General features: G+C 43.9%; 1 protein-coding gene across 1 annotated transcript; it reads right to left on the reverse strand.

Annotated features, from left to right (window-relative positions):
- Positions 1-10,194: 10,194 nt before the first annotated feature.
- Positions 10,195-458,823, reverse strand: LMX1A (LIM homeobox transcription factor 1 alpha). The gene is made up of 8 exons (XM_033959803.1): positions 458,748-458,823; positions 455,350-455,536; positions 178,602-178,834; positions 80,837-81,006; positions 65,276-65,353; positions 35,568-35,640; positions 16,591-16,758; positions 10,195-11,420 (listed from the first exon to the last, which is right to left on the reverse strand). Exons 1-8 carry the CDS (start codon positions 458,821-458,823, stop codon positions 11,260-11,262), a joined length of 1,146 nt encoding a protein of 381 aa, XP_033815694.1. The 3' UTR covers positions 10,195-11,259.
- Between the last annotated feature and the right edge of the window lie 117,893 nt (positions 458,824-576,716).

Below are 576,716 nucleotides of genomic sequence, written 5' to 3' on the forward strand. Positions count from 1 at the left end.
TTGCCCAGAGAGTGCTGATGACACTGTACTTTCCAACCATTCTTCCACCTTAGGAATTTCATTAGTAGTTGTTACAGAAATGGTAGCTGCAGCATCTGCTTGGGAATTAAACAATCGTTCCATTGAATCAACAGGCATATGTGCATCTACATGAAATACTGACACTATTGTCTCCTGTACAATTTTTTCTATGTCTTGCCACAATTCTTTACCCCACAGTTAACCAATTATGGGACTTCCACCCCATTAACCATGTAGCAAGACCATTAGTGACCGACCAGGAGTCAGTAAAAAGATATCCCACTCCCCATTTCACTGGGGATTCATGAGCATATACTGGCTTTATGATTTCCAGCTCTCCGTTAGGAATATTAGCTATTTTTTCGTGCAAAGTAGCTACCCCATGCTCACCTATTTTAGCTCTTTGGGAAATGTACCATTTCCATTTAATAATACTTTGTTCCTGAGCATATCCTACTCTATTTGACTTGGGATCAGACATTACCCATTGCATAATTGGAATTTGTGGTCGCAATAGTACTGTATGACCTAAGGTAATCTGTTCGGTCTCAGCCAACGCCCAATAACATGCTAAAAGTTGTTTTTCGAAGGGAATATATTTTTCACCTGCTTCCGGGAATTTCCTGTTTCAGTATCCTAAGGGTACCCGTTTCCCACTTTGTTTTTGCCATAATGACCAATTAGCATGCATTTGATTAATAGAATTCCACTTCCCCCTCTCTCATGGGCCACAAATCTACAGCGGTCTGTATGGCTTGTTTAGCATTTTCAAAAGCAACCTGCTGTTCTTCTCCCCACATAAACTCATATTTTTTACTAGTTACCTTGTATATTCTTTGGAGTGGGAAAATCTAATATTTTTCGTTTTGCTTTCTCAATGATTTCCCCATATCCTCTATTCCACTGAATTCCTAAAAATTTTACCGACGTTGCCGGTCCTTGTATTTTTGTTGGATTTATTTCCCATCCCTTCTTTTTCATATGGTCAATTAATAAATCCAACTGCCCTTTCTTAGTTTGTATGTCAATATGTCAAACTCATGTAATTTACTATCTTGCTCTATCTGTACCTCAAGCTGAATTTAGAGTCTGACTTCTTTCGCTTATCCTGCATCTCCAAAATTGAGTCCACAGGAAAGTGATAGGAGTCCGGCAGGGCTGCTTCTCTCCTTCTTTTTCGTTATAATTTGTTTTGTTTCTTAAATATATGCCTTTCCGACTGTCTGTTTTAATAATTACACAAATGTATTCCTACCCTTTTTCATTTTGTTTCGGTACGTTCCCCAAACAAACCGGAAACCTTATTTCAGACAATTTATCGAACTGCTGAAAAGTCCTCAGCCGGCCTACAAACAATGACTCCTTAACACGTCTCACAAAGCTTTCTTCCACATTCTTGTATGTTCGTTCTACAGATTATCTCCCTGCTTTTAACCATCTCTTAAAGAAACAAGGAAAAGAAAAAAAAAAATTCAGGCTATATCAGGCAAACAGCTCCTAACTCCAATTAGCATAAGGCTGGTAAAGTTTTATCCATAAACCCTTTGGTTCCTTGCTTACATTATTAATTTCATTACAAGTTCCTACATTTAAATCCATAATTTGTTAATATTTAAGCATATTTTAAATATCGATACCTGTTTTTGCAACATTCGTAGAATTGCAGACAGACCCCATGCTGTCTCTCTTCTTTTTTCCTCCCCCTTCCCCCTCCCCTCTGCCTGATAGTGAACAAAGGAGAAACTCAAAAAGCCCGCCGTCAAGCTCACATGATAGCATCGAAGGAGGAAAAAGGTGGGGGTGAAAATCCCTCCCTTTGCAGTTTGCTCTTTCAAACAAAGGAACTTTTACTCCAACATCCTATTTACTCGACCGCGCCTTTTCTTATATTTTGTGGCAGCAATATGAACTGCTAATACCCAGCTCCTTCGAGCCAAAGCAACTACATCACCCGATTTATCGGGGCATTTTTTCTAAACTACATCACCCAATTTATCGGGGCATTTTTCTAAACTTGTACAAGATCAAGTGGTTCTGCCCTTCCCAGAACCCAGAGCAACTACATCACCCGATTTATCGGGGCAATTTTTTTTTTCTAAACTTGTACAAGAACAATTGGTTCTGCACTTCCCAGAACCCAGAGCAACTACATCACCCGATTTATCGGGGCATTTTTATTTCTCTAAACTACATCACCCGATTTATCGGGGCAATTTTTTTTTTTTCTAAACTTGTACAAGAACAATTGGTTCTGCACTTCCCAGAACCCAGAGCAACTACATCACCCAATTTATCGGGGCATTTTTCTAAACTACATCACCCGATTTATCGGGGCATATTTTTTTTTTTTTTCTAAACTACATCACCCGATTTATCGGGGCATTTTTCTAAAGCTTGTACAAGATCAAGTGGTTCTGCCCTTCCCAGAACCCAGAGCAACTACATCACCCGATTTATCGGGGCATTTTTATTTCTCTAAACTACATCACCCGATTTATCGGGGTATTTTTTTTTTTCTAAACTACATCACCCGATTTATCGGGGCAATTTTTTTTTTCTACACTACATCACCCGATTTATCGGGGCAATTTTTTTTTTTCTAAACTACATCACCCGATTTATCGGGGCATTTTTTTTTTTCTAAACTACATCACCCGATTTATCGGGGCATTTTTCTAAAGCTTGTACAAGATCAAGTGGTTCTGCCCTTCCCAGAACCCAGAGCAACTACATCACCCGATTTATCGGGGCATTTTTCTAAACTACATCACCCGATTTATCGGGGCATTTTTCTAAACTTGTACAAGATCAATTGGTTCTGCACTTCCCAGAACCTTTTCCCATGACTCTGCTAATCCATGATTATTGGCTAGTTCTTGTGCTATTAAATTATACGGTGCCTCGGTCCAGCTGGGCACCTCTGTAGGTTCTTTTGAGGATTTCTCTCTCTTCCTGAACATTCCTGTATCACAAGAGCGCTCAGGTTTTCTTTAGAGAAATCCTGCCGACTACGCCAATTATGTATTACTATTTAAAAAGGCTTCACTTTAGACCTTCAGTCACTTTCCGCACTGGACAGAATGCCAGGAAATCAAAATAGTATACAAATTAAGTTTTATTACATATATACAATATTTCTAGCCATAATCATTGATTAAGTACAGAGTTTGAATTAATACGTTACCGGTTATTACATCATTACTCTTATCGGGGGACCACGATCAGGAGGCTTACTCACAAAATGTCATCACACAACTTATCAGTGGTGGAAATGTCCCCTCCTTTACAGGTAACTTTCCCCCCTTAAATTGTACTTTTTCCCCACCCCCTTTTTCCAGATTGGATATACAAACGCGTGCTTATCTCATGCGGTGAGAGTGTGTTTCTGTCAAGCACCTATCATCAGGTGCTGAAAATTCCTGGCTTTGCTCATTCTCATAGTACTTGTGTTTCCCTGTAACAGCTATCATGGATCCTAGGCAGTGTCACTCAATATTAATAATTCTTTCATACCATACGTTTCACATTCGTGTCACAGGTATTCATAATAACTAGGAAAGTCCACACCACCAGATTCCTTGGCTGACTTCAGTTTTTCAGGGCTATACGAGGTATTTTATGATTCCAGAGAAATTTGACCAACATTGATTCTAGTCGAGTATACACTCCTGGAGACAGTAAGAAAGGAATCATGGAAAGAATGTAATTAATGTTAGGGGTCAGTATCATCTTGATGGTATCCATTCTTCCCAACCAAGATAATTTCAGTGGAGACCAACGTTCTGTCAGCGTTCTGGCAACTTGGAGTAACAAATCCGAATTATACCTGCTGGTGTCTTCCAAAAAATAATCCCAGGTAAGACCGTCAGGCCCGGTTGCTTTCTTCTTAGCCATGGAGAGTAAAACCTCTTTGACCTGTGAACCATCCAGAGGTGACGATAACATTGCATTGTCTGAATCAGTAATGGTAGAGTGAGGCAGGTTAGCTAGGAAAGGATCAAATAATAGGGCATCAGGCACATCAGAGGCATATAAAGCAGTGTAAAATTGTCGAAAATGAGAGCAGATGTCAACATTGTTCGTCCAAAGATTGCCCACATCATCTTTAACAGCTGGTATCGTGGTTTGCTCCGATCTAATTTTAACATATTCAGCAAGTTGGTGTCTGCATTTATTTACAGTTGCATAGTAGTGTGATGACTGCATAAAGACCTCCCAGGCAGCAGCTGAGCTAAGAAGCAGATTGTATTCAAATCGTAATTTCCTCAGAGAGTTCAAAAAGTCTACATCCTTCAGATGTTGTATGTGATAACTTTTTGCCTCCTTCAGTTTCTGTTGTAGAGCAGATTCTTGTTCAGCAAGATGCTTTTTGCGGCGTGCCGTGTAGGAGATTATTATGCCACGTATGAAGGCTTTAAAGCAGTCCCAGGTGGTGGTCCAGGAGGTATCCTCAGGTTTATTCAGCTCAAAGAAATTCAAGATATGACTTCGAGTTTCAGTCAGAAATATATCATCGGACACCAGACTGGAATTAAATCTCCATGCTCCTTTGTTGATTGGGATGCCCAGATCCTGAAAGGTAAGGAGTATGGGAGCATGGTCCGAGACGGCTATTTCCCCAATTGTAGCCATGGTCACTTTCGACATTAAAGCATAACTTAGCAAAAAGAAATCGATTTTAGAATAGGATGCGTGCGGTGCAGAAAAAAAGTGTATTCAGTGTCCGACTGATGCAGTGTTCTCCAAGGATCACCTAGCTTTAGCTGTGCCAGAATTTCTTGTAATTTAAACCAAGACCTAGATTTCCTGTAGGGCACAGTGGATTTTCTGTCTATCAGAGGGTTCAGTATTAAATTGAAGTCACCACCCAATATGATACGTGAATCTCCAACCAATGTGATCATGTTGGCTAAAGCATCAAAGAACTCAGGGCAGTCCACATTAGGGGCGTAGATGTTAATGATAGTACAAAATTCTTCACTGATTTTTAAACGGACTGTCAGCCACCTGCCTTCCACATTGGCAGTGTGAGATATGATGGTAGCTACTCCTCCTTTTTTGTGCACTGCTGCTGAGTACAAAACAGGGTAGCACCATTTCAAATAGAGTTTAGAAGAGTCCAGCATTGATATGTGGGTCTCTTGTAGGAGAATGATGTCAAGTGTAAACTTTTCAACATTGCGCAATATTTTGGTCAGTTTCACTGGGTTATGAAGCCCTTTGACATTAAGGGAAAAGCATGTTATAGACATAGTACAATAATACAGAATCTAGGCATTTAGTAGCATGAGATAATAATACAAGCAGTAGTTAAGAAATAAAACAAAGCAGGAATAACAACCTGTATGTGAAGAAAAACAGACAGAGACTGTAATGAACATCTAGTTAGCAATAGCTAACAATGACCTATGGGAGTAGTAGTCAGCACTAATAGCCTAGGGCAAACAGTCTCATGGAGGAAAACAAACAGTGATATTGTAAACCATCAAAGTTGTATAACAGACAAGCTAAAACATGTCAAGTCAACTGGTCATGAAACAACACAGCAGAAAAATAGTGAAGCCCAAGCCCAAGTGGGCAACACACAGATAAAGGACAGGCAGTACTAGAAAGCCAAGATATTAGTGATTAAGTCTTATCTATGGTTGAGGGTTGCACAGACTCAATAAATTCTGCTAGGTCTGCAGGGTTAGCAAAATCAGTAGTTTTGTTCTTAAAAGTAACCCGCATGTGGGTAGGGAACAGGATACCAAACTTCGCGCCCAAATCCTTCAATGCTGGTCTGTATGCCAAAAACTGCTTCCTACGTTTTGCTGTTTCTTTGGACAGGTCCGCACAAAAAGCAGCTTGTTGCCCTCAAAGATGATAGGGCCATGAAGCTTCGCATGCTGCATTATCAGCATGGTTTGAGTGTGGCGCATCATTGAAACCATGATCAGGCGTGGGTTACAGGTTGATTGGTGCCCTTGATGTGGTACCCGGAACACATGATCAAAGTCCAATTTAGGTGAGTCAGGCAGTTTCAGCATTTGCGGCAGAAGTGCCACCAAAAATTCAATGAGGTCGCATGATTCTCGGCCTTCCGTTAGGCCAAGGAGACGGAATCTATTACGTTGCGCCCTGTTGTTCGCGTCCTCCAGCGCACGTTCAAGCTGTGCGGTGTGTGAGGCCTGGCAATGCAGGAGTTTAAGGGATTCATTGGTCGCTATAGCCCAGGGGTCTCAAAGTCCCTCCTTGAGGGCTGGAATCCAGTTGGGTTTTCAGGATTTCCCAATGAATATGCATTGAAAGCAGTGCATGGACATAGATCTCATGCATATTCATTGGGGAAATTCCAAAAACCTGATTGGAATGCGGCCCTCGAGGAAGGAGTTTGAGATCCCTGCTATAGCCTTAGTTTCCAGGACTTCAATTCGAGTGATTGCTTTAGAAAATTCACTGTTTAGATTGGCTAGATCTGTCTTCATCTCAGCTATGTCACGATTAGTGTCAATGAGCAGATCTTTAATGCCACGAAGTTCTTCTAAAATGGCGGCGTTCTCATCATCAGATTTGCCAGGGTTGTTTTTGTGAGGGGAAACAGACTCCACACTTTTGTGTTTGCTCGGCTTCGATGCAGCCATGTTTAAGCAGCGACAAGTGGTAAAAAATAACAAATTCAGATCGGGTATATGATGGTTTTTAGAGTTTTATCTTAAGTTCCTCCGGAGCTCATCCCCTAGGCTGCCATCTGTGCTAGAGCTCACTAGTGCCCCCTGATTTACAGTTTTAAACAGAACCTTCATTTAACATTTGTTGAAGTCCTTTCATTTATAGTGTATCAAGAGGGGTATGGCACCTTCAATATAGAAGATCAAGTTACAGAGAAATTGCCTTAGTGAGTCTTCACTGAAAGCCCATATCGGAATATTAATGACAACATGAATCCACATAATTTATGCCTTTCTCAGGACTCTTTCTTCATTGGCCACCAGAGGGGAACTGAATGACCATTGCTGCCAAGATTACTGGACTACACTTGCAGAAGGAATTTTATGAGACTGAACTTTTAAAACTTTACAGTTTGCTTTCTTACACCCAAGAACTTATTTCTTTATTTTCAAGTTTTACCCTTTCCCCAACAATTACTCAAATGATTTGCTTATTATTGAAATTTATTACTAAGCCTATGAAATTATAAGACAATAATAGGCTAATTGAAAGTATTTATGCAGTTTATTGGATGCAATGCTAAGAAAATTGTATGTATTTTCATCCTGTCTGGAATTTTCTCTGTCCTTATTTTCGCTCACTTAAAGAAATTCTTTCCTGCCAGTACAGTGAAAAGATTGAAGATACCACTGTCTGACAAGAGATGGGACCATGGCTTCTACTACAGCTTTCCTGGTCACAGCTGTCTTAGAATACAGGAACAGTGTTTCTTGAAGTGAATAGTTTTCTTAACTTTTTTCCCTAGGTGCAGTCAGCTCTTATCAGGATGAAATCCTATAAAATCTAGCCAAGATTTACAATTGGCATTCTTATACCTTGTTTGATTCAATTCATGACATTTCAGTTCACATCTGATGATGTCTCTCAGTTTACGAGCACCAATAAGCTTGAGCTACTATGAAAAAAAGCTTCAGGTATCACACCAACTTATCAGAAAACCTCCATACCGTCCACATATAAACCTTTGCGAGTGAGGGATATCAACTTACTAGCTAGCGTATGTGTAACAGACAGAGTCTTGTTACTAGAGGGGAAATGTTGAAGATTTCTAGAATTTACAGGTGTGACAGTTGTTACCGATGATATGAAAACTGAGATTGTGAATGAATCAAACTTAGAAACTCAGCCTTGAGGCCTTATAATAAATAGATTTAGCTAGCTCATAGATTGGCATTCCCTGTCTAAAATGCTGATTCTACATTTTGGCTAATGCTAGGAAGTTCAGAAGGTTGATTTAGTTGATTTTGTGATTCTTAAGAGACATAGATTTATGTACTATTGTTCACATACATCTATGGGATAAGGTTCTCAGAGGAACAGGAAATTTGGGTGTTTTACAGAGAATCTGTTTCTTAGAGATTAGAAAATACAATACTACTTTGAGGAAGTAGGGCTTGTTACTGATTGATACTTGGAAAGGTCAAAGATCAAAACTGATTTAGGAAGAAAAATATAATACTGCCACCTACTGGGTTTAAAAACTTAGCAGAATGGACTTTTAGTGTTAATACTGACGTAAGGCATATTTGGAAAGGAAATCATGTGCTCAACTGTGCCATTGTATTCTAAAGCATAATAATTATTACAAATAATGTCACTTAGGGTATAAATCTGTTTGTCTTGTTTTCTCTCTTTGAAGAGCACTGAAATTTTGAGGGCTTATTCTTCCCAGACTGTGGAAGCTCTGTCAATAAACCATTTGTTTTTACATGGCTTTTCCTCATCTATTATTTGAATTCGCAGAACGGAGTCTCTAGCCCAATAATGTGGGAAAGAGAATCCATTCTGGCTATTCTTTTCCTCGATGTTCAGGTCTCCAGCCTACCTGAATAATAATTACATAGTAACATAGTAACATAGTAGATGATGGCAGATAAAGACCCGAATGGTCCATCCAGTCTGCCCAACCTGATTTAATTTAAATTTTTAAAATTTTTCTTCTTAGCTATTTCTGAGCAAGAATCCAAAGCTCTACTCGGTACTGTGCTTGGGTTCCTACTGCCAAAATCTCCATTAAAACCTACTCCAGCCCATCTACACCCTCTCAGCCATTGAAGCCCTCCCCAGCCCATTTTCCACCAAATAGCCATATACAGACACAGACCGTGCAAGTCTGCCCAGTAAGGGCCTTAGTTCAATTTTTAATATTATTTTCCGATTCTAGATCCTCTGTGTTCATCCCACACTTCTTTGAACTCAGTCACAATTTTACTCTCCACCACCTCTCCGTAAAGTAGAATTTCCTAACATTGCCTTTGAATCTACCAGCCCTCAACCTCAAATTATATCCTCTGGTTTTTACCATTTTCCTTTCTCTAGAAAAGATTATGTTCTACGTTAATACCCTTCAAGAATTTGAACGTCTGAATCATATCTCCCCTCTCTCCTTTCCTCTAGGGTATACATATTCAGGGCTTCCAGTCTCTCCTCATTCGTCTTCTGGCGCAAGCCTCCTATCATTTTCGTTGCCCTCCTCTGGACCGTTTCAAGTCTTCTTACGTCCTTCGCCAGATAGGTCTCCAAAACTGAACACAATACTCCAAGTGGGTCATCCATACACAGTGCAGTGCTTGGCTTTTAGTCATGTGGCAGCCAAAAGCTCAGAAACATGGATGCTCCATTATAAGATTGCACCATCGAAGAACGTGCAGTAGTGCACTTTCTTTGGGCAGAGAGAGTGAGACCTGTGGAAATTCACCATTGGATATTGACTAAGTATAGACATAACACAGGCAAACAGTGAACAGTAGAAATTACTGCATTGCTGCAAAATGAACTTAAACCTGCAATTTGCAGCAAAAGAAGAGGAATGTTGTCCAAAACAGTCATGCTGCACCATGACAATGCACGTCCTCATACAGCAGCAGTGACAGAAGACACAGTGCAACAGTTTGGGTTCGAATGTCTTCCACATCCTCCTTGCAGCCTGGATCTGGTGCCTAGAGATTATTACATCTTTGGTCCACTGAAGGAGATGCTGCAATGAAGTAAAGGAAGTGGTGCTCACCTGGCTTAATGATGAAGCAAGTTGAACAATATAACAAATGTGTTGTCTTGCATGGAGACTATGTGGAAAAGTGATATTTTCAATTACTCACAGTTACTTCTATAGAAGCTGTTAAATATATTTTGCGTTTACATTTTGATCTACCCTTGTACTATACCTGAGATTAAACTTGAATATATCACATTGATTTCAGCACCACGGAAAGCACTATCAGATCTTATCTAATTGCAGATTTCTTCTGCCTGGTAGCCACATGAGCAAAAGTGTGGACAATAAGTCTCAACAGGCACAGTCACTTAGACAGATGAAAGTGAAACAAAACACTTTATTTATATTCATAAGAATGTTAAAGTCCTTTTCCCTTCACAGGCTTGATAAACTAAGAATAAAAATCTCTCAGAATTCAATAATAATCTTCCTGCAGCCCTGTCCCTGACAGGGCCTCACAGCCTCAGTGTTAGGTAGTCTTTATATTCAGGGTTAATCAAAACCAGCTCTGGCTATGGTCTAGCCTCAAATATTAGAATATCACAAGGTTCCAAGGTAAAACTTGACCTACCTAAATTAAGCTTCTGCAGTTTACACATATAGGTGAAGGTATATTTTGGAGGGCTCATGTTTATCAGAGTTTTTTTCAGGCTGCCTGAACCATGACCTCCCTGTTATTCCTTGACTAACCTATAGTCTTTCTGCTCCATATTGCAAGATTTAATGTGTCTTTGAGAGAGAGTATTAAACAGAATCAGTAACTTACTATACTCTCCATCGCCCTAACACACCCTTTGGGACATACCTAGCCATTCTGATTTTCAAGATATCCACAATGAATATGTTATCAAATTAATTTGCAAGTATTATCTCCATTTCATGTAAATTTATCTGATACATATATATCAATCATATTTGATTTAATACCATCAACACCATTTCAAGTCTCTTGATTTGAGGAGCATCATTTTCAGTTATTCCCTGTAAAGTTGGTTTATAGGCTAGGGCAGCGATTTCCAGAGTAGTTTTTCGGACCCTACAATCAGTCAGGTGTTTAAAATATCCACAATGAATGCATGAGATATATCTACATACCTTGGAGTTCTAGGATTGCACATTATTTATCTTAATCTTAATAACCCAATGTGCAGAGTCTTTCTAAATTACTAGTGCAAGTGGCAGAGAACAAGCCTGAAATATAAGCACTTTGACTTACACCACTTTATGTGGCATGTAACTTATGCATACTGTATATTTGCTTAGATTAAACTAATTCATAGTTTACTTGTGCACCTGTAAACTTTGCCCACACTCTTCCTAAACTAGACTGGGGAATCCCAAGGACCTGTTTGGAAACCATTGAACTAAGGATGATATTGTTCCATTTTGACAATACTGCTGTTTTACAGTAGACAGTTTAAGAAATTTTGGAAAACATTTGTCATCATTCTGGCAAAATACATTCAATGTTTTAGTGAAGAACAGCAATTTCTACATTCTTATGGTGCCACAAGTGGCCATCAGGAAGAATTTTAGGAGGTAAAATAGGAATTCTGCATAGAGTAGAGATGATCAATTGGATTTCCCATTCTTGTCTGCATGGTCCCAACTTCAGAGGTCACTAGGAAACAGTCACCCAGGTTATGGAGGGAAGTGTCATCACTATCCATGTCATGGAACAGAGGCTTGTTGCCTGGAAAAAAATAGCACTTTGTGAGAGAGGTCTGATAGTCCTTTATTCACTGAATGCCACCCCTCAGTTATCCTTCATGACATACAACATGGTGCAGCTAAAATATGCTGTGTATCAGATGAGATGATGGAATACAAAGGAAAATGTTCTTTTTCTTCCCTTCCCCTCCTCAGCACACTCTTGGGCAGATGCTCAAAAGCAAACCATTTGAGTAAGGCTGGTTGTAGCCAGTCTAGCTTTTCAGTAATTACACCCTTTAACGCTCAAAAGATTTCTCGGTGGCTGTTACAGATAGCTGTAGCAGCTACTGAGAATCCTATGCTAATGCATTACAAGGAGCTCAATAGTATTAAAATGAGCATTCCATGTAATACCACAGCAAAGAGTGCCTATCTTTAGCATACATACTTTAATGAGAGATCTGAGCTCTCATAGCCTTACTCTCATAGCCTGCATACTGATTGGCTCAGGCACTGACAGAAAAGTAAGGCTAGAGCTCAGACCCGTGATCCCTACTGATCTCTCCTCCACTTCCACTGCACAGGAGCCATGGAGCCCTCCGATACCCCCTTTCACCACCATAGCAGCTGCTACCAAGCCCTCTGACCCTCCTCCCATCATCTTTGCTGCTGCTGCCACAGAACTCCCCCCTCCAAATGAGCCCTGAAAATCTCTGAAAGTCTGGTAGGAGGGCTGGACCCCCCAGCTCAAGGGTCTGCCCACCCCCAGCTCAAGTGTCCACTCCTGAGGTCTCCCAGCTCAGGGTTCTGCCCACTTCTCACCTGGCCATACAGACTGGGACCCCCTGACAGCTCCCTCCTGCCTCAGGGCTTGTCTCTTCAAAATGGTGGCCCTGCCCCTGCCTAGTGCACTCAATAAAGTTACATGGAAATACATTTAAAACCAATAGGAGGGAATATTTTTTCACTCGATGAATAGTTAATCTCTGGCACTCATTGCCAGAGAATGTGGTGACTGATTAGTGTAGCTGGGTTCAAATAAGGTTTTTACAAATTCTTGGAGGAAAAGCCCATAGTATGGCAACTCTTATGTTCTTATGCTATTGAGACAGACAAGGCGAAAGCCACTGCTTGCCTTAGGATCAATAGAATGAAATGTTGCTACTATTTGGGTTTCTGCCAAATACTTGTGACCTGGATTGGCCACTGTAGAAACAGGATACTGTGACAAACCTGTGGCCAGCTTTGTCCCTGTAAGGGATAAAAGCCGAGCACAGTCCCTGGTCAGAAGAACTGATCAGGTTAAAAATGAAGTTGTGGAATTGGCTGACTACCCCTCAGACAGTGAGGTAGGTCAGGAGAGGTATGAGCATAGGAGCACCCAGCAGAGAGCGCCAGTTCAGGGCAGGTACACCAGAAAGCCTGGGAGGACTTTTGTTGAGAAGTGGAGTCCCAATGCTGGAAGGTATGCTCATTACCAGCCTAGGAGAAACCTGAATTATTTCCCTAGGGATTTCCTGCCCAACACAGCTACTCCTAGGAGAGAGGGGTGGGGCTTTAACTCACATAAAAGCAGAGCATGGGATCACAGTAAGGAGAGCAGGGATGGAGCTAGAGCTAACAAGCTCAGGCAGTGGCAGGAGAAGCAGCAATGCCTTGATGCAGATGAGGGGAGAAGTCTCTCTCCTCCAACCCACAGCAGTGAGGACGTAGAGATGACCGAGGACTGCCTCAGCTTAACCCCAGCTGCTGCTAAGCAGGCAGAGGCGATGGATGTCTCTGAACCACTGCTGGAAGCTGGCTATTTCCCTATTGACATGGAGGTTAGTTCCCAAGGAGAGTAAAGCAAGGCTGTGATTATGTGCTGGCTCTCTGTAACCTGAGACCAGCTAGTCTTGATTAGAGATTGCAGGGGAATCTCTCCCTTTCACTGTTGGACGGCCTGGAGGGCAGTGTTTGTTCAATGAACTTTATCTATGCTTGTGTGAAAGCTCCGTGTGAAAGCCTAAGTAAAGTTTACAGCTTATCTAATGCCCTGATGTGTTCCCTCGGCTAGGAAGACCAGCTGATATTAATGAGCTTTGAAGCCTGCTCTGCAAAGCATACCCGTGTCTCAGCTAGGTGAGCTGAAATATTTGTGGAATCCATTGCCAAGTTTGTAACTTCAATTGCTCTGCCTGTATCCACAATATATTTGCAAAGTTTTGAAGGTTTATTTTTATGGTATTTCATTTACTTTAAACCCTGGTGAAGAGGACTGTAAGTATGTCACATTTGTAGCTCAAGCCATTATGACAACTACAAGCTATTTTGTGTTTATGTTGAAGGTTTTCACTCCATGCGGGTGGCTGATGGTATTCAGACCCCCGGGTTTAATAAAGTCCAAGAACATTCTTTTGAACAGACTTACCTGTGTTGTCTCCTCTTTTACAAACTACTCTCAGGCCCTGATTCTACAAAGTGCGTCCCGATTTTAGGCAGCTGTAGGCGTCCTACAGCTGTCTAATCAGCCAATCGGGATGCACGTTTTTTAAACAAATGCTCCCCAGGCAGGCCGCCTATATTGAAGGCGAGGCCCGCAAGACACCTAAGCTTGCCTAAGGGCCTTAGACGAACCTAGGCGGCCCTACGCATCTCCCTAGTAGAGGAAGAGACGCTTACAATGTAGGCCAACAAAATGCTGGTCTACATTGTAAGTAGACGCGGTTGCTATACTTATTGCGGCAAGGGATCTCTCTGCTGCTATAAGTATAGCAGGCCGCGGCCGCCTGTCCAATTGCTGGCAGGAGAGTGCCCAAACCCTCCTGCCAGAAGATGCCCCCCAACACTACCGACCGCCCCCCCCCCGACACTACCGATCGCTGGCAGGAGGTTGCCCAATCCCTCCTGCCAGAAGATGCCCCCCGACACTACCGTCCGCCCCCCCCGACACTACCGACTGCACCCCCCGACACTACCGATCACTGGCAGGAGGGTGCCCAATCCCTCCTGCCGGAAGACGCACCCCCCCCGCGCTAACAGCCCTCAAACCTCCCCCCAACAAAACTAACCTTTCCTTGTTGGCCAGACGGGACTTGCCCGTCCAGCCGGCAGGCCCGTCTCGTCGAAATGAGGCGGGCCCGCCCCTTCCCGGCCCATCCTTCCAAAGCCTAAGGCCTGATTGGTCCAGGCTCTAGAAGCCTGGACCAATCAGGCCTTAGGCATAGCGGGTCCGCCCATCCCCACTTAATCTAAGGTCTGATTGGCCCAGGCTCTAGGCGCCTGGGCCAATCAGGCCTTAGACTTAGTGGGGATGGGAGGACCCGCTATGCCTAAGGCCTGATTGGTCCAGGCTTCTAGAGCCATGAGTATTGTATGCAATTCTGATCATTGCTTCTCAAAAAAGATAGACTGGAAAAGATATAGAGAATGATGTCCAAAATGATTAACAGGATGGAACATCTCTTGAGCTTCAAGAAGAGATGGCTCAGGGGACATGTGATACAGATCTATAAAATCCTGAATAGAGTAGAACAGATAAACACAAATCATTTATTTATTTTCTCAAAAAATACAAAGACCAGGGGAATCTTCATGAAGTTACCTATTAACACATTTAAAAGCAATATGAAAAATATGTTTTCACCCAACACAATTTGGAACTCATTGAGGGAGTGGGTTTTAAAAAGGTTTGGACAAATTCTTGGAAGAAAAATCCATAAATACATAGCATAGACCAGGCCCATCCTCGAGGGCTGCAATCCAGTCGGGTTTTCAGGATTTACTCATTGAATATGCATGAGATCTATTAGCATACAATGAAAGCAGTGCATGCAAATAGATCTCATGCATATTCATTGGGGAAAACCCGACTGGATTGTAGCCCTCGAGGAGGGACTTTGACACCCCTTGCATACTCTTGCTAAGTTTTGAGACTCTACCAAGTAATTGTCCCCTGGATTGGCCACTGTTGGAATCAGGATCTTGAGCTAGATACTGTAGATGGGACGGGATGTGATGCACTTCTTTCGGTGGTTACAATCAAAGCGGTTTTACATATTATATACTGTGTAAGCCCATAGGGTCAGATCCTGTAAACAACGCCTAACTCACTAGGCACCTTGAAAAAGGGTGCCAGCAGCATGTCATCCATTTTTGCTTCTGTTTACTATTGCACATTTATAGTTCATGTATGTAATCCTTTGCTTCATAAACCTCCTCATGAGCTCTGGATCACGTCTTGCATGTTTTCTTTTGGCACTTTAACATCGGCTTAGGCTTTAAAGTTTATGCATTTATTTTTTAATGTTCTCTTTTTGCATATTAACATCAGCACTGCTATTCGCAATCACCATTATATCACTTCAACACATCTACATTTTTTATATATTCATAATTCTCATTATTTGTATATTCATAAATTACTGTTTCATCTCTTCATTCACATGGGTCTTTTTTGGCCCCATTCAGTTTTCACTCAGTTACACACTGCATTGTAAAGCATTATACATTTTAAAAATATTTATACTTCACACTTTATAGGACCCCTGAGGAAGGTGTCTCTAGCCGAAACATGGGTCTATACCAGGGGTAGGCAATTCCGGTCCTCTAGAGCCAGAGCCAGGTCAGGTTTTCAGGATATCCACAATGAATATGTATGAGATGGATTTGCATGCACTGCCTCCTTGAGATGCACATCTATCTCATGCATATTTATTGTGGATATCCTGAAAACCTGACCTGGCTCCGGCTCTCGAGGACTGGAATTGCCTACCCCTGGTCTATACCATTGCTTCTACATGTGAATGAGTTTGTGCTATACAAGTGTTTTTATTGAATAAATATCTGCATCAAGAACATCCATTCCACAGCATTTTTTCTTGTCTTTAATCACGCTTAGGCACCATTTACAGAATCATGCCTTATGGCTCCTATCACAAAACTAGGGCAACAAGGTGGGATAAAGGGCAAACCTTTACCACTCCTTGATAAATCCCCCTCATAATGTGCTAATGTTAAATGCTTCTATACTCTTTCAGCTGCATAATTATGACTGTTTCACAGATTTGGCCTCTTATAACTGGTGTCATGAACAGGTAACATATATACAGTTCATGCATGAGGTCTTCTTTCTTCTCATGGATACCTAAGATGACAAATCTATACTGTTCAAAATATACAATAAAACTCCTGAAAAATCTCCTATCTACAAAAGAAAGGGATCAGTTTACCATAGGGATGCATGTGGTCTCCAGGCATTTCAGGTGGAGTGAGTCCTTGTCGAAATGGATCGGATTTATAAATATTCTGCTCAATGGCTAGAAGATGCTGAGGAGGCAGTGCTGCATACTGATTCATGATTGTTTCTATATTTGAGCTGCTCCCACCATTTGTTTGCTCTACAAAATGAAAGATATGAAAATTGCATTTGCATACCTTGTTCATACAAAAAAAGTTTATATTTTAAGAGGCCAGAGAGAATGAAGCTTTCCCACTCCAAATTGAACACTTTGCTTATAGAATGCTTAACAAACAGGATAGGTTATGTTACAAGCCAATATCGTTCTTAAAGAAAACAAATTGCAGTACTTAGTCTAGAAAATTTCAATTTGCCTGTTTTTTTGAGGGGGTGGGGGGCTATCATGTCTGACTTTCTCTTTTTTTTGTGAACACTTACTAAACTGGGTAAGCACTTAAGATGCATCTTACCTTGTGTTAAGGGGCTTTAGTGACAATTTCAGTTTAGTATGTGGCAAACTGCATATTAAACATATTTCATGTTAGGGGACATGGTATAGGCAGAGAAAGGGAATGGACAGCATTTGACAGTTAACATATTGCGCTTGCCATATTCTAACTGCCTTACTACTACTACTACTACTTATCACATATAGAGCTGAAAGGCATACGCAGTGCTGTATATTTTGACATTTATAGACGGACCCTGCTTGAAAGAGCTTACAATCTAACTTGGACAGACATTACATTTCCCAATTCCCACCCAACATTCCCTAATACCCACCTGACATGTCCCAATACCCACCCATTTTGGAAGAGGCAAGCCTGCCGGCCAGGGGGTGTGGACCACACTTTCCTCTGCGACCAGCAGCAGCAGAAGGCTATTAAACTCTATTCAGGGAGCAAGACTCAGGCAACTGGTATTGGAGCCAACAAGGGATTGGGCAATACTGGACCTGATACTTACCTATGGAGAAAGTGTCACAGAGGTCTCGGTGGGCGACACGTTGGCCTTCAGTGACCACAACATGGTATGGTTCAATCTCAGGAAAGGTTTTGCCAAATCTAACACATTAACCAAGGTCCTCAGCTTCAAGGATGCCAACTTCGAGGGCATGGGGGATTTCATTTATCAGGCGCTACTAAACCGAGCAGAAACAGATAATGTAGAAGTAATGTGGTCAACTCTCAAAGCTACCATTCAAGAAGCAACCAACTGCTATATAAAATCGTAAGTAAACGACGAAGAAACAATAAGCCACAGTAGTTCTCTGCAGGGATCTCAGACCTCATAAAAGAAAAGAAGAGAGTGTTCATTTCTTACAAACAATCAGGGAAGCAGGACTCTAGAGAAGACTATCAGGCCATGTCAAGAGGCGTCAAAACAGCAGTCAGGGAGGCCAAATTCCAAATGGAGGAGAATCTAGCGAAGAACATCAAGAAGGGCGATAAATCTTTCTTCAGGTAGTGACAGAAACAGAAACACAGGTGGGATAGTACGCCTTAGGAAACCAAATGGGAACTATGCAGAATCGGACTCCGAAAAAGCTAAACTTTTAAATGAATACTTCTGCTCAGTCTTCACCCATGAGGCGCTGGGATCCGGCCCTCAGCTGCAGACAAGGAATAGCTCGGTAGACCCGTTCGTGTTTATGCCCAGCACTGTCCACTGTGAGCTGTCTAATCTCAAGGTTAACAAAGCAATGAGGCCAGACAACCTACACCCCAGGGTACTCAGGGAGCTAAGTGACGTCTTGGCGGAACCGCTATCCGCGCTCTTCAATCTCTTCCTTAGTACAGGTAGAGTCCCGTTGGACTGGAAAATGGCTAACGTCATTCCACTCCACAAAAAGGGATGCAGGACGGAGGCGGTGAGTCTCACATCAATAGTGAGCAAGCTAATGGAAACTCTAATCAAACACCAATTGAATACGATCCTGAATGAGGAGAATCTATGAGATACCCATCAACATGGATTTACCAAGGAGAGGTCCTGCCAATCCAACCTAATCAGCTTCTTTGACTGGGTGACTGGGAAGCTGGATGTTGGGGAGTCCCTGGACATCGTATACTTGGACTTCAGCAAAGCATTCGATAGCGTACCACACCGCAGGTTGCTGAGCAAGATGAGCTCTATAGATTGGGAGACACATTGACAGCATGGGTTGGGGACTGGCTTGGAGGTAGGCTTCAGAGGGTGGTGGTGAACGGCACCCCCTCCAAAACGACGGAGGTGATCAGTGGCGTGACTCAGGGCTCGGTCTTGGGCCCGATCCTATTCAACATCTTCATAAGGGACTTGGCTGAGGGGCTTCGAGATAAAATAACGCTATTCGCCGATGACGCCAAACTATGCAATATAGTAGACAAGAACACAACAGACATAAACACAGTGCCTGACAGAAACTCAAGGCCCGACAGTATGGTGCACGACCTACTCCTACTGGAGCACTGGTTCAGGTCCTGGCAACTAAGTTTCAATACCGAAAAATGTAAAGTCATGCACCTTGGTAACCAAAATCCATGCACCCTTAATGGTGAGATCCTAGCGAGGACTGTAGCAAAACGTGACTTAGGAGTGATCATCAGTGAGGACATGAAGACTGCCAAGCAAGTGGAGAAAGCTTCATCTAAGGCTAGACAAATCATAGGTTGTATACGTAGGAGTTTCGTCAGCCGTAAGCCCGAAGTCATTATGCCATTGTATTGATCCATGGTGAGACCCCATCTGGAATACTGTGTACAATTCTGGAGGCCGCATTACCGCAAAGATGTGCTGAGACTTGAGTCAGTCCAGCGAATGGCCACCCGGATGGTCTCGGGACTCAAGGATCTCCCGTATGAGGAACGGCTGAAAAAATTGCTGCTATACTCACTAGAGGAAAGCAGAGAGAGGGGAGACATGATCGAGACATTCAAATATCTCACAGGCCGTATCGAGGTGGAAGAGGGTATCTTCTTTTTCAAAGGCCCCAGGGCAACAAGAGGGCATCTGTGGAAAATCAGGGGCAAAAAACTACACTGTGATACCAGGAAATACTTCTTCATCGAAAGGGTGGCTGATCGCTGGAATAATCTTCCGCTACAGGTAATTGAGGCCAGCAGCGTGCCTGATTTTAAGACAAAATGGGATTGTCACATGGGATCTCTTCACAGAGAAAGGTAGGGGAGGGTTATTGGGGTGGGCAGACTTGATGGGCTGTGGCCCTTATCTGCCATCAGTTTCTATGTTTCTATGTTTCCCTCTTGCCAGCTACCTTCTAAAGGTATGGGAAGGGTTTCAGAAGGTGTCAGGGGGGATGTTGGGGTGTGAATGAGTGTTGGATGTGTTGGGGAATGTCAGGTAGTGTCACATGGGTGTTGGAGTGTGTCAGGTGGTTGTGTTGGGGAGTGTTCGAAAATGTCAGGTGAGCATCAGGTGGGTGTTGGGGAATGTTGAGTGAGTGTCGGGGAGGCATTGGGGAGTGTCGGGTGAGTGTTGGGGTATACTGCAGTGTTCAGGAATGTCAGGTGGGTGTTGGGGAGTGTCAGGGGTTTGGGCGATCAATGGGGCCAGCAGCAGGAGGGAGTGCTTCCTGCAAGGGGACTTTGAGGGGGGTTCTGGGGTAGCAGCAGGAGGGATTGGGCATCCCTACTGCTGCGGACAGTGGAAGATGGAGGTTTGAAGTGGCAGGGGGATGAATTGGGCATCCCTCCTGCCGACCAAGTTTATGGAGGGGAGGGTGTGTTTGGGAGTTCCTTGCTGCAGCCGCTCAGCTAATCGTGGCAGAGGGATTTTCTTGCCATGATCAGCTGATGGGAAGAGATCAGGCGCAATTCTCTAACTATTGCCTGTGACATGGGCGCTGGTTAGAGAATCGGACTGGTTAGGTGTGGTTGGGCATCTGTGCCTTAGGGCAGACATGGTTCTGTATAGGATGCCGGTGTATGATTCTCAGCCGCTTCTTAGGTGGTTGCAGAAACAGGCGTCCTTTACAGAATTTCTCCATTAATGTCCCTCTATATTTTTTTTTATTTTAAATAAATTCTTTATTGATTTTTCAGACTACAAATGCGCAATAAATGATTCACATATTTGCACCTTACATAATAAGCGCAACAAAACTTACAAATATTACTGTACAATGAAATTTCCCCCACCCTCCCAACTAATAAACAAATATAATAAAACCTTCATGAAACTATTCATAAAATCTTTGAATCAATTCCAATTCTATTCCCTTCCCTTACCCCCCCCCCCAGGATGTGTTTGTTTACTTGTCTATAAAATTAAATTAATTATTCCTCTTTACAATATTTAGCCAATATTGCCCTCTTGCCCCCCTCTTGCCCCCCTGACTCCCCGACACGATCGGGGCAAAAGGGAGCCCAAGCCCTCTTGCCCCGCCAACTCCCCAACTCCCTGACAATATCGGGCCAGGAGGGAGCCCATGTCCTCCTGGCCCTGGCGAACCCCCCCGCTAGTTGTTCGGGCCAGGAGGGAGCCCAAACCCTCCTGGCCACGGCGACCCCCTACCCCCACCCCGCACTACATTACGGGCAGGAGGGATCCCAGGTCCTCCTGCCCTCGACGCAAACCCCCCTCCCCCCCAACGACCACCCCCCCAAGAGCCTCTGACCGCCCCCCCAGCCGACCCGCGACCCCCCTGGCCGACCCCCTCGGCCCCCCCCACCCCCCTTCCCCATACCTTTGTGTAGTTGGCCGGACAGATGGGAGTCAAACACGCCTGTCCGGCAGGCAGCCAACGACGGAATGAGGCCGGATTGGCCCATCCGTCCCAAAGCTCTGCCTACTGGTGGGGCCTAAGGTGCCTGGGCCCAACCCGACCATGTGCCCAAGGCCCCGCCCCCAGGAGGGACCTAAGGCTCAGGGGGGTCGCGGGTCGGCTGGGGGGGCGGTCGGAGGTTCTTGAGGGGGCGGTCATTGGGGGGAGGGGGGTTTGCGTCGAGGGCAGGAGAGCCTGGGATCCCTCCTGCCTGTAATGTAGTGTGGGGTGGGGGTAAGGGGTCGCCGTGGCCAGGAGGGTTTGGGCTCCCTCCTGGCCCGAACAACTAGCGGGGGGGGGGGTCGCCAGGGCCAGGAGGACTTGGGCTCCCTCCTGGCCCTATATTGTCGGGGAGTTGGGGAGTCGGCAGGACAAGAGGGCTTGGGTTCCCTTTTGCCTCGATCGTGTTGGGGAGTCGGGGGCAAGAGGGCTTGAGCTCCCTCTTGCCCCGATCGTGTCGGGGGTGCCGCGGTTGGCTGGGGCAAAAGGGCTTGAGCTCCCTCTTGCCCCGATCGTGTCGGGGAGTCGGGACCGCCAAGAGGAAGCAGTAGGACACCGGTAGGAGCTTCTACATGATGGGGGGGTCGGGAGGCTGTGTGGGTGCGAGCGGTCCTTCAGAGTGGAGGTGCGGGTGCGAGTGCGTGCGAGTGGTCCTTCGGGGTGGGGGTGCGGGTGCGTGTGAGCGGTCCTTCGGGGTGGGGATGCGAGCGGTCCTGCGGGGGGGGGGTTGAATCGGATGTCAGGGGGCATCAGGCTTTCAGGGTGTGGACAGGACTTCAAGGGGGAGAGGAGAGTCGGGGCGGGCGAAAGGAGAGTCGGGGTGGCCAGAGGAGAGTCGGGCGGCGACGGGAGAGTCGGGCAGCATGCGCGGTATACGGGTGTGCGCGGTATATAAAAATTTCTGTACATAAATTTGTGTTTTTCGCATGCTATACCCGTGTGCGCGTTTTACACGGGTGCGCGTTATTTACATGAAAATACGGTAGTTTGTTATTTCTCACAGATAATTGACTTTTAGCTCTCATAAGAGTACCAAATAAAATAGTATCATAGGATAGAGCCACTGGATTCTCTAATAAATTATTTACTTGGTCCCAAATAGACCTCCAAAACTGCAGTATCAAGGGACAATAGTAAAGTAAATAATCTAAAGTCCTGACTTCAAGATGACAATGCCAGCATCTATTAGATGTCCCTCTATCTTGTGATATAAATAAGTTGCATACCATACCTTTGGTATCTTTTCTCCTCAGCAGGCCATTTATTGTCTTCTTATAGTTTGCACTAACATGTATTATCTAACAATACCTCCTGTTTAAAAAAATATATTATTTCTTATGTTTATGCACTTGCTGCTTGTGTCACACAACTATCTCCTGCTCTGACCGGCAGGCAGTTTAGCTGTGCTATATTCTGACCTGTCGGCATGGCTTCCCCAGGAAAGAGGAAGGCTTTTCAGATAAAACAAACCTAGGCTCCTGCCTAGTTTGCCCAGGCCACACTGAAATATGCTTGTCAAAAAGGAGAAGACACAATTCAGATATGTTCAAATTCTCATTCTTAAGCTTTATTGGACAGGGTCTGAATACTATCAGCAACCCTCAAGGAATGCATCAATTAAGCACAAAACAAAAATATCATACAATTGTCAGAATGGGTTGAGAACCAAGTATGGCATACAGTTGCAGTTTCCTGGACTTTCTCTGCTTTAAAGATAGTCCCCTTCACCAGAGTTTTAATAAACAGACATGCCATGAAAACAAATTCCAAATCAATGCAAGTAAACTGCATAAACTTAGCCCGTAGAAAAGAATAGCAAATTTTGGGAATACAGTTCCCAGCTCCCCAGCTGATCTTGTAAAGTAAAGTGTTCAGTGCCCAGCTCTGACTCCGTTCAGAGCTCAGGCGTTCAATGTGGCTTATGAGCATCAGCTGGGCTTTCAGCCAAGGAAGCACAGCAGGGCTTTAGATAAGTTATTAGATTTACCAGGACCTTATCACAGTGGCTTCATAAGATAAGAGATACAGCTTCATTAGCAAACAAAACCTCTGAGCTGTCTCGGAGCAAAAATGGAGAGGTTTTCCTTCTCTCCTTAATCAAGGCCAGCTGGTCTCAGGTTACAGAGAGCCAGCACACAAACACAGCTTAGAAAGACATTTTCCTGGCTCCACTTCACCTCATGGATTAACCTCCAGTCCCTCTGGGTTATAGTCAGCTTCCAGACACAATTCAGTAGTGTCCATTGCCTCAGCTTTCTCAGCAGTTGGGCTCAGGCTTGGGAAGTCCTCTGTCATATTCACGTCCTCACTGCTGTGGGGCTGAGGAGAGAGACTCCTCCCCTCACCTTCCTGCTTGCTTGGCTGCTCGTGCCTTTGCCTTGATTCCCCTGCTTCACCTCTGTCTCTGCCTGTGTTCCTGTCCCCCTCTCTGTGGTTCAGGGAAATAACTCTCATTTCTCCTAGGCTGATAGTGTGAATACCTTGCAGGACTAGGTCTCCACTTCTCAGTAAAAGTCCTATCAGGTTTTCTGGTGTATTTATTCTGATATGGCATGCTGTGCTGAATAACCTTAGGTTTAAAATCTTCCTGCTGTACCTCACTGTCTGAGGGGTAGTCAGCCATTTCAATATCCTTACTTTTAACCTGGCCAGCTCTCCTGACCAGGGACCGTGCTCTGCTTTTATCCAATACAGGGACAAAGCTGGCTATGAGTTTGTCACAGTCTATAGTCATAGGATTCTGATAATGCTCTCTGGAAGCACATTCCAGGTGTCCATCACCCGTTGGGTGAAGAAAAACTTCCTAGCATTGGTTTTGAATCTGTCCCCTTTCAACTTTTCCAAATGTCCTCTCGTTCTTGTAGTTTTCGAAAGTTTGAAGAATCTGTCCCTCTCCACTTTCTCTATGCCCTTCATGATCTTGTAAGTCTCTACCATATCCCCTCTAATTCTCCTCTTCTCCAGGGAAAAGAGCCCCAGTTTCTCCAGTCTCTCAGTGTATGAAAGGTTTTCCATATCAAATGTGTCGCTCTCCTCTGAACCCTCTTGAGTATCACCATATCCTTCTTAAGGTATGGCGACCAATATTGGACGCAGTACTCCAGATGCGGATGCACCATCGCCTGATAAAACGACAGGATAACTTTGTTCTGGTTGTAATACCTTTCTTGATTATACCTAGCATTCTATTTGCTCTCTTAGCGGCCGCTGTGCACTGTGCTGTCGGCTTCATTGTTTTGTCCACAATTACCCCCAAGTCCCTTTCTTAGGTATTCTCACTCAATAACATCCCTCCCATCGTATAGCTGTACCTCGGGTTTCTGCTTCCTACATGCAATACTTTACATTTCTCTACATTGAACTTCATCTGTCATCTCGTTGCCCACTCCCCTAGTTTGTTCAGGTCCCTTTGCAATTCTTCGCAGTCCTCTTTAGTCCGAGCACCACTAAATAGTTAGGTGTCATCTGCGAATTTTATTATTTTGCACTTCGTCCCTGTTTCTATATCAATTATAAATATATTGAATAGCAGCGGTCCGAGTACTGACCCCTGTGGAACACCACTCATGACCTTCCTCCAGTCCGAGTAGTGGCCCTTCACTCCTACCCTCTGCTTCCTTCCTGCCAACCAATTCCTGATCCATCTATGTACGTCTCCTTCCACCCCATGGTTCTTCAGTTTCTGAAGTAGGCATTCTTGGGATACCTTGTCAAAGGCTTTTTGGAAATCTAAATATACGATGTCTATGGGGTCCCCTTTGTCCATCCGTGTGTTAATTCCTTCAAAGAAGTGCATTAAGTTCGTTAGGAAAGATCTCCCCTTGCAGAAGCCATGTTGGCTTGTGATTAGAAGTTTATTTCTTTAAAAATGCTCATCGATGCTGTCTTTTATCAGCGCTTCCGCCATTTTCCCCAGAACCGAGGTCAGACTCACTGGTCTGTAGTTCCCTGGGTCACCTCTTGATGGGCGTAACATTGGCTATCTTCCAATTCTCCGGGATCACACCTGCTTTCAGGGATAGATCGCCAAAGTGAACTGTCAGGTCCTTCCACCTCCAGCCACTTGAGCAGATTACACTTGAGGGCTATCACTACAGTCCACTGGAGAAATACAGCAGACCCCAGTCTTCTAGGGTAAAAATGAAGGAAAACACCAAAAAGGAACAAGGGGGGAATGTTGAATAACAACATTCTAAATACTTTCAACAAATTGGAAAATAGCCTCCCAAAAGGACTGGATAACTGGACAGGTCTAGAACATGTGCCCCAGACCAGCAGCATCACAACGGGGACAAGCAGCAGATGCTCAGAACCCCGAAAGGTGAGGAGAGATATACAAGCATAAAATCAATTTATAATGTGTTCCCAAAAGGTAGTATATTTGCAAAAAGCAGGCAATTTGCATACAGCACAGAGAACAGCAGGCAATTCTACAGAAAGATTGCAAGCCCAAGCATCCCTCAATCGGACATGGTCTAGCAGGGGGGACTCATCCTTCAAGTGTCTATGATGAAATTTAAGAGGAACAGAAAGCTGAGATCCAATGGTGAAAGCCATGGACAATAGCTCCTGACAAGAAGCCATACAATGACAGGGTGACAGAGAGGCAATATAATGATGAAGTTGCATATAAGCAAAGCTATCAGTTCGAGGGAGATCAAATTCTGGACATAATGAATCAAAATATTTAATCTTTCCATCGTCTTCCACCATTTGAAACAGGTAATGAATCTCCCCTGCTTTCCAACGGACAAAATGGCCCCGTCCACCCCAGGCAGAAAATTCCCATTAAAGCGTAAAGGCAAGAAGGGAGAAATAGTAGAACTGAGAGAGTGAAATTTACAAACCCATTCCAAGCCTTCCGCAAAGGGTAATGTAAAACCGTAAGAGGAAGGAGCTCAGGCTGAGCCGAGGGCACAGAATGAAGATAGGTATCCTTCCTGAATAGCTTGCTCTTCCGTCCAGAACGTTGTCTAGTTGCGCACGAAGTGAAATCCTTCTTCCTCACACCAATGCCTCATCCATGCGTTGACTCATAAATGCAGTTTACAATCCCTTCATAAATGCAGTTGACTGCTTGCATGCTCCATCTACCTCTTCTCTTCGGCTCTGGGAATTGGCAAAGTCTCTGAGAACTCTACCCTCAGTGTTCTGGTCTTCAACTTCCCTCCTAGCTTCCGGAACTGGTCCTTCAGTCCTTCCCTGCTGTAGTTCCTGTTGCTCACGTTGTTTGTCCCCACATGGATCACCACAGCCATATCTTCTACTTCCACACTGTTGATGATCCTGTTGATGCGCCTCACTATATCTTCTACCTTGGCTCCTGGTAGGCAGGTTATCAGCCGATCCTGTCTTCCTCCCACTATGTGGCTGTCGACTTGTCTGATGATGGAGTCCCCCACGACGATTGCTGTCCTCTCTATCTTCTTTTGCCTCTCTAGCCGCAGGTCCATATCCCTGGTGTATGACCATCTCTCCAGCCGTAGATCCGTGTCCTCTGTGCACTTCCATCTTTCCTCATCCTGGTATTGGCTTGCATCAGACTCGTCTTCCTGTGGGTTCCCTCCTCTGTTTCCAGGTCTCGCTGCTGCGTCACCTATTTCTTCCTTGTGGTTATCCTCCAGGTGGTCCTCACTCACTGTAGGTATCTCTTGGCAGCTATAATGTTGTTGGTGTTTTTCCACGGCATCCCTTTATGTCTACTCGATGAACTTCTCTAACTCCCTGACTTCTTCCTCAGCGGTTTCCTCAATCATTAAGTTTTCTGCCTCTCTGTCCTCCTCTTCCACTGCTCAAAGTGCTTCTAGTTCCAGTATTCTACCCTCCAGGAGTCTGACTTGTTTCTTCAGGCCCTCTTGTTCCTCGCATCAAGTGCATACATAAGACTACCTCCCAGAGAGGAGGTAGTCATACATATGGTAAATGGTACAAAAACTGGGTAGCTCAATATCCTGCTTCTGTCTGCTGCATCCATTGCTGTCCACTTGCCGGTATGTCATCTGAAGTGGCTTCTCCTTGTGTAGGAATCTGTGTAGTGTCCTTGGTGATATTGTGAAGTCCTTTTCTTGATTTTGAACCTGCTACCCCTGTTGCTTGTGTGTGTCCTCTATGTCTGCTGTGATTGCCCTCTGCTACTACTGTGGTTGTTTATTTATTGCTTGTCTGTCCTGTTGCCCTTGTGGTACTTGCCTGTGTAGGTGTACTTCTCTAGTGTTTCTTTTTTGCTCGTCCCTTCTTAAGGCTCTTCGCAAAGGCTCTCTCACAAAGTGAACGCATTTAATGCTCGCCTTCGACACACACCAAGAAGCTGAGCACCATTGGTCCCTCCCCTTTTAAGGGAGAGCTCCGGTGGATGACTTCGGGAGTGGGCAGAGCTACCTCTCACCGATGGCCCTTGCTCTCTCCTGCCTTTTCTTGCTCCTTTCCCTCTCCAGTTCTCTTCTCTGCTTTTCTCTCTTTCTGCTTTTCTCTCCTTCTCCTTTCCTGCCTCTTGCTTGCCTGCCCAAGCCTGTTAACTGAGTGCAGTTGGCCTCTCCCTTTTTAAGGGGGAGCTCCGGTAGATGTTGTCGGGGTGGGCGGAGCTACCTCTCCCTGATGTCCCTTGCTCTCTCCTGCCTTCTCTTGCTCCTTCTTCCCCTCTCCTGTTCTCTTCTCTGCTTTTCTCTCCTGCTTTTCTCTCCTCCTTTCCTGCCTCCTACTTGCCTGCCCAAGCCTGTTAACTGAGCACCATTGGCCCCTCCCCTTTTAAGGGGGAGCTCCGATGGATGATGTTGGGGTGGGTGGAGCTACCTCTCCCTGATGTCCCTTGCTCTCTCCTGCCTTCTCTTGCTCCTTCTTCCCCACTCCTGTTCTCTTCTCTGCTTTTCTCTCCTGCTTTTCGCTCCTTCTCCTTTCCTGCCTCCTGCTTGCCTGCCCAAGCTAAAAATACCCACCTTTTTTAGGTTGCTTTTATCTCCTAACACCTATTCACCCTTTCAGTACCATGTCTGTTATAATTATTCTCACAATAAATAATTTCCTGCAGTCCCTTATTTGTCTTGTTTGTCTTGAATAGATTGTAAGCTCTATCAAGCATGGACTGTCTCATACACAGTGCTGTACACTAAGGAGCTGATTCTACAAACAGCATCCCAATTGTAGGTGATGGAAGGCATCCTACCACTGTCTCACCAGCCAATCAGGATGCATTTTTTAAAAAATGGATACCCAAGGTCGGCATGAGCGTAGTTTCAACCATAAGTGTCCTTAGGTGTCCATATGCATCTCCGTAAGTCTGTAAAATGCTGGCCTACATTTATGGCATCTGTTAAAAAAAAAAAATAATCAATGAACTTATGGTGATGCCAACTAGTAAAACAGGAGATGCATTAGACATAGTGGAAAGAGCATACATATAACATCCTAACACAGAACACATACATGCAGAGTGTACTAGCATGCTAGAAGTGACACCAACTTGCAGGATAATCATGCATAGCAATCCATAGCACATAGCAGGCTTAGACCCAGTGAATCAGCATGCTACTGAAAGTGACATTTAATCATTAGATGGTATATAATAGTCAGTGGTAGGAGTGCATGCAATGTGATTCACAGCACACTTCAAACCTGATGAATAGGAGTCGGAGAGTGTTGTTCGATGAAAGCAGCTAGGTCCTCGGGGTTGAGGAAATCCTTTGTGGTATTATTGAGAGTCACTCTCATTCTGGCAGGGTAGAGGAGCACGTATCTAGCATTTAGCTGTTTCAGCTGAGGACGATAAGAGAGAAGTTGTTTGCGCCTGTAGGCCGTTGTCTTGCTGAGATCGGGGACAAAAAGTATGGCGGCACCCTCGTGTTTCAGAGGGGCATGGATCTTTGCGCGTTGCATGATGTCTATTACCTGCTGATAGCGAAGAAGTTTCACCACCACTGGTCTAGGAAAGCGATCCGAAGAGGTGCGATAAGAAGGAATGCGGTGTGCTTTTTCTATCTCAAATTCCTGTGCAAAGGTGAGATCTAGGATTTTGGGGATCCAAGTAGTCAGGTGCTTAATCAAGTCACGATCCGGAATTTCTTCAGATAATCCGAGAATTCTGAAGTTACTCCTGCGTGAACGGTTATTGCTGTCTTCCAGCTCCCGTTCTAGTGCCGTGATGCGCTGAGCCTGCTTTCGCATGTCGTTGATGTTATTGGTAGTCACCTCCATTTTGGTTTCCAGGGAAGTTACACGTGTTTGAATTATTGTGAACTCCGTTGTGAGCGTGGTGAGCTTATCATTAATTTCCTCCGTGTCTGATTTTGTGTCGGAGACCATTCATTTTAGTTCCTTGATTTCGTCAAGCAACTCACGATTGCTGACTGCAGGGGGATCCGGAAGAGAAATCTTTGAGGGAGATGGTGGGTCAGGCTTGTGCCGCTTGTTTATCTTTTTATCCGACATTTTCGATCGGTTTCCAGAGCAGGATATGCGGTAGTAGATGTGCAAAGTCACTAATTCGGGTTTTTTCAGCGTGAAAGGAGCGATTATGTAAGAGTAGAATATCGATTTTGAAAACGTGGTGCAGGAGCTCTTTCCTCATGCTGCCATTCTTCACGGGCTCAGCAGCGCCCCCCATGCATGCAATCTTTACACTATGCATTATATGTTTGCTCATAGATAATTGACACATCACCAAAATGTTATTTCATCCTTTATAGTTCCTTTAATGGTTATATATAGCTTTACATCCCTCAGAGTAGAATATCTATCCATGAATCTTCACCCTTAGGTGCTCCTCCCTGCCACTTTTTGCTAGCTTTTCAGCTGTTTTCCCCCTATAGGTCTTTCTAACCTTGTGATGCTTTCATCACTGTTTCACTGTGTATTATCTTACATGATAACTCTCATCCTCACATCCATGACACAAATACTGGTCTGGTTAACTATTTTAGTACATATACATGGGCTCTCCGCTGTTTGTGATATGTATACACACCAACTTGTATTCTCTCATACCATAACTGCTCATGTCACTTAAGATCATATCCATGAATGCTAAAGGGTTAAATAATAAGATCAAAGTAAAGAAATTATTATCATACACTGAACGTCTCAACCCTGACATAATCCTGCTTCAGAAGACTCACTTAGATGAACATACTTCTGAAAGGTTATCTCTGCCATGGGCTTTGCCACCTTTTTTCTCCCCTGCAATAGACAAGAAAGGAGGAATGTTGACCTTCATAAAGAAGCATCAGGGACTAAAAGTGCACTCCTCATCTTCTGATGTACATGGAAGATGGGTTAAGGTTAACATCATATGTGGCGAAACTGCTCACTATATTCAACATTTACGCTCCTAATGTGGATAGTCCTGAGTTTTTCCATGAGATTACAGCCTCTGTTCTCTCAAATTCTAACTCACAGATCATTCTTGGAGGTGACTTCAATATAGTGCTCGATCCCCCCAAAGACCGTAAATCTCAGGTTAGATATAAAAAATCAAGAGCTTGGTATGCTTTACACCAAATGTATGACACCTTGAAATTATCTGATATTTGGAGACTCAGGCATCCTTTGCACTCTGAATACACTTTTTTTTCACACCCGCACCTCTCCTACTCATGGATAGACTACTTTCTCATCAGCCATTCTTTAATATCAGATGTGGTGGAATCCACTATACATCCAATTTCTATCTCTGATCACGCTGCAATCACTATGACACTAAACATTACGATGCCTGTAGTTCCACATAAGCAATGGAGATTTAATTCGACTCTTCTTCAAGACCCTGGATTCACTGACCACGTCAGAACTGCTATCAAGGACTATTTTCTCCTTAATCAACCTGAACACACCTCCTGGAATACTTGGTGGGATGCCTTTAAAGCATCTATTAGAGGTCATATCATCTCCTACGTGGCCCACAAACACAAAACTCAGAGACAGGAATTAAATCAAATGGAGTTGGAAATCAAACGCCTGGAATCTTTACATCAGCAAACGCCCTCAGATATGTCTCTCCTGCACCAACTAGGTGCAACCTATACAATGCCCTATTGAGTAACTCTGCCGCTCACACTGTTTTCCAGAAATCCAATTCATACTTTGCTGAAAGTAACAAATGTGGTCACCTCCTGGCTGCATCCCTGAAAAATAGAACAGAAAAGACGGATATAGCCAGTATAACCCTAGAAGATTCTACTATTCTCACCGACTCAGTTGAAATATCTCAAGCCTTTATGCGGTACTACCGTACCTTATACACCTCAGAGCTAGAAGATAACTGTGCTGTTCCCTCCTTTATAGATAACCTTCCGCACCCTAGGCTAGAACCTGCGGACTCTGTAATGCTGGATTCACCTATCACGACAGAGGAAATATCTCGAATACTTCGCACAATGGCTCTTGGAAAAGCTCCTGGCCCAGATGGTCTAACTGTGGAATTTTATAATGAATTTCAGGACATCCTTTTACCCCATTATCTCAGATACCTTGAACACCTAATTGAATCTGGCCATCCTCATGGTTCGTTTATTGAAGCCAACATAATTGTTCTACCGAAACCTGGCAAGGACACGAAGCAGATCCCTAACTATAGACCACTTTCCTTAATAAACATGGACGCTAAACTTTATGCCAAAATCCTCGCTTGCAGAATCCAACAGATCATCACTAAACTTATAGACCCTGATCAATGTGGTTTCATCAATGGACGACGCTCCTCAGACAATACTCATACATTCTCCACCATTATTTCTCTATTACACAACACAACTTCTCCTACTGACCGCCAAATATTAGCTGTAGGACTCGATGCTGAGAAGGCATTCGATAGGGTGGAATGGTCGTTTCTTTTTATTGTAATGCAATGGTTCGGTTTCTCACCTAGTTTTATTCAAAAAGTTAGATTATTGTATACTGCTCCCTCTACCAAGACATTCATAAATGGTAAATTATCCTCCTCATTTAATCCTAGTAGAGGAACTAGACAGGGTTGTCCTCTTTCCCCTCTTTTATTTGATCTGGATCTTGAGCCCTTACTTATCGCCATTAGAAATAATCCAGATATATAAGGTTTCCAACATCTGAAGCAAGAAGTAAAGGTATGCTGATGATATACTGCTGTACATTTCACCCACATCTCTTTCCCCCCTCTTATCCACGATTGAGAAATATTCACTGGAATCAGGCTACAAACTTAATAAGAGTAAATCTACAATCATTTCCCTTAACTGTCCTGACACCAAATATGAATCCTTGCAGTTAGGATTTGAATGGTCAGACTTACAAATGAAATATTTAGGGATCTTATTTGGTCCAACCATTGAGGAAACCATTCAACTCAATGCTGATTACCTGCTTGATACTGTCAAATCCCTAACCCACAAATGGTCTCCACTAACTCTTTCATGGTGGGGCAGACTTGAGTCAATTCGCATGGTAGTCGCTCCTAAAATAATCTATGTCCTAGATATGATCCCATTTCTTCTCCCTAAACAAATATATAAACAAATTGAAACCCTACTTTCCCAATTCCTATGGAATAAGAAACATCCCCGGATTGCCTTATCAAAACTGAAGGCCGCTAGAACTAGAGGCAGAGTAAACTTTCCATGTTTCCTTCAATATCATCATGCATTCATCATCCAACAATGGTCACGGACCTTGACGACCCACTCTCAAGTTCCTGTCCCCGCTTGGGTAAAGTTGGACTGGGCTACTCACAGCCAGATTAAGATCCAATGTATCGCCTGTCTCACCTTGACCAAGAAAGAACTGAAAAATCCCATTCTGGTATCACTGAAAACTGTTTTGACCTCAATTGATAGTGCTCTTCCAATACCATGGGCTGCTTCTAGTCTGATTCCCATATGGAATAACACTCAACTCAAAATTCAAGATGAAACAATATCCTGGTCGAAATGGCGCAGTTGTGGAATCTGGTATCTTCAGGACCTTCTGACACATAATAGATGGCTTTCTTTCTCGGAATTAGTTGACAAATTTCAACTACCCTCAAATCAATATTTTTCATGGGTGCAACTACGACACTGTATATTGAGCTCATTTCCTAATATACTTTCACTGAATTATGTTCCCAGTCTTATTGAACACAACAATGTACTGTCCGCACTAGGTGGCACAGCCTCGCTATGGTACAAATTGCTTCAAAAGATCTCTTCTGACGTCCCACTCCCCACAGAGACCAAATGGACCCAAGAACTGAACCTACCTTCCGATGCAATAGACTGGTCAAAAGTGTGGCTACACTTTTTTAAATCTATCAGGTCAGCGTCCTTATTGCAATCAATATTTTTTCTACTTCATAAAGCCACATGGACTCCTCTTTTATCCCATAAAATTGATTCATCCATATCACCTAATTGCTGGTCTTGCCAGTCACAAAGTGGCACCTTATCACATCTTTTATATTCCTGTACCCTTCTTACAGATTACTGGTCTAGAGTATGGTCCACTATGTCTAATATCTTGGGCATAGATGAACCTTTGTCACTTTCCATTATAATATGCATGTCACAGGGTTTACAAAACCCATTAGATATTCACTCAGCTAAATTGTTCACCATATTCATGGCATTGGCTATCCAAAATGTTCTTTATAACTGGAAGGACTTATCCAAGGTTGATTTCCACACTTGGTGGAACTCTATTTGTTTGACTGGGAAATATGAAAAGGCCTTAGCTGAAAAGAACAATCGTTTACAGTCGTTTGATCGCATTTGGTCTCCACTTACCCGATATTGTGACTCCTCAAAGTAACTTGTTCCTTTTAGCTTTGTATTCTGATTTTCCAATTATTTATCTACTCAATTATTTTTTGTATAATATAATGTGACTCACTCTTTCCCATGTATGTGTATATCTTGTATCATGCAATTGTTATATACACAGTGACGTTATACTTGTTACTTCTGTTCTATATAACTGTATTTTTCTCTTAAAACCAATAAACATTTTTGAACAACAACAAAAAAAGATATGATTCTCTAAAGGACGCTGATGCATGATTGACACGTGACCACTGAGATCGCTGTCCTTTAGAGAATCAGGCCCTAAACACGTATGTCTAATAGCACTATAGAAATAATCAGTAGTAGTAGTAGTAGCAGCAGCAGTAGTAGATATCATTATCAGGCCTTATTGACAAATCCTGTCACTACAGTCACCAAGGCTACTAAACTTGTCGTAAATGTTGAAAAAATTTTATTCTGTTATTCAGTTCTCGTGATGATTTTCATAAGCAATGAACAGGTTTGGTACAATTCAGCTAAAGACAGTTGGTCTAATGGTAAATTCATCTAATAGACAAGTTGGTCTCAAAACATAAATAATCAAGAGAATTTGCCACATGCTTTAATCTAAACAAGGCATTAACCCTACATGGCATTTCCCACAATCTGCGTTTTTAGAACAACATTGACAAACTTTCATGCTTTTAAATTTTCTCATATTAACTTTCTTCATCATACATAAGTTTGTAAAATTAACTTCTTCCATAACATTCATGTACTAATTGTTAATTTCTGAAAATCAAAAGGACTGAGATCTGTATCTTGCTGCAGATTTTTCTTAGAAAATGACATCAATTTTTGCTTCCGTATTCTTTATACCAATTGATGCATTAGAGAGTGTGGTGCAGTGGTTAAAGCTTCAGCCTCGGCACCCTAAGGCTGTGGGTTTAAACCCATGCTGCTCTTTGTGACCCTGGGCAAATCAGTTAATCCCCCCCATTGCCTCAGGTACATTAGATAGTTTGTGAATCCACCAGGTCAGACAGGGAAAAATGCTCAAGTACCTAAATAAATTCATTTAAACGGTTCTGAGCTCCCCTGGGAGAATAATATAGAAAATTGAATAAATAACCCCCTCCCCCCTTATACAAAACCACAGAAGTGTTTTTTAGCGCAGCCCAGTACACTGAATGATGTGTACTACTCCCACCTCTCATAGTAACTCTATGAGCATCGGGAGCAGCACAGGCCATTCAGCGTGCCAGCTGGCACTAAAATTCACTTTCATGGTTTTGTCCATTAGACAACCATCATTAGATTAATTGTTGGGGACCTGAAAAGAATAGTAATTTCTCTTGAATTTTATTGATATTCTTTCCAGGATGTATTCATTTTGCAGTTTAAAACCAGTTTGAAGTACACTGATTGACATGTAAAAGTTGTCCACGTATACAAATTTTGGTCCCGGGGATTATTTCTTCCTACCTGAATTGATTCTCTGAGGATTTTGCTGATCCTGTTGCTTCTGCTGCTGTTGCCTCCTAGCGAGCTTCTTCATCTGTTAAATATGTGCAGTACAGAATGAATAGGTGTCTTAAAGCAGCAGTGCTCCATATTCACTCATACAAGAACAGCAGTAGTCAGGCCTAGCACTTATACCGTGAATCATGACATCTATTTATTTCGCAGTCATTGACATATGTTTAGCAGGGCAATGCATGATAGTTCACTATGTTTGCACTCCTCAGTGCTTTGCCTCTAGCAGCAATATGGATCTCAGCCTTCAGCTTGAAATTGTAAAGAAAGCGAATAAATCCAAATTTAAGAACATAAGAAGTTGCCTCCGCTGAGGCAGACCAGAGGTCCATCTCGCCCAGCGGTCCACTCCCGCGGCGGCCCATCAGGCCCATTGCCTGAGCAGTGGTCCCTGACTAGCTCTATAACCTATCTCCACTCCTATCCCTATACTTACCTCTTATCCTATCCCTATAGCCTACCTCTACACCTATCTATACCCCTCAATCCCTTTGTCTTCTAGGAACCTATCCAAACCTTCTTTGAAGCCCTGTAACGTGCTCCTGCCTATCACAGCCTCCTATCACCCCATCCCCCTCTCTCTCTCTCTGCCTTTCCCTGAAACTTCACACTCAATTCCTTCTGGACTCTGTAAGGCAGGGGAACTGCTGGGCTCTCTATTTAAGTGTAATACTCTCTACTTAATTGTAATGATTATAAATATTGCTTTTCTGTAAGACTATTTCTATAATATATTCTTTATGCAAAAACCTCTGGCTGTGCCTCTGATTCTACTTCCTGGTGAGTCATCGGTGAGGGAACTGAACCTGGGACCTGGCGTTGGTCAGTGCGCATTTCACTTAACCCCTACCACCTAACATTGTGGGGGTGCGACCATCCTTACATTTTATTAAACTGACATTTGGGGGGCTCTGTCTCGGTCCTTCCTGATGATTTCATTTGGGTAAGTAGAATTCAAGTTTTTTTATGCACTGTGCAATAGGATTATGTATAGACAGAGTGATATAGAAATCAAAAGTCCTTGCAAAACCCTTAGATTGATTATACGTTAGACTGGATGACACACTGTTGAAAAGTTCCAGTAATATTGTGGGGTTTTATACTTGGTGAGATTTTATATATCAATTGACTTTCTATTTTTGATTGATAGACAGAGTGAGATAGAAATCAAAAGTCCTTTTAGAACCCTTAAATTGTTTTAGACTGGATGACACAATTGTGAAAAGTTTCAGTAATATTTTGGGTTTTATATTTGGTGAGATTTTACTATCAAAAGTCTTTGTAGTCTACCTGTGCCAGTTTGCATTGTATGATTTGCTATTATATGCTTGCTAGGGTGTTGCATGTAAGAATATTTGAGCTGCTCTGAAGAAAAGCAGGGTTCAAAGTGAAAACAGTCACTCAATTAAGACACGCCACATCTGTATAACTTTTACTTTGCTTACCTTGTGCTTTTAATTCTATTTCTTGTCAGTCTCTGCCCTGGTGAAAGGCCCAGTGCACACTGGACTGGAACTGGCAGCTGACACCTCTGCTCTTCTACCAGACTTCTTATATTTTTTCCTGCTAAACTTCTGCCTTTAAATTTCAGGTAGTAACCAGTGTGGGCAAGTGTGGGCATAAGTGTATTATTTATGCCAATGACTCTTGCCTAACACGCTTTACCTCGCTTTTCTACCTATTAACTAAAGTCTCCCTCCTTCATAAGTGGGAGCATTTCAATCTCAAAGGCTACACACAGACAGGGACATTTAGAAGCCCATTCTCTCTGCCCACGAACCAAAGCAGACTTCTGCAGCCTCAAATATGAACCCTTTTGATTTTCAAGAACTCACAGATATTGTACACAAATATTTTGACAAGAAAGGAGGTCCATATGAGGGTAATTTTCCAGAAAACACATGGCACAATATTCAGAAACAAATGGTTTCTCTTTCTCAGGAGTTTAGAAAGAAAACAGATAAAAGAAAATGCCTTTTCATTCAAGGCCTCTGTAGAGGACTTATTAGCCTAAGTCCTAAGACAAGATAATACTGACTTGAACACTCAGTGCCATCAGCTGTCCAAAGACTTAGATGAGGCACAAATTAATATATCCATGCTAAGAACCCAAATTGTTCAGGCCACAAATTCCTTTTTAACTGTAAATGAACAATTAGAAGAGGCCAAGGCAGAATTAAAGTATTTAAAGTCAAAATGTGCCTCACAGGGACAGGCTAATGCTGTCTCCTTACAGATTCTGCCATCTGCACCTGTGCCACCATCACCATATAATCCATGTAGTCAGAAAACCGTTTTTGTAGCAGGTCAGAGAAAGGGTAAACTAGCTACAGATGTAGAACAGGAAGAAGAACCGACCAACGAAAGTGAGGAAAATTCATTACCAGGCCAGAGCAATACCAATAGTACCCCTATAAGTGACACAGCTCCAGTAACTGTAGTGCTGCAGGGACATATGAAAGATAGTGACATTGAAAGAATAGTGGAGAAAGTGGGCCCTATGCCTTTTAACATAAATGAATGGTGCAAATGGGCTACTGACATACTGATTCACTGGGGTCTAGGGAAATACAAAAGGAACAATTCTGATTTTGATAAGCTTATGCACCTAGCCCTGGGTCCACATTATTATAAATTTGGATCTCTTGTTCATCCATACCAATTTGTAAAGATGGCCATCGAACAACTATTTCGCTGCACCTCTTTGCAAGTACTTAGAACTCTTTCACCCCTGCCAAGTGATACACCAGAGCAGTTTGCATATAGAGTGTGGGTAATCAACGCGGTACTTAACGAACATGAACATTGGCCCACTTCCTCAGATTATGGTCAGAGAGAACATAAAGAATTCCTATTAGAATTATCTCCCGAGATTACTAAACACCTTCTGTTGTTCTCGGAGGACCCTAAAACTACGCCTTTTGACACTTTACTGCTCAGGATTGGGTCTGTGTGGAAGAGCCAGCCAGCTCAAATTATTTCAGTCTCTGAAGCTAGAAGGTGGCGTGCTGAGAGAGCACCCCAATACAAGAAAACACCACACACAGGAAATAGAGGGCATATTAGAAGTAGTTACAGAAATGCCTTACATTCCTTTCCGTGAGCTCAGAGCACAGACAGAAGCATTAGAAAAAGAGAAAAGGAAATGGGAACAGGATCGTCACACAATGCAGATAGAATTGGACAGAGTAAAAAGTGATTTGACAGCCAGGAAAACCAGTGCTAGTGTATAGGGATGTCCTGACTCTCTGTGTCCGAATGCCAAGGTGACTCAGGCCTTCACAGCCCAGCCAGACTCCTTTCGCTTACCTGTGGACTCACTTTTGGAGACGCAGGATAAGGGAAAGAAGTCAGACTCAGAATTCAGCTTGAAGTATGTGGCACCTTTGATTTTGGACACTTCCGACAGCCCCAATGGTAATACTACCATAGAGGGTCAGGATAAATTAAAATTGATTGATACAGGGGCTAGAATCAGTTTCACAGATAGAGCGCCTCCTACTGGAGATCAGGAAAATATGGAAATTTGTGAGATTCAGGATCTAAATGACAAAGCTTCAAAGTGTGTGTCTATCCCACAAAAGGAACAAATGAAAGACATTGTAGAAACTACTGCCAGCATGAGTGAGAATACAGGCAAAGAAATAGTTGAAGTGGCTGGTCTTGTATTAGGTACAGGAATTCCTAATGCTTCTAATCCTTTGGTTCATGAGGTTATTCCTGTGCAATTAGCCACACAGTGTAGCATGCTAGTGCAGAAGCATGATCGTACTGTAACTCACTCAGAGGCTGCAGATGTTTCAGTTTGGGCACAAGATTGTGGGAAAAGGTACACAGAAATTTTGTTTGAGGGCAAAGATCCTGAACCACAAACACAGCAACCAGTACTTCCTCCAGCAACAGAACTGGTGCCTAAGATGGAGGAGAGGGGTCTGAGTGGACCTATCTCTTTAGCATGTGGCTCTCCAACTGGGTCATTTGCTAATTCAGAGGGCTCTGTTAGGCTCACTATACACTCTCAGGCCTTAACTAAGATTTCAAAGCCTGTACCAGTGGCTGCCTCTTGCTCTGACATTACTGTGAAATTTAACCCTACATGTGCATTTTTCTCTGTCCTAGACATGACTAATGATTTTCGGAATTTGCCCCTTGCCTCTGAATGCCAGGACACGACAGTGCAGACGAAAGAAGAAAAATCTAGCCTGCACCTTACTTCGGCACCGCAGTGCCCATTCCTCCGAGTGCAGTGGGACCCAGGTGGCAGACATGTGGTCCAGGTAGGCCTGAATGGAACATGGACAAAGTTTGCTCTAAATGATCTTGAGGTTGATGCTAATTTAAAATGTTTTTTTTTTCTTTTTCTTAGCAGCAGTTCAGATATAGCCATCTCAAACCAATTTTGGCACAAAGATATTTCTAATGTTTTCCTCTTTATCACTGCAGAGATAGAGACGTTCCAAAGAAAATATTAGCTTTATGCCTTTTCTGAATATGAGATGGTTATGATATGCATTATTTGTACTACTCAGGTGTTCATCTTTGCTGTTTTTTTTTCTCTCTATAACAATGTGTTTATTTGCAGAATTAAATTCAGCCCTGAACACTTGACAGATGGACGCCTCAAAATTTGTGTTTTATGTTGTCTGTGCCATGTGGTCTGTCTTTTGTCTATTTGTTTTAGTTTAGAGTGTACCCCAGGAAACATAACATTGGCCATTTCTAGAGCTCTTTTCCCCATTTTTATTTTTTTTTACTATCCCAATTGCGCAATGTTCTTTTTTCCCTATAATTTGCATATGCTAAATGTAGCTTAGTTAGGGGTTATATTTTTAAGAAAAGGTTTTATTCTATATCTATACCGTGTTTATTCTATGCTCCTCACTAGATTCAGTACACATTTCTGACATAAACTGCTCAGCTTAAAGTGAATCACACTGAGAGCTGGTTAACTCTCCTGATGGCAGACAGCGAGATGACAGACTCTTTTAAAAGATATTTGCCAAGGCTCTCAAAAATAAATGAATTCCTATGTTCATTTTTATAATGGCCATTTATACTATTTATTTAAAAAATCAAAGTCCAATCAGCAAGACTTCCAGAGCAGATTACAAAAACAATAACATGCTAAACTTCAGATATAACAGGAGTACAGTGGGTATACCTAACCAGGAGAAAAGCATTAATATACAAGGGGCCACTGAAGAGTTCTCAGTCCAACCAAGAAGAGAATGATGTGGAGCCATGAAACTTATGAGTTATTCCACACTTTTCTTGACACTTTTCATTTAATTTCATATCACTGAAATAAAAAGTGTCAAGAAAAGTGTGGAATAATTCGTAAGTTTCATGGCTCCACACTATTCTCTTCTTGGTTGGGCATAGAAATTTTCAGTGGCCCCTCATAGTAATTAATAAGTCAATATACAGCCCATTTTGATTGGTGTGTTTTTAAAAAGTCAGCTGCTCTGATTTGTTCACATTTACATTACATTACATTAGTGATTTCTATTCCGCCTGTGCTTTGCGGTTCTAAGCGGATTACATTAGAAGATATCTGGACATATCCAGGAGATTTACATAACAAAGAAGACAGAATAATTCAGGTTACAATAGAGAATAACATAACATTCAGGTTACAAAAGAGAATTACATATCGTTGAAGGAAGCAGGTTTCTGGTTACAAATGGAGGTTACATGGTGAGGTTTCTGAAGTTTTGAGATGTTGAGGATATCTATCAGCAGGTTACAGTACTTTAAAAGGAAGGTTACAGTACTTTAAAAAGGTTACAGTACTTTAAAAGGGAGCTGGAATCTGGTTATATATTGGGGATTTGGTTTGGAGAATTGACTAGAAGTTGCCATGGGGTGGTGTATTTGCGAGGAATATGCAGTTGGGATAGGAAAGGGGGAGGTTAGATTGATGGAATGTGTTTTTTGAATAGAAGTGTTTTGATTTTTTTCGGAACACTTTAATGTCTGTTGTTTTGGTCAGCAGCTTGGAGATGGCGGGGTCCAGTTGTCGTATAGTTTCTTGCGTCAAGTGCCATTGAGTGGAGGGTATATTTAGCACTGAATATTCAGGTATAAATCAATCTGGCACCTACCCAAATAAAGTTATGACAGCATTTTGCTCTCCTAACTTTGAGGCTTGTTTACTAAGCCACAGTAAGCACTAATTCATGCTTAGCAGTGTAAAAAGCGCTACCGCAGGGTATACTCAGGCATAGGATTACCAGATGTCTGGATTTACCTGCCCTCTTTGTAGAGGATGGATACCTTTTCAAAATCAGCACTTTGTACGGGTTTTAAAAAGCTTCCAGCTCGGGACCATGTTGGGAGAGCATCTGCAGATGCAACACAGTGACATCATTGCATCACACTGCGCATGTGCAGATGCCCTCCTGACATAGCTCTGAGCACAAGAAAAGGGTGAATGAGACAGGGCTGGTGTGGAATGGGGCATGACTTAGGCAGAACGGGCCGGGCAGAACGGGTGGGCCTGGGGGGTGGGGCCAAGGATCCAGATTTTACAATAGTAAAATCTGGTAACCCTACTCAGGCATCCCACAGTTGTTTTAGGATATATATGTGCTTTCTATACGCTAAAACTAGATTTTATTTTATTAGCACTGGGGTCATGTCTGGGGGCAGAGAATAGGTGTGTACTATACTAATCAGCACAGCCACATCACTACATTCTAGCAGATTAGTATATGGCTAGCACGTAAACTCTTAAGGCTTGATTCTCTAAAGGATGTCAATTAGAGAATGACACGGTGAAAAAATTGGTCCCCGTCACCGCCCCGTCCCCGTCTCACCATCCTCTGCACCGCCCCGTCACCGCCATTCCCTTCACCGCCCCGTCACCGCCACTGCCACCCCATTCACCGCCCCGTCACCGCCACTGCAACCCCATTCACCGCCCCGTCACCGTCACCGCTGCATATATAAAAGCCTCAAACGGGTACGATTTTAAATACTTTTCTTTATTTACGTATAAAGGAAACATTCTTTAAAACTTTAAAACTTTAAAACTTAGTTAAATATTAGTTAATAACTATACAAAAACAAACACGACATGTACTTTTAATGCTTACAATGTTAGCCTACATGGTAAGTAGACGTGGCCGCTGTACCTAATCGCGGCAAAGATCTCCCTGCCGTGATTAGCATAGTGACCGCGGCTACGGCTGCAAGTCTCCCCTCCCCCAGCAATCACGGCAGGAGGGCACCCAACCCCTCCTGTAGACCCCCCCAACGGCCCTCCCGACAATCGCAGCAGAAGGGTACCCAACCCCTCCTGCCGGTCCTCCCAATGGCCTCCCCTAAGATCGCCGGCAGGAGGGTACCCAACCCCTCCTGCTGGAGCCCCCCCGACGATCGCAGCAGGAGGATATCCAACCCCTCCTGCCAGCTCCCCAACAGCCCCCCTATGATCACTGGTAGGAGGGTGCCCAACCCCTCCTGCCGGCCCCCCCAATGGCCCCCTATATCGCCAATAGGAGGGTACCCAACCCCTCCTGCCGGTCCTCCCAATGGCCTCCCCTAAGATCGCCGGCAGGAGGGTACCCAACCCCTCCTGCTGGAGCCCCCCCGACGATCGCAGCAGGAGGATATCCAACCCCTCCTGCCAGCTCCCCAACAGCCCCCCTATGATCACTGGTAGGAGGGTGCCCAACCCCTCCTGCCGGCCCCCCCAACGGCCCCCTATATCGCCAATAGGAGGGTACCCAACCCCTCCTGCTGGACCCCCCCCCAACGAACCCTCCCACCCCGGAACCCCCTTAGTCTTACTTTCCAAGTTGGACCGGACGGCTCCTCACACGTATGGCCAGCAGGCTTGCCTCCGTCCAAATGAGGCGGGCCCGCCCCTACCCTGCCCAACCCACAGGATCCTAGGGCCTGATTGGTCTAGGCACCTAAAGCCACTCCCGCTATAGGAGGGGCCTTAGGTGCTTGGGCCAATCAGGCCCTAGGATCCTGTGGGTTAGGCAGGGGAGGGGAGGGGCGGGCCCGCCTCATTTGGACGGAGGCAGGCCTGCTGGCCAGACGAGCGAGGAGCTGTCCGGTCCAACTTGGAAAGTAAGACTAAGGGGGTTCCGGGGTGGGAGGGTTCGTTGGGGGGGGGTCCAGCAGGAGGGGTTGGGCACCCTCCTATTGGCGATATAGGGGGCCGTTGGGGGGGCCGGCAGGAGGGGTTGGGCACCCTCCTACCAGCGATCATCGGGGGGGCTGTTGGGGTAGGCAGGAGGGGATGGGTACCCTCCTGCCGCGATCGTTGGGGAGGGCTGGTTCTGTCGGCATGAAGGGCTGAGCACCTTCCTGCCGGCGATCGTCGGGGGGGGGGCGGGTTCTATTGGCAGGAAGGGTTGATCTGACAAATGAGGAGCCAGTATATTGGGGGGCGGAGTCAATGCGGCAACGTGCAAGTTGGATCGAGAGTTGGAGGAGACAGACAACATGGCGGAGACATCAAACACCCGGTCACGAACACGGTGAAACACAGGTAAATAGCGGTTCCTAGAAGGGGGTACATTGGCTTGCGGGGACAAATCTTTTCACCGTTTTTGCGGGCGGTGAAAACTTTTGTCCCCGTGTCTGCGGCGATTTGGCTTTGGAGTCTCCATAACCCGCAGCCAAACCGCAGCCATGCCGCAGCTGCCTACGGGGATCGCTCCCCGTGTCATTCTCTAATGTCAATCTTGGCGACTGCCTAAGAAGTGGCCACTGATCGCATGTCAGAATTACATCTTTTTTTTCTAACAAACGCCTTAAATGTAGACCTACATTAAAGGCATCTGTCTCAGGCCTACGGAGACGCATAGGGACATTTACATACACCCAAGGCCACTTCAGGTGGAAACCATGCCCACGCCGGCCTTGGGCATTAGTAGGCATGCCTAGACGCCACCATAGGTATAAGTCAGATCCTATATTGTAGGCATTCTTCATCTCATGGATTTTTAAAAAAAATGTACATCCCGATTGGCTGGTGAGATGATAGGGCATCTACCGCTGCCTACAATTGGGACACCATTTGTAGAATCAGCCCCTTACTGCTCATGCACTAATGGCCATGCAATATTGGAAAAATTAGTGGGTGGCTATTAGTGGGAACAATGGAAAATCGGCCATTTTACTACTGTGCTAAAAATGGCCTCAGTGTGCAGGAAAGACCATGCTGGGGATAATAATGGCCACTTTTTAGAGCAGCTTAGTAAAAGGGCTCTTTTATCTGGACAGTTTCTTAGTTTCTAAATAGTTCCTGGCTCCACTCGGACTCCATCCCCAGACCATCCTAGTTAGTACTGAGGCAGTCTGACTTGATTTTCATCAGCACTATCTGGGTAACTGTAGATTAAATTACTGAGCTGGACTTATCTGGGTGGGAGCCACTCCAACCTGGTAAGTCCCATTGATTATTGGGCCCATAGGATTTGATATTCAAAATATTTATGTGATTAAATTGGTTTTAAACCACATTAAACTTACTAGTTAGAAATTCCTTGACTTGATTAAAATATCAACAAAATCACTGTGTACAAAAGAGTAACATGCCTGAGAAACTCCTTACTCTGTTTGTCTGTTTGATTAGATTGTAAACTCTACTGAGAAGGGACTGGCTCTTGAATGTTTTAATGTACAGCGTTGTGTACGTCTACTAGCGCTATAGAAATGAGAAATAGTAGTAGTATCATATACAGTATACTCAAGTATAAACTGATTCAATTTAACTTATTTAACTTATTTATAAATGATCTGGAAATTGGAACGATGAGTGAGTTGATTAAATTTGCAGATGACACTAAACTGTTCAACGTTGTTAAAACACATGCAGATTGTGTAAAATTGAAGGCGGATCTTAGGAAATTGGAAGACTGGGAGTCCAAGTGGCAGATGAAATTTAATGTGGACAAATGCAAAGTGATGCACATTGGGAAGAATAACCTGAATCACAGTTACCGGATGCTAGGGACCACCTTGGGGGTTTGCGCCCAAGAAAAGGATCTGGATATCATTGTAGACAATACAATGAAACCTTCCGCCCAATGTGCGGTGGCAGCCAAAAAAAGCAAACAGGATGCTGGGAATTATTAAAAAAGGGATGGTTAACAAGACTAAGAATGTCATAATGCCCCTGTATCACTCCATGGTGCAACCTCATTTGGAGTAATGCATTCAATTCTGGTCTCCTTATCTCAAGAAAGATATAGTTCAAGACCAAGATGATAAGGGAGATGGAACTCCTCGTATGAGGAAAGACTAAAACGGTTAGGGCTCTTCAGCTTGGAAAAGAGACAGCTGAGGAAAGATATGATTGAAGTCTACAAAATCCTGAGTGGAGTAGAACAGGTACAAGTGGATCAATTTTTTGTTTCATCAAAAATTACAAAGACTAGGGAACACTCGATGAAGTTACATGGAAATACTTTTAAAACCAATAGGAGGAAATTTTTTTTCACTCAGAGAATAGTTAAGCTCTGGAATGCATTGCCAGAGGATGTGGTAAGAGCGGATAGCTTAGCTGATTTTAAGAAAGGTTTGGACAAGTTTCTGGAGGAAAAGTCCATAGTCTGTTATTGAGAAAGACATGGGGGAAGTCACTGCTTGCCCTGTATTGGTAGCATGGAATATTGCTACACCTTGGGTTTTGGCCAGGTATTAGTGACCTAGATTGGCCACCGTGAGAATGGACTACTGGACTTGATGGACTATTGGTCTGACCCAGTAAGGCTATTCTTATGTTCTTAATTATAATCCAAGGTAACTTTTTTTTTGCCCACAAATAGGTTCACTTGAATATAAACTAGGGGTTTGTGTGTGTGTTTTTTGATTCAATTGCCCTGCCTTGCCTTCCTTCCATTCCCGCATTCCACCCAGCCTCCTGACCACTGGATTTCAAACATGTGGACTGTAATAAAATGTGGGAGTACCTGAAGAAACAGCTGATAGAATGGGAGGACGTACAAGAAATGGATAAACAGTGGTCCAAGCTGGAAGGAGCAATAAAATGGCTATCGACCTTTATGTGAGGAATAAAAGCAAGAAAAAAAAGGAAACAGATATGGTTTTTTAAACAAGTGGCTGAGAAAATAAAGGCAAAAGAGTTGGTATTCATGAAATACAAAAAATTCAAGAAGAGAAACACAGAAAAGAATACCGGATGAATGTAAAAGAAACCAAGAGAGAAAGAGATACATCTGGTGAAAGCGTAAGCAAAAGAGCAAATGGCTAAATGTAAAGAGGGGAGATAAAATTTTTCTCAAGTATATTAATGAAAGGAGAAAGGCTAAAATAGAACTGCTATGTAGAGAGTGATGAGGAAAAAGCAAATGTGTTAAATATTTCTGTTCTGTGTTCATGGAAGAAAATCTTGGAGAAGGACCACAATTGAATGGCAAAAGTACATATGAGAAAGGAGTGGATCCCTCACTGTTAATGGAAGAAAGAGTTTATGAAAAACTTGGAAAACTGAAGCCATGGGACCGGACAGGATCTATTCCAAGACAAGTATTTTAGCCCTTTACATTCGTTAAAGTAATGGGTATTAGAATAGCCCTACCTATACCCTGACCCTGACTCTGACCCCATCCATGCCCTGCCTCTATCATGCCCGGACCTTGCCTCCCACTGATCCCAATCCCACCACCTCACCTTTCACCATTTCCTTTGTACCTTTTGGCCCTCCTGACAGGGTCTATACTTACCCGAGGCGGCAGCAGCAGTCCTGATGTACCAACTTTTCCTCCCTCAGTGCCCCAAAGCAGCAGTGGTCCTACCATTTCCATCTCTCCCTTTCCCCCTTTCTGATTCTTCCTTTATCCAAGGCCCAGGTGCACTTCCACACACTTCCTAAAACTGCTCCTCATGGCCATAAAACATGTTGGAAGGGAAGAGTAGATTCTCTTCCCTCACATAATCAAGCAGCACACATGCCTCCAGCCCCTTCATTTTCCCATGAAATGGATTAAGTCACCTCTGGAACCTCAAGGATTATTAAGCCATCAATCACAGCTGTTACAGGCGTAACCTTCTGAAGATCAAATGCCCACCCTTTATTTAGGGGATGGCGTGAGTCAAAATATCCAAGATGCAAAGCACACCAACTAATGAGCTTCATTTTGCCTCTTTGCCAGACATAAAGTGCCGCTGCTAAGCTATTCATGACATAAATCAGACAGGTGAAGCCATCTGCCGCCGCGGTCTGCAGCCGCCGACAGCCGCCGTAGCTGACATCCACATCGGGGGATTCTCGCGCATGCACACTCCTACCTGCGGTGCCCTACAGCGCACGGAAAACGGGAGCACGCAGGTGGGAGTGCGCATGCGCGCTTAGGGCTTTATTATATTAGATACTGAGGGGGCTCAGAAAGGTTCTGGCAGGTCCTCTTAAAGATTTGTTCAGTTGGATTGGCGAAGTGTGGATGTAGTCCTTCACAAAAGTGGTGACAGAGAAGAAGTGGGTTAGTAAACCTCACTTCAGTTATTGGAAAAGTAATGGAAGCTTTGCTGAAGTAAAGGATAGTAAATTTCCTAGAATCCAGTGGGTTACAAGATCTGAGGCAACATGGTTTTACTAAAAGTAAATCATGCCAAATGAATCTGACTGAATTCTTTGCCTAAGTGACCAGAGAACTGGATCAAGGTCATGCACTAGATGTAATTTACTTAGATTTCAGCAAAGTCTTTGACACGGTACCTCATAGGAGGCTATTGCATAAACTTGATAGACTGAGTTAGGACCTAAAGTGGTGAACTGAGTTAGAAACTGGTTGACGGATAGATACTTGAGGGTGGTGGTTAATGAAATTCATCTAATCTAATCTACGATTTGTGAGTCGCTCTATGTCTAAATAGGTTCAAGGTGACGTACAATTCAAGAGAGGCAGAAAGGAAGAGGGAGGAGAGAAGAGACTGGAGGAGGAAAGTGTACTAAGGTGAGGTAAAAGGGGGACTAGTGGTACCATTTGCATTGAAAAAAGTGGAGACTCAGTCCATGTATGCTACTAATTGTTGATGGAGTGCACTGCCCCGAAGAGAAGAGTCTTCAATTTTTTTTTCAAAATTTGAGATAATTTGGTTCAGTTTTATCTGTCGGGAGGTTGTTCCAGATTTTTGTGCTGAGGAAGGTAATAAGTGTGCTGAATATGCATTTGCATTTTATTTCTTTAGGGGATGGAAGGATAAGAAGGAGTTTCTTGATGTTTCTGGTTGAGTTGGATAGAGAATTGATGAAGAAGTTGATGAGGTGTTGCTGAGCTCGCATTTAAGATATGGTACATTATGCATGATATTTTGAAACTGATGCAAGCATTAATTGGTATCCAGTGGAATTTGTTGAAGTATGATGAGATGGAGTCGTACTTTTTCAGCTTAAAGATTGGACGTATTGCCATGTTTTGAATCAGTTGATGTTTTGTGGTGCGCACATTGGGCTTTTACTGCAGGATGCCTCAGCACATCCCACAATAAGCCCTTTTTAAGCTGTGGCAAGCACATGCTAGCACTTACTACAGCTTAGTAAAAGTAGCCCTAAATGTAATATTAACAAACTAGTCTTATAGCCCGATATATTAACGGGTGCTAGAATATATGTGTGTGTGTCTGTCTTTATTTTGTTTTCTCTCTCCTTAGCCGCTTTCTGTATTTCTGTCTTTCTTTCTTTCTTTCTTTTTTCCTTGGCTTTTATCCCTTGCCTGCTCCCCCTGTCCATTCTCCCTTCCTTTTACCTCCCCTGTGTCCTCCACCACCCCATCACTGCTCACCTTATCCAGCAGCAGCCCTTTTCCCTTTGTTTTACCTCCCCCCTGTCCATCATCACCTCCGTCCTGCTCCCCCTATCCAGCAGTAGGCCTGCCTTCATTTTTCTGGCCCCCCCTGTCCATCAACCCCTTTTTCCTGCTCCCCCTGCCCAGCAGTATGCCTCCCTTCCTTTTTCTGCCCCTCCATTTCCCTGTGCTGCAGCATTTCCCTCCCACCCCACTTCCCTGTGCAGCATTTTCCTCCCCCTCCCACCCCACTTCCCTGTGCAGCATTTTCCTCCCACCCCATACCTTCCTCCATACCTCCATGCCCTACCATTCTCTCCCCCTCTGCTCCCTTTCCTCCTTCAACTTCATCGGGCAGCAGCAGCAGCAGCATTTATAATTAATTGCTGTTATTGGCTTCAGGTCTTCCTCTCTAGCGGGTCCTGTCTTCATGAAAACATGAAGTAGGCAAGAGAGGAAGGCCTGAAGCAGGCAACAGCAGTGAATTTTAAACGCTGCTGCTGCCCGAAGAAGCCAGGCCTTAACCACAAAGATGGGGAGGGGGGGTGGAGGGTTTTAAAAGGTACAGCAGTGGCGGTGGTGGTGGTGGTGAGTTTGAAAAGCCATCGGCAGTGAAGTATGCCGCCTGCATACTTCACGGTCGACGGCTTTTCAGGACTTAAAAAACTTACCTGTTTTATTTTTAAATGCCGTCCGGGCTCGGCCGCCGCGGCCTGCAGCCGCAACGGCCGACATACGCCTCGGGCTGCCAACAACCACTGCGGCCGACATCCGCCTCGGGGGGGAGGGAGAGAGAGCTTCGCGCGCATGCACACTCCTACAGCGCACGGAAAACAGAACACGCAGATGGAGTGCGCATGCGCGGCTAGCGTTTTATTATATTAGATTGGTCCAGCATTCAACAATTAATCTAAGAATTCATTCTAAAAACTGCTGAGTATAAAAAGTTTTTAGCTTTCTACGAAAAATCCATATGAAGAAGTTTGCCTGCTATAACAAGATTATCTCTTGGGTAATGTGACCATTTATTTTTTTTCATCAAAACGGGACATCTATTAATATTCAGTCCTGCCCCAAATCCCGCCTTAGCCCCACCCCCAATTTCTTCCATTCATTTTCATATACACACAATATTTTATTAATTCATAATGGTAAACATAAAATATATAAAAAAAACAAAGCACACTGTATGCAGAGAAAATGTTAATTATCATTTATGAGTTTCAGGGTTTTTTCAAAGATGTCAAGGCAGATTACTTTAAAATATGCAATGTCACCTCAGTAACTATAGAAAAATAGACAAATATAGTGCAAAATATAGACAGCAGATATAAATTCTCAAAACAGACACATTTTGATCACTAAATTGATAATAAAATCATTTTCCTACCTTTGTTGTCTGGTGATTTCATGAGTCTCTGGTTGCACGTCCTTCTGATTATGCATCCAATCTTTCTTTCTTTCGCATCCAACATTTCTTTCACAATCCATCCCCATCCCCTTTGGGTCCAGGTCTCTCTCTCTTTTCCCTTTGTTACCTTCCCCAGATCCAGTGTCAATTCTCCTTTCTACCTTTGTTCCAGGCATCCTTCTCTCTCCTCCTCTGTCTGAACCTCCCATAGTCCTGCATCTGCCTCCAGTCTTTCCCCTTTCATCCACACCTTTTTCTCTATAGTCTTTCTAATGTGCTTACAACCCCCCCCCCCTCCCCTTTCTTTGCTTCTCTCTCTCCTTCTTTCCTTCCTCCCAGCAGATTTTAGCATCTCTCTCTCCTCGTTTTTTCCCCTCAGATCTAGTATCTGTCTCCTTCCTCTTTTCCTCCTCCCAGGTCTGGTATCTGTCTCCTCTCCTTCCACCCTGCTCTGGCATCTCTCTCTCTCTCTCTGTTCTCTTCCTCCTGTTCTTCCCTGTTCTTCCTTCTCAATTTATTTTCTGCCTCTGTCTAAATTCTTTTTTACTATTCAGTCCTCAATTTCCCTCTTTCACTGTGTCTACCTATAGCTTGCCACCTCGTTCCCTCACCCCCTTCCTGTAACTAACTCTATCCTCTTCCCTCAATCCTGCATGTGCCCTTTTCTCTTTCTCCTCCCCACTTCCTTCAGCATTTGCTCCCCCTCTCCCTCACACTTCCATTCAATGGCTGTCCCTCTTCTCCCCCACACTTCCATTCAGTGTCTGTTTCCCTCTCTCTACCCCTTCCATCTACTGTTCACCCTCTATCTCACCCCTTCCATTCACTGCCCTCTCTGCTCTTTCCATCCAGTGTCCACCCTCTCTCTCTCTCTCTCTTCCATATGGCATCTTCCCTCTTTTTATGCTCCTTCCATAAACTATCTTCCTGTGCCCCTTCTCTCCTTTGTACATGATTGATTTCAGCTCTGTCACCTCTCCATTTTTCTGTCATCACTCCCTCCCCTATGCTCTGGCATCTCTATCTCTCTCTTCTCCTTTCTTTCCTCCCACCCCACAGTCTGACATAATCCCTTCCCTGATTCCCTGGCATCTCTCTCCTTTCCTTTTCTTCCATCTCTCCCTCTCCCTCCATGCTCTGACATCTTCTCCTTCCTTTTCCCTTGGTCTGACATACCTTTCTCCTTCCCTCCATGCCCTGGCATCTCCTTTCATTCCTTCCCTCTTCTTCCTTCTCCCTCCAGTTGGGTACAGCAACACTCTCCCCAATTCTCTCCCCCTCTGCTCCCTTTCCTCCTTCTGTCACTGCTGTTGCCGGCTTCAGGCCTTCCTCTCTATCGGGTCCTGTCTTCATGAAAACAGGAAGTAGGCAGGACCCGGCAGAGAGGAAGGCCTGAATCTGGAAACAGAAGCGAATTGTAAACACTGCTGCTGCCCGAAGAAGGTAATGGCACCAGGCCTTGGAGCACCCGAGGCAGACCGCTTCTCTCCCCTCCCAGCCAAACCCCCGCTGACCCTCATATCTCTTCCTCCCATGCGAACCCTGCTGACCCTCCCAGTAGCGTTGGCAGCCGCAGCACGCTAAACAGGCTGCTTCGTAGCTTTCTCCTGCCGGTGAGTCCCTCTGCCGCATCACTGATGACGTCATCAGTGACGCTTCACCAGCAGGAGAAAGCCATGAAGCAGCCTGTTTAGCGTGCTGCGGCTGCCAACGCTACTAGAGGGAGGTTTGCTGCTCGATCATCTCGCTGGGAGGGTTGGCAGGGTTCGCATGGGAGAGAGAGATAGGAGGGTCAGCAGGGCCCGAGTGATGATACTGCCGTTGCCAAATCCAAATGGGACATTTCGGCGTCCCGAAGCTGTGAGTGGGGACAACGGGACAGGGGATCTGAAAAAAGGAATTGTCCCGTTCAAAACGGGACGTATGGTCACCTTACTCTTGGGTGAGCTAGAAATATAGTTATCAATGTGGGCTACTGTAAAGATAATACTGTATTATATTACCATTATCTTGTGCTATTTTAGCACAGGTCCCATTTTATGCAATAAGGCCTACTTCCCCTTTTACAAAACTGTAGCGCATTTTTTTAAAATTATTATTTATTTATTGAATTTTATAATATTACCAAGCATATACATCTTGTACAGTAAAGTGAGATCAATAACATAATAAACTAAGTTTCCAAAGTTGAAATATACCATAATACATAGTTAAATTTAAAAATAAAAATACATAAATGAAGTAATAATAATCTTTGATCACACACCAGTCCTCAATAATTGGATCCAAGATTTAAAGAGTAGAACAAAATAAGTCAAATGAGTTAACAGGAAAACCATGTCTACTACAGTGCAGGGAGCTAACCTTCCTTGGGCGCAGTTATTCCTTTCTCAAGACGTTTCCCTGAGAGAAAACTTATGAGATGGCTCTGTAAAAATGTACTTCAAGGATAAATATCTAACTACACATTTACATGGATATCTCAAAAAGAAAATACCCCCTATTTGAGTCACTCCAGGTTTCAGAAGTAGAAATTCTTTTCTTCTCTTTTGAGTCTCTCTAGAGACATCAGGAAAAATCTGAATATGATATCCCAGGAAGTCCTTGGACCTATTTTTAAAGAAAAGTTTTAATATCCAATCCTTGTCTGGAGCCAAGGCCACAGACAGCAAGAGAGTGGCTGAAACAGCCAATTCTCTATCCGATTGTTCCAAAATTGCGGAAATGTTCAATGGTCTATCCCGGGATTCCTCAATTTTTTCTTCTTCTTTGGATTGGGGCTTGGCGGGAAGATAATACACTCTTGTAAGAGGAGGTAAAGAGCTTTCAGGAATTTCCAATATTTCCATAAAATACCTTTTCACCATTTCTCTAGGGGAAGTTGACAAGATCTTAGGAAAATTTATAAATCTCAAATTGTTAGCTCGGCCATTATTCTCCAGAGCTTCCAGCTTCCTCCTGAGTATTATGTTATCTTTAACCAACAAATCTTGATTTTGTTTTAATGATGTTAGCTCCTTACTTGTATTTTGTGACTCTGTTTTTAACTGAGATATGTCCTGTTTTATCAATTTTATTTCTCCTTTCTGTTCTTTTAATTCTTTGTCCAAACTTTTTATTTGAGGATTTAAGGAATTCCCCAAATTCACTACCAAGTCCTATAATGCTTCAAGTGTAACTTTTGGGGGTTTAGTAGGAGAAAAAAGTTGTAATGGTGTAGTGTAAGACTGTTCTGAAGTTAGTTTTACCTCAGTGAGGTCTTGTATTCCCCCAACCTCCGTTGTCCCGGTCGCAGGTCCTAGCAGAGAGAGCATGTCACTCTGCGTTGTTCTATTCGGCGAGCCTTCCATGACAGCCTCTGGAGACAAAGAAGCTACCTCTTCGGGTGCATTCTGGTCCCGTGGAAAGCTAGCTGCCTGCGGCGTCGGTTGAAGGGGTGGCGTCCTGACGTCGGGGCTAAGGGTAACATCAAGCCCAGAGGATCTCACCACCGCACTACTCTCCGGCAGTGTCCCTAGCGAGCTGGCTCCCGACTCTTCCTGCTCCCGCTGTAGGCGCTGAAGAAAGTCGTCAATGGTAAGGGTCGCCGGGAGGCTCCTCCAACGTTCCTGCCCCGTCTCTTCGGCATTGTTGTAAGTAAGTCTCGACGGCATCCTCACTGCAGCAGAGATGAAGCGGCCATCTTGGATCGTGTAACTTTTATCACATTTTTTTTTAGCAGCGGCTACAGTGGTAAGAGTGTCGGAGCAGTTACCGCCATGGCTGGCACTAAAAACTGCACTATGGTTTTGTAAAAAGGGGGGAGGGGGGACGACAGCTAGTTACTAATAATTGTGGTTAACTGTAAAATGAATCAGTGGCCCACATTGATAACTTCCCCCCTTATTCTTCTAGGCACTAAGGCCTAAATTCTCTATTAGTACGTTTAACTTAGGCGTGCTTTGGACGTCCGGTAAACGTAAATACCAATTAACTATATTTAGGCGTGAGATAGACGTCCCGAAAAATAGACGTGCGCAAAATAGACGTCCCTCGTCGCGCAAAATAGACGTCCCTCAAAATAGACGTGCGCAAAATAGACGCAGGTTTCTGAACCGTCTCTAATGGACCCGTGATAGACGTGAGTACGGGTTTGTTTTTTGTTATTTGTTTTTTTTAAAAATTATACTTTATATATACTCTTTATTATCACACATTCAGCATTGATAAGTATAGGATGATGAAAAACATAACTAAAACACTGTATCAGAATTGTACAATTTACCATTAATACAAGGAAAAGAAATATGTTATGTTTCAAAGGAAAACTAGAAAATGAAACGTACCGAGTGGGTGTTGAACTTACATTATCAGTAATGGAAGGTGGGAACCAGTAGATGTGTGCTACACAGAAAGCTATACAGGAATGTCATACTCACCTCCTATTAGAAGTGGAAAGGATAGGACTTTGAACACCATATAGACTTTTTATAAACTTCGTTTAACTTCCACAAAGACTGGCAGGAAAGGCACCCTAAGTCATCCAATAAGCTTTCTCTCGATTTGCCAGAGACATTATTTCAGAGAGGATAGTTTAGAAGTGATATCTTGCTCCAAAGAACACTCTCCTGGTCTTAAAACATTCCTACTATCAGCTCATTCTTCACAACAAGAAACACAATCAAAACACAGATTCAACCTGAATGTGGCTTCCAGTTCACAGGAAGAGGAAATAGCAAGCAGCACAATGCTGATCTCATTGTGACATCATCAAGGTGCACCTGGAAGGTAGATATGCCACAAGTAAAAGACAAGCCAGGACTTGAACTCACAACCTACAGATGATCGAGATAGTGCTTTTACTCACTGACCTACACCTGTGTCTCTAATTCCTCTGTCATAGCATACCTTAGTAATGTGCTAAAGTATACTCTACTTAGCTATCATATCACAGTCAGTTGAGGCAAAAGACTGGTAGCTCAATGGTGTAAAGCACTGTTGTCACGGATGCAACACCCATATTCTTAAGTATGGTTCAATAAATGTAATACAGAGTCAAAATTATGCTGTTTATTTTATCAAACCCAAGCTCAACTTTTTAATGTATTGTGTATAGTCTCGCTAATGTGTTTGTGATGAAAATTAGATGTGATACGTGTATATATATAAACCCTAGCCACGCATGCGCACATACCTGCGTGCTTCTGTGATCTCTGCTCTGTGATCAGTAGGTCTGTGGCCAGCAGGAGTGCAGATGCAGCAGCCAGGTGACTCCCCCCCTCCCTCCCTCCCTCCCTCACCACCAAAATCACCACCGCCAAAGCTTCCTCCTTCTGGCCAGCCGGGAGGAGGGCTCCGAGTCGCTGAAGACTGTCCCAGATCACTCATAAATTAACCTTTTCATCTGAGGTGTGAGGCTGCGGTGACCTTGCTCCCCGGCTCACTAAGGTTTCATCTTAAGAAATTCAAATGCATTGTAGAAAATGCAAGTGACTATTCTGTGTCATCCTAGACACCCCTGCAACACCCCAACAACACACTCCTGCAGCATAAACCCCTCATGTTATAATCAAGTAAAAGACAAGCTGCGAGTTGAACTCATAACCTATGGATAACTGGTACAGCTTGTTTACTAACTGAGCTACCGAGCTACTTAACTGTAGCCCTAACCCTAACCATAAAGTAGCATCTGACATTATAGAAGCCGTTAGAATTTTGAAATCGTTTTGGACGTTCATTGGGTGTTCTTAGATCAAATATACCTGTAGATACTTGCAATGATTACCCCTTGTCAAAGCTTGTACCTAAAGCCATTTCTGGAGACTCCCATTCCCAAGTCCCCACCATAGCTCAGTGCTTAAAAGCACTGCTTGTATCTTCCCCAAAGGTCAGGGGTTCAAGTCCTGACTAAGGTTACCAAAGACAGAATATGATTTTGTTTTTCCACCCACCCATGCATAGCTAAGCTAAAATATGTGAACCTCACTTCCCAATCTTCATTTATTTAATTTACAAATTGTCATTGTGTTTCATTAGGTTTACATGGTAAGCTTCTAAGCGTTCTGCTGTACTTTTTTGTATAACAGCTATATCGGCGTGGTTTAGGATGTAATCTATAGTGTTGATGTAGCGCGGAGCGGCTGCTGCAAGCACGCCCAAGCGGCACAAACACGTCATCGCGTTTTTATGCGTTGTGACGTCATAGAATCGCCCGTTCTTCATACGCAGTTATTTCTCCTAAAATGGCTGCCAGGAGACAGCCAAACTTCACCACTGAAGACTCCAGGCTGCTGGCCAGGCTCTTTTTAGTGCATGAGCACCACTATTTCAGAGTGGCAGGCCATCGCAGGTCATACCTGCAGTTCAGGGACTCCTGGACCCGCCTGACCCGGCGCTACAATCGTAGAGCCTCCTGTCCCAGGGAAGTAAGTATTCCAAGTCAGGCCCTCACAAATAATCATGTAAAATGTAATGATGGAAACCTGTCTCAATCAAATTGTTCATGTTTTTGTGGGTAAATTTTGATTCCTTTTAAAAACTACAATTGTGCATAATAAATCTTTTACATTGAATACTGAAATTAAAGCACATCCCAAAGGAGCAGTAGTAGGATTTCAAATGACAAATTCAGCTCCTAGAAGGCATCTATTCCATTCACAACATGCACACAACTAATTTTTGGGTCACAAGCTTCACATTTGTAATCGAAACATCTTGACATCAACTTTCCCAAAGTGCTGCTATGTCATTTCAAATACCTTAAACACTCCTGTATCAATCTGCTGGTCTAGGGAGATAGTGGCATGACATTTAAAGTGACAGCGTCAGTACCCTGACGTCAGGGGTTTCAAGCCACGCTGCTCCTTCTGACCAAACTATTTTATTGCCCCTGCTGCATGATTGTAAGCTCACCAGGACATGCTGTAATGTGGGGCAGTGCTGATAGGCTACAGCCTCAGCACCCTGGGGTTGTGAGTTCAATCCCACCTCCTCCTTGTGATGCTGTCCATATCACCTCACACACCCCCCCTCCCCCCCCCCCCCCCACTGTCCCAGGTACAGTAGAGAGATAGCGATGCCTCCAGCACAGAAAGGGGAAATGCTGGAGTACGTGAATAAATTCATGTAAAACATGTGGCAGAAGGGGGTGGAGGCAGACAGCAAAGCGGATAGGGGCTCTTGGAGGGCAGTGTACTCCATTTTTATGTGCTTATAGAGGTCAATACTTAAGTAAACATGTTATGCCATAGTGCTAGATGGCACTCATCATATCCCTCCCTCTCTGTTCTTTCTCTCTCTCTATTATCCAGGTTGAGGATCTCAGGAAAAGGGGGCGACTGCTGAGGCGCCAGGAGCGGGCCTTCCTTGAGGGGGTGAGGGAGGAATTGCGTGCAGAAGCCGGTGAGTAATGAGTCCAGCGTGTGTTTCTTTGTGATCAGCCTACCAGAATAAATAAATGAAAATGCTTGAGTAGCTGTAAACCATTCTTAATCATAAAATCTGCAGTAAAGCTGCTATTGTGATATCATGTCACAATGGCTTTATGGTGTTCTACTTGCCTCACTTACTTACGCTACATTTTGATGTTGACAGTGGAGTAGGTGCTTTGCATCCTGTTATTAGCATTTGAAGAAAATAACGTAGTAAATAATGTCATGTTCAAAAGTGTTGTGGACATATCTGACTGTATCCTATTTCTCTCTTGTCAAGCAGCAGCGCAGGCACCCCCTCAGGAGGCCCCGCAGGTGATGGAGGGAGCCCCACCCTGGTCCTCGGCAGAGGAGGAAGAGGAGATGGAGGAGGAAGAGGAGGAGATAGAGGAGGAGATAGAGGCGGAGATGGAGGAGGAGATGGAGGAGGAGGAGGAGGCCTGGCAGCCCTCAGGACCACCCACACCACCACTGCCCCCTGGACCTCCACCACTGCCCCCACCACTGCCCCCTGGACTGCCTGCCCCACCACTGCCCCCTGGACCCCCACCGCCTGCCCCACCACTACCTCCAGGACCACCACCACCATCCCCTGTTGGACCTTCCCCTTCCCCCACCCATAGCCCTTCCCCTCACTCTCCTGCCCTTCCTGTTCCCATCCCACCCCCTTTCCTTGCTGTTCCCCCCCAGGAGCAGCCCGACCAGCCTCAGGAGGGGGTGGCCAGGGAGATGGCGGCCTACTCTGCCATCTTGGAGGAGGTGCAGGTATTGAGAGGGTGTGTGGAGAGGATGGAACATGCCCTCTTGCGGCTGATAGCCGAAAGAGGGCATGGTGCCAGCAGCCATACACCCTCTCAATGACTGCACCTCTTCCGCCCCCCTCGCCTGAGGTAGCTCAAGCTGCTCTTGGGGGGCACCCACCCTTTTTCCCTGCGTTATATGTTATGTTATATATGTAAATAGTTTTTTTAAAAAGTTTACGTTTTTAAAAGTTTTAATAATTTAATAAAAATATTGGTTTATATTTACTTTAAACTTTCCTGTGTGGTTTTAGCCTTGTAGCATCATCAGCTTAGTGGACAGAGTCCAAGGTAGATAGGGGTTCAGGAGGGACTGCTGAATGGGCCCTTTTCACTATAACAACAAGGTGACATATAGAAAGTTTGACAATCTTTATTGGGGTCTGTCATTCATTCTATTACCTGCTAGCCACTCTGATGTCAAATCATTGCAGAATCTAGGAAAAAACCAAGTGAATGCAAGGGTATATGCAACTGTAGGTAGATGACGACATCTCAGCTATGATGTGCAAAGTAAGCCAGTCCCTGTTCCAAAGTAAATGGCTACATAAGGAAGAGAATATAAGTCACTGTGGTAGATTTGTTGTTAAGGAATAGGGTTATTTCTAGTAAGAGTTGGCTCCACACCAGGAGAATCCAAATGAGACATGTGGGTTTTTCTTCCTTTCAATGAAGGTGATGGAAGTAAAGGCCAGATCCCTCAATCTATCCTCCTGGTTCTTGAGCTACACTATTTTGGTAAAGCAGGTGTGGAAACCACAAAGATGCTCACAGCTGCACTGCTCTCAGTACTATAAAAACTCCATCTGACAATACTGCAGTTGCCTGTGTAAGACACCTGAAAACTGAAAAGAGGAGAAGCTGGTTTACACAACGTTCACAAACAGGGGGGTTCAACCCCAAAGGTCCTCCCTTCCCTGAAGCAATGTGTTAACCTCATATATGTTGAGCTGCTTAGATGTCACCGTGGTATAGGTGTTAAGGCAATAACCTTAACTTGCTGATGGTGTGGGTTAGTATCACCTGTAATCCTCCACTGCTACTGTTTAGAACTCATGTGAGGGAATAGACTAACTGAAAACAAAAAGTTTGTGTGCATATAACAGCAGGAATGCGTGCCATGGTGTTCTATGAGGCCAACAATATCAATTTACTATTGTTCCTGAAAGTCATCAAGGATACCTGTGTGAAGAGAACAATAGAAGTGTGAAACATTTATTTCACTCATCAGAAGAGTGACTCAAGTGAAGAATAGTAGAGTAAGCAAATAAAGGTTACCATATATATTCTCACCTACAACTGTTTGGCTAGGTGCAAACTGGTGTGCTGAGCTGCTGCTCTGGTCTGAAATGAAGAATAGAGAGAAACTGTTAACAAAGACCTATGTCTCCTAAATTAAACACTGAAGTTGTGGCAGAACACACACCTAGAAGTAACAGAGCTGCTAACATACCTTTAGATTCCTTATTAAAAATGGCAGCCATTAGCCACTCATTAGGAGTTTTCCACCTGAACCATGTTGATTGGATATCCATTGAATGGCAGTGTTCCCCCCCCCAACATACCCGACCTATTCTTATCAATGAGTTAGTACACAGAACCATTCCTCACCTGATTTTAATTTGCCTGTAATTTGATTCTACAAAGAATTAACTTTAACTCTGAGTAAACCCTCTCAGATGTATGAACACATCCATTTTATTTACATATCCATTTGTGTACCAGCAAAATATATACCAGCATGGTCTTTATCAGTCTTCTCAGTCATTTTTATCAGCCCTGTGGAATGGAGAGTAGGAGATATCAGAAATAAAATAACTAGTATAAACAATAGCACACAATGAAAGGCCATAAAGAGAAGTCAGTTTTTGTTGGTTGGTTTCTTTAGTTCTATGATAGTTCAAAGTAGCTTACAAAATATCATTCTCACCTGGACTTACTATCTGAGCTGCTTCTAGAAAAGATAAAACAACATATTAGAATGGCCAGTATTAATGGCTCTGTGGAATAGAGGGAAATGGGAGGCAGAGATAGGGAAAGAAATGTAAAAGACTAAGACAGAGTAAAGTCTCAAACATCTGCATAAGCAATAGGATAGAATAGAAAGGAAACACTGCTCACCTGGACCTTCTTATACCCATGCACGCCTATGTAGCGTGTGACGTCATCATAGCAGGAAAACTTTCTCTATGCCTATTGGGCGCCGTTCGGGTGCGGTTCCTTAGCCCGCTTCCTAACCACGCCCATCACACCTCATTGGTTGTTGTACAGGGGGTGTGTTTGAACGTGTTCTACAAGTAGCCTGAAAAGATGGCTACACCTTGCAACATGGCTTCAAAGCGAAAATCGAATTTCTTGCATGGAGAGTTGCAGATATGGAAAATGGAGGTGGGGCAGACAATGACATTATGAAAGCAGGGAGAGTGGTGGGTGTGGGCATCTGTGTGTAACCTGACCTGGCCCCTTCTTTTCCCTAACAATTTATTCCCCTCCACACTTAACACAAAATTTAAGTCCCCAACAATCCCTCACACCAACACCCAGAAAAATCCATAAACTAAGGAAATACAGATAATGGGGGTGGGGAGGAGTGTCAAAGGCAGAAGGGAGTATAAAGGAGAACAAGCAAGTCATAGCACAAAGTTTCATCATTGAGGAAACAGAACACCACAAACACCAACTCACATGAGGGGGTCTTACATAGGCAAAATGGCTGTGCCAAAGCTTTCTATATACTAAGCACGCCTAATTAGCGGCGGACGTCATAGAAACCGTTAGGATTCAAATCTAATTGGATGTGCATTGGATGTGGTTTTGCAATATACAGCTGTAGTGACGTTGTAGTCATTTCCTTCACATCTCTAAGCTCTATGTTCTAAACAAAGTTACCTCTATAGCTCTATGCCTTAAGGCATTGCTTTTTCATCGTCCATACATCAGGGGGTTCAAGTCTTGAGTAAGGTTAGCAAATAGGTTATATTCATTTCTCAGCCAGGACACCTGGTAACTCTTTAGCCTTGCCTTTACATATCAATATTTTGCTTCAGCTTTTATTATGTGCAGCCCATTGTCTAATAGTTAATGCAACCTGTTCTCTCTCATGCTGAACACCCTCCCCCCACCAAAAACATCCCCCCCTAACTGGATCATTCTTCAACACCTGTCCAAGCCCTCTGAAGTTTGATTTAACTCATAGAAAACAAATATGAAATATGTATTAAAGAATTGCAGCACAAATAACGCCTAAACGGAACAGATTATTTACAGTCCTATATGCATTAGTACAGTGCTCAGAATGAAGATTAGCGTGTAAGAAAAACAGAGCTCCACCTCACATGCATTCAAGCACACTTGGGAATATGGGTTTGGGGCTCAGTGAAAGCAGCACTTTTAGCCATTGAGCTAACACTCTTTTGTCTCAGCCTACTATGACATTATAGCTAAACTCCTTTTCCCTTAGCACTTCACTAAGATATGATATGACAAGGGAACGAGAGGAATTGGAGGTGTGGGTCAGTGAGGAAAGGCACTCTCTACCAATCTTGCGGCCTTTGAGGGTTCAAATCCCAGCCTGTATTTTACTTGTGGCGTATCAGCCTTCCAGGTGCACTTTGATGATGGTTTCCACTTCTTATAGGAGTTGAATATAACATTTCTCCATTTAAACATGGCATACGTTGTTAGTTTTGATCGTGGTAAAGTATACATTTCTGAAATGGTGAAGAAACAATAATATACAACGTCAGTAAGCGGTATAAGCAAATCCAAACTGCTATAAGCGCAAGAAAGCATTTGTAGCTCAACACGCTAATGCTCCTTTTCTGAGCTTTGCCATCTAAAACTCCCCGGTTTGACTCCCACCTTTGCTCATTTTAATAAGGTCCTAGTTTTTTCCTATTAGATCTTATAACATTTCCCTTTGCAGGCAAACCTATTTTCAACTTACCATGGCTCGGACATCCTAAGCAGTGATGAGAGAAACCTTTCCTCTGACAGCAAGATGACATTTGTGGATCGCCTGGTTAATGTGCTCTCATCACTGCGTAGGATGTCCGAGCCATGATAAGTTGAAAATAGGTTTGCCTGCAAAGGGAAATGTTATAAGATCTAATAGGAAAAAACTAGGACCTTATTAAAATGAGCAAAGGTGGGAGTCGAACCGGGGAGTTTCAGAGGTCAGAGCTCAGAAGAGGAGCATTAGCATGTTGAGCTACACATGCTTTCTTGTGCTTACAGCAGTTTGGATTTGCTTATACCGCTTATTGTTTCTTCACCATTTCAGAAATGTATACTTTACCACGATAAAAACTAACAAAGTATGCCATGTTTAAATGGAGAAATGTTATATTCAACTCCTATAAGAAGTGGAAAGCATCATCAAAGTGCACCTGGAAGGCAGATACGCCACAAGTAAAATACAGGCTGGGATTTGAACCCTCAAAGCCCGGAAGTTTGGTAGAGAGTGCCTTTCCTCACTGACCTACAGCTACAATGCCTCTGGCTCCCTTGTCATATCATATCTTAGTGAAGTGCTAAGGGAAAAGGAGTTTAGCTATAATGTCATAGTAGGCTGAGACAAAAGAGTGTTAGCTCAATGGCTAAAAGCGCTGCTTTCACTGAGCCCCAAACCCATATTCCCAAGTGTGCTTGAATGCATGTAAGGTGGAGCTCCATTTTTCTCACACGCTAATCTTCATTTTAAGCACTGTACTAATGCATATATAGGACTGTAAATAATCTGTTCCGTTTAGGCGTTCTTTGTGCTGCAATTCTTTAATACATATTTCATATTTGTTTTCTACTTGAAAACGTTCCAAATCTTTAAGCATTCCTTTGCTTAAACTTATTTGAGTTCATCCTGATATGATACCTAATGAAGCACAGACAGCTCAGTCAAGCAGCTGTAGCTCTATCGGTTAGGAGCCCAGCCTTTGCTGCTAACATCCAGAGGTTGTGGGTTCAACACCCACCACATCTTTTAATTGTGGCATATTACTTTGGAAGATGCAGATTGATGAGGTCACAATGAGGTCAGTTTTGTGCAACTGAACACCTCCATTTTGCAATGAGGGAAGCTGGAATGTTAAGGTGTGTATCTGTTTATTCTCTTTTTAAGTGCTGATAATGTGTGCTGGTTTTTCTTTGCTTTCAAAAGAGAGCCGATTGCACTGCTGTTTGTTGAGACAAAAAAGGGGGATGTAAAAGCCATGTGAAAATTATATTATGGTTTGGGCTGAAATGTGGTTTGTTATCCATGCAATATAATGTGTTCCATTGTTATGGAGTCATTATATTTATTAGGACAGAGAAAATATGAAAACTACCTATTGAAATTCACTATTGGAATTATTGATGAAAAAACACAGTGGACGTCTGCCTCGCGTGTAACAAAGAGCCGCAATTACGATAGTTGAAACGGCATTGAAATCCAAGTTAGACCAGGGTTTCTTACGTCTACATAATTCACGAGATTTAGACGCACAGGTTCGCCCAGGTAGCGCCTATCCAGCGTCCCCACGTGGCACGCCCACGGAACGCCCACGGAACGCCCACGTCCACAGCTGCAGACGGGACTATGCTTTCGATAGACGTTAGTTCGTTATGTACTACCTAGGGACGTCTATGTGTCGTTCATTACCCAATTAACATTAATTAAGACCCTTAACTCCGTGATTATTCAATTATATCCGACGTCCAAAGCACGCCTAAATTAAACGCAGTAATAGAGAATTTAGGCCTAAATGCAATAGGTTTGTTTGATATTGTGGTTTAGATCCTGCAAAAACTTTATATATCATGCACACCAATTTAAAATTGATGGATGATTATACTGGTAACCAGTGCAATTGAATTGGTAATGGAGTTGCTCTATCATATTTGCAGTATCTTTTTTATATACATGTAGGGCAATTCTATAACAGGATGCCTATTTAAAAAAATAACAATGTCAACACATAAATGCCGAAACACCAGGACGTGCTGGCTTCATCTCCCTCCCTTAAATTGGTTCCCTGTAAAAATCACAACATTCTAAAGTCCTATCAGAAAGCAAGTCATATAAAGGTCCTTTTATTAAGGCTCGCTAACCAATTTAGTGCACGCTAAAGATTAGCTTATATTATATTATATTATTTTTTATATTATATTATATGGGCGCCTTAGCATTTAGCGTGCTAAATCGGTTAGTGAACCTTAATTAAATGACCTCTCAGTTCTTTCCACAATTTATGATGCCAAGCATTTTTTTAAAAAGAATTTCTCAATTTACCTTTGCTCTTTGGTTCTGGAACCAAACCTGTACAACTCGAACGCTTAATCCAGTCTCTGCTGCCAATGTCTCTCTTACCTTCACAAAAGAATAATAATGATACATTATTCAAGCAATGGAGTAGCCGTACTTCCACCTCCACTAAGATCAGGAAAAGAATGAATGGGCTTAAATTACCTCACTAGAGACAGGTTGGATATTAGATAGGCCTATTCACTAATTTTATCTGCAGGTAAAATGAGAGTGGGTCAAGGATGGAGTGAGAAATAGAAAATATATAGATTTGATTTTCATATCACCACGTGTTTTCCATATATTCCTAGGGCAGGTACAAAATTCATGGGCATTTTTGTACCTATGTACCTCACGTGTTTAATTTTCAAAGTAAGACTTCATATATGGTATAGGAGTACAAAAGTGCCCATTAAATTTTCAGAAATGTAAATATTGCCCCCTCAAAAAAAATTTAAAGGGGGAAATCATCAAAGTGGCTGCACTACTGCAATTCCCACAAGTACGTATTACCTGTGTGATTTACATCGAAAAGTTAAACTGTACAGATAGAGCAAATGGTGTTCAAAACTCAGTCCTCCCCAAAAAATTGGCACTCACAGATGAGCACCCATTAAAGAAGAGCACGAGTACTAATTTTAGCACCAATATTTGAGCACCAGGACTTACACCTCCTAAAACCAGGTGTAATTACTTAGTGCCCAATTTGGATGCACAGCTCCAGGATTTTATAACTCTGCAAATTTTAGGAACCCTCCTGACCCACCCATATACTTCCCATGGCCATGCTCCCTTGGGTTGCACACTATGGGCTCCTTTTACAAAGGTGCACTAAGAGTTTTAGCACACGCTAACCATGCACTAAACGCTAACGTGTGCATGTTATTCTAAGGATATGTTAGTGGTTAGCGCACATATATATATAACGCATGCTAAAACACATAGTGCACCTTAGTAAAACAGGGGGGTTGAGATTTGAATGCACATTGCTATGGTGAAATGGTGCCAATTATTTATTTATTACATTTTTATTCCGCTTTAAATCAATTAGTGCCAATGGCTCATTAGCCAATTTAGTTAGGCGCACACCTTAGATTGGTGCCCAAGTATTGGCACAAAATTTGAGTGCTATATATAGAAACCAAGGCATAATGTTGCTTTGATTATTGCACCAGAAAAAAATATCAGGAAAGAATTGTGAAGGTGAAGGAAGCTATTAGAGCTAAAAGAAAATCCTTCAGAAAGTAGAGGAAGAATCTGACTGAAAATAATTGTAAACAGCACAAGGAATGTCAAATCAAATGTAAGGCACTAATAAGGAAGGCGAAGACAGACCTTGAAAAGAAGATTGTGCTGGAAGCAAAAACACCCAGTAAAATTTTTAAAAAATATATTAAAAGCAAGAAGCTGGGTAGAGAATCAGTTGGACTGCTAGATGACTGAGGGATAAAAGGGACTCTCAGGGAAGACAAGGCCATAGCAGAAAGATTAAATTAATTCTTTACCTCGGTCTTTACTGAGGAAGATGTGGGGGAGTTACTGGTGCCAGAAATGATATTCAATTTTGATGAATCGTAGAAACTCAAAACAAATCTCTGTAATGCTGGAAGATGTAATGGGTCAATTTGGCAAACTAAAAAGTAGCAAATCACCTAGACTGGATGATATACACCCCAGAGTGCTGATAGAATTGAAAAAAATGGACTTGCATAGGTATTGTTAGTAATCTGCAATTTTTTAAAAAAAATCTAGCATAGCACTGGAAGACTGGAAGGTTCCAGAGGTGATTCAGGAAATTATAGACCGGTGAGTCTGACGTCGGTGCCAGGCAAAATGGTAGAGACTATTATAAAGAACAAAATGACAGAACATATACATAAGCATGGATTAATGAAAGAAAACCAGCATGGATTTACTGAAGGGAAATCTTGCCTTACCAATCTACTGCATTTCTTTGAAGAGAAAGATCAACCGGTTGATATTGTGTATTTGGATTTTTAAAAAGCATTTGACAAAGTACCTCATGAAATACTTCTGAGGAAATAAGAAAGTCATGGGATAGGAGGAAATGACCTATTATACTGTAGATTAAGAATTGGTTGAAAGACAGATAACAGAGAATAGATTTAAATGGTAAATAGTGGTATCCCCCCAGAAAAACAAATTGGCAGAGTCCCCTTGCTTTCAAAACTTATCCAAACCCAAGCAAAAAACAAATGTGTGTGTGTGTGTGTTAAAGCCTCAGGAAATTTCCTCAGACTAAAGAGGGTGCTCACTTCATCGGCAAAAAACCTCCAGTTTAAAGAACATATAAACGTTTCAACACTCGTTCTTCCACTTTAAACTGTTCAATATTTATGAATCCACAACTTAAAGTAAATCAGCAGCTTGACTTCAGTGGTGCAAGTTGGCGTCCATTGGTCCCATCGACAATGGCCAGCATTTTGCCATTCTGCTGCGTCAGGATTTTTGGACCATGTAGAACAGGCACACAATCATGCTCACCCTAGATGCCAAAGGAGTAAGAGGTCTGTGCTGGGATCACTGATTTTTAACATATTTATCAATGATCTAGAGATGGAAATAACTAGTGAGCTAATTAAATTTGTTGATGACACAAAGTTGTTCAAAGTTGTTAAATTGCCAAGAGGATTGTGAAAAATTGCAAGAGTACTTTGTGAGACTGGGAGACTGAGCATAAAAATGGCAGATGATGTTTAATGTGAGCAAATGCAAAGTGATGCATGAGGGAAACAGGAACCCAAACTATAGCTACGTTATGCAAGATTCTATGTGGGGAGTCACTGCCCAGGAAAAGGATCTAAGTGTCATTGTTGAGGATATGTTAAAACCTTCAGCTCAATGTGCAACGGCGGCTAAGAAAATAAATAGAATGTTAGGAATTATCATGAAAGAAATAGAAAACAAAGATGTAAATGTTATAATGCCCTTGTATCACTATATGGTATGGCAGCACCTCAAATACTGTGTGGAATTCTGGTTGCCCTATCTCAAAAAAAGATATAGTAGAATTAGGAAAGGTACAGGAAAGGGCAACGGAAATGATAAAAGGAATGAAACAACTTCCCCATGAGGAAAGGCTAAAGTGGCTAGGACTCTTCAGCTTGGAGAAGAGATAGTTCAGGGGTGATACGATAGGGGTTTATAAAATACTAAGTGGAGCAGAAAGGGTAGATGTGAATCACTTGTTTACTCTTTCCAAAAATACTAGGACTGTGGGGCATGCGATGAAGCTACTAAATACTAGATTTAAAACAAACTGGAGAAAATATTTCTTCACACTACGTGTAATTAAACCTTGGAATTCATTGTTGGAGAATGCGGTAAAATCAGTTAGCTTAGCAGGGGTTAAAAAAAAAAAAAAGGTTTGGATAAATTCCTAAAAGGGAAGTCCATAGGCCATTATTGAGATGGCTTGGAGAAATCTATATAGAACAAAAATCCAAGAGCAACAAAAAACACTGTGGAGAAGTGATGTTTCTAATATGGACTTTATTGATAAACTAGTCTTTAAGCCTGTTACATTAACGGGTGCTAGAATAGATGTGTCTGTCTTTCTTTCTGTCTCTCTGTCTCCTTGGCCGCTGTCTGTCTGTCTTTCTTTCTTTCTGTCTCTCTCTCTCTCTCCTTGGCTGCTTTCTGTCTGTCTTTCTTTCTGTCTCTCTCTCTCTCCTTAGCCACTGTCTGTCTGCCTGTCTTTTTTTCTTTGTCTCTCTCTCATTGGTCACTGTCTGTCTGTCTGTCTTTCTGTCTTTCTCTCTTTGGCCGCTGGCTATCTGTCTGTCTTTCTGTCTGTCTCTCTGGCCCCCTGTCTGTCTGTAATTCTTTCTGTCTGTGTCTCTCCCTGGCCCCTTGTCTGTCTGTCTTTCTTTCTGTCTGTCTCACTGTCTCTCTCCCTGGCCCCCTGCCTATTTCTCTCTGGCCTCCCCGAGCAAACCAAGATTGCTGCACACCCCTCCCTCCAAAGCTGCCCCTATTCCCTCTTCCCTCCACTTATTTCTGTCTGTCTCTCTCCCTTGCCCCCTGCCTGACTGTATTTCTTTCTGTCTGTCTCTCTCCTTGGCCCCCTGCCTGCCTGTATTTCTCTGTTGTGCCATGCCTGCCTGTCTCTCTGTGGCCCCCTTCTGTTTCCCCCCCTCCCTGAGCAAAGCATGATTGCTGTCTGCCCCCCCCAGCACACCCCTCCCCCCAAAGCAGCCCCTTTTCCCTCTCCCCCTCCACTTATTTCTGTCTGTCTCTCTCCCTGGCCCCCTGTCTTTCTTTCTGTCTCTCTCTCTGTCTCTCTCCTTGGCCCCCTGCCTGCCTATATTTCTCTGTTGCGCCATGCCTGCCATGATGCCCCCTTTCCCTCTCCCCTCCACTTCTTACTAGCATGGGACACATGATTGCTGTCTGCCCCGCAACATACCCCTTCCTCCAAAGCAGCCCCCTATCCCTCTCCCCTTCCACTTCTTAACAGCATGGGACACCTCGCAGCCATTGCTGACAAACCGCCGCTTCTTACCAGCATGGGACACCTCGCAGTCGTTGCTGACACAAACCACCGCTGAATTCACTGCATGTGCCCTAAGCCGCACGCGCCGCAAGCTGCCCCAAACTGGTGCATGCACCGCAAGTCGCCCCAAGATGGTGCATGCGCCACAAGCCACCCCATGCACCTCAAATGGAATTTGGCATGGAGGCACATATCACGGCGGCAGGGATCACGGCCTCCTAAGTGCACATGCGCGCTTAGGGTTTTATTATAGAGGATGGTAATTGACAATCCACGTGAAAAACTCTAGAACCTATTCCACAGCAAACTTTGGACCCTTTGGAGAAATCCACTGCTTGTTCTTAGGATAAGCAGCATAAAATTTGTTTTACTATTTGGGATCTAGCTTGGTACTTGGGACCTGGGTTGGTCACTATTGGAATCAGAATACTGGACTTCATGGACCTTTGGTTTGTCTCAGTATGGCAATTATTATGTTCTTATGCTCTCTGCATGTAATTTATCCATTGTTAGTTCTTACTATATGAAATGTATTTTGTTGCATAGTCCATCCTCTCCCACCCCCATCAATTTCTCCAAGCAATGTGGATAATTTTGCCCATATTAAGGGAGGGGTGGTAGTTTTTAAAGTATTTTTTTAGACATGGGAATGATTTGGAAATTATCCTCAAAAGCTCTTAAAATTATAACAAATTGATTTAACATATTTATTTTAGTTCAATCTTTTTATTTTTAATTTATTTATTTATCGCTTTTAAAAATTTTTCAAGAAGACCTCTTGTACAGAATATTGAAAAAGAAACAGGAATAATAATTTTAAACAAAATACTAGTATAAAATAGGAAATACAATTCTTAGTCAATACTATTAATCCCATATATAGATCCAAGAATTCTAGTGAGTTAAAATAAAAAATAAGTCACATCAATTTAGCAAGAAAAGCAAATATCTAACTGCGGTATTAGGAGTATTTCTAATTACTTTGAGTCATTGTTGCTGTTATTTCATTTATCTCAAGGCGTTTCGTAGAGAGGAACCCTGTTAACTGAGATGGATCAAAGAATACATATGTATTGGATCTATTTATCTATTTATGTAAATGTATTTAACAATACATTTACAGGGATATTGCAAGAGAAAAACACCTCCCATCATTGTTACCCCTGGTTTAAGGAGCAAGAATTGTCGTCTACATTTTTGGGTGTCCTTAGTCACATCTGTATCTTTAATCCCAAAAATTCGTTATGTCTATTTTTGAAGAACAACTTCAATAGCCAATCTCTATCAGGCAATAAAGCCACCATTAGTATAAGCATAGCAGGTTTTACTATGTCCTTCAATGATATTTCCAGGATTGCTGTATCATCCATTTGTAAATCCTGTTTTTGGAGAACATAAGAATTGCCATCTCCGAATCAGACCCTGGGTCCATCAAGTCCGGTGATCCGCACACGCGGAGGCCCTGCCAGGTGTACCCTGGCATAGTTTTAGTCCCCATATCACTGTATGCTTCTCAAGGGAGATGTACATCTAATTTACCCTTACCCTTATCACATCTTAAGGAGATGTGCATCTAGTTTACCCTTAAATCCTAGAATGGTGGATTCTGCAATTACTTCCTCTGGGAGAGCATTCCAGGTGTCCACCACTTGCTGCATGAAACAGAACTTCCTGATATTCGGCTATGTCCTCTTGTCCGTGTCACATTGGACATTGTAAATAACTGCTTTCCCTGCTCCATTTTGTCGAATCCTTTCAGTATTTTAAAAGTCTCGATCATATACCCTCGCAGTCTCCTCTTCTCAAGGAAGAACAACCCAGTCTCCTAAGTCGTTCCTCGTAGTCCAGATTCTCCATACCTTTCACTAGCTTTGTTGCTCGTCTCTGCACCCTCTCTAGCAGTTTTATATCCTTCTTTAGGTATGGAGACCAATGCTGGACGCAGTATTCCAGGTGTGGTCTGACCATGGCTCTGTAGAGTGGTATTATAACTTTCTCTGATCTACTCGTAATTCCCAGTAGCAGAATCCAACAATCTTACAGTTCAAAACAGCAGCATAGATGGACCACTCTAAGGCTCTCAATTGGTGCCAAGTCACTTGAAAAAAAGCACATCAGGTACTGTGGGAACTGTTTTTTCTTTCATCTCTCCTAAATGCTGCTCTTCCTGAGGATTCTATCAGCTGGTTTAACACAGCAGCAAAGAGGGGCCACTCTAACGCTGTCCTCTAGTACCAAGTCACTTGAGAAAAAGCACACCAGGCTCTTAGGGAACTGTGTTTTCTTTCATCTCTCCTAACTGCTGCTCTTCCTGAGGATTCTATCAGCTGGTTCAACACAGCAGCAAAGAGGGGCCACTCTAAGGCTGTCCATTGGTGCCAAGTCACTTGAGAAAAAGCATACCAGGTTCTGTGGGAACTGTGTTTTCTTTCATCTCTCTAACTGTTGCTCTTATATCATAAGTGTGCTCAGTGCTCTAACTTAAAGATCATATAGTAATGACCAGTGGATTTGGTAACCATCACTGCATTCCCACAGTTGTTCATATTTCAATACTAAAGCTGGATAAAATGGCATTGCCAACACCTCCACGGTTCATAGACAGTAACGCGGAAGACAAAGGCGCGCGCCGACAACTGAGCGCAAGATGGAGGCACGCGCCGAAGAAAAAGACTGTTTTTAGGGGCTGCGACAGGGGTTTTTGTTGGGGAGCCCCCCCCACTTTACTTAATACAGATCGCGGCGGCATTGTGGGGGGTTATAACCCCCCACATTTTAGTGAAAACAAAACTTTTTCCCTAAAAACAACCCCCCAAACCCCCCACAATGCCCCCACAACGCGGCGCGATCTGTATAAAGTAAAGTGGGGGGGGGTTCCCTCCCACACCCCCCGTCGTAGTCCCTAAAAACAGTCTTTTCTTCGGCGCACGCCTCCGCATTGCGCTCAGTTGTCTTCTCGCGTCTTTGTCCCGGCGCGCTTTTGACCTGACACCCACCTCCACAACAAAAATCAACCAAGATGATAAAGTGGATGGAACTCCTCTTGTATGTGGAAAGCCTAAAGAGTTTAGGGCTTTTCAGCTTGGAAAATAAATGGCTGAGGGACAATATGATTAAAGTTTACAAGTAGATCGATTTTTTAGTCCATCAAAAATTTTAAAGACTAGGATCATTCGATGAATTTACAGGGAAGATACTTCTAAAACCAATAGGAAAAAATATTTTTTTACTCAGAGAATAGTTAAACTGTATAAGTGCCAAAAAAGGGCCCGCTGAGTGGATGGCGGCTGCCGAGATCAACTCAGTGGCCCGGCAACCTACCCACCCCCAATAGCAACCATAGCAGCAGGAGAGATGGCTCATCTCCCCTGCCGTGATGGCGATCACCCGAACTGCCGCAACCCATGGCAGGAGAGATGCCCAATCTCCCCTGTCGCGGTTTGTGGTAGTTTGACAAAATGGTGATCGCATCGTGGCAGGGAAACAGCCAATCTCTCCTGCCGCAATAACGATCCCGAAGTGCCGTCAACCGCGGCACTTAGGATCGTTATAGTGGCAGGAAAGATAGCCAATCTCTCCTGCCGCAATACATCACCCCCCCTTGACAAGATCGGGCCAGGAGGGAGCCCAAGCCCTCCTGGCCCTGCGACCCCCATCCCAGCCAAAAATGATCCGAACAGGAGGGAGCCCAACACCTCCTGCCCAGGCGACCCCCACACGGCCGAAAATGATCTGGGCAGGAGGGAGCCCAACCCCTCATGCCCAGATGACCCCCCTACACCCCACCCCCACTAAGATATGGGCAGGAGGGATTCCAGGACCTCCTGCCCTCGACGTACCCCCTCCCACAATCGCCCCCTGAACCCCCGATCGGCCCCCACCTGCCGACCCGCAATACCCCCCGCCGACCCCTCGACCCCCCCACCCCCAACCCTGCTCCCCGTACCTGTAAAAATAGTTGGACAGACGGACGGGTCCCAATCCCGTCCGTCCAACAGGCCCGCCATCCCTTAAATGGCAGGCCTTAGGGCCTGATTGGCCCAGGCAGCTCAAACCCTGACATAGGTGGGGCCTGAGGCGTCTTGGCCAACTAGAATCGTCCCAGTAGCCTTAGGCCCCTCCTGTGGGCGGGGCCTTAGGCACATGGGCCAGGTTGGGGGTGATCATGGGAGGGGGGTGCATCGAGGGAAGGAGGGCCTGGGATCCCTCTTGCCTGTATCTTAGTGGTGGTAGGGGGTTGCCTGGGCAGGAGGGGTTTGGCTCCCTCCTGCCCAGATCTTTTTCAGCCAGGGTGGGGGTTGCCAGGCCTGGAGGGCTTGGGCTCCCTCCTGGCCCGATCGCTCTCGGACACCGTGGATTTGCCGGGCCAGGAGGGTTTGGCCTGGCCCGATCGTTGCTGGGGTGGGGGGGATTCTGTAACCGGTGTTTTTTTTGACAGACACCAGTTACAGAATTCAGCTTTTAGGCGAAGGACTGGCCCCCTCCTTCGCCTAAAAGCCCCTGTTTTGGACGTTTGGGACTTAGGCTTTTTTTAGGTTGATTATATGGTGTAAGTTTAGATATAGTGGTGGTCTGGGCATTTAAACAACTGAACATAGAGGCAGGCTATTATCAAGAAACCCTCCTTTTTTTTTTTGATAATGGACATTTTCCCTGCTTCTACTTTCAACGTTTAGGGCCTTAGGCCAAAAGGAGACTTAGATGTTTTCTTTATTATGCCCCTCCACTGTTATTGTTCTTTCTGATATTACCAGGATTGGTTATAGCCTGCTTGTTTTTGCTATGTTATATTGTCATGCTACTTATGATAAATAAATAAGAATATTGAAAAAAGAAATGTAATTGGGTCACTAGAGTGAAGAAACATGAGATCGAGTGAATGGTCAGCTGCATGGCCAATGTGTACTGTGCTAACAATGTATCATTTTATTCTTATTAATATAATTAATTTGCCTATTTCTTAATTTACTGTGGTATTCTGAATGTGTACTACACTGTTTTTGGAAACAAACAGGAGAAACTGCCTTCACACCAGCAAAGCAAAACAACAAAGGTTCAGTCTCTGAACATCAATTGGTCACCTTTGTTGTTTTGTTTGCTCTACACTGTTTTTGAACATTTTACTATGGCCATCTTGTCTATAATTTTAAATTGTCTATATTTATTAAGATTTGGTTTATACGACTTTGGATAAATTGCTTAAAAAATGTGCTAAACAAATCTTGTTGAATAAATATTTATCCTACAGCAGATAGGTATCGTCTGTGTTCTGGGTATTTGCAATTAAATGGGTCTTTTCATCAAGCTGCAAGAAATGTTAGCCTTAATGTGCCCTTATACAGGGTTTTCTTAAGCACTAAGGCCATTTTTCTGCACAGCCAGAAAATGACTTATTTTCTGTTTTCCCAATTAATGGCTTTGTGCTAATGTTACTAACTCTACTTTACAGTTAAAAAGGATTGAAACCACATAGAGAGCGAATAACAATCTATCTGCAACAGTAACAGGTGGAGAAAAAAGCCTCAGAATAAAGTGAGTCATAAATGTGGAGGGGCATAATTAAAAAGTCTAAGTCCGTTTTGGGCCGAGGGTGCTAGTCGCCCAGTCGGCAGCATCCATTGCCTGATTTGGAGGATACTACCGGGGGGTTTGTGTGCCGGTCCCTGGTCTCCTGCAGCAGTGGTTTAAAGTTTGCTTTCCTACTTGCTGGCAGGCATCCACAGAGACGGACCCCCTGACGTCATTGGGTCCGTCTCCAACGCTTTAAAAATTAAGCCGCCGCCACGGCTGGACCGGGAGCCATTGCCTGATTTGGAGGATACTACTGGGGGGTTTGTGTGCCGGTCCCTGGTCTCCTGCAGCAGCGGTTTAAAGTTTGCTTTCCTACTTGCTGGAAGGCATCCACAGAGACGGACCCCCTGACATCATCGGGTCCATCTCCAACGCTTTAAAAACTAAGCCGCCGCCGTGGTTGCGCCCTTAGGGCATGCCCCTTGGAGCCACGAGGAGTCCGGGAATCGGCTGGTAATATAAAGGTCTTCCTATAATCTTTATATGACTGTTTAGAATATGGGGAAAAGAAAGATTAAACCAAAAAGCTCTACACCAGTGGTATCGGGTCCAATGGACAGACATTTATCATTATTTTCTGATAATCCACCTGTGGTACCACCAAATGTAGATTCCTCCTTGTCAGGAGCCTCAATAAGTCCCCTCAACCGTACTCCTCCCCTTCATCCGGTACCCAGTGATAGTGGGACTATTAACACTACTATATCCGATGCTCAAGTGGTTTCATCTACCCATTCAAGTAAATTAGTATATGCTGAAATACCTAAACCATTGATATTTTCTGGTGGAGTGGATGAAAACACACGAACAGAGGAAACACAGGATATTACTTTAAAAGACTTATGGTTAGGCATATCCAGAGTTGAAGGGTTTCTCAGGACAACGATGAAACAAATGGGAGACTTTTCTCAGTTAGTTTCTTCTAAATTAGAAAATGTGGATGCTAACCTAGGTTGTTTGGATAAACGATTAAATGTTGTGGAAAATCAATGTAATAATTTACAAGCTGTCTCGGTATCAGCTGTTAAAGATTCTACAGTGATACATTCTAAAATTGAATCTATGGAGAACATGAATAGAGTGAAAAATCTACACTTGCTCAATTTTCCAGTAACTCATTTATTGTCACCTGAGATTTTATTAAGAAAGTTTTTTAAAGAAGTACTGGGAATGACCAATGCTGAGAATTTTCCAATAAATAACTATTATTATATTCCCCCCCAAAAACTCGAATCTGCCCAGGAGGTGGACCATCTGACCACACCAGAGGTAAATTTGACTGAATTTTTGGAAGATATACAGGATGTGATCCAGAGTCGGTCCACCCTGGTAATAACTGCATGAGCGAGATGAATAAGATATTGATAATGAGACTTTACTTTAAAAACAGGTTAATGAAATTTTGTGGGGATTTGGTTAGGATTTTTCCGGATGTATCCAGAACCACACAGTTGAGGAGGAAATAATTTTTGAAATTGAAGGATAGAGTGTTGGCACTGGATGCATCCTTTTACCTGAAATTTCCCTGTAAATGCTTGATTAAGTTACAAGATATTAAATATTTTTTTTGGGATCCTATACAACTACAACAATTTTTAATTGCAAGAGAAAAGAAATAAAAATGAGATTTGTTTCACTTAGCTGAGAATATGAGGAGAATTAATATAAATAGTATCCCAGTTTAAGGAATGATTCAAGGCTCATTAGTATGAACCAGGAATTATTTTCCTTTATATTTCTTGAACTTTATTTTATTAGAAATAGCAAGATACACTCCCCATTAATGTGGGCTTGAAAGGAACTATGTATGTATGATTTGATTATGTATTGTTTTATGTGATTCTCCTTTTTTCTTTTGAATTATTGGATATTGTAATGTATTCAAAATTATTTAAAAAAAAAACAAAAACATCCAAAATATTTTTTTACAAAAATTGTCTATTTCTACGTCCAGCTGTTCGTCCAGACCGCCAAGTTGTCTATCTTTATACCGCATTCTAGTCCAAAAAAATTGTCCAAGTCCAAAATGCGTAGAACAAGACATTTTAGATGTGGGAGGGGCCAGCAAAGTGATGGGCTGGCCACTCAGACATGGCAACAGAGAAGTGGGGCACCTTACAGAGCACTGCTGTGAACTTCATAAAAAGGGTGCCACATAAACATCTCACCACAACTCCATGGTGAGCCCCCCAAAACACCTTCAAAGCCTATTATACCTTCCTGTCTACCACCCCAATAGCCCTTATGGCTGCAGGTGGCACCTATATAGCAGGTTTGAGGTTTTTTGGTGGACTCACATTTTTCACCATGAATGCAGTGGTTAGAGTGGCTTATGAGCATGGGTCCTCCTCTCTATGGTTCACTAGCCCACTCCCCAGACTACTTAAGCCACCTTTGTGCAGCTCTACTAAGCTTTCCTATGCCAGGTGCTGATGTTCTGGAGGCAGGTATGAATGTTTTTATTCTGATTTTTATGGCGGTGTAAGGGGATAAGTGATCACTGGGGGAGAGTGTGTGGGTCTGTTTTTTGTCCCTGCAGTAGTTATCTGGTCACTTTGGATACATTCTGGGCACTTATACCTGATTTTAGATCATCTAAGTCACAATGTTCCATCTAGGCAGTTCCATCTAGGCAGTCTCGCAAACTTTAGATCACCTAAGTCACAATGTTCCATCTAGGCAGTCTCGCAAACTTTTTATTTTATTTTATTTTTTTTAATTTATATTCCGCATATCCTACAATTCTTCGACATCCTCCCTGCCAAATGCATCCCTTTCTCCTACCTTTATATCTTTGGCGTGAGTGGCCACAAACTTGCTGCTTGCATCAACCTCAGCGCTTTATGACATTACTTCCTAGGTGCAGGTCCCAGAAATGACATCATAGAGAGCACCAAAACCAATGTGAGCAGCAAGTTCCTAGCTGCTTGCACCGAAGTTAAAAAGGTATGAAGGGTAGGGAAGTGGTGCGTGCATGGCAGGTAGAGGAGTGGGAAGGGAGGTGGAGAGCAGGAGGAGTGCCAGCACCCTGAGGAAGACTATGCTCGGGGAGGACCATCCCCTTTACCCCCCTTACTATGCCACAGATTGGGGGTGGTCTTGGATTCAAAATTAACATTGGAGGCTCAGGTAACTATAGAGTGATTCAGATGGCATATTTTGCATTACGAATGTTGATGCAAATAAAGAAGATTTTATCTAATATGGACTTTAGAGATGTCCTACAAAATATGGTATTATCCAAACTTGATTATTATATATGAATTTTATATATGTTTTATTGTAAGCTGCTTAGGCTTTTCTTTAAGTGGATAAAAAACAGAATAAATAAATAACCATGGCTGCCACATGCCCAGAAATGAAAGGTGTAATGCTTTCAAGTCAATTGCTATTATAATGTTAGGGGTGGCCTGTGGAGTAGAGAGTTGCGCGGGGACAGAAATCCCACCCGTCCCCCCACCCATCCCCGCCAAAGTCCCACTCGTCCCTGTGAGGACTCCCACCTGTCCCCACCCATCCCCGCGAGGAATCCCTCCGTCCCCAACCGTCCCCGTGAGGAATCCCCTATGTCCCCACCCATCCCTATAAACTTCAGAAATAGTTATTTCAGTTAATTATGCTACTGAATTAAAGGCTCTGGTAGAAACCCATTTAAAAATAAGCAAAAAGACTTTATTAATTTGGAAATATTAATTGGGAAGAATACATACTTTGTAAATGGGTTTCTACCAGAGCCTCTAATGTTTATAAATTTTTATCAACACAACTAAATATACTATTTTATCCTGAAGCAAAAAAAAAAAAAAAAAAGAATTTTTTTTCCTACTTTTGTTACCTGGTTTCTGCTTTCCTCATATTCTCATTCAATTCCTTCCATCCACTGTCTCTCTTCTCTCTGCGTCTTCCATTTGCTCTGTTACTGTGCCTCTCCCTTTCTCCCCCCTTCCAAATTTATCTGGCACCCATCTTCTTCCCTCCGCTCCCCCCATAGTCTGGCATCTCTGTCTTCTTCCCTGCCAGGGTCTTCTCCCCACTCTTTCTTCCCCATTTCCTTTCAGCATCCTTCTCCCCCCATCTTCCCCATGTCCTGTCAGCATCTTTCTCCCCCCCTCTGTCTTCCACATGTGCTTTCAGTGTCCTTATCCCCCCTCTGTCTTCCCCATGTCCTTTCAGCGTCCTTCTTCCCCCTCTGTCTTCCCCATGTCCTTTCAGCGTCCTTTTCACCCTCATCTTCCCCATGTCCTTTCAGCGTCCTTCTCCTCCCCTTTGTCTTCCCCATGTGCTTTCAGCGTCCTTCTCCACCCCTTTATCTTCCTCATGTGCTTTCCCGTCGTCCCCGTTCCCGTGCAGCTCTCTACTGTGGAGCAACTTCTGTATCATTCCCACAGCAACCATTCAGGTATAGTTCGCAGTATCAGTCAGAATAGTGGTCTCAAACCTGCGGCCCGGGGCCACATGTGGCTCGCCAGGTACTATTTTGCTGCCCGCGGACTGAACTAGTGCTGCTCGCTCTTTGCAGCTTCTCCCCGGCCTCCCGCTCCTACCTTTAGATGATTACCACAGCCTTCAGAGAGGATTGCTGGTGCTGTAGCGATCCTTGCAGGCTGCCATCGTCCTCAGCAGCACATTCCCTCTGCTGCGATCCTGCCCCTGACGTCAGAAGAGGGGCAGGATCGTGGCAGAAGGAACGTGCTGCGGAGGCCGATGGCAGCCTTCAAGGAATGCTACAGCACCGGTGATCCTCTTTGCAGGCTGCGGTAATTAGTTGAAACTAAGATCGGGAGGCCCGGGGAGGGGGGGGGGGAAGCTGGAGGACACTGCAAAGAAGGGGGAACATGCAGGCCTTTGGGGGGGGGAAGATTTGTAAACCACAAAGAATTTTACCTCATACAAAATTGTCATTTCTTTATTAAGACATTAACTACTTTTTCTGCAGCCCTCTTAAGTACATACACATCCAAAATGTGGCCCTGCAAAGGGTTTGAGTTTGAGACCACTGAGTTAGAACGTGCAGTAGGAAGACTTGTTTTTATTCATCATGCATTGTTTGTCTGACTGCAAACATGCTGCAAAGCAGAGAGTGAGATCTGATATCAAAATGCATTTTTTTTAGCAGGTCCAGTAAATGAGGTCAAAATTCAGAGAGCTTGCTGAATTAGAAAATATGTTGACACCACTCAAATGTACATGAGAAGTATAATAGTAAATCAGCAATAGGAACTGTACATCTTTTTTTGTTGTTGTAGTTGCTATTATATAGAATACTTCACCCTCAACTAGTTAAGACTAGTGGAGTAGGAGTGATCTGATACAGTATTGAACTGTTACTCATAAGAAAGTATAAGGTTTGTATTCATGATTTGTCTTGAGATATTCCCTCCCTGTGTGACTATGCAAATCACATTCTCTCTCTATGCCAGTTGAAAACATTTGTATTGGTCTGGCTTTCCTGCTTAACCTACCTTCCTACATGGTTTGGAGGAGACCTCAAATGAAGCTTTGAATGCTCTTCTCTGCTGTGTAGTCAGAATTGTTCTGGGTCGCTTTGGGCGTTTGATATCTTTGCAATCTTCTACTCCTTTCTCTGTACCATGTTCTGCTTTGCATAGACTTCCCTCATCATCACTTTTACCTGCAGGGATCATAAAGATCATAAATATATTCTGTTAGCTAACATATCCATTGCTTGAGGGTCTCAGGACTTTACTTCAGACTCAGCTTTTTTGCAATTGTTTATTTATAACCAAAAATGCACACCAACACAGCATCACAGTACCAAAACAGTACAATCAATACAATCAAACAAGCATCAGAATAGTAAAACCCTCTGAGAACAACCCCACCCTCCCTCCCATCCCTCCCACCCCCACCCCACCCCCGTAACAGCATACAACACCCATCATCCCCTGTAAACCAAAAATCACCCCCACAGGCGTCTAAGCACCCTAGGAAAAGGAAGGAGAAAAAGTACAGAATCAACCAAAAAAAAAAAAAAAAAAAAGGGCAAAACCAGAAGAAATCAGGCCCCCAATGCCCATAGCCTTGTCAGGTCCAGTAGTTCAACTGACAGCAGCGCTCCCCCATCCAAGTTCTCCACTTCAAGGCATCTCCCCCAAATATCATAGTATTGCTGCCATCGTCGAGTCGGCAGGGCCGAAAGCCTGTATTTTTCGCAGACCCATCCCAATTTGTCTTTCATAAGAGGCAGCGTAGGCAGAATCGTGCTACGCCAAAGGCGAGCCACAGTCAGCCTGGCCACTGTGAAAGCCAACCGTACCAGTCTATCCTGGGTATCATCAGCTCCTCCCGTGGGAAACCCCAATAAGGCCACCTCTGCTCTTCTTTGGAGGGGCACCTGAAGAAGAGCCCCCACATACTGAAACACCTGGCTCCAAAAATCCTGAAGTGAAGGGCAGCTCCACCACATATGAAAAAAGGTTCCCCGCTGCCCACATCCCCTCCAGCATAAGGCTGAGCCCTGAACAGACATCTTACTCAGGTGAACCGGGGTCATGTACCAGCGGACCAGCATTTTAAGAGCATTCTCCACCAGCACAGGAGCCACTCCTAAATGGTGTATCCTAAGCGATATAGTTTCCCATAAGGCCTCATCAAACACCTGCCCCAAGTCTCGTTCCCATGCCATACGAAGGTTTCCGGGCCCCATCCTGATGCACCCACTTATACAACAGGGAAATGCAGCCTCTGCACACTGGGGATCCCAACAACTGCTCAAAGGCAGAACAAGTATAAACCGCGGCATCAGCCCGTTTAGCCCTCTGCAAATAACTTTTCACCTGGAGATAGGGGAAACGGTCCCTTGAATCTAACTGATAAAGAGCCTGGAGCTCAGGAAAAGCCCGAATAGTCTCACCCTCCAAGAATTGTCCAAAGTACTGCAACCCATTCTTTGCCCACCTCACAAATATCCCCCCATCTCTCCCCGGCACAAAATCAGACGCATAGCACAAGGGAAGAAAGTACACCCCCTTACTCTTACCTAGCAGTTTGCGAGCTTCTCCCTTCCAAACCTGCAGTGTCCAGTTAGTGAACGGGTTAGAGATTGTCCCCAACTCCCTCACCCCCAAATTTCCCCACATAAGCGACCCCAGGGTCCGAGCCCCCCACAACACATCCAGCACGCCTTGTTCAACCTGCACCCATAATTTCAAAGAGGGCGCATGCCACTCCACTCCCGCTCTTAACTGAGCCGCCCGGTAATAATGTTCCAGATGGGGGATCCCCAAACCCCCCTCCGCCTTAAACTTAAACATGGCCCATTGAGCCACCTGTGGCCGTCTGCCTCCCCACACGGACCGCAAGAGTCTACGCTGCCAGCGAAGAAAATACTTCCTAGGGATTTCTATAGGCAAAACCTGAAAAAAATATAAGAACTTAGGTAACACCAACATCCGAGTTACCTCCATGCGCCCCATCCAAGACACATATAATTTATCCCACCGATCCATATCCCTGGCCAGGGATGCTACCAGGGGAATATAGTTAAGTTGAAATAAGGACGCCCAGTCCACCCCCAACTGGATACTCAAATATCTAATAGGGCCCTTAACCCAATGAAAGGGCACCACCCTCTTAATACCCGGTATATCCGCGTCCGGGACCGATATATTAAGTATCTCTGTTTTAGCCATATTGGCCTTAAAACCCGAAAGCCCCATAAGCTGTCATAAGGTCCTGAAGGGATAGAAGGGACTCCGCCGAACCCTCCACAATTGCCAAGATATCGTCAGCGAATAAAGACAATTTGTATTCGTTCCCCTGGATCGTTACCCCCCTCACCCGAGCTGTCTGTTGAATCTTTTGTGCAAGAGGTTCAATCACCAGAGCAAATAGCAAGGGTGACAAGGGACAGCCTTGCCTCGTCCCCCTCCGCAATTCAAAGGGGGAGGAGTAGACCCCATTGATTTTCACACACGCCATGGGCCCATTATACAAAGATAGAATCCAAGACACATAGCGGGCCCCCAGGCCTAAATGTCGGAGGACCGCCTCCATAAATCGCCAATCCACGCGATCAAACGCCTTTTCGGCATCCACCGCCACCACCACCCATGAGCCACCAGACCTTTACGAATCCCATCTGCCGCTTGCCGACCCCCTATGAATCCCACCTGATCAGGGTGGATAAGGGTCGGCATATGAAACGCCAAACGATCAGCGAGCACCCGGGCAAGAATTTTGTTATCAATACCCAATAGAGAAATTGGCCGGTAGCTCCCACACTGAGTAGCATCCTTCCCCAGCTTCGGTAAAATCGTGATCCCCGCCAACCGCATAAAGAAAGGCAATTGTGCTCCATCTCTCAGATCGTTATATAAGCGCGCCAACAACGGTGCAACCAGAGTAGACAACTTCTTATAAAATAATCCCGTAAACCCATCTAACCCCGGGGATTTCCATGGTTTCAACTGTCGAATCTCATTATGCACCTCCTCCAAAGTAATATCCGCATCCAGCCCTTGCGTCACAGAGGTCGGGAGGGATGCCAAGCCTAAGTCCTGAAGATACTGCTTAATCTTCTCCTCCGACCCCTGACTCTCTGGCGTATATAGCTGCTGATAAAATTCACAAAAGCGGGCGTGAATAGCACCCTCATCCATCAACGTCTGTCCCGAACTATCCTTAATAGCCATAATATTAGATTGCGTCCGCTGCAGGCGTAGACGATGAGCCAACAACTTCCCTGCTCTATTACCAGATTCAAAAAACCGCAAACGAAGACGCTCAAGATTAAATTGGATTTCCTCATCCTCCAACTTCCCCAATTCTGCCCGAACCTCGCGAATCCTAAGCCCCAGGGGTGCTCCCCCTTGACCCCGCTTATGTTGATCAACTAGCTGCCGTAGAGTCTCTCTCAGACTCCGTTCCTTCTGCAATGTAAGCCTCTTTTTATACGCGGCCATCGATATAAGCTCCCTCCGCAACACGGCCTTCAGACTTTCCCAGATCGTCATCGGAGAGTATTGACTAACATCATTATGCTCCAAACAATCCATAATAACCTGCTCCACTTTATGGAGCAGCAACGGGTCCTTCAATAAACTATCATTTAATTTCCAGTATCGGTCCCCCACACGGGTTTTCCCCCAGCGGACATCCATCCAAATGTGGGACCCAAGTAATCTACCCCCCCACCCCTTATCCAAATACAACATGTCTATTCTGGTATACACCCCATGCACAGGGGAGTAATAAGAGTAATCCTTACTCATCCAGTGCTGGGAACGCCAGCCATCAACCACATTGAGGACATCAACAAAATGCTTAAGCCGCTTCCGATCTGACTTAAGTCTGTCCTCCCCAGCCCCCGTAGAGTCCCAGCGAAGGTCAATAACCAAATTAACATAAGAACATAAGAACATAAGCAATGCCTCTGCTGGGTCAGACCTGAGGTCCATCGCGCCCAGCAGTCCGCTCAAGCGGCGGCCCAACAGGTTCAGAACCTGTGTAGTAAACCTCTATCTATACCCTTCTATCCCCTTTTCCAGCAGGAAATTGTCCAATCCTTTCTTAAACCCCGAAACTGTTCTCTGCCCTATAACGTCCTCTGGAAGCGCATTCCAGGTGTCGACCACACGTTGGGTAAAGAAGAACTTCCTAGCATTCGTTTTGAATCTGTCCCCTTTCAACTTTTCTGAATGCCCTCTTGTTTTTTTATTTTCTGAAAGTTTGAAGAATCTGTCCCTCTCTACTCTCTCTATGCCTTTCATGATCTTGTAAGTCTCTATCATATCCCCTCTAAGTCTCCTCTTCTCCAGGGAAAAGAGACCCAGGTTCTCCAATCTCTCAGCGTATGAAAGGTTTTCCATCCCCTTAATCAGTCGTGTCGCTCTCCTCTGAACTCTCTCGAGTAACGCCATATCTTTCTTAAGGTACGGCGACCAATACTGGACGCAGTACTCAAGATGCGGACGCACCATTGCCCGGTACAGCAGCAGGATAACTTCTTTCGTTCTGGTTATAATACCCTTCTTGATTATACCTAGCATTCTATTTGCTCTCTTAGCAGCCCCTGCACACTGTGCCGTCGGCTTCATTGTCATGTCCACCATTACCCCCAAGTCCCTTTCCTGGGTACTCTCAGTCAATAACATCCCTCCCATCGTATAATTGTGCCTCGAGTTTCTGTTTCCCACATGCAATACTTTACACTTCTCAACATTGAACTTCATCTGCCATCTCTCAGCCCATTCCCCTAGTTTGTCCAAGTCCCTTTGCAATTCTTCGCATTCCTCCTTCGTCCGAGCTCCATTAAATAGTTTGGTGTTGTCCGCAAATTTTATTATCTCACACTTCGTTCCTGTTTCTAGATCATTTATGAATATATTAAAAAGCAGCGGCCCGAGCACCGAGCCCTGCGGAACACCACTAGTGACCTTCCTCCAGTCCGAGTAGTGGCCCTTCACTCCTACCCTCTGTTTCCTTCCCTCTAACCAGTTTCTGATCCATCTATGCACGTCTCCGTCCACCCCATGGTTCTTCAGTTTCCGGAGTAGACGTTCATGAGGCACCTTGTCAAAGGCTTTCTGGAAATCTAGGTATATGTAATGTAATGTAATGTAATTTATTTCTTATATACCGCTACATCCATTAGGTTCTAAGCGGTTTACAGAAAATATACATTAAGATTAGAAATAAGAAAGGTACTTGAAAAATTCCCTTACTGTCCCGAAGGCTCACAATCTAACTAAAGTACCTGGAGGATAATAGAGAAGTGAAAAGTAGAGTTAGAGGAAAAATAAAAATAAAATAAACATTTTAACAAGACAGCATTGATCTAAATACTTTGGAAGGTAGAAGAGAGGAGAGAAAGGAATAGAAGCAGAAGGGGGAGCCGTTGAACAGTAGAATTCTGGAGAAATTTAAATGATAGAAATAGAACAAAACAAAGACAAAAGGCAAAACAATAGATAAGATTAAAGATAAATCATAAGCTGGAAAGAAAAATAAAATAAAACTTTGTCTTCAATCCATGGTTTCAGCGTCAGTGATGAAGTGGAGCAAGTAAGTTTAGGAGGAGCGATTGACGTTTCCAGAAAGGGCTTCTTCAGGGAAGAGACTTGGCAGACAGTCCCAGGATGCCTATGTCTCCTCCCCTGCGATGTTCTCCCATCCATGCATTCCCTCCCAAACACACTGCCCGTGCCCCAGCCGCTCCAAGGAGGCTGCCCCAGATGAGGCCCACGGTGAATGCAGGATTCATCTCCATATGATGTCTATGGGGTCTCCTCTGTCCATCTGTTTGTTAATTCCCTCGAAGAAGTGCAATAAGTTAGTCAGGCACGATCTTCCCCTCCCAGCAGCAATGATCCCTTTTTTACCAACGGTACCTTGGCCAATACCTCATCAAAAAAGGACCCCTGTTGCGTATTTGGGGCATACAGATTCACTAGAGTAACCACTTCCCCATTAAGCTGGCCCACCCAAATAACCTAATGCCCCCCCCTCATCCCGCCATTCCTATTCAGGCACTAATTTAAGATGTCTAGCAAACAAAATACCCACCCCCGCCTTCTTCCGCTCGTTTCGATTAGAAGCCCAGACCCTTTCTGGATATTCTTTATATTGTATCAACTTTTCTCCAGGTTTCAAAAAGTAGGTTTCTTGCACAAAACTAACATCAATCCCCAACCTCTTTAATTCTTTTAACAATAACTGGCGTTTACGGGACATGTTGAGACCCTTAACATTAAAGCTGCCCACTCTCAGTTTATCAGCTGCCATAACCCAGAATATCATTCCCACACCAATCACCCCTCTTCCTCCTCCCCCCACCCTCTCCAAAATCCCATGCTGTTACCCCCCTTCCCCCCTCCACCCCACCCTCCTCCCCTCCATCCCCACTCCCACCACCTCCATCTCCCGTCCATGACTTCGTGTGACCCCACCAAAGCCCATGTCCCCATCCCTCCTCCCCCTCCCAAAAGTGCTGCCCATCATACACACACTACAAACACTCCCCTCTACTGGAGGCCCCGCACTCATACCCCCAGATATACCCCCACACACAGTAACACTGTCCATCAGGTCCCAAAGTCCCCAGCATCCAAAAGTCTTCAACAGGACTAGACCACTGCCTTCACAGCTCCTCCTCAGGTGGCTGGCCTTGAACCACTTCCTTTGGACTCTCCCACACCATCTCTACCATCCGGCCTGCATTTGCGGGACCGCACCGGTCTAGCTTGCCACTGGAATCGCTCCGCCATCTGGCCCGATGAGGTCCCCAGAGGGGGATCCTCCGCACTCTGAAGACCTTCCCTCCGCAGCAGTGCCCCAGCTTCTTCCAGAGTGGTGACTCTCTTGTGTGCTCCATTGATGGTAATCAGGAGCCCAAAAGGAAATAGCCAGCGGTATTTCAAATTATGCTTTCTCAAAATCTGCACCACCGGGCGAAATTCCCGCCTCCGCTGCAGAGTAATTGCGGAAAGATCTTGAAAAACTTCCACTTTATGCCCCTTCCAATCGAACGTGCCCAGCTCTCTGGCCTGCCTCACCATCCGGTCCTTGTCCACAAAGGCATGAAGACAGGCAATGATATCTCTAGGACTATCATCCTTTTTGGGTCCTCTGGAGGCCCCACGCACATGGCTGTATCGGGCCGCCGCCCCTCAGCGCTCGGTTTTTTTGAGGGCATACTGTGCACGCGACCCACTTCAGGCTGTGAGTGACAAGGCTCCGTGGCAGGAGGAAATGCCACAGCACCCTTGGGAAGGAGGTATGTGCCCACGGAGGTCAGAACTCGAACTCTAACCGTCCACCATGCTTCGTGACGTCACTGGAAGTCTCAGACTCAGCTTTTTTGAAGGTGGCAAATAATGAAAATCAGATGACCAATGGAAGTGAATCAACAGGGGCTTTCAAAACCTCACTTAAATATCTCTTATCTATATACTTAGGAGTTACAGAAAACAGTCTAGGAAAATTGAATCAAGCAAAGATTACAACTTCTGGAAGCATTTTCCCAAATCTACAACTAGACTTGAGTCTAACACAAAAGGATTCAATATTGTCATTGGCATTATCATCTGTATATAGGATCTTTGAACTGTAAACTATTACTGTCGCATCACCTCTAACCTCACCTCTTTTCACTGAGTTGTACTAATACATGCAATCTAAGATCTAGATTAATTTTTACTATTTAGAGCTACTGTAACTGCATCGTTTCTTCACTGATCTGATAAAGATTTGAGTTAGAATCACCCTTGTCATCCTTTGATCACCCATTCATCTCTCCCTGTTTCTCACCCCCTGCCCTGTGAGACTGTCAATAGAATGCTTTTATGTTTCACTTATATAGTCTGATATTTGTCATCACTTGTTCATTTCTGATCTGAAGAAGAAGGTATTGCCTTTGAAAGCTAATTTAAAAAAAATGAATTGTTAGTTCAATAAAAAAGGCATATAATTGTCTTTCTTTGTTCTGTTTTGTTTCTAGTTATTACCTTAGAAACTTGGGGCAAACCTGAAAATCTAGGTGTAGAAATGTTTTCAGAAGGTAAACTCTTCAAAACTGCTGGATAGTCTTAGGCTGCTAACTTTTCTATCTCTCCTTAAGTCGGAATCTCACTGGCACTTCCATGTTCCTCTAATGCTCATTGCAAATAACCTGACCCCTTGGGGTATGCTTTGCTCTCTCCCAGATGCACAAAACTCTGCTGCTATAGAGCTACTGCATCTGATAAACACCGGTCTGATTTTAGCAACCAATGTTCAACAGCAACAGCATGCAAATTATATGATTTTGAGTATTTGTCGCTAAAGGGGTTGGAACTTCCTGTGAAAGGCACACAAAAGCTGAACTGTAGGCACAGCTCTTGTGAGCATATCCAGGGAATCTAACCCCCTCCTCAAATAAGAAAAAATAAAATATTCTAGTGGTCCAGTGGACCCCCTGACCCCCCAGTCTCTAACACATTATTCCTGGTGGCTGAGTTGGGCTCTGCACCACAACTCAACAATCCTCCTCCCTCCCCCCCTCCATCAGTGCAGTACTACCCCCAGATCCCTACTTGTGTGCCAAGACCCCTCATAGATCCCCATGTACCTTCTTTGTAGAAGCAGCAGAAGGAGGGATGTCTTCTCTTTCCTGTCTCAGGGCTCACCTCTTCAAAATGGCAGTGTTCTTCCCTGGTCCATCTCCACAAAAGTGGAAATAAGGAAGAGGTAGGGCTGGTAAGTTGACTTCTGTAGTGAGTAAATTAATAAAAACCCTTTTAAAATAGAGAATAATGAATTTTCTGGAATTCATTGGATTACAGGACCCAAGGCAACATGGATTCACTAGAGGCAGGTCTTGTCAGAGAAATATGATCAATTTCTTTGACTGGGTGACCATAGAACATAAGAACATAAGCAGTGCCTCTGCTGGGTCAGACCAGAAGTCCATCATGCCCAGCAGTCCGCTCATGTGGCAGCCCATCAGGTCCAGGACCTGTATAGTACTCCTCTATCTATACTCTTCTATCCCCTTTTCCTTCAGGAAATTATATAATCCCTTCTTGAATCTCTGTCCTATCACACCCTCTGGAAGCGCATTTCAGGTGTCCACCACCCTTTTGGTGAAGAAGAACTTCCTAGCATTGGTTCTGAATCTGTCCCCTTTTAATTTTTCCGAATGCCCTCTCGTTCTTGTAGTTTTCGAAAGTTTGAAAAATCTGTCCCTCTCCACTTACTCTATGCCCTTCATGATCTTGTAAGTCTCTATCATGTCCCCTCTAAGTCTCTGCTTTTCCAGGGAAAAGAGCCCCAGTTTCTCTAATCTTTCAGCGTATGAAAGGTTTTCCATACCTTTTACCAGTCATGTCGCTCTCCTCTGAACCTTCTCGAGTATCGCCATATCCTTCTTAAGGTATGGCGACCAATATTGGACGCATTACTCCAGATGCGGGCACACCATCACCCGATACAATGGCAGGATAACTTCTTTTTTTCTGGTTGTAATACCTTTCTTGATAATACCTAGCATCCTGTTCGCCTTCTTAGAGGCTGCTGCACACTGTGCCGACGGCTTCATTGTCTTGTCCACCAGTACCCCAAAGTCCTTTTCTAGACTACTTTCACCCATTACCAGCCCTCCCATCATATAGCTGTACATCGGATTTCTGTTTCCTACATGCAAGACTTTACATTTCTCTACATTAAACTTCATCTGCCATCTTTTCACCCACTCTCCTAGTTTGTTCAGGTCCCTTTGTAAATCTTCACAGTCCTCTTTAGTCCTAACCCCACTAAATAGAATTCTCTTAGCAACCTCAATAAGATACTACTAAATCTCCCATCCACAAAAATCCTTCAATACAAATGTTTTCTACTCCCTGCTTTCCTTTCTAGGAGTAAAATCTTGGTATAACCTCAGAAACGACCAGAACAGAACCTAATTACATCATATTCTAGAAGAAACTGAAAACCCATCTTTTCGATACTTCATCTCCCCTTTCTCTCCCTTCCTCTCTCCCTCTCAACTTCCACTCCACCTTACTGCCTCTCCACCCTTTCCCTCGACCTTCTTCCTTTCTTTATGTCACCTTGAGCCTTTATAGGTATGTGCGACATACAAATAGAAGATTAGATTAGAATTGGATAGAGGGAGAGCACTAGATGTGGTGTTTTTGGATTTTAGCAAAGTCTTTGACACTGTTCCACATAGGGGGGTCTAATAAATAAACTGAGTGCCCTTGGTATGGACCCCAAAGTGATGGACTGGTCAGGTCCTGGTTGAGTAGAAGGTGACAGAAGGTAGTGGTCAATGGAGATCATTCTGAGGAAAGGTTTGTTATCAGTGGTGTGCCGCAAGGTTTGGTTCTTGGATTTGTTCTTTTTTTTAGATTTGTAGAAGCTTTTATTGAAACTCAAGTACAGCAGGGATCCTTTTACAAAGGTATGTTAGGGCCTTAATGTGCGGAATAGGCTGATTTGATCCCAAGACTAGCCGGGAGGCTTGGTGGCGGTCGGTTGCATCTCCCCTGAAGAATCATGTAGGAGCTTCATGGGTTGAGAGTTTCAAGCAGTGGCGTACCTAGGGTATGTGGCACCCGGGGCCCATCATTTTTTGACACCCCCCCCCATCTATATGAAAAATATGATTTTTAGTACCAATCTACATATCGCACCACAAGAGTGTACCTAGGAAAAGGCTGCATCTTAAACATTGCAGTGAGCACTAGAACACCAACACATACATTGTAAAACTAAACAAGCCAGATCCCGCACAGTCAATTGGTCCTGTAGTCAATGCCAACTGAAAACTATGTCTTTTTCAGAACACACAGAACAGAGATACACCCTCGCCCAAAATGGAATAATCACAAACTAAAAATAGAAATATGTAGACAAAAGTTAAACTGATCCGCCAAGAAACCAGACCCTGGATACAATGCAACACCACAAAAAACAGTAACACATGTCCTCTAATACAGTGCAAAATATAAAGACAGTAGATGTAAATTTGAAAAACCTGATACATAACAATCACCACTTTATAAATTAACAAATAAAAATAAAACAAATAATGAGAAATAAAAAAATACCATTTTATTGGACTAATCCCCGTAAGCTCAGTCCCCATCCCCGCAAACCACCTGATTCCATCCACACAAGCCTTGAATTGTTTATATTAAAGTATAAAAAGAAACAATATTCTGTACAATTGTCAATTTATAAATCAGCGTCTTCTCCCCACTCTCTTCCCCATTTCCCTTCAGCATCCTCAGCCCACTCTCTCTCCACTTTCCTTCAGCGCACGCACATAAAAACAAGCAAGTAATTTTATATCATTTTCATTCTATTCATTCATAGAAATTAAAGTCTAGATAATGCCAGTCACATAACAAAACATGATTTTACAAAAATAATTCCCTGCAGTCAAGCCTGCAAGGATTACTAGATGTCTTTCAGCAGTTCCCCTCCCTCCCTCCCCCTTACCTTTGTGGCCAAGTCAAAATGATCTACCAACAATAAAATTTTAAAAACACAAAGCACGCTGTACGCAGAGAAAATGTTAATTATCATTTATATTCCGCGGGTTTTCAAAGAGGTCAAGGCAGATGACTTTATGCAATGTCACCTCAGTAACAACTATACAAAAATAGACAAATATTCCCCCTCCCTTTTTACTAAACTGCGATAGCGGTTTTTAGCATAGGGAGCTGCGCTGAATGCCCCACGCTGCTCTTGACGCTCATAGGCTCCCTGCGCTAAAAAACTCTATTGCGGTTTAGTAAAAGGGGGCCATAGTGCAAAATATAGACAGCAGATATAAATTTTCAAAACGGACACATTTTGATCACTAAGTTGAAAATAAAATCATTTTTCCTACTTTTTTGTCTGGTGATTTCATGAGTCTCTGGTCCTTCTTCTGGTCCTTCTTCTTTCTCTCTCCCCCTGGCTCCCCTCTTTATTTCTGCCTTTCTTTCTCTCTCCTCCTGGCCCCCCTCTTTATTTCTGCCTTTCTTTCTCTCCCCTTGGTCCCCCTCTTTCTTTCTGCCTTTCTTTCTCTCTCCCCCTGGCCCTCCTCTTTCTTTCTGCCTTTCTTTCTCTCCCCCTTGACCCCCTCTTTATTTCTGCCTTTCTTTCTCTCCCCTTGGTCCCCCTCTTTCTTTCTGCCTTTCTTTCTCTCTCCCCCTGCCCCCCCTCTTTATTTTTTCCTTTCTTTCTCTCTCCCCCTAGCCCGCACAAAGCCATCGTGCTGATTTCTCCACTTCCACGATTCTTTCCCTACCCTCACCCCCAAGCCAGCAGCCGGTTTCTTCCTGCTCCTTCCCCGATGTCCTGAACTTCATCGGGCAGCAGCAGCATTCACAATTCACTGCTGTTGCCCGCTTCAGGCCTTCCTCTCTGTCGGGTCCTGTCTTCATGAAAACTGGAAGTAGGCAGGACCAGGCAGAGAACAAGGCCTGAAGCCGGCAACAGCAGCGAATTGTAAACGCTGCTGCTGCCCGAAGAAGGTAATGGAGCACTGAGGCAGTCCGCTTCTCCCCCCTCCCAGCCGAACTCCCGCTGACCCTCCTATCTCCCCCCCCCCCGTGAACCTTTCCGACCTTCCCAGCGAGAGCAGCAAACCTCCTTCGCGGCTTTCTCCTCCCTCTGCCGCGTTACTGATGACGTCATCAGTGATGCGGCAGAGGGAGGATAAAGCCGACGCTACTGGAGGGAGGTTTGCTGCTTTCGCTGGGAGGGTCGGAAAGGTTCACTTGGGGGAGGAGAGATAGGATGGTCAGCGGGGTTTCGGCTGGGAGGGGGGAGAAGCGGTCTGCCTTGGTGCTCCAAGGCCTGGCGCCATTACCTTTTTCGATAATGGCGCCGATGCTGCTTTCGCTGGGAGGGTAGGAGCGCGATAGGGACCGGGCCAGCTGTGCACCCCCCCCCCTCAGGCGGCACCCGGGATGGACCTCCCCCTCGCCCCCCTTGGTACGCTACTGCCCTGGGGAAACAGCCTGCAACAAGATCGCGCGATGCCAGAGATCTTTGCCTGCTTCGGCTGTTTCCTCCGCCGCGGTCCCGCCCCTCCTCTGACATCAGAGGAGGGGCAGGACCGTGGCGGAGGAAACAGTCGAAGCAGGCAAAGATCTCTGGCATCGCGATCTTGCTGCAGGCTGTTTCCAGACGCGACACCCGGCGCAGGGGGGGGAACTGGACCGGACCGGGAGCACCCCCTCAGGGCTTGGTACCCGGGGCGGACCGCCCCTCCCGCCCCCCCCTTGGTACGCCACTGGTTTCAAGTTTTGGAACCGGAATAAAAGGCAGTCAAAAGTGACAAACCACTGGTCACCCTTGCTTGTCTGAGGTAGAAATTCCTTCTCCTTTTCCAGCTGCTCAAGCACCTGATTCCGTAGTGGTGAGCACCACTCCCAGAGGACCTAACCCCAGGCTCCCAAGTGGTAACGCAGCCAACCAGCAGGTGCACTTTAAAAGTATGGCCTTCCTGGCTGCAGAATCTAACGTCTAACCCTTCTCCCAGGCAGAGCTGTCCCAAGTTAGCACAGGGAAGCCACAGGGCAGAGCAGATAAAAAAAAAAATAATAATAATTTATTTTCTTATATACTGCCCCACCAACAGTTCTAGGTGGTTCACAACAGAAAAATCCTGAAATATTTCAGTGAATAAATACAATTTCTTAAAAAAACAGTACTTCATACAGCAGTCAGATACAGCATTAATAAAATACAGTTCTCAATATTTCTAAAAAAGTTTAAAATAATAAAAATAGAAAACCCCATCATAAAATTAAAATCAGCATTCTTGTTTATCAAATAGATAAGTTTTTAATGATTTCTTAAATGTAAAGTAAGAGTAGGTTTGAGCAATCAGCGGATTTAACCAGGAGTTCATCTTCCCAGCCTGATACTCCAATGTTCTATCCAAAAAAGTTTTGAAACGGTAGGCCCTTGGGGCAGGGAAGACGAACATTCCTGAATTTCTGGTACCTTTTGTTGAATAAAACAATTTCAAATAAGAAACCAAATAGGATGGCAATAATCCAAAAAGTGCCTTATAACAAATACACCCAAACTTAAAAAATAATCTAGCCCCAAATGGCAACCAATGCAATTTAGCATAGAAAGGGCTAACATGGTCATATTTTTTAAGACCAAAAATCAAATGAACAGCTGTATTCTGAACCAGTCAGAGTCTTAATAAGTCTTTTACGGTAGCCCCAAATAAACAATATTACAATAATCCAAAGTGGATAGTACAGTAGATTGGACCAACAATCGGAAGGACTCCATATCAATTTCCACAGTATTGCTTAATTGATCTGTATGTTTCCTAAAAGTTAAGCTATGATCCAAAGTTATTTCCAAAATTTTCAAATTTGGCACTATCTCGAAACTTTGGATAGTTGTTTCCTGTATTTTATCATTAGGGCTTGCTAAGAAAATCTTAGTTTTTACGGGGTTAAGTTTCAACCTAACCTCTGACATCCACTGTTTCACCTTATCCAAAATATTAGAAATTTGAGTAATCAACTCTTTCGAAACAGCCTTACAATGTAACAGTATGGTGATATCATCTGCATAAATATATAACATTATATCTAGGCTTTGAAGTAAATATGCCAGAGGAACTAACTAAATAAATATTAAACAACACTGGGGATAGACGAGAACTTTGCAGAACTCCACATGAATTCTTCCATGAAGAAGAATAGTTATCCTCAATAAACACTTCATATGTTCTTTGTTCTAAGAACCCTCTAAACCAGTTTTTCGGATAGCGTGCGCTAATCCAGTGCATGCGCTAAAAACACTAGCACACCTTTGTAAAAGAAGCTCTAAGTATACTTTGTGCTGGTGCAGAAGTTTGCTGTGCCAGTAAGTTCTCTCATTATTATTAAAAAACACGATGTCTGTTAGTAATTTTACGGTGAAACTGCGACTTCCTCTAATTGACTCACATTGTTGAACTTATACTTTACGGAATTTTATGACGTAATTAGTGGGATTTTTATTTCTTCTATGTGGTTTTACTAGTATGTATTATATTGTTCCTTTTGTATGTTGAATATAATATATAGAACCACCAAAATAGACCAAAATGACACTGGAGATAATTTCTTTTTTCCTCTCTATAGACAGGAACAAGCCTCAGAATATTGAGTATTAGATTTTCACCCATTCAGGGTTCTTTCGAAGAGAAAGACACTTCTTTTCTCTTACTCCTTTTGTATGTTATCAGTTTTCTGATAACATACAAAAGGAGTAAGAGAAAAGAAGTGAGTTTATAGTTTAAGGGATCTTATCATTAAATTATATGACGCAGATAGGGGTTCATAATCAAAACACAAAAACATCTAAAAAACCGCCTAAGTCGGAGTTTGGACGTTTTACCCGGCAAAACGTTCAAGCGACCATAATCAAAGGTCGGCCAGCTGCACGTCCTACACCGCAAAACGTCTAACGTAAGTTGTACAAAATGGGGGCGTTCCGGGGGTGTTCCGAGGGCGGGTTTAGGCCCCAAATGTACAAATACGATAACCAAAGCTAAATCAGTTTGCTCTGTGCGTTCAAAGTAGCGTTTTGACTTAGACCTGCTTTCACAACGTCTAAGCTGTTCATGAGTGTGTGCCGTACTGTGTTCAGGTAAGGGAAGGGTGTGTAATTTCGTGTGTGTGTACCCCCTCACTCTGATCATCTCTATTGCAACCTCCCCACTTATGTTATCATTTCTGTGTGTCTCCCCATGTGTCATTCACCTCTGAAAACACCCCTCTCTCATCCCACCTACCTCCTATCACCATCACCAGCTCTTTCTCTTACATCTATTACAGCTTACTCATGCACTGTGGTCTCTATCGTGTGGCATGAGTGAGTGTTCTGTTTCACCACCTGGCTCAATCCCTGGGGGGAGGAGGTGTGTCGGGTGACTGCTTGGCTGGGGCCTGTTTAGACTGTAATGAGCTCTGCTTTCTTTGCCAGGTGCTTTCATTGTGGGCCATGGAAGGGGTCAATGTGGTCGTTGCTGTTGAACTCCTTCTGCAGGAGGAGCTGGAGAATGACAGGCCCCATCATCAAGTCCACCATAGGAGGCTGTTTAGGCCTCGATCCAGCTTCCTTGAGCTCACTGACCAGCAGTGTGTGGAGCGATACCGATTCGACAAGGCCACCATCCAGGATCTCTGCTTCCAATTGCAGCCCCTGCTACAGGCCCGCACTCGCCGTAATTACCCAATGCCAGTGCATTTAAAAGTAACAACAGCCCTCACTTTCCTGGCAACTGGGAGTTTCCAGTCTGTATTGGCATCCAGCCCTGGGCTCACTCAACCTGCCTCACCCAATTTCTTAATGCCTTCCTAACCCACACCTTTGACTACATCTCCCTCCCCACCACTCCCCAGGCATTACAGGACAGTATGAGGCAGTTCTACAAAATGGCACAATTCCCCTCCATCATCGAAGTGGTAGACTACACTCATATTGCCCTTAGACCCCCCTCGGGCAGATGAGGCCAGTTACCGGAATAGGAAAGCGTTCCACTCCATGAACATGCAGGTGGTGTGCAATGCCCAGGGAGAGATCCTGGATGTGTGTGCCAGATACCCTAGCTCCACACATGATGCCTACAAAGTGCAGCATTGTGGCCTCCACAGGAGAGCAACCCAGGGGCACTTCAATGGCGCTTGGCTTCTTGGTAAGCACCTCAGGGACACAGCTACCCTATTCCCCCCCCATTCCAACACTCTCTTCCTGTACCTGCAAATCACTGCCACTCATCATTGTTCTCTCTCTCTCTCTCTGTTTCTCTATGTCTCATTGGTGACAGGATGTATCCTCAGCGAGTCTGGCTGATGACTCCGATTGTCCACCTTCACACTGCAGCTGAGGAGGAATACAACCGGCATCACAGAGCCACCAGGAGCATCATCGAAAGAACATTTGGGCAGTTAAAAAACCGCTTTAGATGCCTGGATCGCTCGGGGGGCCAGCTGCTGTACAGGCCTGAGAAGGTGGCTCAGATCTTCGTGGCATGCTGCATGTTGCATAACCTTGCAGTACGCAAACACCAGCCACTGCCGGATCCCCCACAGCAACAACTGCAGCAGCCACCTGATGGTGATAATGACGAGCCTCCCCCACCCCCACAGCACAGAGCCGAGCAGAGTGCCAGCCAGGAAGGGGTCAACGCCAGGCACCGTCTAATACAGACCCACTTCCTGTGAAATGGACGCTGTACCCTAGCCACTTGACACTATATCAGTCCCATGCCATTTAACTGGACTGCACAACCAACCCAGGCTAATGTCAGCTTCAGTGCAGATAAGCTGCAGCTTGCAAACAGCACAGACAATAGTCAGCTTCAGTGTACATAAGCTGAAGCTTGTAAACAGCACGGACAATAGGTTCTTTTAAAGAAACACCTTTATTTTCCCACATTTTGTGCAAACCACCACCCTTACATAACACATCCTCACCAACCCCACCCCCACCCACATATACGACCAACACCAGTCCCTTACCTACCTCCTCGTCCCCTTCCTTTGCCCACGTGGTCTCCCACGGCCCCTGACAGCCCTCCTAGCTCCACCTCTAGGTACAGATGAAGCTTCTGGACCAACTGGGGCCACATCAGTGTCTGAGCTGCCACTATCACTGCTGGAATCAGTGCTCTGCTGTCCAAAAGCTGGCCATGTAACCTGAGTGGAGGAAGGCAAGTGTGGAACAGGCCCCAACATCTGGGGGTGCTTTCTTTTCTCTGTGGCTTTGCGTCCTGTCGCCACTGAGCAGTGTGCTGGCTTGTGGAGGGAGGACGGTTTGTAGCTCTCAGCTCACTCTGGAGGCCTTCCAGTTTTCCAACGATGGCAGTGTTGGCATGCAAAAGCTGCCTCAGCAGTTCATTCGTCTCCTGTTGGGCCTCCAGTGACTGCTGTTTTATCACCAGTGACTGCTGTCTTGCCTCCACACCCTCTCTCAGCAGCTGGAGTTTCTGCTGCCGATATCCCTCAAGGGTCAGATTGTGCCCCAGTAGCCTCAGGGCCAGTCTCAGTAGGTGGCGACGCTGGCGACAGGGTGCCCTCCAGCGGCCAGGCTGTGCTCCTTCAATGTCCTCCTCAGTATCGGCAGCCACATTGGCAAACTGCTCAGGCGGTGGGAGAATTGGCAGGTCCACATCCCCATTGGCAGGCTCCTGGGGTTGAGTGTCCTGGGACTCGTCAGGCTCCTGCTGGCTGAGTGTTGCAGCTGCCTCATCCTGCTGTCCCAGCACAGTCAGTGTGTCGATGCCACTGCATCCGGCCTGATCCTCGTCAGAGCTGGAATCTACATAGGGGAAAAGCACATATGGATGTCACAGCATACCACAGGTAACATGCATCCCAAAGGTGTGTGACTACATACACAGCTACCATAGGGCGGTGTGTTGGTGACATTATGAAGGGGATGAAAGCAGTGCATGTACAGACACCTTACGTGAGCACACCTGCTGATCATAGCAAATGTTCCAAATTGTCAGTATAAGGGTGTAGGAATCTAATTCCATGCTCTGCCATCAGCACATGGAGCAGTACCAAACAGGTGCTATGGAAAGGTTTGAAGATCAGGAGTACTTACTGCTCCATTAGAGGAGTAGAAGAAGGAGGATGAAAGAGAGGTCTCTCAGAATATGGCACATAGCTGTGAGACTGAGGATTAAGACAAGTACATACCAGAAGGCTGTGCAGGTGCAGCAGCTGAAGGGTCCTGTGTGCCCACACCATAGGTGGAGGTTGCTGACACAAAGGTGAGCACTAGCTGGTCCATGGGGTGAGGTCTGCCATGTCAGCATCTGGAGGCCGGTTGCCCACCTTAGCTTGGTCCTCCCTTTTGATGGCTCTCCATTTCTTCTTGCAGTCCTCCACATCTCGCTTATGGCGGTGGACTGCATTCAAGTGCTGAGCTATTCCCGTCCAGACCTTGCTCTTTGAGTACACCCCGAGTCTCTCTCCTTGGGGTGAGAAGAGCTGCTGGTGGTATGTATGTACCAGCATTTCGGTCTCAGCCTGGGAGAAGTTAAGCTTCTGGGACAGAGCTTTGACCGGTTTGGGAGCCATGGTGTCAAAGTACCCACACTTTTGATAATATGAGGTTAGACATATTTATTGGCAATTAAGCATGTCCAACAAGCCGTCAGCTGGACGACTTCACGTAATATGTCCATCTGGTCGGTTATCGACAAATCCGAAACACGACTAAGCCATGTTTATTGGCCGGGATACGTCTACATCAGCACGAACGTCCGTCTCCTATCTGTTCAGAGACACCGTCCTATCTACTGATGCAATCCTAACCTGTTTGCTGGATGTTACACATTACATGGTCTGCCTTTTCAAGCGTGTGGCTGTATTCAGGTAAGCAAGTATCCCTGCTTTATCGATGATGTTTTACATGCTTATAGAAATGTCTGGCCCTCACATTGCTGGTTACCATCTGGAAAGCCTGTTTGAAATAGCGTTTAGATGAGCGGGGGGGGGGGGGAGCAATCTGCATAGGGGCCATAACAGGGTAAGGGCAAAGATTGGGTGAGCTTCCTGGAACACACCTCTTCCATCTTCCCCGTCTTCCATCCCTGCCTAGGGGGGGCTCCTTATCTCACAATGCCACCTCCTTCCCCCAATGATTGCTTCACCTTAACCCTCCCCCCCCCTTCCCTGGGATTCGTTCCTTACACACCCTTGATCCTGGCCATAGGTGTATGCGTGGCCTTGTTGGTGGCTCAGTTGTTACAGCTTTTTGGTGTCATTGGGAGGGGGGAATACCCTCTCAGTTGACACTGGTCTGCTTCCTAGTGCCTCACCTCGCACATGTGTAGCTCTTATGGGATCTAATTGATTGCATATGAACGACAGCATTGCACAGCAGTCACCAGCTCCCTTTTACATGAGTCCTCAATCATAATATGTCCCTTCAGTCGAGGGTTAGCACAGGCCTCTAGAAAGAGGTGGAGCTATTCAGACAGTCAGGTGTTACATCCATTGCAAATCATGGAACTCACAAGTCTACATCTCTCCCCTTTTTCTTGAACTATGACTAGCCAGATCTTACTTACAAGATGGCCACGTTCCAGTTGATTATCTGTCTGCCTGCCTTTTTGTTAGGTGCAGGTCAGTGACATGATATCAAGGGATCATACATGACACCCAGTTTAGAGGTAAATATCTGGTATTTATTTTAGTCTGTTTTTGTAGTCAAGATTCAAATATAAATGCATACAAGTAGTATAATGGGTACATCTCATGTCAAAATGATTGACAGCTGTCAGAGATAAGGATCAACCAATCAGTGTTTACTTCTGGGTTAAGCCCCGCCCACTCTCAGCCCATACCACACCCACTCTCTACGCATACCACGCCCACTTTCTGCCCAGACCCCGCCCACTTTTACCCAAAACCCACCATGCCCCCGCCCACTCCATGGTCACTTTTCCCTTAGCCCCACCCAGGCCCCAACCACACCACACCAACTTTTCCCATAGCCCACCCAGGCCCCGCCCACACCACACCCCTGCCCACCCATGACATTCCCCTCCCATAGGAAAGAATGGTGGTAGCCCCGCCCATGCCCCACCCCCACCCATGGCCCTGCCCCTCATGCCCCACCCCCGCTCATAGCCCCGCCCCCTCATGCCTCACCCCAGAAATGCACTTTTGATGACATCACCAGAAATGGGGGCGTGTTTGACCCCGGAAATATGCTTTCTGATGACATCACCGGAAATGGGAGTGCCTGCCCTACCGGAAGTGCACATTCTAATGACATAGGCGGAAATAGGGTAAATGAAGCGTCGGAAATGTGCTTTTCTGACTACGTAGGCGGAAATAGGGGAAATAGACTTAGTCAGCCCCCCCCCTCCCCCCGGAAATGATGTGGCCAGAAAAAGAAGTGTCTTTATTTTAACAGTTTTTTAGTTAAAAGACAGGTTTTAAGAGCTCATGGATAGAGCAGATCACAAAACAAAAGACATTCACAAAATCTTTCCTGTTTTTTAAAAACAGACCAGAGCAGAAACAATTGAGAAAAGGCTGCATTTATTTATTTTTTTTCTTTTCTGGTTTTAACACACTTTCAGTAGGAATTCTGAGCTAATGGTTAATGGGCCAGCTCCCCTATTGTCATGGTAACAGCTGATAAGCCCCTTGCAGCCCCCCTGATAAAGCCAAGGGGGGGGGGAGAGGTGGAGGTGAGTTTAAACATGTCTGAACATGTCCCGGCCCCCTACTGTTGTCTTAACAATCTGAAAAAAAATAAAAACAACTGTCACCTAACAGGGGTCTGTTAAATAGGCAGAGTTTTAAAACCTATTTTTTTTTTTATTCAGAGCTAAGCTGTCAGAGCTGAATGGAACATGAAAGAATCTTTATTGAAGCAAATTTATTATGATCCATACGCGACAGGAAGCTATGGAGGCATTAACCCTCTACTTCAAGCAGTTAAAAGAGTGATATTACAGTCTGGAGAAAAGACGTAGTGGACTAGGTCACCGGTCAAAACGCTTACAATTTACACAGACCGGCTAGAATCCATTTTAAAAGAAATAAAACAATGGTGTCAGAAGTTGACAGCCAGTGGCAAAGTGACTTAGTCGACATGTCAACCTTTGCCCATTATAACAACGGTTACAAATACATCTTAACGGTAATAGATATCCTGTCAAAATATGCATGGGTCGTGAGTTTAAAAACAAAAACCGTTCACAAAGTTACCAAAGCCTTTGAAACAATATTTAATTTAGGGCGTACACCTGAAAAACTTCAATCAGACAAGGGTAAAGAATTTTTAAATAAGTCTCTGAAGAATTTATTAAAACAAAAAGGTGTTAGCCATTTTGTGACCCATAATGATGTTAAAGCAGCTGTAGTGGAAAGATTTAACAGGACTTTAAAATCCAAAATGTAGAGATATTTTACAGTTTATTGATTCATCCTTCTTGCAGCCCCCTGATAAAGTCAAGTGGAGAGGGGGAGGTGTGTTTAAACCTGTCTGAACATGTCCCGGCCCCCTGGTGTTGTCATAGTGACGTATGTCTTAGATCTTTAACAGCTGTTAACATCAGAAATAAAAGTTCTCACAGCTGTTAGCAACAGAAATAAAGGTTCTCAAGCTGTCAAACAAAATGACTGTCATGAAGGCTCGTAGATTGAGTTACTTTCTTAAAGATCTTGATGTAGAAAAAGAGGGTTACCTGATGACAGAAAAACTGTATGAATCAGACAAAGAAAACATGGACCCCTTTAACACACAGGTAACTAAAAAAAGTCCTACCAAGAGGTCTCATAACTTTCGTAAAGACTGTAATGTGGAGAAAGAGGGTTACCCACCAGTTGAAAAACCGATTCACGCGACGGCAGATACCGGGGAGCATATGCATGAAGTAATAGATTCTGAAATACAAGAGTTTCCAGATGCTCAAAAGCTATATGATTCGGACACAGAAAATGAAGATGTAGGCTATGAACTACTTCAGATATGAAGTCTTCAGATATTGAATTTTATGAAGCAGCCGCTGACGTCGAAGCAACAGACATAAGAACATAAGAAGTTGCCTCCACTGAGGCAGACCAGAGGTCCATCCTGCTCAGCGGTCCGCACCCGCGGTGGCCCATCAAGCCCATTGCCTGAGCAGTGGTATATATCTATCTATACCCTTCAATCCCTTTTTCTTCTAGGAATCTATCCAAACCTTCTTTGATACCATTTAATGTGTTCCTGTCTACCACAGCCTCTGGAAGCGCGTTCCATGTATCCACCACCCTCTGAGTGAAGAAGAACTTCCTAGCGTTTGTTCTAAACCTGTCCCCTTTCAGTTTCTCCGAGTGCCCCCTTGTACTTGTGGTGCCCCTTAATTTGAAAAATCTGTCCCTGTCTACTTTTGCTATGCCTTTCAGGATCTTGAAGGTTTCTATCATGTCTCCTCTAAGTCTCCGCTTTTCCAGGGAGAAAAGTCCTAGCTGCTTTAATCTGTCGGTATATGGGAGATTTTCCATTCCCTTTATCAGTTTAGTCGCTCTTCTCTGTACTCCCTCTAGTACCGCCATGTCCTTCTTGAGGTGCGGCGACCAGTACTGGACACAGTACTCCAGATGCGGCCGCACCATTGCACGATACAGCGGCATGATGACTTCCCTCGTCCTGGTCGTGATACCCTTCTTAATGATACCCAACATTCTGTTAGCTTTCCTTGAGGCCGTGGCGCACTGCGCCGATGCCTTCAGTGTTGCGTCTACCATCACTCCCAGGTCTCTCTCCAGGTTACTGACCCCTAGTGGTGTTCCCCCCATTTTGTAAGTGAACATCGGGTTCTTTTTCCCCACGTGCATGACCTTGCATTTCCCTATGTTGAAGCTCATTTGCCATTTTTCGGCCCACTTTTCCAGCTGCATTAGATCCTTTTGGAGATCTTCGCAGTCTTCCCTCATTTGAGCCCTGCTGTATAGTTTGGTGTCATCTGCAAATTTTATGACCTCACACTTGGTTCCCGCTTCTAGGTCGTTTATGTAGATATTGAACAGGAGTGGTCCCAGCACCGACCCCTGTGGAACTCAGCTCGTGACCCCTTTCCAGTCCGAGTAGTGGCCCTTTACACCAACCCTCTGTTTCCTGTTTGCCAGCCAGTTTTTGATCCATCGGTGGACCTCCCCTTGCACCCCGTGGTTCCATATCTTGTTGGAAAAGCCAGGATCTTCCATGGTAAGAGAGAGAGAAACACACACTTTTTATTACCAGGGGTCATTGAAGGGTTTATGAAACTGAATGTGTTCGTGTGTTTTAAAAAGGAAAATTTATTTCTGAATGGGTTTTTTTTTGTAGGGAAGTGGACTTCACGATCACATAAACCTGTGGACAAGGTATACATACCGATGATAAATCTATCCTGTTTGTGTTTTTTCTGCTCGTTTTAAAGAGAACCAGCGGTGAATGAACATAAACCTGAAGAACGTAAACCAACAGAACTTAAATCAGTTATAAAGGTAGGTGTATACTGCATTCTAAATAAATGTCTGCAAGACGTGAAGGATGAAGATTGTGGAGCCTGCTTAATATGTGCTGGGGGGCAAAAACACGACGATTGCTTGATATGGGGACAAAAGGAAATACAAGAGAAACTCAGGAAAACTTGTGACATGCTGTGCCTAGAACGTATAGTAAATGTAGTCACTTTTGTAGGCTATAAAATGAAAATACTGATGTAATGAAAGCATTAATATAATCATTGATTTAATCAGAGATATTAAGACCTCTATAAACGGGCCATGACTACTCAATAGATTAGTCAATTTCATGAGAAATGATGAATATGTAGAGATTATAAATGATTTAATCTGTGACACCGATTATAAATCATTCTTCAAAAGAAATGCTTTTTAAAACATGTTTTTTTATTCTTGGGATTGTGGGAAATACAGTGTGTAACTGCATGTTTGTTTGTATAAAAGTTTAAACATTTTATTGTTGTAAAATAAAGATTTTTTAAAAATTACAAAATGTGTGGTGTGTTTTAGGAATGGCTAGCCACGTGAATTATCAGCCCAAACTAAAACAATGGAAGGTGTGACAGGTTATAAGGAACTAGGCTCTAGGTACGTAGGGGTCATTTTGATATCTAAAATGACTAACCAAGACAAACAAGCTCTAGCAGAGGCCTTAGACATACAATAAAGCCTTTGTGAATGGATAACTTCTATAGAGGGTTGTAAGTGTATAAAAATAAGCTGTGACAAGACAACAAGTAACCAGACCCCCGGATACATCAACCACTAACATGGTAAGTAGAAAAGGGGCTTTTATTTTTGGTTTTAGGGATATCATTTTTTCTGTCTCTGAATCTATCATTGCATTTAAAAACAGGCAGTCAGATCCTCAAAGGTGGGGAAAAAGTATTAACGGTTATGCTATGTTATAAATTGTAGATCGGGAAAATGTTAGAAAGTCGCAAGCAGATACCATGAAACCGACAGAAAAGTCTAACAGGAAAAGATCGCATAGTGAAAGCTTCTTAGGCGGGGAACCAGAGCCCAAAGATGCTTACAAGAAACCAAAAGATAAACGAAATAGTAAGTATTCTGATTTTGTAAGGAGACTAATGTAAAAGAAAATGTCATTACTTTTATAATGGTTGATGAAGAAAATGTTAAGCACAGTCAGATCCTCAAAGGGGAAAAAGTATTAACAGTTATGCTATGTTATAAATTGTAGATCAAGAAAATGTTAGAAAGTCACAAACAGATACCGTGAAGCCGACAGAAAAGTCTAACAGGAAAAAGACACACAGCGAAAATGTCTCAGAGCCGGACAGCACAGAAGAAGGAGAATGTTATGAAGTTGATAATTATTCTTATAGCAACAAGGTGTCAGAGGGTGGGTCAAATAAGGGTGCATTAGGTCCTTCTGAAGATTCAGAACCGATCAGCTATGTCCAGTTTGTGAAAAGATGGGATCGTAAACTGGACAAGTTTCATGGTGTACTTTATTCAGAAGAATTTTGTTTCATTAATTTAGACAGGTTAACATCATTACGTGAGGCTCAAAATGCTATACGCCAAGGCATTCAACATATCCTGGACGATGTTAGCAACAGAGTATCGCCCGTTGACTACGTACAAGTGCATCTACATTCGTCATTTTTTCACAACTCTTTGTTTTCTGGTAAATTAAATCCCAAATCGCTAGATGCTGATGATTTCTTAGACCAGGTTGCTAAACTCCTTCAAAGTCACAGAGAAATACAGGTCTGTGATTTATTCCGTGTTGTTGTACTTGTAATAAGAAACAAGGATGGTGGCCCGTAGGGTGTTAAAATCTATACTGTTTAGCCAGATTTTGCAGAAAAAAGGATGTATTTAATAGATTTGAATAACACAGGCAATAATTTGTGTTTTGCCAGTAGCCTTACAGCACTTATATCTCCCATAAAACTCACAGATGCTGAACTGTTAATAGGTGCTGAAAAGCTACATAATGATTTGGGGTGGTCGGTACATAAAAAAGTCATGCTCAATGATGTAGCAATCATAGAACAACATTTAAAGATTAATATAAGAGTTGTGTTTTATACAAACTCGTGGTGTTGCTTTAAAACATCAGATCAACCCGTTTATCCAAAAACAATTTTCTTATTGCTACATGACGATCATTTCTACGGCATAACCGATGTTAAAAAATTCTACGGGGAGCGTAATTTCTGTACTTTTTGCCAGAAGCCCTATAGTCACGACCACTCCTATACGTTATGGTGTCGTCTTTGTTCGACACAGACGTGTTTGAACAATGAAGGTATACAGCAGAGGTGTCCTAATTGCAAGATGTATTGTCGCTCTAAAGACTGTTTAGATAGACATAAGCAGCTGGCGCAGAAAAAAGATGTGGAGTGTCTGAAATGTGAGTCCTATGTGAACGAAAAACATAAATGTAAGGGTAGGATGTGTAAGCTATGCCGTGAACCCTTAAGCGATGATGACATACACTTGTGTTTTATGACACCCATCGATAAACTCAAAACATCTGAAAGTATATTATTTACAATTGCGAATGTATGCAGAAAACGGGCTGGCACATTCCTAATTACATATATGCCGAGGACTTGTAGAAATCAAGAAAATGGGAATTCAAGGGTATTTTTGCCTTTATACAGATTTTTTGTGACAAAAAATTTAAAGACTATACCTTCATAGCCCGTAATGCCAAAGCTATGACGGGTATTTTGTTCTTAGCCAACTGTTAAAGGAAAAGATGGACACAGATCTGTTGGTTCAAGGTGGCAAGCTTTTACAAATCACAGTAGAACCTTTAGCTATTCATTTCATAGACTCTCTAAATTTCCTACATATGAAACTTAGCAAACTTCCAAAGGCCTTAGGTTTTCCAGGCTGTAAGGGTTATTTCCCGCATTTTTTTAATACTCAGGAAAATCAAAACTATGTGGGTGTATGCCAGATATGGAGCATTATGTTGTGGGAAACATGATGCCTGAAGAAAAAGAGGAATTTTTTCAATGGTACAAGGACAACCAGCACAAGATGTTTGATTTGCAAAAAGAGCTGCTTATTACTGTCAACAGGATGTGGCTATTTTGCAACAGGCATGTGTTCTCTGCAGAGCAGAAATCATGAAAATGATACAGAAAGATGTGGTTGTAGAACATGAGGGTACTTCAGAAATTCTAATGAATTGTTTAGACCCTTTCCAATATATAACCCTAGCCTCTTTATGTATGGCCATGTTCAGATTTATGTTTTTAGAACCTCAGACAGTGGCGCTCATCCCCCTGGATAACTATCACAGACACAAAAAGAGATATTCATCCCCCTCTATTCAATGGTTGCTGAATCAAGAGGCTGCACAAAATATACAGATCATGCATGCTCTAAACGGGGGTGAAAGAAAGGCGGGGGGTTCTTATTTTCTTGACGGTTACGCTGTTATTGATGGGGTAGAAACAGCTTTTGAATTTAATGGTTGCTTTTATCACGACTGATCGGTCTGTTAAAGACCAGAATCCTGTAGCAACCACGACCTATGGCTTTCTTTATTACAAAAAGCAGCTAAAGACAGCCTACCTGGAAAACCTGGGCTTCAAGGTCGTAAGTCTGTGGGAGCATGAGTGGAAGCGGATGGTCAAAGAAAATGATAGGGGCTATGCAGACTTCCAGACTAGAGCTGCATTACCGCAACCCTTGGTCCCACGAGATGCCCTTTTTGGGGGTAGAACAAATGCTGTTTCTCTATACTACAAAACAAAACCTGGGGAAAAAATACACTACTACGATTTTACCAGCCTTTTGTCAATAAAACAAAGGAATATCCAACAGGCCATCCGCAAATCATTTATGACAACTTTGGTCCACCCACAAATTACTTTGGTTTTATAAAAGCAAAAGTATATCCTCCAAGAAAGCTCTTTTTCCCGGTGTTACCCGTCAAGGTGGGCGGTAAGCTTATGTTTCCTTTGTACCGTATGTGCGCCGACGCACGGCAACAGGAAATGTGTGCCCATACGGATGAGGAGAGAGCTTTCGTGGGGACTTGGTGCACGGTGGAGATGGATGTTGCCATTGCAAAAGGTTATGTGGTTGTTGAAATCTATGAAATCTGGCACTTCGAGTAAAAATCTGACAGTCTCTTTTCTGAATACATCAAAATACACCTCCGTCAAAAACAAGAGGCTTCTGACTACCCCCGGTGGTGCAATGATACAGAAAACAAAACATGTACATCTCTGATTTCTATAGAAAAGAAGGTGTACTTTTGCGGGCAGACCATATTCAGCTAAACCCTGCTAAACGCCAAATAGCAAAACTTTTCTTAAATTCTCTTTGGGGGAAATTTGGTCAAAGGACAAACCTGCCTACCGTTAGCATTGTCAGAGAGCCCGATGATATCTTTAAATATCTGTTTTCCCCTGAATTTGAGGTTTCATTGTGTGACTTTATCGATGATGAAACGGCCTGCGTGTCTTGGAAGCACTCAAAAGACCGTACTACTTTGGCCGGTAACACTAATGTTTTCATAGCCTGTTTTACAACAGCCTATGCGCATTTAGAGTTGTACAAACTTCTAGACAGTCTACAAGAACGTTGTCTGTACCACGATACAGATTCTGTGATATTTGTGAGCCGCGAGGGTGACTGGAACCCCCCTCTGGGCGATTATTTAGGGGAGCTCACCAATTAGATACCTGCCGTTGAACATATAACTGAGTATGTATCAGCGGGTCCTAAAACATACGGTTACAAACTGACAAGTGGAAAGACCTGTATTAGAGAATGACATGGGGAAAAAAATCTGTCCCCGTCACTGAACCGTCCCCGGCCCACCATCCTCTGCACCGCCCCGTCACCGCCTTTCCCTTCACCGCCCCGTCCCCGTCCCCGCAGCATCCATATAAGCCTCAGTACTGCGAAACACCATGAAGACAGAAGAGAGTTCTGCCACTACTACTACTGCACTGAAAATCTGTTTCAGTGCCTCTGCCCTGTAGTAAAAACTGAACATAATAAATCAATTAACTTGTCCTCCCTTTCAATGACGTGTCCTCCATGTTCACCTATAGCTCAAATCAGGTCAATTGTGCACACTAAAAATGCAGGAGGATCTGGAACATGAGCGCAGGCAGGCAGTGATACAAAAACAGCAGACACCCGACCGACTGCAGTGTTCCGCCATCTCCCTCCCTCCATCTCACCTTAGATGTAGAGTATGCCAGCTTTCTTTTTCGCCCAGCCGCATGTGCGGGTGCTCATTTGTTCAATATTCTCCTCTGACGCAACCGGAAACAGGAAGTTGCAAGAGAGGAGAAGATTGATCAATGCGAGCGCGGCTTGGCGAAAAAGAAAGCCAGCATAATCTACATCAGTGGTTTTCAACTTTTTTACACCCGTGGACTGGCAGAAATAAAAGAATTATTTTGTGGACCGGCAAACTACTAGGACTAAAATTTTAAAACCCTGTTTCCGCCCCATCTCCGCAAGCTCAGTCACCTCAGTAACTATAGAAAAATAGACAAATATAGTGCAAAATATCGACAGCAGATATAAATTCTCAAAACTGACACATTTTGATCACTAAATTGAAAATAAAATCATTTTCCTACCTTTGCTGTCTGGTGATTGATTTCATGAGTCTCTGGTTGCGTTTCCTTCTGTCTGTGTATCCTTTCTTTCATTTCTTTCTTTCTGCACTCAGGCCCAAGAATTGTCCCTTTATATTCCCTCCCTCTTTCCTTCCTATGTCCTTAGTGCCCCCGATGCCTCCTTCCCATGTCTTTAGTGCCCCCCGGTGCCTCCTTCCCATGTCCTTAGTGCCCCTTCCTGTCTTTAGTACCCCCAGTGCCTTCTTCCCACGTCTTTAGTGCCCCAGTGCTTCCTTCCCATGTCCTTAGTGCCCCTTCCTTTCTTTAGTGCCCCAGTGCCTCCTTCCCATATCTTTAGTGCCCCAGTGCTTCCTTCCCATGTCCTTAGTGCCCCTTCCTGTCTTTAGTGCCCCCAGTGCCTCCTTCCCATGTCTTTAGTGCCTCAGTGCTTCCTTCCCATGTCCTTAGTGCCTCTTTCTGTCTTTAGTGCCCCAGTGCCTCCTTCCCATGTCTTTAGTGCCCCCAGTGCCTCCTTCCCATGTCTTTAGTGCCCCAGTGCCTCCTTCCCATGTCCTTAGTGCCACAGTGCCTCCTTCCCATGTCCTTAGTGCCCCTTTCTGTCTTTAGTGCCCCCAGTGCCTCCTTCCCATGTGTTTAGGGCCCCCAGTGCCTCCTTCCCATGTCCTTAGTGCCCCTATCTGTCTTTAGTGCCCCCAGTGTCTCCTTCCCATGTCTTTAGTGCCCCAGTGCCTCCTTCCCATGTCCTCAGTGCCCCTTCCTGTCTTTAGTGCCCCCAGTGCCTCCTTCCCATGTCCTTAGTGCCCCAGTGCCTCCTTCCCATGTCCTTAGTGCCCCTACCTGTCTTTAGTGCCCCCAGTGTCTCCTTCCCATGTCTTTATTGCCCCAGTGCCTCCTTCCCATGTCCTTAGTGCCCCTTCCTGTCTTTAGTGCCCCAGTGCCTCCTTCCCATGTCCTTAGTGCCCCCAGTGCCTCCTTCCCATGTCCTTAGTGCCCCAGTGCCTCCTTCCCATGTCCTTAGTGCCCCCAATGCCTCCTTCCCATGTCCTTAGTGCCCCTTCCTGTCTTTAGCGCCCCCAGTGCCTCCATCCCATGTCTTTAGTGCCCCTTTCTATCTGCTTCTATTCCTTTCTCTCCTCTCTTCTACCTTCCAAAGTATTTAGATCAATGCTGTCTTGTTAAAATGTTTATTTTATTTTTATTTTTCCTCTAACTCTACTTTTCACTTCTCTATTACCCTCCAGGTACTTTAGTTAGATTGTGAGCCTTCGGGACAGTAAGGGAATTTTTCAAGTACCTTTCTTATTTCTAATCTTAATGTATATTTTCTGTAAACCGCTTAGAACCTAACGGATGTAGCGGTATATAAGAAATAAATTACATTACATTACATTTAGTGCCCCAGTGCCTCCTTCCCATGTCCTTAGTGCCCCTTCCTGTCTTTAGTGCCCCCAGTGCCTCCTTCCCGTGTCTTTAGTGCCCCTTTCTATCTTTAGTAACCCAGTGCCTCCTTCCCATGTCCTTAGTGCCCCTTCCTGTCTTTAGTGCCCCCGTGCCTCCTTCCCATGTCTTTAGTGCCCGTTTCTGTCTTTAGTGCCCCCAGTGCCTCCTTCCCATGTCTTTAGTGCCCCTAGTGTCTCCTTCCTATGTCCCTCTCACTGCCTTCCACACTTTGTTCCACCCCCACCCTCACCCCGAACCCTGCCTGCCTACCTTTCTCCCTCCCTAGCCAAAGCCACTCTGCTGCCTCCCTGCCGCTCAAAAAAAAAAATAAAAGCCTCCTTCCTTTTCCCCTGCTCTTACCGCCATGCTCATGCTGCAGCTACTAAAGCCAACAGGAAGTCTTTCCGACTCAATTCTGAAGTCGGAGAGGACGTTCTGGGGCAGCCAGGCAGCGATTGGCTGGCCCAGAACGTCCTCTCCGACGTCAGAATTGACATCAGATAGATTTCATGTCGGCTTTAGTAGCTGCAGCATGGCGATAAGAGCAGGAGAAAAGGAGAGGCTTTTTTTTTTTTTTTCTTCGCGCGGACCGGCAGAAATTCAACCGGCGGTGCTCTTCCAATTCAAAGGTGAGGTGGAGGGAGGGAGATGGCGGGGACCACGCGATCTTGATTGCCTCACTGCGGGGACAAGTCCATTCACCGCTCCACGGGGCGGTGAATGGCCTTGTCCCCGTCCCGCAGAGGCCACTATTTTTTCTTCCCCGTTTTGGCGGGTTACCCACGGGTAACCGCCACCGTGTCATTCTCTAACCTGTATGAAAGTGAAAGGGATAACATTAAATGTAGAAAACAGCCAGAAAATCAATTTTACTAGTTTAAAAGATCTAGTTTTTGACTACAAACCGGGTGCAGAGGGTTTACCCCAGAAAAAGATAGGGGTGCAACAAACCGGTATTATAAGAAACAAAAAGAGGTGGGCTACAGAGACCAGTGTGATTTAAAAAACACAGCAAGTTGTGTATGACAAAAGAGTGAAGGAGGAGGATGGGTTCAGCACACTACCCAACGGATACTAGCACGGAAGAGGCTCGCTGGTCGCACCCTTTCTCTTGTATATTAGCAGGACCATCGAATTCAGGCAAGAGCTTCTTTGTTAAAAAACTGTTAGAACACGCTGGCCGTGTATTGTCTGTCATACCTGACAATATTGTTTGGTGTTATAGTTGTTGGCAACCTTTGTATAAAGAAATGTTAAATAAATATCATTTTATTACTTTTACTGACATTTTGCCTGGTACTTTTAACGATGACCAAATGTTTCCAACCCATAAAGTAAACTTGGTTATTATAGATGATCTAATGGATTCTGCCTGTAAAAGCGGCGAAATAGAGAATGCCTTTGCTAAGTACGTACATCACAGAAACCTGAGCATCATATATATAGTTCAGAATGTTTTCTGCCAGGGTAAAACAAGCCGGACTATAACTTTAAACACCAAATACATGGTTGTCTTTAAGAATCCTAGAGATAAGTTACAGATAGCCATTCTGGCTAGGCAGATGTACCCTGGAAAATCACAATTCCTTTTAGAGGCCTTGGAGGATGCCACCAGAAAGCCATACGGCTATCTCTGTGTGGACTTAAATACCACAACGCCTGAGGCTTATAGATGGAGAACAGATATATTCCCGCCAGACTGGACAACGGTATATTGTGTAAAATCACAATCAACCTGTAAAAGGCTGTGAATACATAACCAGATCCCTTCATATACGCTGGGGCATGTCTCAGGTAACATGTCTAGCTGTGTAAAGAGAAACCTGCCCCTTTTAAAACTTTTAGTCCAAGCCTCGCCGCAGCACAGAAAAGCCATCCTGAATACAGCTTCTGATGATTTGGTGGCTGCTATAGCTGAAATCGCTCAAAATGGTAACATCCCGCTTTCACAAAACCAGATAAAGGTTTTAAAAGGGAAGCGTCATGCTATAAAAAGACTGTGTGATAAAAGATTAACCTTTAAGAAAAAAAAGAAGCAGTTGGTGAAACAATCGGGCAGATTTATAGGGCCCTTGTTAAGTTTTGCTATAACGGGTCTTCTGACAAACCGCTGATGCATCACGCTGAAAAAATGTACCTGGTCCCTAGTCAACAACTCAAGCGCTTGAGAAACCCCATAGATCAGGAAGAAAATATTAGAACCTCAACCATATATAGGTTAGACGAGGAAATGAAAAACATACTGCAGAGCCCTGGTATGTCTGACCATGAAAAAGTTAAACATTACTCAAAAGTGTTACAATGTTATCTCGTGTTGAACAGACAAAGGGATATGGAAAAAGAAAAGCTAAATGTGTATCTACAGGGACCGGTTGATGCTTCAACAACCCCCGCTCCAGAAAATAGTATATCTCCCGACTCTCTGGTTCAAGAAGTGTTAAACAGCATCAATACGCGCTATAGGAAAAATGCTGAAGTCCTGCTTAACAAACTGTCAAAAAACAAAAGTGTTGCATCCTGGGAGGGAGATGGTACATTTGTATACCAAGGAACACCTATCAGTGGTTCTAACCTGCTCGACCTTGTTCGCAGTGTTACGCAGACCCATGCTCTTTCAGAGCAAAGAAGGCTCCTAGGCTGGGGGGAGTTCATGCAAACCTTAGCTCAATTAAATATGCCTTCCTCAGTTGTGGGTAACGCAGCCAACAGAGATGTACTGTTACGCCTCAAGGAGAACCCAGCTATGAAGGTTCCTGAATTATATACAAAACCTGCCAAGACCAAAGAACTCTTCCTCATAAAAGACATAAATTATTACCCAGTTACCGGTGGCTGAGTGTATAAAAACATATCTTCAATAAAATAATGCTTTTTAAAAATGAAAATAAAAGACTGCAGACATTTTGATTTTAAGGTTTACTTTTTTTTTTTTTATTTAGAAACAGCATGACATTCATGGTAGGAAACACAGCCCTGGGGTGTATGAAACGGGTTTTGAAAGACTTGTTTTTTATTTTTTACAAATTTCAGTACCATTTCATCATTTTGCATTAAATCTTCAGAATACATTTCTAAAATATTTTCAAAAGGTTGCCCTTTACAGCGATGATGTAAAAAAAACACACAGTGATAGCCACAGGCCTCAGACAGCGGGTGCTGTAACTGTCTATGATATAATACGGCCTTACAGTGTTTATTGAAAAAGTTCATAATGCTGTTAGGAAAGAATAAACTATCTGGTGGTTGTCCGTAAGAATCAAAAAATTCTCATGTCCCGTCCCCTGTCACATAGAGGGCCAACCAGTATTCACCTTTTAGGTTGTGTGGGTGTGTGTTCATGACAATTCCCATGGGTTTCCTTGGTATTTCTAATCCTGTTAACCAGTCTCTGGGCAGTACATCTAAAAAAGATTCTGTAACACAGCAGTCCTTCTTTAAAACATGGAAGATCTGTACGGTGTTCATGTTCAAGAATGGTCATAAAGAACATTCCTTCTATGATTAACTTCTATCACGTTGTCGAAAACCCCATACACAATCATGTTCACAGTGTGAGGTAAAGCTTTGGCAAAATGTATTTCAGCCCACAGGTTACCGGTTTTGATCAGCGAGTAGTGGTCAGCGCACTCCTGGTCCGGCGATAGTCAAAGGCTAGCAGCATATAACCTTTGTAAAACTCCTGACGATCAACCAGGAGGGCGTTGTCTTTCAGGTGTTTACTGGTCGCTTGAATCAGTTGCATATATTCTTTCACACAATTTCCATTTTCAAAGTCGGGTTGTAGAGGTTTTCCGGGTACTTGTTCAACATCTATATACAGAGCTACAAAATTAATATCGTAATGTTTAAAATTGAAAGGGTTTTTAGCATAATTACCACTGAAAGCGTCATTATCCACAAAGCCCAACACGATGAGCTTTGGTAACTGCCCCAAAAAGAGATTTTCCTGATTAGTCACACGGGTGCCAGCCGGTATGCTAAACACCTTCAACCTCACATGGTCTATCGCATACTTGGCGTTAGCTTTCAGTAGAGCTTCAGCATGTCCCAAGCGCACTCCAGGGGCCACTTTAACTCGCTTTACAAAGAGGGCTGCATTTAGGATAAGGAGTTTATAATTTTGGTCAGCATCACTGCTCATTAAAAAGAAAGAGTTTTTGTTACGAGACAGTTTTATTTTAAGATCTACGCCGTTGATGAGTAGCTTTTCTTGAAAAAATAGATCGCTGTGTAAATGTCCCAACAGTTCCACCTTGTGAGCCCTTTCGGTAAAACCCACATTACGTGCACCTATATCTCTAACGTCGTGATGATCGGCTGTATCCTTATGAAACAGGCCGCTTGTGAACTGTGATTTGAGGGCTCCTTCACCGTAATTGAGGATCAGCTCTATGAGGGCTCTGTAAGGGTAACAGCTGACTAATCAGCTGGTTTCCCAGGGTAACATCCAATTGGCTAAAAATAGATGCAATTGGGTAGTTTACTAGGGCTACTTTGGCGGCTGTGTCAATGTTTGAACCGTCTTCTTTCACAATTTTACAAGACAGATGCAGGAGAGTGTTGTTTAAATCAATGTAGTCTTCACCATGCCCCGCTATGGTGCTGTTTCCAATAAAGCTGATAATGGTGGTATTTCCACATAGATGCTTTTTTCGATACTGGTTTGGGTTGGAGATAGCTCAAACAGATCTAGTTCTGATTTAACGCATTCTTCAGAGCCGTTGTGTACAAAAGCCATGGTTTTTTTTAGAATATATCATGTTTCATAGAATGGGTCCTTCTCTTCTTGGATCCGCTGGATAGCTTCTGTGATTTGTTACCTTGGGGTTTCTTTCTTTTAAAAGGTTTTGGGGGTCCTTGCAGAATCTCTTGAGGTTGGGTCCTCTTTCTTTTAATAGCACGTCTAACCACAGCCAGTCCCGACCCCACCTGCTCTGCGGAATGGTTTATTTTATTTAGAACAGTTGTTGCGACATGGCCCATGATATCTTTAGCTATGTTTTTTGCGGCTCCTTTCACATGTGGTTTAATAATTTCAAAACCCCTTCTCAAAAGCGGTATTGCTTTTCTAAAGAGACTACGAAATACGCCACCTACACTGGCACCGTACATGACAGGGGCCCCGTGATATCCTGAAAGTCCATAACCGGCTTGTGCTGTGTAATAATTTTTGTATGCCATGGGGTCTCCGTAATCTTTAGACACCAACATTTTAAAACACAACAGTCTTCCTGGGTCGCAGGTGAAGCTTAAGGATCACCTTCCCGTAACAAAATGAGACGTTCCTGTTCTGATCCGTCTTTATTTCAAATGTGATGGTGTCGATGTGCTGCTTGTTCACAGGTACATGTCAGCCTAGAGGCCTCTGGGAGATTATATCAATCTGACCCTGGTTTAAGTTTTTTTTTAATGCACTGTGCAATAGGATTATGTATTGACAGAGTGATATAGAAATCAAAAGTCCTTGGAAAACCCTTAGATTGATTGTACGTTAGACTGGATGACACACTGTTGAAAAGTTCCAGTAATATTGTGGGGTTTTATACTTGGTGAGATTTTATTTCAATTTTTGATTGATAGACAGAGTGAGATAGATATCAAAAGTCCTTTTGGAACCCTTAAATTGTTTTAGACTGGATGACACAATTGTGAAAAGTTTCAGTAATATTTTGGGTTTTATATTTGGTGAGATTTTACTATCAAAAGTCTTTGTAGTTTACCTGTGCCAGTTTGCATTGTATGATTTGATATGCTTGCTAGGGTGTTGCATGTAAGAATATTTGAGCTGCTCTGAAGAAAAGCAGGGTTCAAAGTGAAAACAGTCACTCAATTAAGACACGCCACATCTGTACTAACTTTAACTTTTTTTACCTTGTGCTTTTAATTCTATTTCTTGTCAGTCTCTGCCCTGGTGAAAGGCCCAGTGCACACTGGACTGGAACTGGCAGCTGACACCTCTGCTCTTCTATATTTTATCCTGCTAAACTTCTGCCTGTAAATTTCAGGTAGTAACCAGTGTGGGCAAGTGTGGGCATAAGTGTATTATTTATGCCAATGACTCTTGCCTAACACGCTTTACCTCGCTTTTCTACCTATTAACTAAAGTCTCCCTCCTTCATAAGTGGGAGCATTTCAATCTCAAAGGCTACACACAGACATTTAGAAGCCCATTCTCTCTCATGAAATATATGAGCAAGGCCCACGAACCAAGGCAGACTTCTGCAGCCTCAAATATGAACCCTTTTGATTTTCAAGAACTCACAGATATTGTACACAAATATTTTGACAAGAAAGGGGGTCCATATGAGGGTAATTTTCCAGAAAACACATGGCACGATATTCAGAAACAAATGGTTTCTCATTCTCAGGAGTTTAGAAAGAAAACAGATAAACGCAAATGCCTTTTCATTCAGGGCTTATGTAGAGGACTTATTAGCCTAAGACAAGATAATACTGACTTGAACACTCAGTGTCATCAGCTGTCCAAAGACTTAGATGAGGCACAAATTAATATATCCATGCTAAGAACCCAAATTGTTCAGGCCACAAATACTTTTTTAACTGTAAATGAACAATTAGAAGAGGCCAAGGCAGAATTAAAGTATTTAAAGTCAAAATGTGCCTTACAGATTCTGCCGTCTGCACCTGTGCCACCATCACCATATAATCCATGTAGTCAGTTTATAGAGAAACAGAAAACCATTTTTGTAGCAGGTCAGAGAAAGGGTAAACTAGCTACAGATGTAGAACAGGAAGAAGACCCGACAAACGAAAGTGAGGAAAATTCATTACCAGGCCAGAGCAATACCAATAGTACCCCTATAAGTGACACAGCTCCAGTAACTGTAGTGCTGCAGGGACATATGAAAGATAGTGACATTGAAAGAATAGTGGAGAAAGTGGGCCCTATGCCTTTTAACATAAATGAATGGTGCAAATGGGCTATTGACATACTGATTCACTGGGGTCTAGGGAAATACAAAAGGAACAATTCTGATTTTGATAAGCTTATGCACCTAGCCCTGGGTCCACATTATTATAAATTTGGATCTCTTGTTCATCCATACCAATTTGTAAAGATGGGCATCGAACAACTATTTCGCTGCACCTCTTTGCAAGTACTTAGAACTCTTTCACCCCTGCCAAGTGATACACCAGAGCAGTTTGCATATAGAGTGTGGGTAATCAACGCGGTACTTAAAGAACATGAACATTGGCCCATTTCCTCAGATTATGGTCAGAGAGAACATAAAGAATTCCTATTAGAATTATTATCTCCCGAGATTACTAAACACCTTCTGTTGTTCTCGGAGGACCCTAAAACTACACCTTTTGACACTTTACTGCTCAGGATTGGGTCTGTGTGGAAGAGCCAGCCAGCTCAAATTATTTCAGTCTCAGAAGCTAGAAGGTGGCGTGCTGAGGGAGCACCCCAATACAAGAACACACCACACACAGGAAATAGAGGTCATGTCAGAGGTAGTTACAGAAATGCCTCCACTTACATTCCTTTCCATGAGCTCAGAGCACAGACAGAAGCATTAGAAAAAGAGAAAAGGAAATGGGAACAGGATCGTCACACAATGCAGATAGAATTGGACAGGGTAAAAAGTGATTTGACAGCCAGGAAAAACACTGTTAGTGCATAGGGATGTCCTGACTCTCTGTGTCCGAATGCCAAGGTGACTCAGGCCTTCACAGCCTAGCCAGACTCCTTTCGCTTACCTGTGGACTCACTTTTGGAGACGCAGGATAAGGGAAAGATGTCAGACTCAGAATTCAGCTTGAGGTATGTTGCACCTTTGATTTTGGACACTTCCGACAGCCCCAATGGTAATACTACCATAGAGGGTCAGGATAAATTAAAATTGATCGATACAGGGGCTAGAATCAGTTTCACAGATAGAGCACCTCCTACTGGAGATCAGAAAAATATGGAAATTTGTGAGATTCAGGGTCTAAATGACAAAGCTTCAAAGTGTGTGTCTATCCCACAAAAGGAACAAATGAAAGACATTGTAGAAACTACTGCCAGCACGAGTGAGAATACAGGCAAAGAAATAGTTGAGGTGACTGGTCTTGCATTAGGTACAGGAATTCTAAATGCTTCTAAACCTTTGGTTCACAAGGTTATTCCTGTGCAGTTAGCCACACAATGCTGCCTGCCAGTGCAGAAGCATGATCATAGTGTAACTCACTCAGAGGCTGCAGATCTTTCAGTTTGGGCACAAGATTGTGGGAAAAGGTACACAGAAATTTTGTTTGAGGGCAAAGATCCTGCACCACAAACACAGCAACCAGTACTTCCTCCAGCAACTGAACTGGTGCCTAAGATGGAGGAGAGGGGTCTGAGTGGACCTATCTCTTTAGCATGTGGCTCTCCAACTGGGTCATTTGCTAAATCAGAGGGCTCTGTTAGGCTCACTATACACTCTCAGCCCTAACTAAGATTTCAAAGCCTGTAGTGCCAGTGGCTGCCTCTCACTCTGAAATGACTGTGACATTTAACCCTACATGTGCATTTTTCTCTGTCCTAGACATGACTAATGATTTTCGGAATTTGCCCCTTGCCTCTGAATGCCAGGACACAACTGTGCAGACAAAAGAAGACAAATCTAGCCTGCACCTGACTTCTGCACCGCAGTGCCCATTCCTCCGAGTGCAGTGGGACCCAGGTGGCAGACATGTGGTCCAGGTTGGCCTGAATGGAACATGGACAAAGTTTGCTCTAAGTGACCTTGAGGTTGCTGCTAATTTAAAATGTTTTTTTCTTTTTCCTAGCAGCAGTTCGGTTATAGCCATCCCAGACCAATTTTGGCACAAAGATATTTCTAGTGTTTTCCAAGGTTCCTCTTTATCACTGCAGAGATAAAGATGTTCCAAAGAAGATATTAGCTTTATGCCTTTTCTGAATATGAGATGGTTATGATATGCATTATTTGTACTACTATTTGCAGAGTTAAATTCAGCCCTGAACACTTGACAGATGGAAGAATAATGCCGACGCCTCAAAATTTGTGTTTTATGTTGTCTGTGCTATGTGGTCTGTCTTTTGTCTATTTGTTTTAGTTTAGGGGGTACCCCAGGATACATAACATTGGCCATTTCTAGAGCTCTTTTCCCCAATTTTTTTTAACTAGCCCAATTGTGCAATGTTCTTTTTCCCTATAATTTGCATATGCTAAATGTAGCTTAGTTAGGGGTTATATTTTTAAGAAAAGGTTTTATTCTATATCTATACCATGTTTATTCTATGCTCCTCATTAGATTCAGTACACATTTCTGACATAATTTTTTTTATATATACATTCAGTACAGAATTATGGTTTCTCTGACATAATTTTTTTTATATATACATTCAGTACAGAATTATGGTTTCTCTGAATTGCCATAAGTTATATGCAGCACACAAAATCATATCTTTTTGGAATGTCTGATTAAGAACCTTAAGTACCTGATTATTGTCTGTCTTTTGCCATAACTACATGTTGCCACATTCAGTACAGGCAACTAGTCTCTCTCTCTCTCTCTCTCTATGCATTCAGTACAGGCAACCTGGTTTCTCTCTCTCTACATTCAGTACAGGCAACATGTTTTCTCTTCCATTTTCTATCTCTTATTTGGATCACACTGGAGTACAGCTGCTGAATGATATCGGGACTCTTTTCAAATCCCTCCCTGTATGCACAGACATCATTTCATCTCAAGGGCAAACACCACCAGTTTCCAGTGACTTGACTGATCCTGTGCAAACATCAGATCCTGTGCAAACATCCTTTCATTTCAAGTGTGAACCCCATCAGTTTAAAGAGACTGCCGGTTCCTGCTGGACTAATTCATCTTCATGCACCCTGACTGCAAAGACTTTTCCACACATGCTGTACACAATGATTCCTGTTCATCGGATATAGCCACCTTCCTAAGAACGCTTTGCTGTACAATTCCTCCTATTTAACCTATTCTATGGACATTCCAGACTTTATTTCTTATGCTGTACATCCACTACCTCTTGGAATGGGGAATGAGACATTCCACAAGCTGCTGAACTTTACTGAACTCCATACTTACATTGAACAACTTAAGAAAACCTCCAAAGAAGTGAATCATACTATCACTTTTGAAAATGGACAGATTGCACAAACTGTAGAAAATTTGCTACGAGACGCTCATGTCTCAGTTTGGGAACTTTTCTTTGGGTATTCGCCCACTGCAAATCACGTATTTAATGTTTTAATTCACCCTATCATTATCTTAATTATTGTACAAATTTTGTTATGTATTATTATGATTTTTCTTTGCTGTAAAGTGAAACACATGTACATTTCTTTACAACGCTTATCATACAAGCTTCCCTCTAACTTTTAAGGCAGTTATACATGTATTTCCAGTATCTTTTCTGACACTTGCTAATTTGGTCCTAATTTGGTTTTAATTTGGCATGGCCTATTGCATTACCATTACCAGGGTCAGATATAATATTATCCCATATCCCATACTTAGATACTCTCTCTTATGACATCTTGGTACCTTTATACCTGAACCTCCTGAAAAAGCTTCATCCATTATGCACGGTTCATTCGCTCAACGACGGGTAAGATATAGGCATACTAGGATCCCCACCCAGATTATGGCCTATACGACTTAAGACAGAGGTTTGAACTCGTAATGGGAACTGTTTACAACCTATCTTCATAGCTTGGAGATTCTGCAAGACAGGGGACGTAATGTTGGAGGTAAGCGAGGGTACCACAAGCTTGCCCTCATTTCAAAGAATAAAAATAAAAATAAAAAAATTATGGGAGATGTCAGCCTAGAGGCCTCTGGGAGATTATATCAATCTGACCCTGGCATGGGAAGGCAGATAGACCCTTAGTGCAGGGAAACTGTTTTAAGTAGCCCTGATTGATATATTTTAAGTTTCAAGTAGCCCTGATTGATTCATGGCTAGCTAAAAGGTGTTAATGTCTGATTAAGAGGGTGCTTAGGACAAGGGTGCACAGATCAAGCCAGAGACTTAATCCCATCAGGTTTCTCACCCTCCTTTGTTAATTAAATTAACCATTGTCTCAAACAGTTTGCAAGTTCTAAACAGAAAGATACAGGGAGATACAATATTTTCTCTATTCAGAATAAGATTCCAAGGTATAAAAGCCTGCTCTCTGCAACAAACAAGTATCTCTCTCTTTTTCTATGCAGCTATCAATATCGCTCTCTTTTTCTATCCTTCTCTTTATCTATGGAACAACGAAGCTTCCTAGAACTGCAAGCTTCTATGTCCCTCTCTGCCTCTGACCTCTGTAAGGCAGTGAGACTGCTTGCTCTCTGCTTAAGTGTAATGTTCTCTGCTTAATTGTAATGCTTATAAATATTACTTTTCTGTAAGACTATTTCTATAATATATTCTTTATGCAATCACCTCTGGTTGTGTCTATTATTCTACTTCCTGGTGAGTCATCTGTGAGGGAACTGAACCTGGGACCTGGCGTTTGTCAGTACGCCTTTCACTTAACCCCTACCACCTAATATTGTGGGGGCCACTTTCAAACTGACAGTACATAGTGCGGTTTATCGTACGTGAGGATGATAAACTTATCCGCTGACCCTAGAGCTGGAACACATCCGATGTAGCTGGAGAGAAAATAAAAAGAGCCTATGATAAACATATTCATGAAACTCCACTACAGAAAGGCAATTGGGCTTTGATTTGTAAACAAAACTTCAGGGAACGCCATAAAATTCAAAATTTATGGAATCCCACTCCATATCAAATAGTACAAGTTTTAGGTCATCAAGGGAATGTATACAGATTACAAAATCAGTCTGGTTTAGAGAAAATTGTGCATCGTAACTTGTTAAAACTCGTTACATGGAATGTTGATCCAGAATTGCCTAAATGTAGTGAAACCAAGAAGTTTAATGCTCCAAGTAAAGAACATAAGTGTGTTAGAGAGATGAATAATGTATGGAAGGATACTTGGTACATAATCCGTACCGAATTTAGAAACATTGAAAGTAATAATGTAGAAGATTGCCAAGAATCTACTAGGGAAGAACAGTCAGGTACTATTTGTAATTATGACTTAATTTAATTTAATTTAATTTTTATATACCGCTAATAACCGTGAGAGAGCGAAAAGACAGAACACTTAAATATTTATATGAACATTTTCAGTTAAACTAATTCATTCCTAATACCAATTAAAGCTCTGAAAATTTATTGTATCTGTGTATATATCTTGGTAAGTTAATGACCTAAATAATTCTATGCATGCCAAAATTTAGCCTTGAGTATGGTTTAGAAGTATCATTGTCACCTTTAAAGTTTCATTATTTAATCTGCTGTTTCTACCTTGTATCTTTGAAATAATTTAGAAAGGTTTGCTCAAGGGAAGGGGGTAGTTTTGTAAAAATTTTCTTAGTCTTTGACAGAAAATTTTTCTCTTTTGTGGTGGCAAATGTAACCAGGATTAAAAGTTTGCAAGATACTGAGTGAAAAAAAACAGGGTTTAAAGAAGTTTTTAAAGGGTTTAATGAAGTAGAGAGGATCTGGAAGGAAATATCTGTGTTTTTTTATTTTGAGAAGTATGGTTTGTGTATTGTTTGTATTGGTGCAGTTTTGAGGTTTTCTGTTGCTGATCTCTTGCACAGGTCTGCTGTCCTCATGCAGAGATAATAAGCTGTCTGAACATTCTAACTGTGAGATTTGACAATTGGGAGGGTGACTTGGTTCTGTGAGGAGGTGTTTTAGCTTGTGTGGCTCTTGTGAAGGTAATTATATTTGATTTTATTGAATTTTGAATAAGAATTGTAAGTTGTGGTTGAAGTTGGTTTGATTCATAGATTCTGGTAACTTCCAAGGTTGAAATATTTCTTTCTGGCGGATGTGAAGAATTGTTTTATCTGTGAGACTATTGGATGTTAGAAATAGTCTGTGAGATTTCTGTGTAATGTCATGGTGAAGAAAATTTGATGAACTGTTTTGGAAGTTTAATATCTTCTGTAAAATTTATTGAGACTTTGGGTTTTATTTGTGTTTTGAGATATAAGAAATTTGAGTGATTTTGGAAATAGGAAATTCTGGGGAGGGAAAAAGTATAGGGAACATCAATTATCTATTTTTTTCCTAGCTTGGAAAGTATATTTAGGCAATTTGGGGTTATTAGATTAGGATAGGTTTTTCCCTTATTGGTTTGTTTAAGTCAGAGTAGTAGGTTGGTTCCAGCAAGAGAGAGTCTGCTAGCAACAGCGTGCCTACGTTGTACCCCTACATAGCAAGAACATAAAGCCTCAAATACCCAAATCTGAGGAGAAAGAAGAACTTTACAGAGGGGAAGTAGAATCTCTTTGTTTAGATTTGATTTACAGCATTTGTTTATTAAATATTATTTCTAATTTAAATTCTGAATCCTTAGTGCTTCTTTATATTTATTTTATTATATGTTTAATAACTATTTTTATTTCACGGTTATACCATATTATTATATATTATTATTTTGTTTATGTAATTCACCCCTTCTCTTGGGAAAGGTATCAATTTAACCCTCGGTGTGCACGACTACAAAACAAATCTTATTTCAAGAGAGATACCTTTTACCTCAGTCTGAGAAGGAGGGGGTTACAATTTCATGAGACAAATTTTGTTCTTACCCCCTCCTTTTACCTTTAGAACCTTTTCGATACGGTATATTCTGTCATGTAGAGGCTTGACTTTTAGTAATTCTCCAGGATAAAAAGAACCTTGTATAGCTTCGCTATCGTAATCCTGTATCTTGTATGTTGTTCTCTGACCCCTGTTTAAAACATCTTTTATTATAAATATCTCATCCGTCCATGTCTGTTCGTAACCTTTCTCAAATTTTCCTTTAACTTTTGATAGCCTCACATGGTGTCCTTTCATTAAGAGCTCCTTGGTGGGATCGCGTTTGATGTTACTGCCGTAGACTGTTTTCCAAATCTACAAAGAGTTTGAGGATGTCACATCTACAGGCCTCGCCTGTATCGTTCTGTGAAAACTATAATTATAGCTGTGCACTATAGCCTGTAGGATGTCTTGATAAGTAAAGGTACTATGGGCTGTAAAATATCTCCACATTTTGGATTTTAAATTCCTGTTAAATCTTTCCATTACAGCTGCTTTAACATCATTATGGGTCACAAAATGGCTAACACCTTTTTGTTTTAATAAATTCTTCAGAGACTTATTTAAAAATTCTTTACCCTTGTCTGTTTGAAGTTTTTCAGGTGTACGCCCTAAATTAAATATTGTTTCAAAGGCTTTGGTAACTTCGTGACCGGTTTTTGTTTTTAAACTCATGACCCATGCATATTTTGACAGGATATCTATTACCGTTAAGATGTATTTGTAACCGTTGTTATAATGGGCAAAGGCTGACATGTCGACTAAGTCACTTTGCCACTGGCTGTCAACTTCTGACACCATTGTTTTATTTCTTTTAAAATGGATTCTAGCCGATCTGTGTAAATTGTAAGCGTTTTGACCGGTAACCCAGTCCACTACGTCTTTTCTCCGGACTGTAATATCGCTCTTTTTAGCCGTTTGAAGTAGAGGGTTAATGCCTCAATAGCTTCCTGCCGCGTATGGATCATAATAAATTTGCTTCAATAAAGATTCTTTCATGTTCCATTCAGCTCTGACAGCTTAGCCCTGAAAAAAAAAATAGGTCTTAAAACTCTGCCTTTTTAACAGACCCCTGTTAGGTGACAGTTGTTTTTGTTTTTTTTCAGATTGTTAAGACAACAGTAGGGGGTCGGGACATGTTCAGACATGTTTAAACACAACTCTACCTCTCCCCCCTTGGCTTTATCAGGGGGGCTGCAAGGGGCTTATCAGCTGTTACCATGACAATAGGGGAGCTGGCCCATTAACCATTAGCTCAGAATTCCTACTGAAAGTGTGTTAAAACCAGAAAAGAAAAAAATAAATAAATGCAGCCTTTTCTCAATTGTTTCTGCCCTGGTCTATTTAAAAAAAACAGGAAAGATTTTGTGAATGTCTTTTGTTTTGTGATCTGCTCTATCCATGAGCTCTTAAAACCTGTATTTTAACTAAAAAAACTGTTAAAATAAAGACACTTCTTTTTCTGGCCACATTATTTCCGGGGGGGGGGGGGGGGTTTTGACTAAGTCTGTTTCCCCTATTTCCGCCTACGTGGTCAGAAAAGCGCATTTCCGACGCTTCATTTACCCTATTTCCGCCTACGTCATCAGAATGTGCACTTCTGGTAGGGCAGGCACTCCCATTTCCGGTGATGACATCAGAAAGCATATTTCCAGGGTCAAGCACGCCCCCATTTCCAACGATGTCATCAGAAAGTGCATTTCCGGGATGGGGCATGAGGGGGTGGGGCCATGAGTGGGGGTGGGGCATGGGTGGAGTTACAACCATTCATTCCTATGGGAGGGGCGGGGCATGGATGGCGAGTGGGTGGGGCATGGGTGGGTGGGGGCATGGAGTAGGCGGGGCATGGGTGAGGTTTGGGTAGAAGTGGGCAGAGCATGGGCAGAGAGTGGGTGTGATATGGGCAGGGAGTAGGCGGTGCTTAACCTGGAAGTGAACGCTGATTGGTCGATCATTATCTCTGACAGCTGTCAATCATTTTGACATGAGGTGTTCCCATTATACTACTCATACACCTTTGCTGAGGTAGACATGAATGGTAGAACACCTGGTCACAAATGACTGTCATAGAACAATTGCAATACAAATATGTACGAATTATGAGAACATACAATATCATACTTATGGTAACAACATGGCACATGCCTGTCCAATTGCCCCAACATGCCTAACACTGCTCCAACCTGTGCAAAGTAGCGAGCAGTTCTGAGCCTCACATACCTTTTCATTTGTGAGGGTCAGCAAATATCTGTCTCCAGAGGTTACGGCTTCTAATCTCAATGGTGCTCCCTGTACCCCTGGCCTGGTTACATCATCATCCATTGGCCCATAGGTTATAGAAGCTATTTGTGACCTCAGAAATGCAGCCTAGCATTCCCACTTTCTCAGTGTCAATCTTTATGACCTCCTCACCACATCCCATCTGATGGTAGGGTCTTTTCATTTCACTGGATACCTGTTTTCCACTGATATGGGGAGGGTACCCCTTATTGCGTTTAATACTGTCCCACCAAATGCATGTCTTCCTACTCTAGTCATGGGATTGGAACACACCTTTAGTGCAACTATTGCACACCTTAACCATCACTGTACAGTTTGCATCTGTACATCACATCTCAACACTTGCAATCATTGGCAGAGAATATGGTGACAGCATTGTACACGACAACCAGTAACATCAAGTAGGTTAACATCCAAGTATGTCCCAATGAGATACAATAGGTAAAGTCTCATGAATATGTGAAGGAGAGGCCATGTGATGTCCTTTCAGTCATTGGATTTCTGCCAGCTACTAGTGAGCTGTCAGGGACACTGTTGGTAACATGATTGGGGCCTCAATGGCCCATTGCCAGCTTGCCCCTCAGGTTTCCCCCTTCGTTCCCTAAATGGGCTCCTTAAAGATGGCAACCAGCTGCTGCAGAAGGCTGACGATCTCCTGCAGTGTCTGTATAGTTTTGCGCCTCTCCTTGTCCCATAACGTTGAGCAGCTACCCATACGCCTCAGGAGGGGGAGGAACTATTGGGGCCACTAGCTGCACATCGTGGCGTGGGGCCGGGGCTGCTGTCTCCATCACCACCTCCTCATCCCATTCAAGAGGGGGCATGTTCGCATACACATCAAGGACCTCCCATGCTCCCTGCTCCTCCACCACATGCTGCTGGTCCACCTCCGCCACCACTTGTGCCACATCCTCCACCTCTGCCACCTGGACCTGGTCCTCCACATCTGCCACCTCCACTACATCCTCAGGTGGCAGACTTTCCTCGGATGCTGAATAGCCTTCCTCCTCCTGCTCAGGCTCTGCCTCTGCCACTGCATTCCTGGCGGCCTGTAGGCACATGTCTTTCACCACCTCCTGGGCTAGGCCCGCAGCAGCATGCTGTGTGCGACCTGTGTGCAGTAAGAATATGATGTTAGGGGTACCATAGCGTGCATTGCTTTTATACTACATACACAATTACCTATCAACCCCCCCCCCCCCACCCAACCCATTCACACTAAGTGGGAGACAGATCACGCCAGTGTGTGAACAAATATGTAAACTACTTTGTGTGTACAGTTACACCGGTATACATCTATACAAAAGGTGGCCGGCATATGCAGGTGACACTGAATAGCCTTGATGTATTTGTTGACACACTGGAATGACCGGTATCTCATCAGCCACAGTTTGAGTGGCAATAGGTTGCATACTCGCACAGCTGCCAAGGAAGAGCACATTGACAAGGAGGTGAGCTTTGAGAGGTAGCAGACATGACATGACATAGGATAGAAGGTGACAGGTGCAACTATGATTCACACATTATGCTTAGAATCGGATAGTGTCTCTCTGAAGCCCTTCTCTGCAATCAACTGCATTGTCAAGGAGGCATACCTGAACAAGGGATATATGCCTCCACAACAGCAGGCCTGACATTGGTCTGGAGCTATGAAGGTGACCTACAGACCAACATGTGGCTGGCAGCTTCGAAGGCGTATATCCCTTGTTCAGTTATGCCTCCTAGACAATGCAGTTGATTGCAGAGAAGATCTTCAGAGAATGAGTACTCAGTATGCTACCAGCGCCGATATCAACTGGAGAGATATTCATTGATCTGACGAGTACCTCTCGTTGCTCCATTATAGCTTTTTAGCATCTGATAGTCACCTACACGGTTCAGGGTTTCTGGTATGTCTTACATGGCAGCTGCCATACCTGTGCTACTGACTTTTGGGGGATGGCTGCCATTTACGTCCAGCTCTGAAGCGATGTCAGGTGCGCCGGATGAGGGCTGGATTCTCCCGGTGGACCCTACGCCACCTGCATCTCAGGGACTCGAGGTCACGGTACACCCCATAACGCCTTCAAGAAGGATATGGTGGAGAATAGGGTCAGGTGACAGTCCTTTGCATCCCCTTTTCAAACATATACAGAGTTATGAGGGCACTGAGCACATCACATCTGTCATGTATATTCTGATGAGTTAGGGACATATCCAGAAATGAAACATCTGCCTGCCAAGATATTGTTAGCCTTCTTTCCTTCTTTATCTATCTATCTATCTATCTATATATATATATTTTGTCACAAACCCGAGCCCAATGCCGGCCTTGTGCCAGGGAAGAGTCATAAAAAACATCCCCTGAAACTGGTCCGGGCTAATCACTGTGTCCCTGATAGGCAGGAACAAGACCAGGAAGCACAGGCTGTGTTCAGACCTGCTGCAGAACACAGCCTGGTGAAAACTGGCAGGGCCCCTTTAAATCCTCCATTTTGTGAGAAGCTGGCTAAGCAGGGGAGAAGGCAGCCTCAGCTGAAGGAAGTCCAGCCCCTGAGTAGGACTGGGCTTGGTACAGCAGCTTTGCAGCATTTGGAGAGCTGGCTCTCCAGGAGAAGGGGAGACACTGGACAAACTCTCAGGTGGAAGGAGCCTCCAAGTCCCCCAGAGCCAAAGGACATTGAAATGCTGGACTCTGAACCAGAAGGAACAATCCTGGTGAACCCAGATTATGAAGCCATGGATTGCAGTGCTTTACCAGAGGTGGGATTGATTGAGGAAATGGATATTAATTAGTTTGAATTGCTTTTTGAGTTATTTTTTTTAATGTTTCCATTTCTGCTGTACAAAAAGTATTTTCCTTGAGCAAGCTAGCTAAAGGGATGTATGCTAGCGAAGGGTTTTACTTTGATGAGAAGTTTTTTTTTTTCTCTTTTTGCCAAGATGGCTGCTGTGTTAAAACTTCAGCAATTGCTTTCATAAGGAGTGAATATCCTGAAAGCTGGGGCAGAATTTGCCCAACACCTTAGTGGAAGTTTTGCAGGTTATTTTGCTCTTGGTAACAAGGAGCCGATTTGACAAATCCGCCAGCCTTCTGCCACTGCTTTTGAGAGGGCAGCACTGCACATTTCAAATTGACATAGTTTGTTTGCCAATTTACAAATAAGACTTTGAGAGAGTCAAGGACTGCCGGAGACTCTGTGATACCTGGGACATTGATGAAAGAACTTTGGAAAAGTTATCCAGACCAGGCTGGTAATTACAGTATATTTTATTTTCATGATTATGACCAAGATCTTTGGAGTACATTTTCTTTTGATGCATTTTTGTTTGGACCTGTTCAGTTGAACAATAAATTTGATTTCTTGATTTCATTACTTACCTGTGTGAGGCCATTCTGTTTCATGCACATAGGATAAGTTTATTCACAACAGGGACTTCCTCCCTCTTGGGGAAGCACGCTGGGGAGAATATTTTAAGCGTGGGCCGGTTACCGCAAGCCTCGAGGGCCGGCCGCGCTAAAATATATATATATATGTATTTTTTTTATGGAACACAGAATAAGCAAGCAGTTCCTTGAAAGTTGGGGGTGGGAGCAATAGGTGACAGGTTTAGAGACTAAGACACACTGGCTACATAGTGATAGGTACTGGGGGGTTCTCACCTATGCAGGGTGTCACGTATTCTGAACCAGGCCTTCATGGCGACATTGCAGGGTGGTCTTCTGCCATTGTGGCCAAACACCCGTGCCTCATACTGGAGGCAGAGCTCCACCAGGGTCTTGGTCTCCCCTAGGAAGTAGTTTGGCTCCCTTCGCTCCACCATCACACCCGCAGGCACTCACGCGAGCTCTCACACACACACTCACACACCCTCTCCCACACTCACCCTGGTGGCCACACACTCTTCCTAGCATGCCCTTCCTCACTACACGATCTCTCACTCCCACAATTACTCACACTGTCTTTCTTGTCTGTCACCCTTACACTCTCTCTCACTTGCTCTCATACACACACTCACAGAAATACTCTCCAATCACTCAATCCCACTCAGTAATCAATATAAACTAAACTATCCTCCATCAAACTCCTACAACTCTCTTAACTCCTCACACAACGCCTACTACACCCACAAGGGTCGCACTTCCACTTGGAGGTTTATATATGGGCATGTAGGACGTTATTGGGGACAGTGTGACATCAGTAGGACATGTGCCAGGACAACTAATAGATAAGGAGTGCTATACGACTAGCAAATCGTCCAGCGGATCGTGGCGAAAATAGATGTACGTCTTGTTTGGACAGTCGTCATTTTGGTAGGTAAAGTTGGACGCTTCGGTATAGCGCATGTGGACGTGTTTATGTTGGACGTCTTTCGTGTCGATAATCGAATGATTTGGACATCTTTCCATTATCGACACATTTCCCTAGACGTGTTACGCCGCCGACGCATAGAGCTTTTATATGACCTATTGATTATGCCCCTCATAGTGGTTTTTAATTCTTTTGGGTCATTTTATCAGTATACATATTTTTGTCTTATGTATGCCATCAGTTTTTTTCTGTCTCTATAGACAATTTTTCGAAGGTTTTTTGGTGTTCTCCTTTGTTGGTTTCAGTTTTGGTATTTATTGCGTTCAGTATAAATTTATATTTTGTATTTACAGTTTGGAAGGAAACATGATGTCATTGTTTTGTTCCACTTTTCTATGTTGTCCTAATGAGTACATTGTGTAAAATTCCTTTTTATTTACAGTTGTATAGCATTCAAATGAGAGACTACACATTGATTTTTATGCACCGTTTGACATCTTTTTGAAAGACTCTTAAGGTATGTTTTTAAATAATATTCATGTCTAATTTACAACTTTTTAAACAACATTTATTTCTAATGGCACTATTTTGAGCTCTATTTATTGTAGGCCTTTTATTAGGTTATTAATTAATTTAATGTAGTTTTTATGATTATGCCTTGGGTTTATGAATGGAATATTTTTTGCTGGGCGGTAGCCATAATACGGTATTCTCTATGGTTATCAGATTTTATTTTAATGAGTTTTTTGCAGCAGTGGTATGTTTTATAGGTCTTTTGAATTTTTGGCTCTATATGGATTAGTTTTCTTTTCCATATTGAGTCATATCAGCTTTACATTTTCATCAGACTTATATGAATTTTACTAATGTATGTTTGTTTTGATTCATATTGACACATTTTAATATCTCTGAGTTTTGGGGGTTATATGTTTCTAATCATTAATTTGTAACAATATTTGCTTTGTAAAAAAAAGTTTTTTTATCATCCCTTTTTATATATATATAGGATTTCCCTATTTAGGGGTCCTTATGAATCTTTATTCATGATGTACATTCAATTTAGTTTTATTTCCATCTTTTTGTTAGTTACGGTATAGGATTTTTTCTGTTACATATTTTTCTGATACATGTTTATTTTAACTTTCATTAGGTATTTGTTTATGGGTTTTATCAATAAGGCGTTTTGATTGTGTATCTCTATATTAAATAGGGTTGGGTATTTGTAAACCTTCTTTGTTATGTATTCATATGTGTTACATTTAGTTATAGTTGAGTAAATATATATGTTGTCACAAACCCGAGCCCAATGCCGGCCTTGTGCCAGTTAAACCCCGGAGAAAACATCCCCTGAAACTGGTCCGGGCTAATCACTGTATCCCTGATAGGCAGGAACAAGACCAGGAGGCACAGGCTGTGTTCAGACCTGCTGCAGAACACAGCCTGGTGAAAACTGGCAGGGCACCTTTAAATCCTCCATTTTGTGAGAAGCTGGCTAAGCAGGGGAGAAGGCAGCCTCAGCTGAAGGAAGTTCAGCCCCTGAGTAGGGCTGGGTGTGGTACAGCAGCTTTGCAGCATTTGTTTTTTTTTAAACATATGTTTATTAGCAGTGAAGCAGCACATACATTCAGGCGGCAACAATGCCATAAGCTACAAGCAAATAACACAAGGGATACAAAAACAGCTGGTAAATGCAAACCAAACCAGAGACATCAGGAATTCAAGAGGGATCCGTGAACAAGAAATACAAGGAAAGTCCCCGCCACAAGGCAGTGCCAACTTCACCTATTTTTACTAACCCCCCAAAATAACCAAGTAGACATTCCCCAAGCCTGACTCAAAACCCATGCACACCAAGCGCACACATGACAACAACAGGCACACCCCCCTTTCTTACTAGCCCCCCCCCCCACACACAAACAAGCAAACCTCCGCTCTCCCCCCAGTCCTAGATAGAAGAGCTGTCGATGAGTATAGAAAAAGAAATAGGCCTACAGACAGAAAATGGAAGGAGAAATAGAGAGAAGGTCACCCAGGTAAGCAGAGGACTCCCGAGAACCCCCAAAAGGGGGTCTTCGCCTCGGGACCAGAAACTCAAAATTAGCTGTCACAAGTTACTGGCTCTGGAGCAGAGATCGAGCGCAACAAGCTTTCCCACAACAAGCTTTCCCACAACAAGCTTTCCCGCAACAAGCTTTCCCACAAAACTGTGATAATATCTTTTATCACAGTTGGAAGATCCCGCATACCATTGGCGTTCAAAAGTGGCCATGTCCCACAATTTGGCATGCCACAACGCAATGGGAGGAGGGGCCTCAGAAATCCAACTAGAAAGAATTGCTTTCTTAATCACTAGGAATACATTATAAAGGAAGCGCCGCTGGGGGACAGACAAACCCTGTTCAATAAGTGGCTCCTGCAACCCTAGAAATAAAACCCCATAGTCCCATTCCACCGACCGTTGAAGGATAGCCTCCAACGTGGCCAGCATCTCCCTCCAGAGGGTAAGTTTAGGGCATTCCAAAAAAGAGTGGAGGTACGTACCTGGCTGGCATTTGCATTTAACACAAGAGGCATCATCCCAGAGTCCCAAGCTGGCTCCCCACTGTCGAGTTAAGCAGGATCTTAAATTGAGCTTCCTGGTACTCAACAGATTTAGTGAAAGCAAAAAGGGTATCAAAACACTCCTGAAACTGATGCTCATCAATAGATACACCCAGATCGCCCTGCCAAACCTCTCTTACTCTGGATATACCTACAGTGGGACTCGATAGCTTCAATAGTTTATACCAATGTGAAAGCTTATTCATAGAGGCCGGGATGGAGAGAAATTGTGTGTCGAGCCTCCCAAGCGACCACGCTCCTGGACATCGGTTACGTTCTGCCTCCCAGTAATGGCGGACCTGAAAGTAGGAAAACAAAAAGTGATTGGGGAGGTTCCATGTTCGCTGAACCTGGGAGAAAGAGGGAAAAGTCTGGGGATCCATCTCAAGCAGCCGCGCCATGACCGTACAACCCCGAGACGCCCAACCCCGAAATGCTGAATTTCCCCAGCCCGGTTGAAAGTTGGAATTTCCCAAGAAACGAAGAAAGGGAGACACCGCGGGGCTAAGCCCCTGTCGGCGCCTCCACCATCGCCAGGCCTGCCATAATGGCCACATGAATTGCATCTGATCTCGGTACCGGTGAGAGGGATCGGATTGGGAGTGGAGCATATTCATGAACTGAAAAGGATGAGTCCAACTCTCCACCCATCCCGGCGGAGAATATCGTTCACATCCCGAGTACCCCTCATGTATCCAGCGCAGAAGCGCAGCCACGTTGTAGAGACGAATGTCAGGGACATTCAGCCCACCATCAGACTTATCCAACATCAATTTCACCATACTAATTCGCGGAGCCTTGGAGCGCCAGAAAAACTTAGAGATAATCGATTTGAACTTAAGTTCCTCCTTGCGACGCAACCAGATCGGGATGGTCTGTAAAGGATATAACAGTTTCGGAAGCATGACCATTTTGACTAGCGCTATCCTGCCCATCAGGCCCAACGGCAAATCCTTCCAACGCTGACATAGCTTGTTAATCTCCTCCAGTGGACGCAGAACATTTTCCGCATAGAGGACGGAAGGCTGTGTGCTTAAGAAGATGCCCAGATACCTCATAGGCGCCGCCGTAGGCGGAATAGCCAAGAGCGCGTGCCAGGGCTCCGGCGGGCCCCCAGACAGCAGTAAAAGTTCTGACTTAGAGCAGTTCACCTGAAGGCCAGAAAGCAACCCAAAGACTCTCACCACCGCAAGAGCTGGATCCAGATGAATGGAAGCCTGATCTAAATACAAAAGGATATCATCCGCAAACAAGCTGATTTTACACTCATGGCCCCCTACTCTTACCCCCCGGAAATGATTACACCCTCTAATTTTGATGGCTAATGGCTCCATGGCTAGCAAGAATAGTAAAGGGGACAGGGGGGCAGCCCTGCCGAGTGCCTCGCTGAAGGCCAAAACGGGCCGTCAAACTGCCATTGATTAATAAGCGGGCTTGCGGATCCACATACAACGCCTTCACCCAAGCCAGAAAGGAGCCTTGAAATCTGTACCGCTCCAAAGTCCAGAAAAGATATTCCCAGGAGATGCTGTCAAACGCCTTTTCCATGTCCAATCCCGCGATAGCTGAATGGCCCCCGCGTCCCGCATGGATCCGAATGGCTCCCAGCACTTTCAGCAAATTCATGGAAGCATATCGACCGGGAACAAAACTCATCTGGTCATGGTGAATAAGGTCTGGTAAAACGGAATTCAGCCTAAGCTCTAGGGTAGCCGCCAACAGCTTTATGTCCTGGTCTAAGAGAGAGATGGGCCAATACGAACTCACCAATGCATGGTCCTTGCCCGGTTTCGGCAGTAAAACCACATGGGCAAGGTTATCGGGAAACTCGGCCTCGCCCGCTGACACTCCATTATACAGGGCGCACAAAGGCACAGCCACCAAATCCTGAAGAATCCTATAATATTCTGGGCCTAAACCGTCAGGGCCCGGTGCCTTCGCCAAGGTAAGGGAGCGGATACCCCGCAAAATTTCCTCCTTCGTAAGCGGAGCGTTTAAGGCCTGGAGCTGCGAGTCCTCAAGCCCCGGAATCTGGAGATCAGAGAAAAAGGACAGCAAAGCCTCTTGGTCCAATGGACAAGCTTCGTACAGCGTCGAGTAGAAAGAGACAAATTGTTCCTCTATTTGCTGAGCTGTAGTGTATTCGGTACCCCGGGCATCCTTAATGGATGTAATAACTTGCCTTTTTTTTGGTGGTCGCACCAAATTAGCTAAAAGTTTCCCCGCTTTGCTCCCCCAGCGATACAGTTGATATCTATGATAGTACAAAGAAGTCCGCATACGATCATTAAGCAGCTCCTCTATCTGCTCCTTCAGAGACTGGAGTTCTCGTTTGTCAGAGTCAGACATTGACTGAATATGGCGCTGCCTGAGAATAAATCTTCAATTGCACAACTTAATCACTTATAGGGAGCTGTGATACATAAACACTTATTACCTGATAGTATAATTCTCTATCAGCTTATTGCATCCCTTAATTCTATTAGTGTTAATGGGATCCTCAGCGCCACCACTCAGAGCTCAAATAGATTTCATAGCTCTAAGCTTTATGTGTCAGCTCCTCATTGGTTCCCTGTTATTTATTTCATACTCTTAGTATATGCTTTTGTGATGTTTTATATATTGTTTTATAAATACGTTTTCATTAATAATAAGTTATTTAAGTACTTAACTTTGACTTGTGGTCTCTGGCTAGGGGAAACATAACACCGACATGTTTCGCTCCTTGAGCTTTATCAAGGCTTGCCCCTAGAAATAAAACAAAAGCTATCAGCTATTATTTGGTCGACTACAGACAAATAGTAACAGAACTTGAGGTAATACATTTCTTTTAAACTGTCCTGCCTATTTGCTTACCTATAGTTTTCACCGCCAAAACCTGCGACCACTCTATCCTGCAGATATGGCGGCGGCGTTTCTACTAAGGTTTTAAAGACACCGGGACCCGCCTAAAACGTGACTGCGTCATTACGTTATTAACGCGTCATCCAGGGTTCCCGATGTTATACTATTAAGAATTATATTACTTAAGAAGAAAAGCCAGAATTCTAGCTACCTCCTCACTTTGGAGTTTAGTACTTCATATAGATGTTACAACAATGAAGCCCACTCTAGTTCGGCATTTAAGCCATGCGGGATCACTGTGTTAAGGGTATGGATCCACCGTTGTTCTTTATAGTTCAATATTTCCTCGATATTGCCTCCCTCCCGTCCCCATTCTAACTTTTCAATTACACGCCATTGAATTTGTTCCATGGTGTGTTGATATTGTAAAAAATGTTCTACCATTGGAGCTTGTATATTCTTTGTTTTAATACGTGATTTATGTTCATTTAGTCTTATATGTATGGGTCTGGAAGTACGGCCCACATATATAAGCCTACATGGACATATTATAATGTATACGACGTGAGTTGACTGGCAAGTTGTATTAATACTTGCTGTGATCACTTTCCCCGTTTGAGGGTCTTTCCATGTAGTGCCTATAATAGTCGTGGAACACCATTGGCAATGTCCACAGCTTGTGTGTTGTCCTATCAGATTTGTTTTATAATTCCCTAGTTTCTGTTGGATTAGAATCTGCCCAATGGTTTTTCCTCTCTTGAAGGCAAACATAGGAATTTCTTTAAAAATTTCATACGTTTGCAAAACATGCCAATATTTTCTAATGTTTGCAATAAGCTCTTTTGCCGCTTCTGAATATGGGAGCACACAGATTAATCTTTCAGTATTTTCTTCTTCAGGCTCTCTTTCAGATATCAAAAGATCTCTATTTGCGTATTTAGCTCTTGTAAACGCTTGCTTGATAGCTTTTGTAGGATAACCTCTAATTTTAAACCGGAGTTTCAACTCTTCCGCCGATTCCATAAAGTTATATAAATCAGATGATACTCTTCGGAGTCTTAAAAATTGACTCACCGGTAGATTGAATTTTAGATGGTACGGATGGTGGCTGGAGAAGTGCAATAACGTATTCTTCGCCACTGGTTTTCTGAAAAGTTTTGTTTTCAACCGAGATTCTTCTTTTATAATAAGCAAGTCAAGAAACTCTACCCTATCTAAGCTATAAGAAGGGGTAAATTGAAGATGAGGATTTTTTGTATTAATCCAGTTTAAGAACTCCAACAAAAGACTTTCAGGACCCTCCCACAAGAAAAAAATAAAGAGAGCCTATCCCCACTTGGCCAATCAGACCTTAGACTTAGTGGGGATGGGCGGACCCGCTATGCCTGGGCCAATCAGGCCTTAGGCTTCGGCGGGATGGGCCGGGAAGGGGCGAGCCCACCTCATTTCGACGAGGCGGGCTTACCGGCTAGACGGGAAAGAACCGTCTGGCCCGAAGAACAGGTTAGTTTGGGGGTTGTTAGCGCCGGGGGGGGGATGTGCCATCTTCGGGCAGGAGGGGGGGGGTGTACCGTCTTCGGGCAGGAGGGATTGGACACTCTCCTGCCAGCATCAGTAGTGTCGGGCTGGGAGGGAGATCGGTAATGTCGGGGGGGGGGGGCGGTTGGTAGTGTCAGGGGGGGGGGCGGTCGGTAGTGTCGGGGGGGCATCCGATCGGACAGGCCGCGGCCCGCTATACTTATAGCGGCAGAGAGATCCCTTGCCGCGATACGTATAGCGGGCCGTGTCTAATCTAACCTAACCCGATTCTCTAACCAGCATCTGTAACATGGACGCCGGTTACAGAATCGGGATTTTAGTGTAGGCCGATTCTGAATAGGACGCCTCTCCTGGGCGTCCTGTACAGAATCAAGGCCTAGGTGTCTTGCGGGCCTCGCCTTCAATATAGGCGGCCTGCCTGAGGAGCATTTTTTTTTTAAAAACGTGCATCCCGATTGGCTGATTAGACAGCTGTAGGACGTCTACAGCTGCCTAAAATCGGGACGCACTTTTAGAGAATCTGGGCCATATTGTTTAGTATATTTTCTTATGTTTATATGCTTGTCTCTGTTTTTTGATGCATTATCATGTTTTTAACTTATTTATGCATACATATATTTGCAGACTCTCCTGAAGCAGGCCTGTTTGGCCGAAACATGCACATGTCAAGTCATTGAATTATTGGATGAATAAAGTTATTTGGACTATCAGATGAGTTTAAAGACATTTTGTTGTGTGGACATCATTCTGCTTTAGACAATTCCACCCCATACTTTTTGTGTTTGAGTTTGTGGTTTTGTTTCCCCTGTTTCATTCTTCCCTTCCTTTACAATAAGTCCACCTTAAGTGTCCCATAGTCCCAGTGTCTGGGCAACCCCTCCAACAAGTAAAAGGAACTCCTGAAAGCATATGTTGTAGTCTATCTGGAATTAGATACCAGCAATATACTACTTTAATCATATTTTCCTGTATAGAGACAGCCAAGGAGGATGTCAACAGAGCTTTTTCAATCACTTTCAAGTCATCCTAGGCAATGGATCCTCCTAATTCCCATTTCCTATTAAATCTATAAAGTGTGTAAGGAGGAGAATGAGAAGCAAAATATTTATACAAACAAGAGATAAGGTCTCTTGTATCCCTGAAATCCTCGAATAAATCTTGTAATACGAATCTTCACGTACCACTCTGTGTTGAATGGTAGGTTGTGACAGGAAATGCTTAAGCTAGATAGAAGCATATACATCAGAGGGAAGAAGCTGGTATTTCTCCACCAAGGAATCAAAAGAAACAAACTCATCATCATAAAATTGACCCCAAGTGGCAAGTCTGAACAGAAGCCCATCTAGGAAAAATGGCACTTCGTACCCTTAGTGCAGCGGTCTCAAACTCACGGCCCATGGGCCGCATGCAGCCCGCCAAATACTATTTTGAGGCCCTCGGTCTGTATGCGATTGTTCACTTCACAAGCACACAAGCACTTTCCTGCATCTGTATGCAATTGTGAGGTGGAGTCCAATCGCGTGCAGATGCAGAAAAGCGATTGCGTGAGCTTACAGGAGTGAGGCGGGCATCGTTCCAGAACATAAGGTAACCATTGGAGCAATGGTTGGAGGTAATGGTTGGAAGTAATGCAGCTTGGAACAATGGTTGGAGTCAGTGCAGCTTGTGCGTATGTCCGGTGCTGGAGGAGGTGAGAGCTGAAGGTGGTTGCGGATGCCTGTTATAACTGTTATAATCTTTTGTTAATTCAAAGGAAAAGAAAAGATGTTAAACTTTAACTATGAGGGCCGCAGAAAAAATAGAGTACTTGGAGGGTCGCAGAAAAAATGGTTAATATCTTAAAGAAATGAAAATTCTGTATGAGGTAAAACTCTTTACAGTTTATAAATCTTTCCTTTAACAGTTAAAGGAAAGATTTATAAACTATAAAGAGTTTTTAAGAACATAAGAACATAAGCATTGCCTCTGCTGGGTCAGACCAGAGGTCCATCATGCCCAGCAGTCCACTCATGCAGCAGCCCATCAGGTCCAGGACCTGTATAGTATTCTTCCATCTATACCCTTCTATCCCTTTTTCCTTCAGGAAATTATCTAATCCCTTCTTGAATCCCGATATGCTCTGCCGTATCACACCCTCTGGAAGCTCATTCCAGGTGTCCACCACCCTTTGGATGAAGAAGAACTTCCTAGCATTGGTTCTGAATCTGTCCCCTTTTAATTTTTCAGAGTGCCCTCTCGTTCTTGTAGTTTTCAAAAGTTTGAAGAATCTGTCCCTCTCCACTTTCTCTATGCCTTTCATGATCTTGTACGTCTCTATCATGTCCCCTCTAAGCCTCCGCTTTTCCAGTGAAAAGAGCCCCAGTTTCTCTAGTCTTTCAGCATACGAAAGGTTTTCCATACCTATTATCAATCGTGTAGCTCCTTCCTGGACCCTCTCGAGTATCGCCATATCCTTCTTAAGCTACAGCGACCAATATTGGATGCAGTACTCCAGATGCGGGCGCACCATTGCCCAATACAACGGCAGTATAACCTCTTTTGTTCTGGCTGTAATATCATTCTTGATAATGCCTAGCATGCTAGTCGCCTTCTTTGAGGCCACTGCGCACTGTGCCGACGGCTTCATTGTCTTGTCCACCATTACTCCCAAGTCCTTTTCTAGGGTACTCTCACCCATTAAAAGCCCTCCCATCGAATAGCTGTACTTCGGGTTTCTGTTTCCCACATGTAAGACTTTACATTTCTCTACATTGAATTTCATCTGCCATCTCACTGGCCACTCTTCTAGTTTGTTCATGTCCCTTTGTAAATTTTCACAGTCCTCTTTTGTCCCAACTCCAATAAATAGTTTGGTGTCATCTGCAAATTTTATTACCTCGCACTTCGTCCCTGTTTCTAGATCGTTCATGAATATATTGAACAGCAGCGGTCCGAGCACCGACCCCTGTGGAACACTACTCGTGACCCTCCTCCAGTCAGAGTAGTGGCCCTTCACTCCTACCCTCTGCTTCCTACCCGCCAACCAATTTTTGATCCATCTATGTACGTCTCCTTCCACCTCATGGCTCTTCAGTTTCCGTAGTAGGCGTTCATGGGGTACTTTGTCAAAGGCTTTTTGAAAATCCAAGTATAAGATGTCTATGGGGTCCCCTTTGTCCATTCATTTGTTAATTCCTTCGAAGAAGTGTAATAAGTTCGTTAGGCATGATCTTCCCTTGCAGAAGCCATGCTGGCTTGTTTTCATCAGTTTATTTCTTTCTAGATGCTCATCGATGCTGTCTTTTATCAGCACTTCCACCATCTTCCCCAGAACTGAAGTCAAACTTTACGGTCTGTAGTTCCCCGGGTCACCTCTTGATTCCTTTCTGAATATGGACGTAACATTTGCTATCTTCCAATCCTCTGGGATCACGCCTATACTCAGGGATAGGTTACAAACTTGCTGTAGTAGTTCCGCTATTTCCTCCTTTAGTTCCTTCAAAACCCTGGGGTGGATTCCGTCCGGGCCCAGAGATTTATCGCTTTTTTATCTATCTATCTGCCTATGTATGTCTTCGAGGCTTACCTTCATTGATGTTAATTTTTCTACCTGGTCCCCTGTGAAGATTTTTTTCCAGTTCCGGCACGTTGGATATGTCCTCCTTTGTAAATACTGACGAAAAGAACATGTTTAGTCTATCCGTCACCTCTTTTTCCTCCTTCACCACTCCTTTTCTATCTCCGTCATCCAGCGGTCCCACCTCCTCCCTAGCTGGCTGTTTCCCTTTAACATATCTGAAGAACGGTTTGAAATTTCCTGCTTCCCTGGCTAGCCTCTCTTCATATTCCCTTTTTGCTATTCTAACCACGCGGTGACATTCTTTTTGATTCTTCCTGTGCTCTTTCCAGTTCTCCTCAGTTTTGTCCTTTTTCCATTTCCGGAATGAATTTTTCTTGTCTCCTATCGCTTTCTTCACTTCTTTGGTTATCTACGCTGGGTCTCTAGCTTGGTTCTTTTTGCATCCTTTTCTAAATCTGGGGATGTACAGATGTTGCGCTTCGCTCACCGTGTCCTTGAATAGTGACTAGGCTTGCTCTACAGTCTGAGATTTCTTTGAGTTGTTCCCAAGTTTCTTTCTTACCATTACTTTCATCGCTTCGTAGTTTCCTTTCTTGAAGTTTAGTCGTCACTGCAGTTCTCTTCCATTTTGATATTCCTACTTCAACTTTGATCACGTTGTGATCACTGTTTCCCAATGGTCCCACTACTTCCACTTCCTTTGCAGGTCCTCTTAGCCCATTGAGGATAAGGTCCAGAGTAGCATTTCCTCTCGTCGGTTCTCTGACAAGATGCTCTATGAAGCAGTCATGTATAGCCTCTAGGAATCCGGTCTCTCTACCACTTTCGAGCTTCCAAGGCTCCAGTCTATCCCGGGATAGTTGAAGTCTCCCATAACAATCGTGTTACCGCTTTTGCATTCTTGCCTCATCTCGGCTTTCATTTCTTCGTCGCTTGCTTCGGATTGCCCAGGTGGACGATAGTACAGGCCCATCTTTATCTCGGGCCCATTTCTTCCTGGTATTTTAACCCATAGTGATTCCAATTTGTCGATCATTGCCAGTGTGTCCACTCTGGTCGAGTGCATGTTATCCTTTATGTATAGGGCTATTCCTCCTCCTTTCTGACCTGACCTGACCTGTCTTCGCGATAAAGTTTGTACCCTGGTAGTACTATGTCCCATTTGTTTTCTTCATTCCACCATGTTTCAGAGACTCCAATGATGTCTAGGTTCTCATTTTTGGCCATGATTTCTAATTCTCCCATTTTGTTTCTTAGGCTCCTTGCATTAGTATACATGCAGTTTAAATCCTGGTGTTTTTTTGTCTTCGTTTTCTTTTCCTGTGCTAACCTTCTTATCATCCTCATCTCGAGCTGTCAGCTCATGTTTTTTTCCCATTGTGTTTTCCCCCTGTGCCACATTCTTCTCATCATCCTCTTGGTCTGTCAGGTCTTGTTTTTTGCACGTTGAATCTTCTCAGCATTTTTCCCTCTCAGTATCTTCTCGGGATACCTTTTTCCGAATCATCGACACTTGGTCGACTGTCAGCTTTCCCCTTATTCTTAGTTTAAAGCTTGTTCTATTCCTTGAGAAGCTTGGAGCGATATGGGGACCAAAACTATGCAAGGGTACACCTGGCGGGGCCTCCGCGTGTGCGGATCGCCGGACTTGATGGACCTAGGGTCTGTTCCGGAGATGGCGCTTCTTATGTTCTTATGTTATGTTCTTATGTTCTTCTGATGTTGTTTGCTAGAAGTCTTATGGTGTAGTCCATCTCTCCTGAAGAGCTTGTTCTTGCCCCAAAACATTGTCTAGTTCCTCACGAAGTGGAACCCCTCTTCTTCACACCATCTCCTCATCCATGTATTTATTGATTGTAGTTCCATCTGCCTCTTCACATCTGCCCTTGGTACTGGTAGGATCTCTGAAAACATTATCTACTGAGTCCTTATCTTCAATTTCCTTCCTAGAGTCAATGCATTCCTACTGTAGTCTCTTCTGCTGACATCATTTGTCCCGATGTGGATCGTCACTGCAGTCTCTTCTGTCTCTGCTCCTTCTAGGATCCTATCAATTCTGTCGACGATGTCCTTTGTTCTTGCTCCTGGGAGGCAGGTCACTAGTCAATTCTCTCTCCCTCCTGCTATGTGGCTATCTTCTTGCCTTAGGATTGAGTCTCCCACTAGGATCGCAGACTTTCTTTTCTTCAGTTTTCGCTCTGGTCGTAGGTCTGTGCCCTCCATATGCTTCGCTGTTACCTCTTCTAGGCATCGACAAGACCTTGCCTCCTCTTCCTGTGGAATACCTCTATGGGCTTCCTCTTCATTGGAGTCAGATTGCTCCTGTTCTCCATTCCATGTTGGTGTAACTTCATCTTCCCTATGCTGTCCGTTTTCTTCTACCCTCCTGTAGGCTTCCTCGATGAACTTCTCGAACTCCCAGACTTGTTCCTCGATGTGCCTCTCTCTCATAGGGTCATCAGTCATCCTGATTGGGTCTTTTGTGATGTAAAGTCCCTCCAGTTCCTGAATCCTGTACTTCAGTTGACTAACTTCCGTCTTCAAGCTTTTCAGTTCCTGACACCGACCGCATACATATGACTGCCTCCCCGAGGGCAGGTAGTCATACATATGGCAGTCTGTGCAGTATACTGGAAAGCTCCTCTTCTGGATTCCCTCTGCTTCCATTGCTGTCCGCCTTCTTAGAGTACTCTTTATTATATCGCTAGTACCTTTTGCTTGTGTGTGTGTGTGTTTTCTCTGCTTGCTACTTCCCTATTACTGTTGTTGTTTCGTATGTGTGTGTGTTACCTTCTGTGTGTACTATGGTTTTTGTGCTAGTTTAGTTATTTAGCTGTTATTTGTTGTTGTCCTTACCTTGCTGGTCTTCCCTGGTGTCCTTGGGTGTACTGACTCGGCCCTTCGCAAAGGCACTCTTGCTAAGGCGAGCGCCTTTTCCGTTGGCTCAACTCCTTTTAAGGGGGAGTTTGGGCGATGACGCGGTGGGGGTGGACGGAGCTTACTCTCGCCGCTGCCCCTGGCTTCCCGCTCCTCTCAGGCTTCCTTTTCTCCCCTCCTGCCTGCTCGTGTCTCACTGGCTGCCTTCTTTCTTTCTCCCCTCCTGCCTGCTCGTTCCTCTCTGGTTGCCTCCTTCTTAGCTCGGCACCTCATGTAAAATTGTCATTTCTTTAATAAGACATTAACTATTTTTTCTGCGGCCCTCCAAGTATCTACAAATCCAAAATGTGGACCTGCAAAGGGTTTGAGTTTGAGACCACTGCCCTAGAGAAAATGAGAGACTAAAAGTTATTGGAGTGTGACAAGATAAAGGGGACACTCATGTAGGAAAAAGAGAGTCCCAATAATAAAAAGTAGAGTGTATAGCAGGAGGCAAATCAACAGAGGTGGCAAAATTTTCAAGGGAGCCACATGAGATACTTCAGCCTATTTGAGCCCACAAAAGCCTGCTCAAGATGTACCCATAATTTATGAGGACACTCCTGAAACCATTCCAGTGCATCACAAGCCTGTGCTACCTTATAATATCACTGCAAATTTGGAACACCAAGGCCTTCTTTTCATTTATCGTTATTTAAAAAGGATCAAAGGAGCATTTATTACGTCAAATGAAGTGAAGTTATCGATCTTGAAGACCAGACAAATAAACTCTGGGAAGTTGGACCACGTGAAACAGGTACATCAGGCAAGGCAATATATTAATTTTTAAGGTTGCAATCCTACCAAACCAAGATAACTCTGTGGCATCCCAATATTCAAGATCTCTGTGCAATTCTCATACCAAGGCAGGATAATTAGTTGAGAAAAGCCCACTTTTTCAAAGCTGTGTTTAAGTCCTAAACCTACTAATTTGTAAAGTACTGTATTTTTCTGTCATTTCCTCTGCAGTCCTCTACCCTCTCTACCTCTTCTTCCCTTTGTATTTCCCTACATGAGCAGCATACAGTATATTGATTATTTCTATTCAGTGTGTCTATCATAATTAGATTGTAAGCTCTTTTGAGCAGGGACCATCTCTTGAATGTTTAATGTACAGCGCTGCATGCATATGTAGCGCTACAGAAATAGTAGTAATAGTAGTTAAAGATCCCCAACCTGTTATATAACCCTTTAGGCAAGCAGGAGTCTCTTCTCTGCCTCCCTATGATTACTCATAGGGAGGCAGAGAAGAGACTCCTGCTTACTTAAAGTAATGAAAGAAGACTGTCCTCATACTACCGTGTTTCCCCGAAAATAAGACACTGTCATATTAATTTTGGGCCCAAAAAAGGCACTAGGGCTTATTTTCAGGAATGTCTTATTTTTTTCATATACAATGATCATCTCTCCCTTCCTCTCCTCCACTCCAATTCTTCCTATTTCCTTTCTCTCCCCCACATGTGCAGCATCTTTCCTCCCCTCTCACCAATCCCCTTGTGCAGTATCTTTCTATCCCTCCCTCCCATCCCTTGTGCAGCAGAACCCTTGCAGCTTCTATCCCTCCCTCCCATCTCTTGTGCAGCAGAACCCTTGCAGATTGTATCTTTCCTTTCCATCCCTTGCAGCTTGTATCCCTCCCTTCCTCCCATCCCCCTGTGTAGCATCTTTCTATCCCCCTGCCGCCACAACACCCCCCCGTCCCCTCCCCTCTCCCCCACCGACCCATCTCTCCCTCCCATCCAAACTGCGAGACAGAAATAAATGTACCTTATAACAAACCGGCAGCATTGGCAGCAATCTAGACAGGCTTTTGCGACCTGGGCCGTTCCTCTGCAGCATCACTGATGACTTCATCAGCAATGCGGCAGAGGAACAGCCCAGGCCGCAAAGCAGCCTGTCTAGATTGCTGCCGGTTTGTTATAAGGTATTTATTTCTGTCTCGCGGTTCAGATGGGAGGGAGAAATGGGTCAGTGGGGAGGGGTGGGGGAGTGCTGCTGCTGCTTCCAGCAACTAGGGCTTTCAGGGTAGGTCTTATTTTCAGGGAAACACGGTATGTAGTCCATTGTAAACTAGGCATCTACTTAGAATGCAAACAATTTGAGGACAATCCCATTGCAGTATAGTGATTTTTACTCCTTTCTTCCTTTTTCCTTGCTGCTGCCCCTGCCACCCTATCTCTTCCTGGCCATTTCAAAGGTACTTAAAAACAGCACAGGGCCATTCAGGAGAGATCTGCACTCATCCATTGCCATGTCCCACCCTCCTTCAGATAAGAAATGCATCAGGGGAAGGTGCAATATGGCAATGCTTGAGTGCAGGCTTCTATTGAAAAGTTCTGTGATAATGTTGAGTACCACTGAACTGGTCAAGAAGAGTTAGGGTGGTAGCAGCAGGCAAAAGGAAAGAAAAATAGAAACATGACGGCAGATAAAGGCCAAATGGCCCATCCAGTCTGCCCATCTGCAGTAACCTCTCTCTAAGAGAAGGGGGAAGATGCTGGACATGAGACTGAGGTAATAATAATAATAATAATTTTATTTCTTATATACCGCCAAAGCCATAGTAGTTCGAGGCGGTTTACAACGAAGAAGGGCTGGACAATCAGCGAAAATGGTACAATGTTATAATCAGATAAAATTAGGTGGTAGAGAAAAAAATGGTACAACAGAGAGAAAAAAAATGGTACAACTGAGAGAAAAAATGGTACAAACAGAAAGAAAGATGGGTACAATTATGGCAATGAAATAGTACAATGAAGAAGGTCAAGACAATCTGCGTAAAAGACATAGAGAGATAGAGGGCCAGGGTGGGCATAGGGTCTTAGGGTATGAATCGGGTGAAAAGAATAGTTTTTAGTAGTTTCCTGAAGTTTAAGTAGGATGAAGAGCATGAGATGATGTGGGCCAGCCAGTTATTGTGATGACCTGCTTGGAAGGCAAGAGTTCTATTTAGATATCTTTTGTAATGGCAGGTCCTTAGGATAGGGTAGCTAAACAGGTGGGTTCTACGTGTGAGTTTGGATGGGCGGTCTAGGATAAAATGGGGTACTAAGTAAATGGGGGCTGAGCCAAGGATGGATTTGTAGCAGAAACAGGTGAACTTGAATAGCACTCTTGCTTCTAGGGGTAGCCAGTGAAGTTTGAGGTAATAGGGAGTTATGTGTTCCCATTTTTTTTTTAGTCCGAAGATCAGTCGGATTGCCGTGTTTTGAATAATTTGCAATCTTTGTGTGTTTTTTTTTTAAAGATCCCAGATAGATGATGTTGCAGTAGTCGATTAGACTTAAGATGGAGGATTGCACAAGCAGGCGGAATGAGGGGGCGTCAAAGTATTTTCTGATAGATCTTAGCTTCCATAAGGTGGCGAAGCTTTTTTTGACCAGAAGGTCGGTGTGAGCTTCAAAGGTAAGGTTGCGATCAAGAGTCACTCTGAGTATTTTTAAAGAGTTTGTTAAGGTCATTGGCCATTCAGGGAGTTTGAGGTATCTTTGATTTTGTCGTTTGGGCTTGCCAGGAAGAACTTGGTTTTATCTGAGTTGAGCCTCAGTTTGAAGTCGGTCATCCATAGTTCAATTTGCGTTAGGATTGAAGCTAGGAGGTTGTTTATCTCGGGGGTTATGTTGGAGATGGGGAAGACTAAGGTGATGTCATCAGCATAGATGTAGAATTTTATCTTCAAGTTTTGCAGTAGATTTCCTAGGGTGACCAGGTAGATATTGAACAGCGTGGGGGACAGGGGGGAGCCCTATGGGACTCCGCAGGTGTTGGCCCAGCTGGCGGAATGGGAATTGTCGCTGTAGACTTGGTAGGAGCGTTGACCTAGGAAACCATGGAACCATTTTAACACGTTGCCTGAGAGGCCGATAGACTCCAAACAATCCAGAAGAATGGCATGATCAACCAAGTCAAAGGTGCTACTAAGATCTAATTGTTGGACTAGTGCACTTGAGCCTTGGCTGAACAGGTTGTGAAGGTAATCTACCAAAGAAGCGATGACGGTTTCAGTGCTGTGTCCAGGACGGAAACCTGACTGGTTGTCATTTAGGATGTTGAATTTGTCCAAGTAGGTTGTTAAATCTTGGTTGACCAGACCTTCCATCAACTTTGTAAAGAAGGGTATGTTCGCAATGGGTCTGTAATTGGATATGAGGGAGATGGGAATCTTTGGGATTTTTGATGATAGGCGTAATCAGAATCTGGCCTAGGTCCACAGGGAATGAGCCTAATTGTAGTTGGGAGGAGAGCCAATTATATAATTTGATTTTGAAAGAGATCGGGGCAGCTTGCATTACATTTGGTGGACAGCTATCTAGTTTGCAGTGGGATTTGGTGTATTTTGAGTAGAATTTGCAGAATTGTTCCCAGGTGGGGGTGGTGAAGTTGTTCCAATAAAAATCAGCCCTGGTTTCATTGTCATGGGACTGAATGTCCAGATAGTCCAGATAGTTCAGTTGGAGGAAATAGGTAGGGTGGCTCTGAGGATGGAGATTTTGTTGTTGAAGAACGCGGCCAAGTCATTGGCCGGTGGGGGTGCGTCTGAGGAAGGTCGGGTAAGGGATTGAGTATCGTAAAGGTGATTGACTATTTTGAATAGGTTTTTGATATCGGGTTTAGGGGATCCGATTTTTTGGGCGTAGAAGTTAGTGCGTTTGGTGGTTATCAAATGTTTGTAGTCTTTTAGTTTTGTTCTCCAGTTGGATCTGTCTTTGTTGTCATTGGATTTAAGCCAAATTCTTTCCAATTTTCGAAGTTCCTGTTTTACTGCTCCAAGTTCGGCATCAAACCAGCCATTCAGAGTTTTGTTTCACATTTTCTTTGTTTTCAAGGGGGCCATTGAATTTAGGATCTTTGTGCTATCATTTGTTCAGTCTTCGACTGTAAAGGAGTCAGGGTCAGGGTTGGAAGTGGTGTCATAGAAGGACCAGAATTCCACTGGGTTGATAAAGCCTCTTGAGGATATCACCTTTTTAGGCCTTTTTGCTGTCTTAGGATAAGGTTGGTGGCGTCTTGTTTGCCAGTTGAGGTGGAAGTTGCATAGTCTGTGGTCTGACCATAGTGAATCTGTCCAGGTAGCTTGTTCCCAAAGAATCTTGGGATTATATTGTTCTTTGGAGGAAAAGGTTACTAGATCTAGATGGTGACCTTTGTGGTGGGTTTTTACCGTAGTCGGAGTGAAAAAGTCTAGAGAGGAGATGAGTGAAAAAGTGTAGAGAGGAGATGAGGGATAGTAGGTCTTTTGTGTCATTCTGTTCAATCTGATCTAAGTGGATGTTGAGATCCCCAATCAGAAGATTGTAGGGACCTGTAATTGAGTTGGTGAGGAGGAATTCTGAGAAGTTGTCTTTAGCAGTGGGCCATTTCTTGGGGGGAATGTAGAATAAGGTGAGAATTAGGCTATCTTCTAGTTGATCAGATTGGAGTTTGCAAGAGAGAATTTAGAGGTCTGAGGAGGTTTTTGAGGCTAAGATGGTGGTCTTGAAAGGATCTCTTACTATGATGGCTAATCCTCCTCCTCTTCCCCAGGATCTGGGCAGTGATGTGATTTTAAATCCGGGTGGGAGACATTCACGAATTAAGATATCGGTGTCAGAGGTCAACCACGTTTCAGTTAGGAGGACAAAGTCGGGTTTAGTCTCTGATAGCCAATCTTTAACCAGCTCGGTTTTGTTCCTGATAGATCGGATGTTTAAGTAGAAACCTTGTACTTTTTTATGCGGAGTGGTGTTAATATGGGACGGGAGGGAGATTTTCTTTAACAACCGGTGTTTTATGCTGCGAGTTTTCTTTGTTTTGTTTGAGGGGGGATGATTGGGATTTGGAACGGGCCATGATCAGAGTAGTTAAGAAAGAATCGTTGGGTTGGCCTAAAGGGGTCTATGTTTAAGATGTGAGGTCTTGAGAGGATTGGAATCTGTGAGGCGAGAAGGGCCTCAGTTAACCAGTATTTGCTATAGTTCCAGTAGAACATGAGGAATGGGATTAAGTGATTGTGAAGGGAAGCCATCCTGCAATGATGGAGATTTTCAGAGAGTAGGAAGGTTAGACTTGGGTGCAGTAGGTAATAGAATGACCATGTAAAGAGTAACCATGCAATGAATTAGTTATGCAATGAATAACCATGCGAGTACTAATCAGGTTGTCAGAAGGGTTTGTTCAGCTTGAATCGGCTGGGGAAGTAACTGTAAAAGTTAAAAGTTACTCTGCTGGTACCGGATGAGTCGGTTGTAGCGCGATCGGTAGGAGTAGGCAAAAGGCAGGAGCAGGTGAACGGCTCAACTGTCGCAGTTCAGGAGGGTTCCCGGCTGCTTCTGGGGGGCGGAGCTCACTCACATGCCAAGCCCTGGAGGAAGAGAGGTGGCCTGGGAGCCCTGGAGATGTCAGTTGCGGTGTGAGCAGGCAAAAGGCAGGAGAAGGCAAACAGCTCAACTGCCGCAGTTCAGGAGTGTTCCCGGCTGTTACTGGGGGGCGGAGATCGCTCACACGCCGAGCCCCGGTGGAAGAGAGGTGGCCTGGGAGCTCTGGAGATGTCATTTACGGTGCGAGCAGGCAAAAGGCAGGAGCAGGCGAACGGCTCAACTGCCGCAGTTCAGGAGGGTTCCTGGCCGCTACTGGGGGGCGGAGCTTGCTCACACGCCAAGCCCCGGAGGAAGAGAGGTGGCCTGGGAGCCCTGGAGGTGCCAGCCGCGGTGTGAGCAGGCAAAAGGCAGGAGCAGGTGAACGGCTTAACTGCCGCAGTTCAGGAGGGTTCCCGGCTGCTTCTGGGTGGGCGGCACTCGATCACACGCCAAGCCCCGGAGGAAGAGAGATGGCCTGGGAGCTCTGGAGATGTCAGCTGCGGTGTGAGCAGGCAAAAGGCAGAAGCAGGCGAACGGCTCAACTGCCGCAGTTCAGGAGGGTTCCCGGCTGCTTCTGGGGGGCTGAGCTCACTCACACGCCGAGGTAGGGAAGGGGAGATGAGATGAGATATTGGACCCAGAGGGAAGGGGAAGAGGAGGTACTAAACCCAGGGGTCAGTTATGGAGGGGAAGGGGAGATACTAGCCACTTGGGGAGAAGATGAAGAAGGGAAGGGGATTGTTGACCACCTACAGTAGGAGTGGAGAGGGGGAAGGGGGTAGCTCCACGAGGTTTTGCCTAGGGCATCATATACTCTTAGTCCGGCACTGACTAATACCAAACAGTGGTTTACATCTCTATTTGATATTACAGTCAGTGTCAGCCTAAGAGTACATGATACCCTAGGCAAAACGTCAGCCATGCCCTCAGGGAGAAGCTGTGTAGTTGAGTAAACCCCTCCCCCTTTTCCATCCCTAGGTAGCCAACAATCCACTTCCCCTCTACCCCCTCCACAAATGGTTAGTATCTTCCCTTCCCCTCCATACAGAGCAGACCGAAGGCCCATCAAGTCCAATATCCTGTTTCCAACATTGGCCAACCCAGGTCACAAGCACCTGGCAAGATCCCAAAGAGTAAAATAGATTTTATCCTGCTTTTCCTAAGAATAAGCAATAAATCTCCCCAAATCCATCTTAATAATGGTTTATGGATTTTTCTTATAGGAAATTATCCAAACCTTTTTTTAAACCCTGCTAAGCTAACTGCTTTCACCACATTCTCTAGCAATAAATTCCAGCATTTATTTACACATTGAGTGAAGAAATATTTTCTCTTTTTTTTTTTAATCTACCACTCAGTAGCTTCATTGCACATTCCCTAGTCTTAGTATTTTTGTAAAGAGTATACAAGCAATTTACATCTACCCATTCCACTACTCAGTGTTTTATAGATCTCTATCATTTCTCCCAAGAGCAATCTATTCTCCAGACTGAAGAGCCCTTTTATCATTTTCGCACCCTTCTCTGTACCTTCTTTAATTCTGCTATATCTTTTTTGAGATGTAGCAACTAGAATTGCACACAATATTCAAGGTGCAACTGCACCATGGAGTGATACAAAGGAATTATAACATTATCATCTTTGTTTTCCATTCCTTTCCTGATAATTCCTAACATTCTGTTTGCTTTCTTCGCCGCTGCTGTACACTGAGCTGAGTATTTCAATGTATCCTCAATAATGACACATAGGAGTCATTGACCAGGAAATTGATCTAAGGAGGAACCTAAGAGAAAATTGAGGGCCGGATTCTCTAACATTGCCGGTAAAATCCAATGGGTTGCTGTAGAGGCCATAAATCTAACTATTCAAAAAAGATGAGTCATTCTCAAAGAACCATGCATGCAAATGAGGTTCACAAAGACTCGCCAAATTTACATGAGATCAGTTACCGGTGATAGCGATTGGCACATGCACTGGAAAAAGGAATGTGTGGATAGGAGCAGTGGAGCAGGACAAGTTTAAGAACCACTTATCTATAGCTACAAACATCCTCCATCAGTGCACTCTCGGGCTATCATGTCTCCATTGAAAGTTTTCCAATAATTTTTTGATCCCTTTGTCATTTTGGAGGGGGTCTTTATTTCTCTGGAGTCCACAGTCTAATCTAGCATATTTTTAAATGCAATTTGCCTTTCTGTTTGTTTGATTTTTTTATTTTTTTTTGCTTGTCTCTTTTTTATTTTAGTTCAATCATCTTTATTGACATTTTAGAATGTATACATAACAGTCAGGCATAAATGACCACAAGTTGAAGCAATGATGGTAACATAAGTACAATCAGTCAGTTATACCCGACATAATGAAATATTAATAAAGCGTATATAAAAAAAAAACAGGAACAAGAAAAAGAAACCAGTGGAACTGGTCAGACGTGGATAACACTGTAATAAGAGTGCAATTAGTATATCTTATTAATACAAGCAATGTAATACGAACTTAGCATAATAGAGAATCAGAGGTATTAAAAGCAGAACAGCAGAAGTAATCAATAATACCTACATCTCTTAGATAGTAGTAGAGACATTTAAAGCATCACAGGGGCCACAGCAGAACACACACATTAGGGAGTAGTCGTATGAGCTAGTAAAGGCTCCCACATTTTTTCAAACCTAGATAAGGATCCCCGACGTTCAGCAGCTATTCTTTCATATTTAGCGTATAAGCATACTGTATTCCACCATTCTATGTGTGAAATTTTACTAAAATCTTTCCAATTAGTAAATATTATACGCAACGCTACAAGGAGAAGAAATTGTATTAATGGAGCCTTGTCCAGGGGAATTGACATGTGAGAACCAGTTTAGCTAATAATTAATAGCGGATAAGAAATCTGTTCTGTTATTGCCAGGAAGGAACAGATTTGTGTCCATACCTTATGCCAATAAGGTTGTAATAGTGGACATTCAAATATCATGTGTTGTAAGGACCCCGTAGACAGTTTACAGGACCAACAAAGATCATTTGACTGTTCTTTCTGTATCTTTGATAATTTACTAGGTGTCCAATAAGCTCGATGAATCAGAAAGAAAAACGACTGATAGAGTGCTGCCGAACTGGTCATTTTATAAAGTGTGGTCCACATGTTAGACCAATCTTTCCCTTCCAGGGGGATCCTTAATTCATCCTGCCATTTAGATTGCGTAGGATGGCTACAAGGTGGTTTGTACGAGTGAAGTATTTTATACCAATTAGAAGCTTCTTTTTTCTGATAAGCGAACATCTTACAAAAACATAGAAGATCAGGTTCGTCCCAACTACCCGAGGATTTATGAAGGAGGTCTCGAAATGCATGTTTAAGTTGTAACCATTGGAAAAACGCAGATGGTGGCAATCGATATCAAGACCGGAGGATATCATATGGAATCCAATTGCTTCCATCGTATAAGTGCCCCAATGTCCATATACCTGCAGATTTCCAATTCTTCCAATTAACTGTAGTATGTTGGATTTGTATATTTGGATTATTCCAAATCGATATATTTAACGAGTTGCCCCAATTATGAGGAAGAAGTTGATCATCTAACACATAGTCTTTATGATCCAGGAATCCAGAAGAGGAAACAAAAGGCAGGAGAGCTAGAGATGTCCATTTATATATTTCAACATCTAATGCCAACCAAGTATTAGCGGATGTATTATTGGCATCATGTAAAATCAATCTAGAGCATTGTCTGGGTATGTAAGCATAATGATAATCTAAAAAATTTGGGAAATTGGTGCCACCCTCTTTTCTAGGTAATAGGAATTTGGTCAGAAGTTGATCTACTCGCTTGTAAAAAGAAAAGGGTAATAGTATTGGCAACATACTAAGGGGATATAAGATCTTGGGAGCTATCACCATTTTAATAGATTCCATCCTCCCCCACCAGGATAGATTTAGGGGATTCCATCTGGTAGAGAGGGTAGTTATCATATGAAGGATGTCTTCAACTGCAAATTTTATTGTATCTTCTATTGTGGGACCAAAATGAATACCTAGGTATTTAAGTTTCTTGTGTGACCACTGAAAATTATAGTTCTCTATAGAGTGTTTTAAAACCTGATTATTAAGAGGCAACAATTCCGTTTTAGATTCGTTAAGCTTGTAGCCTGAGTATTGGGAGTAAGAATTAATTAACTTTAACAGACATGATAAAGAGTGAGAGTCGGTGTATATTAATACATCGTCAGCATAAGCTGACAATTTGACTTCCAGGTTACCACAGCGTATACCAGCTACTTCAGGAGATTGTCTGATGCTAAGAAGAAGAGGCTCTAACGCCAGGTTGAACAATAGTGGCGACAGTGGACATCCTTGTCATGTACCACGAGAAGGGTGAAAAGGATCAGAAGTTAATCCATTAATTCTAACAGTAGTAGAAGGATTAGTATACAATACTTTAATCAGGGAGATGACTCTATTAGAAAATCCAAACCAAGCCATGGCTTGAAATAAAAATTCCCATTCCACTCTGTCAAACGCCTTTTCAGCGTCCAATGCTAAAGCTAAGTATGGATGAGACGAGTGCTGAGCTATTTGGATGAGAGAGGTGAACATTCTAGAATTGTCACTTGCAAATCTCCCCTGCATAAAACCATTTTGCTCTGTACCAATCAAAACAGGCAGCACCTTTTGAAGCCTGTTAGCTAAAATCTTAGCGTATATTTTTGCGTCAACGTTAATAAGTGAAAGGGGTCTATAGTTCTGTATCTTCAGCGGATCTTTACCCGGCTTAGGTAATACGATTATGGTCGCATCAGTAAACGTTCCTCTAATGTCACCCTCATCCTGAAAATAATTGAATAGATGATATAATTGAGGAGCTAGAATGTCCTGAAAAGCAGTGTAAAATTCCACCGTATAACCATCAGGTCCAGGTGATTTTTTTCTTAGTCATCTCCGACAGAGCTGTAATAATATCAGGAACCGTGAATTCTTCTTCAAGAGGAGTGTTATCTTCTAAGGATAGTTGTGGTCTGTGAGGTATAGATTTCAAAAACTCTTCTGATTCTGCATGTACCAGTTCTGTAGAATATAATGAATCGTAAAACTTTTTAAATTGGTGAATAATATCCTCCGGTTCAGTATGTTTATTATTCGCCTCATCAGTAATAGCATATATGTGTGACTTTTCTTCTCGTATTTTTAGATATTGAGTCAATAAGTGACCACTTCTATTATTAGAACTATGATAGGCTGCCGATTGCATGAACAAAGTATTACCTGCCTGGGTACTCAACTTTATATTGTATGTTAATCTACTTTCCCGTAGTTTTTGTAACAAATGCATATTTGTGGGGTTCAATTGATGTGATATCTCTAAGGATTTAATGTTTTTGGTCAAATCATCAAGAATTTGTTGATTACTCTTCTTCTTACTAGCTTGATAAGCAATTATACACCCTCTTATGTAGGCTTTCCAGGCGTCCCATAGTATAGTCCTATTAGTTTGATCAACAGTATTATAGTCAAAATATTCCTTTAAAGCGGTACTAATGGAGAGTATAAATTGTGGATCGTCCAGTAATGCGTTATTGAATTTCCAGACACTTGGAGCATACCTAGGCAAAAGGTCATCTAAGTGTAGTTCTATAGCTGCATGATCAGAGATTGATATTTCATTGATCAAGGCATCTGATATGTAGGGCAGTAGATTTTTACTTAAGAAAAAATAATCTATACGAGAGTAAGAATTGTGAGGGGGTGAATAAAATGAGAATTGAACTTCCGTATTGTGAAGGAACCTCCAGGAATCCATTAGGCTCAATTGAGAAAGCATGTTGTGTAAACTATGCCATGCTCTTGTTATTTTATACGATACAACAGATTTTCTATCAATAGAAGGTTCTAGCACAAGGTTGAAGTCTCCCGCCATAATATATGTTTGGGGAGATACTGCTAAAGCAATGGATGTAAGAGTGTCAAAAAAGATCGGATCATCTATATTAGGTGCATATATATTGAATATGGAAATAACACTAGTCATCACTTGAATCGTGACCATATTCCATCTACCCTCTGAATCATTTTTGTGATCTAGTATTTTCAGATTCGGGCAATTTCTGACTAGGATTGCAGTGCCATTCTTCTTTTTGACCGCAGGTGAGTAATAGACATCTCTAGCCCAGGAAACTTTCAATTTAAGACTTTCAGTCTCTGTTAAGTGGGTTTCTTGAAATAATATGACATCAGGAGATTTACGGGTAACATATGTGAGTATTTTTTTCCTCTTAATTGGATTATTGAAACCTTTCACATTTAAAGAGAAGAGTTTCAAGGACATAGGGTTAGATCTATATGGTGTTCAATCCGCTGTGGCCCCTGCGATGCCTGCCAAGTTCAGCAATGAAAGAGTATTCATCACATAAATAATCCACATCTGTACCATCATACCCTGCTTCTGCAAACATAACAATATATAGAAACACGATATGAGATTCTGTGGGAAGCGAGCAGATGAGTGACAACACAACTTTTACCCGGCTGCTAAGTAGAAAGAGGGATCTATACTACCCTCTAAAGGAAGATATTAAACTCACAATTGAATAACTATCTGAGAACATAGCATCAAGCGATAGTTCAAGAGAATTTGATATGTGTAAGGCAACTTATGATAGGAATCACTTTGAAGTGCAAATATTTATATAGGTCTACCATCTATTTGGAAAGGATTCCCAAAGAATGATAAGGAAAATGAGACAACCGTTGTAACATGAGTAAAGGAATGTCAAAGTAAATATAAATGACGTCAAAATCAATTTACAAACACAAATTTGGTGCATTAAACACATGTATGCTAGTTAAAGTATTATATAAACCTACATTCCTGATAAATTAGTATGAAAAATGTAATACAGCACGCTAAACAATTATGGAATATGAGAAGCTTATACGTAGAATAATCATATGACGAATATGAGAAGCAATTGTCAACATTACATGTTTATCAGACATTCAATGATTAAGTTGAAACCATATAGATGGAGGTAAGATAGAAACTGATAATTAACTATGTCATGTAAGCTTAAGACATCTTCATAATATAAGTAACATCGGTCTCTTGATAAGTTGGAAAAGAAACAAACATATAATTGTGGTCAACATAGCATGAAGACACAAAATAAACAATTGAAGCAAGGATAACATGTAATCTAAGATATGTCGCAACGTATGTCAAACTTATGAAAATAAGGGTAAAAACCTAACCATAAGTCATTAAGATGAGTCAATAATTACAAGAAGAATAGAAGGTTAACTAGAATCTGTAAGTAATGGCGGCTAAATTAAACATAGGGTGCCCATGAGTGTACTTAATAGGTAGAATAAACTCAAGACATCCACCTATCGCAGTCATCTCAAGTAGGCAATATGTGTTAAAAATGATATATGAAGTAAAATACCCTGTGTTAGTAATCAGGTAGAATAAGCTCAAGACATCCACCCACATTAATAACCAGAAGTACTTACTAATTTGTGAGATGAACAAGGCAGATAATAAAACTATAAAAAGAAAGTAATGAACAAAGAAATCAATAATAAATGGACAGCATGTATTGTAGGGTACTTATGTTCTTGCAAAATAGTAAAAATAAACCTAAGATATTTCAATTTTTAGTAATAAGAGGCATTTGGTGATCAATTTAGAAAAGAATCAAATGTGTAAGTGTGTATGATATTGCATGAGAGCATAAATTAAACAATTGGAACAATGATATTATTAGGTCAATACTACACAGTATCATACATCAAACTGAAGAAAATAGGAGTAATAACCTAAGCAATATGTGTCTAGGTGATCACAGTGCAACTATCCCATCACTTTACATTAAATATTATTGGGAGCTAACGAATGTAGTTGTGTGCTTACTAATTAGATGGAATAAACTTAAGACATCCATCTAATATGAGTGGCATCATAACAATCTATTCTCAAAGCAAAGCATGGTAGAAAAGTGTATGAAGTTGAAATGAGATAATATACAGTATACTGATGTAGCATTATATGAACGAAATGCTCTAATATTATCTCACCATCCTTTTACCAATAGTAGGTCTATCATTGTGATAATTATATAATGCATAAGCTGAAGCAGAAAGGAGTGTGAAACAAGTAGGGATTGCGACTAATGCCAAAGTAATAAAAATCTAAGACAAAAGACTAACAATAAATCTTTAAAACAAGTGAAATGTAGCCAACACAACAAGAGATTGTGAATAATAATATCTATGGTAATTGGAGGTTCTAGGGAGTGCATGAAATAGGTGGAATAAACTCAAGACAACCATCTATCTCAAACTCCCCAGTTAATCAATATGTGATGGAGATAAATACAATGTTAGGTATCTTAGGCCACCAAGACAGATAGAATAAACTCAAGACATCCATCCATCCTAGTTTCCAGTAACACTTACTAATTGCATTATGTCCATTGTACACAAGAAAAATAATAATGAATATAAGAGTTTAGGAATGATTGTAATAAATCAATATAAAATGAACAACATGAACTAGAAAAACATCTAACTAACACAATTGTTCTCAACAGCGCAGGTGATATAATTTAAAAAAAAAAAAAAAAGGTACCAGCTAAACATATTGTAAGGACAACATGTATATGAGTAATAGAAGAAGTGCAATCACTGAGCTGTGTAGAAAATAAAGGGAAATGTAATGAAGTCAACCAGTAGTAAATTAAATATTAAAATAATAAACAGCATGAGGTACCGATGCTCTTACTAATAGGTGGAATAAGCTTAAGACATCCACTTATTATCAGTACCGAAGTGTACTTAATAAACTATTAGAAAAATGTATCCAAAAGAAAGATATAAGAGAAACCTGCAGTAAGGTATTTCAGATTGAATCACTATAAATAAAATAATCTTAGAATAGTTATCTTCTGGAATCGCTCATCATGTATTACATGTCATTATGTTAATATTGATAAGGGTATTCTGGCAAAATGACTTGTATAAAACTAATGAAGCATATCCCGATAAAGCAATCTGAAAACAGTTAAAAATAACAGCTTGCGATTAATACATGAAAGCAATTTCTGCACAATCAGCACAACATTATACTGTAAGGATTTCCAATAAGCAGGCTGAGGTACTATGCTAGCATAAAACAGTTGAAATAAACTAAATACATCCAACTATGTTACGCAGCTGAGAAGTTAGGTGATCAAGAAAATTATCGGGACATGCATTAAATGTAAGAATAGTATAGCGTAGCGATCCAAATCATATTAAATCAATGTTGTTGCAGCTTTTCACAATAACTAAAAGAACATTGCATGAAAATATATAATAGGTAAACTGAACTAACGTTCATTAATAGAACAGGAAGATAGAACGTCCGACAGCAAGACGGAACAAAGAAAAAGAAAAAGCCTGCCATATAACATTTAAGTAAGCATTCTGCAGTCTTCGCACCATATTTGCATATATATAAGAAATAACATAAAGACATGCAGTGGATAAAGTGTAATGGAAATATCTGGAAGAGTGTAAACAACTATCTATGGGAGTAATCAATCTAGACCAACAGTAAAAGATCATAATGAACGTGCCAGATTAATCAGGAAATAAAAGCCAGTATTGTTATGAGACTCTGTTTTGAGTCAGGAACATTGTTGAACAGTTCAAAATACAGACGTAGCTGAACTTAAAGTCGGGTGAAAGCTTCGTGATCACTCTTTTTGCAAAAGTGATTCTGCCTTTAAATCTGGAGACAAGAGACAGGAACTCTCGCGGCGCGAGATTTTCGCGCCTTCCACAGTTCAATATTTTTTATTAAGTTTTATGAAAAGATACAGTCCAAATATATTTTCAGATATATGTAAGACACTGGGATCTCGAAACTTATAACATTTAGTGTGACACAGCAGTAACTACAATCAATTATAATTAGGTTTGAAATCTTCTAAGAGAACCAAAATACTTGGACTGCTTATAAGAAAACAGTAAAGAAAGAAAGAAGGAGAGAAAAGAGAAAGTAAAGAGAAGAAGAGAAAGAGAGAGAGAAAGAGATAGAGAGAAAGACAGGAGTGTCTATGAAATAGAACTAATATAGGAGTCTAAGAATTTCCAAGGCGAGTTGCATATTGTCATGTTCATGGATAGTCGAGCAATATTTTTCTTCTCATAAGCATATGATTCAAATTTATGATACATGCACAAAGATTTCCACCAAAAAGTATAATCTAATGATGAAGAGGATTTCCAGTTCTTTAATATATGCATAAGGGCAGTCACAAACATAGTGTCAATAAGTTTAGGAGGACAGTTCGAAAGAATAAAGCAGGGGTGCTGAGATCTGAGAATTATAATATCCAAGGTAAGTTCATCCGAACAGTTAGTAACATGTTTTATAGTGTCCCAAATGCGAGACCAGAAGGAGCGAACTGGAGTACAGTGGAAGAGCATATGATCAAGGGTTCCGGCCTCCTTCATACAATTCCAGCATATAGAGTCTTGTTTAAGTTTGGCTTTCCACATCCGAAAAGGAGTCCATACCGCATTCCACATGACGAAGAACATTGATTGTGAAACTCTGGAGGATAAGAGAGGTCGATTTGTCGAGGACCAAAAAAGATCCCAGTCAACATCAGTAAGAGGGGTTGTTAGTATGGATTCCCAGTGTTTCATGGAATGAGGAGAAAAAATAAAGGAGTTGTCCCTTAGTATGCTGTAAAATAAAGAGATTGCTTTGCCTTTCGATATAGCCAGTAAAGACCAATGGCGTATAGTGTGAATGGATGACTCAAAGTCAAATCGTAGGGGCTGAGAAGATATTGCTTCAGTGAGGGAAAGCCATTGAGAAAACGTGGAAGGTGGTAATAGGTATGTAGAGCAGAGTGTGTTAAAGGGAACAATAGAAGTTTGAGTAGTTATTTGATGAGGAAACCACAGCCCAGCCCGCTGCCATCTTTTCCATGAAAGTGATTTTCCATTGTGTTGGAGTTTGGGGTTGTTCCAAATAGACATAAATGGGCTATCTTTGATTGAAATTTCTGCTGTCGCATCTAATAGATGAAGGGCATGCTGCGTCGCACTCAGCAGAGAGTATCTTCTCAGGTGTCTAGGGATTGGAATTGTTGCCATACAAGAGACATGTAGTGGTGTACATATAAATCGTTCTATCTCAAACCAAGCTGGAGGGTCCTGAGAACAGGGGTCCGTGATCCAATAAGCTCCATATTTGGCCATTGATGCAATATAGTAAAAGTAGAAATCTGGTAAATTTAAACCACCATTAACTTTGGAGGCTTTCAATTTGGCAAGAGCAATTCGAGGCTTTTTCTTATTCCAAACAAATTCAGAAATTTTTTTATCCAGCCAATGAAAAAATGTTTTCTTACATAAAGATAGGAGCATTGAGAGGATATAGTTTATTTGGGGGGCAAGAGTCATTTTGATGGAAGCAATCCTGCCCCACCAAGATAAATACAGTGGAGACCAACGAGATATTGTGTTCAGGACTATGTTTTTGATTTTAGATAGGTTAAGATCTTGAGCATGAATTGGATCTTTATGTATCAAGACACCTAGGTATTTCACAGCTTCATACGACCATGGGAAAGAAAATTGAGTGAGGTCTGAGGAAGAGATATGATCATTAAGGGGAAAAATCTCCGATTTTTCCCAATTAACTGAGTATCCAGAAAGTAAGGAGTATTGAGAGACAATGTTAACGAAAGCTGGAAGGGAATTAGTGGGATCTTGGATAAAGAGAAGAACGTCATCAGCATATGCCGCTAATTTAATCTGTCTAGAGGAAGTGGAAATGCCTTTAATTGAGGGACATTGACGAATGGCCGAAAGGAGAGGTTCTAGAGCTAGGTTGAATAATAAGGGGGAGAGTGGACAGCCTTGGCGAGTGCCCCTGTGAAGTGAAAATTTGTTGGAAAGAGAATTATTAATCAAGATTCGAGCTGTGGGTTGTTTGTACAGGGTTTCAACCCATTTTATAAAGAATGAGCCAAAATTATACCATTTCAGGATTCGGAAAAGAAAGAGCCATTCGACGCGATCGAAAGCCTTTTCAGCATCAACAGCCAGGTCGATTACAGGATCTGAAAGAGTTTTAGCATGGACATTAACATGATGAAAGAGGCGTAAGTTGTCACCTATGTATCTGTGTTTAATAAATCCTACTTGATCTTTGTGAATGAGAGAGGGGATCACTCTATTGAGTCTCAGAGAAAGAAGTTTTGCCATAATTTTATAATCTAAATTAAGGAGAGAAATGGGTCGGAAATTTTTAACCAAGGTGGGATCTCTGTCAGGTTTAGGAATAACTACAATAGTAGCCTCAGTAAAATTAAATTGTTTATCTGGAGTAGAATGTAAAAATTCATAATAAGTATGAAGATGAGGGGCCAAAAGAGTTCGAAATTGTTTGAAAAACTCATTAGTGAAGCCATCTGGACCTGGTGCTTTATTATTAGGCAGGGATGTAATTGCATCTTCTATTTCAGATATAGTGATAGGGGAATCAAGTTCCATTTTTACAGAATCTGATAAGGATGGGTGAATCAGTGGAGTGAGAAAGGAGTCTATCTCAGAATCAGAAGCTGAGTGTTCGGATTTATATAAGGAAGTGTAGAATTGTTCAAATTGAGAAGAAATTAGAGACCTAGTATTAACCATCTGTCCTGACGGGTCTTGAACAGCCGCGATGTGTAAACGTTTAGATTTAGTTTTAAGGTATTTAGCCAAAGGACGGCCCATGAGGTTGTCACCCATGTAATGACCTGAGGACGAAATAAAAATATCCCTCTTGGCTGTGCACGAAACCAAAGTATTATATTCGTATTTAAGATTTTGTATACGTTGATGTATGGACGGGTCATTTAAATGTGTAGACATGTGTTGTAATTCTAACATTTTGATAGAAGATTCTAATTCTTTCTCTTTTTGCATGGATTGTTTCTTTTTCCAGGAGGCGAGCTTAATTAATTCACCTCTAATGGTAGCTTTGTAGGCCTCCCAAACAATGGAAGGGCAAACTGCAGGGTCATTGGAATTAAATTCAAAGAATTCAGTGGTGAAGGATTTTATTTTTTCCGCTATTTCAGTATCTAAGAGTAAAGTATTGTTCAGTCTCCAAGATGGAGATTCTTTACGAGGCGCAGAGAGAAGTAGGTGCAGAGAAATAGCCGCATGGTCCGTAAGAGAGATCGGATGAATAATGGTGTTTGTAAGGTCATGAGTTAGTGAAGAGGATAAAAGAAAGAAGTCTATTCTGGTGTATGTATTGTGTGGTGGTGAAAAGTGAGAGTACTCCCTACTCTTTGGATTAAACAATCGCCAGGGATCAATTAGTGAAAAAGCATCTTTAAGGGCATGTAAGGCTGCGAGGGACCTGGACTTCGAATATCTACAGGATGATGATCTATCAATATATATATCCTGAACTTGATTGAAGTCACCACCTAATATTAAAGGATAAGATCCATATTCCATCAATATCGTCTGAAGCTCATGAAAAAATTCTGGGTGATCTAGAATTGGAGCGTAAATGTCAAGAAAAACAAAATCCATCGAGTGCAACGCAGCATGTACTAAGCACCATCTACCTTCTGTATCTGTTTTAGAGGAATGAATAACAGGAGAAAGTTTATCATTAAACAATATTGATACCCCATTTTTTTTGCGTAGAGTTGCAGGAGAATATAGATGAGTGGAATATCCTTTAAGTTGGAATTTCAAAGCGGTAGCAGGCGTGAGATGGGTTTCTTGTAGAAAAACCACATCAGGATGTTTATTAAAGATATAGTTGGCTATCTTTTTCCTTTTGATAGGGTGATTCAAACCATTCACATTGAAAGATTTTCGCGCCTTCCAACACGTGTCGATCTTCCATGAAGATGGTGAAAGCGCCATTTTGGTGAGTAATATTGAGTATGGGGAAATAAACGATTAAACAGTAAATGTAATCGAAAAATCAAAGTAGAACTAGGTGATCTACAATTAGTAGAATTTCCTGTAGCACATTCAGATTAGAAAAGATTGACATCTTAAGCTGCCAGTATGTAAGGAACGTTGCTGATCATGAATTTATCTCTTTGATGCCCGTAGAGTCCAAAGTAAGTTCAGACATGTGTATAAAGGAGTATGATTTCAATGGATGCAATCACACTTCATCTATATTAGATGGTCTCATCTCTTCGATAAAATCTGCAAGTGCCGCTGGCTCCGTGAAATCTTTGGTTGAGTTGTTTATGGTTACTCTCATCCGTGCCGGATACAGCATACTGTATTTTGCATGGATCTCCTTCAACTTGGGGCGATAAGCTAGCATCTGCTTTCTCAGTTGAGCCGTCCTCTTGCTCAAATCAGGAACAAATAAGATTGAATAGCCATCTAATTTGAGCGGTGATTTCGCTTTTGCCTTCGCCATGATTTCTGGTATGTGTGTGAAGCGGAGCAGGCAGAACACTATCGGGCGCAGATAGCGGGCATTTGTTAGCTTGTGAGAAGGAACCCTGTGCACTCTATCAATTTCTAAGGGTTTATCGAATTGATGATCCAGTATTTTAGGAATAAAAGTTTCCAGGAATTTGATCATATCATTCAACTCTGTACCTTCTGGTATCCCCAAAATACGTAAGTTGTTTCGACGGGATCAGAGGTTTGCTTCCTCCAGTTCTCGTTCTAAGATGGTGTCTGCTGGATGGCTTGTTTATCTTCAACCGCCTGCATTCTTTGTTGAAATTGCGTTATATCTTCTCGCATGTCTGCTATTTCGGATTTGATTTCCGTTACATCAGTCCCCACATCCGCGAGAATGGAGCGCAGTGCTTTTAGCTCCGCCATTATTGATTGAGAGCCTTCTTCGTCTTTTGATTCTTCTGCCGATTTTTTGGGAGACGGTGGGTCAGGCTTATGCCTTTTACCTACTTTGGAGGTTGCCATGAAGTTATTGAAGAATATTGTATGATTTTCTTCCTGAAATTCACAGTTGTACAGGGTAGTTATTTCGATTTTTTCCAAAATGCAGCCGGAGCTCTAGAGTTATGCTGCCATCCCTCAGCTGGCTCGCTAGCGCCCCCCTTTTGCTTGTCTCTTAAACCAAATACAATCGTATTTTTTTGAAAAGTTGAAAGAGTTGCCTTGCCCTCTGGCAGACAGATATTCTCGATTCCTTATGCATAATTTCTTTCCAACATTACTTTGTGGTGGGTGTAGAGAATAAAACCAAGACTGGCTCAGCTTGTCCTCTTAAGAGTGGAGTTTTCTTGAGAGCTTTAATTATGAATAATAAAGTTTAAAGTTGTCTGCATCAAAAATTAAAATCACGGAAGTCACCCCTCCCCTTCTTAAATAAGAGCTGGGTTCTTTCTTATGTCCCAGCTCAATACTGTATTCATGTATTGCCCAGCTGCTGCATCTGATCCTGCTACTTCACAAATGGCATGTTCCAAGTCAGTGTGAATCTGGCTACTGCACAAAACACCCTGTTAAACACTATGCTGCAGCAAATGTTTAGCCGTTTAATGTCTGTACAGCTTTTAAATAATATTCACAAATATCAATTACTGCATGCATCCTTTATGAAAGATTTATATGAGGCTTGCTTGCTAAGCCAATAAATATTTTACAGTTCATAAACTACCTCTAATGACCATTAATTATTCAGAAATCCATTAGATCCATTGTGAAGTATTTATGATAATTCCCTATAAAATAAAGTGCAGCACATTTTGGTGGTAAGGGAAACAGAGTACTGGTTAAAGGAGACAGCGGCAGTAGAATGAAAGAAGCTATTTTGCTATATACAGATGCATTCATTCCTGTCTCTTGCTTAGCCAGGTCACATTTTGTCTACAAATTATTGTCAGACACAGAAAAAAACACCCTGGATAAATTACCATAAATTGTAACTCTACTTAAAAAAATACATAACAATAATATTGGAAATAGTTTATGGTAGATCTGTTCTAATAATGCAGTGTGTTTTGCTTATATATATATATATATATATATATATATATATATATATATATATATATATAAATATATATCAGGGGTCTCAAAGTCCCTCCTTGAGGGCCGCAGGTCGGGTTTTCAGGATTTCCCCAATGAATATGCAAGAGATCTATGTGCATGCACTGCTTTCAATGCATATTCATTGGGGAAATCCTGAAAATCTGACTAGATTGCGGCCCTCGAGGAGGGGCTTTGAGATCCCTGATATATATATATATATATATATATATATATATATATATAAGGACAACATATTTCAGAAAAAAAAAATCTACATAGCACAGAGACATTTTATTGAAATTTGAAGAAAGGATCACTGTACTAATAAGTATATGAGTCCCTTTTACAAAGCTGCGGCTGTGATGCTGCCATGCCACTGAAGCCTATTCAGTTCGGTAATAAAAGAGGCCCTATGTATGTGCAATGCCATTGATTTACAGGAGAAAACGGTCTACAATTATATAATCAAATAGCTATTTTATTTTTATTGACATGCTTAAATTGTAAGACAATGAACTGTCCAGTGGCAGTGAATAACTGTGAGCCAGATCCCTTGCAGAAAATTTTATTCTACTGCATGGCACATACCTTGGGCTAGATACACTAAAAATAATAACTTGATCACTATTGGCTGATTCTCTGTCCGATTCTTCAGCAGCAATCGATGTGCTATCAAGCTTGCATGCAAATGATTTGTACGGAAGTGCAAATCATTTGCATTCAAACGTGACTGATCAATCGCTCAGTGAGCGATTGACATATGTGCAGAGCTCTAACAGCAGTGACAAGGGAAGCAGGGAATGGATTCTGTTTTTTTAAAAAAATGGCACAGAGATTGTGCATGTGCTACACACACACACAGTCTGCCCCATTAAAAAAAAAAGAACCCCACCATGCCAGGCACCCCCCAGCCAAACCCCCCAAAAATGTCAAGAGGGATGCCCACTCCCTCCTGCCACCAGAAGCCCCCTCTCCCGGAACCAAAAAATGTCAGGATTGATGCCCATGCCCTCCTGCCACTGGATGCCTCCCCAACCTACCCCCCACACCGTACCTTATTAAAACTGAAGCAGGAAGCCTGCTCTCAGGCTCCTGCTTTGTGCCCATCCATCTAAATCAGTGGTTCCCAAACCTGTCCTGGGGGACCCCCAGCAAGTCAGGTTTTCCAGATATCCCTAATGAATATGCATGAGAGAGATTTGCATATAATGGAAGTGACAGGTATGCAAATCTCTCTCATGTATATTCATTAGGGATATCTGGAAAACCTGACTGGCTGGGGGTCCCCCAGGACAGGTTTGGGAATCACTGATCTAAATGATGGGCCTTTCCCTCCTCAGTGCATCATGTGATGCACCAGGGAGGGGGCCAAAGGTCCTGATTGGTTCATATGCCTAAGGCCCCTACCAAGAGGTGGGGGCTTAGGTGTATGAGTCAATCAGGCCTTAGGCACCTCCTTCTGTATCCAGGGTACTGAGGGAGGAGCCTAAAGCCCTGATCAAGCCAATTTTACACAGTTACTGACAGGTCTAGAGCAGTTTTTATGATCGCTAAAACGTTATGCAAAATAGCCATGCAATGTTAGTGCAAAATAGCCATGCAATGTTAGTGCATCAATCACTTGGCTATTTTACATGGGGTTTAGCTAATTTGCATGACCGGATTAGAAAATGGATAATCAAAGGGAAAAGCACACGGTGGGCTGTTTTGTGCATCGGGTCAGTAACAGCGATCGTTACTAAAGTTGGGAAAGGTTTAGCAACGATCGCTGACTTTTATTGCATTCCCCAGATTGTACCCTAGAAGAGCAGTGATGTTAGACTAGTCTACCCACCTCCTCCCCAGATAACCTAATATACCCCCCCCCCCCCTTTTTACTAAGCTGTGGAAGAAGTTTCTACCACAGTCTGGAGCGCTATATGCTCCAATGCTGCTCTGACATATATCTCATGTATATTCATTTAACCAACACTCAAATAATTAGGTAATATTGCTTAAATAGCCCTCTCAACAATGTTGCTCCTTACTATCAATGGACTATTATTCATATATACCAGGGGTGACCAACCTTTTGGCTTCCCTGGGCCGCATTGGCCGAAAAAAAAAATTTCTGGGGCTGCACAAACACTAACACTAGCTGATGAGCAAAAAAAAAGGTTGAGCAGGACCCAAATTTGCAATCACTAATATAGAAGATGTACGTATCTAATAATAAACGTTCATTAAAGGGACACTGTGGAGAGGAACCCAAAAAAGCAGTAATACTTACTCTGACTGAGTGATCCTCCACGTATACCGCTGACAGTGAGAGCAGCCACAGGCTTCCGCATCCCAAGTTTCCAAGTTTATTAAAAATTTTGATGAAATGCAAATCAAAACTTCTAAGCATTTTACAATTTATAATTAAAAAGGGGGAGACAGTACATGTATGAATACTCACAAAACAATACATAACCAATTAGAAACAATAGGAAAATGAAGAGAACTACAAATTAAAAGTAACAAATACAAAGAAGGTAAACCACAATGGGGAAGCTAGGGAGCAAAGATTAAAGACTGACTCTGGTTGTAAACCAAATCTATTTAATAGTCAAATGCATCTTGGAAAAGGTAGGTCTTTAGATTTCCCTTGAATTTATCTAAGTTGTTTTCTGCCCCTGATGATCAGGGATGCGCGTTCCTGGTTCTCCCATTCACTTTTATTATAGCTATGGTGAGCCTCTTCAAAGGTGAGCATCATCAGAGCGGGGATGCTGAATCAGCTGTCAGCAGCACACATGGAGGATTGTTTAATCAGAGTAAATATTACTGCTTTTTTGGGCCTCCCACTTTGAACTTAGGCTCCCTCAAAATTAATATCTCCCCTGCTGTAGCTAGTAGGGATCCCCAAGCCTGACGGCCACCTCCTTCCCCTCCAACTTCCCAAGTTCTGCAGCTGGCAGCAATATTGTAGAGCTGCTGTCTCCCCCCCCCCCCTTGGCTTTCATGCATGCCTGAAAGCAGGGGCAACTTGAGGATATTGCCATTGGCTGCAATGCTTGGAGATTTTGAGATGCCAGACTGGAGAAAGATGTCTTCAGTTGGCAGGGCTTGGGAATCCCCACTAGCTCAAGTATTTATAAATTGCACTCAGGCAGGGAGAAACTTTGGTGCCCATCCACTAATTTTGGGCTCCAGTCCCTCCTCCCAAATCAGCTGTATATGATTACGCCACTGAATACAAAAATAATTGTGATGCACATATACCAAAGTTAACATATTCCAGTTAATAAATTCAAAATAAAACAATTTTTTCTACCTTGTCTGGATGTTTTGTTTTTCCATCATCTTGGTCCCAGTTTCTCTTTCTGATTTTTGTCTATCTTCAACTAATTCTCTTTCCAGTGTTTGTTGTCCATTTTTTTCTCCTCTTCTGTTGTTCCATTTCCTTCTTATGCCTATCTCCAACGTATTGATTTTTCCCTTTCAGCTTTCTTAACTTTTTCTTTTCTTTTTTGCCTATGTCCACTCAAATCTTTCTTACCCTTCTTCTTTTTAAATGTTCAGTTACCTCTCAGTTCTCCATCTTCTCTCAGTCCCTAGCTCTCCCATTTCCCATCTCACTCCTTTCCCACTCAAATCTTGCCTTCTTTCTCAAACTTCTTCTTTTTAAATGTTCAGCTACCTGTTAATTCTCCATCTTCTCTCAGTCTCTAGCTCTCCCATTTCCAATCTCACTCCTTTCCCAACCTTCTATTCCCTTCTATCTACTACCCATTTCCACATTTCTACCACTGTACTCACTGCTCTCTCACTCATCTTCTCATCTCCCTTTTGACCTCATCCACATGGCTCACCACTTTCAGAAACCCCCTCCCTCTCTCCACTGTCCCTTTCTTTCCATTCCCTAGCACAGGGGTAGGCAATTCTGGTCCTCGAGAGCCGGAGCCAGGTCAGGTTTTCAGGATATCCACAATAAATATGCATGAGATAGATTTGCATCTCAAGGAGGCAGTGCATGCAAATCCATCTCATGCATATTCATTGTGGCTATCCTGAAAACCTGACCTGGCTCCGACTCTCGAGGACCGGAATTGCCTACCCCTGCCCTAGCATCATCTTATCCCAGCTCTCTTCCCTCTTGCCCTCCCATGGTTCCATCTCTCCTCTTCTACCTCCATGGTCCAATATTTTGCTCCCTCTCTTTTCTGTTTTTCTTCTTCCCTCTACCCTTGATGCTGAATAATGAAATGGAGGAAAAAAAGAGAGATGCTGCATCTCTCTGCTTTCCATCCACAGGCCTAACATTTCTCCCTCCCTCCCATCCCCAGATCCAACTTCTCTCCCTTTCTCTTCCCAACTGCCCCCATCCCATCTTTCCCCCTGCCTCCCTTCCCCAGGTCCACCATTTCTTCCTTTCTTTTCCCAAAAGTTTTCCCTTCAAGTATCTCTTTCCCTCTTCCTTTATACCACTCCAGGTCCAACTTCTCTCCCTTCACACCATTGCCCACCATCTCTCTTTCTGTCCTCTGTTTCTGTCCCCATAAGCTCGCCCCCCACGCCCAATATGGCACTTCTTTTAATACCCTCCAAAAAAAATCCACGAGGATTCCTCGGCCCAGCATGTTTTCCCCCTTCTCTCTGCGCCCATGCATCTCTACCTCACTCCTCTCTCACCACCATATCCAATAATTCTCTCACTGTCTCTGTCCCTCCTCTCTCTGCCCAACAGTTCTCCTCTTTCTTTATCTCCCCAATTGCACAATCTCTTTCCCTCTCTCAGACACCCAATTCTCCCTTTCTATTATCTCCCTCACCTCAGCATCTCTTTCCCTCACTCCCTCCATTCTTCTAGCTTATGGCTCATGCTCTCCTCCCTCTTTCCCTTCATTCTGTGTCCTAAGTTCATGCCCCTCCATCCTTCCTTACATCATTTTTCCTGTTTGTGCTCCCTCCCTCTCAAGTCCCAACAAGCCCTTTTCCCTCCCTCCCTTCAATGCCCCGGATGTTTACCTTCAGGTCGACTCCCTCCTCACTGCTACAGTCATATGGACAGCGCCTCCCTCTAAAGTCCCAACATGCCCATCTCCCTCCCTCACTTCTGTGCCGTAGGTGTTTACCTTCTTGCTGAAGTGTTTGCTCACAGTCATGGGCAGCGGCTCCTATGCGTCTCCTGCGGCTGATCTGGAAGCATTCCGGGTCAGCCACAGGAAGCATGTAGGCACTGCTGCCCACGGCTTTGAGCGAGCAAGCAAGACGGTAAACACCCGAGGGCAGCAGAGGAAAACAACACTTTGCCCTCAAGCGGCCGCACAAAATACCTCACAGGGCTGCATGCGGGTTAGACACCCCTGATATATACCATAGTATTAAAATAAATAAATAATTAACTAACATGAAAGTGTTTGGTATCTGCGTGCTCCTCATTATTGGGGACAAAGCATTATAAACCTATCATTGCACCCAACCTCTTCTACCTATGGTTCACAAAAGGTTTTTTTTTTACTTATCTGGTATATTTTTTCCAATTGGCTTGTAAATTCTCCACTGTTGAATTAATTCTAGCATACACATTTTTACTGCTGTGCCATCAAAAATAATCCAGTCCCAGTGTTTCAATGTACCTAAACAATTTCTATACAAAAAAATTCTAAATCTTCATCCTCATATTGCATTCTCAATTGAGAACTTACATACCAACAGGAAAAATACACCAGATAAGTAAAACATTTTTATTAAATATTGATAGAGGAGGTTGGGTACATTTTATTTATTTATTTATTTGAACATTTGTTATACTGCAGTTTGAGGAATGGTCAAAGCGGTATACAGTCTAAAACCAGAAAAGAATGGCATTAATTTAAAGGACAGAATCAATCAAGATACAGTATACACTCACAACTATAAAATCTAAAAATACCTTTAAATTCTTATCATGTCATAGAAACACAGAAACATGAAAGCAGATAAAGGCCAAATGGTCCAATCCAATTTCCAAGTTTATTTAAAAAAATGCAGATGATATTTTGCTTCATTTGAGGAATCCTGAAACTACCATTGCACATTTACTAGATTTGATTGATAGATTTGGGAAATTTTCAGGGTATAAAATAAATTGGAGTAAATCAGAGGTTCTTCCACTAAATGTACATTGTCCAAAAGGGTTATTTGATTCATTCCCCTTTCTTTGGAAGGAAGAGGGTATAAAATATTTAGGTATTTAGATTCATAAAACGCTTGAAGAGACAATGAAAGTAAATGAAAGATCTTTATTGTTGAAGGTCACAGAAATGTGTGAGCAATGGAACCCCTTACATCTGTCTTGGTGATGGAGAGTTCAAATGGTTAAGATGATGATTTTGCCTGTGGTTTGCTACCAAATGGGTATGTTGCCAGTTTATTTTCAGGGGTCCTTTTATAAGAAATTAAATAGTATTCTTACTAAATTTATTTGGTTGGGGAAAGCTGCAAGAATTGCTTTAGTATCTTTACAAAAACCAGTTGCGGCGGGGCCCCCCCAAATTTTTATAGGTACCATCAAGAACTATATAATGCGTATAATGCGTATGTATTGGATCCTCCCCGAGCTCATGGAAAATCTTCCAGACTGGTTATGGTTAGAATGGCAACTCCTGTCTCCACTGAGATTGTGTCACGTTTTGAGTATCAAGATACCTAGGTTGTATAAGGACAATATAATTTTATTAGACACTTGGCAGACATTAAAATGTATTAATTATTTAACACCTATTCCGATTCATAAATCCATGTGTCAGTCCCTTTGGCTGAACTCCAAGATTCAAATTGGCAGGTTTAAGATCATCTGGAAGCATTGGATGAAGGCGGGCATACGTACTCTGGATGATATAGTATCAGAGGGAAAGCTGCTTGACTTTTCTCGACTCCAACAAACATTTGGTATTGCTAAGTCTCAAAATTATAAGTGGTTGCAGTTGAAGCAAGCCATTCAGAAGGTGTTCCCTGATTGGCAAAATCTTAAAAATCAGTATAGTTTGCCGGTCCTTTGCTTCCAGACAGATTTCCTGGGGCATCAGGCCGCTCAGTGGTACAAATTAATATCTGAAGTTTTGAATAAGAAACCAAAGACTGGTCTTCATGACATTTGGAGCATTGAGATAAAACAACAGATTTCTACATCTCAATGGTCACAAATTTGGACTTGGAGGATGAGATGTACGGCGTCTACATGTATGAGACAAACATGTTTTTTTTTTTTTTGTTACATAGAGCTTTTTGGACTCTTGTTCGATTACAGAAATTAGATAGTTCCAAGTCTAACAGATGCTGGCACTGTCATCTCGATGTAGGGACATTGTCCCTTGATACTTAAATTTTGGAGATCCATTTGGGGTCAAGTGAATAAATTATGTGAAAATCCAGTGGCATTGACGTATGATACTGTGCTATTTGGCACGTTAATGAGGGCTAAAAGCCAAATATCTTCTCATAATAACAAACTTCTCTTTATAATGACAGGGGTTGCCATACAACTTATTTTGAAGAACTGGAAAAACTGGGATTGGCTAAATTATACTTTCTGGTGGGAATCTCTATGCTACACTTTTAAAATGGAACGTATGATGGCCATACAACAGGGACATTATAGGAAATTTATGGATGTTTGGGAACCATTGACAAAATTCTGTAAGGAATGATAATTAATCTTATTTTTGGCCCTTTCAACATACACATCCAGGGTGGGTGGGTAGAGGGGGAAATTGCACTATTATTTCAAATTGGGAAAGGTTATTGAAAGATTCTGTGACTTTTTGTTTTCTTGCTAATTATTGGGTGGGTGGGAGGGTGAAAATGATTGCTCATGTATGTCTGTAAGATGAATATGCTTTTCTTGGTATATATATTTGTGTTTTGCACTGTTGTTGTTTGGAAAATCAATAAAGATTTAAAAAAAAGATTTTGATGCAATGCTTATAAAATTTCTAAGTGATTTACATAATAATGAAATCAGGGGTAAACCAACAACATGAAATAACTGACATCAACATTATTTACTTGAGGCACAGGAAGGGAGGAATAGAACTACAAAATCATTATAGAAAGGAAGAACATAAAAAGGGCTAAGACCAATAGGGCATGGGATTAAGAACTGCTGATTGGAGTCTGAGATGCAAATTTTAGTCTAGTGACTTATGCAGCATAAGGATTAGGTGACCATCCACTATTTCATTCTCTCCCTAAGAGATCCCATGTGTCTGTCCCATTCTTTCTTGAAATCAGACACAGTCTTTGTCTTTACCACCTCTACCGGGAGACTATCTATCACGCTTTCTGTAAAAGAGTATTTCCTCAGATTACTCCTAATCCTATCACCTCTTAACTTCATCCTATGCCCTCGCATTCCAGAGCTTCCTTTTAAATGAATGAGATTTGCCTCGTGCACATTTAAATATGTCTATCATATCTCTCCTCTCCTGCCTTTTCTCCAAAGTATACATAATGGGATCTTAAGTCTGTCCTTATGATGCCTTATGATGACCACTGACTCATGTTAGTAGCCTTCCTCTCGACTGACTCCAAGTCCTGACCATGTTCTCTTGAGAGAAGACCGATAAACAGCAACCAGAAGATTACGTAAAACTCTGCTCAAAGAAAAAAGTCTTCAGATCCTTTTTGAAACAAAGAAAAGTTGGAAGGAAGTGGGGAGTATGCAGATACTGAGCTGGCAGAGGAGGTTTGAGCACTACTGTATGACCAAGAGTTTAAATATTGAACAGAATTAAGCATATTGCAATTTCAAATTCCTCTTGAGGGTCTGTGAAAGTTTTGGGAGGAGACTAGAGCACTGAAAACAATCCTTAAATTAAAATATTTATTTTAATTACATATTTGCAGGGTTTGACCTCTGTGAATTTATTCATTATGTGCAGTCAGTCACTGATGCCCATATGGTTTTGAGGGTGTTTTAATGGCTTAGAACATATCAGGATAATGACTGCTGTTGGTTTAATTTAATGTAATTCCATATTTATAGCCCACTTTACCATAAAGTTCTAAGTGGTTTACAGTTAAAATATGTATAACATTTAATATTATCATATAGCAAAGTATGTCATCAACAGATAGTATACATTTACAATATCATTAACATCAATCCTAAAGTACATCTAAAATAATCAACAGGTAATACAAATTTACAGTAGTGGCATAGAAAAGGGGGAGGGGGTAGATCACCCCAGGCGCTGATCTTAGTGGGGGCACCAGTACCTTTCTGTCCCCCCTTCACCACCCTTCATACCTCTTTAAATCTTCACCAATGTGAGCAGCTTCTCAGGCCTACTGCTCACACTGCTCTGTCTCCCCTCTAAAATCAGTTTCGGGTCACGGGACCAGGAAATGACAGGGAAAGCCAATGTCAGCACAAGCAGCAGGCCACAGAAACTACTCATATTAGCAATGATTTAAAGAGGTACGTGGTGGGGGGGGGGAGGAAGGGAGGGCATGAGCGTGATGAGGGTGGTGTGGAAGGAGCGGGGGTCATGGAAGGAACAGGGGACAGAGAGGAGGGTGCGAGGGGATTGCACCATCCTGGGCGCATTCTACCCTCACTGCACCACTGTTTTATAGTATCATCAACAATCAATCTTAATCAATTAAGGTACTTTTGAAATAACCATGTCTTTATTGTCTTTCTAAATAACCCAATGTTGAATAGATTTTCTATTTTCATTGGGTAGAACATTCCATAGCTCTGCAGATATGATGGTAATTCTAGACCATTCTAATGTGGTTCTAAGGCCAGTCAAGTAGTTGTGATTTCCACCTTGTTAAAGCCAGGTGACCAGACTGGACCTTTTGTTATTAAACTAAAATGTTTGAGCTTGCTTCTTTTGCCTTATTGAACCTGGAGTAGAAGGAGGAAGCCCCCTCCTCCCTCCATCTACTGGCCCTGACCTTGTATCTAGCATGTTCTATGTGATATACACTGTGAAATATAATGATCCCTCTTTATAACAACTCCCTTTGCTATTACCAAGTTTTCTGTAATCCAAAGTTCGAACCTTCAAAAAATGAACAGTATGAAAATTAGAAGAGGCAATTCTGATTGTATTATAATCAAGGAAGAATCCCATGTGGCGTTCTCAGTTGATTCTCCTGCTGACTTGGGAGTGCAGAGATGTGCCTGATCTTTCCACTTTGAGGGGGGAGCGCTTCACGGCAGTTTGGGAGCTTTTCTGGAACACCATGACTCCAGTGGTCTGCAGTCGTGTTTTGAATTGTTGATTGTAACTTTGCTGTTCTTATTTGAGTTGCTACTTTTTGTGTTCATAATTAGGAACCTGGTCCTGGGGAGGGGAGGGGGGGGGGGAACTGTTTTCTACTAAATTGTTATTGGAGCACTGCTTGTTAGGATGAATCTTGGTACCTGTGTTTTACCTGCTCTAATAATAAAAATTATTTTACCATAATCAAGGAAGAAAAAATAACTCACACAGATTGCAATTTCAGATATATGTGTATTACTTTCCTTCAAAGAGCACCGACACAATAATAAGTTGTAAATATCTTTAACAAAATTCATAATTCTTAATCAATGCAGATAATCCATGCCCACCCTCATGTCAGTATGATAGAACAAAATATATAGCAAATTATTGGCCCCTCCTGAGCTAATCTGTTTTACGGAAGGGCCATTGTAAATTGAGTTTACCTGAGTCAGAAGTCATGGGGCTGACAAGGCTCAGAAGTTCTTGTTCTTTTTCATAGTCATATCTGCAGAGCAGCTGATCCTCCTTGAGTACAAACTCATCACCCTTCTGTAGCTGCCTTTCACACACGCAGCAGGAGAAGCAGGTCAGATGATAAACACTCTTTTGTGCACGCATCACAAACTCATTGGGGGCAATGACTTCAAAGCAGCCGCCACACTTCACAGCAAACAACCTAGGGCAAAAAGAAGATAAGATGAGCCATACTGAATCAGGCCAAATACTATAGAGTCCAAACTCCTAACTCTGACAGTGTCCAGTTTGGATCATTGTTTATCACAAGAGATAATCAATGGCTTTCCCAAGTCTTCCTGCTAATAATTTTTGGATTTTTTTCTCCAGGAATTTGTTCAAACTTCAAATCACTTTTGAACCTGCTACTTTTGCCTTTTCTACAGCAACAAATCTCATAGCTTAATCATGTGCTGCATGAAAATATATTTTTTATGTTTTGTTTTTAGTCTGTTGGTTGATAATATCAGGGTCCCTTTGGGAACATAACTAGGCCAATTTGTCCCTGGCAGCTGGACCTTATCACCTTGGTATAGTAAGGATGTGTAAACTATTGCTATAGCATTCCCTTCTGGGTTGGCTACACTGTTCCTGCTTAACTAAAGATTTTGGTATGATTGTTTTGTAGTGTTCAGTAAGGCAGCATTATGTGTATCTGGGATGGAATCTTCAGGTATTGATTTGTCTTGTAAGAATCTCCTTTGAGGTTTAAGTTCATGTCGTTTGTGAAGTACATGTGAGAAGACAGAAGTTTCACCCATCTTTCTGCCATTCTGTAAAATAAGAAATAATCTTAAAAGTTTGGCTTAGAAACAGAAAACTAGAGAAAACACCAACTCAGAGCAGAATACCTTATGTACAGAATACCGTATGTACTCAAATATAAACTGAGGTAATCTTTTTATCTCCTAAAATGGGGAAAAAAGATTAACTCGAATATAAACTAAGGGAGTAAGAATGGAAAGCCAGGGCTTAATAGCTGAGCCAAGATTAAAACCAAACCTAGAACCCCTTACCTTGTTCCAAACTCTACCCACCTCTCCTGTAACCTTTTCCTGCTGCCATGCTATTCTTTTGGGACAATACAGCAAATGAACCCACTTAGTACAACACTACTGCCTCCCATAAAATGTGACAAGATAATAGTGTTACTCTCTATTTCACTTTTAATTTGAGGTCTCTGTATTTCATATCTGCCAAAGAGAAGTAATTGTAAAGATATTTTTCAGACTATAGCATCAAATGCTGGCTCAGTCCCCTCCTGCTCCCCCATGTCTTTCCAGTAAAATAACATTAATTCTGGTGACTACAGAACTGGAGGAGAAGGGCAAAATATGGCTATTGCCTACCCTTTATCCAGTTTTTATCCGCTTGCTGTTTGTGGGACAGGAGGTGGGAGGCATCCTTTTCTATCCTCCTTACTGTAAAATCAGACATTAGGCTCCTGTAGACTCTCTGCTTCAGCCTCGTGACAGGGCACAATGCTGACCTGTCACAACAGAAGGAGCTGTATAGTGTTTCAATATACTTGAACTGAGTTTAATCAATACTGTCCAAATGCTGGAAAGAAAGACTACCTGAAAGCAATCTATATTTTGCATATTTTTTTCTGTAAAGTTTAGTTGGAGGACCCCCATTAGAGACTGTTTGTGGCAAAGTGTGAAAATATACACTGAGGATAATTCTATAAGGGACCACCTGGTTTTAGGTGAGAGAAATGCGTGCAACAGCTTGAATTTTAGTCATATATGTCTTTATGTGGACACACAAGTGCATGTGTAAATGACCCTTTTCTAGCTATGTGATATTCTGTAGATATGTGCCAAGATGAAATATCACATGCTTTGTAGGTATGATTTGTCATTTGAAGCAATATAGAAAATATATCTCATATCCTAGCTTGTCATTGACAAATGGAAATGAGTCTAAAAACAGCATTTTCTACCCAATATTCAGCCCACAGTGCTAAGCAATGTCTGAGCTGCTCAAAGCCGCAGGCTGAACTGACATCAGATATTCAATAATAGGGTATCAGCAGCTTCTGGCATTGAACTGGTTATCACAGTTCACCTGGAAGTTAACCGGGCACCTGTCAATATTCAGACTGCTGCCCGCTTAACTTTAGTGCATAAAGCTAGGAAAGGCTTTTTGCTATTCTAACTTTTATGCAGCTATTTAATTGTTTAGCAGACAGAAAATTGCCACTAACTGGCTAAGTAGGTGTTCCATCCCACTTCTGTCCTGGCCTGTCCTTAATTTCCCTTTATTCCTCAATAGGATCCCTGAGGAAGGAGTGTTTCTCCGAAACACAGACCATGTTGGAGCCGTACTCCATGTATATGAGAGCCATTTTTATGAATTTTGTATAGACTTTCAATAAAGATTCCTGCACCTTGTACATTCCACTCTGCAGATTTTTCCTTGGTTTTGGTGTTCACCTTTTACTGGATTTTTCTTTGTTTTGCTATCCTTAATCTAACCAGTTAGGAGATGGATGGTTATCGTTAGCGGCAAAATTCTGTATGTGCTGGGTACTCGGTGGGCAGTTTGGGCCAAATTCTATAAAGGACATCTGAAAGTTAGGCGTTGTTTAGAGAATTGTACTCAGCGCCGTTTAGCGAGTCTAGACACGTCTAAATAGATGTCCTTTACAGAATCGCTTTTTAGACGTCACATAAACATCTTCACATCATTTATAACGTTATCGCGTCTCATTATTATGGCATCATTAGAATGGCGATTTTATGCTGTTTTTATTAAAATTGTATGCAGTGAAATTTGGCACCGCTATTATATTTATTGTTATCGTTCATCCATAGTAAGTTTCAATAACACGACATCAAAGGCCTATACACTCACTTATGGCATTCCCCAAGGATCCATTCTTTCCCCTTTATTGTTTAATATTTTTTTATCTCCATATTGTGGCCGGGCCAGATCCCGAGTAGGTGGGAAACCCTGGCTCGGACCACAGGTAAGATTTTTAGGAACGCCTTTTGTATGGTTGGTTAAAGGAAAACGCAGACACTGGACTTTTCAAAAACTGCACCGGGTTTATTAAAGTAAAAAAAAACTTTACTGAACTGAACACTTGTCTCAGGCTTAAACATTAATTTTGCAGTATATTGTACACAAGTCCAGGGCACGCTTGATGTGCCTCTGCCTAAGACTGACAAGCTTTGTCAACACATTGGCGCTTTGTCAACACATTGGCATCATAAAAACAAACCAAAAATGCTTCTGCAGTTTCTTCACTGCTTCTGAATTGTCCCCTCTTAGGACTAAGGGCTTCTCCTAGCCAGAGTTGGCTTGTTACTTTACAGCTGAGCACAATAGGTGTCAGCAAGCTCTCCGCTATACTTTTTAAAAAAAACGTTTTTAACTTTTATTATTTTTCCTCTCTCTCACTCTGTCCCTCCCTTTGAAGGATGTTCACAACCTGTACACAGGCTGTACGGGGCAAGCCTCCCTTGCTAAGGTCTTCGACCCACCTGAACATGCCCCTAACATCCTGAACTTTCTTTCAAAGGACAATAAGGAGAACTGAGGTTCTAGGAAATACTTTTCCTTTTCTTAATTGGGCACTGCTGCCCTGCCTTTTCCAGCTCAGGACTCAAGGTCCATGTCTTCTCCAAACATGCATTCTTCAGTGTCTCCCTCACTGGGAAATCATGCTGGCTCCAGGGACCTAGGGCTCTCCACGAAGTCTTCCACTTCTGCCTGTTCCTCCCATCCACCCTCTGGATGCCTGCCAGCCTTCTCAAATCATTTTCCCCTTCAGGAACACCCCCCAGCTCCTCACCCCAAAACGTGCTAGAAAATTTATGGTACTTCCCTGGAGGTAATCTCTCTCCCCTGGTGGGCTGGCATCCTGGAAGCTTTCTTGGCTGGCCCATGGAAGAAGGGAGATAGCAGCTATTTTGGTGTGCTGCTGGGCTCCTACAATCAAGAACAGCTGAACCTCCTCCTCCTCCCTGATTACTCTGCCTTCTGCCTATTTGAGGTTTGCATGGTTGCAGGGCTCGGTGACCAGCTCCACCCCCTTCTGCCTTGATTTCCCTAACCTTGGGAAAGGAATAATAGGGACTGGCCTGTGGTTTCAGTGCCCTCGCTTCCTGAACTCCAGGCTGGCACCTCCCCTGCTTTTCCTCCATGCTATTTGGTTGTATTACCCTGCTGCTTTTCCCAGGGTAAACAGGCTTTATTTTAGAGCTTGCAGCCTTAAGGGCTGTATTTCTGACTGGACCCACAGTCTTTTTACCTGTGACAGGCGCTTCCCTGTCACAATATGCTGATGACACTCAACTTTTACATCCCCTAAATCCAGAGAATACAGATGAAATAACTGAGATTAATAAAAAAAAACTTGAGACAATTAAAGACTGGCTTAATACCAACATGCTAGCTCTAAATATTCAAAACACAAAAGCATTGCTTTTCCCGTGGAAAAAAGGAAATAAGCTTGAGTATCCCTTTTACTCTAAATAACATACATCTGGATTTAGTAACTTCATTAAGAATACTAGGTGTCATCATTGATGATAAGCTCTCCTATCATGAATACATAAGTAACACCGTCAAATTCTGTTTCTATAGATTACGCATGATTCGCTCAATCTCTAAATTTCTCGAGCCAAAATCAATAAACATTCTAATCCATTCTCTAGTCATTGCTAAACTTGATTATTGTAACTCATTATTAATAAACATTACACAAAAGGTAAAAAAGCGTCTTCAAATAATACAAAACACAGCTGTCAAACTTATTCATAATGGTAAAAAATATGACCATGTTACCTCTTTTCTGATTAATTCACATTGGCTTCCAATAAATCACCGTATCACCTTCAAAATATTACTCTTAGTGTTTAAAACTTTGTCTTCCAATGAACCACAATTTATAAATAGAATGCTTATTCCTTATAATACATCATGTTCCCTTCGATCTGCTGGTCAAAAGCATTTCCTTCTTTGAAAGTCATCGGTACTAGAAGACATGACATGTTTTCAGTGATGGCCCCCCAACTTTGGAATACTTTGCTCCAATACATTAGAGAGGAAAAAGATCTTAGCCATTTAAAAAAAAAAATCTAAAAAGCTTCCTTTTTAAAGATGCTTTTAATCTTTAAATTTCCCTTAAATGACAAAGTCCTTAACTTTTAGGTTTATACTATTCCCTCCCTTATGTTTTCTCCATGGTTCTGTCTTTATTTCTAAGCATTTAATTGTACCTTTACCCCTCCAGTCCTTGTGTATCAATTAGTTTGTAAACTTGTCTGCCTAACACATTACTGTCAATTTTAAAAAAGTATGTTGAAATGTATGTTTATTTTATCCTGCTGTATCTCGCTTAGTAATTTGAATAAGCGATTTATCAAATCAAAATAAAACTTGAAACTATCTTTTAATCCTTTTTTATTTTGCTTTTGTCACAGGGAGCAGAGTGGGATTCAAACCAACAACAGCAGGGTGCTAAGGTTGTAGCTCTAACCATTGCACCACAACAATTCCATTGCACCACACACACTCAATTCCAAAGCCAAGCTTATATCATCTTGATTTACAAGCAGTCATTTCTCTAGGACAGTGGTCAGCAAACTTCGGCTCATGAGCCACATGCGTTCCCTTCCTCCCTGCCCTCCCTCAAGCCACCACTGCCAGGGAATAGGCTGCCACCATCGCAATCTGGGAACAGACCGCCGCCGAGTTCTCCCTGTTTCCCCGCTGAAGTGCAGGGCCGAAAAATTCTCACCACCTGACGTCAATTCTGAAGTCAGAGAGGAGGTTCTGGGCCAGCCAATCACTGCTGGGATGGCCCGGAACATCATCTCCAACGTTAGAATTGATGTCGGGTGGCAAGATTTGGTCGGACCTGCGCTTCAGCAGGGAAGCAGGGAGAGCTCAGTCAGAACTTGGCCGATGGCCTGTTCCCCGATGGCGGCAGTGACACCTTATAGGCACTTGTTCAGGAAACAAACAAAATCAAGGAATGCACATTTCCCAGTCATATTGAGGGTAGCTTATAAAGAGGAGCTTTATTTTAAGTCAACTTTATATAAAGACAAATAGTTGCCTACGTGTGTTTATACTAGTGAGGAAGGGAGAGAGAAAGAAAGAAAGAAAGGGGGGGACAGGGAGACAGACAGAAAGAAATAAAGGGGGCATGGAGAAAGAAAGAAAGAAAGAAATGGGGCAAGGAGAAAGAAAGAAATGGGGCACAGAGAGAGAGAGAGAGAGAGAGAAATACAGACATACAGAAAGAAAGGGGGCATGGAGAGAGAAAGAAAGAAGGGGCAGGGTGAAAGAAAGAAAAAGTTTGGGGAGGGAATGAGGTCTGGAGGAGAGGATGCATACAGGAGGCTGAAAGAAGGGAAGAAATATTGGATGCACAGTCAGAAGAAGACAGTGCAACCAGAGACTCATGAAATCACCAGACAACAAAGATAGGAAAAATTATTTTATTTTCAATTTAGTGATCAAAATGTGTCCATTTTGAGAATTTATATCTGCTGTCTATATTTTGCACCATGGCCCCCTTTTACTAAACCGCAATAGTGGTTTTTAGCGCAGGGAGCATATGAGCATCAAGAGCAGCGCAGGGCATTCAGCACAGTTCCCTGCGCTAAAAACCGTTATCGCGGTTTAGTAAAAAGGGAGGGGGTATATTTGTCTATTTTTGTATAGTTGTTACTGAGGTTACATTGCATAAAGTCATCTGCCTTGACCTCTTTGAAAACCCACGGAATATATATAATAATTCACATTTTCTCTGTGTACAGTGTGCTTTGTATTTTTAAAAATTTTATTGTTGGTAGATCATTTTGACTTGGCCAAGAAGGTAAGGGGGAGGGAGGGGAGCTGCTGAAAGACGTTTAGTAATCTTTGCAGGCTTGACTGTGCAGGGAATTATTTTTGTAAAATCATGTTTTTTTATGTGACTGACATTATTTAGACTTTAATTTATATGAATGAATAGAATGGAAATGATATAAAGTTGCTTGCTTGCTTTTATGTGCGTGCGCTGAAGGAAAGTGGAGAGAGATTGGGCTGAGGACACTTAAGGGAAATGGGGAAGAAAGAGTGGGGAGAAGATGCTGATTTATAAATTGACAATTGTACAGAATATTGTTTCTTTTTATACTTTAATATAATAAGTTCAGTATAAAACTATTCGAGGCTTTTGTGGATGGGATCATATGGTTTGCAGGGACGGGGACTGAGCTCACGGGGACGGGGCAGGGACGGAGACAAATTTTTTCCCAGAGTCATTCTCTAGGCTCTGCCAAGAATCGATTTTGACTATGTGTGGGTGAGCGGGGTGTCAGTCGAGTTGACGTAGCCGTCGTAGCGCATGCGGGCATGGGATATGGCTCTCAAAAAAATCTTAATCGTTGAACTGCTAATTTTGGCTCTTGTGACTAATGAGTTTGCCTACCACTGCTCTAGGATAAATATCCAACATGTACCTTCAACACTTGTCCAATTCCTCTTTTGGCCTCTATGTTCCTCAAAGTACATGAAAAAAAAATATATATATATATACTGGTATTTAAGCCCGTTATATTAACGGGTGCTAGAAATGTCTGTCTGTCTGGGTTTTTTTATTTGTCTCTCTCTTTGGACGCTGTCTGTCTGTTATTCGTTCTGTCTGTGTCTCTCCCTGGTCCCCTGCCTACCTGTATTTCTCTGTTGCGCCATGCCTGACTGTATCTCTGTGGCCCCCTTCTGTGTCTCCCCTTCCCAGAGCAAAGCATGATTGTTTTGTGCCCCCCAGCACCCCCTCCCCCCCAGCAGCCCCCTTTCCCTCTCCCCTTGTTGTGCTATGCCTGCGTGCTCCATGGCCCCCTTCTGTTCCCCCCGATGATTTCTGTCAGCCCCTAGCACACCCCTCCCCCCAAAGCAGCCCCCTTTCCCTCTCCCCTGGTCCCCTGTTCTACCATGTCTGCGTGCTCCGTGGCCCCCTTCCCCCCAAAGCAGCCCCCTTTCCCTCTCCCCCTGGTCCCCTGTTGTGCAATGCCTGCCTACTCCGTGGCCCCCTTCCATTTCCACCCCCTCTCCCATTCTTACCCTTCCTCCATGCCTCCAACTGGAGCTGGTCCTCTCGGCGCAGATCATCGTGCAGCAGGCCCGGCGTCCTGCCCCGGTACTGCTCGCCATCGGGAAGGTGGAGAGCAGCCTGCAAGGTTCGCTACAGCGGCTGGCGAACCTCAGCAGGCCGCTTTGAAGAGGAGCAGCAGCGGAAGGGAGGAGTCGCTGGCACGCGCGCCTTCAGCTAGCACACTTATCAACGATAGCGGTGGTGGTGGGGGGGGCGGTTTGAAAAGCCATCGGCCTGAAGTACGCCACCTGCATACTTCACGGCCAACGGCTTTTCCGGACTTTAAAAAGTTAGCGACGATGACAGCAGTGCTGGGGAAGGTTTAAAAGGTGCCCCGGCTCCTCTGTCGATCCCCACCTGACATGTAAGTCCGAGGTAGGGTGAGAGGAGCCGACACGGAGAGCAGGAAGTCCAGCGCTAGCGGTGAGTGATAGGTGCTGGAAACTTAAGTAAGGCTGGGGACTCGCGCATGCGCACTCCTGCAAAGCCACGGACCTACATCTCATGGAACAGAGATTACAGAAGCACGCAGTTGAGTGCGCATGCGCGACTAGCGTTTTATTATTTTAGATATACAGATTGCAAACTAAATCCTCTATTTTTTAGTAAGAGGACTGCTTGCAAAAGCAGGTCTACGTTTGAGCGCGAGTTGGGTGCTAGATAGGCTTCAGTTAGGTGAACGCGACTTAGGCATCTCCTAGGCATGCTGGAAGCGTCCACATGTAGGTGAATGGGGCTTCTATTTCTTGATGTTTAATAATGCATTACTCAAGCAAAGCACATGAAAATAATATATAAAGTAAAACCTTGCTTTGCGACCATAATTCGTTCCAGAATCATGCTTATAATCCAAAGCACTTGTATATCATAGCGAATTTCCCCTTAGGAAATAATGGAAACTCAGATGATTCGTTCTACAACCCAAAAACTTTAATACAAAATAGTATAAATACTTGTACTGCAAGACCTCGCTCATTTAGAACAGTCACTACTAGTGTTGCCCGATTCAGGAAAAAAAAAAATTCAATTCGATTCGATTCAGCCTATTGAATCGATTTTTCGATTCGATTTTCCTGCCCAATTGGGTGGGGTTTTTTAAACATCCTGGTGGGTATATTTTATAGCCTCTTCACCCCTTTTATAGCCTCTTCACCCCCTTTGCCCTCTCGTACCCACACTGGTCCTGTAGTGTAAACAAAATAAACAAACAAAAATACATTTCCTCTCTCTGTTAAATCCTAGCTCACGTTCACGGTCTAACACCAGCTCTGGAAGGATACACATTTCAAATCTGACATACTGTAATCACAAGTAATATACTCAACCACTCAACCTCCTCTGCGTTGGTTGGATACTGTAATCACAAAACAGAAAATAAAATTATTTTTTCTACCTTTTGTTGTCTGGTCATTTTTCAAACCATGTTGGTCCTAGGCTCTGGTTGTCTTCTGATCAGGCTCTCCTTCTTTCTTCTTTCTCCATGCTAACCATCCATCTTCCATCTCTGTCCTCTCCTTCCATTTCCCTTTCCTACCCCGGAGGTCTGGCATCTTTCCTTCCTGCAGCGATGGACCTCACCATCCACAGATCCACCACCTCTCATTTTCTCAACTTCCCTTTCATCCAGCATCTCTCATCTGTGTCCCTGTCCCTATTCTCCTTTCCAGTACTGTCCCCCTTGTGTCCCTGTTGCTATGCTCCCTCCATGCCCAGCATTTTATCTGTTTCATGTCTCTCACCATATCCAGCTTCTTCTTTCTCTCTTCCTTACCTCCTATATCCCCTTCCCCAGGTACAGGCTTTCTCTTATCTCTCCTGCCATCCTGAACCCTGCCCACCTACTTTGGAGCAGTATCTGTCCCTCTTGTACACTTCACCTTGTGGTCTTGCATTTCTCTCTCCCTATCTCCATTAGTCCAGCACCTCTCCTCTGCTTTCCTCCCCCTCTTTTTGGTTTGCTCTCTCTCTTCCCTTCACTTCACCTCAGGTCTGGCATCTCTCCTCCCCTCTCTTCCTCTTTCCTCCTCCTCCCTCTGCACAGGCCTGCCTCCCCGCCATGAAGGCACTCTTCCTCCTCCTCCCTCTGCACAGGCCTGCCTCCCTGCCATGAAGGTCTTCTCCCCTCTGAGGAAGGAAGGGGAGGAGAAAGGCCTGTACAGGTGCGTACAGGTGAAGAAGGTAAGACATCCATGAAACTGGAGGTTAAGACAGAGCCCCCTGAAACCCCCAGAATAATAGGAAAATGGCAATACATTTTACAGGCCTGAAAAATACTTTGAAACATTACAGTTCTCACATACTCTTATCTCTGCTAAAATTAGCAAGCCAAGCGGAATCCATCCTTCATACAGAAGCCAGCAAACATCTACTGAAGTATCATAAAGAATAGAGAAGTCTGTTTGTGAGAATAAAATTACCAGCACTAGAACAGAAGGGGATTACCACATATCTTAATCAAGAATATAAAATTAATTACTGTACAAATAAGGAATGGGTGGACCTTGTTCAGAAAATTGAAGAACCTTGATATTAAAAAGACATATGTCGGGAATTAGATCAGAACTTTTTGGTAAACAGGATATCACATGCAATATGACTTAGGAAAGTAAAAATATTGTCCAATTAATGAAATGATAAGAAAAATGACCAACTGTGTATGTCCAATAATAATCACACACGTAATATGTACTAACGTGGTCTCAGACTGTCAGAAATGTATAAAAGGACAGTCTTTTGATAACTTCTTTAGGACACCCAGGTATACTCAAGCGCTTGAAGTATATTATCTGTCAGCTCTATATGCTGAAGAGATTTGTTCTTGTAACCTGTTATTGATTATTAATAAAATATATATTACTTATACCAGCATATTGGGTTGTCATGAGGTCATTTGGTGAGGGCCATAATAACAGGTGGTCTTCACCCCACGAAGGCCTGCTCCCCCTGCCATGAAGGCCTGCCCCCCTGCAAGCCTGCATGTTCCCCCAGCTTCCCTGCTTTTAACTTAAGCTAATACGACAGCCTGCAGGTTCGCTGGTGCTATAGCGATCCCTGCAGCTGCCATTGTCCTCAAAGGCACGTTCTCTCTGCCGTGATCCTGACCCTGTTGTCAGAGGAGGGGCGGGACAGTAGCAGAGAGAATGTGCCGCTGAGGATGACGGCAGCTGCAGGGATCGCTATAGCACCAGCGATCCTGCAGGCTGCCATATTAGCTTAAGGTAAGAGTGGGGAAGCTGGGGGAACATGCAGGCCTTTCCGACTGACCCTCCCCCCTCAAGCAGGAGCAGCAGCGGATGGCCAGCAAGAGACTGCCGCTCTTGCTTTAGGTAGGCATGGGGGAAGGGAAAGCCGACAGTCGATGGCCTGGGAGGGGTCGACCACAAAGCAAATGAGGAAGACAACACAGCAGCAGAAAAGGATACAGTGGAAAAAACAGTAGATACTGCTAAGCTTAAAAAGTCCAAGAAGGTAACACAAAGGGAACTCAAATGTATGTATATGAATGCTAGAAGTTTGGGAAACAAAATGGGAGAGTTAGAAGCAATAGCAAAAAATGACGAACTGGAAATCATTGACATAACAGAAACATGGTGGAATGACGAAAACAAATGGGACACAGTACTACAGAGATACAAACTATACAGAAAAGATAGAGTGGGGCAGAAAGGTGGAGGTATTGCCCTATATTTTCGGGAAGGATTAGAATCTTTGAGAGAAACTATGGCAGAAAAGAAAGAGAAGCTGGAATCCCTCTGGATCAGGATTCACAGACACAACGATGCTGACATAAAGTCTGGCCTTTACTACTAACCGCCGGGACAGAGGGAGGAGACAGACTCAGAAATGATAGAGGAAATTCAACAAGAATGTAAGACAGGTAATGTCATAATTTTGGGGGATTTCAATTTCCCGGGGATAGACTGGGATCTGGAAACCTCCAACTGTGGCACGGAGGCAAAGTTCCTGGAAGTGCTAGGGGACTGCTTCCTGGAACAGATGGTAGTAGAGCCGACGAGAGGAAACGTCACCTTGGACTTGGTTCTAAATGGCATTATGGGTCCAGCAAAGGAAGCAGAAGTCACGGTCCTGCTGGGGACGAGCAATCACAACATGATCAACTTCAAACTTGATGTCGGGAAAGGGAAAGGTACCAAAACCTCAACCACGACTTTAAACTTTAAAAAGGGAAGATACGACAGCATGAGAGTCATGGTGAAAAAACGGATCAAGAAAAAGATGGGCAAAGTCATAACAGTGGAACAGGCATGGTCCCTACTGAAAAATACTATCACGGAAGCACAAAGCCTCTACATTCCGTGGATGTCCAAAGTAAAGAAAACCAAAGGCAAAAGAGAGCCAGCATGACTTACCAAAGAGGTGAAGGAAGCCATAAATGAAAAGAACGACTCCTTTAAGACGTGGAAATGCACAAAAACATCCAAAGCTTTGAACAAACATAGAGATGATCAGAAAAAAATGTCACAAGGCAGTGAGGGTTGCCAAAAAGGTCTACGAGGAGAAAATAGCGCGAGAGGCCAAAAATTTCAAGCCCTTTTTTAGATACGTAAAAGTGAAAAAACCCGCATGGGAGGCGGTGGGACCGCTGGACGACCTGGGAGGAAAAGGGTGCGTTAAGGATGACAAACAAATTGCAGACAGACTGAATTCCTTCTTTGCGTCTGTCTTTACAAAGAAAGACACCGCAATAATACCTGACACACTGAAAGTGTTCAAGGGAGTCATACAGGACAGCCTCACCACAGTAGAAGTGGACTTGGACCAGATTTACTACCAGATCAACAAACGTAAAAGTGATAAATCTCCTGGACGGTTCGGAATTCATCCGAGAGTCCTAAAAGAACAGAAATTTGAAATCGAAGAACTATTGCAAAAACTTGCCAACCTGTCAATCAAAACAGGACAGATACCGGACGACTGGAAGATAGCGAACGTCACGGCAATATTTAAAAAAGGATTGAGAGGAGTGGCAGGCAACTGCAGACCTGTGAGTCTCACGTCTGTCCCTGGAAAGATGGTTGAGGCGCTGATCAAAGATAACATAGTCCAGCACCTAGACATACACGACCTGATGAGAGCCAGCCAACATGGGTTCAGGAAAGGGAAATCATGTTGATGAACCTACTTCAATTTTTTGAGACAGTGAACAGACAAATTGATAGTGGAGAACCGGTGGATATTGTATACTTGGACTTTCAGAAAGTGTTCTCAGGAAATTACACAGTCATGGAATAGAGGGAGATATACTAAGATGGATAGGCAAATGGCTAGAGAACAGAAAACAGAGAGTGGGCATAAATGAGAAGTTCTCAGAATGGGAAAAAGTGACTAGCGGTGTACCCCAGGGCTCGGTACTTGGACCCATCTTATTTAATATTTTCATAAATGACCTGGAAGAAGGAACATCCAGTGAAATCATCAAGTTTGCAGATGACACAAAGCTATGCCGGGCAATCAGATCGTAGAAGTACAGCGAAGAACTCCAGAGCCACTTGAATCAATTGGAGAAGTGGCAGATGAATTTTAATGTGGAAAAATGCAAAGTGATGCATTTAGGCAGAAAAAATAAAGATCACAAGTATAGTATTTCAGGTGTAACTCTGGGAAAGACTGAACAGGAAAAGGACCTGGGTGTACTGATAGATAGGACCCTGAAACCGTCGGCGCAATGTGCGGTGGCGGCGAAGAAAGCAAATAGAATGCTAGGCATGATAAAGAAGGGAATTATGAGTAGATCAGAGAAAGTTATAATACCGCTCTACAGAGCCATGGTCAGACCGCACCTGGAATACTGCGTCCAGCATTGGTCTCCATACCTAAAGAAGAATATAAAACTGCTAGAGAGGGTGCAGAGACGAGCAACAAAGCTAGTGAAAGGTATGGAGAACCTGGACTATGAGGAACGACTTAGGAGACTGGAGTTGTCCTCCCTTGAGAAGAGCAGACTGCGATGGGATCTGATCGAGCCGTTCAAAATACTGAAAGGATTTGACAAAATGGAGCAGGGAAAGCAATTATTTACAATGTCCAATGTGACATGGACAAGAGGACATAGACTGAAGCTGAGAGGGGACGGGTCCAGGACGAATATCAGGAAGTTCTGTTTCATGCAGCGAGTGGTGGACACCTGGAATGCTCTCCCAGAGGAAGTAATTGCAAAATCCACCGTTCTAGGATTTAAGGGTAAACTAGATGCACATCTCCTTAAGAGTGGCGTAGAGTGATACGGGTAATAATAATAATAACTTTATTTTTCTATACCGCCATAGTCAGGTGACTTCTAGGCGGTTCACATTGAAAGAAGGCTGGATAGTCAGCGAATGATAAGGAGCCTAAAAAAGAAAAGTTACATAGACAAGTTACATACTAATCTAAGTTCCATGGGTAAAGAATACATGAAAATTGGAGCTTCCAGAGCTTGAATAGCGTTTACGGGGGGTATGTTTTAGTTTAAGGGTGGTCTGTTTTAGTCAATGAATTTGTCGATTAGGGCGGTTTTTATTGCTTTTCGGAATTCATTGAAAGTCAGTTTGGGTTCATTTATGCAGTTTCGCAACCAGACTTGTCTATTCGCTTGGAAAATGAAGGTTCTATCCAGGAAGGATTTGTATCTGCAGCCTGAGATCTTTGGGTAGGCAAAGATGTTTTTGTTTCTGGTTGTTCTTGTGGGGTGTGCAGAATGAAGTGAGTTTGTAGGTAGGAAGGTGCTAGTCCCCAGACTTGTTTGAAACAGATACATGCAAATTTGAATAGTAACCGTGCAGTTTTTGAATAGTAACCAGTGCAGTTTTTTATAGTAGGGGCTGATGTGGTCTTTTTTACTCAGTGGGGAAGATTAAGCGGACAGCGGTGTTTTGTACTAATCTCAATTTTTTTACTGTTTTTTGTGGGATAGATGTTACAGTAGTCAAGGATGGATAGGATCAGCGATTGAACCAGCAACCTGAAGGATGTTGGGTCAAAGTATTTTTTTATAGTCCTTAGCTTCCACAGTGTGTAAAAACATTTTTTCACCAGTAAATTTGTGTAGTCAGCCATGGATAGATGTGTATCTAGAGTGATACCCAGTATTTTTATGGTATTGGATATTGGGTATTCGCGATTGTTGATTTTTAGTGATGTTCTCGTAATTTTGTCATTGGGGGCTTGCCAAAAAGACTTTTGTTTTCACTGTGTTTAGTTTCAGTTTGAAGGTGGTGGTCCATTTTTCGATTTCTGTCATTGTGTTTGAGAGGTTGTCGATAATTTCATTTGTGATGTCGGTTAAAGAGATTAAGATTGATATGTCATCTGCGTATATGTAGTGCTTTAAGTTTGGTTTTTGTAGGAGGTGACCTAAGGATGCGACGTAGATGTTGAACAGAGTGGGTGATAGGGGGGAGCCATGGGGCACACCCGATGGGTTATTCCATGGGTTGGAGTAATGTCCATTGCTGGTTACTTGGTAAGATCTGTTTGATAGAAATTCTTGGAACCATTTCTTTACCTTACCCGAAATTCCCATTGCATCAAGGCACAGTAGCATGATCTCACGGTCTACCAGGTCGAACGCACTGCTGAGGTCTAGTTGGAGGATCAGTGCGCTTTTACCTTTGCTAAAAAGACTATAAAGGTGGTTTGTATGGAGGCTATGATGGTTTCAGTGTTGTATCCATTTCTGAATCCTGATTGGTGTTCGCTAAGGATGTTAAATTTGTCTAGGTAGTTTACTAGTTGTAGGTTGACCAAGCCTTCCTGTATCTTTGTGAAAAGGGGAATACTTGCTATAGGTCTATAGTTGGATGTCAGCGCTGTAGAGGTATTCTGGTCTTTGGGGATAGTGTAGGGTCATGAAATGGTTAAATGTTGTTTAAAATATTGCTCTGGCCTACATAGCTGAAGAAAGTTTCCAATTTATTGACTTCATCTGCCTAAAATGTATGTCCCTGCCTTACCACATTGTAAGCTAAATAGATAAGAGTTTGAGCCATGATGTACCCTGCCCTTCTGTACATTTAACATTTAAAACTGTAAGAGTTAGATAAGTGACCTGCTAGTGTGAGCTTAGGACCAATAATAATTGTAGAAAAGTTATAGAAGTAACAAATGAAAATTGTATTTTTTGCATATATTAGTTTGCAAAAAGGGCATAAAAGTCCATGTATTTCCTGTTTCTGACACTCTAGTAGGCAGGCTATTAACTGCACTAGAGTCCGGTATACCGTAATAAATCTCTTGTACTTTTTTCACGCCTCTGACTTTGTGTGTCCAAGTGACCTTTCATTTGGCGCCCAAACAGGGACTTGAAGGTCTCTTGACCACTGGTTACTTGATTGGTCACTTGTTTCTGGTCCTACAGCTGACTAGTCTGCTTAGCCGGCATCCTTTCTTTTGGGTTTGGCAGACCTCAGGAAGTTTGACCACTTCAACTGACTTATCCTGTCTCAGTTTAAAGTACAAGAATCTGTATCAGTTTAATTCTGTCCTGGAGTGGCCACCATCTGGTAAGTGGGGATTGATCATCCCTATCCTGTCTCTCTTCTCCTGCCTAGTAAGCCACTTGATCTGTCGCTGAAGTCATGGGGAAAGATTCTAGGAACTGTTATTTTCTGGTTGAGTAACTGAACTGAAATCTGTTGTGTTTTGTGTGTTTGAGAGTGTCTGAGACATCCTTGAGGACGAAGCGAGTGTTGGCCTGTTAGTACTGCGTTTCCCTAGTCCGGAGACGGGAAGGGCCAGAAATACAGGGAAGTATTTTTGTTCTCCATTGCACAATGGGGGGGGGGGGGGGGTGTCAGTCTACCTGTGGGGACCCCTTGATATGTTAGCTAATTTTAAAAAAAGGGATTTGTCTCTGATTTCATTTAACAAATCAACCCTTATTCGTCTGTGCCAATTAGAATGGCCGATATTTGGTGTGGGCTGGCCCCCTCTGGCTCCCTGGAATAGGACATAACCCGTCAGGTTTTTATGCATTCGTTTGCTGTCGGTTAGCCCCTTCCAGTCAGCCCATTTTGCATTCCAATGGGAAAATCCTTCCACTGGACAAACCTCCCAAGTAACCTGGACCCGTCTACCCCAGGGCTTTAAAAATAGCCCCACTCTATTCAGCACCGCCCTTGCTTCAGACCTTGCCAAATTCTTCCCTTCATCTGATTCCCAAGTCCTGCAGTATCCCGGGTTCTTTATGAGTTCTGTCTGTCCAAATGTATCATTGAAGTTTTAAACTGTCATTTGTTCACAGCATGAGAGGAGAGTACTTTTCCTTTTGTGCTGATAAGGGCCATGAAGTGTGTAGCACTACAAATGCGGTTTCTCCTGAAACAGATAAGTGGTTTTGCATTTGAAGTTTTTGGCTATGTTATAAAATGTTTATGTATATTCAGAAATAAATATAAACAAAAAATATGATTTCTGGAACTTATATTCCATGCTAAAAAGAAGTTATTTGTCTACATTAAAAAATTCTGAAAAGGACTACATCTGTAATTTGATCTCTTTGATCTTTAAGCACTTCTCTCTCTCCTTTGTGAAATTCTGTTGGAAGGGGGAGTAAGTCTCAACTGAGACCCATGTTGATTGTAAAAAAAAAAAAAAAAAATGAACAATGTTTAAACTTGTGAGTACAGTAAAACCTTGGTTTGGGAGCATTTGTTCCAGAAGCATGCTTGTAGTCCAGGGCACTCGTGTACAAAAATATTGCAAGCCCTTGTATTGCAAGCCCTTGCTCGTTTGGAACAGTCACTGCATTCCTGCAGCGTCATATAGAGAGGAACTATTGGCTCAGTTGTGAAAATGTGATGCTTCTATACTGTACGTACGTGTATTGCAAGACATTGCTGGTATAGGAAGTTAAAATTTAATCATTGCTTGTCTTATAGAACACTTGCAAACCAAGTTATTTGCAATCCAAAGTTTTACTGTATATTCCAATCTTTATTTTGTATTTCTGTTTATAAATCATGTAAGTTTAGGTATAACAATGTAATTTTTAGGAATGCTTTTGAATTGAAGTAAATATTTTTGCCAGTCAGCTGATAGTGAAGGGACTGCTGCTTTAGAGAGCGCTTGTGTCAGACTACCCTGCTTAGTGGGTGGATCCAAAACTGCATTTTACTTAATTTTTACAAGTCAGCTCTTTGGGTTAGGAACCTGATGCCTTTTAAATTTTTCTGTGGCCATATTTCCACTGATTCCAAGTATGCTTTCCTCGTGTCACCTACCTTGGCTTTCAAATCTCCCAGGGTACCAGATCCCTTCCTACACCCGTGTCCAGGCTGTCTGTAGTCTCCCTGTCCCTGATAATTGCAAGGCTCTGAGCACCTTTCTCAGTATTGCAGGATACTGTCCCATCTGGATCCCTGATTTCTCTACTATTGCCCACCCTCTGTATGATGCCTCCTAAACTTCTGACTCAGGCCCCTGCCCTCTGGCCCTTCTGCCCAAGCAGCTGAGCTGTATGCCCTCACTTCTGCCCTGCGCCACTCTGCCTCTCAGTTTTGCAACATCTACACTGACTCCAAATATGCTTTCTTTACCTTGCATTCCCATAGGGCCATCTGGAAATATCGAGGTTTCATTACAGCCTCCGGCCGCCTGATCCATCATGCTCCCCTCATTCTTGACCTTCTTGAGGCCGTACAACTACCCTCATGTGTTTCTGTTATGCACTGCCATGCTTACAGATGTGTGACGGACCTTGGCTCTCGTGGCAATGCCCTTGCCGACCGCACAGCCCAAGCTGCCAGTCTCTGCCCCCTCCTTCGGCTCCTCTGTATACAATCATTCCTTTTCTGGACACCCTTACACCCCAGTACACTTCTCAGGAACAGACTTGGGCACGCACTCTTTCTGGCCAGTCTGTCCTGAAAGGGGGGTGGATACAAAATGCGCCAATTCAAGTGCCAGTCTGGACCCACACCAAATACTTCTAACGCAAGCACAGTGGGTATCCTCATAGTTATTCCTCAACACCTGGCCCTCACGATTGTCAAAAGATTATGGTCCGACAGGGTGTTGTCGGTTCTAGAATAAAATCCCCAATCAGATGACTGCCACCTCTTGGACACCAACCCACTGGAACATATTCGATGCAGGTTCTGTCTGTAGACTTCACTCACATGCCCACCTCTCGTTCCCTCAGTCTCCTCCTGAATAATTCCGTGCTTTGGTCTCCCTGTTTCTATAGGCAGTGACAATGGCCCTGCTTTCATTACTGATGTTGTCCAACAAACTGCTCAGGCCCTCCAAATTGAATGGAAATTATATGCTGCTTACCACCCCAGAGCTGAAAGGACCCTTCTCAGGAAACGAATTGAAGAAACTAATCTGTCCTGGCCTGTTCTGCTGCCTTCTGTCCTTTTTCAGATTAGATGCATCCCATCTAAGCCACATTTGAGCTCATATTTGACTGCCCACCGCCCATTATGAACCCAGACCCTGGTTCTTTTGCTACTCTGGGATCAGATATCCTCCAGAGTCAGGTCTAATCCTTAGCTAAAGCCCTTCAAGAGCTCCACAAATGGGTCCTGGATAGGGCCCCACTATCGATAGCTACACAAGTCCATGGGTATGTCCCTGGAAATACAATATGGCTAAAACCTGGAAGTCAGACCCCCTGAAACCTAGGTGGATAGGTCCTTTTACTGTCCTAATTTCTTCTCTTACAGTTGTCAAGGTGTCCGGACATGAAACTTGGTTCCACTACAAAACGGATCTTCAGTTGAAGCTTTCTAAGACCTCAAAAGTTCTGAATATTTACCATTGTACTTAGCAGGTGTTCTGAATATAATTCTTTATAAGTGTTTGAGTTTAATTGACTGCCTATGGTTCACCACTGCCTTTAGAAAGTGTCTTGAGTATAACTGTTTGAAGTTTTCTAAGTTGTGCCTGAAAGAAAAATGAGCTTCCTATGTTAGTATATATATATCTGATATTTGTGTTGCCCTTACTTATGCTTCTTTCTTCTGTATTTCTTTCCTATTGTACTTAACAAGTGCAGCCCCTTTTGCCTGATGTTTGTTTGCAAGAAGGAGTTAAGTACAGAAAGTGTCAAACATCAGAGGGTATTTTCTGTTTCCAACCTATTGGTGATGAAGTTTAAAAGTGGGCAGAAATCTGCATTGATAATGTTGAGGGTCCACTTATCAACTAGACTCTTATTGTAGACCCCACTCACCCGGTGTCTTTGTATTGTGATACATGTGTGTTATTTGATGTTTCTCAAGGTCATGATACTACCCCTAATACAGTTTTGTGTGGCTCCCTAGATTGACAGCGTTATTATACCAAATGTGCTAAGTATATATGTCTGTATAACCTGATGCCTTTAAGAACTGCCCCTATGAGGAAACCTTCACTAATGGTGGAGCCTGTCCTTTATGAGAAAGTGTCTCGTGGGCCACCTACAATAACCCACACAAATATCCCCTAATACCCCGTCTGCCTCCCTTACTATAGGTCCTAGCTCCGGCCCCTTGTGTACTACAGGCTACTGTAATCCCATGGTTTTCACTATCACTGACCCATATAACTGGAATGCCAATGTCCAATTCCAGAAGGCCAAAGACTGCATGGCATTGTATATTAATGGTAAAAGGTAAGACCCAGGTACTGTTGTATATGTCCGTATTGTATCCCGTTCATGTGCTCCTGTCCATCACTCTGTGGTGTTTCCCCAGTTTTATGAAATTATGAAAGTAGATACTAATATCCTGTAATCATTAGAAATCTGTTTATACAGTTTGCTGAAACTATAGGTCAGACTCTTAATGTTAGCAATTGTTTTGTATAAGGAGGGACTGGTATGGGAGAACAGTGGCTATGGGAGGCAAAGCAGCTGGACATGTTAAACCTGACTTCACAGACCCTCACTTTTACGTCAGGTCCACGACCTTCACGATGGGCCTTGCGAACCTCCATTGTTGCTTCCCGCTGTCTTCAGCGTCCTTCAGACACTGCTTAATGGAACTTCCTATGAATGATGATCAGCTCCTGATAGTTGATATTGGCTCTGTGATCTGTTTGCCTACTCTTGGTTGCCTGCTAACTAGACTGGTACATGTGTACTTTGCATGATCCGTCCCAGTTTCTTCCTGTTACTGCTAGCCAATGGTGAACACCTGGGAGCCCCTGTATTCAACACCAGGGGTCGCCAAAAGCGGTCTACTTCCACCAATTCCCTTAAAATAGGTGAATGGGGTAATGACTGTCCTGCAAAATGGATCATTGCTGTTTATGGACCTGCCACATGGACCGAGGATGACACCTGGGGCTATCGGACCCCAATCTATATGCTGAACTGCATTATTTGTCTACAAGCTATATTCGAACTGATAACTAATGAGACCACCTGAGCTTTGAGTACCATTGTCAGCGCAAATGCTAAAATGCGCACTTCTATCTATCAGAACTGCCTAGCTCTAGACAGAAGGTGGTGTCTGTGGTAAATTCAACCTCTTCAACTTGAGTAAAATGATTGAGGATGATGTGGATCGTATCACCAAACTGGCTCATGTTCCTGTCCAGACCTGGCGTGACCTTACTGCAGACTGGATCTCTGGTATCTTCAGCTCCTGGTTGCCCTCTGGTTCAGCACTGAAGATCATCTTGCTGGTTGCCGCCCTGTCTTCTCTGCTCCTTTGCTGCCTGCCCTGTGTGGTCCCCATAGCCATAAAGCTGCTCCACTGAACTATGGACTCTGCTGTCAACTGTTCCACTGCTGCACTGGCCCTTGCCCTCTCCCAGTATTGTCCCTTACCCACTGGGGACCCCGACATTCCTGACCCCTAACTTTATTTTGTCAGGCTTGGCTCCTTAGATACGCCAGCCTGAAAGGGGGGAATGTAGGGTCATGAAATGGTTAACTGTTGTTTAAAATATTGCTCTGGCCTACATAGCTGAAGAAAGTTTACAATCTATTGACTTAATCTGCCTAAAATGTATGTCCCTGCCTTACCACATTGTAAGGAACCCACGCACCAAGCCCAACATATACTAGATATGATTTTGATTCCTTCTTCCCAATCGATCTCCCACTCTACCCCGAATATTTACTCAGTTCCTTGGTCTGATCATAATCTGATCTCTCTAAATCTTTATTTCACCCAACCGCTGATACCAAATCACTTTTCTAAAACTAAAACATTCTCATACAGAGATTTTTCTCAATTAGAAATTTCTGATATCTCGCCCAAATTCAGCCCTTCCATTACTATTCCATTATTTGAAACCATCGATGATCAACTTCAATACTGGAACTCAAACCTAGAATCCATAATAAACACTAAAATACCATTAATCACTAAAACAGTAGTCAACAGAAAACTTAAAAACCCTTGGTACTCCAAAAAACTATCTCATATAAAAACTCAACTTCATGCTACAGAAAGGAAGTGGCGCTCTTCCAAAACCCCCATTAACCTCCAAAAATTTAAAGATACTTCTCTCTATTATAAACGTGAAATTACCCAGGCAAAAAAATCTTATTACAATAATAAAATCCAAAAAGCTAAAAACACTGCCGTCCTTTTTAATATTCTAAAATCAGTTAACCCGGATAAAAAAAAATATATATCTAATCAAAAATCAATATTAAAAGCACAAGAACTAGCCGATTACTTCTGCCAAAAGATAGCCAAAATAAGACAAAAATTCTCAAATAACACAACAATCTCACCTGCATTTGAAAACTCAACCATAAATAACCCTATTCCAACAGCCAAATGTACTAATTTCAAAATTCCAACCATAAACGACATTGAAAGACATCTTAAATCAATCAATCTAAAAGGCTCTCCTATAGAACTTTTTCCACCGTTCTATCTAAAGAAATTTTTTCCTTATTTCGGTCCTTTTATTCTATCGCTCATACAAAATAGTTTTTCCTCTGCTACCGTCCCCACCACTTGGAAAACCTCTATTGTCACACCATTAATAAAAAATTTCAAATCCGGTCACGACGACTCATCCAATTACCGCCCCATTTTCAATTTACCATTCTTAATGAAACTGTCTGAAAAATTAGTCTTTGAACAGCTTTCAGAATTCATCGAATCCTCGAACGCATTACATCCCAATCAAACTGGCTTTCGAAAACATCACAGCACTGAATACTCAATGATCGGCCTCGTTACAACTATACACTACTTTCTCGATCATCATAAATCTGTAGCACTCTTTTTTCTAGACCTATCTGCAGCTTTCGATACTATAGATCATGAACTTCTTCTCAATCGTCTGCAATCATTAGGTATAGAAGGCCAAATTCTAAAATGGTTAACATCTTTTTTATCGGATCGGATCTCGAGAGTCAAATTCAATGAAACCTACTCTGCTAACTTCTCTTCATCATATGGTGTTCCACAAGGATCAATACTATCTCCTCTTCTATTTAACATTTTTCTATCCCCGCTTATCACTATCTCACAGTCACTAGGTTTTACAGCCTTTTCATACGCTGATGACATTCAACTCATGCACCCTCTCAACCCAGAAAACGCAGAAGAAATAAAAATTATCAATGACAAATTAGAACTAATAAAAAACTGGCTAAACAATAACAAACTGGTTCTAAATACTCAAAAAACAAAAACAATGCTTTTCACTTGGAAAGGAGACATAACTCCAAAAATACCATTCGTACTTGATAATACTCCTATAGAATCGGTCTCTAAGCTGAAAATCCTCGGTGTAATAATCAATGTAAATCTTTCATTTCATAGTCACATTAGCGAAATAGTTAAATCATGCTTTTACAGATTACGGCTTCTTCGTTCAATTTCTACCTTTTTAGATTTCAAATCAATCAATATCTTAGTTCATTCTCTTATAATTTCTAAATTAGATTACTGTAATTCTCTTCTAATCAACATAACCCAGAAAGAAAAGAGACGACTCCAAATCATCCAAAACACATCAGTTAAATTAATTCACAAAGCAAAAAAATTCGACCATATTACCCCTTTACTTATCAAATCTCATTGGCTCCCCATATCTCATCGAATCACTTTCAAAATTTTATTTTTGGTATACAAAACATTGAGATTTAACGAACCCCAATTTATATCAAAAATGATTGTCCCATATAACTCTTCTCGCTCTTTAAGATCTTCCTCATCACAATTGCTTTCAATCCCCTCGCTGAGAATCATAGGCACAAGACGTAATGATATGTTCTCCGTGAAAGCCCCTACACTGTGGAACTCTCTTCCAAATTTTATTAAAAACGAAACAGACCTCGTCTCTTTTAAGAAAATTTTAAAAACATATTTATTTCAAGATGCATTTGATTCATGAAACGTAACACTTTAGGTTCTTGCATTCTTTTTATCTTATCTTACCCCATTATTACCCAATGTGCTTTCCTTTTGATGTTAAACTCTAACAAATAACAAAATTGTAACTTTCCCCCTCCTTCCCACTCTTTCCCGTCTGTCCAATTTGTCTGTCTCTTGTCTAACTTTCGTAAATTAATTGTATTACCACATTCTGATGGTTTTTAAATTGTACATCGCTTAGATATTGTTATAAGCGATTCATCAAATGAATATTAAACTTGAAACTTGAAACTTAAGCTAAATAGATAAGAGTTTGAGCCATGATAATAATAATAATAATAATTTTATTTCTTATATACCACTATACCTTAAGTTTGAAGCGGTTTACAAAGAGGGTTGTTCCGGGAGAGGGTGCAGTGTTTACAGCAGGAGACATATGTTTACAACAAGACACATATGTTTGGAACCGGATATAAGCTAGGTATTGGAACCAGGGAATTAAGTTACATAAGCTTTGTGAATGAGAATGTACATGAGAAATCGGATATTTCAATGAATAAGATACAGGGAGTTACAATGTGCATGAGATATTGGGGGAAGTTTACAGTGAGAGGAGGTTATTACAAAGTGAGCAGGAACAGGAGATGATTACAGTGCGATACAGGATAATTCAAAGTGAACAGGATATTACAAAGTGAACAGGAACAGGAGTTGTTTACTATACGATACAGGATAATACAAAGTGAGCAGGTACCGGGGAGGTTTACCATAAGCTAAAGTAAATTACAGAGTGGACCAGTACAGGGTGTTTACAATAAGATACAGGATGTTTACAATAAGATACAGGATATTACAGTATGAACAGGATACAAGATGTACCCTGCCCTTCTGTACATTTAACATTTAGAACTGTAAGAGTTAGATAAGTGACCTGCTAGTGTGAGCTTAGGACCAATAATAATTGTAGAAAAGTTATAGAAGTAACAAATGAAAATTGTAGTTTTTGCATATATTAGTTTGCAAAAAGGGCATAAAAGTCCGTGTATTTCCTGTTTCTGACACTCTAGTAGGCAGGCTATTAACTGCACTAGAGTCCGGTATACCGTAATAAATCTCTTGTACTTTCTTCACGCTTCTGACTTTGTGTGTCCAAGTGACCTTTCAATAGGAGTGATCAGTATGTGTCCCATGTCCTTGTTTAATGTTCCGTTTATAAGGGCGGTTGCTAGCCATGTGAATAGTTCCTTTTTGAAGTCTAGTGGGGCAACTGTCATGATTTGGGGGTGACTTGAATCAAGTAGACAGTTTGATATGGTGTATTTGTTGAATAATTTTAGGAACTGGTGCCAGTCTGGGAACTCAAAGTGGTCCCAGATCATGTCTGCTCTGGAGTCTTGGTCATGGTGTTCGAGGTAGTGAATTGTGTTTGTTGTGGGTGTGGGTAGGGTTGCTCTTAGGTCTGTGATTTTATTTTTTAAAAAGTTGGCTAGGATCTGGGCAGATGGGGTGCAATCATTGTCCTTTTTCAGGATTCGTGTTGTGTCTGTTAATGTTTTTACTAGTTTAAACAATTCTTTACTGTTTATTTTTGTAGTACCTATTTTATGTGTATAGTGCTTTGTGCGTTTTTCTTTGGTCAGATTTTTGTATATTTTCATTTTTTGTTTCCAGTTTGTCTTGTCTGTTTCTTTGTTTGTTTTTTGCCAGATTCTCTCCAATTTTCTTAGTTCTTGTTTGGTGGTTAGTAATTCTGAGTCATTTGGTGGTCTATCTGTTTTTTTTATATGTTCGGTATGGGGCTATTTGGTCTAAGAGTCCTTTGCTGAAATTTTCCCATCTTGTTGGGAAGTCCTGAATTTATTTGGTTGTGGAACTTAGCTCATAATGAGTCCAGAACTCGGTAGGGTTTATAGTACCACGACTGGTTATTATTTTCGTGTTGTCGCTTTTGTGTTTTGGTTGTGTGCTCTGTTTTTGCCAGCGTAGGCTGACCTTGCCAATATAGTGATCTGACCAGATGCATTTATCCCAGGACCCTGGGTAGCATTGTATTTTGGGGTCTATTGTATCTTTGTGGAAAAAGGTGATTATGTTTAGTTTATGTCCTTTTTCATGAGTTATTTCTGTGTCTGGATTTGGAAAGTCGAGTGACATTAGGAAGTTGGCGATTTCAGTTACTTCTGGTTTTGTCTTTTGTTCTAGGTGTATGTTTATGTCCCCCAAAAGTATGATCCATTTAGGGTAGTTACGGTTAGGAATTCAAAGAATTCTTCTTTTGCGTTTGACCATTTTTTGGATGGGATGTAGAATAGAGTTGTAATTAGTGATTCTTCTAACTGTGTGTTAGTGATTTTGCAAATTAGTATTTCAAGGTTTTCTGAAGTTTTGGAGTCAGTCTTGATGTAGTCAAAGTGTTCTTTTAGAATAATCGCTAGGCCTCCTCCTTTTTTCCAGCTTCTTGATAGTGGGATTATTTTGTATCCCTGTGGTAAGATTTCTTTCATTATAGTGTCTGTATCAGAGATCATCCATGTTTCTGTCAGAAACAGGAGGTCAGGTTTTGTTTGTAGTATACAGTCATTTACTATGTGTGCTTTGTTTCTCGCGGATCGGGTATTTAGGTAGTATGCCTGGTTGGAGTTTCGGAATATGTTATCTTTTTTAGGTTTCTGTTGTTGGTCTTGTTCCTGTATGGTTTGCGCTGTTTGCGGGTAGTGTTTACCACTGTGATTTGATGTGGGCCTTGTTCTGGGTGATATTGTAGGAGTTGGGGGGTGTTGGTAGGTTTAGTTAGTTCAACTGGACTGTACCAGGAGGAATAGGTGTAAATAGGTTGGGGAGGGTTGTCTTCATTGCTCCAGCATTTAGAGCATATTAGGTACAGTATCCCTAGTAGTAGTTGTTGGTGTTTGTTAAAGAGTGCCTTGTTGCGTGATGAGTAGGGACGGGGGTCCACAGGACTCTACAGTTGGCAACAGGCTGGCTTATGGACTGTGTGTGCAGGAGGTGGGTGTTATACCTGAGGTAGTAGGTTGAGCATATGGTAAACATACAGTATAAATGCAGTGATAGGTTGAGCATACGGTAAATATACAGTATATATGCAGTGATAGATACCTGGGGTAGCAGTTTAAACATATAGTATACAGTGGTAGATACCTGGGGTAGCAATTTAAACATATAGTGTACAGGTTGTTCCAGGTTATATATGTAGTTAACAGGTTGTAACTGATAATATGTGCGATAACAGGTTATACATGCAGTTGCAGGTTGTTCATGCAGTAACAGGTTATACGTGTGGGTGAAAGCTATACATGCGTTGTCAGGCTAAATAAGCTGGCTATACATGCGGGACAAGCTGTATATATGGTTATTCATGAGATAGTAGGCTATATATGCTGGCTCTGCATGCAGTTTATACAAGCAGACTCTAACTGAAGATTGTACAATTGTGGAATACTTATTGTTTGTTCTGGGGTTTAGATGTAAACCACGCTTATCACTTCACAGGTCGGCTACGCGCCGCTGGGAGGCTTCTTTTGGAAGAAAAATGCTCCCACTCTTACGGGGGAGGGGCGAAGCAGTGCTCCCACGCTCCTCTCGACTCTGGGGCCTCGCTGTCCGGTTTGGTCCACGGCAATGTTGAGGGGGCAGCAGAAAAGGCTGCACACTGCTGGGAGGCTTCTTTTGGAAGAAAAAGGCTCCCACTGTTACAGGGGAGGGGCGGAGCAGTGCTCCCACGCTCCTCTCGACTCTGGGGCCTTGCTGTCCGGTTTGGTCCGCGGCAATGTTGAGGGGGCAGCAGAAAAGGCTGCACGCTGCTGGGAGGCTTCTTTTGGAAGAAAAAGGCTGCCGCTGTTACGGGGGAGGGGCGGAGCAGTGCTCCCACGCTCCTCTCCACTCTGGGTAAATTAGATGCGCATCTCCCTTGAGAAGCACACAATGATATGGGGACTAAAACTATGCCAGGGTATACCTGGCGGGGCCTCCACGTGTGCGGATCATCGGACTTGATGGACCCAGGGTCTGATCCAGAGATGGAAATTCTTATGTTCTTATGAATCGGGAGGCCGATTTTTTAATAAATTGAATTGATTTGAATCGATTCACCTGATTCTAATCGGTGAATCGATTCTAATCGTGAATCGGGCAGCACTAGTCACTACACTCTTGCAGCGTCAGAGAGAGAAGAACCATCGGCTCAGTTGTGATGATGTGACACATGTATACTGTATGTACTTGAAATGCAAGACTTTGCTTATTTAGAACAGTCACTAAACTTGCAGCGTCAGAGAGAGAACCATCAGCTCAGTTTGATTTGTGTACTGTATACTTTATGTCCTTGTATTGCAAGACATTGCTTGTATATCAAGTTAAATTTTAATCAAATGTTTTGCTTGTCTTGCAAAACACTTGCAAACCAAGTTACTTGCAATCCAAGGTTTCACTGTATATTGTGTGTATATAATAATAATAATAATAATTTTATTTCTTATATACCGCTATACCATAAGTTCAAAGCGGTTTACAACAAGAATCGTGCAATGAGAGTATGCGATGTTTATAGCAAGAAACATATGTTTACAACAAGATACATATGTTTGGAACAGGATACATAAGTTCAGGGCGGCTTGCAAGCAGATACATGCAATGAGAAAACGTGGTGTTTGCAACAAGAAACAAATGTTTGGATCAGGATACAGAGTACAAAGTGGCGGACGTCATAATGCCGCTTTACAGAGCAATGGTCAGACCACACTTGGAATACTGTATCCAACACTGGTCTCCCTATCTAAAGAAGGATATAACCCTGCTGGAGAGGGTGCAGAGGAGAGCCACGAAGCTAGTAAAAGGTATGGAGAATCTGAGCTACAAGGAACGGCTTGGAAAACTGCGATTGTTCACCCTCGAAAAGAGAAGACTGCGAGGGGATATGGTAGAGACTTTTAAAATACTAAAAGGATTCGACAAAATAGAGCAAGAAACATTGTTATTCACATTGTCAAATGTGACACGGACAAGAGGTCATGGACTGAAACTGAGGGGCAACAGGCCCAGGACAAATGTCAGGAAGTTCTATTTCACACAGCGAGTGGTGGACGCTTGGAATGCTCTCCCAGAGGAGGTTGTGACGGAGACCACCATTCGGGGATTCAAGGGCAAGTTGGATGCACATCTTCTTGCGAATCACATTGAGGGATACGGGTAAACAAAGTATTCATCAGGGAACACCTAGCTTAGCCTCCGCGTGCGCGGGTCGCCTGTCTAGATGGACTTAAGGTCTGATCCGGTGAAGGCATTTCTTATGTTCTTTACAACAGGATACAAGAGATCAAGGCGGTTTACAGGAAGATACTTGCAATGAGAATAAGAGAGGTTTACAGCAATATACATGCAATGGGGGGGAGAGAAGGGCTTTCATGGATATAAAATTGGCGGGGAAGAGAACTCAGGTTGCGTTAAAGAGACGGGTCTTCAGTGATTTTCTGAAGTCAGCGTATGATGCAGCCTTGAGTATTGGTTTTGCTAGCCATGTGTTCAGTTTAGCTGCCTGGAATGATAGCATTCTGTCTAGGAACTTCTTGTAGTGACATGATTTCAGTGATGGGTAATTAAAGAGGTTTGTTCTGCGAGAGGTCTTATTCGGGCAGTTGGTGAAGAATTGGGAGGCGAGGTAAGTTGGTAGCATCCTGAAGACAGCTTTGTAGCTGATGCAGGCAAACTTGAAGAATATTCTGGATTCTACCAGCAACCAGTGGAGTATTTGGAAGTATGGGGTGATATGTTCCCATTTTTTTAATCCGAAGATGAGTCGGACTGCAGTGTTTTGGATTAATCTTAGCTTGTGAAGTGTCTTTTTATAAGCTCCCAGATATATGATGTTGCAGTAGACCAGTGTACTCAAGATGGATGATTGTACGAGTAATCGAAAGGATGAGCCATCGAATAATTTTTTGATGGTACGGAGCTTCCATAGTGCTGAAATACTTTTTTTGAACATTAGATCTGTATGCTTTTCCAGGGTTAGGTGTCTGTCAAGGGTAACTCCTAGTATATATAATTGACTGGATTACACACAATATACGGTGAAACCTTGGATTGCATATATTATGTATATTGTGTATATATATATATATATATATAAAATCAACTGGATTACACACAATATACATACTCATTCTACTCAGTCTTGGATTTCTTCCAACCTCTTCCTAGTGCATTATTGGACCTACAGCAGTGATTTCAATGGATAGAATCATGGATGTAAATTTAAAACCAGGACTGGCCAAAAAAGTCTCCCTTCTAGAATGGGTAATTTGGTCACCCTATCTGAGCAGGAGTCCTCCAACTGTATTTGGGAGGGAGTGGAGTGCTTCAATATAATATTTTAAGTCACTAAGGGGAGGCATATTTCCTGGGATGAAAAACAGAAATTGTAACGACACAATCCTAGGTGCCATAATAGGACCCAGAAAAAGGATCTAAGAGTCAAGGATAATGCATTAAAAATCATCAACAGCCCCCCCAAAAACCAAACAAACAGATTGCTAGGAATTATTAGGAAAGGAATAGTGAATTAAAAAGAAGAATATCATAATGCCTCTACATCACTCTATAGCAGGGGTGTCAAAGTCCCTCCTCGAGGGCCACAATCCAGTCGGGTTTTCAGGATTTCCCCAGTGAATATGCATGAGATATATTTGCATGCACTGCTTTAATTGTATGCTAATAGAGCTCATGCATATTCATTGAAGAAATCCTGAAAACCCGACTAGATTGCGGCCCTCGAGGAGGGACTTTGACACCCCTGCTCTATAGTGTAACCTCCCCTTGAGTATTTTTAATTTTTGTATTTATTTAAGCATTTATATACCACTTATAGTCTAAGTGGTTTACATACAGGTACTCAGACATTTTTCCCTATCTGTCCCGGCAGGCTATACTCTATCTAATGCACCTGGGGCAATGGGGGATTATGTGACTTGCCCAGGCCACAAGGAGCAGTCAGGGCCGGATTAATGAATAGGCCCAAGAGGCACGTGACTAGGGCCCGAAGTTGTCAGGGGGGCCTGCTGAAGAAACAAACAGTTATTTGGGGGGAGGGGGGTTTCCTTTTGGCAATTCGCCCCCCCTGAAAGATTGGCAGCGCTGGGCCCCACCTGGGAAAGATCAGCAGCTTCCCCCCCCCCCCCGGCAGCAGTGGCAAGTTCAGGCAACTGTTCCTGCAAGCAGTGCTCAACCAAAAGCTTCCCATCTGATGCAGCTTCCTGTTCGCGCCAGAGGACAGCCTTGGCCGAGCCACAGCTGCACCGCTTGCAAGTTGCAATGGAAGGGTTGCCACTGCCGTGTTGCCGGCATTTAACAAACCCCCCTCCCCCATCAGAAAGAAGGTGAGACTGCAAGTTTTGTGCTCACCTGTTGCGTTGAAAGCAATTGTTGTTACTGCCCAGGAAGAGGAACGTCAGCCAATGGCTACCCAAAATTGGGTGTCGGGGGAGAGGGTGGAAAAGAGATGGGGAGGATGCTAGGTGGGGTAAAGAGAGAGAGAGAGAAATGGGGAGAAAGAGGAAATTTGGCATATGGATAGGAGGACAGGGAAAGGGGAAATGCACATGAAAGAAAGGGAGAAAGTCTGCATATAGAAGGGTAGGAGAGAGAGGGAGAAAGGAAGAGGGGAGATGTACTGCACATGAAGGAAAGGGAAGAAGAAAAGGTAAAAAAATTTGAGAAAGAGGCAGAAACATTTAAGAAAGCTGAATGTGAAAGATCTATTCCCACCTTTTGTCTGTCTGTTTGGCACTGAAGAAGAAGGAAGGTGAGAAAAGAAATAACAGATGGAAAGTAGGCCTAGGGGAAGAGAGATGCCAGACCATGGGAGGGAGGGAAAGGAAGGAAGTAAAGGATATACCAGATCATGGAGGGAGAGGGAGAGATAGAAGGAAAGAAAAGGAGATAGAGATGCCAGACCAGAAAATGGAGAGGGGGTGAAGCTGAGAAGAATCATGCACAAAGGAGAGAAGGAGCGCAGGATAGACAGTTTATTGAAGGGAAATAGAAAAAGGGAAGATGCCATATGGAAGAAGGAGAGGGCAGACACTGGATGGAGAGGGCAGACAATGGATGGAAGTAAGAGAATGATGAGAATGAGGAAAGCAGAAACCAGACAACAAAGATAGAAAAAAATTATATTTGTTTTATTTATTTATTTTTGCTTTAGGATAAAGTATTATTGTAGCTGTGTTGATAATGAAATTAAGTTTGGAGGGTAGAATGTCGACTATACATACTAGGATCAGAGCATCAATTATATCTGTTGCTGGTGTAGAAATAAGGAATACCTTGCCTAGTATCCTGCGGTTTTGTATGGGGAGGATTAATTTTAAGAAAATGCTGAAAACTCAATTATTTGCCAATGCCTTCTTATGCTAAAGTATATTTCAGTTGATAATCGCCTTTTAGAATTTATTTTTGACACCAATGTATGATTTAAAGTTTGATTGTATTTCTGAATTGATTGAATTTGTGCTCTATCCCTGTTTATAACAGGGACGATTAATGATGTTGTTTAGACATGTCTATGTTATATGTGATAATCGTAGGGAAACAATATTTTATGCATGTGATATGGAAACAGCATAGTTTTAACCTCAGAAAGCTAATTGAGAAATGCATTAGTCTAATAAAATGGTGGGCACTGAATTTTTTTTCCGCCATGCCCCATGCCTCCTACCCAAATGCAAAATATAAATTGGTGGGCTTCCCAAGGCCCTGCCAGCTGAAGATCTCTTCCTCTAGGAAGGAAGGAGGGATTTGGTCAGAGATGTTTGGAGATTGCATACACTGGCACTGGTATGGTAATCTTTGTTGTTTAACATATGAACATAAGAAATGCCTTCACCGAATCAGACCTTTGGTCCATCTAGTCCGGTGACCCGCACAAGCGGAGGCCAATCTAGGTGTTCCCTGATGAAGACCTTATTTTCCCATATCCCTCAATGTGATTTGCAAGGAGGTGTGCATCCAACTTGCACTTGAATCCCATAATGGAGGTTTCCGTCACTACCTCCTCCAGGAGAGCATTCCAAGCGTTCACCACTCACTGTGTAAAACAGAACTTTCTGACATTTGTCCTGGGCCTGTCGCCCCTCAATTTTACTCTATGACCTCTCGTCCGAATCACATTTTACAAAGTCAATAATGATGCTTCTTGCTCTATTTTGTCGAAACCTTTTAGTATTTTAAAAGTCTCTATCATATCCCCTCTCAGTCTTCTCTTCTCAAGGGTGAACAAGCTTAGTTTTTCAAAGCGTTCTTTGTAGCTCAAATTTCCCATACCTTTTACTAGCTTTGTGGCTCGCCTCTGCACCCTCTCCAGCAGGGTTATATCCTTCTTTAGGTAAGGAGACCAGTGTTGGACACAGTACACCAGGTGTGGTCTGACCATTGCTCTGTAAAGCGGCATTATTACGTCCGCCGATCTACTCGTAATACCCTTCGTTATCATGCCCAACATCCTGTTTGCTTTCTTTGCCGCTGCTGCACATTGTGCCGATGGCTTCAGGGTCCTGTCTGTCAGTATCCCCAGGTTCCTTTCTTGTTCGCTCTTGCCCAATGTCACACCTAACATTTTATAATCATGTTCCTTGTTTTTCGTACCTAGATGCATCACTTTGCATTTGTCTATATTCAACTTCATCTGCCACTTTTCCGCCCATTTCTCTAGCTGGTTCAGATCTCTCTGGAGTTCTTCAATGTCCTTTTGTGATCCAACTGATCAACATAGTTTCGTGTCATCTGCGAACTTGATTATATTACTCGTCGTTTCCTCCTCCAGGTCATTTATGAATATGTTGAATAATATTGGTCCAAGAACCGAGCCCTGGGGCACACCGCTTGTCACCTTTTCCCAGTCCGAGAACTTTCCCATTTATGCCTACCCTCTGCAATCTGTTCTCCAGCCAATTTCCTATCCATCTTAGTATGTCCCCTTCAATCCCATGGCTTTGTAGTTTCCTCAGAAGCCTAGCGTGTGGAACCTTGTCGAACGCCTTCTGGAAGTCCAAGTATATTAAATCCACCGGGTCTCCGCTATCGATTTGTTTGTTCACTTTCTCAAAAAATTGAAGTAAATTCATCAGGCATGACTTCACCTTCCTGAAGCCGTGTTGACTAGCTCTCATCAGGTCGTGATTCTCCAGGTGTTGCACTATGCTATCCTTGATTAATGCTTCAACCATCTTCCCAGGAACCGACGTAAGACTCACAGGTCTATAGTTGCCCGGTTCTCCTCTCGATCCTTTCTTGAAGATTGGAATGACATTTGCTATCTTCCAGTCGTCTGGTATTCGTCCGGTTTTAATTGACAAGTTAGCTAGGGTTTGTAAAATAATAAAGTAAATAAGAAAATAAGTAAATAAGTAAATAATGAAGTAAATAAGAAAATGGGGAAATAAATGAGGGTGTGGCAGAGGTAGGGAAGGCGGTGGGGTAGGGCGGGGCAGGGGGCCCAGTGGACTTGTGTGCCTAGGGGCCCTCGGCAAATTAATCGTGCCCTGGGAGCAGTGTTGGATTTGAACCCACAACCTCAGGGTATTGTGTGCAATGCTAGTCACCACATTCAAAACAGATATAATGGAATAAGAAAAAATTACAGAGAAGAGCAACCAAAATAATTAAGGGAATTTCATAAGGAAAGACAAAAAAGGTGGATGAGGGTTGATAGAGAGGTCTACAATATCCTGTGTGGAGTAGAACAGGTAAACAAATAAACTGTTTACTATAAGTGTGCATTTGTTTGAAATGACATGGGAAATAAGTACATTTATTTATTTTTTATTTATTTAAAAATCCTATATCGATATGGTTGAATGTTGATTCTGCTGCTAATTCCCTTATTTGGTTGCAATTGGAAAAAAGTGTATATGGAAATACTCGCCTCACTTTTACACTTTCCATCCCACTACACCCTAAAGATTAAAAAACAACCAATCTATTCCACTCATGTAGTACTCAAGGCTTACGATAACTTGATGGAAATTAAATGGGACAAATCTCGACGATGATCGAGGCAGACAGCGTGCCAGACTTTAAGAATAAATGGGATACCCATGTGGGATCCCTACAAGGGTCAAGATAAGGAAATTGGGTCATTAGGGCATAGACAGGGGGTGGGTAAGCAGAGTGGGCAGACTTGATGGGCTGTAGCCCTTTTCTGCCGTCATCTTCTATGTTTCTATGTTTCTATAAATATTATTGTGGCATAATGATCATATAAAGATTCAGAATGGATCAATTAACTAGATATTGTGGCAGAATTGTGGTATCTGGACTCTTCAAGATGTAATAAATAACTCTCAATGGATGTCCTTTGAGGAATTACAAACTTGTTATAACTTGCCGTTCCATCAGCAGTATCGTTGGATACAATTGAGACACTGCTTGAATGCTCTTTTTCCTAATGTAGGGCAATTAAAGAATATCCCAGAACTACTTTCTTACATTTCATTAATCAATACTAATAAAAAAGGAGTTGCCTCCTCCAGATGGTATGAATTTATGAGAAGGTCTTCAACTTCTTCATTAACGAGCATGGAGATTTGGGACTTTCACCTGAGGAAGTTTGGAAGGCAGGAAGTTTGGAAAAATATGTTTAGATCTTCTTGCTCTGCTGGCATTCTTCAATCTCTGTTCTTCCTTATGCATAGAGCACACTGGACTCCAATTAAGGTAGCTAAGATTTCAAATGGATTCTTTACCATGTGTTGGTCTTGTAACTCACAGAAAGGCACGCTAACTCATATGATCTATGACTGTTCACATCTATTAGTCTATTAGAGCAAAGTCTGGGAAACCATTTCTACAATCTTGAATATACAAAGGCCCTTAAGTTTGTGTATTATCATACTGGTCATCTTGGCTTACTGCACACGCTGACTGATCATAATGCGAGGCTGTTTAACGTCTTGCTATTTTTGGCCCTTAAAAACCTTACATTGTTGGAAAGACCAATCTAAGGTGAATTATATTAATTGGTGGACTATATTATGTCTTACAGTTAAAACATAGTAACATAGTAGATGACGGCAGATAAAGACACGAATGGTCCATCCAGTCTGCCCAACCTGATTCAATTTAAATTTTTTTTTTTTCTTCTTAGCTATTTCTGGGCAAGAATCCAAAGCTTTACCCTGTACTGTGCTTGGGTTCCAACTGCCGAAATCTCTGTTAAGACTTACTCCAGCCCATCTACATCCTCCCAGCCATTGAAGCCCTCCCCTGCCCATCCTCCTCCAAACGGCCATGCACAGACACAGACCGTACAAGTCTGCCCAGTAACTGGCCTAGTTCAATCTTTAATATTATTTTCTGATTCTAAATCTTCTGTGTTCATCCCACACTTCCTTGAACTCAGTCACAGTTTTACTCTCCACCACCTCTCTCGGGAGTGCATTCCAGGCATCCACTACCCTCTCCGTAAAGTAGAATTTCCTAACATTGCCCCTGAATCTACCACCCCTCAACCTCAAATTATGTCCTCTGGTTTTACCATTTTCCTTTCTCTGGAAAAGATTTTGTTCTACGTTAATACCCTTTAAGTATTTGAACGTCTGAATCATATCTCCCCTGTCTCTCCTTTCCTCTAGGGTATACATATTCAGGGCTTCCAGTCTCTCCTCATACGTCTTCTGGCGCAAGCCTCCTATCATTTTCGTCGCCCTCCTCTGGACCGCCTCAAGTCTTCTTACGTCTTTCGCCAGATACGGTCTCCAAAACTGAACACAATACTCCAAGTGGGGCCTCACCAATGACCTGTACAGGGGCATCAACACCTTCTTCCTTCTACTGACTACGCCTCTCTTTATACAGCCCAGAATCCTTCTGGCAGCAGCCACTGCCTTGTCACACTGTTTTTTCACCTTTAGATCTTCGGACACTATCACCCCAAGGTCCCTCTCCCCGTCCGTGCATATCAGCTTCTCTCCTCCCAGCATATACGGTTCCTTCCTATTATTAATCCCCAAATGCATTACTCTGCATTTCTTTGCATTGAATCCTAGTTGCCAGGCATTAGACCATTCCTCTAACTTTTGCAGATCCTTTTTCATATTTTCCACTCCCTCTACGGTGTCTACTCTGTTACAAATCTTGGTATCATCTGCAAAAAGGCACACTTTTCCTTCTAACCCTTCAGCAATGTCACTTACATACATATTGAACAGGATTGGCCCCAGCACCGAACCCTGAGGGACTCCACTAGTCACCTTTCCTTCCTTCGAGCGACTTCCATTAACTACCACCCTCTGGCGTCTGTCCGACAGCCAGTTTCTGACCCAGTTCACCACTTTGGGTCCTAACTTCAGCCCTTCAAGTTTGTTCAACAGCCTCCTATGAGGAACTGTATCAAAGGCTTTGCTGAAATCCAAGTAAATTACATCTAGCATATGTCCTCGATCCAGCTCTCTGGTCACCCAATCAAAAAATTCAATCAGGTTCGTTTGGCACGATTTACCTTTTGTAAAGCCATGTTGCCTCGGATCCTGTAACCCATTAGATTCAAGAAAATATACTATCTTTTCTTTCAGCAACACTTCCATTATTTTTCCAACAACTGAAGTGAGGCTCACCGGCCTGTAGTTTCCTGCTTCATCCTTGTGACCACTTTTATGAATAGGGACCACATCCGCTCTCCTCCAATCCCCAGGAATCACTCCCGTCTCCAGAGATTTGTTGAACAAATCTTTAATAGGACTCGCCAGAACCTCTCTGAGTTCCCTTAGTATCCTGGGATGGATCCCGTCTGGTCCCATCGCTTTGTCCACCTTCAGTTTTTCAAGTTGCTCATAAACACCCTCCTCTGTGAACGGCGCAGAATCTACTCCATTTTCTCGTGTAACTTTGCCGGACAATCTCGGTCCTTCTCCAGGATTTTCTTCTGTGAACACAGAACAGAAGTATTTGTTTAGCACATTTGCTTTCTCCTCATCACTCTCCACATATTTGTTCCCAGCATCTTTTAGCCTAGCAATTCCATTTTTTATCTTCCTCCTTTCACTAATATATCTGAAAAAATTTTTATCTCCCTTTTTTACATTTTTAGCCATTTGTTCTTCCGCCTGTGCCTTCGCCAAACGTATTTCTCTCTTGGCTTCTTTCAATTTCACCCTGTAGTCCTTTCTGCTCTCCTCTTCTTGGGTTTTTTTTATATTTCATGAACGCCAACTCTTTCGCCTTTATTTTCTCAGCCACTAGGTTGGAGAACCATATCGGCTTCCTTTTTCTCTTGTTTTTATTGATTTTCTTCACATAAAGGTCCGTAGCCATTTTTATCGCTCCTTTCAGCTTAGACCACTGTCTTTCCACTTCTCTTATGTCCTCCCATCCTAACAGCTCTTTCTTCAGGTACTTTCCCATTGCATTAAAGTCCGTACGTTTGAAATCTAGGACTTTAAGTATCGTGCGGCCGCTCTCCACTTTAGCCGTTATATCAAACCAAACCGTTTGATGATCGCTACTACCCAGGTGAGCACCCACTCGAACATTAGAGATACTCTCTCCGTTTGTGAGGACCAGATCCAATATCGCTTTTTCCCTTGTGGGTTCCGTCACCATTTGTCTGAGCAGAGCCTCTTGAAAGGCATCCACAATCTCCCTACTTCTTTCCGATTCCGCAGACGGAACATTCCAGTCCGCATCCGGCAGGTTGAAATCTCCCAACAGCAGAACCTCCTCTTTCCTTCCAAACTTTTGGATATCCACAATCAGATCCTTATCAATTTGCTGCGATTGAGTCGGAGGTCTGTAGACTACACCCACGTAGATAGAAGTTCCATCTTCTCTTTTCAGAGCAATCCATATCGCTTCTTCCTCTCCCCAGGTCCCTTGCATTTCGGTCGCTTAAATATGAAAGTGTCATAGCGGAAAGGCACAAGTCTATGAGCGAGCTCATTTATCAAAATCTGGAGTCCGGTCAACTCTTATTGCAATACAGACTGATGGCATTGTGCTAGGAAATAGATATCTACAACAGATATCTATATAGATATTGTGCTAGGATATAGATATCTACAACAGAACCTATGCATTATATCATGGCTCGCTATTTATATTTATACGGGGGTATAACTCCGGTGTTCCTCTGTGCTTTGGATATTGTATATGGTTATGACTGCAATTTGTGCTGACACTCTCTTTTTAGATAGGCAGGGGTCAGCTTGTTGTATTGCATAGATAATAGTCTATGATTCTTTGCTTTGTTCAACTTGTCTATATCTTGCCTTGTTAACATTTATATTTGTATTACATTTGTATTTTATTAAAATCAAAAATCTTTGAACTGGAAAAATCCTATATCCCATTTAACCTAACTGAATTACAAAAAAAACAACCCCATGTGTTGTTGACAATATACACTGTTTCCAAATAGTGTATACATGTACAAACCATTGTGCGTATATAAATAGTGCACTCATGCATGCTCTATCAAATATTAGGAGACACGCCATGAAGTTACTAAGACAAATTGGAGAAAATATTTTTTCATAAGAACATAAGAATTGCCGCTACTAGGTCAGACCAGTGATCCATCATGCCCAGCAGTCCGCTCACGTGATGGCCCTCTGGTCAAAGACTAGCACCCTATCCGAGACTAGCCCTACCAGTGTACGTTTTTGTTCAGCAGGAACTTGTCTAACTTTGTCTTGAATCCCTGGAGGGTATTTTCCTCTATAACAGCCTCCGGAAGAGCATTCCAGCTTTCTACTACTCTCTGGGTGAAGAAGAACTTCCTTATGATCGTACGGAATCTATCCCCTTTCAACTTTAGAGAGTGCCCTCTCATTCTCCCTACCTTGGAGAGGGTGAACAACCTGTCCTTATCTACTAAGTCTATCCCCTTCAGTACCTTGAATGTTTTGATCATATCCACTCTCAATCTCCTCTGTTCGAGGGAGAAGAGGCCCAGTTTCTCCAATCTCTCGCTGTACCCCTTAACCATCTTAGTCACTCTTCTCTGGACCCTTTCGAGTAGTACCGTGTCCTTCTTCATGTACGGTGACCAGTGTTGGACGCAGCACTCCAGGTGAAGGCCCAGTACAGCGGCATGATAACCTTCTCTGATCTGTTTGTGTCCCCTTCTTTATTATTCCCAGCATTCGATTTGCCCTTTTTGCCGCCGCCGCACATTGCGTGGACAGCTTCATCGACTTGTCGATCAGAACTCCCAAGTCCCTTTCCTGGGAGGTCTCTCCAAGTACCACCCCGGACATCCTGTATTCGTGCATGAGATTTTTATTACTGACATGCATCACTTTACACTTATCCACATTGAACCTCATCTGCCATGTCAATGCCCATTCCTCGAGCCTGATTATGTCATGTTCTAATGTAATATATTATTTGTTTTTATGTAATTTTATATTGTTAACTGCTTAGAAACCAGAATAAGCGGTCTAAAAAATATTTTAATAAACTTGAAACTTGATAATAAACTTGAAACTTCACAATCCCCCTGCATCTTCACTACTCTGAATAACTTCGTATCGTCCACAAATTTAATCACCTTGCTCATCATACCTATGTGCAGATCGTTTATAAAGATGTTAAAGAGCACAGGTCCAAGCACCGAGCCCTGGGGCACCCCACTGGTGATGCTCTTCCAGTCTGAGTATTGTCCATTAACCCCAATCTCTGTTTCCTATGCTCCAGCCAGTTTTTAATCCACGTGAGTATTTCACCCTCGATTCCATGGCTCGCAATTTTCCGAAGTAGTCGTTCATACAGAACCTTGTCGAACACCTTCTGAAAATCCAGAGATACAATGTCGACTGGAACGCCCTTGTCTATCTGTCTATTTACTCCCTCAAAGAAGTGCAGCAAGTTTGTCAAACATGATCTGCCTTTGCTAAAACCGTGCTGACTGGTCCTCATCAGCCCGTGTCCGTCAAGGTGATCAGTGATGCTGTCCTTTATCAGTGATTCTACCATCTTTCCCGTTACCGAGGTCAGACTCACAGGTCTGTAGTTTCCCGGATCTCCCCTCGAACCTTTCTTGAAGATCGGAATAACATTCGCCACCTTCCAGTCTTCAGGAATCTTTCCTAATTTGATCGACAGATTGGCTATTAGCTGAAGCAGTTCTGCTATGGTCCCTTTCAGTTCCTTGATGACCCTCGGATGGATGCCATCCGGTCCTGGGGATTTATCGCTCTTAAGCCTATCAATCTGCCTACACACCTCCTCTAGACTGACCATCAGTCCTGTCAGCTTTCCGTCTTCGTTTCCAGCATATAGCCTGATGGGTTCCAGTATGCTATGTACATCTTCAGTAAATACAGACGCAAAAAATGTGTTAAGTTTTTTGGCAATTGCTTTGTCCTCTTTTAGCGTTCCCTTTATTCCATGGTTGTCCAACAGTCCTACCACTTCCTTCGCGGGTCGTTTCCCTTAATATATCGAAAGAACGGCTTGAAATTCTTCACCTCCTTAGCTATTGTTTCCTCGTAGTAGAACGGCTTGAAGTTCTTCGCCTCCTTAGCTATTTTTTCCTCCTTTCAGTCAATACATAGTAGAGCTCTGGAGCTCATTGCTAAAGTATGTGGTAAAAAGCAGCTAGCATAGGTAGCTGAGCTAGTGATTCCTGCCCATAGGAATTGAATGGGTTTCAATGTATCTGCCATGCAGGAATCGCTAACATGGCTTTGTAAAAGGAGCCCTATGAACCTGAGGCAAGAATACAAGGAATAGCAGTAGGATTTGAAGTGGGTTTCCTTGGGTTGTCAGCCTGGTGTTCTAACTACTGGCTACTTCTCTTTTGTTACTTGTCTTACACCGTATTTTCACTCCATAAGACATACTTTTTTCCACCCAAAAGTGAATGCAAATGTACATGTGTTTTATGCAACGAAAGCACTTTTTTTAAACACCCCACCCCCAAGTACCGTTTTAAATGTCCGCGCCCCATATGGCTCTCCCTAACATCAATGAGTGCCTAATGCCTCCTTTCACTGTCACCCACAGTGTCCAGATCCAGCATCCCACCCTTGTGATGGGCAGGGCCTTACCTCCTAGCTGCTTCCTGACCTAGTGAGAGAGGTCGTCTTCCATGCTGTGACCGCTGCTGACCTAATTACAGCAGCCTGCACAGCGAACTTAGCAGGCTGCCATTGGCCTCCGAAGCACGTTGCCTCTGCCATGGTCCCGCCCCTGATGTCAGAGGAGGGGCGGGACCATGGCAGAGCAAAGTACTTCGGAGGCCAATGGCAGCCTGCTAGGTTTGCTCTGCAGGCTGCTATAATTAGCTTAGCGGCAGTCACAGCGTGGAAAATGACCTCCAGCATCCTATCACCTCCCCTCGGCCGCGTCCCGTCCTTTCTGATGCCACTTCCTATTTTTTTGTCAGAGTAATTGTGGCCGAGGGGAAAGACATTGTGCTGGAGGTGGCGGGATGCAGGAGAAGGAGAAAAGTATGGGCTCAATCACGGGCGACCTTGAGAAATAAGTTTGAAGGTGGATTCCAAGGATGGCAGCAAACAATAAAGCAGAAAATACTGCTTCAAACTTAATAGAAAGTGGTGAAAAAACAGAAAAACTGACAGATCAGGTCATGCAAAATCCACAAGTCCTAGCAGCCCTTCAGGAATGGCTTGAAAATGTCTCACGCACTCCTTCAAGTTACATAGAAACTTTACCAAAAGGTAAGGCCCTGCCCATTGCGAGGGCCCCAGCTGGACGCTGGATCTAGACACGGTGGGGGGGAGAGACAGAAAAGGACCTTGAGGAGGGGCGGGAAAACAGACTTGAAGACAGGGCAGATGCTGGACTAGATGGGGAAGAGAGGGGAGGACTCAAAATGTTAACAGAAGGAAGATGGAGAAGGAGAAACCTGAAACAAAGGGGAGGCAGAAGAGAGGGGAGCAGATATTGGACTTGGGGGTGTAAAGAGGGAAGAGAGAGAAAGAGACTGCAGAGAGGTGGAAAGATTCTGGACCAGGGAGGGAGGAAGGAGAGAGAGAGAGGCAGAGAAAGACCTGGAAGAAAAGAGAACAAATGCTGGACATGGGGAGTGGGGTTTGTAAGCAGAAGAAAGACAGAGAGAGGCCTGCCCTGGACCAAAGGGGAAAGACATGAGGCAGATGCTAGACTATGGGAGGTACAGACAGTAGAGACAGAGGGGGAGAGACCCTGAGGAAGAACAGAGAGATGGAAAATCAAAACAGAGGAGGGAGAAAGAGGGAGACCTGGAACAAAGGTGGTGGTAGGTACAAAGGAGAACTAATATTGGATCTGGGGAGGGTAAGCAGTGGGAAAAGAGATAGAAACCTGGACCCAAAGGTGCTGGAGTTAGATTGTGAAAGAAATGTTGGATGCACAGTCAGAAGGAAGTCCAACCAGAAACTAATTAAATCATCAGACAACAAAGGTAGGAAAAATGATTTTATTTTAAATTTAGTGATCAAAATGTCAGTTTTGAGAATTTATATCTGCTATGTATATATGAAAAATGAAAGGAAAAAATTGCATTACAATTAGTAGGGGAGGGGGGACAGGGTGCAGAGCCTGGCAAGGAGTGTGGGTTTGGATGCAGAGCCTGGCAGGGAGTGAGGGGGCTGGGTGCAGAGCCTGGTATATGTTAGTACACAATTTGGTTCAGAATGGTTTTTTTTTTCTTGTTGTCCTACTCTAAATCTTGGGTGCGTCTTATGGTCAGGTGTGTCTTATGGAGCAAAAAATACGGTAATTTATTTTCATTTTACGTTCATATAAAAAACAAAAACAAGTCTATCTATCTAAACCATATGTGAAACTTGAATCCCCAACTAGCCCAGGCCTGAACACAGAAATAGTCACCTCCTGCTCCACCACACACTTTTATTGGCACTTGTGAGAAATCCTATTATTATAAATTGGAATCAACAAGCATCCCCCAAGAGATTTTCTTTTAGAAAATGTCATTGGACAGAGAGAGCAAAGCCTGCTCACGTTGAATTTATTAGCCATGCTGAATTAGCTGTCTGCATGGATATCACAATAAAAACTATGATGAGTCCACATTCTCAGCCTGCATAATTTCTTTATTTCAATTTAGATAATCTATTTAAGTGTCCTAGAGGTAATTTTTAGTCTTGGATTTTATTATGAACTCACTGCATGGTAACAAGAAATTTAATTAACACCCAAAGATTTTTAATTAAAGATTGATTTGAAAAAGAGCTCTGCCATTTATTTATTTATTTATTTTTATCAAGATAAGCGGAAGGGATTGGGACTTGTTCTCGCGATAAATGACTGACATTCATAGAGAAGTGCAGGACAAGGCAGTGTGTGAAAAGCTTGTGCCTGCCTTTTGGGCCGATCTGACACGGCTTAGCTCAGCCGGAGGGAAGGGCAGGACTGCCGGACCAACTAAAATAAGATATGGGGGATGATGCCCTGCCTGCCCATTTTGCCTCAGGGTGGGAGGCCCTGGTTGGGGGTGGAGGGCACTGCCTGCCTGCTTGCCTCGGGGTGGGGGGCCCTGCCTGCCTGTCACTAGGCCTGCCTGCCTGCCTGTCACAAGGCCACTAGGCCTGCTTGCCTGTCACTAGGCCACTAGGCCTGCCTGATCTGTGCCCTGTCCCTGCCCGCCTTATGCCCTGTCCTGGCTTACCACTAGACCACCAGAGGGGAGTCAGGGTACAGAGCCTCGCAAGGAGTGTGGGGTCTGGCAGGGAGAATTTGGTTCAGAATGGGTTTTTTTCTTGTTTTCCTCCTCTAAATCTATGGAGTCTATGGAGCGAAAAATATGGTATATGGATAAGTTTTAAAAGAATAATTTAACAAAAAGTTTAAGAAATTGTTACACTGAATAAAAATGAAAAAATTTGGACCGACGAAGATGTTAAGCAACCAGTGATATGAAGTTTTTGGCTGCGCTCTGAAGGTCCATACAAAAATTACTTATAGAAATAAGCTCATACAAAACATTTCTTACCTATGTAGCCGTTTTTATGTTAAGCGGTGTACATTGAGCCCTGTAGAAGGTCTGATAAGGTTTCAGTATTTGACACATTAGTACTCTTTATTTAGAAGTGTAGTAATTTAGTACTTGTTCACTGGCTCATACCATTAGCATTTACAATGAAAATAGGAGCATGTACTTGGAGGGAGGGGGAGTGTTTAAACCTATGACCTCTAGAAGATGAACAAGGGCTGTGATCCATTGAGCCACTGCAGGTGTCCTCCCTTGAAAGGTTATGATATCCTAGCCATGTGATGGTACCTTTGCATATCACTAAGCTATGATATCACAGGGCAGTCAGAAACACCTGACTAGAAGCTGCTGTGGCTCAATGGGAAAAAGCCCTGAGTTCACCTTCCAGAGGTTGTGGGTTCAAATCCCAAACAACTCCTTCCCAGCACATGTTCCTGTTTTAATTATTCACTGATAACACAATCAAATTTTCACAAGGGTCCTTAATCAAGACTATTTCAGATATGGTAGAGTAGTTCTTCCACCATTTGAATACCCTTATGGTTTTACTATTTTTCCATACAGTTTTAAAGGATCCTCAGCGGCACCACTTGGAACTCAATTACATTTCATTGTACCAAGCTTTACGTGTCAACTCGTCATCGGGTCCAAATAATTCTAGTACTTTTATCTGGTATTTTTCACTTCTGCATATTTATCAATGCTTGAAATTCAAATATTTTATAGTTTTATAAGCTATGACTTAGCTTTTAGATGTGGTCTCCGGCTAGGGGAATGTCATACCGACATGTTTCGCCAAAATAGCTTTATCAAGGAATTCTCCCCTATAAAAAACAGCAAAAGTTACATTAAACACTGTCCAAAATCGCTATTTCAGTGACCCATATACTTTATAAAGAATCATTCCGATAGCACTCTTCTTACCCAATACTAAGCCGACAGCCCTTATGACCACTCTGTCTTTAGAGATGGCGGCGGCGTCTTCAGCTAGCTTTTTATATCTACAGGTCCCGGGATCACTGTACTACGTGGCAACAACGTCATGAGGTAACAGCGTCACAGGGCCCGAAGCTGGTATTAAGGTGGAAATATTATTCATTTAAGTTCAACTCAATAGAGATAATATCAATGCCCCCTATCCAGAACAACAGGTTAAATCAAGGTCCCCCATTCTAATTCTCCATTTAGCCCTTGAGGTATTACAGTGTTAAGGTGATAAATCCATCGTTGCTCTTTATAATTCAGCACTGCCTCACTATTACCTCCCTCCCTCCCAATCTCCAGGCTCTCTATCACACGCCACTGGATCTGATCCATACTATGCTGCTTAGCTAAAAAATGTTCAACCATAGGGGCTAATACATTTTTTGTTTTTAAACGTGACTTATGCTCGTTCAGTCTGATATGTACGGGTCGCGAAGTCCTACCCACATATACCAGACTGCACGGGCAAACAATTATATAGACCACATCAGCGGACTGACAATTTGTATTCTGAAACAAGCTTATAGTTTTTCCAGATTGAGGATCCGTCCAAGTGGGTCCCTTAATAGCGGTGGAACACCACTGACAGCGTCCACATTCATCATGATTTCCCAACTTATACTCTCTGTAAGACCCTAACTTTTGTTGAATTAGGGTCTGACCAATCGTTTTGCCTCGTTTAAAGGCAAACATTGGAATTTCTGCCATTACTTGGTGGATTTGTAGTACATGCCAGTATTTTTTTATCAGAAAAATGAGTTGCTTGGCTGCTACTGAATAGGGGAGAACACAGATAAGTTTATCCGTGTCATCTTCTGTATGTTGTTCTGTAATATTTCCACCTTAATACCAGCTTCGGGCCCTGTGACGCTGTTACCTCGTGACGTTGTTGCCACGTAGTACAGTGATCCCGGGACCTGTAGATATAAAAAGCTAGCTGAAGACGCCGCCGCCATCTCTAAAGACAGAGTGGTCATAAGGACTGTCGGCTTAGTATTGGGTAAGAAGAGTGCTATCGGAATGATTCTTTATAAAGTATATGGGTCACTGAGATAGCGATTTTGGACAGTGTTTAATGTAACTTTTGCTGTTTTTTATAGGGGAGAATTCCTTGATAAAGCTATTTTGGCGAAACATGTCGGTATGACATTCCCCTAGCCGGAGACCACATCTAAAAGCTAAGTCATAGCTTATAAAACTATAAAATATTTGAATTTCAAGCATTGATAAATATGCAGAAGTGAAAAATACCAGATAAAAGTACTAGAATTATTTGGACCCGATGACGAGTTGACACGTAAAGCTTGGTACAATGAAATGTAATTGAGTTCCAAGTGGTGCCGCTGAGGATCCTTTAAAACTGTATGGAAAAATAGTAAAACCATAAGGGTATTCAAATGGTGGAAGAACTACTCTACCATATCTGAAATAGTCCTGTTTTAATTATGGCATTCTACCTTGCAGGTTCACCTTGATGATCTCACAATGAGGTCACCATTGTACAGCTGCATACCTCAATTTGCAAATGAAGTGTGGTTTGCTTCAGTGGTTTCAAGTAGTTTGCTTCCTGAATATACCTGTTTCAAGAATCAGCTGATTGGAGCACTGTTTAGTGAGAAAAAAAGGGTTGGGTTTTGTTTTTGTTTTTAGCAAGAAGCCTAAAGCTGTGCTGTAATTAGCAAATAACACTGCTGTTTGGCCAGAAAACTAGTAGGTTTGGCATGCAATATGTTTGTATTGATGTGCCCTGTTTATGTGGTGTCTTATTAAATGTATTTTGTGCTAAATAAAGTGAAAATAAAACCCCTAAACCCTATTTACAAGATTGTATTGAAAACGTCCAAAGCCTGCCTAAGTCCCGTCCATAGAACTCACATCTATCAAACTAACGTCTATCTAAAGTCCAAACTATGCTCAAAAGTATACTTCCTGACAATGCCTTTAAGATCTAGTTTTACAATTGCTATGCAGATTGTTAGCTTTCTTTGTAGCACACTGGTTAAAACTACAGCCTTCTACACTGATGTTCCTAGTTTAAATCCAACTCAGTACCTCTGACAAAAAATAAAGAAATGAAAACACTAAACAGTTAAAAAGAAGTGGTATGGTGCCAACATTTTACAATTATAATAAAAAATAGCATAAATTTGGCATTCTAATAACATCAGAATTATAACATTAAGGACATTGGTTGGATGTCTAACTCCCGCCTAAAAAAAAACCCCGATTCTGTAAAAGCTGTCTTAAAATGTGGACATCATCCTGGCGCTGAGTACCTCTCAGTGTTCTTAAGCGCGATTCTACAAAGTGCATCTAACGAGGACATCCAAACTACACCCAAATTTAGGCGCACTTTGCAGAATTTGGCCCTTAATATGACCAAGTGCAAAGTGATGCATGTGGGAAAGAGGAACCTGAACTGTAGCTACATAATGCAGAATTTCACATTAGGATCTAGGTTTCATTGTTGAGCATGCATTGAAACCCTCAGCTCAATGTGCGGCGGCAGCTAAGAAAGCAAATAGAATGTTAGGAATTATAAAGAAAGGATTGGAAAACAAAACTGAAAATGTTATAATGCCCTTGTATCGCTTTATGGTATGACTGTAGCTACATAATGCAGAATCTGAGTGAAGAAGTGTGGCGGCTAAGAAGTATCCAGGAGGGCGAGGCATTAAGAACATAAGAACATAAGCAGTGCCTCCGCCGGGTCAGACCATAGGTCCATCCTGCCCAGCAGTCCGCTCCCGCGGCGGCCCAAACAGGTCACGACCTGTCCAAATCACCAGAAGGGGCCCCCATGCCACCTTGGTTTCCTATTGAGTCCTATCTTCCCATCAAAGTCCTAGCCCTCCGGTCTTGCACATGCACGACTTGCTCGGGTTTCTATACTTATTTTCTGGTTAGCTTTCTCAGTATCCCACGATCCCTTTATCCCTCAGGAATCTGTCCAGTCTCTGTTTGAATCCCTGTACCGTACTCTGCCCAATCACGTCCTCCGGTAGCGCATTCCAAGTGTCCACGACCCTTTGGGTGAAAAAAAACTTCCTTGCATTCGTTTTGAACCTATCTCCCTTCAGTTTCTCCGAATGCCCCCTCGTACCTGTTGTCCCCTTCAGCCTGAAGAATCTGTCCCTATCCACCCTCTCTATGCCCCTCATGATCTTGAAGGTCTCTATCATATCACCCCTGAGCCTCCTTTTTTCCAGAGAGAAGAGCCCCAGCCTATCCAACCTCTCGGCATATGGGCAGTGTTCCAGCCCTCTTACCAGTTTCGTTGCTCTCCTTTGGACTCTCTCGAGTACCGCCATGTCCCTCTTGAGGTACGGCGACCAATATTGAACGCAATATTCCAGATGCGGACGCACCATCGTTCGATACAATGGCATGATGACTTCCCGCGTCCTGGTTGTTATGCCCCTTTTTATGATGCCCAGCATCCTGTTGGCTTTTTTTGAGGCCGCTGCGCACTGTGCAGATGGCTTCAGTGATGCATCCACCAGCACTCCCAAGTCTCTCTCAAGACTGCTTTCTCCCAACAATGCCCCCCCCAATTTGTAGTTGAACAATGGGTTTTTTTTCCCTATATGCATGACCTTGCATTTTTCCACGTTAAAGCGCATTTGCCATTTGTTCGCCCAGTCTTCCAGCTTGTCTAGGTCCCTTTGCAGGTCCTCACACTCCTCCCTGGAGCTAACTCTGCCGCACAGTTTGGTATTGTCTGCAAATTTTATAACCTCGCACTTTGCCTCCTTTTCCAGGTCATTGATAAATATGTTGAAGAGTAACGGCCCCAGCACCGATCCCTGCGGCACACCGCTCGTGACTCCCCGCCAGTCAGAATATTGGCCCTTCACTCCGACCCTCTGCAGTCTACCCGACAACCAGTGCTCTATCCATCGGTGCACATCCCCTCCCACCCCGTGGTTCCACAGCTTCCTAAGCAGCCTTTCATGTGGCACCTTGTCGAAAGCCTTTTGAAAATCGAGGTAAATGATGTCGATGGGTTCCCCATTGTCCACCCGACTGCTTATTCCCTCAAAGAAGTACAGAAGGTTCGTTAAGCATGACCTTCCCTTACAGAATCTGTGCTGGCTTGTTCTCAGTAGGCCATTTCTCTCAATGTGCTCGCAAATGCTGTCCTTGATCATAGCTTCCACCATCTTCCCTATAATTGAAGTCAGGCTCACCGGCCTGTAGTTCCCGGGGTCACCCCTCGATCCCTTTTTGAAGATAGGTGTGACATTCGCCAATTTCCAGTCCTCTGGTACCTCTCCAGTTTTCAAGGATTCATCGATGAAGTCCTAGAACTGTCTCAAGTCTCCGAGCAAGTGCACGAAGACAGGTCCATCCTCAAGACACCTGAACCAACCAGACATGCAGCATTGGAAGTAATGACTGGGGTACAAGAAGAGACTTGAGACGATGACACCTGGCACCTAGTCACCTCTGCAAGCAAACACAGAAGGAAGTCCTCCTCTTGGTTATCTTCAAGCAAGCACAGCAACCTCACATCGACACTGCAGATCACCCTGAGCAACAGATTTCAGCTCCTACAAGAAAGACCCACCAACAGAACTCAGGAGGATATTCAGGAAGACATCCAGGAGTGTAATCTCTAAACCCAGCAGATGACCCCCAACTCAAGAAGCAACGAATCTGCACTCTCTCAAGAAGCGCAGAGTGGTTGTCATTGGGGACTCTATGCTGCGGGGAACCGAGGGACCGGTATGCAGACCAGATCTACAATCAAGAGAGGTCTGCTGTCTACCAGGAGCCAGGATCCGGGATGTGACTACCTGCATAGGAAAAATAATCAAGCCCCAAGACCACTACCCAATGCTCCTCATCCACGTTGGAACAAACGACACCGCCAGGAACTCACCGGAGAAGATACAAGAAGACTTTAGAGCCCCAGCTGAGAAGCTGAAGCAAATGGAAGCGCAGGTGGTCTTCTCCTCCATCCTACCAGTAAGAGACAAGGGGAGAGCTAGAGAAGAATGGATCAAGAGGACTAATGAATGGCTAAGGGGATGGTGCAAAGAGATGAACTTCGGCTTCCTGGACCACGGAGAGGCACTTCAGGGACTGCAGGGATCAGATGGGCTACACCTAACCAGAAGAGGGAAGAACGTCCTGGGATAACACCTGGCTCACCTGTTCCAGAAGGCTTTAAACTAGGTGAGCCGTGGGAGGGGACCCACTCTCACACTAGTAGGGTAAGTAACTCCATCTTAGAACCTGAGGTAAGTAATCGCGCGAATACTATAGGGGACAGAAGCAATACCAAAGGAAACAAAGGCATGATCGAGGAAGGCAAATTATCTCATGTCAATACAGAGTGAGAGACAGAGACTTAGTATCTGAAGTAAGTAATCGAGTCGATAAAGTGGGGGACAGAGGGAGAGACGGAGACTCCATCTTGGAGTCAGAGGTAAGAAATCGCATGAATACTGAAGGAGACAGAGGCAATAATAAGGGCGACAAAGGCAAGATTGAAGGGGACAAACTATCTCGGACAGAAAACACTCCATGCAAACAGAAAGAATGGACAACCATGTATGCTAATGCCCGTAGCTTAGGCAACAAAATACTGGAACTGGAAACGGAAATGAGAAACGCCAACCTTGATGTAGTGGCGATATCAGAAATGTGGTTCTTGGAATCCCACGGATGGGACATGGTCATACCAGGATATAACTTACTCCGTCGCAACAGAGAAGGCAAATCAGAAGGAGGAGGAGGAGCTCTGTACATTAGAGAAGACATCAAAGTTACTAAAATCACAGACATCAAGTATACGGAAGAATCCCTCTGGGTGAACCTTGCCAGGGGCAATAACAAATGCCTGTATCTTGGTGTTGTATACAGAGTCAGACCACCAGACAAAAGGAGGATGCTGACGATGAACTAATTGAAGACATTGAGACCATCACACTGCGTAGAGATACAGTGCTGATGGGAGACTTCAATATGCCTGATGTGGACTGGAACAAACCTTCTGCTACAATCAGCGGCAGCAAGAGGCTACTAGCCTCCATGCGAGGAGCACGACTCAAACAGATGGTATTAGAACCCACCAGGGATCAGGCAATCCTGGACCTGTTACTCACCAATGGAGACAGTGTCACAGAGATATCGGTGGGAGAAACCTTGGCTTCCAGCGACCACAACATGGTGTGGTTCCACCTCAAGAAAGGAACCACTAGGTCAAATACATTGACTAAGGTCCTAAATTTTAAAGGAACTAACTTTCAGGGCATGGGGGACTATGTCTACAAAGCGCTGCAAAACCAAAGCACAACAGACAGTGTAGAGGTACTATGGTCGGCTCTGAAATCTACCCTGCAAGAAGCCACCAACATATACATAAAAACCGTGAGCAAATGGTGCAGAAAAAATAGACCACAGTGGTTCTCTGCAGAGATCTCAGAACTAGTAAAGCAAAAGAAAAAAGCTTTCGTAACCTACAAACAATCACAATGACCGGAAGCTAAAAAAAACCTATCTGGCGAAATCTAGAAAAGTTAAAACGACAGTCAGAGAGGCCAAACTCCGGATGGAAGAAAACATAGCTAGGCAGGTTAAGAAAGGGGAGAAATCCTTTTTTAAATATGTTAGCGACAGGAAGAAGAACACAAGCGGTATTGGGTGCCTAAAGAAACCTGATGGCAACTTTACAGACTCGGACGCAGACAAAGCAGAACTACTCAATAACACGCCCTGCTCCGCCCCCCCGATCCCGCAGGAGGACAAACACTTTAAAAAGGACACAGCGCCAGCACCTCCATCTTGCAGCACGACCGGGCCGGCGTGGGAGCCCTGCTCCGCCCCCCCGATCCCGCAGGAGGACAAACACTTTAAAAAGGACACAGCGCCAGCACCTCCATCTTGCAGCACGACCGGGCCGGCGTGGGAGCCCTGCTCCGCCCCCCCGATCCCGCAGGAGGACAAACACTTTAAAAAGGACACAGCGCCAGCACCTCCATCTTGCAGCACGACCGGGCCGGCGTGGGAGCCCTGCTCCGCCCCCCCCGATCCCGCAGGAGGACAAACACTTTAAAAAGGACACAGCGCCAGCACCTCCATCTTGCAGCACGACCGGGCCGGCGTGGGAGCCCTGCTCCGCCCCCCCGATCCCGCAGGAGGACAAACACTTTAAAAAGAACACAGCGCCAGCACCTCCATCTTGCAGCACGACCGGGCCGGCGTGGGAGCCCTGCTCCGCCCCCCCGATCCCGCAGGAGGACAAACACTTTAAAAAGGACACAGCGCCAGCACCTCCATCTTGCAGCACGACCGGGCCGGCGTGGGAGCCCTGCTCCGCCCCCCCGATCCCGCAGGAGGACAAACACTTTAAAAAGGACACAGCGCCAGCACCTCCATCTTGCAGCACGACCGGGCCGGCGTGGGAGCCCTGCTCCGCCCCCCCGATCCCGCAGGAGGACAAACACTTTAAAAAGGACACAGCGCCAGCACCTCCATCTTGCAGCACGACCGGGCCGGCGTGGGAGCCCTGCTCCGCCCCCCCGATCCCGCAGGAGGACAAACACTTTAAAAAGGACACAGCGCCAGCACCTCCATCTTGCAGCACGACCAGGCCGGCGTGGGAGCCCTGCTCCGCCCCCCCGATCCCGCAGGAGGACAAACACTTTAAAAAGGACACAGCGCCAGCACCTCCATCTTGCAGCACGACCGGGCCGGCGTGGGAGCCCTGCTCCGCCCCCCCGATCCCGCAGGAGGACAAACACTTTAAAAAGGACACAGCGCCAGCACCCCCATCTTGCAGCACGACCGGGCCGGCGTGGGAGCCCTGCTCCGCCCCCCCGATCCCGCAGGAGGACAAACACTTTAAAAAGAACACAGCGCCAGCACCTCCATCTTGCAGTACGACCGGGCCGGCGTGGGAGCCCTGCTCCGCCCCCCCGATCCCGCAGGAGGACAAACACTTTAAAAAGGACACAGCGCCAGCACCTCCATCTTGCAGCACGACCGGGCCGGCGTGGGAGCCCTGCTCCGCCCCCCCGACCCCGCAGGAGGACAAACACTTTAAAAAGGACACAGCGCCAGCACCTCCATCTTGCAGCACGACCGGGCCGGCGTGGGAGCCCTGCTCCGCCCCCCCCGATCCCGCAGGAGGACAAACACTTTAAAAAGGACACAGCGCCAGCACCTCCATCTTGCAGCACGACCGGGCCGGCGTGGGAGCCCTGCTCCGCCCCCCCGATCCCGCAGGAGGACAAACACTTTAAAAAGGACACAGCGCCAGCACCTCCATCTTGCAGCACGACCGGGCCGGCGTGGGAGCCCTGCTCCGCCCCCCCGATCCCGCAGGAGGACAAACACTTTAAAAAGAACACAGCGCCAGCACCTCCATCTTGCAGCACGACCGGGCCGGCGTGGGAGCCCTGCTCTGCCCCCCCGATCCCGCAGGAGGACAAACACTTTAAAAAGGACACAGCGCCAGCACCTCCATCTTGCAGCACGTCCGGGCCGGCGTGGGAGCCCTGCTCCGCCCCCCCGATCCCGCAGGAGGACAAACACTTTAAAAAGGACACAGCGCCAGCACCTCCATCTTGCAGCACGACCGGGCCGGCGTGGGAGCCCTGCTCCGCCCCCCCGATCCCGCAGGAGGACAAACACTTTAAAAAGGACACAGCGCCAGCACCTCCATCTTGCAGCACGACCGGGCCGGTGTGGGAGCCCTGCTCCGCCCCCCCGATCCCGCAGGAGGACAAACACTTTAAAAAGGACACAGCGCCAGCACCTCCATCTTGCAGCACGACCGGGCCGGCGTGGGAGCCCTGCTCCGCCCCCCCGATCCCGCAGGAGGACAAACACTTTAAAAAGGACACAGCGCCAGCACCTCCATCTTGCAGCATGACCGGGCCGGCGTGGGAGCCCTGCTCCGCCCCCTCGATCCCGCAGGAGGACAAACACTTTAAAAAGGACACAGCGCCAACGGCGCGCCGCCGTTCAGCGTGCCGACGAAGGCGCACGACAAAGGCGCCTGCGCCTTAGTGAGCGCCTTCATGGAGCGACTGAGAGGAGCATTTGCGGACCTGAGAACCGGGATCACCTACACCCCAAAGACCACACCACAGGACCTCCTGCCGACTTCCAATATAAGGTAAGGATCGTGAGATCCCCGCTCCTCCCACTCCTCCCAGCACGTAAAAACCAGCCACTCCCGACCCAACCGGGACAAAGGGAGAACCATTCCCCCTACCTAACACTCCGAACCAGACATCAAAAATGAAGCTCTCCCTACACACACACACAATAGCCACCCTTTTGATAATCCTCCTCATTTCTAGTTGGAAAGCAGCAGCAAATAACTTACCCACCACAACCACATCCTCCAGTACAACCAACTTCCAACTTCCCAACAGAAGAATACTCACATCAAGAAACCCAAACCACCACGCTAGCACGCAACACTCCATCACTGTCACCTGGAGAAGAAGATCAACACTTCCGAAAACAAAATCTCATCCAACTCCCACAAAACTCATATACCCTGAAACAACTCACATTCCCCAGACCGACAAGACCTCCCTTACATGTGCCTATGTTAACATCAGAGCACTAGGACCCAAAACAGAAAACATAAAAAATTGGATAAAAACAGAAAAACTTGACTGCCTATTCCTCACTGAAACCTGGCTAACCTCAGACACAGACCCCAGAATAAAAGAAGTATGCCCGCCGGGATACAAAATAACAGTAACCTGCAGAGAAAAAAAAAAGAGGAGGAGGACTAGCAATAATAATCAAGAACTCCCTAACTCTAAACATACTTGAAAAAACATCCACTCCACAAATGGATTTCCTAGCGTGTCATCTCACAAACCCAACACTAAAAAACTCACTAAACTGCTTACTCTGCTACATAACACCAGGAAACTGGACTACAGTGAGACCTGAATTTGAAAACTTTATCTACCAAAACTCATTAACAGCAGATTATAACCTCATCCTAGGAGACCTAAACCTACACCTAGAAGACACAACCTCCACACCAGCAAATAACTGTCTATCCTTCCTCAATGCCTTATCCTTCCAGATCCTAAACCCACAAACAACCCATGAAAAAGGCCATCAACTGGACATTGCTGCATTCATGACTCACCAACCATCCAATCCAGCAATCCAAACTCCTAACGGAACATGGTCCCCATCCCTATGGTCAGACCACTACACATACAACTTCAACATCAATTGGACCAAGACCAAACACACACCTCAATCAAAAAAAACCACATATACCACACGCAAACATATCGACCCAACCATTTTTTGGTCAAATGTAGACGAAACTATCCAAGACTGCGACCCAAAAGACTTCATCCTCCACTGGAAAAACGTGTCCACCAACATCCTTGATGATCTGGCCCCCCTACAAACCAAAACCAGAACCAGCAGGAAATCAGACCAATGGTTTGATAATGAATTACTCCAACTCAAAAGACAGTGTAGAAGATTAGAAAGAAAATGGAGAAAAAAGAACCAAGATCAAACAAAAACCGACTGGAAAAAAATCAACAAACAATACAAAATTCTACTAAGGGATAAAAGAAAAAGCTACTATACTAATCTCATAGGCACGGAAACCCAAGATTCCAAAAAAATATTCCAAATCCTGAAAGAATTAACAGACACCAAACCATACACCACCACCACGAACACCCCTCCTCCATCACCCACCCTCTTAGCAGAACACTTCAAGAACAAAATTACCAACACCAGAGCCACTCTCATAATTAACCCATCCCATCAAAACCCAATCACAATCCACCCGACAGGAAAAGAGGCAACCGCAGCAGACAGAATTTGGACTCAATTCCCCAACATACAATGGTCAGAATTCAACAAACTCTATAAAAAATACAGCCATGCCTCCTGTGACCTCAACCATTGCCCCTCATATCTTCTTACCACCTCTAGTGTAAAATTCCGCACCAAAATTCTACAATGGATTCAACTCACGCTCACAGAAGGCACATTCCCTGCTGACCTCAGCGAAATCGTCATCACCCCAATCCAAAAAGACCCAAAAGCACCACAAAACCTCCCATCTAACTTTAGACCTATAGCCTCAATCCCGCTATATGTCAAAATTATAGAAGGCCTAGTAGCCAAACTCCTCACCGATTACATAGATGACCACAACCTACTCCACCCCATGCAATCAGGCTTCAGAACAAACTTCAGTACAGAGACACTACTAGGCTCCCTTATGGATACCGTCAGACAACAACTTAGTACAGGGAAAAAAATGCTTCTCATACAACTGGACCTAACTGCAGCATTCGACTTAGTGGACCACAGCATCCTTCTACAGATCTTAGACGCAATAGGCATCTCAGATAAAGTTTACTCTTGGTTTGAAGGATTCCTAAAACTCAGAACCTACAGTGTAAAATCAAACAAAGAAAAGTCAGAATCCTGGTCAAACCCCTGCGGCGTACCACAAGGATCTCCACTATCCCCTACCCTCTTCAATCTCTACACTGCTTCCCTAGGAACGCATCTGGACAATCTGGACATAACCACCTATAGCTATGCTGATGACATCACCATCCTCATCCCATACGATCATTCTAAACCTACCATGACAGACAAACTTCACCAAACACTTGAAACAGTCACAACCTGGATGAAAAATCACAAACTTAAACTCAACCAAGAAAAAACCAAATTCATCCTCCTCGAAAATGACAAGGTCCAAACCACAACCAACTTAGATATAAACACAATCAAATATCCCATCCAAACCACTATAAAACTACTTGGAATGAACATAGACAGATGCTGCACTATGCAACCGCAAATAAATAAAACAATTCAGAAATCATTTGCAATCATGAGAAATCTGAGACAAGTCCGAAAATTCTTTGAAAGAACACAATTCCAACTTATAGTACAATCCCTAATACTAGGTATATTGGACTACTGTAACATCCTCTTCCTCCCTTGCCCTGCAACTACGATAAGACAACTCCAAACAATCCAAAATACAGCTCTGAGACTCGTCTACTCATTGAAAAAACATGACCACATCACTGAAGCCTTCATCAACTCACATTGGCTTCCAATCCAAGAAAGAATCCAATTCAAATTCTACTGCATACTATTTAAAACCCTACACGGAGACAGCCCATCATATTTGAACAATCGCCTCATCCAAGCACCCACCACCAGACACAGAAAAACGCACTCCCCATTCATACCCCCCCCAATCAAGGAAGTAAAAAGAACAAAACTACACGACGGCCTCCTAGCCACTCAAGCCACTCAAGCCTCCAACCTTCTGATGACCACCCCAGACTATAGGACGTCCAGAAAAGAAATAAAAACCACACTTTTCAAGAAATTCCTGAAACAACAATAACACCACGACCTCTTAGTAACTCTAAAACTGACATTTGATCTACCCATTACTACACTAATTATAACAAAAGAATCTCCACTATGACCACCTATTAACTCTCTTACAAACCACCTCACCCTCAACAACCCGCAAAATGTTTATAAAATCTACAATCTACCTCTCTAGCTAATCATTGTAACTCTGTTCTTTTTAAATTAACCTTTTGTAATCCGCCTTGAACCGCAAGGTAATGGCGGAATAGAAATCCCTAATGTAATGTAATGTAATGTAACTACTTCTGCTCAGTCTTCACCTGCGAAGCGCCAGGATCCAGACCTCAGCTACAGACAAAGGGGAGCTCGGAGGACCCATTCCGGGTTATGGAATTTACCGGGAGTAATGTCTACCATGAGCTATCAAAACTAAAAGTAAACAAAGCTATGGGCCCGGATAATCTACACCCTAGAGTACTTCGAGAATTGAGAGATATCCTGGCAGAACTATTAGCCGAGCTCTTCAATCTTTCCCTAAGTAAGGGAAAAGTTCCCTTGGACTGGAAAACTGCCAACGTTATCCTGTTCCACAAAAAGGGATGCAGGTCAGAGGCTGAAAATTATAGACCGGTGAGTCTCACATCAATAGTGAGTAAACTTCGAGGCAAAATTACATTATTTGCCGATGACGCTAAACTATGCAACTTTGTGGGCAGGGTAACAGAACCTGACAGCGCAACTAGGCCCAACACTATGGAGCAGGACCTACTTTTACTGGAACAATGGTCAAGTACTTGGCAACTAAACTTTAATGCCAAAAAATGTAAGGTAATGCATCTTGGAAGCGGAAATCCATGCAGAACATACACCTTGAATATTAAAAACTTAACAAGAACTGTTGCAGAAAGGGACTTGGGATACTCATCCGGGAAAATATGAAAGCTTCCAATCAGGTGGAGAAAGCTTCAGCAAAGGCTAGACAAATGCTGGGTTGCATCAGAAGGAGCTTTATCAGCCGAAAGCCTGAAGTCATACTGCCGTTATACAGATCATGGTGCGACCTCATCTGGAGTACTGTATCCAGTTTTGGAGGCCACATTATCAAAAGGATGTGAAGAAAATGGAGTCGATCCAGAGAATGGCTACTAGGATGGTCTCAGGACTTAAAGATCTCCCATATGAAGAACGTCTGAGCAGACTGCGCTTATATTCTCTCAAAGAGCGCAGAGATAGGGGGGACATGATAGAAACATTCAAATACATCACGGGTCGCATTGAAGTGGAGGAAGAAATCTTTTTTCTTAAGGGTCCCACGGTGACAAGAGGGCATCCGCTAAAACTTAAGGGGGGAAGATTTCATGGTGACACCAGGAAATACTTCTTCACCGAAAGGGTGATTGATCGATGGAATGGTCTTCCACACCAGGTGGTCAAGGCTAGTAACATGCTCGATTTCAAGAGACGATGGGATAAACAGGTGAGGTTGCTACAGAGTTATGCTTAAAAGATGGATTCTCAAGGGAGGGAGGGTTCTTGAGTGGGCAGACTTGTTGGGTCGCCAGCCCTTTTCTGCCGTCATACTCTATGTTTCTATGACTGCACCTTGAATACTATGTGCAATTCTGGCTCAAAAAAGATATAGCGGAATTAGAAAAGGTACAGAGAAGGGTGTCGAAAATGATAAAAGGAATGAGCCAACTTCCCTATGAGGAAAGGCTAAAGTGACTAGGGCTCTTCTACTTGGAGAAGAGATAGATCAGAGGTGATATGACAGACATCTATAAAATACTGAGTGGAATGGAAAGGATAGATGTGAATCACTTGTTTACTCTTTCCAAAAATACTAAGATTGGGGGAGGGGGCATTTGATGAAGCTACTAAAACAAACTGGGAAAAATATTTCTTCACATGTGTAATTAAACTCAGGAATTTTTTGTCGGAGCCTGTGGTGAAATCAGTTAGCTTAGCAGGGTTTAAAAAAGGTTTGGATAATTTCCTAAAAGAGAAGTCCATAGGACATTATCAGTGTAGCAACTGAATTTTCATGTGCAAGAAATGTTGCTTTTAGACTCTATCCACCTGATATTCAGCACTATTTAGCTAGCTATCTCCTGCTTAATATCCTGGTGAGCAACTAGCCTGGTCACCTGCTATGTCACATGACAGCCAGAGAACACCAATGTTCATTGGCTGACTGGCTAAGATGAGTAGCCACATAGACCTGCCAAAATAGCAGGTCTGTCTTTGGCCCCTATGACAGCCAATCAGCTGATGAATATCATCCTGGCTTGCTATATCAAACATGGTTTAACACAGACCAGATGGCCTTTTTTGTCCCCTTAGCTAGCTGCATGGTCCATCTATTGCCTTTTGCAGCAAAGCACTTGTAGACATATACGATTGCTTTCTATGTATGGGCATATCAGAGTTCATTGTTATTTACCTGCCTCTCATTTCACCTGCTGTCTGACCTCCTCAAGGTAGTTGAGCTGTTGCTTCCTTGGGTACCTGGTATTTTTTTTTTCAACTTTTCTATCTGTGTAGAAAGGGAAAGATACAAGAGTGGTTGAGAGACTTTCCACATAAGGGGTCTTTGCAGAGATATGAACTGGCTCTCTGAGGGTAGACCACGGAATACTTCCAGTTGAATATTTGTCAATCAATGCAATCTACTGGAGTAGAATTGACACGTGGATTCCACTGCTAGGCTGGTCAATGGGACATGTATTTTCTTATATGATATGCTGGTATCCAGCAGCTAGGTTCTTCTGGTCCAGTTCCTACTGTTTTTTGTTTCCTCATGTGAGCCCCATGAATGTCACATAGACAATGATGGAAGCCAACGATCCTGTATACAGTATATGGATTCTTCGTATATATGATGGATAGTGTGTATTTATATATTTATTTATTAGGATTTATTTACTGCCTCTTTTAAGGAATTCACTCACAGTCTGTGTGCCTACGTGCTGAGATCACTGCCTACATGACAGAGACTGTTGCTGCTGATTCGTCGGGACTCTGGAGCTCAGCTAGGTGCCGGACCCGGACCGGAAATTAGGTAGGCCTCGGGATAGGAATTCTGGATCCATCCCCATGGGAATCCCATCAGCCTTAGAGGGGTCCCAGTGGGAATCCCATGGGAGTCCCATCGACCTAGGGGGATCTCCATGGGATTCCATGATCCCCGTTCCCGTGCAGACCTCTAATCCTTACATAGTCCTTACGCAGAGCTATAGTTTCCTTCCCAAACCCTGCCATGTACCTTAAACTCCTGCTACTTGCTGATGTACCAAGATATGTTCTTTTAAACTTAGCAATCATATGCTTCTAACATCATGTGATCCTGCTTTTGGGGATTAGTGGCAGGATCTATTTGGCTGCTTCAGGCCCTTGCAGGCTCTGACCGTTTCCATTATAATGACTAAGGTTACTATATGTCCTCTTTTGGCCATATCCACTTTTTGGACTTTCAGATTTGTCTTTCAGGTTGTTGTTTTTTTTAGAAAATATTCTCTTTATCTTTTATGTGCCTATGACTCAACACACCTACCCACAGAATGAGAAAAACCATTTCTGACTTAATAGTCAGTCTGCATAACAGAAATACATGCAGAAGAACTCCCAAAAACCCAGTGATGCAACACACATCCCTCAACCCCCATCCAACCCTTCCCTCCCCCCCCCGTAATAGTAAGTACAGATGCTCAACCACCTAAGAATCATACAACGCAGCAAACTAATAGGTGTCTCAGCAACTAAGGAGTTGGAAATAAAAGAAGTAATAAAATCGCAAAAGTGAGCACAAAGCAAGTAGTAAGCAGTGCCCTCTACCAAACCCAGGTCCATCAGATCAACCCATAGCAGGACTCCCCACATCCAAGCCCTCCACTTCCAGGTATCTCCCCCAAATATCATGATATTGCTGTCATTTTCTGGTGTGTGTTGAGAGATGTGTGTTGCATCACTGGTTTTTTTTTAAGTTCTGCATGTATTACTGTTGTGCTGTACTGATAATTCTTTGTACTGTTTTTTTGTTATAAATAAACAATTACAAAAAAAAAAAAAAAAAGTTAGTCTGTGAAAGCAAAACAAAAGGAGTGGAACTATGTTTCTTGGGATGACCATAATATTTGTTTATTAAAAACAAAACAAAAAGATATATATATAGTGAGGGGCATAATCAAAAGAAAAAAACGTCTAAAAAGTGTCCTAAAGGGCTACTTGGACGATCAAAATGCCTGATCATCCAAGTATCCATAACCAAAGCTGTTTTTTAGATGTATCTAAAACCAACTTAGGCCTTTCCCCTGACTCTAGACGCACAGAGAGAAAAGAGGCGTGTTTCGAGGTGGGGAAAAGGCGGGCGGTGGGCGGGAGGGGAGCTGACCTACACCTAGGCGTACAACAGGTATAACCAAAACCTTAGGCAGGTTGCCTAGTCGGCACTTATACATTTTTGACTTAGACTAAGTCAAGACACGTCTAAGTGCCGAAAACGCAATCTGCCTACCCCTCCACCGCAAGCATCACGGCAGGAGAAATGCCTCATCTCCCCTACCGCGATGCCATCACTCCTCTACCCAAACTGCCGCGACCCGCGGCAGGAGAGATGCCCTATCTCTCCTGCCGCGGGTCGCGACAGTTCCGGTAGAAGAGTGATAGCATCGCGGTAGGGGAGATGAGGCATCTCTCCTGCCGCAATCCATCACTCCCCCACACACACACAACATTGGGGCAAGAGGTAACTCAAGCCCTCTTGCCCCGCCAATTAACATCGGGCCAGGAGAGAGACCAAGCTCTCCTGGCCCCAGTGACCCCCCCTCCGATTGAACGGGCCAGGAGAGAGCCCAAGCTCTCTGGCAACCATCCCCCCCGCGACTGGAATGGGCCAGGAGGGAGGCCAAGCCCTCCTGGCCCCAGCGACCCCCTACCCTCCACCCCCACTACATTATGGGCAAAAGGGATCCCAGGCCCTCCTGTCCTCAATACAACCCCTCTCCCCCAACGACCCCCCCAAGACCCCCGATTGCCCCCCGCCCATCTGCGACCCCCCTGGCCGACCCCACGACCCCCCCCTCCCCACCTTCCTTCCTTGTACCTTTTAAAGTTGGCCGGACAGGTGCTCCCTCTTGCCCCGATGTTGTCGTGGGGAGGGGGTTCGCGGTTCGACATGGCAGGAGGGCTTGGGCACCCTCCTGCCTGGATCATTGTGGGGGGGGATTCTGTAACCGGTGTTGTTTTTGACAGACACCGGTTACATAATCCAGCTTTTAGGCAAAGGACTGGCTCCTCCTTCGCCTAAAAGCCCTTCTGTTGGACGTTTGGGGCTTAGGCGTTTTTTTGGTTCATTATGGCCAAAAAGTGTAGACGTCGTGGGGGTGTACTTTTAGACATAGTGGTGATCTTGGAGTTTAGTAGAGGCAGGCCATAATCAAAACAAGGACGTTTGTTTTGGTTATGGACACTTTCCCTGCTTCTGCGTTGAACGTTTAAGGACTTAGGCCAAAAGGGAACTTAGACGCTTTTTTTGATTATTAACCCCAGTATATTTATATTTTAAAAAAAATCTTCTTCTCTCAAGTATTACATGATTTACAGTCCAATTCTGTCAGTGGGACCCAACACAGTCTGCGTTTCAGCAAATATATACAGGGGTCCTTGAAGGGAATGAATGAATTAAATACAAATTGAAGAAACATTGTACAACAAACAAAGCCTGACAAGAAGACTCAGTACAGCCATGTTTTGGTGATGATCAACTGGAAGGCAGTACAATGGAAAAAAATATATATTGCATATATTGATGCAAAGCATAGGGCAATGTACACAACTTTCATGCTGCTCCTCGAGAGAAGCAGCAATGGCTGCAGGAGAGAGATGGGAGATGGAAGATGGGGAATGAGTGGATGAGCGGATGGGGGATGAATGGATCTGGGGGGAAAAAGGTGCTGGTACACTGTACCAATACATACCAGCACAAGAAAAGCCCTGGTAGTAGTATTGTAAGACTACCACTAGATATTAAACCCAGAGCTAATGAGGCAAGAGCAGAAGGGGGGAGGGGGGGTCACGCCAATTCCATTCAGCTAGACTCTAGGAATCAACTTTGGGGCATCTGAGGGGTCCAGGGGTAGAGGATTGGGGAAAAAAGCCTCCCCTTCCAGGTTAAACTCTTTTGAATATCAGAACCTTTTTTATGTTTGTTAAAGTTTTTGACTTTAGAAAGGAAACTTCTAGTACCTTTCTCTCTGACATTCTGTTCCTGAATGCAGGAGTGAAAATTATGTTCTGCTCATGATTTTTTTTTAATTTTTATTTTAAATGCTCCTAATCAGCTGCTGAAATCATCGGCAATGGGATTTCAGAGAAGCAAGCAGTGGCGGAGAAAATAAAGGCAAAAGAGTTGGCGTTCATGAAATATAAAAAACCCCAAGAAGAGAAGTACAGAAAGGACTACCGGGTGAAACTAAAAGAAGCCAAGAGAGAGATACATCTGGCGAAAGCGCAGGCGGAAGAACAAATGGCTAAAAATGTAAAAAAGAGAGACAAAAATTTCTCGTTCACTCCGAATCTCAGAGAGAACTAGGCCTTGAGCATGTGCAGATGCTCAAGGCCCAGCACAAGCAAAAGGGAGGATCTTCGGGCACCGGCACCAGCATGTCCTGTGCGTTGGTGTTGGTGCTGGTGCCAGAGCGGGGTAAGTGATTGTGTTTGGGTGGGTAGGTGAGTGAGTGTGGAATGCCGGATTGCGGCGGGGATGCCGGATCGCAGGGGGTGGGCTCACAAATCGAGGCAAACTCGGTTTCTGAGGTGCGGATTTTGCAAGTGTTTTGCTCATCTTGCAAAACACTCGCAATCCGCGGCACTCATAAACCAAGGTTTGACTGTACTTCTGTTCTGTGTTCATAGAAAAAAAATCCTGGAGAAGGACCGAGATTGTCTGGCAAAGTTACACGAGAAAATGGAGTAGATTCTGTGCCATTCATGGAGGAGAGTGTTTATGAGCAACTTGAAAAACTGAAGGTGGGACCAGACGGGATCCATCCCAGGATATTGAGGGAGCTCAGAGAGGTTCTGGCGGGTCCTATTAAAGACTTGTTCAATACATCTCTGGAGACGGGAGTGGTTCCCGGGGATTGGAGGAGAGCAAATGTGGTCCCTATTCACAAAAGTGGTCACAGGGATGAAGCAGGATGAGCCTCACTTTGGTTGTTGGAAAAATAATGGAAGTGTTGCTTAAAGAAAGGATAGTGTACTTCCTTGTATCTAATGGGCTACAGGATCCGAGACAACATGGCATTACAAAAGGTAAATTGTGCCAAATGAACCTGATTGGATTTTTTGATTGGGTGACCAGAGAGCTGGATCGAGGACATATGCTAGATGTAATTTACTTAGATTTCAGCAAAGCCTTTAATACGGTTCCTCACAGGAGGCTGTTGAACAAACTTGAAGGCCTGAAGTTAGGACCCAAAGTGGTGAACTGTGTTAGAAACTGGCTGTCGGATAGACGCCAGAGGGTGGTGGTTAATGGAAGCCGCTCAGAGGAAGGAAAGGTGAGTAGTGAAGTCCCTCAGGGTTCGGTACTGGGGCCGATCCTGTTCAATATGTTTGTGAGTGACATTGCTGAAGGATTAGAAGGAAAAGTGTGCCTTTTTGCAGATGATACCAAGATTTGTAACAGAGTAGACACTGAAGAGGGAGTGGAAAATGTGAAAAAGAATCTGCAAAAGTTAGAGGAATGGTCTAATGCCTGGCAACTAAAATTCAATGCAAAGAAATGCTGAGTAATGCATTTGGGGATTAATAATCGGAAGGAACCGTATATGCTGGGAGGAGAGAAGCTGATATGAACCTTGGGGTGATAGTGTCCGAAGATCTAAAGGTGAAAAAACAGTGTGACAAGGTGGTGGCTGCTGCCAGAAGGATGATGGGCTGCATAAAGAGAGGCGTAGCCAGTAGAAGGAAGAAGGTGTACAGGTCATTGGTAACTGAACACAATTGGAGTATTGTGTTCAGTTTTGGAGACCGTATCTGTCGAAGGACATAAGAAGACTTGAAACGGTCCAGAGGAGGGCGACGAAAATGATAGGAGGCTTGCGCCAGAAGACGTATGAGGAGAGACTAGAAGCCCTGAATATGTATACCCTAGAGGAAAGGAGGGACAGGGGAGATATGATTCAGACGTTCAAATACTTAAAGGGTATTAACGTAGAACAAAATCTTTTCCAGAGAAAGGAAAATGGTAAAACCAGAGGACATAATTTGAGGTTGAGGGGTGGTAGATTCAGGGGCAATGTTAGGAAATTCTACTTTACGGAGAGGGTAGTGGATGCCTGGAATGCACTCCCGAGAGAGGTGGTGGAGAGTAAAACTGTGACTGAGTTCAAGGAAGTGTGGGATGAACACAGAGGATTTAGAATCAGAAAATAATATTAAAGATTGAACTAGGCCAGTTACTGGGCAGACTTGTACGGTCTGTCTGTATATTGCCATTTGGGGAGGATGGTCTGGAGAGGGCTTCAAAGGGAGGGGGTAGATGGGATGGAGTAAGTTTTGACAGAGATTTCAGCAGTTGGAAGTCAAGTACAGTACTGGGTAGAGCTTTGGATTCTTGCCCAGAAATAGCTAAGAAGAAAACATTTAAAAATTTAAATTGAATCAGGTTGGGCAGACTGGATGGCCCATTCGGGTCTTTATCTGCCGTCATCTACTATGTTACTATGTATGTGTATGTTACTATGTTATGTCAAAATGAATCTACATGATGAGTGAAGTAGCTTTTGCTTTCGCCCTTCTCTCCATTTATGTATGTCCCTATAGATTGAAGTAGCTTTTGCTTTCTCTCTTCGCTCCATTTATGTATGTCCCTATAGATTGAAGTGCAATAGAGTTGAATAGAAGAGTGCATGAATGAGAATTCAGTTCACTTAAAGCAGGGTTGTCCAACGTCGTTCTTTGAGGGCCACAATCCATTGGGTTTTCAGGGTTTCTCAAATTAATTTGCATGAGATCTATTTGCATGCACTGCTTCTGTTGTATGCAAATAGGTTTCAGGGAAATCCTGAAAACCCGACCTGGTGAGGGCCAAGGTTGGACACCTCTAAGTTAAAGGAATACAAATAAAAAATGCAGCTATTCATCATGCTTCATCATTTGTCCAAAACAGCATGTACAGTCATGCCTGTTCTCCTCCAGTGCTATTATAACCATATGATTTATTCTACTTCTCAGTCTCAAGCCTCTCCTTCTCATTGGTTATCAGCTTCCTAATTTTTTTTTCATGAATTTCAACAAATACAATCAAATAACACTTGTACAGCAACTTGAATTCAGCAAGAAAAGCATATACAACAAATCAAAATTACAAAAAGCAAGCACTTCAACTGAAAGCACTTAAGTCCATATATTAGAGACTCAAAGTTTAAAAAGGAGGAAAATCAAATATGAGACTAAAGAAAAAAAAAAGTTGAAGGCCTTAAAAGTATATGGAACAATACATGTTCCATATACAGTACTTTTAAGGAGCACAGGAAGAGTAGGCTCCACATTAGAGGGTACAGGGGTCCTCAGAGATAGCCATTTGGTAGCCAAGAAAGTTGAAAGATAAGAAGTTTCAAAGAACTGGAGCTTTATTCAGGCACCTTTTTCTGGAGCTTTATTCAGGCACCTTTTTCATTACCTGCTAAAACTGACCCATGGTCCACAAGTATTAGTGAAAGAACTAAGGTTGTGCACTGCCAGTGCTGCCTTTTCATAGATTTTGTGCCAGTTTGCAGGTGGGCTAGCTATTGTGTCTCAATGATCACCCCACCTCTTAAGGATGGCCTGGTATTTGAGTACTAGCACCTATTTTGCTAGAATAAACTATGCTGCAAAGAAAACTTATGTCACCAAGTGGAACATTACAATACATTTACATGGAAATACCAGTAAGGAAAAGGGTCCAGAAACTGTTTGTACCTCTTCTGTGCTTCCCTGAATGCACTGGGAATGACCCAAAAATTACTCACAAATGAAGGCAATATTCCATAACAATGTGAAAAACCACATAATTACCAATAATGAAACAGCTCACTGCTGTCCATAAATAATAGATATTGTGATAAAAAGACCTGGACACATTGGGGCTCATTTTCAAAAAAGATAGATGTCCAAAAGACAGCATAAACCAGCACTTGGACTTTTTACTAGTCAAAACGTCGAAGTGGGCTTTCTCAAAACAGACTTTCTAGATGTTTTTCTGGTTGTTTTGTCTCCAGTGCATCTAAATCGTAAGGGGACATGTTAGAGGTGTGTTTTGGACTTGGATGCTCTGCAGGGATAATCAAACATTTAAAAAAAAGTCCAGCGCTTTTTTTTAGATGTTTGGAACTAGACCTGTTTTTAAAGCGTCAAAATGCTAAAAAGGTGCCTAAACTGACCAGATGACCACTGAAGGGATTAAGGCATGATCTCTCCCCCTTTTACTCCCCAGTGGTCAATAACCCACTCCCATCACCCAAAGATGTAAAATAAACCCAGTAGTGTCCAGCCTTTATGACAGATTCACATGGAGCAGAATGGTACTCTTTTTTTTTTGTTTTAAATCTTTATTCATTTTCAAACTTACAATAAGTGTGTCAATATGTTAAAACAAATTAATCATAAATATATCACTTAATAATCATCAATAGTACAATTGATATGCTGTTATCTCCCACCCTTCCACCCCTTTCTAATATATAATCAAATACCTTGTACAATATATAATGATAAAATTACACCCCCTCCCCCCTCATAATTGAACCTGTAAAATTTAAGGGAAAAATACTCTAAGGATTACTGCAGTGAATGTCATATTAAAAAAGTCTCAGGTACAACAGATGTCACTATAACTTGCTTATATTGTATGGTGAGCTCTCCAAACCCTACTGTACCTATATAAAGATGATACCTGCAGGCATAAGGGCTATTGTGGTGTACAGGTGGGTACAGTAAGTTTTGGGTGGGTTTTGGAGGTTTCACCATACAATATAATCAAGTTATAGTGACATCTATACCTGGGACTTCTTTAATATGACATTCACTGCAGTAATCCTTAGAGTGCCCTTCTGCTGTATTCAAGAATGCTCAACTGTCTGTGATAGTTTGCTAAAAATGCTGGCTGCTTGTTTTTGTGTGTTTTTCATGTGGACATCTTTATATTCCAGAATGACCCCCCAAAATAGGCGTACTAAGGGCCCAAATGTCTAGATAATTTATTTTTAAACACGATAAGCTTCACAAATAAGCTGATACATGCTAGAGGCGTTTAGTTGTTCCAGTTTATTGCGCTCATATGCTTTGAAAACTTTTAAACTCTTCATTGGTTCCCTGAGGCAGGAACGAAACATGTCACGTCGGAAACTGCAAGCTTTAAGATAAGTTTGCTGTTCAGACCAATAATATAACATTCATAAGTTTTAAAAAAGATTACAAAAGTGTAGCCTTGAGCACTAATGTAAGCATTTACAACAGTGATAAGTTTTACAACTAGTTTTTGAATTTGCGATGATTAGGCGGTGAGATGGTAGTGTTGGGGTTCCCCCTGTTATCACCTCCATTTCTCTGAGCATAAAAACTCATTAACAGTTGTATATAGTTGAAAGTATGTGATTAAGAACACCTGAGTGATTATTTCATAGTGACTTTACTGATCCAAGGCAAGCAGTGGCTTCCCCCATGTCTGTCTCAATAACAGACTATGGACCTTTTCTCCAGGAACTTGTCCATACCCTTCTTAAATCCATCTATGCTAACTTCTGTAACCACTGCCTCTGACAATGAGTTCCAGAGCTTAATTATTCTCATTCCAAGATTTTCAGTTAATTTTCCTGTTTCTCCATCAATGTTTACTTGGTCTTCTATACTTCTCACAGTCAGCCAACAATTTTGACGCACAACTCAACAAATTCTTGCAATGTTTTCATCAGTTCTGCTCGTTACTGGCCGCCCTGACCTTTCTTCATCAGTGATGCTTTCTCTCCCCTCAGAAAAACGGGTCTTTTCCAGATAAGCCCCGCCACTAATGCAAAAAGTGCACGGGCGAAAACTTAAGCCCCGCCACCACTAATGCAAAAAGTGCACGAGCAAAAACTTAAGCCACACCACCTTATAAATTATTAAACTATTGAAGCCCTCCGAGGAAATTATTCACATGATTTGAATAATGACTCGGGGGGAGCTATATCACTTTCCCCAAGTATTCACTTAGCATGGTGTTAGCTAAAACTGTGGCGGGGGTTAACTTTTTGGCGGGGCTTATCTGGAAAAGATCCAGAAAAACATTTAATCCATTTGTATACTGCCGTTTTCTTCATGGCATTATGCCCATAAACTTGGACTGATTTCAACTCTTGCCAAGTTTAACAAGAAATTTAAAGTTTGTTCATTGCTCTAATTCAAGCACCGACATTCTCATGATGGCACACGCAACAACAATAATGAATGCCACTCAGCAAGACACTGCCACACGTCAACACAAACACAGCTGTGAGACTCTGATATACCAAGGTTGTGAAACCTTACCGAGTTGTTTGTATAGTGCTGCCATAAGCACATGGAGGCAAGTTCATGAACTTAATTGCCAGATCACTAAGCACAGTTTTTTCATCAATATGTGTATTTATACCTCATTATTCTGGTATTCTCTGGAGCATGTGTAAATGTCCATGCCTACATTCAAAGCTTGATTTCTGTCTCTAATACCCATATTTTATCAAAAGACAAGGTATCATTTTAAAATAGAGCTTAAGTACTTGGCTTCTTAAGTACTTGGCCTCTTAAGTTCTATTTTATAGTAAAAATTCTAACATACTGCCTTGGCACTAACCCCGATTCGATAAATGGTGCCCAAAGATAGGCATGCAATTGGGCATGTGGTTATAAAATAGGGCCACTTGCGTGAGTGAACTAATTGGCTCAACTGGCAATAGCTACCAATTGACCTTAACAAGAGCAAATGGGCACTAATTAAGAGTTGCATGTATGAGTGATCTGGGCCCCTATTCTTTAAACAGTGAGCTAATTTCTATAATACACAACTGCTTAAGGGGTGTAAGCATGGGTGGAGTATGAAAGGGTCATGGCTGTGCCCAGCATTTAGGCATGGTATTATAGATATTTGTATTTATGCACCTAAATGCCAGTAGGTAGGAAACAGTTCCTGGCATCGGGGCATTGGATTTTTGTTCCCTGTGCTTTTTCAGCAAGTATTATGAAGACCTTCTGAAGATAACTTGGCTGTTTTAATTTCTTCCTGTTGAGAGGAGTTGGCTGGGAGGTTCTCAGAGTGATTTCTGCTATTTATTTACACCTGTGTATTATTAGGTTTTCACTATGGTTTAACACTGATTTTGATTTATGCACACATGAGGCAACCGATGATGGTGTGCAGGCAGGGGCTTTGTTGCCTTTGCTTTCTAGTGTGAAGCGCTGGAGAAGTTCTCCCTTCGCTGACCCTCCACACTGAGGTTGCCCACTTCACTAACATTTATTATTACTGTTTATTTTGTTATTACTATTGTTTAGCTCAGGTGTTTTTATAGGCAGTTTTCACCCTCAGAACCCTTAAGACTGTTTGTTGCCTTGTTTTTGGATCTTTAGTAGGTAGGAAAGAGCATTTATATCAGTCTTAAGAACATAAGCAATGCCTCTGCTGGGTCAGACCTGAGGTCCATCGTGCCCAGCAGTCCGCTCACGCGGCAGCCCTGTGCATTACCTGTGCAGTAATCCTCTATCTATACCCCTCTATCCCCTTTTCCAGCAGGAAATTGTCCAAACCTTTCTTGAACCCCAGTACCGTACTCTGCCCTATTACGCTCTCTGGAAGCGCATTCCAGGTGTCCACCACACATTGGGTAAAGAAGAACTACCTAGCATTCGTTTTGAATATGTCCCCTTTCAACTTTTCTGAATGCACTCTTGTTCTTTTATTATTCGAAAGTTTGAAGAATCTGTCCCTCTCTACTCTCTCTATGCCCCTCATGATCTTGTAAGTCTCTATCATATCCCGTCTGTCTCCTCTTCTCCATGGAAAAGAGACCCAGTTTCTCCAATTTCTCAGTGTATGAAAGGTTTTCCATCCCCTTTATCAGATGCGTCGCTCTCCTCTGAACCCTCTTAAGGTACGGCAACCAATATTGGACGCAGTACTCCAGATGCGGACGCGCCATTGCCCGATACAACGGCAGGATAACTTCTTTCGTTCTGGTTGTAATACTCTTCTTGATTATGCCTAGCATTCTGTTTGCCTTTTTAGCGGCCGCTGCGCACTGTGCCATCGGCTTCATTGTCATGTCCACCATTATCACCAAGCCCCTTTCTTGGGTACTCTCATTTAATAACATCCCTCCCATCATATAGCTGTACCTCGGGTTTCTGTTTCCCACATGTAATACTTTACATTTCTCAACGTTGAACTTCATCTGCCATCTCGTCGCCCATTCCCCTAGTTTGTTCAAGTCCCTTTGCAATTCTTCGCAGTCCTCTTTAGTACGAGCTCCACTAAATAATTTGGTGTCATCCACAAATTTTATTATCTCACACATCGTTCCTGTTTCTAGATCATTTATGAATATATTAAATAGCAGTGACCCAAGCACCGAGCCCTGCGGGACCCCACTCGTGACCCTCCTCCAGTCCGAGTAGTGGCCCTTCACTCCTACTCTCTGTTTCCTACCCACCAACCAGTTTCTGATCCATCTACGTACATCTCCTTCCACCCCATGGTTCTTCAGTTTCCAGAGTAGGAATTCATGGGGCACCTTGCCAAAGGCTTTTTGGAAATCTAGATATATGATGTCTATGGGGTCTCCTTTGTCGATCCATTTGTTAATTCCTTCAAAGAAGTGCAATAAGTTCGTTAGGCACGATCTCCCCTTGCAGAAGCCATGCTGGCTTGTTTTCATCAGTTTATTTCTTTCTACATGCTCATTGATGCTGTCTTTTATCAGCACTTCCACCATCTTCCCCAGAACTGAAGTCAAACTTACCGGTCTGTAGTTCCCCGGGTCACCTCTTGATCCCTTTCTGAAGATGGACGTAACATTTGCTATCTTCCAATCCTCCTTGATCACGCCTGTACTCAGGGATAGGTTACAAACTTGCTGTAGTAATTCCGCTATTTCCTCCTTTAGTTCCTTCAAAACCCTGGGGTGGATTCTGATCGGACCCGGGGATTTGTCAGTTTTTAGTTTTTCTATCTGCCTGCGTACATCTTCAAGGCTCACTTCCATGGATGTTAATTTTTCTGCTTGATTTTCATTGAAGAATTGCTCAGGTTCCGGTATGTTGGATGTGTCTTCATTTGTAAATACAGACCAAAAGAACATGTTAAATTTTTCTGCCACTTCTTTCTCCTCCTTCACCACTCCCTTCCTGTCTCCGTTGTCTAACGGTCCCACCTCCTCCCTAGCTGGTTGCTTCCCTTTAACATATCTAAAGAACGGTTTGAAATTTCATGCTTCCCTGGCTAGCCTCTCTTCATACTCTCTTTTGGCTTTTAGAACCACTCAGTGACATTCTTCCTGTGCTCTTTCCAGTTCCCCTCAGTTTTGTCCTTTTTCCATTTCCTGAATGAGTTTTTCTTATTGCCTATCGCTTCCTTCACTATTTTAGTTATCCACGCCGGATCTTTTGTTCGACTCTTTTTGCACCCCTTTCTGAATCTGGGGATATACAGATTTTGCACCTCGTTCTTGAGAAAAGACCTGGCATGTTCTACCATTTAGTAACATATAAAGGAACAAAACCTACTTCAAACGTCTTTTATCATACAGTGGTGCTCAGATTCCAAGATGGAAGGTTAAAGAACTCAAAAAGGGCAACAGCCCTAAAGAGACTTAAATGGTATCAATCATTGCACCGGGTTGTAAAGGATGTTATGAAGTACTGAATAGGTGGTTTATAAAGTTCATAAATCCAAAGGTTGCAAAAGGTTTTTAGTCCAATTTTTAAACAACTTTATATGGTTAAAGCTTCAATGAAGTAAATAACTTAGCTGAGAAATAGAGAATGCATAGGTGTAACTGGGTCCTGACGCGTTTCGCCGCTATGGCTTCTTCAGAGAACCCACTCGCAATCAATATATTCACTGCTTGTTATGCTTGGTTTCAATATAAGTTCTGCAACATCAAAGAACAAAGTGCATGGAAATGTTAAGATTCAAAGTAGATATTATTAACTAAACCAAAAACTCTACCAGACTCTCGACGCTGTCGGCGGGACACCTACTGTTGATTCTGTAATCTTTCAGTTTCCTGTGACGTAAGCGCTCAGCTGAGCACCCGGCATTTATACACTGAAGAAGATGTCAGTCATCTAATGGAGGAACGCCCACCATTCTACTTCTTTATTCAGGCCAGAGGGAGTAACCGTCCTCCAGTGATAGATCCAACTTTGTTCACGCTTCCATAGCCATGCCTGGGTATTGCCTCCTCTACTACCATGGGCCACCTCTAATACCGTGAATTGTAAATCTTGAAGCTGGTGCGACATGGCCTGCCAGTGTAGAACTAAAGGGGCATTAATGTCGCCCCTTCTAATTTTACTCAGATGTTCTGTGATTCGTGTTTTAATGCTTCTGGTAGTGTGTCCGATATATAACAGATTGCATGGGCATTGAATAAGGTAAACAACCCCTATGGTATCACAATCCGAAAATTGCTGTAACATGTGTTGCTTGGGAAGCAGAGGATGGTGGATGCAAGAAGTTTCCAAAACATGCGAACACATAGTGCAATTGCCACATTTGAAATGTCCTTTGGGCTCAGGTATCAGGATTTCTCCTGATGTATCAACAAAATGAGACTTGGATACAAAGTCCCGTAAATTTTTTCCCCTGGAATAAGCAAAAAGAGGTTGTTGCCCCAGACATTGGTGTGCCTGAAGAATGTGCCAATGTGTGTTTATGATTTTTTTAATTTGGAATGCTTGATAAGAATAAGGCAACGTGCACACCAATCGAGGTTCGCGTTGGTCAGGGGATGATTGCAACAAGTAATCACGGTGAGCAAACAAAGCCCGTTTATAAGCTTTTTTGATAATACTGTGGGGGTACCCACGTTCACTGAACCGTTGCCACATGTCATCAGCCCGGAGTTTAAATTCTTCTCTAGTGCTACACAGGCGCCTGAGTCTTAAAAATTGGCCCACTGGTAAATTGTTCTTTAGATGACGAGGGTGATAACTCCCATAGTGCAACAACGTGTTTCTATCAGTGGGCTTGCGGTGGATGGTAGTGACAAAGGTTCCTTCATTAATGGTAATATGAATATCCAAAAAAGCAAAAAAGCAAAAGCCCCAGGACCGGATGGATTAACATCGGAATTTTATCAGTCTTTCCAGGATCTATTACTTCCTCGTCTAATGTCCTTTTACAATTACCTAATTGAATCAGGAGGCATTGCTGGCATGTTCACAGAAGCCACAATAATAGTGCTACCCAAACCTGACAAAGATAAATTGTTGATCCAGAATTATAGACCTTTGTCGCTAATAAACATGGATGCAAAATTGTATGCCAAGGCTCTAGCGACGAGACTTCAACTTGTATTACCCCATATTATCTCGCCTGATCAGAATGGATTCATGTCTGGTCGCCTGGCTGCTGACAACACGGGACTATTTTCGCATATCATAGACCATGCTAACCATACTGACACAGCTCTGGTAGCCATGGCACTAGACGCTGAAAAAGCGTTCGATCGTATTGAATGGTCTTTTTTATTTTTGGCGATGAAATGGTTTGGCTTTCAATCTGAGTTTTTGTCCCTGGTTGAAGTCCTATATTCTAATCTGACTACAAAAGTATTTATCAATGGTCTATATTCAGAAGCGTCTAGACCTAGCAGAGGGACGAGACAAGGCTGCCCCTTATCGCCTTTGCTCTTCAATATAGCGCTGGAACCATTATTGATAGCGATACGATCACATCCAAGCATTCGGGGCATCAACTGTGGGGAAACTGAGACCCTGCTGTATGTAACGCCTGCCTCGCTTGAGCACATCTTAGCGGTTCTTTCCTCATACGCTCAAGTGTCGGGATACAAACTGAACTTGAATAAGACTGAAATCCTCGCTCTCAATTGTCCGGAAATAAAGAGAGAGATCTCAGACTTAGGTTTACAATGGACCTCTACTAAAATGAAATACTTAGGTGTCTTCTTTGGCAAATCTTTAGAAGAAACTGTGGACTATAATATCAAGTACATAATGGACTCCATACAATCTCTCACCACCAAATGGACTCCTCTGCGCCTTACCTGGTGGGGGCGCTTGTCTACCATCAAGATGATGGTGACGCCTGTTGTGAATTACATATTAAGTATGTTGCCTATGTACATACCTAAACATGTCTATGCCAAAATTGAATCTCAACTATCTAAATTCCTTTGGAATAACTCCACTCCAAGGATTGGTCTGAAGAAACTGAAGGGAGAAATATCAGAGGGTGGGGTTAAATTTCCCAGTTTCTTTGAATACCATATAGCGTTCATTCTGAGACGAAGCTCAGCTTGGTTCTCGGACCAGCAAAATCGGACCAGCAACAAACTGTGCTTTCGTCTTCATTGGAAATGGCTTCGATGGGTATCACGGATCTACGCTCAGCCATATTCTCGTCTGTACAGAAAACAGATGTTAATAGGGAACCCTCTCACTCAACCAAACTTGCTTTTCATGAAACTGATGAGCTTGCGGATACCAAATGGAAAGACTCTTCCAGTACAGGTGATCGAGGCCAGCAGCGTGCCAGATTTTAAGAATAAATGGGACACCCATGTGGGATCCCTAAGTGGGTCAGGGTAAAACATTGTATAGTATTAAGGGGAGGGTCTATAGAGTGGGCAGACTTGATGGGCCTTGGCCCTTTTCTGCCGTCATCTTTCTATGTTTCTATGTTTCTATCTATTTCTTTGGAACAATGCTAAAATTTTAATTCAAGGGAAGCCTGTTAATTGGCTTTTGTGGCGAACTGCAGGCATCAACTTTTCTTTGCTGGTGTGTGGATACCTTTCTCTACTTTGCAAGAGAGATATCATCTTCCTTCGTCTCAAAATTACAGGTGGATACAAATCTGCCACTCTATTAAGGCTGCTATTAATATTTCGTTGATACATGATTCCCAACCCACGTTGATGTCTATGAACAGGGTGGTTGAATCCAAGAAGAAAGGTAAGGCTGCCTTCTGGTACCATTATATCATTGATGCCAAATTCCAAGGCTCTTCGGCCTTGAGAGATGTATGGATTCATGACATTGGCGTAAAGATTGAATCACAGGAGTGGCAAGAAGTATGGTCAGAATGCACACACTTACTTCATTCCGCAAGTATATCCCAATCGGCTTATTTTCTTTTGAACCGAGCCTTTTGGACACCATATAAACTCAGCAAATTGCCCAACTTGACAATGAATCGCTGTTGGTCTTGCCAATTGGAAGTCGGCACACTTGACCACATGATCTTTGAATGTCCACCTATTAAATTATACTGGCGCAAGATTTGGGATACTATTTGTATGTCCACTGGGATTGAAGAGGACATCACTCTTGCGATCATAATATATGGTAAACATGGGTTGAATGCGCCCATTGATGAATGGTCTGGGAAATTACTGAGGTGCCTGCTTCTCATTACTATAAAAACTATACTCTGTAATTGGAAGAATAGTGGCAATCTTTCGTACCAGCTTTGGTGGTCTCAGATATGTCAAGTAGCCAAATTTGAAAAAGCTTATGCTGAAAAACACAGTTGCCTTGCTAAATATCATAAAATATGGAGTGCCATGCTTAATTATTGTGAATCTCTCTAATATAATATTGTTGTATTTGATCTTTCTTCAGATGTATAGGGTATGATGCTGTTTAGACTCTGTAATTATGACTGACCTCTCTTATTTCTTCATTTTTCTATTTGTTTTATTCGATACTCTGCTACATTCCTGTGTTCCTTGCACTTGTAGTTCTTTCTAATGGAAGTCAACACTTTGTAATGCTCTTTACACTTGTGCATGACTACGAAGTATATGTATTTTTTATTCACTGTTATTATAAAACCAATAAACATATTGAACATAAATGATCAGTCTCTAATTTTAAATTGCTTTAACCTCATCTTAATAAAACTGTGAGCTATTTCAAAATCTAGACTATGATAATTGTATTTTTACATGCAAACTGGCAGATTTATTTCAGCCAAGGCACAAGTAGATTCCTCCTGTTTGATTATACTGTAATTTCATTTTTCATAATGCTGATAGTGTATGCAGGTAAGCTAAGTCAGAAATAAAATTCATCTTAAGACAAATCATAGAGGTAAATGAATTTTCTATCTGATAATCTTACCATCTGAATGAAAAGAAATAGAACCATACAATGATTTATATTTACATTGGTTGCATGTGAGAGCAAATGTATAAAGTAGAGATTCAGAATGATGTATGCAGCAGCGGCTAAGAAAGCAAATAGAATGTTAGGCATTATTAGGAAAGAAATAGAGAACAAAACTGAAAATATTATGCCTTTGTACTACTCCATGGCACGACTGCACCTTGAATATTCCTCTGGATTCTATATGTGGTGTTTTGAGTTGCGCATACAATTTACCCCCTCCTTTACTAACGCGTAGTGTGGGTTTTAGTGCCGGCAGCGGTGGTAACTTCTTCAACACTCATAGAATTCCTATGAGCATTGGAGCAGTTACCACCACTGCTGGCGCTAAAACCTACGCTACGCGTTAGTAAAGGAGGGGGTTAATTAGTATAGACAATTGGCCACTAACAATCAAATAGCACTAATTGTCACAAATTATAATTTATACGTGCATCTTTTTAGGCATATTCCATAAAAAGGTAAGCATAAATGCTAGTGCACAGAACTGAAAAGGGCGCATGGCCATAGGAGGGTAAGGGGCAGGTCATGGGTGTTCCACAAATTTACGCACACTGATTTAAAATATGCCCTAAGTTAGGTGCAGAAATTTACACCAGACCTACTTTTTCACAGTGGCTTTTGTGTCAACTTCTCCATAACCTCAACTTTATTTGTAAACCCTTTTTAACCTATATTTTTAATCTTTCTTTACCTCTTTCCCATATGTGATAGTTGGTTCACACAGCACTCTCTTATTGGTATATATTTTTTTTTCACACAGCACTCTCATATTGGTATATACTCACTTTACATTCATTACATTCATCCATAATTAATATTTTAGGATCCCTGAGGAAGGTGTGTATTCCACCGAAACACGGCCCGTGTTGGGTCCTCCCAAGACAGATGTAGACTATTCCCCTCTTTTATGAACGCATAACGCAGTTTTTAGTGGTGGCAGCAGCCGTAACTGCTCTGACTCTCATAGAATTCCTATGAGCATCGGAGCAGTTACTGCTGCTGCCAGTGCTAAAACCTACGCTCTGCGTTCGTAATAGAGGGGGTATGTTTTTTTAGGATTATTTGAAGAAATAAAATATGTGTCAAGAACTTTGTCATCCACAGTCTTGTTTGTATTTGGACTGTTCTCCTCTTCTGTGGAAATTGGGTTTTCTTCTGGTGTTGTCTTGTTTTGTCATTTCCTTGGCAGACTGTAGCATACAATGCAGCGTAGTATCTCTTTTAAAGATAGATCTTTTATTTTGTAGGCCATGATGTCCTGTGATTCTGATAAAGAATTTGTTTATTGTGATGACATTAAAGAATTTTTTTGTATATGATTGCTACTTCTTCAACTCTTTTTTTCCATTCTGCATATATGAAGTATCTGGCAGTCATAAGGAAGGAGATCCCCTATTACAGGGTCATCTTGGATTTGCAGCCAGGTTTATGTTACCAGTAGTAGGCCTGGTTGCTCTTATGTTAAGCAGTCTCTGATCAACACAGGGATCTTGCATTAATGTAGTAGCATGGTATTGCGAGGTAGGAGTTATTGTAGGAGGGGTTACTATTTATCTTTTGTGATCTTAGATTGTTTGTTATCCTGCAGTTGTCTGTTCCCTTATGTGGGGTTTTTTTTGTGGGGTCTGTTGCTGGTTAGAACCTCTATCTGCCTTGGTATTGTGTTAAGGTATCTAGGGTTTTCAATATCTGTGATTTTTGTACTGTAATCTAGATGTATCCTGCTAGAGGCTATTATGAGTTTAGGTTTATTTGTTATTATTCCTTATGTTAGTCCTGGAAATTGTAGGCGATTGCTTCCTGGAACAACTTGTCAAGGAAACTACAAGAGGAAACACAATTCTGGACCTAATTCTAAATGGACTGCGAGGACCGGCACAAGATGTAGAAGTAGAAGGGACCCTGGGAAACAGCGATCACAATATGATCCACTTCAACCTGGAAATAGGGGTGAAACATCGGTCCAGAACGACGGCCACGGTGCTAAATTTCCAAAAAGGGAATTATGAAGGGATGAGACGCATGGTGGGGAGGAAGATTAAGAAGAGGATTAAAACTGCAAAGACGCTAGAGCAAGCTTGGACTCTTTTTAAGGATATAGTCACCAAGGCACAAAATCTATATATACCGTGTATCAACAAGAGATCAAAGAGGAAAAAAAATACAGAACCAGTGTGGCTCACTGTAGAGGTGAAGGAAGCAATCAGAGACAAGAAAACCTCATTTAAGGAATGGAAAAGATCAAAAACGGATGAAAACTGGATTAAGCACAAACAACATTAACACAGGTGTCATAAGATGGTAAAAGGGGCCAAAAGAGACTACGAGGAGAAATAGCCAAGGAGGCGAAAAACTTCAAGCCGTTCTTTCGATATATTAAAGGGAAATGACTCGCGAAGGAAGCGGTGGGACCGTTGGATGACCAAGGAATAAAGGGAGTGCTAAAGGAGAACAAAGCAATCATTGACAGACTGAACACGTTTTTTGCGTCTGTATTTACCAAAGAGGATATACACAGCATACCGGAACCCACTAGGCTATATGCTGGGAGTGAAAACGGGAAACTGGCAGGGTTAACGGTCAGTCTAGAAGAGGTATGCAGGCAGATTGATAGGCTTAAGAGCGATAAATCCCTGGGACCGGATGGCATCCATCCGAGGGTCATCAAGGAACCATAGCTGAACTACTTCAACTAATAGCCAATCAGTCGATGATATCGGGAAAGATTCCGGAGGACTGGAAGGTGGTGAATATTACGCTGATCTTCAAAAAAGGTTTGAGGGGAGATCCGGGAAACTACAGGCCAATGAGTCTGACCTCGGTACTGGGAAAGATGGTAGAGGCGCTGATAAAGGACCGCATCATTGATCGCCTTGATTGACATGGGCTGATGAGGAGCAGCTAGCACGGTTTCAGCAAAGGCAGATCTTGTTTGACGAACTTGCTGCACTTCTTCGAGGTAGTAAACAGGCAGATAGACAAGGGCAGTGGCACGTTTTGGTTGGGGGAAGGGGAAGAGAGCTCCTATGTGATTTTCGCGGATGCTTAGGAACTAGCTTAGGAATTTAGCATGCTTGCTTCGGCATGTGGGTGATTGGTATAATAATACCTCCCATTTCTCCTCTTTGGGTATGGAGCGTGCTTATTGTGCCCCTTGGCATCTTTTTAATGTGTTGCAGGCCAGGTTGCGCACGCTTCCTGGCCACCTTCGCTCTTCAGGAATTTTTAAAACCGCTCGGACTTGTTGAAAAGACCTTGCTATATGGGGAGGCTTTGACCCATATTGTAGTTGTTTTTACCACTCCAGGGGAATGACGACTTTCGTCCTGGGCTGGATTCAGCTGTTTTTCAGGCCTGGGAATTGGGTGGTATCGTGCTTCTTCATCATGTTTTGATGGCAGCTTTCACATTGTGCCCAGTGGGCTCCTTTGAAGGTATGGGGGCTCTTGGCTGGAAGTTTTTGCCCATTGTCAATTGGATCATTATATTAGGTCCTTGCCCCGTGGTTCGTTATCAGGCACTATGGTCCGTTGTGTAGATGAGTTGTTCTCTCTTGAGGAAGTAGATCAGTTGTCCATATCCCTCCTCTATAAAAAATTGGTTAAGGGGTTGTCCCCACAGTTGGGCAGCCGACTTGGGTGCAGAGTTGCCAGGGGACAAATTTTTCTGTCTTATTCGTTTAATTCCTGCTTGGGTGGTATTGGCTGACTTAAGGGAATGTCAATTCCGCATAATGTATCGAGAGTTTATCTCCCAACATCAATTTTATTTAATGGGAGGGATTGTCTCAGATCTTTGCGAACAATGTAAGGGGGCTTCCAACACTTTTATTCATGTGCTGTGGTCTTGCCCTGTTAAACTAAACTAAACTAAACTAAACCTTAGGTTTATCTACCGCATCTTCTCTATAACAGTAGAGCTCGGCACAGTTTACAAGAAAATTAGAAAGGAGAACAGATACAATATGGATTTGGAATAGTATGGAAAGGAGCGGAATTTACAACTTTGAAAATAGCCAAGTTTTCAGATGTTTTCAAAATGATTGGAAAGGACACAGATCGTGCAGATGAATAGGAAAATCATTCCACAGCTCAGTAATTTTGAAAAGTAGAGACTTCCCTAATTTGCCAATGTAGGTAACGCCTTTCAGCGTAAGGAAGGACAATTTACATTTTTGAGTAGATCTGGTAATGTCAGATCTTAGAGAATTCCAAGAGAGGGGAATTAAAGAAGGAAGGATGCCATGCAAGATCTTAAATGTTAAGCAGGCACATTTAAAATAAACCCTGGAAATTATAGGAAGCCAATGAAATTTTTGCAGGAGCGGAGAGAGGTGATCAAATTTACTTTTTGCAAAGATCAGCCTAGCAGCAGTATTCTGGATCAGTTGAAGTCTCTGAAAGCTTTTCATTGTCAAGCCTAAATAGACCAAATTACAATAATCCAGCCTCGAAAGGCTAGATTATTGATGATGGAAACAGGATTTCACTTTCCTCAACATATGGAGACTAAAAAAACATTTTTTTACCAGAGAATTAAGATGGTCGGTGAATGAAAGTGTTGAATCTATAATGACACCCAGAACTTTACTTGAGAATTCAATCTGCAGCGAGGATCCTGAAGGCAACAGAATGGACGAAGGTAGCTGCTCTAATTTTGGACCAAGCCAAAGTAACTTTGTTTTGGACTCATTCAGTTTCATTTGTACAGTAAGGGCCCAAGACTGAAGTTTCATTATATATTCTATTATATTGCCAACGAAGTTAGTGAGGTTCGAGTCAATCTCAAGGAGAATAAAGATTTCTGCATACGTAAATAGTGTTTTGCAGGGGGATAAATGGAAAAATTTCAAAGTAGTCATATAGATGTTGAAAAGAATAGGTGATAAAGGTGATCCCGTGGGACTCCGCATAAAGGCTTCCACGAGGATGACATGGTGCCGTTCATATGAGCTAGATCGTAAGAATTTTGAGAACCAGTCTAAGACTGTGGAATCAATACCTATCTCAGAAAGTTGGTAAATCAAAATATCATGGTGAATGATGTCGAAGGCCACCGATAGATCGAATTGTAGCAAAGTTGCAAACTTATTGCATGCTTGCAATTGCTGAATTTTAGAGATTAATGAGATGAGTAGAGATTCGGTACTGAGATTAGGTCTGAATCCATGTTGGCAAGATAAAAGAATGGAAAATCTCTCTAAATATGATGAAAGCTGAGCGGATATAATGGACTCTAACATTTTGGTCAGTAGAGGAATATTCGCTATAGGTCGATAGCTAGACGGTGAGGATGAATCTAAGTCAGCTTTCTTCAGTAGTGGGGACAGAACAATGTGACCCATCTCTGCAGAAAAAAAGACCTGAAAATAAGGCAGAATTAATAAGTTTGGTATAGATTTGAAGGGAATGGATCCAGAGCACATTTGCAGGAACTTAATTTATGACACAGGTTTGCAACCTGGGCCTCAGATACAAATTCAAAGGCTGTCCAGATTCTATCTGCTGGAATTGCGATTGGATTAGTATCACCCAGCACCAGAGAATTATAAGAAACTAATGATGATAGAAAAGAGTCTCTTATAACAGCAACCTTTTCATTATAAAATTTTACTAAGTCATCCCCTAATGGGGAGGAAGGGTGTATTGACGAGTCATTGTTGGTAGTCAACGAGCGCCAGATGTTAAACAAGGTGTTACGTTGATTGTTGGATCTGATAATTTTATCACCTTAGAAATTTTTCCTAGCTTTTTTTAATGTTGCATTATAAGACCTGATACTATCCTCCATGACTGTCTGTCAGCAGATCTTGATTTGTTCCATTTACGCTCCATTGCTCAGCATTTCTGTTTCAGTTCTCTGTGATAAGGAAGGTACCAGGGAGTCTTACGAGAGTAAGAAACAGTCTTGGTCGATAGAGGAGCTAGTGAACAATAGGTGGACTCAGAAAGATTTACCCAATTGTGCCAGTTGACTTCTGAGGCATCAGGCTTGAGGGAGAAAGCAAACTGTTTGAGAAATTGGGACCAAAATTATTCACTCGCGATTTTCTTCCAGAAGGTAATAAGTTTTGGAGTACAAGATTGAGCCCCAAGACGGGACATAAAAACAGGAAGACATGAGGCACCCAGAAAATGATCAGACCATGGAACTTTTTCCCAAAAAACATCCTCAACTAAAGTTTTATGATCAGTAGGATCAAGAAAGCTAATGAAATCGAGAGAGTACCCTTTTTCATAAGTTGGAGTGGACTTAAGAGAAGGGAAACCCAGAGAGGTGAGAAAACTGCTGAATTGATAACATCCTTATTAGTGTTATCATCTAAATGAAGGTTAATATCACCAATAATCAATAGTCTCTGGAATTTTAGGAAAGCACTTGTTATGGTCTCGAATACTAGTTCAAAAGATTTATTCCAAGGAATCGGGGGGCGATAAAATAACAGAATTCCTAATGGGTGGCAGGAGAGCTCATCATTAACAGTAGCTATCATATATTCTAGCGATGTATCGCTACCTTTTTCATGAAGCTGTACATCGAAAAATGATTTATAGAGAAATGTCAAACTACCTCCTTTCCAGCAGTTTCTAGAAGAGAAAGACCTCGAAAGCCATGAGAACAGAGCTCGGTTTGAGTAAATAAATCATCTTTAGCAATCCACGATTCAGTAATGCACAAGAAACCAGGATCAAGATCCCTCTAGTAGGTCATTTAGTATTTGAACCTTGTTGTATACTGATCTGGCATTGCAATATATTATCTGGACAGGAGTATGAGAGTCAGAGGCTAGACTAAATAAGTTAGCAATTGGTACAGGCTTTATAGAGGCATAATTGACATCCTGGAAAAGTTTTTTAGAAGAATAATTTCTAGTACACACCAATACGGGGATTCTAAGACCAGGGCAGATCACAGTTCTGTTGAAGCCAAGTACCTTGGGGGAGAGAAAATTTGCACAATGAGTGAGATTAAAACATAGAGAGAGTAAGAGAGAGAGAAGCCAGAGAGGTAACTTCATGGTGAAAATTAACAGGAATCACAAAGTCCAGTCTTTATTGGAGACTTTTGGAAGGTGATTCTTTTATATTTGGGGGATGTTTTGCGGCAATGGTGGAACATGTGAGCCCTCCATAACCACATAAAAATGCTGGCCCCTCCTTCATCCCAATGGTTTGTTTGTGTGCATTTTTTTTTTTTACTTTATTTTTTCAAAAATGGTTCAAAAAGATAGATGCACTGAGCACAAAACATCTAAAAAAAAATTGGCCATTATCAAAACACAAAGAAACTTTTTTCTGTTTTGAAAATAGGCATTTTCACTACTGGATTTTTGGATTTTCTATATTATATTATGTTCATATATCTAGGTAAATAAATTCATATATCTAGGTAAATTCATAAATCTAGGTAAATTTCACCACTGTTCCACCTAACAGCTCAATAACTGTAGCTACATTTCAAATTTCAATTGAATTTTGTAAGCCAAATATTATACAATGCATCCAAACACAGTAGATTGAGAACATGTTTAACACTTTAACTTCATTCATATTGAGGGAAGAAGAGGCCTGTTTCAACCTGTTTCCAATTCACCCCAGTTCTATTCTAAAGAATCCAGATGTCAGTTTGCTGAGAATACATTTTCTAACATGCAGCTGAGCTGGATGCTTTTGTTGAGGGGTTTGTTAAACATTATATAAAGAATGCCATGGACAAGCCCTACTCCATGTGAAACCTAATTATTCTCCTTTCTGGAGCCACTGCGTGGGGCACTTAAATTTTCTTTCTCTGTAGGGCTGCAGTCCTGCAGTACTGCAGCCAAAAATCACTCATATTTTAGAAAGCTTAACTCTAAGCTGGTTGCCAGGCACTACTGTGGACGCATGTCTTTCACAGAAGGAGGGAGGCAGAAAGGTGTAAAAAGGTCAAGTTAACTAGCAGAGAAAAAGGAGACAGGGAGGAAAGTAGCTATGAGATCCAATCCTGAAATTTACCTACTTGAGGGTGGGGTATAAACACAAACTTAGGGCTCCTTTTATCAAGGTGTGCTACGGAGCTTAGCGCGTTGGACATTTCATCACGCGCTAACCTCCATGGCACACCAAAAAAGCTAATGCCTCGTCAATGGAGGTGTTAGCGACTAGAGCGGAAGTTGGTTGAACACGCGGTATTCCACGCGTTAAACGCCTACCGCAGCTTGATAAAAGGAGCCCTTAATGCTGCTGTCAATGTCTAGTCTATTTCCTCAAAATTTGGTAGTTTTTGTAGGTAGATAGACAGACATGTACAGACCCACACTAACTCCTACATTGATGTCTTTTTAATTCTTCTCCAACAAAGTACTAAAACCAGCTTTCATCTCAGAAATACCAGTACATCCTAGTTTCATTCTTATGACTAATTTTCTCCCTTATTCAGTGAAAGATTCCAGAAAATTATACTAACTTATCTGTGGCAGGGTTCAAATCTTATTTCAGATCCTGATTCATTATTTTGACAGTTATCAACACAGTTGAAGGGAGTTACTCAAACTCTGCCCTCACTTCACCCTAGAACAGTGGCGTACCTAGGGTATGTGGCACCCGGGGCACATCATTTTTTGACACCCCCCCCATGTAAAATTTTTTTTTTTTTTTTTTTGCAATAACCATGAAATGGAATAAATGGTCAGAATAGAAACAGGCAGTGAAAATTTTCTTTTATTGAACCTCATATATGTAACCATTATTCCAAACATAACTTAACATAAATTATGTCTAAATTGTCATGACATTAGAAGTACATATGGAGTAGTTGGAGGTGATGCTTGGGACAGTTCTGATTGTGTTAGTTCGGTTTTATGTGTTTTTTGAATAGAAGGGTTTTTATTTCTTTTTGAAGGTTTTGCAGTCTGTGGTTGATATCAATTGGTTGTAGAGTTGGGGGTCGAGTGTTGCAGCTCGAACAGTTTTTTTCTTTTGACGTTTTTGGCTGGAGGTTGTGTGAATGGTGCACAAGTTCTCCTATGTCTGTTTGAAGTGGATTGAATTATTTAGCTGAAGAAATTAGTTACCCCCCCATTCCACACACATTAATTCTCTTCCATTTTTGTTCCCATTATAAAAAAACACTGATAAGTTCCCAGGAAAAAAATACATTAAAATAAGAAGTGAAAACAAAGGCCCCTACAGATGAGAACATAACATAAGAATAGCCTAACTGGGTCACACCAATGGTCCATCATGCCCAGTAGCCCATTATCATGGTAGCCAATAGTGCTGCCCGATTCAGAGAAAAATATTTCATTCGATTCGATTCACCCTGTTGAATCGATTTTTCGATTCGATTCACTGTTAATGACACCACTTTTTAAGTTTAAACAAAGTACAACAATAAATTTCACAAAGTACTTAAAAAAAAAAATCACATTTTTCCATTAAAGCAGTTCTGGAGACATTTGCTTGAACAGTCTTTTTTCCCAGTCCATAAGCAAGCAATATGAAAAAGATTTCCTTAATTATCTATTCAAACATTTTTGCTATTTACTTTCATTGTACCTAGACTATTATTCAGTAGAAAAAATTTAGTTTGTTCAATCAAGCAGAACATTCACTCATAGAAGTCCAATGTCCACACAGGATTTGATTGAACAAACCAAATTTTTTCTACTGAATAATAGTTTAGGTATACTGAATAGCAAAAATGTTAAAGCCACACAGAAAAGCAGTAAAAGTCAATAGGTTCTCCAAGTGGGAACAACCTGATGTCTCAAAGACCACGTAATAATGTTTATAAGATAAATCATATAAATGATTATACTGAAGCAGGGTGTCCTCAGCGTGAGAGGTAAGCGAGAGGAGAGAATTCTCCAGCGCTTTACACAATAAGGCACTGGTTAATCACCCTCTGCCTGCAGTGCACACCATCATAGGACACCTCAGGTGTGCTCAAATTAATCAATGTGATAAATTAAACAGTGATAAACAATTGGTCAATCACAAGAGTGCAAGATCAAACAGGTTGTTCCCACTCAGAGAACCTATTGACTTTACTGCTTTTCTGTGTGAGTAGATAATTAAGCAAATTTCTGATAGCCTACAGAACTGATTCTCACCTTCCATCCCCAGCCCCCAAGACTTACCAGACCCCCCCCCCCTGCCGATGTATTTACTTACTGCCTGAACTGGATATTAAATCGTGGGGAAGAGAGGAGAAATGCGGGGAAAGAGCCAGCCAAAACTAGTATTTGTTGCTGCTGAGTGCACCAATCCAGGGCAAGCAGACGCTTCCCCCATGTCTTAATAACAGACAATGGACTTTTCCTCCAGGAATTTGTCCAAACCTTTCTTAAAACCAGCTACGCTATCTACTTTTAACATAACTTCTGGCCACTTCATTTTTAAGCTTAGATCTTTCCTTTCAAACAGAGACCTTGCTAGATGTCAAATACAGCACAAGGTAACTTCACACGGACTTAACTGTGCAGGAAATGAATCTCCTCATACACCCACCATATAGTGCAAAAATGTGCAAAGGTCTGTTTTTTTCTTTCGATCACTACATAGCCTAATGCCACAAGGTTGACAAAGTTTCCTTCCTTGGACCAGAAGGAGATACTGACAAACCACTGGAAGAGATTCTAAAACAACTACCCAGAAATAACACCCAAAGACCCACTCAGTGTGTGAACCAGTTGAGTGGAGTGGACTAACTGGGGGTGGAAATGGGCCCAGAGTTTGCTCAGCAGAATTTCCCAGACTACCTCTTCCTCTCAACACACTGACATGCTACCACCACCACCAACACTAGGAACACCTCACCGAGTATGCCAGCAATGCTTATAAACTTTATAAAACACATTATTATATTTTCTTATAAAGCATATATTTTAACTGAACTCAGCCTTGCCATTCACAAAAATAGAAAAGTTCCCATTTCTAGCTGTCTCATGTACACTTTTCAAATCTAACATATTGTAATCACAAAACAGAAAATAAAATTATTTTTTCTACCTTTTGTTCTCTGCTCAATATTCAAATCTTGTTGGTCCCAGGCTCTTGTTGTCTTGCTTGCCAGGGTCTCCTTTCTCCGTGCTAACCATCCGTCTGCCATCTCTGTCCTCCCCTTCCGTTTCCCTTCCCTCTCCCGGAGATCTGGCATCTTTCCTTTTTTTGTCTCGATCCACAGATTCACCTTTTCTCAACTCCCCACCACCCCAGGATCCACCATCTCTCCCTTTCTGTTCCCAACTATCCTCCTATCCAGTATCTCTATTCCCCCTCCACACCATCCCCTGTTTCCAAGTTCTCTCCCTTTCTGTTCCTTCCCTCCCTAAATCCCATTATGCACCATCTCTCTCCCACTCCTCTGTTTTTAGACCCATTATTTCTAACCCCCAAAGTCTGGCATATGCACGTATCTTTGAACCCCCCCTTCCCTCTCTCCCTCTGTGTACTTTTACACCAGGACCCCCCCCTCCCCCGAAGGTCTGTCTCCCCTCCGAAGGGCTACACCCCACCCCTGAAGGCCTGCACCCTCCCGAAGGACTTTACCTCCCACCCAAAGGTCTGTCCCCCTCTGAAGGCCTAAACCCCACCCCTGAAGGCCTGCACCCTCCCCGAAGGATTGTACCCCCCACCCGAAGGTCTTTCCCACCCTGAAGGCCTGCACCCATCCCGAAGGCCTGCACCCACCCCGAATGCCTGCACCCACCCCGAAGGCCTGCACCCCCCCGAAGGCCTGCACCCCCCCGAAGGCCTGCACCCCCCTGAAGGCCTGCATCCCCCTGAAGGCCTGCACCCCCCCTGAAGGCCTGCATCCCCCTGAAGGCCTGCACCCCCCTGGAGGCCTGCACCCCCCCTGAAGGCCTGCACCCCCCCCCCCCGAAGGTCTGTACCTCCTGAAGGCCTGCACCACCCTGAAGGCCTGCACCCCCCTGGAGGCCTGCACCCCCCCCTGAAGGTCTGTACCTCCTGAAGGCCTGCACCCCACTGAAGGCCTGCACCCCCCCTGAAGGCCTGCACCCCCCTGAAGGCCTGCACCCCCCCTGAAGGCCTGCACCCCCCCACCCGAAGATCTGTCCCCCCTGAAAGCCTACACCCCCCCCGAAGGTCTTTACCTCCCACCCAAATGTCTGTCCCCCCCCTTAAGGCCTACACCTCCCTCTTAAGGCCTACACCCCACCCCTTAAGGCCTACACCCCCCATCTAGTACTGTCTAATGCAATTAGGTACGGGTCAGGAGGCCAGAGGGGAAGCAGGACATTGCAGCAATTCCCAACTGACCCTCCCCCCTCGCCCTCTAAAGCAGGAGCCGGCTAGCAAGAGGAAATTGCCGATCCTGCTTTAGGGGGGGAGGGTCAGTTGATGATTCGGGAGGCCGATTTTGGGCTTTTTAAAAAATTGATTCGGGCAGAAATAAAATAACAATAAAACCACCGCCAAGCAGCCCAGCGATACTCACCCTCAGTTCCTGCCTTAATTGCAGTGTCCCACGCGGCTCGGGCTCCCTTTCTTGCTTCCACCCAGCCGGAAACCGGAAGTTGCTGACCAAGCTCCGACGGCGACGGGGGGTGTGGCCATGGGTGAATGGAATTTGAGAGAGGGCTCAGGCAGGATCACTTCGGGGACTCGCGGAAGCCTTGGAGTCGGGCCATAGCAGGGAAGTTCCCGGGCCATGACTCCAAGGCTCGAGCATCCCTAGGTACGCCACTGCCGAAAGTGAGCGAGAACCCTCTCCTTCATAGCAAAATTCAGAAATCGGGCAAGGACTGGTCGGGGCCGCTGTTCATTGTCCCTCCGACTTCCCACACGGTGAGCACGTTCAATCAGCACTTTCTCCCCCGAGGCTCCCAGCTCCAGGATATCCGGCAACCACGTTTCCAGGCAGGTCCGCAGGTCAACGTCCCGAATAGAGCTTGGCAGCCCAATAAAACGTAAATTATTCCTGCGGTTCCTGTTCTCATGGTCGTCCAAACGGTCAAAGCAAGCTGTTTTAGTGGTCTCCAGGACCCGCAGGCGTTCTTCAAAGTTCGCTGTGCGGTCTTCCTGCTGGGCCACGCGATCTTCCACCCTTTGCAGCCTGCCTGCATGAGTCTCGAGCGTCTCCCTGAAGTCTTCCATAAATGCTTGAATTTTTGCCAATTTGTCCTCCATAACCAGGGTAAGTGACTTAGTGAGCTCCTGAATCGCTGCTGCCTGAATGGTGAACATAGGCGCCTCGTGGCCCTCCTCCATCTTAGACTCGGCGATCTTCACCTTCCCACGTGTGTCCTGCTGCGGTCTCGCCGTCATACCGCGTGCAGGACCCGCTAAAAATTCGGCTCCGCTTGCGCCCTGCAGCCTCGGGAAGTCAGCGGTGGGAAGGCCAGAAGCGCCCGACAGTGTGCAAGTGCTGAAAAAGCAGAATTTAGCGGTGCTTGGCCCGGAGCTGTGCAGAGGCACGTCCACTTAGTAGCGCGGCATCACGTGACCCCAAAATATCCCTTCTTAAGCAATAGATCTCATTTCAAAGCCAAAATACCTTTCTTCTGACCTGAGTAGCCCTACACCTGTCAGGAAATATTTGTACTGTATACCCCAGAAATCCAGTATCTTTATAATGAAAATATAGATAAGGCAATGTGTCACAAAGTTTTAAAGCTGCTGCACACTAATCTTGGCGCTACGAATGGAAGGCACCCGGAAATGCGAGGATGTTGGTGCAATGACATCACGTGTATGTGTGATATCATCACGTTGATATCCGCGCATGCTCAGATGTCCTCCAGCCAAGGCCCTGAGCCTCCTATTACTACTGGTGGGGGAAGAGGAGGGTGCTGAAGAAGGAGAGGTGAGGAGAAGGAGCAGACATGCCAGCGAGGAAGAGAGGCGCAGATGCCGGCTGACTGACTACAGGACATGTCTCTCGCAGTGAGAGGCATGTCCTGTAAGCAGTCAACTGGTGCCTCTCTTCCTCACTGGCATCTTGCGGTACACCTGTAATCTGCCGGCAGGTCTCCCCTGAACTCAGAACAGACAGGAGAGAAGCAGAAAAGAGGGGGGACTCAGCCCACCAAACATGAAGCAAAGAACACTGGGGGTTTGCCTTAAAGCTATAAACATATTTACACATTTTAATATAAGCACCCTGCTCCTAGGAATGTGGGGGCAGATCACTCCCTGCATGATACCTGTAGATACCATTAATACTTCTCAGACTTATTAATACTACAAAGTCCATTCAAAGTTCATAAATAACTGGGACTTGAAGGCCTGATGACTTCTGGCTTGTCTTGATGTCTCCGAGGTACAGGTAAATTCTCTCTTGCAGTCTCTCAGAGGCTGAACCGAGAAACTGACAACACAGACAGACAAACAAATAATATAAGAGAGAAAAAAAGAGAGTATCTGAATCTCTGGAATGGACAATGAACCACAATGTTGTTGCATTGTTTCTCCTTGATGAATGTAGATCACTGGGTCAGTGATGACTTTGCTGAAGAGGTGTGCTGTTTTCTGTGAGAGTCTGGTGTTCAATTTCCCAGATGGTGCCAAGTTGTTCTTGGTGATCTGAAGCTCTGCCTATCTGATGGCACTTTGATGGTAAGTGCCTGGTCCTTCTTCAGCTGGTTGATGAGAAGAAAGCACAATGTTGGCGGCAAGACTGATCTCTATGTCAAAGCCAGAATCTATGAGCTCAAAAGAGTTTTCCATACCTGAAGGTGTATGATCAGGTTTCAGGAGAATTTCTGGTCCCATTAACCAGGTAGCTTCTATTAGTTGGGGTGCTGGCTTCTGATTAGTTGGCAAGTAATGTCAATGCTCTAGTTTTGTTCACATACTTACACATTTAACTCTGTTGCTGACGTACACACAAAATCTTCTGGTTTGAGTGTAGTTGTAGCCCATGTCAACTTTGCTGCATTTACTTGAATATCAAGTTCTTTGAGTATCATTTCTGCTATTTCTACTGATAGCACTGCTCCACAAAATTCCAAACATGATTAGGATGAGGTGATAACCTGACTTTGCCTAAAATGAATCCTACTTGATATACTCCATCTGCATATGTAGCTTTCAAGTAGGCCATTACTGCTAAAACTTTTTCAGAAGCTTCTGAGAAGATGTAGATTTCTCTGTGATAGGTAATACTGAGTGCTGCAGGAACATTAGTGCATGGGATATGCAGTTGTTAAAAATTCTTTAGAGAATTTTTCCATTTCTCCCATTTTTGTCACATTTCTGGTGGCAATAGAACATCCCCCTCATTAGTACTTTGAGAAAGCTTTCTTAGTACAAGTTTCAAGTATATTATACATTTGATTAATCGCTTATTCAAAATTCTAAGCGATGTACAAAACAATAAAATTACAAATTTCTGAGGGAGACAAAAACAAACGAATACGACTAACCTGACAAAACATATTAAACAAAAGGAAAAGACGGGGAAAGAAATACAAGCTGTTGATGGTAAATAAGACAAGTAAGGGAAAAAAACAATAGGAGGGGTGAGAGCAATGTGCTTCAAATAAGTTGGGAAATAGGATTCAATTGAGGCTCCTAATCAAGCTTTCTAGCTATCAAATGCATCTTTAAAAAGAAAGCATTTTAACTTGCTCTTGAATCTGTCTAGATTGCGTTCCTCTCTTAAATAAATAGGGTGGGAATTCCATGTTTGTGGGGCTGTGACAGAAAAGATGAATTGCCGCTATATGTTAATATTTTTGAGTGAGGGAACAATTAATAGATGTTGGTCGTTAGATCTAAGTAATCTTGTTGAGGTGTAAGGAATCAATAATTTATGAATGAAGGCGGGAGCTTTATAAAGAAGAGATTTGAGAGTTAGCAAACTTAATTTATATGTTTTGTGGTGAGCAACTGGGAGCCAATGCGCTTTCTTAAGGAGAGGTGTCACATGGTTGAATTTCTTAGCTTTCATTATGAGTTTAATTGAAGTGTTTTGGATAATCTGTAAACGTCTGATTTCATTTTGGGCTATTCCCTTAAATCAGGGGTCTCAAAGTCCCTCCTTAAGGGCCGCAATCTAGTCGGGTCTTCAGGATTTCCCCAACGAATATGCATATCTAGGTGTATGCTCTGCTTTCAATGCATATTCATTGGGGAAATCCTGAAATCCCGACTTGGATTGCGGCCCTCAAGGAGGGACTTTAAGATCCCTGCCTTAAATAGAGCATTACATTAATCAATTTTTGAGATTACCAGTGAATGAATTAATGTGTTAAACGACTTTGGACATAACAATTTTGAAACTGAATGAATTTAACGTAGTCTGAAGAAAGTTGATTTGACAATACTACTAATGTTTCAAGTTTCAAGTTTCAAGTTTATTTTTGACTTGTTGAATCGCTTAATTTAAATTGCTAAGCGATTTACAGATAAAAATATATATAACAGATTAATTAAAATTAGATACATTATCATAAAAACTAATAAATAAAATCATACAGACTAACAGACACATAAGGAAAGAATGGGTAGAACTACAATTGTATATATTAAAAGAACATTAAAGGTAAAAAACAATAGGTATGGGAAATAACAGAGAAATGAAAAATGGAAAGAAAAAGAATCAATAAAATTAGATTCATACATTAAACGCGTCTTTAAAAAGGAAACTTTTTAAACTACTTTTAAACTGTTTCAAATCATTTTCTACTCTGAGATACTGGGGCAAACTATTCCATAATTGTGGGGCTATAACAGAAAAAATGTCAGTGGTCGTGATAAGATAATTTATAATCAAAAATAACCCCTAAGATCTTAATGCTACTGATTGACTGTAGAGTAGATCCCTTGATAGTGATTGGAAAATTGAGCTTAGAACCATCTTTCCAGGGAAAGAGCATAACATTTGATTTATTAACATTGAGAGCTAATCTGTTAGCATCAAGCCATTGGTGAATCTGTTCTAGTTTCTTATTGATTGCTGTTGTTTCAAGAGGTTTATTGGGGTTTAACAGGTTTTTATCATCTGTGTAAGCGAATGCGTTAAAACCAATGGATTGGCAGAGAGTCATCAAGGGTGCAAGAAAAATATTAAACAAAAGTGGTGAGAGAATGGACCCTTGGGGAATACCATGTGTTGCTGAGAAATAGAATCTAAACCAAGAGAGGACCTGATCCATGATGCCAATAGTCTGCAGTCTATCTAAAAGGAGGTTATGGTCAATTGTGTCAAAAGCAAATGAGAGATCAATAGAAATTAGGAGAGCAGATTTATGATGAGCCAAGTAGTAAAGTATGGAGGCGTCAATCTCCCTAATAATTGTGAGCATTTTGAGGATAGTGACATTAACTCAGTTTGCTCTTGATCTAGAATTGATTGCTGTTTTAAGGTAAGATTTTTCCCGATGTTATTAACTTTGTCTATGAAATAATTTTCAAGTTCCTGGGCAGTGGGCAGGTTATTGTTTATCTGACTTTGTGTTTTGGTTGTAGAAGTTACCGATTTTAATATAGAGTAAAGGGATCTCCCTTGAATATTTACTGGAGCTACAATCCCCAGTGGATTATACAGACTATTATTAACATAATAATAATAATAATAATAACTTTATTCTTATATACCGCCAACAATCTTGCGACTTCTAGGCGGTTTACAATGAAGAGAAACTGTACAGACAGCGAATTACAGAGTATAGCATTGAACATCTAGTGATAGTAACAGAAGAGTTACAGGGTCTGTGTATTACACGGTTTCACAATGAGTAGCATTATACAGTCAACGATATTTAGAGCATAAGTAGGAGAAGAGAAAGGAGATTGCACTTTGAGTTACAAAGGTGCAAGACTGCTAAGGTGAAAAAGATAAAAAAGATGTTGATGAGAAGTAAGTTGTTAACTTGGTACATTTGAACGAAGGACGGGCACCAGTGGGAAAAACTGGTAACAATAAAAGATATAAATTTTGGCAGAAGAGGGTAGACGGACTCCTTGGGATGGGAGGAGGCTCCGATATTAGGGGAGAAGTCTGGTTAGATTATAAATTTCTTAAACAAGGTGGTTTTTAGTTCTTTCCTAAAGATACTATATGATTTTCTGGCGGCATCAGTGAAGTAGCCTGTCCAAGTTTGCAGTCTACCTGCTTGGAATTTGAATGTTCTATCAAAGAAGGTGCGATATCTACAGCCTATGATATTTGGGTAGGTAAAGAGGTTACGGTTTCTGGTAGGCCTAATAGAGGAGTGGAATTCGAAATGAGGTAGTAGGTAGCTGGGGGCCAGTCCCCAGATTAGTTTATAGCAGAGGCAGGAGAATTTGAATAGAATTTGTGCTTCAATTGGTAACCAATGAAGGAGTTTGTAGAATGGACTAACATGATCGCTCTTCTTTAGTCCGAATATTAGACGGATGGCCGTATTTTGGACTATTCTCAGTTTTCTCACATTTTTTTTAGATATTCCCAAGTAGACAATGTTACAGTAGTCCAGGGTGGATAAAATCAGTGATTGTACCATTATTCTGAAGGATAGCGGGTCGAAGTATTTTTTTATGGTTTTCAGTTTCCAAAGGATGAAGAAGCATTTTTTAGTCACCGAGTTTATGTGCTCGGTCAGGGTCAGGTGGGTATCCAGGGTGACTCCCAGTATTTTTATGGTTTTTAGTATTGGGTGATCATGGCCGTTTACATATATTGTAGTTGCGGAGATTTTCTCGTTTGGGCTAGCAAGGAAAATCTTTGTCTTTTCTGAGTTTAATTTCAGTTTGAAGTTTAAAGTCCATTTTTCTATTTCGAGCATGATGGAGGAGATATGTTTTGAGTTGGTTGAGGTCACATTTGTTATTGGTATTAGTATGGCGATGTCGTCTGCGTATATATAATAAGTTAGGTTAAGCTTTTGTAAAAGGTGGCCTAGAGAAGAGATGTATATATTGAACAAGGTGGGAGATAGGGGGGATCCTTGTGGGACTCCCGAGGGGCTTTTCCAGGGTTCAGAGTAATTTCCTTCATGGACCACTTGATAAGATCGTTTGGTTAGGAAACCTTGGAACCAGGTCCACACTCTTCCTGATATTCCCATTTCGTCGAGGCACCTAAGCATAGTTTCGTGGTCCACAAGATCGAAGGCACTGCTGAAGTCTAACTGTAGGATCAAGGCGCTGGAACCTTGATTGAAAAGGTCGTATAAGTGGTTAAGGAGAGAGCCTAGGACTGTCTCGGTGCTGAATCCTTTTCTGAATCCAGATTGGTGGTCATTTGGGAGAGAGTACTTATCTAAGTGATTTACTAATTCCAAGTTGACCAGCCCTTCCAGCATTTTGGTGAAAAAAGGGGTGCTCGCTATGAAACATAGAAACATAGAAACATAGAAAAAGACGGCAGAAAAGGGCTATAGCCCACCAAGTCTGCCCATTCCAAATACCCACCCTCTGGTTTCACTCCCCTAGGGATCCCCTGTGAATATCCCATCTTCTCTTAAAGTCCGACACGCTGTTGGCCTCAATCACCTGCAGTGGGAGTTTGTTCCAATGATCCACCACTCTTTCAGTGAAGAAGTATTTTCTGGAGTCGCTATGGAACTTCCCTCCCCTGATTTTCAGCGGATGCCCCCTGGTGGTCGAGGGTTCCATGAGGTAGAAGATATCTTCTTCCGACTTGATACGGCCCGTGATGTACTTAAATGTTTCAATCATATCACCCCTCTCTCTTCGTTCCTCAAGTGAGTACAGCCTCAGTTTATTCAGTCTTTCTTCATACGTGAGATCTTTGAGCCCCCAGACCATCTTAGTGGCCATTCGCTGAACCAACTCGACTCTCTGCACATCCTTCCGGTAGTGTGGTCTCCAGAATTGAACGCAATACTCCAAGTGAGGCCTCACCATGGACCTGTACAGCGGCATCATAACTTCAGGTCTCCTGCTGACAAAACCTCTACGGATACAACCCATCATTTGCCTTGCTATGGGTCTGTAGTTGGACGCCAGTGTGAGCGAGATCTTCTGGTCTTTGGGTATGGGTGTGATTAGGATGTGTCCCATATTTTCCAGGTAGGTTCCGTTTTTGAGAGAGTAAGTTGCCCAGTTAAATAGGTCCCTCTTAAGTTCTGGTATTGCATCTTGCATGATCTTAGACGGACATTCATCTAGTAGACAATTTGATTTGGAGTATTTGTTGAAGAGTGCAAGGAAGTTATTCCAATCTGGGGGCTCGAAGTGGTTCCAGCTCATATCGCCTTTGGATTCACTACTCTGCGTTTTGAGGTTGAATTCAAGATTGGGTGGAGGAGGGGGTATTGAGGCTCTGAGGTCGGTGATTTTTTTTCCTAAAGTGGTTGGCTAGGGTGGAGACCTCTGGGATTTGATCGTGATGGTTCTGTAGTATCTGTGTGGTGTCTGTTATTTTGCTTACTAGTTTGAATAGTTCTCTACTGTTTGTATTGGTTGTTCCTATTTTCTGTGCATAACAGTTATAACGCTTTTCTTTGATCCGATTCTTGTAATTTTTCATTTTTTGTTTCCATTTAATTTTATCTTCTACTTTGTCTGTTTTTTGCCATACTCTTTCCAGTTTTCTGAGATCTTGTTTGAGGGCTAATAATTCAGCGTCATACCATTCTTTTGATGCCCTTGTGTTCTTTTTGTATGATTGAACAGGAGCTATTTGATTTAGTGTGTCTTTTGTGAATTTGTCCCATCTAGTGGGAAAGTCTTGCTCTTCCTCTATTTTGGGGTGTAGTTCATAATGGGTCCAGAATTCTATGGTTTTTCTTGTTTAGAAACTTAAAAGTTGAAAATGTCCCTCTTTAGGTCCCAGTAATGACCAAGGCTTTTCTAAAGAGGTGGAATGTCTACGCTTAGAACTAGATCTTTTAAATCCTTGGCATGATCCTCTTCAGGAAACACTGACATTACTTCTGGACTGTTAGAGGTGATTTTATGAAGTCTATCAACATTGCTTGTGTTCTTTTTAGCAAATCAATTGCCTCTCCAGCTATAGGCAAAGACTTCAAGCCATCATCTGTGTAAAATTCCTTTTCAATATTTATTTATTTTAGTATTTATATACCACTTATAGCCTAAGGCCCTGATTCTGTATAGGACGCCTGGGAGAGGTGTCCTATACAGAATCGGGCCTACACTAACCCCGATTCTGTAATCGGCGTCCTTGTTATAGATGCCGGTTGGAGAATCAGGTTAGAGTAGGCGCGGCCACTACACTTATCGCGGCAAGGGATAAGTATAGCAGCCGCCTGTCCGATCGTCGGCAGGAGGGTGTCGACGCCGCCCCCCTGAAACTCTTGATTACCCAACCCCTCCTGCCGGAAAGCCGCACCCCCAAAACTCTTGATCACCGGCAGGAGGGTGCCCAACCCCTCCTGCCAGAAAGCTGCACCCCCTCCGGACCCCACCGCGCTACCACCCCCCGATGACCCACCTAACCTCCCCTCACCTAACCTCCCCCCCCAACTAACCTCCAAATTGTTGGACGGACGGACGGGTCTTGCTACCGTCCAGCCGCAGGCCCGCCTCGTCGAAATGAGGCGGGCTTGCTCCTTCCCGGCCCATCCCCACTAAGTCTAAGGCCTGATTGGCCCAGGCTCTAGAAGCCTGGACCAATCAGGCCTTAGGCATAGTGGGTCCGCCCATCCCCACTAACCCTAAGGCTTGATTGGCCCAGGCTCTAGGTCTGGGCTTTTTCTGAAATACTGTATGCATATGGAATGGGAGAGCAAAGAGTAAAAAACACAGAGGACTTAAATAGATGGCTCAAAACCTAGTATTATCAAGAAGGCTTTAAGTACGTAGGAGGATGGGGAAATACTTGGAAGAACAAGAAGCTATATTGCACTGATGGGCTACATATTACTACAGCAGGAAAAATAAGTCTTGCAGAGAAATTTAGACAATATGTTTCTAGGCATTTAAATTAGAAGGTAGGGGTGGTGTATGTAAGCAGGACAGTTATAGAGACCATCCCTGGAAAAAGAAAAGATGTGATGGTAGTAAAGATTGCAACACAAACAATATTAGCAATTCACTTCTTAGCATTGCAACGGGAAGTGAAATGAAACAAAAAACTATACAAAAAAGGAGAATACCGCTGAAAAATAGCTGGAAAGTGATGACCACAAATGCTCGCAGTCTAAGCAACAAAGTTCATAATCTGCAAGCTCTGATGTTAGAGGCAGATCTGGATATTGTCACTATCACAAAGATGTGGTTCAGTGAATCCCATGGATGGGATGTAAACATACCAGGATATAATCTTTTTAGGAAGGACAGAGATGGTCAAAAAGGTGGAGGAGTAGCTCTCTATGTAAAGATCAATATCCAAGCAACCGAAATGCAAGGGATCTGGGGAAAGGAAGAAGCGATATAGATCGCTCTGAAAAGAGAAGATAGAACTTCTATCTATCTGGGTGTAGTCTACAGACCTCTGACTCAATCGCAACAAATTGATAAGGATCTGATTGTGGATATCCAAAAGTTTGGAAGGAAAGAGGAGGTTCTGCTGTTGGGAGGTTTCAACCTGCCGGATGCGGACTGGAATGTTCCGTCTGCGGAATCGGAAAGAAGTAGGGAGATTGTAGATGCCTTTCAAGAGGCTCTGCTCAGACAAATGGTGACGGAACAAACAAGGGAAAAAGCGATATTGGATCTGGTCCTCACAAATGGAGAGAGTATCTCTAATGTTCGAGTGGGTGCTCACCTGGGTAGTAGCGATCATCAAACGGTTTGGTTTGATATAACGGCTAAAGTGGAGAGCGGCCGCACGATACTTAAAGTCCTAGATTTCAAACATACGGACTTTAATGCAATGGGAAAGTACCTGAAGAAAGAGCTGTTAGGATGGGAGGACATAAGAGAAGTGGAAAGACAGTGGTCTAAGCTGAAAGGAGCGATAAAAATGGCTACGGACCTTTATGTGAAGAAAATCAATAAAAACAAGAGAAAAAGGAAGCCGATATGGTTCTCCAACCTAGTGGCTGAGAAAATAAAGGCGAAAGAGTTGGCGTTCATGAAATATAAAAAAACAAGAAGAAGAGTGCAGAAAGGACTACAGGGTGAACGTTTGGCAAAAGCGCAGGCAGAAGAACAATTGGCTAAAAATGTAAAAAAGGGAGACAAAATTTTTTTCAGATATATTAGTGAAAGGAAGAAGATGAAAAATGGAATTGCTAAACTAAAAGATGCTGGGAACCGATATGTAGAGAGTGATGAGGAAAAAGCAAACATGCTAAACAAATACTTCTGTTCTGTGTTCATAGAAGAAAATCCTGGAGAAGAACCGAGATTATCTGGCAAAGTTACACGAGAAAATAGAGTAGATTCTGTGCCGTTCACGGAGGAGAGTGTTTATTAGCAACTTGAAAAACTGAAGATGGACAAAGTGATGGGACCAGACGGAATCCATCCCAGGATATTGAGAGAGCTCAGAGAGGTTCTGGCGGGTCCTATTAAAGACTTGTTCAACAAATCTCTGGAGATGGGAGTGGTTCCCGGGGATTGGAGGAGAGCGGATGTGGTCCCTATTCACAAAAGTGGTCACAGAAATGAAGAGGGAAACTACAGGCCGGTGAGCCTCACTTCGGTTGTTGGAGAAATAATGGAAGTGTTGCTGAAAGAAAGGATAGTGTACTTCCTTGAATCTAATGGGTTACAGGCAACATGGCTTTACAAGAGGTAAATCGTGCCAAACGAACCTGATTGAATTTTTTGATTGGGTGACCAGAGAGCTGGATCGAGGACATATGCTAGATGTAATTTACTTAGATTTCAGCAAAGCCTTTGAAACAGTTCCTCATAGGAGGCTCTTGAACAAACTTGAAGGGCTGAAGTTAGGACCCAAAGTGGTGAACTGTGTTAGAAACTGGCTGTCGGACAGACGCCAGAGGATGGTGGTTAATGGAAGTTGCTCGGAGGAAGGAAAGGTGAGTAGTGGAGTCCCTCAGGGTTCGGTGCTGGGGCCAATCCTGTTCAATATGTTTGTGAGTGACATTGCTGAAGGGTTAGAAGGAAAAGTGTGCCTTTTTGCAGATGATACCAAGATTTTTAACAGAGTAGATACCGAAGAGGGAGTGGAAAATATGAAAAAGGATCTGCAAAATTTAGAGGAACTAAAATTCAATGCAAAGAAATGCAGAGTAGAGAATGACAAGGGGACCGTTTACCGCAGTAAGTCCGCAGGAATGGAGACATTTGCAACTAGTTTACTGTAGGAATGGGGACAAGACCTTTCAACACCCCGCAGGAATGGGGACAAGACCTTTTACTGCCCCATGGGAGCAGTGAAAAGTCTTACTCCTATGGTAAAAAAAAAATAGCGCGCGTGTCAGACTCGGCATCTTCTCCCCAGCTCCTCTTGTGCCTATTTTACCTTCAGGAGCCAGCCATGCCATGATGAAGACAAACAGAACCTAAAACCAAAGCCTGAGATCAATGTGATTTGAAGAATAAAATTACAGACAACAAAAAGGAAAAAAATAAATTTATTTTATATTTTGTGATTAGAATATTTCGGATTTGAAATATGTATCCTGCTAGAGCTGGTATTAGACATAACTGGGGACCGCAAAGTCCAGGCTGTGATTCTTTAGCTTCCAGCTGGCTTAGAGCTCTCTCTCTGACCAGGGGGCACTTGTCCTAGTTGCACTCCCCTAACATTATTCTTGCCTGTGTGACTAAAGTATTCTGTTAGCTTGATTTTTCTATGTAGCATTCTGTAGTAATTTGGTTTGTTCATTTTTCACAATAGTGAAGGGGATATTTGTGAAAGGGAGGGGAGATGGGTTTTGTTGAACCTTGCTCTGTTTTATTTGTGTTTATAAAATGACAATTGTCAGAGGAGAAGCTTCCGCCCACACACACGCAACTACAGGGCGGCACAGGCAGGCTTCGCCGACATCAGTTTCTTTTCTAAAGTGCTGCAAAGGTAAGGGGGAAGGAGGGAAATTCTCGGGCCGCTGAAGGATGGTGAGGTGGCGAGGGAAGGGTGGATGCTGCGGAGACGGGACAGTGAAGGAGACAGCGGGGACGGGGCGGTGAAGAGGACAGCAGGTTCGTGGACAGGGAGGTGAAGGGGACGGTGGGGACGGGGTGGTGAAGGGGAAGGTGGTCCGGTGACGGGGTAGTTATGGGGACAGATTTATTTCCCCGTGTCATTCTCTAATGCAGAGTAATGCATTTGGGGATTAATAATCGAAAGGAACTGTATATGCTGGGAGGTGAGAAGCTGATATGCACAGACGGGGAGAGGGACCTTGGGGTAATAGTGTCCGAAGTTCTAAAGGTGAAAAAACAGTGTGACAAGGCATGGCTGCTGCCAGGATGCTGGGCTGTATAAAAAGAGACATAGCCAGTAGAAGGAAGAAGGTGTTGATGCCCCTGTACAGGTCATTGGTGAGGCCCCAGTTGGAGTATTGTGTTCAGTTTTGAAGATCGTATCTGGCGAAGGACTTAAGAAGACTTGAAGGAGGAGGGTGACGAAAATGATAGGAGGCTTGCGCCAGAAGACATATGAGGAGAGACTGGAAGCCCTAGAGGAAAGGAGGGACAGGGGAGATATGATTCAGACGTTCAAATACTTGAAGGGTATTAACGTAGAACAAAATCTTTTCCAGAGAAAGGAAAATGGTAAAACCAGAGGACATAATTTGAGGTTGAGGGGTGGTAGATTCAAGAGCAATGTTAGGAAGTTCTACTTTACGGAGAGGGTGGTGTATGTCTGGAATGCGCTTCCAAGAGAGGTGGTGGAGAGGAAACGGTGACTGAGTTCAAAGAAGCATGGGATGAACACAGAGGATCTAGAATCAGAAAATAATATTAAATAGTGAACTAAGGCCAGTACTGTGCAGACTTGCACGGTCTGTGTATATGGCTATTTGGGGGGAGGATGGGCTGAAGAGGGCTTCAATGGCTGGGAGAGTATAGATGGGCTGGAGTAGGTTTTGACAGAGATTTTGGCAGTTAGAATCCAAGCACAGTACCAGGTAGAGCTTTGGATTCTTGCCCAGAAATAGCTAAGAAGAAAAAATTTAAATCGAATCAAGTTGAACAGACTGGATGGACCATTCGGGTCTTTATCTGCTGTCTTCTACTATGTTACTATGTTTGTCAGACCCAGAAAGTGGAAATCCAAAACCAACAAAAGTGCCTGGATGCGACAGGCATTATAAAATTTAAAAGTTTATTATGTTAAAAATGTAAAAATGTCTAAAATTGTAGGCAACATATGTATAAAAAGTTCCAATACATTGATTGCTCACAGGATTAACAATTAAAACTGGACTCTACGCGGACCGTGTTTCAGCAGAATTTTGCCTTCCTCAGGGGCCCTTAAAGAAATAAAATGAAATAATGAAAATATGAAAATATGCATAACATGTAAAATGGAAACTACATATTACATTACATTACATTAGTGATTTCTATTCCACCTGTGCCTTGCAGTTCTAAGTGGATTAGAAGATATCTGGACATTTCCAGGAGAATTACATAACAAAGAAGCAAGTATATTACTGGTTACAGTAGAGAATAACAACACATTCAGGTTACAGAAGAGAATTACATAACGTTGAAGGAAGCAGTTTTCTGGTTACAGATGGTGGCTGCTTATTTAGGTTTCTGAATATATATTGGTGATAATGTTTGAAGTATTGATTAGGTGTTACTATAGGGGTGGTATTCAGAAGGGAATCTGCATGTGCGAATAGGAAGTTGGGTAGAATGATGGGAAGTGTTTTTTGAATAGAAGTGTTTTGATTTCTTTTCGGAACACTTTAATGTCTGTTGTTTTGATCAGCAGCTTGGAGATGGTAGGGTCAATTTTCGCTGCCTGTGTCGCTAGAAGGTTGTCGTATAGTTTCTTGCGTCGAGTACCATTGAGAGGAGGGTAGGTGAATAGGCTCTGAGTTCTCCTTATTCTGGGTGAGAGCGTACGGTATAGGCAGTTGTTTAGGTAACTGGGTGCGGTACCATGGGTTACTTTAAATATTAGACAGTAGAGTTTGAATTGGGTTCTTGCTTTTATTGGTAGCCAGTGAGAGTCTAGGTAGGCATTGGTGATGTGGTCAAATTTGCTAAGGGAGTAGATGAGTCTGAGGGCTGTGTTCTGAACGGTCTGTAGTTGTTTTATCATGTTGTTTGGGCATGGTAGGTAGAGGCTGTTGCAGTAGTCTACAATATTTAGCACAAAGGATTGGACTATGATCCTGTATTGATCTTTGTTAAAGAATTTTCTTATTTTACATAAGTTTCGCATGGTGAAGAATGCTTTTTGGATGATTTTGTGGATTTGTGTCTGCATTGTGCAGCATCTGTCTAATTGTATTCCCAGAATTTTGAGGGTGCTCTGTATTGGGTCCTTAATTGCGTTTACTTCCAGTTCTGTTAAGGATGTTTTTTTGTCCTTCTCTAGTAGTAAGAATTTAGTTTTATCCGAGTTCAGCTTCAACTTATGGTTTGTCATCCATTTTTCTACGGTTTCCAGTGTTGTTTTCAGGCGTCCTGTGGAGATGGGGTCTTGGATGTTGAAGGGAAGGAGGATGGTTATGTCGTCCGCGTACCTGAATGATACTATATTTAGGGTGTCCAGAGTTGTGCCTAGGGAAGCTATGAAGAGGTTGAAAAGTATGGGCGATAGTGGTGATCTTTGTGGTACTCCGCAGGGGTTTGACCATGAGTCAGATATAAGATCTTTTGACTTAACTCTGTATAATCTTGTTTTAAGGAAACCTTGGAACCAGTTGTGAACTCTACCTGAGATTCCTATGGCATCTAGTTTTTTAAAGATTATTGAAATTGCACATTAGAACTATTAGGAGGAGGAGGAGAACCAGTGATTATATCTTGGTTTCATTCAGCTGAACAGCTGCTCTAGCTGATTTGTATGTATTTGAAAACCACGAGGCAGAGCAGGGGAGGTGGTGGGGGGGTCTGGGGTAGGGTTGGGGCACCGGCATCCTGGTAATCACTACCTGCCACACTGCTCCTTGGGGGGGGGGGATCCTCAGCGCACAAATGGTTCCTCCCTCCGGAGAGTAATAGGGCAGCTCCGTCATGGGCACAGTGAGATCAACACCGGAGGGTTACAAACAGAAGGGAATGGCATGCCAATGGGACGGAGATGCATGAAGCATTACAGGGTAGGCGGTGGAGGTTTGTTCTTGCCTGGAGTGCTGTGCCGGAGTCAAGGAAATCGCTACTGCTGCCTGCGTGTGCTGGCAAGGGGGGGAGATCCGGACAGCGCTCAGAATCGGGGCTTCCTGCTGTGGCGGTAGGGGCACAGGGCAGCGATGTCCTAGAGGAGGTGAACGCCCTTGCTGTCCGGTGCCGCACCAGTTTATAGTCCCAAAAGATGAGGGAGACAGGGGCGCAGGGATCCTGCAACTGCAGCCAGGTTTGTGGGGGTTGGTTGCTGGGCAGCGCCAGGTCCCCCTGGAAGCGGCACACATTGAGAGGGTTAAGCGGGTACTGAGGGGACCACATCATCTCAGTTTAGAGGAGGCCACGTGGTCGGTTCGGCGTGGGGCGTATCCTTAGGCCTTAGCTGGGATGTTTTCAATGGCAGCTTTCCACTTTGCTGTGTGTTATCGGGCCCCCCCTTTCCTGCTTCATTCTGTAGCCGGCGGCAGTCAAGTGCAGGACAGCAGCCAAGTTGCATGAAGGTGCAGTCTGGCGCCATCGGTATTTTCTTCTTGTGAGGTGGCAGGCAGGGCGCGGCCTGAGAACACGGTGTGCAAGACGTTTAGGGAGGCATAGTGGTTTACGAGCTTCCGATGTGCAGCAGCTCCGCGCAGCGTGATCGGCGAGCGGGGTGGGAGAAAACGGGACCCGAAACTGAAGCTGAGGACACAGAAGATAGCATTCTCAGAGATTCTGCCAGTACCGAGGGCAGACATGAAGAGGCAGACTGAGCTACAAGCAATAAACGTATGGTTGAGGAGATGGTGCGAAGAAGAAGGATTCCTTTTTGTGAGGAACTGGACAACTTTTTTGGGGAAGAACAAGCTCTTCAGGAGGGACGGACTACACCTGAGCACGGCAGGAACGAAGCTGCTAGCAAACAACGTCAAGAGAGGAATTGAGCAGGCTTTAAACTGAGAAGAAGGGGAAAGCCGACAGTCGACCTGACGTCGACGGTTCGGACAAGAGTATCCAAAGAAGATACTGAGCAGGAAAAATGCTGGGAACAAACAAGAGACGAACAACAGAAACTGTTGACCAACAAGAGGGGCAAACAGATAAAATTGGAGAAACAGAAGAAAGCGGAAAATCAGGCTGCAGACAAAAAGGATGCACCAAAAAATGAGGAAGAAAGGAACAGAAATCAGGGACTGGCGGCCCAAATATGGGATGGCAAGAGGAGCAAAACACATGAAAAACCAGCAGAGAAAAGAAAAGACCGGGATTTAAATTGTTTGTACGCAAATGCAAGGAGTCTAAAGTACAAAATGGGAGAGTTAGAAGTCAAAGCCGAAAAAGAGGACCTAGATGTCATTGGAATCACGGAAACATGGTGGAACGAGGATAACCAATGGGACGTAGTACTGCCAGGGTACAAACTCTATAGAAGAGACAGGACTCACAAGGTGGAGGAATAGCACTATACATAAAAGACCATTCCCTCATCCGCAGTGGATATAGAACCAAAGGCGGAAGGATTGGAGTCATTATGGGTTAAATTACCGGGAAAAAATGGCCCTGACATAAGATTGGGTCTATACTATCGTCCACCTGGACAAACGGAAGCAAACGGCAAAGAACTGGTGGCAGAATTGAGGCGGGAAGGCAACAACAGGAACGTGACAGTAATGGGAGATTTTAACTACCCCGGGATAAACTGGAGTATTGGAAACTCCAACTGTGCAAGGGAAACAGAATTCTTAGAGGCTGTGAGGGACTGCTTTATGGATCAGCTTGTCAAGAAACCAACAAGAGGGAATGCCACTCTTGACCTTATCCTCAACGGACTAGGGGGACCAGCAAAGGAAGTGGAAATAGTAGGACCACTAGGAAACAGCGATCACAACATGATCCAGTACAAATTAGGAGTAGGTACAGCAAAAGGGAAAAGAACCACAGCGACAACGTTCAACTTCAAGAAAGGGAACTATGATGCTATGAGAGCAATGGTAAGGAAAAAACTCAGAAAAAGCTCACGAAAAACAGAAACCGTAGAGCAAGCCTGGTCCCTATTCAAGTGCACAGTGCAAGAAGCACAACATATGTACATCCCCAGATTTAGAAAAGGGTGCAAAAAAAAAAACCGAGCAAAAGATCCCGCATGGATAAACAATGAGATGAAGAAAGCGATAAGAGACAAGAAAAAATCATTCCGGAAATGGAAAAAGGATCAAACTGGGGAGAACTGGAAAGAAAACAGGAAAAGCCAAAAAGAGTGTCATCAAGTGGTTAGGAGAGCAAAAAGAGAATACGAAGAGAGGTTGGCCAGGGAGGCAAAAAACTTCAAATCATTCTTCAGATATGTTAAAGGGAAGCAACCGGCGAGGGAGGAAGTAGGACCTTTGGATGATGGAGACAGAAAGGGAGTGATAAAGGAGGAAAAAGAGGTAGCCGACAGGTTAAACAAATTTTTCTCGTCAGTCTTCAAGAGCGAGGACACATCCGGTGTACCAGAACCCGATGTGATCTTCCATGGAGACCAAGAAGAAAAACTGTCGACAATAGAGGTGAGCCATGAGGATGTCCTCCAACAGATAGATAGATTGAAAAGTGACAAATCACCAGGCCCGGATGGTATCCACCCTAGGGTACTAAAAAAACTAAGAAATGAGATAGCGGGAATACTCCAATGAGTCTGCAACCTATCCTTGAAAACTGGAGAGATCCCGGAGGACTGGAAGATAGCAAATGTTACACCTATCTTTAAAAAGGGGTCAAGAGGAGACCCCGGAAACTATAGGCTGGTAAGTTTGACATCGGTTCCGGGCAAGATGGTAGAAGCACTGATAAAGGACAGCATCTGTGAGCACATCGAAAAAAATGGGCTGATGAAAGCGAGCCAACATGGCTTCTGCAAGGGAAGATCGTGCCAAACAAACTTACTGCACTTCTTTGAGGGGGTAAACAGTCAGTTGGACAAAGGGGAACCCATAGACATCATTTACCTCGACTTCAAAAAGGCCTTTGACAAGGTACCCCATGAGCGGCTACTTAGGAAGCTGTGGAACCACGGGGTGGAAGGGGACGTGCACAGATGGGTCAAACACTGGTTGGCAGGCAGAAGGCAGAGGGTTGGAGTGAAGGGTCACTACTCGGGCTGGAGGAAGGTCACGAGTGGAGTTCCGCAGGGGTCTGTACTCGGACCGCTGCTGTTCAATGTATTTATAAATGACCTGGAAACGGGGACGAAGTGCGAAGTTATCAAATTTGCGGATGACACTAAACTCTGTAGAAGGGTTAGAAATGCGGAAGAGTGTGAGGACCTACAAAGGGACCTAAACAAACTGGAGGAGTGGGCGAATAAATGGCAGATGGACTTCAATGTAGGGAAATGCAAGGTAATGCATATAGGGAGAAAGAACCCGATGTTCAGCTACCAAATGGGGGGATTAGTATTAGAGGGAAGTAACCTTGAAAGGGATTTGGGTGTACTGGTGGACACAACAATGAAGTCAACGGCACAATGTGCAGCAGCCGCGAAGAAGGCAAACAGAATGTTGGGTATTATTAAGAAGGGTATTACGACCAGAATGAGAGAAGTCATCCTGCCGTTGTATCGGGCAATGATGCGCCCGCACCTGGAGTACTATGTTCAGTATTGGTCACCGTACCTTAAGAAGGATATGGCAATACTTGAGAGAGTCCAGAGGAGAGCGACACGAATGATTAAAGGCATGGAAAACCTTTCATACACTGAAAGATTGGGGAGATTGGGGCTCTTCTCCCTGGAAAAGCGGAGACTCAGAGGAGACATGATAGAGACCTACAAGATCATGAAGGGCATAGAGAGGGTAGAGAGGGACAGATTTTTCAAACTTTCAAAACATAAAAGAACAAGAGGACATTCGGAAAAGTTGGAAGGAGACAGATTCAGAACGAATGCTAGGAAGTTTTTCTTTACCCAGCGTGTGGTGGACACCTGGAATGCGCTTCCAGAAGATGTAATAGGACAGAGTACGGTACTGGAGTTCAAGAAAGGATTGGACAATTTCCTGCTGGAAAAAGGGATAGAGGGGTATAGATAGAGGGCTACTGCACAGGTCCTGGACCTGTTGGGCCGCCGCGTGAGCGGACTACTGGGCAAGATGGACCTCGGGTCTGACCTAGTGGAGGCATTGCTTATGTTCTTATGTTATGTTATCTCTTAAGTAGAAGTGTAGCCCATGAGCGCAAGGTCTGCTCAGGCCCATGGCTCCTCAGTGCGACGTGCAGCAGCATCGGGCACAGGTCAGCTTCCAGTTGTTGAGGTGAAGCTGGGCACATGTAGCCAGCCCTCTATTTGTAGTTAACAGAAATATTTCAAGATCTGATGAATAAAAAAAAAAAAGTATGTGGTTTCTAAAGCAATTTAGTTAAGATGAACTGAGCATACACTTTCTTTCCCAGCATAATTATTTCAGCGGTACTCCTATATCTTTAGCAGCAGAACAAGGTAGAAAAGTTTCTGATTCTTGCCCAAACTCCAAGGAAGTGAGTAGATTTAGCAGGGCAGCTTGATTTAAAGATATACCAGGAACTGAGCCATGAAAAGTATGGTATGCTCATTCAATTCCCTGTGATATCACCTAGGCACACAGTTTGCTTTGTAACTAGTGGCTACATCCCTCCTGTGGACCTCGCTAGCTTGCTCTCAGGTGCTTTGGCTACTCCTACTTTGTTTGCCTTTAAGGAGAAGGGGGTGCAGGGTTCCCGCGCCTGCAGTCAGGTTCGGGGGAGGTGAAGCGGCACGGCTGTGCCGAGGAGTTTGGAACAGCACCTCACCTCCCTGCGGCAGCACAAATGCAGAGCAGCATCAGACGAAGACAAAGGGCGTAGTCGAGAAAATGGGCGGCAGAGGTGGCAGGACAACAAGTGCATGTTGGCGGGGCATATGTTACAGGAGTCCTAGGATTAGCGTGTTTCTTTCTAGAAGTAAGAATGTGGTCTTGGTTCAGTTTTATAACTTTTCTTTTTTTCTTTATTTTATTTTTATTGAGATTTAATAATTTCTTTTTTTTTTTTAATCTTTATTGACATTTCAAACTTTATAATGTATACAATAGAAGAATCAGAAAAAATTGTATGAAAATACATTGTAATTATCACAGTTATTACATTAAACAATTTTTATCCCTTTCTTATCCTAATTATAAACAATAAAAGTATATATTATACTATCAATATAATAAAAAAGAATTAATTTACTCTTCCAAATATATATTCCACCCCTCACCCTCCCACTCTCCCAAGGACATCGTAGACAAAATTGGAAGGATCCTGGACTGAACGGAGACGGAAGAGACCGCAGTATTGATCCACATCGGGACGAATGATGTCAGCAGGAGAGACTACAAATGAAGCACACTGATTGAACAGTTCAAGATTCTGGGAAGGAAGCTGAAGATGAGGACTCAGAAGATAGCATTCTCAGAGATCCTACCGGTACCGAGGTCAGATGTGAAAAGACAGGAGGAACTACAATCAATAAATGCATGGATGAGGAGATGGTGTGAGGAAGGATTCCAATTTGTGAGGAACTGGACAACATTCTGGGGCAAGAGCAAGCTCTACATGAGAGATGGACTGCACCTGAGCATGGCGGGAACTAGACTTCTAGCAAACAACATCAGGAGAGGAATAGAACAGGCTTTAAACTAATAAGAATGGGAAAGCCAACAGTCAATCAAGCGTCGACGATTCAGAAGAAGGTATCTTGTGAAGATACTAAAGGGAAAAAAGGCTGGGAAGAAACAATGGTCAAATTACAGGAGTTGACTAACACAGAAGAGGAGGTTAGAAGGATTGTAGCACAAGAGAATAAACTAAAGACCGAAGCACAGGGAAAGGAAATGAAGACAAGAAAATACCAGGATCTAAATTGCATATATACTAATGCAAGGAGCCTAAGAAACAAAATGGGGGAATTGGAAGCCATGGCCAATGCAGAAGACATAGACATTATTGGAGTCTCTGAAACATGGTGGAATGAAGAAAACAAATGGGATACAGCACTGCCAGGGTACAAGCTCTATCGCCAGGACAGGTCAGGACAGAAAGGAGGTGGAATAGCCCTATACATAAAAGAAAGCATACAATCGACAAAAATGGACAAAGCAGAGACGACCAACAAGCTGGAATCGCTATGGGTTAAAATACCGGGAAGGAAAGGGCCTGAAATAAAGATGGGTCTACACTATCGTCCACCCGAGCAAACCAGAGATATAGGTGAAGAAATGGAAGACAAGATGAAGCGTGAATGCAAAAGCGGTAACACGGTTATTATGGGAGACTTCAACTATCCCGGGATAGACTGGAGTCTTGGAAGCTCAAAATGTGCTAGGGAGACAGAATTATTGGAGGCTATAAGAGAACCAACGAGAGGAAATGCCACTCTAGATCTAATCCTAAATGGGTTAAGGGGACCTGCAAAGGAATTGGAAGTAGTAGGACCGTTGGGAAACAGCGATCACAATATGATCAAGTTCAAGGTCGAAGTAGAAATACCGAAAGGAAAGAGAACCATAGTGACAACTTTCAACTTCAGGAAAGGAAACTACGAAGCAATGAGGGAAATGGTAAGGAAGAAACTTAGGAACACTTCCAGAAAATGGCAAACGGTAGAACATGCCTGGTCCTTTTTTCAAGGACATTGTGAGCAAGGCGCAAAATCTATATATCCCCAGATTCAGAAAGGGGTGCAAAAAGAGTCGAACAAAAGACCCAGCGTGGATAACTAAAATAGTGAAGGAAGCGATAGGCAATAAGAAAAATTCATTCAGGAAATGGAAAAAGGACAAAACTGAGGGCAACTGGAAAGAGCACAGGAAGTATCAAAAAGAATGTCACCGTATGGTTCAAAAAGCCAAAAGAGAGTATGAAGAGAGGCTAGCCAGGGAAGCTCAAAATTTCAAACCGTTCTTTAGATATGTTAGAGGGAAGCAGCCAGCCAGGGAGGAGGTGGGACCGCTGGACGATGGGGACAGGAAGGGAGTGGTGAAGGAAGAGAAAGAAGTAGTAGAAAGATTTAACAAGTTCTTTTTGTCTGTATTTACAAATGAAGACACATCCAACATACCGGAATCTGATCAAATCTTCAAGGGAGATCAAGCAGAAAAATTAACATCCATGGAAGTGAGCCTGGAAGACGTACGCAGGCAGCTAGAAAAACTAAAAACTGATAAATTCCCGGGTCCGGACGGAATCCATCCAAGGGTTCTGAAGGAACTAAAGGAGGAGATAGCGGAACTACTGCAGCAAATTTGCAATCTATCCTTGAAAACAGGCGTGATCCCGGAGATTGGAAGATAGCCAACGTTACGCCCATCTTTAAAAAGGGATCAAGAGGTGACCCGGGAAACTACAGACCGGTGAGTCTGACCTCGGTTCCAGGGAAAATGGTGGAAGCACTGATTAAAGACAACATCGATGAACATTTTGAAAGAAACAAACTTCTGAAAACCAACCAACATGGTTTCAGCAAGGGGAGATCGTGCCTAACTTATTACACTTCTTCGAAGGAATTAACAAACGGATGGACAGAGGTGACCCCATAGACATCATATATCTAGACTTCCAAAAAGCCTTTGACAAAGTACCCCATGAACGCCTACTTCGGAAACTGAAGAACCATGGGGTGGAAGGAGACATACATAGATGGATCAGAAACTGGTTGGCGGGTAGGAAACAGAGGGTAGGAGTGAAGGGCCACTACTCGGACTGGAGGAGGATCACGAGTGGTATCCCGTAGGGCTCGGGGCTCGGGCCGCTTCTATTTAATATATTCATAAATGATCTAGAAACAGGGACGAAGTGTGAGATAATAAAATTTGCGGATGACACCAAACTATTTAGTAGAGCTCGGACTAAAGAGGACTGCGAAGAATTGCAAAGAGACTTGAACAAACTAGGTGAATGGGCGATGAGATGGCAGATGAAGTTCAACATTGAGAAATGTAAAGTATTACATGTGGGAAGCAGAAACCCGAGGTGCAGCTATACGATGGGAGGGATATTATTGAAGGATAGTACCCAAGAAAGGGACTTGGGGTAATGGTGGACATGACAATGAAGCCGACGGCACAGTGCGCAGCGGCCGCTAAGAAGGCAAATAGAATGCTAGGCATAATCAAGAAGGGTATTACAACCAAAACGAAAGAAGTTATCCTGCCGTTGTGTCGGGCGATGGTGCATCCGCATCTGGAGTACTGCGTCCAATATTGGTCGCCGTACTTTAAGAAAGATATGGCGTTTCTCAAGAGTGACACGTCTGATAAAAGGTATGGAAAAACTTTCATACGATGAGAGATTGGAAAAACTGGGACTCTTTTCCCTGGAGAAGAGGAGACTTAGAGGAGATATGATAGAGACTTACAAGATCATGAAAGGCATAGAGAGAGTGGAGAGGGACAGATTCTTCAAACTTTTGAAAAATAAAAGAATAAGAGGGCATTCGGAAAACTGAAAGGGGAAAGGAAGTTCTTCTTCACCCAACGTGTGGTGGACACCTGGAATGCACTTCCAGAGGATGTAATAGGGCAGCATACTGTACTTGGGTTCAAGAAAGGATTGGATAATTTCCTGCTGGAAAAGGGGTTAGAGGGGTATAGATAGAGGATTACAGTTCAGGTCCTGGACCTGTTGGGCCACCGCATTTGCGGACTGCTTTGCATGATGGAGGCACTGCTTATGTTCTTATGTTCTTAACTCTTGTACAAGAAATACAGAAAGAAACTCAAAAAATTGCAGAAATTTTCAATGAACATAAAAATTGCTATCTTCCTTAGACCCCAATAACAAGGAGGGCAGGTCTTGGTAAAGAGAAGAGAATCATATTTAACCCCCCCCCCAAAAAAAAAAAAAAAATAAGGAAAAGGCTTAATGGAAGGTCCCAATATCCATTCGAGCGCTTCTTTTTTTTTTCCCAATTCTTTATTCATTTTCAAATTTACAATAAGTGTAACAATATATTCAAACAAATTAACAATAATTATATCACTTAATCATAAATGGTACAAATGATATGTTCTTAACTCCCACCCTTCCCACCCTTTCTTATCATATAATCAATAACATAAATTTACCCTTGCCTCCCCCTTCACAATCGAACTTGTAAATTTAAGGGGAAAATAAATAAATAAATAAAATGCCAACTAATCGGTACAATACTTTGTAAATGGCTCCCACACATCCTGAAATTTCCTGAAAGAACCACTTTGTATTGCTATAAATCTCTCCATTTTATAAACCTGACATAAGTAATTCCACCAGAAATTATAATTTAATCTACTCCAATTTTTCCAATTATACGTAATTTGTTGAATAGCAACCCCAGTCATTATAAGTAATAATTTGTTATTATTTGTAGAAATCTCTTCCAAACATTCACGTCACCAACTTCTTCATATCCAAGAATGTTCTCAGTTGTTCCGGTGCATAGAAGACATATTTCACTCCCAAGTACTTAATCATACACTTGCACAGATATGCCAAAAGGTATGAAGCACCAATGCTCAGTGCCTCAGATCTCATTGCAATAAATAGTTTCCTTCTTTCTTGTGTTTGGCGAGTTAAATCAGGAAGCATCCAAACATTTTTGCCATAGAACAATACTTGTGAATTCCGATAGTACAATTTAACATCTTGCTCGAATACTAGGGAAACCAGTAAAGTAGCTCTTTCAGTTTTTTCTGATATTCTTGTTTCAAGCAAGTCTGTAATATTTAAATTTTCCTGACTGTTTACATTAACTTGTCCCATATCTGGATTTACTGTTTTAGATGGTACATAATAAATTTTATTTAATGGGGGAAAAGGTTCCAAGGAAAATTTCAAAACTTCACTCATGTATTTTTTAAATAAATCCAGAGAAGACATTAGTGGTGATTTAGGAAAATTTAACAAACAGATATTCAGTCTGCGATTGAAATTTTCCAGTTGTTCTATCTTTCTATTCAAAGAAACTTTGTCTTTCACCATTTCAGATGTTAAGTCTTGGAGAGTATCAACCTTTGCTTTAACTTGCTTTAAATCAGCAGCAAAGTCTTCTTTTATACTTTCCACTTTCTTCTCCAAAGAGGCAACAGTACTTACAAGCTGAGAAGTATCTTGAGAAGATTTGGTGATGTTGCTGTTTAGTTGCTGGAGAATTTCCCATATATTCTCCAGAGTTATCACCGGCGGTTTTGTCAGCTGGGAGCAAACTCCAACTCCAACTCCCAGCTTTGCCTGCTCTCCCATGTTCCTCGCTGCAAGTGCCCCTTGAAACTGGGTTTCCTTCACTTGAGAATCATCAGGAGACTTCCCCAATGCTGCAGCGTTGAGAGCAGGGCATGGTGGAGTGATGACTCCCAGAGGTGAAAGCGATGTTTCAAAGTCTAGCTCCTCGGCTTCTCCTCCAGCCAAGAAGGCAGCAGACACACCTCCGGACCCTTCCTGGGACCTCAAAGTTGTGGTGAACTCCAAAATAGAGCGCTGGGCAGGGGAAGATGTTCTAACCAGCGAGGGCATGGTATGAACGCTTCCTTTACGTTTTGTGTGCAGCATAACAGACAGGTAGGAGTTAGTTTGCAAAACCCTGCCTCCCTCGATCAGAGATGCCGTCACTTATTCGCCGCCATCTTAGATCCACCCCCTATATAACTTTTCTATTTGCTAAACATTTCAAAAGTAATCTCCTTGTGGAGATCGGTGGACGTGCGTCGAGTGGACTGCTGATGTGGCTGAGTTGGGTGTGTCAGAGAGTGCCTTGCAGGTAAGCAGCCACATGTTGAAGTGTGGGGTAGGCCACTGCAAGTTTGCAGCACGTAACCCAGCAGTTTGGGGGAGGCCACCTTGCTTCTCCACGGGCAGTTTTCATGTTGGTTAAGTTTAGTTAAATTAGTTACATCTTCCAGTCTGGATTCTAGTGAGCCAACACGTGTTTTGCACATAGTACTTTCAAATAGTTTACGTTTTGCTTCCACCCTGGTGTTCAAGTGAGTATTTTGAAACTTGAATTCATCGATCGCACTCTGGAGGGCATTGTGCTTGTTTCTCTCTTCTCGTGGGGTATTTCGTTTTCTCCCAAATGGCAGCGTGTTTTGTAGCTGAGTCCCGACATCTCCCTGAGTGTCCCACCACTGGCTTAACCATGCTGGCGCCATTCGGTCCAGGGGAACAGGGGCTGCATAACTCTTGCATTGTGCTGCGGAGGCCAGGAGCACGGGTCCAATTGCAATCAGCTGGGTGATGCTGTTGGAGCAGTTAGGAGCAGGCCACTGTATCCGTTCTGCCCATGATCTAGCGGGGGCTGGGTGTTCTGCTCCACGCATTGATTGTTTCCAGGGAGTGGTGATTTCTTCAGGGCTTGATCCCCAGTCAGTTTGAAGGGCCGGATATCGTGCCTGGTCTGGTTGAGATTCTGTGGATGAGACCAATGTGCAGAGCGAGCCACGGGGATGCTGTTGTGCCCCAGCTGCAGATGGAGACAACATGCTCTTAGGTACCTTTCCACACGCAATAGGAGTTACCTTATATGGAACTGTCAGTACAAGCACTGTAAAGCCTTGCAATATTTCCTCCACCCATTAGCTCAAGACAACCGTGCCTTTCACAACAGCAGCTGTCGACTCTCCCTCCAGTGCGTAGCTGGTTTTAACAATGGTATGGACAAACCACTCTTGCCCAGTATCGATGGCATGGATGGTTGCTACATCTTGGGTCGATGGCATCGAATGTTACGACATCCTGGGTTTTGGCCTGGTACAGTTGCCCACCGTGGGGATCTGGCTACTGGCCTTGATGAACTCAGGAAGGCTATTCTAATGTTTTTACTAATATACCTGAATACATTCCCAATAGAAACTAAGCTATCAGGTGTGCTTAGAACACTGCGGTTCAGGATACTGGTAGCTAACATCCCCATAGTCTTAGGCAGCAAGCGCTGCTGAAACAGTACAGTCTTTGTTTATTTTTGCATATTGGATTCCGGATAAGTGGCACTTGCCTCAGTTCCATTTCTTCAGGAATCAGAACACTGTGGTTGCTGGGCTAAGTGAAGTTCCATTTCCTTAGGACTTATTTATTCTGAAATTGGATATGGGCAGCTAATACTCTCCAGAACCTGGGACAACCATTGTACAAGGTTTGCTGGCCTTCTGCCATAAACCAAGAAGAAGTTTGTTTCTCAATTATGCACTATATGCAAGGTAGTTAGACCTCATCGCACTACATGTGCGACTACATGTGGCAGCAAAAGAATTTTAACCTCCATAAAGGGTGTACATCTCAAGCAAATGGTATTGGAGCCCACTAGGGACCAGGCGATACTTGACCTGGTACTCACCAACGGAGATAGCGTCTCGGAAGTCTCAGTAGGAGATACACTGGCCTCCAGCGACCATAATATGGTATGGCTCAACCTCAAGAAAGGTTTCTCTAGATCAAACACAGCAACGAGGGTTCTCAACTTTAGAGGCACAGACTTCGACCGCATGGGAGATTTTGTCCATCAGGAGCTACACAAACAAGCAAAATCTGACAATGTGGAAGATATGTGGTCGACTCTGAAGTCCACCCTACATGAAGCAACAAACCGCTACATAAGAACAGTAAATAAACGAAGGAGAAACAAAAGACCCCAATGATTCAGTACAGAAATTTCAGACCTAGTTAAAAAGAAAAAAGAAGCATTTATCACCTACAAACATTTAGGAAAACAGGAGGCGAAAGAAGACTATCTGGACAGATCTAAAGCTGTCAAAAAAGTAGTCAGAGAGGCCAAACTCCGAATGGAAGAAGATCTAGCATGGAAGATTAAGAAAGGGGATAAATCCTTCTTTAGTTATATTAGTGACAGGAAAAGAAACAAAGATGGGATAGAACGCCTGAAGCAATCGGACGGTAACTTTGCAGAATCAGATTCTGCTAAGGCAGAACTACTAAATGAATACTTCTGCTCACCTGTGAAGCGCCGGGAGCTGGTCCACAGCTTCAGACGGGAGACAGCCAGAAAGACCCGTTTCAAGATTTCGAGTTTACGCCCAGTAGCGTCTACTACGAACTATCAAGACTCAAAGTAAACAAAGCCATGGGACCGGACAACCTACACCCCAGGGTACTCAGGGAGTTGAGTGAAGTCCTGGCGGAACCATTATCTGTGCTTTTCAATCTTTCCCTACGCACAGGAAGAGTCCTCTTGGACTGGAAAACCGCCAACATAATCCCACTCCACAAAAAGGGCTGCAGGACAGAGACAGCAAACTACAGACCAGTGAGTCTCACGTCTATAGTGTGCAAGCTCATGGAAACACTGACCAAACGGAATCTTGACACAATCCTAGATAAGGAAAACTTACCTGATCCCCACCAACATGGATTCACCCAGGGTAGATCCTGCCAATCTAATCTAATTAGCTTTTTTGACTGGGTTACTAGACAACTGGATGCCGGAGAGTCACTGGACGTGGTATATTTGGACTTCAGTAAATCTTTTGATAGCGTCCCACACCGAAGGTTATTGAACAAGCTGAAATCGATAGGATTAGGGGACACTCTAACTACATGGGTTGGGGATTGGCTGAGCGGTAGACTTTAGAGGGTGGTGGTAAACGAAACCCCATCCAAAATGTCAGACGTGATCAGTGGAGTGCCGCAGGGCTTGGTCTTGGGCCTGATTCTATTCAACTTATTCATAAGAGATATGACCCAAGGACTTAGAGGAAGAGTATCACTGTTCGCCGACGACGCTAAACTTTGCAACATAGTAGGTAAAAGCATTTTGCCTGATAATATGACGCAGAACCTACTGCTGCTGGAACGATGGTCAGCAACTTGGCAGCTAGGCTTCAATGCTAAAAAGTGTAAGGTAATGCACCTGGGTAAGAGCAACCCGCGCCGAACTTACATACTAAATAGTGATACCTTGGTCGAGACCACGGCGGAACGTGATCTAGGGGTGATCATTAGTGATGACATGAAGGCTGCCAATCAAGTGGAGAAGGCTTCCTCCAGGGCAAGACAAATGATGGGTTGTATCCGTAGAGGTTTTGTCAGCAGGAGACCTGAAGTCATGATGCCGCTATACAGGTCCAGGTCCAATTTGGAGTATTGTGTTCAATTCTGGAGACCACACTACCGGAAGGATGTGCTGAGAATCGAGTCAGTTCAGCGAATGGCCACCAGGATGGTCTTGGGGCTCAAGGATCTCACGTATGAAGAAAGACTGAATAAATTGCGGCTGTAGTCACTTGAGGAACGAAGAGAGAGGGGAGACATGATTGAAACGTTTAAGTACATCACGGGCCGTATCAAGTCGGAAGATGATATATTCTGCCTCATGGGACCCTCAACCACCAGAGGGCATCCGCTGAAAATCAGGGGAGGGAAGTTTCATAGCGACTCCAGAAAGTACTTCTTCACCGAAAGAGTGGTGGATCATTGGAACAAACTCCCACTGCAAGTGATTGAGGCCAGCAGCGTGTCAGATTTTAAGAGGAAATGGGATACTCACGTGGGATCTCTAAGGGAGTGAATTCAGGGGGTGCGGGTATTTGGAATGGGCAGACTTGGTGGGCTATAGCCCTTTTCTGCCGTCATTTTCTATGTTTCTATGTTTCTATGCAACTTCCTAGGCGCCTAGCAAGCAATTATGCATTATAGCTTCCCATGTACTGGTTTTCTGTATTTATTGGTTTTTGCGGTCAATCCATGGACTGTACAAAGCAATGCAGCTCAGGTGAGTCACCTATCTTTGCGTGTTGCTGTAGGTTCTGGGCTTTAAAAGCCACTGGCTGGATGTGCTGCTAGATGGGATGGGAGATGATGCGGATTATGTTGTGCTTAATATTACTCTATTGAATTTGTTGCTAGATGGTGCATTACCATATTGTGACTAGTTCCCTATTACGCTTCCAATAGGCCTCAAACTTGAGCAAAACTCATAGCCAAAGGGGGCATAGTCAGGCTTGGTACTCTCTCTGGTGACACAGGTATTATGTTATCATCAAGCTCATCTTTGGCTTTGCTCCTTCAGATGACTTTCCCCAAAGCAACCTGACTTCATGCATCATTCCAGTTTTCCGTCATTCCAAAATAATCTGTATGTCATAAGGTAATTGATGGCATGACTTTCCATTCAGAGGGGGATTTAGAGTACAACCTTTCCAGGCCACTGGGTGAGGGTTGTGACTTGAGAACACGAATGAGGGGGGAGGGAGTTCAAGAACACGAATGTATGAATTTCTGGGCCTCTATGCTGAATGACCATTCTTCCAGACATCAGGGCTCACTCCGATCTTGATAGAAGGCATCCTTCACTCCCATTTTGATAGAAGGCATCCTTGGGTTTTGACCTTGTCACCGTTCAGGCCTTGTCACCTTACAGGTTTCAAGTTTATTTCAAGTTTATTAATAAAAATTTGATGAATCGCCTATTAGAATCACTAAGCGATGTACAAATCAAAAATATAGTAAGATAAAAGAGGTACACATTAGAGAATGACACGGGGAGCGATCCCCGCAGGCAGCTGCGGCATGGCTGCGGTTTGGCTGCGGGTTATGGAGACTCTAAAGCCAAATCACCGCAGACACGGGGACAAAAGTTTTCACCGCCTGCAAAAACGGTGAAAAGATTTGTCCCCGCAGGCCAATGTTCCCCCTTCTAGGAACCGCTATTTACCTGTGTTTCACCGTGTTCGTGACCGGGTGTTCGATGTCTCCGCCATGTTGTCTGTCTCCTCCAACTCTCGATCCAACTTGCACGTTGCCGCATTGACTCCGCCCCCCAATATACTGGCTCCTCATTTGTCAGATCAACCCTTCCTGCCAATAGAACCTGCCCCCCCCCCGACGATCGCCGGCAGGAAGGTGCTCAGCCCTTCATGCCGACAGAACCAGCCCTCCCCAACGATCGCGGCAGGAGGGTACCCATCCCCTCCTGCCTACCCCAACAGCCCCCCCCCCCGACGATCGCAGCAGGAGGATATCTAACCCCTCCTGCCAGCTCCCCAACAGCCCCCCTATGATCACTGGTAGGAGGGTGCCCAACCCCTCCTGCCGGCCCCCCCAACGGTCCCCTATATCGCCAATAGGAGGGTGCCCAACCCCTCCTGCTGGACCCCCCCCCAACGAACCCTCCCACCCCGGAACCCCCTTAGTCTTACTTTCCAAGTTGGACCGGACAGCTCCTCGCTCGTCTGGCCAGCAGGCCTGCCTCCGTCCAAATGAGGCGGGCCCGCCCCTCCCCTCCCCTGCCTAACCCACAGGATCCTAGGGCCTGATTGGCCCAAGCACCTAAGGCCCCTCCTATAGCGGGAGTGGCTTTAGGTGCCTAGACCAATCAGGCCCTAGGATCCTGTGGGTTGGGCAGGGTAGGGGCGGGCTCGCCTCATTTGGACGGAGGCAAGCCTGCTGGCCATACGTGTGAGGAGCCGTCCGGTCCAACTTGGAAAGTAAGACTAAGGGGGTTCCGGGGTGGGAGGGTTCGTTGGGGGGGGTCCAGCAGGAGGGGTTGGGTACCCTCCTGCCGGCGATCTTAGGGGAGGCCATTGGGAGGACCGGCAGGAGGGGTTGGGTACCCTTCTGCTGCGATTGTCGGGAGGGCCGTTGGGGGGGGTCTACAGGAGGGGTTGGGTGCCCTCCTGCCGTGATCGCTGGGGGGAGGGGAGACTTGCAGCCGTAGCCGCGGTCACTATGCTAATCACGGCAGGGAGATCTTTGCCCCTCCTATAGCGGGAGTGGCTTTAGGTGCCTAGACCAATCAGGCCCTAGGATCCTGTGGGTTGGGCAGGGTAGGGGCGGGCCCGCCTCATTTGGACGGAGGCAAGCCTGCTGGCCATACGTGTGAGGAGCCGTCCGGTCCAACTTGGAAAGTAAGACTAAGGGGGTTCCGGGGTGGGAGGGTTCGTTGGGGGGGGTCCAGCAGGAGGGGTTGGGTACCCTCCTATTGGCGATATAGGGGGCCGTTGGGGGTGCCGGCAGGAGGGGTTGGGCACCCTCCTACCAGTGATCATAGGGGGGCTGTTGGGGAGCTGGCAGGAGGGGTTGGATATCCTCCTGCTGCGATCGTCGGGGGGGCTTCCGCAGGAGGGGTTGGGTACCCTCCTGCCGGCGATCTTAGGGGAGGCCATTGGGAGGACCGGCAGGAGGGGTTGGGTACCCTTCTGCTGCGATTGTCGGGAGGGCCGTTGAGTGGGGTCTACAGGAGGGGTTGGGTGCCCTCCTGCCGTGATCGCTGGGGGAGGGGAGACTTGCAGCCGTAGCCGCGGTCACTATGCTAATCACGGCAGGGAGATCTTTGCCGTGATTAGGTACAGCGGCCGCGTCTACTTACCATGTAGGCTAACATTGTAAGCATTAAAAGTACATGTCGTGTTTGTTTTTGTATAGTTATTAACTAATATTTAACTAAGTTTTAAAGTTTTAAAGTTTTAAAGAATGTTTCCTTTATACGTAAATAAAGAAAAGTATTTAAAATCGTACCCGTTTGAGGCTTTTATATATGCAGCGGTGACGGTGACGGGGCGGTGAATGGGGTTGCAGTGGCGGTGACGGGGCGGTGAATGGGGTGGCAGTGGCGGTGACGGGGCGGTGAAGGGAATGGCGGTGACGGGGCGGTGCAGAGGATGGTGAGACGGGGACGGGGCGGTGACGGGGACCAATTTTTTCACCGTGTCATTCTCTAGTACACATTTAACAATATTCTTATGTCGTAAACAAACGTGAGATTGGGAAGGAAAGGATAAAAGTTACAATTTTCAATTGGGGTAGAAGAAAGGAAAAAACAAAAGGATAAGGGAAGTAAGCCACAGCATTCTTAGGAATCTAACTCTACATTTAAATATTGAAAGCGTCTTTAATTAAATAGGATTTTAAAAGTTTTTTAAATGTTAAAACATCTTTTTCGTTACGAATGTATTGTGGAAGGGCATTCCACCATAGGGGACCCATCACGGAGAATATGTCTGCTCTTCTTGTACCAAATGATTTTCAGGGAGGGGACTGAAAGAAGGTTCTGGCCGGCAGAACGAAGTGAGCGTTGGGAATTGTAAGGTATTAAGAGTCTAGATATGAATTTGGGTTCGTCGGAGGCCAAAGTTTTGAAGATGAGCAGTGTTATTTTGAAGATGATTCTGTGACTAATTGGGAGCCAATGAGAATCTATTAGTAGTGGAGAGACATGGTCATATTTCCTGGCATTATATATTAGTTTAATAGCAGTATTTTGAATCAATTGTAATCTCCTTTATTCTTTCTGTGAGATATTAAGAAAAAGTGCATTGCAATAATCGAGTTTTGCTATTACTAGAGAATGGATTAGTATCTTAATGGAATTAGGGCTCAGGAATTTGGATATCGACCTAATAAGACGTAGTTTGAAAAAACAGTTTTTAATAGTGAGGGAAATATGATCATGATAGGTAAATTTTTCATCGATTACTACTCCAAGGATCTTAACTGAAGGGACTAAGTTTAGTGTAGTATTATTGAGGGTAAATGAATTTAACAGAGTTATATCTTTTCTCCAAGTAAATAGTACAGATTTAGTCTTCTTTATGTTGAGAGCTAATTTATTTGAATTAAGCCAAGTATGTATTATTTCCAGTTTGTGATTAATGGATTTGATTTCTTTATCACATTTTGGATCTAAGGGATGTATAAGTTGAATATCATCAGCGTAGGCGAATGGGGTGAAGCCTATGGATTGGCAAATGCTTAGCAGTGGGGAAAGAAATAGGTTAAACAAAAGAGGAGACAAGATGGATCCTTGAGGGATACCGAATGTAGAGGAATAAGTTTTGGACATATCATTATTGAACTTAACGGAAGAAGTGCGATTAGTGAGATATGAAGTTAGCCAATTTAGGACGTTGTCTGTAATGCCTATTGATTCTAGCCTACGTAGCAGTAAGTCATGATCTATGGTGTCAAAAGCTGCTGAGATATCTAGAGAGAAAAGAATGACGGATTTGTGATGGTCCAAATGATATTGAATGTTTGAAGTTAATCCTATTAGTGAATATTCTGTGTTATGAAATTTTCGAAAACCTGTTTGGTTTGGGTGTAATGCATTAGTGCTCTCTATAAAGTCAGAGAGTTGATTAAATATGAGTTTCTCTGTTAATTTCCCCAAGAATGGCAAGTTAGCTATTGGCCGATAGTTTGTAGAATCATATATGCTATTTTTGTGATCTTTAATGATAGGGGTAATGATAGCGGTTTTCCAGAGGGAGGGGACAGTGGCTGTGATTAGACTCTCCTGAATTAGTGAGTGGATAAAAGGTCCAAAATGGGAAAAATATTTTTTTAGATGGTAAGGTGGAATGATCTCAGATCCGGAATTCTTTAGGTTGACTTGTTGAATAAGAGATTCTATATCAGTAATTGAGGGGATTTTGAAATTTGAACATCTAGCTGTTGGTACGGATTTTGTTTGGCTTGTATTAATTGGATTGCTTGTTATGTTTGAGGTAAAAGAATTACGAATATTGTTAATTTTTTGAGTAAAAGCATCAGCTAAGTCTTGTGCTGTTAATGTAGATTTGTAAGTAGTGTTATTTATTTTATTTTTTGAATCTATTGTTTTTAGAATATTGAATAAGGTGGAAGAATTTTTGGCTTTATCAATTTTATTGGAGTAATATGTCTTTTTTGCTTGATTGATTTTATCTTTGTACAGTATAACGTTATCCTTATAAATTTGGAGATTAGATTGAGTTTTGTTATGTCTCCATTTTCGCTCTAATGAACGTAGTTGTTGTTTTATCAAACGGAGTTCGCCCGAGAACCAAGGATTTGATAATTTACGGACTGAAATGATTTTAGTAGTTAGTGGAGCTTTGTTATCTAAAAGAGATGACAAAGATTGGTTCCATGTAGTTAAGAGGTTTTCTGTGGAATTAGAAGAAGGAGGTGATTCAGGTCTCCACAATTTTCTCATCTGACTCATCTTGCGGGGGTGCGCATGTCGCAATAGCTACTAATTCATCTTCCCCCTCCATTAACGTCAAGTTGCATTTGTAAGTTGCATTCGTTTAGTTCACCCACAAAAACTTTTACCAATTCTTACCATAAACAGAGTGTGATCTGACTAGCTGGATTGACTGCTGACTTTGGTTGCCAGGGAACATCACTTGCAGCATACGCCATGTCTTAATAGTTTTCTTTTGCCTCACATGGGTTTTCTTCCTTGATGTCAGCCACATTGCCAAGATAGCATCATTTGCCACCTTGATGGGTGAGGCAAGTGTAGTTGCGGGATACCTAAAACGGGCCATTACGACAGACCCACTCAGTGTCCATGGGACGTTTGCCCTAGACTAGAGAATGACACGGTGACAAAATTCATCACCACGGGAAATAATCCCATGTCATTTTCTAGTGTCTATTTCAACCTCAGTCCTTCTACACCAGCATTCTTCAAATTAAAGCTTGTGGGTCAGAGGTTATGGCCATTCATACTCTGATTCTTCCCTCTCTCTTTAAAGAATGACATGAAGATGGTTTCCTGCGGTTATCCGCGGGAACAGTAATGGTGATGAATTTTGTCACCGCATCATTCTCTACCCTAGACTTAGACTGGGTGGTGGTACCATCTCAATCTGTCATTTTTACTCGATAGGAGCCCACGTACAGGTAAAAGAAGTTGGGTCTCGGAGGTTGGGGGCGCCCTCATGGCGTATGAACAAGGTATAGGCATCAAAGGGTGTAGATGTGAGTGTGGATACACTATAAGTACTTGCTGTTAAGGCCAAAGTACTCACCGTTAAGGCAAAACATGTGTGGTAGGAGCCGCAGCCATATACCTGGTGGCAGTGGCGTACCAAGGGGGAGCGTGGGGAATTTCCGCTCCGTGTGCAGCCTTAGGGGGGGTGCACAGCCAGCCAGGTCTGGAAAATTCCTGCTGGAAAGATCGGATTGGGGCCATTGGCAATGTCTGGGCTGCAACGGCAATTATCGGCATCGGTGCCCCCCTCCGCAACGGCACTCAGTGGAATCGGTGCCCCCCCCATCACGATGAAACTTAAGATCGGCAACGGGCCTCCTTCTCCTCTTGGCATCAACAGAACTTCAGATTGGCAACGCGGTGCTCAGTCAAAAGCTTCCCTCTGACTCAGTTTCCTGTTTCCGCCCAGGCAGTTCAGGCAGAGGGAAGCTTTTGACTGAGCACCGCATTGCCGATCTGAAGTTCTTTGTGAGATGCTTTACAGCAGTTGGCGATTCTCGGTGTATTGGACCTTTTGGTTTATGATTTTTTATTCTATATTTTTTGTGGCATATTTTTCAAACCTTTTTGCATATTGGACCCCCGACGAAGGTTTGTCCGAAACACGGACCGTGTCGGGTCCCTTGTTTGGTAAAAAGGGTTTTATAAATTTATATTTGTCACAATAAATTCTGCCTGCATCTTGTACACATCTGCAGTTTGTTTTTGTTTGTTCCTAGTAATTAGAGCTACAGCCTCAGCACCTTGAGGTTGTGGGTTCAAGCCTTGTGCTGCTCTTTGTGACCTTGGGCAACTCACTCAATCCTCCATTGCCTCAGGTATTTTAGATAGATTGTGAGCCCACCGGGACAGAGAGAGAAAATGGTTGAGTATCTGATTTTAAACCACTTATAATAACCTTGATAGGCGGTATATAAATACCTAAAATAAATTTAAATATTTATCCTCCCTTCCATCCATACAGTTGTATCTTCTATTCTGTGCAGATTAAACAGTGGCATTACAAGCAGGGCAGTTGGCAATTTGTCACCATAACAACTCCATATAGGTAGTTGCATTTGACACAATCTTGTAACACAATACAGTCAAACCTCGGTTTGCGAGTAATGCAGTTTGAGAGTGTTTTGCAAGACGAGTAAAACATTCTCGCAAATCGTGCCTCGCAAACCGAGCATTGACTCAATTTGCGAGACACCCCCTGCGATCTGGCATCCTCCCCACAATCCAGCATCCTCCGCCCGCACGCCCAAACACAATCCCTTACCCCGATCTGGCACCAGCACCAATGCACAGGACGTGCTGGTGCCCGAAGATTCTCCCTCTTGCATGGGCTGGGCTTTGAGCATCTTCACATGCTCAAGGCCTTCTGGTTCTCGCTCTCTGCGAGATTCTCAGAGATCTGAAGTGTTGAAATGGCTAAGTTTGTAAATTTAATTTGGATTTTAGGGATTTGTTATTTATTCTGTTTTAGAAGCTGGGCTAGTCCAATAGCCAATACTGATTTTATTGCTGTTCATATCACTTGGAATCGTCCCATAAAGTATGGGGTTCCTTTTAGAATGCCGAGGTGTTTACATAATTATAATGAGTCTGGGCCGGTTTTGATTACATCTTGCCATAAGTCAAAAAAATCAATTGTAAGACAAAAACATTTATAACTTATTGTGAAAACAACTCTACTACAAGAAGTTGAGTTCTCTAATTTAAAGAGTGCATATTTGAATATTCGATCAATTAGAAATAAAGCTGTTCTAGTACAAGATTGTTTGGAGGGAACAAAACCGGATATTGCACTATTTACAGAAATATGGATGATTTCAGATAATGACGTTATTATAAATTATTTTTTACCTCAGGTTTATAAAATAATTTCATTGGCCAGAAGTTCAAAAAGAGGTGGAGATTTGGCAATACTTTTGAAAGACAAATTTGATGTTACAATACTAGATTCTATATCAACTCCAAATTGTGACTTTCTAACTTATAGATTGTCTCAGGAGTCATTGTATGACTACCTCCCCTCGGGGAGACAGTCGTATGTATGCGGTCGGTGTCAGGAGCTGGAAAGCTTGAAGAAGGAAGTCAAGCGACTAGAGGACAGGATACAGGAGCTAGAAGGACTTTACACCACGGACGACCCAATCAGGACAACTGAAGACTTCAGGAGCGAGAGGCACATCGAGGAGGAAGTCAGGGAACTCGAGAAATTCATTGAAGAGGCATACAGAAAGAGGGTGTAAGAGAACGAACTTCAGATGAAAGAAGAAGTTACAGCAACATCGAAGGGAGAGCAAGAAATTGAAGACCACAAAGAAGACACCGACGGAGGAAAAACGCAAGAAGGCGAGAAATTGACCAGTCGATGCCCAGAGGAAGAAAGAGAGAAACATACCGAGGACATCGACCTGAGACCGAAGCGAACATTGAAGAAGGGAAGGTCAGCGATCCTAGTGGGGGACTCGATCCTGAGGCAGGTGGACAGCCACATAGCAGGAGGAAGAGAGGACCGACTGGTGACCTGCCTCCCGGGAGCGAGAGCCAAGGACATCGTGGACAAAATTGGAAAGATCCTGGAAGGAGCGGAGACGGAAGAGACTACAGTAATGATCCACATCGGGACGAACGATGTCAGCAGGAGGGACTATAGAAGAAACACACTGATAGAACAGTTCAAGATTCTGGGAATGAAGCTGAAGATGAGGACCCAGAAGATAGCGTTCTCAGAGATCCTACCAGTGCCGAGGGCAGATGTGAAAAGGCAAGAGGAACTACAATCAATAAATGCATGGATGAGGAGATGGTGTGAGGAAGAAGGATTCCACTTCGTGAGGAACTGGACGACGTTCTGGGGCAAGAGCAAGCTCTACAGGAGAGATGGACTGCACCTGAGCGCAGAGGGAACTAGACTTCTAGCAAACAACATCAAGAGAGGAATAGAACAGGCTTTAAACTAACAAGAAGGGGAAAGCCGACAGTCGACCAAGCGTCGATGATTCGGAAAAAGGTATCTTGTGAAGATACTAAGGAGATAAAAGGCTGGGATGAGACAAGGGACAAATTACAGGAGTCGACAAACAAAGGAGAGGAGATTAGAAAGATCACAACCAAAGAGAAGAATCTAATGACCAAAACACAGAGAAAGGAAATGAAGGCAACAAAAATCCAGGAGCTAAATTGCATATATACTAATGCAAGGAGCCTAAGAAACAAAATGGGAGAATTAGAAGCCATGGCTATTGCAGAGAACATAGACATCATTGGAATCTCCGAAACATGGTGGAATGAGGAAAGCAGATGGGATACAGCACTGCCGGGGTACAAACTCTATCGCCGAGACAGATTAGGACAGAAAGGCGGAGGAATAGCACTATACATAAAAGAAAACATACAATCGACAAGAATGGACATAGCAGAGACGGCCAACAAGCTAGAATCGCTATGGGTTAAAATACCAGGAAGGAAAGGGCCTGAAATAAAGATAGGTCTATACTATCGTCCACCCGGGCAAACCGGAGAAATCGATGAAGAAATGGAAGCCGAGATGAAGCGAGAATGTAAAAGCGGTAACACAGTTATTATGGGAGACTTTAACTACCCTGGGATAGACTGGAGTCTTGGAAGCTCAAGATGCGCCAGGGAGGCAGACTTTCTGGAGGCTGTACAAGATTGCTTCATGGAGCAGCTTGTTAGAGAACCGACGAGAGGAAATGCCACTCTGGATCTAATCCTAAATGGGCTAAGGGGACCTGCAAAGGAAGTGGAAGTGGTGGGACCGTTGGGAAACAGCGATCATAATATGATCAAGTTCAAGGTGGAAATAGGAATACTGAAAGGAAAGAGAACCATAGCGACAACTTTTAACTTCAAGAAGGGAAACTACGAAGCAATGAGAAGAATGGTAAAGAAGAAACTTAGGAACACTTCCAAAAAATGGCATACGGTAGAACATGCCTGGTCCTTCTTCAAGAATACAGTGAGCGAGGCGCAAAATCTGTATATCCCCAAATTCAGAAAAGGGTGCAACAAGAGTCGAACAAAAGACCCGGCGTGGATAACTAAAATAGTGAAGGAAGCGATAGGCAATAAGAAAAACTCATTCAGAAAATGGAAGAAGGACAAATCTGAGGGAAACTGGAAAGAACACAGAAAGTATCAAAAGGAATGTCATCGTGTGGTTCGAAAAGCCAAAAAAGAGTATGAAGAGAGGCTAGCCAGGGAAGCACAAAATTTCAAGCCGTTCTTTAGATATATTAAAGGGAAACAGCCGGCTAGGGAAGAGGTGGGACCACTGGACGACGGAGACCTGAAGGGAGCGGTGAAGGAAGAGAAAGAGGTCGCAGAAAGACTTAACATGTTCTTTTCATCGGTATTTACAAGCGAAGACACAACCAACATACCGGAACCTGAACAAATCTTTAAGGGAAATCAAGCACAAAAGTTAACATCCATGGAAGTGAGCCTTGATGAGGTGCGCAGGCAGATAGAAAAACTAAAAACTGACAAATCGCCGGGTCCGGATGGAATCCATCCAAGGGTTCTGAAGGAACTAAAGGAAGAAATAGCAGAACTACTGCAGGAAATTTGCAACCTATCTCTGAAAACAGGTGTGATTCCGGAGGATTGGAAGATAGCCAACGTAACGCCCATCTTTAAAAAGGGATCAAGAGGGGACCCGGGAAACTACAGACCGGTGAGTCTGACCTCGGTTCCGGGGAAAATGGCGGAAGCACTGATAAAAGAAAACATCGATGAACATTTTGAAAGAAACGAACTTCTGAAAACCAGCCAACATGGTTTCTGCAGGGGAAGATCGTGCCTGACTAACTTACTGCACTTCTTCAAAGGAATTAACAAACAAATGGACAGAGGAGACCCCATAGACATCATATACCTAGATTTCCAGAAAGCCTTTGACAAGGTGCCTCATGAACGTCTACTCCGGAAACTGAAGAACCATGGGGTGGACGGAGACGTGCATAGATGGATCAGAAACTGGTTAGAAGGTAGGAAACAGAGGGTAGGGGTGAAGGGCCACTACTCAGACTGGAGAAAGGTCACGAGTGGTGTTCCGCAGGGCTCGGTGCTCGGGCCACTGCTTTTTAACATATTCATAAATGATCTAGAAACAGGGACGAAGTGTGAGATAATAAAATTTGCGGACGACACCAAACTATTCAGTAGAGCTCGGACAAAGGAGGACTGCGAAGAATTGCAAAGAGACTTGGACAAACTAGGAGAATGGGCAGAGAGATGGCAGATGAAATTCAATGTTGGGAAGTGTAAAGTATTGCATGTGGGAAGCAAAAACTCGAGGTATAATTATGCGATGGGAGGGAAGTTTTTGAATGAGAGTGCCCAAGAAAGGGACTTGGGGGTGATGGTAGACATGACAATGAAGCCGACAGCACAGTGCGCAGCTGCCGCTAAGAGAGCAAATAGAATGCTAGGTATAATCAAGAAAGGTATTAAAACCAGAACGAAAGAAGTTATCCTGCCGCTGTATCGGGCAATGGTGCGCCCACATCTTGAGTACTGCGTCCAGTATTGGTCACCGTACCTTAAGAAGGATATGGCATTGCTCGAGAGAGTTCAGAGGAGAGCAACACGACTGATTAAGGGGATGGAAAGCCTTTCATATGCTGAGAGATTGGAAAAACTGGGACTCTTTTCCCTAGAAAAGAGAAGATTAAGAGGGGATATGATAGAGACTTACAAGATCATGAAGGGCATAGAGAGAGTAGAGAGGGACAGATTCTTCAAACTTTCAGAGAATAAAAAAACAAGAGGGCATTCGGAAAAGTTGAAAGGAGGCAAATTCAAAACTAATGCTAGGAAATTCTTCTTTACACAACGGGTGGTGGACACCTGGAATACAATTCCAGAGGAAGTTATAGGGCAGAGTACAGTACTGGGGTTTAAGAAAGGTTTGGACAAATTCCTGCTGGAAAAGGGGATAGAGGGGTATAGATAGAAATTTACTGCACAGGTCCTGAACCTGTTGGGCCGCCGCGTGAGCGGACTGCTGGGCGCGATGGACCTCGGGTCTGACCCAGCGGAGGCATTTCTTATGTTCTTATGTTCTTATTGGATGATTTTTTTAATAGTCACTTAGTTTTATATTCCCCCTAGGAAATGGAATTTAGTGAGAGAAGATTTTTATGAATTTATTTTATCTAGTTCAACATTAGGATTATATCACCTCTTGTTGGGTGACATAAATATCCATATGGATCAGATGAGTACAGATGTTGATGATCTATTTTCTTTTCTAAAGAGTCTGGATTTTGATTAACCACAACAGGAAAAAACACATATTAAGGGCCATCAATTAGATTTGGTGACCTTTTCTAAACAAATACATTCTAATACTAATAGTAAAATTGGTTTTTCTGAGTTATCATGGAGTAATACAGTCTGGTCTGACCATCGTTTATGTAGTTTTTATTTATCATGGCAAAATAAACTAGGTAAAGAAAGCGATGGAAGGAGAAATATAAAAAGAAGGTTGGTATTGCGGGAAGGGGTAAGGTGGATCATGTAGAATTTTTGTCACATTATGAATTGAAAAATATTGAGGGACAAGAAAGAAATTTTTTATCTGATTGGGTAAATTTAATCACTCAAATTGTAAATAATATAGCACCTTATAAGAAAATGTTTAGAAGAGAAAAAGTACACAATATTTGGTTTGATGTAGAGCTATTAGAAAAAAAAAGGGCACTCAGAAGGATGGAGAAGGTTTGGATAAAATCAAGTAAAGAGGAAGATAGAATTAATTGGAGATTGAAGCTAAAGGAGTATAAAATTATGATTGTTGAGTATAAAATTATGATTATTGACAAACACAGCACTTATGACAGGGGTGTTAAAGTCCCTCCTCGAGGGCCGCAATCCAGTCGGGTTTTCAGGATTTCCCCCAATGAATATGCATGAGATCTGTTTGTATGCACTGCTTTCATTCTATGCATATTCATTGGGGAAATCCTGAAAACTCGACTGGATTGTGGCCCTCGAGGAGGGACTTTGACACCCCTGACTTATGATAAAGAAAAGATTGGTGATGTAAAAGCTAATAGTAAAAAAGTTCTTTAAATTGGTTAATGGGTTATCTGAGACTGATTTAAAAAAAAACCAATCGATTAAGGAAACCATTCAATCTGTGGAAAAGATGGCGGAATTAAAAAAAAAATAAAATTAGTGCCTTGCAAATTGTTTTTAATGATCAAGAGAATAATGATCAAGTTATTAATTTTATAAACTTACCAGAACGATTAGAGGGAGTTAGGACAGTTATGAACTGGGAATATTTAGCTATTCCAGATTGTGATTTTTTTTCTGTAAATTATATTCAAAGTATGCAAAAAAATATTGTTGTTTAGATATCTGTCCGAGGAATATATTGAGGAATGCATCATTCACTTTTCAAACCCAGCTTTATAAATGGATTATTATTCAGCTGCAATCCAGACAATTTGAGGAAAATTTAGAAAAGATTATAATTACACCTATTGTAAAAAATCCAAAGGAATCACTTAGGGCTCCTATTATGAAACCGCATTAGCGGCTTTATTGCGCGTGACTTTTAATCATGCACTAACCCCCGTGCTATCTGGAAAACTACCGCCTGCACAAGAGGAGGCGGTAGCAGCTAGCACGGCCGGCCATTTAGCGCATGCTATTACGCGTGTTAAACCGTTAACGCGCCTTCGTAAAAGGAGCCCTTAATAATGAAAATAACTACAGACCAGTAGCAAGCATTCCACTGTTTGAGAAAATAATGGAGGGATTAGTAAATGCGGAATTAGTAAAATATTTGGATAAGATCAATATCTTACATGATAATCAATCTGGGTTTCGATCAGGATATAGCACAGAAACAGTAATACTTCATTACTAAACCAACTCACAATTCTGTTTAGCATTGAACATAAGAACATAAGCAATGCCTCTCCTGGGTCAGACCTGAGGTCCATCATGCCCAGAAGTCCGTTCACGCGGCGGCCCAACAGGTCCAGGACCTGTGCAGTAATCCTCTATTTATACCCTTCTACCCCCTTTTCCAGCAGGAAATTGTCCAATCCTTTCTTAAACCCCAGTACTGTACTCTGCCCTATTACGCCCTCTGGAAGCGCATTCCAGTTGTCCACCACTCTTTGGGTAAAGAAGAACTTCCTAGCATTCGTTTTGAATCTGTCCCCTTTCAACTTTTCCGAGTGCCCTACTGTTCTTTTATTTTTAGAAAGTTTGAAGAATCTGTCCCTCTCTACTCTCTCTATGCCCTTCATGATCTTATAAGTCTCTATCATATCCCCTCTAAGTCTCCTCTTCTCCAGGGAAAAGAGACCCAGTTTCTCCAATCTCTCAGCGTATGAAAGGTTTTCCATCCCTTTTATCAGACGTGTCGCTCTCCTCTGAACCCTCTCGAGTAACGCCATATCCTTCTTAAGGTACGGCGACCAATATTGGACGCAGTATTCCAGATGTGGGCGCACCATCGCCCGATACAACGGCAGGATAACTTCTTTTGTCCTGGTTGTAATACCCTTCTTGATTATACCTAGCATTCTATTTGCTTTCTTAGCGGCCGCTACGCACTGTGCCGTCGGCTTCATTGTCATGTCCACCATTACCCCCAAATCCCTTTCTTGGGTACTCTCATTCAATAACATCCCTCCCATCGTATAGTTGTACCTTGGGTTTCTGCTTCCCACATGCAATACTTTACATTTCTCAACGTTGAACTTCATCTGCCATCTCGCCGCCCATTCCCCCAGTTTGTTCAAGTCCCTTTGCAATTCTTCGCATTCCTCTTTAGTTCCAGCTCCACTAAATATTTTTGTATCGTCCGCAAATTTTATTATCTCACATTTCGTCCCTGTTTCTAGATCATTTATGAATATATTAAATAGCAGCGGCCCGAGCACCGAGCCCTGCGGAACACCATTCATGACCCTCATCCAGTCCGAGTAGTGGCCCTTCACCAGTGCCCTGATTCTGCAGTTGGACTTGAGTAGCGCTTTTGATCTAGTGGATCATGATCAACTATTACACTGCTTGGATCCAATTGAGATCAGTGGTAATGTAAAAAACTGGTTTAGAGGGTTCCTAGAACAAAGAACATATGAAGTGTTTATTGAGAATAACTATTCTTCTTCATGTCTATCCTCAACGTTGTTTAATATTTATTTAGTTCCTCTGGCATATTTACTTCAAAGCCTGGATGTAATGTTATATATTTACTAGTGTTTAAGCCAGTTACATTAACGGGTGCTAGAATAGATGTCTGTTTATATTTTTTTTCTTTGTCTCTCTCTTTCCGTGTACACTGTCTGTTATTCTTTCTGTCTGTGTCTCTCCCTGGCCCCCTGCCTGTCTTTCTTTCTGTCTCTGTCTCCTTGGCCCCCTGCCTGTATTTCTCTGTTGTGCCATGCCTGCCTGACTCTCTGTGACCCCCTTCCTGTGTCCTTAGTGTCCCATCTTGTCTTTAGTGTCCTCAATGCCTCCTTCCTATGTCCTTAGTGCCTCCAGTGCCACCTTCCTATGTCCTTAGTGCCCCCAGTGCTTTCTTCCTGTCCTTAGTGTCCCATCCTATATCCTCAGTGCCTCCTTCCTATGAACTCAGTGCCCCCAGTGCCACCTTCCTATGTCCTTGGTGTCCCATCCTAAGCCCCCAGTGCTTCCTTCCTGTCCTTAGTGCCTTCAGTGCCTCCTTCCTATGTCCTTAGTGCCCCTTCCTATGTCCTTAGTGCCCTCAGTGCCTCCTATATCCTTAGTGCCCTCAGTGCCTCCTATGTCCTTAGTGCCCCCAGTGCCACCTTCCTATGTCCTTAGTGCTTCCTATGTCTTTAGTGCCCTCCCACCCCCAAAGTCAGCCAGCCTGCTTGCCTCCCTCCCTCACCCCTGTACGGTAGAACCTATCATTTTTCTATCCCTCTCTCCCATGCCCCTGTGCAGTAGAACCCTTGAAAGCAGCATGTTTCCATCTCCCCCCCCCCCCGCCACTACCACCGAAGTGCATCCAACCCCACTCACCCTCCCATCCAACCCTCCCACCGCGAGGTGACCAGAAACCTCCCGGCTTGAGCAGCGACCGCAGCACTCTAAACATGCTGCTTCGCGGCCTTCTACTGCCTGCAATTCCCTCTGCCGTGTCACCCGCAGAGCAAATCAGGGCAGTAGAAGGTCATGAAGCAGCGTGTTTAGAGTGCTGCGGCCGCTGCTAGAGTCAAGAGGTTTGTCGGGACCATGGGAAGGGAAGGGGGGCGGTGGCAAGGGACTAAGGGAGCCAGCCAGACCGCGGTTGGAGGGTCGAATGTTTCAACGGAGGATCGGATGCACCGGGGAGGTAGGGTGGGGGTGGGGCGAAGACGACGACACTGGAAAGGCTCTGGACCCGAGCTTGGAGGAAGACCGGCGTTTGCTGAGGCTGCGGCTGCCCGGAGACTGTGTTCAGCTGCCCAGGAACCCCATTGGCCTGCACTGGACACTCCAAAGTGGGGAGCAGAAGGAACAGCGGTGGCGACAGCGGTTTCTTTCGTAGTGAGTGAGGGGGGGGAAGCTCCAGAGTGTTCCCTGCTGCTCTGTTCTAAAATAGAATCCGGCCACGGATCACACATCACAGCGGCAGGGAACACGAAACCCTAAGTGCGCATGTGCACTTAGAGTTTTATTATAAAGGATGCAGATGATATCACCATATTGTTACCTTGTAAGGCTGTTTCGAAAGAGTTGATTACTCAAATTTCTAATATTTTGGAACAGTGGATGTCAGAGGTTAGATTGAAACTTAACCCCAGAAAAACTAAGATTTTCATAGCAAGCCCTAATGATAAAATACAGGAAACAACTATCCAATTGAAGGGCCAAAGTTTCGAAATAGTGCCAAATTTGAAAATTTGGGGAATAACTTTGGATCGTAGCTTAACTTTTAGGATTAGTTAATTTTAAAAAGTTATGCAATACTGTAGAAATTGAGGACTCTGGAAATTGAGGACTGTGGAAATTGATATGGAGTCCTTCCGGTTGTTGATCTGACCTACTGTGCTATCCACTTTGGATTATTGTAATATTGTTTATTTGGAGCTACTGTAAAAGACTTTATTAAGACTCTGACTAGTTCAAAATACAGCTGTTCGTTTGATTTTTGGTTTTAAAAAATATGACCATGTTAGTCCTTTCTATGCTAAATTGCATTGGTTGCCATTTGGGGCTAGATTGTTTTTTAAGTTTGGGTGTATTTGTTATAAGGCACTTTTTGGATTACTGCCATCCTATTTGGTTTCTTATTTGAAATTGTTTTGTTCAACAAAAGGTACCAGAAATTCAGGAATGTTTGTCTTCCCTGCCGTTACAAAACTTTTTTGGACAGGACATTGGAGTATTAGGTTGGGAAGATGAACTCCTGGTTAAATCCGCTGATTGTTCAAACCTACTCATACTTTACATTTAGTAAATCATTAAAAACTTATCTATTTGATAAACAAGAATGCTGATTTTAATTTTATGATGGGGTTTTCTATTTTTAACCTTTTAAACTTTTTTAGTATTATTGGGAACTGTATTTTATTAATGATGTATCTGACTGCTGTATGAAGTACTGTTTTTATGAAATTGTATTTATTCGCTGAAATGTTTCAGTTTTTTTCTGTTGTGAACCGCCAAGAACTGTTGGTGGGGCGGTATATAAGAAAATACATTATTATTATTATTATCTTTCTTTTCATTTGCTCTGCTATGTGGCATCCCTGTGCTAATTTGAGACAGCTCTGCCTGGGAGAAGGGTTAGATGTTAGGATCTGCAGCCAGGAAAGCCATACTTTTAAAAGTGCACATTACCACTTGGGAGCATGGGGTTAGGTCCTCTGGGAGTGGTGCTCACCACTGCGGAGTCAGGTGCTTGAGCACATGCTAATTTGACCCCAAGACTAGCCGGGATGCTTGGTTGCGGTCGGCTGCATCTCCCCTGAAGAATCATGTTGAGCTTCAGGGGTTGAGAGTTTCAGGTTTTGGAACTGGAATTAAAGGCAGTCGAAAGTGACAAACCACTGTAGTTACCTTTGCTTGTCTGAGGTAGAAATTCCTTCTCCTTTTCCAGCTGCAGTGAGAAGCTGATGCAGGCACAATGGCAGATCTGTGAGCATAGCTCATTACTGTCTATGGGAAAATTGGGATGGGTCTGATTTAAGCAAAGCTAGAAGTTTCTGAGGGTGTCCCAAGGGTCCCCCCCCCCTCCAAAATCCTATTTTGAGTATTTTCAACTTTTAATTTTGCTCCCAAGGGCTGTTTTCTGGTGCCAAAAACACTGTCACGGTAGGCACTTTGAATTCCTGATTTTATTTTTAGAAGCCTTCTTCTGCCTTGATTTTGGTGGAAATCAAGTCTTATGGTCTCCTCAGGTAGGTTTGACCCCATATCATGCCAGTTTTGTGCTGGATAGTCAGCAAAGGAGTGTCCGGGGAGGTGGGGGCAGAGCCATGGACTTAGCCCCCTTTGATCTCTCCATTAGTCAGGAGGGTTAGAAAGCTTGAAATCCAGGTTTTAAACCCTGTTAGAAACTATAAATCATGAATCGGTGTCACCAACAAAGGACTTTTGCACATGTGTCCCTGACCCTGAAAGAGGACACATGGTAGACCGACAAAGGTTTGCAGAGGTTCCAGGTCAAGTCTTTGACCTAGAATTTGTAAATTTGATGTATGGATCTTACCAGAAGCAGAGGCGTACCTAGCATATGTGACACCCGGGGCTCATCATTTTTTGTACGAAAAACATGATTTTTAGTAACAAGCCACACGTCACACAAGTACCTAGGAAAAGGCAGCATCTTACATACTGCAGTGAGCACTACAACATCAATACACCCATTGTAAAACTAAACAAGCCAGACTAGTACAGATCAATCCTACACTGTCAATCCTAACAGAAAACCATGTCTTTCGAACACACAGAACACAGAAAACACCTTCGCCTAGTATGGAATATATCATCACAAACTAACCCCTCCCCCTTTTACAAAACTGTAGTGTGGATTTTAGCCACGGTGGTAACAGCTCTGACGCTCATAGAATTCTGAGCATCAGAGCTGCTACCACCACGGCTGGCGCTAAAAAACGCTCCACAGTTTTGTAAAAGGGGGGATAAAATAGAAATACATAGACAAAGGTTAAATTGAACCAGCAAGAAGCTGGACTCTGCATACAATGCAACACCACAGAAACAGTGACACATATCTCCTAAAGCAATAAATAAATAAATAATTTTTGTTCTACCTTTGTCTTCTCTGGTTTCTGCTTTCCTCATCTTCTTGTTACTCTCTTCCTTTCATCCACTGTCTCTCTTCTCTCTGTATCTTCCATTTGCTCTGTTACTGTGCCTCTCCCTTTCTCCCCCCTTCCAAATTGGACTGGCACCCATCTTCTTCCATCCGCTCTCCCCATAGTCTGGCATCTCTGTCTTCTTCCCTGCCAGCGTCTTCTCCCCACTCTCTCTTCCCCATTTCCCTTCAGCGTCTTCTCCCTACTCTCTCTTCCCCATTTTCCTGCAGCATCTTCTCCCCACTCTGTCTTCCCCATGTGCTTTCAGCGTCCTTATCCTCCCTCTGTTTTACCCTGTTTTCTTCTCCACCCACCTTTTCTTCCTTTCTCCCTCCCTGCCCCTTACCTTCGTGGCGCTTTCTCCCCCCCCCTGCCCGGACAACAGGCCCGGTCCAACAAACCTCCCTGCCCTATGGCCGACGATGTCTAAACTGCCCTCTTACAGCAGCCAAAGCGTTGTAGTTGCATATGGCTGCCATAAAGTTCGTGATGCAACTTCCGGTTGCGTCAGAGATGACCTTTACGGCAGAAACACGCAGCTTCAACGCTCTAGCTCAGGGGTGCCCACACTTTTTGGGCGTGCGAACTACTTTTAAAATGACCAAGTCAAAATGATCTATCAACAATAAAATAAAAATAAAAAACACAAAGCACACTGTACGCTGGGAAAATGTTAATTATCATTCCTTTTCTGGGGGTTTTTCAAAGAGGTCAAGGCAGATGACTCTATGCACTATCACCTCAGTAACAACCATACAAAAATAGACAAATACCCCCCTCCCTCCCTTTTTACTAAAGCACAAAAGCAGTTTTTAGCGCAGGGAGCTGCGCTGAAGCCCAGGGCTGCTCTTGACACTCATAGGCTCCCTGCACTAAAAACTGCTATTGTGGTTTAGTAAAAGAGGGGCCATAGTGCAAAATATAGACAGCAGATATAAATTCAGACACATTTTGATCACTAAATTTAAAATAAAATCATTTTTTCTACCTTGTTGTCTGGTGATTTCATGAGTCTCTAGTTGCACTTTCTTCTTCTGACTGTGCATCCAATCTTTCTTCCCTTCTTTCAGCCTGTATGCTTCCTCTCCTCCAGACCTCATTCCCTCCCCCAACTTTTTCTTCATCTCTCCCTGCCCTTTCTTTCTCCCTGCCTTCCTTTCTTTTTTTCTCTCATGCCCCCTTTCTTTTCCTCTGTTTCCCTTCTTTCCTTCTGTCTCCCTGCCTCCTTTCTTTCTTTCGGTGAACAGCCCCCCAAGTCACCGCCATCGGCTAACATGCCCCAAAGCCGCTGCCGCCCCAAGCTCTCCTTTCCTGCGTCTTCCCTGTATTGGGCCGACCAGAATTCCTTTCCCCGACGTCAATTCTGCCGTCAGAATGGAAGTTCCGCCCAGCTAGGCAGCGATTGGCTGGCCCAAATTTCCTCTCCGATGGCAGAATTGACGTCGGGGAGAGGAATGCTGGTCAGAAGAGAGAAGACGGGTCCTACACCATGGATCAGTACTTAGATCCATACACATAGCTCTACCCATGCACTTCGATCTTGCCCTGTAGCAACTCTACCACCGGGCTCTTGCCGATGCACCTCAGTCCTGCCCTGCAGCACCCATTCTTCTAGTGCACTTTTTCTCCTTGCCCTGGAGTCTTTCTACTGGAGCGTGTGATCATACTGGTGTTAGGAAACTATGGCCCTTGCTCCTTCTCCAGTAGGATGGCTGGCCGGTTTAATTGGTTCTAAATTTCTTTTCCTCTGATGCAGGGTCTCCCATTCCCCCACTATGTAGTAGACTTGCATCACTCTAGTTCTAGGGCTCAATGTAAGCAGGGTCTCTTCATACAGTAACAGGGTAGCTGAGAGGGGGGGAATCTGTTTCTCCATAGTCCTTCCCCAAGCCAGGGATTTGTTCTCTTGAGACCGGTTCCCTAGGTAGAGAGGCCTATGTTTTTGGTGGGGATGGTCCCTGCCTCACTCTGTCTGAATGTCTATTGGAGGGTGAAGGGGGTTAGCCCTCCCTCTAACCCAGAGACAGCAGTTTTAGTTGTTCTCTATCTAGCAGCCCATCAAGTCTCTGATTGGGAGGGGGAGGGGATTAGATAGGGCTACTCTGGTATTAGGTCTCCCTCCCTTCCCCCAATTAAGGTCTTTCTTTCCACCCCTTCTCTCTGGTACTCTCCCAACCCTGGGTGAGGGTCTCGTTCTCTCTTTTAACCCCTCCTCCTCTCAATGCATCACTCCGTCCTCTTCAACCGGTACCCGGTGGGGGATGGCGTTGGAAGCTACTCCGTTCTCTAAAGCATTACATTACATTACATTACATTACGGATTTCTATTCCGCCTATACCTTGCAGTTCAAGGCGGATTACAAAAGATTTGACTGGACATTTTCCAGTGAAGATACAATTTTTTTTTTTTTTTGACAGAGGAGATAGCTGGATAGATTCCTAAGGGGATTTAGGGGTTGGATAGTAAAATGACAGTGCCGAACTGTGTGATATGGACAAAGAGAATATTGTTAGAGTAGGTAAGATTACCATCTAATTTTTGGGGTCTGTTTGCTTGGAAGGTGTTTAGGTGGGTTATTTGGGGACGTAATATCTTGAGGTAGGTGAAGAATGGTTAAGATATTTGGATGAATTTTTTGAAAAGCAGGGTTTTGATTTCTTTTCGGAATGTTTTGAAGTCGTCCGATGTTGTCAGCAGATTGGAGATGGTATGGTTGAGTTTTGCTGCTTGTGTTGCCAGAAGGTTGTCAAACAATTTCTTGCGTAGTGTGCCTTTGAGTGGGGGAAAGGTAAAAGGGTTTGGGGTTCTTCTGTGTCTTGAGGTGGAGATCTGGTTTAAGCGGTTGTTTAGGTAGGAAGGGGTAAGCAGTGTTCTTCAACCTTTTTACACCTATGGACCGGCGGAAATAAAATAATTATTTAGTGGACCAGCAAACTAATAAGACTGAAATTTTTAAAAACCCCATTGCCGCCCCATCCCTGCGAGCTCAGTCCCATTAACCATCTGATCCCATCCGCACAAGCCTCAAATAGTTATGATTTTATATTGAACATATTTTATTAAAGTATAAAAAGAAACATTATTCTGTACAATTGTCATTTTATAAATATAAATAATACAGGGCAAGGATCAACAAAACTCCAGTCTCCCCTCCCCTTCACATATATCCCCTCTACTATCAAGAAAACTGAATAAGCCGCGGTTTCATGAGGCAGCCTCGGGGCCTTTGGTAGGCCGGCCCGCTTCGATGATGCGATGTGGGCCGGCCTACCAAAGGCCCCGAGACTGCCTCATGAAACCGCACTAAAGCACTGCTTAGGGGCAGCTGTGTGCCGAAGTTAAAAGCACACAGAGCTGCCCCTGCTTGTCTGGGGGTGCGGAGACATACGCGGCAGGAGGAGGAGGTGGAAGGCAGGAGTGCCGGCATAGCGACGGCAACAGGAAGTTGCACGTCAGCTGACGCCGGCACTTTTTGCTGCGGCGGGGTCCTGAATCCTTCGCGGACCGGCAACATTTTTTTGGGGACCGGTACCACGGCGGTTGAAGAACTATGCTCTAAAGCGCCGGAGAGAGACACTGAGGAGACCGGCTTGTGAGAGGGAGCAGCAGCCTGTGCGGCGTGCGAGCCACGTGGGGGCGGAAGGGGGCGGAGACACGCAGGCGCCGCACGGCCAATCAACAGACAGAACCGCTCCAAACTACATAATGAAACCAAAGCCTGTGAATGAGTAGCACGCGGGTAGGGGTGGTGCCAGAGGATTGGAGGTGGGGCAGCGCGCTGCAAAAGTGCGTCTCATAATAGCGCGGGCGGATGTTGGCGGAGAGGAAACGAGATGACAGGGCGACGCAGAATTGTCGTCGGGGAAAGGAAGGCAGATCGGCCCGGTAGAATTTTCTGGACCTGGCCGGCTGTGCACCCCCCCCTAAGGCTGCACCCGGGGCGGACCTCCCCCCCGCCCCTCCCCCCCGTTAGTACGCCACTGACTAGAAGCATAAATAATAATAATAATAACTTTATTCTTCTATACCGCCACAATCTTGCGACTTCTAGGCGGTTTACAATCAAGGTAGCTCAGCCTGAACATTCAGCGAGTTACAATATGCAGATGATCAGAGGAAATACAGAGTGCAGAGATTTTAAGAAAGCGAAAATGTAAATATACAGTTTGCTGAGCGCAAATATAGGTTATACAGTTTGCTAAGAAATTTCTGAGATGACCTGTTAGGAAAATGTCACGCATTAGAAAGAATACAGCAAGAAATTATAATATGATAATAATAACAGTTTATATAAATCGCTGAACTGTGAAGTTCTATGCGGACTTATGAGGGGAGAGAGGGAATGGATAAGAGATCGTGAGGACCTTTATTGTGGAGAGAGAGAGGAGCGGGTCAGTTGTCCAGATATTTCAGGAACAGATATGTTTTTAGGCGCTTCCTGAATTCCTCATAAGTAGTGGGTGAAAGCAATTGATCTAGGTTGTCGGCTCCATCTGTGAGCCAGCAGGGCAGTGCTTAGGGGAGTTTACCTCCACAGGGTGAAGTTTTTGAGGCAGCTTTTAGAACTGCAGAATGCAGAAGTTCATTTGGAATAAAACTGGGATGATTTGGGGTCGAATGTGATTCTACTGATCTCCTATCATAAGTCCTCCTTGGACAATTCTGTACTCAGCTTGGGGTCAGTTTTAGTCCTGGACCACATAGAGGATCCGATTCTGTGTTATTACAGTTTCTTTGAAGGAGTTGGATATAGAATCCTAGCAGGTCTCTGCTGCTCAGCTGTTGCTGCTAAGCAGTACTAAGTCACAGTCCACATGCTTTTTCCTTCACACCCACAGATTACCAGGATGATACTGAAGCATTGGGAATCACCAGAGGGTCCTGGGGGCCAGGGTGATGATGAAATTGTATCCCATGACATCTGATTTCTGGCAATTGTTTACCCTGCCTAAGGATTCTCTGTTAGCACAAGTGGCTCTGCCTAGTGAAGGTGGAGTGGTCTTGAAGGATTCTCAAAATTGCAGTGTGGACTTGGTCCTCAAAAGACAGTTTGAGGCATTGTACTTAGGCCTTAAAGCTTTGGCTACAGCTGCCTTTAGGTGCGAGCCTACCATAAGATGCTTCACCAGAATCCGGTTGCAAGGGGTGGGGGGGGTGCCCTCTAGCGGTGCTGGCTGGGGAGGACTATGTGTCAGTCACTATTAACGACATGCTTATGGTCATGAATAAAGCATCAGCTTATTCAATTTCCACCCGCAGAATACTCTGGATCAGGCTGTGAGCGGGAGATTCAGTGTCTATAGCTACCATTGAGCAAGCTCTCTTTTAAGGGCCAAATGCTTTCTGTAAGGTGTCTGCTTTCACTTTGGGCAGGTAAGCCTAAGCCTGCAACATGTCTAGCAGTGTTCCTAGGTACTCCAATTGTAGAATATGAAGTAGGTGAGACTTGAGTTAGTTATCACAAACTCTACTAGCTTCTGCATCCAAATAGTTCTGTGCACTGATTCTAAGGCCCTTCCTGAGTCATGCTCTTAACCAGCCAGATAGGAAAAATATATACCCCTAGTCTGAGTAGATATACTGCCACTAGCACTACTATCCTTCAAGCTCAGAAAGCATAGCCAATCTTTTTCCTGCATCATGGAAAGGAGGGTGCCACCATTTTTTTGGACACAAGAAAGTACTTTGAGTAAAATCCCTTACCTTTTGCCCCTGGTAGCCAGGGCCGGATTTTCCTATAGGCTAACTAGGCTTCAGCCTAGGGCCTCAAGATCAAGAGGGGCCTACATTCAAATTGTTAGCAAAATTAAAATTACACTATTCTAAAAACAGTGAACACTAAAACACTGAACCGAAAATAAGGAGAAATTCTACGCTTCGGGATCGGAACCGGCTCCGGCCGCAACGGGGCGCCGACTCGGCTTCTCCCTTTCTTTTTCTCGTCCTGGAAGAAGGATCGGGGAGGGAAAGACGTTAGTCTGGAAACAGCTGGGCAAAGCCCAGCCCCGCGGGGAGAGAGGCAAAACGTGGATCCGTCAGGACAGGGCGGCCCAGACTGGCATCGGGGGATGGGGGGTGGGGTGGGGGGTTTCAGTGAAAGGGGGATGGGAGGCAGGCAGGTTGGCATCGGAGGGGAGGTGGGGGGTTTAATGGGAGGCAGGCAGGATGGCATGGGGGGTGTTCAATGGAAGGGGGATGGGAGGCAGGCGGGCATCGGAGGGGGGGTGAGGTGAGGACTGATGCACTGGGGGCACTATGGACATAGGAAGGGGCAATGTTGTGTGTTATGTTTGATTAATTATTGTTACAAGTACTATATATGGTGTTGAGAATAAATGACTTTTTTTTATTTATTATCCGTGTCACATTTTTTATAAAGGTTAGTACCAATAACAACATGTTTCGTTTAACATATTGATATATATCACAGTAATGATGTATTTTATTATCTCTCATGTAATTTACAAACTTAAAAATGGGAGGTGAAAGGGCCTCATAAGTGGAATAGCCTAGGGCAGTGATGGCTAACCTTTTTGAGCCCGAGTGCCCAAACTGCCGCACAAAACCAAAGAATTTCCTCAAAGTGCCAGCACGTCAATTAAACCTTAATAACAAGATTTTAGTATCTAAAAACTCTTTATAAAGTTGCCTGAACTATGTAACATCATTTTTAAAGGTTGGAATCTTTGTATTGTCAGAGAATCAATTTGATTCACAATCCTTTGGTTTTCATTTCAATTTATTGGCAATTTATAATGTTTTAATGATTTCATTCAATTTAATGAATTTAGGAAGAATTTGATTCAGTAACACAATATATTTTAAATGTATTATTCACATAACATGTCAAATGTATCCTGAGTAAAAAAAAAGATAAACTTCTTAAAACTGTTAACTGTGTCAAGACTCGGTGTGCATTCCCAAAGAGTCTATACATGTTTTTTTGTAAAATTTACAATCAAATTAGAAAATAGTTAAATCATTACATTTCTAATAATATGATGTAAAGAAAACAAAAGAGCTTTCAATTAAACCAACCGTTTTTATTGGAAATTCCAGATTGGAATACAACAGGGCCATGTAAAGTCCCTTTTTTAAATAACATCTTTAAATAATATTTAAATAACTTAGAAAGTGTCTTAACTGCAAACTGAAAACACTGCTTTATGTAAACATATGCATTGGGCATGCTCTGAAAAAAATTAATGTGATTTTTGTTGTTGCATGCATGCTGATAACTTGTCAATCCTTGGCTCATAGTGCGTTAATTTCAGAGCAACACATGCAGCACTCATATCATCCGTTAATCTGTTTCTAGCATCAGATTTTATATGATTCAAAGCCGAAAACAGCTGCTCACAAGCATAGGATGACCCAACAAAGTAAGAGCAATCCCAAGTGCTTTCATGGACTTAAAATTGTCTGGCAGAGAATTCCACGCTTTTAGGATTTCATTTTCAGAACTGCTAGCAGTGATTTCATTTGTCATCCTTTCACACTCAATACGTTCAAGAGCCGCACGCAGGTTATTGAATTTACTTTTCCAGATAGAGCTTTCTTGAAATTCCAGTAGCTCCATTTCCAAATTTTGAATATCCAACCACTGTAAGCAGGAAAGATCAAGATCTTCAAATGTGGACTTTTCTGGGGAAGTTATAAATGAAAGGGTTGTCTCCATCTTACGGAACTGAGAAAATCTTTTACTAAAATTCTCCTTTGCTTCGGCTACAATGGTGGAATATGCTTTGTGGATTTCCTGGTGTTTTTTATGACTGTCCACAAATGTTGTAGAATTATCCAAATGTATTTTTAGGTTGGGAAAATATTTTAGCTGTCCACTCTCAAGGTCTTTTTCAAAAACATGCAATTTTCTCTCAAAAGCTTTGATGTCACTAAACATGCTTTCTGCTGTTTTTCCCTGCCTTGTAATTTTTTGTTTAGTACATTAAAGTGGTTAGTAAAATCTATAAAGAACATGAGGTTGTGTGGTTTTGCAGCATTTACAGAATTGGAGCAATGGTATGATTGTTTCACTTTTGACCATTTGCCATTTAAAGACTACTTGCTACCCAAAGACTTCTAAGACTCCTGATGCAGGCCGGATGGCCGAAACGTGATCATGTCGAGTCATTGAGTTGCTTTGGATGTACGATTTTGTTTTGGATTAATAAAGACCATTGGATTTATCAGATGAGTTGAAAGACACTGTTTTTGTGCACCATCTTGATTGGACATTTCCACTTTGCCCTTGCTTCTACAGCAGAGGTGCCCACACTTTTTGGGCTTGCGAGCTACTTTTAAAATGACCAAGTCAAAATGATCTATCAACAATAAAATTTTTAAAAAAAACACAAAGCACACTGTATGCAGAGAAAATGTTAATTATCATTTATATTCCGTGGGTTTTCAAAGAGGTCAAGTCAGACGATTCTATGCAATGTCACTTCAGGAACAACTATACAAAAATAGACAAATATACCCCCTCCCTTTTTACTAAATCGCAATAGCAGTTTTTAGAGCAGGGAGATGCACTGAATGCCCTGTGCTGCTCTCGATGCTCATAGGCTCCCTGCGCTAAAAACCGCTATTGCAGATATAAATTCTCTAAACAGACACATTTTGATCACTAAACTGAAAATAAAATCATTTTTCCTATCTTTTTGTCTGGTGATTTCATGAGTCACTGTTTGCACTTCCTTCTTCTGACTATAAATCCAATATTTTTTCTTTCTGCCCCTCCCCTTTTCTTTCTGTCTCTCTTTCTTTCTCTCTCCCCCCGCCCCCCCAAGCCATCGCGCCAATTTCTCCACTTCCCCGATTCTTTCCCTACCCCCTAAGCCACCATGCCAATTTCTCCCTGCTTCCATGAGCCAGGCCAGGAATGTACAAGCGCCGGACTCACAAGACTTCACCTCTGATGTCAATTCTAACGACGGAGAGGAAGTTCCAAGCCAGCCAGGCAGCGATTGGCTGGCCCAGAACTTCCTCTCTGACGTCAGAATTGACGTCGGAAGTGATGTCTTGTGAGTCCGGCGCTTCTACGCGCCTGGCCTGGCTCAGGGAGGCAGGAAGAAAAAGATTGCCAAGGCAACGCGATCGACTCACATTGCCTTTGCGATCTACTGGTCGATCGCACTCGACCATTTGGGCACCCCTGCTGTTATGGTATCCTGTCCTGACCTGAGGAAAGGGGTTTAGTCCCCCCAAAACTGCCTTATTTCTATTTCCTATTTATAAACTTTAGTCAATAGATACAATACTACTTGATTCTACGTAAAGCAACAAAAAATTTTTTCTACCTTTTGTCGTTTTTGCTTTAATCATCTTGTCTTCACTCTTCTTTCTAGCCAGCATCTGTCCACTCTGTCTTCCATACAGCATCAGCCCCTTCCATCCACTGTCTGCCCTCTCCCCGTTCCATATGGCATCTTCCCTCTTTTTATGCTCCTTCAATAAACTGTCTATCCTGTGCCCCTTCTCTTCTCCTTTGTACATGATTGATTTCAGCTCTGCCACCTCTCCATTTTTCTCTCTCTGTCATCATCCCGTCCCCTATGCTCTGGCATCTCTCTCTTCTCCTTTCTTTCCTTCACACCCCTTCCCTGATTCTCTAGCATTTCACTCCTTTCCTTTTCTTCCATCTCTCCCTCCCCCTCCATGCTCTGTCTTCTCCTCCTTCCTTTCCCCTTGGTCTGGCATACTTTCCTCCTTCCCTCCATGCCCTGGCATCTCTTCCTCCCTCCCTTCCCTCCAATCCCTGGCATCTCATTCCATTCCCTCCCTCATCTTCTTTCTCCCTCCAGTTGGGTGCAGCAAGTCTCTCCCCCTCTGCTCCCTTTCCTCCTTCTGTCACCCATGACCTGGCGTCATGAACTTCTTCAGGCAGCAGCATTCACAATTTTCTGCTGTTGCCAGCTTCGGGCCTTCTTCTCTGTCGGGTCCTGCCTTCATGGAAACAGAAGTAGGCAAGACCCGGCGGAGAGGAAGGTCTGAAGCTGGCAACAGCAGTGAATTGTAAATGCTGATGCTAGCCGAAGAAGTTCATGACGCCAGGTCGAACACCCGGGGCAGACTGCTACTCTCCCCCCCATGACCCTCCTAACTCTCCCTCCCTCCCATCACGAGACTCTAAACAGCACTGCTCTACTCTAAGCAGGCTGCTTCAGGACTTTCTCCTGCCGTGATTCCCTCTGGCACGTCACTGATGAAGGAAGGAGGGAGAGATAGGAGGGTCGGATCGGGTTGGGGTTCGCCCGGGATGATGATGAGGCTGCTGCTGCTGCCAGCGAATCCAGCAAGGGTGAGGCCCCAAAGCACAGCACTGGCAGGCCCCCCTGACTATTTCGGGCCCTAGGCCTGTGCCTACAGGGCCTATCCTTTAATCTGGCCCTGCTTCCCCCCCCATATGCCCTGACATCTCTCTCTTCCACTCCATGGTATGGTATCTCCTTTCCCTCCGTCCCATGGTCTTTGCATCTCTTTCCTTCTTTTCCTGATCTTCCTTCTCCCTCCTTCCCTCTCTCTCCCCAATTGGGTACAGCAGTATTTCTCTTCCCCCTCCCCCCACTGAGTACAGCAGTATCATCAGCATTTCTCTTCCCCCCCCAATTGGGTACAGCAGAAGCAGCATTTCTCTTCCCCCTCCCCCCTAATTGGGTGCAGCAGCATTACTCCTCCCATTCCCCCCCGTCTCACACACCCGGCAGATTCGCTACAGACAAAGGCAAGTTGCAAGTTTCCCTTGGTCGCTGACCTATCTCCCAAAGGGCAGCGACAGAGGGAAGTTTACAACTTGCTGCTCTTGCTTACTTCGGGCCTTTCTCGTTGCCGGGTCCTGCCTTCACGGAAACAGAAAGTAGGCAGGACCTGGCAGCGAGAAAGGCCCAAAGTAAGCAAGAGCAAGTAAGCTTCCCTCCGTGGCTGGCCTATCTCCCGCATGCTCCGGGGCTCTAATGGTCTGTGCCGGCTTCTCTTCTCTACCCCCCCGACGTAACTTCCGGTTTCGGAGGGAAGCCGGGTTCGAGTCGCTTGCTGGGGGTTTTTTTTGTTTAAAGTCCGGCGGGTTTTTCGGCGGCTCTTCAGGCTGCGCATTAAGCAGTGGCGGCAGATTCGGCAGATGACAGCCGGGCGGGCATCTAAATTTGCTGGGCGTTGCGCCCAGCTGAAAAGTGCTGGGGAGAACACTGGGGAGCCTGGGCCCCCTGTCAGCTCCGGGCCCCTGAATGCAGGACTGGTAGTACTGCCCTGATGGCGGCCCTGTCGGTCGGGTTAGCGCCACAAAAGTAAGGGGACCTGGCCGGCTGTGCTGCACACGGGGCGGGGCGGACCGCCCCCCTCCCTTGGTAGCCGCGAGGCTACTCCTCCTTACCTACCCTGCCTGCAGTACAGAGCCAAACGGAAGTCTTCCCGACGTCAGCCCTCCCTCCCTCCGACGTCAGCGCTGACGTCGGGAAGACTTCTGTTCGGCTCTGTGCTGCAAGCAAAGCAGGTAGGGAGAAAAGCCGCGTGACTAGTACATCCAGCCCCGTTCCCATGCAGCTCTCTATTGCAGACCTTCCCGCGTGCCAGCTGCAAGGCCTTCGTGTGCCACAGCTGGCACGCGTGCCATAGGTTCGCCATCGCTGGCCTAGGGCCTCTTTTCATCTAAATCCGGCCCTGCTGGTAGCACAGGCTTGATTGCATTGACCTGAATCAGCTTTTGAGGAATGATAATCTTGATGGGCAATTTGGTGGTCTTTGATGCCAATTCAGAGCATGGACATGGACTATTTGAATAACTCACTAGCTGAAGATTACAAACAAATCCAAAGTCCTGGCCTTTCTGCCTGGGGAGCAGAGATATAAGTTGTCACCGTATGTCACCAGGCTGGACCGGGTCCAAGCAGGTATGGCTGAGCAAGCCCAGAGCACACGGTGCTGACCGAGTAGTAATATCAGTTCCCTTTGGAGTGGTAGATTAAATGATAGATACACCTGATAGTGGCTTAATTGTAACTAATTGCAAAATGCGTTGGTGCCCTGAGTGAAAACCACAGATAAGTGTGCTATTTAAACTATATCTAGATCAACAGTAATCCAGTGCAATGATTAAGACCTGATATTTCAGACGTTCCAACACCTGGGCTTGCACCAACAGTCTGTTCTGAGAGTAACACCCTTCTGTGCACTGCGTTACAAGGTTGTTTTATGTGTTTGAAAGTTTTGCCTGTCCCTCCTATTATTCATTTGAGGACTCAGTTCATATCTTGGGATAAGACCCCTTGGTGTACCAAGGACTTTCCCCAGTGTATTTTTTTGTTTAGTTTTACAACATGGTGCATTGATGTTTTAGTGTCCACTGCAGTGTTTAAGATGCTGCCCTTTCTTAGATGCACCCTCGTTGTGTGACTTGTGGATTATTACTATATATTTATTTATTTATTTATTATTTAATGTAGAAGAGTGGGTATTAAAAAATTATTAGCCCCAAGTGTCAAATATACTGGGTATGCCATTGGATGCTGGTATCGTATAACAGGTCTGTCCCTCTGTGTTCTTATCACTGCTAACTGGTTAAATGTTGTAGAAGCAAGTTATAGTAAATGTTCACAAATACTCCACTTTGTTAGCTGAAGGTCAGATCTAATGGAAGAAAAAGCCTCAGGTCTAATCTGGTTGAGCTTAAAGCTCAAACCACCTTCACCTACATCATTGGCTCCAAAAACTTCTGTTTAGAATGACCCTACGGAAGTTTTTTAAAGCAAATGATGTGGGCGGAGGTGGTTTAAGCTTTAAGCTCCACCAGATTAGACCTGAGACTTTTTCTTCCATTAGATTTGACCTTCAGCTAACAAAGTGGAGTATTTGTGTACAGTTACTACCATATTTTTCCGCTCCATAAACGCACCTGACCATAAGACGCACCCTAGATTTAGAGGAGGAAAACATTCTGAACCAAATTCTCCCTGCCAGGCTCTGCACCCAACCCCACACTCCTTGCCAGGCTCTGCACCCTGTCCTCCTTCCCTGACAGGCTCTGTACCTTGTCCCCCCTCTGGTGGACTAGTGGTATGACAGGATGGGCAAGGACAGGGCATAGGGCAGGCAAGGACAAGGCCCAGAGGTCAAGGCAGATGACTTTTTAAAATATGCAATGTCACCTCAGTAACAACTATAGAAAAATAGACGAATATAGTGCAAAATATAGACAGCAGATATAAATTCCTAAAACTAACACATTTTGATCACTAAATTGAAAATAAAATCATTTTTCTTTCCTTTATTGTCTGGTGATTTCTTTCTTTCCTTCCTCAGTCCCAACAATTGTCCCTTCCTCCCTCCCTCTTATGTTCACCTCACTGCCTTCCAGCCTTTGTCCTTTTCTCCCCTCCCCCAAGCCTGCCTGCCCGCTTCCCCTCTCCCCCAAGCCTGCCTGCCCGCTGGATTTATTTACCTCTCGCTGCTGCTGCTTTGAGGACACGTCGCCGAAGCAGCAGCAGTGAGGGGGGACTCCTGGCTCAGCAGCACAGCATCCAGAATAGCGGACTCCTGGCTCAGCAGCGCAGCACCCGGAAGGGCCAGGCAGGTGCAGTGATTGCACGCCACTGGCCCAGAACTCTTACCCACGATGTAGTAACAGCACGGCACCTGGAAGGGCCAGGCGGATGCAGCAATTGCACGCCGCCGGCCCAGAAGCCTTACCCCCGACATCAATTCTGACATCGGCGAGAAAGTCCAGGGGTAAGGCTTCTGGGCTAGCGGCATGCAATCGCTGAACCCGCTTGGCCTTTCCCTTCTAATTTTGGCAGTGAGTAACCAGCAGCGGCTGCAGCGGGCAAGGGGCGGGCGGTGGTACTGGAAGGTAATGGGGATGGGTAGGGGTGGGATTTGGGTATTCGCTCCATAGGACGTACCCTTTTATCCACCCACTTTTTTGGGTGAAAAAGTGCATTTTACGGAGAGAAAAATACGGTATATTTATTTTCCCACTTTCACCTATTGGATATTTATTAGTTTCACTGCAGAAGCAGGTTATACATTGTGCTGCATACTATACCTGAATAGGGCAGCTAGATGCAACAAACAAACACCTGAATAGGGCAGCTAGATGCAACAAACAAGACCTACACCAATCCATTGTTGTTTGGTAAGATTATTTTTCTCTCCTTCTTATATAAGTACAAGAATAGCTAGATAAATAACCTGAATATGTACGATGTATCAGCTAACTCATTGATGCTTTCCTTTCTAGTTCAGTGGTCTCAAACTGTACGGCCCGCCAGGTACTATTTTGAGGCCCTCGGTATGCTTCTCATAATCACAAAAATAAAATAAAACAGTTTCTTGATCATATGTCTTTAGCTATAAATTACAATATTATTATTAAGACTTAGTCAAAAGGAAAGATTTATAAACTATAAAGAGTTTTACCTCATGCTAAATTGTCATTTCTTTAATAAGACATTAACTATTTTTTCTCAGGCCCTCCAAGTACCTAGAAATCCAAAATGTGGCCCTGCTAAGGATTTGAGTTTGAGACCACTATTCTAGTTAAATTTCTGTGATGTATCAAGTCTGTGTGCCAGGCAGGTTTTTTTTTCAGATTTAACTTGGAATCAGGCTGTGATTTCTAACACTGGAGGAACACATTTGGCAATGTGTTTCTATAATTTGAGGGAGAAGGTGTGGGTTGAAGTTTATTGGACCGTGCAATCAAAGCACCAACATTTTCAAGGTTATATTTGTTGTTATATATAAATTGATATCTATCCTTTGTAAAACTTTAGGTAGCATGCGACAGGAATAAAAGCCAAACACAGTGATATAATGGGCTTTGACCTACATGCAAAAAGCCAGAAGTGCATTTGAAAACTAGGAGCTAAAGCCCTGGAGCTTATGCTTCTGTTTTTAGGTACATAGACACTAAACTTAAGCATCATTTGTGTTAGGAAAGGTGATGAAATTTGTACGGACACTTAGGCACACATTTGTATTGGGTGGATGGAGGCACAGAGTTTTGACTTTAAATTGGGTTGGGGGGGTCCAGGAGTATGAGTTAATTTTCTTATCCACGGTTTGCATTAATACAGCTGGAGAGTAATTTTATAACAGGTCACTAATTTGAAGAGGCCAAGACGGCACCTATTTTGGGCTTATTTTATATAAAAAACCAAAAAGAAAACACTTTGTTTAAGAGTGAATAGAAATAAATTCGTTCCAGAGATAGTCAATCTCAAGTGTCTGCAGTTAGACCTCAGAACAAATCTTGAGGTCAAACTTAAATGCAAACTATCATTGATCGTTTATATCTCTTTTTTTAGTGATTATATCAGTGCTAAAAACTAGTATTAATCATTGAATTAAAGTGGTACTTAACTTGACGGATTTGGGTTTTGAATTTTTGACGTAACATCGGGGATAGGTTCCACTAGATGCTATCATTTCCGGTCCTTTTGGGCCGGATATGACCTAGCACGCCATTATAACAAGCAATCATGTCCGCTTTGGGTTGTTCCAGAACTTTAGCTTTGTGCTCCGGGGGGCGATATGTTGCTGGTATTGAGTTCTTTATACTTGCCATTGCTGTAAGAACAGGTAATCTATGAGGCTTCCCGTAGCCACCGTTCGGCGGTTTGGCTCTAGAGACCGGCGCCTTTAGCGACTCCTGTCTAGAGACGCTGCTGTGCGTTAAGTGCGGTTAGTACTTTATTCTAAAATTAAAATTAAAATCAATACTAAAATTAGCCTCAAGTTTAAATTTGGATTCAATTTTAACTCTAGATTTAACTGGAAATTTACAATTTAAAGTTCAATGGCTTGAGTATGTGAACATCCAAATAGTGTATTTGTTAAGCTTGTTTAGACTTTAAAAAAATTTTCCTAAATCTTTTAAATCTTTTATAATTCTTTAGTACTTTAAAAATAATTTTTTATATATGTTTTACTCTGAATAACCTATATATATATGATTAATGATTAATCTAAATGAATAATAAGTACTACGTCATGGGACATGTTCAAGGTATGTGTATCTTTTATGTAGGGTTTCCAGGGGGTCTGTTTTGAACCGCCGCGGTTTGTTTAATGAGTTTAAATGAGATATTAGTTTCTCATATGGACATTGTAATGACAATATTGATTAGTGCTGTTGAATGTTGGGGTCACTGAATGGTTTTATTTCATGTCTACAGTGATTAACTTCGTGAAGAAACCTGATGCAATTTTTTGACTCAGGCGAAAAGGAGATCTTCCGTCAAGTTAAGTACCACTTTAATTCAATGATTAATACTCATTTTTAGCACTGATATAATCACTAAAAAAAGAGATATAAACGATCAATGATAGTCTGCATTGAAGTTTGACCTCAAGATTTGTTCTGAGGTCTAACTGCAGACACTTGAGATTGACTATCTCTGGAACGAATTTATTTCTACTCACTCTTAAACAAAGTGTTTTCTTTTTGGTTTTTTGTATTTGATATACTATTTTTGGAAGCTTATCTAATATAATAAAGCTTCGGGTCCAGCAAGGGCTGCGGGTCCTGAAAACCTTCCGATTCAAGCAGCGTCTGCAGCGCTCTACACATGCTGCTTCGGGGCCTTCTACTGCCCTGATTTGCTGGGCAGTAAAAGGCCCTGAAGCAGCGTGTGTAGAGTGCTGCAGGTGCTGCTGGAATCGGAAGGTTTGTCGGGACCGCGGGAAGGGAAGGGAGGGGGGAAGGGACTAAGGGAGCCGGCCAGACCACGGGAAGGGAAAGGGGGGTAGGGGAAAAGCTGCTGCTGCACAGGGAAGTGGTTTGGAGGGAGGGAAATGGAGGGGGAGGGAATGCTGCTGTGGCTGCTGCACAGGGAAGTGGTGGGAGAGAAATGCTGCTGCATAGGAGGCAGGGAGAGAGACAGATAGAAAGAAAAGAAGAAAGACACAGGGGCAGGGAGAGACACAGAAAGACAGACAGACAAAGGGGGCCAGTGAGAGAGACAGACAGTGGGAGGAAGAGAGAGACAGAAATAAAGACACACAGACATATATTCTAGCACCTGTTAATGTAACGGGCTAAAATACTAGTTTTATTTAAGACATGTGGAGGGGCATAATTAAAACATACATGTAGGTCCGATTTGGGTGAATGGTGCTAGATGCCCAAAGTCAGCAGTGGAAAAATGCCCATTTTTGAAAAATACATCCAGAATATACTGAATATATTTTTTTTTTCCGAAAACCTTCTATGTGGACGTCCAGGCTTTTGTTCGTCTAAACCGCATTTTTGACCATAATTTTGTCCAAGTCCCAAACGCCCAGAACAAGACTATTTGGACGTGGGAGGGGCCAATCTTGTAATTGACATGGCAACAGAGCAGTGGGGCACCTTACAGGGCACTGCTGATAACTTCACAAAAAAGGTGGCAGATAAACATCTTACCAGAACTCCCTTATAGGTTATGGTGAGCCCCCCCCAAACCCACTATATCCACTTGTCTACAGCCCCAATAGTCCTTATGGCTCCAGGTGGCACCTATAATGTAGCTGGGTAGGATTTTTCTTTTGTGGGAGGAGTTGGTGGACACACATATATGTAGTGGTTAGAATGGCTTATGGGGCTGAGTCCTCCTCTCTATGGTTCACTAGACCCCCCCCCCCCAGGCTATTTAAGACACCTGTGTGCTGGCTCACTAGGCTTTCCTATACCAGGTGCTGATGTTCTGGAGATAGGAAAGTACTTTTTTATTCTGATCTTTGTGGGGATGTGAGGGGGTTAGTGAACACTGGGGGAGTGTATGGAGGTCTTTACTTTGTCTCTGCAGCAGTGGTGTACCAAGGGAAGTTTGGGGGGAGAGTCTGCCCCGGGTGCATACCTTAGGGGGGGTGCACAGCCGGCCAAGTCCAGGTCATCCGGTGCCAGTCCGTGCAGGCCCGGCAAGATCGCACTGGGGCCATCGGCAGCGTCTAGGCTAAGTGGTTTTTTTTCACCTTTTTGGGTGGTGGGAGGGGGGGTCGGTGACCACTGGAGAGTAAAGGGGGGGATCAGATTGTAATCCCTTCAGTTGTTATCTGGTCAGCTTGGGCACTTTTTTTTAGCATTTAGATGCTTTTAAAACAGGTTTAGCTTCAAATGTCTTTAAAAAAGCCCTGGATGTTTTTTTTTTTTAAGTTTGAATATCCCTGCAATTTGATTATCTCAAGTCCTAAGCCCACCATATGACCACCCAAAACATGCCCCCTTAACATTTAGATGCACTGGAGACAAAACAATCAGAAAGACATCTAGAAAGTCTGTTTTGATAATGCCTACTTGGCATTATTTTTTTGACTAGTAAAACATTCAAGTGCTGGTTTATGCTGTCTTTTGGACGTCTAACATTTTTGAAAATGAGCCCACAAAAAAACAAGAAAAATGTCCAAAATCTGACAAAATGGGCAGATGAGTTTTTCTCATGAAACTTTTCCAATTTGCTATTTTCAAAACCTATTTTCTAGATGGATTTCTATGGTGCTTGTTCAAATGGAAGGGCATTTTGATAAATGTCTAAGTCTAATTTGGATGTTTTGGGAAAAACAGCCAGAAATCCAATAGAGAAAATGTCCATTCTCAAAACAGCAAGGCATCTATCTTTTATTTTTTAGAATGAGCAATGTACCGTATTTTCAAACATATAACGCGCGCGTTATACACGATTTTACAAACCAAGCATAACCATGCGCGTTATATGCGTGAGCATGTTTTACAATTTGTTTTTTACATTGCTGGTTCCCCCCTGACGTCCGATTTATCCCCCAGCCCTGAAAGCCTGATGCCCCACCCCGAAGGACCGCTGGTCCCCCCACCCTGAAGGACCGCTCGCACCCCCGATGTCCGATTCTTCCCCTAGGCCCCCCCCCCGCACCGTTTGCGGTGGAGAAGCAGCCTACCGTGGGTTCGCGATGCCAGTGAGCCCTGCTGCTTCCTCTGCCGGCGGTCCCGCCCATTCTCTGAGCCCTGCGCTGCTTCCTCTGCTGCGGTCCCGCCCCTTCTCTGATGTCAGAGAAAGGGCAGGACCACGCCAGGGGAAGTAGCGCAGGGCTCAGAGAAGGGGCAGGACCGCCGGCAGAGGAAGCAGCTGGGCTCACTGGCATCGCGAATCCATGGTAAGCTGCTTCTCCACCGCAAACGGTGCCGGGGGGCTGGGGGATGAATCGGACGTCGGGGGGGTGCAAGCGGTCCTTCAGGGTGGGGGGGCCAGCGGTCTTTCGGGGTGGAGCATCAGGCTTTCAGGGTGGGGACAGGACTTCAAGGGGGACAGGCAGACCTTTAAGGGGGGACAGAACTTCAGGGGGGGACAGGACTTCAAGGGGTGGGGGGGGGCCAGTGTGGTTAGGAGAAGCCAAAGGGGGTGAAAAAGCTATCAAATAAACCCACCAGCGTGTCAATGTGTTGAGAGGAAGAAGTGGTCTGGGAAATTCTGCTGAGCAAACTCCGGGCCCATTTCCACCCCCAGTTAGTCCACTCCACTCAACTGGTTCACACACTGAGTGGGTCTTTGGGTGTTGTGCCTGGGTAGTTGTTTTGGGATCTCTTCTAGTGGTTTGTCAGTATCTCCTTCTGGTCCAAGGAAGGAAACTTTGTTAACCTTAGCATTGACCTTCAGAATATGTTTGTAACAGCGCTGCTTGTGTGGCATTAGGCTATGTAGTGATCGAAAGAAAAAACCAGACCTTTGCACATTTTTGCACTATATGGTGGGTATATGAGGAGATTCACATTTCCTGCACAGCTAAGTCCTTGTGAAGTTACCTTGTTCTTTCTGTATTTGACATCTAGCAAGGTCTCTGTTTGGAAGGAAAGATCTAAGTTATGGTAAAAACAGATAGCGTTGCTGGTTTTAAAAAGGTTTGGACAAATTCCTGGAGGAAAAGTCCATAGTCTGTTATTAAGACATGGGGGAAGCGTCTGCTTGCCCTGGATCGGTAGCATGGAATGTTGCTATTCTTTGGGTTTTGACCAGGTACTAGTGACCTGGATAGACTACCATGAGAATGGGCTACTGGGCATGATGGACCATTGGTCTGACCCAGTTAGGCTATTCTTATGTTCTCATTTGTAGGGGCCTTTGTTTTCACTTCTTATTTTAATGTATTTTTTTCTGGGAACTTATCAGTGTTTTTTATAATGGGAACAAAAATGGAAGAGAATTACCATAATGTGTGTGGAATGGGGGGGGGGGTTAACTACCGTAATTTCTTCAGCTAAATAATTCAATCCACCTCAACCACCTCAACCAGACATAGGAGAACTCACGCACCATTCACACACCCTCCAACCAAAAACGTCAAAAGAAAAAACTGTTCATTCTTATAAACTACCGTATAACTTTTAATCTAGAGTTAGTGAGTATGAATTCAGCAACAAGAACAGAAATCACATGTTCATTCTTATAAACTATAACATTTACCAGTAATCTAGATCAAACGAAGTATCGAGGACAAAATAATCTAAATACAGTTACCATAATTACGGTAAAGTTGTAAATAAACAAAGTTTACTGGATTATTCAGTCATCATCATCACAGTCATCTGAATCGTTGAATCCATCAAAATCCGAATTGTCATCATCATTAAATAAAGTGAGCACGGCATGCAGACGATCCTCGTTTATTTCCGATATCCATGTTGTTGCTTCCTTCCGCTGCATGATTACCGGTAGTAGTGTCATTGGTTTCATAAACAATGCCCGCTTTTCTAAATCCATTTTGAATAGTATCTGGTGTTATTTTATCCCATGCTGAAGCCACCCACTTGCAGACTTCTGTGAAAGTTGCCCGCTTCAGCCGCCCCGCGGGTGTGTACTCGTGCGTGCCGCTCTGCATCCACTCCTCCCACTCCTTTCTAACAAAAGTCTTGAATGGATGATTCACTGCAATGTCAAGTGGCTGCAGCTTACACGTCAGGCCTCCAGGTATCACAGTGATGTGGGCACCAGTAGAATTAATGTAGACCTCAACATTTTTTTCTTTGTGGGCAGCCATGGCATCAAAAATTAACAAGGATTTTTTTGAAAAAAATCCACCCTGTCTTGCCCTAAAGCATTTATCTACCCACAATCTCATTACGTCGCAGTCCATCCATCCCTTCTTGTTGCAGTGCACAACCACATTGGTGGGCAGTTTTTCACGGGGCATAGTGACCCTTTTGAAAATGACCATGGGCTTTAACTTAATCCCGCTAGCTGAGCAACCAAAAACTACTGTAAAACACATTCTTTCATGCCCAGTTGTGGTGATGGCAACAGATTTAGTACCTGTGGGGGCTACGGTTCTTGTCGCTGGAATGTCGAATGCCATTGGAATTTCATCCATGTTGATGACGTCCTTTGCAGTGATGACAAGTTCAGATATTTCTTTGGTGACAAAGTCACAGAAATCAATCAATTTTTGCTGCCAGTCATCCGGAAGTCGCTGGCCAACAGTTGTTCTCATTCGAACCGATAACCGTTCCTTTTCATAAATTTCGAGATCCATGTGAAGCCAGCTTTGAAGTCGGGTATTCCTCTTCCATTGGCAAGTAGTTTTGCCTTCATCTGAATTGCAACGGTAGAGACTGATTGATTTTGCTCCCTTCTCCCCAGAATCCACTGCTTCAAGTCATCCTCCAGCTGAGGCCATTTTGGTTTGGCCCCACGATGTGCCCGTTTTCGCGGATTGCATTTCTCCAGTTCCTTCTTATCTTTTCTTCATTCACACACTGATGTTTCTCCAACATCGAACTCTCTCGCTGTGGCCCGGTTGCCTATTTCCTCAGCTTTCGCAACGACTTTAAGCTTAAAGTCCGCTGTATATGACTTTCGTCTCATTCCTGGCATTATGGCGGTAAATTTAAATTTAATTGATAAACTCTACTAGATAAATGCAGAATACCAATCTGAAGAGATCAAATTAAAATGTGGGCTCTACATGCAGCATTAATGATCTTTTATAGGCTTACCCAATGGCTGGGAAGCTGTTGTATAGGCAAAATACTATTCAATGGGTCACTGGGCAAATTACAAGGCCAGATAGACAACAGAATGAGATGAGGGGGGACACGGCCACGGTGATCAAAGACGCGCCGCAACAAAGGCGCGCTGACAACCCAGCGCAGAAAACTGAGCGCAAGCATGCTCAGACCATCTTCTTTGTCTGTAGATGGTCTGCGTATGCTTACAGAGCTGGGAGCAGGGCGGCGATTCGGGGCAGAGGGCAGGGCAGCGAGAGGAGAGTCGGGACGTCAAGGCAGGAGCAGGGCGGCGATTCGGGGCAGAGCGGCAAGAGGAAAGTCGGGACGGCAAGGCAGGAGCAGGGCGGCGATTCGGGGCAGAGCGGCAAGAGGAGAGTTGGGACGACAAGGCAGGAGGAGGTTTTAATTCAATGAGCAGCATGCGCGACACGCGTGTGCGCGCTATCTGTTAATTTATTTACATAAATTTCGGTTTCCCGCACGCTATACCCGTGTGCGCGTTTTACACGGGTGCGCGTTATATGCATGAAAATACGGTAAATGGTTTTCTCCTTAGTACGTCTATCTTTTTTGGCCTTTCTCAATATAAAAACGACCACATGAAAAATGCACAAAAGCAAGTTTTTCAGACATACCCAACTACCTTGTCTGAAAGGCCATCAGCTGATCGCAGCAGGGGAATCCCCATCAGCTAAGCCAGTTTTGGTGCAGTCCTGCCAGCTCAGCTGATTGTGGATACCCCTGCCGGCTGAATTGGTAGGGAGAAAATAAATTTCACTTTCCCTCTCTCACACCCACTGTCCCAACGACATCCCCCCAACATCCCCAGACCCTTCCCAATATTTCCAGACCCCCGACATCTCGTCCCAACATCCTCCAACATCTCTTGAACCCCCAACATTTCCAGACCCCCCCACCAGACATCCCTATACCTTCCACTGATAAATCAGCAAAAGGGAAGCCCACTCTCTCCTGCATATAGGGCCACATACTCAGAATGATGGACCTTTCCCCTCCCAATGCATTTTGGGATGCAGTGGGAGGGGCCTAAGGCCCTGATTGGCTCAAAATCACAATGTCTAAGTGCCTTCTTAGGTGGTTTTTTGGACATTTCAGAGTTTTGATTATGAGCCTCAATGTGTCTAAATATCATGGGGGCATGTTAGAGGTGTGGTCTGAGTGGAACTAGGACAGGCTTTTGATTTGGATGCTTTTCTGCCATAATCAAACATTTAAGAATATATTCAGGTCAGTTTATACATTTGGGGCCCAAACTGACCAGATGACCTCTGGAAGTATAAAAGCATGACTCCCCAATACTCTTCCAGTGATCACTGACCCCCCCTCCCATCCCCCCACCCCCAAAGGATGTGAATGGAACTCCCCCAATGACCACTGGGGAAGTGTGTGGAAGGGTCATATCCGTCCAGTGATTATCTAGTCAGAGCAGTGTTTCTCAACTTAGTCCTGGAGTACCCCTTTCCAGTCAGGTTTTCAGAATATCCACAATGAAAATGCATGAAAGAAATTTGAATATAATGTAGGCAGTGTATGCAAAACAAATTCTTGCATATTCATTGTGGATATCCTGAAAACCTGACTAGCAAGTAAGTACTCCAGTATCTAGCTGAGAAACATTGATAGGGCACCTTTTTTGCAAGCACAGTCAAACCTCAGTTTGTGAGTAACGTGGTTTGTGAGTGTTTTGCAAGACGAGCAAAACACTCTTGCAAATCAAGCATTGACTCAATATGTGAGCCCCTACCCTCGAGAACCAGCATCTCCCCCGACAACTGGCATCGCCCCCCCATCCAAATCCTTACCACGATCGGGCACCAGCACGCAGCACAAACCCACAGGACGTGCTGGTGCCAAAAGAGCTGCCATCTGCCATTGATCTCTCATTAGAATATCAGAGAGAACGGGAGCCAGAAGGCCTTAATCAGTGGCAGGTGGCAGGCTCTTTCGGCACCAGCACGTCCTGTGGGTTGGTGCTGTGTGCTGGTGCCCGATCGCGGTAAGGATTTGGGTGGGCAGGGGGAGGTGTGATGCTGGTTTTCTGGGGTGGGTGAAACCGGTTATCCTAAAGCAAAAAAATAAAATAAATATAATTTTTTTTTCTACCTGTGTTGTCTGGTTTCTCCTTTCCTCTTCTTCTCCTCATTCATTTCCTTCCATCCACTCTCAGCCTTCTCTGTCTCTTCCATATACTCTCTTACTGTGCCTTTCCCTTCCATCTCTCCCACCACCCCTACCCCAATTAGTCTTCCATCTTCTTCCCTCCGCTTCCCTCATAGTCTGGAATCTCTCTCTTCCACATTTCAGGTTGCAGATTTATTTAAAAATTTGTTATACCGCCTTCCCTTCAGCATCTGTTCCACCCCATCCCAATTTCCCCAGTTCCCTTCAGCATCTGTTCCTCCCTTGCCCACATTCCCGTTTCCTTGAGCGTCTGTCCCTCTCTAGCCCACCTTCCCCAATTCCCTTCAGCGTCTGTTCCTATCCATTCCACCTTCCCCAGTTCCCTTCAACGTCTATTCCTCCCCACCCCACCTTCCCCAGTTCCCTTAAGCGTCTGTTTCTCCCCACCCCACCTTCCCCAGTTCCCTTCAGCATCTGTTCCTCTCCAACCTACCTTCCCCAGTTCCCTTCAGTGTCTGTTCCTCCATACCCCACCTTCCCCAGTTCCTTTCACCGTCTGGTCCTCCCTACCCCACCTTCCCAGTTCCCTCCAGCATCTGGTCCTATCTAGCCCATCTTCCCCAGTTCTCTTCAGCGTCTCTTCCTTCCCACCCAACCTTCCCCAGTTCCTTCCAGCGTCTGTGCCTCTCTGGCCCACCTTCCCCAGTTCCCTTCAGTATCTGTTCCTCCCCACCACACCTTCCCCAATACCCTTAAGCATCTGTTCCTCCCCACCCCACCTTCCCCAGTTCCCATCAGCATCTGTTCCTATCTACCCCACCTTCCCCAGTTCCCTTCAGCATCTATTCCTCCCCACCCCACCTTCCGCAGTTCCCTTCAGCGTCTGTTCCTCCCCACCACACCTTCCCCAGGTCCCTCCAGCATCTGTTCCTTTCTAGTCCATCTTTCCCAGTTCCCTTCAGCATCTATTCCTCCCCACCCCACCTTCCGCAGTTCCCTTCAGCGTCTGTTCCTCCCCACCACACCTTCCCCAGGTCCCTCCAGCATCTGTTCCTTTCTAGTCCATCTTTCCCAGTTCTCTTCAGCATCTATTCCTCCCAACCCCAACTTCCCCAGTTCCCTTCAGCATCTATTCCTGTCCACCCCATCATCACCACTTTCCTTCAGCATCTGTTCCTTCCCACTCCACCTTCTCCAGTTCCTTTCAGCGTCTGTTCCTCTCCAGCACATCTTTCCCAGTTCCCTTTAACATCTGTTCCTCCCCTCCCCACATTCCCCAGTTCCCTTCAGTGTCAGTTCCTCCCCTCCCCACATTCCCCAGTTTTCTTTAGCATCTGTCACTCACTGGCCGACCTTCCCCAGTTCCCTTCAGCGTCTGTTCCTCTCCACCCCACCTTCACAAATTCCCTTCAACGTTTGATCATGTCCACCCCACCTTTCCCAGTTCCTTTCAGAATCTGTTCCTTTCTAGTCCATCTTCCCCAGTTCTCTTCAGCATCTATTCCTCCCCACCCCAACTTCCCCAGTTCCCTTCAGCATTTGTTCCTCTCCACCCCATCGTCACCACTTTTCTTCAGCGTCTGTTCCTCCCCACCCCACCTTCTCCAGTTCCTTTCAGCGTCTGTTCCTCTCCAGCCCATCTTTCCCAGTTCCCTTTAGCATCTGTTCCTCCCCTCCCCACATGTCCCCAGTTTCCTTCAGCATCTGTCCCTCTCTAGCCCAGCTTCCACAGTTCCCTTCAGTGTCTGTTCCTCTATATCCCACTTACCCAGTTCACCTTCAATGTCTGTTCGTCCCCACCCCACCTTCCCCAGTTCCCTTCAGCATCTGTTCTTCTCCACCCTACCTTCCTCAGTTCCCTTCATTTTCTTTTCCTCTCCACTCCACCTTCCCCAGTCCCCTTCAGCGGCTGTTTCTCTCCACCTCACCTTTCCCAGTTCCTTTCAGCATCTGTTCCTCTTTAGCAACCTTCCCATTACCTTCAGCGTCTGTTCCTCCACACCCCGCCTTCCCCAGTTCCCTTCAGGGTCTGTTCCTCCCCACTCCACCTCCCCAGTTCACTTCAGCGTCTGTTCCTCCTCACTCCACCTTCCCCAGGTCCCTCCAGCATCTGTTCCTCTCTAGCCCACCTTCCCCAGTTCCCATCTGCATCTGTTCTTCTCCACCCTACCTTCCCCAGTCCCCTTCAGCGGCTGTTCCTCTCCACCCAACCTTCCTAGTTCCTTTCAGCATCTGATCCTCTTTAGAACCTTCCCGTTACCTTCAGTGTCTGTTCCTCCATACCCGCCTTCCCCAGTTCCCTTCAGGGTCTGTTCCTCCCCACTCCACCTCCCCAGTTCCGTTCAGTGTCTGTTCATCCCCATCCAACCTTCCCCAGTTCCCTCCAGTGTCTATTCCTCTCTAGCCCACCTTCCCCAGTTCCCATCAGCATCTGTTCCTCACCAAGCACCTTTCCCAGTTCTCTTCAGCGTCTCTTCTTCTCTAGCCCACCTTCGCAAGTTCCCTTCAGAGTCTGTTCCTTACTACCCCATGTTCCACAGTCCCTCCAGCATCTGTTCCTTTCTTTTCAATCTTCCCCAGTTCTCTTCAGCGTCTGTTGCACTCCAACCCACCATCCCCAGTTCAGCATCTGTTCCTCCCCATTCCACCTTCCCCAGGTCCCTTCAGCATATGAGCCTCACTAGCCCACATTCTCCAGTTCCCTTCAGCTTCTGATCCTCTCCACCCCACCATCACCACTTCCCTTCAACATCAGTTCCTCCCCACCCCACCTTCTCCAGTTCCCTTCAGCATCTCTTCCTCTCCAACCCACCTTCCTTAGTTCCCTTAAGCATTTGTTCCTCCACACACCACCTTCCCCAGTTCCCTGCAGCATCTGTTCCTCCCCACCCCACCTTCCTCAGGTCCCTTCAGCATCTGTTCCTCCCACCCCACCTTCCCCTGTTCCCTTCAGCATCAGTTCTTCTCTAGCCCATCTTCCCCAGGTCCTTCCAGCATCTGTTCCTCTCCACCATACCTTCCCCAGGTCCCTTCAGCATATGTTCCTCTCTAGCCTACCTTCCCCAGTTCCCTTCAGCATTTGTTCCTCCACACCCCACCTTCCCCAGTTCTCTTCAGTGTTTTTTCCTCTCCACCCAACTTCCCCAGGTCCCTTCAACAGCTGTTCCTTTCTAGCCCACCATCCTCAGTTCCCTTCAGTGTCTGTTGCTTGCCACCCCAGCTTACCCAGTTCCCTTCTGCATCTGTTCCTCTCCACCCCACCTACCCCTGTTCCCTTCAGCATCTGTTCCTCTCCACCCAACCTTCTCCAGTTCCCTTCAGTGTCTGTTCCTCTTCATCCAACCTTCCCTTGTTCCCTTCAGCATCTGTTCCTCTCCACCCAACCTTCTCCAGTTCCCTTTAGCATCTGTTCCTCCCCACCCCACCTTCCCCAGGTCCCTTCAGCATCTGTTCCTACCACCCCACCTTCCCCTGGTCCCTTCAGCGTCTGTTCTTCTCTAGCCCACCTTCCCCAAGTACCTTCAGTGTCTGTTCCTTCCTACCCCATCTTCCCCAGGTCCTTCCAGCATCTGTTCCTCTCCACCCTATCTTCCCCAGTTTCCTTCAGCATCTGTTCCTCCCCACCCCACCTTTGCCAGGTCCCTTCAGCGTCTGTTCCTCTCTACCCCATCTTCCCCAGGTCCCTTCAGTGTCTGTTCCTCTCCACCCCACGTTCCCCAGTTTGATTCAGTGTCTGTTCCTTGCCACCCCAACTTACCCAGTTCCCTTCAGCATCTGTTCCTCTTCACCCCACCTTCCCCTGTTCCCTTCAGCATCTGTTCCTCTCCATCCCACCTTTCCCAGTTCCCTTCAGCATCTGTTCCTCCCCACCCCAACTTCCCCATGTCATCTATTCTTTCCACCCCACCTTTCCTCTCTTCATCCCTCCCTGCTCCTTACCTTCGCATCAGGCAATTTCTCTAAAAGTGCTTCCTACCAGCAGCTGGAGTGTTGAAATCCCATGTGGCTGCAGGAAAGGTCATCTCTGATAAACTTCTATTTGCATCAGGGATGACCTTTACAGCAGTCACACAAGATTTCAACGTTCTGGCTGCTGGTAGGAAGCACTTTTAGAGAAATTGCCTGCCGCGAAGTTAAGGAATAGAGAGGGAGCTTATCAGGCAGCAGTGATAGGGTTCAGCAGTGATCAGGAGGGAGGGAGTGAGATGCTTGTGCAGCGGCAATAGCTATCAGTATGGAGGGAGGGAGTGTGATCGATGACCGCGCGCGTTCCCTCCCTTCACTGAGGAGACAAGGTCATTCTCCACTCTACAGGGTAGTGAATGGCCTCTCCCCGTACTAGCGACAACTACTTCTTTTCTCTACTCCATTTTGGCGGGTTACCTGCGGCTAGCACAGGTTGCCATTTTGGGAATCAAGAGGTCAAATATACCCAGAAACAGGTCTAACATTTGAGGCACCAAAATGAGTGTTGGCCAGTGTTTTATGGCAGAAAACATACAAATCAATTAACCTTAGTCCCACCAAAAACCACACCTCTAACACCTCCCCTTGAGATTTAATTGATCTACTAATCAATAGCATAGATATCTATATAGAAAATAGTGAACTGGAAGAGTTTTACTAGAGAAATGTTTTTGTTTTTTGAAAATGAGCCCCACATTCAGTGGCACTACCTATGTGGATAGTAGTGCTAAATGTCCCCACTGTCCCCTATTTTCTTCAACCTATATACGGCCTGTCTCGGCGTTTAAATGAACAAACAAGGCCTAACCTCTTATAGCTATGCTGATGACATCATCATCCTCATTCCTTTCGGCCAACCAATGCTCTTAATGACAGACACACTACACAGAACTCTAGCTACAGTTACGACTTGGATGGAAGACCACAAACTGAAACTCAACCCAGACAAAACTAAATTCATCCTCCTAGAAAATAACAAAATCCCAACCATAACCAACTTAGAAATCAACTCTATCAACTATCCTTTGCAAACCACCCTAAAACTTCTAGGTATGACTATTGACAGAGGCTGCACCATGCAACCACAAATTAACAAAACAATACAGAAATCTTTCGCAGTTATGAGAAACCTTAGACAAGTCCGAAAATTCTTCGAATAAACACATTTTCAGCTCCTAGTACAATCTCTAATCCTAAGTATCCTAGACTATTGCAACATCCTCTACCTCACCTGCCCTGCAATAATGATTAAACAAGTACAAACAATTCAGAATACAGCTCTGAGACTCGTCTACTCATTGAAAAAGCATGACCACATTACTGAGGCATTCATCAATTCTCATTGGCTTCCAATCCAGGAAAGAATACAATTTAAATTCTACTGTATACTATTTAAAACTATAAATGGAGACAGCCCAATCTACCTAAATGACCGCCTCATCCAAACCACCTCTAACAGGCATAGAAAAACACATACCCCATTCACTTACCCCCCAATCAAAGAAGTAAAATGGAAAAAACTATACGATGGCCTATTAGCCACTCAAGAGGCAAAAATAGACAACCAAATCTCCAACTATTGACAACAACCCCAGACTAAAAGATGTTCAGAAAGGAAATAAAAACTATACTCTTCAAGAAATCCCTTAACAAAGCTTAATACCATGAATACCCCCTTCTTACCTTCCCATCCCTAACCCCAGATCCTACTTATCCCTCTCTTGGAAACCATCTCTGATCTAACATTGTAACCCTTCTTCCATAACTCTTTTTGTAATCCGCTTTGAACCGAAAGGTAATGGCGAAATAGAAATCTGTAATGTAATGCAATGTAATTTAGTTATAAACTGGTACCACTGTTTAACTTTCAGCTGTACAATAACCCTTAGGCTTTCCTAGTTTCTCTTTTGTGTGCATGAATATGCAAGGAGAAATTAGTGTGTGCTATTTACATGCTCAAGCCACTTATAAAATGTCCCTATAATATAGCATGCAGATAAACTCACTGGAAGAGCCAAAGTGATATAGTATATTGGTTGATTCTTACATGATTAAGGATGCACAGCTTGTTTTTTCTTAAGGTGCCCTCCTTATTTTCACAGAATTATTTAACCTTTCACCATCCTTCCTCATATTACAAAACAAGAAATCATATATGGAACTTATCATTTTGAAAACTACATGCCAATCATGGAAGTTTTAACAGACTGAAAAATCTGGATCAGCATTAGAATTAGTTAAACATATAGTATAGGTTTCAAGTTTCAAGTTTATTCATGGCTGTATCTGGGCAGTTTACAATATTAAAAATTAACATTACATTACATTACATTTGTGATTTCTATTCCGCCTGTGCCTTGCAGTTCTAAGTGGATTACAGTTAAAAGAGATCAGGACATTACCGAGAGAATTACATTACAACGATTTAAGTAAATTACATGTTGTGGTATAGAAATACAAGTATAAGATATCTGGATTTATCGATAGAATAACTTGACAGGGTTCAAGTAGTTACAAGGTTCAGTGGGGAAAACAATAAGGCAACTGAAGAAAGATACCTAACTTTGAAGGTCTAATAAATTTTTATTGATTTAGATGAGATGAAATAAAAAGAGGGTAGACCTAAAACTATGACGAATTAAGACTGATTAGAAACGAGAGATTTTAGGAGATAGGGAAGTTTTAATTACAATATTAAATACAAATAAAAGATGGGGATGGGGAGTAATTATAGGAAAATGGGGATGTCGCTTCTTAAAAGTTATTGGTAGGCATTTTTAAAAAGAAATGTTTTGAGATTTGTTTTAAATTTATTTAGGGAATTTTCATTGCAGAGGTAAAATGGCATTGCATTCCAGAGCGAGGGTGCAACTACTGAGAAAATGGAATTTCTAGTATAGTATAGGTCCTTGATTGAAGGTACTGTCAATAGGTATTGATTCATAGATCTAAGGACCCTAGGAGGGGTATGTGGAATGAGATATTTATCTAGAAAGACAGGGGGGTGAGAGATCTTAATTTTAAAAGTTAGAAGGAGAATTTTGTATGTAGTTCGGTGAGAGACCGGTAACCAGTGTAACTCTTGAAGAAGTGGGGTAACATGATCATATTTTTTGACCTTATAAATGAGTTTGATTGCGGTATTTTGGATCAGTTGTAATCTGCGGATTTCTTCTGGGGTTATACCATGGTAAAGAGAGTTGCAGTAGTCTATGTGTGAAATGATGTGAAATGTGAATTTGGATTGAAGTGGGTTCAAGAATAGAAGTTATGGAATGAACTAACCGAAGTTCGTAGAAGCAATTTTTGGTCAAGGAACTGATTTGATCATGATAAGTAAGTTCTTTATCAAAGATGACTCCTAGTAATTTGAGTTTGAGTTCTATTTGGAGGGGAACTGTATCAATAGTTATTTGTCCAATTAAAGAATCTTTATTTTTATTAGGGAATAGAATCCATTGTGATTTAGCTACGTTTAGTGACAGTCTATTAATTCGGAGCCAAGAGCTGATTTTGTTGAGTTTAAGATTGATTTCTTGAATATCACTAATATTGGCCAGGTTGAGTGGATGAAGGAGTTGAATGTCATCGGCATAAGCAAATGGAGTGAATCCAATAGATTGAGCTAATGTCAAAAGTGAGGCTAGAAAAATGTTGAATAGTAGAGGGGAGAGGATAGAGCCTTGTGGTACACTGTAAGCTTGAAAGACGGGGGCAGAAAAGGTTCCTTTAGTGTGAACTTGAAAGTTCCTATCAGCAAAGTAAGAAGAGAAGCTGAGGAGAGCTGAGTCAGTTATTCCGCTGTCTTTGAGACGATTGAGGAGTAAGTCATAGTCGATTGTGTCAAAGGCAGCCGATAGATCGAGAAAGATCAATAGAACTGATTTCCCATGGTCATGGTAGTAAAAGATAGTGATGGTGAGACCTAGTAGAGATAATTCTGTTGAGTGGTTAGAGTGAAATCCAATTCGGTTAGGGTGTAAAGCATTTGTTTTTTCAAGAAATTCAGAGATCTGAAGGAAGATAATTTTTTCCATAAGTTTGGACATGAAAGGTAGGTTAGCAATGGGTTCATAATTGGAAATGAGAGTTTCATCATGATTTTGATTTTTTATTTTGGGAAAAACTAGTGCTGATTTCCAAAATTTTGGTACAGTGTTACTTGAAATGCTTTTGGTTACCATTTCTAAGAGGTATGGACCAAATATTGACAAAAAAAAATTTCAACACAGTAGGTGGGATGTTCTCTAGAGGATTAATAGAAGTGTTCATGGATTGAATTGTTTTCTGTAGCTCTGCTAATGATGGAGACTTAAACTTAGAAAGTGTACTAAATGGAAGATGGCGATCCTGATTCGGGGGTTCTAAGTGGTTTAAGATTGGAGTATTTTGAAAGTTTAGATGAATGTCTTTTATTTTTTGGTCAAAATAGTTAGCCAGGTCAGTTGCTGATGGCTGATGAAGTTGAGGGTTTATTAGTTTTTGAATAAGGAGAAAGGAATCGAACTATAGTGTATAATGCTGAGGTATTGCAGGCCATTTTTATATGGTTTGTATAGTATTCCTTTTTTGCATTTTGTATGGCGTGTTTGTTAGTTCTTTATATTGGAGGAGGGAAAGGGTTGATCGTGATTTCTGCCACTTAGATTCTGAGGATCAGAGTTGTAAGCGAAGAAGCTTCAGGTTTTCCGTAAACCATGGTTTTCTTTTAGGGTAGAAATGTTGGGTTCTTTCTTAGGTAGGAGCTAGTGTATTGATAAATAAATTTGTTTTTTCATTCCAAATGGTTGATTGTTCTTCGGGTTCGAAGGGAGTGAGATCTTTTACATCTAGGTTAAGAGAATTTTGAATTGCAGAGATAGTAATTTCTGAGAAATCTCAGAAGTTATAAGTGTGATTCGGAATTGAGATATTAACTGTAGGTGAGTGAAGAGAGAAACTAATAAGGGCATGATTGGACCATGGGAGAGAGTGAGTTGTCAAGTTTTGGAAAAGATGGGCTATTGTATCCAAACTGAATATCATGTCAATGGTGTGTCCTGCTTGGTGGGTGGGAGAGGAGATCAGAGGGATTTGGAAAATGTCTGAGGTTAAAGTTAGCAGTTCACTGGTACTGGAGTGATTTGGTAGGTCAAAGGGAATATTGAAATCATCCAGTAAGATAAGGTTGAACTGAGAGATACAGAAATCCATGATTGCAGACATAAGAGTTAAAAGGGAAGATTTAGAGACCAGGGGAGGGAGGTAGATTAGTAAGAAATTAAAAGGAGATTTATTAGAAAGTAGAAAGTGTAAAGTGTAGAGTTTCTAGTGGTGGGGGTATTAGGAGTGAAGGGGGTTCCAATTTCAAGGGGAAGTGAGGTGTGAAAGATAATGGCAAGGCCACCACCTTTTTTATTTAAACGGAGCTGGGTTTTGGCTTTGTAATTATTATTATTATTCAAAATATTTGATTAAATGCTTATCCAACAGTACAAAGTGTTGTACAAAGTATTCAAAAATTACAGGAAGACAAACATGTCAGTATTGTAGACATACATGTACTAAATTATTGGACAAAATGAAACAGGGGAAACAAAACCACAAACTCAAAAGCACAGAACCAGAGTGGAATTGTCCCAATCAGAATGGTGTACACCAAAAAAAGTGTCCTTCAACTCATCTGATAAATCAAATTGGTGGATGTGCAGAGCTCTCCCAGTAGTGAGTCTAGGTGTGAGACCTCCCTTCAAGAATCTCGTTGGCTCAAGCCTGTCACCACTCACTGCGGCTGTGCAGCGGAGCGCGGGAGAGACTGGGCAGTATAACTGTGCAGCTCCAGAGCCAGACTACCCTGCATTAAACTGTTTCAACCTAGCAGACTCCTGAGGCAGGCCGGTTAGACTGAAACATGTGCATGTCGGGTCATTGAGTCATTGGATGAATTATGAGACTTTGGATGAATTAAAGCATTTGGATTTATCAAATGAGTTGAAGGACACTTTTTTTTGGTGTGCACCATTCTGATTAGGACAATTCCACTCTGGTTCTGTGCTAAATTAAGGATTATAGATACCTGAATCCTTTGAACCCTATTGTTCCTATATTTTACACATTACCAAAAATACATAAAAATCTATCTGATCCACCTGGACGGCCGATTATGTCCTCTAAGGGTTCTTTGTTAGAACCACTTTCAAGTTTTGTTGACGAGTTCTTAAAATATGAAGTACCTAAATCATCATCCTATGTAAAAGACACAAAGGATATAATACTCAAATTAGATATGATTTTGGATGATGATTTTCCATGTATGTTGGTCACTCTGGATGTAGTATCCCTCTACACATCTATCCCTCAAAGTGAAGCTCTTAATATCATTAAGAATATTTTGGATACAAGGGATAGTCCACATTTTATACCAACAGATTTCATTTTGAATCTGGCAAGAATTGCCATGAAAAACAATTTCTTCCTGTACGATCAGAAGTTTTACAATCAGAAAACAGGAGTAGCAATGGGGGCAGTTTTTGCCCCTTCGGTGGCGAATCTATATATGTCCGAATTCGAGAACACTTGGATAAAATATTCTCCTTTTGAACCTAACATCATCAAGTGGTATAGATATATCGATGATGTATTAATGCTGTGGAAAGGTTCAGAAAAAAGTTTAAATAATTTTTTTCATTGGCTCAATAATTGTGATGAAAACATAAAATTCACCATGAAATATTCTACAAATAAAATTGAATATTTGGATTTGATGATAACACAGAAGAATAACAGCTTTGAGTTTAATACCTTTTTGAAACCAACAGATAGAAACACTTTTTTAAACTTTAACAGTTGTCATCCTGTGAGCTTGAAGAAAAATTTACCTTTTTCACAACTGTTACGCTTCAAAAGAAATTGTACTCATGAACAGGACTATAAGAAACATTCAACTTCTTTTTTACATAAACTAGAAGAAAGGGGTTATCCGAAAAGGATTTTAAAACAATCACAGAAGAGAGCTAAATACATTCATAGAGAATGGCTCTTAGACAACAAGGTTATTCCTAACAAAAGGGATTATAGAGATGACATCATGACGTGTGTTTTGAAATACTCAAGTACTGGCAATGAGATAGCCAATATTCTCAAGGACAATTGGAAAATAATTCAGACAAACAAAGTTTTTGAAAACATTGACTTGAGGGTTACCTTCTCTAGGGATCGTAATCTGAAAGAAATTTTGTCGCACACAGGAAAAGTAGCAGAGCTCAACAAAGAATTATTACCGAAAGGTTTTTATAAATGCGGTAATTGTAGCATTTGTGCCATAACATTATCTCAAAGCGATTTCATCAACCCTAGAGACGGCAGAAAATACTACATCAATAAGTTTTTGACTTGCAATTCCGATCATGTGATTTATGCTATTATTTGTCCATGCAAAAAAATATATATAGGCATGACAACTAGAAAATTTAAAACTAGAATCACAGAACACAAGTCTAACTTAAAAAATAAAAGAACTACAGCTCCTTTAGTAGAACACTGTGTTAAATTCCAACATAAATTTGAAGAATTAAAGTGCTTTTGTATTGACAAAGAAGAACGCAATATAAGAGGGGGTGACAGAAAAAAACGTCTTTCTCAAAAAGAGATCCGTTGGATTTACAAACTTCAGAGTTTGATACCGAATGGTTTAAACAACATTGTGGATTGGACAGTCTTCTTTTAAATTTAAATTTAAATTCAATTGTTTCAATTGTCTTTCTTTTAAGTTTAAAATAGAAATCTTTAATTGTAAAACTTCTTTTGCGCATGCGGGAGTTTTCCCGAATCGGGATCACTTTAAAAGCGCATGCGCTGGCGTTCACTAAGTGCTATCGCCATTTTTGTCTCATTAACCCGAGCTTATATCTCAGTAAGTACTCTGTCAAAAAGTTTTCAAAGTTTTCAATGTTATGATTATTTTATTGCACATTTTCACGATGGAAGTTCTTCCATTTATATTTATATTGATATAAGATAATTTTTAATGTTTGATATATATTTATTTGTTTTAGAATATTTGACCCCTGAAGAAGCCGACTGGTGAAACGGGTCCCCGTAGGGTTTTAAAAGCACTGCAACACTATTAAGATAAGTTATTTTGATTTATTTGATTTATTTCTAGCACTTAGAGCACTTTTCAAATCAGTACTCAATGATTGATACCTTCACCTGTAATATTGGCTTTTGAGATCTTTGATGATCAGCCACAACAGGTGTCTGAGAGTACTGGTAAATGAATTGTCTTATATTCCAATCTTTACAAGTCTATTTTTTGAATTAGATCGCGAGATACTTGAGGGCTTGTTTCATTGTTTTTGTATTTAGTAGTAGTACTAAATTATTGGACAAACATGGACTAAACAGACAAACTCAGGCCATAAAAACAATATGAGAAGGGGGCAGAATCAGAATTTTTTTTTTTTTTAGTTCAAATAATTTTATTATTATTTTAAAAATATAAATCCATACCAGTCAAAAAGTGATGTACATGAAAACATAAATATGCCTCCAATATCATAAACATGCGTATACGAGGAATCAAAGGAAAGAAGGAAGAAGGATATCACATCTTAGCTTATCTAGTAATTAGAAACATATCAGATGTATAATGTAGAATACAGAACAATTCACAAAAGGTCATACAGAACAATAATCGAGTAAAGGTTTCCATACATCAAAATATCTAGGCAATGAACAAGACTGTTCAGCAAATACTTTCTCATATTTACCCATAAGGCATTCCACCACATGTGGAAATCCACTTTAGTAAGGTCTTTCCAACAATACAGAACAGTCTGAAATGCCAATGCAACCATTATGCTGTAAAGTCGTTCCAAGGGTCTAGGAAGAGGAAGTCTTGACCCATGCCAATGAGAGTGGGGAGTGATAGAACATCATCAATATGCATAATGTCACGTATAGTGTTCTAAACTCTATGCCAGAAGGGTTGAACTTGTGAACAGAAAAAAAGTAAATGTTCCAGTGAACCTTCGTAACTGTTACATGACCAGCAAAGAGAGGATGAGGTCGCATCAATTTTGTGAGATAGTGTAGGAGTCCAAACGGCTCTGTGGAGTATGAAGAAAATAGATTGCAAAAGTGAGGCGGAGCGAATGGACCTGAAGAAAGTCTTCCAAATCATCTCCCAGTCAATAGCATCAGATGGCAGATCAAGCTTGTAGAACCATTTTAGTTCCAACTCCAGGGGTCTTGAGAAAGCCGCCCTTTGCATAAGTTTATACCATATAGATGCAGTGGAAGGTACTCCAACCGACATATGTAAGAAACGCCTCAAACCCGGTTCGGTGTTACAAACAAGAATCGTGGGAGTGAATCTTCTAATGCAATGTACAAGTTGCAGCCATTTGTAATGTTGAGATTCAGGGAGGCCTGTGATACCTGAGAGAGTTTGAAAAAGTGTCCAGTCATTTGAAGTCATAAGATCTTGCACAGTCCATATATTACAATTTTGCCATTCTAGCCAGGATATAGTAGAGTTGAAGATCTGAAAACGCTCATTTCTCCAAATGGGAATCAGAGACGAATCGTCCCAGCTGTCCGGGAACGTTGAGTCAGCATTTATTAAGGCAGCTTTATAAGCCAACAAAATTTTGTCAGATGCATCTTTTTTAGACAAGCGTACACAAGCTAGGAGTTGCAGTCGGTGTTTCCCATATAAGGCATGCTCCAAAGAAATCCAAGGGGGGGCACGTGATGCCGTGGAGTTGAACGGACGTGTCTCCACACAGCTCCGGGCCGTGCTGAGTTAATTCTGCTTTTTACACGCCACATACGCTTCGGATCCCGGCACCCCGCGGACCATCCGTCATTTGTTGGCTCCCGAGGTGTGGGGAGCATTTTCCGAAGCGATTCGAAGCCCGGAATGACTGCACGGGCGCAGCGGGACACCCGCGGAAAAGTGAGGCCAGCGGAATCCAAGATGGCGGAGGGCCACGAGGTCCCCATGTTTACGATACAGGAGGCGGCCATACAAGAACTAACTAAGTCCCTGACTCTCGTTATGGAGGACAAACTTGCGAAAATTCAAACCTTTATGGAAGACTTCAGGGAAACGCTGGAATCGCAAGCGGGCCGACTGCAGAGGGTGGAAGACCGAGTGGCCCAGCAGGAGGACCGTGCAGCCAACTTTGAAGAACGCCTGAGGGTCTTAGAAACAGCTAAAACAGCCTGCCTGGACAGACTGGAAGACCATGAGAACAGGAACCGTAGGAACAACTTAAGATTCATAGGACTCCCCTCCGCCGTCCGGGATGTCGACCTGAGAACCTGCTTAGAAACCTGGCTGCAGGGCAAATTGAACCTCGGCGAGATGGGGGAGCGGGTACTGATTGAGCGCGCCCACCGTGTGGGCCCCCAACGTGAGGGCGAACATCGTCCCAGACCGGTCCTTGCCCGCTTCCTGAACTTCGCCATGAAGGAACGTGTTCTAGCCTGCTTCAGGCGGGGGGATAGCTTTAGCTATGAAGGAAACAAGATCCTGGTCTTTCAAGACTTCTCCCCCCAGGTGTCCTCACGCAGAAAAGCCATGGCGCCTCACTGCAACACGCTTTATCAAAGAAAAATACGGGTGTCCCTGCTGTACCCCGCCAGAGCCCGGGTCTCCTACAATAACAAGATCCACTACTTCGAGAGCCCACGGGATCTGGAGAGATACATCCAGGACCTACCGGCGCCTCCGCGAATGGAACCAGAGATGGCCTAGACAGGCAGACTCCGCGCCCTCTGGCTGAGGCTGGTTGTGGCGTGTTCGACTACACTACTTCTGACAAGCGCCCTTAGCACTTCTCTTCAGCTCCCGACGCCTCTGAGAGCCAACCGCAACGACACACAACGGAAAAGTCTTTCACCTGCCTGCCGGCGGGTGTCTCACCCGCATTGGGAGCGCCTTGCGGCTTGAGCCGCCTGCGCCTCTGGTACTCCTGCCTTTTTTGCGCCTTGCAGCTTTAAGAACCGGGTGCAGTGCAGGGGAGGAGAGGAGACTGCACAGCTTGTTACCTAGCTGCGGGGCGCTCCCAGGTTGGGGATATTGCGGTCCCAGGTTGGGGATATTGCGGACTCTGGAGACATCTACGAGGCAGGTAACTGGAGGCTGGGGTGTGACGCCCCTGTTGAACTGCTCTTATCCCATGAGGGTGAACCATATCTTCCCCCATCAGCGAGACTGACTGTTTGGGATTTTCGCCCGTTCCCTGTCCCCTTGGGAAGTCGGGCCTAACGTACTGATTTACTTTGTCTGTTATGGGGCGAAGGCGAGCGCACGACCCGTAGCCCCCCCTTCCCTTATTGCGGGGGAGCTTTCACTATTGTGGTGGGGCGCACTTTGACTTTGACTTTTACATTTACTTTTATTTTTTCTTTTTTGCTTCTCCTGGCCTCCAGGTCTGCATAGGGTTCCGTTACCGCGCTGGCGGGCGCTTGGGGGGCCGGGGGGGCCCATTTGTATTGCATTCATGGTCCAAGCTGTGACGCACCCGCTTTCCGCTGTTTCCTGGCCATTTGCTTATCTGCTAATACTGTTTATGTTCATGTTGCTGCTGTTTTTTGTGTTGCTGTTCTTGGTGTGATTTTGCTCCTGTCCTCGATGGGCGTGGCCCGGGGCTGTTTCCACTATTGCTACAGTTACTGGTATTAGCATGGTTTTCCATGCTGGGGTCTGGGGGAAGGTAGAAGGGGGGGAGGTGGGACGAGTGAGAATGCATGGGGGAGAGTGTATGTGTATGGATCGGGTCTGTCTGTGGGGTATGTATGTTGCCTGGCTGAATGTTTGCACGACTGTTGCTATGATGAGTCACACTAGTCACCTGAGCAGGTCACCGAGGTATTGTATGAGTGAGTGGAGGCATTGGCTGGGACGGCCTCCACCGCTCGGTTTCTGGTTCCTTACTGTATCCTATATGCAGATATGTCAGCTCAATGGTACAATTGCATGTTAATTCATTAAATGTGGACGGGATCCACTCACCTATCAAGCGGACTAAAATTCTAGCCTATCTCAAACGTGAACACACTGATATAGCATTCTTACAGGAGACCCATTTGAGTTCTGGGGAACATGGGAAACTGCGTAGGAGCTGGGTGGGACAGGTACACTCGGCCTCCTTCACGGACCGGAAATGCGGAGTGGCTATTCTCATTCATAAAAACATTCCCTTTCATATGCATAGTCAAATTGATGATCCCAAGGGGAGGTTTCTCATTCTTGTAGGTGAATTGTGGGGCAAACCCTTAATTCTGTGCAATATTTACGCTCCTAACACATACTCTCACTCTTTCTTTACTTCACTGGTGGGACATTTGGCTCCCCTCTTGCCTCACCCGATTATCATGGGGGGTGATTTTAATTTTGTTGCGAACCCGCAGAGGGACCGTCGACCATCTAAACCAATACCGCGAGGCCACTTCACCAAGGGGGTACATTTCTTAATTAAGGAGTGGCGCACGTTACACCCCACTGAACTTGACTTCTCCTTCTACTCTCATCCTCACTCGTCTCACTCACGCATCGACTACTTTCTGATCTCTGCATCGCTGTTTCCGAGCTTATCGACGGCATCCCTTTTGCCTCCTCTTGTATCTGACCATGCTCTGCTTAGCATTGACTTACGTTTCGGGTTTCCTGACGCGAGGCGTATCTGGCGGATGTCCCCATTTCTATACAAAGATGCGGAGTTTCGGGACTTTTTTCAAAAACGCTGGGCGGAGTTCCATGCTACTAATTCAGTAACAGATGTAGACCCTGTTATTTACTGGGAGGCAGCTAAAGCGGTCATGAGGGGTCACATCCTGGCTTACACAGCGTCTTTGAATAAAAAACGGGACGGGGAACTCTTGGCGTTGTCGCGGGACCTTGCCAGCTTCCATTCTATCCATATCTCTCGGTTGGACGACGCTTCCAAACAAGCCATGTACGCAGTCAAGAAACAAATTAACCTCCTCCTAGATCAAAGGGCCACTCGCAATATATATTGTTACAAATACAAACTTTATCGTTGGGGGGACAAGACAGGGAGATTGCTAGCCAATTTGGTGCGCCCACACAAAACTCGCCATACTATTACTGCCATCAAAGATAAGAAAGGCGACACACACGTCACCCACTCAGCCATTACGGATCAATTTGTGCAATTCTACACTGACCTCTATGCGGCACAAACATACGATGAGTCCGCAAGCAATCGCTTCTTTCAGGGCCTTCACCTACCTACCCTGTCGGCCGCTCAATGCCTTGCCCTTAATGGTCCCATTTTGGGAGACGAGCTGCAAGTAGCTATTAAAAAGCTCAAGCTGGCCAAGACTCCGGGTCCGGACGGTTTTGGACCCGAGTTCTATAAGCTCTTGGACCCTCCGGCGTTAGCATCTTTACAACAATACTTTATGGGACTCCGTACTGTTACCCCACCCGGGAATTCACACAATAGAGCACACGTCATTGTTCTCCCCAAACCTGGGCGCCCACTTGATGCATTGGGGTCTTACCGGCCCATATCTCTTCTCAACCAGGATATTAAACTTTTGGCCAGCATCTTGACGTCGCGCCTCAATAACTTCTTACCTATGCTCATCCATGAAGACCAGGTGGGTTTTGTGCCTGGCAGGCACGCTTCTATGAACCTCCTGCGGGTCTTAGCGGTGCTACAGCATCCTCGAACTGCCTCCGACAAAGCGCTTATTACTAGCCTAGACGTAGAAAAAGCGTTTAATATGGTATCTTGGCCCCACCTTTTTCGGACGCTTGACCGGTTCGGGATCCAGGGGGACTTTATCGCTTGGGTGTCGGCTCTGTATCATTTCCCCATATCCCAACTCTTAGTGAACGGCGCACTCTCTGATCCGTTCCCTCTGGGAAGGGGCACGCGTCAGGGCTGCCCTCTATCACCCCTTCTCTTCCTTCTCTCGCTCGAACCCCTGGCGGCTCGTATCCGACTGGATGCAGAACTGGAAGGTTTAAAAATAGGCTCTAGTGAATTCCGTATTAGTATGTTCGCGGATGATATGCTTTTATACGTTAATAACGCGGACCGAACCATGCCTGCCCTGATGGCCCTTATACGAACGTACGGTGTCTTTTCGGGTTTAAAAATAAATTTTGATAAAACGGAAGCCCTTTTGTTAGGAGGCCAGCAGACAGAACCGTGGTGTAGCACTCTTGGGGTAGGAATAGCCCCCGGGAAGCTGAAATATTTAGGTATCATGCTTTACAGAGACCCGCACAAGATGTACGAGGCCAACATATCAGCTACCATTGGAAAGATCAAAACGCTGTGTACCAAATGGCAGTCGTTGCCTCTCTCGCTTTTGGGGCGCGTGGCCCTGGTCAAAATGGTGATGTTCCCAAAGTTGCTCTATCCACTTCAAACCATACCCGTTTGGCTTACTCGTGCGGATGAGAGGGCTTACCAGTCTATCATTGGCTCCTTCGTATGGAGGGGGAGAGTGGCACGCATCAGCTCACTTAAACTAACCCAGAGCCGAGCTTGTGGAGGGCTGGGCTTGCCCTCCTTACGCATTTATAATGTTGCCGCGCTCCTCCGATGGATCCACGAACAACTGGTTTCCTCACGCTGCTACTCCCCTGAATCTTTACTAGAGGACTGTTGTGCACCCTGGTCTTTTTCCTCTTTTCTCCACGGAGTGGAGGGCAGGGGAGCGCGATCCTGCCCCACAGGGTTCCCTTTCCTCCTTCCTTTTAAACGAGCGTGGCGCTGGTGGCGTCATATTCAGAATAGGTCGCCCACTGTATCCCCGTTTCTCTCCCTGCTGAGAAATCCCAACTTCGCCTCTGGGGTGGAGGGGCTGGCAGGCCTGAGAGGTCGCACCGTTCGGGATACGACAATACGAGATGTCTTAGCTTTGGGTGGGGGGGAATTCCCTTCCCTTGCACAAATGCGGCTAGCATGGCGTTTACCACCAGCGCACATGTACACATATTTGCAAATTAATCTTTACTTTCACTCCTGTGTACGCTCCCATGGGGATAACTGGAGCTGTGGCTCTCTGGATATGGTTTTCCTTGACACACCTACGGAGGCTAATAAGATCTCTACATGGTATGGGGCGTGCAGAGACCTCTTTGGAGGGGGGAGCCTTCGGGTGTTGGGGGGGGAGTGGTCCATAGAGCTGGGCATGCAGGTAACTATAGATGACCTCCAATCTTTCTTTCACACGCTATACTTGCATGTAAAGGCCTCGGGACTGCAAGAAACACAATACAAAATATTACACCGGTCCTATATTACGAGAGCTAAAGGCTTTCGTATGGGATTGTGGAACACCGACACTTGCACTAAATGCACAGCCCATAGGGGTGACTATGTTCATTCTTTTTTCACTTGCCCCAAACTGCACTTCTGGAATCAGGTACAGCTCCACTTAGCGTCTGTTTTGCAATGCACTGTGCCCTGGCACCCTACTGCCCTACTACTAGGGGATACCACGGACCTCACTAATCGGGGTTTGGATGCCTCAGCTCAGAAATTCATCCTCCACGCGCTGCTCGTGGGTAAACAGCTCGTTTTGAAATATTGGGCTTCTGAGGAGGTACCGACCTTTGGTATGTGGTCCACGCGAATGCAATTGCAGGCGCGATTTGAATTGGACACTTATGCATCCCACCCTCAGCCCCACTGGAAACTCTATTGCTCCCTGTGGAGGTTATCATTGGAACAACAGGTTTAGCCACTCCGCAGTATGGGAATGCGACCGGGCTCCTAGCATGAGAATGCAGACCCCCTGCTATTGTATCAATTGCTCACAGTGTGTCTCTTGATCATGTATACAATAGTACACAATATCTGCATTGTACTGCTTAACTATATGTCCCCTTTCTTCTGTTATGGTTCTATGGGTCCCGAGATTGAGTATAGGTACGTGTTATCCATGCAAGGTTTCAAGGTTTTAATGTACCAAGTTCTTACCTGCTCAGGTGACTCACTCCCTCACACTCAACAACACCACGTAACATGAGTGTGAGTTGGACGACTGTTTAGAGTGCGATTGGTAGTATGAATGATGAAACTAGGGTATGGCTGTTGTGCGATTCTTGAGGAGGATCGTTTGGGGATCCTGATTGGTGTTATAAGTACTGTTGGTTACGAACATTTGTAAGTTTAGACGTAGGTTGCTGGCTGGTTCACTACTGTTAACTGTCTGCTGTTTATTGGGATGAAGGGCTTCACCCTTCACTAATAATGCTTGCTCGTGCACCTGTATCCAATATTCAATATCTGCTCAATGTAATTATTTACGATAGCCCCGATGGGGGGTACATGAAGTTAGATACTTATGGACTGTGTCCCTTGGTACTTTCCGTACCGTACTTTATTCTTTCTTTAGCACCTGTTTTGACCTTCTTCCGTACTGCGACGAATACTGTTACTGATACTGCTATTGTTATCAATTTTGGAGGTGTTCTGGCATTGTTATTGCACTGTTCTTACATTTTACATGTGACTGACCATGCGACCTTTTTGTCTTAATAAAAATGATATTATAAAAAAAAAAAAAGAAATCCAAGGTGGAGGGTCTAAATTTCCATCAGCATGGTAGTGACCCGCAGCCCATTGTCTCATAATAAACGCATTATGGTAATGTAGAAAAGAGGGAAAGTTAATGCCTCCGGCCAATCGTGGCGCCTTCAATTTGTTGAGCGCTATTCGTGGCTGTTTAGAATTCCATAAGAATCTCATGAGAAGAGAGTCGACCTGCTTGTAAAAGGAGGTAGGCAATTGAAAAGGCAACATAGATAGTACATAATTGATCTTAGGAGTCAACATCATCTTAATGGTCTCAAGTCTGCACCACCAAGATAAGGTCAAGGGAGACCATCTATGAACAATCAACTTGATGGCCTCAAGGAGGTAGTCACAGTTTAGTTGTATGGTGTCCGATATTGTGGGGCCAAAAAGAACCCCTAGGTATTTCATAGACGAGGTCGACCATTTGACTCCGTAGGAAGTTATGTCAAATTCAGCAGCCGGGCATGTGATAGACATCACCTCTGTTTTGCCCATGTTCAGTTTGTAACCAGAGACTTCCGCATACAATTTAATAGTATCCAATAGATGAGGAAAAGAAGCCAGTGTGAGGTATAACAAAATGTCATCTACATAGGCAGATAATTTAAATTCCAGATGTGCCATCTTAAGACCAGATATATTAGGGTTGGTACGTATTTGCAGTAGTAGGGGTTCCAGCGCCAAATTAAACAGAAGCGGCGATAGGGGACACCCCTGTCTTGTACCTCTGGAGGGCCTGAAGGGCACTGAGAGATAACCATTAACATACATTCTAGTGGTGGGCATGGAATATAGGACTTTGAGCATATTAATGTAATCCTCGGAAATGCCAAACCATCGCAGCGTCTGGAAGAGAAAAGGCCACTCGATGCGATCAAAGGCCTTCTCCGCATCCAGCCCTACAGCCAAAATTTCCTGCTGTTGATTATGTGCTTGTGTAATAACATGGGAGAAAATGCACGTGTTTTCACAGGAGTATCGGCCAGTTATGAAACCAGTTTGATCCGGTGCGATGATTTTAGTGATGACTGATTGTAAGCGTGTAGATAGTAATTTGGCATAGATCTTCGCATCAACATTAATTAATGACAATGGACGATAGTTGGTTATAATTCTCTTATCCTTATTAGGCTTCGGAAGTACAATGATGGTCGCTTCCATAAAGGATCCAGAGGCCTCACCCGTGGAAATGAGATGTTCAATAAATTGTAGGAAGTATGGAGCCAGGATATCCTGAAATTCACGATAATATTCCACAGTCAGTCCATCAGGGCCTGGAGTTTTTTTGAGGGCCATAGATTTAATTACTGCAGATATTTCACTGAGTGTTATTGGTTCGTCTAATAAGGCATTGTCCTCTGAGGAAAGTTGGTTATGAGGAATATTTCCCAAGAATTCCATAACTCTTTGCGTAGAACAAGATTCGGAGGTGTACAGCTTTCGGTAAAAACCCATAAAAGCTTGGGATATATCAGCTGGTTCAGTAATCTCTACACCCAAATCAGATTTGATAGATGTGATAATTGATTTTCCCCCACGGCATTTAAGATAATTAGCCAGTAAATGGCCGCTTTTATTATTGCCTGCAAAATATGATGCTGATTGTTGAAATACAGCCTGTGAGGCGCCATGACTCAACAGTGAGTTATAGCGGAATCTCGCTTTGTTAAGCCTGCTTAGCAAGGAGACATCAGACGGTGTATTCTGATGTTGGGATTCAAGGGTGGAAATCTCATTCTCAAGAAGTGTCTTCTCTTCTTTCAGTTTTTTGTGAGTGTGTGCTGAGTAGTTAATGGTGATCCCTCGAACATAAGCTTTAAAGGCATCCCACCAGCAGATCCATGAAGTATGTTCTGGTTTGTTATATTGAAACTATTCTTCTATCTGTGTTCTCATTAGTTGACAAAACTGGGAATCTTGTAATAAGGAGTTGTTTAAACGCCATTGTTTGGGTAAGGAGGAAGGTGAATGGCATTTAATCGTGATGGTTATAGCTGCGTGATCTGAGACACATATAGGAGATATGTCCGCTTTCACAACAAATGGGTTAAGAGGTTCACTGATTAAAAACATGTCGATGCGTGAATAAGAGGAGTGAGGAGGAGAAAAAAAAGTGAATCCTTTGGTGCTAGGGTGCATATGTCTCCAGATGTCAAGAAGCGTGAGGTCTGTTATTAGATCTTGGAGTGCATACCAAGATTTAGTTTTTTTGTGAGTACAATTGGACTGCCTATCTTGTGCTGGATTCAGTACAATATTGAAGTCTCCCGCTACTATTAACTGCGAATCTATGTCTTCTAGTAGTGACGCTTTAATGGCATGAAAGAAGTCTGGTTGATCTACATTTGGACCATATACATTAAGCAGGCAATAGGACTCTCCTGCAATACTGAGTTTAACTTTAACCCACATCCCGTTAAGATCTGTAGAGGAGGAAAGGATGGTAAGGTATGCACTGTTACGAACTATAGTAATTACCCCACCCTTACGTTCATATGCAGGGGAGTAAAATGGAGAGAGTGACCATGGAAACTTGATTTTGGAAGAAGTGTCCATGTTGAGTGTCCAACATCCGGGTTGAAGCCTTCAATATAGGTTTGAATTTTTATCAGTTTAACTTTGTTATTGAGACCCTTTGTGTTCAGTGATATGATTTAAGTGACATACTGAAAAAGAGAATATTCGTCAAGAGTAAACAGATTAGCAAAGAAGCAAGCTGATATCAAAATTAACAGTAAGTAGTAGATAATGTCCCTAAAAGGAAAGCATGTCATTTTTAGGTTAAAAAAAGAATATAGCATAATGATCAGCGAAATGTACATCAGTTTGGCTGTAGTGCTAACAAGTGCACCTCTAATATACAGCGCGAGTGCAGCCAAGGTAGCAGAGAGGCAGATAGAGAACCCATACTCCCAACATATTAACAATTGTGAAACATGCAAACATTTCAAAATCAATTATCTTCATATGAGCAATGAAGAAGTAAAGTAAGATAGCATCGATAAACATTTGAAGCAATAAAAGCAAACAGATCAGCAGGCAATAAGCAAGTAAACAGTGGCAGTGAGTCCTGCAGGTTACTGGAGCAGACGTTGAGGCAGAAGGTAACTTTATCAAACCTGATTAATCGGTGTTGGAGAATGCTGCTCAATAAAAGTAGCCAGCTCTTCTGGAATGGTAAAGTCTTTCGTTTGGTTATTTAAAGTCACTCTCAGACGGGCCGGATACATCATTCCGAATCTGGCATTTAGAGCTTTGAGTTGCGGCCTGTAGGATAGGAGTAACTTGCGGCGTGTGGCTGTGGTCTTGCTCAAATCTGGAAAGATCAAAATGGTGGCCCCCTCATATTGTAGTGGTGCTTTGATCTTGGCTCGCTGAAGTACATCTAGCACCTGCTCATACCTCAGTAATTTAAGGACCACCGGTCTCGGACGACGTTCAGCAGGCGAACGAGAGGAAGGTACCCGGTGTGCGCGTTCTATTTCAAAGTCGCGCTGGAAAGTTAGATCAAGTAACTTGGGCAGGAGCGTTTCAAGTTGTTTGGTAAGCTCATTATCTCTCCCATTTTCAGGGAGACCCAAAATTCTTAAGTTGCAACGTCTAGAGCGATTATTGCTGTCTTCCAGCTCCTGCTCTAGTATATTGATGCGATTCGTTTGCCTACGAAGTTCAGCGAGTTGCTGTGAGGACGCCTCCATCTTGGACTCCAGCGTGGTAACACGTGTTTGTATTAGAGCAAAATCCGCCATTAACGTTGTGAGTTTTTCATTAATTTCGTCTGTACTCACTTTCAGCTCTCTCAATTCATTCAGAATCTCGCGATTTGTGTCTTCAGCCGCGGAAGGAAGCGGCGTTTTCGAGGGGGAGACAGGATCGGGTTTGTGCCTTTTGCCTACTTTTTTGTCAGACATCGCTGCAATTCGGGGAAGGCGCTTTTATGGGTCGGTGCACAACACAAAGAGCTTGATGAAGTGCTGTTTCAATCTGGCAAGTTGCTCGTTTTAATAACGTAGTTTGCAGATTTTAGCGGGAGATCACGGGAGCTTAGAGTTCAGGCTGCCATCACATGCGGGCTCAGCAGCGCCCCCCCAAGAATCACAATTTTTTATAGAAAGAATACATAAAAGGAAAATACAATAGGAAATGGGGAAAAAAATTAAAAATTGTTGGAGTGGGAATGAGAAATAGTTAAAATTGTCGAAGTAGATAGATAACTAATTATCAGTTATAGGCATCCTTAAAGAGAAAACACTTTAAACTGCTTTTGAACTTCTGCATGTTTCGTTCGGCTCTTAAATATAGAGGAAGAAAGTTCCAGATCAAAGGAGTAATTAGTGGGGCATGCTTGATTGATGTATGCTTCTTCCCCTTCGGTTAACCAAATCTCTGTTAAAGAATCAAGTTATGAATGAGGTGATGTTTATTTTATTGAACAAACATTTAAGAGACCGATTTTGGGATTAGTAGTAGTGGAGTTAGGTTTCTTGAGAGGGAGGGATTTGTGGAGGGTAGGTATAATTTTGAGATATCTGGGTCAGTAGTGAGAGTTTATTCGAGATGAAGGGTGGAGGCCCCAATAAACTGGGATGATTGCCATGGGTTTAGCTATAGTAAGGGAGGAGAGCTGGGGGTTTGTAGGGTGATAAATTGTGGTAAAAAATAAGATTTGAGTCAGAAGAAATATTAAGAGATAAATGGGTTTAGTAAGAGGCTGTGGGGGAAAAGAGGTTATTAGAGGAGTTGCAGGAGTAGTTGGAATGGATTCATAAAGGACACATGAAGGAGTGCATAAAGGAGCAGGTCCTGCTCCTTAAGCATGCTCCTTTGTCATGCATTTGCGGCGTGCGCCGCAAAGGAAACAGTTTTAAAGAGGAATCTACCAATGGAAGATTGGGGGTGGAGTCAATCATGCCGCCGCTTTGCGGCAGCGACCTTAGCAGCAGAAGGAACCTGTGAAGAATAAGGTAAATCAGCATTAAGGGAGTAATAAACTGAGTTCAAAACAAGAAGGGATACAGCGGAAGAGAAGTACAAGCTGATGTTGATTATATTAAAATAAATCTATATTTCAGATTAATTGAGGAAAATTAAAATAACAGATTAAAATAATGGAATAATAAAAACAGTTAATAAATTTGTAAAAACAGTTAATAGAACAATATAAACAGCTATTAAATACAATTATAAAATGTTCTTTATAGATACAAATTGTAGATGAGATTGGCTGTATAAATAAAGTGAGCGGTGGTTTAAAATAAAGGAAGCAGCGGAAGGCTTAAAGTGCTGAGCTTTAGGCATGCACTGCAAAGGAAACAGTTTTAAAGAGGAATCTACAAATTGAAGATTGGGGGCAGAGTCAATCGTGCCGCCGCTTTGCGTCGGCGACCTTAGCAACAGAAGGAGCCTTTTTCTCAGAAGCCGCCAATATTCAGAAAAGCTCTTCTACTGTCTGCCATATGTATGACTACCTCCCTTTTGGGAGGCGGTCTTATGTATGCGCTTGATGTGGAGAATTGGAAAGCCTGAAGAAGCAAGTCAGACTTCTGGAGGGCAGAATACTGGAACTGGAGGCACTTCAAGCAGTGGAGGAAGAAGACAGAGATGCAGAGATCATCAAGACGGAGGACACCATCAAGGAAGAAGTCTGGGAGCTGGAGAACTTCATAGAAGAGGCCTATAGGGAGGCCGTGGAAAAACACCAGCTAAAGAGGAACTGCCGGGATACGCCTACAGGGAGTGTGGACCACCAGATGGACAGTCACCAAATGGGGGGCACAGCAGCAAGATCTGGAAACAACAGAGGGAACCCTCATGAAGATGAACGTCAGGATGAGAGGAAATGGATAGGAATGAAGGACACGGACCTATGGATGGAGAGATGGGCATACACCAAGGACATGGACCTGCGGTTGGAGAATCAAGAGAAGATAGAGAGGACAGCAATCATCGTGGTGGACTCCCATCATCAGACAAGTCGACAGCCACATAGCAGGAGGAAGACTGGATCAGCTGATGACCTTCCTACCAGGAGCCAAGGTAGAAGACATAGTGATTCGCATCAATAGGATTGTCGACAGTGTGGAAGAAGAAGACATGGCAGTGGTGATCCATGTGGGGATGAACAACGTGAGCAACAGGAACTACAAAAGAGAAGTACTGAAGGAACAGTTCCGGATGCTAGGAAAGAAGCTGAAGACCAGAACGTAGAGGATAGCATTCTCAGAGATCCTGCAGATCCAGGGCAGATGAGAAGAGACAGATGGAGCAGCAAGCAGTCAACGCATTGATGCAGTGCTGGTGTGCGGAAGAAGGTTTCCACTTTGTGCGCAACTGGATGGCATTCTGTGGGAAGAGCAAGCTATACAGGAAGGATGGACTCCACCTCAGCAGAGACGGAACTAGGCTACTTGCAAGCAACATCAAGAAATAAGTTGAGAAGTTTTTAAACTAGGAAGAAGGGGAAAGCCGACAGTCGACAGAGAGAAAGAGTCAATGATTCTGGAACCGGTATACCCGGAGGATACCGTGCAGGAAGATGGAAGGGAAGACTCACCAGATCGCAGACAAGACAGACTGAAAGGGACACAAGAGGGAAAGACGCACAAGAAGGGAACAGGCTGCAAGCTCAAGTATATGTATACGAATGCAAGGAGCCTCAGAAATAAGATGGGTGAATTAGAAGCTGTGGCACAAAAGGATAACGTTGACATCATCAGCATCACAGAAACATGGTGGACTGATGAAAATGTCTGGGACATGGTGCTACCAGGATACAAACTATACCATAGAGACAGAGGGACTCAAAAAGGAGGAGGCATTGCCATGTATGTCAAAGAGGGAATTGAATCTACTGGAGAGAACATGCCACTACAGACGGATAAGTTAGAGTCTCTATGGGTCAAATGTACCGGAAATGAGAATAGACATCTACTGCCAACCCTCAGGGCAGTCTGAATAAATTGATGGAGAAATGACGGATGAGATTAAATGCAACTGTAAGGGAGGCAACGCAGTTATCGTGGGCAACTTCAACTATCCGAGGATAGAATGGAACCTCGGCACCTCCGGCTGTGCTAGAGAGACCAAGTTCCTGGAAACTGTAGGCGATTGCTTCCTAGAACAACTTCTCAAGGATAACATGACAGGAAACACAATTCTGGACTTAATTCTAAATGGGCTGAGAGGACCGGCACAGGATGTAGAAGTAGAAGGGACGCTGGGAAACAGCGATCACAATATGATACGCTTCAACCTGGAAATAGGGGTGAAACATCGGTCCAGAACGACGGCCACGGTGCTAAATTTCCAAAAAGGGAATTATGAAGGGATGAGACGCATGGTGGGGAGGAAGATTAAGAAGAGGATTAAAACTGCAAAGACGCTAGAGCAAGCTTGGACTCTTTTTAAGGATATAGTCACCAAGGCACAAAATCTATATATACCGTGTATCAACAAGAGATCAAAGAGGAAAAAAAATACAGAACCAGTGTGGCTCACTGTAGAGGTGAAGGAAGCAATCAGAGACAAGAAAACCTCATTTAAGGAATGGAAAAGATCAAAATCGTATGAAAACTGGATTAAGCACAAACAACATCAATGCAGGTGCCATAAGGTGGTAAAAGGGGCCAAAAGAGACTACGAGGAAAAAATAGCCAAAGGAGGCGAAAAACTTCAAGCCATTCTTTCGATATATTAAAGGGAAACGACCCGCGAAGGATGACCAAGGAATAAAGGGAGTGTTAAAGGAGGACAAAGCAATTGCCGACAAACTGAACACATTTTTTTTTGTATATATTTACCGAAGAGAATATACACAGCATACCGGAACCCATCAGGCTATATGCTAGAAGTGAAAACAGGAAACTTTCAGGTTTAACGGTCCACTTAGAAACCTGATCAAGCGGTTTAAAAAATATTTTAATAAACTTGAAACTTGAGGTGTACAGGCAGATTGATAGGCTCAAGAGCGATAAATCCCCGGGACCAGATGGCATCCATCCAAGGGTCATCAAGGAACTGAAAGGGACCATAGCTGAACTACTTCAACTAATAGCCAATCTGTCGATCGTATTGGAAAAGATTCCGAAGGACTGGAAGGTGGTGAATATTACGCTGATCTTCAAAAAAGATTTGAGGGGAGACCCGGGAAACTACAGGCCGGTGAGTCTGACCTCAGTACCAGGAAAGATGGTAGAGGCGCTGATAAAGGACCGCATCATTGATCACCTTGACGGACATAGGCTGATGAGGACCAGCCAGCATGGTTTCAGCAAAGGCAGATCTTGTTTGATGAACTTGCTGCACTTCTTTGAGGGAGTAAACAGGCAGATAGACAAGAGCGAACCAGTCGACATTGTATATCTGGATTTTTAGAAGGTGTATGACCAGGTTCCACATGAACGACTACTTTGGAAAATTGCGAGCCATGGAATCGAGGGTGATATACTCATGTGGATTAAAATCTGGCTGGAGCATAGGAAACAGAGAGTGGGGGTAAATGGACAATACTTGGACTGGAATAGTGTCACCAGCGGGGTGCCGCAGGGCTTGGTGCTTAGACCCGCTCTCTTCAACATCTTCATAAATGATCTGGATATAGGTACGACGAGCGAGGTGATAAAGTTTGCAGACGATACAAAGTTATTCACAGTAGTGAAGATGCAGGGGGATTGCAAAGATCTACAACATGACATAATCAGGCTCGAGAAATGGGCTGCGACATGGCAGATGAGGTTCAACGTGGACAAGTGTAAAGTGATGCATGTTGGTAACAAAAATCTCATGCACAAATATAGGATGTCTGGGGAAGTACTTGGAGAGACCTCCCAGGAAAGAGACTTGGGAGTTCTGATCGACAAGTCGATGAAGCCGTCCACGCAATGTACGGTGGCGAAAAGGGCGAACAGAATGCTAGTAATAATAAAGAAGGGGATCACAAACAGATCAGAGAAGATTATCATGCCACTGTACTGGGCCATGGTGTGCCTTCACCTGGAGTACTGCGTCCAGCACTGGTCGCCGTAAATGAAGAAGGACACGGTACTACTCGAAAGATAAAGAGGGGTATCACGAATAGATCGGCGGACGTCATAATGCCGCTTTACAGAGCAATGGTCAGACCACACCTGGAGTACTGTATCCAACACTGGTCTCCTTACCTAAAGAAGAATATAACCCTGCAGGAGAGGGTACAGAGGTGAGCCATGAAACTAGTAAAAGGTATGGGAAATTTGAGCTACAAAGAACGCCTCGGAAAACTGAGCTTGTTCACCCTTGAGAAGAGAAGACTGCGAGGGGATATGATAGAGACTTTTAAAATACTAAAAGGTTTCAACAAAATAGAGCAAGAAGCATCGTTATTCACGTTGTCAAATGTGATTCGGACAAGAGGTCATTGACTGAAATTGAGGGGCGACAGGCCCAGGACAAATGTCAGGAAGTTCTGTTTCACACAGCGAGTAGTGGACGCTTGGAATGCTCTACCGGAAGAGATTGTGACGGAAACCTCCATTATGGGATTCAAGTGCAAGTTGGATGCACACCTCCTTGCAAATCACATTGAGGGATACGGATAAATAAGGTCTTCATCAGGGAACACCTAGGTCTCCATCAGGGAACTCCTAGATTGGCCTCCGCGTGTGCAGGTTGCCGGACTAGATTGACCAAAGGTCTGATTCGGTGAAGGCATTTCTTATGTTCTTATGAGTCCAGAGACGAGTGACTAAGATAGTTAAGGGATTGGAGGAGCTGCCGTACAGTGAAAGATTAGAGAAACTGGGCCTCTTCTCCCTCTAACAGAGGAGACTGAGAGGGGGCATGATCTAAACAGTCAAGCTACTAAAGGGGATAGACTTAGTAGATAATAACAGGTTGTTCACCCTCTCCAAGATAGGGAGAACGAGAGGACACTCTCTAAAGTTGAAAGGGGATAGATTCTGTATAAATTTAAGGAGGTTCTTCTTCACCCAGAGAGTGGTAGAAAACTGGAACGCTCTTCCGGAGTTTGTCATGGGGGAACACACCCTCCAGGGATTCAAGACAAAATTAGACAAGTTCCTGCTGAACAAGGACGTATGCTGGTAGGGCTAGTGTCAGTTAGGGCACTGGTCTTTGACCAGAGGGCCGCTGCATGAGCAGATGGTGGGCATGATGGGTGGGCATGATGGACCACTGGTCTGACCGAGCAGTGGCAATTCTTATGTTCTTTCTGCGGCTACCACATAAGTTCCTTCTTCATTTGTTGTCATTAAGCAGCAATCAGTAATTTGTTCTATGTCTTTCTTACGTATGACATTAAGGTACATTTCTCCAGAAAGCCAGATATGTCTTCTCTTCAGTTTGTGGTCACATTCGTTGGTGGAATTTGATGTTTGCTTTTTCTTTAGCATGCCCTCGATAGTTAGTTTGTAATGTATAACTGTTTTCCCTGCCAGCTTACAACTTCTAAACCAGCTGTCAGCAATAACATTTTGTCCTGATCTAAAATTGGCTTACATAGTTATTCAAATGCGTGCAGTACAAGTAACAAAATGCCATATCTCCACGGTCTTAAGTTTCTATGACAGAGACATGTTTCAATGAATCCCATGAATGGGATTTGACCATACTAAGATATAATCTGCTTCAGAGAGATAGAATTTGCCGTCTTCCCTCTTCCACTCCTATTTTTTGATTTCCTGTTTGTTGTCTGAACTATAGAGTAGTCTTCTTCCAAAGTTGTGGGCTAGATGGATATCCACCTTAATTGGTTTATTTGATTTTGATTGTGTATTAATTACTTTGGTATCCATATCTTAATTATGTTAATGTTAATGTAACATTATGAAAATATTTCAATTAAAAAAAAGAAATTGCTAAAAAGAGAAAGGATAGTATTTTATGTCAAGAATAATATCAAAGTGACCAAAATGCAGGGGCATGGAGTAAGGAGGAAGCACTGTGGATTCTCTTGGAAAGAGAAGATGGCACCTACATTCACACTGCTGTTGTATATAAGACCTCCATCTCAGACGAAGCAACTACACAGAGAGCTGGTCATAGATAGCCAAAGGTTGAGAATGAAATTGGACATGCTGTTGATAGGAGATTTCAACTTGCCATTTATGGACTGGTATATCTCATCTGCACAATCAGGATCTGCCTTTCAAGGAGCTATGAGCATAAGAACATAAGATTTGCCACTACTGGGTCAGACCAGTGGTCCATCATGCCCAGCAGTCCGCTCACACGGCGACCCTTAGGTCAAAGACCAATGCCCTATTTACCTGCATATGTTCTGTTCCAGCAGGATTTTATCCAAACTTTTCTTGAATCCCTGAAGGGTGCTTTCCCCTATAACAGCCTCTGGAAGAGTGTTCCAGATTTCTACCACTCTGGGTGAAGAACTTCTTTACATTTGTACGGAATCTATTCCCTTTTAACTTTAGCGAGTGCCCTCTTGTTCTCTTCACCTTGGAGAGAGTGAACAATCTCTCTTTCTCTAAGTCAATTTCCTTCAATATCTTGAATGTTTTGATCATGTCCCCTCTCAGTCTCCTCTTTTCAAGGGAGAAGAGGCCCAGTTTCTCTAGCCTCTCATTGTACGGAAACTCCTCCAGCCCTTTACCATTTTTGTTGCTCTTCGCTGGACCCTTTCGAGTAGTACTATGTCCTTTTTCATGTTTGGTGACCAGTGTTGGATGCAGTATTCCAGGTGGGAGCGTACCATGGCTCGGTATAAAGGCATGATAACCTTTTCAGATCTGTTTGTGATCCACTTCTTAATCATTCCTAGCATTCTGTTTACCCTCTTCGCTGCTGCTGCACATTGCGCGGACGGTTTCATTGACTTGTCTACAAGTACTCCCAAGTCTCTTTCCTGGGGGCTCTCTCCGAGTATAGCACCGGACATCCTGTATTCGTGCATATGATTTCTGTTACTGACATGCATCACCTTGCACTTATCCACGTTGAACCTCATTTGCCATTTAGCGGCCCATTCCTCGAGTGTATTTATGTCTCGTTGTTGGTTTTCGCAATCCTTCTGTGTCTTCACTACTCTGAATAACTTTGTATCGTCTGCAAATTTAATCACTAGTTGTGCCAATTTCTAGGTCATTTATAAATATGTTGAAGAGCACAAGCCTAAGCACTGAACTCTGCAGCACTCCACTCGTGACACTTTTCCAGTTGGAGTATTGTCCATTTATCCCCACTCTCTGTTTCCTATACGCCAACCAGTTTTTAATCCACGGGAGTATATCAAGTTTCAAGTTTAATAGTGTTTGATTTTACACAATGTCATATAATTCAATGCATATAACATGTATCCATTATATAAAAGAAAACAGGGTGGACAAAATAGAATAAAATAAGACAATACATACATATCATTTTTGTTCTATTACAAACTGATACAAACTGGTACAAATGGGAGGGACTACAATTTATAAAAAAGGGGAACATTTGAGATAATAACACAAAGGATGGGATCACTTGAGGAAGGTACAAAATGAATAAGATGAAGAATTTTAATAGTTTGTATAGATTTAGTTTTATTGAACAGACTATGTGATATTGACCTCTATAGAAAAGAGATTTTAGGGAATGCTTAAATTTTTTTTGTTTTTTTAATTTGATGACCTATTTGTTTAATGCATTAGGGTCAAGATATTGTATTTAATTAATTATTCTATCTATATATTGAATGCATCTTTATAAAGGAAATCATTTAAGGCGCGCTTAAATTTATCTAAGGATGGTTCGCCACGTAAGTAAATTGGCAAATTGTTCCACTGCTGGGGAGCTAATGCTGAAAAGATGGTTGCTCTTCTGGTCCCAATTATTTTCAAAGAAGGAATAGTTAGTAAATTTTGTGGTATTGATCTGAGTGTCCTAAATGGAGAGTAAGATATTAAGAGTCGGTCCAAGAATATCGGCATATGCGATTGTTGAATTTTAAATGTTAGTAGTATTATTTTAAACGTTATTCTATGTGAAATAGGTAACCAGTGTGCAGCTTGTAAGAGTGCTGTAACATGATCATATTTTTTTGAATTTGTAATGATTTTTATTGCTATATTTTGTATTATCTGTAATCTTCTTATTTCTTTATTGATTATACCGTGGTATAAAGTGTTGCAGTAATCTAACCTAGAAATGATTAGTGAATGAATAAGAGTGTTGAGAGCTTCTGGTTTAAGAACTTTAGTTAGTGATTTGATGAGACGGAATTTATTGAAGCAATTTTTGACTACTGAACTAATTTGGTTATGATAAGTGAATTCTTGGTCCAGTGTTATATCACCCTCGATTCCATGGCTCGCAATTTTTCAAAGTAGATGTTCATGTGGGACCTTGTCGAACACCTTCTGAAAATCTAGATATACGATGGCAATCGGGTCACCCTTGTCCATCTGCCTATTTACTCCTTCGAAGCAATGGTGATGGAACCAATGAAGGAGGGGTGCTGTTGGAGCTAGTGTTCACAAATGGAGACAGTGGACAAGATATTCAAACGCCGAGCCTTGTATTGACATTGAATATCCGGTCTGACCAGACAGTACTTGGCCACTGTTAATTATGTGGGTCCCAGCTGAATATCAGCTGGGACTTATATAAGAGGCAATGTCAGTCCAATGTGCCCCATCTGACAAATCTCTCTCCCTTTCCAGGCCCCCTCTGAACCCCATAGTATGCCTTCCTCCAATCCTTGAAGCACCCCTGATCCCCAAAGTGTGCTCACTTCTGATCCTTCAACCCCCCCCTCCCTCCCAGATGCAACTTACCCCTCATTCCACTACAAATGAAATTCCTGCCACAAATGAAAACCTACCCGTCTCCAGACCTTTCTTCACCCCTGGTGTTTAATGAGGTGGTGCTGAAATGGTCCCCTTTACACTCCTGTTGAGTCAGCTCCAGGTGTGGAAATTGTGGCACTGATTTCAAGCAGACTCGCCATGTATCTAACACAGCAAAAGTGGATTAACATGGGACATGCTAAACATTGTTTTAGTTTTGCCGACTGTGCACACTAACCACATGGCATTAGTTTTTCTTAAGTTTTTTTTTCCCATTGGTGGAGAATGGGTGTAGATGCACTATTCAGCTAGCACACTGACATTAGTGCATGCTAACTGAATAATGCAGGTAGGTCCAAGACAGGAGGCTGCAATTGCTGCTGCATTATTATTATTTTTTTTAATTGCTGCATGCTAATGCTAGCAACAAAGATATACCCAACAGTTCCAAAGAAGAAAAGGAAAACCCAAAATAAAAAAACAGACACTGTGGAGTTGATGTTCTTGATAAAAGATGCAAAAGTTTATTAATACGTATTATAATATCCCAACGAAGAGACTGACGTCCAATACATGTACAAGTGATGCAAATGATGAGGAGACCAAAGCCACAATCAATAAACCTTCTTCAGGGATCCAGCTTGAGGTAACAACAAGCTCAATGAAGGTACAGTATAAATTAAAAAACAGATGTGTGACTTTTAAAGCAATGGGATCATAGAAGGATTTGACAATCTCGCACATACCTGTAAAGATCACACTGCCAAAATAATGCCAATTTTACAGCCCAACTAGACATGGGCTTAGCATATGGAAAAGACCCACATAAGGGTGCCTTGAAACTACTTACTAGCATAGCTTAATAAAAGAGCTCCTGAATCGCTTAAAAATTGTTTTAAGTTTAAAAATACATATGGCTGTAACAACTTTTAAACTGTGCTCTTTATCTGGCATCCTAAGAAGGTTGAAAATTAGGGCCTTTGTAACAAGGCCAAATGTGAGTTGAGGTTCCCAGAATAATTAAATCCCTTTCTTTTAGCCTGTGCTCCTGCCCATAACCTGATGCTAAGTGGGAAGATTACGGGATACCATTAACATCAGATTGAATCTGATCCAGCCTAACTTTATAATACGTTAATGCATCTTCATCCTGTGCACCTATGTCACTATCCAATAGTGAATGTTCATTCATTCCAAAAGTAAAATACATCATTCTATATGGATAGTAAAACAACATATTATTGATTTAACACTTGTTTTGTTTATTCTGCAATTTTATTTCATGCCAACCATTGGACAGTAGTCAAATGAAAAGCAAAATGACAGATGGATAACTAATACACTACTAATGCATTACACAAAATTATTTGAGTTCTAATGTCCAGCGGCTTTTAAGACATTATTATTAAAGTGCTTAGTATATTCTTCCAACAGGCAGTCATAATTAATTACTGAAAATATGTGTATTATCCATTAATTAATAGACTACTTACAAATTCTGTACATTGATCTTACTGTTAACTACCTAGTCTAAGTCATTATTTTCTATTATGTTTTATATGTCTACATTTATAATGATCGATATTACATTTCCATTTCACAAAATTTTTATTGAATTTTCATATAAACATATACAATAAAAAAAACAACAAAACACAGGGGACTTAATCTAATTGACTCCCTTTATAGCAAGCAAAACTTAAATAAGCTTCAGGCTTCAGTGGCAGGTACAACCTTCAAACAAGAACATAGAGGGGTGTAACCTGCACAGAGTGTCAGGTTCAACTCTAGCCACCTTACTGGGAAGACTAGATGGGCCACATTTGTTTTTATCTGTCATCATTTACTATGTTACTATGTAACCTTTAATTTCACTGGACAACACATTTCTTCAAAAGTTTTGATTCCTTAAAATAAACTGGTGATTGTGATAGTGATATCCTTCAAAATAAACACACTGACTATATCACATAGGGATTTTGAGAAACACAATGGTAACTTTAATTAACTATGTTTTAATACATCAAGTTTTATTAAAATTTTATATTCTGCCTATCAGGCTTCTAAGTGGTCTGTCATCAGATTTCAACTCTTTGGTAAATATTTTAAACCAGGTTGAGCTTTGGATGACCGCTTTCAAACTAAAATTAAATACTGGAAAAACTAAATTCTTTCCAGCAACGCCCAACGAAAAGATAAAAGAAACTACGATTCATGTGAGAGGGCTGGAATATAACATTGAACAGTCCATAAAAATATTGGGTATAACTTCGGATAAACATCTGATTTTGGAAAAACATACAGATTTATTGTTTAAGAAATGTATTTTAGTTCTCCGGAAACTCTGCACCATTAAGAAGTTTTTTGATGAAGTTTCTTTTCGTTTACTGGTTCAGTCATCTATGTTGAGTATTTTAGACTACTGTAATATTGTATACTTAGGGTCTTATAAAAAAATTAAGACTAATCCAGAATACTGCTATTATTTTTTGGGGGGATTAAAAAAAATGGAAGCACATTACTTCTTTCTACCAAAAATTTCATTGGTCGCCAGTAGAGTCCAGAGTCCTGTTTAAGTTTTCCTGTATCTGTTTTAAAGCAGTTTTTGGTATGCTACCAGACTATCTTACCTATCATTTTTCCTTGAATCATTCCACTAAGAGTACACATAGAAATATTTTTTTCAACCATCCCTCTAAAAAATCCTGTCAATATAAGAAATTATTTGACAGAATGTTTTCATTCCAGGCCGCTAAATTGAATATGTGGCTTGGAAAATTAATGATAGAGGCTTCTTCCTACTCTGATTTTAGAAAATTACTTAAGACACATCTGTTTGACAGGTTTTCATCTTAATTGTGTTCCTATTTTACTTTTTTAGGCTTCCCAACTGATGTATTTTACATTTATAACAATTATTTGACTGTTTAATTTTATGTTATTTTATTCACACTGTATGTATTCATTTTTTGTTGTGAACCACTTTGAACCTTTTTTGGTATAGCGGTATACAAAAATAAATTATTATTATTATTATTATATCTATACAGTAAAACCTTAGTTTGCGAGCATAATTCATTCCAGAAGCATGCTAGTAATTCAAAGCACTCGTATATCAAAATGAATTTCCCTATTGGAAATAATGGAAACTCAGACGATTCGTTCCACAACCCAAAAACTTTAATATAAAATACTGTATATACTCATATTGCAAGACCTCACTCATTTAGAACAGTCACTGAGAGAGAATCATCGGCTCAGTTGTGATGTGTATATACTGTATGTACTTGTATTGCAAGACCTTGCTTGTATATCAAGTTAAAATTTAATAAAATGTTTTGCTTGTCTTGCAAGATACTTGCAAACCAAGTTTCTTGCAATCCAATGATTTACTGTATATATAAAAACAAAAAATAAAATCAGGGGCACTGACAATTCGACAGACATACGCATTGGGACATGAGGGAGAAGGGGGAGAACTACATGTCAGATAGGATTGAGAGACAGAAAAGGGTAGGACAATTGGAAGGGGCCCTTCTGTAAGTTAGGATCATAGAAAGGTATTAAAATTTTGTGACTTAGACCTGGGTTAAAGGTCGAAAGCGTCTTTAAATAAAAATGTTTTAAATTTTGATTTAGAGTGTTCCATTATTGTTTCCTCGCATAAATCATTGACCATCGCATTTCAGAGTGTGGGAACTGTGATAGAAAATATTATTGATCGGGTCATGCTTAACTGACGAATAGATGGAACAACAAGAAAGTGTTGGGCGTTTGATCTAAGGGTTCTTGAAGGGACATATGGGATCAAAATTCTGCTCAAAAATTCTGGAAGATTTGTATTGCATGTTTTAAATATCAAGAGTAAGATTTTGTATGTAATTCTATGTGATAGGCTTTTATTAATATAGGTTATTGATACTCTATAATAGTATGCCATGGCTAAAAGTGTTTTCCTGCTGATTTTTGTTTGTACTCAGTGTCCGGTGCATCTTGTTGCAGTGTCCAACAATAGTCAGACAGCATTGATGGATTCCAGTTGTCCTATCTTTTTCCCTAGTGGGAATGTCCTGATGAAACCTTTCACTATGTTTATTGCTGACTGCACCAAGATTTGCGGGGAAGAATTCCAAGTGTGAATGTAGATAGTGCATCTTCAGTGACATTTTGTACTTCATGGGTTTGTATGCTTTAAGAAGTTTGTCAACCAGTTGAATATAGTTTGGTGCTCTATAACTGCCAAGAAAATTCTCAACAGCATCCTTGAATGCTTTCCAGGCAATTTTCTCTGGCCCGACTAACAGATCTTCAAATCTCTCGTCATTGATGACATGTGGACCGACAAAAATGCCTTCCTTAATCAGTCCAAGTTTTATGTGTACTGCACCGGGTGTCATACACACATACCCCTCTGGGAGGCAGGCATACATGTGCGGTCGATGTCAGAAACTGGATAGCCTGAAGAAGGTGGTTGGGAGCCTGAAGAAGGAGGTTGGGAGACTGCAGGTGAAGGTCCAGGAGCTGGAGGGACTCCGCACCGTAGAGGAACCAGACTGGACAACTGAGGATACTACCAGAGAGTGCCACATCAATGAGCAGGTTAGAGAGCTTGAGAGATTCATTGAGGAGGCCTGCAGGATGGTGGAGGCACAGGATCACCAACAAGTCGGAGGGGAACCACCAGTTGGAAGACAGAATCCACCAGATTCCAGAAGGGAAGGACAGATTCTTTTTTTTTTTTTAATTATTTATTTATAGTTTTACAAATTGCTAAACAACAATGTAATAGAAATAAACATTTAAGAAGAAACATAACATAAATTATAAGTCAAAAATTCCACAGATTTAACTAAGTTCATAGTCCACAAATTAGGGAGAGAGAATCCTACACCTCCAAGGGAAGTTGGTTTTTCAAGGAATATTCATTCAAATTAAATTAGGAGATCAAACAGTTAGATTAAATTAAATTGACATCCTGGTTAATAGAAAAGGCATGAAGGGAATTGGAGCTTAACCAGCTGCCTTACCCTCAAGAAAAAATTTCAACTGATCAGGTTCATAAAATATATATCTATTATTTTGGTAGGTAATACAGCATTTACAGGGAAAACGTAACTGAAAAGTTGCTCCTATACTCAAAATTGACTGACGATAAGTTAAAAATTTATTTCGTCTATCTTGAGTCCATTTTGATACATCAGGAAAGATTGAGACTTTTGAACCATGAAATTCTGAATTGTCAGTTTTGTAGAATAGACGAAGAACTGCTTCCTTATCTTGTTGAAAAACAAAGGTTACCAATAAAGTTGCTCTTCCCATAATTTCTTCTTGTTGAGATGTTTCCAGGATAGCTGTGAGGTCTAAATCTCCTGCTACAGTTCCTTTTCCGTTATCCTCTTTAGGAATATTTAAGTAATATGATTTATGTAACGGTGGTAAATTGTTTTCAGGAAATTTAAGTACTAGTCTCAAGAAAGAATGAAACAGTTCTCTTGCCGATTGGAATTTGGAAATAGGAAAATTTAAAAGTCTAAGGTTCAGACTCCTGTTAGCATTTTCCAAATTTTCCAATTTTCTAACAAGTAAATTTTTATCCTTCAGTTGTAAATTAATTGAAGCTTTAGCTTCAGTCACAGATTTTTCCAATTTGTCTATTCTATCTGATTGTTTTAGAAGTTTCTCATCAAAAGTCTTAAACTGTATGTTGGTACTCTGGGCTGAAGTGACGAATTGAGAGCATACCTTATACAGTAATTCCAAGCCACTCCAAATAGCCTCAATGTCTATAACATCAGGTCTTATCAAAGGAGGAAGCAAAGTTGTACCTGGAATCACTCCACTGGATTCCACTTTCTCCTTCTCTGTAGCATTACAGGATACTGTTCCTCCATCTTCCACTGTCGGCTGCAGACGAGCCGACAAGCTGTGCATCTCATCCGGGGTCAGAGGGGAAATCAGCAGCACCTCCGGAGGAAACAACTCCGGGGCTTCCTGTGCTGCCAACAATGCTCCCAACACCGTCCCGGGGCGAGGAGGAACTCCAGGTCCCATCGGGCTGAGCGAAGTCTCGCTCTCCAAGATCGAGGTCTGCCCCCCTCGGTCAGCAGACACGCCCGCTCCAACTGGGACGGCAAAGCTAGTAATCGCCGTCTGCATCGACGGCGAAGAGGCAGAGAAAGCCGGAAGAACGCCCCTCTGTCTTCCTCTGCGCTTCGGCATTGTAGGAACAGGAAAAAGGCAAGAAATAGATAATTTGCCAATTGTGCAGGAGCCTCTCGCCGACGCGACTTACTCCGTCGCCATCTTGGATCTCTTCCGAAGGACAGATTCTACCAGATTCCAGGAGGGAAAGACGGATTGCAACAGGACCTTGCGGAGGAACTGAGCAGACAGAGGAGGAGGAGTCCCATCGAAATCCGGAGGAAGGATTGGCAGATCGAGCCACTGATGTAGACCTGAGACCCAGGAGGACACTAAGAAAGGGGAAATCCGCAATTGTAGTGGGAGACTCAATCCTGAGAGGTGGACAGTCACATAGCAGGAGGCAGAGATGACCGACTAGTGATATGTCTCCCAGGGGCGAGAACTAAGGCTGCCCTGTGAACTTCTAAAAGCTAAGTTACTCAGCATTTCATATTCTGCTCTTTTCACTGGTTTTCAGCATTATATCTGCTTAATTTCTCTTCTCATCCCTATTTCTTACTAAAAAAAAAAAAAAGCACAAAACAATAAACCCTTCTCTTTCCTCTGTTAAATCTTATTTCCTCTTCCTCTTCATAGGAAAAAGGGTAAGACTTTGTTAACTCTAATTAAATCCTGGTGCCTGTGGCTCAGGGTGACTAAAGTAGGGAAAATCCTGTTATAAATCCTGTGTTTTAAGGTAGCACTGATAGAACCTGCATTTTTGTTTAAAATACTGTGTTTTAGGTGGTATAGAGCCTATATTTCTGTCTTACTAGTATTCAGCCATTGTTTTCTGCTGATTAGGTGGAGAAGGGAGGGGCTCTGGTTTACTTCTAAGGTTAATTGCATTATCTTTGGGACATTGCTGTGAACAAGGCTGCCCTGTGAACTTCTAAAAGCTAAGTTACTCAGCATTTCATATTCTGCTCTTTTCACTGGTTTTCAGCATTATATCTGCTTAATTTCTCTTCTCATCCCTATTTCTTACTAAAAAAAAAAAAAATGCACAAAAAATAAACCCTTCTCTTTCTTCTGTTAAATCTTATTTCCTCTTTCCCTTTCCCTTCATAGGAATAAGGGTAAGACTTATAGTCCCACCAACCCCAGGGACCACTATTCTTATATAGAGACCCATATAATCAGGACTTCACAACCAATCAAGATGACCTTTATTCTATGCAATCACTGTGGTGCTTTAATTCCAAGACATACTATTTGGAGGCTTAAGGCTTGCCCCATCTGTCTTCAACTTGCCAGTATTAAGGAGGAGCTCTGCAAACTTAAACAGGAATTGAATACAATTAAAGCAGCTTCCATCACTCCACAAAATCATACCAACTTACCACCTCTACCTCAAAGAATAAAACAGCCCAGGAATAAATGGGTCACAATAGGCTCAGGAAGACTGCGACATGTAACACAGAAACATCCACCTTCACTAATATTACCTCTACAGAATTCCTTCGCTCCACTAGTGCACTGCGATACTCAGGAAAACAGAAGGGAGGTGGGACTGGAACCAATGAAGGTAACTCAAGAGAACAAGCGCACCCTAAGTACAAATAAAAAAGCCAAAAACAGAAAACTATTACTGTTGGGGGATTCCATCATCAGAGGCATTAACTTTGGAACACAGGGCGAGGAGACCAAAATAGTGAAATGTCTTCCAGGATCCTCAGCTACCAGGAGTTCCAGGCAAATACTGACTATAATTAAGGAAGAAACTAAGGATTTTAACACTGATGTTGTTATCCATCTGGGAACAATTGACCTGGCCAACAACTCCACACTTGCAGCACAGAAAGCTTTTCGGGAGCTTGGTGAGGGCATGAAACCTTTTGTAAAGACTTTAGCTTTTTCTGAAATACTGCCTACATATGGAAAGGGAGAGCAAAGAGTGAAAAACACAGAGGACTTTAATAGATGGCTCAGAGCCTGGTGTCATCAAGAAGGCTTCAGGTACATAGGAGAATGGGGAAATACATGGAAGGACAAGAAGCTATATTGAACTGATGGGCTACATATTACTACAGCAGGAAAAAGAAACCTTGCAGAGAAATTTAGACAATATTATTCTAGGCATTTAAACTAGAAGGTGGGGGTGGTGTATGTACGAAGGACAATTATAGAGACCACCCCCGGCAAAAGAAAAGATGTGATAGTAGTAAAGGCTGCAACATAAGCAATATCAGCAACTCATTTCTTAGTATTGCAACAGAAAGTGAAACGACACAAAAATCCATACGAAAAAGGAGATTATCGCTGAAAAATAGCTGGAAAGCGATGACCACAAATGCTCGCAGTCTAAGCAACAAAGGTCATGATCTGCAAGCCCTGATATTAGAGGCAGATCTAGATATTGTTGCTATCACAGAGACATGGTTCAGTGAATCACATGGATGGGATGCAAACATACCGGGATATAATCTTTTTAGGAAAGACAGAGACGGTCATAAAGGTGGAGGAGTAGCTCTCTATGTAAAGATCAATATCCAAGTGACCGAAATGCAAGGGACCTGGGAAGAGGAAGAAGTGAGATGGATTGCTCTGAAAAGAGAAGATGGAACTTCTATCTACGTGGGTGTAGTCTACAGACCTCTGACTCAATCGCAGCAAATTGATAAGGATCTGATTGTGGATATCCAAAAGTTTGGAAGGAAAGAGGAGGTTCTGCTGTTGGGAGATTTCAACCTGCTGGATGCTGACTGGAATGTTCCGTCTGTGGAATCGGAAAGAAGTAGGGAGATTGTAGATGCCTTTCAAGAGGCTCTGCTCAGACAAATGGTGACGGAACCCACAAGGGAAAAAGCGATATTGGATCTGGTCCTCACAAATGGAGAGAGTATCTCTAATGTTCGAGTGGGTGCTCACCTGGGTAGTAGCGATCATCAAACGGTTTGGTTTGATATAACGGCTAAAGTGGAGAGCGGCCGCACGATACTTAAAGTCCTAGATTTCAAACGTACGGACTTTAATGCAATGGGAAAGTACCTGAAGAAAGAGCTGTTAGGATGGGAGGACATAAGAGAAGTGGAAAGACAGTGGTCTAAGCTGAAAGGAGCGATAAAAATGGCTACGGACCTTTAAGTGAAGAAAATCAATAAAAACAAGAGAAAAAGGAAGCCGATATGGTTCTCCAACCTAGTGGCTGAGAAAATAAAGGCGAAAGAGTTGGCGTTCATGAAATATAAAAAAACCCAAAAAGAGGAGAGCATAGTTGGCAAAAGCAGTGTGCCTGACTTTATGACGCAGGACCTAAGACAGCTTGAACAGTGGTCATCAACTTGGCAGCTAGGCTTCAATGCTAAAAAATGTAAAGTAATGCACCTAGGCAAAAAAAATCCACACAGAACTTACACACTAAATGGTGAAACCTTGTCCAGGACCACGGTGGAACGTGATTTAGGAGTGATCATTAGCGATGATATGAAGGCTGCCAATCAAGTAGAGAAGGCATCGTCCAAGGCAAGACAAATGATGGGCTGTATCCGTAGGGGTTTTGTCAGCAGAAAACCTGAAGTCATAATGCCGCTGTACAGATCCATGGTGAGACCTCATCTCGAGTATTGTGTTCAATTCTGGAGACCACACTACCGAAAAGATGTGTTGAGAATTGAGTCGGTTCAGCGAATGGCTACCAGAATGGTCTTGGGGCTCAGGGATCTCACGTATGAAGAAAGGTTAAAAAAACTGCGGATGTACTCGCTGGAGGAGCGAAGAGAGAGAGGGGACATGATTGAGACCTTTAAGTATATTACTGGGCGTATAGAGGTGAAAGATGATATCTTCAGTCTTACAGGACCCTCGGTAACCAGAGGACACTCGCTGAAAATCAGGGGAGGGAAATTTCGGGGTGATGCTAGGAAGTACTTCTTCACCGAAAGGGTGGTCGATCATTGGAACGAGCTGCCTCAGCGGGTGATTGAGGCCAGCAGTGTGTTAGATTTCAAGAGAAAATGGGATATTCATGTGGGATCTCTAGGAGAGTAAGAATCAGGGAGTGGGTCATTGGTATGGGCAGACTCGATGGGCTATGGCCCTTTTCTGCCGTCAATTTCTATGTTTCTAAAGGACTACAGGGTGAAACTGAAAGAAGCCAAGAGAGAGATACGTTTGGCGAAGGCACAGGCGGAAGAACAAATGGCTAAAAATGTAAAAAAGGGAGATAAAAATTTTTTCAGATATATTAGTGAAAGGAGGAAGATAAAAAATGGAATTGCTAGGCTAAAAGATGCTGGGAACAAATATGTGGAGAGTGATGAGGAGAAAGCAAATGTGCTAAACAAATACTTCTGTTCTGTGTTCACAGAAGAAAATCCTAGAGAAGGACCGAGATTGTCTGGCAAAGTTACACGAGAAAATGGAGTAGATTCTGCGCCGTTCACAGAGGAGGGTGTTTCTGAGCAACTTGAAAAACTGAAGGTGGACAAAGCGATGGGACCAGACGGGATCCATCCCAGGATACTAAGGGAGCTCAGAGAGGTTCTGGCGAGTCCTATTAAAGACTTGTTCAACAATCTCTGGAGCCGGGAGTGATTCCTGGGGATTGGAGGAGAGCGGATGTGGTCCCTATTCATAAAAGTGGTCACAGGGATGAAGCAGGAAACTACAGGCCGGTGAGCCTCACTTCAGTTGTTGTAAAAATAATGGAAGTGTTGCTGAAAGAAAGGATAGTGTACTTCCTTGAATCTAATGGGTTACAGGATCCGAGGCAACATGGCTTTACAAAAGGTAAATTGTGCCAAACAAACCTGATTGAATTTTTTGATTGGGTGACCAGAGAGCTGGATCGAGGACATATGCTAGATGTAATTTATTTGGATTTCAGCAAAGCCTTTGATACAGTTCCTCATAGGAGGCTGTTGAACAAACTTGAAGGGCTGAAGTTAGGACCCAAAGTGGTGAACTGGGTCAGAAACTGGCTGTCAGACAGAAGCCAGAGGGTGGTGGTTAATGGAAGTCGCTCGAAGGAAGGAAAGGTGACTAGTGGAGTCTCTCAGGGTTTGGTGCTGGGGCCAATCCTGTTCAATATGTATGTGAGTGACATTGCTGAAGGGTTAGAAGGAAAAGTGTGCCTTTTTGCAGATGATACCTAGATTTGTAACAGAGTAGACACCGAAGAGGGAGTGGAAAATATGAAAAAGGATCTGCAAAAGTTAGAGGAATGGTCTAATGCCTGGCAACTAAAATTCAATGCAAAGAAATGCAGAGTAATGCATTTGGGGATTAATAATAGGAAGGAACCGTATATGCTGGGAGGAGAGAAGCTGATATGCACGGACGGGGAGAGGGACCTTGGGATGATAGTGTCCGAAGATCTAAAAGCGAAAAAACAGTGTGACAAGGCAGTGGCGGCTGCCAGAAGGATGCTGGGCTGTATAAAGAGAAGCGTAGTCAGTAGAAGGAAGAAGGTGTTGATGCCCCTGTACAGGTCATTGGTGAGGCCCCACTTGGAGTATTGTGTTCAGTTTTGGAGACCGTATCTGGCGAAAGACGTAAGAAGACTTGAGGCGGTCCAGAGGAGGGCGATGAAAATGATAGGAGGCTTGCGCCAGAAGACGTATGAGGAGAGACTGGAAGCCCTGAATATGTATACCCTAGAGGAAAGGAGAGACAGGGGAGATATGATTCAGACGTTCAAATACTTGAAGGGTATTAACGTAGAACAAAATCCTTTCCAGAGAAAGGAAAATGGTAAAACCAGAGGCCATAATTTGAGGTTGAGGGGTGGTAGATTCAGGGGCAATGTTAGAAAATTCTACTTTACGGAGAGGGTAGTGGATGCCTGGAATGCGCTCCCGAGGGAGGTGGTGGGGAGTAAAACTGTGACTGAGTTCAAAGAAGCATGGGATGAACACAGAAGATTTAGAATCAGAAAATAATATTAAATATTGAACTAGGCCAGTTACTGGGCAGACTTGCACGGTCTGTGTCTGTGTATGGCCGTTTGGTGGAGGATGGGCAGGGGAGGGCTTCAATGGCTGGGAGGGTGTAGATGTCCTGGAGTAAGTCTTAACAGAGATTTTGGCAGTTGGAACTCAAGCACAGTACCGGGTAAAGCTTTGGATTCTTGCCCAGAAATAGCTAAGAAGAAAAATTACAAAAAAATAAAAATTGAAAAAAAAAATTTAAATTGAATCAGGTTGGGCAGACTGGATGGACCATTCAGGTCTTTTTCTGCCGTCATCTACTATGTTACTATGTCACAGACAGAATCAAGAAAATCCTGGAAGGAGCTGAGATGGAGGAAACAGCAGTGATAATCCACGATGGAACCAACGACGTCAGCAGAAGGAACTACAACAGGACAACACTGACCGAGCAGTTCAAGATACTGGAGAGGAAACTGAAGCTGAGGACAAGGAAGATAGCATTCTCAGAGATCTTGCCAGTACTGAGGGCGGATGCAAGGAGGCAGACCGAGCTGCAAGCAATTAACGGTTGGCTGAGGAGGTGGTGCGAAGGGGAAGGTTTTCACTTTATACAAAACTGGACAACTTTCCTGGGAAAGAACAAGCTCTACAGGAGGGACGGACTGCACCTGAGCACCGATGGGACGAGGAGGCTGGCACACAACATCCAGAACAACATAGACATGGCTTTAAACTGAGGAAAAGGGGAAAGCCGATAGTCGATCTGACATCGACACATCGGACTAGAGTATCTAACAAGGATACTGGACCAGGAAAAGGCGATAGAGCGATCGAGACTGAGTGGACTTTTTTTGATAACATATCCAAGGATGCAAAACAGAGGCCCAGGGAACAATTGAAACCAAAGAGCAGGAAATGGAGGAAACAGCCGGAAGGACATCCAAAAATGGGGAAGCAGACTGAGGACAAGATAGACACACCACAGGAGGGAGATGAGGACGAAATAGGCAGGATAAACAAAGAGGAGGATAAACAAAGAGAGGCACGGGGACAGACAGCCCATGAGGGGGTAGGCAGAAACACCAAAGCACGAGGAAAATCAACAAGGAAGGACTTAAATTGCCTATACACTAATGCTAGAAGCCTAAGAGCCAAAATGGGGGAGTTAGAAGTCATAGCCAGAAAGAAGGACATAGACATAATTGGAGTCACTGAAACATGGTGGTCCGAGGACAACAAATGGGATGTGGTCATACCAGGGTACAAACTTTACAGGAGAGACAGGACATACAAGAAGGGTGGAGGAATAGCGCTATACATAAAGGACTCCATTCCTTCAACCAGGATGGAAACAGCAATAGGGGCGGACAACTTGGAATCACTATGGGTTAAGCTACCAGGAAGAAATGGAGCAGACATAAAATTGGGACTATACTATCGCCCACCAGGACAACCGGAAGCAAACGACCAGGACCTGGAAGCTGAGTTAAGGCAGGTATGCAAAAGCGGTAGTGTGGTGGTGATGGGGGATTTCAACTACCCTGGCATAGACTGGAGTATCGGACACTCAAACTGCACAAGGGAAACAAAATTCCTGGAGGCTATAAGGGACTGTTTCATGGAACAGTTGGTCATGGAACCAACAAGAGGAGAAGCCACTCTTGACCTAATCCTCAACGGGCTAGGGGGACCCGCAAAGGAGGTGGTAGTACTAGCGCCACTAAGAAACAGCGATCACAACATGATCCAGTGCAAGCTAGAAATAGGAACACCAAAAGTGAGGAGAACCACAACAACAGCACTCAATTACAAAAAAGGGAACTATGAGGCCATGAGGAAAATGGTGGGAAAGAAACTCAGCAGCAGCTCAGGGAAGATGGCGATCGTAGAAAAAGCTTGGTCCCTACTCAAGAACACGGTGCACAAAGCACAGAACTTGTACGTCCCCAGGTTTAGGAAAGGGTGCAAAAAGAACCGAACAAAAAACCCGGTGTGGATCACAAAGCAGTGTAAAAGGCGATAAGCGACAAGAAAGCATCGTTCGGAATATGGAAAAAGGACCAAACCAAGGGCAACCAGGATGAACACAAAAGGCACCAAAAGGAATGTCACCGAGTGATAAGGAAAGCAAAAAGAGAATATGAGGAGAGACTGGCAGAGAAAGCAGGAAACTTCAAACCATTCTTCAAGTATGTGAAGGGGAGACAACCGGTCAGGGAGGAAGTGGGACCCTTGGATGATGGAGACAGGAAGGGAGTGGTGAAAGAGGAAACAGAGATAGCTGACAGATTAAACAAGTTCTTCTTGTCTGTCTTCACAAGAGAGGACACATCCAATATTCCAGAACCCGAGGAGATCTTACATGGAGACCGGGATGGGAAGCTGGCCAAACTAGAGATAAGCCGGGAGGTCGTCCTCCGTCAGATAGATAGACTAAAGAGCGACAAATCACCAGGTCTGGATGGCATCCACCCAAGGGTACTAAAAGAGCTGAGAAATGAAATAGCAGAAACATTTCACCAAATATGTAACCTTTCCTTAGAAACAGGGGAGATCCCAGAGGACTGGAAAATAGCAAATGTCACACCCATCTTCAAGAAGGGATCAAGGGGTGACCCGGGAAACTACAGGCTGGTGAGTTTGACCTCGGTCCCGGGAAAGATGATGGAAGCACTGATTAAGGACACCATCTGCGATCACATAGAAATCAATGGGCAGCTGAAGGCAAGCCAGCACGGCTTCTGCAAGGGAAGGTCATGCCTCACGAACTTGCTATACTTCTTTGAGGGAATAAACAGCCAGATGGATAAAGGGGAATCCATAGACATCATTTACCTGGACTTCCAAAAAGCCTTCGACAAGGTACCCCACGAACGGCTGCTAAAGAAACTATGGAACCATGGCGTACAAGGGGATATCCACCAATGGATCAAACACTGGCAGGCAGGCAGGAAACAAAGGGTTGGAGTAAAGGGCCATTACTCAGAATGGCGATGGGTCACGAGTGGAGTCCCACAGGGGTCGGTTCTGGGACCACTCCTGTTCAATATATTTATAAATGACTTGGAGACAGGGACGAACTGTGAGGTTATTAAATTTGCAGACGACACCAAACTCTACAGCAAGGTTAGAACCAAGGAAGACTGTGAAGACCTGCAAAGGGACTTAACGAGATTGGAAGACTGGACAAGGAAATGGCAAATGAGTTTTAACACTGAGAAATGCAAGGTCATGCATGTAGGGAAAAAGAACCCGATGTTCAACTATAAAATGGGAGGATCATTGCTGGGGGTGAGCAACCTTGAAAGAGACCTGGGGGTGATGGTGGACACAACACTGAAAGCGTCAGCACAGTGTGCGACAGCCTCAAGGAAAGCGAACAGAATGTTGGGTATCATCAAAAAGGTATCATGACCCGGACGAAGGAAGTCATTTTGCCGCTGTATTGGGCAATGGTGCACCCACATCTAGAGTACTGTGTCTAGTACTGGTCGCCGTACCTCAAAAAGGACATGGCGGTACTCGAGGGAGTCCAGAGAAGAGCAACAAAACTGATAAAGGGTATGGAAAACTTCTCATACGCTGACAGATTGGAAATGCTGGGGCTATTCTCCCTGGAAAAACGGAGACTTAGAGGAGACATGATAGAAACCTTCAAAAATCATGAAGGGCATAGAGAAGGTGGACAGGGACAGATTCTTCAGGCTGTGGGGAGCCACAAGTACAAGGGGGCACTCAGAGAAATTGAAAAAGGACAGGTTTAGAACAAATGCTAGGAAGTTCTTTTTCACTCAGAGGGTGGTGGACACATGGAATGCGCTCCCGGAGGCTGTGATAGGCCAGAGCACGCTACAGGGGTTCAAGGAGGGTCTGGATAGGTTCCTGAAAGAAAAGGGGATTGAGGGGTACAGATAGAAGTGGAGGTAGGTTACAGAAATAGTCAGAAACCACTTCACAGGTCGTGGACTTGATGGGCCACCGCGGGAGCGGACCGCTGGGCACGATGGACCTCTGGTCTGACCCAGTGGAGGCAACTTCTTATGTTCTTATGTGAAGAGGAGGCAAAAATATCTTTGTCGGGTCAACATGTACCACATTTTTCTGTCCTGGAACCAGATTCTTACGGAGTGGCCAGTTCTTTTGAATGTAATGCAACTCCTTAGCACAGCTGTCCCATTCACAAATAAAACAATAGTACTTGGTATATCCAAGCTGCATTCCAAGTAGCAGAGCTACTACTTTAAGATCACTGCAGATGTTCCAGTTGTACTTTGTGTACTGGATATGCTTTAACAGCAGTTCCATGTTTTCATATGTTTCTTTCATGTGTGCAGTATAGCCAATAGGTATCAATGGGTAGACACTGCCATTGTGTAACAAAACAGTCTTGAGGCTTAACACTGATGAATCAATAAAAAACGCCACTCCTGTGGGTCATGTGTGCAATCCAAAGCTGTGAACAATCCTTCAATGTCAGTGCAGATACAGAGGTTTTCAACCTATGCAAAGAAATTAGTTAAATCATCTTGGCGGCTTCAAATAACAGAAATTTTCATACCTGGCGAGAGCAAGCACCATCCCTGCAATCTTGAACCCAATAATTCTGCTTTTGCTTTTGATAAACCTAAGTATCTGACCAGGTCATTAGAGAATGACACGGGGAAAAAATCTGTCCCCGTCACTGCACCATCCCCGGCCCACCATCCTCTGCACCGCCCCGTCACCGCCGTTCCCTTCACCGCCCTGTCACTGTCACCGCCATCCCTTTCACCGCCCCGTCACCGCCACTGCCATCCCATTCACCGCCCCGTCACCGTCCCCGCAGCATCCATATAAGCCTCAGTACTGCGAAAAACCATGAAGACAGAAGAGAGTTCTGCCACTACTACTACTGCACTGAGAATCTGTTTCAGTGCCTCTGCCCTGTAGTAAAAACAGAACATAAAATAAATCAATTAACGTGTCCTCCCTTTCAATGACGTGTCCCCCATGTTCACCTATAGCTCGAATCAGGTCAATTGTGCACACTAAAAATGCAGGAGGATCTGGAACGTGAGCGCAGGCAGCCTAACACTGCGAGGTGGTATCAGCTTTGTTTCTTGTTTGGCAGGAGGGGAGAGTAAAAGGTGACTTCAAGCAGCATGGGGTAGGCGAGAGGTAGTTCCGCCCACCCCCCGCACGTCACCAGCAGCGCGAATCGGCTCCCCCTTTAAAGGGAGAGCCGCGGAGAAAGCAGGCAACAGTCACCGGAGCAGCCTAACACTGCGAGGTGGTATCAGCTTTGTTTCTTGTTTGGCAGGAGGGGAGAGTAAAAGGTGACTTCAGGCAGCGTGGGGTAGGCGAGAAGTAGCTCCGCCCATCCCCGCGCATCACCAGCAGTGCGACTCGGCTCCCCCTTTAAAGGGAGAGCCGCGGAGAAAGCAGGCAACAGTCACCGGAGCAGCCTAACACTGCGAGGTGGTATCAGCTTTGTTTCTTGTTTGGCAGGAGGGGAGAGTAAAAGGTGACTTCAGGCAGCGTGGGGTAGGCGAGAGGTAGCTCCGCCCACCCCCCGCGCGTCACCAGCAGCGTGACTCAGCTCCATTCGCCAGCAGCCGTTCGGCGCGCGGCGAAGGCCAGCGGCAAAGGCGCTCGCCTTAGCGAGAGCGCCTTTGCGAAGACGCCTTAAGAAAGAGCCGGAAAGCAAGGCCAACAAATTAATAATCCCAAATCGTAAGTTGTAATCTGTCATACACACACAGATGGTTGGTTGGTATGGAAGGAGGACAACTAATTGGCAAGAGGACTCACACAACTTACTGATATAGAGAATTCACACATAAAGCACAGGCAGCTCGGAGGAGGAACAGGTTATGAGCACCCACGGAAGCCAGAAGATAAGCTTTCCAGTCTTCTGCACCTGCTGCAGTATGTAAGACTACCTCCCCTTAGGGACTACGGCATACATTTGCAGTCGGTGCAGGAAGCTGGAAAGCCTGAAAAAGCAAGTCTGGTTGCTGGAAGGAACTGTGAAGGAACTAGAAGAACTTCTCATCAATAAAGAGGAAAAGCGCAAGCAAGAGAGGTTGCTTGTGGAGTCCAGCACCAGTGAAGTGATTGAAGAATTGGAGAGATACATCGAGGATGCCCACCAGCAGATTGTGGAGATCCCAGGGCTTGAGATCAGCAACCAAGCAACCCAGGAGGAAGGAATAATAAATTAGGAAGGAAGTACCAATCCAATTGACCGGAAGGTAGAAACGGAGGCCGTAAATGTTCACATACTCAGCAGAAATGATGGACTATCTGGAGAGGAGCCACAGAAGAGGGTAGACAGGACGTACACCATGGATACGGACTTAAGACCCCCAAGGAACCTCCAACTAAAGAAGTTTGGGATCATAGTAGGAGATTCTATCATAAGAAATGTGGACAGCCACACTGCGGGAGGAAGAGAGGATAGATTGGTCAACTGCCTGCCCGGTGCAAGAGTGAAGGATGTGGCCAGCAGGATCACCAGCATCATAGACGGCACAGGAGGAAATGAGATTGCCGTGCTAATTCACGTGGGTACCAACGATGTTAGCGGACGGAAATACGACAGGGAAGAAATGAAGGACCAGCTCCGCTCACTCGGAAGGAAATTGAAGGTCAGGGAGGTGAAGGTGGCTTTCTCGGAATTCCTGCCGGTACTGAGAGCGGATGTAATGAGACAGGATGAACTGAGAGCAGTAAACGCCTGGATGAGGAAATGGTGCGAAGAGGAGGGCTTCGACTTCGTGCGAAACTGGACAACGTTCTAGGGAAGAAACAGGTACTATAGAAAGGACGGCCTACACCTCACCAAACAGGGAGCGAGAGTCCTGGCTGAGAACATGAAGAAGTCCATTGAAAATGCTTTAAACTAAAGATTAGGGGAGAGCCGACAGTCAACAACCAGTCAATGGCCCGGACACCAGGATATCCTGAGTAGGAAACTTCAAGCAACCGCACAGATATAGGTCAAGAACAAGATGAAACTGAGGAGGAAACTTCAAGCAACCGCACAGATATAGGGCAAGAACAAGATAAAACTACAAGAGGCAATCAAAAAGATCAAATGGATACTAAAAGGGATGCGAGGACCACTAAATCCAGGAAATTAGCACAAAAGGATCTTAAATGTATGTACACGAATGCCAGAAGCTTAAGAAATAAAATGGGCGAACTGGAAGAGCTAGCAAAAAGAAAACAACTGGATATCATAGGAATAACAGAAACATGGTGGAATGAAGAGAATGAATGGGACACGGCATTGAAAGGATACAAACTATACAGAAGAGATAGGATTGGGCAAAAAGGGGGAGGTATTGCCCTGTACGTCCAAGAAGAAATAGAATCTATTAGAGAAGGGGAGACGGAAGCAAATGGTAAACTAGAGTCCCTCTGGATAAAGATTCCCAGACAAAAAGAAGCAGACATAAAAATTGGCCTCTATTATCGACCCCCGGGACAGATTGAGGAAACAGACAAAGAAATGATGGAGGAAATCAACCGTGGATGTAAATCAGGAAATGTAACGATCATGGGGGACTTCAATTTTCCGGGGATAAACTGGAAACTGGCAACATCAATCTGCGGCAGGGAGATAAAATTTCTGGAAACGATAGGAGATTGCTTCCTTGAACAAATGGTGGGAGAACCGACAAGAGGAAACGCAATCTTGGACTTGGTCATGAATGGCATTACTGGAAGGACAACAGATGTAGAAGTTGTGGCCCCTCTGGGGACAAGTGATCACAATATGATCAATTTTTCCATTGGCATCGGAAAAGGGAAACCAATCAAGACTAAAGCCACAACCTTTAACTTCAAAAAATGGAATTATGACAGCATGAGAACCATGGTTAGAAAACGGCTCAAGAAGGAGAAAGCACAAATCCAAACAGTGGATCAAGCATGGTTTCTTCTGAAAAACACCATCATAGAAGCACAGAATCTTTACATACCAAAAATATCCAAAGGAAGGCGAAAAAAGGTCAAAAAAAAACCAGCTTGGTTATCCAAAGAGGTGAAGGATGCAGTGCGTGAAAAGAGAAAATCGTTTAAAAGATGGAAATGAGAAAAAATGACGGAGGCCTGGAACTGATATATAAAAGGAAAGAAACCAGCAAGAGAGGCAGTGGGCCCTCTCGACGACCAAGGAAGGAAAGGATCAATTAAAGAAGACAAACAGGTTGCCGATAGGTTAAATTCATTTTTTGCCTCTGTCTTCACAAATGAGGACACTGCAACAATGCCAGATACAGGGAGGATATTCACCGGAGGCATAGAGGAAAGCCTCGCAGCAGTAAATGTGGAGTTGGACATGATATACTTTCAGATTGACAAACTAAAGAATGACAAATCCCCTGGACCGGACGGAATTCACCCGAGAGTATTAAAGGAACTTAAGGTAGAAATTGGGGAACTATTACAATCCTTAGCTAACATGTCAATTAGAACCGGGCAAATACCAGATGACTGGAGGATAGCAAATGTCATCCCAATTTTCAAGAAAGGATCAAGAGGTGAACCGGGAAACTACAGACCTGTGAGTCTCACATCGGTCCCTGGGAAGATAATTGAAGCAATAATTAAAGATAACATTGTACAACATCTGGAAGATCACAACCTAATAAGAGATAGTCAACACAGCTTCAGGAAAGGGAAGTCATCATGTTTGACAAATTTACTTCAATTCTTTGAGAAGGTGAATAAACACATGGATAGTGGACATCCAGTGGACATAATTTACTTGGACTTCCAGAAAGCATTTGACAAGGTCCCGCACGCAAGGCTTATGAGTAAATTACTAAGTCATGGAATAGGAGGAGAAGTGCACAGATGGATCGGCAAATGGTTAGAGAACAGAAGGCAGAGAGTAAGCATAAATGGGAAATTCTCAGACTGGGAGAAGGTGACTAGCGGCGTGCCCCAGGGCTCTGTTCTTGGGCCCATCTTGTTCAATATTTTTATAAATGACCTGGAAGAGGAGACAACATGCAATATAATCAAGTTTGCAGATGATACAAAACTATGTCGGGTGGTTGGCTCTCAAAGGGACTGCGAGGATCTTCAGAAGGATCTCAACCAGCTGGAAAAGTGGGCGATAAAGTGGCAGATGAATTTTAACGCAGACAAATGCAAGGTAATGCATCTGGGAAAGAAAAACAAAGAACATAAATATAGGATATTGGGTGTGACATTAGCCAATGCGAACAAGAAAGGGATTTGGGGGTACTGATAGACAGAACCCTAAAACCATCGGCTCAATGCGCGGCGGCGGCGAGGAAAGCAAACAGGATGTTGGGCATGATTAAGAAGGGGATCACGAGTAGATCGGAAGACGTCATAATACCACTTTACAGAGCAATGGTCAGACCACACTTAGAATACTGTGTCCAACACTGGTCTCCATACCTTAAGAAGGATATAACTCTGCTGGAGAATGTGCAGAGGTGAGCCACAAAACTTGTCAGAGATATGGAGAATTTGAGCTACAAAGAACGCCTCAGAAAACTGGGACTGTTCACCCTCGAAAAGAGAAGACTGCGAGGAGATTTGATAGAGACTTTTAAAATATTAAAAGGATTTGATAAAATTGACCAGGAAACAGCATTACTTACATTTTCAGATGTGACATGGACAAGAGGTCATAGCCTGAAACTGAGCAGCAGCAGGTTCAGGACAAATGTCGGGAAGTTCTGTTTCACACAACGAGTGGTGGGTGCTTGGAATGCTCTCCCAGAGGAGGTTGTGGCAGAGACTACTGTTCTGGGTTTCAAGCGCAAGTTGGATTCACACCTTCTTGCAAATCACATCGGGGGATACGGGAAATCTGGGTCTCCAATAAGGAGCACCTAACTGGGCCTCCGCATGTGTGGATCACCGGACTAGATGGACCTAGGTCTGATCTGGCGAAGGCGTTTCTTATGTTCTTATGTTCTTATGTTTAAAAAGCAGACACCCGACCGACTGCAGTGTTTCGCCATCTCCCTCCCTCCATCTCATCTTAGATGTAGAGTATGCCGGCTTTCTTTTTCACCCAACCGCATGTGCGGGTGCTCATTTGTTCAATATTCTCCTCTGACACAACCGGAAACAGGAAGTTGCAAGAGAGGAGAAGATTGATCAACGCGAGCGCGGCTTTTTGAACGCATGCGGCTGGGTGAAAAAGAAAGCCGGCATACTCTACATCAGTCTTTTTCAACCTTTTTACACCCGTGGACCAGCAGAAATAAAAGAATTATTTTGTGGACCGGCAAACTACTAGGACTAAAATTTTAAAACCCTATTTCCGCCCCATCTCCGCAAGCTCAGTCACCTCAGTAACTATAGAAAAATAGACAAATATAGTGCAAAATATTAGACAGCAGATATAAATTCTCAAAACTGACACATTTTGATCACTAAATTGAAAATAAAATCAATTTTCCTACCTTTGCTGTCTGGTGATTGATTTCATGAGTCTCTGGTTGCGTTTCCTTCTGTCTGTGTATCCTTTCTTTCATTTCTTTCTTTCTGCACTCAGGCCCAAGAATTGTCCCTTTCTATTCCCTCCCTCTTTCCTTCCTATGTCCTTAGTGCCTCCGGTGCCTCCTTCCCATGTCCTTAGTGCCCCTTCCTGTCTTTAGTGCCCCCAGTGCCTCCTTCCCATGTCTTTAGTGCCCCTGGTGCCTCCTTCCCATGTCCTTAGTGCCTCTTCCTGTCTTTAGTGCCCCCAGTGCCTCCTTCCCATGTCTTTAGTGCCCCCAGTGCCTCCTTCCCATGTCCTTAGTGCCCCTTCCTGTCTTTAGTGCCCCCAGTGCCTCCTTCCCATGTCTTTAGTGCCCCCGGTGCCTCCTTCCTATGTCTTTAGTGCCCCTAGTGCCTCCTTCCTATGTCCTTCCACACTTTGGCCCACCCCCACCCCCACCCCCGAAGCCTGCCTGCCTGCCTGTGCCTGTCTACCTTTCTCCCTCCCTAGCCAAAGCCAGCCTGCTGCCTCCCTGCCGCTAAAAAAAAAAAAAAAAGCCTCCCTTCTTTTCCTCTTCTCTTACAGCCATGCTGCAGCTGCTAAAGCCGGAAGTCTTCTTTCCGACTCAATTCTGAAGTCGGAGAGGACGTTCTGCGCCAGCCAGGCAGCGATTGGCTGGCCCAGAACGTCCTCTCCGACGTCAGAATTGACGTCGGAAAGACTTCCTGTTGGCTTTAGTAGCTGCAGCATGGCGATAAGAGCAGGAGAAAAGGAGAAGCTTTTTTTTTTTTTTCTTCGCGCGGACCGGCAGAAATTCAACCGGCGGTTGCTCTTCAGTTCAAAGGTGAGGTGGAGGGAGAGAGATGGCGGGGACCGCGTGATCTTGATTGCCTCATTGCGGGGACAAGTCCATTCACCGCTCCACGGGGCAGTGAATGACCTTGTCCCCGTCCCGCAGAGGCCACTATTTTTTGTTCCCCGTTTCGGCGGGTTACCCGCGGCTAAACGCGGCTAGCCGCGGGTAACCGCCACCGTGTCATTCTCTACAGGTCATTTAATTCTGACTGTGGTATAAGTTGAGGCTCATCAGACATACATGGTTCAAAATCAGGATCAATGTTACTGTTGGTTCTTGGCTGGTGCATTGCAGATTCTTCGTCAGTTTCATTTAAGCTCCATTTCTCCAGATACATTTGTCAGACAGAAGTAACAGTCTGTCAAGTGATCTTTCTGTTCTTGCCATATCATTGGGATAGCAAATGGCATTGACTTCCAAGTACCTCAGAGCCAAGCTCTAAGATCAATGGCAGATCTTGCACAACAAATGTGAGGAGCCCATGGTTTATCTTGATCACCAATCTTGCAATCGAAGTACAGCTCATATGCTTTCATAACAAGTCAAGTCATTGTGTGTCTTTGACGCTTAAGCATGTACTCGCCACAAGACATTTCTGCTGTCACTTACATAGACAATACTATGCCTTGAAACATCAAACTACATCCAAACTGACAGGCACCTAATGAAGATTATTCCTGTATGTGAACTGCTTTTATATAGCCTTTTCAGGCAGTATCCATCAAGCCCATGTACAAGCATGCCCAGACAGCATCATTTCCATGGATGTTATGCAGCCTGTCCTGAAGGTATGCCTGAATATACCCTCATTATATCCAGCAAAGTATAATGTGAACAATATGCCTATATTAAGAATTAGGCTAAGAATAAAAAATTGTAAAAATGTACTTTTTTGTTAAAACAGTATGTGATACTTTTAAACATGATTTCATGACAGCAGCCAAAAATCTGTAAAATACACCCAAAAGTATTGAAGAAGCAAAAACTTTGTTGGCCAGTGTTTCCTAAACAAAATCTATTGGCTAATCAAAATCAGGTGCTTAAATAATTTAGTAAAAAGTAAGCAGGATAAATCTATACAACTGAATTTTGGCAACAGTCCCATATAAAGGGCCATAACTTTTGATATAGTGCATTTCTGTGAAACAACCAAAGCTGTTTACATTTCTTAAATCAGCTCCTTTCTCTGTCCCTAGTAAGCGCACATTCTAAGTTTTGTACCTGGGGCAATGGAGGATTAAGTGACTTGCCCAGGATTACAAGGAGCTACAATGGGCATAAAACCCAGTTTCCCAGGTGCATATTCCACTACACTAAATATTAGACTACTGGTCTTCACTATAAAAGATAATTGGAATTCATTTTCATAATCATTCACTCTGCTTAATAAGCCTCTTTAAACAGAAAAGATCCTTAAAATCTTTCAGAATCTTTAATAATCACATTTCATCCAGAAGAATATTCCACAATTGATATAAAAATGTGAGTTTCTGTATTCATCTAAAAGAACTGAATGAAATGAAGGTACATTCAACCTATTTGAAAAAGAAGAGCATACAGATCTTACTGGTTGGTGTAAATGAAGTGTGGAGGCAATCACAGGAGATATCATCTGATTTATTACTTTAAATACCATCAGTAAGATCTCATAGTGAATACGGTATGCAACAGGCAACCAATGCAGAGGCTCACCAATGGCGTAATATGCTTACTTTTTGATGTACCATAAATCAACCTTGCCAAAGAGTTTTGGGCCAGCTGCAAAGATTTCAGAAATTTATTTCGAACCACTATCAGTAGACTATTACTATCACAGTACTTTGAATCACCACACGAAAGTTTGCTGGTATCAAAAAATGCTTCAGTCGTCTAATAAATTTAAGTTTTGTATAAACCAGTCCAACTATTTTACATATTTGTTCCTGCATAATAAGCGACTGATCTAAAATTGCACTTATCTTATTTTTGAGCAAAATGAAGTTCAATATCTCCAAAAAAACAAAGAAGGCCCTTTAGTCATGCCCTGCATCCATGTGTCTGTGGCTATGCTCTGCAGTGCTAAAGCTCTTGAAATTGTCCCCAGAAAGGACACTTTAGTAGCAGGGTCCTGTTGTGCAGCCCTCAGCTGCTCCTGGTCTCCTCCAAGCAGTACATATTGAGCAGACAGGTCTCTCAGTATTGCGCTGGACTATATATCTACTAGGAATGGACCTGTGGGCACAGAGGCCCATCTAGAGATGTGTGTTGCCCTGCCCACCAGTGGTATAGTTAGGACTCAGTAGACCGCCTAAAAAAGCAACCGCCAATCATGTGTCAATCACGCGATGGCGCTGTATAGAGAATTGTGTCTCTGCAAAAGATAGGCGCCAGAAACGTAGACCAGAGTTTTCCGAACCTACATTTCTGGTGCCTATCCTTGCTGTGAATTGAACCTACATAGGCGTTTTAGATCGCCTGATGCCACTTCCAGCATTAGCCATGCATATAGTTGAGTTAGATGGCCTAAAGCAGTGTTCTTCAACCTTTTGACACCGGCGGAAATAAAATAATTATTTTATGGACCGGCATCAGTCCGCGGACCGGCAGTTAAAGAACACTGGGCTGTCGTGGGACAGACCCCCACCCATCTCCACCCAATCTCCGCCCCAGACCCCGCCCCCATAATAGTACTAATTGTAACACCATTTTTTCCATTCATTTTTCATATACTGTATACACACACACAATATAATCGTATTAACAACACATAATGGTTAACCACAAAATTAAACTACACAAAGCATACTGTATGCTTCTCAATATTTATTCCTACCAGAACACAGATAACCCCATGCAAATAAGGGACCAAAAACTAAAAGTACTAATATATACAAACAAACCCTAAGATGCACTCAAGTTGCGAGAGAGAGACCAAATTCCTGGAAACCACGAGAGACTGTTTCCTGGAACAGCTGGTCACGGAACCTACACGAGGAGAAGCTACTCTTGACTGGGGGGACCTGCAAAGGAAGTAGCAGTATTAGACCCACTGGGGAACAGTGATCATAACATGATCCAGTGCAGACTAGAACTGGGATCATCCAGGGTGAAAAGAACCACAACAACAGCGCTCAACTTCAGAAAAGGGAATTATGATGCAATGAGGAAAATGGTGGGGAAGAAACTCAACGGCAGCACAAGGAAGACAGAGTCCATAGAAAGCGCCTGGACCCTGCTCAAGCATACGGTGCACGAAGCACAGAACCTGTACGTCCCCAGGTTCAGAAAAGAGTGCAAGAAAAATCGAATAAAGAACCCAGCATGGATAATGGCTGCTGTAAAAAAGGCGATCAGTGACAAGAAAGCATCGTTCAAAAAATGGAAACAGGACCAAACGCAGGACAACCAAAAGGAACACAAGGAAAGCCAGAAGGAGTGCCACAGAGTGGTTAGGAGAGCAAAGAGGGAATATGAAGAGAGACTAGCGGGAGAGGCAAAAAATTTCAAATCATTCTTCAGGTACGTAAAGGGAAAGCAACCAGCGAGGGAGGAAGTGGGGCCCTTGGATGATGGGGATAGAAAGGGAGTAGTGAGGGAGGAAAAAGAAATAGCTGACAAGTTAAATGACTTCTTTACGTCGGTCTTCACGAGGGAGGACACATCCAACATTCCGGAACCAGAGGAAATAGAAAATGGAGATCAAGAGAGCAAGCTGGTCCAACTAGAGGTGAGCCAGGAGGATGTCCTCAGGCAGATAGACAAGCTAAAGAGCGACAAGTCGCCAGGTCCGGACGGCATTCACCCAAGGGTGCTCAAGGAATTAAGGAATGAAATAGCAGAGACACTTCAGCAAATATGCAACCTATCCCTAAAAACAGGAGAGATCCCGGAGGACTGGAAAATAGCTAATGTCACGCCCATCTTCAAGAAGGGTTCAAGGGGCGACCCGGGAAACTATAGGCCGGTAAGCTTCACATCGGTCCCGGGAAAGATGATGGAGGCGCTGATTAAGGACAGCATCTGTGATCATATCGAAAAAAATGGACAGCTAAGGTCGAGCCAGCATGGGTTCTGCAAGGGTAGGTCGTGCCTCACAAACTTGTTGTACTTCTTTGAGGGGGTAAATAACCAGGTGGACAAAGGTGAACCCATAGACATAATTTACCTAGACTTCCAGAAAGCCTTCGATAAGGTACCACATGAGCGGTTGCTCAGGAAGCTATGGAATCACGGGGTGCGAGGAGAGGTCCACCGATGGATCAAAAACTGGCTGGCAGACAGGAAGCAGAGGGTTGGTGTAAAGGGCCACTACTCGGACTGGCAAGGGGTCACGAGCGGGGTTCCTCAAGGGTCAGTGCTGGGACCGCTCCTGTTTAACATATTCATTGACGACCTGGAGGCAGGAACAAAATGCGAGGTCATCAAATTCGCAGATGACACCAAACTATTCAGCAAGGTTGAAACCACGGTAGATTGCGAGGATCTCCAAAGGGATCTTACGACACTGGAAGAATGGGCGAAAAAGTGGCAAATGAGCTTCAATGTAGGGAAATGCAAGGTCATGCATATAGGGAGAAGGAACCCGATGTTCACTTACAAAATGGGGGGATCAATGCTAGGGGTCAGTAAGCTGGAAAGAGACCTGGGAGTGATGGTGGACACGACATTGAAGGCGTCGGCACAATGCGCCACAGCCTCGAGGAAAGCAAACCAAATGTTAGGTATCATTAAGAAGGGTATCTCGACCAGAACGAAGGAAGTCATCCTGCCACTGTACCGGGCTATGGTGCGCCCGCATCTGGAATACTGTGTACAGTACTGGTACCTCAAAAAGGACATGGCAATGCTTGAGGGAGTCCAGAGAAGAGCAACTAAACTGATTAAGGGTATGGAAAACCTTACATACACTGAAAGACTGAAGAAGCTGGGGCTGTTCTCCCTGGAAAAGCGGAGACTCAGAGGAGATATGATAGAGACCTTCAAGATCCTGAGGGGCATCGAAAAGGTTGACAAGGACAGATTTTTCAATTTGAAAGAAACCACAAGAACAAGGGGTCACTCGATGAAATTGAAGGGGGACAGGTTTAAAACAAACGCAAGGAAATTCTTTTTCACACAGAGGGTGGTGGACACATGGAACACCCTTCCGGAGGCCGTGATAAGAAATAGCACAGTACAGGGTTTCAAGGAAGACCTGGACAGGTTCCTGGAGGACAAAGGGATTGAGGGGTACAGATAAGAACAGTGGAAGGTTTAGAGATAAGTGTAGAGGTAGGTATAAAATTAGTCAGGGACCACTGCTCAGGCAATATGCCTGATGGGCCGCCGCGTGAGCGGACCGCTGGGCTGGATGGACCTCTGGTCTGCCCCGGCGGAGGCGACTACTTATGTACTTATGTACTTATGCAAGACACTGCATGTAGTACCACCCCAGAGGAAAAGAAACAAATGCATTTCTTCCTGAACAGACAGCAGATGTAAATCAATCACTAAATTAAAAAATAAAATCATTCCACCTGCCGTTGTTGTCTCCCTCCCTCCATGCTGTGCCTTGCCTCCTGGCCTGCTCCCGTCTGGCCGTTTTATGCTGACCATCCCCCCCCGGGTGTTATCTTTGGGCCGGCTCCCTCTTCCTCATTGCTGCAGTGCACAAAGCCGTGGGCAGCGGCTCCTCAAGCATCCCGCGCCTCATCTGGTAGCCTTCCCTTTGAGCCGGCCCAAAGACAACGCCACATCGATCGCACCGTGGACCGTGGCTGAAGAGCACTCTCTGGGGCCCGATGCAAATGCCAGCCCTGTGGACCGGCAGAAAATTTCAGCGGACTTGCACCGGTCCACGGACCAGTGGTTGAAGAACACTGGCCTAAAGTGCCTATTTAGGCGTGATTATGGTGCCAATATTTTATCCACTAGTAGGTGCCTTGAAACTCAGTTAAAAACATCATTTGAAAGGCATTTTTAACTGAATTTGGGTGCCTATTGGCACCTAAAAAATTTTGGCGCCTGTTATAGAATCCGGGCCTAACTGCATATAATTCTATAACAGTGCACTTATATATAAGAGCCTATTTTATAATGAAAAGTAAACACCTACCTATCAATATTTAAAGCAAATTAAGCAGACAGGAGCCTCTTCTGCCTGCTTAAGTCACTTGACATTGTCTAAGTGGGGATATTCAACGGCACATAATTGAACAATACCATCAAATATCCCCACAGACTGCCCAACAAAAAAGTGGGCAGGTCAGGGGCAGGACTAGAGGTGGTATTGGTATGAAGTTATGCAGGTACTGGCATTATTCAGTGCTGGCACCTACAAATCTAAACAGGTGACTTTAGGACAGCTCAAAAGCTGTTCTAACTTTGCTTGCTTAGCTATACGAGCCTCAGCACTGAATACTATTTGGGACTATCATAACTATTTTTGAGTTTAAAAGCCCACCTGATCCCTCTTCTGTATCCCAAATAGCCCTTCCCCCTCCCCCAGCCTATAAGCATCAACACCCAGCCCCTCCCCACTGAACAAGGCCCCCCTCCCACACACAATTTCTAGATTTCTAGATAGGCCCCCTCAGGCCTACCTGTCTTTAGTACGCAGGAACCTTGTTATCCTTCATTTAAAATGCAGTGAAATTTAAAAGAAAATGTACTCATAGTTCAGAAGCATTTGAGAGTGAAACAAGATTAAAATTTATGTCAAATTTAAATTTATAATGAAAGTTATCTGTAAATTCTGGCATAGTAATGTCATGTGTTGTCATTTATTGGACTATGGATAATGCTCTTAATAGCTCTTGTTATTAAACATGAAATCAATACAGAACCAAAGATAAGTGAGTCTACAAAATAATGTCTCTTTCTTTTGAACATTTAACAAGTTTTTATTTTAAATACATAAAAATGGGGGGAGGGGGAATCTACAAAATCCCCAAAACTAGTAACCTTAAAAAATGCCTGTGTATAAGACTTAAGGACTACATCCTAGGAAAACTGGCAGCTGAAGGCTTAGGCATCTTAAAATAAAGTGAAGACAGAACAAGCTACCTGAGCTTGGCAGAGTAAACATTTCCACACGTTGTCAGCTACATGTGAAATGATACATCAGCAGAGGCGACCCCTGGCCAGCTGCAAGCTAGAAATGGCATCAGGGTGCAAGAGTCCTGAAGCAGCAACCACCAGAACTTGTTAAACGGTTGGAAAAGTCTATGATCTGCAACTCAGATGGCACAGCAGGCCTTTAATGAAAGGATTCTGGGCACCACAGTTGTTCTTGTCTTTATTTCAATAAGACTGAAATTTTCAGTATTGGCAGCGATGGTTGAGGAAATATAAGTGTATTTCTTGAGATACAGTAGATGATTCTACTGTTTTTATCTCCTCTGAAGTCACAATTTTAGAAGTGAGAATTACAGTAACTTTGGGTACTCAGTGAAATCACAGAAACTTAAGGCAATTCAGTAAACTAGGTGTCCATATTTGCATGCATAAATGCAAAACTTCTGCCTCAGCACTCTTCTGGAAATACTTGCCATAACTTATGTATGTATTTGTAAGGAGGGCACACAAAGGGATGGAGCATTGGCGTGGTTCTTACTTATTCACATAACTCACAGAGTGCTGCAAGTTACGTGTCCCTACTGCACTTAGGTGCATGCACTTAGATCATAGAAACATAGAAACATAGAAATTGACGGCAGAAAAGGGCTATAGCCCATCGAGTCTGCCCATACCAATGACCCACTCCCTGATTCTTACTCTCCTAGAGATCCCACATGAATATCCCATTTTCTCTTGAAATCTAACACGCTGCTGGCCTCAATCACCCTCTGAGGCAGCTCGTTCCAATGATCTACCACCCTTTCAGTGAAGAAGTACTTCCTCGCATCACCCTGAAATTTCCCTCCCCTGATTTTCAGCGAGTGTCCTCTGGTTACTGAGGGCCCTGTAAGACTGAAGATATCATCTTTCACCTCTATACGCCCAGTAATATACTTAAAGGTCTCAATCATGTCCCCTCTCTCTCTTCGCTCCTCCAGTGAGTACATCCGCAGTCTTTTTAACCTTTCTTCATACGTGAGTTCCCCGAGCCCCAAAACCATCCTGGTAGCCATTCGCTGAACCGACTCAATTCTCAACACATCTTTTCGGTAGTGTGGTCTCCAGAATTGAACACAATACTCGAGATGAGGTCTCACCATGGATCTGTACAGCGGCATTATGACTTCAGGTTTTCTGCTGACAAAACCCCTACGGATACAGCCCATCATTTGTCTTGCCTTGGACGATGCCTTCTCTACTTGATTGGCAGCCTTCATATCGTCGCTAATGATCACTCCTAAATCACGTTCCACCGTGGTCCTGGACAAGATTTCACCATTTAGTGTGTAAGTTCTGTGTGGATTTTTTTTGCCTAGGTGCATTACTTTACATTTTTTAGCATTGAAGCCCAGCTGCCAAGTTGATGACCACTGTTCAAGCTGTCTTAGGTCCTGCGTCATAGAGTCAGGCACACTGCTTTTGCCAACTATGTTGCATAGTTTGGCATCGTCGGCAAACAGTGATACTTTTCCTCTAAGTCCTTGGGTCAAATCTCCTATGAATAAATTGAATAGAATCGGCCCTAAGACGGAGCCCTGAGGTACTCCACTCATCACTGCTGACGTTTTGGAGGGGGTACCGTTTACCATCACCCTTTGAAGCCTACCATCTAGCCAATCCCTTACCCATGTTGTGAATGTATCCCCTAATCCCATCGATTTTAGTTTGTTCAACATCCTGCGGTGTGGAACGCTATCAAAAGCTTTGCTGAAGTCCAAGTATATCACGTCAAGGGACTCACCGGCATCCAGATGACTGGTCACCCAATCAAAGAAGTCAATCAGATTAGATTGGCAGGACCTTCCCCTGGTGAATCCGTGTTGATGTGGATCACGTAGATTTTCTTCATCTAGAATTTTGTCAAGTTCCTGTTTGATCAGTGTTTCCATGAGTTTGCACACTATGGATGTAAGACTCACCGGTCTGTAATTTCCTGTCTCCGTTCTGCAGCCCTTTTTGTGGAGTGGAATTACGTTAGCTGTTTTCCAGTCTAGGGGTACTACTCCCGTGCGCATGGAAAGATTGAAGAGTACAGATAGTGGTTCAGCCAGAACTTCACTCAGCTCTCTGAGTACTCTGGGGTGTAGATTGTCTGGCCCCATAGCTTTGTCTACTTTGAGTCTTGAAAGTTCGTGGTAGACATTACTAGGTGTAAACTCGTAATCACGAAACAGGTCATTTTGGCTGTTTCTTATTTGTAGTTGCGGACCATCTCCCGGTGCTTCACAGGTGAATACTGAGCAGAAGTATTCGTTTAGCAGTTCTGCTTTGGTAGTATCAGATTCTGCGTAGTTTCCATCTGATTTCCTAAGGCGTTCTATTCCATTTTTGTTTCTCTTCCTGTCGCTAATGTACCTGAAGAAGGATTTGTCCCCTTTTTTAATGTTTCGTGCTAGATCTTTCTCTGTTTGAAGTTTGGCTTCCCTGACTGCCTTTTTGACAGCCTTAGATCTGGCCAGATAGTCTTCTTTTGCCTCCCTTTTCCCCAGATGTTTGTAGGTAATAAATGTTTCTTTTTTCATTTTAATGAGGTCCGAAATTTCCTTGTTGAACCATTGTGGTTTTTTGTTTCTCCGGCGTTTGCTTACTGTTTTTACGTAGCGGCTAGATGCTTCGTTCAGGATGGATTTTAGGTTTGACCACATAGTTTCCGGATTGTCAGTTTCTGCATGGTTTTGCAGCTTTTGATGGACAAAGTCTCTCATGTGGTCGAAATCTGCCTCCCTAAAGTTGAGGACCCTCGTTGCTGTGTTTGATTTAGAGAAGCCTTTCCTGAGGTTGAGCCATACCATGTTGTGGTCACTGGAGGCCAGCGTGTCTCCCACTGATACTTCCGAGACACTGGTGTATATGGGAGCAGCAAGAAGAAAATGACAAAAAGTGGGATATAAAATTATATCCGAATGAGTTAACACAAATTTATTGTAAAAACTTTCATTGTAGCTGTCCAACTGTCCTCTTTTTTTAGAAAAAAAATATTTATTTAGTTTTCAAAGCCAACAAAAGTGCAATAGAATATACATACAATTAATAATAATCAGATAAGCACTTATAATCAATCAGTATCAATACAAAAATAAAACTCCCTCTCCCATCCAATATTTTCTATCAAAGAATAATACCAAACAAAAGATATACCCCCTCCCCTCCCCTGGATGTGTGGGAGCTAAAACAACGGGAAATAAAGATAAAGGACAATTATAACAACTCTACAAAAGACGTCAATGGACCCCAAACTAATTTGAATATCTTAGTATGCCCTAGCATATCAGCATTCATTTTCTCATACTTATAGCTTAAGCATAAAGTTCGCCCACCAAAGAGTAAAACTAAGGCGATTCCAATTTTTCCAGTTACGAGTAATTATTTAACATATGAACATAAGAACATAAGCATCGCCCCCCAGGTCAGTGACCTGTAAGTGATCCTTTACATTTGCATGGCTAATAAGGAAATAAAGAAAATAATAAGGAAAAGCTGACATTTATATCTATCCAATGAGGGTTTAAGATGCAATATCATCATCCCACATATGACTATCTCATATGGCAACAGAATCGATGACTCTAGTATGGTATTAATCTGTCCCCATATTGACTTCCAAAAGTTGAATATCAAAGGACAATAGAACAGCAGATGATCCAGTCTCCCTGACAGTGTCAGCATCTATTAAATTTTGAACTATTTAATTTCTGCAAACGAACAGGAGTCCAGAAACTTCTATGTAACAAAAAAAACATGTTTGTCTCATAGATGCTGATGCTGTACATCTCATTCTCCAAGTCCAAATTCGTGGCCATTGAGACACAGAAATCTGCTGCTTTATCTCAATGTTCCAAATGTCTCTAAGACTAGTTTTTGTTTTTTTATTCAAAAATTCAGATATTAATTTATACCACTGGGTGGCCTGATGTCATATGAAATCTGTCTGGAAGCACAGGACCTTCAGGCTATTATGATTTTTTAAATTTCGCCAATCAGAGAACCCCTTCTGAATGGCGACTGCAACCACTTATAAATTTGAGACTTTGAAATACCAAAAGATTGTTGCAGTCATGAAAAATCAAGCATTTTCCCATTTGATATAACATCATCTAATGTACGTATGCCTGCCTGCATTCAGTGCTTCCAGGCGATCTTAAACATGCCAAATTGAATCTAGTTTAGCCATAAGGATTGATACATGGATTTCTCTACTGTCCTCAAATGTAGGTGATAGCCGATGTAATTGGGACCCAGCACGGTCCATATTTCAACAAAACATGCCTTTCTCAAGAGTCTGATCTTCCAAAGAAACATCAACTATGTTTGGTGCAATATATCAATCTGTGCATCACACACCTAGAAAACTGAGTGGAGTAGATCAGGTAGATGTGAATCAGTTGTTTACACTCCAAAAATACTAGGACAAGGGTGCATGTGATGAAGCTACTAAGTAGCAAATTTAATACAAACTGGAAAAAATACTTTTTTTCACTCAACATGTACTTAAACTCTGGAATTCATTGCCAGAGAATGTGATGAAAGCAGTTAACTTATTTAATTTAATTTAATTTTAATTTAATTTAATTCTTATATACCGCTAATAACCGTGAGATTTCTAAGCGGTTTACAAAAACGAATGCATTAAAAGATACAATAAATAAAAATAAATAAGATAGGTACTTGGAAATTCCCTAACTGTCCCAAAGGCTTATCAGGCTTTAAAAAAGATTTGGATAATTATTTCTTGAACAGACACACACTTTCATTGCTTATTGTTCCTACAGAAGCCATCACTCTCTCAAACATTCAGCAGCGCCCCATACACACAACTGTTCATCTCCACCATGTCCGTTGCTCTTCCCAACTGTTACAGTGCAACGACAGCCAATCAGGAATCAGCTTTTTTTTAATTGTTTATTTATCATTTTTCAAAAACATTACAAGAAACAAACTTCTTGTTAAAGCAATACAGCAGAATACAGTTAAAATATAACATTAAATCAAAGATTTTGATATTAAGGCAATTATAATTGCTTCCTTAGACCCCAATAATGGAGGGGGAGTTAAATCCAGAATAAAGAGAAGTATCTTTCTTCAACATAAAGAAAACAAAGAGGAAAGGCTTTAATGCAAGTTGCTAAATATTCCTTGCACTGGTGTCAACTCTAACTATCTTTTTCAGCTCCAGAAAAGATTTTAATTGATCTGGCAGAAAAAAATACATATTTATGTTGAGCATATTTCACTATACATTTACAAGGGTAAGCTAGAAGGAAAGTTCCTCCTAAAGATGTGGAGGGGCATAATCAATAGGTTGTATAAAAGCTCTATGCGTCGGCGGCGTAAGACATCCAGAGAAATATGTCGATAATGGAAAGATGTCCAAGTCAATCGATTATCGGCACGAAAGACGTCCAGCATAAACACGTCCACATGCGCTATACTAAAGCGTCCAACTTTTCCTATCAAAATGAGGCCCGTCCAAACAAGACGTATTTGTCGCCGCGATCCGCTGGACGACTTGCTAGTCATATAGCGCTCCTTATCTATTAGTTGTCCTGGCACATGTCCCACTGATGTCACACTGTCCCCAATAACGTCCTGCATGCCCATATATAAACCACCACGTGGAAGTGCGACCCTTGTGGGTGTAGTAGGCGTTGTGAGGAGTCAGGAGAGTGGTTGGAGTTTGGTGGAGGATAGGATAGTTTATATTGATTACTGAGTGGGATCGAGTGATTGGAAAGTATTTCTGTGAGTGTGTGTGTGAGAGCAAGTGAGAGAGAGTGCAAGGATGACAGACAAGAGAGACAGTGTGAGTGATTGTGGGAGTGAGAGATCGTGTAGTGAGGAAGGGCGTGCCAGGAAGAGTGTGTGGCCACCAGGGTGAGTGTGGGAGAGGGTGTGTGAGTGTGTGCATGAGAGCTTCTGTGAGTGCATGCGTGTGTGATGGTGGAGCGAAGGGAGCCAAACTATTCCCTAGGGGAGACCAAGTCCCTGGTGGAGCTCTGTCTCCAGTATGAGGCACGGGTGTTTGGCCACAATGGCAGGAGACCACCCCGCAACGTCGCCATGAGGGCTTGGTCCAGAATACGTGACACCTTGCATAGGTGAGAACCCCCCAGTACCTATCACTATGTAGCCAGTGTGTTCTAGTCTCTAAACCTGTCACCTATTGCTCCCACCCCCATCTTTCAAGGAACTGCTTGCTTATTCTGTGTTCCATAAAATATATATATATATATATAAAGGAAACATAGATAGATAGATAAAGAAGGATAACAATATCTTGGCAGGCAGATGTTTCATTTCTGGATATGTCCTACCTCATCAGAATATACATGACAGATGTGATAATAATAATAATAAATAATAATAATAATAACAGCTTATATACCGCAATACCGTGAAGTTCTATGCGGTTTACAAAAGATTAAGCAAAGGTACAAATTGACTGACTTCAAGAGGGGAAGAAGAAAGAGTAGTAATTAGACAGGAAATTCATTGTTGAGGAGAAAAGTGATCAAAAGGACAGTATATCGCTATTGAGAGGAAAGAGATAAGTGGATCAGTTGTCAAGATGTTTTAGGAACAGGTGTGTTTTTAGACGTTTCCTAAATTCCTCATAAGTAGAGGGCGAAAGTAATTGTTCTAGGTCTTTACCCCATGATGCTGCTTGGTGTGAGAGAAGGAATTCATGGTGTTTTTTTGTGATGTGCTCAATGCCCTCATAACTCTGTATATGTTTGAAAAGGACTGTCACCTGACCCTATTCTCCACCATCTCTTTCTTGCAGGCGATATGGTATGTACCGGGACCTCGAGTCCCTGAGGCGCAGGTGGTTCAGGGTCCACCGGGAAAACCCAGCCCTCATCCGGCGCACCAGACACCGCCTCAGAGCTGGACGTAAGTGGCAGCCCCCCCCCCCACACACACACACAGTCAGTAGCACAGCTATGGCAGCTGCCATGTAAGACATACCAGAAACCTTGAAATGTGGAGGTGACTATCAGATGCTAAAAAGCTATAATGGAGGAACGGGAGGTAATTGTCACATCAATGAATATCTCTGCAGTTGATATCGGCGCTGGTAGCATACTGAGTGCTCATTCTCTCAACCCCTTCTCTGCAATGAACTGCATTGTCAAGGAGGCATACCTGAACAAGGGATATACGCCTCAGAAGCTGCCGGCCACATGTTGGTCTGGAGGTCACCATCATAGCTCCAGAACAATGTCAGGCCTGCTTTTGTGGGGGCATATATCCCTTGTTCAGTTATGCCTCCTTGACAATGCAGTTCATTGCAGAGAAGGGCTTCAGAGAGACATATCCGATTCTAAGCATAATGTGTGATTCATAGTTGCACCTGTCATCCTCTATCCTATGTCATCTCATATCTGCTACCTCTCAAAGCTCACCTTCTTGTGAATGTGCTCTTCCTTGGCAGCTGTTCTGGTATGCAACCTATTGCCACCCAAAATGTACATCAAGGCCATTCAGTGTCATCTGCATAAGCTAGCCACCTTTTGTTTAGATGTATACCGGTGTAACTGTACACAGAAAGTAGTTTACATATGTGTTCACACACTGGCCTGACCTGTCTCCCACTTAGTCTCATTGGGTTGGGTGGGAGGGTTGATAGATAATTGTGTATGTAGTATGCAACCAATGCACGCTATGGAACCCCTCACTTCATATTCTTACTGTACACAGGTCGCACACAGCATGCTGTTGAGGGCATAGCCTAGGAGGTGGTGGCGGACATGTGCCAACAGGCAGCCAGGGAGGCAGTGGCAGAGGCAGAGGCTGAGCAGGAGGAGGAAGGCTACTCTGCCTCTGAGGAAAGTCCGCCACCTGAAGAGGTGTTGGAGGTGTCGGATGGGGAGGACCAGGCCCAAGTGGAAGAGGTGGAGGCACAGGTTGTGGCAGAAGTGGAGCAGAAGCAGCATGTGGTGGAGGAGCAGGGCGCATGGGAGGTCCCTGACCTCTATGAGGATATGCCCCCTCTTGAAGGGGATGAAGAGGTGGTTGTGGATGCAGCAGCCCCGGCCCCACGCCATGATCTGCAGCCAGCGGCCCCAGTAGTTCCTCCCCCTCCTGAGTCATATGGACAGCTGCTGCACATGGTGGGACAAATGCGCTGCGAACTGCAGGAGGGGAGGCTTGAAACTATGCAGACCCTGCAGGAGATCGTGAGCCTTCTGCGGCAGCTGGTTGCCATATTCAAGAAGCCCATTTAGGGGATGAAGGGGCAAAACTGAGGGGCAAGCTGGCAATGGGCCATTGAGGCCCCAATCATGTTACCAACAGTGTCCCTGACAGCTCACAAGTAGCTGGCAGATATCCAATGACTGAAAGACATCACACGGCCTCTCCTTCACTTATTCAGGAGACTTTACCTACTATATCTCATTGGGACATGCTTGGAAGTTAACCTACTTGATGTTACTGGCTGTCGTGTACAATGCTGTTACCATATGCTCTGCCAATGATTGCAAGTGTTGAGATGTGATGTACAGATGCAAACTGTACAGTGATGGTTAAGGTGTGCCATAGTTGCACTAAAGGTGTGTTCCAATCCCATGAGTAGGGTAGGAAGACATGCATATGGTGGGATAGTGTTAAACGCAATAAGGGTTACCCTCCCCATATCAGTGGAAAACAGGTAGCCAGTGAAATGAAAAGACCCTACCATCAGATGGGATGTGGTGAGGAGGCCATAAAGATTGACACTGAGAAAGTGGGAATGCTAGGCTGCATTTCTGAGGTCACAAATAGCTTCTATATCCTATGGGCCAATGGATGATGATGTAACCAGGCCAAGGGTACAGGGAGCACCATTGAGATTAGAAGCCGCAACCTCTGGAGACAGAGGCTGCTGTAGCAGGACAGCCCTCACAGATATTTGCTGACCCTCACAAATGAAAAGGTATGTGAGGCTCAGAACTGCTCGCTTACTTTGCACAGGTTGGAACAGTGTTAGGCATGTTGGGCCAATTGGACAGGTGTGTGCCATGTTGTTACCATAAGTATGATATAGTATTTTCTCATAATGAGTACATATTTGTATGGCTATTGTTCTATGACAGTCTTTTGTGACCAGGTGTTCTACCATTCATGTCTACCTCAGCAAAGGTGTATGCATTTATATTTGAATCTTGACTACAAAAACAGACCAAAATAAATACCAGATATCTACCTCTAAACTGGGTGTCATGTTTGATCCCTTGATGTCATGACACTGACCTGCACCTAACAAAAGGGCAGGCAGGAAGACAGCCAACTGAAAGTGGGAACGTGGCCATCTTGTAAGTAAGATCTGGTTGAGAACAGGACCATGTCGCATGCAGGACCTGAGACAGAGGTTGTGTTAGTCACAGTTCAGGAAAAAGGGGAGAGATGTAGACTTGTGAATTCCATGATTTGCAATAGATGTAACACCTGACTGTCTGAATAGCTCCCCCTCTTTCTAGAGGCCTGTGCTAACCCTCGACTGAAGGAACATATTATGACTGAAGACTCATGTAAAAAGGAGCTGGTGACTGCTGTGCAATGCTGCCGTTCATATGCAATCAGTTAGATCCCATAAGAGCTACACATGTGCAAGGTAAGGCACTAGGAAGCTGACCAGTGTCAACTGAGAGGGTATTCGCCCCCCCCCTCCAATGACACCAAAAAGCTGTAACAGCTGAGCCACCAACAAGGCCACACATACACCTGTGGACAGGATCAAGGGTGTGTGAGCAACGAATCCCAGGGGAAGGAAGGGGGGGGGGTTAAGGTGAAGCAATCATTGGGGGAAGGAGGTGGCATTGTAGGATAAGGAGTCCCTCCCCCCATAGTCCCTCAATCGTTGCCCTTACCCTGTTATGGCCCCTATGCAGATTGCTCCCTCCCCCTGCTCGTCTAAACGCTGCTTCAAACAGGCTTTCCAGAGGGTAATCAGCACTAAAAACCCTGAGGCCCTGACAGCTCTATAAGCATGTAAAACATCAGCGATTAAGCAGTAATACTTGCTTACCTGAATACAGCCACACGCTTGAAAAGGCAGACCATGTAATATGTAGCATCCAGCAAACGGGTTAGGATTGCATCAGTAGATAGGACGGTGTCTCCGAACAGATAGGAGACGGACGTTTGTGCAGATGTAGACATATCCCGGCCCCCTGTATTTAAACATACCAATAACCGTGGCCTAGAAGTGTTTCGGATTTGTCCATAACCGACCAGATGGACATATTACGTGAAGTCGTCTAACTGACGGCTTGTTAGACGTGCTTAATTGGCAATAAATACATCTAACCTCATATTATCAAAACTGTGGGTACTTTGACGCCATGGCTCCTAAATCGGCCAAAGCTCTGTCCCGGAATCCTAACTTCATCCAGGCTGAGACCGAAATGTTGGTGCAGGAGGTGCACACACACCACCAGCAACTCTTCTCACCCCAAGGTGAGAGACTCGGGGCATATTCAAAGAGCAAGGTCTGGACGTCAATAGCTCAGCGCCTGAATGCAGTCCACCACACCTGCTTCTTTTCCCACGGGCCGACCAACTTTAGCCGTCCGATGTCAATTCTGACGTCGGAGAGGACATTCTGGGCCAGCCAATCGCTGCCTGGCTGGCCCGGAACGTCCTCCTCGACTTTAGAATTGACGTCGGACAGCCAGAATTGATCGACCCGTGGGAAACAAGCAGGGCGAATTCGGCGCCGGCCTGTTTCTGATGGCCAGTGGCAGCCTTTCCCCTGCGGTGGTGGCAGCAAGGTGGTATTGGTGGCAGCATGGTGGTTGTGGCGGCGGTGGTGGTGGTGGCGGTGGCATGGGGGGAAGGCAGGGAGAAAGAAAGAAAGGAGGGGAGACAGGGAGCCAGAAAGAAAGAAAGGGGGCAGGGTGAAAGAAAGAAAAAAAATGGGGCATGGGGAGAGAGAGAGAGAGAGAAAGACAGACATACAGAAAGAAAGGGGGCATGGAGAGAGAAAGAAAGAAGGGGACAGGATGAAACAAATAAAAATTTGGAGGAGGGAATGAGGTCTGGAGGAGAGGAAGCATACAGGAGGCTGAAAGAAGGAAATAAATATTGGATGCACAGTCAGAAGAATAAAGTGCAACCAGAGACTGATGAAATTACCAAACAAAGGTAGGAAAAATGATTTTATTTTCAATTTAGTGATCAAAATGTGTCCATTTTGAGAATTTATATCTGTTGTCTATATTTTGCACTATGGCCCCCTTTTACTAAACCGCAATAGTGGTTTTTAGCGCAGGGAGTCGAGAGAAGCGTGGGGCATTCAGCGCAGCTCCCTGCACTAAAAAACGCTATCGCGTTTTTGTAAAAAGGGAGGGAGTACATTTGTCTATTTTTGTATAGTTGTTACTGAGGTGACATTGCATAAAGTCATCTGCCTTGACCTCTTTGAAAACCCGCGGAATATAAATGATAATTAACATTTTCTCTGCGTACAGTGTGCTTTGTGCTTTTAAAATTTTATTGTTGGTAGATCATTTTGACTTGGCCACAAAGGTAAGGGGGAGGGAGGGAGGGGAACTGCTGAAAGTCATCTAGTAATCCTTGCAGGCTTGACTGTGCATGGAATTATTTTTGTAAAATCATGTTTTGTTATGTGACTAGCATTATTTAGACTTTAATTTCTATGAATGAATAGAATGAAAATGATATAAAATTACTTGCTTGAGAGTGGGCTGAGGACGCTGAAAGGAAATGAGAAACAGAGAGTGGGGAAAAGACACTGATTTATAAATTAACAATTGTACAGAATATTGTTTCTTTTTATACTTTAATATAATAAGTTCGATATAAAACAATTCAAGGCTTGTGTGGATGGAATCAGGTGGTTTGTGGGGATGAGGACCGAGCTTACGGGGATTAGTCCAATAAAATGGTATTTTCTTATTTCTCATTATTTGTTTTATTTTTATTTGTTAATTTCTAAAGTGGTGATTGTTATGTATCAGTTTTTTCAAATTTACATCTATTGTCTTTATATTTTGCACAGTATTAGAGGACATGTATTACTGTTTTTGTGGTGTTGCATTGTATGCAGAGTCTGGTTTCTTGGCAGTTCAGTTTAACTTTTGTCTACATATTTCTATTTTTAGTTTGTGATTATTCCATATTGGGCAAGGGTGTATCTGTCTGTGTGTATGAAAGGGACATGGCTTTCTGATAGCATCGACTGTACAGGATCAATTGACTGTGCAGGATCTGGTTTGTTTAGTTTTTCAATGTATGTGTTGGTGTTCTAGTGCTCACTGCAGTGTTTAAGATGCTGCCTTTTCCTAGGTACACTCTTGTTGTGCGATATGTAGATTGTTACTAAAAATCATATTTTTCATATAGATCGGGGGGTGTCAAAAAATGATGGGCCCCGGGTGTCACATATGCTAGGTACCCCACTGCTGAGGAGGGCAGTGAGGCCGCACAGCCTGGCCGCTGGAGGGCACCCAGTCGCCAGCATCGCCACCTGCTCAGACTGGCTGGGCCACAATCTGACCCTGGAGGGATATCGGCAGCAGAAGCTCCAGCTGCTGAGAGAGGGTGTGGAGGCAAGACAACAGCCCTGGAGGCAAAACAGCAGTCACTGGAGGTAAAACAGCAGTCAGTGGAGGCCCAACGGGAGACAAATGAACTGCTGAGGCAGCTTTTGCATGCCAACACTGCCATTGTTGGAAAGCTGGAAGGCCTCCAGAGTGAGCTGAGAGCTACATACCGTCCTCCCTCCACAAGCCGGCATGCTGATCAGTTGCCCGCACCACCCTCCACTACTGGCTCAGTAGTGAGAGGACGCAAAGGCACAGAGAAAAGAAAGTACCCCCAGCTGTTGGGGCCTGTTCCACGCCTGCCTTCCTCCACTAAGGTTACATGGCCAGCTTTTGGACAGCAGAACACTGACTCCAGCAGTGATAGTGGTAGCTCAGACACTGATGTGGCCCCAGTTAGTCCAGCAGCTTCATCTGTACCTAGAGGTGGAGCTGGGAGGGCTGTCAGGGGCCGTGGGAGACCATGTGGGCGAGGGAAGGGGACGGGGAGGTAGGTAAGGGGCTGGTGTTGGTCGTGTATGTGGGTGGGGGTGGGGTTGGTGAGGATGTGTAAGGGTGCTGGTTTGCACACAATGTGAGAATATAAAGGTGTTTCTTTAAAAGAACCTATTGTCCGTGCTGTTTACACGCTTCAGCTTATGTACACTGAAGCTCACTATTGTCTGTGCTGTTTACAAGCTTCAGCTTATCTACACTGAAGCTGACATTAGCCTGGGCTGGTTGTGCAGTCCAGTTAAATGGCACTGGACTGATATAGTGTCAGGTGGCTAGGGTACAGCGTCCATTTCACTGGAAGTGGGTCTGTATTAGACGGTGCCTGGCGTTGAACCCTTCCTGGCTGGCACTGTGCTCGGCTCTGTGCTGTGGAGATGGGGGAGGGTCGTCATCATCGCCATCAGGTGACTGCTGCAGTTGTTGCTGTGGGGGATCCGGCAGTGGCTGGTGTTTGCGTACTGCAAGGTTATGCAACATGCAGCATGCCACAAAGATCTGAGCCACCTTCTCAGGCCTGTACAGCAGCTGGCCCCCCGAGCGATCCAGGCATTGAAAGCGTTTTTTTAACTGCCCAAATGTTCTTTCGATGATGCTCCTGGTGGCTCTGTGACACTGGTTGTATTCCTCCTCAGCTGCAGTGTGAGGGTGGACAATCGGAGTCATCAGCCAGACTCACTGAGGATACCCCCTGTCACCTATGAGACATAGAGAAACAGAGAGAAAGAGTGGCAGTGATTTGCAGGTGCAGGAAGAGAGTGTTGGGATGGGGGAAACAGGGTAGCTGTGTCCCTGAGGTGCTTACCAAGAAGCCAAGCGCCGCTGAAGTGCCCCTGGGTTGCTCTCCTGTGGAGGCCACAATGCTGCACTATAGGCATCGTGTGTGGAGCCAGGGTATCTGGCACACACATCCAGGATCTCTCCCTGGGCATTGCACACCAACTGCATGTTCATGGAGTGGAACGCTTTTCTATTCCGGTAACTGGCCTCTACTGCCCGAGGGGGCCTGAGGGCAATATGAGTGCAGTCTATCACTCCGATGACGGAGGGGAATTGTGCCACATTGTAGAACTGCCTCATGCTGTCCTGTAGAGCCTGAGGAGTTGTGGGAAGGGAGATGTAGTCACAGGTGTGGGTTAGGAAGGCATTAAGAAATTGGGTAAGGCAGTTGGAAATAGCAGGTTGAGTGAGCCCGACTGGAAGCTCCCAGTTGCCAGGAAAGCGAGGGCTGTTGTTACTTTTAAAGGCACTGGCATTGGGTAATTATGGCGCGTGCGGGCCTGTAGCAGGGGCTGCAATTGGAGGCAGAGATCCTGGATGGTGGCCTTGTCGAATCGGTATCGCTCCACACACTGCTGATCGGTGATCTCAAGGAAGCTGGAGCGAGGCCTAAACAGCCTCCTACGGTGGACTCGATGATGGGGCCTGTCATTCTCCAGCTCCTCCTGCAGAAGGAGTCCAACAGCAACCAGCACATTGACCCCTTCCATGGCCCACAAAGAAAGCACCTGACAAAGAAAGCAGTGCTCATTACAGTCTAAACAGGCCCCAGCCAAGTACCGTAGTCACCCGACACCCCTCCCTCCCCCCAGGAATTGAGGCAGATGGTGAATGAGAACACTCACTCATGCCACACGATAGAGACCACAGTGCATGAGTAAGCTGTACTAGATGTAATAGAAAGAGCTGGTGATGGTGATAGGAGGTAGGGGGGATGAGAGAGGGGTATTTGCAGAGGTGAATGAAACTTGGGGAGACACACAACAGTGAGAACATAAGTGGGGAGGTAGAGATAGAGATGGTCAGAGTGAGGGGGTACACACAAACGATATTACACACCCTTCCCTTACCTGTACACAGGCCGGCACACACTAAGGAACAGCTTAGTCGTTGTGAAAGCAGGTCTAAATCAAAACGCTATTTTGAATGCACAGAGCAAACTGATTTACCTTTGGTTATCGTATTTGTATGTTTGGGGCCTAAACCCGCCCTCGGAACGCCCCCATTGAGTACGACTTACGTTGGATGTTTTGTGGCGTAGGACGTGCAGCTGGCTGACTTTTGATTATGGTCGCTTGAACATTTTGCCGGGTAAGACATCCAAACTATGACTTAGGCGGTTTTTTAGACGTTTTTGTGTTTTGATAATGAATCCCATAACCTCTTGCCTTAAGGATAAAAATTGTTTCCTTCTCTCCTGAGAGATTTTAGTCACATCTAAATATGCCCATATTCTTTTCCCATAAAACAGACTTTTGGAGAATTTAAATTATAATTTCATGAATGAATCCAGATCTTAACGTAGATTCAGTGGTAGATTCTTCTAATATCGCAGATATTTCATTCAAATCAAGTTGAGGTTGAATATTTTTCTCTTCTTTCCCTTCCTGTATCTCCTGGGAATTTTTTATCGCAGTAGGTAAATAATAAATTTTATTCAAAGGAGGTATAAACTGATGGGAATATCTCAATATCTCTACCAAGTATTTTTTAAAGAGATCATATGGAGAAATTCCAGGGGACCTCGGGAAGTTCAAAATTCTAACATTAGACGTCTGTTGAAATTTTCAATATTTTCTATTTTACGTTGTAATAATGTACTGTCCTTTATTGTAAGACCTTTATATTCTTTGAATGACTGTACCTCGATTTTAAGTTTTTAAATGGAGTTCTTAGTTTCCAAATTTGTTTGCTCAAAATTTTTTGTGATAGTATCTAACTTTGCTCAAAGAGCCTTTACCTCCTCTGTCGTTTTCGTTGAAGGCGCGTCCAGCTTCTGGAGCATCTTGAGGATAGTTGTTAGAGTGTCCTCCGTCGCGGGGGTAGAACCACCTAAGCTGTTCCGCATCGGCTGAAGCTCATCTGCTGAGGATCCTTCCTCTATGGACAGGTCAGGTGCAGCTTCGGCTTCCCTTCCTTCCACTTCCTGGGCAGCCGCATCAGCTGAACAAGGAGGCGGGACTACCGGTGGAGGCAAGAGAGAGATCTCCTGCCCCAGCGTTACTGAGTCTTCTCCCCTCGGGAATGGAGCGGGGCTTAACTCGCCCGTAGAGAAGCAAACTCCTGGCAGACATTGCTCCAAAGTGCGCTGAACAAAGGCAGTCGAGGGAGTTGAGGAGGTAGGCACCCTCACACTACCCTTGCGTTTGGTGTGCGGCGTTCTGTATAGTTAGTATAAAATACAACACGGAGAGCGTTCTTACTGCTGCCAGGTTAGCACCGCCATCTTGGCCACTCCCCGGAGTCAGCTTTTAAAAAGTAGTTTAAACATATGAAGATTCTGTCTCCTAATTGTGCTTAAAACATAAGTTTTAAAGTTTCATTTTTTTTGCTTTAGGTCACACTGGAACAGATCAAGCACTAGTGCTAACTAGTCCTCTGTCAAAATCAACACTTTTCCAGACTCCCAGACTCCAGAATGGAACCCTCACTGTTTTCAGCATTTCACACCTATTTGGAGCTTATCCAAAGATATACCGTGTTTCCCTGAAAATATATTTCCCTGTCTTATATTAATTTATGGTCAAAAGAGCGCACTAGGGCTTATTTGGGGGGATGTCTTATTTTTTTTGTGTGTGTGTACAACGATCATCTATCACCCATCTCCTTGTGCAGCATCTTTCTATCTCTCCCCCCCCATGCAGCAGGACCCCCAAAACAATTTCATTATGTTGCGTTAGATCTAATCTAATCTAAGCATTGTTCTTGTATGCCACATCGCCTCTATAAAATAGAGCTTTAAATGGTTAACAAATAAACAAATTACAGATCATCCTTAAACAAACTGAATCTCAGATGTCATAACATTTCTGAAATAAGTCTTGAGATCTTTATAGAACAGATAATACGAAGCCATTTCCCGCATGCAGCAGAACCCCAGCGTCCCTGCCAACCCATCCCCCTGTGCAGCATCTTTCTGTCTCTCCCTCCCATCCCCTCATGCAGCAGAACCTCGAGGTTGACATATCTCTGTTCCAAACAGACAGTGGCGGCAGCACTGAACAGGCTGCTTAACAGCCTTCCCTGCCAAGGCGTTCCCCCTGCTGCATCACTGATGATTTTATCAGTGATGTGGCGGCACAGGGAAGACCCGGCGGAGAAGGCCATGAAGCAGCCTGTTCAGTGCTGCCACCGTTGCTGATTGGAACGGAGTATGTCGGGAAGGTCGGTGGGGTTCTGCTGCACAAGGGGATGGGAGGGAGAGATGGAAATATGTTGCGCAAGGAGATGGGTGAGAGGGGAGGAAAGATGCTGCACATTGGGGGGAAGGGGAGAAAGTGCTGCCACTGGCAAATCGGGGCATGTCAGGGACATTCAGGAGGGGCTGTGGGGGTCGATCCAACTGGGGCTTCTTTTTGGGTAGGGCTTATATTAGGACCTACCCCGAAAATCATGCTAGGGCTTCTTGTCGTTGTGGGGCTTATTGTCATGGTAGGTCTTATTTCCAGGGAAACACGCACATCAACCACTTCTCAGGACCCCTAAACTGCTTTTCAGAGAATTTTAAAACCATCAGGGAAGGTATTATAAATGTTTATTAAAAATAGGTGTCAATGCGGGTATCCTTTGCTTGCACTGTAGGTATCCTTTGCCTGCATTGAGCAAAATGGATCATTTGTGGGCTTTCTTGACACCACCCCACCCCCAAATTTTCCAGCATCCTCTTGGCTCTCACTGTCATCAAGTTTCAAGTTTCAAGTTTAATAATGGTTTTGATCAATCGCTTAATCATATTTCTAAGCGATGAACAAATTAAAATTACAATTTATGGGAAACAATACATTACAGAACAATACATAATGACATTCGAAATTAAAAATTTAACTTTACAAACTTATATACACAAGGAAGAGGGGGAGATGAAATACAAAATCAATATAGAAAAGTAGAACAAAAAGGGAAAAATACAAAATGAGCAACAGAAAGACAATATAATATAGTACAATAAAAATAATCTGAGCTGCGGAGAGTTTCGTTAATTACCAAAAGCATCTTTAAAGAGAAATATTTTTAAATTACTTTTGAATTTCTCAAGATTCTGCTCTTCCCTTAAATAAATTGGAAGGGCGTTCCACAACTGAGGTGGAGAAAATGAACAGAGAAAATGAATTGTCGTCTTGTATTGATACCCTTAAGAGATGGAATAGTTAGTCATGCCACGGTCATGCATGCACGATTGTACAACTGCAGGTGAAGACCATAGCACCCCCATGCCACCATTATCTGGGGCTATCCACCTACTCTATAGTCTAAATAATTTAAATTCTATAATCTTTGAGCTTTCCTGAGTCCAGATTCAATCTTCATATGCTCTTCCTGGCCAAAGCTGAGAACAGGATCACCATGCAAGCACAAAATACATGACATCGCCGTGCATGTGCAATGACATTCTAACTCGGCCCCAGCACCGCTGGCAGCTTAGGAAAGCTCAGCATCCCCAACTCTTTCCACGACCAGGATAGCTGCATTTATCCCAGATCTGGCGCAATTGCTGAATCCACTGCCTGACTCTCAATCAGGTACAGAGCCAGCCTCCCTGACTTCTGAGACACCCTGGGCCTCCCCAGGTAACATTTACTAACCCTGGTTACAATAGGTTATCACTGAGATCAGACAAGGATATGTACAACTACCTGCAATCCACACAGACCTTTTCTTCTCTACATGCATTGCTTCAGGATGTGTTCCTATGGGACCACAAAATATTCATTGTCTTGTTATGGTCTCTCGTTAAACCAGGGGACATCTTTTAGTTGCATGTATCAGCATAAAGGTTTCCAAATATTCACAGGTGCTCTGGAGGGCAATGTGCCTAGATGATTTCTGAAAACTCTTACCTAATCGGATTCCTTTCAACATATTACTTAAGAATTTATACAACCTTTACTTTGAACATTTCTGGTAAATTTCTTGAAAGCTCACCCTCGGGGTTCAGGGTCAGAGCATTAATGGTGAAGCATTTATTCCACTCCCTGTCAAACTTGTTTGCTTATGCTTTACAAATTCAGGAAGCAATTAATATTTGCCACAACCGCTGCTTGCTGTGCAACATCTTTGATAATATCACATAGTCCATTTTCCAGTGATCTTGCTACTGTAAAGCATGAAAGAATAGTCTGTTCTTAAAGAACAGGTGGGAAAGGGGGAGGCTGTCCACAGTAATGGATAATGGGTGCCTTCATTTTAAAATTATGTTCAGAAAGTTGAAATGAAACACTGCTAGGTACTTCAATAGTGCTAAAAGTCTGCATTGTACAGAGTGTGGTGCAGTGGTTAAAGCTACAGCCTCAGCATCCTGAGATTGTGGGTTCAAACACATATTGCTCCTTGTGACCCTGTGCAAGTCACCTAATCCCCTCTTTGCCTCAGATACATTAGATAGATTATGAGTCTGCCAGGACAGGCAATAAAAATATTTGAGTACCTGAATAAATTCATGTAAACCGTTCTGCGCTCCCCTGGGAAAACAGTATAGAAAACTGAATAAATAAATTTTGTCAACTCTATTGGACTGATGTTCAGCAGCCTGATAGCCAATTAAAGTTGCGCACATAACATATCTTATGATATTCAAAAACTTACTCAGTTGAGCTTGGTTGAGGAATATAGATGCCTAAGATTATCCAGGTAATATTAGGATATTATACGCTCTTGCTTTTATAAAATGAGGACAATCTCAGTAAGACATTTATTTGCCCAGGTAGCACTTCAAGTATCAGTTCACTCTTTTGTTATCAGTAAACTTGATTACTTTAATGCCCTCTTAAATTGTGCCCATACATTGGACAGTGAGGCCCTGATTCTCCAAAAGTGTGTCCCGATTTTAGGCAGCTGTAGGCGTCCTACAGCTGTCTAATCAGCCAATCGGGATGCACGTTTTTTTTAAAAAATGCTCCCCAGGCAGGCCGCCTATATTGAAGGCGAGGCCCGCAAGACACCTAGGCCCTGATTCTGTATAGGACGCCCGGAAGAGGCGTCCTATTCAGAATCGGCCTACACTAAACCCCGATTCTGTAACCGGCGTCCATGTTACAGACGCTGGTTAGAGAATCGGGTTAGATTAGACACGGCCCGCTACACTTATCGTGGAAAGGCATCTCTCTGCCGCTATAAGTATAGCGGGCCGCGGCCTGTCCGATCGGATGCCCCCCTCCGACACTACCGACTGCCCCCAGACACTACCAACCGCCCCCCCCCCCGACATTACCGATCTCCCTCCCTCCCCCCGACAATATGGATCGCTGGCAGGAAGGTGACCAATCCCTCCTGCCCGAAGACGCACCCTCCCCCCCCTGGCGCTAACAACCCACAAACCTCCAAACTAACCTGTTCTTCAAGCCAGACGGTTCTTGCCCATCCAGCCGGTAGGCCCGCCTCGTCGAAATGAGGCGGGCTCGCCCCTTCCCGGCCCATCCCGGCGAAGCCTAAGGCCTGATTGGCCCAGGCTCTAGAAGCCTGGAACAATCAGGCCTTAGGCATAGCAGGTGCCCATCCCCACTAAGTCTAAGGTCAGGCCAATCAGGCCTTAGATTAAGTGGGGATGGGCGGACCCGCTATGCCTAAGGCCTGATTGGTCCAGGCTTCTAGAGCCTGGGCCAATCAGGCCTTAGGCTTCAGCGGGATGGGCCGGGAAGGGGCGAGCCCGCCTCATTTCAACGAGGCGGGCCTACCGGCTGGACGGACAAGAACCGTCTGGCCTGAAGAACAGGTTAGCTTGGAGGTTTGGGGGTTGTTAGCGCCGGGGGGGGGGAGGGTGCGTCTTCGGGCAGGAGGGATTGGTCACCCTCCTGCCAGCGATCCATATTGTCGGGGGGAGGGCATCTTCTGGCAGGAGGGTTTGGGCACCCTCCTGCCAGCGATCGGTAGTGTCGGGGTGGGAGGGAGATCGGTAATGTCGGGGGGGGGCGGTTGGTAGTGTCGGGGGGGCGGTCGGTAGTGTCGGAGGGGGAGCATCCAATCAGACAGGCCGCGGCCCGCTATACTTATAGCGGCAGAGAGATCCCTTGCCGCAATAAGTATAGCGGCTGCGTCTACTTACAATGTAGACCAGCATTTTGCTGGCCTACATTTTAAGCGTTTCTTCCTCTACTAGGGCCTCTACTAAGGCCCTTAGGCGAGCTTAGGTGTCTTGCGGGTCTCCCTAGGCTCCCGGAGGCGCCTTCAGGCCTGCCTGGGGAGCATTTTTTTTAAAAAACGTGCATCCCGATTGGCTGATTAGACAGCTGTAGGACACCTACAGCTGCCTAAAATTGGGACGCACTTTTGGAGAATCAGGGCCTGAATGTCTCTTTTTTTTTTTTATTATTATTTATTTATAAATTTTCAATATAACAATCAAGTATAAACTTGTACAGAAAAGCAAAATTGAAGAAGCAAAAAGATTTTTCCACAACATAATACAAAACAAGAAATAATTGTATCTTAAATCTCACTCAAGTCCTCTATTTAGGATCTAAGATTAAAAATAAACGGAATTTAAGCAATCAATTAAAGAAGAAAAACAGTTATAGTTAATACTGTGCTAACAGTCGTCTATCTTTCTTATCCATCCTGAGCTGGCTCTTTCTCCAGTCTTGACAGTGATAGGAATGTTGTCAGTTGAGATGGTTCAAAGAAAACAAATTTATGCAATTTATAATGGACTATACATTTACAAGGATATCGAAGGAAAAAAGTAGCTCCCAGGGCTATTACTGCTGGTCTCATCAGAAGAAATTCTTTTCTCCGCTTCTGTGTGTCTCTGGCCAAATCAGGAAACATTTGAACTTTTAGTCCCAAAAATTCTTTATATTTATTTTTGAAGTATAATTTCAATAACCATATCTTGTCCATTGTGAGAGCTACTGAAAGAAGCAATGTTGCCGGCGTAGCTACTTCCCTATCTGAGGATTCTAATAAAGCTGTAACATCCAAAGGCTCTTGATTAACTTCTTTAACATCCTTAACAGGAAGGTAGTACACCTGAGTTAGAGGTGGTATAGAAGATTCAGAAATTCCCAATATTTCCGTCAAATAATGAGTAATCATTTCTCTAGGAGTCACTGTTATAATCTTAGGAAAATTAATTAATCTAAGATTATTACTTCTTGTGGAATTTTCAAGTGACTCTAATTTCCTTCTTAAATTGGTGTTATCTTTAATTAAAGCCTCCTGTATTTACTTTTTGGGAATTAATATTCTGTTGTTGATTTTCAATCTGTAATTTATTTTCAGTGGCAGTTTTCCGTATTTCCAGGATGTCTTTATCATACAATTTAAACCGTTCCTCCACTTGATTTAATTGGGATGCTATAGTTTTAGGAATAGTAACTACCAGATCCCACAGAGCGTCCAGTGTAACTTCCTGGGGTTTAGTTATCTGAGGAAATTGAAAATGTAAAGTCTTATGCTCACCCACTGGCAAGTCTTCCAATATCTGTCCGGACTGGGCTATTCCTTCCCCCGTAGATGTCCTGTCCTCGAATTCCTTATTCAGGTTTCCCAGAGAAATCTGGAAAACCGATTCTCTGTCCCCCGGACTGATCTCCGCTGCCTCTAGAGTAGGAAACACTCCGATTCCCGGAAGTTCCCCCTCCCTCGGGGAACTAGCCGTTCGTGGATGCGGGGGAGGTGCTCGGTTGTCAGGGCTAAAGGTGGTTTCAAGCCCCAAGGAGGACTGCTGCACGCCGTTCTCCTGCAGTGTCTCCAGCGGGGGTAGCCCTGATCCTGCCGACGTTCCCTGCATGCGCCTGATGATTTCATCAATATTGCCGAACACGGAGGTCTCTGAGCGCCGCGAGGCCCCAGCGGCGCTTTTCCCTCTCCGCTTAGGCATGTCGAAGGTAGGAAATCGTTATTATCCAAAAAAAAATATCCAATTGAGAAAACTCTCAGGAGCTTCCGCACAGCGTCCCTATACCGTCGCCATCTTGGATCCTCTCTTCCGAATGTCTCTAAACAGTTCATAAGATGGCTGTCAAATTTATTATTAAGTCCAGTAAATACGGCCATGTAAGTCCTTTGCTTCTCCAGGAACATTAGTTACCAGAAACTTAGAACAATGTATAAAACCTTTATGTTAGTTCATAAGATTTACCAGTTGGGACAGCTGCTATATGTCTCTCAGCTACTGATCCCTTATGCCCCATAACAATCACTCAGGTCTGCACAAAAAAATTACTTAAATATCCCTTCCTTTTGAATGATTGGTCTTGATACCATCAGAAAAATAACTGTAGTGTAATAGCCCCCACCCTCTGGATTTCTTTGCCTATATCTTTGAGGCTAGAACATTCCCACCAAAATTTCAGATAAGAACTGAAGACTTTTTTTTTAATTTCAAGATGCATTTGAGACTTAAACCAATATATTTCTCCTGCCCAAACTCTTTGTCTCTATCACTCCCAATGAGCATAATCCAATGCTGGAATGATATGATGGTTCCCCCCTTTACTGTCTGGATTTGTATTTCCTTTTCATACAGTTATATATATATATATATATAGTTTTTGTTTTTTTTTTAATTGTAAACTGATCAGAAATTTAACATATGAGCAGTACATCAAAATCTAAATAGACTTGAGAATGGATCACCATCTGTGTCCCTTGACATGCATCTGTTTAATTGGGTAAGTTAGCCAGACAAAATTTATGATGTTTGAGAAAAGGAAATTTGAAAAGCTAAGATTTGTCCAGATAATGCCTGACTTCCCTAGACAACTTTTCTGAATATCAACATCTAAGTATCTTGCTGGATTTCTTTACACTGGTTGCCAATAAAGGCACAAATTGTATTCAAGTTCTCTTGCTTTTGCTACAAACTGGTGTGGAGAATGGCCCCCATCTATCTCTTACCTCACTTCGAACTATACACCCCCACAAGGACAACCAGAAATTGCAACCTCTTTGCCTATCCGAAGATCACTGATTGTAAATACAGGAGAACTTTTAAGTTTCAAACTGGTAGACAGCAATCCTGGCTAGGCAACCTCATTGATAGAGCCAAGTCGACCTATGGTGCTTTTCGGAAAGAAATTAAGACCACTCTGTTCAATAGATTTATTTCCTAGTCTGACAACTCCCTCCTTTTTAAAGCTAATACTCATCATGTTGATACTGCGTATTCCCACTACCGTAATGGCATTTTGTATTCCCTGAACGCTCAGTGACTTCCTCATCATCTGAATCCTGAAATTCGCTGGCTATCCAGCCCCTTCACTGTAACATGTTAATATTATATTGTAACATTTTAATATTATAATTCTTACTATTCTGTACTCTATAATCACTGACTGCTCAATGACATCTTCCCTATTTGTACATTGTAATTCACTGATTGTACAGCTCTCTTCACTGTGAACCGCCTAGAAGTCGTAAGATTATGGCGGTATAGAAAAAATAAAGTTATTATTATTATTATTACATTCTGTTTGCAAATTTTAAAAACACATTTTAGACATCAGCAATGCAAAATTTACACAGCATATAAAGCCTACCATGTTTCCCCGAAATTACCCCTAGCATGATTTTTGGGGTAGGTCTTAATATAAGCCCTACCCTCGAAAATAAGCCCTAATTGCCGAAAGTAGTGCCCCTGCCCCCCGCTGACCCTTCCATTTCTCTCTCCCATCTGAACTCCGACCGCGAGACTGAAATACCTGGTAACAAACGGCAGCATCAGCAGCTTAGGCTGCATCATGGCCTTCTCACGCTCACGCCTGGGCGTGAGAAGGCCGCAATGCAGCCTATGCTGCCAATGCTGCAGTTTGTTACCAGGTATTTCAGTCTCGAGGTTGGGGTTTCAGATGGAGGGAGAGATGAAACATAGCATAACTTTATTCTTCTATACCACCACAATCAGATGATTTCTAGGTGGTTTACACCGAAGAGAGCTGGACAATTAGTGAAGTACAAAATACAAATAGCAAAAGTACAACATATTTCTTAAGAATAGTCAGAGTAGAATTATTGTTATTAATATAACTTCTATTTAGGAAATTAATTTATCAAACAATACAGTCTTAATTTCTTTCCGAAATACGCCGGCAGCTATGGCGGCTGTGGTGGAGGGGAATAGAAAGATGCTATATGAGGGATGGGAAGAAGGGAGGGATAGAAGCTTCAAGGGTTCTGCTGCACAAAAGATGGGAGGGAGGGAGGGATAGAAGCTGGAAAGGTTCAGCTGCACAAGGGAATGAGTGAGAGGGGAGGAAAGATGCTGCACATGTGAGGGAGAGAAAGGAAATAGGAAGAATTGGGGTGGAGGAGAGGAAGGAAGAGATGATCATTTTACATGAAAAAAATAAGACCTAGTGCCTTTTTTGGGCCGAAAAATAATATAACACAGTGTCTTATTTTCATGGAAACACGGTAATATAAACTGAGATATCATTTTGGCCCCCTTCTTTAGGTGAAAAATGGTATCTCAAATATAGACCAAGGCCCTGATTCTCCAAAGTGCCGTCCCGATTTTAGGCAGCTGTAGGTGTCCTACAGCTGTCTAATCAGCCAATCGGGATGCACGTTTAAAAAAAAAAAAAAATGCTCCCCAGGCAGGCCTGAAGGCACCTCCGGGAGCTTAGGGAGATCCGCAAGATGCCTAAGCTCGTCTAAGGGCCTTAGGCGGGCTTTAGGCGAACCTAGGCAGCCCTACGTGTCTCCCTAGTAGAGGAGAAGCTTAAAATGTAGGCCAGCAAAATGCTGGTCTACATTGTAAATAGACGCGGCCAATCAGGCCTTAGATTAAGTGGGGATGGGCGGACCCGCTATGCCTAAGGCCTGATTGGTCCAGGCTTCTAGAGCCTGGGCCAATCAGGCCTTAGGCTTCGGCGGGATGGGCTGGGAAGGGGCGGGCCCGCATCATTTCGACGAGGCGTGCCTGCCAGCTGGACGTGCAAGACCCATCTGGCCGTAAGAACAGGTTTGGTGGAGTGGAGGTTTGGGGGTTGTTAGTGCCGGTGGGGGGTGCGTCTTCGGGCAGGAGGGATTGGGCACCCTCCTGCCAGCGATCGATATTGTCGGGGGGAGATCGGTAATGTCGGGGGGGCAGTCGGTAGTGTCGGGGGGGGCGGTCGGTAGTGTCGAGGGGGCATCTTCTGGTAGGAGGGTTTGGGCACCCTCCTGCCAGCGATCGGTCAGGGGGCCGCGGCCCGCTAAACTTATAGCGGCAGAGAGATCCCTTGCCGCGATAAGTGTAGCGGGCCGTGTCTAATCTAACCTGATTCTCTAACCAGCGTCTGTAACATGGACGCCGGTTACAGAATCGGGGTTTTGTTTAGGCCGATTCTGAATAGGACGCCTCTCCCGGGCGTCCTATACAGAATCAGGGCCTAGGTGTCTTGCGGACCTTGCCTTCAATATAGGTGGCCTGCCTGGGGAGCATTTTTTTTTTTTAACGTGCATCCCGATTGGCTGATTAGACAGCTGTAGGACGCCTACAGCTGCCTAAAATCGGGATGCACTTTTGGAGAATCAGGGCCCAAATGTTTATATTCCACCATTCCTCTCCTAACACCCACCTTCCCTCCCTCCCTTCCTTCCTCTTCCTTCTCCAATGACACCGACAGCCTTCCCCCCATCCAGCCAGCTCAGTTTTCCTATTATCATCAGCACCCATCACAACCCCCTCTGAAATGACAGAACCCCCCCACCTTATCACATGCATGTCTGCCCCCAGTCAGAATTCCTCTCCCTCTCCCCCCGACACAACCCCCTCCCAGCCCCAATGGTAAGACCCCAGGCCTCAACTTACTCCCCTGGTGGTCTAGCAGTGTGTTGGGGCAGAAGCATTCACCACTCATTCCTGCCCATGCTCTCTCTGCTCTTGGCAGCCATTTTTACTGCAGAGAGAGCATGTGCAGGAGCGAGTAGGGATCTCTCATGCCCCAGCATGCTGCTAGACCACCAGGTAAGTAAAGTGAGACCTGGGGACTTACCACTGGGGCTTACCACTGTTTGGGAGAGATAAGAGGAACTTTGAATGTTTGGGGGTAGCGGGTGCATGCTATGGTAGGGTGGGGGTGCTGCGTTGGCAGGAAAATGCTGCTGGTTAGGGGCGGGGATTATGATGGTAGAAGAGGTAAAGGGGCATTACAGGGTGAATCTCCCATCAGGGGAAGGGAAGACTCAAAATAAACCAAGACATTCATTTTTAGGCCATTATTTTGGCCCAGAAATCTTGGTTTATTTTCTAGAATATAGTACTTTAAAGAAGGATTCTTCCTCAAATTTATAGTTCTACCTGTATTCTTTTTTTCTGCACTTGCTCAGGATTGTTCAGAACTGTACCCTAAAATGCTTATCTTCCAATTTTTGGTGATTCATCAAACCAAAGATACGAAATCAGCAGCCACTGATCGTGTGTCAATCACACGATGGTGCCCTATAGAGAATCATACCCTCGTGAAAGATAGGTGCTAGAAATTTATGCCAGTGTTTTCCGAGTCTCCATTTCCAGCACCTATCTATGCCATGAATTATGCCTACTTAGGTGCTTTATGGCATCTAATGCCACTTCTGGCGTTAGCCATGCCCATAGTGGCATTAAGTGCGGTAAAGTGCCTAGATAGGCATGATTCTGGCATCTTTTATTTAGGCACCAGTAGGTCCTTTATTTTTACCATTTTTCACTGTTTTAAACGGCACTTCTCAATTAACTTAGGTGCTAGTAGGATGCCTAATGGCACCTAAGTTTTGTCGCCATTTATAGAATATTCCCCTTTATACTGAAAGCATCTTACTCCCAGCTATAATTAAGCGTCTCATTAGGAGTAGCTTCAGCTAATCCATATTTTTTCCTATGCTAATCATCGTATGTTAAATTCACTGGGAATTAATTCCTTCAGTCTATTATTTTATTGCTACAGAACTTCAATATTTTATTCCAAAAACTTTTGTCAATTATTGAGTTGTAAATACATGAGAACCCATCTTTGATAATTACAATTGATGAGTAACTCATTTGCATATTGTGACAGGGAATCTCCTGTCTCAGGTAAAAAGATTGTGGGTCCAGTCAGAAATACAGCCCTTAAGGCTGTAAGCTCTAAAATAAAGCCTGTTTACCCTGGAAAAAGCAGTAGGGTAGTACAACCAAATAGCAGGGAGGAAAAGCAGGGGTGGAGCCAGCCTGGAATTCAGGAAGGGAAGGCACAGAAATCACAATCCAGTCCCTATTACTCCTTTCCCAAGGTTAGGGAGAAACAGGTGATCAAGGCAGAAAGGGGTGGAGCTGATCCCCGAGCACTGCAACCATGCAAACCTCAAATAGGCAGAAGGCAGAGTAATCAGGGGGAGGCGAGGCTCAGCTGTTCCAGCGTGCAGGAGCCTAGCAGGACTCCAAGAGAGCTGCTATCTCCCTTCTTCCCCGAGCCAGCCAAGAAAGTTCCCAGGAAGCCAGCCCATCAGGGGAGAGAGATTACCTCCAGGGAAGTACAATCCCTTTCCTAACACATTTTGGGGTGAGGGGCTGGAAGGTGTACCTAAAGGGGAAAACGATTGGAGAGGGCTGGCCAGCATCCATGGGAAGAACTGGCAGAAGCGCAGGACTTCATAGAGAGCCCTAGTGCCCTGGAGCCAACATGGGAAATGCTCAGTGAGGAAGGGACTGAAGAATACATGTTTGGGGAAGACATGGACATTGAGTCTTGAGCTGGAAAAGGCATGGCAACATTGCCTAATTAAGCAAAGCAAAAGTAATTCCTGGAACCTCAGTTCTCCTAGGTGCCCTTTGAATTAAAGTTCTGGATGTTAGGGGCATGTTCGGGTGGGTTAGAAGACCTTCAGCATAAGGGAGGTTTGCCCGCATAACCTGTGTTCAGGTTGTGAATGTCCCTCAAAGAGAGAGACCAGGTGAGAAAGAGGAAAAGTAATAAAAGTCAAAAACGTTTTTCTGAAAATATAGTGGAAAGCTTGCTGGCACCTGTTCTGCTCAGCTGTGAATTAGCCAACCAACTCTGGCTGGGAGAAGCCTTAGTCCTGAGAGGGGACCCTACAGAGGCAGTGAAGAAACTGCAGAAGCATTGTTCTGATTTTTATTTTATGATTTCAATATATTGAGGAAGATTGACTGTCCCAGGCAGAGGCACATCCAGCGTGACCGGGACTTGTGTAATATACTGTGAACTCAATGACTTTGCCCCGAGACAACTGTTCGTTCAGTGAAGTTTTTTTTTTTGCACTTTTATAAACCCGGTGAAGTTTTATGAAAAGTCCAGTGTCCGGGTTTTCTTTTAACCAACCATACAAAAGGCGTTCCTAAAATCTTACCTGTGGTCCGAGCCGGGGTTTCCCACCTACTCGGGATCTGGCCCGGCCACAATATACAGTTTGTTCAGTATACTCTCTAACACCTTCTCTCTCACCAAGCAGTCCTATGGGGCAAACACCTAGACCAACTGCTTTCACCCACTACATACGGGGAATTCAGGAAACGCCTAAAACATACCTGTTCCAGAAATACCTAAACAATTGACCCACTCTCCCTCTCCCTCCCCCCTCCCTATTCCACCTGAACTTACAGCACTGTTATAAATATAATCTGTTATCTTCATCTTATCGTAACTTTACGTTGCTATTTATCCCCAACAGGTCCTGTCGGACATTACCTACTAAAATGTACATATTACATTTTCGCTCAGCAAATTGTATTTCTATACTATTGCCTCCTGAGGTCTCTTATCTCTGTATTTCCTCTGAATATCTACTTATTGTATTTCGCTGAATGTCCAGCACTCTTGATTGTAAACTGCCTAGAAGTCGCAAGATTGTGGCGGTATAGAAGAATAAAGTTATTATTATTATTATTATTATTATTATTATTAATTAGTTAAAATGTTATGGCTTAACCTCCAGAAGAGGAAAGGAACTCAGTCTAAATCACACAGCAGCATCATTACACACAATGATTCCTCCTGCCTTCCCCATCTCCCCCTCCTCCTGCCCCAAAGCAGGAGCTGAACTCTCCCAGTGGAACTAGCCATCACTGACCTCTCAAATGAAGCAATAACACATCAGTATACATATTCTCTTCCCTCCAGGCCCAGCGCTGCCCTTTTATATTACACAGTCCTCACTCCCAGTTCTCCACAATTCCCCAGGCCCTTAGCAGAGGAGAAGCTATGATTAAAAAGCAGAGGAAGTTGGATGAAGCAGATTTTGTTATGCTGGACCTGTCAGTTGTAAGATGAAATAAGAACCTTTTGAGATTTTCCTGTACTTGCATTTGCTGGGAATTCAGATAACAAAGGACAGTAGGTTTAATACATAAAATACCAGCAATGATTTTGGAATGCAGAGGTCTGATCTGAAAATGCACTTCAGCATGCCCAAAATGCTGCCAGGTTACCAGTTCCTGGAGGGATATTCTGGGCCATTACTTGATTTCTGACAACCCTATCCTGATACATTATGGGAGCTACAGTGCCATTTTTACAGGTAAAATGAGGAACTACAAATACTACACTACTTTGAGATGGAATTCGAAAATCAGAACTGGCCAAAAAGTCTCCTTCCTAGATCTAGGAATGGGTTGATGGTAATGGTTTCTTGGTAAAGCCTTTATATTCTGCCTCTACTGAGGTGAAACACAATAGAGTAAAGGGATGGGAATTCATTATACTGCCTTTCTGTGGATATAATCAAAATGGTTTACATATTATATGTAGGTATTTAACCCTCCGTTGCCCCAAGTACAAATTAACCCCCCTTTTACGAAGCTGCATTAGTTTTTCTTATCGCTGGCCACAGTGGTATTAGTTCCGACGCTCATAGGGATTCTATGAACATCGGAGCTAATACCGCCGTAGCTGGTGATAAAAAGCCTAATGTGGTTTTGTAAAAGGCGGCGGGGGAAGTCACTTGCCCAGAGTCACATGGAGCTGCAGTGGGAATGGAGCCTAGCTCCTCAAGTTCTCAGGCTGCTGCACTAACCACTAAGATACTAACACAGATAATAAATGAGGTAAAGATTCCAGCAAAATCTCTTTTCTTAATTTTTCCATCTTTGACTTAAAATAATTAGCCAAATCATTAGCTGATGGTAAATTTAAATTAATATCCATGGTTATAGCATCAATTTTAGTTAAGTGATAAATCATATCAAATAATCTTTAAGTAATAATCTTTTTTAGTTGATATCAATTTCTTTCTATAATTACGAATCATGATTCTCCAGTTAATTCTAGCTTCTTCAGTTCCAATATCTTTCCAACTTCCTACATTCTATTTTTAAAATGCTGCTAATTCTTCTGAGAACCATCCAAATCTTTCAGTTTATGCTTAGTAGTGTGGTATTGCTTAAGTAATTAGACTGTGGTATGTTAGCTAACAGCTATTTGTTGCAATTTAACTTGTTGAGTATAAAGGATTGTTGTGGCTGGTGAAAGCTTCAGACTCTGAATATACTACTGTCTAGGCTAATAAGAAAAACTGGAAATAGTTAATTATTTATCATTTCTCTATTTAACTCACTAACAATTATTGAGCCAAGGCTGTATTAAATGGAAATATGGACATGGTAAATTTGTATAAAAGCCATTAGTAATAGATTGAACAGCATCTTCACCAATGTACCTTCTCAGGTGAGTCTGCCGCTCTGGGCCCATAATTACTAATGGCTTAGGAATAGGCTTGCAAGCTCAGTTTCAAATTTTATTGAGTTTAAAATATTTGTCAGTGCATTATCCAGAAAGGAGATAATAAACATTTCAGTTTTGGCAGTGAATGCATTGCTTAACCAAAGGAAGACATTTAGATGTGAATGTAAAACTCAACATCTTAGTGAAAGGTCTCAGAATATAGATACACAATACAAAACATAGCAATGAATATCAAAAGTTGAGACAACAGATTTTTTTTTTTAAAGAACTTCTCAAAAACAGGTTGGGTCGGATTCTACAAATGGCAACAGTATCAGCAGCTTCCTAAAAGATGGCCACCAATCGCATGCCAGTCACGCAATGGCACTGTTTGTGGAATTGTGGCTACCTTAAACATAGGCACCAGAAATGTAAGGCAGGGTTTTCAAGGCCTACATTTCTGGTGCATATGTCTGATGTGAATCATGTCTACGGTGGTGCCTAAGGACACCTAAGGTCATTTCCATCATTAACCATGCCTACGACCTTAGGCATTCTTAGGCATTCTTAGGCCTCACTGTAAATGTAATATGGTGCCGGGCTTGTAGGTGTCTTTAGGTGCTTACATTTTTTGTTTTAAACAATTTTAAGGGGAGTTTTAAATGGCTTTGCTGTTTAAGTTGGGCACCTGTAGGGCACCTACTGGTGCCTAGCATATGGTGCCATTTATAAAATATGGGCTGTTGTAATTTTAAACCAGTATAGGTACCCCCTAGGTTTCTAAAATTATATTTATCTATCCTATGTGCAAAACAGGGAACTTTTTAATCCTGGAAGGGCTCTAAGAAAAATGGAGGGGTATCCCAGTTTGATGCTCTCTATGCATCCTTGATACCGATGCTGGTTGAGCATCAGGCCTTGAATCTCCCGCCATGCTTGATGTCAATGCAGAACCAAAATGTTTATCACACAGAATTTGTTGGACTAGAAGTGACTTCTTTTGCACATGAAGAATTAATTTAAAAAAATGTCCCAATGTTCAGGATCTAGACCCTGAATAGTCCAATTATGGGGTCAGACCCTGAAATGGTCTGATTACATTGAATATATCTCTTGAAGCTACTCGGCATCCTCTTTGACTTGGAAGGGAAAACAACCAACGTGAATTCAAAAGACTCAATGGACCAAGGTGCTCGAGTGAAAAGTATACTGAAAAATGTTGATGCTCCCTGGGTAGAAAAAAGGACCTCAAAGTGGTTCAAAAGCCAAAAACCAAACATTTGATGGAATTGAACCAAACTTGAAGAAAATTTCTGGGAAAAGATAAACATGAAGAATTCTGAAGATAAGAACAATAAAATAATATCAGGAAGGCAGAAACATTGGTGTAGTAAGGTGGGCGCTGTCTTAGCACCCATTCTCTTCTCCACCTCCTCTCCTTCCATGCTCCCCCCCCCCCCCCACACACACACTGCTGCATGCATGCACTGCTTCTCTTCCCTGTTTTTCTGTAATGTTTATGTCTATTAAAATCTTTAAAAACCACATATACAACCAAAAAGGATCAAAGCGGTTTACAATATAACTGGTGCGAGGAGCAACCCCCAACCTACTGCCACACCTAAGTCAGCTCTTCTTCTGATGTCACTTCTTGGATCCGCACCTAGGAAGTGAAATCAGAGGGAATGCAAACACAGGCACAAAAACAACTTCAAAGTTTGACGCACTGAGGAGATACCAGCGTCAGGCAGGAAGGCACTGGCATGCATGTGGTATGGGCCCTACCTATAGATATAAAGTGGCAATGCACCTAGCATTGTCTGTACTGGTTCCATGGATGATGTCACCCAAAAGTGAAAATATAATGCTTTCTTGTCCTCAGAAAATAATCAATAACTGGTGTTAATAAGCACTTAATAGGCAATAATTAAGCATGGGTCTGCCCTTCACCCTATTCTACAATGTGCACATCTAAATTTTATAGCAACTCCAAAGGGGGGGTGTCCATGGGAGGGGCATGGGCAGGACAGGGGCCTACCCAGAAAATAGGCATGTTGTTATACAGCACTTACATTTCTGCACCTAATTGCCATTATTTGGGTGTGAACATTAATAACAGCCTTTGGAAGGCATGAATGCTAATGCCCAAAGTTAGGCATGAAATGTACACTAAACTACTGTATTATATAGGCCATTCTACACACAATACCCTTTACAGAATAGCATTTTAAGCAGAAAGGACAGGCCATTCAATATCTGGACAGAAAAGGGGCATTCTGGTAGCAGAGTTGGGAGAGGAGCTGGAAGTTATTTGGATATTACAATATTCAGAGTCGATGCCTGAAAACTAAGCAACCAATGGCTGTTATAACTTAGTGGGTGCACTAGCGTTTTTAGTGCACGCACTAGCCAAAAAATTACTGCCTGCTTAAAAGGAGGCGGTAGCAGCTAGCATGCGTGGCATTTTAGCGCTCACTAAAATTTCTAGCGCATCTTTGTAAAAGGAGCCCTAAATGGTGAAACAGCATAGATAAATACCTTGATATGAAACTCTTGAATCAAAGTTGCAAGTGGACTTAAAAAAAATGAGGTAGATGAGGTAAAAACTCAGAATTTTCTATCAATGAGATGGGATTTAAACCATGATAAGACTGTACCATCAATTCCTAATACAATTGAGAGATTAACAATGAATGATTAACATAATCAAATGCCACAGAAAGGGCAAGAGACTAATAACACAATTTTATCAGCATCCAAATAAGAATGTAATTCACTATTAAGAGCTGCAGTAGTAGTTTCTGTTTTCTGATTTGTTCAAAATCCCGTTTGCTGTGGATTAGAGAATGACACGGTGACAAAATTCATCACCATCCCCGTCCCCGCGGATAACCGTGGGAAATAATCCCTTGTCATTTTCAAGTGTCTGTTTCAACCTCAGTCCTTCTACACCAGCATTCTTCAGAGCAAAGCTTGTGGGTCAGTGGTTGTGGCCATTCATACTCTGATTCTTCCCTCTCTCTTTAAAGAATGACATGAAGATGGTTTCCCGCAGTTATCCGCGGGGACGGGAACGGTGATGAATTTTGTCATCGTGTCATTCTCTAGTGTGGATGTAAAATACATTTTGTCAATAAAATCCAATAGTTGCTCAAAGACAATCTTTTTGAAAATTTAGAAATAATACAGAAATTGGAGATTGGATGAAAATATTCAGGAAGGTAAGTAATGGTTGATGAATTTTTAGAAACTAGTGATACATTTGCAATTTTCCAAGTTGAAGGGACAATACCTGAAGAAACACTAAAATTCACTAGATGAAATGTTAAAGACATGAGTCCATGTCTATCAGTTTTCAACCAGTTTGATGGAAAAGGATCAGAAAATGATGTATCATCATCATGATGCCCTCTTTCACAGCCCTTTCCATCCACTGTCTGCCCTCTCCCCACTTCCATATGGCATCTTCCCTCTTTCTATGTCCTTTCCATAAACTGTCTACCCTCTTCCCCATCCTTCCAGCCTGTGCCCTCTTTCTTTTGATTTTACACAATTAATTCTAGCTTCACCCCTCTGTCTATTTTTCTCTCTCCTTTCTCTGTCTCCTCCCTCCTCACATACTCTGGCATGTCTCTCCTCTCCTTCCCTTCCTTCCTTCTTCATCCCACCTCACACTAACCCATGGTCTGGCATCCCTGTCTCTGTCCCTTCCATCTCTCCCTCTCTTCTTCCTCCCCAATGGTATGGCCTCTCTTGCCCCTCTCTATTCCTCCCCACAGGCCTGGTATTGCAATATTTTCTTCCATCTCTCCCACTCCACCATATGGTCTGGCATCTCTGTCTCTTTCCCTTCCCTTCCCCCATGGTTGCATTTCTGTCTTCTTCCCTGGCTCACCTGCCTGTCCTCCCCTTTCTTTCCTGCTGTGGGCTTATTTCTCTCCCTCTTCATCCCCTTGGCCCAGCATCTCTTTCCCTTTTACTCCCTCCTTCCTAGTGTGAAGGAACATGCGCAACCATGGATTGCGAGGTCCAGCATCACCTCTCCCGCCCAATCGCGTGTCCCGCCATCTCCCTCCCTCCACCTCACCTTAGGTGCCGAATTTAATTCTTCTTTTCCCAGCGGCATGCTTTCAATAAGTTGCGCGTGCGTCTGCTTGAATTGTTGAATCTTCTCCTCTGACGCAACTGGAAACAGGAGAGGCAGGAGAGGGCAACTGGAGCTCCGGCGAGTGAAGGAAATCACTCGCGGTATGCTCCAACCATCTCTTCCTGTACTAAAGTTGGGCCTCACCAATCAGGAGCTGTTTTGACACACAGCTGGTAATAAAAAACAAACCCTAATATGGTGTGATAAAAAAGGGCCTATACTTGTTACAATATTGTCAACCCTTTTAAAAGATGAATGTAAAACATGAGAAAATGCCTGAATGTAGTAGTTTGACAGATGGAGTGCAATCTCCCTCTTTCAGCTCTCCTGAAGCACTGGGCTTCAAATTTTACAGTACATCCAGCCTCTGGATGCCAGTGGGAAACCTAGCATATGATGGGGATGATAAATTTTTAACATCCCCCTCCTCTATATGAAAAACATGAATTTTAGTAATAATCCACAAGTTGAACAACAAGAGTACCTAGAAAAAGGCAGCATCTTACACACTGCAGTGAGCACTAGAACATTAATACACCCAATGTAAAACAAACATGCCAGATTAGTACAGATCGATCCTGCACAGTCAATGCTAACAGAAAACTATCTCTTTCATACACAAAGAATACAAAAACACCCTTGCCTACTATGGAATAAGTAATCACAAACTAAAAATAGAAATATGTAGACAAAAGTAAAACTGAACCACTCTGCATACTGTACAGTGCAACACCACAAAAACAGAAGCATGTCCCCTAATATTGTACAAAATATTAGGACAGCAGACATATAAATTTGAAAAAAGAAAAACAACAAATCACTTTACAAATTAACAAATAAAAATAAAACAAAAGAAATGGAAAGATAACACTCTCTCTGGAAACCTGACCTGCATTCTATGCTATGTCACACCAGGGAAATGGTCCACATCAAAACAAGAACTCGAAGAATTCATTCTCCAGAATTCACTAACTTCCACCCACAACTTACTCCTCGGAGACTTAAATCTCCATCTAGAAGACCACTCCTCCAAACAAGTAGAGGGAATACTCTCATATCTCGATACCCTATCCTATCAGATACTTAACCCCGAACCCACACACGAAAAAGGCCACCAACTGGACATTGCAGCATTCATGACCCATAATCTTGACACTCAAAACATACACACATCCAACGGTATATGGCACCCCTCCCTCTGGTCAGACCACTACAAATACACTTTCACCATAAACTGGGCTCAAAACAACCACAAACCCGCACCCCAAAAAATCCACATCAACACACGACAGAAAATCAATCCTACTACATTTTGGGAGAAGGTAGATCCAGCATTCGACCAAATCAACCCCAAAGAATTTGTAACTCACTGGCGTACCATTAGCGAAGCTACTTTGAACGAGCTAGCACCAATAAAAACAAAAAACAAAATCTGTAGACCTTCAGACAAATGGTTCGACGCTGAACTTCTCCATTTAAAAAGACAATGCAGACACCTCGAAAGAATATGGAAAAAACAGAAACAAGACCAAACAAAAGTAGCATGGAGAATCCAAATCAAACAATATAACATCAAACTAAAGGAAAAAAGGAAAGCATACTATTCCAAACTAATAGGCACTGAAAACCCAGACTCAAAAATACTCTTCAATATTGTAAGAAAACTCACAGACACCAAACCTTTCCTAGCTACTCAAGGAAACCAATCTCCTTCAGCTCACCAATTAGCAGACTACTTCAAGCACAAAATCACCAATATCAGATCCACATTCAACAATTCATTAACCCTCCTCGATGAGATTATAACAACACCAACAATAGATGAAGCCTTAGTAGCTGACAGAACGTGGACTAACTTCCCTAAAATACAATGGAACGACATGACTCGACTATACAACAAATATAGTAAAACTTCTTGTGACCTAAACAACTGCCCATCGTACCTGCTAACAACCGCATCCATCAAGTTCAAAGCTAACCTCATGAACTGGCTACAATCCACGCTCACAGATGGTCACTTCCCACCAGAACTAGGCGAGATTATTATCACCCCCATACCGAAAGATCCCAAAGCTCCAAACAATAATCCAGCCAACCACAGACCCATCGCTTCAATCCCATTATATATCAAACTACAAGAAGGTCTTGTAGCACAATACCTCACCAACTACTTAGAAGACCACAACATACTACACCCATCACAATCAGGTTTCAGAAAAAACCACAGCACAGAGACACTACTTGTATCTCTAATGGATATAGCCCACCAACACCTCAGCAAAGGGAACAGGATACTACTTATCCAACTAGATCTTTCAGCAGCTTTCGACCTAGTGGATCACAACATACTACTCCAGATACTAGACGCCATAGGGATCACAGGTTTGGTACTCAACTGGTTCCAAGGCTTTCTAAAAACTAGAACTTATAAAGTAAAGACAAAAGACCACATATCTGACCCTTGGTCAAACCCCTGTGGAGTACCACAAGGATCTCCATTATCACCCATACTTTTCAACCTCTACGTATCCTCACTGGGCACCACTCTAGACTCCCTAAATATAGTCTCATTCAGCTACGCAGACGACATAACAATCCTTCTCCCCTTCAATACCCAAGACCCCAACTCATCAGGACGACTGAAAATAACTCTGGAAACGGTAGAAACATGGATGACCAACCACAAACTGAAACTGAACACGGATAAAACCAAATTCCTGCTGCTAGAAAAAGACAAAGAACCTACCTTAACTGATCTGACGACAAATGCAATCACATACCCAATACAGCCAGCACTCAAAATCCTGGGAGTAACAATAGACAGGAGATGCACAATGCAGACTCATACTAACAAAACCATCCAAAAAGCCTTCTACACCATGCGCAACCTGCGAAAAATAAGAAAATTCTTTGACAAAATTCAATACAGGATCTTAGTCCAATCACTTGTACTAGGACTTGTAGACTACTGCAACAGCCTTTATCTACCCTGCCCCGCTTACATGACCAAACAACTACAGACAGTACAGAACACAGCACTCAGACTTATCTACTCGCTAGGAAAATACGATCACATCACTAATGCCTATCTCGACTCACACTGGCTACCGATACAAGCAAGAACTCAATTCAAACTATACTGTTTATTATTCAAAGCACTAAACGGAACAGCACCTCTCTACCTAAACAGCCGCCTAACCCGAAACCTCTCAACTAGAGTAAGGAGAACCCAGACTCCATTCACCTACCCCTCACTCAAAGGCACAAAACGCAAAAAGCTATATGACAACCTACTTGCTACATAGGCCGCGAAAATTGACCCCACCATATCCAAGCTGCTGACCACAACTACGGACTACAAAGCGTTTCGAAAAGATATAAAAACCATACTATTCAAAAAACACATCCCAATATTATAATCTACCATCATCTTCTCTCCCTTCATAACCTACTGCATCTCTCAACCAACTGCAACTTCGTCCCCATAGGCAACATCTAATCTAGCTGCATCGGGCTTAAAGCCAATTCATATCTAGAAACACAGTCTCCCCAAATACCGAAAAAATCAGATATAGCAACCTAGGAACAGACGATTTTTTGGTAACATAAGATTGTGCGTTGTAATATTATGTAAAGTAACATAAGGTTATGCGTTGTAATATAACATAAGGTTATGCTTTGTAATATCATGTAATGTAAGTTATGCAATGTACTGGAATAATAAGGTAAAATAACATAAAATAACTCTACGTAAAGTCTTGTAAAGTTATGTAAGATAAATTATGTAAGATAAATTATGTAAACTTAATGCAAGTTATGCAAGCACGGTAAGGAAAATGTAAAGTAACACAAAGTAACTCCACGTAAAGTTATGTAAAGTTATGTACGTAAAGTTATGTACGAAAAGTTAAGTAAAGTTAGGTTTGCAAAGTTTGTAAAGTTATACAAATAATTGTATTGTCATCGCCTGGAAATGTCCAGCCATCTTCTAATGTAATCCGCTTAGAACCGCAAGGCACAAGCGGAATAGAAATCACTAATGTAATGTAATGTAAAGATAATACCATTTTATTGGACTAAAACATTTTTCAGCTTTAAGAGGCCAAAACCTCTTTCCTCAGGTCAGTACTGCTGTTACAGTATCCTGTCCTGACCTGAAGAAGGGGGATTTAGTCTCTGAAAGTTAGTCAAAAAAGCATTAAAATTAGTCCAATATAGAGATCAACTTATTTACATTTTCTATTTGTAAATGTTTATCAACACAGCTACAATAGTACTTTATCCTAAAGCAAAAAAAAAATATATATAATTTTTTCTACCTTTTGTTGTTTGGTCTCTGCTTTCCTTATCTTCTCATCATTCTTTGCCTCCCTCTCTCTGCTTCTTCTGAATGGTATCTACTCTCTTTCCCTGCCCCTTCCAGAAACTGTCTCCCCCCTTCCATCTCTAATCCCCTCATTGTTCTGGCATCCATCTTCTTCCCTCCGCTCCCCCCATGGTCTGGCATCTCTGTCTCCTTCTACCCCCTCCCCCTGTGGTTTTTAGCATCTCTCTCTTCTCATTTCCTCCCCTCATATCTGGTATCTCTGTCTCCTCCCCTTCCCACCCATGCTCTGGCATCTCTATCTCCTCCCTCTTCCCTTTTCTTCCCTGGTCTTCCTTCTCAATTTATTTTCTGCCTTCATCACCTAGCATATGTGACACCCGGGGCCCATCATTTTTTGATCCCCCCCCCATCTATACGAAAAACATGATTTTTAATAACAATCCACACGTCACACATGAGTGACCTAGGAAAAGGCAGCATCTTACATACTGCAGTGAGCAGTACAACATCAATACACCCATTGTAAAACTAAACAAGCCAGACTAATACAGATCAATCCTACACCGTCAATCCTAACAGAAAACCATGTCTTTCGAACACACAGAACACAGAAAACACCTTCGCCTAGTATGGAATATGTCATCACAAACTAACCCCTCCCCCTTTTACAAACTGTAGTGTGGATTTTAGCCACGGTGGTAACAGCTCTAACGCTCATAGAATTCTGAGCATCAGAGCTGCTACCACCAAGGCTGGTGCTAAAAAACGCTCCACAGTTTTGTAAAAGGGGGGATAAAATAAATACATAGACAAAGGTTAAATTGAACCAGCAAGAAGCTGGACTCTGCATACAATGCAATACCACAGAAACAGCGACATGTCTCCTAAAGCAATAAATAAATAGAAAATTTTGTTCCACCTTTGTCTTTTCTGGTTTCTGCTTTCCTCATCTTCTTGTTACTCTCTTCCTTCCATCCACTGTCTGCCGTCTCTCTGCCCCTATATGGCATCTTCTCTCCTTCTATAACCCTTCCAGAAAATGTATGCCTCCCCCTTCCATCTCTCCTTTCACCCCCATTGGTCTGGCATCTCTCTCCTCTCCTTCCCTCTCCCACACCTCTCTTCTTCAATCTCTTTCTTCCCTCATTTTCCTTTTTAATTTATTTTCTGCATCCATCTAGATTACGTTCTTACTACCCTCTCATCAATTTCCTTTTTTACTGTCTACCTATAGCTCGTCACCTCTCTCCCTCACCCTCTCCAGTATTTCCCTAACTCAATCCTTTTCCCCCATCATGTGCCCTCCTTTTATTTATCCCCTCCATCCATCATGTGCCCTCTTTCTCTATTCCTTCCATCTAGTACCTTCTCCTCTCTCTGTCCACTTCCATCGTCTGCTCCCCTCTTTCTCTCCTCCCATTTCCTTCCTGCATTTGCTCCCTTATCTCTCCCATCCGCACTGCCATCCAGCATAGGCTCCCCCTCTACCCGCCACTCTACCATCCAATGTCTGTCCTTTCTCTCTCCATCCACCCCTCTTCAATCAGCATCTGCCTCCTTTCTTTCCCTCCAATCCAATTCCATCCAGTATCCTTCCCCCTTATGTCTCTCTCCCCTTTCCCTGTACATCAATTCCATCAGAACCACCCTTCCATACCACCCTGCCCCCTTTCTCTCCCTGCACTACTCTTTCATTCCAGCAGTCATGCTCCTTTCCTGTGATGACTGTAGCTGCCGGCTGCCGGTCCACCCCACTACAACGTACTAGCTCTGGAGCAGAGTTGGCAGCTGCGTCCTGGAAGGTCCCGCAATAATTTGTCTGCAGACTTTGCTCCAGAAGAAGTTACGTCAGAGAGGGTTGACCCGGCAGATGCAGGGAGTTGCGGCAAGGTCCCGCGATGACTGCGTCTGCCAGGTCCACCCCCTCCGACATAACTTACTTCTTCCGGATCAAAGCTGGCAGACAAGTCATCGCGGGACCTTCCTGCACCTCAGCGCAGCTGCCGACTCTGATCTAGGCAGTGTTTTTCAATCTTTATACACCGGTGGACCAGCAGAAATAAAATAATTATTTTGTGGACCAGCAAACTACTGAGACTGAAATAAAAAAACACACATTTCCGCCCCATCTCCGCAAGCTCAGTCCCCGCACAAGCCTGTTATGATTTTATATTGAACGTATTTTATTAAAGTATAAAAAGAAACAATATTCTGTACAATTGTCATTTTATAAATATACAGAGCAAGGACCAACAAAACCCCTGTATCATCCCCCCTTCCCTTCACATATATCCCCTCTACTATCAAGAAAACTGAACAAGCCAAATTATTACAGAATGTTACACAGAAATATCATGCTAACAGAATACTGCAGTCACACATGACAGGAATAGTGTTAGGGGAGTGCCCCCTGGTCAGAGAGAGCCCTAAGCCAGCTGGAAGCTAAAGAAGCACTGCCTGGGCTTTGTAGTCCCCAGTTATGTCTCTAGCAGGATATATATTTCAAATCTGATATATTCTAATGACAAATTAAAAATAAAATGATTTTTTTCTACATTTTGTTGTCTCTGGTTTCTGCTTTTATCTTCTTTTCACTCTTTTCCTTCCAGCGTCTGCCCTGTCTCTTCAATCCAGCATCTGCCCGTTCCATCCACTGTCTGCCCCTTCCAGAAAATGTCTATCTCTCCCTGCCATCTTTTCTCTAGACCCCACCCCTTTGGTCTGGCATCCATCATCTTCCCTTTGTTCCCTCAAAGTCTGGCATCTTTCTCCTTTCAGCTCTATTTCCCTCCCCCCTGTGGTTTTTAGCATCTCTCTCTCTTCTCATTTCCTCCACTCAGATCTGATATCTCTGTCTCCTTCCCCGTTCTCTCTCCTCCCTTTCCTTCTCTGGTCTTCCTTCTTTATTTTCTGCCTCCGTCTAAATTAAATTCTTTCTTACTATGCATGCTGTGGGTAGACACAGTGAAAAGAGGGAAATTGAGGACTGCATAGTAAGAAAGAATTTAATTTAGACGGAGGCAGAAAATAAAGAAGGAAGACCAGAGAAGGAAAGGGAGGAGAGAGAACGGGGAAGGAGACAGAGATATCAGATCTGAGTGGAGGAAATGAGAAGAGAGAGAGAAAAGATGGCAGGGAGAGATAGACATTTTCTGGAAGGGGCAGACAGTGGATGGAACGGGCAGATGCTGAGACTACTGAGACTGAAATAAAAAACACACATTTCCGCCCCATCTCCGCAAGCTCAGTCCCCGCACAAGCCTCAGTTTTGATTTTATATTGAATGTATTTTATTAAAGTATAAAAAGAAACAATATTCTGTACAATTGTCATTTTATAAATATAAATATACAGAGCAAGGACCAACAAAACCCCTGTATCCTACCCCCTTCCCTTCACATATATCCCCTCTACTATCAAGAAAACTGAACAAGCCAACTTATTACAGAATGCTACACAGAAATATCATGCTAACAGAATACTGCAGTCACTCCTCCACTATCTCACTAACTCTATCTTCCCCCATCAAGCATATGTCCTTTTAATTTATCCTCCTTCCATCCAGTATGTGTTCTCTTTCTCCCACTTTTCAGCATTTGCTCTCCTTTCTCCCCATTTCCATCATCTGCCCTCTTCTGTCTCCCCACTTTCATCATCTGCCCTCTTCTCTCTCCCCCTTCTCCCTACTTCCATCATTTGCCCTCTTCTCGCTCCTCACTTTCATCATCTGCCCCTTCTCCCCACTTCCATCATTTGCCCTCTTCTCCCCCTTCTCCCCACTTCTATCATCTGCCCCTTTTCTCTCTTTCCCCCCACTTCCATCATCTGCCCCTTCTCTCTCTTCCCCCCACTTCCATCATCTGCCCCTTCTCCCCACTTGCATCTTCTGCCCCTTCTCTCTTTCCCCCCCACTTGCATCATCTGCCCCCTTCTCTCAATCTCACCATCCACCACAGGCCCATCTCTCTCCTTTGTTCTCACCTTTCTTTCCGATTTTGGCAATAAGATCAGCAAGCCCCCCCCCCCCCCCCCGCGATGATACTCAAGATCAGTAACGGGCCTCCTTCTCCCCTGGCATCAACAGCACTTCAGATCAGCAACGCGGTGCTCAGTCCAAAGCTTCACTCTGACTGAACTGCCTGGGCAGAAATAGGAAGCTGTATCAGAGGGAAGCTTTGGGCAGAGCACCGCGTTGCAATCTGAAGTGCTGTTGATGTCGGGGGGAGAAGGAGGTTCGTTCCCATACTTGAGTGCCGGGGGGGCCATTGCCGATCATGAATTGCATCACGGGGGGGAGGGGCGCCAATGCCGCTCAACGTCGTTGCAGCCCAGACGTTGCCAATGGCCCCAATCCAATCTTGCTGGCCCTATGCGGACCAGTAGAATTTTCTGCCTCCATCACCTAGCATATGTGACACCCGGGGCCCATCATTTTTTGACACCCCCCTATCTGTACAAAAAACATGATTTTTAGTAACAATCCACATGTCACACATGAGTACCTAGGAAAAGGCAGCATCTCATAGACTGCAGTGAGCAGTACATCAATACACCCATTTTAAAACTAAACAAGCCAGACTAGTACAGATCAATCCTACACCGTCAATCCTAACAGATTGAATCGCATAGAAACAAACCCTTAATTCAGAAAATAAACCAGGCAAATATTTCTAATTATTTTTTTTATATAATTATAGAAAAAGAGGAAACTTAGAACATCTCCATTAAACTTTTCTTTTATTTTTTTCAAATTTATAGAATTTATATCCAAGCAAAAACCCACTTGCACAGAATTTGTAAAACCATAAATAAGGAGATCCTACAGAGCACAAACCATAACCATCCCCCCTTTTACAAAACCATGGAAGCAGTTTTTAGCGCAGGTTGGTGCGCTGAATGCTCTGCACTGCTGCTGATGCTCATAGGAACTCTGTGAGTGTTGGGAGCAGTGCAGAGCATTCAATGCACCTGCCTGCACTAAACCTGCTTTTCTGGTTTTGTAAAAAGAGGGCATGTACACTTTAATAGAAAGAAATCCAATTGTGATTATTTGTGAGAAATTTTTAAATATAAAGGATGACAAAAAACATGAGCCCAATAAACCAAGAACCTACTCGTATTCAATGCAACGGTACCCTCAATAGGAGTTGAGCTACAAACTCTCCATTTTTCTTGCAATATGAGTGCGTATGGAAGAATACTCACTCATATTGCAAAACCAAGATAATTGAGAATGAAGTAAATAGGACATTTTAAGAAGAAAAAAAATAAAAGAGTTTGATTCAATTTTATTAGTGTAACTGAGCAAGAGTTTCAACACTAATGTGCAAATATCAGCTACATACGAGGGGCAGCTGTAACGTTTTCTGCCCAACCAAGAAAAAAATGATGTGGAGCCATGAAACTTACAAGTTACTCCATACTTTTCTTGATACTTTTTGTTTCAATGATATTAAATGAAATGAAAAATGTCAAGAAAAGTGTGGATTAACTTGTAAGTTTTGTGGCTCCGCATCATTCTCTTCTTGGTTGGACTGAGGAATTTTCAGCAGCCCCTGGTATGGCATACCTCGTGTAAGGACTCAGGTGAGTGTCTATGACTTCCTGACACTATCAAGCACCAATTTGTCAGGCACAGTTTGCATCTTATTCCCTATCCTTCAAGTTCCCCCAAAAGTTCATGTAGCGGTGTCCAATTTAATTTCATATGCTTAAAAAAGCGATGGAATAAGAAAGTAATTTGTTGGTAAAATAAATTTGTTCTAGTTGCACTGTTTGGAGGTGTATGTAATGTGAATGTAAAAACAAAGAAAAGAAAACATATTTTAAAAAAATCAAGCCTCTCTTAAAGGCTCCTCTTAAATAATTCAGTTCCCATAATAGGATGTATACGGTAGATATTTACCTAAGCTCAACTAACCATAAGCTTTCTGTGGAAATATAAATTTAATAATAAGAGAATATAAACATTTTCCAAAATACCACCACAGCATTAAAATTCTGACTTGTCCTATATAACAGACATTTGGATCGGTTAATTTGATTATGATAATTATAAGACTCAATTTTTCCTTCCTATATTTAAGGCAAAAATGAGCTAATTACTTGTAATTCTCAATTATTTTAGAATAAGACAAGACAGCACTGCAAATGATTTTTGCTCTCTTTCTGCCAGTGGCAGGGGGAGTCGAAAGATGTTAGCGGAGCAAGGGCAGGATTAACCAATAGGCCAAGTAGGCATGTGCCTAGGGCCCGAAATGGTCAGGGGGGCACGATGGAGGGCATCAGCATTATTTTTTCAAGCGGCAATAGGCCCCTTCAGCATCGATCGGCAACGCGGGCCCCACCCCGATCAGCAATGTGCCCCCCCATCAATGGAAAGTAAGACAAGCAAGCAACACGGGTAAGAAAGGCAACGGGAACTGTAATTGTGCAAGCGGTGCTGCTTGCTCAAAGCTTCCCTCTGACACAGCTTCCTGTTTACGCCAGGGCGCATGGTGGGGTGGGGCGGGGCAGGGTGCCTAGGGTGCCTAGGGGCCCTCGATGAATTAATCCTGCCCTGAGTGGAGCACACTTACTTTTCATAGTCCTGCTTGCAGTAGAGTCTCTTTTCCCGGTAGAAGCAGCTGCTTTCCAGGGACTCCTTGCACAGAGCACACTGCACACAGCGCTCATGCCACAAAGTGTCATTCAGTTGAAGCAGGAACCGGTCGCAAATCACTCTCTGGCAGCCCTCACAAACTGATTTCTGCTTCAGATCTTGCCCTGCAAACAAACATAACCAGAGCCCAAGAGGTGCACTAACTGACTTTAATCTTCATACTAGCAATGTTCAAAAATGGGGTTCATCAAATCCAGTAGTATACCAATGGGAGGAATACATTCCTATTAACATAATTATATATGGAAGTGATGCAAGTACAGTCAAAGCCTCCAAACAGGGAATCAGCCAAGAAAGTCCCTGGGAGCACAGCTTCTTGGATTTAATCCTTCCAAAGAACACATTTTTAAAGCATCAGGATGGCTGGGGGCTGTTACTGGTTTCCCAAATTAGTACAGTATATATCATTCTAAAATCCTTTACATAGTTGCATTTACAAAGGGTTGCTGAAATGTTCTCTGTCCAATCAACCAACTTCCTAAATTATTTTCTTAGTTGGGTTGAGAACTTTTCAGCACACCTTCCTAAATACTGTATCTCCTAAAAAAAAAAAAAAAAGAAAGATGTGACTATGGAAAAGGATATTATTAGAAGTGTGTCGAGGGTTTAATAAGTAAATATTGTATCCAGTCCGATATAATGCAGGTAGATATATAATATTGTCTGGATTATTTCAATAGTTTTGATAGCTTTTTATAGTTTCAAAACAGACGCCTCAGCCCCACCACTCCACCGCATATGATATTTTATACAGCGGGAAGCATATTGTGGCGCTTCATCATTGGCTGTCAATTTTTGAGTATTATTTTCTCCTTTTTATCTTTTGTTTTCTATATGTATTACTCCTTATAAATACTTTTAAGAAATAAATATTTCAAATACACTTTGCTTCTTCAGTGTCATGATATATACTTTAAAAGTAGATGGTACTTATCTCAGCCAAAACCTGGGGAGTCAGACCCGACATGTTTCACACAACCGAGTGTTTTATCAAGGGTCTCCCTGTAAAATATAGAGCAGAAGCTGTCACATACAATTGTGTCCTGCCCCTCTCCTATCCAAGTTGTGTTCAGAATTAGTCTTAGTATTGTCTAGTATGCTCACCAAGGCTGCCGCTGTCATCCGACTCCAATTTAATTATGAGAAAAGATGGCGGCGGCGTCCTTCGCCTGAAGTTTAAATCCTACCTCTCTAACAACAATGTATCCGCCCCCTGCAGCTCATTGGTCCCAACTAAAGTTATGTCATCGATCCCCACTCGATTTCACTATTCAGCCCGCGGGGCTCAACAGTGTCCAGCGAGAAAATAAATCTTTGCTCGCTCTCATTAAGCTTGACCAGATCGCCCCCTCCATCCCACCCTGTCACTTTTTTAATGACACGCCATCTCAGATCAGTGGTAGTATGTTTTAACCTCAACCAGTGCTCAACCAGAGGTGCATGCATAATCCTATTTGAAATGCGAGATTTGTGAGAGGGTGGGATGGAGGGGGCGATCTGGTCAAGCTTAATGAGAGCGAGCAAAGATTTATTTTCTCGCTGGACACTGTTGAGCCCCACGGGCTGAATAGTGAAATCGAGTGGGGATCGATGATGTAACTTTAGTTGGGACCAATGAGCTGCAGGGGGCGGATACATTGTTGTTAGAGAGGTAGGATTTAAACTTCAGGCGAAGGACGCCGCCGCCATCTTTTCTCATAATTAAATTGGAGTCGGATGACAGCGGCAGCCTTGGTGAGCATACTAGACAATACTAAGACTAATTCTGAACACAACTTGGATAGGAGAGGGGCAGGACACAATTGTATGTGACAGCTTCTGCTCTATATTTTACAGGGAGACCTTTGATAAAACACTCGGTTGTGTGAAACATGTCGGGTCTGACTCCCCAGGTTTTGGCTGAGATAAGTACCATCTACTTTTAAAGTATATATCATGACACTGAAGAAGCAAAGTGTATTTGAAATATTTATTTCTTAAAAGTATTTATAAGGAGTAATACATATAGAAAACAAAAGATAAAAAGGAGAAAATAATACTCAAAAATTGACAGCCAATGATGAAGCGCCACAATATGCTTCCCGCTGTATAAAATATCATATGTGGTGGGGCTGAGGCGTCTTTTTTGAAACTATAAAAAGCTATCAAATCTATGGAAAAGGATAGACATTAACTGTAGCTAAATGAATTTCTTTGAATAAATAGAAACTGAAAGCCATACATCCAAAAAGCAAGGAATCTGCCAGCTGATCTGAACATGCACATTTTTGTTTATGAAGTAAAACATATTTGCATCTTAAGTAGGTCTCCAGCATACTTTGTGTGGATGCAGTGCAACAATGAATTTTGCAGAAAACTTGCCCTTGTGGTCTGAGGACTAGCTGAGGAGCTCTCTCATCTAACTTGAGCTAGGTATGGAAAGGTTTTACTGAAGATACCGATCTGCAGGTTTCTTTGAGCTTAAATCCAAAACAAGTCGCAAATTTTCTCCACACTACAAATATACGAGTAAGACAAAGAAATCTCTTCATTTCTCAAGCAGTGCAGTGTATTTATTACACTGGTCCACAGACGGCCCTGCTTTTGTAATTAGTTTGCAATTTCCACAGACCTTCTAGATTTTTTTTCAAGACCACCATTCCGGGATTCAAGGGCAAGTTGGATGCACACCTTCTCGCAAATCACATTGAGGGACACGAGTAAACAAGGTTTCTCAACAGGGAACACCTGGCTTGGCCTCCGCGGGTGCGGGTCACCAGACTGGATGGACCTAGGGTCTGATCCGGCGAAGCCATTTCTTATGTTCTTATGTAAAATGTGTATACAGAGTAATATTTACTAACGGGAACATTTCATTGAAAAAATACTGAAAAATCAGTAAAGTTATGTATTCCTGTTCTAAAAATCTCAAACACTCACATGACCGGAGTTTTAACATTTCACAAATTTTATATTGGACTTTAACAAAACCTGAATGCTGAAACGTTTATTTTTGTTTTCACATCAAATGACCATTATGTTCTTAATCAAAAATGTGTACAATAATAATATAGTTATTGCTTAATTGTTGCCGATCTGTATTTGTTTTAATTATAAGCTTTTCAAATGACATTTTGATAAATTCCCCATTAGTGAGACAAGAGAAGACAATAAGCAATTGAATAGAACATATAAATGTTTAAACTTTTGCAAATAGAGGTTTCAAGTGCACTAAATCATGCTCTGATTGGAAGGACATTTCATTTATCTCTGCTTTGAATGGCAGAGAATATTTCTTAAAGGGCCTTCACTAAACACACAAATAACAAAACTTACCCAGAAGTGAGGAGAAAGTTGCCGACGTTTTGATGTCAGTTTGCAAATTATCTTCCATTTTCAATCCATCCAACATTTTTCTGTAATTTTCAAAATTAAGTTTAAAATATTAACTAACATTCTTCTTACCCAGTAAGTCAGATGGTATAAAGCAGGCATTCGGGAGGGAAAAAAAGTATGTGTATATATAATATCTTTATTTAAATATAAATTATTATTGTAAATTTTTTCTTGAAATCATCATCCCAATAGAGTATAAGGTAATTTAAGTGTGAATGTATTGCAAAATTAGAAATATGAATTTCAGATTTATGAACAAATGCCTTATTCCATATCAGTTTGCGAAGACACACAAAAAAGGCAAGTTGCTTTGGTTTAGCTAATCAATATAATAAAAAAGCAATTGCCAAGTTGTTTTGAAGATATCTGGGTATTAATTTAAATATAGTATAAATATATGTTTTAGTTTTATAAAGCTATTCTTTGGGATAGAATGTCATCTGGAATTCTATTTTTTTAAGGATGCTTAACAGCACATTGTAAATTTGAATTATCACTGTAAAGAACACAAGAAAACTATCCATACACAAGATACAAAAAACATGAACCACAGAACTAGTAAAAATCTTGTAGAATAACACAAATAATTCATTCTACAGGCCTGCTGCTAATTGCGAGGGCTAAATAATGTGCTATTTACCTGCTGGCTTGGAAAAAAAAAGATGCAAAGTTTCGATTTTTCCGGAGATTTTTTTTTCTGTAGCGAAAGAAACTTGAAATCCTGGCATGAATGCCTTCATAAAATTCAGGTTATATCCAGCAGCGCTTGTAGTTCACTTGACAAGCAGGCTGATAGAAGCCGTCTTGTGTAATGCAGTCATACGGAAAAGTTTGTAGATGCTTAGCTGTCAGTTTTCAGGACACTTCCTCCAGCCCTTCTGCCTCTCCCCTCCCCTCCGAACAGCCCTTCTATTTGCTTTTCCCGGCAGAGTAGGGTTTTCTGTCGGAGAAAGATCTGTAGCAGGCTCTCCGCCTTTATATCCCGACGTCTTTCCTCTGAAACATCTCTTGTAGCCTGGTATCTCATAGCCCAGAATCTGTCTCAGTCTTTTTCTGCTCCATCGCCCTCTCCTCTCCTCCCCTCTGCTGTTTCCTTCACCACCACCATCCCCCCAACAAACACATACACAAAACCACTACCACCTTCTCTAACTTATCCTATGTCTACACTCTCTTCGTCTCTTTGTAGCCATCCCTCTTTTTTGAGAAAGAAAGAAAGAAAGAATAAGGGATAGCTTGCCACCTGAAACAGTCTCCAAAGGATATAGGAGGTGAAATTTGAGGTAATGGAAATTCTTTGAAATTTCTTGAACAAGTTACGAGTTTGAACGCGTTGGTAGTTTGTAAGTGAGCAAGTCTAACTGCGAACCTCGGTACACAAACGAAGGATTCCCAGTTCAAGCTTGGCACTGAGGATTACAGAAAACCCACTTTGAGGGGTGTGATTGATTTCTTCCACTTTTGAAGAAATGATAAGCCAGAAAAATCAAAAACAGAACTGCTGTAGGGACCAATCTGAGGCTGCATATCTGGTGTTTTCAATGTATCTTTAACAATGAAAAATAAATTAAATCAAGGAAAAACCTTTAACACAGACGAGAACTACCATCCTGCATCTGAAGTGTTATAATGGACTTCTATATCCTGGAAGAGTACAAAGCAGAGATTCATTGTAAGCATTAGGACTGGGGGCAAGATTCTCAAAAACCCGCGTTAAAAAGCAACGGTCTGCTAATGCAGCCATTGTGATAGCAAATTTAAAAAAGCAAGACAGTGGGGGGAGATTCGCTCAATTTACATGCGTTGAGTCGCTGAATGGCACATGCACAAAATATGCAAGGAAAGAAGCATGAATATGTGCATGTCACTGGAAAGCAATGCAATACAATCAACAGGGGCATTGTTTGAGCATAGAATATGCGCGCGACACATGTGTCTGTAGCGGTCAGTCATTAAAGCTGTGGTGTCGTAAAACTAGCTGGTCATCCAGTGCAACCCGTTGCGAGCAGTTGCTATTGCAAACGAGTGTTGAGCATGTATAGCAAATGCGTGTAATCCGTAAGCGGTGTGTCAATCATAGGCATACAAGAGCTATTAGACGAATGGGAGGGGAGAGGAAGGGAGGGGAGAAGCTACATTGACTTTTATCAAACACGCCCTGCCTTTCTCTACAAAAAAAACTACTATGATTCAGGTAAATCTTGTAATTAGTTTTTATGTAAAATTTAATCATGACTCACAGCCAGAAACACACAAGACTGGGGTATCAGACATGCGCTCAAGAAGAAAAGTTGGCTTTTAACAAGCACGTATGAAAAGGGTATAGATAGAAGATTACTGTGCAGGTCCTGGACCTGTTGGGCCGCCGCGTGAGCAGACTGCTGGGCACGATGGACCTCGGGTCTGACCCAGCGGAGGCAATGCTTATGTTCTTATGTTCTTATGTTCTCCCATAAACACAACAGAGGCGAGATTTTATTACCCTCCACTTATGAAATATATAGATACACATTTTTTTTTCATTAGCCACAGTCAAAACACAAGTGCTGGCACTGTTATGGCACCCCCGGACTTGTCGCTGCTTTTTGTAGCCAAAAGCTGACACCGCTCTTCGAAAATGCCTCTGTGATTTTTAAGAATCCACCGGAGGGCTCATTTCAATCTCAAATAGCACATTTGCATGCCATTGTTGGAGACTGCTAGAAACCTCACTAAAGACAGAGATAATACGTTTTGATAATCCGCAGCTAAAATGCGTGCAGGCTAACTGCCGGAAAACAGTTTAGCGACCGCATTAGAGTTTTGAGAATCTTGCCTAAAAATAAAATCAGCATGCAACCTCCCCCTCCCCTTAAGTTAGGTTTCATGTATAGAACAGAATAGTGCTTCTTCCTGGGAGCTGCACCAAACTTTAGACACCACCATAGGTACCAATGAAAATGTGGTGCAAAACCCCACAGCTAAATTTAGGCATGGATGCCTCTTATTCTATAACTACATGAATAACTCTGAGGAACACCCTGAATCCGTCCATGACCCTCATAAGTTTATGCCCCCTTTCTAATACCACACATAAATTTTAGGCACATAAATTTAAATTAAAACCAATTAACACTAATGGTTTCTTGTTAAGAAGCCAATTATCAGTGCTAATTGGCTTGTTATCCAATTTAAAAAGTGCTATTTATAGAATTTGGGTGTAGGTGTCAAGCTCATCACTTCTGCAGAAAAAGTACCTCTTCTCAAGAACAAAAAGCCCGAGAGCCCATCTCAACGGGCGACTTTAATTCAGAGCTGGGAGGCCCGCAAGGTTACCCATCGGGGGGGGGGGGGGGGAGAGGGGGGTTCCGGTTAGCTTAGGGAGGCCAGTTAGAGACAGACTAAGGGGGGGCTTTCTTTCTGAGGGAAAGACCCGGATTGGTGGGAGGCTGCGGCCGTAGAAGGTGATGGGAGGGGTATATAGGAGCAACCCTTGGATGACCCAAATCTGATCCTCCGAGGCAGCTTTCCCGCCCACCTGCCCCGCGATAGGACATGGGAGCAAGTTAGGGTAGTTCAGGTAGTGGTATCCCGAGCTACTGACTGCTGGGCTCATCATGGGATGAGCGGTGGGCCAACTGGGAGCCGTGCCTGGTGGGTTGGATGATCCTAGACAATGGGGCATATGGGGACATGCCACCCCTCGGACCCTTGCTCGTACGGCGGGGTTAGGGGCCATTAAATAGTTACTGTAGCTCGGGAGCAAGGTGTTATGGTTATACAATTGTGTTTGTTAAATATGTGTTAATAAAGAAGAACACCAGATTCATCTGGTGTGATACAACATTAGCTGAGCTGATGTCACCGGCTAGTACCGTATTTTCGCGGATATAACGCGCGCGTTATACGCGTTTTTACCTACCGCGCATACCCCTCGCGCGTTATATGCCTGAGCGCGGTATACAAAAGTTTTTAAACATAGTTCCCACCCCGCCCGACGCCCGATTCACCCCCCCAGCAGGACCGCTCGCACCCCCACCCCGAACGACCGCTCGCACGCGCTCCCACCCGCACCCGCATCCACGATCGGAGCAAGAGGGAGCCCAAGCCCTCTTGCCCGGCCGACTCCCCGACGTCCGATACATCCCCCCCGGCAGGACCACTCGCACCCCCACCCCGAAGGACCGCCGACTTCCCGACAATATCGGGCCAGAAGGGAGCCCAAACCCTCCTGGCCACGGCGACCCCCTAACCCCACCCCGCACTACATTACGGGCAGGAGGGATCCCAGGCCCTCCTGCCCTTGACGCAAACCCCCCTCCCCCCCCAACGACCGCCCCCCCCAAGAACCTCCGACCGCCCCCCCAGCCGACCCGCGACCCCCCTGGCCGACCCCCACGACCCCCCCACCCCCTTCCCCGTACCTTTGGTAGTTGGCCGGACAGACAGGAGCCAAACCCGCCTGTCCGGCAGGCAGCCAACGAAGGAATGAGGCCGGATTGGCCCATCCGTCCTAAAGCTCCGCCTACTGGTGGGGCCTAAGGCGCGTGGGCCAATCAGAATAGGCCCTGGAGCCTTAGGTCCCACCTGGGGGCGCGGCCTGAGGCACATGGGCCCAACCCGACCATGTGTCTCAGGCCGCGCCCCCAGGTGGGACCTAAGGCTCCAGGGCCTATTCTGATTGGCCCACGCGCCTTAGGCCCCACCAGTAGGCGGAGCTTTAGGACGGATGGGCCAATCCGGCCTCATTCCTTCGTTGGCTGCCTGCCGGACAGGCGGGTTTGGCTCCCGTCTGTCTGGCCAACTACCAAAGGTACGGGGAAGGGGGGTGGGGGGGTCGTGGGGGTCGGCCAGGGGGGTCGCGGGTCGGCTGGGGGAGCGGTCGGAGGTTCTTGGGGGGGCGGTCATTGGGGGGGGAGGGGGGTTTGCGTCGAGGGCAGGAGGGCCTGGGATCCCTCCTGCCCGTAATGTAGTGCGGGGTGGGGTTAGAGGGTCGCCGTGGCCAGGAGGGTTTGGGCTCCCTTCTGGCCCAACTACACAAAGGTACGGGGAAGGCGGGTGGGGGTGTCGTGGGGGTCGGCCAGGGGGGTCGCGGGTCGGCTGGGGGACGGGCGGAGGTTCTTGGGGGGGGGCGGTCATTGGGGGGAGGGGGTTTGCGTCGAGGGCAGGAGGGCCTGGGATCCCTCCTGCCCGTAATGTAGTGCGGGGTGGGGTTAGGGGGTCGCCGTGGCCAGGAGGGTTTGGGCTCCCTCCTGGCCCGATATTGTTGGGGAGTCGGCGGTCCTTCGGGGTGAGGGTGCGAGTGGTCCTGCCGGGGGGGGGGGATGTATCGGACGTCGGGGGGGGGGCATCAGGCTTTCAGGATGGGGACAGACCTTCAAGGGGGGACAGGACTTCAAGGGGGGACAGTGCACGGAAAGTCAGGGGGGGTGAACGGAGAGTCGGGACAGCGCACGGAAAGTCAGGGCAGTGCACGGAAGTCAGGGGGGGTGAACGGAGAGTCGGGACAGCGCACGGAAAGTCAGGGCAGTGCACGGAAGTCAGGGGGGGTGAACGGAGAGTCGGGACAGCGCACGGAAAGTCAGGGCGGGCGAAAGGAGCGTCGGGCATCATGCGCGGTATACCCGTGAGCGCGGTATACAAAAGTTTTTGTACATGTCATTGTGATTTCTGCGCGCTATACCCGTGTGCGCGTTTTACACGGGTGCGCGTTATATCCGCGAAAATACGGTAATATTTATTGAATGATGGGGGGAGGGGGGACAGAGGTTAAGGGGAATATATGAGGTGTTATCAAGGGTCTGTAGAATAAGGATTGACAATTTTATAAGAGGAAGTAAGAAAGGGTTAATAGACAGAGCTTGTAAGAAAGAAAAATGATTAGGGAGGTTGCTTAGGTGATGGGGTGGAGCAGTCATATGATTGGTTGGATGTTGTGGCAGGCTGGAGTGAACTCTGTGAGGAAAGGGGAACAGTAGAGTAGTCTCTTCAGGAAAAGATTATTCGCTTCAGAGTATATTAATTCTTACTAAAAATATTCTTTTTCATTGTGATTTTAATGTTAGGAAGTTTGGTTTATTTTGAGTAAGGGAATTTTTTACCTTGTTAACTTTCTCTGTGTCTGTGTTTTAGTCAGAGTATTTTGTCTGCCAGGTGCTGGATTTGTTGCCTGATTAAGCAGAGACTGCAATGGAGAGGGGCAGTTTGGGCTCTTCTGTGGAGGTTTCACAGCCTGGCAGTACAACAGTCCCCTGTGTGGAGCAGCAGTTAGCGTTGGGCTGCCATTTGGTGAGTTGTCTGCACGACCGTGGGCAGAGTGGGTTGGCTGTGAGGGAGATGGGATGTGAAAGGTGTTTGCTCGCTAATGTACAGTGTGTGAGAGAGGGACTTACCTGTTGGGGTTATTTTGTGTGACACAGAGAGGTCTTTCGTTGAGGTGTAATTTTGCCAGGTTGTTTCTTAGTAGGCTAGTTTAGGGGAGCTGGCAGGTCTTTAGTTCACGAGGATAGTGACTAGCTGCTCTGTGTGCCACACGGTTGGGCACTTATGGAAAGGTTTGATGATTTGACATGAAATTCTGGTGTTAGAGGTAAGGAGGGAGTTGGGAGGTGCTGATGCTGCATTCAGGTGTTTGTTTTTTACAGCTAGGCAGAGTTGTGGATTTGCGGCCTTCGCAGATTTGGTGTTCCCGTGTCTGGGAGCTGAGGAGCACTGGCAGCTGCCATTGCAATAGTTATGTGCTCAGCGGCTGCATGACTGTACGGCATCACTATTTTTGCAGCATTGTGATTTAAAATTTTGTTTGGAGTGTCAATAGGGGCCATTTTCCTAATTTTTCTTTTGTGCTGTGGCCTTGTATCTTCCTGTAACTGGCATTCTTTCTGTGCCGATTCAGCTTGGTGTCAGCTGTCCTGATTTGTTAGCTTAGCTGGAGATGACCTGTTCTTGGTGTTTCAGGTACATTCATATTATGTACTTGTGGGTTGTTGTTTTTTCTGGGTTTGTTAGGGGGAAATAGATTTCTTGGTGTCTGTCTCTGTGGAAAGGAGGGCATTGTAATAAAAATGAGGGTTTGGTTTATTTGTGCTGGAGAAATTAAAGGGAAAAGTTTTTATGGTGTTAGTGGGGAATCATCTAGGTAAGTAGTGAGCAAACTTGAACAAAGTTATTGTGTATGTCATGTATAGGAACTACTGAGTGGAGTGCAGAGAAAAGGGTGGATGTGAATTGCTTGTTCACTCCTTCCAAAAATATTAGGACTAGGGGGTGTGCAATGAAGCTATTAAGTACTAGATTTACAACAAACCAGAGAAATATGTCTTCACACAACATGTGATTAATCTATGTAATTCATGGAACAAATGATGTGAGCCGGAGGAACTTCAGCATGCCTGTGCTAACGGACCAGTTCAGGGTCCTGGGAAGGAAGCTGAAACGGAGGACACAGAGGATAGCCTTCTCAGAGATCCTGCCGGTCCCGAGGGCAGATGCAAGGAGGCAGGCCGAGCTCCAGGATGTGAATGCGTGGCTGAGAAAATGGTGCGAAGATGAGGGCTTCCACTTTGTGAGGAACTGGTCGTCCTTCTGGGGAAAGAGCAAGCTCTACAGGCATGACGGCCTGCACCTGAGCACGGCGGGAACAAGAATACTGGCAGCCAACATGAAGAAGGAGATCGAGAGGGCTTTAAATTAAGGAGAGGGGGAAAGCCGACAGCAGACCTGATGACGCTTCGGACAACGGTATCCAGAAAGGATGCTGAATGGGATGACTACAGGGAGGAGGACGGGGAACCGATGGAGCTCGAGATCAGACAGCGAGGGAAGCACCAGGTAACAGCAACTTGCTGTGAGGGACTTAAGCGGCAGGGGGATTCAGGGGATTCAGGGGGGTGGGGTGCAACCAGAGTGCAAGCAGAAGGCAATAAGGAGGAGCCACAAGGTAAGAGGGATCAAACCAAGGCCCAGGGGACAATAGCATGGGAGGGGACTGGCAAGGCAGGAAATTTCCGAGGAAAAGTGGGGAAGGGGGGTGGAGGGGACACGAGGAGGCAGAAATTTGAGAGGGTAAAGGATGAGGGTAAAGCAGAGGCATAGTTAACGGGTGAACAGCCCGAAACTCAAGGGAAGGCGGCCCAGGTAAAAGCAGAGGTGGGGGACAAACGCCGGGACCTACAGTGCTTATACACGAATGCAAGAAGCCTCAGGGCCAAGATGGGTGAACTGGAAGTCATGGCCAAAGGGGAGGACCTGGATGTAATTGGAATTACGGAAACTTGGTGGATAGAGGACAATCAATGGGATGTGGCGCTGCCAGGGTACAAGCTCTACAGGAGGGATAGGACCCACAAGAAGGGGGGAGGCATAGCACTATACATAAAGGACTCTATCTACTCGGTCAGGATGGATATGGCGACAAAGGCAGAGGGGCTGGAATCACTATGGGTCAAATTGCCGGGAACCAAAGGTGCAGACATAAAACTGGGGCTGTATTATCGTCCACCTGGTACGCCGGATGCATCGGACATGACTTGGAAGCGGAACTGAAGCAGGAATGCAGTACTGGAAATGTAACAGTGATGGGGGATTTCAACTACCCGGGGATAGACTGGAGTACGGGTCACTCCAACTGCACCAGGGAAACGGAATTTGTAGAAGCTGTGAGGGACTGCTTCATGGAACAACTAGTCAAGGAACCGACGCGAGGGGGAACTACTCTTGACCTCATCCTTAACGGATTAGGGGGGCCTGCAAGAGGGGTAGAAGTGGGAGGACCACTAGGCAACAGTGATCACAACGTAATCAGATTCACATTAGAAAGGGGGACACCCATAGTGAGGAGGGCCGCATCGACTGCGCTCAACTTCAGGAAAGGGAACTATGTTGCTATGAGGGAAATGGTGGGGAGGAAGCTCAAGAACAGCTTTAGGATGTATTCAGGGACACCCTGCAGGAAGCACAAAACCTGTACATCCCCAGTTTCAGGAAAGGCTGTAAGAACAAGCGGTCAAAAAGCCCAGTTTGGATGACAACTGAAGTAAAGAGGGCAATAAGTGACAAGAAAGTGTCCTTCTGGAGATGGAAAAAAGACCCAACAGAGGAAAATCACCAGGAGCACAGGAATTGCCAAAAGGAATGCCACCAAGAGGTTAGAAAAGCAAAAAGGGAATACGAGGAGGGGCTGGCCAGGGAGGCGAAAAACTTCAAGGCATTCTTCAGTTACGTAAAGGGGAAGCAACCAGCGAGCGAGGAGGTGGGGCCGTTGGATGATGGGGATAGGAAAGGAGTGATTAAGGAGGACAAAGAGGTAGCTGAGAGGTTGAACACGTTCTTCTCGTTGGTCTTCACGTGCGAAGACACATCCAATATACCAGACTCAGAGGAGCTCATGAGTGGGGAACAGGCCGAAAAATTGGAGCATATAGAGGTAAGTCAGGAGGATGTCCTCAAACAGATAGACAGGCTAAAAAGCGGCAAATCGCCGGGACTGGACAGGATCCACCCAAGGGTTCTAAAGGAACTAAGACAGGAAATAGCTGGCACAATCCAGCATGTTTGCAACCTATCCCTGAGAACAGGAGAGGTGCCAGAGGACTGGAAACTGGCGAATGTCACACCTATCTTTAAGAAGGGATCGAGGGGTGACCCCGGGAACTACAGGCCTGACTTCAGTTATAGGGAAGATGGTGGAAGCGATGATCAAGGACAACATTTACGAACACATCGAGAAAAATGACTTACTGCGAACAAGCCAGCACGGATTCTGTAAGGGAAGGTCATGCCTTACGAACCTACTGTACTTCTTTGAGGGAATAAGAAGTCAGGTGGACAAAGGGGAACCCATAGACATCATTTACCTCGATTTTCAAAAGGCTTTTGACAAGGTGCCACATGAAAGGCTGCTTAAGAAGCTGTGGAACCACGGGGTGGGCGGGGATGTACAGAGATGGATCAAGCACTGGCTGTCAGGTAGACTGCAGAGGGTCGGAGTAAAGGGCCAATATTCTGACTGGCGGGGAGTCACGAGCGGTGTGCCGCAGGGATCGGTGCTGGGGCCGCTACTCTTCAACATATTTATCAATGACCTGGAAACGGAGGCAAAATGCGAGGTTATAAAATTTGCAGACGATACCAAACTCTGCGGCAGAGTTAGGACCAGGGAGGAGTGTGAGGACCTGCAAAGGGACCTGGACAAGCTGGAAGACTGGGCAAACAAATGGCAAATGCGCTTTAACGTTGAGAAATGCAAGGTCATGCATATAGGAAATAAGAACCCATTGTTCAACTACAAAATGGGGGGGGCACTGCTGGGAGACAGCGGACTTGAGAGAGACTTGGGTGTGCTAGTGGATGCATCAATGAAGCCATCCGCACAGTGCGCAGCAGCGTCGAAAAAAGCCAACAGGATGCTGGGCATCATAAAGAAAGGTATCACAACCAGGACGCGGGAAGTCATCATGCCACTATATCGGGCGATGGTGCACCCGCATCTGGAATACTGCGTTCAGTATTGGTCGCCGCACCTCAAGAAGGACATGGCGGTACTTGAGAGAGTCCAAAGGAGAGCAACGAAGCTGGTAAGAGGGCTGGAAAACTGCCCATACGCCGAGAGGCTGGATAAGCTGGGTCTCTTCTCTCTGGAAAAGAGGAGGCTCAGGGGAGATATGATAGAGACCTTCAAAATCCTGAGAGGCATAGAGAGGGTGGATAGGGACAGGTTCTTCAGACTGAGAGGGACAACAGGTACGAGGGGGCACTCGGAGAAACTGAAGGGGGATAGGTTCAAGACAAATGCAAGGAAGTTTTTCTTCACCAAAGGGTCGTGGACACATGGAATGCGCTCCCGGAGGAAGTGATCAGGCAGAATACAGTACAGGGATTCAAACAGGGATTGGACGGATTCCTGAGGGACAAAGAGATCGTAGGGTACTGAAAGGGGTGCGGGGACAAAGGGTCAGGAATTTGATGGGAAGATAGGACTTCGATGAGAAACCAAGGGGTGATTCATGACCTGTTGGGCCGCCGCGGGAGCGGACTGCTGGGCGGGATGGATCTGTGGTCTGACCCAGCAGAGGCACTGCTTATGTTCTTATGTTCTTATTGCTGGAGAATGAGGTAAAATCAGTTAGCTTAGCGGGGTTTAAAAAAGGTTTGGATACTTTCCTAAAAGAAAGGCCATTATTGAGATGGCTTGGGGAAATCCTCTACTTATTCCTATGATAGGCAGCATAATTTCTGTTTTATTACTAGGGCATGGAATTTGGATTATAGGATCTCACTAGGTTCTTGGATCCTGGGTTAGCTACTGTTGGAAACAGGATACTGTTCTTGCTGGACTTTTTGGTCTGTCCCAGTCTCACAATTCTTATGTTCTTATGAGGTGCAAGGCATCAGAGGCACTATTGGATAGAGTTAAGGGGGGTTAGTCGAGTAGTCTGGAAAGTGAAGATGGAGATGGGTAGGAAGGATGGGCAGGAAGGATAAATAGCTGCCACGGTAATGATGGGGTACAAGACATTTTTAGATTTATTAGGGATAGAAAGACATGCAAAAGTGATATTGTGGAATCTAAGGGGGCAATAAGTAGCAGCTGAAAAAAAAGATAGCTGACTTCTTCACTAATATTTTCTGTTCTGGGTTCACAGCTGAAGTGTTTGGGGAGGAGGGTGTACAAACACCTCATGTGACTGGGGCAGGAGGTGTAATAAACCCTGATTGATTTTCAGTGGCTTGGGTTTGTGAGGGTTCGTTAGAACTATGGGTGGATACTGCAAGGTACATCCAAGGGTAATGCAGGAATTTGGGGGTAGTTCTGGTGACTCTGCTGACTACCTTCTCACTGCTTCTTTAGAGTCGGGAGTGGGTAATGCAGGAATACAGCAGGGAGGATGTGGTTTCTCTCCACAACAAATGGAAAAAAGGCAGCACTTGGGATATACATAAGAACATAAGAACATAAGAACATAAGAACTGCCATCTCCGGATCAGACCCATGGTCTATCAAGTCCGGCGATCCGCACACGCGGAGGCCCAGTCAGGTATACACCTGATGTAGTTTTAGTCACCCATATCCCTCTATGCCTCTCATAAGGAGATGTGCATCTAATTTGCCTTTGAATCCCAGCACAGTGGATTCCTTGATAACCTCCTTTGGGAGAGCATTCCAGGCGTCTACCACTCGCTGCGTAAAACAGAACTTCCTGACATTTGTCCTGGACTTGTCCCCCCTTAGCTTCAAACCATGTCCTCTTGTCCGTGTCGTGTTGGACAATGTAAATAATTTATTTTCCTGCTCTATTTTATCGATGCCTTTCAGCATTTTGAACGTCTCGATCATGTCCCCTCGCAGCCTTCTCTTCTCAAGGGAGAACAGTCCTAGTTTCTTGAGTCGTTCCTCATATTCCAAGTTCTCCATACCTCTTATTAACTTCGTTGCTCGTCTCTGCACCCTCTCTAACAGTTTTATATCCTTCTTTAGGTTGGGAGACCAATGTTGGACACAGTATTCCAAGTGTGGTCTGACCATTGCTCTATAAAGCGGTATTATGACTTTCTCCGATCTACTCGTGATTCCTTTCTTTATCATGCCTAACATTCTGTTTGCTTTCTTTGCCGCTGCCGCGCATTGTGCCGACGGCTTCAGGGTCCTATCTATCAGTACACCCAGGTCCTTTTCTTGTTCGCTCTTACCCAGAGTTGCGCCTGACATTCTATACTCGTATTCCTTATTCTTACTACCTAAATGCATTACTTTGCATTTCTCCACGTTGAACTTCATCTGCCATTGATCTGCCCATTTCTCTAACTGATACAAGTCGCTCTGGAGTTCCTCGCTATCCTCCTGCGATCTGATTGCCCGGCATAGCTTTGTGTCGTCTGCAAACTTAATGATCTCACTGGATATTCCGTCTTCCAGGTCATTGATATAAATATTAAATAGGATCGGCCCAAGCACGGAGCCCTGGGGCACACCACTAGTCACTTTCTCCCAGTCTGAGAACTTTCCATTTATGCCCACTCTCTGCTTTCTGTTTTCCAACCATTTGCCTATCCACCTTTGTATATCTCCCTCTATTCCATGGCTTTGTAGTTTCCTGAGAAGCCTTTCATGTGGAACTTTGTCGAATGCTTTCTGGAAGTCCAAATATATTATGTCCACCGGCATTCCACTATCAATTTGCTTGTTCACGGTCTCGAAAAATTGAAGTAAATTCGTCAAACATGATTTCCCTTTCCTGAACCCATGTTGACTGGGTTTCATCAAGTCGTGTGTATCTAGGTGCCGGACTATGCTATCCTTGATCAGTGCTTCAACCATCTTTCCAGGGACAGACGTAAGACTCACAGGTCTGTAGTTGCCCGGTTCCCCTCTCGATCCTTTTTTGAAAATTGGCGTGACATTCGCTATCTTCCAGTCTTCTGGTATCTGTCCAGTTCTGATTGTCAGATTGGCAAGTTTCTGCAATAGCTCTCCGATTTCAACCTTCAATTCCTTTAAAACTCTCGGGTGAATTCCATCCGGTCCAGGGGATTTGTCACTTTTAAGTTTGTCGATCTGGTAGTATATCTGGTCCAACTCCACTTCAACTGTGGTGAGGCTGTCTTCTATTACTCCACTAAACACTTTCACTGCTTCTGGTATTTTAGCGGTATCCTCCTCCGTAAAGACGGACGCAAAGAAGGAATTTAGTTTGTCAGCAATTTGTTTATCTTCCTTGATGTACCCTTTCCTTCCCTGGTCGTCCAGGGGTCCCACCGCCTCTTTTGCGGGTTTTTTCCCTTTCACGTATCTAAAGAAGGGTTTGAAGTTTTTGGCTTCTTGCGCTATTTTTTCCTCATAGTCCTTTTTGGCCTCCCTCACCGCCTTGTGACATTTCTTTTGATCATCTTTATGTATTTTCCATGCTTCGGTTGTTTTCATGTGTTTCCATTTTTTACAGGCAGGTAAGTTTGACTTTTTGGTAAGTAACTCAATAGAAACACTTTTACAACAGAGCTTGGGGATTCACTAGAGATGGGTTTGGATAAGGAGAGTGTGGTGAATATGGTGTATTTTGATTTTAGTAATTTTACCATTTTCATAGGCATATCATACTCAGTGTTCTCGGTATGAGGGCTCCACTGATGGTCTGGGGCAGGAACTAGTTGGTCAGTAAGGTGTCAGTGGGTTGTGGTCCCAGGAGATGGCTATGCCAAGGGGGGATCTTATCAGTAGTGTGTTTGAAGATTTGTTATTGGGCTTGTTCTTTTCACAATTTTGTAAGTGGGATTGTTGTAGGGTTGTAAGTAAGATTTGCCTTTTTGTGGAGGAGGCCAAAACAGTAATGGACCAGACAGTCCTGATGGTGTGCCTAACAAGGATGGGCTAAAGTTTGTTGAATGGCTTCCTATTGTGCAGCTCAGATTTCATGCTCGCATGGTGTGATTATGGGGTGAAGACCTTGGTGTACGAATGAGAAGTGGGGTTTAGTGTGATTATATGTGATGAGCTTCAGGAGGCAACCAGGTTATAATAGTGCTAGCAAAAACTAGACAGATGTTTGGGTGCATGGGGATCAGTATGGCCAGCAGGACAATGGAAGTTTGCTGCCCCTCTAAAAATTTTGGTAAGACCTCCTTGTGAATTTTGTGTACATTTAAGTTCAGTTCAAAGGAAAGGAAAGGGTTGATGGTCTATGTCCTATAGGCATATGGGAACTGAGTTCATGATCTCCATCTGTATACTTTGAGGAAGGGCATGAGAAGGGAGATAATAGTGATGTTTAAATATCTATGTGGCCTAACTGTACATGAGATGACTCCCCTTTTATTAGACAGCAAATCCAGAGTAAGAGGGCAAGAGATGCAGTGCAGCAGTGCTGGGCTCTGCAGTACTGTATGGCACTATGTTGTTACAGAAGGTGAGGTAGATGCATGAAATAGTTTCTGAATTGGGGAAGGCATTGGATAGGCACATGGACTCTCTGGGAGAGAGGAGAAGTTAATTGTTGCTGTGGAGGGGTATACTGGCTGGACATTTTGGTCTTTATCTGTCCTTTTGTTTTTTTCTAGGTGGCTTTGCTTATGTCCTCAGACTGGGTTACGAGGAACTGCAAGGCGCTGGCTAGGTGCTGGGAGCCAAACTGCTTTGTTTGACTCATTTTCTGCAATTTTTGGGTGCCAGAGGTGCATTGCTCTTTTCTCATATGGAGCAGCCGAATGTTCTATTAGTTCTGTATGGTTTGTTTGTAGGATGATTTTGGAAGATGGTTCACTGGACATTTGCTGGTGTGGGAATTTTATGGAAGTTATGAAATTGGTACTGAAATTGGTTGTGGGGGGGGGTGTGATCCAGTGTCCATGTGCAGGGTTTACTTGTTTGTTTGTTTTTGTATGAGGGTTTGGTGACATTTGTTTGCAGTATTGCCTGATGTGTGCACTTCATGATTTGTAGTGGTGCTCTGGCGATTAGCCTTTTTGTGGCACTTATCAGCTTATCGAGTGGGTGAGCTGGCACCTTCTCAACTTGCTATTGTGTTCAAGGGGTAGCTGTTTGAAGATATGGGTTGACTGCAGGTTAAATGCAATTGCCTATTTCCTGGTCACCTGCTTAGAAGGATCAGAAATTTGGATTCTTTTGTACGTGTGTGTGGAGTAACGGGAATGTGCAGTACCTTGTGTACCATTCTAGTGGGCTGGGGAGGATTATCTTAGCTGTTTCTGAGTCCAGTGGGGCATGGACTATAGATTTTATGGTTAGGTGTATGGAGCATTTGTTGGGAATGACTCTTGCTAATCCTTTTCCAGCAAATACAATTTCCTAATCTCCTATTCTGTTTCACTTCTGATTCTTTTGATGGGTTGTGACATTTGTTCAGCAAAAGGAGAGGATTTCATACTGCCCCTGAGGCGGGATCTGTTGTCTGCTGTCTGTGTTTTCCCTAATGCTCCCACACCTTTTGTTTTGTTTGGTCCTCTATTGAGTGTGTAAGGAGGACTGGGACATGGTTGCTATTGAGTGGTTGCATAAATGGGTTTAATACTAAGCTTTTGGAGTTACGGATAGCTTTTGGGGGTTTAGAGTGGTTTCTTATAAGTTTGTTGCAGCTGTTTTCCCTAGACATTATTGTCCTGATGCTGTCTACTTTTCAGGCATAGGTTTGGCCAATTTTATTGGGGTACTCTTTAGGATTTGTTGGAGACTTGTTTTAAAGATGTTGGCCACAGCTAATGAGGTGGGGGAGCAGTGACAAGCTCGAGGCTGTCACCGCTTGTGGCGGAAAATGGGGTTTGGCCCAGTTGGATCTGGGAGATGAGCAGTTAATAAATAAATAAATGTAACACTCGTATGCGATACCGCTGCGAGGGGAAGCATGGCCTTGCGTCACCGTGGATCATGTTTGGGGGGAGGGGAAGCATGACCTTGCGTCACCGTGGGTCATGTTTGGGGGGAGGGGAAGCATGACCTTGCATCACCGTGGGTCATGTTTGGGGGAGGGGAGGGGAAGCATGCCTTGCGTCACCGTGGGTCATGTTTGGGGGAGGGGAAGCATGACCTTGCGTCACCGTGGGTCATGTTTGGGGGGAGGGGAGGGGAAGCATGCCTTGCGTCACCGTGGGTCATGTTTGGGGGGAGGGGAAGCATGACCTTGCGTCACCGTGGGCCATATTTGCGGGAATGTTATAAATTTAAAGACTTAACGGGAGCTAGTTTCGACACCGAATAGCTCCCTGGAGATGTGTGAAATATGCATTGGGGGTTTGTTGGTTTTTGGACACAGATTGTATTGTAAGTGAAGATAATATTCAGATAGATAATAAAGCTGCGGCCAAATATTTATTCCAATAAAACTGAGTTGTGTGATTATTGATTGATGGTGATTAGCTTTCAGTTGCAGGTGACGGGAATGCGAATGCTAATGTTATATACTTAAGTTATATGTTTTAATTTGCAATAAACAGGGCTGCAGCCAGGTTTTCACCACCAGCAGAGTCGAGTGTCTAATTGGGGGGTGAGTGGGAAGAGGAGGTATCATGAGGGGACCGAGCCGCTCCAGGTTTTGCTGTTAATGGCCGAGTCAGATGGGTCACAGTACATGTAAGGCTCGCTCAAGAATGCACCTTTTCTGTTATAGAATTGTGCTGAAATACAATATACAATAAATAGCTCTAGGTATCCCTCAGGTATAAAACAGAGGTATTCAGATGTCTGTGAGCACCTTCCAAATGCTCAGAAAAGTAACATAACCACATAGGCCCAGATTCTGTAAACAGCGCCGTTATTGGCAGCTGCCTAAAAAATGGCCACTAATCGTGTGTCAATCACCCAACAGTGCTGTTTGCAGCATCGTAGCTATGAGAAAGTTAGGTGCCGAAAATGTAGACCAGAGTTTTACAGGCCTACATTTCTATAACCTACCTTTCAAGAGAATCATGCCTACGGAAAGCTCGCTCCTGCTCGCTACACCTCTGGACCACCAGGGATTCCAGTGAAAGAGCAGGAACGATGGACAGAGCAGGTAGGGGGTACAGGATGGAGAAGGAGGAAGGGAGGGATGGGGCTGTGACATTATAGGTAGCTCAAATGCCATACTGTGCAGAATTGCATAAAGGGTGAAGCAGAATTTCCTTTCTCGCTTGCAAATTATTTCAGATCTTAAACAACAATTTCAGAAGCGATTTGCTGATTTGGAAACCAATGCTAGGGAAATTAGATTGTTTCAAAATCTGTTTGACTGTGATGTTCTGCTTTCAATAAAACTCATATATCTAGAGGTTTTGGTTTTTTTTTTTTAAACTACAGCCCACTGAAAAGTGCTAAAGTACCCAATGTGGCCCTTGTGGTGAAAAGTTTGGAGACTCCCCTGCTCTAGAGGAGAGGAGGGAATAGGGGTGATATGATACAGATGTTTATAATTGAAAGGTATTAATATAAAAACAAATCTTTCCCAGAGAAGGGAAAATGGTAAAACTAGAGGGCATAAATTGAGGTTGTGGGGTGGTAGACTTAGGAGTAATGTTAGGAAATTCTTTTTCATGGAGAGAGTGGTTAATGCTAGATGCCCTCCCAAAGGAGGTGGTGGAGATAAAAACAGTGATGAACTTAAAAAAAGCATGGGATGAATAAATGAATGGCAGACTGTGTCCCATATATGGCGATTTGGTTTAGGATGGGCTGGGAGGGCTTCGACGGGAACTCCAGTAATTTATTACACGAGGACGGTGCTGGGAAGACTTTTACGGTGTGTATCCCACAAATGAAGAGATGGTTTGGATAGGCTGGAGTGAGCTTCAACGGCAACTCCATTAGTTGGAATCTAAGGACAGTACCGGGTGGACATCTATGGTCTATGACCTAGTAATATCAAATTAAAAAAGATGATTCAATTTAAGTATGAATTTACAACAAGAGCCAAAATGGGAGAACTAGAAGTCATAGCCAATACAAAGGACCTGGACATAATAGGAGTCACAGAAACGTGGTGGACTGACGACAACAAATGGGATGTGGCCATACCAGGGTACAAACTCTACAGGAGGGACAGGACACACAAGAAGGGTGGAGGAATAGCGCTTTATATAAAGGACTCCATACCTTCAACCAGGATAGAAACAACAGTAAGGGCGGACGACTTGGAATCACTATGGATTAAGCTACCTGGAGGAGCTGGAGCAGACATAAAATTGGGCCTGTACTATCGCCCACCTGGACAAACGGAAGCACTCGACCAGGACCTGGAGGCTGAGCTGAGGCAGATATGCAAAAGTGGAAGCGTGATGGTGATGGGAGACTTCAACTACCCTGGGATAGACTGGAGTATTGGACACTCAAACTGCACAAGGGAGACCAAATTCCTGGAAACCACGAGGGACTGTTTCATGGAACAGCTGGTCACGGAACCAACACGGGGGGATGCAACTCTCGACCTAATCCTCAATGGGCTAGGGGGACCTGCAAAGGAGGTGGCGGTGCTAGAACCCCTAGGAAACAGCGATCACAACATGATCCAGTGCAAGCTGGAAATTGGACCATCAAAGGTGAAAAGATCCACAGCGACAGCACTCAACTTCAAAAAAGGGAATTATGATGGCATGAGGAAACTGGTGGGAAAGAAACTCAATGGTAGCGAAAGGAAGATGGAGTCTGTAGAAAAAGCCTGGTCCCTACTCAAGGGCACGGTGCAAGAGGCACAGAACCTGTACATCCCCAGATTCAGGAAGGGGTGCAAAAAAAACCGAACAAAAAACCCAGCGTGGATAACAACTGCAGTGAAAAAGGCGATAAGTGACAAGAAAACATCGTTCAAAAAATGGAAAAAGGACCAAACAAAGGACAACCAAATGGAACACAAAGAACACCAAAGGAAGTGTCACCGTGTGGTTAAAAAAGCTAAAAGGGAATATGAGGAGAGACTGGCGGGGGAAGCAACAAACTTCAAATCGTTCTTCAGATATGTGAAGGGGAAGCAACCGGCAAGGGAAGAAGTGGGGCCATTGGATGATGGAGACAAAAAAGGAGTGGTAAAAGAGGAAAAAGAGATAGCAGACAGGTTAAATAAGTTCTTCACGTCAGTCTTCACGAGGGAGGATACATCCAATATTCCGGAACCGGAGGACATCGTAAATGGGGATCGGGATGAAAAGCTGGTCCAACTAGAGGTAAGCCAAGAGGATGTCCTCAGGCAGATAGACAGACTAAAGAGCGACAAATCGCCAGGTCCGGACGGCATTCACCCAAGGGTACTAAAGGAACTAAGGAACGTAATAGCAGAGCCACTTCGCCAAATATGTAACCTATCCTTAAAGACTGGAGAGATCCCGGAGGATTGGAAAATTGCAAATGTCACGCCCATCTTCAAGAAGGGTTCAAGGGGGGACCCAGGGAACTACAGGCCGGTGAGCTTGACCTCGGTCCCGGGAAAAATGATGGAAGCACTGATTAAGGACAGTATCTGTGAACACATAGAAAACAATGGACAGCTAAAGACGAGCCAGCACGGCTTCTGCAAGGGTAGGTCATGCCTCACAAACTTATTGTACTTCTTTGAGGGAGTAAATAGACAGGTGGATAAAGGAAAACCCATTGACATCATTTACCTTGACTTTCAAAAAGCCTTTGACAAGGTACCGCACGAAAGATTGCTTAAAAAACTGTGGAGACACGGGGTGCAAGGGGAGGTCCACCGATGGATCAAAAACTGGCTGGCAGACAGGAAACAGAGGGTTGGAGTGAAGGGCCATTACTCAGACTGGCATGGGGTCATGAGCGGAGTTCCGCAGGGGTCGGTGCTGGGACCGCTCCTGTTCAATATATTTATTAATGACCTGGAGGCGGGAACAAATTGCGAAGTTATTAAATTTGCGGATGACACCAAACTCTACCGCAGGGTTGAAACCATGGAAGACTGCGAAGATCTGCAAAGGGACCTAACGACGCTAGAAGAATGGGCCAAAAAATGGCAAATGAACTTTAATGTAGGGAAATGCAAGGTCATGCATGTAGGGAAAAAGAACCCGATGTTCAGCTACAAAATGGGAGGATCACTGCTAGGGGTAAGTAACCTTGAAAGAGACCTGGGAGTGATGGTGGACACGTCTTTAAAGGCGTCGGCACAGTGCGCCACAGCCTCAAGAAAAGCAAACAAAATGTTGGGTATCATTAAGAAGGGTATCACGACCAGGACAAAGGAGGTCATCCTGCCACTGTATCGTGCAATGGTGCGACCGCATCTGGAGTACTGTGTCCAGTATTGGTCGCCGTACCTCAAGAAAGACATGGCGGTACTTGAGGGAGTCCAGAGAAGAGCAACTAAACTGATAAGAGGTATGGAAAACCTCTCATATACTGACAGACTGAAAAAGCTGGGGCTGTTCTCCCTGGAAAAGCGGAGACTTAGAGGAGACATGATAGAAACCTTCAAGATCCTGAAGGGTATAGAAAAAGTAGACAGGGACAGATTTTTCAGATTACGGGGAACCACAAGTACAAGGGGGCACTCGGAAAAATTAAAAGGAGACAGGTTTAAAACAAATGCCAGAAAGTTCTTTTTCACCCAGAGGGTGGTGGACACATGGAACGCGCTCCCGGAGGCTGTGATAGGCCGGAGCACGTTACAAGGCTTCAAAGAAGGTTTGGATAGGTTCCTAGAGGATAAAGGAATTGAAGGGTACAGATAAGAATAGCGGTAGGTTATAGGGATAGTCTGGGACCATTGCTCAGGCAATGGGCCTGATGGGCCGCCGCGGGAGCGGACCGCTGGGCGAGATGGACCTCTGGTCTGCCTCAGCGGAGGCAACTTCTTATGTTCTTATGTTCTTATGTAACTATTGAGCAGACTGGATGGATCATTCAGGTCTTTTTCTGCCTTCATTTACTATGTTACTATGTTATATTCACTCCTCTCCACTAACCCGTCTGTATTGCTCTGGACCTGGTGAAAAGTTTTTTATGCTAAATGCATGTGAGAATTTTTTTTTAGCATGGTTTTGGGGTTGTTATTGATTGCATTAAATGCTTGTTAATATGATCCCTGGTAATGGTTTCGGTATGATTTAATACCCACTCTGAAACCATTTGAGCATTTGGCACATAATAACATGCATGCAAACCCAGTGAATTTCTTGTGTATGTGTTGGGTGAGGGAAAAGCTGTGTTTTTGTTGTGAACAACCTTGAGTAGGATCCCATGATAGATTACAATACCTAGGAAGAGGTTTGTGTTAAAGAAAGTCAAACAAGCTTCTAGTTGTAACTTTTATTGCCTTTTGGAACTGCTCCCTAAATTAAAATGTGCAAGAGAGATCTATGTTGGCTGACAAGTTAATGACTGGAAACCCATGGTGAAGTATCCTCCTGAGAGATTGACATCTAGAAACTGAGGTCTGAGCCATCCAGTCAATCAAATTGAGAGCTATAATTTTACTGCTGTTTAATTCAGGAATAGGCAGTGTTTGGAAAGCTGACAAGGTGGCTAACTTTTGATTTGCATCATTCTTTTGGGCAGCTCCGTCATTGCTGGGAGCCGCCTCAGCCCAGCCTAGCCCAACAGCTGCAGGGACGCAGAAGGGAAGAGCGTGGGAAACGAGGTCCCCCCCCCCCCCCGGACGAACAAAAATAAAAGAGCTTAGTCAGGAATTACAGGCAGCAATACAGACAAAACAACAAACAGACAATATACACAGTCAAGACAACCCTCATGATGAAGCCCCCTCTTATTCCTATACTTCCTCTCCTATGCCTCTCCACTTTCACAGCCTTACACAACTTATTCCCCAACAATAACTCCAATCCCCCATGGAACTACAAGCAATGAAGACCCAGTCCACCAGAAACTCAAAACCATTCAACGGAATACATTGGACAATCTTGGCATATCCTTCCCATACTCTGGAACAAACACAATCACAACAAACACCGAAAACAAATGAATCCTAAACCCCTCAACAACCCATTACCTACAAAATGCTCAACAAAACCTATCGAAATCACTATTCCCTGCATATATGTTAATGCTTTTCATCCTAAATGACCTAATCACATCCAATGATATTGCTCTGACATTCATCACAGAAACATGGCTGAAAGACCTCAAAAGCCCTGAACTCCCACACCTCTGCCCACAGAGTCACAACATTCTTCATCTTCCCAGAAAGCTCAAATGAGGAGGTGGTCTGGCAATAATCTACAAAAACTCATACACCATCGCTGAGACAGACTCAGCCTCCCAACCCGACTGCTGCCCTAGTCTGATCATTTTCATATTTCTTATTCTCAGGTCATTAAGTTTAAATCACTAAATATCATAGAAACATAGAAAAAAGCGGCAGAAAAGGGCTATAGCCCACCAAGTCTGCCCATTCCAAGTATCCCCCCCCCTGGATTTACTCCCGTAAAGATCCCACGTGAGTATCCCATTTTTTCTTAAAATCCGTCACGCTGCTGGCCTTTATCACCTAGAGTGGGAGTTTGTTCCAATGATCCACTACTCTTTCGGTGAAGAAGTACTTCCTGGAGTCGCCATGAAACTTCCCTCCCCTGATTTTCAGCGGATGCCCTCTGGTGGTCGAGGGTCCCATGAGCCAGAAGATATCATCTTCTGACTCGATGCGTCCCGTGATGTACTTGTACATTTCAATCATATCTCCCCGTTCCCTTCTTTCCTCAAGTGCTTTTTCCTGTATTTAGATTTTCCTTTAAATAGTTTCTTTTTTTCCTTCTCTTCTTATCTCCATTCTTCATCTTTTTTCTTCCTTTCTATATTTAACCAACCGCTTTTATAAAGCGATCCCACCCTATTTGTTTTATCCTCTTCCCTCTTTCTCCTTTCTTCTTTTAACATGTAACTTTCCCCCCATCCTTCCCATTTTCCCTCACCTTCAAGTTTGTCTAGTTAATGTCCTCAGTGTACACCTCGATTATTTCTAAACTATCTATTTATTTTTCCTTCAAATTTTTTATTGTAAACCGGCCAGATACTTGCTGATGGTCGGTATATTAAAAGCCAATAAACTTGAAACTTGAAACTACAGCCGCAATTTCTTCATACGTGAGATCCTAGAGCCCCATGACCATCCTGGTGGCCGTTCGCTGAACTGACTCGATCCTCAGCACGTCCTTTCGGTAGTGTGGTCTCCAAAACTGAACACAGTACTCTAAGTGAGGCCTTACCATGGCTCTGTACAACGGCATCACAACTTCAGGTCTCCTGCTGACGAAACCTCTGCGTATACACCCCATCATTTGTCTTGCCCTGGAGGAAGCCTTCTCCACCTGATTGACAACCTTCATGTCCTCGCTAATGATCACCCCTAGATCGCGTTCCGCTGTGGTCCTAACCAAGGTCTCACCATTTAGTACATAAGTTCTACGCAGGTTTCTCTTGCCCAGGTGCATTATCTTGCATTTTTTTGCATTGAAGCCTAGCTGCCAAGTGTTTGACCATTGTTCCAGTAGCAGTAGGTCGTGTGTCATATTATCAGGTAATAGGCATCTGCCTACTATGTTGCAAAGTTTGGCGTCGTCGGCGAACAATGATACCCTTCCTCTAAGTCCTTGCGTCATATCTCTTATGAATAAGTTGAATAGAATCAGGCCCAGGACCGATCCCTGCAGCCCCAAGATCATATGTTCTCGTGATTATTCAAAATTAGATGACATGACCATTTCCTCTCATTTTCAATCCAATATTGCTCAAATGCCAGAAGCTTCTATTGAGGAGAAATTAACTTCTTGAATAAACACTATAACTAAACTTTTAGATACAGTCACTCCTATCTCCACTCAACACATCTCCCCATGCAAACAGAAGAACCCCTGGTATAACTCCAATTTAATGCTAGTTGAAAAACAGTTATGCTTTCTGGAAAGAAAATGGAGACTTAACAAAACCCAACACAATTTAAACAAATTCAAAGAACAAGCTAATTATTACAAATTAGAAATTAATAAATTTAAAAAAGAATGCTACTCGAAACAAATAAAAAAAGCTAGGAATTGCTCTACATTATATGCAATTGTCAGATCCCTCACAAAGCAGAAATCTGAGCAACAATCATCCATTTCAATACCGACAGCTCAAGCTATTGCCTCTTATTTTATCAATAAAATTCAAAGCATTAGAACCTCCTTTCCAAAAACAAGCGTTACTAAAGAAATTTTATCCTCAGTTATCTCAGGTGATCCATCAACTATAGCGCCACCTACGTCTCTTCCATTTTCAAAATGCTCAAGATTCTCTTTACCTACTCTTCAAGACCTCCAGAGAACTTTAAATTCATTAAACCCACCTTTTATACTAAAATGTTTTTTTCCCATTTTTTGGTCAGGATATCTTAAATTTGGTACATACCAGTTTGGATACTGAAACTGTCCCAAAAAGGTGGAAAAATCCATTATTTATCCAATACTGAAAGACCATAAAGTCAGCTCACTCGCTGTCTCGAATTATCGCCCTATTGCATATATTCCATTTCTAGCTAAACTTGTCGATAAAATTGTTTTCCGCCAAGTTTCTGACTTCATTGAACAAACAAATGTCCTCCACCCAAACCAGACTGGATTCCGCCAACCCCATTCAACTGAACTCTCTCTTATCGGGCTTACTACTAAAATTCTTTATCATTTAGACCATCATCAGTCCGTATTACTTATCTCATTATAAGAACATAAGCAATGCCTCCACTGGGTCAGAACCGAGGTCCATCGTGCCCAGCAGTCCGCTCACGTGGCGGCCCAACAGGTCCAGGACCTGTACAGTAGCCCTCTATCTATACCCCTCTATCCCTTTTTCCAGCAGGAAATTGTCCAATCCTTTCTTGAACTCCAGTACCGTACTCTGTCCTATTACATCCTCTGGAAGCACATTCCAGGTGTCCACCACACGCTGGGTAAAGAAAAACTTCCTAGCATTCATTTTTAATCTGTCTCCTTCCAACTTTTCCGAATGCCCTCTTGTTCTTTTATGTTTTGAAAGTTTGAAAAATCTGTCCCTCTCTACTCTCTCTATGCCCTTCATGATCTTGTAGGTCTCTATCATGTCTCCTCTGAGTCTCCGTTTTTCCAGGGAGAAGAGCCCCAATCTCTCCAATCTTTCAGTGTATGAAAGGTTTTCCATGCCCTTAATCATTCGTGTCGCTCTCCTCTGGACCCTCTCAAGTATTGCCATATCCTTCTTAAGGTACGGTGACCAATACTGAACACAGTACTCCAGGTGCGGGCGTACCATTGCCCGATACAACGGCAGAATGACTTCTCTCGTTCTGGTCGTAATACCCTTCTTAATAATACCCAACATTCTGTTTGCCTTCTTTGCGGCTGCTGCACATTGTGCTGTTGACTTCATTGTTGTGTCCACCAGTACACCCAAATCTCTTTCAAGGTTACTTCCCTCTAATACTAATCCCCCCATTTGGTAGCTGAACATCGGGTTCTTTCTCCCTATATGCATGACCTTGCATTTCCCTACATTGAAGTCCATCTGCCATTTTTTCGCCTACTCCTCCAGTTTGTTTAGGTCCCTTTGTAGGTCCTCACACTCTTCCGCATTTCTAACCCTTCTACAGAGTTTAGTGTCATCCGCAAATTTGATAACTTCACACTTCGTCCCCGCTTCCAGGTCATTTATAAATACATTGAACAGCAGCGGTCCGAGTACGGACCCCTGCGGAACTCCGCTCATGACTTTCCTCCAGCCTTTGACACCATAGACTACAAACTTCTCTTAACACGATTATATTACATTGGCATTACAGATCAAGTCCTAGACTGGTTTTCTTCTTTCTTCACAGATCGGATTTCTAAGGTTGTATTTAATTTAACCTCTTCAGACTCTTTCACAACAGACTATAGTATACCACAAGGTTCAATTCTATCTCCTATGCTTTTTAATATCTTTTTAGCGTCTCTACTAACTCTAGGCCAATCCATTGGTTTCACAACATTTGCCTATGTGGACGATATCCAATTAGTACATCCAATAGACTTAAATAACCCAAATGAAATTACCATCATTAATTAAAAATTAGAAAAGATTAATTCTTGGCTCAATACACATATGCTCTCCGTGAATAAATCAAAATTAATGATTTTTCCTTTCAAAGACGGCCTCTCATTATTAACTCCCCTTAAACTAAAAAATCTCCCGTTGGACTGGAGGACGGCTAACGTCATTCCACTCCACAAAAAAAGCTCAAAGATGGAGACAGCAAACTACAGACCAGTGAATCTAACATCGATAGTGAGCAAACTAATGGAAACTCTAATCAAACACCAATTGGATAAGATCCTGGATGAGGAGAATCTACGTGATCCCCGTCAACATGGATTTACTAAGGGGAGATCATGCCAATCCAACCTGATCAGCTTCTTTGACTGGGTAACGGGGAAGCTGGATGTTGGGGAATCCCTGGACATCGTGTACCTGGACTTTAGCAAAGCATTCGATAGCGTACCACAACGCAGGTTGCTGAGCAAGATGAGTTCTATAGGACTAGGTGACACATTGATGAAATGGGTTGGGAACTGGCTTGGAGGTAGGCTTCAAAGAGTAGTGGTGAACGGCACCCCCTCCAAAATGACGGAAGAGATCAGTGGAGTGAGACAGGGCTCGGTCTTGGGCCCGATCCTATTCAACATCTTTATAAGAGACTTGGCAGAAGGGCTTCGTGGTAAAATAACATTATTCGCCGATGACGCCACACTAAGTAATGTAGTGGGCAAATGCACAACGGACATAAAAGCTCCAAATAGTTCAAAATTCTGCAATAAAAATTTTATTTAACGCAAAAAAATATGATCATGTCACGCCTCTTTTACATAAAGCTCATTAGCTGCCTATAGAGCATAGGATCACTTACAAAATTCTACTTCTAACCTTTTAAACGAAAGCAAATAGCCAGCCAAAATGTATTAATAATTTACTTATCCCCTATAATAAAACTAAGTCTCTACAATCTACTGCACATAATCTCCTTATTGTTCCCTCATTGAAACAAATCAGTACTATGAGGACCACAATTTTTTCTGTTAATGCTCCTTTTCTCTGGAACAGCATACCCAATTACTTGCGGGAAAATACAACACTGATCAAATTTAAGGTAATGCTAAAGACATTCCTTTTCCGCGATGCCTTTGTAACCTAAACTGTCCTTTTCAGGACGACTAAGTAATATTTCCATTTTCATTTCCCCAACCTTTTGTTCTTCCCTTTAAGTGTTTTCTTTTCTTTCTATCAATTGTAGTTCTAATCCCTTCTTCCCTTCTGGCCCTGTTCGTCTGTGTCCTTAAATCATTTTCCCTTGGTTTGTTTTAGACTAAATTATATTTTAATTGGTATATTGTTAAGGCATTTTTGTACACCGCCTAGAAGGTTTGAGTCGGCGGTATAGTACATTTGAAATAAACTTGAAACTTAAATATATCACCTGCAAGCTCGAAAGCGAGCACAACCTTGCACACAAGAATGTCCTCCTACTCTACAGACCCCCTAGCACCAATTCAGACTCCACCACAAAAATGATAGAAATAATAACAAATCTCGCTTGCTAACATGACAAACTAATCATACTCGGTGACATCAACCTACCCCTTGAATCTTCAGAAAATAAAGAAGTCACTAAACTCAAGTCTCTTATCGAGGACTGCCAAATCACAATCATATCTTTAGGCCCCACCCATGAAAAAGGCCATTCCCTGGACCTGTTTGCATCCTTTTCCCCTAACCTAGTCAGCAGGGCCAAATGGTCCCCTGTCCCATGGACAGATCACTTTCTCCTAGAATTCTGCCTAACTGACATAGACCTGAACTCCAAAGCCACCAAAGACACAAGATTAGTCAGCAGGAAAATAAGACCTGATTTCTTCTGGAACTTAGGGCTCCTTTTACGAAGGCACGTTAGTGGGTTTAACGCGTGTGACTTTTCATCTCATGCTAGCCAGAAAACTACCACCTGCTCAAGAGGAGGCAGTAGCGACTAGCGCGGCCGGAGGTTTAGCGTGCGCTATTACGCACATTAAACCGCTAACACACTTTCGTAAAAGGAGACCTTAGTGTCAAAATCACTCCCTCCCCCCACGAATAACACCACCTCAATGATAACCATTTGGAACAAAATCATAGCCAAAACCCTGAATACTGTATCACCCCTCTACTCATGCAAAATAAAATCAAACCGGACTTTGCCCTGGTTTACGGAGCCCTTAAGACTAGACAAACAACTATGCAGACGTCTAGAGAGGAAATAGAGGAAAAACAAGACACCAGAACACAGAACATAATTCAGAGCAGCCATAAATAAAAATAAGGACAATATATCTGAAACAAAGAAAAACTACTACGCCAGTAAAATAGGAGGCAACACAACCGACAACAAAAAACTGTTCCGCCTAGTATGACAACTGACATCCCCCCAAACCAAGAATCTGCAACTCTCAGCCCAAGAACTAGCAGATTTATTCCTCAACAAAATCAAGTTGGTCCAATCAGAAGTTGCTAAGACACCCACAAAAAACACTTCCCAATCCAACTATACAGAATACACTAACCATAAAAGCTGACCAGATCTGGTCTTCATTCACCAACCTTTCCATCCCTGACACCAATAGACTATTATCAAAACTAGCCTTACGAAACAGCCCCCTTGACAACTGTCCTCCATACCTTCTTTCTGCAGCTCCGCATCATATCATTAACTGGCTCACCAACCTACTAAATAGTTCCCTGAACCAAGGGCATCTACCCAAAGAAATGGGCAAAAATAGCCTTAACTTCTATACCGAAAACAGCCTAAGCAGACCTCTCCATAGCATCCAACTACAGACCGATTGCTTGCATTCCAATCCTCACTAAAATCATTGAGTTCCATGTCAGCAAGCAGTTGGCCTCATACATAGAGCAACACTCATGCCTCCATACATCCCAATACGACTTCCAGAAAAAGCACAGCATCGAGCTCCTCTTCATCACTCTAATCACTAAAATCAAACAGTTGCTAAGCTTGGGTCATCAGGCAATACTGCTTCAATTTGATATCTCCACAGCCTTCGACGCAGTGAACCACCATTTACTCCTAACCAATTCTATTCAATTTATTCATGAGCTCGCTGGGATACATCAAATTGGAAGATGAAACTGTACATGCTCCTCCTCATCCCCATAACCAAAAACTATCTTAATATTGCCGAAAAAAATCTCAAATATAGATAAAATTCAAACCTGGGCAACGAACAACAAGCTGAAACTGAACGCCACTAATACCAAAGCCATTGGTTTCCGCATCGCATAACAGAATGTCATTTCTAACCTCACTCTTCCATCAGGCATCACTCTTATCATGGAAAAATCCACCAAGGTACCAGGATGCATCTTAGACGATACTCTCACAATGGAACCACAAATTTCTAACCTTCGGAAAAAGACCATCTACACTATGCGTCAACTGCGACTCACAAGATCATACTTCCACCCACACCATTTTGCTCTGATCATTCAGATGATGGTCCTACCTCAACTGGACTATTGCAACTCTGCCTACCTTGGCATCAACACTACTCTCATCCACAAACTGCAACTCATCCAGAACACAGCCATTAGACTAACCTACAAATTAAAGAAATTTGATTCAATCACAACCTTCATCAGGTAACTACATTGGCTCCCAATTTCATCCCGGATAATTTTCAAATCGTCATGTATCCTACACCAGATTCTATACGGAAACTCAGCAGCCCATCTTATTCAATTATTCTCTATTGCTTGGTCAACATCAAAAAGAATCCTTAACAGAATCCAACTAAACCTGCCATCCACAAAATACCTCCACTACAAATGAATTTTCCACTGTGTGCTAACTTATCTGGGTGTAAAAACCTGGAATGACCTACCAGAAACCATCAGGAAAGAAACAAACTACACTTCATTCAGAAAAAAACCTGAAGACTCACCTCTTTGACAATTAACTGTCTTCAATTCTATATAGCACCCCCTACTTCTAGGTCCCTCCTCTTTCTTCTCCATGCCGCCTTCCCCCACTACTTTCCCCTTCCTCTTTGATCAGTCGCCTTGAGCCTGTATGTGTGACTCACAAATGGAAGATTAGATTGTATGTGTGACTCACAAATGGAAGATTAGATTAGATTAGGATGTAGTTTGCACTATGGAGACTTAAATAATCTAAAAAGTAGTAACTTTATTTCCTGTTGGAAATGTACCATATATTACTTTTTCAGTTCAATAAAATTTTATTGGTTTTTAGAAAACAAAATAACACCAAGACAAATACAAGAGCTTCCAAGGAAGCATAGGTTATAAACCGGGTGATGACACCCATCAAGTATATCCATTTACAGAATGAAAATTGGTAGTAACAAGAAGAGCAGAGCAGTAACATTACAATAATCATCCATGTATGCAAATCATGTGAAAGTGATAGATCAAGAAATACCAAAAGTGTAAAAGAGTGTCGAGAGAGATAAGGTATAATATAAAATATTCCATACTAAAGTATTACATGTATGTATATTATAACGTCAGCAGACATTGAAATAACAGTTTGATATGAACGAGAATATAAAGTAGACTCAAAGATTAAACCAAAAAGCTATAATTATCTGATCTGGATAATGAATAATGAATGTCAAGGGTCTAAGAATTGAGATTTGCCATGATCGACCAAGTTTTGTCAAAAGTAGTTAATGAGTTATGGCAGTCGGCCATATGCCGTTCGAATTTACTGTGGAGACACACTGAATTCCACCATTGGTTAAAGTCTAATTTTGTAAAATCTTTCCAATTATGTACAATAAGTTGAATGGCGAGAAATAGCAAGAGGGTAAGAAGGCGGTCGTGATACACTGATAGATGGGCAGTGAGCACAGTGGGTCCCAGAATCAAAATATCAAACGAGAAGGGATCAGTGAGAGAGAACAATTTGATAATCGTACGCCAGACCGAATTCCAAAAAATCTGCAGATGGGGGCATTCATATATCATATGCCGCAAGGAACCCTCAGAGGATTTGCAAGACCAACAGGAGTTATCTGAGGACTTCGTTATTTTGGCAGTTTTAACAGGAGTCCAGAAGGCTCTATGATATAAGAATAGAGCCGTTTGTCTATGTGGGGCTGAATGCAGGGATTTAAATAATCTGGGCCACAAAGCCAGCCAAGAGTGCTCAGTGAGTGGGGATTGTAATAGCGGATCCCATTTAGATATGGAGTCGACAAGAAAAGGATAGGAGTTTGCCTGCATATATTTGTACCAATTGGAAGATTGGCCTTTGGAAGCTGAGAATAAGTGTATAAGAACATAAGAACATAAGAACTGCCATCTCCGGATCAGACCTTCGGTCCATCAAGTCCGGCGATCCGCACACGCGGAGGCCCTGCCAGGTGTACACCTGGCGTAATTTATAGTCCACCATATCCTTATATGCCTCTCTTAAGGAGATATGCATCTAGTTTGCTCTTGAAGCCTAGGACGGTCGATTCCGCAATAATCTCCTCTGGGAGGGCATTCCAGGTGTCAACCACTCTCTGAGTGAAGCAGAACTTCCTGACATTAGTCCTGAACCTGTCCCCCCTTAGCTTCATTACATGTCCTCTAGTCCGTGTCAAATTGGACAATGTAAATAATCTTCTCTGCTCTATTTTGTCGATTCCTTTCAGTATTTTGAAGGTCTCGATCATATCCCCACGCAGTCTCCTTTTCTCAAGGGAGAACAATCCTAGTGTTATAAGTCTGTCCTCGTATTCCAGTTTCTCCATACCCAGTTTTATTGCTCGTCTCTGCACCCTCTCCAGCAGTTTTATATCCTTCTTTAGGTAGGGAGACCAATGTTGGACGCAGTATTCCAAGTGTGGTCTGACCATTGCCCTATAAAGCGGCATTATAACTTTCTCCGATCTACTCGAGATTCCTTTCTTTATCATGCCCAACATTCTATTTGCCTTCTTTGCCGCTGCCGCGCATTGTGCCGACGGCTTCAGGGTCCTATCTATCAGTACACCCAGGTCCTTTTCTTGTTCACTCTTCCCCAGAGTTGCACCTGACATTGTATACTCATATTCCTTATTCTTATTGCCTAAATGCATTACCTTGCATTTCTCCACATTGAACTTCATCTGCCATTTCTCCACCCATGTTTCTAACCGACACAAGTCGCTCTGGAGTTTCTCTCTATCCTCCTGCGATGTGATCACCCGGCATAGTTTTGTATCGTCTGCAAACTTGATGATCTCACTGGATGGTCATTGATATAAATATGGAGTGTAGGTCATTGACAGATGCAGGAGATGAAAACCTCGCAGTAAGACAATGATGCAACTGTATCCAGTTGAAATATTGGGTAGGAGGAATGTGGAATTTAGCCATAATGTCCAAAAAGGTAATCCATTTATCTGCATTGATGAGATGAGCAATAGTCCAAAGACCTTGCTGTCGCCAGGATTTCCAAATTATAACCGAGTTATTAATTTTGAGTTTGGGGTTATGCCAAATGGGTGCTGAGATGGAATCATTTAACTTGTTCACCGAAATGGAATCAATATGGTTGAGCGCCTGCCAAGTACTAAGTAATATAGGATTGCATTTGGCCGCTGCATGGCTGGTGCATGTTGTAGAATGCATGTATCAAGTAACGTACGTTCTAAAGATAACCACGTGGGTGGTGTGCTTAGGGGAAAAAGAGTCGACCATAGGGAGCCTTGAGTTAACAGGAAAGCATAATGGTAATTACGGAAGCACTGGAAGTTGACACCACCCTGGTCTCGTGGACATTTTAATTTATGTAATGCTATCCGGGGTTGTTTGCTGTGCCATAAGAAGGAAGATAGGAGGCAATCGATACGAAGGTAAACCAAGGAAGGAAAAAGAAAGGGAATCATATTAAGAATGTAATTTATCTTGGGGGTTATCATCATTCTAATTGTGGAAAGTCTGCCCCACCAGGATAAGTTAAGAGGGGACCATCTTGAAGTACAAAAATCAATGATAGAGAAAATGAAATCAGAATTAAACTTTAATGTGGAATCAATAGAAGGTCCAAAGAATAATCCAAGGTATTTAATTTTAGTAGGGGACCATATGAAACCAAAATTAATTGAATCAGGTTGAGCATCAATACAGTTCAGTGGAAGTATTTCCAATTCAGTGATGTTCAATTTATAGCCCGAAATTATGGAGTATTGTCGAATTTGTTCGAGTACAGGAGAAAGAGAATCCGGGGAGATGTAAAGAAGGATATCATCTACGTAGGCCGAAAGTTTAACAGAAAATTGGTCAGATTGGAAGCCACTAATTCTATGGTCATGTCTGATAGCTGCTAATAGTGGTTCTAGAGCGAGATTGAAAAGTAAAGGGGAGAGAGAACATCCCTGTCTAGTGTCGTGGGACGGATAGAAAGGTTGCGAGATAGTACCATTAATCATAATCTGTGTCGTCGGGCAGGAGTAAAAAACTTTAATCATAGCAATAAATGTATCTGGGAATCCGTACCAACAGAGAACATGAAAAAGAAAATGCCATTCCAGGCGATCAAATGCTTTTTTGGCGTCAAGGGCCATTATCAAGAGTCTGTCCGAGTTGGATGAAGCGTGATGAATGATTCCATTCAACACGATCTTCTGAGAAAGCGGCCAGCATCAGATCCCACTGGCATGTCCTTCAACTTCACCAGGCTTTTCAGGAAAATCCTTGCATCACCTTCACCCGGGGAAAAAACCTTTCGGAACATTTAGTTTCTTCAGATTTTCAAATGAAACCTCATTTCCAACAGGGAAAATGTTCTGTATGCAGTACGTCTGTCTCTGGGCACAAATGGGTTCATCCTGTCACTAACAAACAGTATTTTCTTAGAACCAATATCACCTGTGAATCTAAATTAGTAGTATATGTAATCTCATGTCCTTGCGGTTTAATCTATGTGGGTTGCACTACCCGCAGTGTCAGAATTAGACTGATTGAACATCGCAGTTGCCTGAACACCATAAAATTGACAGCTCCTATGGTGTCTCACAACCATACTTTCCACCATAACTTCTCCCAACTGCGTTGGTGCATTCTGGAACAAATCCACACAGATTTTAATGGTGACAGAAATGCCCATTTACTCAAACATGAGAACTATTGGATCTTTCAATTGAGGTCCTTTCCTCCTATGGGACTTAATGAAAATGTGGACAAATGTTTTGTTACTTAACACTTTTTCATTTGTATATTTTTTTGACTAATCTGATGCATATGAGTTTGTTTTGCCGGTTACCCGGATGTATTTCATGATGTCATTGCGTCAGTTTTAGGTACCGCCCTTACTGGGTTCTCCCAGCATCTTAAAACCTCCAAGACGCCATTACAATTTTTGTTCCTCCAAGCGATAGCTTTATTTATGCACGCTCTGGTGGACAGTGCTGACGGCCTGTAATAGCAGCCTGTCGCTCGACGGCTTCAATAGTGGTCCGTCATTGTTTTCAGCTATCTGTATTAATCTCGCTCCTGAGGAAGGTATCGAAATGGAACTCTGTCGAGTGGAGACTTCTACAGATCATACAGCTTTAAAACGAAACTAAGTATTTGAGTTTAAGGACTTTGCATGTGTACACAGCCCTTGGAAAAAAAATTTTTGAGAAACTTTATATGAATTGCCAAAGAAGACACAAATTTGAATTAATGAAACTATTGTACTTATTTTATTATATGGATTAATTTTGACGGGTGTCTGCATGTTCAATTTTTGATGTTTTACAGCATGATCAATTTTTACATGGATTTTTACACTTACTGGTTTTATGGAAATAAGATATAATCAATGGACTGGGTTTGATTAGATAATTTGTTGTGTTTGCACTTGCACCTTATAAACTTCTTAGCTTTTTTGAGCATTTTTAGTACTTCATTTTTTAGCACTTCATTTTTCAGCACTTCAGCACTTTACAATTTTTGAGTCTTGGGAGATAGTAAAGGGCTAGTTCTTCTGGAAAAAATGTGTTATTGTAATTGATGTATAATTGGACAATGTGATGTATGAGGCAGTCCTTATTTAGACTTATGGTCTAGTGCTAGTCACTAATGAGTTTCTGCCTGAGCCAATCAATCTCTTGTGCGGTATCACCAAGGCTCATACTGATGTACATTATTTAAAACCAATTTTACTATTTCTTTATTATTTTTTCAAATACATTTATCTAACATTTTTTCCACAAGAACCAGAGTTCTGTCCAGTTGATTCTTGGGAATTTAGTTTTGTTTTTACTGGCAGATTATTTTTTTAGGGTTATAGTTGTTACACTATGTAAATACCAGTTAGGTTTTTAAGTAGGAAACTGAACTCCAGAATCTCCATATTGCACCAACCTATGTCACACTCCCAGCCTGATCCTAACCTTTTCAAGGTTACTCTCCTACAGAGTCCCTGCTCAGAAGATAAATGGGGTGGGGGGGGGAATTTGTATTCATGTGGTCACCTGTAAGTTTGTTGGTTAGCAGGGTGCTCACAGAGTACAGGTGTGTCAGGAGCTGGCTACAGTCCTCAGGAGGGTAAGGCAAGTGCTCTGGCAGATGAAAACTCCGGAAAGCCTCTAATAACAGTGGTAATCTGTGCTCCTTAGTTTCCCCAGGTAATGCCGGATACGGCTGTCTCCCATGGCTTCTCATTCCACTGCGTGACCCCCAGACATCCGTGGAGACACCTTACAACGACGCCCACATCGCCACCTGTGGGGTCATGGAGCACACCTTCGGGGTGCTCATAAGTAGATTTCGGTGTCTGGACGGTCCGGCGGAGCATTGCAGTACTCCCCCGATACGTGGCCCAGATTGTGCTGGCGTGCAGTGAGGCACCGTGTACCCGTAGAAATCCAGCCCAATCTTCCACCGGATCCATCATGTCGGCCCGCACCCGCTCGCGCTACCACTCAGAGCGGTAGGCAGGTCATCAGCAACTCATCGAGGAACATTTTTCCTGTAAGTGTCACAGATGCCTTTGGGGGTGGGGGCGGGAGCCAAGTGGGACTAGGCAGGTATCAACAAACTAGCCCTCTCCTATACAATGGCATGCTCACGTCCATAGGGCCGGCAATGGTGGTTACAGCTCCGGCACCAAGAGCAATTCTATGAAGTGTCCGAGTTGTTACCGTGGCCCCACAGCTTTGACAAGGAGCTAGCACGTGTTCATCTGTCGTCCCCCCATCATTTCTGCACCAAGCGCAGCTGAGATCTTCTCCTATCCATGGCACCGCTATGTGTAGGTGTGCCACAGTGATGTAAAATGAAAATGTATGCCTGCACTGTTCTAGGAAGGATGCCATATACATAGGTTAGATCTGAGCATAGCAATTGTTCAGTTCACCCACATCGGTAAAAATGGACTATATCAGGAATGCTCAGCATACAGCTGTTCATTTCAAAGGTACATGAGGGAGGGGAAACTTTTCTACTCCTCCAAAGTTAAGGAGGGGGGCCTATGTCGAACCCATGTTTTTTTGGGTCTTCTGATGACTTTTCATCTTTTTGCTTATAGAGAGATGGATCCGTCGGAGGTGTTGCCATCACACACCACCTGGCCATTTGGCATTTGGAGGGCCATTCCATCTATTCAGATAAGTAGCAGTTCTGCTTGTTTTCATTGTCATAGACAACTAAATGCTTCACCTGTGTTTTGTCTGCGATTGAGATCAGGTTCTCGGAGAACAGAATGCAGCTATAATGATTCTCTGTTCAATTGGCCCGTGTCCACATGGCCGGTGCGTGTCGGGGCTTCTGAGAGAACATTCTTGATATCCTGATTACATTGATAGGACAATATCTACACATCTACTGTATATGTACTTGACTAGTGTAGTTTCAAAAGGTTTTTTTTAATCCTAATGGCCGTCTCCCCATAATTCCATATTCCAGGATGTTGGATTATGCTCTTTCTGGGATGCAACATTCAAAGGATGCGATCCTCTTAATGGTCTTTTCTCTCACTACAGGAGCAATGTCAGCTCGGTGGCTGCGCTTCCACCCACATCACCAACCCTATCCACATCTCTAGAGGCCTGTCTCCCCACCCCCCACCCTCCCCTGCCTATTCCACCTTCGAGGACTGTTGGATTGTGCTCCTTCTGGGATGCTACATTCAAAGGATGGGATCTTCACTCTTTTCTCTCTCACTACAGGAACAAGGTCAGCTCGGCCGCTCAGGTTCCCATCCATGTCACCAACCCTATCCACATCTTGTCACAAACCCGAGCCCAATGCCGGCCTTGTGCCAGGGAATAAGATGGGCTGCTGAGTTTCCGTATAGAATCTGGTGTAGGATACATGACGATTTGAAAATTATCCGGGATGAAATTGGGAGCCAATGTAGTTACCTGATGAAGGTTGTGATTGAATCAAATTTCTTTAATTTGTAGGTTAGTCTAATGGCTGTGTTCTGGATGAGTTGCAGTTTGTGGATGAGAGTAGTGTTGATGCCAAGGTAGGCAGAGTTGCAATAGTCCAGTTGAGGTAGGACCATCATCTGAATGATCAGAGCAAAATGGTGTGGGTGGAAGTATGATCTTGTGAGTCGCAGTTGACGCATAGTGTAGATGGTCTTTTTCCGAAGGTTAGAAATTTGTGGTTCCATTGTGAGAGTATCGTCTAAGATGCATCCTGGTACCTTGGTGGATTTTTCCATGATAAGAGTGATGCCTGATGGAAGAGTGAGGTTAGAAATGACATTCTGTTATGCGATGCGGAAACCAATGGCTTTGGTATTAGTGGCGTTCAGTTTCAGCTTGTTGTTCGTTGCCCAGGTTTGAATTTTATCTATATTTGAGATTTTTTCGGCAATATTAAGATAGTTTTTGGTTATGGGGATGAGGAGGAGCATGTACAGTTTCATCTTCCAATTTGATGTGTCCCAGCGAGCTCATGAATAAATTGAATAGAATTGGTTAGGAGTAAATGGTGGTTCACTGCGTCGAAGGCTGTGGAGATATCAAATTGAAGCAGTATTGCCTGATGACCCAAGCTTAGCAACTGTTTGATTTTAGTGATTAGAGTGATGAAGAGGAGCTCGATGCTGTGCTTTTTCTGGAAGTCGTATTGGGATGTATGGAGGCATGAGTGTTGCTCTATGTATGAGGCCAACTGCTTGCTGACATGGAACTCAATGATTTTAGTGAGGATTGGAATGCAAGCAATCGGTCTGTAGTTGGATGCTATGGAGAGGTCTGCTTAGGCTGTTTTCGGTATAGAAGTTAAGGCTATTTTTGCCCATTTCTTTGGGTAGATGCCCTTGGTTCAGGGAACTATTTAGTAGGTTGGTGAGCCAGTTAATGATATGATGCGGAGCTGCAGAAAGAAGGTATGGAGGACAGTTGTCAAGGGGGCTGTTTCGTAAGGCTAGTTTTGATAATAGTCTATTGGTGTCAGGGATGGAAAGGTTGGTGAATGAAGACCAGATCTGGTCAGCTTTTATGGTTAGTGTATTCTGTATAGTTGGATTGGGAAGTGTTTTTTGTGGGTGTCTTAGCAACTTCTGATTGGACCAACTTGATTTTGTTGAGGAATAAATCTGCTAGTTCTTGGGCTGAGAGTTGCAGATTCTTGGTTTGGGGGGATGTCAGTTGTCATACTAGGCGGAACAGTTTTTTGTTGTCGGTTGTGTTGCCTCCTATTTTACTGGCGTAGTAGTTTTTCTTTGTTTCAGATATATTGTCCTTATTTTTATTTATGGCTGCTCTGAATTATGTTCTGTGTTCTGGTGTCTTGTTTTTCCTCTATTTCCTCTCTAGACGTCTGCATAGTTGTTTGTCTAGTCTTAAGGGCTCCGTAAACCAGGGCAAAGTCCGGTTTGATTTTATTTTGCATGAGTAGAGGGGTGATACAGTATTCAGGGTTTTGGCTATGATTTTGTTCCAAATGGTTATCATTGAGGTGGTGTTATTCGTGGGGGGAGGGAGTGATTTTGACACTAAGGTCTCCTTTTACGAAAGTGTGTTAGCGGTTTAATGTGCGTAATAGCGTAATAGCGTAATAGCGTAAAGCTACCCCTGAAACTAGTCCGGACTAACCACTTTGTCCCTGTTAGGCAGGAACAGGACCAGGAAGCACAGGCTGTGCTCCGACCTGACTTAGAACATAGCCTGGTGAAAACTGGCAGGGCTCCTATAAATCCTCCATTTTGTAAGAGGCTGGCTAAACAGGGCAGAAGGCAGCCTCAGCTGAAGGAAGCCCGGCCCCTGAGTAGGACTGGGCGGGGCACAGCAGCCTTGGAGCATTTGGAGAGCTGGCTGTCCAAGAGAAGGGGAGAAACAGGAGAAGCTCTCAGGTGGAAGGAGCCTCCAATTCCTCCAGAGCCAAAGGATGTGGAAATGCTAGACACAGAGCCAGAAGGAACAACCCTGGTAAATCCGGAACATGAAGCAATAGATTGGAGTGCTTTACCAGAGGTGGGACTGTCTGAGGAAATGGATGTTAATTAGTTTTGAACGTGTGTTTGGCATAGCTAGCTTGGAGGTGATTTTTTTTCTTTCTGAGTTTATTTTTGAATATTGCCATTTTCTCTGGGACAATAAGGACTTGTCCTGAGCATGCTAGCCAAGGAAGGTGTGCTAACAAAGTGTTTTGTTTGCTTGGAAGTTTTTTGTTTTCAAGATGGCTGCAGCAAGCCATGACTAGGCTGCATTGAAACAACAGAAGCAATATCTCTCATACAGTGGGAATATCCTGAAGGCTGGGGCAGGATTTGCCCAACATCTTAGTGGAGGGATTGCGGGTTATTTCGCTCTTTTCAACAAGGAGCCGTTTTGGCAAATCCGCCAACCTTCTGCACTGCACTTGAAAGGGAAGTGCTGCACATTGCAGTGTGTCATATTTTGTTTTATTAATTTGCAATGAAGACTTTTGAGAGACTGTTTTGAATGCTATGCCATTACTCTCATGATGAACTAAGACTTTCCTGGGACATAAGATAAGAGTTTTGAGAATATAACCAGACCAGGCTGGTATGTGCAGCATTATTTTGTTTCTGTCATTATTATTATTGTTGGACTTTTGTTTTCATGCAGTTTTATTTGGACCTGTTCGGATGACCAATAAATTTGAGTTCTTTCTTTTGAAACCTACCTGTGTGAAGCCATATTGTTTTTGAACTCAGGATTAGGATATCCACAACAGGGCCTTCCTCCTCTTGGGGAAGCACGCTGAAGGAATTTTGTAAGCGTGTGCCGGTTACCGCTAGTCTTGAGGGCCGGCCACACTACACCTGGTATCAGGAGTGGGATACAGCGCCCCCTGTTGTTGAAAAAATTGTTTTTTTGGAAAAAAAAAATTTTGTTTTTTTTTTTTGGCTTACCTTTGGATTTTGTTGGAGCTGTTGGTTGAGAACTGTGGACTTATACTGGTGGACTAGTGACCAGAGACACTGGAATACAAGCCACAGGAGGACCGGAAGTCAGCTGTGCTGGGACATTGAAAGCCGGTGATCCAGTCCTTGAGAGGGCAGTGCTAGGTTGGAGAGGCTCGGAGTGAGACGCAGGACCCATCCTGGGAGAGCAGCGGTATCCGGACCAGAGTCGGAGTGTTCCCGAATACCAGAGTGATACAAGGCGCAGACTCATCAGTACCGGGAGTAAGAGTACCTAATTCAACAGGCTGTTGAGGATAAAAGTATCACTCAGGGAGGCTGGTCGGCTATACTGTTGGAGGAGGGTCAGGCAAAAGTTTAAAGGAGCCACACTTGGTTGTTTTTTCTGTTTGATTCCATTCCAGGTGGCAGAGATGGAGCAGCAGCAGGTGTTGGCCCTGATCGCTGGAGAACGCAAGAAGCAGATCCAGGAGATGCAGGAAGTCTTTCAAACAAGCCAAGTCCGCTGGAACCAGGCACAGGACTGTGCGATGATGCAGCACCAGGAACTCATGGCGGCTTTGGGGGAGCAATCAAGACTGTTTGCAAAGTTTCTTCAAGCCCCACAACAACCGATCTTGGGTGTCCCTCTACCAAATTCGGTACCCCAACAGCTGGTAGGAGCCAATACTTTGGCTTGGATGCACTTGCATAAGATTACGCTGGATGATGAACCTGATGACTTTTTATCAGCTTTTGAAAGGACTGCCAATGCCGCTGGTTGGTCGCAGGTACAATGGGCAGCACGATTGCTACCATGTTTAGCGGGCGATTCTTTGGCTGCCTTCCAAACCTTGAACCCTGATTTAGCTAGCAATTACCAAAATGTTAAGGTGCCCATTTTAGATTATTTAGGCTTCACCCACGAACATTATAGGCAAAAATTTAGATCTGCTATAATGGATGAATACGAAAGACCCAACGCCTAACTAAAATGGCTGAGCGCTGGTTACAACATTGCCTAGCTGACCCTAGGGCACTCTGCTGAGATTATTAAAGAGCAGTGCCTTGAATCAATGCCCAAGGAGCTCAGAGGCTGGGTGCAGAAGCAATGTTGTAAGAGCCTTATGCAGGTAGTGGAAGTGTCTGAAGCCTATTTGGATGCCAAGGGAAATTAGGGCAGTTCCTTCTTCCCGAGGTGAGGCAGGGAAAGAGTCTACACCTACCAGCAGGCACACTATTTCCCAAAAGTCACCCTTTAGGGAAGGCAGAGCTAATTCCTACACACATACCCCCCTCTATATTGGACACAGCCTATATATACCAAACCAAACCAGACCAGACCAGTGGGTGTGTATTACCTAGCAATACCTGGGCGGCCTATACGGTCACATCAGTAGAACCATCGTTGAAGAGCAGGATGGATGTTAGTGGCTGCAGGCAGGGCACACACTGCTCCCTGTATGGCATTGGCAGATCCTGTCTGCAGCCACAAACATCCATCCTGCTCTTCTATGATGGTACTACTGATGGGCCCCTTTAGGCTGCCCAGGTACTGCTAGGTAAGATGGACCTACTAAAACAGGGGCTTATCTAACAGTTGTTCAACTCATATAGGCCCTTTTTTTCCAGCCTAGACTATACAGGGAGTCAACCTATAAGGGGAGGGGGGGCAATACAATAGTCAGCCTTACATTCTCAATTGTGTCTCAGTGCTTAGTTGAATGGCACTGGAGGTGTATATGACAGCTACCTTTGAGCCATGAGTTATAGAATTTGGACCTCGGTGATCACATAGGCAAATGTGATGTTGCCAATGTGGTGTGCCATCGTCCCCTATGGCCAATGTGGGCAGACACATGGCACGGATCCAGGACATGAAAGCGTTAAATGGGTGAAGGGCCCCCCGTAAACTTGTTAATTTAAACAATACTTGCATCCTTACCTCTCAGGGCCTCCAGATCCTGCAGTGCCTCAGCAAGAAGGTGGGGCTGCTTTTGCCTCAGCTCCCGGGCCTTCTTTTTTAGATCCTTCATCTGCCAGAGAATAAAGATGAGCTTTGCACACAAGGTAAGTGTAAGTAAAAGTTGTCATATTTGACCAGCATTATACTATTTCTTCTTCCCTCCTCATTGTACCATCATGGCTCCTATTTATTGCCGGAACTTTGTTGAGACACTACACAGAGATGGCTTCACTCACAATTGAAGAATCTAGGCCATATGCCAGCTTGTCCCCTCTACTGTAAGAGAGAAACTAGACACGTGGCTGCTCATGAAAGGTATGGGCAACCGCTCGGAGACTCAGCGGCCCTGCATACATTCCATCTCGCTGTCCTCTGTGCGGTGCCAATGGGGCTAGGCCAGGGGTGAGCATGACATGGAGATTATTGTGGAAATGTGGCAAAGCCAAATAGCTTATGGCTCTTCAGGACACTCACTGCCCACCCTTGGCCTAGGCCCACAGGCCCCACACGGAGGACAGCGAGACGGTATGCCGGGCCGCTGCACCTTCATCTAGCAGACCTGGGTTTCCCACTTCTCTCCCGAGTCTCCGAGCAGTTGCCCATACCTTTCGTGAACAGCCACGTTTCTAGTTTCTCTCTCACACTAGAAGGGACAAGCTGGCATATGGTAGGCCAAGAAATAGCCTTAGCTATTTATTGACAGATATGAGTGACTTTAAGTGTTTGCTGCTTATAGGTAGGGTGACTATCTTTAATCAGGACAAACAAGGTAGAGACGTGACCCTACCCTTAACCCAACCTCAATGTCACTGTGCCTTCACCCCATAGTCTAAGTTAGCATTCTATGTGGCCTTTGATGCTTCTCTGTCTCCCTCCCTACTGCTGACATGATATAAGGTTGGCATAGGTCATGAGAAAAAGAAGGACAGATTGACCCGTGTACTTTTGACTTGCACCCAGCTATGTCAATACATCCCCCTTCTATGTAGCAACTTATGGCATCCCTACTAGGGGATGTGTGAAGGTTGAGGGCACACTACCTGAATGGAGGCCTTGTCCATGCATACCACGCTGACTCTAACTCAATTTGCATGTGGCCTGTGTGCTACCCTGAATAAAGTGTGTCAGAAACCCTCCATTAAACAGCTGCCTGTCTGTAGAATGGAAGTGTGGTGGCTGGCCTGACCCTATCATGCGTAGTTTCATCAGAGTGGCAGGCAGCTCACATGTATTTAAGCTGACAAAGTAGGTTGGGGGGAAGTGACAAATCCGTAGCCAGCTTTGTCCCTGTAATGGGTAAAAGCAGAGCACGGTCCCTGGTCAGGAGAGCTGACCAGGTTAAAAGTAAGGATATTGAAATGGCTGACTACCCCTCAGACAGAGAGGTAGAGCAGGAAGAGTTTAAACCTAAGGTTATTTAGCACAGCATGCCATTTCAGAATAAATACACTAGAAAGCCTGATAGGACTTTTATTGAGACGTGGAGACCTAGTCCTGCAAGGGGATGGACATTTCCAGCCTAGGAGAAACCTGAATTATTTCCCTAGGGATTTCCAGCCCAACCCCCCTGCTCCTAGGAGAGAGGGGTGGGGCTATGACACACTTAAAAGCAGAGCCCTGAATCACAGTGAGGAGAGCAGGAATAGAGACACAGAGGACAGACAAACAGCAAAACAGGAGCAGCAGAGGAAGCAGGAAGGTAAGGAGAGAAGTCTCCCTCCTCAGCCCCATAGCAGTGAGGACGTGGATATGGCAGAGGACTTCCCAAGCCTGAGCCCAACTGCTGAGAAAGCTGAGGCAATGGACACTACTGAATTGTGTCTGGAAGCTGACTATAACCCAGAGGGAATGGAGGTTAGTCCATGAGGTGAAGTGAAGTCAGGAAACTGTCTTTCTAAGCTGAGTTTGTGTGCTGTCTCTCTGTAACCTGAGACCAGCTGGCCTTGATTAGGGAGAGAAGGAAAACCTCTCTGTTTTGCTCTGAGACAGCTCAGAGGTTTGGTTTGCTAAAGAAGCTATATCTCTTATCTTATGAAGCCACTGTGATAAAGTCCCGGTAGAACTAACAACTTATCTAAAGCCCCGCTGTGCTTCCTCAGTTGAAAGCCCATCTGATGCTGATAAGCCACATTGAACTGATGCTGATAAGCCACATTGAACGCCTGAGCTCTGAACGGAGTCAGAGCTGGGCACTGAACACTTTACAAAATCAGCTGGGGAGCTGGAAACTGTATTTCCAAAGTTTGCTATTGTTTTCTACTAGTTACGTTTATGCAATTTACTTGCATTGATTTGGAATTTGTTTTCATGGCATTTCTATTTATTTAAACCCCGGTGAAGAGGACTATCTTTAAAGCAGAGAAAGTCCAGGGAACTGCAACTGTATGCCATATTTGGTTCTCAAACCATTCTGACAACTGTATGATATTTTCGCTATGTGCTTAATTGATACATTCCTTGAGGGTGGATGATAGTATTCAGACCCCCTGTCCAATAAAGCTTAAGAATGAGAATTTGAACATATTTGAATTGTGTCTTCTCCTTTTTGGCATGCGTATCTCAGTGTGGCCTGGGCAGAATAGGCGGGAGCCTAGGTTTGCTTTACCTAAAAAGCATTCCTCTTTCTGGGGATTCAGCACAGCTAAACTGCCTGCCGGTCAGAGCAGGGGATAGCTGTGTGACAGTGGACATAAGATGAAAAGCCTTCTTTCATATATTGCTTTTATAAATATGTGTAGCTATCTATCTGGACAGTGGTCCCAATAAAGAGCATGGCTGGATTAATATGTCCAGACATCATTTTACCCTGGTGGCAAGGGTTGATGTTACAATCAGTGGCCCTTACTGCGCAAAACCAGTCTTGCAACCGTTGTAAAGATAGAGAACCTCGGAGCAGCATTATGCTTGGTCAGGGTAAGCTACTAACATTTGAATAGCCTTACTGGATCAGCCCAATGCTAGCCCCTGCTCATGATGTGCAAGGCAGCTTCCTAGCAAAGCAAGGAAGGCAAAGCAAGGCAGTTTCCTAGCAAAACCCACTGAGTAGCAACATGACATGCTACCCATCCAGAGGTAATGAGGCTGTAATGTCTTCATTACAGACTATCTATGGACTTTTCCTCCAGAAATTTGTCCACATAGGTAAGGGCATCACAGCACCGGCATGAAACTTCTTTTTAAAGTGCTCCGAGGGGGGGGGGAGTAACCCCCATCATGATGTTTGTTGTGTGGGTGCTTTACACCTTATAACAAGCTAGCCTAGTATTGTTCCCTATCTGCTTACACTATGCTCTGAGCATAAGGTTGTGCATGAAAAGATAAGTGGTCTTGAGTCATCCCTTCCATCTCTGTACCCAGTGTATTGGTTCAAATCCCATGGACACTCATTGTGATAGTATGCAAATCATTTTCTCCCCCACCCCCCGACAGTTTCTATAGCCATCCCTCTCATTCATGCCCAGGCAGATACAGGACTGATTGGACAGCTTTCTCCTATACTCTTATGTAGCAAACTTTCAACAACTTTGTATATCCCTCCCACCCCACCCCCCTCTGCATACCAGTTATGTCCCTGGTCGTCCAAGCCTCGATAGCTAATGAGGGAACTGGCTGCTGCTGGAGCACCAGAGAGTTAAAAACTATTGGGGGGGGGGAGGTACATATTAGTCAAGTTGCCTGGCCCAGAGATGGGAAGGATCTCTCCTCTCTAGGGTTCACAGATTTTACTTTGTGCCATAGCAGACCCCCCCCCCAGGCTTGACCTATTATACCCTCATACCCCCTCAACCACCAATGCCATCATGCAGGAGGGCATCTGAGCATGCAGAAATGCAACCTCATGATGTCACATACACACAGCAGTTTGCATTGCATGCACAGATACCATTTTGAGGACACTTTTCAAAGCACTGACAAAGTGGACATTTCTGAAATGCTACAGGGCCAGCCCCCCCCCCCCCCCACACACACACACACATGTGCAGGAAAAGGAGGACATGTAAGGGTGGAGAATCCAGGCATCTATTAACCCTACTCCTCTTACAGCAAAGGGTGAGGCAGGTCAAGGTTGACCTAAATAGATACCCACACCCTCATTTTTGTACCCCCCCCCCCTAAAATCTGTTTATATTTGTTATTGTGGAACTATTTTTGGATCAGTTTCAGATTAAGGATCATTGTAAGGAAAGTGTGTGTGATGAACAATGAGAGTATTTAGGGCTTCTTTTATAAAGCCCAAGTAGCACTACTTTCCATTATACGCTACCCCCCTACTCAAGAGGAGGCTATCACACCTTCGTAAAAGGAGCCCTTAGAAAGAGATGCAGACACATGGACCTACCTCATGGGGCAACTCTGCTCATCTGTGATAGCGGCGGAACACAAGGTCCCACCTGCTCTGGTACTTCTCAATGGCATAACCGCAAACACGAGCTAGGATTTAATAGAGAGAGGAAAAGTATTTTGTTTGTTTATTTTGTTTACACCACAGGACCAGTGTGGGTAGGAGAGTGCAAAGAGGGTTAAGAGGCTATAAAATAAACCCACCAGGATGTTTGGAAAAAAACCCACCCAATTGGGCAGGAAAATCGAATCGAAAAATCGATTCAATAGGCTGAATTGAATCTAATTTTTTTTTCCTGAATCGGGCAGCACTACTAGAGAGGAGATATCCTTCCCATCTCTGGGCCAGGCAACTTGACTAATGTGTACCTCCCGCCAATAGTTTTTAACTCTCTGGTGCTCCAGCAGCAGCCAGTTCCCTCATAAGCTTGGACGACCAGGTATGCAGAGGGGGGTGGGGTGGGAGGGTTATACAAAGGTGTTGAAAGTTTGCTACACAAGGGTATCGGAGAGAGCTATCCATTCAGTCCTGTATCTGCCTGGGCATGAATGAGAGGGATGGCTATAGAGACTGTGGGGGGGGGGGGGGGTGAGAAAATGATTTGTATACTATCACAATGAGTGTCCATGGGATTTGAACCAACACACTGGGTACAGAGGTGGAAGGGATGACGCAAGGCCACTTCTCTTTTCATGCACAACCATATGCTTGCTGTAGGTACAGCTCAGAGCATAGTGTAAGCAGATAGGGAACAAGTCTCAACACTAGATTAGCTTGTTATAAGGTGTAAAGCGCCCATACAACAAACATCATGATGGGAGTTCCCCCCCCCCCTCAGAGCACTTTAAAAAGAAGTTTCATGCCGGTGCTATGATGCCCTTACCTATGTGGACAAATTCCTGGAGGAAAAGTCCATAGTCTGTAATGAAAACATGGAAGGTAAGACTCGGTTACCTCTGGATGGGTAGCATGTCATGTTGCTACTCAGTGGGTATTGCTCTGGTACTAGGAAGCTGCCTTGCACACCGTGAGAAGGGGCTATCATTGGGCTGATCCAGTAAGACTATTCAAATGTTAGTAGCTCACCCTGACCAAGCATAATTCTGCTCCTAGGTTCTCTATCTTTAAAATAGTTGCAAGACTGTTTTTGCGCAGTAAGGGCCACTGATTGTAACATCACCAGGGTAAAATGATGTCCGGACATATTAATCCAGCCATGCTCTTTATTGAGACCACTGTCCAGACACATATGTATAAAAGCAATATATGAAAGAAGGCTTTTCATCTCATGTCCACAACCCCCCAACCTATTTTGTCAGCTTAAATGCCATCTACATGTGAGCTGTCTGCCACTCCGATGAAGCTATGCATCATGGGGTTAGGCCAGCCACCACACTTCCATTCTACAGTGACAGGCAGCCATTTAATGGAGGGTTTCTGACTCACTTTGTTTGGGGTAGCACACAGGCCACGTGCAAATTGAATTAGAGTCAGCGTGGTTTGCGGGGAGAAGGCCTCCATTCCGGTGGTGTGCCCTCAACCTTCACACATACCACCCCCACCCGAGTAGGGATGCCATAAGTTGCTACATAGAGGGGGGATGTATTGACATAGCTGGGTGCAAGTCAAAAGTACATGGGTCAATCTGTCCTCCTTTTTCTCATGACCTATGCCAACCTTATAAAGTTCTAATTCCATACACTTCTCAAAAAACCTTACGATCTAATCAACAACTTTTATTAGTTGTTCCCTCTCTCAAAATCATAAATACCAGAAGACAGTATATTTTCTCAGTTACAGCACCACAAACATGGAATTCTCTCCCACTTTATTTAAGGGAGGAAAAAAACCTCGACAAATTCAAAAGCCAACTTAAAAGTTTTCTTTTTATAGATGCTTTTAATCCTTAATTTAATTGCTATTTACTCTGTACAACTCCCTTTTACTTCAGTCAGCTACATATTTATTTTGTTTTCCCATCCATTCTGTGTATTTACCCTTATTTACCCCTTCTTTCCTATTATAAATTGTATTTCTTCCCCCTCTTTCCCAATGTTTCCTGTCCAGATTTGTCTGGTTTGTTTTAAATTGATTTTAATATTTTATTATATTATTGTTAATTTTTACTATGTTTTTTCTGTAAATGTAAATCGCTTAGTAGTTACGATAGGCGATTAATCAAATATTGAATAAACCTTGAAACCTTGAAACCTTGAAACCTTATACCATGTCAGCAGTAGGGAGGGAGACAGCATCAAAGGCCACATAGGATGCTAACTTAGACTATGGGGTGAAGGCACAGTGACATTGAGGTTGGGTTAAGGGTAGAGTCACGTCTCTACCTTGTTTGTCCTGATTAAAGATAGTCACCCTAAAGCAGCAAACACCTAAAGTCACTCATAGCTGTCGATAAATAGCTAAGGCTGATTCCTGGCCTGCCATATGCCAGCTTGTCCCCTCTAGTGTGAGAAAGAAATGTGGCATGAAAGGTGTGGGCAACTGCTTGGAGACTCGGGAGAGAGGTGGGAAACCCAGGTCTGCTAGGTGAACATTCCGTCTCGTTGTTCTCCATGCGGGGCCGGGTAGAGAGCCATAAGCTATTTGGCTTTGTCACATTTCCACAATGAACTCCATGTCATGCCCACCCCTGGCCTAGGCCCACCGGCCCCGCATGGAGGACAGCGAGATGGAATGTATGCTGGGCCACTACACCTTCACCTAGCAGACCTGGGTTTCCCACCTCTCTCCCAAGTCTCCATGTGGTTGCCCACACCTTTGGTGAACTGCCACGTTTCTAGTTTCTCTCTCACACTAGAGGGGACAAGCTGGCATATGGCCTAGGTTCTTCAATTGTGAGTGAAGCCATCTCTGTGCACTGTTTCTACTAAGATCCGGAAATAAAGGAGTGGGGAAGAAGAAATAGTATAATGCTGGTCACATATGACATGTTTTACTTACACTTACCTTGTATGCAAAGCTCATCTCTATTCTATTTGGCAGATAGAGGATCTAAAAATGAAGGCCCAGGAGCTGAGGCAAAAACAGCTCCACCTTCTTGCTAAGGCACTGCAGGAGCTGGAGGCCCTGAGAGGTAAGGATGCAAGTATTGTTTAAAGCAACAAAGTCACGCGGGCCCTTCACCCATTTAATGCTTTCATGTCCATGGTCCGTGCAATGTGTCTGCCTACATCGGCCATAGGGGACGATGGCACACCACATTGGCAACATCACATTTGCCAATGTGGACACTGAGGTCCAAATTCTATAACTCATGGCTCAAAGGTAGCCGTCGTATACACCTCCAGTGCCATTCAACTAAGCACTGAGACACAATTGAGAATGTAAGGCTGACTACTATATTGCCCCCCCCCCCGGATAGTCTAGGTTGGAAAAAAGGGCCTATATGAGTTGAACAACTGTTAGAGAAGCCCTTATTTTAGTAGGTCCATCTTACTTAGCAGTACCTGGGCGCCTATATGGGCCCATCAGTAGAACCAGCATGGAAGAGCAGGATGGATGTTTGCGGCTGCATTCAGGATCTGCCAATGCCATACAGGGAGCAGGGTGTGCCTTGCCTGCAGCCATTAAAATCCATCCTGCTCTTCCACGCTGGTTCTACTGATGGGCCCTTATAGGCCGCCCAGGTACTGCTAGGTAAGATGGACCCTCTGGTCTGGTTTGGTACACCTATATATATATTGGGGGGGGGGGGGGGTTTGGAGGAATAGGGCATATACTTACCCATCCTTTATTCATATTGATCCTGAGTTTGCACGGGTACATTTCTTGTGTCGGTGCTAGAATCTCTCTGCTCGATCTCCTGTCCTTTAACCCTATTTACTCCATGTTGTTCCTCCTCCACACATATTTCCAGAGTTTGGAAATATGCCTTTATAGATGAAGCCCCCCTCCCGCCCCTATCGTGTCTGTCAACTCACCCTTCCCCCACCATCTACCAGTATTATTCATAGTTTATATTACACTAACCTACCTACACACTATTGTACATCAAACACACAGCAGACGGTCTGTACTCCCAAGAACTTACTATCTAGACATGGTAACCTGAGCCGGATACAGTCAGCAGGAAAGAGGGAATGGCAACACACATGGGTACATATAGGTAGCAAGGGTTAGCCTCAAAATGGTACCCTGGCCTTTTAGAACTGTTATGTTAGGGCCTAATTCACTGAGTGGGGCAGGTAGTAACAGGAAAAGGAGGGGGGGGGAGGGAAGCTGCGTCTTCAACATTTGCTCAGCACCTGACTTCCAGGCCACAACATGTTAACCTAGCCTATCGTTGCCCACCACCCAAATCCTTCTTTACCTGAATGGCCTCCCACAAGATCATTTTGCCACCCCCCACAGCAAGGGGAAGGCTGTGTCTGTCAAGCAAATTAACAGATATGTATACATGTAGATAACCCTCTTTTAACACTCTGGCTGTTGAACCACAGCTAGTCAGTGGCTAATACCACAACATTCTGACGCTCAGGAAAAAAGTGATGTATGAATGGAGGATGGATAGGTGTCACTGTCATGGCCAGAACTCCATGTTAGTGGGATGAGCACAAACAAATATGATTTGTGTTGCTGTTATGCCTTCTGATTTGGTATGTTTGCTCACTGATAAAGTATGAGTAACTGTATTATTATATCAATAATACATGGGGGGGGGGGGGTCAGTCACTAACATACAGAGTGTATTCTACAGCTCAGGGGGTTCACTTGTCTGTGGATGGTGTTCTATGTCACAATATATGATGACTAATGTAGGCCACAATAGTTTGCTATACAAGCTGAGCTGCTTGCATACAGAGTGGTGTAGGGAAGCCAATAGAAGGTGTGGGTCATATATGGTATGATGTGCTACACCACTACCATTTCTACTAGTGTGCATAATGTCTATAGTGCTGTGTTGTCCAGATAACTTTGAAAGAGGGCTCTCTGCTCAGAAGAGCTTACAATGTGATTAGGACACATACCTCTAATATAATATTGAAGGCAAGTGAAACACAAAAGGAACAAGGTCTCCAACCCCCTCCCCTCCCCCCCCCCCCTTTGAGAATGCATACAGCTAATACATGAATTGGAACAATATATGCACAGGGCTGTGTTAACAAACACCCTTTTTGACAAATGCCTTGAGGGGGGGGCATATATGTGGGAGAAGCTGAGGTACCTGCTCCCAGGCTCATGGGAATTTCATGAGCTGTCCCTACAATCCACACAAAGCGATTGTAAAATAGGGTGCGATGTTTCAGCCACTATCAGCAGCACATTTGTAAGTAGGGTGTAGTGATATAAGCACTGCCACCACCAATGATTCTAATCTTGCATGATCAGTTAGCCACCTGCCTACCTACATTCATAGTACACCTTTAATTTTTCTTTTGTGTACTTCAGCCACCACAACACAGGGCCAGCCTCAGCAAGGTGAGGAGCCAACAGCCGGGCCTTCAGGTTCCCCCAGCAGCACAGATGGAGCAGCCACTCCACCGCCAGCCGGGTCAATTCCAGCAGCCACTGGGGCCTCTTCCACAGCTGGGGCCTTTTCAGCTAATGTGTCCAGTCACACAAGTGAGAGGGGCGGGGAGAAAAGAGACATAACCACATACCCCCCAGCACTGTAACCAGCCGTTATAGGGGAGTTGAGAGACAGGCTGGCCAGACTCTGTACTTTAAGAACATAAGAACTACCATCTCCGGATCAAACCTTCGGTCCATCAAATCCAACGATCCGCACACGCGGAGGCCCATCCAGTTGTACACCTGGCGTAATTTTAGTCACCCATATCCCTCTATGCCTCTCGTAAGGAGATGTGCATCTGAAAGGTCACATGGCACACAAAGTCAGAGGCGTGAAGAAAGTACAAGAGGTTTATTACAGCATACTGGACTCTAGTGCAGTTAACAGCCTGCCTACTAGAGTGTCAGAAACAGGAAATACACGGACTTTAATGCCCTTTTCGCAAACTAATATATGCAAAAACTACAATTTTCATTTGTTACTTCTATAACTTTCTACAATTATTATTGGTCCTAAGCCAGCACTTATGATAGGTTCAGGGATACAACTTATATTATATTATGGTCCCTGAGAAAATGGTTGAGGCTTTGATTAAAGACAGCATAGTACAGCATCTGGATAACCATGACCTGCTGAGAGGTAGTCAGCATGGCTTTAGGAAAGGGAAGTCGTGCTTGACAAACTTACTTCAGTTTTTCGAGGGAGTGAACAAACAAGTCGATAAAGGAGAACCGGTGGACATAATATACTTGGACTTCCAGAAAGCGTTCGACAAAGTACCTCATGCGAGACTTCTCAATAAACTACAAAGCCATGGAATAGAAGGGGATATATTAAGATGGATAGGAAAATGGCTGGAAAACAGAAGACAGAGAGTTGGCATAAATGGGAAGTACTCAGACTGGAAGAAAGTAACTAGCGGTGTGCCTCAGGGCTCGGTTCATGGGCCTATCTTATTCAATATCTTCGTAAATGACCTGGAAGAAGAAACGACCAGTGTTATCATTAAGTTTGCAGATGACACAAAGCTATGCCGGGCAATCAGGTCGCAAAAAGACAGCGAGGAACTCCAGAGAGATTTGAAGCAACTTGAGAGATGGGCAGAAAATTGGCAGATGAGTTTTAATGTAGAAAAATGCAAAGTGATGCACCTGGGCAGCAAAAACAAGGAGCATGAGTATAAACTGTTAGGTATAACATTGGGGAAGAGTGAACAAGAAAAAGACCTGGGGGTACTGATAGACAGGACCCTGAAGCCATCGGCTCAATGTGCAGCGGCGGCAAAGAAAGCTAACAGGATGTTAGGCATGATAAAGAAGGGAATCACGAGTAGATCAAGGAAGGTCATAATGCCGCTTTATAGAGCAATGGTTAGACCATACTTGGAATACTGTGTCCAACACTGGTCTCCATACCTGAAGAGGGATATAACTCTGCTGGAGAGGGTGCAGAGGCGAGCGACAAAACTAGTAAAAGGAATGGAGAACTTGAGCTAGAAAGAATGCCTCGGAAAACTGGGATTATTCACCCTTGAGAAGAGAAGACTAAGAGGGGATCTGATAGAGACTTTTAAATTGCTAAAAGGAATCGACAAAATGGAGCAAGCTCACTCACCAGCAGAGGGAATGGATGGTGAGCAAGAAACAGCGTTATTCACATTGGCAAATATGATCCAGACCTGGACCAGAGGTCAAGCTGAGAGGGGACACGGCCAGGACAAATGTCAGAAAATTCTGCTTCACACAGCGAGTGGTGAACGCCTGGAACTCTCTCCCGGAAGAGATGGTGAAGGAAACCACCATTCTAAGATTTAAGGAAAAATTGGACGCACATCTTCTTGCGGGACACATTGAGGGATACGAGTGACTAATGTATTCGCCAGGGTATGCCTGGATGAGCCTCCGCGTGTGCAGATCACCGGACTGGATGGACCTCAGGTCTGATCCGGTGCAGGCATTTCTTATGTTCTTATATAGGAAACTAGCTCATTTCTCTGCTTATCTAAATCTTACAGGTCTAAATGTTACATGTACAGAAGGGCAGGGTACATCATGGCTCAAACTCTTATCTATTTAGCTTACAATGTGGTAAGGCAGGGACATACATTTCAGGCAGATGAGGTCAGTAGATTGTACACTGTTTTCAGCTATGTAGGCCAGAGCAATATTTTAAACAACAGTTAACCATTTCATGACCCTACATTCCCCCCTTTTAGGCTGGCGTACCTAAGGAGCCAAGCCTGACAAAATAAAGTTTGGGGTCAGGAAAGTCGGGATCCCCAGTGGATAAGGGACGATACTGGGAGAGGGCAAGGGCCAATGTAGCAGTGGAACGGTTGACAGCAGAGTCCATAGTTCAGTGGAGCAGCTTTATGGCTATGGGGACCACACAGGGCAGGCAGCAAAGGAGCAGAGAAGACAGGGCGGCAACCAGCAAGATGGTCTTCAGTGCTGAACCAGAGGGCAACCAGGAGCTGAAGGTACCAGAGATCCAGTCTGCAGTAAGGTCACGCCAGGTCTGGACAGGAACATGAGCCAGTTTGGTGATACAATCCACATCGTCCTCAATCACTTTACTCAAGTTCAAGGCAGCAGTTGGAGAGATTGAATTTACCACAGACACTACCTTCTGTCTAGAGCTAGGCAGTTCTGATAGATAGCAGTGTGCATTTTAGCATTCGCTCTGCCAATGGTACTCAAAGCTCGGGTGGTCTCATTAGTTATCAGTTTGAGTACAGCTTGTAGACAAATAATGCAGTTCAGCATATAGATTGGGGTCTGATAGCCCCAGGTGTCATCTTCAGCCCATGTGGCAGGTCCGTAAACAGCAATGATCCATTCTGCAGGACAGTCATCACTCCATTCACCTATTTTAAGGGAATTGGTGGAAGTAGACCGCTTTTGGCGACCCCTGGTGTTGAATACAGAGGCTCCCAGGTGTTCACCATCGGCCAGCGGTAACAGGAAGAAGCTGGGACGGATCATGCAAAGTACACATGTACCAATCCAGTTAGCAGGCAACCAAGAGTAGGCAAACAGATCACAGAGCCAATATCAACTATCAGGAGCTGACCATAATTCATAGGAAGTTCCATTAAGCAGTGTCTGAAGGGCACTGAAGAGTGGGAAGCAACAATGGAGGTTCGCAAGGCCCATCGTGAAGGTCTTGGACCTGACGTAAAAGTGAGGGTCTGTGAAGTCAGGTTTAACATGTCCAGCTGCTTTGCCTCCCATAGCCACTGTTCTCCCATACCAGTCCCTCCTCATACAAAACAATTGCTAACATTAAGAGTCTGACTTATAGTTTCAGCAAATTGTATAAACAGATTTCTAGTGATTACAGGATATCAGTATCTACTTTCATAAAACTGGGGAAACACCACAGAGTGATGGACAGGAGCACATGAGCGGGATACAATACGGACATATACATCAGTACCTGGGTCTCACCTTTTACCATCAATATACATGTTGTCTCTGGCCTTCTGGACTTGGACATTGGCATTCCAGTTATGTGGGTCAGTGAAAACCATGGGATTACAGTAGCCTGTAGTACACAAGGGGTCGGAGCTAGGACCTATAGTAAGGGAAGCAGAGGGGGTATTAGGGGATATTTGTGTGGGTTATTGTAGGTGGCCCATGAGACACTTTCTCATAAAGGACAGGCTCCATCATTAGTGAAGGTTTCCTCATAGGGGCAGTTCTTAAAGGCATCAGGTTATACAGACATATATACTTAGCACATTTGGTATAATAACACTGTCAATCTAGGGAGCCACACACAACTGTATTAGGGGCAAAACCATGACCCTGGGCAACATCAAATAGCACACATGTATCACAATACAAAGACACCGGGCGAGTGGGGTCTACAATAAGAGACTAGTTGATAAGTGGACCCTCAACATTATCAATGCAGATTTCCGCCCACTTTTAAACTTCATCACCAGTAGGTTGGAAACAGAAAATACCCTCTGATGTTTGACACTTTCTGTACTTAACTCCTTCATGCAAACAAACATCAGGCAAAAGGGCTAGGGGCACTTGTTAAATACAATAGGAAAGAACTACAGAAGAAAGAAACATAAGTGAGGGCAACACAAATATCAGATATATATATACTAACATAGGAAGCTCATTTTTCTTTCAGGCACAACTTTGAAAACTTTAAACAGTTATACTCAAGACACTTGCTAAAGGCAGCAGTGGTGAACCACAGGCAGTCAATTAAACTCAAACACTTATAAAGAATTATATTCAGAACACCTGCTAAGTACAGTGGTAAATATTCAGAACTTTTGAGGTTTTAGAAAGCTTCAGCTGAAGATCCGTATTGTAGTGGAGCCAAGTTTCATGTCCGGACACCTTGACAACTGTAAGAGAAGAAATTAGGACAGTAAAAGGACCTATCCACCTAGGTTTCAGGGGGTCTGACTTCCAGGTTTTCAGCCATACCGTATTTCCAGGGACATACCCATGAACTTGTGTAGCTATCGATAGTGGTGCCCTTTCCAGGACCCATTTGTGGAGCTCTTGAAGGGCCTTAGCTAAAGATTGGACCTGACTCTGGAGGATATCTGATCCCAGAGTAGCAAAGGAACCAGGGTCTGGGTTCACAATGGGTGATGGCTGGCCAAACATGAGCTCAAATGGGGACAATTTAGAGGGTTTAGATGGGGGTGCATCTAATCTGAAAAAGAACAGAAGGCAGCAGGACAGGCCAGGCCAGGCCAGATTAGTTTCTTCAATTCATTTTGTGAGAAGGGTCTTAAGAGTTCTGTTCATTCTTTCGGCTCTGGGGCTGATAAGCAGCATATAATTTCTATTCAATTTGGAGGGCCTGAGCAGTTTGTTGGACAACATCGGCAATGAAAGAAGGGCCGTTGTCACTGCCTATAGAAACAGGTAGACCAAAGCGCGGAATTATGCCATTTAGGAAGTGTTTGGTTACTTCCCTGGCACGTTCAGTGTGAGTAGAGAAGGCTTCAACCCATCTAGTCAGGGTGTCTGTGAAGACTAGGAGGTGACTGAAGGAATGGGAAATGGGCATGTGGGTGAAGTCTACAGACAGAACCTGCATCGGATATGTTCCAATGGGTTGGTGTCCAGGAGGTGGCAGTCATCTGATTGGGGATTTTATTCTAGAACAGACAACACACTGACGGACCGTATTCCGGACTAGCTGATCAAGGTGATTGATAAAGAAATGTCTCTTGAGGGTCATTTTCATAGCGGGTTCTCCAGAGTGTGCCAAATCATGGCATCTTTTGACAATCGTGAGGGCCAGGTGTTGAGGAATGAATATGAGGGTACCCACTGTGCTCGTGTTTGAAGTATCAGTGTGTGGGTCTGGATTGGCACTTGAATTGGCACATATTTGTATCCACCCCCCTTTCAGGACAGACTGGCCCGAAATAGTGCGTGCCCAAATCTGTTCCTGAGAAGTGTATTGGGGTGTAAGGGAGTCCAGAAAAGGAATGATGGTGTACAGAAGAGCCGAAGGAGGGGGCAGAGACTGGCAGCTCGGGCTGTGCAGTCGGCAAGGGCATTGCCATGAGAGACGAGATCAGTGACACAACAGTGGGCTCGATAGTGTATAACCGTGACACGGGAGGGCAATTTAACGGCCTCGAGGAGGTCAAGAATGAGGGGAGCATGATGGATCAGGCAGCCGGAGGATGTAATGAAACCTTGATGTTTCCAGATGGCCCTATGGGAATGCAAGGTAAAGAAAGCATATTTGGAGTCAGTGTAGATGTTGCAAGACTGAGAGGCAGAAGGGCGCAGGGCAGAAGTGAGGGCATACAGCTCAGCTGCTTGGGCAGAAGGGCCAGAGGGCAGGGGCCTGAGTCAGAAGTTTTTGGAGGCATCATACAGAGGGCGGGCAATAGTAGAGAAATCAGGGATCCAGATGGGACAGTATCCTGCAATACTGAGAAAGGTGCACAGAGCCTTGCAGTTATCAGAAACAGGGAGACTACAGATAGCCTGGACACAGGTGTAGGAAGGGACCTGGTACTCTGGGAGATTTGAAAGCCAAGGTAGGTGACACGAGGAAGGCATACTTGAAATCAATGTAAATATGGCCATAGGAAAATTGAAAAGGCAGATCCACTATCTGTATCAGGTTCCTACCCCAAAGAGCTGACTTGTAAAATTAAGCTAAAATTCAGCTTCAGTCCCTTCACTATCATCTGACTGGCAAAAATATTTACTTCCATACAAAAGCATTCCTAAAAATTACATTCTTATACCTAAACTTACATGATTTATAAACAGAAATACAAAACAAAGATTGGAATATACAATAAAACTTTGGATTGCAAATAACTTGGTTTGCAAGTGTTCTATAAGACAAGCAATGATTAAATTTTAACTTGCTATACCAGCAACGACTTGAAATACCCGTACATACAGTATGCAAGCATCACATTATCACAACTGAGCCAATGGTTCCTCTCTATATGACGCTGCAGAAGTACAGTGACTGTTCCAAACGAGCAAGGGCTTGCAATACAAGTATGTATATTTTTGTACACGAGTGCCCTGGACTACAAGCATGCTTCTGGAACAAATTATGCTCCCAAACCAAGGTTTTACTGTACACAAGTTTAAACATTGTTCATTTTTTTTTTTTTTTACAATCCACATGGGTCTCAAGAGAGACTTACTCCCCCTCCGTACAGAATTTCATAGAGGAGAGAGAGTTGCTTAAAGATCAAAGAGATTAAATTACAGATATAGTCTTTTTAGAATTAGTTCCTTAGGTTTAAAAGAGGGGCAGTCCTTAAATTTGGACAAATCACTTCTTTTTAGCATGGAATATAAGTACCAGAAATCATAATTTTTGTTTACATTCATTTCTGAATATACATAAACATTCTATAACATAGCCCAAAACATTCCATAACAAATCCAAAACCACTTATCTGTTTCAGGAGAAACTGCATTTGAAGTGCTAAACACTTCATGGCCCTTATCAACACAAAAGGAGGAGGAGGAGTACTCTCCTCTCATGCTTTGAACAACTGACAGTTTAAAACTTCACTGATACATTTGGACAGACAGAACTCATAAAGAACCCGGGATACTGCAGGACTTGGGAATCAGATGAAGGGAAGAATTTGGCAAGGTCTGAAGCAAGGGCGGTGCTGAATAGAATGGGGCTATTTTTAAAGCCCTGGGGTAGACGGGTCCAGGTTACTTGGGAGGTTTGTCCAGTGGAAGGATTTTCCCATTGGAATGCAAAATGGGCTGACTGGAAGGGGCTAACCGACAGCAAACGAATGCATAAAAACCTGACGGGTTATGTCCTCTTCCAGGGAGCCAGAGGGGGCCAGCCCACACCAAATATCGGCCATTCTAACTGGCACAGACGAATAAGGGTTGATTTGTTAAGTGTAATCAGAGCCAAATCCTGTTTCAAATTAGCTAACATATCAAGGGGTCCCCACAGGTATACTGACATCCCCCCATTGTGCAATGGAGGACAAAAACACTTCCCTGTATTCCTGGCCCTGCCCGTCTCCAGACTAGGGAAATGCAGTACTAACAGGTCCGCACTCGCTTCGTCCTCAAGGATGTCTCAGACACTCTCAAACACACAAAACACAACAGACTTCAGTTTAGTTACTCAACCAGAAAATAATAGTTCCTAGAATCCCTCCCCACAACTTCAGCGATGGATCAAGTGGCTTACTAGGCAGGAGACCAGAGACAGGATAGGGATGATCAATTCCCACTTACCAGATGGTGGCCACTCCAGGACAGAATTAAACTGATACAGATTCTTGTACTTTAAACTGAGACTAGATAAGTCAGTTGAAGTGGTCAAACGTCCTGAGGTCTGCCAACCCCCCAAAAGGAAGGCAGCCGGCTAAGCAGACACGTCAGCCGTAGGACTAGAAACAAGTGACCAATCAAGTAACCAGTGGTCAAGAGACCTTCAAGTCCCTGTTCGGAAGCCAAATGAAAGGTCACTTGGACACTCAAAGTCAGGCGTGAAGAAAGTACAAGAGGTTTATTACAGTATACTGGACTCTAGTGCAATTAACAGCCTGCCTACTAGAGTGTCAGAAACAGGAAATACACGGACTTTTATGCCCTTTTCGCAAACTAATATATGCAAAAACTACAATTTTCATTTGTTACTTCTATAACTTTCTACAATTATTATTGGTCCTAAGCCAGCACTTATGATAGGTTCAGGGATACAACTTATAGTCCTATAGGAAACTAGCTCATTTCTCTGCTTATCTAAATCTTACAGCTCTAAATGTTACATGTACAGAAGGGCAGGGTACATCATGGCTCAAACTCTTATCTATTTAGCTTACAATGTGGTAAGGCAGGGACATACATTTCAGGCAGATGAGGTCAGTAGATTGTACACTGTTTTCAGCAATATTTTAAACAACAGTTAACCATTTCATGACCCTACACATCTAGTTTGCTTTTAAATCCTAGAACGGTGGATTCTGCAATAACCTCCTCTGGGAAGCAGAACTTCCTGATATTTGTCCTGGACTTGTCCCCCCTTAGCTTCAGTCCATGTCCTCTTGTCCATGTCACATTGGACATTGTAAATAATTTTTTTTCCTTCTCTATTTTGTCGATTCCTTTCAGCATTTTGAAAGTCTCGATCATATCCCCTTGCAGTCTCCTTCTCAAGGGAGAACAATCCCAGTCTCTTAAGTCATTCCTCGTATTCCAAATTCTCCATACCTTCGTTGCTCATCTCTGCACCCTCTCCAGCAGTTTTATATCCTTCTTTAGGTTGGGAGACCAATGTTGGACACAGTATTCCAAGTGTGGTCTGACCATCTAATATAATAAAACGTTAGGCCGCGCATACGCAGTTCCATCGCGTGGGTCCGTTTTCCGTGAGATGTACAGCATCTCAGATAGGAGTGGCATGTGCCCGAAACACTCTCTCTCCTCCCCCGAGATGGCCCATGCTGTTTTTTTGATCTGCCCTGCTCCTTGCCTGAAGTCCTCTCTCCTCCCCCGAAGCTGATGTCGGACGCGATGTTTGTCTCCCCCAAGGTGGATGATCTTATGGGAATCAATGTTCTTTGCTCTGCCCTGCTCCTTGCCTTACTATATTTTTAAGTTGAAAGACCAGGCAGCGGCTCCTCTCAGGATCCCCACCTGCGTCGGAAGTCCAATGCAGTCGGGGATCTTGAGAGGAGCCGCTGCCACTGTGTCTTTCAACTTAAAAATATACTAAGGCAAGGAGCAGGGCAGAACGATCTTCAAAATGGCGGCAAATCGATCTCCGTTCCTCCGGGGGGGGGGGGTCTGGGAGTCGAGGGATCGCGGCCACACCGAGGAGCCCAGCAACTTTCTGCTGTCCGGGACCAGACTCATTTGCCGCCCCCCCTCTTCCCTTACCGCGGGCCCGACTGGCGATTCAAGCAGCGTGTAAGCACTCTTCACACGCTGCTTCGGGCCCTTCTACTGCCCTGATTTACTCTGGTACGTCCGGAGCAAATCAGGGCAGTAGAAGGGCCCGAAGCAGCGTGTGAAGAGTGCTGACACGCTGCTTGAATCGCCATGTGTAGTCAGGCCCGCGGGAAGGGATGCAGGCGGGGATCATGAGAGGAGCCACCGCTGCGTCTTTCAACTAAAAAAAAACAAAAAACAAGGCGGATGTCGGCCCGATGGCTGGAGTTCACCGCTGAGTCCGGTGAAAAGTGCTTCCCTCAACAGGAACTGTCGGGTCTAATTCAAATACTCCCAGCAGGTCGGGAGGGGGTGGAGCAGGCTCGCACGCCTGGCGGGGACCGGACAGGAACTAGACTCCCTGCAGGAGCCAGCCTGATGGTTGGAGATCACCGGACTGGACAGGGGGAGCAGATAAGGGGGTGCTGCAGTACAGGAGGAGCAGGGAAGAGGTGATTCTGGACAGGGGGGAGGTAACAGGAAGGGAGGCCTACTGCTGGATAGGGGAAGCAGGGAAGAGGTGCTGCTAGATGGGGGGGAGGTAAAAGGAAGGGAGAAGGGCTCCTGCAAAGGAGAAGAGCTACTGCTGGATATGGGGAGCTGGAAATGGGGTGATGCTGAACACGGGGAGATAAAAGGAGAAGGGCTACTGCTATATAGGGGGAGCAGGGAATGGGTGGGGGTGCTGCTGGACAGGGAGGAGGTAAAAGTAAGGGAGAAGGGCTGCTAGCACCCGTTAATGTAACGGGCTAAACAACTAGTTGCTCTATAAAGCGGCATTATAACTTTCTCCAATCTACTCGTGATTCCTTTCTTTATCATGCCTGACATTCTATTGTTTCTTTGCCGCTGCTGCACATTGTGCAGACAGTTTCAGGGTCCTATCTATCAGTACACCCAGGTCCTTTTCTTGTTCGCTCTTACCCAGAGTTGCACCAGACATTCTATACTCGTGTTCCTTGTTCTTTCCGCCTAAATGCATTACTTTGCACTTTTCCATATTAAACTTCATCTGCCATTTCTATGCCCATTTCTCTAACTGACACAAGTCACTCTGGAGTTCCTCGCTATCCTTCTGCGATCCGATTGCCCAGCATAGCTTTGTGTCATTTGCAAACTTGATGATCTCACTGGATGTTCCTTCTTCTAGATCATTGATGAAAATATTAAATAAGATGGGCCCAAGTACCAAGCCCTGGGGCACACCACTAGTTACTTTCTCTCAGTCTGAGTACTTCCCATTTATGCCCACTCTCTGCTTTCTGTTCTCCAGCCATTTGCCTACCCATCTTAATATATCTCCCTCTTAATATATCTCCCACAGTATGGAATAAATTAAACATCATTTTCGGGACATCAAGGTCCAGGTGAGACAGAAGTCCAGGGCCATAAAGCAGCATGCAGCTGTCACAGGGGGGTGTCACATTCCTAGCCCTAAAGCTCGGCTTGTTCCAGGGAAGTCTCCTCCTAACCCTAGCATCACCCTTTAAAGGGCTAACCAGTGTGACCAGACAAACTCTAGTTCCCAGCTAGGTTTAGAGTTCCAGTTGAAACACCAAGTCACTAAGCCCTGGGGAGGGGAGGAAGAAGGGAAGAATAGCCCAGAGCGGCAGTAGGTGTGTCCTAGGAAGCAACAGCTTAGGAGACAAGCTCCTAGAGCAGGTAGTGCACAGCTGCAAGCACTGATTAAAGCCCCAAGGAAAGCACAGTCTAAGCAACAAGCTGGTCTGCCTCCTTTCAGGTAGGGCGTGGTCAGCTGCATGCTCTAGAGGCTGCCCTGAGGAAGTCTAAGTCAGTCTATCCTGGCTCTGACCAGGAAGCAGGCTCTGAGGACCGGGCTCCTGACTCAGCCCTAGGAGAGGACATTGAAATGTCAGAGGCAGCCCCTGTCCCTGAAGCCAACCCAACAGCCAGCACTGAACCCATGGAATTCCTGGAGTATGCCATGGAGCCACAGGAAGTATCAATGGAGGAAAGTTAAGTGCATTAACTTTATTTTTCTTCTTGTGGGTTTAAAACTTTGGTGGGTTTTTTTGTGTTGCTACATGCACCACGGTGAAGCCAAGTGAGCTGTGCAAAGCTCACAGCCATGAGAGAGCTGTTTTGGGACTTTAAAGCCAAGTGCATTTTGTTGGCTAGTTTGTGTTCTGCCTTTTTGCAGAGTGTGTGAGACTCATGGTATGAAGGAACTGTAGCGGGGAGAATCCACCAACCATCCTCGGGTTGGGTTTGTGGGGCCAATTTTTGGCAAGCTGTTTAAAGCTGATTTAGAGTGGATTCGGCTACTCCCTTCTCCCCCACCAGCGTGCTCAGCTGGTGTGTTAGGCCTGTTGCAAGCCAGGCCTCAGCAACATTTATTGAAGCTACCTTGCTAAGGACGCTGATAAAGCTGGACATTACTGTTTGTAAATTATTTGGGACTTACCTGTTTGGACCTGCCAAGAAGGTGTGGGCTATGTTTTAAAAGCCCAGGTTTTTTTTTGTTGTTGTTGTTTCTTTTAAGCTGCAAGGCTAATTTCTGACAATGTGGTTCATAAGCCAATAAAGGGAGACACAAGTTGCTAACAGAACTTGATTAGTCCTGACTAATTGTTTTTGTTTCTCATTGAAAACCAGCAGGACCTCCAACTTCTCTTGGATGCACGCAGAAATCGGCCGTGGCTGTGCGGTGAACTGGGGCCTAAGCCTGAGCCCGTCACCGGCAATGCCACAGGGGGGACCCCCATTGGAGATGGCTTTTAGCCCCGAGGAGGAAGAGTTGGCGGCTAGGCTGGGCCTGTCTACCTACTGGGCCTCGGAAGCGAGTACGACACCGCTTCAGAAGGTGCAGGTAAGTGTGAGCATTCTTTCCAGTATTTCACAGGCAATGTGGAACATCTCATTAGTAGGAGAAGCTCTATTGAAAAGTGTTACATGTGCTCAACATATATGCTTACAGACACCACAGCTTCACCCTATACCAGTGATGGCTAACCTTTTTGAGCCCGAGTGCCCAAACTGCCGCACAAAACCAAAGAATTTCCTCAAAGTGCCATCATGTCAATTAAACCTTAATAACAAGATTTTAGTATCTAAAAACTCTTTATAAAGTTGCCTGAACTATGTAACATCATTTTTAAAGGTTGGAATCTTTGTATTGTCAGAGAATCAATTTGATTCACAATCCTTTGGTTTTCATTTCAATTTATTGGCAATTTATAATGTTTTAATGATTTCATTCATGGGCCGCATTTCATTCTGTCGCCGCACTCTTTGACCAAAAGATTTGTAAGCCTGCAACCACGTCAAGATAGACTCTTTCAGCAGCTCCCTTCCCTCCCCCTTACCTTTGTGGCCAAGTCAAAATGATCTACCAACAATAAAATTTTAAAAACACAAAGCACGCTGTACGCAGAGAAAATGTTAATTATCATTTATATTCCGTGGGTTTTCAAAGAGGTCAAGGCAGATGACTTTATGCAATGTCACCTCAGTAACAACTATACAAAAATAGACAAATATTCCCCCTCCCTTTTTACTAAACCGCGATAGCGGTTTTTAGCGCAGGGACCTGCGCTGAATGCCCCACGCTGCTCTTGAAGCTCATAGGCTCCCTGCGCTAAAAAACGCTATTGCGGTTTAGTAAAAGGGGGCCATAGTGCAAAATATAGACAGCATATATAAATTCTCAAAACGGACACATTTTGATCACTAAATTGAAAATAAAATCATTTGCCTACCTTTGGTAATTTCATCAGTCTCTGGTTGCACTTTATTCTTCTGACTGTGCATCCAATATTTCTTCCCTTTTTTCAGCCTCCTGTATGCTTTCTCTCCTCCAGACCTCATTCCCTCCCCAAACTTTTTCTTTGTTTCACCCTGCCCCTTCTTTCTTTTTCTCTCTCTCCATACCCCCTTTCATTCTGTATGTCTGTCTTTCTCTCTCTCTCCGTGCCCCATTTTTCTTTGTTTCACCCAGCCCTCTTTCTTTTTTTTTTTTGGCTCCCTGTCCCACCCTTTCTTTCTTTCTTTCTCCTTGCCCTCCCCTATGCCACCACCATTGGGAAAATGCTGCCACTGCCACTGGGGAATAGGCTGCCACTGCCGCTATCGGGAACAGGCCGGCGCCGAGTTCGCCCTGCTCTTCCCCACGGGGCCGACCAACTCTCGCCACTCGACGTCAATTCTAACATCGGAGAGGACGTTCTGGGCCAGCCAGGCAGCGATTGGCTGGCCCAGAACGTCCTCTCCGACATCAGAATTGACGCGGGTGGCGAGAGTTGGTCGGCCCCACAGGGAAAAGCAGGGAGAACTTGGCACTGGCCTGTTCCCAATGGCGGCGGTGGCACTCAAGTGGCTAAAGAGACGCAGTTTGCCAGCCTAGGGAGAACACTGGAGGGTGGCCAGCTGTGCACTCCCTTGGGGCGTAAAACCGGGGCAGACCACCCCCACCCCCACCTTGGTATGCCACTGTCTGTACCTCACTCCCTCCCTATGACCAAAAATTCTCCTTTCTTCTATTCCCCGTGTACACAACCATCTCTTTCCCTCCCTTCCTCTCTCCCAAGTCCTTGCCTTCTGTGTCCAAAAACACATTCCCTCCCCCGCCTCAGCATCTCTTTCCCTCCCTTCCTCTCTCCCAAGTCCATGCCTTCTGTGTTCAAAAACACATTCCCTCCCCCACCTCAGCATCTATTTCCCTCCCTCTCTCCCAAGTCCATGCCTTGTGTCCAAAAACCCATTCCCTCCCCCACCTCAGCATCTCTTTCCCTCCCTTCCTCTCTCCCAAGTTCATGCCTTGTGTCCAAAAACCCATTCCCTCCCCCACCTCAGCATCTATTTCCCTCCCTTCCTCTCTCCCGTCCATGCCTTCTGTGTCCAAAAACCCATTCCCTCCCCCACCTCAGCATCTCTTTCCCTCCCTTCCTCTCTCCCAAGTTCATGCCTTCTGTGTGCAAAAACCCATTCCCTCCCCCACCTCAGCATCTCTTTCCCTCCCTTCCTCTCTCCCAAGTTCATGCTTTCTGTGTCCAAAAACACATTCCCTCCCCCACCTCAGCATCTCTTTCCCTCCCTTCCTCTCTCCCAAGTCCATGCCTTCTGTGTTCAAAAACACATTCCCTCCCCCACCTCAGCATCTATTTCCCTCCCTCTCTCCCAAGTCCATGCCTTGTGTCCAAAAACCCATTCCCTCCCCCACCTCAGCATCTCTTTCCCTCCCTTCCTCTCTCCCAAGTTCATGCCTTGTGTCCAAAAACCCATTCCCTCCCCCACCTCAGCATCTATTTCCCTCCCTTCCTCTCTCCCGTCCATGCCTTCTGTTCAAAAACCCATTCCCTCCCCCACCTCAGCATCTCTTTCCCTTCCTTCCTCTCTCCCAAGTTCATGCCTTCTGTGTGCAAAAACCCATTCCCTCCCCCACCTCATCATCTCTTTCCCTCCCTTCCTCTCTCCCAAGTTCATGCCTTGTGTCCAAAACACACTCCCTCCCCCTTTTGTGTTCCCCGTTTGTCTCCCAGCCCATCTTAGCAACTTTCTCAGCAAAATGTAGCTCGAGCCGCATAGGCTTGTCTTCTATTTCCTGCCTGTCCCGCCGCGCACACATAGCCGATCGGAAATCTTCCCCGACTTCAGCGCTGACGTCGGAGGGCGGGCTTTGCTTAAGCCCTCCCTCCGACGTCAGCGCTGAGTCGGGGAAGATTTCTGATCAGCTGTGTGAGCGGCAGGGCAGTCGGAGTAGAAGACGAGCCTCGCGGCTCGAGTTATATTTAACCCTGCGGGTCCCCCATCGTCCCCGTTCAGCTCTCTCTCCTGTGCACCCTCTGGTAGTACTGCCCTGATGGCGGCCCTGCGCGTGCCAGCTGCAAGGCCTTCACGTGCCACAGTTGGCACGCGTGCCATAGGTTCACCATCGCTGCCCTATACATTCCTTATCATCTATGGAAGTAAAGAGGGAAGATGCAAGTTTAACCCAGGTGTGTCAATGGTGGTATTTCTGCTGCCTCTCCCCACCATGCAAAACCTAGGACCCATCATATTCTGTCTGAGGGTGTAGCTGTGCTGTTTATAAGCATATATGTAGAGGGCTGTGCCCATTATAATGTGACTCACATAGACACAAACACCAATAACCTGCAGCACGGGTGTATATGTATGATACAACTTGTAAGAACAGTCATGCTATATGGCTGTCTTCACCTCTCACTCAGGAGTGGGAGGGGGGATTGGTACCTTATTAGGGCCTACTTGAGAGTCACTGCTGTAGAAAGATAGATGCAGAATTGCAGATAATGAGGTTAATAGGCCTATTCAGGGTGCTAGAACGGAGGAGGGGAGGGAGCACAGTACTAGGTGAATGAGGGTAAAATTGGAGGACATGAACTGTGTAGATATTTAGGCTTTTGTGTCTTTCTTTCTAGGACCCAGCTCTGGCAGCCAAGCCTCTTCCTCCTCTTTATCAGGTGGAGCTGCTACCGCAGGTAAGATAGTACCTGGCATAGATGGGAGATAGGATGGGGGAGAGAGAGGTCTAACAGTGAAGGAGGAGGCAAGTTGACATGATGTTTTGGATTTCCTGTCTTTCTAGGACCCTCCTGTGTGCCAGCCAGACCATCCAGTCCTGCAGGTAAGAGAGTGCATGTCATAGATGGGAGGAGCTTGGGAGAGGGGGGTGTAACATTGAGGGAGACAATCTGATTCTCTGTGCTTTTTCAATTTCTGTCTTTGTAGGAACCGCCCCAGCTAGCCACGACCCCTCCTCAGCCCCTGCCAGCCCAGAATCTAGACCAGGTAAGAGAAGGCAGGGCCTAGATGGTGGAAGGGGGGGAGGCAGACGTCAGCAGGGCAGGAGGTGTGGAATAGGCTAGGCCAGGGGTAGGGGGTGTCCTTGAGAGGCGCAGCCAGGTCAGGTTGTATGGATATCCACAATGAATATGCATGAGATAGACTTGCATCTCAAGGAGGCGGTGCATGGCAATCCATCTCATACATATACATTGTGGATATCCACACAACCTGACCTGGCTGCGCCTCTCGAGGACACCCCCCTCCCATTGCCTACTCCTGGCCTGGAAGACGTGACAGTGAGGGGAAGAGAGGGAGCTAAATGAAGGGGTAGAGGGGGGATGCATGTCTTCCTGTCTCTGTAGGCCTCACCTCACCCAGCCACGCCCCTTCCACAACCACAGAGGAGGACAGTGAAAAGGATTTGGTCCCAATTACTGCCTCACACACTCTGTCATTGGTAAGTCAGATGCATCTGGGGACAATATCTTAGAGACAACAGATGCCCATTATCTCCCAAACATGTCCAGTTTATTGTCAGTTTTACAACCCTTTTTATATCATTTTACATGGGTCAGTGTCGTCAGCATATGATGTAAATACAAACCATATATGGTGACAGGTCACATGAAACTTTAAAAGAAATAACAAGCATCTTACTATCTAAAGGCCAAAGTCTAAAGGTGCTTTGGTTAGCAGAGCCTTTCTTTATCTAAAGCTTCTTACAAATACAACTATGAAGACAATTGATTTCACTTCACAACAGGATAAGAAAACACATCTCTCAAACATAAAATGGCCTTGTGGTATATCAGCAAGAGAAAGAAAAACAAACAGGGTCTGGTTTTTACAGCTTCAAACACAGTTGAAAGAAAAACTGCAAGACACATGAAAAGTGTCTTCAATCCCCTCTTACGTCATGAAAATGACATCATAAATGCACAGCATGAGCTTGAAGGTAGAGAATGACACGGTGGCGGTGACCCACGGCTAGCCGCGTTTAGCCGCGGGTAACCCGTCGAAATGGGGAATGAAAACTAGCAGTCACTGTGGGGATGGGGACAAGGCCATTCACCGTCCCTTGGAGCGGTGAATGATCTTGTCTCCGCAGTGAGGCAAAAGGATCGCGCGGTTCCCGCAGCCCCCATCCGCCTGCCCAATCGATCCTAGTGTTTAGCCAGCTCTCTCCCTTCTCCTCACCTTAGTTTGTAGATTTTCTTTTTCGGCGACCCGCACGCTATCAAAGAGCCGCGCACCCGCGGCTGCTCAGTGTTCGATCTTCTACTCTGACGCAACCGGAAACAGGAAGTTGCAGCAGAGCAGAAGATTGAACACTGAGCAGCCACGTGTGCGCGGCTCTTTGAAAGCATGCAGGTCACTGAAAAAGAAAGCCTGCAAACTAAGGTGAGGCAGCATTAAGATATAGGGCAGAGGAGTGCTTGAGGCTCAGTTGAGTCCTTCCAGTTATCTGAAATGACTCGAGATTCTTTTCATTCTAAAAGGTCTTTGTTTTCTGTTTTCTCTGGAAGTTGATCCTAATCCCGTAACTGTGATGCATGTAGTGATCTATGCAATCTGTGTTCATTTTCTTGCTTATAAATAATTCACCTTTTAATGTATGTTAAGGCAAAGGGGTGCATGCTCACTTGGGAAGGAAAAATGCCACAGTGGAAAATAGTGGTTCTTTAGTGTATCTGATGTGGTTTCTTTGCCCTGTAGTAAAGGTTCTGAATGGAGGGCTGTTGGGAGTATAGGGGCCTTAGTCTTTTAGCTCTAGAAATTTGAGCAAAAATGCTGACTTAAAGCTAAGTTGAAGTCATGTTGGTGAGTCTTAGCTTGGTTTGCAACAAAGATAAATACATTGGAGGGGGGTGCAAGGGGGTAATTTTAAAATCACATAAATTGCAGGTTTGTGTATGGAAATGGCTTTTTTCAAAATCACTTATAAATATAAGGATATATGGATAAAAATACTCATGATGAGCAGAGATATTTTTGGGGGTGGAGTTGGGATGGGGTTTGGATTTAACACACACATTTTTGGATTTTCAAAGGTAAAGGTGGGAGGGAAGGGTGGTGGTGGAAAGGAATAGAACAGACACTGAAGGAGGGTGGAGAGGAACAGACCCTGAAGGGAAATGTGGAAGACAGAGTGGGGAGAAGATGCTGGAAGGGAAGAAGACAGATGCCAGACTATGGGGGAGCGGAGGGAAGAAGATGGGTGCTAGACCAATTGGGGGGGGTGAAGGGAGAGGCACCAAAACAGCAAATGGAAGACGCAGAGAGAAGATACATAGTGGATGGAAGGAATTGAATGAGAAGATGTGGAAAGCAGAAACTAGACAACAAAGGTAGAAAAAAAAATTCTATTTATTTATTTATTTTTTGTTTTAGGATAAAGTAGTATATTAGTTGTGTTGATAAAAATTTATAAACAAAGCCCTGCCAGCTGAACATCTCTTTCTCTAGTTCAGCAGCAGGAACTTTGATTTATAAGAAAGGAATAAACTAAATATTACAGTACTAAGGCTTATATGGATGCTGCGGGGACGGTGACGGGTCGGTGAATGAGATGGCAGTGGCGGTGACGGGGCAGTGAAAGGGATGGTGGTGACGGTGACGGGCGGTGAAGGGAACGGCGGTGACGGGTTGGTGCAGAGGATGGTGGGCCGGGGACAGGGCGGTGATGGGGACAGATATTTTCCCCGTGTCATTCTTTACTTGAAGGGAGAGATACTCTAGATATGTCTCTCGAGGAGGGGTTTTAGGAGCTGTAATACGAATAACATAGCACATGAGCAGTCGAAAAATTACATAAGAGATAATAATAGAAATTATAACAATAAGAAGGTCTTTTACCCAGCCCTGCATCCAACTAAAGTACTGATCCCAAGGATTAGATAAACCAGAGTTACGTTTGAACTCAGCAGAGAGGTCTTCTAACTTTTTTAATGGCCATAGTAACTTTTCCTGTAGGACCTGTATTGTCAGGAATAAAAGTGCAACACGATAAAGTACTGGGAAGAATTTTACAGACACCCCCCTTCCAGGGCCATGCGATTTTGAAAAGCCATCTGAGAAGTGGGGCCTAACTGATCAGCAATACCTTGCAAGGCATCTCTAGGGTAGTTCACAAAGCGTTGCTGATTATAATAAATGTAATTAATCCAATCAACATTCTTATTGATAGTAATAAGGGGAATAAGGGACTCAAACCCAGCCTTAACCTGGTCTCGGGCCTTAAATTCATCTGGGACCCCTCTTGGGACCCCTATAGCATCTATGTATACATGCGGATCAAAACTACCAAGGAGATCACGTTTATGTCGAGACAGAGAAGAGGAAGAACCATGTGAATAGGAAGGGTGCCTTCAGAAAGGATATGCAGGGGCATGATAACCTTAGTTAAAGCGCACTGGCCTATCCACTGGCAGGGTAGCTTAATACGGAGCCAAAAGTCTCCACAGAGCCATATCACCTAGGGTGAAAATCTGATGCTGCAACAATGGGGCATACCTATGATCCAAGACAGAATGATAGCCTGGGGGAAAATTACCTACAAAACTACCCTGTGTCAAATTAGAAACATGACATGTGTAATTACCCTTATAGATGGTAACGGCAATGTCAAGCTTTTTCTGTCCAGGCAGCAAAGGGTATTTAGAATGCCACAGTGCACAAAGGGGATCAGTAAAATTAGAGGAGGTAGATAGATCCCGTAAGAAAAACTGATGGGTCGGATAGCTAGACCCACCCTTAAACATGCCCATAATGTACATACCTTCATCAGTAGGTCTAGGGTTGTCAATAGTAAGAGAAAGCTTAATAATTTGTGCAGGAACACTTTTCCTTTAATAGTTTCCAACCTTACGAAGGGTCATACGAGTAAGCAGTGATTTACCATTTTGGTCCACTTTTTTCAGAGCATTTTCTGGTTTATAAGCCCAGTCAGTGCCAGTATTCCACCCTACCGCTCCCCAGGATGCACACTTATTCCCCCCAACGTGAGTCAGTAATATATAGGTCTTTAGTTTTAGGAATCTCCAAGGACCAATGGCACAGCCATGAGACATCAATTGATGAACAGTCCACAATGTCACAATACTCAGAAGTGAAGGTGGCCACGTGCACACTGCTGGAATTATACCAAAGGGTAGTATATTGTCTATCTTTCTGGATTCCAATTGAAGGGCAGCCCTTGCGAGGGAGTAGTCCAGCTTGACGTTGTGTTCGCAAGGAGGTGCCCGGGGTGTGGTTTACAGCAGGAGTGTCATTTACAGATGGGTATGGGGAGAAGGTGTCGTGCACCCAGGACACATCAACCCTGTACACACAGTTAGAAATGATCCATACAGGAAGAAAAACTAGCAGCAGCGTTACCAGTGAGAATGATAAAGTTGGTGGAATGCTGTGATGAGATCATCATGTTATTTCACTGGAGGAGGTGAAATCTGCGCAAAGACGGCTTGCTTCTGGGGTTTTTTAGGTTAACCCTCTTCAAGCGACTTGTGTGGATCCAAACAGGAGACTCCTCAGTGAGTACAGCGGTCCTGGTCACAGCGATCACAGTAGTGGGAAGGCCAAAGGGGAAATCCATCTGCTTCCGATCCTTGAAAAGCTTCTGGACGATGACTTCATCACCAGGCTGGAAAAAATGGGTAGAAATCTATGGAGAGAAAGGAGAAGTGCAAGATACGTTTCTTTCAATATGCCCTAATATTTCAATGAGCTTTCGGATGTATTCTTCCTGTATCAAGGGAAGATCACTACTCTCAAATATTGAGGGTTTGTCTACCCATGGGGCGGGGAAAGGTCGTCCCATGAGAATCTCTAAGGGAGAGTAGCCAGTGGTGCAGGAAGATGAATCAGTCCAGCAGGAACTGACAGTCTCCCTAAACTGGTGAGATGCACATTTGGGATGAAATGATGTCTGTGCATACAGGGAGAGATACACTGGCTTGAAAAGAGTCCAAATATCATTCAGCAGCTGTACTCCAGTGTGATTCAAATAAGAGATAGAAAACGAGAGAGAAACCATGTTGCCTGTACTGAACATGGCAACATGTGACAATATTAATGCATTTACTTGGTATAGTTATGGCAAAAGAGAGACAATATTCAGTTACTTAAGGTTCTTAATCAAACATTCCAAAAAGATATGTTTTTTTGTGTGCTGCATATAACTATTATGACACTTCAGAGAGACCATACTGATGTACTGAATGTATTCAGAAATGTATACTGAATGGATCATATGTAGGGAGCACCATGGAATAAACACTGTATAGAGTAAAACGTTTTCTTAAACATATAACCCCTAACTAAGCTACATTTAGAATATAAAAGCTATAAGTAAAAAGAACATTGGCAGTTAGGCTAGTAAAAAGTGGGAAAAGAGCTCTAGAAGTGGCCAATGTTATGTATCCTGGGGTACCCACTAAGCTAAAACAAGTAGACATGGCACAAACAGAACACAGAGTTTTAGGCATGAAGCTATTTTTCCATCTGTCAAGTGTGTAGGGCTGAATTTAACTCTGCAAATAAACACATTGTTAGAGAAAACCAAAACAAAGATGAACACATAAGTAATACAAATAATGTATATCATAACCATCTCATATTCGGAAAAAGGCATAAAGCTAATGTCTCTTTGGAGCGTCTCTATCTCTGCAGTGATAAAGAGGATCCTTGGAAAACATTAGAAATATCTCTGTGCCAAAACTGATCTGGGATGGCTATGTATATCCGAACTACTGCTAAAAAAAAGAAAAAACATTTTAAATTGGCAACATCCTAATTTCAGCTAAAACAATAGAAAGGAATTGTTTTCCAATTCACAAACGTGCCAGCTGTAGCTATCGAGCTATATATGTCTGTAACAGGGAGCAAAGGTCAAGAATGAAAAAAATCACTGGCAAGAATTTGAAATGTCGAGCGAGCACTGTGGTGACCAATGCCATGATATTGGGCAATGAATAAGGGAGAGCTAGCAGCTGGTATACAGGGTTTCCCCTCTTTGCACCAAAATCCATCTGAAGGGCGGCTTTGGGCACCTGCCAAATGCCAGGCATCAAGTTCAGAGGGGGTAACAAAGGACTGAACACTTTTGGAGTTCAGCCGACCTACAATTGGTAGGATGGCAGTCACCCACTTCCTGGGTTTAGGCACTTGTGATAATGTAATAGTTCAGAAAGGGTCTTGAGATCCGAAACTTTGAGAGTCAACTCTTGCATTGTGCCTCAGGATCTACCTAGGGGGGTCTAACGTGCCTCCCCCAGAATTTGGTGATGTACTCTGATGTTCATTGTTTGTAAGACGATGAACAAATTGTACCCTTCAGTGCTTGAACTCCTCCCCACAATTCCTAGCAAGCTTCTAAAACCAAGGCATGATAGACCTTTCCCCCCAGTGGGAATGTTTTCCCAGCAAGTGTGCAAGACTACAACACAGTTTGAGTCTACTCCTTAACCGCCTATACTTTGAAAAAGCTCCATAAGGAATATTTCCAGCTGACACAGTGTTAACAGGTCAGACACTCAGAAGATTTGTATGAGTGTCAGAGGTGTTGACGGTGTGCCCCCACACACTCCAAAGGATTCCATTGCTTCATAAGGTGAAATATGCCTTTGCAAGGCTAGTATTGTGCTCCATTGCTCAGTAATGTACATACAATGTTTGAGCTTTGATATTAGGTAAGATGGTGGAGGGGAATTGTCAACCTTCACAGATGAGAGACCACATAGAACAACATTACAGACATCAGCTCTTTAGGGGAATGAACATGCACCATGTGAGCATTCTCACTAGTTTGCAAAACACCAACTACTGCCTCTGACTGACTGACTGACTGACTGACTGCTTGTTTACATGCCACAGAAAGTGGTCAAGTAGCAACCCCAACATCTTTTGATCTGAGCCAAAGGGTTGGGATCAGTCAGGCCTTTACTTGCATTTGGAAGTCAAAACGGTCTCAATCGACCCCCCCCCTCCCCTTTTTGTGGTTTGAAACATTTGCAGATTGCTATTTGTATGGTGTTCTCCCAAGGGGAGCTCAGAAGAGCTACTGTTTACATGTAGTGGGTAATGCATACAGCATGTACATTTCCATGGCCCGGTAGCGGGTAATATGAAGGGAGTTTGACAAGGTGACAGGGAGCAGCATGGGTTCAAGGCTGTTGGTAGAAGCAGTGCACAACGCTCCCCCCTCTTCACATTTCCTCCTTGTTTCATTGTAATAATGGGCCCATGAATGTCATCAGGAGAGAGGCTGAGAGGGATGTGAGCTGGCAAAAGCTAATGTCAAAGTGTAGAATAAGGTGTACAGCACTCTGACTGGTGTGACAATGTGATGAAAGATTAGCATTGTGGTTGGCCACAAGAAGCCCCTGAGGAGTTCAAGAACAAGGGGGCACTCGAAGAAATTGAAAGAGGACAGATTTAGAACCAATGCTAGGAAGTTCTTTTTCACTCAGAAGGTGGTGGGCACCTGGAATGCGCTTCCGGAGGTTGTGATAGGACAGAGTACACTATGGGGTTTTAAAGAAGGATTGGATAAATTCCTGAAGGATATGGGGATTGAGTGATACAGATAGAGGTAGAGATAGGATTATGAAAGGATATAGATAGAAGCATAAAGGGGAATAAAGGGTTTTAGACAAGGATCACCTTACAGGTCATGGACCTGATGGGCCGCCGCGGGAGCGGACTGCTGGGCGCGATGGACCTCTGGTCTGACCCAGCAAAGGCAACTTCTTATGTTCTTAATACTATTAAAATGAAGAGATGGAATCTGGGCAGGTGAAAAGTGAATCTGATTTCATCATGCAATAGGATGACAATCATTGAAAGCTTCTATACCACAACTAGGGTCTATACGAGCCTCTGGCGAGAGGCTACACGACATGAGCTTCTATAAAGGTGCTATGATACATTATCTTCAGAACAGGTGTGAGGTGTTACAATGCACAGCCTCTATACGCAAAAGCTCTGTAGTGGTCTTACCACTGGATCATCCTACCTTTAATGCAGTTTTTGATACCAAATCAGTTGGGCCTACCTCTTTGTGAGGTTGGCCATTTCCACAAATATTTAGCCCCAAATATCAGGTTTTCTCTCTCTAGTTTTCTTTGTAAAACTTACAGCTGTTATTTTTAAACCTTCATTCCACTGCATGGGTACCATTACACAGAACATTCTTACCCTGGTGTTTGCTATTAGATGTGTTTGAAGGACTGCTCCAGAGACTTCACCACCCACAGCTGCAAGCTGAGGTTGCCTCACATCTAGAGACAGCTTCACACAGGTACGTATGTCCAGCAGCACCTACATTTCCTTCTTTGTGAAGAGAAGAATGTAGTTATCTGGCTGAGAAATGTGAGAGAAAAGTTTCCACATTGGCATTCAATAACACCACATAAACCAAACGACCGCACCTACAGTGTCTGACCTTAGGAGAGTCTTTCCTTAGGGGGGAGGGGGAAAAAGGAAAGAAAAAGGAAAGAAAAAGCTGCTTGCGCTCTCCGACAGAGGTTTAAGCTGGCCAGGCCGGTTTAAGCTGAAGAGAAAGCAAACAATCCAGTCTCTGATGTTTCCCTGGAGGTTTGGCCTACAGCCAGTCCTTCCTCAGTCATCTCTATTTCCTGGCCCAACCATAGCTGGGGTGAAGGGCAGTGGTGTGGCTCTCCCCCTTCAGCTTCCACCTGCCCTTTATGCTTGAAGCAGGGTACAGGACCTAGCTACAGAGCCTGCCTCTCTCTCTATCTACTGGCTTCTCAGGGGCTGCCTTAAAGTCACAGGCTTCTTTTTAACAGCTGTAAATGTCATTGGCTTAGAAATAAAGCAGTGGTATGGTATGCAGCTGAGCCACCGGTCTGTGTCCTGTTCATCCTCCCTGTCTGGAGATTAGGCAACACACTCCTGAGTATTGCTACTGAATTGCTCAGCTCTTCTTTTTAGGGAATGGGAGTCATTGATGCTACTATTTTTTGGGGGGGAGGGGAGGGTAAGCTGGTGCTGGTGCAGGGTGGGACACGTGGGTGTAGTTTTACCTAGCAGAAACCTAGATGCAGTGTTCTGTACAGTTTGGATCTGTGCAATCATATCATTTGATCAACCCAGGAAGGTTGGATTGCAATATTCAAAGATAGTGACTACTGGGGATTAGGACTACATTGGACATTTCTTGGTGGGAGAGGTAGGATTTGATGGCTTGGAACCAAGTTGAGTTTGGCCAAAGCCTTTTTAAAGATCCATAGGATTGGCGTTGTCATGTGTAGGCTGGCCTCCAGCCACACAACTGAGATGTAAACTCCCCCCCCCCCCCTCATTCTTGGTCAATTCAACAATATTGGTGTTTAGTGTTTGGTGGAAACCGGGGGCTCATTTGCTGCAGATCTGCCATTTGCTTGAAAGCATCCAATGATTTCCCCTAGGCCCACCTCAATCAGGAGCATCATCTGCATATATATGTTCAAAATCACAGCAAAGATGAATTCAATAAATCAATCGATCTTAAAAATGCTGGCATAGGAAGCAATACCATTCCTATCCCCCTCCTCTCATAGGATTCTTCATCAGAACTCACACCACACTGGAGCTGCCCCCCCCTCCCCCAGTTTCCAAGTTATTTTCTAAGCAGCCTAGGGGAACATGAGGAATAGCATGGGTGAGATGGCAGATCCTAGCTGTACCCCAACTATCTCATCTTCTAGTTGTGCATGGCACATACCTATACAGGCTGAGAGCACAGTTTATTTCCGGTTGCTGGTATCCCCTTGCCATTCTACTGTGCTTAGGGTTTAGGATGGAACTGATTCCATCCATGCCCTAGCTCTTCTCTCGAGGGCCAATGTCTCAGCAATGTGATCTTTGCAGCGATTGATTGGTCTAGGAACCCTGGGAGCAAGTCTTGTCTACTGCTACTCGTGCCATCTGAATGCTGAGTTGTCTGCGGAATGGTGATTGGACGGGAAGGGGGTCGAGTGTGGCTGATGTTGCCATGCTAGTTTGTCCAGTGCTTAGGATATCCACGGCTGGTTTGCTACAGGTCTGTAGTTGGAGAGACGTTGTTACCCTTTGGTATAGGTTTCACGATGGAATGTTTCCGTCTAAGTGGAACTTGTCGGGACTGTAATGAGTCATTGATGAAGGAGAGTGCTGGCGCTCTCATCTACCAAATTAGGCAGCTGTAGAGGGAGGGGAAGGTCCAGTTTCACTCTTCTCTGTAGAGAATTCAGTTGTCCATGATGTCAGTTGTCCTCAAGGAGATTGCTGATATCTTCACTGGTTTGGGCGCATTCGGTGGCAATAGTGTGGAATGGCTGATGTGAGTGGAAGCACAGCCACTGAGCTAATCTTGTTCCCCTGTAGTGAGAGGAAATAAAAGGAAAGATGTGAAGAGGATGCTGTCCTTTGAATAGAGCATAATCACACAACTGTCTAGATACATGCATTGTTCCTACAGCTACACGAATGAATCATTTCTATAGCGCTACCAGACTCACAAAGAGTAAGGAAACAGTCCCTGCTCAATAGAGCTTGCACTTGAAACAAGGAAGATGGACAAACAAGATGTCATGGATAAAGTGAAGGGGTTTCATGGGCAAAGGGTTGACGATGAAATCCAAAAGGTTGGTTTTTAGTCTGTTTGTAAACAAGGACAAACTCAGGTAACTGATTGCAGGCATAGGAGGCGTCTGGATTAGACAGGGGAGAGGAAGGTTTACTGATCTGAGGAGCAGAGCTATCAGAGAGGCGTATAAGGAGAGAGATCTAATGAGGCGGCTGAATGAACACACTTGCAGGTGAGCAATAACAGCTTGAAGGGTATGCCGTGGCGGATAGGGAGCCAGTGAAGTGACTGAAAGAGAGGGGTGATGTGAGCATTGGGAGGTTAGTTGAAGATGAGTCAAGCAGCAGAGTCTTGCACAGTTTGGAAGGAGAGAAGAGGTGACCCTGAGGGATACCAGGTAGGAATAGATAACAGTACTGTAAGTGTGAGCTTGGACACATAGTGGGGGGAGGAGGGGTGGGTTGTGGGCCAAAGCTAGAGGTGAAATGATGAGGGAAGTGAAGGTAAAGGTTCCTATAGTAAGAATAAAGCCCACAAAGAGCATTGTCTATGTAGAATGTAGCATATCTGAAAAAGCACATCCGCACATCCTTGAATGCAGCCTTATGGGGGGAAACAGGCACGTCGAGATGTGGATAAGGTTGGTGACGTGGATGGGAGCCCGAGCGGCTGAGCTGACCTTGTTCATGTAGTGAGAGAGAAAAGAATAAAGGACCTTAATAGGAGGCCAGAAAGAGCTCATTCGTAGGTGCCCAAATGTGGACTTGTGGGGTGGGTGGAAGCTCAGCTGCCGAGCTGACCTTGCTCCTGTAGTGAGAGAAAAGACCATTAAGAGGATCGCATCCTTTGAATGCTGCATCCCAGAAAGAGCATAATCCAACATTCTGGAATGTGGAGTTAAGGGGAGATGGCCATTAGGATTAAAAAAACCTTTTGAAACTACACTAGTCAAGTACATATACAGTAGATGTGTAGATATTGTCCTATCAATGTAATCAGGATATCGAGAATGTTCTCTCAGAAGCCACAACACGCACCGGCCATGTGGACACAGGCCAATGGAACTGAGAATCATCATAGCTGTTCTGTTCTCCGAGAACCTGATCTCATTCACAGACAAAACACAGGTGAAACATTTAGTCATCTAAGACAATGAAAACAAACAGAACTGCTACTTATCTGAATAGATGGAATGGCCCTCCAAATGCCAAGTGGCCAAGTGGTGTGTGATGGCAACACCTCCAATGGATCCATCTTTCTGTAAGCAAAAAGATGAAGTCATCGGAAGACCCAAAAAAACATGGGTAGGACGTTTGACATAGTCCCACCCCCTCCTTAACTGTGGCGGAGAGGAAGTTTCCCCTCCCTCATGTACCTTTGAAATGAACAGCTGTATGCTGAGCATTCCTGATATAGTCCATTTGACCGATGTGGGAGAACTGAACGGAAGACAACTGCTATGCTCAGATCTAACCTATGTATATGGCATCCTCCATACTGTGGCACACCTACACATAGCAGCACCATGAATAGGAGGAGATCCCTGCTGCGCTTGGTGCAGAAAAGATGGGGGAACGACAGATGAACACATGCTGGCTCCTTGACAAAGCTGTGGGACCACAATAACAACTCGGACGCTTTGTAGAATTGCTCTCGGCGCCGGATCTGTAACCGCCACAGCCGGCACTATGGACGTGAGCGTGCCATTTTAAAAGAGAGGGCTAGTTCATTGACACCTGCCTAGTCCCACTTGGACCCCACCCCCCAAAGGCATCTGTGACACTTACAGGAAAAATGTTCCTCGATGAGTTGCTGCCGGACCTGCCTACTGCTCTGAATGGTAGCGCGAACGGGTGCGGGCCATCATGATGGATTCAGTGGAAGATCAGGCTGGATTTCTACAGGTACACGGTGCCTCACTGTGTTGTTGTGGAACATAAGAACATAAGAATTGCCATCTCCGGATCAGACCCATTGTCCATCGAGTCTGGCGATCCGCACACGTGGAGGCCCTGTCAGGAATGGGTGACTAAAACTACCTGATGTAGTTTTAGTCACCCATAACCCTCTATGCCTCTCGTAAGGAGATGTGCATCTAATTTGCCTTTGAATCCTAGCACAGTGGATTCCTTAATAACCTCCTTTGGGAGAGCATTCCAGGCGTCCACCACTCGCTGCATGAAGCAGAACTTCCTGACATTTGTCCTGGATTTGTCCCCCCTTAGCTTCAAACCATGTCCTCTTGTCCGTGACACGTTGGACAATGTAAATAATTTATTTTCCTGCTCTATTTTATCGATGCCTTTCAGTATTTTGAACGTCTCAATCATGTCCCCTCGCAGCCTTCTCTTCTCAAGGGAGAACAATCCCAGTTTCTTGAGTCGTTCCTCATATTCCAAGTTCTCCATACCTCTTATTAGCTTCGTTGCTCGTCTCTGCACCCTCTCCAGCAGTTTTATATCCTTCTTTAGGTTGGGAGACCAAAGTTGGACACAGTATTCCAAGTGTGGTCTGACCATTGCTCTATAAAGCGGCATTATGACTTTCTTCGATCTACTCATGATTCCTTTCTTTATCATGCCTAACATTCTGTTTGCTTTCTTTGCCGCTGCCGCGCATTGTGCCGATGGCTTCAGGGTCCTATCTATCAGTACACCCAGGTCCTTTTCTTGTTCGCTCTTACCCAGAGTTGCACCTGACAATCTATACTCGTGTTCCTTATTCTTATTACCTAAATGCATTACTTTGCATTTCTCCACGTTGAACTTCATCTGCCATTGCTCTGCCCATTTCTCTAACTGATACAAGTCGCTCTGGACTTCCTCGATATCCTCCTGCGATCTGATTGCCCGGCATAGCTTTGTGTCGTCTGCAAACTTAATGATCTCACTGGATATTCCGTCTTCCAGGTCATTGATATAAATATTACAAGTACCGAGCCCTGGGGCACACCACTAGTCACTTCCTCCCAGTCTGAGTACTTCCCATTTATGCCCACTCTCTGCTTTCTGTTTTCTAGCCATTTGCCTATCCACCTTTGTATATCTCCCTCAATTCCATGGCTTTGTAGTTTCCTGAGAAGTCTTTCATGTGGAACTTTGTCGAACACTTTCTGGAAGTCCAAATATATTATGTCCACCGGCATTCCACTATCAATTTGCTTGTTCACGGTCTCATAAAATTGAAGTAAATTCGTTAAACATGATTTCCCTTTCCTGAACCCATGTTGACTGGGTTTCAGCAAGTCGTGTGTATCCAAGTGCCGGACTATGCTATCCTTGATCAGTGCTTCAACCATCTTTCCAGGGACAGACGTAAGGCTCACAGGTCTGTAGTTGCCTGGTTCTCCTCTCGATCCTTTTTTGAAAATTGGCGTGACGTTCGCTATCTTCCAGTCGTCTGGTATCTGTCCAGTTCTGATTGTCAAATTGGCAAGTTTTTGCAATAACTCTCCAATTTCAACCTTCAATTACTTTAAGACTCGGGTGAATTCCATCTAGTCCAGGGGATTTGTCACTTTTGAGTTTGTCGATCTGGTAGTATATTTGGTCCAACTCCACTTCAACTGTGGTGAGGCTGTCATCTATTACTCCACTAAACACTTTCACTGCTTCTGGTATTTTTGCAGTATCCTCCTCCGTAAAGACGAACGCAAAGAAGGAATTTAGTTTGTCTGCAATTTGTTTATCTTCCTTAATGTACCCTTTTCTTCCCTGGTCGTCCAGGGGTCCCACCGCCCCTTTTGCGGGTTTTTTCCCTTTCATGTATCTAAAGAAGGGCTTGAAGTTTTTGGCCTCTTGCGCTATTTTTTGCCTCATAGTCCTTTTTGGCATCCCTCACCGTCTTGTGACATTTCTTCTGATCATCTTTATGTTTTTTCCATGCTTCGGTTGTTTTCATGTGTTTCCATTTTTTGAAGGAGTCCTTCTTTTCTTTTATAGCTTCCCTCACCTGTCTGGTAAGCCATGCCGGTTCTCCCTTACCTTTTGTTCTCCCTTCTTTGGAAATCCTCGGAATGTGGAGATTTTGTGCTTCTTTGATAGTATTTTTCAGTAGGGACCATGTTTCGAGTTTGTCCACCTTTTTCTTGAGTCGTTGTTTCACCATGGCTCTCATGCGATCGTATTTGCCCTTTTTAAAGTTTAAGGTTGTGGTTAAGGTTTTGGCACGTTTTCTATTCCCGATGTCAAGCTTAAAGGTGATCACATTGTGATTGCTCGTCCCCAGTGGTACCGTAACTTCCATTTCTTTTGTCGGTCCAGTGAGGCCATTTAGTACCAAGTCCAGGGTGGCGTTGCCTCTTGTCGGCTCTTTTACCATTTGTTCCAGGAACTTGTCCCTAGCGCCTCCAGGAACTTGGCCTCCTTGCCGCAGTTGGAGGTTCCTAGTTTCCAGTCTATCCTCGGGAAATTGAAGTCTCCCAATATTATTACATTGCCCGTCTTGCATTCTTGTTTGATTTCCTTTATCATTTCTGAGTCAGTTTCCTCTGCCTGTCCTGGGGGACGATAGTAAAGGCCAATTTTCGTGTCTGCGCTGTTTTGGCCAGGAATCTTGATCCAGAGGGACTCCAGCTTCTCTTTCATTTCCGTCATAGCCACTCCAACAGATTCTACTCCTTCCTGAACATATAGGGCAATACCTCCACCTTTCTGCCCTACTCGATCTCTTCTATATAGTTTGTATCCCTGTAGTACTGTGTCCCATTTGTTTTCTTCATTCCACCATGTTTCTGTTATGCCAATGATTTCCAACTTATCATGTCTTGCTATTGTCTCTAGTTCCCCCATTTTGTTTCCTAGACTTCTAGCATTTGTAAACATACATTTGAGTTCTCTTCGTGTTACCTTGTAGCACGCCAGCACAATCTTGGCCACGTTATCGGGGGAGTACTGCAATGCTCCACCGGCAGAGGCGTACCAACGGGGGGGGGGGGGGGGGGGGCGGTCCGCCCCGGGTGCCAAGCCCTGAGGGGGGTGCTCCCAGTCCGGTCCGGTTACCCCCCCCCGTGCCGGGTGTGGCGTCTGGAAACAGCCTGCAGCAAGATCGCGATGCCAGCGATCTTTGCCTGCTTCGGCTGTTTCCTCCGCCACGGTCCCGCCCCTCCTCTGACATCAGAGGAGGGGTGGGACTGCGGCGGAGGAAACAGCCGAAGCAAGCAAAGATCGCTGGCATCGTGCAATCTTGCTGCAGGCTGTTTCCCCAGGGAAATGAAGCGGGGAGGCCGGGGGAATGAGCAGTGCTTCGTGGTGGTGGGGTGGTGGGGGGACCGAGCGGTCCTTCAAGGTAGTGAGGGGGCAGCAGTCCTTCAGGGTGGGGCGGGCAGCAGACCTTGTGGAGGGGCGGGAAACAGGCCTTCAGGGGGACAGGCCTTCATGGAGAACAGGCAGGCAAGCCTTCAAAGGGGGGACAAGCCTTCGGGGGAGGACAGGCCTTCAAGGGGGACAGGCAGCCCTTCGGTGGGGTGACAGGCCATCGGGGGGGTGCAGGCCTTCGGGGAGGGACAGGCCTTTAAGGGGAACAGGCAGGCAGGCCTTCAAGGGGGGGACAGGCCTTTGAGGAGGGTATAGACCTTCGGGGGGATGTAGGCCTTCAGGGGGGGTGCAGGCCTTCAAGGGGGGCAGGCCTTCAGGGGGAACAGGCAGGCAGGCCTTCAAGGGGGGACAGGCCTTCGAGGGGGGTGTAGGCCTTCGGGGGAGGTGCAGGCCTTCGAGGGGGTATAGGCCTTCATGGGGAGGGACAGGCCTTCAGGGGGGGCAGGCCTTCAAGGGGAACAGGCAGGCCGGTAGGCCTTCAAGGGGGGGACAGGCCTTCGGGGGGGTGCAGGCCTTCAAGGGGGGGGACAGGCCTTCAGGGGGGGCAGGCCTTCAAGGGGAGCAGGCAGGCAGGCAGGCCTTCAAGGGGGGACAGGCCTTCAGGGGTGGGATTCAGACCTTTAAGGGGGGGACAGGCCTTCATGGGAGGGGGGCCCTGGTGTAGAAATACTCGGAGGGAAGGGGGAGGGGTTCAAAGAGATGTGCATATGCCAGACTTTGGGTGGGAAGAAATAGAGGAGAGAGAGAGAGATGATGGACCTGGGTTTTAGGGAGGGAAGGAACAGAAAGGGAGAGAAGTTGGACACAAGGGTTGGGGTGGAGGGGGGATAGAGATACTGGTTAGGAGGGTAGTTGGGAATAGAAAGGGAGAGATGGTGGACCCTGGGGTGGTGGGGAAGGAGGGAGAGCTGCTGGATGAAAGGGTAGTTAAGAAAAGGTGGATCTGTGGAGGGAGACAAAAAAAAGGAAAGATGCCAGACATCCGGGGGAGGGAAGGGAAACAGAAGGGGAGGACAGAGATGGCAGATGGATGGTTAGCACGGAGAAAGAAGAAAGAAGGAGACCTTGGCAAGCAAGTTCTCAGAAGACAACCAGAGCCTTGGACCAACAAGATTTGAAAAATAACCAGACAACAAAAGGTAGAAAAACTAATTTTATTTTCTGTTTTGTGATTACAATATGCCAGATTTGAAATGTGTATCCTACCAGAGCTGGTGTTAGACCGCAAATGTGAGCTAGGATTTAACAGAGAGAGGAAAAGTCCTTTTTGTTTCTTTATTTTATTTACACCACAGCGCCAGTGTGGTTAGGAGAAGCCAAAGGGGGTTGAAAAAGCTATAAAATAAACCTGCCAGGATGTTTGAAAAAAAATACCCAATTGGGCAGGAAAATCGAATCGATAAACCAATTCAATAGGCTGAATCGAATTGAAATTTTTTTTCCTGAATCTGGCAGCACTAGTTTGCGCTACTGTCTTAGACTTTAGGACCTGGGATTGGGGAGAGATGGCATCCTCAGTACTTTATCGTCAAATATATTTTATTGAGCACCAAACAAACAACCATCAGAAACAAGAACAATGAAGAACAAGGAGCTCCAAAATTTACACAAAAATCCAGTAAACCCACCCAACCAACTCATCCCACAACCCAACCACCCCCTCCCACTCTCACTGATGCCAAACAAAGCCAGAGTAAACAATGGAAAAGACAAATACCAGGGGCCTAACAGTTCAAAATACGGCTACGAGCCACCGGAGACAATGTGGGCCAAAAGGGCTCCCAAATTCATTGTAAGGCCCTTCCAGGCAAGGAAGAAATGTCCTGGACTCCTCTCCGTTCCCAAGAAAGCAACGTAATCATGTGACTACACCAAAGGGAATAGGAGCCTCGATTCCATCCACTTAAGCAAAATGCATTTGATAGCAATCACTGCAGTCCAGCGAAGGAAAGTAGAGGCTCCAGGCTGACGGGGATGGAAATGTAAGGAGGCTCCTAATAACACCAAGGCTGATCTCCGAACAGTAATGTTCCAGGTGTCATCCACAAAAAGGAAAACAGTGTCCCAAAAGGTCTGTATGGATGGACGAGACCAAAACATGTGGCCAGGGTACCACAACGGCGGCATTCCGCAGTCAGGAAGATCCCCGCCATGAAAGCTCTCCGAGGAGAGACATACAGGCGGAGAGTCAATTTGTAATGTTGTTCCCAAAAAATCGCATATTTACTATACAAAGGTAGTTTTTTGATGGCAATCGAAATTACATCATCAGAGAATTCCATATTTAAACCAAGCATCCCACAATCGTAGACAATCAAGCATAGGGGATTCGTCCTTCAGATGTCTATGGTGAAATTTCAATGGGACAGGCTGTTGGGAACCAAATGTAAAGGCCTCCATCAACAATTCCCTACAGGAGGCCGAAAGATGAGTACTCGACAATGAAGAGATGTAATGGCGAATCTGAAGGTAAGCATAGACATCCGTACAAGGAAGAGCAAATTCCTCACAAAGCTGGTCAAAGGGTTTGATCAGACCCTCATCATCAACCAGATGAAATAATAAACGAATCCCCTTTGCTTCCCAGCGTACAAAGCTAGCATTGTCCACCCCAGGAGGAAAACAGGCATTATAACGTAATGGTAAAAAGGGAGAGACAGTAGGACTGAGGGAATGAAACCTGCAAACCCAGTGCCAGGCCCGACGAAGGGGGCCATTTAACAACGCACTGGGTGCAGAGTCCTATTTGGAAAGCAAAGGAGAGTGGAGAAACGCACTAAAGTGGGTAGAGGTAAAGCAAGAAAGTTCCAAGGAGGTGTTAGTAAACGTGGATATGCCGCTAAAAAGGTCATTAATGTGGCGCATGCCACAAGCAATCGTTAAGAAACGGAGATTCAACAATCCCAAACCACCTTTATACCAAGGGGAGGCCGCCCTCTTATAGGGAAGGCGAGCACGCCTGCCCATCCAGAGGAACCGCTGCACCAAGACACTTCTCATCATGGGGGGACAGATAAAGGGGAAGAACCTGAAAAACATACAGCCACTGTGGTACAACAAGCATATTATATAGACTCACCCGGCCCAATAAAGAAAGGGGAAGACCCCGCCACAGCTGTAGCCACGTTCCAAAGGTAGTAAACAAAGAGCCAACATTTAAGGAGCAGAGGCGAGTAAGATCCATAGGAATGCGGACCCCCAAGTATCCAAGCTCAGATTCCGCCCACCGCAAAGGGAAGGAACCCCGCCAAGAAGTACGAACCGCCGGACAAGAAGGCAAAGCCAAGGATTTGTCAAGATTCAAGGAAAGGCCGGAATGAAAACCAAATTCAGAAATAAGGTCTAATGCAAGGGGCAGAGAAACCTTGGAATCGGTTAGGATTAAAAACATATTATCCGCAAAAGCCAGCGTCTTCAAGGGCTCACCCGCGACCCGAAGGCCCCGCACCCCATCAGTGTGACGTAAAGTACAAAGTAAGGGTTCTAAAACTAGCAGAAAAAGCAGAGGAGAGAGGGGGCATCCCTGTCTAGTACCCCAGAAAATAGGAAAGGAATCCGTACGAAGACCATTAACCAATAGAGACGCCCTCGGATTAGAATATAAGGAATGGATTGCACTTAGGTAAACCCCCCCCCAGCCCCACATGTTCGAGGGTAGGAAACAAAAAGGACCAATTAACACTATCAAATGCTTTAGAGGCGTCCAGGCTAACAAACAGCGAGTCAATGTTCAATTCCTGACTATGAGCCAGCGCAAAGAGGACCTTGCACACATTGCGAACAGAGTGCCGACCCCGAACAAATCCAACCTGGTCTTCATGGATAACAGAAGGGAGAAGAGGCACAAGACGGTTGGCCAAAATACGAGAAAACAATTTTAAATCAACATTAAGTAAAGAGATCAGGCGATAAGACCCCAGGTCATCTGCCACTTTACCTGGCTTCAATAACAGAGTAACCAAGGCCTCGTTAGCATAGCGAGGAAAGGAGCCCCTATTTATAGCCGCGTTGTAGTAGTCAAGTAAGGGCCCGCAAACGCGGTTAGAGAGGATACGATAAAACTCGCTGGAAAACCCGTCCGGACCAGGAACCCGACCCGACCGAAGAGATTTGATGGCAACCTGCAATTCCAATGCTTGAAGGGGTTCATTAAGACGAGTCACCACGTCCTCAGCCAAACGCGACATGCCGGATGATTGCAAATAGTCAGAAATGAGGTCCCCAGAGATCTCATCCGGGGCAGCATAAAGTTGAGAAAAGAAGTCGATAAGCGTCTCCGCCACCTGCGACGTTGCAGTAACCCGACCCCCACCAGGGGTCCTAAGAGTCAGGATCGGCCGACGGCCCTGCCGAGCATCCACGAGCCGGGCTAATAGCCGCCCCGGTCTGTTACCAAATCTGTGAAATCGATGTTTATGGAAGGCATCCCATTTCATAGAACGGGAATGGAGCAACGAGTTAAGCGTTGCCTGAGTAGACAGATAGTGTTCCTGAGTAGCAGGAGAGGGAGCAGCCTGAAAGGCACGCTTAGCTGCGCCAAGATCACGTTGTAGGGCTAAAATACTACTGTGAATACGTTTGTGTCTGGCACAGAGGAAGGAAATAATATGACCTCGAAGCACAAGAGGAGGGGAAGAAGCTCAAAGGTAGGCACCCCACACAGGCAGGAAGTAAAAAGTAAAGAAAAAGAAAAGGAAAGACAAAGCCCCCAACTCCCCAAGGGGAGCAGACAAGACAACAAATACCACAAACCCCAAAAACATAAACCAAGCATCAGTGAGAGTAAACTGCCTCTTCCCAAAACCCAACCCATCCCAACCCAAACCACCCTTCCCTGAAACCAAATCCCAGTTCCCTACACAATCACCCCTTCGTCCCACTAAAGCAGGACCAAGAGAGGAAGTCACAAACTGATGTGACCCGGGCCCCAGACCCTCCCCACCCCACCTATCAGCAATCTATTCAACATACCCTCAAAGGTAACCAATCCCACAAGCACAAATCCAACCCCACACCACACTCAAGCCCACTCCAAAACACCCAACTCCAACACCTTCTTGAAGGGGGAAACTAAAGCAGAAAGGGACCCCACGTGTGTGAGGCCAAACAAACCAGGAAAGAACCCCCCACTCAACCCATCCACTCAGGCATCCCAAACACCTAACATTCATCACACAAATATCCACACTAATTCTGGAAGCCTCCAGGTCAGACTGATACCGGCCAAGATGCCACAGTAAATACCCAAACACAACCCAGCACACATGAATGACACATCATGAGCTATGTGTAATAGGACCCAAAAACTCACAAGGAGAAATAACAAACAACAGCGGCCTGGCTCTCAGTACAGAAGAAAACCAAGCCGACCAGAGTCAACAGGCCCTATATCTAGACACCACAAGGGCTAGCCCCCACGGTAGACATAGTCAGGGCCCCAAAAAGAGCCTGTGGCGGCTGGCTTCGAGACCCCCCCCAAAAAAAAACAGAATTCAAACACACAATCCCCCAGCAAACCCCCAATACCCCGTACATCATTCTAACCCAAAATGCCCCAAAACTATAAACCCACATGCCTCCAACCACACACCCAGTCAAACCCCACAGTGACTATGTCAGCCCCATGCGAGCTAGTGGGAGGAGCACGCAGGACTAAGTGGGTCTAAATTCCACAGATTGGGGACAGTCCAGCTGGAGCGGAAAGTCCCCGGTCCCCAAATCCTCAGTACTTTATAATGCAAGTGAAATGAGGATTTGGTCAGATTTTTGAAGGGTCTGCAGAAGAAAAATATTGTATAGGCCGGGGACATGAGACAGCAGGAAATGGAAACTTTTCTTCCTTCTATTTTTGTGAATGGAAAGGCTGAGGATGTCAGAGAGTTCAGTTAAAATATGTGCTTTATAAGAAAATATAATAATGTGTTTTATAAAGTTTATAGCGTTGCTGGCCTACCCGGTGAGGTGTTCCTAATGGTGGTGGTGGCAGCATGTCAATGTGTTGAGAGGAAGAGGTGATCTGGGAAATTCTGCTGAGCAAACTCCGGGCCCATTTCCACCCCCCAGTTAGTCCACTCCACTCAACTGGTTCACACACTGAGTAGGTCTTTGGGTGTTGTTCCTGGGTAGTTGTTTTGGGATCTCTTCCAGTGGTTTGTCAGTATCTCCTTCTGGTCCAAGGAAGGAAACTTTGTTAACCTTAGCACTGACCTACAGAATATGTTTGTAACAGCGCTGCTTGTGTGGCATTAGTCTATGTAGTGATCGAAAGAAAAAACCAGACCTTTGCACATTTTTGCACTATGAGGAGATTCACATTTCCTGCACAGCTAAGTCCGTGTGAAGTTACCTTGTGCTGTATTTGACATCTAGCAAAGTCTCTGTTTGGAAGGAAAGATCTCAGCTTAAAAATGAAGTGGCCAGAAGTTATGGTTAAAGCAGATAGCGTAGCTGGTTTTAAGAAAGGTTTGGACAAATTCCTGGAGGAAAAGTCCATAGTCTGTTATTAAGACATGGGGGAAACATCTGCTTGCCCTGGATCGGTAGCATGGAATGTTGCTACTCTTAGGGTTTTGACCAGGTACTAGTGACCTGGATTGGCTTCCATGAAAATGGGTTACTGGGCATGATGAACCATTGGTCTGACCCAGTTAGGCTATTAAGAACATAAGAACATAAGCAGTGCCTCCGCCGGGTCAGACCATAGGTCCATCATGCCCAGCAGTCCGCTCCCGCGGCGGCCCAAACAGGTCACCTGTCTGAATCACCAGAAGGGGCCCCCTTGCCACCCTGGTTTCCCATTGAAGTCCTATCTTCCCATCGAAGTCCTAACCCTCCGGTTTTGCACATGCACGATCTGGTCGGGATTCTATACTTATTTCCTGGATACTTCTCTCAGTATCCCACGATCCCTTTATCCCTCAGGAATCCGTCCAATCCCTGTTTGAATCCCTGTACCGTACTCTGCCCGACCACTTCCTCTGGCAGCGCATTCCAAGTGTCCACGACCCTCTGGGTGAAAAAAAACTTCCTTGCATTTGTTTTGAACCTATCTCCCTTCAGTTTCTCCGAGTGCCCCCTTATACCTGTTGTCCCCTTCAGTCTGAAGAATCTGTCCCTATCCACCCTCTCTATGCCCCTCATGATCTTGAAGGTCTCTATCATATCTCCCCTGAGCCTCCTTTTTTCCAGGGAGAAGAGCCCCAGCCTATCCAACCTCTCGGCGTATGGGCAGTGTTCCAGCCCTCTTACCAGTTTCGTCGCTCTCCTTTGGACTCTCTCAAGCACCGCCATGTCCTTCTTGAGGTATGGCGACCAATACTGAACGCAGTATTCCAGATGCGGACGCACCATCGCTCGATACAATGGCATGATGACTTCCCGCGTCCTGGTTGTGATGCCCCTCTTTATGATGCCCAGCATCCTGTTGGCTTTTTTCGAGGCTGCTGCGCACTGTGCAGATGGCTTCAGTGATGCATCCACCAGCACACCCAAGTCTCTCTCAAGTCTGCTGTCTCCCAACAATGCCCCCCCCATTTTGTAGTTGAACAACGGGTTCTTTTTCCCTATATGCATGACCTTGCATTTTTCCACATTGAAGCGCATTTGCCATTTGTCTGCCCAGTCCTCCAGCTTCTCCAGGTCCCTTTGCAGGTCCTCACACTCCTCCCTGGACCTAACTCTGCCGCACAGTTTGGTATCATCTGCAAATTTTATGACCTCGCACTTTGCCTCTTTTTCCAGGTCATTGATAAATATGTTGAAGAGTAACGGCCCCAGCACCGATCCCTGTGACACACCGCTTGTGACTCCCCGCCAGTCAGAATATTGGCCCTTTACTCCAGCCCTCTGCAGTCTACCCGACAACCAGTGCTTGATCCATCTGTGCACATCTCCTCCCACCCCGTGGTTCCACAGCTTCCTAAGCAGCCTTTCATGTGGCACCTTGTCAAAAGCCTTTTGAAAATCGAGGTAAATGATGTCGATGGGTTCCCCATTGTCCACCCGACTGCTTATTCCCTCAAAGAAGTACAGAAGGTTCGTTAAGCACGACCTTCCCTTACAGAATCCGTGCTGGCTTGTTCTCAGTAGACCATTTCTTTCAATGTGCTCGCAAATGCCGTCTTTGATCATAGCTTCCACCATCTTCCCTATAATTGAAGTCAGGCTCACCGGCCTGTAGTTCCCGGGGTCACCCCTCGATCCCTTCTTGAAGATAGGTGTGACATTCGCCAACTTCCAGTCCTTTGGTACCTCTCCAGTTTTCAAGGATAGGTTACAAACATGATGGATTGTGCCCGCTATTTCCTGTCTTAGTTCCTTCAGAACCCTTGGGTGGATCCCGTCCGGACCCGGTGATTTGCCGCATTTTAACCTGTCTATCTGTTTGAGGACATCCTCCTTACTTACCTCTATGTGTTCCAATTTTTCAGCCTGTTCCCCACTCATGAGCTCCTCTGAGTCCGGTATATTAGATGTGTCTTCTCTCGTGAAAACCGACAAGAAGAACGTGTTCAACCTCTCAGCTACCTCTTTATCCTCCTTAATCACTCCCTTCCTATCCCCATCGTCCAACGGCCCCACCTCCTCTCTCGCTGGTCGTTTCCCCTTTATGTAACTGAAGAATGCCTTGAAGTTTTTTGCCTCCCTGGCCAGCCCCTCTTCGTATTTCCCTTTTGCTTTTCTAACTTCTCGGTGGCATTCTTTTTGGCATTTCCTGTGCGCCTGGTGATTTTCCTCCGTTGGGTCCTTTTTCCATCTCCGGAAGGATACTTTTTTGTCGTTTATTGCCCTCTTTACTTCTGCTGAGATCCAAATCGGGTCCTTTGACCGCTTGTTCTTGCAGCCTTTCCTGAAATTGGGGACGTACATTTTTTGTGCTTCCTGCAGGGTGTCCCTGAATAGGGTCCAGGCGCTTTCCACAGTCTCCATCCTAAAGATATTTCTGAGCTTCATCCCCACCATTTTCCTCATAGCAACATAGTTCCCTTTCTTGAAGTTGAGCGCAGTTGTTGCGGTCCTCCTTACTATGGGTGTCCCCCTTTCTAATGTGAATCTGATCGCATTGTGGTCACTGTTGCCTAGTGGTCCTCCCACTTCTACCCCGCTTGCAGGCCCCCCTAATCCGTTCAGGATGAGGTCAAGAGTAGCACTCCCTCGTGTCGGTTCCCTGACCAGTTGCTCCATGAAGCAGTCCCTCACAGCTTCTACAAATCCTGTTTCCCTAGTGCAGTTGGAGTGACCCGTACTCCAGTCTATCCCCGGGTAGTTAAAGTCCCCCATCACTGTTACCCTTCCAGTCCTGCACTCCTGTCTCAGTTCAGCTTCCAAGTCGTGTCCGACTCCTTCTGGCGTACTAGGTGGGCGATAGTACATCCCCAGTTTTATGTCTGCACCCTTGTTTCCCGGCAATTTGACCCATAGCGATTCCAGCCCCTCTGCCTTCTTTGCCATATCCATCCCGACTGAGTCGATAGAGTTCTTTATATATAGTGCTATGCCTCCCCCCTTCTTATGGGTCCTGTCCCTCCTGTAGAGCTTGTACCCCGTCAGCGCCACATCCCATTGATTCTCCTCAGTCCACCATGTTTCTGTAATTCCAATTATATCCAGGTCTTCCCCCTTGGCCACGACCTCTAGTTCACCCATCTTGGCCCTGAGGCTTCTTGCATTTGTGTAGAAGCACCGCAGGTCTCGTCGTTTTTCCTCCACCTCTGCATTCACCTCTGCATTCACCTGGGCCGCCTCTCCTGTTTCCTGTACTTCTGCTTTGCCCTCCGCCTTTACCCTTGTAGCTTTCAGCTTCCCCACATTTCCGCCACTCCACTTCCCCGCTTTTCCTCTGGGTTTTCTTGCCCCCTCCTGGGCCCCGGCCTCTGTTCGATCCCCCTCGCCTTGTGTAGCCCCTATGTTCTCATCTGTAGGGGCCTTTGTTTTCACTTCTTATTTTAATGTATTTTTTTTCTGAGAAATTATCAGTGTTTTTTATAATGAGAACAAAAATGGAAGAGAATTAATGTGTGTGGAATGGGAGGGTAACTAATTTCTTCAGCTAAATAATTCAATCCACCTCAACCAGACATAGGAGAACTCACGCACCATTCACACACCTTCCAACCAAAAACGTCAAAAGAAAAAAACAGTTCGACAACCTCCTAGCCATTCGAGCTGCAACACTCGACCCCCAACTCTACAACCTATTGACCTCGACCACAAACTACAAAACCTTCAAAAAAGAAATAAAAACCCTTCTATTCAAAAAACACATAAAACCGAACTAAAACAATCAGAACTGTCCCAAGCATTACTTGCAACTACTGCATATGTACTTCTGATATCATGACAATTCAGACATAATTTATGTTATGTTATGGTATGTTTGGAATAATGATTACATATATGAGGTTCAATAAAAGAAAATTTTCACTGCTTGTTTCTATTATGACCATTTATTCAGTTTCATGGTTATTACAAAAAATATTTTTTTACATGGGGGGGTGTCAAAAAATGATGGGCCCCGGGTGCCACATACCCTAGGTACGCCACTGTCCACCGGACCAATCCAGACACCGAAACCTACTTTTGAGCACCCCGAAGGTGCGCTCGATGACTCCACGGGTGGCGATGTGGGCATCATTGTAGGCTCTCTCCGCAAGTGTCTGGAGGTCACGCAGTGGAGTAAGAAGCCATGGGAGACAGTCGTATCCTGCATTACCTGGGGGAACGAAGGAGCACAGATTACCACTGTTATTAGAGGCTTTCTGGAGTTTTCATCTGCCAGAGCACTTGCCTCACCCTGCTGAGGACTGGTTCAGGCCTATAGCATGTCCTTCCCTGCCCTACAATTGTAGCCAGCTCCTGACCCACCTGTACTCTGGGAGCACCCTGCTAACCAACAAACTTACAGGTGACCACATGAATAGCAAATTCCTCCCCCCCCCCCCCCCCCCATTTATCATCTAAGCAGGGACTCTGTAGGAGAGTAGCCTTGAAATGTCAGCATCAGGCTGGGAGTGTGAACACACTCCCCAGCCTGGAATGGGGTAAGAGCAGGAGAGAAGCTCCAGCTAGCCAGCCTTGAAGAGGCTGGGAGTGTGAACACACTCCCCAGGCTGGAACGGGGTCACCTGTCATGTGTAAACATGCAACAGCGGTGGGTATATTCAAACACAGCACAAATAGGACATATTTGGCCTCAATAACCAGCCTCCATACTAGGTAAACACCCAGTGTAATGCCTAGCCTAATCAAAGGAGGCCATAAGAATGAACCATCCTAAGTGTGAAATTGACACCTTAAATGTTGGCAGCTCTCTTATCACACACTCAGGATTGTGGAGACAGTGCCTGGTGGCGATTGTCACCAGACTTGAAAAAGAGGAGGAGGAAGGGGATTGAGACATCTGGCCTTTACTTCTATTTGGGGCAATGGAGGTAAAATCCGGATATCTCAATCCGTCCGTAGGATGTTGGTGCTTCCTAAATCAAAGCTACAGAGCATAGAGACACTCGCTGTTCCCTGTGACACTTAACTAGGAACCAGCCGTTGCCGTGCCTGCCCCCTTCAAACTGGTAGAATATGGCCGATTGTTAGAAATCTGGCTACCACATTCATGATCAACATATCTGCGTCGCACACCACCTGCACGTTGAGGGAATGGAAATGCTTCCGGTTCCGGTAACAGGCTTCCGTGGCACTGGACAGGACTAATGCCACGTGTGTACAGTCGATGGCCCCAATGACCTGTGGTATTCCAGCTTCCCATTCTGCCCTGGTGTCTGGCAAGGAGATATAATTTCTCATTCTGGCCATCATGGCACCGAGTACCTGGTGGAGACACCTTGAAATGAGGGTGGAGATATCCCTGCCACAGCAGTGGCGGAGGGCTGAAAGCTGCCGGGCCCCAGAAAGTGCAGGACAGACAGCAGCTTGCAGATCCCGGGGATGGCCCTGGATCTAGCAGTCAGGGGCTCCAGATCATCCCGGAGCTGATGGTACAGTTCTGTGATGGTGGCAGAACTGAGGTGGTACAACGCAACCACCTGGTCTTCCCTCTGGCCTCACAACAGCCTCTGAACCTGAAAAAGGCGAGGGAGACGTGGCCATTGTTCAGCCCTACGAGGCTGCCTGTGCCTCTCCTGCTGCTGAAGCTGACCTACTGCTCCTGCTACTGGTCTCTCCTGGGGGGGTGCCTCCTCACGCGCACATGCACCCTGTGTCTGTGCATGATCTTCCTCTACCAAGAGGAACGCCAGTGGTGCAGCAAAACTGTAAACAGCCATGACTGCAAACACTTCCTGGTTGCTTGAACTTCCAGTCTCGTTTTATTGGCTAACAGGGAGATGTCATTACGTGGATTACCGCGCGTTAGTCCCCATACGCAGCGCACGGCATAAAAAACGGTTAACTACACCTATTTTTGAGGTGTTACACAGAGACGCATTAGACATGCGATAGAGCCACACTACGTGTCTGGCTTCACCGTGTGATACATAATTTCTGATCCCCGCCTAAGCCATACCTCCGTTCTGCCCCTATCTCCGCTCCTGTCCACGTTAGGGCTTTTACACGCGAAATACCATGTGCTACTACCTATTTTGCTGCACGAACCACTTGATGCAGCCGTAACGCCCGGTACTCCACGCATTAAGGCCCTAACGTGGCTTGATAAAAGGAGCCCTATATGAAAATCAAGATGAGAAAGGTAGAAAAAAAATTATATTTTTACATTTTTTTGCTATAGGATAAAGTAGTATTGTAGCTGTGTTGATAAATGTTTATAAACAGAAAATGGAAATACGGTGATCATTTTATTAGACTAATTTTAATAGATTTTTGACTAACTTTTAGAGATTAAATTCTCCTTCCTCAGATCAGGACAGGATACTTTAGCAGCAGTATACTTTACTGACCTAAGGAAAGAGAGTTTGACCTCTGAAACCTAATTCAAAAATGTATTATTAGTTCAATAAAATGATATTATCTTATTTTCCAATTTTTGTTATATTTGTTAATTTGTAAAGTGATTTGCTATTTCTCTTTCTTATTCAAGTTTCAAGTTTATTTAAAATATTTGATATAATCGCAATATACAAATCCAATGCGATTTACATAAGTTAAAAATTAACAAAGTACAAAATCCAACAAACAGGATATTAAAAATAGTTAAGTCAAAATAGTACGATTGAGAAAGGGGGGGTTAAAAAAAAGGGATGGGTAAAAAGACATAAGGAAGGGGAATGTTACCCATTTAATTTTTACTTGGCAGAGTTCCTTGTCCAGTATAAGGTCCAAAGTGAGATCAAAATAAATTTATGTCTGCTATCTTTATATTTTGATCAGTATTAGGGGATATGCACCACTGTTTCTTCACCCCCTGTACCATTCCTTCGGTTTGTAGCACAAGCCAGCATGCTGAATGCTCTGTACTGCTCCGATGGTCATAGAATGAGCGTCAGAGCAGCACAGAACATTTAGTCCACCAGCCAGCGCTATAAATCTCTTCCATACTTTTGTAAAAAAAAAAAAGGGGGGGGGGTTAGTTTTTGATTGCTTATTCCATACTGGGTGAGGGTGGTTCTGTGTCCTATGTGTATGAAAGGCATGGTTTTCTGTTAGCATTGACCAACCTTGTTTGGCAAAATGCATCAGGTATGGTTCCTGAGAACACCTTGAATAAACTTGATTTAAATCTCCTTATTGTCTGCCGATCTTCTTATGTTCCATGATGGATGCTTTGATGGATCGCTTGCCTTGTTGTTTTGTTACAAATTAACATACATGGAGTGGAACATACCAGAGGAGTTACAGATTTGGTTCTTTATACATACATATGGGTTAAAGTTGGATGCCATAGAGTGAGACAGTTGAGAGGAGTTGCAAACTTTGTTATTAATATAGACTTATGTTTCAGATAGTATTACTGTTTTACAATGCATTTGAACACTTTTATATGCATATGGAAAGGGTTCAGAGTTAAAGTTAAAGGGAAGGAAAGGGGATTTGTTCAGAGATGTTTGGGGCTTGCATAGAACTAAAACTGTACACTGGTACTGGTTTGGTAATCTTTGTTGTTTTTTGGATTTTATAAGAAAAGAAAAAAAGAAATACAAGTGGAAATTAAATGGGGCAGGACAGGAAATGGGGCATGTGTGGGGCAGGGCTAGGGGGCCCAGTGTTTTTGTGTGCCTAGGGGCCCTCGAAGAATTAATCCTGCCCTGCTTTTAAGATCTAAATATTTTAAATTGACTTTGAACAACCGTTGACAGCCAATGAAGAGTGAGGTGAGAGAAATATACCCTGTTAATAAGATAGATAGAATTGCTTGTATGGATTTTATTTTATTTTAGTAAAGGCGGGAGATGCCTGCTAGAGAATGACACAGGGAAAACATCTGTCCCTGTCACTGCCCCGTCACAGGACCACCATCCCCTTCACCATCCCATATCCGCTGTCCCCTTCACCATCCCGTCCCTGCAGCATCCACCCTTCCCTCTCGTCACTTCACCACCCTTCAGTGGCCCGAGAATCTCCCTCCCTCCTCCTTACCTTCACGGCATAAAGAAACTTAAGGGAGGGAAGGCGCGCGTTCACCGATTGCACGCAGGGCCCCTTCCTTCCCTCCTTCCCTTCAGAAAAATCTTTCTCCTTCTCTCCCTCCCTCCCCCTTACCTTCGTGGCACTTTAGAAAAGAAACTGATGTTGGTGAAGCCTGCCTGTGCCACCCTGCAGTTGCATGTGTGTGGGTGGATGCTTCTCCTCTGACAATTGTTACTTTATAAACACAAATAAAACAGAGCAAGGTTCAACAAAACCCATCTCCCTTCCCTTTCACAAATATTCCTCTTCACTATTGTGAAAACTTAACAAACCAAATTACTACAAAAGCTAACAGAATACTTTAGTCACACATGGCAAGAATAATGTTAGGGGAGTGCATCTAGGACAACTGCCCCCTGGTCAGAGAAAGAGCCCTAAGCCAGCTGGAGGCTAAAGAATCACAGCCTGGACTTTGCGGTCCCCAGTTATGTCTAATACCAGCTCTAGCATATACATATTTCAAATCTGAAATATTCTAATCACAAAATATAAAATAAATTTATTTTTTTTCTTTTTGCTGCCTGGTAATTTTATTTTTCAAATCACATTGGTCTCAGGCTTTGGTTTCAGGTTCTTTCTGTCTTTATCGTGGCATGGCTGGCTCCTGAAAGTAAAATAGGCACAAGAGGAGCTGGGGAGAAGATGCCGAGTCTGAAACGGGCACAATTTTTTTTTACCACAGGGGTAAGACTTTTCACCACTCCTACGGGGCGGTAAAAAGTCTTGTCCCCATTCCCGCAGGGCACTGAAAGGTCTTGTCCCCATTCCTGCGGTAAACCAGTTGCATATATCTTCATTCCTGCGGATTTACTGCAGTGATCCGCGGTCCCCATGTCATTCTCTAATGCCTGCATCATTTGGTCAGTTTAGCTGCATTTTGTTGCAAGGTAAAGAGCTCCCTCTAGGGGTACAAAGCTGCCATGATGAATAAACCAAAAGCAACAGTGGAGCAATGAAAATAATCGATGTAAACAAGCTGGAAATATTTTTTTTGGGGGGTGCTATTTTTTTTTTTTTTAAAGCATTTTATAGCCATAAAATATAGCACTGGGAAGACATGGGTTCTGTAACCAGTAAAATAACCAATTGCTGCAACCAATGCTATTTGAATGTTCTGATTTGTGCTTATAAGATGCTGCATTAGGGTTGTCCAGAAAAACCTAAAGCTGGTAAAACAGTGCAAATTAGAGTTTTTTCAGTGAATTTGATTGTTCTTGATCAGAAAATAATTTTTAAAAAAATTAGAGCCCCTTCTTCGCTCAAAGCCATTGATTACATAAAGTTGTTTTTCTTAAAATTTGCTACTATTTTTGCTTAATGGAGCAAATTTCTTGGTATTATAGCTATAGAGCAGCATAATAAAAAAAAAAGTCTGTCTATTTTGGGTCTAGGGCGCTAGTTACTCGAAGTCAGCAGCGTCTAAAGTCCATTCTTGAAAAACACATCCAAAATATTTTTTTTCAAGAATTGTCAAAATAATACGTCCAGCCTTTTGATCATCCAGACCACCAATTAATTTATCTTTATACCGCATTCTTGTCCAAAAAGTCGTCCAAGTCCCAAATGCCTAGAAAAAGACCTTATGGATGTGGGAGGGGCCAGCAAAGTGATGAACTAGCCACTCAGACATAGCAACAGAGTAGTGGGGCACTTTACAGGGCACTGCTTTGAACTTCACAGAAAGGGTTCTACATAAACATATCACCACAACTCCCTTGCAGTTCACCCCCCACCAAAAAAAAAAAAAAACTACTATAACCACCTGTCTACCACCCCAATAGCCCTTATGGCTGCAGGTGGCACCTATATGGCAGTACAGTAGGGTTGGGGGGGTTGGTGGACTCACATTTTCCACCATGAATGCAGTGATTAAGAGTGGCTTATGGGCCTGGGTCCTCCTCTCTATGGTTCGCTAGCCCACCTCCCAGACTACTTAAGCCACCTGTGTACAGCACTAATAGGCTTTCCTATGCCAATGCTGATGTTTTGTAGGCAGGTATGTACATTTTTATTCTGATTTTTTTGGGGGGTGGTCAGTGGGGGGGGGGGTATGTACTTTTCTGGTCATTTTGGATACCTTTTGGGCACTTATACCTGTTTTTAGATCGCCTATGTCACAACGTATAAGTTCCGTCTAGGCAGTCTCGTCAAACTTTCGATTATCGCTGCAGGACTACTAAGTTTGGTCGGCCCACCTCTCGTCTTAACCACTCCTCAAAAAATGCCCCTTTTCGCTCTGGGCGCACAGCGGCAGTCAAAAGGCATAAGATGCCTCTAGATATGTCTAAAACCTGTTTCGATTATCAGCACTAGGTCGTCTAAGTGCCGATTTAGGCGGGTTTTTAGACTTATTTTCATTTCAATTATGTACCGCATAGCTTTTATGTTTTCACACTCAGCAATAATACATTGATAAAAAGACCTTTTATGCAAAAAATTTAGCAGTATTTTATGAAATGAACCTTCAATATCTGCACTTTATTGTGGAAAATAACAGATATTTAACATACTTCCCTAGCAGCTAAACATGTACACTTTGGTGTAGTCATCTATCAATAGCGTTCCAAACATTCAAGCAATCAGTTCATGATTCTATACAAAATGGGCACCTACCGCATGCCAATCACTGACAGGCACTGCTTGCAGAATCATAGCTCCTAAAGGCCCTAGACGCCGAAAATGTAGGCCAGAGTTCTACAGGCCTACATTTAAGGCATCCAGGGTCCTTTCTGAATTGTGGTCAGTGCATAGTGATGCTGAAGTCCGGCACTGCCCTGGGTGTCAGCGTCACTATGCACTGCTAGCCGCCAGGTACCTAGGCGCTGGTCCCGGAGGCCGCACAGCATCAACTATTTTTTTTTTTACTTTGTCTTTATTGAATTTTCAAAATTAACACAAGATAACCTTGCTTAAGAAAAACAGCTGCATTAAGATACAAAGTAAATTCTTCAAGAAAAGAAATTAAAACCTTCTTAGACCACAATCAATAATTGGAGAGTTCCTGAAAAATGTGAAGAGAAACAACAGTAATACCGTATTTTCGCGGATATAACGCGCACCTGTGTAAAACGCGCACAGGGGTATAGCGCGCAGAAATCACGATGATATGTACCAAAACTTTTCTATACCGCGCTCAGGCATATAACGCGCATGATGCCCGACGCTCCTTTCGCCCGCCCTGACTTTCCGTGCGCTGTCCCGACTCTCCGTTCACCCCCCCTGACTTCCGTGCACTGTCCCCCCTTGAAGTCCTGTCCCCCCTTGAAGGTCTGTCCCCATCCTGAAAGCCTGATGCCCCCCCCCGACGTCCGATACATCCCCCCCCCCCGGCAGGACCACTCGCACCCTCACCCCGAAGGACCGCCGACTCCCCAACAATATCGGGCCAGGAGGGAGCCCAAACCCTCCTGGCCACGGCGACCCCCTAACCCCACCCCGCACTACATTACGGGCAGGAGGGATCCCAGGCCCTCCTGCCCTCGACGCAAACCCCCCTCCCCCCCCAACGACCGCCCCCCCCCAAGAACCTCCGCCCGTCCCCCAGCCGACCCGCGACCCCCCTGGCCGACCCCCACGACCCCCCCCATCCCCCTTCCCCGTACCTTTGGAAGTTGGCCGGACAGACGGGAGCCAAACCCGCCTGTCCGGCAGGCAGCCAACGAAGGAATGAGGCCGGATTGGCCCATCCGTCCTAAAGCTCCGCCTACTGGTGGGGCCTAAGGCGCGTGGGCCAATCAGAATAGGCCCTGGAGCCTTAGGTCCCACCTGGGGGCGCGGCCTGAGGCACATGGGCCAAACCCGACCATGTGTCTCAGGCCGCGCCCCCAGGTGGGACCTAAGGCTCCAGGGCCTATTCTGATTGGCCCACGCGCCTTAGGCCCCACCAGTAGGCGGAGCTTTAGGACGGATGGGCCAATCCGGCCTCATTCCTTCGTTGGCTGCCTGCCGGACAGGCGGGTTTGGCTCCCGTCTGTCCGGCCAACTTCCAAAGGTACGGGGAAGGGGGGTGGGGGGGTCGTGGGGGTCGGCCAGGGGGGTCGCGGGTCGGCTGGGGGGGCGGTCGGAGGTTCTTGGGGGGGGGCGGTCGTTGGAGGGAGGGGGGTTTGCGTCGAGGGCAGGAGGGCCTGGGATCCCTCCTGCCCGTAATGTAGTGCGGGGTGGGGGTAGGGGGTCGCCGTGGCCAGGAGGGTTTGGGCTCCCTCCTGGCCCGATATTGTCGGGAAGTCGGCGGTCCTTCGGGGGGGGGGGATATATCGGACGTCGGGGAGTCGGCCGGGCAAGAGGGCTTGGGCTCCCTCTTGCTCCGATCGTGGATGCGGGTGCGGGTGGGAGCGCGTGCGAGCGGTCGTTCGGGGTGGGGGTGCGAGCAGTCCTGCTGGGGGGGTGAATCGGGCGTCGGGCGGGGTGGGAACTATGTTTAAAAACTTTTCTATACCGCGCTCAGGCATATAACGCGCGAGGGGTATGCGCGGTAGGTAAAATCGCGTATAACGCGCGCGTTATATCCGCGAAAATACGGTAATGTAATAAGTAATCTGGAATAGGCTTAACAGAAGGTTCCCTATTAATTAACATTAATTAACACTACCAGTAGACAACTTCTTCAAATCAAGAAATGCGCGCAAGTGTTCAGGTAAATAGAAAACATATTTAACTGCAAGGTATTTATAGAAACATAGAAACATAGAAATAGACGGCAGATAAGGGCCACGGCCCATATAGTCTGCCCACCCCAATGACCCTCCCCTACCTTTCTCTGTGAATAGATCCCACGTGTCTATCCCATTTGGCCTTAAAATCAGGCACGCTGCTGGCCTCAATAACCTGAAGTGGAAGACTATTCCAGCGATCAACCACCCTTTCAGTAAAAAAGAATTTGCTGGTGTCCCCGTGCAGATTCCCGCCCCTGATTTTCCACAGATGCCCCCTTGTTGCCGCGGGACCCTTGAAAAAGAAGATATCTTCTTCCACCTCGATGCGGCCTGTGAGATACTTGAATGTCTCGATCATGTCACCCCTCTCTCTGCGTTCCTCGAGTGAGTACAGCTGCAACTTATCCAGCCGTTCCACGTACGGTAGATCCTTGAGTCCCGAGACCATCCGGGTGGCCATTCTCTGGACCGACTCCAGTCTCAGCATATCCTTACGGTAATGCGGCCTCCAGAATTGCACACAGTATTCCAGGTGGGGCCTCACCATGGATCTATACAATGGCATAATGACTTCAGGCTTACGGCTGGCGAAACTCCTGCGTATGCAACCTATGATTTGCCTTGCCTTGGATGAAGCTTGCTCCACTTGATTGGCAGTCTTCATGTTCTCACTGACGATCACCCCTAAGTCTCATTCTGCTTCAGTTCTTGTTAGGATCTCACCATTAAGGGTGTAAGTCTTGCATGGATTTTGACTGCCCAGGTGCATGACTTTGCATTTCTTGGCATTGAAGCTGAGTTGCCAGGACCTAGACCAGCGCTCCAGTAGGAGTAGGTCGTGCATCATGTTGTCGGACATTGAATTTATGTCTGTTGTGCTTTTGCCCACTACATTGCTTAGTTTGGCGTTATCGGCGAATAATGTTATTTTACCTCGCAGCCCTTCTGCCAAGTCTCTTATAAAGATGTTGAATAGGATCGGGCCCAGGGCCAAGCCCTGCGGCACTCCACTGATTACCTCCGTCATTTCGGAGGGGGTGCCGTTCACCACTACCCTCTGAAGCCTACCTCCAAGCCAGTTCCCAACCCATTTCATCAATGTGTCGCCCAATCCTATAGAACTCATCTTGCTCAGCAACCTGCGGTGTGGTACGCTATCGAATGCTTTACTGAAGTCCAGGTATACAATGTCCAGGGACATCCAACATCCAGCTTCCTCTTCACCCAGTCAAAGAAGCTGATCAGGTTGGATTGGCAGGATCTCCCCTTAGTAAATCCATGTTGACGGTAGATGCTCCTCGTTCAGGATCGTATCCGATTGGAGTTTGATTAGAGTTCCATTAGTTTGCACACTATTGATGTGAGACTCACCGGTCTGTAGTTTGCTGTCTCCATCTTGGAGCCTTTCTTGTGGAGTGGAATGACGTTAGCTGTCTTCCAGTCCAACGGGTCGTTACCCGTACTAAGGGAGAGATTGAAGAGTGCGGATAGCGGTTCCGCCAAGACATCACACAACTCCCTGAGCACCCTGGGGTGTAGGTTGTCAGGCCCCATTGCTTTGTTAACCTTAAGATTTGATAGTTCGCAGTAGACACTAAACATGTTACCCGCCAAAACGGTGACCAAAAAAAAAGGTCACTGCGAGTTCGTGGACAAGGCCATTCATCACCCCGTGGAGCGGTGAATGGTAGCACAGGGCGGTGAACAAGTAGTGAATGTGCAGTGAACGAGCGTTCGTTCCGGCAGCCCACTCTCTCCCACCGGCCATCCATGCATCTCCCTCCCTCCTTTTCCCTTACCTTTTCTTCTTGAAACTGGCGATTTCTATAAGGCTACGAGCTGTATTACAGCCGGAGCCTTGAAGTCGCGTCGCGTTGCCTGCTGGAAAAGTCTCCTCTGATGCAACTTCCTGTTTCCGGTTGCATCGGAGGAGACTTTTCAAGCAGGCAACCCGACGCAACTTCAAGGCTCCGGCTGTAATACAGCTCCTAGCCTTATAGAACTTGCCAGTTTCAAGAAGAAAAGGTAAGGAAAAAGGAGGGAGGGAGGGAGGGAAATGCTCGGCTGGCCGGCGGGAAGGAGCTGCTGGATCACGTGAAGGGTGCTGGGGGTGGGGGTATGGAGAGAGAAGACGCTGAAGACGGGGACGGGGCCGGGGCGGTGAAAGAGACAGCGGGGACGGTGATAGAGCGGTGAAGGGGATGGTGGTCCAGGGACGGGACGGTGATGGGGACAGAATTTTTCCCAGTATCATTCTCTAGAATATAGTATACCCGGTTAGCTGGAGGAATTAAGTCTGATGAATATTTCAAAACTTAAATGAGGTATTTTCTTAACATTTCTATAGGAGGCACTCCAGTAGTTTAAGGAAAATTGAGAATCCGCACATTTAATCTTCTGTTGTAATTTTCCAATTATTCTATTTTCCTATTCAAATTTAATTTGTCTTTAACAGATCTGAAGATAGGTTCTGTAAATCAGAAACTTTAGATTTAACTTGAGATATTTCCTTATTAAATTGCTCTGTGGTACCTTGCAGTTTTCCCCCAAGGCATTAACTGTACTCACGAGCGCTGATCTTCATGAGAGCCTCCCAAATGCTCTCCAACGACACTGCCGCAGGTTTTCTTTTTTAAGGAGCTTTTCCATGATTTCTCTTCCCTCCAGCAATTTTTGCACAGCTACAGCCCTTCAAAGAAATCATGTTGGGAGACACACCTGGCTCAGCTGCGTTGAACACCTGGGGTGGCGGTGGCACAGACATGGGGGGGTGGGGGAGAGAAACCTCCCAGTCCAAAGTCCCAGCCTCTCTTCCAGCCAGGGAACTGCTGGACTCACCACCAATAGTCGGGGAACCCACTCTGACGAACTCGAGTGTTGTATGGGAATAGAAGTTCGTGCTGTAGAGAGCTCAGTACGAACAGCTCCCTTTCGCTTTGAATGTGGCATACTCGCCACGGTAAGGAAACATTAACAAGCAAAGAAAATTGCTCCTGCTTAGATCGACCTCAGAGATGCCGAAAGTAGGCTGTCGCCATCTTGGAACCACCTTTTTTTTTTTTTTTTTAAATTAACAAAGGTTTAATTGGGTTTTAATGGTGTGACCAATTATCGCACCACATAAATCCAATTAAACCCCCCCATTTTATAAAGCCACTTTTTTAGTGCCAGCCATGGCGGTAACAGCTCCGACGCTCATAGGAATTCAATGAGCATCAGAGCTGTTACTGCCACAGCCAGTGCTAAAAGAAGCCTTACGTGGCTTCATAAAAAGGAGGTAAGTTAGGCGGCAGTAGGGCGGTTACCACCACCTAACTTTTGGTGGCTTTTGTAGAATCTGACTCTTAATGTGTTCTTGAGATAGGATAAAGCCTGTGATGCTGTTCAGCTACTTGCAATAAAGCCTCACGCTGCACTGGGTCTGTGGTGATGCCAGTGCCAGGGTATCCCCTTGCTTAAAATCGCTGTTGTAATTGTTGCACTTGGATTTTGAATTGTTCTACTATAGAACACATACGGCGTATTTGAAGAAATTGACTAATCGGGAGGTTGAACTTAAGTTTATAAGGATGATAACTGTTGAAGTGGCGCAATGTGTTCCTAGCCACTAGTTTTCTGTAAAGGGATGTAAAAAACTCCCCATTAATCCTTTGGATCTGAAGATCCAAAACTTCAATGTCAGTCTGATGGCAGGTCATGGTAAATTTAATATGCCCATCTCTTGAATTCAGGTATTGGAGAAATTCACCAAGATCTTCATAAGTGCCTTGCCATAAGAAAAATACATCGTCCAGAAATCTCGTCTATAAAAGTATCTTACTACAATAAGTTGTCATGGTAAATGAATGATTCTTTAAATTGTGCCATGTATAATGTGGCCACTGAGGGGGCCAGTGTTGCCCTCATGGTGACCCCTTGGATCTGCTTATAAAATTATCCTTGATACTCAAAATAATTATCTTGGATGACCCATTTTGCCAGCTGTAATAGAAACTCAGTTGAAATGCGTTGGAGTGGGCATCTAAGTCTGGTCAATGATTTCCAACGCTTGATCTTGAGGAATTTGGGTGTAAAGGGATGTGACATCCAAAGTCACCAACCAAATTTGTTCCTCCAAACCTCTCATCATTTGTAAAATCTGCAAGAAATGAGATGAATTCTTCAAAAAGGATTTCACCTTTACAGCTTCCTTTTATGTAAGAAAAAAATCAATAAACTTGGATAATGGTTCTAAAATTGATTGGTGCATGTTGACTATAGGCCTCTCCAGTGGGTCTATTAATGATTTATGAATCTTGGGTACAAAGTGGATCTTCAGTATCCTTGGAAATTTTTCAAACAAAAAACGGCCTTAGATATTATAATATTACTGTCCATCATCAATTGTTGTAATCCATGGTGTTCATCCCTCAAAATATTCTTAGGGAAATGTTACAGTTCTGTCAATGCTGAAAGTGTTAGATCCCGAAAGGTTGAAATGGCTGGATCTATGATCCCCGGAGTGACCCATCTAGATGGTATCATACAAATTGGTATAGTATTCTCATCGTTGGACTGTGAATCCTCCTCCCAATGTTGACTCATATCTACCTCTTCTTCTCCTCCTTCCATCTGGTCCATATTAATCACTGTCCTCTGATGGAAAAAAATTTTAAATTGCATTTTCCTAATGAATTTGAAAAATGCTATCCTTAGCTGGAAAAAATCAGAAGGATTTGAAATCACATAACCCAATTGTAACAAAGATATTTGGTGGGCGGACAGAACCGTTGTAGTTAAATTGATCACTACCAATTCACCATTGATTTTGTCCTAGTCATACTCTGGGGGTGGCCACATTATACATTGCACAATTTGCACATTTTATTGCAGTAAGATACCTTTATGGATGAGATTTCTGGACAATGTATTTTTCTTATGGCAAGGCACTTGGTGAATTTCTCCAATAACTGAATTCAAGGGATGGGCATATTAAATTTACCATGACCTGCCATCAGACTGACATTGAATTTTGGATCTTCGGATCCAAAGGATTAATGGGGAGTTTTTTATGTCCCTTTACAGAAAACCAGTGGCTAGGAACACATTGCTCCACTTCAACAGTTATCATCCTTATAAACTTAAATTCAACATCCCGATCAGTCAATTTCTTCAAATACACCATATGTGTTCTATAATAGAAGAATTCAAAATCCAAGTGCAACAATTACAATGGCAATTTCAAGCAAGGGGATACCCTAACAAATCGATCAAGCGAGCATTTTTTAAGAGCGAGATATGCCCAGAGGGAGTTGTTACTTCTCGAGAAATCTGAGGGCCTGGATGAACAACAAGAAGGAGAGCGGCTCATTTGTGTTTTCCCCTGTTCTCAAATATCCAATAGATTGATTCTAATCATGAAATCTTATTGGCATATTTTGAAGCTACACCAGCCCCTTCAATGGTTCCCCAAGATAGTGCACAGTAGAGAGATAATGATCGGTCAAAAGTTGAGCTTCCAGAAATGTAGGATAAATCTCCTTATGGGTTATGAGGGATACCACACTAGTTGTGGGAAGTGTCAGTGGTGTTTAAAAACCATTGAATGAGCTTTTTGGACTGTGCCCCAAAAAGGGACGGTGATAAAATCAAAATATAAAACTGACTGAAATAGTTTGCATGTCATTTAAGCAATAGAATGTCCTTGTAAGTTAGTGTATATTGGTTGCACTAGTAGACCAGTAAAGCTAAGATTAAATGAACACAAATCACAAATGACAAATAAAAACTTACAGGCACCCATGGTTCAACATTGGGCTTCAAAACAACATTTCATGGATAATATTAGATGGTGGGTCATTGATCAAGTGCAGTTGGGGAGGGAATGTTGAAAAAGTTTTGAATCTGAAAGAGCAAAGATGGATCTATAAATTAGATACAATAGAACCAAGGGGGGGGGGGGTTGGTTAAATGCTGAGGTGGAATGGGCTAGTTTGATCTGGCTAGGGTTTTCCGTGGGTTTCTCCAGGGGTTTGGACAGGAGCTGTCTCATTAAATTTTTGTATTAATTAAGATATTTAAATGGAGGTAAGAACGCTGCGGCCATCTTGCTCAGAAGATTAGGGAGGGTCGGATGACACGAGCGGCACTGGTAGATAACTTCTGGTTACAATTTTTTAAAATAGTTATGTAATGAAAGTTTTTAGGATAAGTTAAAATTAAATTGGCTAACAACTATAAAGTAATTTGAATATTATGTTTTATCCTAAGGAGTTCCTTGAAAAAACAATAGCGAAACATGTCAGACTCCATGTCTCCCAGGTCGTAGCTATTGTTAGCAATGAAGCTACAAATTAAGATAAGTTGAAAATTATATTTCTAAGTAGCTTAGTCCTAAAAATTGGAAATAAGGGTTAATTCTAAATTCTAAACTTCTTGATTAAGTAAGGTAAGGCTAAGCGGTGGAGGTGGTGTAACTGAAGCCTTAAATAATATATTACGCTAAAACTATATGAGTTGGAAACTGACTTGGAGCATATATTCATACAAGCTGATTAACTGTTGCTCGGAGGACATAATTGAAGTCCTCTGGACCAACTCCATCCTTTTTTTATCATTTTGAAAGTGTGGTCTCCAGAATTGTACACAATATTCTAAACTAGTCTTTAAGCCCATTTACATTAACGGGTGCTAGAATAGATGTGTCTGTCTGTCTTTCTTTCTGTCTGTCTCTCTCTCTCTTTGGTCGCTGTCTTTCTGTTTTTGTTTTTTTTCTTTCTTTCTGTGTCTCTCCTTGACCACTGTCTGTGTGTCTGTGTGTCTTTCTGTCTCTCTTTCTCCTTGGCCGCTGTCTGTCTTTCTGTCTCCCTCTTTCGCTCTCTGTGTGTGTCTGTCTTTCTGTCTCTCTCTCTCTCTCCTTGGCTGCTGTCTGTCTGTCTTTCTGTCTCTCCCTCTCTCCTTGGCCGCTGTCTGTATGTCTGTCTGCCTTTCTGTCTTTCTCTCTCCTTGGCCGTTGTCTGTTTGTCTCTCTCTCGCTCTCTGTGTCTGTCTGTCTTTCTGTCTCTCTCTCTCTCTCTCTCTCTCCTTGGGCGCTGTCTGTGTGTCTGTCTGTCTTTCTGTCTCTTTCTCTCCTTGGCCGCTGTCTGTGTGTTGATATTTTTTTGTTTGATACTGTAGTTAAGGTATGGGTTCATTTTAAATCTGCAACATTAGTGTATGGTCATTAATGAAATAAACAGAAAAACATGGTTTTTACAATCACAGTAAAAATAGATTTAACACATGGAAAGGACCTGCATGAGGGCAAACAATGGCCACCAACTTCACAGGATCAGGATCCCGACATTCAGTGGCTTAGAATATGGCCACAGTACTCAATAATTTCTGGAGTCCCAAAGTACCTGCTTGCCCATTTGAAGGCTTTCAGGGCACGGAGCTGAGGTCCTTAACGGCATTTTCCTTGACAGCTCTTGGACCCAAGCTGTCTGGCCAATCGAAAGGCATAGAAGATTGTCTCGCTCTCCCCCTTTCCCCATTCCGTTTTGCCCCAGCAGTGCTGGGTGGGCAGAGAGCTGCAATGGTGCTCTGACCCAGAGGGGAGAGTGGAGGCAGAGGAGAAGGCCGTGGAGGCAGAGAGAGCGGCAGTGGTTGTGGCCTTCCCTCCCCTAGCTCCATAGCTTGGTCGCTGCCGCCTCCTTCTCTCCCTGATGTCAGCCCCGAACGTGCGCACGTGCCGCACACACCGCATCCTTTAACATTCTGCTGGCCACGGAGCTACAAACACACGGAGCCACAAAAATTGAAATGCGCATGCGCGCTAAGGGAATTATAATAGCTGATGAGGTCTCACCAGAGTTTTATATAGGGGCATCAATACCTCCTTTTTCCTACTAGCCATACCTCTTCCTATGCACCCTAGAATCCTTCTAGCTTTTGCAGTCACCTTTTCAACCTGTTTGGCCACCTTAAGATCATCACATACAATCACACCCAAGTCACACTCTTCTGCCATGCACATAAGTTTTTTACCCCCCTAAACTGTACCATTCCTTCGAGGTTTTGCAGCCCAAATGCATGATCTTGCATTTCTAAGCATTAAATTTTAACTGCCAAATTTCAGACCATTCTTCAAGCTTCGCTAGGTCTTTCTTCATATTATTCACATCATTCACGGTATCTGCTCTATTGCAGATTTTGGTATTATCCACAAAGAGGCCCTTAACTGACAGCCCTTCAGCAATATCACTCATAAAAATGTTAAACAGAACAAGCCCAAGAACAGAACCTTCAGAGTAATCTCCCTTTCCTCAGAGTGATCTCCATTGACCACTACCCTCTGTCACCATTTTATACCTATGGGTAGCACATGTTAATTACCTTGACATGTGTTCAGGTACGTTAAACTCTAATGCTGTTTGATGAATTTATCCCTTAATGTAAATGGGGGTTGGATGGATAAATCAGCAAGCCCATATAATAAACTGCATTCTGACAAACTTGTGCGGCTTCCTCTTACTCCTGGCCAGAACTAGACGAGCCACAGCTTGGCACTTGGGTCACTCCTTGTTAGTAGAACAATATTGGCCAGAAGAGCTAATGTGAGAAGAAAGTTACAAGGAGAAATCCAGAGAAGATGATGATAATTAATTAAGAAGCTTAAAATGGTCATTTCTTCCCTTCATAGAGTTTTCATTGATTTGTGAGCCCAATAAAATAAAATGAAAAGAAATAAAAAGAAAATTATTAATATTATTTTCAGCAGGAAATATACAATAATCCATTGTATGCTCTGTGACGGGCCAGGGGTAAGCTCCCGCCCCAGACGCAAGTATTAGCGCTCTTTGGAGGACCACTCTGGAATCAGCACAGCAAAGAAAAAGAAAAGGAAAAAATCCTTCCACCAATAATTGTCAGTTCCAAGTTTTATTATCCAGTTCACCTTGCATTGGTTCTAATACAGAAAATTTATTACAAACAAAAGTTCTCTTTTACAGCAAGTTCTTACTTCAATCAGGAAGGGGGAAAAAATACCAAAACATTTCCCTTTAAACAGGGTTTCTTTCTCACAGTTCTGCTGCCATGTTTTGCACAGTTCTGGGCAGCATTCTGGTTTCAAGAACTTATATACAAGCGTTTAGCTCCCCTCTTTTTAGGCTTGGCACAATTATTGTATTGAGCCAACTGTTTCTACAGGAAGTTCTCCCCACCTGACTTCCTGAATTATAAATACCCCCACTGACCCTTCTTATTTCTTGGCAGTGGGATGGGAACCATCCACCCTTGTTTTAATGGTCTAAGACAGTGTTCTTCAACCTTTTGACACCTATGGACCGGCGGAAATAAAATAATTATTTTGTGGACTGGCACCGGCCCGCGGACCGGCAGTTGAAGAACACTGGGCTAAGTCGTGCCCATCTCCATCCAATCTCTACCTCAGACCCCGCCCTATAATAGTACTAATTGTAACACCATTTTTTCCATTCATTTTTCATATATATACACACACACACACACACACATAATATAATCGTATTAACAACACATAATGGTTAACCACAAAATTAAAATACACAAAGCACACTGTATGCTTTTCAACATTAATTCCCACCAGAAAACAGATAACCTCATGCAAATGCAGGACCAAAATTTACAATATTTACAAACAAACCCTAAGATGCAAGACTCTGCAAGCAGTACAACCCCTGAGGAAAAGAAACAAATGTATTTTTTCCTGAACAGACAGCAGATGTAAATCAATCACTAAATACAAAAATAAAAACATTCCCCCTACCGTTGTTGTCTCTCTCCCTCCATGCTGTGCCTTGCCTTCTGCCCTCACCCCCCCCCCCGGTGTTATTTTCAGGCTGGTCCACACAGGGCAGGATTAATTCGTTGAGGGCCTCTAGGCACCAAAGTACACTGGGCCCCCCTGCCCCGCCCCACCCCACCATGTGCCCAGGCAGAAACAGGAAGCTGCGTTAGAGGGAAGCTTTGGGCAAGCAGCACCGCTTGCACAATTACAGTTCCCATTGCCTTTCTTACCCACGTTGCTTGCTTGTCTTACTTTCCATCGATGGGGGGGCCCGCATTGACGATCGGGGGGGCCTGAATTGATGATCAATGCTGGAGGGGCCCATCACCGTTTGGAAAAAACAATGTTGATGCCCTCCTTCATTGGGCCCCCCTGACAATTTCGGGCCCTAGGCAAGTGCCTACTTGGCCTATTGGTTAATCCTGCCCTGGGTCCACGGTGTGATCAAGGCGGCATCTTCGGGCCAGCTCCCTGAGTGCTGCATTGCACAAAGCTGTGGGTATTGGCTCCTCATCTGGAAGCTTTCCCTCTGACGTTGCGACGTCAGAGAGAAGGCTTCCGGTTCTGGTTCTTAGGAGTCTTTTCCTATGGTTTTGTGCACTGCAGCACTCATGGAGCCGGACCGAAGACACCGCATTGATCGCACCTTGGACCAACGGCAAGAACACTGTCTTCTGCCCGATGGATGTGCTGGCTCTGTGGACCGGCAGAAAATTTCTGTGGACCGGCAATTGAAGAACACTGGTCTAAGATTCTCCTCCCAATAAGTTCCCACTATCAGGGATGTGAAATGTCAGGTCACTGAATCAACTCAGGGCTTTATTTCTCCTTCTAAATATAGTTAGCATTAGCCCATCCCCCACTTATTATGCTTTGCTTGCATACGGGGATTCTGGTTTAATTTCTGCTATTAGACAATCCTCACATTCACACATCAAACTCTCATTCATTATACATTCTCATATAAGAACAGAAATGTTTCTTTAAAGTACTTTAGACCATTGTTATAGAACAAACTTTCATTCCTTTCCCCCCCACACAGTACCTTACTGACTCATGCTGCATTCAGACATATAGTCTAGGGCACTGTTCTTCAACCGCCGGTCCATGGACCGGTGCCAGTCTGCAGAAAATTCCTGCCGGTCCACACAGGGCTGGCAAGATCGGATTGAGGCCATCGGCAGCGTCTGGGCTGCAACGGCGATGAGTGGCATCGGCGCCCCCCCGGCAATCAAAATCAGCAACGAGCCTCCCCCTCTACCGTGACAGCACTCAAGTTCAGCAACGGGCCTCCTTCTCCCCCCAGCATCAACAGCACTTCAGATCGGCAACACGGTGCTCAGCCCAAAGCTTCCCTCTGACTCAGCTTCCTGTTTCCGCCCAGGCAGTTCGAGTCAGAGGGAAGCTTTGGACTGAGCACCGCGTTGCCGATCTAAAGTGCTGTTGATGCCGGGGGAGAAGGAGGCCCATTGCCGAACTTGAGTGTCATCGTGGGGGGGGGGGCGTTGCCGATCTTGTTGCCAAAATTGGAAAGAAAGGTGAGAAGGGAGAGAGATGGGCCTGTGGTGGATGGAGAGATTGAGAGAAGGGGGCAGATGATGGAAGTGGGGAGAAGAGGCAGATGATGGAAGTGGAAAGAAGGGGGAGGGAGAGGGCAGATGGTGGAAGTGGGGAGAAGGGGCAGATGATGGAAGTGGGGAGAAAGAAGAGGGAAGATAATGGAAGTGGAGAGAAGGGACTGCAAATGCTGAATGGAAGTGGAGAAAGAAAACACATACTGAATGGAAGGAGGGATAAAGAAAAAATACATATGCTGGATGGGGGAAGAATATAGAGTTATTGAGTTAGTGGAGGGGTGAAGGAAAGGGGTGGCATGCTGGGGGTAGACACAGTGAAAACAGGGGAACTGAGGACTGCATAGTAAGAAATAATTTAATTTAGACAGAGGCAGAAAATAAAGAAGGAAGACCAAAGAAGGAAAGGGAAGAGAGAGAGATGCCAGAAAACAGGGAAGGAGACAGAGATATCTGAGCGGAGGAAATGAGAAGAGAGAGATGTTAAAAACCATAGGGGGAAGGGAAAGAGAGATGAAAGGAGAAAGATGCCAGACCATGAGGGAACAGAGGGAAGATGATGGATGCCAGACCAAAGGGGGGGGTTCTAGAGGAGGGATGGCAGGGGGAGACAGACAGTTTCTGGAAGGGGCAGACAGTGGATGGAACGGGCAGATGCTGGATTGAAGAGAGCGCAGACGCTGGAAGGAAAAGAGTGAAAAGAAGATAAAAGCAGAAACCAGAGACAACAAAAGGTAGAAAAAATCATTTTATTTCTATTTTGTCATTAGAATATATCAGATTTGCAATATATATCCTGCTAGAGATATAACTGGGGATTACAAAGCCCAGGCAGTGCTTCTTTAGCTTCCAGGTTGCTTAGGGCTCTCTCTGACCAGGGGGCACTCCCCTAACACTATTCTTGTCATGTGTGACTGCAATATTCTGTTAGCATGATATTTCTGTGTAGCATTCTGTAATAATTTGGCTTGTTCAGTTTTCTTGATAGTAGAGGGGATATATGTGAAGGGGAGGGGAGACAGGGGTTTTGTTGGTCCTTGCTCTGTATATTTGTATTTATAAAATGACAATTGTACAGAATATTGTTTCTTTTTATACTTTAATAAAATACGTTCAATATAAAATCATAAGTGAGGCTTGTGCGGATGGGATAAGATGATTTGTGGGGACCGAGCTCGCAGAGACGGGGCAGAAATGTGTTTTTTTATTTCAGTCTTAGTAGTTTGCCGGTCCACAAAATAATTATTTTATTTTTGCCGGTCCACTGGTGTAAAAAGGTTGAAAAACACTGGTCTGGGGCTTCCATTTCCTCCCCCTCAGAGACATAGCTCTCTACTTCCATATGAGACTCCTCACTCTCTGAAGCTGGGTATAAGCTATCCTCTGGAGCAGCATTTGGCCAGCCATGCTCATGGAGTTTTGTCAGCATGGCAGTGCTGTGGGACAGGAGATTTCTTAGCAGAAGGCAGTAAAACAGAGCTCCTAGCCTTCAGTTCCCTGTTCTGTGAGGAACACCCTTCCTCCAGGTTCCTGATTACCTGTGTGTGTTCTCAGCTGGCCTTGATTTATCCTACTGTGGAACTTTCGCTGGTGCTCTAACCTCGTTCTGCCTGTCAGCTCCACCCCTTTTCTTAACCCTTGCTGTGTCAGATTGCCTGACCAGAGGTTTAACCAGAGAATTAACAGATGGTTTATAATAGGGATTATAGTGACTTGGAACAGGTATTCTGTTCTTCTCTGCTATCCCTTCTCTGTTCTGCCCTGCCTGTCTGATCTTAGCACTGGGAATAGAGTTAATGGGCAACTTCCTTGGCTTAGGAATAGGTACATATGCTTTAGTGGCAGGGTTTAAAGCAGATTTTGAACCAGTGACAAGGGCTTCCCTGTCACACAGTATACATGTAACAGTATCCTCTTGGTTTAACATAGAGCTTCCCAAACCTGTGCTATATGTAATCTGGAAAAGAATCAACAGATGACACCATTTCACTGCTGCTCATTAGCCATAAATAATGGATTCATTCACTAAAATTACTGCTAGGAATTCCAGGGGAAACCTTTGATGGTAAAACCTGTATTTCAGTCTTTGAAAAGAAATGATGCCAAGTTAAGCAATTCCAAGCTAGAGATTTTGGGACAGTCCTGGATTGGACTTACATCCCAAAGCAGTGTATGGACCTGATCTTAAGGGGAGCCAAAACTCTTAAGAGGAGCAATCTTGAAACAGTGGCAGGGATTGCTGACCGTGTAGCTGATGTGCATGCTCTAAGCCTAAACAACTCTGCTTTTCCCTGCGCTTGCCTGCAGTAGACTGGATTCCAAACAGATAAGTTTTTTGTTTTCTATTGGTCTTTATTTGTGATATAAAATAGATTATATGAAAATTATATGAGTTTATCCCTTTTTGTGAAAGGGGTTGGATGGATCCCTTAATGTGAATGGGGGTTGGATGGATAAATCAGCAAGCCCATATAATAAACTGCATTCTGGCAAACTTGTGCAGCGTCCTCTTACTCCTGGCTAGGGCTAGAAGAGCCACAGGGATAATACATTGATGGGGTTTTACTGACTGAGGATGTATGAGTATCTCCTTCTCTCAACTGTTTTTGA

This window comes from Geotrypetes seraphini, chromosome 10 (assembly GCF_902459505.1).
Source record: "Geotrypetes seraphini chromosome 10, aGeoSer1.1, whole genome shotgun sequence".
Taxonomy (NCBI): domain Eukaryota; kingdom Metazoa; phylum Chordata; class Amphibia; order Gymnophiona; family Dermophiidae; genus Geotrypetes; species Geotrypetes seraphini.

What these genes read in the sequence shown, in the direction of transcription:
- LMX1A (XM_033959803.1), bottom strand. Translation starts at nt 458,823, where the DNA reads ATGTTGGATGGATTGAAAATGGAAGATAATTTGCAAACTGACATCAAA. An exon ending in AACTTTCTCCTCACTTCTGG is followed by an intron (nt 455,537 to 458,747) that starts GTAAGTTTTGTT and finishes GTTTGTTTGCAG; the next exon opens with GGCAAGATCTGAAGCAGAAA. An exon ending in CCCCATGACTTCTGACTCAG is followed by an intron (nt 81,007 to 178,601) that starts GTAAACTCAATT and finishes TGATCCCTGCAG; the next exon opens with GTAAAAGTGATGATGAGGGA.